Consider the following 487,587-nt stretch of genomic DNA (forward strand, 5'->3'; position numbering starts at 1 on the left):
TGCCTTTGGGGTCCCTGCTGGTGTTGTGGAAGCTGCTGTTGTTGCTCCTGTGCTCTGCTTCTGCGTGCATGCTGGATGAAAAGCACCTCCATGTCTTCCTTTTGGAGCTCTGCTGTTGCTTCTGTGTGTTTTCCTTAAGTAGTGGTGTGTTTGCCCCATTTTAACGCCTGCCCTGACCCAGGCGTTATTTTTTTATGCAAATCAGGTTATGCATCATTTTCCGGCCGTGCGTCATTTTTGCGAGGTAGCACAAATAAGGCACACTGCTGTTTAAGTCATTTTTTGGACGGGAACGCCTACCTTGCATGTCATTAACGCAAGGCGGTTTCCCGCATCCGGAAAATGACTCACACGGTGGATTTTGGCATTTGCGGGCTCGTGCGTCAAAGTTTAAATATGATGCATGGTTTGCGCCGATTGTGCGTCACTAGTTTTGACGCACATTCGGCGCAAACAGAGTATAAATATGCCCCCAAATTTGGCAGTATTTCACTGTCAGGACATATAAAACACATTAGTATATGTCCTACCTTAAACGTACACTGCACCCTGACCATGGGGCTACCTAGGGCCTACCTTAGGGGTGTCTTACATGTAAGAAAAGGGGAGGTTTGGGCCTGGTAAGTGGGTACACTTGCCAAGTCGAAATGGCAGTTTAAAACTGCACACAGACACTGCAGTGGCAGGTCTGGAACATGTTTACAGGGCTACTAATGTGGGTGGCATAACCAGTGCTGCAGGCCCACTAGTAGCATTTGACTTACAGGCACTGGGCACCTCTAGTGCACTGTACTAGGGACTTACCAGTAAATCAAATATGCCAATAATGGAAAGCCAATTACATGCACATTTTATACAGGAGCATTTGCACTTTAGCACTGGATAGCAGAGGTAAAGTGCCCAGAGTAACAAAAACAGTAATAACAGAGTCCAGCACATATCAACAACCTGGGAAACAGAGGCAGAAAGTTAGGGGCGACCAGGCCAAGGATGAAAAGTCTGACAACATTCCACCATGGGTTGGTGATTCCACTTCTGTAAAAACTAAGGGAAATGGAAGATGGGATGCACATTTAGATGGTTGGCTGGAGCTATGAGTTTTTTAGTGTGCCATAGTTCATCATTAGCGTGGGCATTAGTGTGTTGGCCACATTTTTCTATAAACTTTTATGCTGCTGAGCCAGTGCATCAGAAATAAATGACGATATGGAGGTGCAAGGCGTTTGTAATTGAGCATTAAATTTGTCCTGGTCAAAGATTTTAACTTCTGACTTTAATCCTTTAAGTCCCAATACACCACTGGGATACACATCTACCGACCCTGAAGGCTCACAGGGTGGCAAGCAGAGGTCATCATGAGAGTCCACTCCAGTTCCAGTTGCACAGCTCAGGTAGGCTGTTGTAGGAAAATCCCTCTTGCACCTTCTTGTGCCCCAATGCCTTTAACAGGAGGTCAGCATTATGACCCTTGGAGTCCACTCTTTGTCCTGTGTACAAGAGAGAGGAGGTTCAAGACCTCAGGTTGCAGGCAGCAGGTCAGTCCAGATCTGATCTTCCTCAGGTCCAGGAGGATTCTGAAGAGAGGTTGCCTGGAAAAGTCACATTTATGCCTTTCATGGGCTAGTGGGTGGAAATGACCAGGGGCACACCCTAAACAATAAGGTGAAGGTTCTTAGTGCTAACTCTACCTATTTTGTACATTTACAGGATGGCTGATGTCTTTGGCCACAGTACACCTGGGCTGGTTAGGATGTCTGGAAAGTGTAATATGGCAATCCTATTGTCCTCCCATATTTAACACAGTTTTGGGCAGGTCCTGTACCCACAGCAACCTTAGAGACAAAAATCTGTTGGAACGAAGTCTTAGCAACTAGACAGTGGATACATACAAATTGTTTTGGCATCCTGCTTCCCTCCTTTGAAGTACACATAAATGTTATATATAAACAACACAGATCTGTAAACAGGCTTTGATAGTGTAACATCAAAAAGCAGTCCAATGTAATTGAGACCTGACTGGCTGGGATGAAAAATGCAGGGCCTGGCCCAAGTGCCAACTAACATTTGCCGGTAACAGAAGAGGCCTCACTGAAGTGTGCTCCAAATGTCATATTAAAACCACAGAAGACCTGTCAAGCAAGATGTGATATTCAAGCAGGAGTGTACACTTTAGTATCAAAAAAGGATTCTCAAAGCCACATCTATTACATTCTGTGAGGTTCAGATTGGTCATTTCTGTCCTCTGGGGTCAGCCTATTTTTTGCTCTTAGAAGCAAGTTCACATCTCCTTCACAACTATTCAAATGCTGGCAGAAGTAGGACAGCAAAATGCAGATTTAGCTACCAGTGATTCCATGCAGGACACAGGAAACTTTCTAAAGGTCATATTTACAGAATATGTATTAGAAATAGGACTTCATCAGTTAACTGTGGTTGTAACAAATACTTAGAAAATCCAAACATGAAATGTTTAGCTGTTTCTTAGCCATATATAACATTTGTTAAACTTAATATGGCATCCCAGTGCTTGCCTGTGGAAGAGACATCCCTGCTTAAGTAAACAAAGCTTTCAGGGCCTTTTCACCATAAGGACATTTTTAACATTAAACCTTTACATGTCCTTCTTTTAAATACCTGGCACCCTGCCTTATGGGCAATAACCTCTACTAAGGGGTGATTTATTATTATTTAAAAGGAAGGTTTAGGCCTGTCAAAAGGGGTTATTTTGACAGATCAAATTTGTAGTTTTAACACTGCACACATGGATTACAATTGTAGGCATGAAGGCATGCTTTACAGTGCCACTGCAGAGTTTAATTTACAAGCCCTGGCTACACTTGATACCATAGAACATGGAAAAACAGGCAAATTAAATAAACCGATCATATACATATCAATTTTACCATATTGATTGGAGGAGCACAAGCACTTCACCACTGGCTAGCAGGGGTAAAATGCACAGAGTTCTTTAGTCAGCAAAAATAGGGTTCAGCAAAAGGCAAAACTAAATCCAGAATGACCCAGCAGAAAGGGCAAACTTTCAATAGTGAATGTTAAAAATCGCTTATCTCTTAGGAGGACAATAAGACAAAATTAGAAAACAGGCACCCCAGGTTTGCATGTATGTGTTTTATATAAAAGTTAGGTACTTTCGAATACCTGGGGTCATATTATACAAAGTATCCAGGGGGCGCAAGGGGCATGTGCGCCCACTTTGTGTGCCCCCAGGGCACTTTGGTATTACAGATAGGGACGCAGACGCTTCTGCCGCTCTATCTGTAATACAGATAGCACTGGCACTCATATAGCACCAGCACTGTTCCCTCATTTGCCTCTGCACCCGCGCTGAATTATAGAAACAGCGCAGAGGTAATGAAGCAGTCGCGAGGCGCACTGATAGTGAATCACCTAAAAGGTGGTGAACAACTTGTGCGCCCCCCGATGGCAGCCTTCTGGAGAGGGGAAAAGGAGTCCTATGGACCCCCAAGACATCCCCTTGCAGGCAGGTGCAATCACTCGCCACACCAACCTGCAAGAGGATCTCTTATCCCCCTTAAAAGTGTAGGTGGGTTGCCACCAGCACAGTGAAACATGTAACGGCTGCTTCAAAGCTGCTCCTTTTTAGGCCTCAGCTCTAGACGGCGTGCATGCACTGTCTCAAACTGAGACATGCTATATCTTCTTCTCATGGGTTTACAGCCTCCCCATAGGCTTCCCATTTGCTGGCACCACTGTAGCTCCATTTTGCATTCTCCCTAAACGTCATGCCTTTTCCGGTGTTTAGCCCGCCCCAAGAGTACAGGCCAACTACTGTGAGCGTATGCAGTGCCCATTTTTTCACCTTTGTTTCAGGACGACTTTTTAAATTTTGTTTTAAATGGGTGACCCGTCCTGCCATACATTAGGAGCACTATTGTTTTCATTAGCGCCAATCAACAATTTTTTTATTTTTGGGGAAATCCCATGCCACTACCTGGCTCCTGTTTCCGTGACATGAAGCCTCAAGCGCTGCCCCCTCCTATTGTTCTAGCACCGTGCCTCTGCAGGGCTGCTGCCAACCAGTCCACTGCTGTTGCTCGGTTTCTTTCATATGGCTGCTTTTTTTTCCATGTTGGCTTGGATGTTTAACATTACCGATTGTGTTTTATGAGCTGCATTTTTCAACCTGCCAGTAGTTCTTTGCAATGATATTAGAAACTCTTTTAAAAAATATATATATAGGCTGAGCAAAAGGCATCATTACAAATGAAAAAGGAACATTCAATTCATATAGAGCAACCATATTGATATATAGAAAAATCATTTTGAAGATACAAATCTTCAAAAAAGAAACCAATTGCTGCCAACAGCCATGAAAAGTGCAAAAATGAATGATACAAGACAGACTACCAAGGGACAATATTCATAAAAACTAAAAACACACGTGAGAAACTTTTGATTTTCAGTCTCAGTATTTCAAAGTTTACAGGGAGTGCAGAATTATTAGGCAAGTTGTATTTTTGAGGATTAATTTTATTATTGAACAACAACCATGTTCTCAATGAACCCAAAAAACTCATTAATATCAAAGCTGAATATATTTGGAAGTAGTTTTTAGTTTGTTTTTAGTTTTAGCTATGTTAGGGGGATATCTGTGTGTGCAGGTGACTATTACTGTGCATAATTATTAGGCAACTTAACAAAAAAAAAAATATATCCATTTCAATTATTTATTATTACCAGTGAAACCAATATAACATCTCAACATTCACAAATATACATTTCTGACATTCAAAAACAAAACAAAAACAAATCAGTGACCAATATAGCCACCTTTCTTTGCAAGGACACTCAAAAGCCTGCCATCCATGGATTCTGTCAGTGTTTTGATCTGTTCACCATCAACATTGCGTGCAGCAGCAACCACAGCCTCCCAGACACTGTTCAGAGAGGTGTACTGTTTTCCCTCTTTGTAAATCTCACATTTGATGATGGACCACAGGTTCTCAATGGGGTTCAGATCAGGTGAACAAGGAGGCCATGTCATTAGATTTCCTTCTTTTATACCCTTTCTTGCCAGCCACGCTGTGGAGTACTTGGACGCGTGTGATGGAGCATTGTCCTGCATGAAAATCATGTTTTTCTTGAAGGATGCAGACTTCTTCCTGTACCACTGCTTGAAGAAGGTGTCTTCCAGGAACTGGCAGTAGGACTGGGAGTTGAGCTTGACTCCATCCTCAACCCGAAAAGGCCCCACAAGCTCATCTTTGATGATACCAGCCCAAACCAGTACTCCACCTCCACCTTGCTGGCGTCTGAGTCGGACTGGAGCTCTCTGCCCTTTACCAATCCAGCCACGGGCCCATCCATCTGGCCCATCAAGACTCACTCTCATTTCATCAGTCCATAAAACCTTAGAAAAATCAGTCTTGAGATATTTCTTGGCCCAGTCTTGACGTTTCAGCTTGTGTGTCTTGTTCAGTGGTGGTCGTCTTTCAGCCTTTCTTACCTTGGCCATGTCTCTGAGTATTGCACACCTTGTGCTTTTGGGCACTCCAGTGATGTTGCAGCTCTGAAATATGGCCAAACTGGTGGCAAGTGGCATCGTGGCAGCTGCACGCTTGACTTTTCTCAGTTCATGGGCAGTTATTTTGCGCCTTGGTTTTTCCACACGCTTCTTGCGACCCTGTTGACTATTTTGAATGAAACGCTTGATTGTTCGATGATCACGCTTCAGAAGCTTTGCAATTTTAAGAGTGCTGCATCCCTCTGCAAGATATCTCACTATTTTTGACTATTCTGAGCCTGTCAAGTCCTTCTTTTGACCCATTTTGCCAAAGGAAAGGAAGTTGCCTAATAATTATGCACACCTGATATAGGGTGTTGATGTCATTAGACCACACCCCTTCTCATTACAGAGATGCACATCACCTAATATGCTTAATTGGTAGTAGGCGTTCGAGCCTATACAGCTTGGAGTAAGACAACATGCATAAAGAGGATGATGTGGTCAAAATACTCATTTGCCTAATAATTCTGCACTCCCTGTATTGGTCTTGAATCAAATTAGGCTCACCTCAATGTACACTTACTGTGCTTTTCTGCTTATTTCTTGCCCTCTGTTTATGCCCCTCTGCATGTTTTCTGCTTGTTTCTTGCCCTCTATTTGTGTATTGCAGCTTGTTTCTTGCCCTCTGCCTTTGCCTTTTTGTTTGTTTCTTGCCCTCTGTTTGTACCTCTGTGCCCTCTGTTTGTGCCTCCCTGCCCATTTGCGGCTCATTTCTTGCCCTCTGTTTGTGCCTCTCTGCTCGTTTCTTGCTCTCTGTTTGTGCCTCTCTGCCAGTTTTCTGCTTGTTTCTTGCCCTCTATTTGTACCTCTCTGACCATTTTCTGCTTATTTCTTGCCCTCTGTTTGTGCCCTTCTGCTCGTTTCTTGCCCTCTATTTCTGCCTCACTGATCATTTCTTGCCCTGTCTGTGCCTTTCAACTCATTCCTTTCCCTCTGTTTGTGCCTCTCTGCCCATCTCCTGGTCATTTCTAGCTCTCTATATCTTTCTGCTAGTTTCTTGCCTTCTGTTTGGGCCTTTCTGCTCATTTTTTGCCCTCGGGTTGTGCTTTTCTGCTCATTTCTTGCCCTCTGCTTGAGGCTTTCTGCCTGTTTTCTGCTCATTTTCTTTCCCTGTTTTTGCCTTGCTGCTTGTTTTCTGCCCTCTGTTTGTGCCTTTCTGCCCATTTTCTGCTTGTTGTTAAGTAAGATTTCTGAAACCGTATGTCACTTCCAGCTCAAACAACCATTGACAAAGCCAGTAGGTCTCGGCAATCCAAGAGCTACAGGTGTTGGTAATGTAAAGGCATTTGTGTATGGCTCTGAGGCTGTTTTTATTGATATACACAAACGCATTAATATTGCCAAAGCTTATGGCATTCAGATTGCCGAGACCTATTGGCTTTGCCAATGCTTGTTTCACTTGAATACGATACCCTCAGGGCCCAGGGTAGCACAAGTTCACGGCAGCACATTCACTGTAATAGGGCGCGCTTTCTCTGTTTGTGCCTTGCGCACCTCCTTTAAGGTGCACCATGGCACAAACACAGAAAGTGCGCCCTATATGTAATAGGGCTCCTGGAGTATGTACACAATAGATCTATTATATGAATAGTTATTTGAGATAATATATGACAAAATTGTCTTTTGATAGAAGACATAGATAAGACTTTCTGAAAAGTATTTATTGAAACATCTATGTGAGATAATTAATATCATAAATAGCTGATTAAGCTGTTTTACATCCTGTCGAAGACACAAAATTGCACAGTCGAAACTATGGGTTCGTAGTTGATAACAGAATAAGATTAATAGGGCTATTGAGGGAGGAGTTGAAAGAGGGAGAAGATATTCAACTAAAGGAGTGCTACATACAGGTTTAGTGTACGAATGAGTGGTTTGCTTAAGTTAGGTATCTTTTCTTAGTTTTTAATACATTAAATGTGTCACCAAAATATATTTTAAGTATTTTTGAATTAATTTGACTCTTTGATAAAATATGATTTTTGTGATTAATGAGATGAATTTCTATAACACATAATACATTTGGAGCTTTAAATGTGATTGATTAGGTATCAAGATATTTATGACATTTGATGTAAGTGCCTAGATACCTACCGTGGTCTTGGCCAACCCTGTTGATTCAGATCTTTGTCTGTTTTAACCATGGGAATAGAATATTTATCAATGCACTGGAGAAGATTTGTGGGGCCTATGATGTATGACCTCCTCTCCAGTAGTTTCCTAAAGGAAAAAAAAACATACTCGGAGAGTGCTAAGTGGTGAGGGAGAGTATTTTATGGACTTTGAGTAGAATGTAAAACATGGGTATTCAATGGGTTATAGAAGCCTGCTTCCTTTAGCAAAATGTATTAATAAAAGGTTGTATGCTGTCTTCCGATAATAAGACTAATCATTCAGCAACTGTAATGCCTGTCTGTGATATGCATTACACCCTTTTTATTGCAAAATATCTCATGACATCTTCTTGAAGTCAAAGACATGTTTAAAAATGCCTGGGATATCCTTTATAGGCATAATAGAGGGCTATGGACTCATAACTTACTCATTAAATGGAGGGCGTTGAAAATTGATGAGGTACATAATCCAGTGGAGACAGTAGTTATGGAATGCCCTTTGCCTTGCAAACATTCTTCAGTAGCATGTTGAGCATATATTTGCTACATTCAGTTTAGAACGTGATTGCATGATGTGAATTTGACATATAAAACCTACCCCTCATGAAAGACTTGCTGTTCTAAATGGTACGACTAAAGGAGTACAGGTTACTGAAAGAGTAAAGATTCACTGCTTGTGAATGTTCTTGTTGTACTGGAAATCCCACAAGAGTAAAGGCAGTGCATGGTGGCAGGTGAAGTGCCACCACTTTGTGGCTGTCTTCTGTCCTCCATTCAATGCCCACAGTGGCCTTCGCTCTCTGTCTTCTGTTTCTTGTTTCTTTCTTGCAGGTCCTACTAGTCTACACATGGAGGGGTTGTTGCCAGCTAAATCAGAGTTTCTTGGTGGAGGATGACTCATCTACTGGACATCCTGCACTGGGAAATCTCATTGGTAGAAAATCACGATGGTTATTTTAACCTCAGGCAAAGTAGAGTCTGAAGGTTACACCACTTGTGTGGAGCTGAAGATTCCATCCAGACTTAGCCACCCTTTGCAGGAAAAGCATCAACTTCACATAGCCCTAATAAACATATCTACACCCAAATAAACATATACAAAGTAGAGGCAATTAAATAAACAATTTACTTTACATTGCCACACCCCTAGTGTTAAACACAATTTGAATTCAACAAGCAGTTGGATTTGTTCCATCACAAAAACACAAACTTAGAAAATCCAACTACAAGTCACAAATTTGATGTCCTTTTTCCCAGCATTTTTGTGTTCTGTTGTTGTTAGATTGTTCACTTGAACTTTGCCAACTAGAGAGACAAGTGAATAGCACCAATTATATGAACTCTATATCTGTGCACTTAATCTTGCAGTCAAATCTTCAGATCAGTTTGTTTTTGAAACTTTTTTGCACTTATTTATGCGTGCATGATTACATGGTAACATTTTTGGGAAGAAGAAGAATTGGATATTAATTCCAAAATGTGACGGTTATAACCAGGTGAAGGAGCGTTTAACTAAACTGGATTGTACAAGACTAAACCACAAATCTGGAATGGTCATAGAGTTAGTGTTTCAAATATTAGGCATTTACCATAATTGGTAAAAACTAACTTTGGAAATCACATTTTTCTATCGATTTAGGACTTTTTCAATATTTCACAGTGTGCAATTTTGGCATCTTTATCATGCTAAAAGAATACTATGTTTACATAATAGAATGATTTACTTTACCATGTGACTTTTAGACTATCTGACTGAGTACATATAACATAAACATATCACCAGAAAGTTAGTTATCAGTCAAAGCAGCATGGAACCCTTTACAGTGCATGCCTTTAGCTAAGACCAACAGCATTATGGTAGTTACAGTCCCTGTCAATTATTTTTACAATCTTCATCAAAACAGTAAAATGCTAATCAATTTTAACGAGGTAATGCCCTTTCATTTAAACACTGCAGTTATATTTTCACAGTGGTAACCTACTGATCATGACGTTTCACTTTCATCAATGATCTTCGGAGGAGCCAAGGCCTGTGAGGGGGCGCTAACTTTGAATGCTCCAGATTACTGCAATGTTAAAATACCCCATTATTTGTTACTGCCAAGGAAGCAACATCCTAGTAGAAGCCACTGGTCTTGGAAGGTACGAGCTTCAAGACATCATCACAGATTTTGGTAGCACTCACTCAAAGCAGCACCAAATTTATCAGAGATGTGTACGTTATTTATTTTATCAATCTTGAATTTAGCAGCAAAATACTGATCAGGTTTTAGTTAAGTAATCATTCATCTAAAGTGTTAGTGTGGGGCTACTCTCAAAATAGCAAAGAAATGAAAAATGCAATGCCTACATCGACCATAATATGACGAGGACTTCCTGAGGCACACTCAGAGTAAGTTCTATGTTGCTTAGTTTGAGTGCTACCACAAAATGGATTAATGTTTTTACAGCTTATACTTAATGGATCACCAGCATGAAAGGAACTACACTTCAACTGTTTACCATGCAACCTAAAACCTTCACTATTCTGTACTGTTTTCCTTCATTGCTTCTTTCCCACACGGAAACACAGCTATCAGTAACTTACTTAAGACCCCAGCTCATATTTGTAGAATAGTTGTTAATTGCTATTATACAAAACATTCCAGATAACGACTCAGTGAGCACACAGTAGAGCCCTAGCCACATGCACAGAACCCATTTTGAAAATGTTAATTTAAAAGACCAAACACTTCACACTCACTAGCTATGTAATGGCTAGCCATAGATGCACAGGCTGGGTCCTGGGCAACTTACCATCCAGCTCCATGAAAAATAGAAGTCAATCGGAATACTCATACATATTCTGCAAAAGAAATACGAGAAGTCATTGCACAGATCTGATGATGGGCTTATGTTTCCGGTGACATCTGTGGGTGTAATGAAGTCTTTGATGAGATGCTGTTGGAACTGGTGACTATGGCCGTCCTCTTGGTTTCTCAGATGAACTGGTGGTACCTCCTCTGGGTGGTTTGAAGATGTCTTTTGCCACTTCCCCTTTGCTGGTTATCCTTTTCCATTCCAGTTGTTCGCAGTGTTGCTTACTATGTTGCTTCATTTCATGGGGACCAGAGTGTCCGCGCATTTGGATAGCCACTCCTGAATGTTGTGTGCCAGGACACCTGCAGTTGTTGTTTGTTCTTGTGTGGAGTTGTTGTCTAGTCCACCTCTGTTAGGTTGATCTATTGTGAGCATGCTGAGCTCTCTATAGAGCTCTTCTGGGTTGATGAACGTCAATTGTAAAAATTACTATGGCGTGGTCTGTCCAGGTTATGGGTCTTAGCTTTGGGGTGTTGATTGTAATGTTGTCAAAGGTTGTGAATATGTGGTCTAGGATACGTCCAGCGGCATGGGTGGGCACCATAATGTGTTGGGTTAGTCCCAGGTTCCCAAGGTTGTCACGAATGTCAGCTGAATTGGGGTCGGTCTGGTCTTCAAGATGGAAACTGAAGACTCCTAGGAAGATGAAAGCACTGACATAGAAGACTAGGGGGGCGATGAAGTCTGTGATGTTGCTTGAAAGTTGCCATTCAGTAGGTCCTGGGAGGAGCCCAGGGTCGGTGGGCAGGACTGAGGAGGAGCTGATGGCAGTGAAGAAGAGATGCACAAAGGAGTGGGTGAGGAGTAGTGGAGGAGGGAAGGGATGAGGAGGGTGGGAAAAGGATGCAGAAAAGCTGGACAAATGTCAAATGTCAGAAAAGGGCCGTGAGGAATGGCACAAAGAGGCAAGAAGAGTGAGAGAAACGACAAAGGAAAGTCACACAGAGAGTGAGGAAAGAGTGCGAGAAAAGGCACAAAGAAGGAAAAAGAGCAGGATAAATGACACGGTAAAGTCACACAGAGAGTGACAAAAGACTGAGATAAATGATACAAAGAGGCAAAAAGAGGAAGAGAAACGGTACAGAAAAATCACAGAAATGGCACAAATACACAAAATGAGCTAGAGAAATGACAAAGAAAAGTTACAGAAGGGGTGAGTAAAGAGTGGGAGAAATGGCAGAAAGAGGCAAAAAGGTCAAAAGAGATGGTACAGAAAAGTCACAGAAATGGCACAAAGAGCCAAAAAGACTGAACGAAATGGCACACAAATGTCCCAGAGAGTGGTAAAAGAGTGAGAGAAAGGACACAGAAAGTAATAGTGAGAGAAAAGGAAAGAGTGTGAAAAATGCACAAAATTCACAGAGAGAAAGAGAGAGAGACTGGGGTGAAAGAGAGAACAAGATGGAGGCAGGCAGAGTGAGCCTCGAGGCACTGCAGACAGGTCAACAAAGGTCTTGACCAGTCAAAGGACTGGTCGCATGTAAGACCAGGGGCGCGGGCCTATGTACCTGCTTAATAAACAACAATCCTTTTTTGAAATCGACATTTCCCTTATCCACACAAACATTATATTTTCAGAAAAAAGTGATGTCCTCATTTTGAATTTTCTCTCAAATGAAGTTTCGACAGACTGTTATCATTAAGGTTACTTTCTTCGAGTTTGTCAAAGTACGGATTATCATGTAACACATAAAAAGATCTTTATCTCAATCAGACTTATTTTTCTTGCACATTAAATAAACTAAGCAATTAGTAAGCTAGACATTTGATGATAAATGCCTATTCCAGAAATCCAGAAGGGAGTACAGATTAAGAAATTGATATGGTACAATACTAACTGTAGGAGATGCTCTGCATAGATCCAGTAAGTGTTGTGGTACAATACCGACTGTAGCAGGCACTACACAAATGCTGATAATCTAACAAAACTATTAGTATTCCAAAGAAGCACTCCTGCAAGAGTAAGGATGACACTTTACATTTATTAATATCCTGTTTATTCAAATTAACCCAAGCCATAACAATAATGCAATATTCAACTATGCAACTACATTAATTGTCCAAATAATGCAATTCTATAAAACATAATACTTCAGAAAAGGTGCAACACATATTGATATTTCAATTTGAGTATTTGACACATCGTTTTTCAGGAGTGCAACAATATTGTGCTAGAAAAATAGCTAAGAGAGTATCCAAAACAAACTGAACTGCAGACATGGAGTGATTGCGAAAAGCAACAACTTACAAACGATTTGTAAGAACAATATTGACCAATTATTTGCCATCAGGTGCTTTCAAATGGTTAAAACCCTAAGCGAAAGTACATTAGACAAGTTCTATGCAGGCAGCAGACATCACTTCAGCTATTACATTGAGATGGCCACTCATATAAATAGTGCTGACATGATGTGTAACCCGTTGGCTCAAAGTAAGTTCTCTCCATGACCTATTCAGATAAAGGTCGGTGCTGTTACCTTAACACAGGGATATTGAGGCCTGTCTCCCTGCAATAGAGGTTATCCACTGAATTAAGCCAGTATGAGAAAACACTGCAGCTGGCAAGGCACCTTGCATGTTGTAAAGAGTTAACAAACTGGATAGTAGAGAGTGGACCAGAATGCATCTCACCTTTTTACTAGCGATACTGAAATCTGCATCCCAATGTTGGTGGCCCAGAAGTGATGTGAAGCAGATCGCCTCAACATTGTGTTTGATGATTACCGGTCATCTATGAATGTTTACGGCTTGTTATACTAGCAGTGACAACTCGGTATTGATACATATGAAGAAAGCTTTGCACGAGGGCAATGCCTGTCATTTGGGTATGGCTTTAATGGTGCCAGAGCAGTCTACACACATCAAAGCTTTAAATTTGAGGCAAAATGTTCCATTAAAGAAATGGTGCTGAATGTATTCTTATCAGGTTCCTAATTTACCAGTGAAGTCGTGCTGGCATTTTCCATCGATTGGATTCGACTCTCAGGCATTCCTGTCACACCTGACTGGTATTTACATTGTCTAATGTTTTTCTCCCCACTTGAGGGGGCTGAGAGAGGGAATTAGATCCACAGCAATTGGCATAATTTCCCATTAATTGACTAATGAGAAGTTTGTGAAGGCTGATACTCGATTTCGAAGTTACTAACATCAATAAGTACACTTAGTATGACATTAATCTATTGTGCATGCAGGAACTCAGAATCGGTGCTTACTAAATAGGGGCCCCAAAGTTATTCTCAGAAGCCTTGGGGTGCTATCATTGGTTGGGGTGCAGAATAACAAGGCAGCGCAGTCTTGATTCCACTGCATACATTTTTGGTACACCACCAAACACTCCCTGCCCCTTTAGTTCACTCTTTCGGGTTCTTTTGTTACCCCTGCTTTCTTTGCTGTGTTCTTTTCATCTTTCTCTTCCTCCTTATTTCCCCCTTTTGCGTTTCTCGCTCTCTTGGTCTGAGTAAAAGCCTGATCAGGAAAAATAAATGCCGGTCCCTAAAAATGTGTGCCAGTGGGCCCCATTTATAACACTTGCTCAAGTTAAGCACCGCTCAGAAGTGGTCTGAGATGTCCTTAGCACACATACCAGGTCGACACTCAAGCAGCCATGTACAACAGGAACATGGGGTGTGTGAAGTGCCTGTGAGCTGACAGTATTGTTTACATGACAAAACGAGAAGGAGATGTTGCAGCACAGACGTTCCGACAGACAGCTTCAGAAGCAGGTTTATTTATAGTGACATCAAGAAGGGGAAATATAATAACATGCAGTGGAACAGCCCTGGATAGCGGAGGACCGGCCATAAAGCTCTTAACACAGTCAGTTGGCCTTTTTAGGTTAATGGGCATTTCGCCAGAAAAGGGACCAGAAAATTCTAAGCATCAGAGCTGTGTACCTTCATTCGTTCACTCACACAGGGTCAACACAGACTACCATGCATCACCTGCACTACTTGTTCTGATGAATATCGGAAACAATAAGCAAGAGATCACCTTTACAATACCCATAAGTACGGGATTTAGAAAACATACAAAGCATTGAATTGAATTGTGTACTGGTCCTTTAAAAAAAGCATTCAAGAAAATAGTTAGAATCCATATGATTATTCACTTACATTAAGAGTAATAAAGTATACCTTAGATAGCACGCTTGTAAATGCATACAATAAACTTTTATCAACAAATGTGTACTACACCCAGGTATTTAAATTAATGTCTTGTAGCCAATATTTATTGAAAAAAAACGACACTTGGTTTGTTTTTAATAACGGGTCTGATAAATTAGGACAATCTCAAACATTTATGGATTGTACCATGTATGTACAATATCCCGTGGGTACAAACACATTAATTCTGTCTGGAAGGTGTGATTTCTACGACGTTTAATTATATTTATTTATTTACTTACGTATTTATCTGTTTCTTTATTTAGGTGAATATTTATGTCTTTATGTCTTTCTGAGGGAATGGTGAACATTTACGTCACCTGCAAAGCTTTGTGAAGATTGTGAACTACACAAACTTTTAGCTAGGAATGAAAATTCACTCAGAACAGTATTATGGAAGGCTTTTCCTGGAAAATATTTCTACAAGAGAGTTATTCTGCTTCTACTTTTTGCAGCAAACCATTTTTTGCAGGATTTTTCCTCACGCATATTGTTTTAAACTTCACATCCTCCACTAACTTTGGGAAGGAAGCAAAGCTTTGAAAACATTTCAAAAAATGTGTCGAGAAAAAAGTTTGAAACTTCTGATTCAACAAACTATGAACAAATTGTCTATAGGCGCAGATTTCCTCTGAAAAGAAAGAAGTCTAGGAGCAGATAGCATAGTCTTAGGAAAGAGGGGCATTTCAGAGCTTTTTTATGTTCAATCTCAACATGCATCGATTTTTAATTCAAAGAATAGTTATTGGGTGCATTCTCTCGGCAGACATTGGAGGATGTCTAGTCCCATTATCCTATGTAAACATGTTTAGAACATGTGTTTTATTTATAATGGAATACCACTTTAAGTATGGATGATATAATTTCAAAAGTTGACGAATTGCATTCATTTGGTATTTAAAGGTCGAACATAGAGAGCTGAGAATTTTACAAAGGTCCACAACATTTTTTTTAAATGTGGACTTTCATCAAACGTTGAATGATCTTAAGAAGTGTGGTCTTTAACAATAGTTTGTTGTAAAAGGCACAGGAAAGAGCAGTGGAGCAAATGCCAGACTGAAGCTCATGTGGTTCTTCAAATTCGCGGCTGACCTATTTAATGAAGAAAAAAATATTATGAGTAATATAAAAATGTATACATTGTTAACAGACAGTTTGGCATTTCTTGCAGCATATTGCATTTAAAGATAGTGTTAATCCAAGTGAAAAGGCTAGCTAGATATAATCACTGAAATCAAGCACTACTAACATTTGGTTTTTGATGCACAAGCAGAAGGCCAGGTGGTAGATCACCTGCCTGATTTACAGAATGGACCGTCAAAGGAGGCACTGAGGCTTGAATCCACTAGATCCTTTGCGAGGAAGCAGGTAGGATACCGTTTTGGGTATAGTACCAGCAGCCCACTGCCACTTAGCTCACTAAGGCTAGAAATCTTTGACACTTTCAAATATGCATTGAGAAGGTGGTTTCGCACATATCTGTGCCCTAATACATATAAGTTTACTTTAAAAAATGATGATGCTCATGTATGGCTTCACATATGCTGTTGTGCTTTATTAATCACTTGTTATGAAGTTTATATTTTAGTTTCAAGACCATCAAATCTTAACATTTCTGCACACCTACACACATCTCATGCTATCTTGTAAGTTTACATTATACAATTGCACATTTACTGGACTGTGTAAGTAAAGTGTAGCTTCATTCTGAGGGCTGCACAACAAAGAAAGGAGTTTAGAAAGTCGTTGAGTCAGCCCCTTTTAGTGCTTCTTGTATCAATGTGTCAAAGCCCTCTCACATTCTTTCCCATGAAAAGATGTTGGTTCCAGCTCATTAGTTGTTATCCTTGAGTTTCTACTTTATCATGTGATTTTGCTCCTATTCACTTGCATTGACAGAAAATGTATAAAACTGTGTAGAAAGTGTGTGGATTTAACCATCACATGCACCGGCTTTGAAACAGCAATTGCCTTGCCTTGTTTTGATTGCAAATCACTTTATATCCCCATTCCTAAAAATGAAATGAATGTGACCTTGTGTAATGTAACTGGTGCTTACGTAGAGCGATCCAATACCTTTGGGTCGAGTTTGCACCATATAAAACTGCAAAAATAAATCTTCAATCTGGAAAGCTCTTCCCTGTCTAGAATTGGTGTCTGCTTCATCATGACAATACCAATCTGTGTTGAAATGGGTGCTGCCCATGTAATCTGATCTTCTTGCATCACTCGGTTTTTGGATTTATTGTTGTGGGGGGCCTCACAACTGGTGTCTCATCACAGTAATCACAACGGTAAAGAGACTGGGCAGGTTTACCACCAGTGTCTGCTTTTTAAGAAAAGGCCTCTGTGACACAGCAAGGGTAAGGCCACTTGTCTGGTTACATATGAACACGTGCAGGCTACTCGTGTGGGGCTACTACTGTGAAAAGTCCAGTAACTGCGCACAGGTAGCCTGGTGCAGAGTGGACTCTGCAGGGTTAAATACTGGGCTGAGGTACTTACAATATTAGTTGGCACTCACAGGTAAAATGAGTATGGTTTACTATTTTGTCTGCAGTCTCAGTGTATTATACACATGGGGGGGAATCTGCCTCGAATGCAATTTTCTTCACTTTGGCCTACAAAGATGAGCAAGATAGCAAACTGGGGTGAAACATGTGTGCCACGTTGGACTATGCAAGTCCCAAGCAGATATATGTACACTTAAGGGGTTCTCCAGAAATGTCATCTTTCCCTGACTCAGCTCATCATCAGGACCAGCCCTTTTCTCACACTGCTGCGCCAAGTATATTACACTGCTACCCAGCAAAGGGAACAAAGGCCTCTCCACACAAAAGGAGCAATTAAAAATGCTTCACTTAACTCCTGAGAAGGAAGGGATGGTGAAGAAAATTTGCATCCGTTAATCAGCTGTCACTGTACCAGTGCTGGGACAGCCAACACCCACTGAACAAAGGAGAAAGCCTAGACCTCTGGAGCCAACCCAGTAGGAACTCCCCTTTGAAGTTTTGGTGGGAAAGTCTGTGATAGTGATGCCAGGTAGGTTCGATGCTGAGGCTTTCAGAGCAGATGAGAACAGTAACTTCTTGATTGCACTGTCTTAAATTGTCCCAGCATGCTGAGCAGGAAGGGTGGGACAGGGGTGGAGGGGTGATAGGACACCCTAGGATAGGCCAAGGGTGCCTGGTTTCCATAGTGTTCAATCCTCATTCAGTAACTCCTGACCAAGAGAGAGAGGGTGTTGTACGAGTTGGACACTGAGACTGGATGGCAGCAACACGATGGACAACTGGAAAGACAAGCCTCCTGATGCCCTAATAGGGTAAGCACTCTGCTCAGAGTTAATATCAGGACCAGTGGGTCTCTCCAGGACTAGGGAAGCTGGTCACCTTATACCTGCTAAGGACCAGTTGGGGGAGGAAGTGGACTTCTGCACCACAGAGGAGAGGAGCACCATAGGACAAGAAAAAAGAGCAAGGCTGGCGCGGGGAGCAGTTGAACCAGCTCCCTGCAAAGTGTGCCACTTTAGAAGCTAGGAGGCCTATGGAAAAGTTGGGCTCACCAGGAACAAAATGAACCCAAGATTGCTAAATCCACCCAATGGGGCCTAAGATAAGGACAGGAAAAGGAGTTGACCTTGAAACCCACAAGCTGAGAATATGCAGTGTGTAGAGCTCTGCTGCAACCTCCAGGGTGGGCTACTGTCAAGGGGTGGATGTGAGCTAAATTAATAATTAGTGAGTCCGGGATGAGCCATGCATGGGGCACTCCCCCAGAGCTCTTGAGGCCCAGGCGGGCATGGACATATGGAATGGGCAGGAGAAAAGCAAGCTGCTGGTTCCCGTGCTAGCAGTTAAGGTGGCTAGCAGGGCACTGAGCTGCCATGGGCAGCCATGTGTGAGTACCATGACCTACCCCCAATGTAAAGGGAAGTCAAGGTGCACGGGCAGGACCAAGCACCCCCAACTAAATTAAAGAAATATGCAAAAGCAACGTAGTTGTGGGTCACAAAGCCCCATGCAATAAAAACAAAGGTGAGGCCTCAGTTGCTCAATAATGCCCTTCTGGACTGAAATAGCCTAAAGGTTTTTACTGGAAGTGGTGAAAAGAGAGTTGGCAGAGCTACAGTATTGCTGAAGCTCCCCCCTGAAGAAACTTAGTATTGACCCTAAGCCAGGAGGGTCATGAGAAGTATATGACAAAACAGCTTTCTGCATAATATTGAAGCATTCCCAAGGCTAGAACTTTTGTTCTACATCCTATAAGTTTTGTTGATAGTATTTTTTCATGAACAATGCAATGCTTTATTACTGAAAATGCACTAATGATTGCAGCTAAAACATGGCTATTGATGTCACTGAGGGCGGGAAGTTTTATTTAACATGTGAATCTGGTTTTTAAGAGTAGTAACATTGATAAAGCTAATAGGTCTGTTTAATTTAATGTGACACCCTTATATATAGTTAAGTGCTATATTGTTTGGGAGGGGGGTGCTGTGATTTTTAGGGTCATGACCCTTTAGGTGTCAAATGTAATGTCATCAAAGGTACTTCCACCAGCTTTATGGATATTTGTAAATTAGTGCATATTATTGAGTAGTGTGTGTAATTAATGTACCTTTCAATTTCTAAACAAAAAGCAGACTGAACAATCATTTATTTGTATTATATTATTCACCAGTGAATGGTGATTGCTCAGTAGGCCTTGGACTGCTCTGTTTCACTATCCTAAGAGACACAAGTGCTACAATGGGGTCTTTGGTTCTCAGTGAGGGGGTAATTTTGGACCTATTACTTGTGCATGCCTTACATCCTGAACAACTAATAGCTTGGTTTCCTTACACCATCACTTGAATGTTTGCTGATATTCACTGACATTCACAAGTAACTTTCAACCCTAGACACGCTCTGAGAGTTACTCCTATTAAGGGCAATAGCAGATGCCTATTCTTAGAAAGATGTGAGAGGGAATCTCCTATGCAATCTTGTGGATGTAGGGAACGTGTTTCTGCATGGGACAAAATATTTCCCTGTGAAGAAACAAAAAAGGTTTAACATGTGCAGGCAGAGTTTCAAATCGGCATAGAGAACTGTGTACTATCAATGAATAAGCATGTGGATACTTCTGGAAGTGTCTGCAACTGTCACATATTCTTAGGAGTATGCCTGGAACTCTTTCTGTATTCCAAAAAGTAAGAACGAGACTCTGAATGTTAGTATAAATTTACAGAAAAAAGGGGCCGGAAGTACTAAGGGCAGTTTACAATCTAGGATATTTAAATTGCAGACTTGTTTGCAGACTACCCTTCATTATGCGGTACAACTGATATACTAATCAGCCAAATTCAAAAATGAAAAGCAGCAGGAGTTGTCAACATTGCCTGTTATTAATGTGGCATGAGGAGGTTTGCAACCCCTGGGGATGGCTATGAACACAAGGATACAAGCTTTCAAGGGAATACAGACCCCCGCCCATATGTTCTTATTTCCTGTCCCTATTTTTGTAACAGCCAATGTCCCTTAACGAGGCATGTAGTTCTTTAAAGAAAATGTTCCCAGGTAGGAAAGACGTCAGGTGCAGTGGTGCTGGAGCAATTTTCAGAGCGGAGGTGCTGCCATCAGTGTAATTTCATGGAAGCCACAGGGGTTAGGAAAAGTCGAAGGATTACACAATTTGGAGCACATGACGCATCCATCTGGCCGAAGAATGGTGGTTGAGCAGTGTGTGTCCAGCACTGAATTTTGGAGCACACTGCTCTAAATAAAGGGGTTCTGCCTCTGACATAGAGCTCATTTTCCACTGAAATGTCCTCTTGAAATGGCCACTAAATTTGCATCAGTCATGTTAAACCTATGTGCAGCACAAACAGCTACATACAGAAATTGAGTGTTAGTGCATATTTATCATTTGGGCATTACACTAGTAAAGTGTCTTGGTTTGTTTTGATCTTATTAAAATATTTGTTTCCATCACACCTCATAATTTCAAAACTGATCATGTGCCTCAATTGAAGGTTTCCAAGTACTTAGATTTTGTTATGTCAGAAAACCTTTGACATCTTGCAGCCTTTCCTTTCATACTTCTTGTACCCCGGCAAGATTGTAACTTGTTTCGCATAAAAAAATATTCCCTCCCTTTACTTTACGCTGACTGCAAACACCAATCTTCATTTTAAATGGGCAGCAGTTTGTCAAAAGACATTGTATGACACTTCTCTCTCTTAGAATGCATATCAAAGACAAGAAGATGAAAACTAAACTTAAAGGCCTCTTTATTGATCATTCTCATTCTGAACATCTGCCTGGTTTTCTTGAGGGTGCTGCAGCGCTTCTAACACCCATGCTTCCAGCAGCCGTGCATCAGGCGTAACATGCAGTTGGTCCCAAGACCACTACATTCTCCCTCCCTGTAGGCCACCACCACAATTCCCAAAAGGGCTTCTCTTTGCAAAGCAGATACCACCCCAAATCCAGTGGCTGCATCTGATAAATGTGATCACAACTGCAGTCACAACACCATTTTCAATTAAGAAGGAGTTGTAAAAGTTAGGCCCATATTTATACTTTATTAGCGCCGCATTTGCGTCAATTTTTGACGCAAAAGCAGCGCAAACTTACACAATACAATTGTATTTTTTAAGTTTCCCCCGATTTTGAATAAAAAAACTATGCAAATGCGGTGCTAAAAAAGTATAAATATGGGCCTTAGTTTGCTAGTAAGACTTTTGCAATCCGCACAGTAACATTTACATCTAGAAAATCAGTCTTTTGTGGTCGCAGCACTTTGCAACTCACAGTCACAAAAGAGTTTGGTGTATCTATATGTACATTTTAGCGTTTTACTGTAAAAAGCTAAAGAGATTTGGATCTAACCCATGATGGGTGACCACCTGGCATTGAGGCAAATTCTGGACAGGACTGCAAAAAATTCAGGACAAAGGGTCAAAATTCAGGACAAAAATTCCGGACAAAGGGTCAAAATTCAGGACAAAAATTCAAGAACAAACGTCAGTTTTACAGACAAACGCAAGAGAGGCCATGCCTCACTATGTTGTCAGTGCATTTATTTACTCTTTTTTAACATAGCACTATTTATTCACTGTGGACCTTTTGTGATTGCCTTCTGGTATGCTACATTCAGGTGTCACATTAAGTCCTTGTTCAGTAGTAAATTAATGCCCTTCACGGCAAGGCCATCACCCCTACCCAAATCTACCCGATCTTTCCTGAAGAGAAAGTAACAGCAAAATTTTGATTATGTTTCTGAACATTTCAAAATCCCTGGCAAACAGTTTGGGAAACATTAAGGTAATTAACCTTATGCTAGTTTAAACAAATTGAACAAAAACATCTGGCTTACCCCAACCACCCATGGACTTTCAACCTAATTTTTTTTAAAGAGGCAGATGGTGTGGGCGACAGTCTCACACCTAATGTCAGGATGTGATGTACCCATAACTTGTCTGTAGTCTCACTGCACTAGAGTGTATGTTTGGGACTCTACATTTATCTCAGAAATGGGAGCCCTGACTACCAATCAAAGATAATAAAAGAGTAGGATGAAATCGAGATCAAATGGGAGATCCACGGCAAGTAATTCAAAGGGTTGTTGCTAACAACTGGATAAATAAAGAAGAGAAGAACAAGGTGGGTCAATTCCTAAAATCGGACAAGATGGGTCCACCAAGGCTATTTGAAGGTATTGGGTACCTGGGGAGTTGTCTGCACACAGGAGCAAAACAGAAGGGGCACTGTCAAGTGGTTGAACAATCAACACCCATCCACCTTGGCAAACTCTTCTGGTGCAATGGTTCGCTGTTAGTGCTTGTGGAGGGTGAGCAGGGGCCAGACCCCTTGCAAGGTTGTGCAAGGCAATTGCCCGCTTAGTCAATGTCTTTATATGGTTTTGAAATTGAGCAAAAGCCAAACTAGAGATCTGGGTTATCCCTAAGTGTCAAGTACACATAGAATCTTCAAAATATTTGGGATGTAAATTGCCCAAACAAAATTTACAAATTTTAAAATGTTATTAGTGTTTCTTTAACATATGGCACTGTTTTCGCCTTCATACACAATTAGATCTCAGATTGAACTGGGAACCAGTTACCTTTTGATACCTAGTGATTAATATCTACCATTCTTACACTGATTTCCAGGATGAAAATCTCGGCAGAGCGAACGGTCCCTCCAAGCCCAGTTTGCTTTTTGGTCTTCTCTTCTGCTTTCTGTAGAGGCCATGTGGCACTAGCGAAGATGGTGTGCTACCCCAATGATAGTATTATTTTGCAAACCTTCCCCTGCTCGTCCTTCATTCCTTCTTCAGACATGCCACACATCTGATTTGGTTGCTGCGGCGCCATCGGGTAGCTCTTTCCACTCTAAAGCTACCCGTGACTGCGGGTGGATTAGGTCTTCTGGACTTAGAATGCTTTTATTCAGCTGCACGGGTCCAATGGGTGGCTCACTGGCTTTCTGCTCACCTCCCTGCATGAGATGGGGTTTACCAGTAAAGACTTTTAAGGAAGGCTTAATGCACTGCTCATTGTTTCCTACTGACCATTCTATGGATCACCATCCGGGGTTATCATGCATGGGTTTCTCTTGCCTTGCTAGAACCTGTAAACTCACTGACACAAAGAAACCCTGTGCTCCTGCACTACCTTTGCTAAGCCTTCCCACTCGCACAGGATGGCTGTGCTCAGAGCAACTCCATCAGTGGCATGCTTCAGGTATCTTAAAATTGGGGACTTTGTTTCTGAACAGTGAGCTATTAAATTTCCAAACCCTTGTGGCAGACTACCATCTTCACCCCGGTCAACTCCTTACTTAAAACCACCTTAAATAATCATGAAATGCCCTATTTCATGTCTGCCACCTAGCACTAACCCTACAAGAGGTGTGCCAGAAGCTCTGTACCATAGGAAATGGTGGCAAACTGATAGAATGGGTGTACAGACCTATCCTGCAACATGGAAACCACCCCAGGTCTTCTCGTCATACCACCTGGGTGATTGATGTAGCCAAACCTCTGCAAGATATGGACTAAAATACTGGACTTTCCCCACAAAGTATCCCACAGCTGTCACTTTAAGCAAATTCATAGTGCTTCCTTGTGAATGCATTCTGCCCGTTGCTTGCCATTGGCCTTGTGGTTTGTAACTCACAATTTGTTGCTTTCAATTTGCTGGCTTTATTTGTTTTAGGCTATGCAGCTTGAATTCGTCCCTTCCCTTCCCAAAACCTTATTTACTTATTTACAGTATCCTGCCGAGTGCTCTCTTTCTGTAAACAGGCCTGTAAATCTTGTTCTTATCTTATCATATTTGCTGTGCATTCAAAGAACAGAGTCAAATGTCAGGCTCTGTCTTCGGTGGGAACTTAGTATTTACTTCCCTTTTTCTGACTTCAAAGTGAGAGGATTTATGCAACAATCTTGCTGGATACTGGGGTTAGGAAAGAGTTTTTTCTATCACATGACAACATTTAAATAGACTTCAGAATATATCAGAATTGCACCCTACTCTGTATCACTCCACTTTACGCCACTCCATGCCACTGTTCTCTTCTCCATTCGGAACCACTCCACATTATGCCACTGCTCTCTATGCTACTTCACACTATGCCTCTCTACTCTACTCTGTAATACTCTACTCTAAGCCACCGCACTTTGCAACTCTCTACACCACTGCGCTCTGCTCATCTGCACGCCATACCACTCCAGTCTGGGCAACACCAATCTAATCCGCACAACTCCACTCTCTGCCACTCTGCAACGCTGCACTGTACGCCACTGCACTCTAAGCTAATACACTCTAAGCTAATGCACTTTACTCTGTAACACTCAACTCTATGCCCCTGCACTCTACATCAATACACTGTACATCATTCTAATCTACTCTGCACCTCTGCACTCTATGCCACGGCACTCTACACTACTTTACTCTATGCCATCACACTCTATGCCACTTCATGCAACTCCACTCTAACCTGCACTTCTCCACCCTAAGCCACCTCACTCTACTGTGAAATAATCTACTTTATGCCACTGCACTCTGTACCACTGCATTCTATGCCACTGCACTCTACCCTGCACCTCTCCACTCTATGCAACTGCACTCTACTCTGAAACAATCTATTCTACGCCACTGTACACTGTATACCACTCTGACCACTGCACTCTAGTTCAATGCACTCTACACCACTGCAAGCTGACACTCTGCAACACTGCTCTGGCTGCCACTATACTCTACACCACTCTGCCCTGTACTACTGCATTTTGCACCAATATACTCTATTCCACTGCATTCTATGCCACTCTACTCTGCCCAATGCCACTCTATGCAACTGCACTCTACACCAGTGCACTCTAAACAACTCCACTGCCCTTTACTCTGCACCACTGTACTCTATGCCACTGTTCTCTGTACCACTCTACACCACTGCACTGACACTCTACTCTGCAACTCTGCACTCTACACCACTCTACTCTATGCCACTGCACTCTAGGCACTATACTCTACTCTACACCACTCTACAATACTCCACTCTGCACCACTCTACACCACTACACTCTATGCCACATGAGTCTACTCTGCACTCTGACACTGCACCACTCTGCATTACTGCACTCTCTGCTACTCTATTGCATGCCACTCTACTCCACTCTATGTACCTCTACCCCATGCCACTCTATGCCACTGCACTCTGCGCCAATGCACTCTAAACAACTGCACTGTACGCCACTGCCCTCTACTCTGTACCACTGTACTCTACGCCACTGCTCTGTGCCACTCTACTCCACACTACATCACTGCACTGACACTCTACTCTGCAGTGTTGCACTCTCCACCACCGTACTATACACCAATGTACTATGTACTACTGCATTCTGTGCCACTGCACTCTATGCCACTCTACTCTGCATCACTCCACTGTACAGTACTTTGCCCTACTCTGCACCACTCTACACTACACCACTGCACTCCCTGCAATGTGAGTCTACTCTGCAATCTATGCCACTGCACCACTCTACACTACTGCTCCATCTGCTACTCTATTGTATGCCACTCTACTCCACTGCACTCTATGCCACTCTACTCTGTCCCATGCCACTCCATGCCACTGCACTCTACGCTAACGCACTCTAAACAACTGCACTGTACCCCACTGCACTGCACTGTACTTTGCACCACTAGGCTCTATGCCACTGCTCCTATGCTACTCTACTCCACTCCACACCACTATGCCACTAGCTTTAAGCCATGCTAAACAGCAGCTACTCTGGTGTATAACATGGCTAATGACTAAAACACATTAGCAAAGCCAATAACTCTTTCGTAGATGAGACCTATTGGCTTTGCCAATGTTTGTTAGTACTATGAGGTACCGAGGTACCTGAAAGAACTGTGAAAAATACAATTACATCATAATAAAGGCTGCTACAAAATTGAGCAAATACATTACGGTTAAATAAAAAAAAAGTGCTTCTCAAATACAGATTTGAATAACATACAGTTTATACCTAGGATAAAAAAATGTATAACACTCCATTAAAACCACACACTCCACAGCTCACCTTGGAACACCATTATAATACCTCTCTGAGAGAAATATCTTTGCCACCAGAAAACTTCAAGTGACTCCTTTTAGTAAAGTCAATGAATGTTTTCAAGCCCCTTTGTATTTGCAGATTTACCAGTTGCCCATATTTGCATGTCTTTAGGGAAGTAGACCCCCTGGCAAGAAGGCTTTTTCTCATCTGTCTGCCCCCCCCCCCCCCCTCCCTCAGAGCACAGGAGACCCCCTGCCTTCGAGCCCAGCTGGGGAAACTCCTCTGTCCTTAATTTCGCCCTGCCTCCGTTGCCCTTTAGGTGAAAGGCTAAAATTACGGACAAATGCCGTCCGTTAAAGCTTTCATCACGGACAACGGACAGCAGGGCGAAATTACGGACAGTCCGTGAAATTTACGGACCGGTGGTCACCCTATTTTGGGCCACATGGCAGTGAGCAAAAAGTAGATAGCGACCTCCTTCTAGTCTGTGAAATACAAAATAGAGGAGAGAAAATGAACGGAGTCGATGACTGACCCCGTGTGAATAAGGGCCGGGAGCAGGAAAATAAATCTGTGTGTTAAGGATATTAAACTCTGACGTTAACCCCGAACAACGTAGAAATACCTTTCAATGCTGGCTCCAGGGATTGGTAATAACTTCAGAACGTTTCTAGCTGGTGATCACCACCAGGAAATCACAAAAGTAATGGAGCATTAAACTAATCTGCAGTAAAGAAGAACTGGTAGCCTGGAGCAGCCCGTCCATGGCCTGGTGTGCAGGCCCAGGCCTGTGCGAGTGACGGAAACAATGAAGAACAAGCTCACTCGAGCAAAGAGTGGTTCCAGGCACCAGGGAATACGGTGAAAAGAACTAGGGTGGTAGAAAAGGTTTATTTATCAGAGCTTCGGGGACCGTTTTTTATTAGGCGTTCCATGAAAAATGTATGGTACTAGTGTGTTATGTATGTATACTAGACAGATGGAAAAGTAGTGCCTTGAGATACGTAATGGAGCTATTCAGCCATAAACTATTTTATAAAAAAGAACCCATGGCTCAACAATCATTAAACTTCTGTAGCACAACACAAGATAAAATGACATTACCTAACCTAACAACCTAAGTTATATTTTACAGTAACATAACATAACGTTAACATAGCATAACATTACTTTAACATAGCTTAATAAGTCAAGAAAAAACTGCCCCCAGAATATGGAATTTCCTCCACCTACCCCTTGTCTTCTTCCCAAATTACTATGTTTATGGCAGTACAAAAAAGCCTCTCCTCTGTTTCCTAAAATTCCCGAACATACCTGATTATTACACTGTCTGCACCCACAATCAAGCCCTTTATTCTTACTGTCTGTCAGAACCCTTTCAGAGTGCTAGGGGGCAAGCAGGAGCTACTGGGACCAACCGTGGGGGTTGAGGCCTTTTATTCCTTTTGTCCTGGGGCATGGTATACTATGGGCCCTGAGCAACTGGGCCAAGTGTCCCTTCAACACTTGACTCTCAGTGGTAGTGCGGATTGAGCAGTCCAAGGCTTCTCAGGGGGAGGTAGACACAGGGGGTCGAACACAGGCTCACAACTTAAAATATGTTCAAAAGCAGCAATATATGATTGCTCAGTCAAATACTTTCTTATATGACAAAAATAATATTTATATATGATCAGAAAGTGAAATATGGTATACACAAACAATAGACAAAGCCACCTGAGGTAAGGGCTGTGGTGTTTAGTAGGCAGTGCCATGAGTCCACTTCCATCTCACTGACATTGTGGGCCACCAACTTACATGCTGTAAGCAGGCAATTGCCCAATTGGCACCGCAAACTTCACAATGGCCCATTCTGGCACACAGGCTCGCCAACTTAAACTCGCACACAGGCAACAGCCCAATCGGCATGGCAGTAATAATGATCATGGTTAACTTTACAGCGGCCCCTAATGGCATGCATGTTCATGACATGAACCTTCACACGGACAATGACCCAACTGGTGCAGCAGTTGTTTCCTCGTTGCAGGGATTCACTTGTCAGGATCCCCCACTGGACCTCGCTTGCTCCAGCAATCTCCTTTTCCTCACAGGGCACACTGGTCTAGGCAAGAAGGCATGTATTGGTGCTCAAGCCTCCTGGACAGGTGTTCTTGAATGTCCCTGGGTGATGTCCCATCACCCAGACAGGGACTGGCAGGCCTTGGCCTCCAGCCCAGCCCTGGTCATAGGCAGAAGACTTGCAAAGCTTCCCATACTCGTACAGTCCTTCCGGCTGCTTGACAGTTGGCACATTTGGGGGCCTCAACCTCCCCTTTTTATAGCCCATTTCCGGACACCAAATGTGATGTAGGGTCTGAGTTTTGATGCTTGTGTTTGGAGTCTGCTTCCTTTTAAAGTGCCCCTTTTTCTGCTGTACCCCTCCTCCAGAAAGCAAGCTGTCACACCAGAAGTGACTCTAAATCTGATAGCCCAACAACGTAGGCCATGGGAGTGACCAGAGGTTCACACCTGGATGTCAGTCACAGTGATATCTGCATCAAAAGGTTATCTTAAGGCCTTGACTCTACTCTTTCTGATTCTTTATGATTCTCACATCAGCCCCATTTCCTTCCTGAGATGTGACCAGGCCCCCTTCCACTGACCTCTCTCTGAATCAAAGAGCACCCTTTGAAGTGTGCAGGAGAGTCTGAATCTCCTTCCTCTAGAGTGTGTCCCACCCAGCTCCCAGGAATGCAACAATGCACAAATCTGTTAGGGGTGCCTCTACATCCTAATGCTTCTCCAGTCAGCCCTCTGTCTCCCAAAATGGAGCCCAAAATCTTCTTTGTATTGTACCACTCACAGGCACACATGCATCCAGCACATGCAGGTGAGGTAAGCACACAGCAGTGGTCCTTTACATGAGTGGGCCTGTAGGCCTCACTCCAGTGACACAGGTAAAAAGGCCTGTTCACTTCTCTGATCACGACACAATATGCTGCTGTTGTGAGTCCATTTTTAGTTCCTTGCCTGAGCACAGTATTTAGCTTGGCTTAGGCTTGTGGCCTGTGCCCTTTTACCCAGATAATATGGTCTTTTTTCAGTTATTCATTTTAGCACAGCTTGTTTTAGTGGTAATGTTTTTATTTTCATAATAATTTGCAATGCTGCAAGAGAGTCATTATCATGTTCTTCTGCCCCGGGTTGGCAAGAACAGAATGTGAAGAAGACAGGATAATGTTTTTGTATTGCTGCCACAAGACTGCGCAAACAGTTTAACACTTAGGTACATACTAGTATCAAGCTTATTTTGCAAGAAAAAAAACATGTTCCTTATAGAAACATTTTGTAGGTCGAAGGGCTTTAGAGGAGGTTCCATCCAGGATTTTCCATCTACACTGCATGTCAGTTTGCAGCAAACCCCAGCCTTTGTGTCTCTACAAAGCCTGATCTGGGGACTGGAGGCTCGATCTTCTACTAAGGTAACGGCAGTGGGTGTGCTTTTCATTGACACTGCATGGACAGATTGGGCTTACACTGCCATGCTCTCGCTAGAGGCTAAAGAATAGGCTTTAGGTAGGAATTATATATTCATGTTTATTGAAATATGTTGGGGTTGTTCATCTATACATCTCTGATCTTCACAATCCTGATTTTGTTATTCCTCATCATCCTAATCATTGCAGCTCATGCATTTTATTGTAGAGTGCGGTCTTTTCAATAAATATATTGAAAACTATCCTGCATCTCCTTTCTTGCCTGGGTATGTGTAAGAGACTTGTATTTAGAGAGAAAAGGGTAAGGCTTGTTCGCCACGACTTCCCTGAGGGGTCTTCAAAGTTCCATGAGCTAAGCTGCCACAAATCACCTTTACCGTTTGTGTTTGGGTAAGGTGCTGCTAGAGAGCCAGGACGGTTTGGTCGACAGCTGCCAACAGGTGTGAGAGCAATTCAGTACCCTACAGGCAAAGGTGCTGTCACCCCAAATCATGTAGTCTTGTTGAGATACGAGAGCCCTTACGACACTGCCACCACCAGACTCATGCTGCTTAACTTCTGACTAGTGGTAGGCAGAACTCCCTGAGTTTTACTTTGTGAAATTCCACAGAGTTACCTAAAATCTCTGCGAAACGCCTCAGAGTTCCACAAGAGGTGCAATTCCGGTGCGCAGTACACGCTCCTGTGTAAACCAGTGTTATTAATAGTATATTTACAGTTATTATCATTGCAGGCTAACATGGCAATGAACAACCTTCTCATCTCCCTAACTTCAAGAGAAACAGCTCTTGCATTGTGAGGATCTCTTAGATCTTTCATTATTAGTAAACCTAGACAGAGAGGCCCCCTCCTTGTGAAATCCTCATTCAGAGCGTGGCGTCGGGAAGTACAGCATGGCTTTGTATATACTGGAGCATACAAAGCATAGTACATCCAAATGGCTCACCTCGTGGCAGGGGCTGACTTCTTCCTCCTCTGGGTGCGTGCTGCTGCTGTGCCTCTGGCTGCAGGACAAGGAGGGTGGCAGATCTTGAGGGAGCATGGGGCTCGGACAGCTGGCACACCCGTGGCTCGTGGGGACATGTGATGGTGTGGATGCTGATGGTGGGGATAGTGCTGGTGGTGCCCATGAAAGGTGTATGCCACCCCCACCTCAAGGCTCTGCAGGAGGCGATGGAAGCCATTGGCACTCAATGTCTTGTTATCCCCATATCATAGACAAAGTGCGTGTAGCTGCTGACCCTGAGCTCGTGCAGCCTCAGGAAACTCCAGGACTCGCGCAGCTGTAGAGGTGTATTAGAGAGTTTGTGTTTCTTCTGGTGCTCGGTTCCAAGGAGAGCTGGGCAGCTGGTGTCACTATGCAGAGCAAACAGAGCAGGAGCCACACTGAGAGCATGGTTGCTGCGAGCTCCGTCACAGAAGGCGGCTGTGCTCAGCACCCCATTCATGCGGGGCAGTCTGGCGGTGTACCCTCATCTAGGTCTTTGTCAGCATTAAAACTAGCTACGTCATGACCGAGGAATAAGTGCGTGAGGGCGTGTCGGGTTGAGACAGTGGGCCGCAACTTAAAGTTATTTCATTTGCTGTCTTCCAGCCTGAGCTGTTTTAAAACTCTGGTTGCAAAAACACTTTCATAATGGTTTTTACTAATCGCTTGAAAGTATTTTGAACACCTTTCACTCAGACTGTAAATGTCTATGAAATATTTTTATATAAAAAATAATAACTGTGTCTGCACATGTTAACTTAGACAATCAACTGTTAATTGAGCAATTCTAGGGGTGGGTACTGGAAAACTCCGCCATACGGCGGTTGGCAGAGTTTTTGCCAAACTCCGTGCAGAGTGGGCAAAACTCTGCAAACTCTGCTGGTGGAGTGTACTTTATAGCCCACCCCTACTTCTGACAAAGGCAGTAGCCTTTCACCACTATGAGGGTAGTGCTTTGGTCACCTCTTCTAGTACAACAAGACTGCAAAGTGTGAGACACAAGCCTATGTCATGGTGCACACACATGATCCATGTTCACCATGACAACAAAAATCAACACCAGGGATCCAGACATCGTTGCAGGTAAGAGACTTTTCCTTCCCACCACTCACTTTAGCATCTATTATACTTGGCCTTTCTGAGAAGCCCTTATCACAGATGAAGGCTTAGGTATTCACTACAAAAAGACTAGATAAAACTTGTTTTAATATTAATAACAAAGCATAAGTGGACCAAATGTGCATTTGCTGATTAAAAGAAGACGCTAAAACTGAAGCTATACACATTTTAAATTTAAATTAGGCACACTCTTTAGAAAATATTTCTTTATTCATGGTGCTAATGAAACACGTTAATGCATTTATATTAAGAATGTCTGCAAGGGCTAAAGATCCAGTGGCCTTGCTAATTTAAATAAAACTAGCACGTTACTGTCACAAAGCATGCAATTCTACTTTAAATCATCATTATGATCCGAGGACAGGTAAAGTATTTTGCACCAGTAAATTCTGCATCGATCTTTACACTGACCAACAGGTTAAAAATATAATTGTCTCGGTGTTTAATTTGCACACTTGGATGAGGTACCTACATTCTAAATGTATACATATGGTCTTTTAGGCACGCGTCTTTCTAGTCTACTGTCACGTGGGTATTTTGTAATTTCACCTAAAAACAATGACAGTCATCTAGTGGTCGACATGTTATTATTGTCCCATGCCCCATATCATGGAAGTGTGCGTGTTGCGGGAAGCCTGGAGAGTACAGATATCTATAGGCTGTCAAAATGATCGACAGGTTGAGTCGCGTCAGTGGAAATATTTGCCTTCATAACCAAAACAATGGAAAGGCCTTGTGGCGTACACGAACTTGAACAGAAGCGCTCGTCATCAAGGCTTCCATTGCCCTTACTGGGTTTCAGTCACGAAAGAGAAACACGCACAGTCAATGAGACACTCCTTTTCTCTGGCGAGCTTTCACAGATCAGATAAGCAGTCACTTACGCAGTCCAGACTCTCGGTTTCGAACGCTAAATGCAAAATATTTATGGAATAGAGAAAATAATACACCTCTTTCTGTCACAACACGTAACACTAAAACTGCTGCTGGCCACGCGCAGCACCTGTTGGCGTGCGATTTGTATTTACCTCATGCACAGAGAAATGGAACATTCTTTCAGAGCTTTTTATATTACAGAACCCTGAACGGGAATTAAGTAGGTGTGGGTACCTCCTCAAGCGAGTTATACACTACGGGCCTGGTGTATGAAAGAGTTAGGTTATCCCACTCAGTGCTAATTGAGACATGCGTTAGCACCGTAGGGCATATGTTCGTAGAGTACCATTGAGTTGGGTGACAAAAAAAATCTGTTATTTAGCGCCAAGATGCCCACTGGTAAACGTGCGCTTTACAAATACACGTTATGTTGTGTTATAATATAAGCACAGCATGGCGTTAGATGCGGCTAGTGCTGAACTCTTAAAATACATCTAAAAATAAGCATTGTACTTTCAGTTAATGGCAGACCACCCCTCTAAAGAGCATTGCTAAATCTGCCTGCAAGTTATATTTGCAGTGCACTAGACTCTAGTTGCTATAGCAGTTTGTAATTGCATTAACAGTCGGTGGTTGATGTAACAAAGTTTCGATGGTGTTAACAGTAAGTAGTTGTTTCGACAGGCATATGGGTTGATGTAACAGTATCTACTTATTGTAGCAATATTTATTTTGCTGTAAGTAAATGTAGGCAGGGGCTATGACAACAGCTGGTTAATGTAACAGGGGGTAGGTGGTGTGACAGTGCCGAGTTGTCTAAGCATTCCTATAACAGTGTTGCGGTGCTGCTACAAATAATTGCTGTAATGCTGTAATCGTGTTAATGCAGCAGTGTCTATTTACTGTAGCAGTGGAAGATGCTGGAAGAAGGGGTAGTTATTAATATGAGAGTGGGTGGATAACATGAAAGTTTCCAGTTGCTCCACAGTAGGGAACTGGTGTCACAGTGGGTAGCTGTTGTGACAATGTGGGGTCAAAAGTCCCTGGTGCAACCACCCTGCTTCCCATTTTGCCTGTAGGATCTACCACCTATGTTTTCCTGTGGAATGGACTTGCTTTGGATATTGCTCTCTATTGTGCTGGACTCTGTCGAGTGACAGAGCTACACTCATATTGGTACTCCTTTTATCATAGGTGAACATCGCTGCCTCATCAGCAGTGATACAAATAATGTTTGGTGGCAACTCTTCAATAGCGGTGCTGTACAAGCATTTTTTTCCTGCACCCAATTTGAGAGACTATCTATTGGCTCCTCCTGTGTAAGTTCATTTAGTCTGCCATGACCAGAGTCTGTGACGTCACCAAATTGTACATGGTGTGTAGAAAAGTGCATGGATATGGGAGGGTTTAGGTTATCATTTAGTTGCGGGTACCGACACATATATAAGTAGCACTCAAAGCTGTAGACCAATTGATACAGTTTACTGGAAGTTAGAGCTGCAGACTCCCCTATGCACTGGTCTTTCTTTCCTTCTCAGAACCAACTGTAACACCAGTGGATGTGTCTGGGTTGAAATTACACAAACTTGAAAGGAGCAGGAAGGATCCACTGTATTTCTCTACACCAAGCAAATTCCAGCAGGTGAGACTGTGGCCTGAGCTGTATAGCATCTGAACAACAGACTGAGGTGTAGGGCAATGTCAAAGACGCACATCTATGCAAAGAAACAGGCTGTCTGGTCATGCCCCACATCCTTTGCCCCGCTCTGCTGAAGAGCCGGGCCTGGACTGTGCAACAGCTCCTGATTGGCCAGAAGTCACCTGGCTCCAATGTATACAGCAGCTCCCCTCTGTAGCTGTTTGTCCTGAAGGAAATGTGTTTTGGAGTGACTTTTTTCCTCTAGAACTTTGAGGCCACAGTAAATATGAGTGGTGAGGTAGCTTGGGTTCCTTATTAGGAGGTGAAGTCACACACTAGTCAAAAGCCTGACCAAGTCCTCCAAACTGCATTCTTGTGAATGCAGTTGAAGATAGTCTATAGCTCACAGTTTTTGTTGTGGATGCTTAAGTGCTGAATGACAGACAGAGCTATCTCTATGTAACCTTGATCCCAGTATTTTATTCTTTTGAACTCTTCAAAAGGGCTGATTCTGTTGGGTGGAGCCGACCCACTGCTTAGCATCTACGAATGAGCAGAAGACAGTTCACAAGTGCAGACCTCCAACTCCAGCAACAAATCACCAGCTCCCCAAATGGGCAAAAGCTTGAAAATACACTATTAGGTTGTGACGTCACACATTTGCATAAGCCTGTCCCGATACTTCCAAGTTCCTTCTGGTAAATACAGTTCAATGCTGTCTACAACTCACACTTTCCATTGTGGTTGCTTGAGTGCTAAAGATCAAACATTGCTGCCCAGCTTTTAAAACCTGTTACCTGGCGTTCAACTACCATTATTTCTGAATATAAAATGATCCCATTAGCTTTTTCAGAGATCATCTTTTTAATTAGAAATACTTTGTGTCAATTTCCATTGAAACGGTAGGGAGCCTACTCCAGGGCTGAGTGAAATACATTGCTGCTGCATCCCGAGGTAAAGAAGGTGATACATGTCCAGCTATATAGAATACTGACTCATCCCAAATTCTGAGCTCAGCAACCAGTGCACTGCTGCATGTTTCAGACTATCAGAGGACTGTGATCACTACCCACCCCAAGCAAGCTTCCAGTGCAAAAAGAAAGCGAAGATGCCATGAGCCACTGGGCAGATCATGAGCGAAAGAGAGACTGCCTAATTCCTCCATTTCCCTCAGTGTCTTGTTTGATCAAGAACTAAACCTGCAAGCACCACCAATCTGTGTCTGAAGGTACATCAGCCTACATACCTGCAGCAATATCATCGTTTTGCTCTGCAGTTGGTGCTGGCCTCTGTTAAAGAAACCTCTATAATACCCATTACCACATTGTACCAATCCATAAAGGAGGGCCCAGGAGCCTTCATATTTGCTTCGATGTTTCTCCTACAGTACCTGTGGGCCTACTCATGAGAAGCCGTGAGGCTATATGCCTGCACCAGGGATAGAGAAGAAACAAGGAGCTAGCCGGTATTCCTAGAAACCTGGATTTCATTAGCTAAAGAAATACAGTGATTCCTTCTGACTCATTCAAAAGCACTGCAAAGCCTTTTAAATAGAGGGATCAATTAATGAATAAACCACGATCATGAATACCATGAAGAAAAGCAGTATAAACGATAAAGGAACACAAGAATAGCTAAGAGCAAGGTAACAGACATATAGTCATACCTAAACTTAAGAAATTTAGTCATGTGATTTTACAAGAACAGTGATTGACGGTGTGGTGCTCATATGTTGTGAAACGGTGAAAGAAAATAAGGAAAAACAACATAAATAAGAGAATACCAAGTTTTGGCTTTCAACATCAAATTTACAAAAGAAAATTAAACTATACAATCTTTGTGGTTTTTGATTTTGACAGGTCAAGAAACAATTCTTAACATAAAGTAAGTCAAAGTTTGAGCCCCAGAAACCAAGTAGAGAGTGAAAAGGTCAAAAGAGATTTATGAGTAGCACCCTATGAGAACCTGGTCAAAAAAGAAATTCAATAAAAGTCATTGAATACTAGACAATGAAGGTATGCACTCTCACTGCCAGAATAGTGCAGTATTAAAATCCACTAAACACTTGGGACTGGAGTAGTTCAACCACTGTTTTGAGAAGTGCTCTAAAGACAAAGCTGCCCAGAGCTACAGGGAGTGCAGAATTATTAGGCAAATGAGTATTTTGACCACATCATCCTCTTTATGCATGTTGTCTTACTCCAAGCTGTATAGGCTCGAAAGCCTACTACCAATTAAGCATATTAGGTGATGTGCATCTCTGTAATGAGAAGGGGTGTGGTCTAATGACATCAACACCCTATATCAGGTGTGCATAATTATTAGGCAACTTCCTTTCCTTTGGCAAAATGGGTCAAAAGAAGGACTTGACAGGCTCAGAAAAGTCAAAAATAGTGAGATATCTTGCAGAGGGATGCAGCACTCTTAAAATTGCAAAGCTTCTGAAGCGTGATCATCGAACAATCAAGCGTTTCATTCAAAATAGTCAACAGGGTCGCAAGAAGCGTGTGGAAAAACCAAGGCGCAAAATAACTGCCCATGAACTGAGAAAAGTCAAGCGTGCAGCTGCCACGATGCCACTTGCCACCAGTTTGGCCATATTTCAGAGCTGCAACATCACTGGAGTGCCCAAAAGCACAAGGTGTGCAATACTCAGAGACATGGCCAAGGTAAGAAAGGCTGAAAGACGACCACCACTGAACAAGACACACAAGCTGAAACGTCAAGACTGGGCCAAGAAATATCTCAAGACTGATTTTTCTAAGGTTTTATGGACTGATGAAATGAGAGTGAGTCTTGATGGGCCAGATGGATGGGCCCGTGGCTGGATTGGTAAAGGGCAGAGAGCTCCAGTCCGACTCAGACGCCAGCAAGGTGGAGGTGGAGTACTGGTTTGGGCTGGTATCATCAAAGATGAGCTTGTGGGGCCTTTTCGGGTTGAGGATGGAGTCAAGCTCAACTCCCAGTCCTACTGCCAGTTCCTGGAAGACACCTTCTTCAAGCAGTGGTACAGGAAGAAGCCTGCATCCTTCAAGAAAAACATGATTTTCATGCAGGGCAATGCTCCATCACACGCGTCCAAGTACTCCACAGCGTGGCTGGCAAGAAAGGGTATAAAAGAAGGAAATCTAATGACATGGCCTCCTTGTTCACCTGATCTGAACCCCATTGAGAACCTGTGGTCCATCATCAAATGTGAGATTTACAAGGAGGGAAAACAGTACACCTCTCTGAACAGTGTCTGGGAGGCTGTGGTTGCTGCTGCACGCAATGTTGATGGTGAACAGATCAAAACACTGACAGAATCCATGGATGGCAGGCTTTTGAGTGTCCTTGCAAAGAAAGGTGGCTATATTGGTCACTGATTTGTTTTTGTTTTGTTTTTGAATGTCAGAAATGTATATTTGTGAATGTTGAGATGTTATATTGGTTTCACTGGTAATAATAAATAATTGAAATGGGTATATATTTGTTTTTTGTTAAGTTGCCTAATAATTATGCACAGTAATAGTCACCTGCACACACAGATATCCCCCTAACATAGCTAAAACTAAAAACAAACTAAAAACTACTTCCAAAAATATTCAGCTTTGATATTAATGAGTTTTTTGGGTTCATTGAGAACATGGTTGTTGTTCAATAATAAAATTAATCCTCAAAAATACAACTTGCCTAATAATTCTGCACTCCCTGTATTCTTCAATGTTCTTCTCTTTAAAATAAATTATTTTATAGAATTTAGTCCTGTGAGGAAGGGATTTGAAATGTTTGTTTTTGATTCCTGCAGTTTTGGGCTGGGTTCCAACAAAGCAGACTGCATTTTCAGTGGATAAGTTGTGAGCATGAGCCGGCCTCCTGCACTAGGTGTCACTTATGCCTGTTCAGGTCACCTGCTTCCTTGATGATGGGACCTGCCTTATGAAGGCTCTGGTTTCCATTCAACAACTATGAAAACAGCATTGACTGAACAAAAACTCAATGGTCTAGTCCCCAACAAACAAATATCAGATACATCCACTAGGCTTGCGCAATGGATTGCTTATCTTAACAATATTGGGTTACCACATGCGGGGCTCAAGTGAACAAAGACTACACCACAAGAAGTAGCAAAGATTGAGTTGGAATATGATATACCTGCATTTGGAAACATTCATTGAAATAAATGCAATGGGATCCTCCTCTTTACTAATTTTAGTTCAGTGTAAGCTAGATGTCACTTATAAAGACAGTGAACCCCTATCTTTCTATGTTTTCATCTTGGTGCTTTCAGTCTCTCAACAAAGTGACAGGCTAAATCTACCCGAACTCTTTGAGAAATTCACTGGTATTGGGTTGCAAGTTAAAACAACGAAAACACATAGGCCCTCATTACAACCCTGGCGGTAAAAGGCGCTTACCGCTGTGCAGATGACCGCCTATACACCGCCGTGCCCGCAGAATTCCGCCACAGCTATTATGACCCACAGCTCGGAATCTGCCGAAAATCGGACACCCACACAAGACCGCCACACCAAAGGTCAGTGATAAACTGGCAAAATCAAAACCTCCACCGTCACGCCAACAGAAACACGCCCATGCTATCACGACACACGAATCCACGCGGCGGTCTTTCAACCGCGGTATTCCATTGGCGGTACACACCGCCGCGCTCAAAATACACACACATCTCCAAAACACCGCCACATTGGACAATTCTAAATACACACACCTGATACACATACACACACCACTCCCACACACCCAACACAATATAAAACACACACCCACATCACCCACAAACCCCTACGACCAAAAATTAGAGACGAAGGCGACAGAGAGAGCACAGCAATAGACAACCCCACCACACAGAGGCACACCACACCATCACCCACACAACATTACACGCACAATACACCACACACCACTACACATCACCACACACATCAACACTTACACCACCCCACACATCACCCACACCACCTCATGTCACGCCAAAGACACCCCAGGTTTTCCGAGGAGGAGCTTAGGGTCATGGTGGAGGAAATCCTACGGGTAGAGCCACAGCTATTTGGCTCACAGGTGCAGCACACATCCATAGCCAGGAAGCTATGGCAAAGAATCGTAGACAGGGTCAACGCAGTCGGACAGCATCCAAGAAATCGGGAGGACATCAGGAAGAGGTGGAACGACCTACGGGGGAAGGTGCGTTCAGTGGTATCCAGGCACAACATCGCAGTACAGCGGACTGGCGGCGGACCCCCACCTCCTCCCCCACAACTAACAACATGGGAGGAGCAGGTCTTGACCATCATGCATCCAGAGGGCCTCGGAGGAGTCGGTGGAGGAATGGACACTGGTAAGTTAAATCTCAACTATTATATCCCCCACCCTACCTGCATGCCATCACACACCCCCACCCTCAGCCCCTCCCCTATCACTCCAACTCCTCACAAATGTACTCATAACACAAACCACACATCCCAACACCAAGCCCCGCATGGAAAAACAAAGCATGGTCAGCCCTCACCAAAGCATGCTCACTGCACATACCCATAACAACCCCCTAACCATCATCACAAACCCACACACAGGAATGCTTGCACTGGGGTACACAAACACCCACCCATTGCACACCATTACTCACACACTTGCACTAATCATGCTCTTATATCCCTGCAGGACCACTATGGAACGTCACCACACCTGAGGGTCCAGACAGCTCCACTCCACCCACAGAAGAGGCCCACAGTGATGACAGCAGCTCTGCCCTACTGGATCCTGATGACCAGCCCAGACCATCGGGGGCCTCGGGACAGTCGGTTCCCCTCGCACAGGCACTGACCTTCCACCCTCTGGTAACACCAGCACAGCACCCACCCAGCGGGCCCATACCTCCGTACCCAGGACACGTCAATCAGCGGTGTGTCCACCATTACAGGGAACCCAGGATAACCCACCACCCCAACAACAACAGGGACCTGGGGGCAGTGGTAGTGGGCACACGGTCCAGGGGACGGAGGCACAGGAACACAGGGGAACTGGGAGGGCTGCCGTGCGACAGGGGGCGGACAGGCCAAGGGAACCCACCCTCCACGAGGCCCTCTCCTCCATCATGGGAGCATACCACCACTCCCAGGAGACGATGGCGACGGTACTGGCCAAGTTTCAGGTGACCCAGTGCCTGCAGGACGAACTGTATTTGGGGTTCAGGGAGGAGCTCAGAACCATCAGCTCCGCACTGGGCACCATCGTAGGGGTGCTGAAGGACATACAAAAGACCATGAGGGACACTGTGGCACTCCAAGGGGCCCCTGACACTAGCATGGACGATGAACTGCCCACCACCTCCGCCGGCGATAGTGGACAGGACGCCCTGCCACAGGACCACCAAACCAGCACCCCACCCCCTGCAGACGGACAACCACCCCGCAAGCGGTCCCTGAGAACCAGGAACAGGACAGAGCAAGATGGCAAGACCCCGCCAGGAAATGAGACCACCCTGATTGTCCTCCCACTGTCTCACTTTGTTACCCTGTCCCGATTGGAACTGCCCCATCTCCACTTCCTATGCCCATATGGTCAGTGCACCTGTGTGACTAATGGACTGGACTCTGCCATGGACATTCCTCCACCGTCCCCCATCACCATATCACTACCCCCCTCCATTTTTGAGCACTGAAATAAACACCCTTGAACCACAAAACAATCTGGAGTCAGTCTGTGATCTGGTAAATATGTATAATCAATGACAGTGTCAACATGCTTTCCATTTTTATAGCCAACATACCTATGTCACACATCACAAGTCCTTGAAGGATGCAAGCAGATGACACATGTTGCTAACCACACCTGTGAAACCGTAATGGAAAGGTACAACTCAGTGAACAAATACTGCTATGAAATGACAGACAGGTTAGAGGTAGAAGTGTGAAACTGAATGTAATGGTAAAAAGAAAACTGTTCTCACCTGTGTGTCACTGGAAATATTGCCGTATGACTGACTCCCTGTTGTCTATGTCTTCTTCCTCAGCGTCCGCCTCATCACTGTCCACAGGCTCCACAGCTGTCACAACACCGCCATCTGGACCATCCTCCTGCAGAAAAGGCACCTGGCTTCGCAAAGCAAGATTGTGAAGCATCGAGCAGGCGATGATGATCTGGCACACCTTCCTTGGTGAGTAGAATAGGGAACCACCTGTCATATGCAGGCACCTGAACCTGGCCTTCAGGAGGCCGAAGGTGCGTTCGATCACCCTCCTAGTCTGCCCATGGGCCTCATTGTAGCGTTCCTCTGCCCTGGCCCTGGGATTCCTCACTGGGGTCAATAGCCAGGACAGGTTGGGGTAACCAGAGTCCCCCAATAGCCACACCCGGTGCCTCTGGAGTTGACCCATCATATAAGGGATGCTGCTATTGCGCAGGATGTAGGCGTCATGCACTGATCAAGGGAACATAGCATTCCCCTGCGAGATGTACTGGTCTGCCAAACATACCATCTGTACATTCATGGAATGATAACTCTTCCGGTTCCTGTACACCTGTTCACTCCTGTGGGGGGGGACCAGAGCTACATGGGTCCCATCAATAGCACCTATGATGTTGGGGATATGTCCAAGGGCATAGAAATCACCTTTCACTGTTGGCAAATCCTCCACCTGAGGGAAAACAATGTAGCTCCTTACGTGTTTCAGCAGGGCAGACAACACTCTGGACAACACGTTGGAAAACATAGGCTGGGACATCCCTGATGCCATGGCCACTGTTGTCTGAAACGATCCACTTGCAAGGAAATGGAGCACTGACAGCACCTGCACTTGAGGGGGGATTCCTGTGGGATGGCGGATTGGTGACATCAGGTCTGGCTCCAACTGGGTACACAGTTCCAGGATTGTGGCACGGTCAAATCTGTAGGTGATGAGTAAATGTCGCTCCTCCATTGTCAACAGGTCCACCAGCGGTCGGTACACCGGAGGATTCCGTCATCTTCTCAAATGTCCAAGCTGACGGTGCTTAGGAAGGACAACAGCGACCATAGAGTCACCACACTCCCAGGTATGTACCCACAGATACACAGAACACGACACCAAAGACAAAATTCTTCCTGTATGTGTGTCGAGTGTGGGCCCAGGTATGTGTGACGCAGTTGCAAATTAAGCCAATGTGGGCCCCTGAAATGGCGGCTGCCTGACCTCTAAACTGGGACAGTGGGATGTGAGGTAACTGCGCTGGCGTTGTACACCGTCGCGGTAGGCGGTCGAAGACAGTGGCACAAAGCTGCATTGGTTAACATTGGACCCTATGGGTCCCAGGAGCCAATTATGAAGTGCGCCGGCGGTGATGAGACGCACCGCCGCGGACGTCACCGCCGCGGACGTGACCGCCATTTTCTATCTGTTCTATCACTCAATACCTGATCTTCGACAGGAGAGGACCTACACTGCAAGTGCTGCTGTGACCTCGGTCTGGAAGAGACAATGGCTGCTGCGTCTGGGGAAAGGGCCCCTGCCTTCACTGCTCAGGAGTTGGAGAAGCTCGTGGACGGTGTCCTCCCCCAGTACACGCTACTCTACGGTCCTCCAGACCAACAAGTAAGTACACAGGGAGCACGTTGTATGGGCTATGCCTGGGTGGAGAGGGCTGGTTGTAAGAGGGAAGGGGGCAGAGTGCAGTGAACATGAAGGACAGTGAATGCATGTGCCACATGGCAATGGCAGGGATGGGGGCCACTCACATCGACGGTGCTCTTGCTAATGACTTCTCTTCTTCCCCTGTGCATGTCATGTAGGTCAGCGCCCACCAGAAGAAGGACATTTGGCGTGCCATCGCCAAGGACGTCCGGACCCTGGGGGTCCACCAGAGACGGGGCACCCACTGCTGTAAAAGATGGGAGGACATTCGCCGCTGGAGCAAGAAGACGGCGGAGGCTCAGCTGGGGATGGCCTCCCAACGTGGGAAGGGTGCCCGTCGCCCCATGACCCCACTGATGTTCCGGATCCTGGTGGTGGCCCTGAGTTGGATGGGCGCTTGAGGGCATCAAAGCAGACACAAGGGGGTGAGTACACAATCATTCTGGTGACTTTGCGCGCAGTTGAGGGGTCTAGGTGTGGGAGGAGGGCTGTGGGTTTCCCTAGGCCAGGGCGAGTTCCATAGGCTAGGCCCCTCCGTAATGCAGGCCATGTAGCACTCCACCCCACCGCAGTGGAGTGCCAAGTACAGGTATACATGCCCCTGTGGCATCCATGTGTGCAGATGTCCACCATAGCGATGTAGGCCATATCTCAGAAATTGCATCTGTAGAGGCCAGGAGCACGGCGTAGTGCAGGGGGCTGCTGTGTCTGTATTGTCCGCCAACAGTAGCGGTATGCCATGCACTCAACCTGTCTTTCTTCTGTCGCCCCCCCCCCCCTTTTTCTGCTCTCCATGTTATTTTGTGCATCAGCATCATCATGCGGAGGTACAGTGGCACCGGAGCACGAGGGAGCTGCATCCCACATGGCCATGGAGGGCCACACCACGGACTCAGAATGCACCTGTGGGATGGAGGGGAGCTTCACGTCGGCCACCGGATCACCAACCAGTGACACGGACTCGTCCGCCGATGGGAGCTCCCTTGTGGTGGCGGCACCATCTGTGCCCCACACTTCTACAGGTACAGCCGCCACCTCCCCTACCAGCACCGCCCTCCCAGCAGCCCCTCAGCGTTCGCCCCGGGCCCGCTCACCCAGGAGGGTGGGCATCACCTTCGCCCCAGGCACCTCAGCCCCTGCCCCAGTCACCCCTGCTGCCCTCAGTGAGGAGGCCATTGACCTCCTCAGGTCACTCACTGTTGGGCAGTCTACCATTGTGAATGCCATCCAGGGTGTAGAAAGGGAGTTGCAATACAGTAATGCATTCCTGGAGGGCATTCATTCTGGTCAGGCTGCCCTTCATCAAACCCTGCAATCTTTGGCCTCAGCACTGATGGCAGCCATTGTCCCTGTGTCTAGCCTCCCCCCTCCAACTTCCTCCACCCAGACACAATCCCCTGTACCCCAGCCTATCCAAAGCACACCAACAGACAAGCATGCACACACCTCAACACACAAAAGTAGCTCAGGCAAACATAGGCACCACACATCCCACAGGCACTCACACAAGCATCAGACACATACAGACACAGCAACATCCACTGCCTCCACTGTGTCCCCCTCCTCATCATCTCCCTCCTCCCTCCCAGTGTCGTCTACACTCTCACCTGCATGCTCTACATCTACAGGCACTAGGACTCACACCAGAACACCCAGCACCACACCCCGCTCACCCATTTACACGTCCCCTGTGTCCTCTCCCAGTGTGTCTGTGACGCCCCTCTCCCAAAGTACACAAACGCGGGCACCCACACACCCAACATCCATCCACCTCACGACAGCCTCCAGTACCTGCACCTGCACCCAAAACACCTAAAGGGACACCTCCTACAACCACCTCCTCTTCCTCCACTCCCAGACCCCCTCCAGCTACCCATCCCAGTGTTTGTCAGAAGCTCTCCCTCAGCAACGTTGACCTCTTTGCCCCCATCCCCACCCCTCCAATTCATAAGTCCCATAGTAGCACCTCAGCCAAAAAGACTCCAGTACCAGTGGTGCGTGTTACAGGTGTGTGGAGTGCACCGGCCACCAAAGCACTGCCAGTCCACCCCCTGTAAAGCATCTCAAGTTGGAAAGTGGCCGACGGGACAGGGTGAAGACTCCAGGCGGCAAAACTGCTCACAAAGGTCCCAGGGGGATTGCAGAGTCAGCTGTGACTCCTCCAAAGGTGGTGAAGGGCCAGAGGAAGTCTGCACAGTCTGGTGAGAGCAGCACGGCGGAGAAGGGTGCCATCCTCCCCGGCGGCCGGGACCCCACCGCCAGCACCGTCGTCACTGGTCATGAGACCACCGCCAGAGTCACTGCCCAGGAGGGCACGAGTATCGTCACTGGTCAGGAGACCACCGCCAGAGTCATTGCCCAGGAGGGCACGAGTATCGTCACTGGTCAGGAGACCACAGCCGGAGTCAGTGCCCAGGAGGGCCCCGGCTGCCACAGCCCCGCTGGAAAATGAGGGACCGTCATGCCACACACCAATGCACAGGTCAGAGACCGCCATGTCAAAGCACCACTGAACAAGGGAATCACCGCCATGGTGAAGACCGCTGAACAGGGCACAGCACCGCTGAACAGGGCAGAGAACCGCTGAAGAGATCAGAGACCGCCATGGCAAAGCCCCGCTGAACAAGGGAATCACCGCCATGGTGAAGACCGCTGAACAAGGAAACACCGCCACATCAAGCATCGTTATCCCATGTACAGCTGGGACTGTGACGGTACAGGAACCGTGACGGGGAGCTAAATGCAGTGTGGGCACCATTCCCCCTCCAGGACCGTTGGAGACTGTTATCCACTTGAGAGACTGTGGCTTTGCACTCCCCAAGATTGTTCAGTGGGCAAGCCACCCACTGTAGAGATTTGAGAGACTGTGGCTTTGCACTCCCCAGAATTGTTCAGTGGGCAAGCCACCCACTGTAGAGACTTGAGAGACTGTGGCTTTGCACTCCCCAGAATTGTTCAGTGGGCCAGCCACCCACTGTAGAGACTTGACAGACTGTGGCTTTGCACTCCCCAGGATACATCAATGGGCATGGAACCCTGTCGTAGATCTGGCGTGGTGCTGTAATCTGGCTGAGGTGCCCCCCCTTCCCTTCCCCCTGAGGTGCCTGTTGTATTTGTATCTGATGCCCCAGCAGTGTTCTCTCCGTTTGTGGACAGGTATCTATTGTGGGCCTCGCTCATGCATTTTTGGACCAGTGGTGCACGGACATTGATATGTGCATACCTGCACTGCTTCTCGTAATGTATATACTTTTGAAGGTGTATAGATGTATCTGTATATATTTGGTAACTGTATTTTGATACATTACAATTTTTCGACTGATTTCCTTTGGTCTTTGCATTCTTCCGGGGGGGTTGTGGGTTGTTACTGTGATGTTTTGACATGCATAGCTGTGTGTGTTATAATGTGCGAGGGTGGGGGTGGTGGTTTTGCGTGTGTGCCCCCATGACCCCTATGTCGTAGGTGCAGTACTCACCGTTGTCTTCGCCGCCGCCGTTGCTGGTGTTCATAAATGAGCAGGAAGACAAGGGCAGATACGATTTGTAATTCCGGCTCCATGGTGTCCTCGTTCCTCGTGGAGTGTGTTAAGGTGAGCGTTTTCCCATTGCAAAAGCTGTTTCCGCCGTGTTTTTATCCACGATGAATCCGCCCCGGAAAAGGTGGCGGATTGGCGGGTTGTGATACTGTGGGCAGTACATTGTGTTCCACCTGTCTGTTGGCGATGACCGCCGCGCTGCTTGTCAGTACCGCTGTGGTGGTCGGAGTGTTAAAGTGGCTGTCTATGTTGGCGGTTTCTGCCACGGTCATGATTCCCTTTTTTTGTCCGCCGGCCTGTTTGCGGTATTACCGCACCTTTAACACCATCCGCCAGGGTTGTAATGACCCCCACAATCTTAGGATTGGAGAAAGTTTTATAATGCCTTCAGTATGTCTAGTTCTAGTAAACTGTGTTGATTACATGTGTCCTTACAAGGTAGTTTAGTCGATATACCATCTGTTTCACTTTGAAATTCTCTTTCCTCTCTGAATTTATGGATAAAAGTACAAGTTCCCTTATGAATCCCTGCTCTTAGTTCTTTGCGCTCATCATACATAATTCACTTATTCAACACTAACAGTCCTTTGCTACTACTTCAGCCACAACAAAGAATATCTCTAATGCTAAACTCTACTGCTACATCAGTGCAATCCTGACAGCTCCCCTAGAATATTTCTCTCAGGACCCACCTCTCATCCACAGCACTCCTACTGAGTACAGGAGATTGGGTCATTAAAACACATTAAAAGGGTTCAGGAATCTGTGACCTCTCTGTGGATAAGCCTGATGATTAAACAAAATAAGTTTGATTTTATGGCTTTATTGTAAATTAAAGATTTTTGCATTACTGAAGGAGTACATTAGCTTGCTGTACCTCTTTGGTGACAGTGACTGTGTACATTGTTGTTGCATGCAATTTGAGGGCTGTTAATACCCTGAAACTTGAATGAGTACCTAGTAGCACGCCCCAAGAAGAATATATTTTAAGTTTCAAGTGTTGTGCACCACTTGAGCACAATTTGAGTAACAAAGGAGAAATAACAGGCATATAGCTGGTGTTATGCACACTGAGGAGTCCATAGGGGTGAACAGAATCTCATGTGCTTGGCTCAGTGCAGTGGAAGAGCCCATTCAAGCCACTGAAGAAGGTGACCCACATAAGTCCACCTCATGCAGCACAACATGGACATGAAAAGACTGTTCTGCTATGGTGACTACCTCAACTGTAGATGTATGGGGCAGTCAGACAACTGCTTGAGGGCAGTGAGACACCTGCTCCTCCTGCAGTCATGAATACATGTGATAGCCATTAGCCTTGATGATCCATCGCGTATACGTATCAATGGTTTTATTTCCATCCAACAGATTTGTCAGCAGTGTCTCTACCTTTTTCCATGGTCGAACATGAACAAGGCCCAAGTAAATTGCAACACCCAATTGAAACCCATTTCATCTGATACACGACATTCTGTCACTCACTGTTCCAGAGACATAGCCCTTTCTTAGCTCTTTGGGTAATGTTCTAGAAGTAATAAAAGTTCTCGGTTATGGTAGTCTGCGACCCACCTTCACCTGATATGCTGTTTGAGGCTATACTTATGTTTGTGTCTGTGTGTATGTATTTCTGTGTGTGTATGTGTTTAGCTGTTTTTGGCATCTCTGACTTGATGGGGGCGGAGTTGTCACCTACCACACTTGCACTTCAAAGGCACTGGCTCAGCTCACACACATAGGACTTTGCACTAGACTAATGTGCCCCCAGACAGATTGGGACCAGGGCAGGGAAGCAGGACATCCCAATCAACTCTGTAAGGGGAAACTCAAGAAGCTTCCCCCATGTCAAAGTGGACATCAGGTATACAAAGGGGACTCTCAGACCCACTCTTCAGATCACTTAAAGACCTGTAGACTCTGCCATGAATAATTACTGCCCAGGTGTAAAATGTGCCTTGCTGACAAAGCCGTCCGCTGCTGAAAAAAGGACTGCTTTGCCGCCCAAGCCCTGCTGTTGCTGCACCAGGACTCATCTGCTGCTGTGGGCTGACCTGCTAATTGCAGCCTTCCTGTGTGGAACCAGGACTCCAGGAAATCTCTAAGGGTCAGCTGTCTTTCCCCCATGCAAGCCACAGAGACATAGCGGATTCTTCGACTTAAATGCAACTCTACGCATCTCTCTGCAGTGCAAATTAACTCACCACCAACACCGGCCCAGCGTAATTCATTTCACCCTCTGCGCTGGTGGATCACAGCACAAGCCTTGCAAGCCCCGATATCTCCTTCAAAGCCGACACAGCTTGACATTAACCCAGCACGATGCATCTTGTCCTCCGAGCAGATGCATCGCAGCACAAGTCTTCACAGGCCCTGCAGCTTACTCCACAATGAAGCAGGACCCCGCATCAGAAGCTCCCATCAATATCTTTGTCGACTCTGCCACTGCGCAACACACCTCTTATCACAGCTCCTTGTCAATGACTCCTCGATGCGGGCCCGTGCAGCTAGACACAAGGACCTCGCATCTAGACACCCAGGCCACAGGGTACTTTTTCAGTGGACTGAACTCAGTCCTGTATCCGGGCCACTCTCCATCGTGGTCATTCTGAACTTGTGACCTGGTCTACTGTACCCAGATAACCATGCTTGGCAATTTTTGCTTATTAGTGCTTAATGTCCAACAAGCCTTTAATATTATGTATCTCTCGTTTTACTAATTGGATTTTGGTTGTTTTGGAGCCAAATATTTTTTTAAATAATAATATTTAAGTATTCTTTTATTAAAATTAACTTGTTTTTATAAATTGGTTTGGGATTTTTATTCTGTTGTGTTTTCACTTTATTACTGTTTGTATGCTGCATACGCACTTCAAACATACTCTCTAAATTAAGCCTGACTGCTTTTGTGACAAACTACAAGAGGTTAATATAGTGACTTTTGTGTGTTCAGCCCCCTCTCTACCAACAACCCAATTTCTCACACATATCCTTCAGTGCTAACCCACACTGAGTCTGAGAACATCGTCTCAAGAAGTCTAGTGATGACAAGAGAAGGTTGCAATATTCCACGATTGTAACACTACTACATATTATTTTAATTTATTTATTTGTGACAAATTACAATATGGATATGGAGTAGATAAATCTAGTGCCTTGAACTGTAGATTTTAAACTATATGTGTTATGAACTAAATGTATGACTTTATTATTCTTTGTGGGCATACATTATGCGACACAAGAACAGGTTATTTTGTGGGTCCTCAAAAAGTAAATTACCTAGATTGAGTAAATTACATTAACTTTAATTGATTTGGATTAATGCTCTTCATATGCTCTTTTGCTAAACATTCCTAAATACCTCAGCTGTCATTAAATTTCGGCAGGTTAAACCTGCTGAAATGTAACAGTGGAAATTGTACAGTATTAACTGTAACATTCAGATTTTGGTGTATTAAACACCAAAATCTGTATGTTGTTCCCCACAAACTCGTGATAGATGTTATTTATTGCACATGATAAGTAACATATCCTGTGGTATGTGTGATAAATAACACCTAAACTCGTAATCAGGGCCTTAGACTAGGTGATATCCACAACCACATTTAAATTCGGGACAGTTAGTTAAGTAGGAGCGGCCAAGTTCCAAGGCAAAGGCTTTTAAGTGGAGAAGCGGAGGAGGAACACATCATGGATTGCAAATAGGTACAGCAATGTTGTGTTAGTGAGCAGAAGTGGCTTGAAGTATAGCAGGGAACTGACAGCCTGATTGTGACCAGCGCTGGGGAGAGAGCGGACAGTGCCATATCTCTGTAGATATAGCACTTTTCTGCTCTCTGCATCTCATGTTACACTGCAGAGCAATTGCGGTTGCTGGGATATATTTTAGTAAATATACTCCAGTGTGTTTGTCTTACTATGACAGCATGTGGAAAAGTTTATTTTTATGATTTTGTTATGGTCTCTGACAGTTGTAACCCAGCTGTGCTCAATCTATCAAGTACCTCTCCATCACAAGATTAAGATCTGAATTTTACAGCACAGTCCTGGTCTAATGCTAGTCTCCTCAAGGCAACAATGCCTGATATATCTGATGATCAAAGCTCTGTGGGTTCCATGCATCAAAAATATAGTGATTCTACAAGAACGCTTGCTGATCATAGTAGATGTCCCCAAGGAACAAAAGATGTCAATCTAGATCTCCCATTACCATGGGAACAGCAAAGGTGGATTGCCCTGGGCTGTTCTAAGAGCCCTGGGAAGGCTCAGTTTCAAGAAGGTATCTTTCAACATCAGAGTGTCCATTTAGTGGCAACATATGGAAGCAGAGATGTTACTGAAAAAGAATGCTAAAATCTTTTAGAATTGTCGACTAATGTTTAATTATATAAACATTATACAAGAAGGATGCATTCTTTATCAAATGAGTAAAACACAAACATTTCTGAGTAATACTGACTCAAAGATTTGTTTCCTACTGAGTCAGTCGTTTTTAGATACTGGATACCTATAGGCCTAAAACAATGGAGAACAAGTTGGGTCCTAGTGGATGGAATAATCTTCACTAAATTGTCGCAGATAAAATGATATTTCAAAAGAATTATTAGCTATCTGAGTTTTGGGCAAATATAAGCGAGGTTAACCTTTAAATTCTGTTAGAGTCCTAACTGCTTCTACACATTTTGTTCTTGATTTTGTTACAAATCTATCATTACAAATCTATAACATTAATTGGTTTAAATTTTACTTACACGGACAGACATGCGAAGCTACTTCGAATTCACAAGGTTAAATCTCTGTAAAAGTTGGTAGTTACAGAAATTCATATTTTACTGTACTATATACCGAAAGATACAGCGCTTCACAATTTTTATTTGGAAACACACCAAAGTTTTTGTGATTAGCAAGTGAAAGTGGCCAGCAAGTCATAGGCCAGAGCTGGTGCAAAAGTGTGTACTGTGATCACAAAGCATAAATTGTTAAACTTTTTTAACTCTCTGCAAACGTTGGTTCAGTATGAAAACAATCACGGCCTGATTACGAGTGGGCTTGTAAATTATAACCTGTGCATCGGAATGACAAGTTTGGCTGTTTTTAATGGATCCCACAATTATCAGATGCATTACATACCTCAGCTGTCATAAAATTTCGGCAGGTTATGCCTGCTGAAATTTACCATTGGAACTTGTAGGTATTTACCGTAACATGCGAATTTTGGTGTGTTAAGCACCAAGGGCCAGATGTACCAAGAAAGCACTTTGCAATTTCCTAATAGCGAATCTTAGTGATTGGCTATTAGGAAATTGCAAACCACGATGGATGATAGTGTGTTGGACACTGTTAGCGATTCGCAGTGGGTCGTAAATGAAGCTGCCTCATTAATATTCATGAGGCAGGTCACAATTTGCAACCCATTGTGAATGGCTACAATCACAGGGATGGTGGCCTGCTGCAGACAGCAGATCACCATGTCTGTGATTGCTTTTAAATAAAGCAATCTTTTTTTTAGTAATACAGTCCATTTTCCTTAAAGGAAAACTGGATACATTACAAAAAGAAAACTGAAAGGTTTTCTTTTCATTTTTAAGCGTAGGCAGTGGTCTATGGGACCACTGCCTGTTCTTAACATTTTTTGCACCCCCCTTCACAAAGGGGAAGGGGTTTGCATATGGCTTGGCGTCAACTTGAAGCTGGTGGTAACTGCGATTGTTTGCGACTATATTTCCCGTCGCGAAATGATCAGACATGGCCCTGCAGGTCGCTATTAGCAAGGGTCATCCTTGGCATGCCCCTTCCTAACACTGAGTCCAATCCCTATTGTGTGAGTCTGTATCAGGTTACTGGCTCACAAAATAGGCATGGTACATAGCAAAAAGACTTTTACCGGTCGCCGACCGGTAAAAGAGCTTGAAACATCTGTCCCCTAAAATCCACATTATTCCCCACAAACTTGTGATAGGTGTTATATATCGCATATGAGAAGTAACATACCTCATGGCATTGTTATTAATCCCTAGAGTGCCATTGGCCGACACCCACACTACATCCCTGGTGCGGTTCACAACCAGTGTCCGACACCAGGGAATGGGTTAAAAAATACCTTGGGAGACATGGAAGATCTTCCGTGACACCGACCACCCACCGACCCCGTTGTGACATCAGCGCACCACAGGGCATGCTGACATCACTATCTGTTTTCTCCACCGGAGCAGGAAGCGGCCGGCCTTGTATGAAAGGGGAGACTCTCCCCTTACAAACAAAGCATTCCGAAATGGGTTTCCTGGCCCTCATTTGAGGACCAGGAAACCCCCACTAGACACCAGGGTTTTCACTTGTGGGGTCGGCCCCCTCGGCAAACGGGTCACCCCTCCCAACACCCCCACCCCCCTGGGTATTTTGTTTTAAAAAAGGTAGGTTTACCCCTAGGGGTCTCATTTAAAAAAAAAAAGAGAGAGAATGAAAAAAAAAAAAAGACATTGACAGGGGGTCCCCGTGAGCAGGGCGATCCTCTGTGGGGACAATATTTTTTTAAAATAGTTGCATGGTTTCCCTGGTGGCCACTATGGCCCCCTAAGAAAACCATACAGCTATTAATAAAATACTTAGATCTATATATATATATATATATATACATATCTATGTAGATATATCTATATATAAAGATGTCTATATATATATATATATATATATATATATATATATATATATATATATATATATATACATATATATATTCGCCACCAGTTATCTTGCAGTTGCAGCTTGCGTCTTCAAAGCAATGCACATACTTCAACTGATGCGTTTCAACTGTAGCTTTTAGGCAGCAATAAAAAAGTCAAGTAAGTCTTCTGATTATGTTTCTGCTACAAAAGGATCTGACTTTTCGTTGGATGACTGCTGCTCAAGCCCTCACTCGGGTTATAGAGGACAGCTCTGATGTAGGATCAGAGACTGAGACAGCAGATACTGAGACAGCATCTGAAGGATGGGACAGTGGCTCAGACTCTGGGAGTGATTTTTCAGTCGGAGGAGTCCCAGTCGATAACTCGTCTTCCATTGCTCATGAGGGAGGTGATGAGGACAGTCCTGCTGTCCCTTTGCAAGCACAGTCTGTGCAGCGGGACAATAGCGGGTTAGCCCTACCCAGAGAGCAGGTGCATGTGGTGGCAAGCACAGAGAGAGTGCTCTCTTGGGAGCTCCCCAATTTAGTTCAGCCCCAAATTCCACCGCCCAAATGGTATTGTGCAGACATCAAAATTATCTATCACAAAACAACCTGATTTTGTAAGGCAGGCACCTGAGTTTTTGGTCCTGGGCTCGGCGGCCATACAGGGAAACCTACCAAACCCAGAAATTCCTGGAAAGTAGACATCCGGGGGAGTCCACAGAGGTGTGACTCATGTGGATTCCCCAAAGTTTTCTTACCCAGAATACCCTGCAAATGTGAAATGTTGAATAAAAACTCAAATTTTTCTTGCATTTCTGTCACACAAACTACAGGAATATGCTGGGATCCACAAAATTCCTACCACCCAGTGTTTCCTTCACTATTCTAATAAATACGCTACCCCACTTGAGTGCCTGTACCTAGTGCCTGCTTCCGGAATGGATCATCCCAAGGTCAACAGTTGCTCTCATTTAAGGACCAACATTGACAGTTGTGTGATCTATTCCTGTTGCGGGCACCATACCTACCCACACAAGTGAGGTACCATTTTTTTGGGAAATGCTGTGTGGAAGGAAATTTGTGGCTCCTCTCAGATTCCAGAACTTTCTATCACCGAAATGTGAGGAAAAAGGTTTTTTTTTTCCAAATATTGAGGTTTGCAAAGGATGCTGGGCAACGGAACCTGGTGAGAGCCCCACAAGTCACCCCATCCTGGATTCCCCCAGGGGTCTAGTTTTCAAACATGCACAGGTTTGGTGGGTTTCCCTAGGTGCTGGCTGAGCTAGAGGCCAAAATCCACAGCTAGGCACTTTCCAAAAAACATGTCAGATTTCAATGTAAATATGTGATGTGTCCTTGTTGCGTTTCCTGTTGCTGGCATTGGGCCCACCTCACAAGTGAGGTACCATTTTTATCGGAAGACTTGGGGAAACACAGAATAGCAGAACTGTTAGTACCCCTTGTCTTTCTCTACATTTTTTCCTTCCAAATGTAAGACAGTGTGTAAAAAAGACGTCTATTTGAGAAATGCACTGTAATTCACATGCTAATATGGGCACCCCAGAATTCAGAGATGTACAACCACTGCTTCTCAACACCTTATCTTGTGCCCATTTTGGAAATACAATGATTGCCTTGATACCTATTTTTCATTCTTTATATTTCACCAAATACATTTTGTACACCCTATATACAATGAAAACCCATTGCAAGGTGCAGCTACTTTGTTAGCTCTGCGTACCTAGGATTCTTGATGAACCTCCTTGTGGGATCTACACAAATGACCCCTTGCTGCATTCAGAATTTTGTTTACTTTTCAGAAATGCTTAGCTGTCCTAGATCCAGCTCTGGTTTCACACCCATTTCTGTCACTAACTGGAAGGAGGTTAAAAGCACAAAAAATAATAAAAATGGGGTGTGTCCTAGTAAAATGCCAAAATTGTGTTGAAACATTTGGGTTTCTGATACATATCTGCCTGTTCCTGAAAGCTGGGAAGATGGTGATTTTAGCACCCTTGGTGAGGCCATTTTTCAGGGGGGAAAAACACATGCTTTCTTCAGCAGCCCTTTTTTCCCATTTTTCAGAAAAAAAACAAAATGTTAGCTGTATTTTGACTAATTTCTTGGCCTCCTCCAGGGGAGCCCACAAACTCCGGCTCCCTTTGGAATCCCTAGGATGTTAGAAAAAAAATACGCAAATTTGGCGTGCATAGCTCATGTGGACAAAAAGTTATGAAAGTTTAAGCACAAACTAGCCCAAATAGCCCAGAAAATAGCTCAGCACTTGGAGGGGGGAGGCCCAGCAGCTAAGGGGTTAATCATGTGTGATAAATAACACCTAAACTCGTAATCAGGGCCTTAGACTAGGTGATTTCCACAGACACATTTAAGTTTGGGACAGAGTTACTTGGCAGGAGAGGTCAAGTCCTAAGGCAAAGCCTTTTAATTGGAGAAGTGGAGGAGGAAGACATCATGGACTGCAAACAGGGGCAGTGCCCTGAAGTCTATTAGGGCCTGGCAGCCTCAGGTGGTGGATGAATTGGGAATTCAAACTGACAATAATTCTGAGGAGCTCAAGTCTACCTTGGGAAATAAAGGTTCCACCTTCAGTGCCCGGCCTCTGTGATTGGGCAAACAGAAAAGTCACTTTACAAGTGGAAATCTCGTGAAAAGCCTTACTTTTTGCAGTAAGCCATGCCCCGGAAGTACAGCTGACAAGAGTACGCAAGCTAGCAGCTTTGCAGTGCTGAACACAATATGCACTTTACAAGAATAGCCCACAGGAAAGCTGTCCATATCTATGTGTTTCTGCACCTTCCTCCTAGTTCAAAGAGAGCGAGGAGAATGGAGGACAGTCGCAGTGTGAAGGAAGGGATTTTACTGCAAAGAGTGTATGCCTTAACAGTCACGGCCCCTACATGTTATGTTACGTTGCAAATGGTTGTTCTTCAGTGGTTCTAGAACAGTGGGGTTAATTGTCTTGTAGGACTCTAAAGGATGTGAAATTAACAACCATTGCCACTACAGCGTGAATTCTAAACATGAATCCAATATCCTTTGTGTTTCTGTAACTGCGCATCATTCTCAGTCCAGTCTTGGATTTTTGATGTAATGACTCTTCAGCAACACTAGAGGGAATCTATTGCCTTAGTGTTACAAGAAAATGAGCCATACGGAAAGAAGTTAGAAAAAGCTTTACATATTATTGCTTTGGTCTGCTATAGATTGTTTTCCTTGTTGTGCATGTATATTGAACGTGCAAGTGGAGTAAGCATGGTGGAGGGGTTTTTACACTTGCTACGGAACACAAAAGGAGCTATTCCTTCTTTTAAATGAAGAACCTTTGATGACTGCAGCCAAAAATGATGCAACGTTTTATTCTGATTTCCAGTGACCCAAAACACTGTGGACCCCCAAACTAAAGACCTGCTTGGGACTCAAGTACCCCTTTTTGCACTTGTCTTTCAGGGGAGGGAGGAAGAGCAGTGAGAGGTTGACTAAGGAAGGTGTAAGCTAGAAACTCAGAACTCAGCACCGCATCAAATAATATTCAATAAGCCATTGTCCAATGAATGCTTCATTATTTAAAGTAAAACAACTAAATAAAAAAGAGTAGAAATATTAGCAAGACAGTAAGTGGAAAGAAACAATTGAACCGCTTCTAGAATGATCTCACAAACTGCTTGGGGTGCAAAACGTGCAGGTGAAAAAAGAGATCAAGTGGCAACTAATCGCCTATACCCACTTTAGACACCTTAGTTCTGAGGCACCTTTAAGTCATCTTGCACCAGTAGATCCAGAGGTGTGGAATGTCTTCTTGCCCAAGGGATGCAATGCTTCAGAAATCTACTTGTCCCTTTTGGTGCCATACAGTGAGGTGATATCTTAAGGCAATGTTCTCATTACATGAGGGCTGTGGTATAAATCGCTCTGTTTATACACATTGTTGGACATGGCCGTTTCTGCAGGGTCATCCCAAATGTTTTACTTTAGCCCTCCTGTTTTCTGAACCTATTTTTGTTAGCTTTTAGGACTTTGCCCACTTTACCAATGCTAACCAGTGCTAAAGTGCTTGCGCTCTATCTTTTAAAAATGATAATATTGGCTTACACCCAATTGGCACATTTAATTTACTTGTAGGGCCATAGTAATGTGGTAGTACATGTACCCAAGACCTGTAAATTAAATGCTACTAGTGGACCTGCGGCACTTATTGTGTTTCCACTTAAGTAGCCATTTAAACATGTCTCACTCTCAGGCCTGCCACTGCAGGATGTATGTGCAGTTTTAAATTGCCATTTCTGCCTGGCAAAATAATTTGCCAGGCCTAAACCTTCCTTTTTAATAAACAGAGGTCCCTCCGGGATAAGGCCTAACCAGCTCATACAGCAGATTGTAGTGTATTTAAAAAGGCGGGCATGTAGCTTGGACTTTTACATGTCCTGGTAGTGAAAAACAAATAACTTTGTTTTTCACTACTTCAGGGACTGATTTAGGGAGGACTTGGCCTGGCACCTCGGGCTGGACTGTCCCAACTGGAGGAGGGTCAAGGCTGATTTGCATATGTTTGGGTCCAAACTGAGGTGGCATGGTGGGCAAAAAACAATGGATTGGGATGCAGCCCAGAACGATCAATAGTGACTGAGATTAATTTGTGCATTCCATCCATCACTTTGTTGTTTGATACTCTTTGAAAGTTAGTATTTTCTTGTCCCAACCATTTGGTCCCTTCAGCTTGTATCCTAGGCCATATGACTAAGTGTAGCTGGCAGTTGGTCTTTGTGTCTTGCTCCCAGACAGCGGGACAAAGGGAGAGAAGGTGTTGGCAGGATGTGTAATCTCTGACTTGATTGGGGGTTGAGTTGTCACCTACCACACTTGCACATCACATAGGCTCTGCCTTAGCGCACACACAAAAGGTTTGACACTAGTGTTTTGTGTCCCCAGACAAACTGGGGCCTAGGAAGGGAGGCAGTGTTGGACCTGGCCCTCTCTGCATGGTCACCCTCAAACCTTTTTTCCTTTTTCAACTTCACTTTTTGCTGAATTCATTTTTGTTCGATCTAGGACTCTGTGCACTTTACCCCTGCTAACCAGTGTTAAAGAGCTTGTGCTCTCGCCCCTAACTTTAAAGTTGCCACTTGTAGGAAATTAGCATTTTTCTGCCCTTAGCCCTTTTGTGCCTGCAGCCTGACCTGTGTCACATGGTTCGGTGTAACTGACAGCTACTTTGTGAATTCCTCCCAGACAGTCACACAATAAAGAGATTAGGTGTGCCTAAATGGGGCATATGCTGGCAGGATGAGGGGAGGAGTTGAGCAAAGCCAAACTTGCCAAAGCCACTGTCAAGAAGATTCTCCCACTTTCCAGAACGAGGGCACTGCAGTATAATAGGACCTCAGACACCAACCTTTCAGTACACTTCTGGGCCTGTGGATACTCTGCCAGGAAGAAGATCTGCTGTGCTGTTGGAAGTACTGCCACTCTGCTGGACTGCTGCTCTGCTGGATGGCTGCCCTTTTGTCCTGCTGCTCTGCTACCTTCTGCTTTGGTACAAAGACTGGATGTACATCTGTCCCAGGACCTCTAGAGTGACTAACAAGGGCTAGTTTGCTGGCCTCCTGTTCAGAGCCACAGGGATACCAAAGGCTTTCTCCATCTTGAACCTGCACCTGGACACGGTCTGAGTGAGTCCTGACCCTGTAGTGGTGCCCCTCAAGTCCTGGGCCTTCGAGAGTGGTGCTAAAGGTGCCCAGATAACCAAAATACCTTTGGGAAATTTGTGGCTGAAAACTGGGCGGACAACCAGGAGGAGACTAGATGCAACCTGCTTGCCTATCCGCCCGAGGTGCATCCCCGGTCAGATTGACCTTGCAGCTTCTCCTGCTACATTTGTCTCTGCAACAGCAAATCCTTTTCAATGGTCATTCGCCAAAGGGGTATCCAGCCTCGTGGAGATGTCTTTCGCTACAGTCCTCTGCCTTGTATCACTGGAGATTTGTGACTTCTATTTCAGAGACTAAGGGCCAGATGTAGCAAAGGGTTTTACCCATTCTGTGTCTATGGGAAAATATGTTCGTACATATGGCCCTAAGTCCAAAGGTAGACATCTTCACCGCAACTTTGACCGACCCAAGGCTATCTGGCGATGACATGCCCTGTTCAGACACCTCCAGCAGCCTTGCCTTGCTAAAATGTACATTCTCAGAACGTTTTCCTCCAGATTTTTTCCAAGTCCGAAGCTAAGCTCTGACCGCGCCCGATCTACTTCTTGTATCTGAACCACGCACCATGGCAGTCCACCAAATTTTTCAACTTAAGCCCGGTCTTCTGCGACTAGAGGTCCATGGTTGGCGCTTTGATCTTTTAGGCACTAGTTTTTATTAAAGCATTTAAAAATTCATAACTCCGGTTCTATTGATTGGATTTTTGTAATTTTGGTGTCAAATAAATTATTAAAATGCAATCAATTTTTCTAAATTGGTTTGGGATTTTTCTTGTGTTGTGTTCTCACTTTTTTGCTGCTTGTGTGCTGCATCAATACTTTACACATTGCCTCTAAGTTAAGCCTGACTGCTTCTTGTGCCAAGCTACCCAGGGTTAAGTGCAGGTTAATTTGCTGATTTTTTGTGGTTCACCCTGCAAGGGACTGTAACTCGTGGCTGCTCAACCAACAACCCAATTTGTAACTGGCAGTTAATTCCAACCACCTCTGGTGGTTGAAACACCTAGAACCTTCTCCTACTTCAAAGCTGGCACCAAGTACAAACAGTGAATTCAAATCCAACCCTTCAGTACACATATGGACTTCTGGAAGACTCAGAAGGACTGATGTGTTGCTCTGCAAGAAAGACTACTACTCTGTCACCTGCTGCCCTGTTGCATTTCTGCCTGGGTGAAAGAACTAGACCTGGATCTTGAACCCAGCACCACCAGGCTGACTCTAAAGGCTAGTTGGCTGGTCTCCTGATTAGAGTCTCAGTGACAGAAAAGCCTCCAACCACCATGAACCCAGCATCTAGACTCTGTCTGCTGAGAGTCATACTCCCCAAGTGATGCCACTCCAGTGCTGGACCCTTTGAAGTGGGCCTGAAAATGCTCTGCCAGCCCAGCTGTGGTCCTGTGGGCAGAACCGACGCTGCACGATGCATCTCCTTGCAGCGCTGCTTCAGAAATGCTGCAGTGTAATGCAACCCTACACCGAACCTCATATCACAGCCCGTAGCTTTCTCAGAACCACTGATGCATGACCCATCCTCAATGCAAACCTTCGCATTGCCACCCCCTCATAAATGGCAACCACTATGATGGCTCAGCACTCTGCATCACAGCAGTCAAGCCCCATTGGAATCAGTGCTGCATGATGCATCCTCCACGCTGGACTTCGCATTGTAAGCCCCTCGTCGATGGCATTGTCAACGATGACGCAGGACATCATATTTCAGCCCTGCAGCTTCCTGAGAAACCACTGGTGTGTGACGCATCCTCAATGCAAGATCTCATAATGCTTCGCTAACCAGGATTTAAGGTACTTTGTTAAGTGGGCCAAACTGAGTCCCTGTATCCAGAAGTGCTCCATCGCGGTCGGCCTGAACTTGTGATTTTGTCTTGGTCCAGCGTGGGCACACAACCATGGTTGTCGCTTTGTGCTTTTTGGCATTATTTTTACTAAAAACGTGCAAATCACTGGTTCTATTGATTGACTTTTTTGTCGTTTTGGTCTACTAATAATTAATTCAATCTTTCTCTGTTTTTTCGAAACTGGTGAGGGATTTTTCATGCACTGTGTTTTCAATTTATTTCTGTTTAAAGTGCTGCATAACTGCTTTACACATTGCTTCTAAGTTAAGCCTGACTGCTTTTGTGCCAAGCTACCAGAGGGTTAAGCAAAGGTTAATTTAGGGTTTGAATGTGTTTCATCCTGACAGAGATTGTAGTTGCTGCTTGAGTAGGTCTCACCTCCCTAAAACAGTAACCCAATTTCCAACACTCATATTTTATCAGGGTTTGGATTCTAGCAAGGCTTTGATTTTCCCATATTTCTGCAAATACACAGAAACTGAAGTAGTTGAAAAGTGGTATTTCCCAGGTTCTGATGCCCTGGAAGTCTGGAAATATATATTAATTTGAATGTTGAAGAGTATTCCCTAACTCCTCTCCAATCTTTTCTAATGTTAGAAAAAGTTGGAAGTTTACTCCTGACAAGGACAGCAGTATAACCTTTACCGCGGAAGAGGAAAAAGTGGCGTAAAAAAGTAAATTTACAATAGCTTAGTATCTTTTCCCATAAGCAAATATGACACACCATAACATTTCCATTAGTAAAGTGCATGTTCACGCTAGGGTCTCTTGGCACTGGAAGAGATATTTGTTACCCAACTTAATGGTATGAATTTTATCAACCTTGAAAAGTTGAGTGGAACTGGAGGGATAGAAACCTGAAAACCTATGACAATGTATAATTTTTCTTTCAAAAATTAAATCATTGAAAGTGTGCCAGAGTTTGCACTGAAAGGAGCTGGGCCTACTAGTCCTTTGGATAAATTAAACATGAAAACCTGTTACCTTGACCTCAAACAATAAGTCCTGGGCGTTGGACGATAGGAATTCCACTCCCCTGAGCGCCTAACGCCTAATACCACAATCTCCCCATATGCGCTTATAGCAAACCAGGAAAATGTATGCAAGTAGGAAAATTCACATCTACTAAGTTTGGCTGGGTGTTCATGCCGTAGTAAGCTGGCATAAAGCCTTTAACAATCATGCAACATGCTATACTATATGCTTTACCAAAGAGAAAGTGACACCTGTCTTTCATTATGAAAAATCTGAGCCTATTGGCTTTAACACCATTTAAACAACAAGGGAAAATGAACATTCCACAACAATGAACATTTAAACAAAAATCCATATATCTGATTGTATACCAGGCAGCCTCATAACCTCTCATGACCAGAACACAATCAGACCAACACACAAGCCCAGGCCTAGGAGCATCTTTAAAATGAAAGCTATGTTCTCCTGGTCAAAATACCTTATGAGGGAATTGAAGAGTCAAACCTAAGGGTGCTATCCACCTGTTTCACTACATAACATGTGGCACCTAAGCCATCAAGGAACAATTTGTGAAATGTCTCTACTCCCAGGCTCAAACTTATACCTACATCTGACCTTTCAATTAAAAGGACACAGTCCTCTCGCCCACACTTGGTGGCATGCTTCATCATAGGCACCCAGAAGCAGGACTAGTTAACAAAGCCCAGAGGTACCCCATTCCTTTAGGGCCCTCAGAAAGTTCACCATCTAACGTCCCTAAGAGGGAGTCAGGATACTGGTGGCACTAGCCCCCTACCCACAGTCCTCAAGAAACTATAAATATAAGTTGAGGGGTCCTCTCACTAAACACAGAGGTTTGTCAGCCACACTGGCACATCTTCCTGCTCCTGCTGCTCCTCTTCTCTCAGCTGTTCTTCCCTGTTCAGGGGTTTAAAATCAGAGCTAGAGAGTTCTAGAACACTGGAACTCCCTATCCAATCCCATGATACCACATCACCTCTTCATTCCTAACTAGCACTTTCAGTGATCAGCGCACTGGCAGTTCAACCCGTTGCACAATATTCCGGACAGGATTAAAGATGCCAGCTTTGAGCAAAGTCATTGCACATCTCTCTGCTGAGTTACGGTCTACCTACCTAAACCTAGCTTATATCCTCAAAAGCTTCAAACAAACATGCTGTGGTGACTACCTGGCTTCCCTTTGCCCATGAAAGAATATCATGTAAACTACTTGACAACTAGGTGCTCCTAACAGCTATTGAGATTTCTGGATCACTGACAGAATATCAGAAACAAAAATATTGTGAGTACAAAATATGTGTCAAAAATATCAAGGACTAAAATATTGAGAAGGTAAATGCAAACAGGTACGTATAGATTTACGAAAGGCACTAGTGGGCCTGATCGGTGTGCTCTGCTGGCCCAACTATATAATCTGCAGACCTCAGCCTCTGTAAGACCTCTAATTGAGCTGGAAGGGGTAGCAAGAGGAGACTGGACAGTTGGTGACCTAACTCAAACGATTCTCTCTTCTCTGGACCATACAGCTGTAGATGCATGAAGTGGTATAGATGTGTGGCAGCCGCAGGAGGTGGCCCTATAAGGGATAGAAGGTTGGAAAAAGAGCCATGGGCTGCAGTATTGTGTCCCTAGCCTGTGAGTCCGGACGCATGGCTGCAGTTCCAGAGGGATTACTAGCGGCTGCAGATGTACTAAAGTGTGGGCTACTGCCTCGGCTTGACTTTCTCCATAGCATGACATGCCCGTGATCAGAGCGACCCAGGGATGGAGCAGCGGCGGTTTTTAGGGCCCGCTGTGTGGCAGAGACACACACACAACTGAAGGTATGTGTCACTCCCCCTGGAGGGCAGTGATGCAGTGACAGGAATCGTTGGGAGCCTCACATCTGGAAGCTGCGGGGACCTAGTGGACTGGTGCCTTAGTGCTTGGGCTGGGTCCCTGTTTTGAGAGGGACGCATATTGAGATGCGGTGAGAGGAATTGCTGGAGGCATCGTATCTGGAGGCTGTTGGTGGAATGGCGCTTTGGAGTCTGGGTCCCGCCCCTGCTTCGAGTGGGATACATAGTGAGATGTGATGAGAGGAATCGCAGGGAGCATTGTTTCTAGAGCTCGTGAAGCTCTGATGGACTGGACCCTGAGTGTTTTGTCTGTGCCCTAGCTTGACAGTAACACAGCTACCCCGGGGGCAGCATGGGCATTGGTGTTCATACAAATGTGTATGCAGTGAACAACTTCCTTCACCCAGGGTTTGACTAATATGCACAACTATACAACTTCTCCTATCAGTGGCAGCCTGTATGATCTGCTGTGACCTGGTAACTGGGTGATGCTTCACTTGGGGATGTGTGTTGGGGCCCTGGCTGCAGCATTTGCCAGTCATGGGGAAACTAGACCAGAAACAATCAAAGCTCCATTTTGACAGGCGGCAGGGAGCGACTCAAACTGACGAGCAGCAGCAAGCTCCTGCGCCACCTGAGGACAGAGAGGTTACTTGGCTCCTCAAGGAAGTAAAATAAAGTCTGAAAACCATTGATTCTAAGATTGACTATCTCACAATTTGTACGGATCACTTTAGGATCCATTTGGATAAGCAGGATACCAGTTTAGCGGAAGCTAAGACTAGGGTATTGGGAGCAGAGGATGCCACTCAGGACCACGCTCACAAACTAGCTACAGTATCTAAGGAGCTTGCAATCTTGAAATTATAAAATGATGAACTGGAAGGTCACTCAAGAAGGAATATAATATGGATTTTACGTTTGGCAATCTCAGAACACGCACCAGTGTGGAAACTTTTGTGAAGCAATTGCTTATATCCTTCTTTGATAGAGAAGCGTTCTCCCTTGTATTTATTGATGAACATGCTCATAGCCCTCTAGTGCCAAACTGAAGCAGGGTTGGTTAGTCTACATGACCAATTATTGCCCGGTTATTGAACTACAGGGATAGGCACACAGTACTGCGACTTAATAGATACCAACAAGACCTACAGCATGGTAATTCCCAAGTGGCATTCTATCCGGACTTTACCCCTGTGGTTCAGAATGCTAGACTGTCCTTTCCTGAGGTAAAGAAGCAATTACGTAAACGTTCACTCAAGTATCAGTGTTATACCCAGCTAAATTGAGAGTAGAATTAGCTGGCAAGGTTCACTTTTTCACACGACTGGAGGCTGCCTTGGAAGTATTGGAGCATAACCCTCCGCCGGCTGGGCCCTCGAAGGCAGGTGCTGCGGCTGCCATGACTATTCGCCCTGCATGGACGAGGACTGACCGAAGACAGTATAATGGACAGCATTTTGTGGATTCACTACTAGGGGCAGTGACAATAGGTATCCATAAGTCTCGATTCAGTTCAAAGCTGGTGACGGTCTATGTTGATCCATATTTGAACTGTATTTGTATTTGGACTATCTCGCCTAGTTTCTGCTCCCTAGTTGAGTGCAGCCCTGGGGAACAAAAGATACAGAAATGAGGGTGGATATAGTGGGGAGGGGAACAAGTGACCATTTCACCACCCTGACTATGTTCTCTATACAGGGTAATGGGACACTTGCTGATACAGTTATGGACACTTCATTGGTCCCCGGGCCAGCTGCGTACTCCCTGGCACCCCCAAGAGTTTAGTGCAGAGTGGCAGCTAAGAACACTGTTGCATGGAACTTCACAGGGTTTTGTTTGGGGAGGATATTTCCACTGACAGGTCAAGTGGGTGTGGGAGGGGGAGGACAACATATCTGTGGGGTTATTGTTATTGTTGTTACTGTTGGTCATCTCACACGTAGGCAAAGGTTACATCACTGGGGAATTACAACTGCACAGATACAATACAGGCACTTGGAATTGTTTAGACTATGCAACACAGCAGTTGAAATGTCTACGGGCTAAATAACTCTTGAATGATATAGAAGGTTTTGACTTATGTAGTGAGACATGGGTCAGGAATTGTTTTCCTGCAAGACACACACGGTGCTGGGAACACAGATGCCAGCTGGGGCCTGCATAGGTTTTTCACGTCATATTCGTCTTATTCTTGGGGAGTAGTAATACTTATACCTAAATCAGTTCACACTGCAGGAATGGCAGACAGATGACCTGGGACACTGAGTATTAGTGGTCGGACACACAAATTACACACTTTTAGGGTTTCTTTCTATCTATGGCCCGCACACAGATAGCCTAGATGACATAAAATTGCTAAGTGGCCAATGCTCTGGGATGAGGACTTCAGTGTGACAGTGTCAATGCATCGTGACAGATCTGCAGTCACACACCGCCCTCACCCTAAGGGTGCAATAGCTCTTGGTAAGATTATGGAATTATACACGGTGTCAGATGCATGGAGAATGTTACACCCACAAAATACCTATAACGTAGTACTACACTACTCACTATACTAGTTTCCTCTGTTGATTATTGGTTAGTGACACCCTCTCCAATGGGAATGGTATGAACAGCTGAGATTTTACCAAGAACATTATCAGACCAATCCTTGATTGAAATATTGTTAGACATCATTTGCTCGTTATGAGTTCATAGACAATGGCGACAAAGGGGAAGTGAATTGAGAGAGACAGAATTTAAAACTGAGGCCAGAGAATGTAGTTAGACTATTTCAAAATAACAAGAGATCAGTGTTCAAGATGGGCGTGCTGTGGGATGCATTTAAGGCATACATACGAGGAATGTTCAATCTTCAATGGGATGGGCATCCTGAGAGCGCTGCGAGTGTGACTGGACAGGCTTGAGTGACAGATCAAACTACTACAATTTTACTAAGACAAAGGTGACCCCTTCTTGCTGACATGTTTACAAAAATACATGGAAGAATTCTGTGATGTTGTTGACCAAGAGATTCTTTATTTGGGCAAACATGTGAGGGACCAGGCGTTTGGAAATGGGGGCAGGACATTCGCCTGAGTAATGTGTACGCAAGGACCACACGCACAAATAGCTGGAATACAAGGCCAAGATGGAAATATGAAAACATTCACTGGGGACATCTCAGCGGCATTTTGCAATTACTACAGGGGCTTATATACATCCAGAGCATGTAATACACAAGAGCTAATCACTCAATACCTTGACAAAGGAGCATTGGAGTGGGAGGATGGAGACATTTGCAAATTGCTTAATTCTCCCGTTACATTAGAAGACATAAAATTGGCTATAGCAAAATACAATTTCTTTCTTATATCAGGAAGCGATAACTGCGAGGGCGCCACAGATGTAGGCTGTCAGGAGGGAGCAGGAACACAATTTTGGGAGGGTCGATCGCAGACAAGGATTGGCAGCATTGCTGTGCTGTGGTCAAGGACACCCCCTTTACGTACTGACACAAACTTATATGTTTTAAATATTTGCACTGTCGATATTATACACCTGCAGGCATTGCCCATTTGGTGCCTGGGAAGATCATAGATCAGTAAATGTAGATCAAGATCATAGATGTAAGAAGATAAATGTGCTATTCTTGCATATGGCTGGACCTGCCGGCTCTCTCACCATATTGGGGAACAGTGTTCAACACACCGACAGAGATGCTGGAGATCCCTTTGGACCCCACACCAGAATTGGCCTTATTGGGGTGTATTAGGGGTTACTAGACACTTGCCTAAATCAATCTGTCGATTCATGTCAGTGACTCTACTGCTAGACGAACAACAGGTGACGATGCAATGGATGTCACCAAAGGCACCCACTGACACTGCATGGTTAAAAAACAAGACCTATTGTCACATTAGTATTAAGGAATTCAGTGACCTGGTACACCCTAACGCACGACCACGAGATTTTTGGGAACCCTATAGAATTTACTTGCAATTGCACTACACAACTACGCCATCCCTATGTGGCTTAGATATAGCGGGTGCTTGTTTCTGAACCATTCCCACAGTCACCATACACTGCTACTAAGTAAGGAGCATATTTACAAGTCCCTAGCGCCACTGGAGCATCACTTTTTGTGACGCTCTGGTGGCGGTGTGCACTGTGCCACATTTACAATGTAGCGTTAAGCCACTTTTTGTGGCTTAATGCCACATTGTTAATATGGCCCCTTCACATACAGCACTTTGCGTGGAAGAGGCATGCAATGGGTGGTGCTGTGGGCATTCCACTGCAACAACCATTGCATTTTGATGCTGACCCAGATTTACAAGAAATCGTAAATCTGTGGTAGCGCCAAAATCTAATGCTACCCCAGGGGTGGAGTTAGCATGGCACAAAGAGAAATGCTTTCATTTCTCCTCGTTTTTTGCTCTTTCTATGTGTGCTGCAGAAAGAGCGAATCACAACTGAAGATTGATTTTGTGCAGGAAGTTGTCCCTTCCTGCACAAAAACAATCTCCCCCACAGCGCAAAGGTGGCTGCATTGGCACTAGGCAGCTAATTTAGCACCAGTGCAGGGAGGAAATGCAGGGATGTGCCATATTTTTGTAAATACGGCGCATCGCTGCGTTTCAGAACTGACGCAGCACTGTCAATTTTGGTGCAGCGCCACACTGCACCAGTTCTTTGTAAATATGCCCCCAAGTGTGGGAATATATATTGATATTTAATTACTGAATCTTGATGTGCCTATACACATGCCAATGGGAATGTGACTTGGATATTTGCTTGCATACTTGTTATTAGGATGTCAGTTGTGAATGAGATGCATAAATGTTTTCTTACAAATTTTTGTTACAAATTTTAGAAAAGTATAGATTTACTAATTGTAACTCCACATCTACATACCTTGAAGATATATATATCATCAAGGTACAAATATGTGGAGTTAAATATAGTACTTCAACCCTTACTCTTCCAGTAGCAACCTAATTTCCCTAGGATAGGGCATTTGTGTTAAAGTATTGGGCTTTGATCTGCCAGCAGTGGCATCAGCCTAATCATCTTTCCCAGAGGATTATCTTAAAACACAGATTTCATAAAAGGCTGGCTGAGTGAAATATGTCAATTATGAAACATATGAATAAATTCACGTATGACGGATCTGACTTCATATTTGCATTCTTGGCCCAATAATTTATACACAGGGCATCAACCCTCACCTTTGCATCTCATTCCAATCCAGAATTAGTGTAGTGCAGTAGAACTCATGATACATTACACTATATCCCAAATGGAAAAATGCTTTACCTTTTGATCTCTTTACTCTAACCTCATTTTCCACAGGGTTACTTTTGCACAGATGAAAGGTTGAGTTAGCCAACGAGTCCCTCTCTCAGCCCTTACATATAGGAACACAAGTGCACAAGTTATTTGCAAAATGTTCAGAGCCATTTACATCCACTGTACACAGATGTTGGCCTGCTGAAGACGGCTGCATCTCAAAACTATAGTAGGTGAGACTCTAGTAGAGAGACTTTCTCGCAACAAAAGACCAAAAACAAGCCATCGAAAAAGCAAAAAGTACAAAGGGTTTTCGTGAGTTAGAACCCAATTTCTACGATAAACAGATGAGGCAGAATACTTTATCATGGATTTACAGAACATCTTCTGAAAGGTAATTTAGAAAGCATTATGTGAGAAGATACTTGCAATTCATTTTTGGATTTGAGAATTACTTCTGTTTTTCACAATTATAGTGGGGCACACTCGCTGATGTTACAAAGTGAAGTTTCTAATCATTCACTTGTTAAATTTATTTCACTTTTTATGTCCCTCAATAGCCCAAGTGCCTCAGTGCTGATTCTTGTTGAGAAACAGTAAAAAGCATGTGCTTCTGTCTGCTGGCACTTGCTTTGAAAGGGCGAGGTGTGCGCTTTACCCCTGTAGCTATCATTCTATAGGTTCTAGAAGTCATTCAACTGTTACATTGAATGTTAAAGGCTGTAACTGAAGCCAGCGCCCTTCAAAGAACTGCTCTAGACTGGAATCAAGTGAGGTTCCTTGAGCACCATACACATACCTGCATTCAGGTCATCTGGTCAAGCCTCTTGCTACCTCATTATCATCTTGCAAACTAGTCGTGTTCGGGTAGGGAAGCCATGCAAAATAATGGGGACTACTCAAATTATGTTGACAGCCTCATCACTGTTCAAGAATAAGCGTATCGCCTGATATGACAATCTTTATTTTTGCCTGCCAGTGGAGTGCTGTCATGCTGGAGCCCCTAGCTTTATTTACAGTGACATTGTGATATGCTGCTACTGTCTTGGCTCTTGTTTTTAATGACATTATAGTTTGAACTTGCTCGTAAAGTGTAGGGAGCCCGAATTTTAATGGAAGTGGTGTATGGTCTGATATTGTTATGGCTATGGCCTGCCTTCTGTTGTTAGATGCTCACTTTTACTGAAAGTGGGCTTCTGTCTTGAGTTTTTTGGGCCACGTGTACAAAGCATTTTTCTGGACGCTAACGGTCCAGTTCTGGACTAGAAAAATACTTTTTCTAATGTACAAAATCCAAAATGCGATTCAGCAACTTGTTAACGAATCGCATTTTGCCTTTGCGATTCGGTACTTGGAAGGGGTGTGTTTAGGGCGAAACTTCCAAATACCGAATCGGTATCGTAGGTGTTACTGTTTTGCGACCGAATTCCACGCACAAAACAGTAATACTTTACTGCCAGTTTAAAACTGGTGGCAACCCATTTGCATAGTGAAATGGGTCCCTAAGCGGCCCCTTCTCCTTTGCGAATGTAAGTAATAATATTTTTTAAGAGGCGGCAGTGGTCCCACAGACCACTGCCTACTCTTAAAAAATGAAACCGCAAAGTTTAATTTTTGCTTTTTAAATACATCCCATTTTCCTTTAAGGGCTACACTGAAAAAAAATTATTGCTTTGCTAAAAATCAACCATAGGTATTGTGAACTACTGACCCCAGCAGGCCACCACCCTGTGGTGGCTGCAATTCTTAATGGGTTGCAAATTGGGACCCACCTCATCAATATGCATGAGATCAGTCTATTTGAGACCCGCTAGGAATTGCTAATGAAACTCAAAAGAGTTTCATCCATTAGGAATACTGATTTCCTAATAAAGATTTAGAGAGAATTGCAATTAGGAAATCTGTATTCCTAATGTAAGTACATCAGGCCCTTTGTTTTGACATTTGTTTTAATAACAGCAAAGTCTGTCCAACCTCCACTTTCTGGAGTATTCAAGTTAAATGTAACATGAGTTGTGGTCTGCAGCTAGTGTCTGGATGCACTAGCGAAAATGACAGCGGAATCTTGGCCTGTTGACAGTCACTCATCTGAGCAACTTCCAAAATCTGGACATCTAGCAAGCAACTAAAGAGTTGGGCCCATGAAGAAGTGTCACTGTCTGCACAACAAGGGCTGCAGAAATGCATTAAAGTAAGTAGAAGAACAAGGTACCAGGAGGTCCTAACCTGGTTTACCAGGTTGCCTGAGACAACAAAATCAATGCATACACAGGCGATTATTTTAAGTCAGCAAATTACCAAATTATTACAATTGGAGTGGTGCCAGTACCCACCAAATCTTGGAAGTATCTTAGAGCGTTTATAATGCAGAGGAGAGGTGAAAATATGTAAATTCATACATCACCCTCCCAGCTCTCATTAACACTATTACTGTAACAGTGGTCGTGCAGGCGATTATAGTTCAAATATGCTGTATAATTATTCCCTTTTACTGTTTCGCCCTCTTACAGCTGGATAATACAAAATCGCCACAGGTCTTGCCTGACCTCCAGTATTAAACTAGTCCACAGCTACAAATAAACATCATTCGAACAGGCAGAGAATACCTGAAGAGAATGCATGGCCACCAAAGAACTCTGATTAAGTGCACCACTGCAGAGCTCAACTAAGAGCACTTTTTGAAATCTCAGAAAGATACTAATATAAGGGATGATCCAAGCAGATCTCCCGACCTTCTCTTCCTCCAACCTATGCCTGCTCAGGACGATAAACATAAACAAAAAATCACAGAATGGCTATCACTGTTCACTGACCGGCTAGGTGGACTGTGATCATAAGAAATAACATAAAGAGACTTAGAGAGTTGTTCAAAGCATCCAGCTCACTAAAACCATAAACTGTAAATCCTTCTCTAACACTTCTTTACCCATCACACTGCTAAGCACTGCATCCCATAACATGGTAACCACACCTCACTAGTCATCATGCATGACTGGAAACACTTCTCACATAGGATCAAAACAGGAGAACATACTTAAAACCACACACACTAGATGCTGTAGTGTGCTATCCACATAGGCAAGCACTGCAGTGCTCAACATAGAGGTAGTTAGCGCTATATAAATGTTGCAATGCAATACTAACAAAAATAAAAATAAAGCTTCTTAGATGACCAACCGGCAATTTCAGTTTACATACAGTGCTTAATAGAGACAAGTGTACGTTATGGGAGGGGAAATGTAAAATTGAAGCCAGAGGGCAGGAAAGTAAGGTGAAAAAAAAGAACGGGGTGGCAGCAAGATGACAGGGGAGCCCCACTACATTCCTCACCTTTACAAAAAAAACTATGCCAGCCCAGGGTGTCATGCTACAGAAGTCAAAATGACGAACGCAAAAATAAATAAATTAAAAAGTTATCAAAACGCTGCCCGGAATTACGCATCTTTCGCCAGTGACCGGGAGTCGAGATTCGAACCAGTGCTCTTCGGTTCACGGGAATTATTCTCTGATCTTTGGAAACGTCACTGAGCCGTGAGGCCCTCATGTCTCGCCTCCTGCCTCCCATGCCATGCAGGACTCATCTCAACACGTCCGAGGTATTTTACCTTCGCTGAACTGGCACTGTACGTCAGTTATCTTTTATCTGTTGATATACCAACATATCCTCTGCGTAAATCGAAGCCGACAAATGCTTTCTTCTTGTGAGATAAGGAAAGGACATCCGGGAAAGACAAGAGGCATTGCTACCTGTATCCCAGGGACCATGGTTGGGCAGCGGAGCTCGCACGCGGAATTTCCTATCTAGGTGTTTTTGAAACACACACGACGAAATGCCTGGCATACCTGTGGCAACAGAAGACCAAAAAATGTTCGCTTCTTTCAACGCACTCGGGAAATATGCCCTAATTTCCATCAAAAATGACAAACACTCAACTTTGCAAAAGAAAAAGACTGCAAGATCAGATTCTGGACTGGAACACGCAAGCACGCTCAATAAAAGAAGCTTGCTTGAGGGCTACAGTAAAGAATGTCCGAGCTGTGCTCACTTTCACTCTGAAGTGAATTAGTATGATGTTCATGGAAGTAAGATTTCAAAAACAATGTTTTGTAAATAAAATCCATGTACCAGAGGCCATTACCCAGTTATCAAATAATAACAGCACATCATATTCTCGTGTTTTCGTGCCTCTGACAGATTACACGTTGGTCTCATAAATGAAAACAGGGGGCCTGACTTAGAGTTGGCTCATAAAGGAAAGTCGTAAGTGTTAAATCTGGAGGGTAGTGTACTGGTGGTCATCCAACATACTACCGCTATGATGGAGGAAATAACAATGGCGGATTCTACTTTAGACTTAGGGGGTCATTCTAACTCTGGCGGGCGGCGGAGTCCGCCCGCCAGAGTTCCCCCTCCAGAACACCGCTCCGCGGTCCGAAGACCGCCGCAGTGATTCTGTGTTTCCCGCTGGGCTGGCGGGCGACCGCCAGAAGACCGCCCGCCAGCCCAGCGGGAAACCCCTTCCCACGAGGAAGCCGGCTCCGAATGGAGCCGGCGGAGTGGGAAAGGTGCGACGGGTGCAGTTGCACCCGTCGCGAATTTCAGTGTCTGCTAAGCAGACACTGAAATTCTTTGTGGGGCCCTCTTACGGGGGCCCCTGCAGTGCCCATGCCATTGGCATGGGCACTGCAGGGGCCCCCAGGGGCCCCACGACACCCCATACCGCCATCCTGTTCCTGGCGGGCGAACCGCCAGGAACAGGATGGCGGTATGGGGTGTCGGAATCCCGAGGATTCAGCAGGGCAGCGGAAAACCGGCGGGACACCGCCGGTTTTCCTGTTCTGACCGCGGCCATACCGCCGCGGTCAGAATGCCCTGCGGAGCACCGCCAGCCTGTTGGCGGTGCTCCCGCCGACCCTGGCCTCGGCGGTCCTTGACCGCTGGGGTCAGAATGACCCCCTTAGTACTTCCTCCAGAATGCAGAGGAGTTTCCATTAGAAGTCATCCCTAAATCAAGCTGAATATATTTCAGGGAAAATTACGTGGATTTCCAATCTGACCCCGAGGAGTGCATTTCATATGTTGTGTAGAGGAAGGTGTGCAAAGTTGCATAGTCTGCCAACTCGCATTTTTTTTAAAGTTTGAAACTTGTAAAGTATGCAAGCATTGGCAAAGGCAATAGGTCTCGCCTATACAAGAGTTATTGGCTTTGGCAATAGTTTTGCCATGTTGTACACTAGTGAGGCTGCTGTTTAGCATGGCTAAAAGTTAGTGGCATGGAGTGTCAGAGGACAGTGGGGGAGCAGAGTGTCGTACGGAGGATTTGTTGGAATGTCACAGCGTGGAGTAGGTGGAGTGGAATGTTGTACAGTTCAGTGGAAGGGAGTAGAGTTCAGTGGCAGAGACTGTTGTGGAGTGGAGTGGGGTGGAATAGGGTGAAGTGGCTTGAAGTGGACTGGGTAGAGTGGGGTGGATTGTGTGGGGGGATTGGATTGGAGTGGGTGGATTGAAATGGGATAAAGTGCATAGGATTAGGGTAGATTAGAATGGGATGGATTGGGTGAGTGGTTTGGATTGCAGCGGGGTGGAATGCAGTGGATTAGACTGGAAAGGAGAGGGGGTTGGATTGGAGTGGATTTGACTCAATGGATTATAGTGGGTGGATTGAACTGGAGTGGGGTGGATAGGATTAGGAGTGGGGGTGGATTGGAGAGGCGGTTGATCAGACTTGAGTGGGGTGGATCAGACTGAAGTGGGTTGGATCAGACTGGAGTGGGGTGGATTGGACAGGAGTAAGGTAGACCAGAGTGGATTGGGTAGAGTGGAATGGGGTGAGATGTATTGGATGAGAGTGGGGTAGATTGGATTGGGCTAGATTGGGGTGGATTGGATTGGTCTGGGGTAGATTGGATTGGTGTGAGGTGGACTGAATTGTAGTGGGGTGGATTGTGGTGATTTGGAGTGGGGTGAATTGGGATGGAGTGGGGTAGAATGGATTGGGGTAAAGTGAATTGGATTGGAGTGGAGTAATTGTTTTGGATTGGAGTGGATTGTTTGGGATTGGAGTGTGGCAGTTTGGAGTGGGGCAGGTAGTTTTGGATTAAAGTGCGGCAGATTGGAGTGGATTGGAGTGGAGCAGATTGTTTTGGATTGGTGTGGGTCAGATTGCTTTGGATTGGAGTGGGTTGTTTGGGATTGGAGTGGGGAAGCTTTGAGTGGGGCAGGTTGTTTTGGATTAAAGTGGGGCAGATTGGAGTGGGGCAGATTCCTTTGGATTGGAGTGGGGCAGATTGGAGTGGGGCAGATTGGAGTGGGGCAGATTCTTTTGGATTTTAGTGGGACAGATTCTTTTGGATTGGAGTGGGGCGGATTGGAGTGGGGCAGATTGTTTTAGATTGCAGTGGAGCAGTTTGGAGTGGGGCATATTATTTTGGATTGGAGTGGGGCATTTTGGAGTGAGGCAGACCTGAGAGGAGCAGATTGCATTATGGTGGATTGGCTTGGAGTGGGGGGGATTGGATTGGAGTGGGGTGGATTGGATGGGAGTGGGATGGATTGGATGGGATTCGTTTGGATTGGAGTGGGGTGTATTGTTTTGGATTGGAGTGAGGCAGGTTGGAGTGGGGCGGATTGGAGTGGGAAAGATTGTTTTGGCTTGAAGTGAGGCAGTCTGGAGTGGAACAGACTGTTTTGGATTGGAGTGGGGCAGATGAAGTGGAGCAGATTGGAGTGGGGAAAATTGTTTTAGATTAAAGTGGGGCAGGTTGGAGTGAGGTGGGCTGGAGTGGGGAAAATTGTTTTAGACTGGAGTGGGGCAGATTGTTTTGAATTGCAGTGGGGCAGATTGCTTTTGATTGGGGCAGACTGGAGTGGGCAGATTATTTTAGATTGAAGTGAGGCAGATTGTTCTGGATTGGAGTGGGTAAAATGGGAGTGGGGAAATTTTTTTGGACTGGAGTGGGGCAGATTGTTTTGGTTTGGAGAGGGGCTGATTGCTTTGGAGTGGTGCAGATTGTTTTGGATTAGAGTGGGGTGAATTGGTGTGGGAAGGATTAGATTGGGGTGAGTTGGGAGAAGTGGGGGTGCTTGGGCTGAATAGGATTGGGGTGATTGGTTTGGATTGAAGTGGGGTGGATTGGTGTGGGGTAAGGTGGGGTGGATTGGAGTGGGGTGGATTGGGGTGAACTGCACAATTATGTGTTAAAGCATAATTACAGAAATTACACATAATAAAGAAACAATGTCACTTTGCAATATTTCGAACAAGATAATCATCATCTTTTGAAAAGAGCGCCCACAAGCAAAAACTAAAGAAAACTTGAGTGAAAACTGGGAAAAGATAACTTGGCTAAATAAAAGAAAGTTAGCTCTAAAATAGAAAACTTTGAAATGTTGTTTGTCCTGCTGGGCACGTTTTTGCCAGTCACAAGCCTTCTCTGTGCAGGACACTAGAATTTAAAATAACAAAACAGTAGCTCAATTACGTCAGGAGCAGTGGACGGGCACTGAAGTTTAATCAATCAGTGCTTGGTCCCTGCTCCCCAAAGAGGAACGGAAATGATTCTTGCCCTGCAGTGATGAATTACGAGGTTGTAAAGAAGAGTGCCACGCCAGCTAACTAGAGCTTTGACTTTGTCAATGTTTAACCTTGTTGTACAGCAGCGCAGGCACCATGCAGCATAGCTTAATAAAAGCACTGGCAAAGCCAATAGGTCCTGCCTTTGTAAATGCTTTTAGCCATGTTGTACAACAGCTATGCAGCACGGCAGAAAGTAAAGAAGGGTGCTAAGCTGTGGCCAGTGCTGGCCATTTCATAGCACTTATTTTTAACTTGCAGTCAGGCTGCACAGCAACCATGCTGCTGTACAACATGGCTAAAAACATCAGCAGAGTATGAAAGAAAAGGGCTATGACACATCCACATTTTTTGTGTTGCACGGGGTGGTGGGAGGTTATGCAGGCAGCAAGCATGTGAAGAGGATGTATGGGGCAACATTGACAGAGGATATGGTAAAAAGCACTATGACGTTATGATGTGCCTGGCTGTGACATAGCACTTTTATGGAAGGTGGAAGTTAACAAGGAGGGAGGGGCAGGGGGAGAGGGAGAGCAGCAATACAGACACAGGGGGTAGGATGAACAGCAACAACATGGACACCGAATGGGTGCAAGCAACAATACAGTAGGTGGGGTTGAGTGTGGGAGGGAGAGCAAAACATGAAAAGCAGGAGGGGGCAAGCAACAACAAGGTCATCGGGGGTAAGTAACACTGTGGGTGAAGCTACATAGAGGATTGTAGGCTGGAGATGTGGCAAGTAAACTGGCCCTGCTCTGGGACAATATTGTATCCCTGAGGCATGGCTGTGGCTGTCCATCTCACAATTCCCTACAACTCCCTACAACTCCATGCCACACTTTCCCTGGTTGCAGGAAATTGTCTCATGGGGGTCAAGTAGCCTAAATTTTACCTCGGGTAAAATCATCAGAAACTTCAAAAGCATTTGCGCAAGGTCGACCTTTGACAATGTCACCAAGCTTCGCAGGTAAGAGATGTGGCCCTCTTACCCTCGTTCCTCAACCTGTTGGCATAATGGTGTAAAGATACCCTGATATATAAACTCTAACAGTGCACATCATGGTTATGTTTTCTCCTTTGTAGAGTGATCTCCTGCCTGAAGGGGGCTTTGTGCATTACATACTAGAGTGCGCACATAGTAGATTATGATTCATAGAACCCGGACCAGCTTTCTTCTATGCCTCAAAGATGAAACTTACCAGTGTGGAAAACCCATTAGTATTTACAAACCTCTCTAGTGGTTTTTCACACTCAAAATACACACACAATATTAGTGCTTAAGTGTGGTGAATTAAGTGCATTCATTGGGTGTGAGAAAAACGTAAACATCCCATATGCATTTGTACTTAGGGAAAATAATTTTACCACATAGAAAAACATTTTTAGCAATAAGAAAAATAACCAGAAAGAAGTAAGACCCTTTAACCCAAACTGAGAACCAGTGGAAATGTTTCAGTTTTAACATTAGGAATCTTTGATTGTAATACATTTTGATGCATAAGCCTAAGCTATAATGTGAATCCATAAAAAGTAACAGCTTTACAAAAATCTGAGACATAAACCTATGATTGATGAATAGCTTCTACTTTCTTTAGGAAACACCTCAGACTGGACAGCCCAGGGAAATGAAAACAGAGAGGTGAAGGGGAAGAGTAGATTAACATGAACCCTTATAAAGTAAAGGAAATACAGTTAATAGAGCAGGCATTGTCATCCTAAAAATATTACTCACAGATGTTTCTCACAGAAACTATTTACATGTGTCCAAATTTAATCTAAGAGTATCTGTGGTTTCTGGAAATCAAATCAAACCACAGCAAATCAAACAGGATTTGTAAAGCACAACTAACCACTTGTGAGAGTATCCTGGTGCTGAGGATTGTGCTTTGGAGGCTCAGTCAAACAGCTAGGTCTTGAGTCCTTTCATGAATTCCGGCAGCGAAGGTGTGGTTTGCAGGTGAAGGGGGAAGTTGTTCCAGGCCCTGGCTGTGAGGAGTTAAAGGAGCAACCTTTGCTGTAGCTTTGACGTATGCGAGGAGTGTGGGAGAGGTGAAAGGAGCCAGAGCGCAGTTGTCTGCAGGGTTGATAGAAGTTCAGGCGGTGGTTGATATATGTCTGTCATTGGTTGTGCGGGCTTTTTATGTGTAAATCAGCATGTTGAATTGACATCTCTTCTGAATGGGGAACCGGAGGAACTTTCTGAGGTGGGGGGTGATGTGGGTTGTTGTCAGTGTGTTTTGACTGTGTCACTGGGATCCTGCTAGTCAGGACCCCAGTGCTTATGGTTTTTGCCCTACATGTGCTTATGCTCTCTCTGGTTCCTAATTTGTACTTACATACTGGTAATATTCCACTCCAAATTGATATAATGCCCCCCCCTTATAAGTCCCTAGTATATGGTACCTAAGTACCCAGGGCATTAGGGTTCAAGGAGATCTTTATAGGCTGCAGCATTTCTTTTTCCACCCATAAGAAGCTCATAAAAACACTTCTTCAGGCCTGCCATTGCGGCCTGAGTGAAATAGTGTAAGCACTATTTCACAGCCATTTTTACTGCACAAGGTCACTTATAAGTCACCTATATGTCTAACCTTCAGACCCTGAAGGTTAGGTGCATAGGGCCAGTGTGTGAGGGCACCCTTACACTAGCAGAGGTGCCCCCACGTCTTCCAGGCCCATTTTCCCGGACTTTGCGAGTGCTGGGACATATATGTGGATGGATTGGGCAAGTTAAATTTGGTTTAAAGTTTGAATGTAAAACAGTAAAAGCTGCATAATAAGACTATTATTGTGACAATATCTCCCTCACCAGTATATTGGTTGTGACATCACACACTCCATTACAAGAAATCACCGATTACATCACTGATGACCCAGAAACGTGCTTGCAGTTTTTCAGGGAACTATCAATGTTGTTGCCCATGAACCTGAAACCTGAGATGTAACTAATAGAGGCAGATAAGTTAGACAAATGATTTTTAGAATGTAAAGAACCTAGAAATGGGAGCTTTATTACATGCACTCAGATCAAACTGTCCTTTTGTGACTGGAAACCAGCTCAAAGTATATTTCCTAGTTGTCTTGCAACATTAGATCATGCACCAGACAACAAGCAATCTCTGCCCATTTCCCTGATGACGGTCAAGGTGGGAATATAGTGAAAATGGTGACACAAGGTAACTATAGACCTTCATAGTGCTGTAAAGATGTTTTTTATTTGATTGGCCAAGACAGAATAGTACATGATATCAAGAACACATATCAACCATGTTCTACCCAAAGGGCCTCATTGATAGACCAATGGCAGATGCTGAGCTGTACAAAATTCAACAACATAACAGATGCAATTACTGATGCAGCAGAGTAGTCATAGGTTACCCTCGTGTCTTCCTCAATGCAGCTAAAATACTGAAAAAACCTGACAGGTGATGGACGTTCAAGACCTCAGAGGTCCTGGTGCTCCTAAAATTGAATAATCTTACCTTTCTTACTTGCTTTTCATAAGTCTTGGAATACCCGTGAACAATACATATGAAGGTTAAGCTTCCCACTGTCAAGTATTAGGTTCCTTGTTGGAGGGTCTGTTTGGCATAGTAGCACCTCTTATCTTGATGAGGATGCAGAACCTTGTTCTCACTTCACCAATTCTTGGTGAAGGTGCTTTCTCGTTTTGGGGTAGTTCACCCACATTCAAGAATTTTAGCAATAACTAGGTCATGGCTTAGGCGCCTGGTTTCCTCTCTAGATGTGTAGAGTCGGTATGCATTTGCTTTTTTTTCCCGAAAAATAATTAGGCCTGCGTTTAATTTAAGGCAAGGAACTGGTAAACGGGAGTCGGCTTCACAGACCTTTCTTATAAAGAACTGATTTTCCTTAGCTGGTTGCAGTAGAAACTACATCAAGAGGGAGACATATCATCAGTCATTTTTAGCTATATTTGGGAACCCCTCTCACTCAAGAACATCACACTACATGTCTAGATGTCTAGGGCCCCTCCCCACTGACAATTGGGCACTCTCTTCTCTCATGCCTAGGGGTGTGTGACACAAACGTAGAAACGACCTTTGGTAAAAGATAGTAGCTGAACTAAAAATTGAGGCTCCATTTTTTTCTAAAAAGAGACCTGCATATTTGCGCAATTATGATGAGATCAAAAGAGATTACTTCTCAGGAAGTTGTGCTGTCGATTAAGAGAGTTTCAAAAATAAATGATGTGCTAGACAATTTGAATTTGGTCAGGTAAGAGCCCCAAAAGCCTGACAGTGCTGGAAAACCCATTTTCTTTAGTTCCTGATATTTTTATTCTCCCAATTAGGAGACACTGGCATCCATCCTCTGGTAGAGTGCAGAGTTTGATGAAGAACTGCACCAAGAGTTATGTGTGAGCACCGATTATGCAGCTGATGCCCACTGCTACACCCACTCTAGTTATACCACGGATTCCATGGAACACAGCGGTGTGTGACAGACTGTCATGAAGCTGCACACAAGTCGAAATTTGGCTTTGGTGTTGTGGAGAGGCCAGGGGAAGACCTGTTTACAACCACAAGAATGGCATACAACAGTGGGTACTGTTGCAGGGAAGACTTCAGCTTCACTTGCAGGAAATTGTTAGCCTAGTAAGGGAGTGTTAGACTTTTCATCCTTGGCGTGGTCTCCCTTAACTTTTTGCCTCTGTTCCCCAGGTTGTTGATGTGTGCTGGACTCTGATTTTCCTGTTTTTGTTACTCTGGGCACTTTACCACTGCTAACCAGTGCTAAAGTGCAGGTGCTCCTGTTTAAAATGTGTATGTAATTGGTTCTCCATGATTGGCATATTTGTTTCACTGTTAAGTCCCTAGTAAAGTGCACTAGAGGTGCCCAGGGCCTGTAAATCAAATGTTACTAGTGGGCCTGCAGCACCGGTTGTGCCACCCACATAAGTAACCCTGTAATCATGTCTCAGACCTGCCACTGCAGTGTCTGTGTGTGTATTTTTACACTGTAAATTCGACTTGGCAAGTGTACCCACTTGCCAGGCCTAAACCTTCCCTTTTCTTACATGTAAGGCACCCCTAAGGTAGGCCCTAGGTAGCCCCAAGGGCAGGGTGCAGTGTATGGATAAGGTAGGACATATTGTAATGTGGTTTATATGTCCTGACAGTGAAATACTGCCAACTTCGTTTTTCACTGTTGCAAGGTCTGTCTCTCTCATAGGATAATATGGGGCCTACCTTTAAATATGATTAAAGTGTAGATTCCCCTAGAGAGTAGATGGACATGTGGAGTTTTGGGTCCCTGAACTCACAATTTAAAAATACATATTTTAGTAAAGTTGATTTTAAGATTGCGCGTTTGAAAATGCCACTTTTAGAAAGTGAGCATTTTCTTGCTTAAACCATTCTGTGACTCTGCCATGTTTGTGGATTCCCTGTCTGGGTCAGTTTGACAGTTGGGTTGTTTTTCACCTCACACTAGACAGTGACACAAAGGGAGCTGGGGTGTAACCTGCATTTCCTAATTAGCCATCTCTGCTAGAAGGGAGGGGTGGAGTGGTCATTCTCATCTGAAAGGACTGTGCCTGCCTCTGACAATGCAGACTCCAAACCCCTGGTGTGTGTCTGAGGCCTTGCCTGGGCAAGGCAGGATTTCACAAGTAGGTGTGAGTCCCCTTTGAAGAAAGGTGACTTCAAAGACTAAAATGGGTATAAGAAGGGCCCCCAAATCTACAGACTTGGGAAACACTTCTGGAACCAAGAGGAACCTCTGCCTGGAGAAGAGCTGATAGCTGAGGAAGAAGTGCTTCCCTGCCTGTGACTGTGCTTTGTGGAGCTTTCCTGCAGTGCTGCTTCTGCCAGAGTAAGAGGGCAAAGACTAGACTTTGTGTGCCTTCCACCTTGTGAAGAAATCTCCAAGGGCTTGATTTAGAACTTGCCTCCTGTTGTTTGAAGTCTCAGGGACAGCAAAGACTTCTCTCTGCCAGCACCTGGAGTCTCTGGAGAGACTCCTGCTCTGACAAGTGGTGCCCTATCCAGTCCCTGGACCCTTGAAAGGAAAGCTGGTGGAAATCCAAGGAAATCGACTTCGGACAACTCCGGACCGACGCCGCTGATGAATCCGGTGATGCCGCCTGCACCCGACGCCGTGACCCTCGCTGGAATGCGACGCTCTTTGCAGGCCCAACGCCGCTGCAGCCCCGCTGAAGTCCGCGACTCCGTAGAAGTCGCCGCACCACGTCGTGTCCGACGCCTCTCGAAGTGCGTGGATTCAACGTTTCGCACAGACGCCGCGATCCCCGACTTCGCGCATCGACTTGTTTTCACTCTTCACCAAAGGTACTGTACTTGGGGGTCTACACGACTCCGTGTCTGGCGCCGCTGGTGTCGGCTTGTTGGGAACGACTCCGTCACGACGCCGTGTTAACATCTCATTGAAGCATTTTTGTTTCTAAGCGCTATTTTTGAGTTTAATCTTTAAAAATTCATAAGTTGACTTGTGTATGTCGGATGTTTTTCGTTTTGGTCTTGTTTTGTTTAGATAAATATTTCCTGTTCTTCTAAACTGGTGTTGTGTCATTTTGTAGTGTTTTCATTAAGTTACTGTGTGTGTTGGTACAAATACTTTACACCTAGCACTCTGAAGTTAAGTCTACTGCTCTGCCAAGCTACCAAGGGGGTAAGCAGGGGTTAGCTGAGGGTGATTCTCTTTTACCCTGACTAGAGTGAGGGTCCTTGCTTGAACAGGGGGTAACCTGACTGTCAACCAAAGACCCCATTTCTAACATTGGTGATCAGCGGTTGGGATTTGGACTTGTATTTGTACTTGACATACAGTAATTAAGTGTACACTACTGTTTGAGTTCAGACCAATACGTGACCACATACTACTAGTCTTGTGATTTTTTTTTTTTTCTATTTGGACTGTTTTTGCTCTGCATTCATTTTTTTCTCGCTGATTCCTTGATTGACTTTCTTTGGAACTTCATTTGGGAACTTGTTTTTCTGCCTTTGGAACTTTACACTTGTTTTTGAATCTTCATCATGTCCCATGCTGGAGATGCATCAGTTGGAGCTGACTTTGACCTTGAGAAATTCAAGGGTTATACCAAAGCTCAGTTGAAGCAGTTCTGTAAAAGTTTTGACTGACCCTTAAGAGCTCATCCAGGAAGGAGGAGCTGCAAAAGGCGCTGAGGGCCTGGGTGACAGCCAAGAGCACTGAAGGGCACACATAGGATGAGGGAGATGAGGAGGATGAGGAAGAGTGTTTAGTACACAATGGTATTGTGGGTGGGCCTGTTATATCCAGGGAGAAGGTCTCCAGGGCAGGTAGCAGTGTCTCATCCAAGGGTCTGACACCCGAGGAGTTACAGGACAGACAGGCAGAAAGGGAGTACCAATTGGAGCAGAGGAGGCTAGCCCTTGAGGAGAGGAAGTTAGCAATGGCTCATGAGCTTAGCTTGAGAGAGATAGATCATAGAAGCCAGTCCAGTAGAGGTGGTGGCAGCAATCCTACAGTGCAGCCTGAGAGAAGGGTACACATCCCAAAAGACCTTGTGAGGGATTATAAGAGGGAGGATGATATCTACTTGTGGTTCAAGGGTTATGAGTCAGCTCTCCACATGAACCTGGTCCCTGAAGCTCATTGGGGGGCAGCCCTGTGGAAGCATTTTGAGGCAGAGGGGAAGGACACACTGACAGCCTTAGGGGATGCTCAGGATCTCACCTACCCTGTCATAAAGGAGGCCTTACTCACCAGGTATGGTCTCACCCCTGAGCAGTACAAGGAGAAGTTTAGATCCTACAAGAGAAAGGAATCCCAAACATGGCTGGAATGTATTGATTCTTTTTGCAGGTCACTGGATGGTTGGGTGAAGGGCAGTAAGGTAAACACATATGAGGGGCTTTACAATTTAATTGCTTGGGAGCACTTGTACAGTTTATGTTTTCCAGAGCTGCGCCAGCACCTCATTGACAGCAAGCTGACTGACCCCAAGAAGCTTGCACAGGAAGCGGACCGCTGGGAGAGCACCAGGGTCCAAAAGAGGTATGGGGGAGACCACGCCAAGGGTGGGCAGGGTCGCTCTCAAAAGAAAGGGGGGGGTAAGGGCAAACAGGGGGAGTTCTCTAAAGGGCCCCAAACTGATTCCCAGGGTAAGGATTCCCAACCACCCAGTGAAAAGAAGCCATGGTTGTCCAAAGGGAAGCCAGGGACAGGTGGTCCCCCACGTAAGTACTATGCATGTGACCAAGTGGGTCATGTGAGGGGGGACCCCAAATGCCCCAAAAGTACACCGGCACCCACTGGTGCACCATCTCAGGGTTTGGCCAGTGTAGCGCTTGGGGAGGAGTTGGTTTCAGGTGGGTGGGAACCAGCTGAAATGACCCTTGTCTCACTAGGGGACAGTGAGATGGTCCAGAGAAACCTAGTGCCTGATAACACTAAGAAGTACAGGCAATGGGTGGCCATCAATGGACAGAGGGTGGAGGCTCTGAAAGACACAGGAGCCAGTGTGACTACAGTGAGGAGTCACCTAGTGTCTGAAGAGCAGATTGATCCCCGGGTACTTCACCAAGAAGTTGCGGTAGACAACTCTGAGCGCCTCTGCAGAGTGGCGCAGGTTCCCTTTGAATGTGGGGGGGGCTCAGGTTCCTGGAAAGTAGCTGTGAGTCCAACCATGCCTGTTGATTGTTTGCTAGGTAACGACCTGGAGGAGTCCCCTTGGAAGGAGGTGGAACACAGGTCTCACTTGGAGATGTTGGGTCTGCCTGGGTGGGTATGCGTATCCAACCGGTCTATGGCAGCCAATCAGGGTAGTCAAGAGCCCCTGGAGCCTGAAACAGTGGCCCAGGGGACCGCCAAGAAGAGGAAGGGCAGGGGGAGCGGGAAACCGGCCCCCGAGGTTCCCACGGTCCGTGAGGAGGCAGAGCCTGAGGGTGACGCCCCGGAACCTACAGGGGAGCAGGAGGCTGAACTGGGGGAGGTCCCTGAGCTGTCACAGTGGCAGCAGGAAGGGGGACCCACCAGGGAAGCATTCTGCACAGTGCAGAAGGAGTGCCCTACTCTTGAGGGGCTGCGGCAGCAGGCTGCAGCCCAGGCGGTGGGCGAGGCGCCAGGTATTTACCTGATTTATTGGGAGGATGGCCTCCTGTATAGTGAGCCTAAGGTTCCTGAGCCTGGGTCAGCTCGTATGCTGGTGGTACCCCAGTGCTTCAGGGCCTTCCTACTGGGTTTGGCTCATGACGTGCCTTTGGCAGGACATCTAGGGCAGGACAAGACCTATAAGAGGCTTGTCTCCCACTTTTACTGGCCCTTGATGCACAAGCAGTCAGCTGCTTATTGTAGGTCTTGTCAGACTTGTCAGGCAAGTGGCAAGAGTGGGGGGGAATGCAAAGCTCCCCTCCAACCTTTACCTGTAGTCAGTACTCCCTTTGAAAGGGTAGGAATTGACATTGTGGGGCCTCTGGATCCCAAGACAGCCATGGGCAACAGGTTCATCCTGGTCTTGGTGGACCATGCCACACAGTACCCAGAAGCCATTCCTCTAAGGCCGGTCATTGCCCCCGTGGTGGGACGTGCCTTGATGGGAGTTTTTACCTGCATGGGGTTCCCCAAGGAAGTGGTATCTGACAGAGGTACAAACTTCATATCTACTAATATGAAGTCTCTGTGGAAGGTGTGTGGGGTAACCTACAAGTTCACCACCCCTTACCACCCCCAAAGTAATGGTCTGGTTGAGAGATTCAACTGCACCTTGAAAGGCATGATTCAGGGTCTGTCAGAGCCCGTGAGGCGTAAGTGGGACGTCCTCTTGCCATGCCTTCTGATCGCTTACAGGGAGGTGCCTCAAAAGGGACTTGGCTTTAGCCCCTTTGAGCTCATCTATGGCCACCCTGTGAGGGGACCGCTCAGTCTGGTGACGGAGGCTTTGGAGAAAGCTCCTAGTAAACCACCCCAGGATGTATTTAGCTACATGCTGGCACTAAGAAACCAGACTGCCCGCTTCAGGAGTCTCGCTCAGGAGACCCTGGAAGCAAGCCAGGAGGATATGAAACGGTGGTACGACCAGAATGCCACTATGGTTGAATTTCAGCCTGGACAAAAAGTGTGGGTCATGGCACCAGTGGAGCCTAGGGCTCCCCAAGATAAGTGGACTGGGCCTTTTGAGGTGGTGGAAAGAAAGAGCGAGGTCACCTATCTGGTAGACTTGCAATCCCCCAGGAACCCTTTGAGGGTCCTACATGTCAACCGCCTCAAACCACACTTTGTGTGAACTGAGCTATCCATGCTCCTAGCGACAGATGACGGGGTGGAGGAAGAGAGTGAGCCTCTTCCTGACCTCCTGTCTGCAGGAGAGAAAGATGGGTCTGTGGAGGGAGTGATCCTCTCCCCCTCCCTGACTGAGGAACAGCAGAGGGACTGTCGCCACGTGTTGGGACAGTTCGCCTCGCTGTTTTCCCTGATCCCAGGAGTCACACACCTGTGCACACATGATGTGGACACTGGGGACAGTACACCTGTTAAACATAAGGTTTACAGGGTTTCTGACAGGGTCAGGGCTTGCATTAAGGAGGAAGTCTCCAAAATGTTAACCCTAGGGGTCATTGAGCACTCCAGCAGTCCTTGGGCCAGCACAGTGGTATTGGTCCCGAAAGCTGCTGCTCCTGGTGCCACTCCAGAACTTAGGTTCTGTGTGGACTACCGGGGTCTCAATGAAGTCAGCAAGACTGACGCACACCCCATCCCCCGAGCTGATGAGCTCATTGATCGGTTAGGAGCTGCCAAGTACCTCAGTACGTTTGATTTAACATCTGGGTACTGGCAGATTGCCTTAACTGAGGGGGCAAAGGAGAGGTCAGCATTTTCTACCCCAGATGGGCACTTCCACTTCAACGTGATGCCCTTTGGGATGAAGAATGCCCCTGCCACCTTTCAGAGGTTGGTCAACCAGGTGTTGGCAGGACTGGATGAGTTCAGTGCCGCCTACCTGGATGACATTGCTGTGTTTAGTTCCACATGGGAGGAACACCTACAACACCTCTGGAGAGTGTTAGAGGCCCTGCAGAAGGCAGGCCTCACTATTAAGGTGAGCAAGTGCCAAATAGGGCAGGCTTCTGTGGTGTACTTAGGACACCAGGAGGGGAGTGGCCAGGTGGCACCCCTACATCCCAAGATTGACACGATTCTGGCTTGGGAGCCTCCCAAAACCCAGACTGAAGTGAGAGCCTTTTTAGGTCTCACAGGATATTAGAGGAGGTTTGTTAAGGGATATGGTACCATTGTTACCCCCTTAACTGAGTTGACTTCTAAGAAGCAACCCAAGAAGGTGATCTGGACAGAGGCTTGCCAGAACGCTTTTGATGCCCTGAAGGCTGCCATGTGCACAGCACCTGTGCTGAAGGCACCTGACTACTTCAAGGAGTTTGTTGTGCAAACAGACACCTCAGAGCATGGTATTGGAGCAGTACTCTCACAGCTGAATGAATAGGGCCTAGATCAACCCGTAGCCTTTATTAGCAGGAGTTTACTACCCAGGTAACGTAGGTGGAGTGTCATAGAACACGAAGCGTTTGCTTTGGTCTGGGCACTGAAGAAGCTGAGACGCTACTTGTTTGGGACTCACTTCAGAGTTCAGACCGACCACAGGCCCCTCAGATGGTTAATGCAGATGAGGGGTGAGAATCCAAAACTGTTGAGGTGGTCCATTTCCCTACAGGGGATTGACTTTACGGTGGAACATCGTCCTGGTACAGAACACGCCAATGCTGATGGTCTGTCCAGATTCTTCTGCCTTAGTGATGAGAACTCCCATGAGTTTAGGTAGTTGCTCCCCACTTTTAGCTGGGGGGGACACGTGTTAGACTTTTCATCCTTGGCGTGGTCTCCCTTAACTTTTTGCCTCTGTTCCCCAGGTTGCTGATGTGTGCTGGACTCTGATTTTGCTGTTTTTGTTACTCTGGGCACCTTACCACTTCTAACCAGTGCTAAAGTGCAAGTGCTCCTGTTTAAAATGTGTACGTAATTGGTTCTCCATGATTGGCATATTTGTTTTACTGTTAAGTCCCTAGTAAAGTGCACTAGAGGTGCCCAGGGCCTGAAAATCAAATGTTACTAGTGGGCCTGCAGCACCGGTTGTGCCACCCACATAAGTAACCCTGTAACCATGTCTCAGACCTGCCACTGCAGTGTCTGTGTGTGTATTTGTACACTGTAAATTCGACTTGGCAAGTGTACCCACTTGCCAGGCCTAAACCTTCCCTTTTCTTACATGTAAGGCACCCCTAAGATAGGCCCTAGGTAGCCCCAAGGGCAGGGTGCAGTGTATGGATAAGGTAGGACATATAGTAATGTGGTTTATATGTACTGACAGTGAAATACTGCCAACTTCGTTTTTCACTGTTGCAAGGTCTGTCTCTCTCATAGGATAATATGGGGGCTACCTTTAAATATGATTAAAGTGGAGATTCCCCTAGAGAGTAGATGGACATGTGGAGTTTGGGGTCCCTGAACTCACAATTTAAAAATACATATTTTAGTAAAGTTGATTTTAAGATTGTGCGTTTGAAAATGCCACTTTTAGAAAGTGAGCATTTTCTTGCTTAAACCATTCTGTGACTCTGCCGTGTTTGTGGATTCTCTGTCTGGGTCAGTTTGACAGTTGGGTTGTTTTTCACCTCACACTAGACAGTGACACAAAGGGAGCTGGTGTGTAACCTGCATTTCCTGATTAGCCATCTCTGCTAGGACGGAGGGGTGGAGTGGTCACTCTCATCTGAAAGGACTGTGCCTGCCTCTGACAATGCAGACTCCAACCCCCTGGTGTGTGTCTGAGGCCTTGCCTGGGCAAGGCAGGATTTCACAAGTAGGTGTGAGTCCCCTTTGAAGAAAGGTGACTTCAAAGACTAAAATGGGTATAAGAAGGGCCCCCAAATCTACAGACTTGAGAAACACTTCTGGAACCAAGAGGAACCTCTGCCTGGAGAAGAGCTGAAAGCTGAGGAAGAAGTGCTTCCCTGCCTGTGACTGTGCTTTGTGGAGCTTTCCTGCAGTGCTGCTTCTGCCAGAGTAAGAGGGCAAAGACCGGACTTTATGTGCCTTCCTTCTTGTGAAGAAATCTCCAAGGCCTTGATTTAGAACTTGCCACCTGTTGTTTGAAGTCTCATGGACAGCAAAGACTTCTCTCTGCCAGCACCTGGAGTCTCTGGAGAGACTCCTGCTCTGACAAGTGGTGCCCTATCCAGTCCCTGGGCCCTTGAAAGGAAAGCTGGTGGAAATCCAAGGAAATCGACTTCAGACGACTCCGGACTGAAGCCGCTGCTGAATCCGGTGACGCCGCCTGCACCCGATGCCGTGACCCTCGCTGGAACGCGACGCTCTTCACAGGCCCGACGCCGCTGCAGCCCCCTGAAGTCCGCGACTCCGTAGAAGTCGCCGTACCACGTTGTGACCGACGCCGCTCGAAGTGCATTGATTCAACGTTTCGCACAGACGCCGCGATCCCCCGACTTCGCATATCGACTTGTTTTCACTCTTTACCAAAGGTACTGTACTTGGGGGTCTACACGACTCCGTGTCCGGCGGCGCTGGTGTCGGCTTGTTGGGAACGACTCCCTCACGACGCCGTGTTAACATCTCATCGAAGCATTTTTGTTTCTAAGTGCTATTTCTTTACAAATTCATAAGTTGACTTGTGTAAGTCGGATTTTTGTTGTTTTGGTCTTGTTTTGTTTAGATAAATATTTCCTATTTTTCTAAACTGGTGTTGTGTCATTTTGTAGTGTTTTCATTAAGTTACTGTGTGTGTTGGTACAAATACTTTGCACCTAGCACTCTGAAGTTAAGCCTACTGCTCTGCCAAGCTACCAGATAATCACCTATGCATCATATCAAGCAGGAAGAACATAATGAATACCAGGTTGCCAAGTTTGAGATGGCATGCAAATGAGTCTGTTGGTTTGCTTAAATGTGATTTCTCTTTCAGTTGCAATCAGGAACTAACTAGGAGGGGGGTTACCTACCTTTTGGAATGTTCCAGTGCACCGAATAGAGAGACGGCTCTTCCAGGTAGCAACCTTTGTCCTTTGATTCAGGTGAGGCCTGCCAAACATGGTCCTTTTGTTGCCAGTGTTCTGTCTCACTATGGTGTACAAACTCAGACTGGAGACCAGAGAGACAGGATAATAAACCTATCCCACAGGTCGCAAACTTATACAAGCAGAATGCAGAACACATAGAAGTAGCAAATTGCCATTTTGAATGATTGTTTATGCGCACCTTCCTGCACATAAACATTCATTCATGGCCTTTTGCCTTTTTTATGTGTGCTGCAGAATGCAGCACACATGAAAAAAGGAAAACTGAGGAGGAATAATAGTATTCCTCCTCGTGCCATGCTAAAGCAATGCCTGCTTGTAAATTTGGGGCAGCGTCTCAAGCAATGGGTGTTGCAGTGGAACGCCCACAGCAACACCCATTGCACTCCCCTCTGACGCAGAAACTGCATCTGAGGGGGCCATATTTACAAGGTAGTGTTAAGCCTCAAAAAGTGTCTTAGCGGCTTCTTATAAAGGCGGCACATTGCACAGCACCACCAGAGCGTCACAAAAAGTGGCCTTGTAAATCTGGCCCTTGGAATTTAAAAATACAAACGTTAAGAGTAGGGGGTCAGAGCTACACAAAACTCCATATTTTCCCAAAACATTGACATATTGGACAACGTGACATCCTTCATTATGTATGCCGAAGTGTTGCTAAGACACATATCTGAACTGTCTACATTTTAGTGCACACAGACCCAGGCTGGAACACATTTCACATAACAGTCCATTCCACTTCACCAGCGAGGCCTTTGGAGGCCATTTGGGTATGCTGGTAAATGGTTTAAGATTTAAGATGCCAATCTTTGGACCTGAAAGGACAAAAAAAACTGCTCTAGGTATGCATATGTTTGGCAAAGGAATGTCAATTAGTCAAATTAGCCAGAGGAAAGCAACAGTTCAGTGTGCTATGCAAAGAGGTCGCACTGTGAGGTACAATTACATAAACTTCCAGCAGAGGTTTGTGTGCGAGTTTTAAGTTCTGGCATGCTTACGCACACCCACTGCAATGTTTGTTTGTGGCCATATGCTAGTGTGCAAGTCTGCCACGTGTTAAATTTGTTTACATTTATTTAGATGAGGGACAGGATTGCATTATAGGTGATGTTAAGCTGCAAGTTGAGACCATCCAAAGTATACAATTGAATAATGTTAATTAATTTTCTGAGCTAAAGTCCTGGTTGGTATTTTTGTTAGAGCATTACAAGTCACTACAGATAAGGCAGCATGGTGTCTAACCACAACCACATTTCCTCAACTAATGCACAACCACCAGCCCCAGTACTGCAACCCCCACTTCAAACATTCGACTACTTCATGCTTGCGCCCATCTGCAATGAAATAAAAGGCAACAACATACACACCCCAGCCCCCATTTGATCCCCACAAGACACTCACCTCCAGGAAAAAGAAAGACATATGAAATCCCCAGTTCAGTGGCCCCGAAAATACAGAGTGGTCCCCAGTACGTGTTTGTGCACTCTGCTCCACCCCAGCTGCTGCAACAGGGAATTCTCCCTGTCCTCCCAGGCACTGTTCCTCACAGGCTGCACTCACTCAATGTTTCTTCTGCAGCCTGCCCTGCACCGGCTCAGCTGGTCCCACCACCGGACCCCCGAGCTGAGCAAGATGGGAGTTGGCCGAGGCATAGACTTGTACTTCCACATGGGTGCAGCTTTGCCATTCCTGCTTTCAATGCCTCCAGCACCTCAGAGAGCCTCCAGGATGACCACAGACATGTGCCTGCATAACTCACAACATGGCGTCAAAGACAGCATATAGACCAGGACAAAGGACTAAACCAGGGCTTCACAAATGGGAGCCGAGGGACCAAACACAATCATCCAAGTGCACAACGAAAAAGGATGACCAACAGCACGAAGGACACTGAGGAAGGACTATTGCAGCATGCACAGAAAGAATAAGTAAACAAAGAAGCTAACTCCAAAACAGAGAAAGGTGCATGTTGAAAGAGGATGAGCAACAGCATAAAGGAAACTGAGGAAGGACTAACGCAGCATGGACAGAAAGAATAAATAAACAAGCGTGATAAGTTATCACTGATAACTATGAAACAGAGAAAGGATGAATAAGCAAATCAGCTCGAAAAAGCAGAAATGATAATAGAAGAAAGGTGCACAAGATTTAGTAGGCTGTCAGACCTCCCAGCTCAAAACAATCAAAACAAGAATTGCTGCCCTGTTTCCAGAAACACAAGTCAGAGGTCTGAGGGACTAAAAAGATCGAGCACTCGTGTGGTTCTCTTGGACAAAGGGAAAAAGTAGTCCCTTTCACATTTGCTTAAATGGGACAAGTGGAAGGTTACAAGTACTGGGACACTGCTCCATGGGAGTGAACAACTGATGAAAAGGTGGGACAAATAGGAAAGTTTAGCCACTAGGAAGCATGGATTTTTAAAGGCCACTGAAAGAAAAGCAATGAGCGGCCTGTAATCTCACAAAGTATACACAACATCTCTTGAAGTGACAGCGCAAGCGTTGTCTAAGCTCGACCTAAAAATCATCTTATTCTAGCCGGGTTCCCTACTTAGTGAACTGATTTTTTACTAGAAGGACATCTTATTCCAACAGAAGATCTTCTCAAAGCAATATCCTTGACCGCTTGGATATGCTTGAAACATTTTAGAATAATTTTATTGTAATTGGTAACAGTAACAATAGGATCGTTCGTTAGTTTGTGTCTATACAATAATAATAATAGTATCAAATATTTAATCCATCACTAAAAAGGGTGGATTATAGGAAAAGGATAAGATACGAAAGGGGATGTGTGGCCAGCTTCACCTACTGTCTTTCTGCTCACTGCCATTGGAGTTGTGTTCCTGAAATAGATAACTTGTACCAAAAGGTCTATATAGCACTCTGGAAAAACATTCCAGATTTTAGCAAAAAGCGTTGAGCTTTCCTTTTGTCGAAAAAGTTGCTACAAGTGCATAAAACACTTTACCACTGTATATATATATATATATATATATATATATATATATATATATACACATAGATATACAGTAGAATGTACACAATTCCTAATACCAACTATTGCAAAATCTTCCTAAACAGAAAGCCTTAAAGCAACATTTATTATGCGTTTAAACAAATGAGCTGCCCTATACATAAACCTACATTTAGAACCAAATTAACCTTTTTTAACCGTCTCTCAGGAATTCACAAAGAGATTACTGTCAGGCATAAGCCCATTTACTTGTGGGAGGATTTCCGCCACGATTGTGCAGTTCTTCGCATCGGTAAATCCTACTCGAGGGTGGTGGATAGGTGTCTAAATGCTTGGTTAGCCTTAGAAGTCTTTGAACATTCACACACTAGTATGTCTGTAGACATTCACAAACTTCTCTTATTCCACATCTACCCTTCAGATGGTTGCATTTTTTCACTAGCCAAAGGCTGACGTAAATTTCTTTCCACAGTCAGATGGGGGTGTAGGGAAAGGGGTGTAATAGCAGATGGGATCCTGTCACCCATGCGTAGGGTTCTCAGTTACAGAGAATTCTATATAGGGAGAACATGACCATGCATGGAAGGTCACATTGCCTAAGCCTGGAAGCCTGTGCCTAGCACAGCTTTCCATGTGAGGTGTATTTGCTTTTGAATTTTTTTAATACCATAAAGGTAGAAAATTGCCATTGGATGAAGGCAGAAACCTGCCCCCATACTTTTCTGAATTTATTGGTGAATAGACCCTTTACATTATAATGTTCACTGATCCTTCATTTTAATTAGTAGACACTTCCATTTTTATACTGTGCATATATGCTATATTAATGTCCTTAAAAATTATAATGCGTTTGAATGCATAATGAATGACTTACCATTGAGGAGGAGCCAAGATGGCGGCCGGGACGGGAGCGTAGTCTAGGAGTTCCGGCCCGTGCCCTGTAAAAACATCCTGTGGGCCCCCCCTCGGGTCTCCGAGCAGGGCGCGATCGAGGAGGACGACGCCTCAGGCATCCGGCGCCCCCCCCCGGGGCTCTGGGGCGGCCACCTCTCCTCGCCGGGACCGAGTGCTGACCCAGGCCGGGACGGGCGGGTGGCCGCGCGGCGCTCCCGGCGGAGGACTGGAGCGCCGGTAGGCTGCTAGCACTGGGGTGGAGGGCCCCCCCAGCCATAACATAGCTCAGTGTGGGGGGACTGAGGGGGTGCTGCCCCCCCCCACATGGGTGGATAGGAGCGCACGCCGACCTTCACGAGGGCCGCCCCTCCCCCACAATAGAAGGATCGGTTGTGGAGAGGGGGACGCCCAACTGGCTGCCTGGGACCAGTGGGTGCAGCGGTGAGGACGGCTGAGGAGGGGAGACCTTGGGAGAAGCTGCAGTTTGAACCACCGGCCTGTGGACCCCCCCCCGGTTGGGTGGAGTTGGGGGGCGCAGGTGAAGATAGCCTGCAGGAGGTGAGGTGCGTCCCGTGGGACGCGTCTGGCATTGAACTGGGGGGGGTTACCGTGGCCCCCCCCTCCCTCCCCCCAGCGTTGACTGAATTGGTCTATTGCATCTCCCCTAACCCCCCGCTTCCTGAGCACATTGGGGGCGGGGGCTCAGAGCGCGGCGACCAGGGGGGAGGAGGGGGTGAAATGGGCCCCCCCCCCCGAGTGGAACAGAGGGGTCACCCCGGCGAGCTATCAACAGACGACAAACCAGGACCCAATGGAGTACGGAACGCTCAGCCCCCTGGGAGCAAATAGCAGCGTTCAATCGGAGGAGTAGCAGGGCACCTAACAAAAGGCTCGAGCATCACGCTATACCGCAGTGCCCAACAGAAGGGGAGCAGGCGGGGCCTAATATCAGGGGGGGAAAGGACGGGCCCCCCCGTCTTGTGCGTGCAGCGAGCGTGGGGAGAAAGTGAATCATCTGGACGAGCGGCCACCTGTGACCCCGCGCTGGAAGAGCGAAGGAGACTCTGCGGGCGGAACCACAGAGGAAGCATCGCCCAGCTGGAATCAAGGGCCACGCCAGAGCCCTGCATTAAAACATCCGGCTCCGCTCGCGGTGAGCCGCCCGCCAGCCACAAACTATGGCTGCTAGAAACAAATCCACGAAAAACCAGGACCGGCACACACAAGGGCAATCAACGGGCGATCAACAGTTGGCCCCAACCTTGCAGGCTCTGGAATCTACTCTGCAATCCCACTCCACCCAGTTTGAGAAAGTACTGCAAGCAATTATGGACACTAAAGCTTCTCTGGACACCAGGATTGATTCAGTGTCACAAGATCTAAACCTGCTAAGAGTCGACCACCGTAACCTAGCGGAAAGGGTGGGGTCAGCGGAGGCGGAGATAAAGGAGATCAACCCTTCGGTCTTGGACAATCAAAAACAGATACAGCGACTGGATGCAGAGGTAAAAACTCTCTGGCGCCGAGCCGAAGAGGCGGAAGGCAGATCACGGAGAAACAACGTGCGCTTCATAGGCTTTCCTGAAAAATTAGCTGAACAGAGCACAGAAATAACCCTGGAGCAATGGTTGATTAAGGAAGTGCTGAATGGCTCTCCGACTAAATTATTTTCGGTAGAAAGAGCGCACAGGATACCGGGGAGACCTCTGGCCCCGGGCCAGCCGCCGAGACCCCTGATAGCAAGATTTTTAAACTACAGAGACCGCGACTTAATCTTGCAACAATTTCGCAGCAAAGGTCCATTCAGACACGAAGACTCTGAAATAAACGCTTACCCAGACTTCACACAGGAAGTACAAAAGCAGCGCAATTCATTCGTGAGGGTCAAACAACGCCTTCGAGAGCATAATATTAAATATGCACTACTATTCCCTGCTAAACTAAGAGTCGTAACGGATGAGCGTATCCATATATTTACATCCCCTGAGGATGCCTGGACGTGGCTGCATGCGAAGGGCCTGGCACGACCCCCAGTCCGGAACAGAGGAAAGAGAGGAATGGCTGACTGCCCCACAGCGAAAACGCTCCAAAAGGAGAAAGAGAGGCCAGCCCACAGAAGAGCAGGCGGCGGAAGAACGGGCAAAAGTCTTGAAGGCCACCCCACTGCACACACAGAACACTTTTGCGGCCTTAAGGGAGACCTCGGCAGATGGCCCGGACTCTGACTCGCTCAGCTCGACATCCGGCCTCAGGGAATCGCCAACGGGACCGAAGCTCACTCCCGAGCTGCGGACGAAGTGTAAACATAGCCAGCCTCCAGTTCTTCTTCTTCTTCTCTCCCTCTTCTTTCCCCCCCCTACTCTGCCCTTGCTCTTTTCTCTATGGCCCCCTCGCCCGCCCTGTCTCTCTCCCCCCCTCACCCCTCCTCCTCTCTCCCCCCCCGGCGGTGCGGGGCGACAACCCGGTCGAGGTGCCCGTACTGAATCCGCGCCTCTACACGTATTGATTAATGCTGCCGTGGGCCCTGAACGGCCCCAACTGTGTCATAGACGGTATTGTTTGGCCGCGGCGGCCGGGGCGGGTGCTGGGGTGGGGGGCCCTTGGGGGGGGGGACCCAGGAGGGCCCAGCAGTACAGGCAGCCGATGGCTGAGGAAGGGTGTGGGCCATCTGAGCTGGCCGCATCTGGTTGCTTATATGGCCGCCTCATGGGAGTTCGAATGGACACCAAGTTTGTTGTTTATTTGTGAGATTAGTAATTTGTTATTAGTTAAAAGTTTTAAAATGAGTGTGAGTGGAGGGTGTGCAGCGGGGTCAGTAGTTAAACTGCTTTCAAAAGGTCAATTCAGGACACAGGGAATATTGTTAGCGCAGACACGTAGCTGGGCAAAAGTGAACGCACAGGAGGGGACCTTGAGGGACACATATGGGTTGGTGGGATGGGAGGCAATCATACAAAATGTAAAATGCCACTAAGAGTAAACCCACCCACGCGCCAATATGATATAATCACGTGGAATGTAAGAGGGCTGGGGCCATAAGTAAAAGAAACAGGGTACACAATCGCCTCAGAAGACAGGGCGCACATAAAGCCATTCTGCAGGAGACACACTGCTTGGAAGCAGACCTCTGCGCATTGCGCGGAAGATGGGGCGGACAACTGGTGGGCACAACTTTCTCGGCATACGCTAGGGGAGTGCTGATCTGGATAGCAAGGGGAGTCCCCTTTGTCATAACACACCAGACGATTGACAAAGGTGGCAGATATGTGGCACTAGAGGGGGCCCTGGATGGCAGACAGTTAACAATAGTTGGAGTTTATGGCCCTAACAGTGCCACAGCCGAATTCCTAGACACGCTCACCCCAGCTTTATTGGAGAGCCCTGAACCCCCAGCCATATGGGGAGGCGATTTCAACTGCATCCCAAGCACAGAACTAGATAGGTCCATCAATGCCCCAAAAACAAACCCAAATAGAACAGCCAGAAGCCCCCTGCTTGGGTGGGCGGCGGAAATGAGAATATTTGATTTATGGCGCATGAAACACCCCCAACTGAGAAAATATTCATTTTATTCAATACCACATAAGGTACACACTAGAATAGACACTATATGGGGGACCCGGGATATCTGCGCCCTGACAGATAAGGCAGAAAATCTGGCTAAAACACTATCTGACCATTCCCCACTACGAATAACGCTGAACTGGGGCAGGAGACGCTCGCAGATCCCTACCTGGCGGATGCAGGGGGAGTCCCTACAGGACCAAGCGTTCAGAGAGGGATTAAATGCTGCAGTGAAACAATACTGGGAAATAAACAAGGAATCAACCACTTCCAGAGCACTAGAATGGGAGGCACACAAGGTCGTAGTAAGGGGGTACTGTATCTCAACTAGCTGGGTAATCAGGTGCACGCTGCATTCGGAAATAAATAAACTAGAAAAGGAAATAGGGGACTTGGAAAAAGCGGTGGCAAACAAAGCGATTCCTTACTCAACATGAAAGAGGCTCGCACAAAATACAACGAAGCAGACGACCGCCTCCAAAAACATGATCACAAGTATCGCTTAATGCGACTACATGCGGAGGGAGACAGGGCAGGCAGGATGCTAGCATGGCTTCTCCGTGAGAATCGGCAACATTCCCCGATCTGGTCTATAAAAGGGTACGCAGGTAAAATGCTCACTACGCAGGATGAAATTAATGGGGTCTTCAGGGAGTACTATACTAAGTTATATACCAAACGAACTACGTGCACTCCCCAGCAACTGAGGTCCTTTCTGGAGGACTCCCCAATGACACAAATATCGCTAGCAGACAGGCAGCAACTAGATGCCCCATTCACAATGGAGGAAATTGACAGGGCAGTGATGCAGATGCCCAGGAATAAAGCCCCAGGCACAGACGGACTCCCCATAGAATACTATTCCACATGCTCGCTGCACCTGAAAACACACTTGATGAAAGTGTTTGAAGAGGCATGGTTCAGCAAAATTCTACCACCCACAATGAGAGAGGCTATGGTGGTGGTCCTCCCTAAAGAAGGCTGAGACCCCACTGATGTTAAATCCTACAGACCATTATCACTCCTGAACCTAGACTGCAAAATCTTAGGCAAGATTCTCGCTAATAGGCTTGCCCGCTAATGCATACAGTGATACATGAAGACCAAAACGGCTTTATCCCAAAGCGCAACACTTCCTTAAATATCCGCAGACTCCTGGGAGTAATGGGGGATACCCCCCCAGAGGCTCATGATGAGGTGGTACTATCACTTGACATTGAGAAGGCATTTGACACTCTGGAGTGGGACTTCCTATTCGCCACAATGCAATGCATGGGAATAGGGCCGAATTTCATACAGTGGGTACAGACACTGTACACCAAACCACACGCCGGGGTGAAAACAGGCGGGGTTATATCAGATAGTTTCCCAATCACAAGGGGCACAAGACAGGGTTGCCCACTGTCCCCCCTGCTGTTCGCCATGGCAGTGGAGCTGCTGGCCATCCGCATTCAGGCTGCACAGAGGAGCTGGGGGGTAGACAGGAGCGGTCTGTATCATGGCATATCGCTGTACGCAGATGATGCGTTAATATATCTGCGAAAAGGGACTGAGATGATCCCTCGGGTGATGTCTCTGTTGACTGAGTACGGGGACCTCTCGGGTTGGTGGTAAATTGGGACAAATCATGCATATTTCCGCTAACCAAATGGTCCCCGACAAGACAAGAGAATGTCACGACCGGCCGTTTGAAATGGTGCTTCGACACATTAAAATACTTGGGGGTACATATATACCACAAAAAAGAAGACCTCAGATACGGGAACTTAGGGAGGGCACTGACGTCCATGAGGGGGTCACTAAGTTTCTGGACTAAACTCCCACTGTCACCCCTGGGCAGGGTGGCGGTGGCAAACATGCTGCTGCTGCCTAGGTTATTATACTACTTTGCGGCGCTGCCCATCTGGATCCCCAGGAGTTTTTTAAAGGTCTGAACACAGTGTTAGTGCAACTGATATGGGGAGGTGGCAGGGCAAGGGTTGCACTTGCCACCCTACAGTGCCCGCTAGTGGCGGGCGGACTGGGCACCCCTAACTTCGAACTGTATTATGCAGCTGCACAATTACAATGGATATTGAACTGGTTGCACAGGCCAGCACAAGCGGAGTCCAAGTGGCTTCTAGCGAGGCTGGAGGGGTCCCCGCTCACCACATGGTTAATGAGTAGGACTAAGAGGACCCCTGGCAATCCGCTTACAGAGGTGGCGCAATTATGCTGGCAAAATACATACAAAAAGACCATAAAGCACTCCCATACTCACCACTCCTAACATCAGAATTGCTCCCAGGCTGCGTGGAAACAGTGGGCTCACATGCACTTAAGACTTGGACAGAGGCCGGTATTACGACGGTTGGGGATTGCTTTGAAGACGGGAAACTGATGACATTTAGGGCTATCCAGGATTCAACGGCAGTGAACCCCGGACAATTCCTGTCTTACCACGCAATCACCCACCTGATCCAAAGGACGTGGGATATGGGTGAAGCGGAACCTGAGTGGTCTCCTACACTTCATCACATGCTGAATTTCGATAGTCAAACAAAAATAGTATTGAATATGTACAAAACTCTGAACAAGCCCTCCGAGCTCAATCAGGCGAGGCCAAGGGATAGGTGGAACGCAGTTCTCACCGACCAGATAACGCAAGAGGAGTGGCTGAAAGCCCTCAACCACGTAAGGGCGGTGTCCAGAAACTTCAGGTTTCGCTATACACAATTCAACTATGCACATCAAACTTACCTATCCCCAGCCAGGATCAGTCGCATGTTTCCTGGGTCGACATCGAACTGCCCGCGGTGTGGCGCCTCAGGAGCGCATTTCTATCACATGGTGTGGGAATGCGCCCACACACTCAGGGAATGGAGGGGCTTGACAGAAGAGGTAGCGGAAATACCAGGTCTGACATTAGCAGCAGACCCCAAATCCTGTTTACTAGGGCTGAGAGCCAGAGAAAAGAAACACTGACACCTACATAAGTTTGCAGACCTCGCATTTGTGTTATACAAAAGACTGATAGCTTTGAACTGGAAGGCCCCCAGGGCACCCGACCTGAAGGCCTGGCGCTCCTCACTGCTGTGCTGGTCCAGGACAGAGGTCCTGGTAATTAGTAAACTTGCACGTGCGGGACAGAATCACACAGGGGAGGGAACCTGGGAAACACTAATCACCCGGCTAGCTGCTAAAAATGATGAAAGACCGCCATGACATAGACAGAGAAGCCGGGTAGGCACAGAACTACCAGATAATGTTGAAAAGCCAGAACAAGTAACCAAACCCGGAACACAAGACAAGGCAAAGAGAACCCCCCCCCCCGCCCTCCCATATCAGTGAAACCAACACAAGCAACAACAGGGGTCCGCAGAGGAATGTATACATGTACCAGCCTCAGGCAAATAAAGTGCACCACTGAGCCACACACAAGTCCCAAAACAGACACGGGTCCCCCCCCCTCTCCCCGCATCATAATCAACAAGTATTATCAGAGATAGACCCACTAGCGCCAATAAATACGCTCACCCAAGTTACGTGGTAACTAATAGGACAAATCGCAGTAAGAATAGACCCAGAGCTGCTGTATGTAAGGTGGTGGGATTTCAGTGTGTTAATGTAGATGTACGAGTATTGTTTATGTTCATAAAGAGTATCCTGTCGTGAATGCCCCCAACCGGAAGTACAGGTGGGGCGGTGCAACATTGTAACTTTGTAATTCTAAGTGTGTAAACATTTAAAACTCAATAAACATATTTAAAAAAAATGAATGACTTACCATTCATTTAAAATGTCAGTCTATTCATTTCATCATCACGATTTTCCTCATATATATCAGCCAAATTAGGTAAATAATATTCTGTTTGCAGACTGTCAAGGACTGGTCAGTAAAATATAACCTGAATCATTCATTCTATCTCCTCTATGGAGAGTCTGAAACACCAGTATTACTTTGGTACGACACTCTAGGCTTTTGCCTTATCTAGTGAGCACCTGGTCGGAGACCCAGAATGTTAATCCTGCAATTAGGTTTCAGAGATACATTTACAGATAAGGGTCAGATGCCAGGAGGAGCAATACATCTCACAATAGATCTTATATATTAATTTCATAGTGAGATGAGCAAGCTCAGTATACTTTTACACTGTAGCAGTGTTCTCTTAATGATTTGGAAACCCATTTCTAGGCCTTAGTACCAGTGCAGAAAAGGAACCCTGTAGTCTACTTTGGTCCAGGTAACCTGCCCTGAGTTGCCTCCTGAACTAATGAGAGCAGGTTTCTATTCAGCACTTATAGCAAGTAATAAGAAAACATCAATGTCCCCAGTAGCTGTGGCCCCTGTTTAACTGCAATTTCACCTCAATTCCAAGAAAATGAATATGAATTGCCTTCAGAACTCAAAAATCTTCATATTCTTCGGGAGACACACAGCAGCCGCCTAGCTCAATATAAGCACCTGTTTTGTAAGGGGAACTTACACCAGAGCTGATGCTGAAACATCTTCATATCTGCCCTTAAAGTGCTTAAAAACATTCATACAAAATGTAGCCAAGATACTGATAACTTTCACAAATGGCAGCCAAGACTGTTGTTACCTCTGCTACATTCACACCAATATCTATTCTATAGTTTTTTCTTCACAAGTGTCATAATAGAGGTTTTTAAATAGTGTGTTTCTATTTGATTCTCGTTTATTCAAATAGTGCAAACCAGGGTCAATGAGAGTTGCTCTGTGAGACTCCCATTGATCTTGGATTGATGTGTGCATGTCGCGGGCACTATGCCCAGCCACACATTGGGGGTAGCATTTTCATCAGGACAAGTGGAGGAACACTGGTTGGTAGACCTATTTTTTATTCCTGCTGATTCCATATATTTACAGTGCGTAAAATGCAAGGAAAATACGTGATTTTAGGCAAAGTTTGAGGTTTACAAGGCTTTGTGGATATGAAAATCTTGTGTGATATATGCAAGGCACACCACTCTGGACTGCCCTGTGTGTTTTGTTTTCAGAAATGTCTGCGTTTGGTAAGTTTCACTGGGTGAGTATCGATCTCTGGCAAAGACAAATGCTGTTACCCTCATTGACAAATCAGATCAATTTTGTAACCGAAATGTTGATGTCTCCGCATTGCATTTTGGGACCTTTCTGTTTGTGGGCACATGGTCTACCCATACTAGTGAGGTACCATTTTTATTTGGAGACTTGGGGCAATGGTATGTGGTAGGACATTTGTTGCTCCATGCAGATTCCAGAACTTTCCATCACAGAAATGTGGTGAAAATGTGTTTTGTAAGTCAAATTCTGAGGTTTGTAAGGGCTCCTGGATGAGAAAACCTCATGAGAGTCATGGAAGTCACATCACCCTGGGTTTTCCCAAGTGTCTAGCTTTGAAGAATGTGCAGGTTTGCTAGTTTTCTCCAGGTGCTGGCTCGGCTAGGACCCAAAATCGACAGCTAGCCACAATAAAAAAAGGGTCAGTTTTCCGTGGCGTTTTGGGGCCTTTACTGTAGCGGGTATTAGCCCTACTGGGAGACTTGGGGGAATGCTGAGTGGTAGGAAATTTGTGTCTCCCCACAGATTCCAGAAGTTTCCCTCACAGATCTACACAGAAATATGAGGAAAGGTGTGTTTTAGTCAAGGTTAGAAGTTTACAAGGTATTCTGGGTAAACAAAGCTGGTGGGAGTCATGCAAGTGCCTCTACCCTGGATTCCTCTAGGTGTCTAGTTTTAAAATATGTACAGGTTTTCTAGATTTCCTTAGCTACCCCTTGAGCTAAGGCCCAAAATCCACAGCTACCCACATTGAAAAAAGGGTCTGCTTTCAGTGGAAACAAAATTGATGTGTCCATGTTGTGTTTTTGTCCCTTTCCTGCTGCAGACACTCAGCATACTCACAAAAGTGAAGTATCATTTATATCAGGAGGCATGCGGGAATACAGAATAGTAGAACATTTATTATTATCAATTCTATTTCTCTGCATTTGATCCATCTAAATGTAATCCGGAGTGTAAGAAAGAAGGCATTTTGAAAAAAGCCCTCTGAATCACATGCTCATATGGGTACACACAAATTCAGAGATGTACAAATAACCACTGCTCCTAAATTATGTATCTGATGTCTATTTCAGAAATACATAGGTTTCTTCGACACCCATCTCTCATTCTTTATCGTTTACCATATGAATTTCTCCATACCCGGTGCATAATAAAAAATAATTGTAAGGTGCAGTTCAGTTGTAGACTCTGGGTACCTCATGTTCTTGGGAAACCTACAAACCGTATTTATCCCCACAACCAGTAGGTGCTAGCAGACTTAATGGTATATGGCTTTTGTGAATTGGCCACTGTGACATGAAGTTACGAATGGCTGTCTCTTCATACTCATTTTCAATATTTTTTATTTCAACAGTTAGTTTGTTTGGGAAAACCTTGATGTGGCTTCACAAAGGACCCCTTAATGAACTCGGAATTATGTCTTCTTCTCAGAAAGCTATAGCTTTCCAGAATCATTCATTCTCTTCATCCTGGCTTCCACCACAAACTTGAAGTTGGTTGAACACATAAAAATTAGGAAAAATGGGTTACTTCTCTGAAAAAAATGCTTTTAGATTCAGCTGTGCATGCGCCTGAAAGCCAGGAAGGTGATGACTGGTGCACAGCAAACCTTTTGTTGATATCATTTTTAGGGAAAAACATTTTTGTGAATCATTTTCTTCTTATTTTGCCCCCAAACAACAGAATTTAGCTATATTTTGCCTATTTTCTCGGTCCCTTCTAGTGGAACCCACAAACCCTGGGAACGTTTAGAGTCCCCAGTATTTCGGACAGAAATCATGCAAATTTGACGTGGATGCCTTATGTAAAGAAAAAAAGTTAGCCAAAAAAAGGGCTTAGAATTCTAGGGGGAAAAGGCCTAGCAGTGAAATAGTTATTCTTTCTTACTGTTAGACCTAGCACTGTGTGTGTTTTTTGTGACAATGGGTGAGAGGTACACTTTTTTCATGAGTCATTTGTAATATGTTTAATTTGTTATATATAAGTAGCCACTTTATTACATTCTAGAAACACAAAACAAAAATGTGCATCTTTTTGTATGCAGCTTCAGAATGTTTCTCCTAACAATTTCTCCTTACAATTAGACTTTAGGTAGTTAGAATGATGTACGATTAAGGTGACTCAAAGCTTTTTAGTGTGACAGTCAAATTTGTAGGTATATGTATATTTTGTAAGTGTTCACAAAAACCTTACACCAGAGTTCTGCATGAATCTCCATTTGGTGTTCACATCCCAGTGTATGTGTCTTTTGTCAAGCATTTTATAGACGTGAATATGAATCTGCTTTTATGATGATGATACTTTGATCTCTTTTGCGTTGGTAGTTAGTAGAACATTCATTCATTTGTGGTGTTTGTTTGTGAAGTGCTGTTGCATCCTATATTAAGTGTTGTTTTTGAGTTTTGAAAATTGTAGATTTTTTTACACCCTCTCGGCCGCTCTCAGGAGGGTTTCACTTTGAAATAATTCATAACTGCCCATTAAAAAATAGACTAGGCTTGCCCCAAAATTGACAAGAGGCATGTTTTGCATTTATTCTAGTAAATGTTTTTTTTGTTACTAACTTCTGACATTCACTCAAACTAACTGGTCTCAAAACGCACCTAGCATTAGGCACCCAGAAGAGAGATTTTGATACAAAATTGTGGAAAATGGTGGATTCACCCTTGAATGGAGGCACATTCCAACAAGTGTATTCAAACTAGTTAGTAATATTTAAATATTCAAAGACTTACCGAATTTTTCAAGAATTTTAGTGACTCATTGCTAGGGCTGCAGCAGAAGCAAAAATGTCCTAATACAACTTTCGATTCATGAGGATCCCAAAAGGCACACCCTTGTCCCTCTGTCATCCTCCATTTAAATAATTGCTCTTTTGCTACTGTAAGAATCGTGGTATGGCCATGTTTTTAACAACTAACATGACTGCAAGACATTATCCTCAAAATGTGAGATTGTGCTCAAAATGTGTCTGGCTGTGCCCACATTTCTCAATTTATCTTTCAGAAAAATGTAGAAACATAACTAGTCACAACCTTATTATTAGGTAGATCACTAATATGAAATGCTGTCCCTCAATTCCAATGTGTATCATGCAAATGTGCCATTGATTCGGCAGTCTACATAATAGCCTACCACTTCTGCATGCCTTGATATCTGCAGGTTATCTAAAAAAGCCTTTAAAGAAGCAGTACACCTCAGAAGTACACACCCCTGCTATAAAGGTTCATTTCTTCCTAACAACTCGTAGATCTCAAGAAACTCGTGGGGGCAAAATGCCCCAGACTGACATTCAGTTCAAATCACCCCAACTTCCCTAGGAAGACAATATGCCACAGGCAAGCAAGGTATTCAGCTTAAGAAACCTGTTGAAACGTTTGCACTTCAGATACAACAATAAAGCTTAATTGTGTGTCCTTACAAAGCACTCCCACAAGTTGCAGGAGGCAGGTTGGGGACATTTCTGGTCCCACATGACGACTGCAGAGCAGTGTCCTTCTCAGTGCAGTCCGATGCATGGTATCTCTGTAAATAATTGAGATTTTGGAGGTCTGCTCAAAATTTCTCCAAGTCTAAGGCAGCTAGCCAATGGTGGTGTGAGAGAAGGGTCCAGGGAAGAGACGGGTTTGCACGACACAGACAAGCTTCAGCCGGCAAGAGGAAATGAGTATCAAATGGGGACAAAGGGAGAGTAAGGCACATTGATATGCATCAGACGGTGAAGTGTAAAAAACATAAAAGGATTGTGTTATTTATAGAAAACGAACCTAAACATAAAATAAGAATGGCTAAAACCACAGGATTGTGGACGAGGGTAGACACTCATAGCTCTTTTTTTTCTTCTCTCAGGAGAATTAGCAGAGACAGGGCAGGTGGGAAATAGGGAAGAACCAGGAACTGGAGGGCGGTTGTTAGGTTAGAAGAAACAAGGAATGGTGGAGAAGGTAAAACAAAAAGGCACTATGACAGGGCCTGCGCTGACCGCATCATAGTGCTTTTTTTCACAAGTAATAGTACCCGAGTCACAACACAAGCAGCTGATGGGCAAGGGAGGACCACTAATCAAGGATCTGTGTTTGGCCCCTGCGCCACAGAAAGAAAAGGAAGTGACACATTCCACGCACTGCCCCATTTCAAGGCAGCAAAGAAGACCACCAATTATGTCAACAAATTGTAAGCAATGGGCGGGTTCCAAGCCCATTACAAAACACAAGCTCACGCAGGCAAGAGCAAAAAATAAAAAAATAGTGGAGTACAGTGCTACAAAATGTGCTTTATTATGCTGCATCATTTGCCTTTCTTTGTCACATAATTTAATCAACCCTGCAGCATAAACTGGTTCTCCGCCCCAGTATACGTCCAGTCAGAGCCGGCTTTAGGGCAGTGAGAATGGTGGAACGGCACTGGACGCTGACCTGAGGAGGGGACGCTGACCTAAGAGGGAGCTCTGTGTTTAGCAATTACTTGCAATTTAAAAAACACCTGCTGCAGAGTTTCTTGTGCGTATAGATTTCAGGCAGCAATAAAAATGCCAGGATAACTATTGTGACTAATGTTCTTGCTAGAGAGGAAGATCAGAGTTTTGTCTAGTGGTAGTTCTGACTCGCATAAAGTAGCACAGAGGGTAAATATGCCTGCTGCAAAGAACACATACTGTGCGGATCACAGATTCAGTGGATTATTACTTTTGTCATACAAATCCTTTTCTTACTGCAGTCCATAAGATACAACCCTTACGAACTGTCATCAAAGAGATGCATGCAAACTGCATAAAATAGGTTAATATATTATGTTTTTGATCTCATTCTTTCATTGTCTATTCCTAATGTTGCTGAAAAAGGATTTGTTTGGGTACATATACATTCTTATTAGTAAAGCCAGCCTTTACCAGTGCTTTAAAACAAATGAAATGTGATAGAGGAGGTGTGCAGAGATCAGGGCACCTTGTCCTGGTGGCAGTGAGGGAGTTCAAGGAAGAGTTCATAAGGGAGGGGCGCCAAAAATTATCGTCACATCGGGCGACACAAACGCTAAACCGGGCGTTCTTTCCAGTGGCCTGTGTAGAGTAACTATTTCGAAGAAAGTAGCTTTGGACTATGTATCATGTATCTGACCACCAATCCTAGTGTATTCAGAGAGTATTCTATTATTGGAGGTACTAAATATAAGGACCACCTGCTGCTTGCAGGTTACTCATTTGCAAACTTCAGTTGCCCCAAAAAACGTTTTGCCAGACTTTATAAGCACAAATCTAGACAGTGAATTTGGGCATCGTGTCACTGGTCAATTAACACGGTTACCAGCAAATATTGCAAGAAGTAGTAAACAACGATCAGTGTACATATAATAAAACAAGTCATAATTTGTTTACAGTTGATAACATCTAAAAAATACCGTAGTCGGTATAAGAATATTAAGGCAGCAGGCGTGTTTTGTCAGAACACATGTTTCAAGAACGCTAGGGAACTATTAAAAAGGTGAGTAGACGTGTAATGCTCATGATAAACAATTTTTGCTATAAACCCACGTATACTTTACTAAAATCAAGACATGCAAATGTAACCAATGTGATGGTGTTAATTCAGGTGGATGCAGATTACATACAATGGTACTGAGAGGGACTTGTGTACAAGAGAGAGTTCCCACAAGCAGCCCAGAGGAGTGAAAAGTACCATAGTTCGTCACTCTACACTTACATGCAGTAGTTCTAACCAGGATATAAAACCACCCACAAAATGGCCACCATGATAGAGGAGGGTGACTATTGGGAAGAAAATAAACATCCTGTACATCCATGGTGGACATTTATGATGCTTAAGAGATAGTTCTATTGAGACATAACGAGATCTAGTATTGATAAAGGCTGAGATTGTATCCAGAAGTGAGAAGAAAGTTCTGGGAAAGTCATGTCACTTGCATTGCTGTAGCATTTCTACAATGCGAATTTGTATGTACAATTCTACTTGGGGAAAGGAAGTGCCACTGTGCAATAGCATTTTTTCTTTGTTTTTCTTCACAGAGAAAAAACTAATTTCAAGCGGTGAGACCTCTTCACATATATCTCAATAAAGATCATGAGAGTGCCTTTTCAGTTTACATCTCGGAAAGGGATTTACTCCAGCCCTTGACTGGTTTAAATCTATGATCACCTCAATGCAGGATAGGTTCAGACAAGAGTTTATGAATGCTCACTAACAGAAGAGGTAAAGCACACACTGGTCTGCCCATTGATAACCCACCCATGAGATTAACTCCTACACATTGGTATGCAAGTGTCAATGGATCCTAGGTGCCAAATGAACTGGCTAGTAGACTTGGGGTTTGTAATTGATAACGCTTATTTGTGCACAAATAGTATGACATCCACATTTTAAACAAGCCAGGCAAATCAATATATAAACAGTTAATTGAGACAGTGCAGATGTCCCAACTTCTGCTTTCACAATACCGCAAAAAGAATTTGCAACATCTCGATCGGATGTGCAGATGAGTGTTTATTTATCTGATTTGACACTTAGTGCCAGAAAGGATATGATGGGTTTTCAAAAACAGACTTTTTTAAGGGGTGGGGGGTTGGTAAAAGAGATTTCTCCACCTGAAAAAAACCCGGTAGAGATGAGAAAAATAAAATGTATAGTTTATGCCGAACTATAAATCAGAAAATAAACCAACTTAGGCTTCGATATAAGCAGGAAAGAATTTGTAGATTTACTTGTAAAGATTTTGGGATGATGTACTAAAAACCTGGGTGTGTGGCTGTAAATTATAAAGTCATGCATTTTCTGTGGGCCAGTCCCGAAGCCAGTCACACCTACTGTTTTGAAATATCTAAGTACCTACCACCACAGGCTCGGCGTGTTCTAGAGGTGACCTGTATCCGAAAGAGGTTCTTCTTTGCAATACGTGGTGTTTATGTTAGCAATACAAATGCCTGTTCTAAAGTTGCCACAGGAGTTCAGCGTGACAGAAAAGTTAACGGCTCGGAGCTCTGCCTTTCTTGATTTACACTATACATGTTATTACCGGTAATCAAAAAGGTGCATGATAGATTTATAAATATTGGGAGTCTAACTTTTAATAAGTGTTAGAATTGTAAACTGCTGAGGCGCTATGTGATTGTGTATTAGTGTTGCATTTGTTTAGCTTAACACAACACACCATGAAGCGCATCACCAGATGCTTATATAGTCATGACTAACATAGAGGTCAATTGCAATTTTGGGGAATATTTGACCTTGAGAGATTTCTTTAAGAAACATCAGATCAAAGTGGAATGAATACCCTCTTCATATTTTAACTACCTCCCAAAACAGCCAAAGCTCCACTTCAACTGTCCATATTCTCTAAAGTCTTCGACTCCGCCACCTCAACTTTGGTTCATGTTCTGAATGACACTTTAATGATGCCTTTCAATACTGCCAAAGATCATATTCACCCTAATTGTAAAGCATTTCTATGTCAAATGGGCAAATTGTTCTTGCTGAATAACAACAAATAACAGATCAAGGGATAAATGCATTTAGAGATCTTTCTCCTTTTTAACAGGAGAATCTGGAAAGAAAATGCATGGATACTAGATCTAACACTTGTCAAGTCTGCACTTGTGGGACCTATCCAGGGATGCTATAGCTAGTGTGACTAGGAGGTTCAAGGAATCCATTTTTTCAGAAAGGAAAGAAAAAGTAATTCGTTATGTGTGCCCTGGATCTAGACAAGAGGCCATGCCTCTAGGTGCATGTTTGGGTGAGAGCCATCGGGAGATAGTCTGAATGTGAGAGAGGTAAGTGTGTTTTGGAACATTATAATTTGTCTGAAGTCATGAAATTGAGAGCCCCATCACATCTCAAATGTGTGGCATGGGAAGGAAATTGAGCAGTCAAATCATTTGTGAATCTCTCTTGTAGGATAAATTGATCCAAGGGCTGGGTGGACTGGCGCTAGGCCATAACTGAGTCACCAAGAGGCAGATTCCCTTGGGTCATCATGGTTTCAAAAGCATCTTCACAGGGCATTTAGGAGCAGAAAATGAAGTACAATCGGAGTGGAGCCCAGACCCAGTAACATTTGTGTGGCAGTAAAGGGCCGATACTTTGCAGATTGCTCCTCATTAGGGCTACCAACTCTGTCCAGTAAAATAGGCACTGGGTAACATCTCACTTCTTTGTCAAGTTGATGACTCTGCTTATCACTTGGCTATCACCAAAAGTAATATCCAGTGGTCTGCCAGGAAGGGACTCCAGGCATGCCTGACTTAATGAGGATATTTAAGGACGCAGGAGAAAAAGCCTTCAGACCACGTCATATGTTCCATTTCATCTTGATTGCTTATTGTTTTCCATCTATAGAGAAGGCATAGGACACTCATAGGTTTCCCCTATGTAGAGTAAAGGTGGCCCCTGTCACAAAACAAGGCAAAGAAACATTAACATGATACCTCCGTTTTCAACAGGGGCGAGGGTAAGAGAGCTGCTATATCTTTCCCTGCTGGACTAATATCTGTCTTATTTGTGGACCTGGCTTTCAACGGAACTTTGATGTTTAATTCGGCTGATATAATAGTCAGTTGACTAATAAAATAGATATTTATAGGAGGTCGCAAAACCTCCTGCCTCATGAACACAAATTAGGCAATAGCCATTGTGCAACCTCCTGCAATTTCCTGCAATTAAAATGGAAGGAGGCCTGCAGAAGATAGCAAACCTCCCTCTGTTTGTTCTATTCCATACCTCGATGTTTTTTTACAGTATGTGTCCTTTAAAGGAAAAGTATCTTTTTTTTTTTTTTAAACAATGTTTCCCAGTATGGAAGACATCAGTGGAGCAGGTAGTGGTCTCTTTAACTATTCTCAGCTTCCCCTTCGTGAATAAGATACCTTTTCAAGTCAGGTGTTGGTATCTGGTCAAGGGTTTGTGACCTTAATTGTAGTCACAAATCATTAATACATTGTATGTGAATTTCAAATAGGAGGGAGATGTCCATTTCATGCCACCAACTGTTTTGATTTGGAAGGGGATACAATAGTTACTTTGCAAGCCGGAAAGACTCGTGAAACTCACAGAGTAACCTAGTACATAGCTAATAGCACTTTTGCAGTAATAAAAGATGCCATTTTGTGAACTGTAGGCTTTGAAGCTGCAAATAATCCATGGCAGGAAGGGTGGAGAAGTAAAAGCGTGCTTGGAAATCTCTGACTTGTGTTGATTCCCAATACATACTAAATTGAGCTTTGTGGATAGTAAGGCCAACAACTGGTGGATATATTTCATTCGCATTTTTGAATCAGCCTCTTGGTTTTGACAGCACTGATTGCATAGTAAAGAAAATCCAAAAAAGGAAACAATCCTCACTGCTGATACCTGCATTAATGTTTCAGTAAAATGATTAAAGTCACAGGATAAAGAGGTGTGTCTTGCTCAAATGATTGCAATGTGGCTTCACATAATTCGAACCAGCCAGTTTATAAATATTTACATAACAAACAAAGTACATGGTAAAATCTATCATAAACTAGGTCATAACAACATTATGCTTTCTGAGTAGAGTTACTATAAAATACGTATTACTTTACATCACCTCTCATAAAGGGATCTCTCTCATCAGTCGTTAGCTGATAAATGGCCCACTTGTTGCTATTGCTGTTATTCTCATTTGGTTGTCCGCTGGGGCTTTCCACAGATGATCCTGAGGATGGAACACCACTGCCATCCTCAGACTGGTCTGTCTCTTGTGTCTTTAGGTTTCCAGTCCCAGGTGGAAGCAAAGATGCCTGAGAGGAGTCCTGGCTCAATCTATCAGGCTCATCATCCTTGGGGACCGTGCTGGCTGTACTGTTCACGTCACCTTCAGGTGCATCTAAAGGAATAAAATAAAGTCTGGGTCACATGTCTAGACATACACTATCTTTTTTTAAATGGCAAACTATATACTGTGCAAAGTCCATGGAAAATCATTTGAAACCAAGAGGCAGACAAAACGTGTTCTAGAAGGTGCTCTACACCTTCCTGCGGTCAGTTATCATGGAGGTCCTCCACATAACGAAGACAAAAAAAAATGTGGTAAACATTCACTGATGAATGCTGGCATTTCTGCTTTGTTGGCCCCTCATAGCATGATCAAAAGGCAGGGTGAGATCCAGGAATTATTCAGAAACATTAGAGTTAAGTGTAGCTCCCCATTGACATATTCATTTGTGTTAGATTGGTGTTCACAAAACAGAAGTTGAATGGTGTACATAGATGATCCCCCCATCCTTCGCTTCTGCTTCCTTTGCTGTTCTTTAATTTCTAACTAAGCCTGAAGCATACACACACATTTCCATGCCAGAGTAACCCCTTGGATGGTGTACCAATAGCTTCTACATTAAAGTACAACTCCTTGCCTCTGAAAGGGTAAATTGTGCCCCAGCCTGGTTGGCAGAACCTTTGAACTGTGAGAAGCACTAGAATTTAATTGACTATCTTCCCGGCCATTTACCTTAGAGACTATAAACTGCAGCTCATTGATCTTCTTTTGGAGTGTGTCCTGTGTGGACTTTATTGACATTGAAAACCTTGTTCCTCCTCACTAGGACTAAGGGTCTGATTTAGAGTTCAGCGAATGGATACTACTGTTACAAACGTTACAGATATTCTGTTCACTGTATTACAAGTACTATTGGATATAATGCGTTTGTAATGTGGATGGGACATCTGTCATGTCTGTGACAGAGAAACCCATCTGCAGAAAGCTAAATCAGGCCCTATGTCTGCAAGTGCTGGTGGCTTGCAATGTTGTTTCTACTGACCTTATAAGATTTCTACCCCTTAGTTAGTTACAGGTAATGTGGGCTCCGGCATCATACTTACCTCATCAGACTAAGCCAAAGTTCAGGTGAGTATCACCCATAGGTCATTTTAACTTTTTCCCTGAGATACCCGCTTAGTGTATCCTGCTGTCACTATAGACCAAGTAAGAATCTGTTTGCTCCCTCCAAAGGTGGGGTTGAGCCTACCTAGTGTTAAGAGCTTCACCAGGTGTTGATGATTGTGAAGATGAAGCATGCCATACAATTAGCGTGTGGGAAAGATGAAGATGAAGCATGCCATACAATTAGCATGTGGGAAAGAGAGCCGAAAAACAAAAAGAAGAGTTTTTCTGACTTTTAATGTTGGAGGTAAGTATACAGCATATTTTCTCTCTAGGTGCAGACCTCTCCACTTTTTTTTATTTAGTTTAGGGAAGCTGATGTTTGGTAACCCAGAATCACTCTCAGCCTCCCATTCCTCACTCACAATACACCACATCTGAAGGAGTTCTTCTAGTTACCCATACCCAAACAAACACAATTTACACTTCTCACCCACACTTTCAAGGCACTACAAAAAACTGGCCAGCATACCTCAGCAGTCTCATCTGCTTTCACAAACCTTCCACGCACCTCCACTCACCTGTAGTCCTACTTGCACAAATCCCATGCATACAGGAAAAGCAGATCCAAGCCTTATCCTACATTGCTCCTAAAGCATGGAATGATCTGCTCCTATACACAAGAGCCTCCCCTTGACTTCTTACATTTCGCAAGAATCTGAAGACCTGGCTTTTTGAGTAGTCCCACTATCCTCCAGGTGTGTCTACAGTCACACCTGCTCAGCACCAGTATACCCTCATAGGTGATTTTGCTTTCCACAAATCTACATAACATATCAATCAATCAATCAATAATATTTAGAAAGCGCGCTACTCACCCGTGAGGGTCTCAAGGCGCTAGGGGAGGGGGTTACTGCTGCTCGAAGAGCCAGGTCTTAAGCTGCCTCCGGAATGCGAGGTGGTCCTGGGTGGTACTGAGGTTGGCGGGGAGGGATTTCCAAGTCTTGGCTGCCAGGTAGGAGAAGGATTTCCCACCTGCCGTTGTGCGGCGGATGCGAGGGACGGCGGCGAGTGCGAGGCTGGCGGAGCGAAGTTGACGGGTGGGCGTGTAGAAACTGAGGCGACGGTTGAGGTATTTGGGTCCTTTGTTGTGGAGGGCTTTGTGTGCGTGGGTGAGGAGCCTGAAGGTGATCCTTTTGTTGATGGGTACGCAGTGCAGGTGTCTCAGGTGGGCGGAGATGTGGCTGTTGCGGGGTATGTCGAGGATGAGGTGAGCAAAGGCGTTTTGTATTCGCTGAAGACGTTTCTGGAGTTTTGTGGTGGTTCCTGCGTAAAGGGTGTTTCCGTAGTCCAGGCGGCTTGTGACGAGGGTGTGGGTCACAGAACATATAATATTCTCCCTGCCTTATTTTGGGCCCACTTTTCTTACATCATTAATTGAAGGTGTTGGCATAAGCTAGAGCAGCCAGCTAATACATTGTGGTTCCAGTTAACTAAAACTTCCCAAAGGCATGGAAAATAATTGTGGTAACTTATCAACTTCACAAGTTCAAATAGAAATAACTCCTAATTCTTTCGTTCTCAATAAGTACAGTTCTATAGCGTCCAATCTATTTTGGGAGCTGTATAAAGATGTTACTTTCATCATGCACAACTAGATTTCATCTACATTTTTGATCGCAATGTAATTTAGTTTGTTCAGGAAGTGTGTCCTATCTTGCATGTGTCTGTGTCGCTTTCACAATGTTCTGAACATCTGTTTTTCTGTGTACTGTCCAAGTGGTTCTTGCAGGGAACCTATTGCTAAGATTATTGGCCCTCCAGTTGGGTCAATACGATCATTATGTTTTTGAAGTAGAATATATCACTAGTATTCTGGACAGTGTTCGTAGGAGAAACGGTTTTGCATTCTCTGTAATCCAACCATAGGAAAGTGCTTTCTCCAGACTCTTTTTAGGAATCTGTGTATATTCCAATTTAGGATCTATAACTTCTCTTGGAATGACCACGGTGACTACAGAAGTTGACAACCATCTGTTGCAACACTTCAACCGCTTCACCATAGATGTTGGCGGGCTGTGGAGGGATTGGCTATTAGATAATGCTAGTGAGAGGAGTAGCACTTGTGTTTGGTGTGAAAACTCCTTCTGTACTTATTTTTCTTGGTTTTGCTGTACTTTGAACCTGCTATATGGAATGGTTCAGCATCCAGTTGGCTAACCTCATGGTCTGTTGTGAGCTATGAGTGTCTCTGGGTTTGCACTGATTGCTCGAAACCAGAGTGTTTCATCTTTCAATGAATGCCCACGTGCGTTGTCACCTCACTTTATTGTTTCATTCTAATTCTATTGTTGCTCTTGCTTGTTTTTGTGCTCAGATAGATGTCTGCAAACCTCTAGGGTTGAAGACCTTACATTTCACTAAATGCTACCCAGTAACTATTTCGATGGGAAGTTTGTGTTCTCCCCTTTGTGACAGAATCCGGTGTGTTTCAAACATTGTTTGCAAACATTAACATGTGTGAACACGTCTGCAACATTTAGTATTTTCAGTACTGCTTTCCTTCAATCGTTTGTCTTTCTGTTGTTTCGACCCAAATATTACAACGTCATAAACATTAGAGCTTTGATAAATTGTTCACACCATACATAGAATGCAGAGCCAGGTTCTCCGATTTTTTTCATGGTATTCACTAAGTATTGCATTCTGTGTTGTGTTTTGAAACCTGTCTACTATAAACATATTCAAATCTTTATTGAAACAGTTGAAAACCCCTGTACTGTACACAGATCAACCTTTCATCACCTCACTTGAGCTAGGCCTTGACTGCTCTCCCAAGTCTCGTGGGTGAGTCAAGAAGGCCTAATGAGGCCACCTTCCAGTCGTAGATGTAGTACCAGGTCGCTTTGAAGCCCTTAGCGTTCTCACTTTTCCCCCCTTGCAACCATGTACTCCATTTACATCCTCTTTTTGCTATATAAACTGGGCCTAAACATAGTTTGATCACGAAAAATGGTTGCCTGGTTTCAATTTAAGAAATTGTACTATCTGTATATATGTCTCTCCTCATTCCCTATCATCACTGTTAGCTCTGTTTCAGTGTTGCATGTTGTCAATTTTCAACTTCTTGAAGAATTCCAGATATGGCAGTGAGCTGGGGCCTTTCCAAGTGAGCTTCGAGCCGACAGGCATGTGATTAGTAAGTGACATAAAAGTATATACTGGTGCTTTTGTGCTCATTAATTTCTGCTCTGTCAGTTTTATTTTCCACTCCCACACTTCATGTGCGAAACAGACAATTGAAAAGCACAAGCATCCTGTTGACACACAACCTAATACCCAGAAAGAGAAGGCAGGCCACCACAATTCTTTAAACTATAGCTACAACCCACTCTCGTGGTACTGAAAAGCACAAACCCACCTGTTTCATCTCCCTATTGTATAACAACCTTTACACCAGCAACTGGTTCCATTAAATACATTTGTCAGAACGGTATTTAGGATTAGGAAGAGCCCTAAAATATGGCTCCTAACTAGCCAAACTTTGACCAAGCCTTCTCTAACAGCTCTATTATGTAGGCCAGTGTCCAATTCACTCTTGCTTGGAAAAGCAATTGAGCTATGTTTTTAATGAACTTATTTAATGTATCAATTGAGAACATTTGCTAGTCGAGATCAGTGCAGCTCTGCTCTGCCTGTAGCTTTGAAAAAGGCATTTTACATTTGCCATCTCATGATCACTGTACATTGGGCGAGGGAGGTGGCTATCTAGGTGCTGGTGGGAGAAATCCAATGGTGTTAAGGGAAGGACCCAAAGTAACTCTAGGCATATTATAAGAATTTGTTTTTTTTTACTGCTTCACACTCAAAATCCAAAACTAAAACGCCTCCTCAGCAACAGAAAAGCCAGGCACTAACCAGGTTTTCTAGGTGATGCACGAGAGAGGCACGTGAAGAGCAGGTGGGTTTAAAGGCTTTCCTGGCCGGCACTTTCAATTTACATCTCTATGGTTTTATTAAGCGCAAGCTAGGCCTAGGGCATCACAGCAGTTGACACAAAAAGCATCAGAACAATAAAATAAAGGCAACTTATACACAGATATACGGAAGCCTGCAAGAAATTACAGGACTAGATAACGTGAAGCTTTGCAAGTAGTACACTTGATACGCAAGAACATCAACAGGGGAATCGATCAATGGGTATAAAGTGTTTGCTTTCACAGGCTAACACACCCCGAATAGGAGCGTTTTTCCTTTTATTTATTGGCAGGGAGAACATGAGGCTATTCTGAATGGAATTATGGAGCTTTGAAGTTAAGTACATTTACTGTGCCTCTCCAATGCAGCTGTGCCAGAAGAGATTAGATTTAGGGTAACCCAGCAGCAGATGTTTAACTGGAACAGGTATGTGTCAATCGGCTGTGTAGATTTCGTTAGTATAAAAATGAAGAGCTGTCGAAACAGCTCCCTGCACAGCAGGCCAAGCAAGTCACAACAGCCCAATAAATGTCCGGCACCGATGGCCATTCGTCCTTCATAAAGCCGGATGAGCTGCAGAAGTGTAACAGCGGGGATGAAGCGTGGGAGCCCGCGCAGGATGTCTCTGCAGCCAGCACTAGTGGGTCACGCCTTCCAAGCCTGCGAGGCGAGGCCCAGAGCTAATGAGAAGCATTAGGGCCAGACCGGACTAGGGCTGGCCTGGTGCCGAGAGCGCTGCGAAACTGTACATTACCTAAGTACTAAGAGCCAGTCTAGTTTGGGGCTTGCTTACAGGTAAACAGAAATGAGGTAGAGGAGGCGTGTAAATTACTCATTATGCTCTTGGTGAATCATCATCGTAAATGGTCTGATGACTGAGACTAAATGTTGACCAACAGATATCTAATGACCAGTGGTGGCGCATATGGTCACAATGCAGCTCTCGTGACAACCACTGACAGTGCCTGAATTTTGCTCTCAGTCTTTGAATGCTCAGCAAATGTGACACAATAATAAAAGATTTACAGGCCTGTTAATTACAGTAAACAAGTTTGTGGAAGGATTGTTTAACACGCTTGCTTGAAATGCTAAAGCAACATAGCAGCACACCAGAGGGTCCTTTGGGCTTGTTTCTTATTCCATGGATCTGGACCTCAGTGAGCTCCATATTCTAGAAGCACTATGTAGTGTACACATAGGTCTGTCTTGAAGAAAGTGTTCCTTGAGTTGGAGTGTAACTCCAGTATGTATGTCCAATCCTGTAAGCAGGATAGCAGCCCACTGCCAATGAAAGTTACTGCATTCTCAGTTTAAAAATCCATCCAATCAGAAGGGGAGAGTTTTTCCCTGCTCAAAGGAGCTTCTGGCAAAGGTATAACGTTCTTTCTTCCCAGAATACATTTTGACGGCCACTGTCTACATGCTGATGGCTAGGAACAACTTCTAGGAATCTGCTCTGGTGGAAAACCAAGGGTATTCCCTCTAGTCGTGCCCTGGAGACCATATAACAGGAGAGAAATAAGAGGTGAGGAAAGGGGTTGCCCTTGCTGTTCTCTCCTGACAGCAACCAACCTCCATTTGTATTACTGGTAGTTTTTTTATATAGCATAGATGTAACTCATGTGGGTTTCAGAGAACTGACAATGACTGAGGGTGACTAAGGTTTACGAACTTGTGCAAATAATGTTCATACACATTTCTATTCATTATGCAAGAAGGTTTCCATTTGCTCCAGGGCACTGGATTTAATTTAGAAGGGCAAACAAACAGGCATAATTCACGTGTTAAACTACTGCACCCTCACAATATCGACTCACAACATATCATCTAGATAACGAGATATGGAGTTAAGAAAAAAAGTTCCATGCGTGCCAAGTGCTAAGGTTGATATAGTGGTTTAGTTGAACAGATCCGAAGAAAGAGTCTATTAAAAGGAGTTACACCCATAAACTATCGCTTGATTTAGTTATTTCTTTAGATTTGATGAATGTGTTATCTCTTAGAATGGGGAACATGTTCTTCCTTGTTTGCGGGCATCCTGGTGAGTAGAGTTGCATCTGCTGCTTTGTTCCCTCAACCTACTGATACCCACACGTGAAGCTCTATTGCCACTACAGTGCCTGGTATACAAACCAAAGCAAACTTGCTTTTGATCTGTTTTTTCACAACAATGCACATTCTAGAGGATACTCTCCCTCCTATGCATGGGGGCATTTCCAGTGGATTTTACTCATGAAGGACAGACAATCCGCAGGAGTACTTCTACTGGAACTCTGCCAAAAATATTTTTCTCTTGGAACAAGCCTTCCCCTTACTTATCCTGGAAAGGCACTTTACTCTACTTCTTTAGTGGCCTAACTTTCTGTCAAATTCATTAAAATTTCAATTCGTATCCCCCTCCAACCTTAGAATCGCCACACCTCAAAATAACCACAAATTACAAACTACCCTCCAGGATTTTTTGTCAGGAGATTAGCTTAGTGCACACGTATAGTCCTTTTATATCAGCAACCTCTTTTTCGAATTAAGTCCTAAAATGTTTATGTCAAATTTTACATTTTTAAATCGATGTAATTTCCTGATGCGGGCCTGAAGGTATATCTCACGTGTTGTTGCTTTGGACTTCAAACGGGCATATTCAAAGACTGGCGCGCGTACAGCTGTCAAGATTCCGTATCCCAGTCCTCGGACTGCCACTTCGGTGAAGCAGATGTTGCTCGCCTCGGAGCACGTTCGTGGTCAGGACACGTCTATACCTGAGGAAAAGAATACACCCTGCACCCCTGAAGGACCGCACGGTCTGGGAACTGGAGAATTACTAGTTCCTTTTTTTCACGAGAGTGCCTTTCGACCACTTAATGATTATGACTTTTGCTTGCCGGAGACACCTCTTTTAGACCTGCAGTGTAATCGGTACCTGCAAAACAGGTGTTACCTTTGGGAACCGAGAGCGCCCACCTATTAAACCGAAGAGTGTGGCCACTGGAGACTGCAAGGCTACTGGCCAGCTTTCTCTCCGCAGAGAATCACACTTAACATGAGTCACGGGAACCGGCACCCACCCGGAGGCAGCAATTTACCTGTCTGCACCTCCAGAGTCGGCGGCTCAACCCTCCAATTTCCCAGTACTCAGCTCCTCGTTTGAACCGTTTCCCGTTCAGCACACTATCATTAGGAATAATGAAGAAATGAGAGTCACCCGTCCCCGGGAGGGGAAGCACGTGCGCCCCTCACGAGGCACAACTTGCTCTACGATCCGATTGGTTTGCTAAGGACGGATTTATGAGCGAATACTAAACATTTGATTGGATTATAAGGATGCTCTAGGGTTATACGGTAGGGACATTGCTCCACGCCGGTCACATTTCCCAGTACCTTTTCCTTGAAATGTTTAATATTCAACATTATAAATGTACGAGAATGTAAACTTCATTGAGATTGGTCATCTACAAGGCTGCATCGGCGAGGTAATACATAAATAGCAGCAAAGTACAATAACTGATGAGCGTTAAATCCCTGGTCTATAGACTGATGTTCTTTTCTGGTTCTTCTGGAAAGAAAACTTTACATTTCACACCTTGAAAGATGTGAAGATGGTAGGGTTTCACTGCAACAATATTCGGCAGACATATGAGACACTTGTGCTGCTGAAACAGCATTGCTGCCTTCTGCTGGACAGCTAGATTTAAAAAGACACTGCCCAAAGATTTAGGATTTAGGAATTGGCAAGCAGGATACTCCAACGCATATGCGACTGAGTAACATGACTGCCAAAACCTCAGTCTTCCCCTGTCTTATTTAGAGACTGGCAGACCTTCATCTGTTCTGTCATGGAGACAATGTTGGCTCAGTCAACTGAATACTTTCTCCAATGTGCCAGTGGAGTAGGGGCCGCTGAAGGATATAACATCCAGCCTATCTAGGGTAGGCAGTGTGATGTCTGTTTTTCATGTCTGTAAGCCCCAGGAAAAACCTAGAGGTGATGGACAGAAGAAAAACTATAATGACTCTCCAGACACTGGGAAAAATAACAGGGGGGAGAGGGATCATCAGTTTTCCAGAAAAAAATTCCAGCCTTAGGGTCTGTTTTTTAAAAAACAAAAAAAGGTGACATTTTGGTGGATGGCCATCAAAATCGATGGTGGCTCTTCACCAAACCTTGAGTACGTTGAAAGGAACCACCATGATGGTAGTGCCCTTCAATGTACAGAGATGACAGCTGGGCTGGCGGTCATCTCTAATTTTGGCAAACTGAATATTGTTGAGATGGCAGAGGTTATGTGCTCTGCCATGCCAACAGACACTGCTTTGTCTACCAAATGATAAATCAGGGCCTTAGCCAAAAGATGTGTGCATCTGCCATACTGCAGGAGGACATTTTGTTATGTGTATCAAGTTAAAGAAAATGTGAATTCAATCTTCCTTTTTATTTTTTCTGATGTTTGATCTATTGCATATAAAACACACACATACAACGGCCACCAAGTGTCTTGCAGCCAACAGCCTTGCACCTAGTAAATAACATTACTGTGTGGTGCTGTACTTACCAGGTGCAGCAGTACCTGCTATAGTACCTGCCTACACTGCTGCTCGCTTAAGCCTTGTAGGAAACTGGCTCTGTATGTACTATCTCAAAGTGAGAGATACAGTGCACAGAGTCCAAGGGTCCCCCTTAGAGCTTGATAGTGGCAATAATAGATAATACTAATGCTCTATTTGTGGTAGTGTGGTCGAGAAGTTAGGCTTATCAGATGGTAGTATAACAAAGAAACAGGGTGTTGAAAGTGGGACATGGGTGCTCAAAGATCCAGTTTGGCATATGTACAACACCATTGCATCAAAAAAGAGGTGCACTCATAGGGAAACACCCAAAACCCTGAACTGAATTACCAAGTAAAACAGAAAAAATATTAACATATGAAGCACTCGTTAAAGTAATACATAAGTTAAATGATTAGTAACAAAACGTAGTATAGCCAATCCTTTTCGAACCGGTAAGGGAGAATAACAAGCACAACCACCTAGCAAGATATCATAATCTTCAAATAAAATCCATTCAAGAATAAAGAGGAAAAGAAGCAAGTTGAATCCTCCATGTGGTTCTTCAGTCTTTGTGATTTATTCCATATAATTGCACATTTTGTTCTCCGAATAGGACAGTGTTCTTTTATCTCAGCCAAGTAGCATATTCTCAATATCCTTCTGATACAGCCAAACAGCCAACACATGTTTTGTCTTGGGGGAGACCCCTATGACTTCCTCAGGGCTGGAAACTCAGAAAATCAGAAAAAAATTATTTAATAGTAATATCCAATCCGTCGGTCAACATGTAATGTGTAATTGCTGGCCAATTATCTCAATGGCAGCTAACCAAAATCTCAATCCAAGACGTATATGTATAAGTATCTAATAGCGTCAGGTGAGGAAAATCCATGCCAGGTAAGTATCGGTCACAAGTACGCTGTTATTCTCCCTTACAGGTTCCAAAAGGATTGGTTGTACTAAGTTTTGTTACTAATCATTAAAATTTATGTATGGAGACATGAGGTGCTCTGGTTCCAGTCTGCTAGCAGGTAAGTACCTGCGTCCTCGGAGAGCAGACCACAGGGGTTTTGTAGAGCACTGGGGGGATCAAAAACAGGCACACAAAATACACCCTCAGCAGCACAGGGGCGGCCAGGTGCAGTGTGCAAAGTAGGTGTCGGGAGGAATCAATGGAGAGACCCGGGAGTCACTCTGGCGATGCAGGCACGGCACAGGGGAACTTCTTGGGCCACCAACTGGCCGCCTGCTGGTCACTCCTGCACTAGTAGTTGGTTCCTCTCATGCCTGGGGGCTGCGGGTGCAGTGCTTCTTCCAGGCGTCAGGTTTTTTGTTACCGGGCAGTCGCAGTCAGGCGGAGCCTCTGGATTCTCTCTGCAGGCGTCGCTATGGGGGTGCAGGGACGTCATCTCAGGGTGTCCACGTCGTTGGAGTCGCCTGGGGGACCTCTCTGTTAGTGTTGATTCTTCCGGACATGAGCCGGGGGCGTCGGGTGCAGAGTGTTTGGGACTCACGCTTCCGGAGTGAGGCTGGAGTCCCTTTAAAGTTGGTTTCTTCTTGGATGTTCAGACAGAGCCGCTGTCCTCTGGAGTTTCTTGGTCCTTTGGGTTGCAGGGCATTCCTCTGAGTTGGCAGAGGTCACTGGTCCCGCTGGATGCGTCGCTGTTGCAGGTTCTTTGAGTCTGGAGACAGGCCGGTATGACTGGGGCCAAGTCAGTTGTTGTCTTTATCGTCTCTGAGGGGCTTTCAGGTCAGCAGTCCTTCTTCTTGTTCAGGTCGTCAGGAAATCTGTTTTTCTGGGTTCAGGGTCGCCCCTAAATACTAAATTTAGGGGTGTGTTTAGGGCTGGAGGGCAGTAGCCAATGGCTACTGTCCTTGAGGGTGGCTACACCCTCCTTGTGCCACCTCCCTTTGGGGAGGGAGGCACATCCATAATCTTAATGGGCTAAATCCTCCAAAACAAGATGGAGGATTTTCCAAGGAAGGGGTCACTTCAGCTCTGGTCACTTTAGGGATGGACCTGGCTGAGGGGGTGACTGCTCCTTGTTTTTCTCATTTTCTCCCCAGACTTGCCACCAAAAGTGGGGGCTGTGTCCGGGGGGTGGCTTCTCCACTAAGTGAAGTGCTCTGGGGCATTGTAACATGAAGCCTGACCCTTTGAGGCTCACTGCTAGGTGTTACAGTCCCTGCAGGAGGGAGGTGTGAAGCACCTCCACTTAGTGCAGGCTTTGTTTCTGGCCTCAGAGAGCACAAAGGCTCTCATCCCAGGGGACCAGAAACTCATCTCTCAGTGGCAGGCTGGCATAGACCAGTCAGTCCTGCAACGAAGGACTGGGTAAAATACAGGGGTCATTTCTAAGATGCCCTGTGTGTGCTTTTTTAATAAATCCAACACTGGCATCAGTGTGGGTTTATTATTCTGAGAAGTTTGATACCAAACTTCCCAGTATTCAGTGTAGCCATTATGGAGCTGTGGAGTTTGTTTTGACAAACTCCCAAACCATATACTTAATATGGCCACAACTGAACTTACAATGTCTAAGAATTGACTTAGGCACTGTAGGGGCATATTGCTCATGCAGCTATGCCCTAACCTGTGGTATAGTGCACCCTGCCTTAGGGTTTTAAGGCCTGCTAGAGGGGTGACTTACCTATGCCACAGGCAGTATTTTGTGTGCATGGCATCCTGAGAGGGATGCCATGTCGACTTTGCCTTTTTCTCCCCATCAACACACACAATCTGCAATGGCAGTGTGCATGTGTTATGTGAGGGGTCCCTTAGGGTGGCACAACACAAGCTGCAGCCCTTAGGGACCTTCCCTGGTCACAGGGCCCTTGGTACCACTGGTACCTTTTAGAAGGGGCTTATCTGTGTGCCAGGGGTGTGCCAGCTGTGGATACAATGGTACATTTTCTAGGTGAAAGAACACTGGTGCTGGGGCCTGGTTAGCAGGATCCCAGCACACTTCTCAGTTAAGTCAGCATCAATATCAGGCAAAAAGTGTGTGGGGGGGTAACTGCAACAAGGAGCCATTTTCCTACAACTCTTCTTTGACAAATTAGAGTAAAAGTTATAATGTGTGCCATGCTCACTTATTGAGTGGTTGGAGTGTCTGAATGACAAAACAAAATGACAGTGCATCAATTACCAAGCAGCTTCAGTGCACATAAAGTACCGTAGGATGAGCCTAATCTCTGCCCAAGCATGTCTGCTGTGGTGCATGCCACTGTCTTCTACAGCACTCCACTGACAACACTGCCATGGGTGTCAGTGTAGGGACGGATATAGGAGCACTTCTGAATCCCCCCCTCCAGTGGAAAGGAAGGAGAGATACAGTGAATTTAGACTTGCTCATTTAGTGGGCCAGCCTAAAGAAGCAACACAGGCACAGCCAGTGGATTGGGTCTTTCCCCACTCCATGCCCTGAGGTCTCTGGCATCCCTGCTTCAACCATAGCCAAGCAACTGCCCTCCAAATCATCATCCCTGACGCAGCCACAAAAAGTAGCTTTTTAATGTACTCACAAAACACCTCTGCTTTCTCTCCAGATGATAATCGTCTCTATATAGCCCTACATAGAATGCTCAGTCACAGCATGTCAAAAATCACTTACATTTACATATAGCTAAATGGTAAATCCAACAGGATATTCATAAAGATTGACACTATTCAATCTCCTAATTTCTTATAAACTATGTGATACTCTACTCACATTCTTCATTAACTAAACTCAATTAATTCTTATAACTACTGGAGTCTCAACCCTTCTTACAATCAAGAGAAACTTACCACACTACGTCCTAGATGTCTAACAGTATAAGGTGACAAAAGTCATTAAGAGTCTTTTTCTTGTGGTTTTATATAGTGTGAACTTGGCCTAAGGGCAGGGGAGCACTTTACAAGATAGCCAGATATTGTTTTGCATTTGTAGGCACAAGGAGAATAGGTGATTTGCCCAGAATCACATGATGTTGAGCTGAGATAAGGATTGAAACCTAGTTTCCCAATTTCAAAATTCCAGTGCTAGCCGCTAGCCACTAGCCCCATTGCTATCAAGCAGTGACAGCATTCTATAGATCTTATTCATTCCGTAAGATCTCCCTGGGGTCCTCATCTAACTTGTGCGTAAGTCCCGTCATGAAGGTGAATTAAAATGTTAAGTAAATCTAAGAGTACACCATTAAGCTCCAAGACTTCTCAGAGTTTGCAGCATGGGACCAGATGATACGCGGACTTAAGGTCCACGAACACAGCAGAAAGATGTTGCTTCTGTAGAACTATGTACTTCCAGTAGATTGTTAGAAACCTCAGCACCTGATCGACTCTGCTGAGTTCTTTCCTGAAATCAGCCTGTAAAAAGGACAGGCCGGTTGCTCCTCAATCCATTGATCTAATCTATTTATTATCTGTCTACAGAAGACCTTCTGTAAAGCATTGATTAGGCTCATAGACCTGTAATTTACTGTGAGATCTCTGTAGCCTTTCTTATAAAGTGGAATCATTTCTGTGCCCTTCCAGCTACATAGAATTTCTGCACCTAGTAGGATAACATTAGTCAATTTATTGATGTACTTGGCCCAGTCCTTGGCGTCAGCAAGAAAGATTGCCTGGGATTCCATCCAGGCCAGCTGCTTTATTGGGAACAAAACTTTGAATAGCCCTCACTGTTTTTTTTGTGGTCAACTAACTGGGGATTGCAGATGGGGGTACTCCTTGTCGCTGATGGGCAACCACCCAAAGTGTGTTTAGGCCTCGGGACCTAATGTGTTTAAATTGGAGAAATGATTATGCCACATATGAGGTTGAATGGAGCTCGCCAGCAGATTTTTCCTACACTGGTTCTGGTGGGCCTCTAATTGCCAACATTTATTGGAATTATTATTCTTAGTGGCTTCGTAAAGGTCTGACCAAAGTTGTGTATCCCAGCCCCTTCAAGCCTTAGTCTGCGTTAGTTTATAGTGCTTCATTTTCGATTTAATGGCATAGGTGTCAGCACTATTCAAGGCCTGATAAAGTTCATTTTTGGCTTGCCTACAATCTTTATCAAACAATGACCTCTCCGATTTTGTAACCAATGGGCCGCCTCGATGGTTCGAATGAAAACACTCACCCAGAACAGGGGAAAATTTCTCTTGTACAGTCAAAACAGTGTGAATGTAAGGACCAGAGAGCTATAGTTTGTCTACTTTCATTTCAGCAACAAGCAAAGACTTGGCTATAAATGCTGTAGAATCTGGGCAAGAAGACATGCATGACCATTTCAACGTTCCTGACCTAGGATCCTGAATAACGACTGGAGGACTTGATCTGGATGTCTAAATATATCTTGAATGGTGCAATGGATGGCATGGTGATTGCTGTCACTCCTGGGTACAACCTTCATAGCAAGTACATGTTTCCATAGGAGCAAAGCCACCCAGACACAATCTATTCTACTGACATGCCCTGATCAGTAATAGGTATGGAAAGGGTTTAAATCTGATCAAGTCCACCAATTGCAGCTCTCAAACCATAAGTTAGTGTCAGGGCTAGCAGTTGGTGTGCTGCATCAGCCCAGCATTTTACTGCATTAATCGCCAGGATGCCCCATTGTTCGTCCTCTGTAAGGGAGTTACCATTAACGTAAAAAGGTTTAAAGGTTGTATTAAAATCACCTGCTAAAATCATACAAATATGTGGGTCAAATTCCTCTCTGTGGGCCTTAAAATGTTCTAAAGTTTAGTTTTTGCCACCTCCCTATTATAGATGATATATACATGAAAAAGATGACCATCTTTTGAGGAGATAACTAGCCCCTGAAAGTCGGGTGAGGCCACATCCAGGGGACCTAATTTATAATTGAAAGAGGTGCAGATTCAGATGGTTAGGCCACCAGAGGGATGCCCCTTTCCCTTTTATTGGACAGGGATATAGAAATTCACATAAGAACTCCTAGTTCAGATTCTAGACACCAAGTTTCTTTGAACATCATGTAAGAAATGGTGTCTCTAATGGCAGTGGTCCAAGTAGGGACCTTCATTCTAGTCAGGGTCAGGGAGTCACACAGCTAAAATAATCCCTGCTCACCCTCTTGGTAGCCTGGCATGAGCAGTCAGGCTTGTCTCAGAGGCAATGTGTAAAGTATTTGTACACACTCACACAGTAACACAGTTAAAGCACTACACAGCAGTTAAAAAGTAGCCAATATTTATCTGAATAGTTATCTAAATAAAACAAGACCAAAACAACAAAAATCCAATATATACAGCCAATATTTATCTGAATAGTTATCTAAATAAAACAAGACCAAAACAACAAAAATCCAATATATACAGGTTAAGAAATAACTTTTTACAGGTTGAAATGAGTCTTAATCCATAGTAATCAATGATTGTATCTTTTTAACACCAAGTACCTGGGATGCGTCAAAAACAAAGATGATGTGGGCTGCAGGGGAGGTGAGGTGCCAAAAAGCAAAGCCCCGGGGACAATGCATGGAAAATCCAGATGCACTGTGTTGATAAAGCCTCAGTGAAACAGGTACTGCGTCGATTCTTCAGCCACAAGACAGGCGCTGCGTCAATTCTCCAGTCGCGGGACAGGCGCTGTGTTGATTTTTCTGCTGCAGAGAAGCAGTGCGTGGGTTTTCTCCTTCAGGTCAGCAGCTTACACTTCCATGGGCCCAGTGTGTGGAGTTGGTACTGCTTGTCAAGTCAGGACTCTCGGCAGAAGAGCTCAGGCACTGGCAATTGAAGTCTTTGATGTACCTGAGACTTCTTAACAGGAGGCAAGCTTAGTTCAAGCCCTTGGAGAAGCTTGGAAAGCAGGATGTAGAAAGCAAAGTCCAGTCCTTCCACTCCCAGGACAGCACAACAAAGCAACAGGTAGAGTGGCAGTCCCTCCTGCGGCATCTAGCTCTTCTTCCTGGCAGAATGTCTTCCGTCCAGAAGTGTTCTAAAGTTGTGGTCTAAGAGGTCCAGTACTTATACTCATTTCTGTCTTTGAAGTGCGCAATCTTCAAAGCAAAGTCTTTGTAGTGCCCAAGACCCTGCCATTCCTGCCCTGGCCTCAGGCACACTCCAGGTGTTTGGAGACTGCTTTGTTTAAGGACAGACATAGCCCTGTTCAGGTGCAAGCGTCAGCTCCTCCCACCACTCCAGCCCAGGAAGACCCATCATGGTATGTAGGGCACACCTCAGATCCATTTGTGTGACTGTCTAGAATGAATTCACAAACAGCCCAACTGTCATCCTGACCCAGATGTGTATTCCACAGCCAGGCTGAGGCACGGAATGTTCAAACAAGAAGATGCCCACTTTCTAAAAGAGGCATTTTCAACTTACAAATTAAAATCCAACTTCACCAAAAGATGTATTTTTGAAATTGTGAGTTCAGAGACCCCAAACTCCATACCTCTATCTGCTCCCAATGGGAAATTACACTTAAAAGATATTGCAAGGGAACCCTGATGTCACCCTATGGGAGAGATAGGCCTTGCAATAGTGAAAAACAAAATTTAGTAGTATTCCACTATCAGGACATTTAAAACACACCAGTACATGTCCTACCTTTTAAATACACTGCACCCTGCCCCTGGGACTGCTTTGGGCCTACCTTAGAAGTGACTTAAATGTAGTAAAAGGAAAGGTTTGGGCCTGGCAAGTGGGCACACTTACCAGGTCAAAATGGCAATTTAAAACTGCACACACAGACACCCCAGTGGCAGGTCTGAGACATGTTTACAGGGCTACTGATGTAGGTGGCACATTTAGTGCTGCAGACCCAATAGTAGTATTTGATTTACAGGCCCTGGACACCCATGGTGCACTATACCAGGGGTTCACTAGTAAATGAAGTATGCCAATCATGGATAAACAAATCACCAATACCATTTAGACAGGGAGCACATGCGCTTTAGCACAGGTCAGCAGTGGTAAAGAGCCCAGAGTCCTAAAGTCAGCAAAAACTGAATTCAGCACAGAAAGAGAAACACAAGGTCAGAAGTCAAAAAGACAGGAGAAACCCTGCAGAAAGGGTCTTTTCCAACAATGCATATCTCAAATTGGTCTATGAATGTACCACAATCAGGGTTGGTTAATTTAGACTTCAAACCAGCTATGTTCCAAGATAAAATATTAGCACCGGTTGGATTCCCGAAGGTAGCTTCTGCCACAGAACTAGCTGGAACTCCCTGCAGGGACCCATATGGAAGGTCAGTCTCTTTTGGGGTGGCTCTGCAATACTTGGTCTCCAATAAACAAGGCCTCTTGGCTATGTCTCCGTCAAGTCAATCAACCATGGGTAGCTCTGATGCTGCCCTTGGTCCTCTAGAGGATGGGTGAGTAGAGCAGGGCTGTGTGGGCAGACTTGAGGGTGTATTCTTAAAATGGGTGTGGCAGCCTAATGGGGGATTCTTGCGCAAGTCAAGGCCTACAAGGTCATCTACTAAGCTAGCATGCTTAACCTTTAAGTCAATATAATCAGAAACCTCCCTCGGGAAACATTTTTGCATGAACAACATCTGAATGGATCATAGAATAGCAGTTGTGAGTTGACCTTATCAAATAAAAACATTTATTCACTAAGGAATCCTTGTCTTCTCTTGTTTAATTAGCCAATTTAGTGACGTTGGTCAAATATACACTTCCATGGGGGTGGATGTGGGAGGGGGGCAGGGCTCTTTGCATACTAACTTTATATCAATTCCAAGCATACACTGCATACATGAAATCATGAAAAAAGTGTTTTCATAACTTCAAACATATATTGAGTTGAAGAAGCATTTGACAAAAGATAAAGCAGATTCAGACCAAATGGGACTGACCTAACAAAAATGAATGATACTAGAGAAGAGCTCCTCAGTTTGTTAAAGGTCAAATGGCATGTTTCACCATACTGGGCTGTTGATGGTCCTTGATTTGGCGGGACACAGACTTCCCTAATAAGATTGAGAGAATTCATGGACATTTCAGATAAAGCACGAGACAAAATAATCTCACTCTTGTCTGGCCACTTTCAATAGGTGCACCTTGTATAGTACGTGAGACACAGTGTATGGACTGAGGTTCTACAGGACATGGAAATGCCCTGCTGCTATGTTATTACAGTTCAGGCTAGTCTGTTCCTAATGGAGCATGGTTGAGACTGATTTGCATGTGGCTAGGTCTAACATAAGGGGATATTCTGGCAAAAGAATTAAGGGTTTGAATGCATCCATGAACAGTGGCCAGTGGCTATGCAAATTGCAAGCATTCCTCTTATCACCTTTTGTATCTTCGTTATTTTTTCTCACCTGCCTAATGTATTGCCTTAATGGACCGGCAGCTACCATCCCTCACTGTTCTCTGTTATTCTGTGGGATGACCTGTGTTTAATGCCAGCAATTCAGGATTATTTATCTTTTTACCCACACTCTTGGTTGGGTGGCATTCTTCAGAGCCTTTCCATCCAAAGTTCAGAGATTCCTCCATACTTGATATCTTGCTCCCACTAAGATGTGAGGGAAAGTGATGCATGCTTGGTGTGATGTATTAAATGGATGTAACATCCCTTGGTGAACCTGGATAGTATAGATTTAAGGATGCATGGAAAATTACACAAAATGATGGCCTTCTTGCCAGTTATGTTTGTCCCCAAGTAAGCATTGGTCATGGATTGGGTAAATTCCTCCTTTCCTTTGATCAGGCCCAGTTTTAGAGTTCAGAGATAACCACGTATTCACACTGCACAGGCTGTGTTGGCAATTTGCCCTGGTAATTGGGGGTTACCCAGCCAAGGCTATCTGTGTCTGATTAACATACTGTGGTACATTTGATGTTTACCCTTGTTCTTCCAGAGATGAAGCCACGGACAGCAAGCCTGTGAAACTTACCTCATCCGTTTGATTGGCATTTTCAATTTAGAAAGAACAAACACCAATTTGCTTGAGTCTGGCTTCCATCGGGGTGCTCCAGCTTGGGATAAATTGTGATCTGCTTGTACCATTATTTGTATTAATCTAATCTTTGAGAGATAGAATATCTGCATCAGAACTGAGACGGTCTTTCTAGACATATGCTTTAGCTTGATTGTATTATTGTGAGCCCTGGGATCAGATCCTAGCCCATGTAGAAGCCCAGTTGCTACACCCTCACTTTAAAACAAAGAAGATCATCTTTCTGGGGAGAGGAGCAGACCCCAGGTCAGGAGCACAGACAGTAGGGCCCAAATAACTGAAAGATGTACTATTGTTTCTCAAGGAGCACGGACGTTCAAGAACCACTAGAACTTTGCAGCTCATTTGGCCAAGAATGGATTATTTCACTTACCTTTTAAAATGCATATGTACTTTTTATAAATTAATATTTAAATCAAAATTATTTTTTGGGGATCTGAGTATTCTTCAAATGTAATTATTTTTAGAGACCGGCTCGCTAACAAATTAATTGCACCTTAAAAATCTTGTTAAACATTTTGAGAAATCTGAGTGTTTAGGTAAGAAAATATGTTGCTTATCTGTCCTTTACATAGCTTACATAATCAATCTGATATTATGGTCAATCACTCAGTCTGTAAAGATAAGGGGGTGTGGTACCTATTTTGTCTCTCTGTATCTTTCTTTGTTCATCCCCATGTTAGTGGTCTTAAAATATCACCCTTTGACACTTCTCTATTTTTGGAAGTACCATCTTTCATTCATGATTGAATGGACTTTGTCCTTGTACTACCCTTTAGAGCTCACATTCAGTTCTTTGAATTAATGTGTGTTGCAGTACATTGCTGTCTACCCTGAGGACATTTTCTCTCCTATTATTTGAGTCCAATTCTATCATTATTGGTTATCCTTATAGACTTATAGAGTTAGACTCATTTGGAGTCATCCTATATATTTTGTTTGGAACAACTACATTTTGTTGGGAATACATTTTGTTCAGATTACTCCCTCTTGGACCTAAATTTATATATAGAATGAGAAGCATTATGAAATTATTGAATTTATAATGGATTGACTTTCACATTATGGGATCTGTTTTAGTATTATAATGCATTGATCTTTTTATGTATTAAAGCATATTATTGATTGTCTAATGTTTCTTTTTGATTCGTTCTCTTATTTCCATGTCAATTTGCATCCTTTGTCTTCATGTACTTTTACAAATATTGTAAAACAAGCCCTGAGTATGCAAAAAACATGTGTTGGTTTGGCTTCAGTATTTGTTACGTTTTGAATTAATAAATAGTGAAATATATGAATGGTGAGTATCATTCTCTTCGGAATTCTGTCTATCACTATATCATGCATCGCATAGCTGCCAAAATCCAGCTTCTTTGGAGCAAGAGGGTTATTCAGCATCACTACAGGTTTTGGCCAGTGGCATCTGGTCATGCTGATTCCAGAACTATTAGAATAAGTTTCCTAGCCCTAACCCATCTTGAAATATCAACACCTGTGATATTCCACTGACTTTAAAATCCAGTTTCCAGTGCATTCTGTGGGTGATCCCAGCCTATTGAGTGCCCTGCCACTCCTGACAGAACAATTCTTCGATGTGTGATACAACTAATATGTAGTCCTATTGAAAGAACTTGAACCAGTTGGAGTCTTAACTGGTCCCACTTTCAGTAATTGGCCTCAAAATATTTAGCAATCAAGACTTCTGAGAATGTGCCTTTGGGACCCAGAAGTTTTCTGTTACTTGAATGAGAGAGGGTTGAATTTAGGCTGTTGACGTCCATGATTTCATATTTTGTACAGAGTTTATGGAACCATCTGCCACCCAAGCTAGAATCTCCTAAGTTTTCCCATTTTACACAGCTCTGCAAAGAAACTAGGGCAGTTTAAATAAGTCAAACTTGAGATATTGTTTCTTTACATAAGACATCCCTGGCTCTTTGACTTACTTAAAAATAACAAGTTCAAAGATTTCTAAAGGAAACCAAAAAATACCCAAAATATTAACCAGGAATAACATCGGCCACATGGATCCATGTTATAAAAATCTAGCTCCTAGCGCATAAATGTTGTGCAAGTGTTTGGATTCCTAACTCAGGCACAGAACATACTATCATCTTCTATTATGTGTATATCTTAAAAGTAACTGCTCTCTTTAACCAAACTACAAATAAATAACTACTTTGCCTTAGACGTCATAGCTTGGATTGGACATTGATGTTAGGGCGAGCAATTTTCTGTATTATGCTGTATTTTAATTTCAAACATACTACCACCACCTAGACTAAGCCTTGACAGTTTGACTTCACTACCTGTAAAAGTCAAGTGTGCAACATGAGTGATGTGATTATCCAATTTCAGTGAACCAGTACTTGAGGCCCTAAAATACCAAAGAGAAATGACAACACCAACCACCCATACTGTCCAGGTACAAGTGATTGCTCCTTGACTGAAAGCACAGGCCTCACACATTCACTCTTGCATTACCCTGTGGGGTATTTCAGGGGCGTATCTCACATCTCCTCTTTTACCTGCATACTCTAGCAGATATTATTGAGTATCCACATAATATGAGTTAAATATTCACAGACGACAATCAATTTCCTTTGAACTGTTAAATGAAATAAATATATCTATAATTAACTTTCAAAGCTGGATGAAAGAGAAGTGGCTCATATTCAATGTTCATAATCAGCGAAACATCCGATAGTATCAGTAACCAACAACCAACTACAGTGCTCTTTCATAATATTCATGTCCTTAGCTGACTCCCCACTTCTGAGAATCGTCAGAAAACTAGGAGTCCTGAGAGTACTGAGCCTACGTTCCTTTACAATGCCCATTTAATTTGTACGGGGAACAGAGTATCAAATTCATCCAACCGTGGCCATGTCCCCTTTCTCCACCTTCAATAGAAGAGGAACCCAAACAGACGATTTATACAAAGCAGACAAGACTTCTGCAATGCCCCCTATTCTGGCCTCCACAAAGACACCTCAAGAAACTGCAGCTCACTCTAAATTGAACAACTCAGCAGATTTGCACCCTGAAATAACGTTAACACATGCATTATGCCTTATTGGAGCAGCCAAATACACCAAGTTAAAGTAGAAAAACAAAATGTCACCAAAAAGCTATGTTTGCTGGTCAAGACTAACAATGGAGGGCATGTTGCAAAAATGCTAAATAATGCAACAAGGAGAACTTCTGTTGTGACACCTTAACTCCAGCTTAGCAAATAGAACATACATTTACTTGAAGTACTACAAATGCTGGAAAATATTACTTTTAAGACAAGACTAAAAAAATAATCTGACTTCTTTCTCAACTCAATCCATTTCACCACAACATCCCCCTCTGTGTCCTTATGTTGAGCATATTGGCACCAAACCAGCTGACCTGATGATGATGATGATTATTATTATTATTATCATGAATATTATTACTAATGTTATTAATATTGTTATTATGATTGTTATTATTATTGTCCACACTACATTGGCCATAGTAACAACAAAGAGCAACAAGATAAAAGTCAAATATCAAGAACAACAACAATGATGACAATACAGACAAGCAATAGGTCTTGGCCCTAAAAGGCCGAGCTACTGGCTTCGCCAATGTTTTTTTTAATTGTCATTTGCATGCAAACACGTGTCATGACTGGTGCACATGCACACGTGCTTGTATGACAGCCCTGCAAGGGTTTTCAGTTAGAGAAAGCGTACTCTAAGGTGTCCGACTGTGCATAAATAAGGGGCATGATGTACATTTGTGCATGTGTCATGACAGATGTGCATTATGATATATGTCCACATTTATGTAGTGACACTCTGGGCCTCATTCCGAGTCTTGCAGTCTATGGAGCGCCTAACCGGTGATGGCGCTTCGACTGCCGCTGAAAGGGGTGGTCCGACCACCCTATTATGACTGTGCGGAGCCACCACGGTTCGACCGCCGTAACCTCCAGGTTGCCACCAGCCGACAGCCTGGCAGTGCCGGCGGTCTCATTCCACCAGGGCAGCGCTGCAAACAGCGTTGCCCTCTGGTTTATGAACCCCCTTTCTGCCAGCCTTTGTATGGCGGTCCCACTGCCATGCAAAGGCTGCTAGTAAGGGGGAATGAGGGGCCCATGGGGTCCCTGCACTGCCCATGCACTTTGCATATGCTGGGCAGTGAAAAGCGCGATGGGTGCTGTCACACCTGACGCACCTCAACATTGCCGCCAGCTCGATTACAAGCTAGCATCAATGTTGAGGTGTGTTCCCCTCTGGGCCGACCAGCAGAAATGCTGTTTGCGCCCGCTGACCTAGAAGGAAACTTGTAATAGGCATTGTGGAGGGACGCCGCATCTGCCATCATCCCGGCGCTGAACTTTGGGGGGCGGCCTCTGCCGCCCGCTAAAGTCAAAATGAGGGCCTCTGTATTGGTTTTGTATTTTAACAACATTAACACACACACGCAAATGGTATAAACTGTGTTTTATTCATGTTTAGATTGGCCACAACTGATATAGGCTTGCATTTTTAAATGGCTAGCGCTGGTTACTACCTTGCTTTGTGACACATGAACCTTTTATTTCTCTTTTCTTTGTGCTAATCTTGGAATGTTTAAATGAGTAGCACATTCACAAAGACACCTGCAGAGTACAGGCCGGTCCCTGCATCTCACCTTCCTATAGATAAAGTTTGAAGGACACAGAGAGAAACAGTATTGTGGAAAGGCCTGACAACATAACAAGCATATACTTGTATCATCTTAGTTTAACCTGGTTGGACTATCTCATGAGAACTGTGTGAATGTGTATCAAATGCTTGAACTGTGTGATTTAAGCTAGTGTAATGTAGATTATAGTCAGAGTGAGTAAGAATGCATTCCAATGCAGATTTAGCAGAGTAGGAGTTTTGGAGTACACTCTTAATGAGAGAAGTGGCTTTCATTTGTCTCTTTTATTTAAGGTGCCCACAATGTTTCATCCTTTTACCTATATTACTTTGACTTAATATGAACTTCACATTAGTTGATGCATTGCTATTTTGATTATTTATCAATATTAATATTCTGTAATCCATTAACATTTAATAAACTTTCGTGGTTTGAAACATAATCATTCTCTGCCTTCCCAGTGGAGCCTAGTGTGCTTCACAATCCTTCAATGCAATGAGCTGTTGACCAGCCTCAGTTATAAACTTCGATCAATCCAATGGTGCTTTATGGCCCCCAAAATGTGCACAAAGAAAAGCTAATATGTCATGTTGCACGCATGTATGTGCATGCAGCGTGGTCATCATGTTGTTATTTTTGATTTACTGCCCTAACATGACATCAAATCAAGAACAGTCACCTGATAGACAGCAAAGTTCATCCAGCTATGAAGTGGGGGCTGATCAAATGCCCACTCTAGGTGGATGTAATATATTAGAAACAACAGGTATGCCTACGGGCAGCTAAGCCTATCTGAAACAGACCCTAAAAATAATAACTAATAAAAAAATCACATTTAGAACAATTTTACTAATTGTATGTGTGAAAATTGCGTTTTACCCTTCACCAAGATTTGTAAGATTTCACATTCAGTTGTTGAAAGGTGCCGACTCATGTCTGTCCTTGGTGGCAGTTACTTCAGAGGGTGATCAGTTCTATTGTATATGTGCCAGGGGCCTTATTTATGAATTTGTCAAGAAGTGCAGCACAGCAAGTCACCTTACTGCCTGGCACTTTGTGACAGGGAAAGGGGAGGAATGTGCAGTGATTGAAAGAAGATGGCACGTTCCTGCCTTTTCCCCTGCTCTGATGCCATTTTGGCTGCCTAGCACCGACGCAGGCACGCTTGCACCATGGTGCAAGGGTACCTCTGATGCAAGCAGGATCGTTTTTGTGCTGGAATAGCACTTCCCGCACATAAACAATCCCCGAGACTTTTTCCTCTTTCTATGTGTGCTTCAGAATGCACACATGGAAAGGGGAAAAACGAGGAAAAATAAAAATATTTCTCCTTGTTACATCTCTCCTGGGGAGGCATATCTTTTTGGTGCTTTCTCAGGTTTACCAGTTCTGGTAACTCTGAGAATGTGTCAAAAACCATAGGAGATGTGTGGGAACACCCATGAAATGCCCATGAAACGCCTTCCTAGTGCAGAGTAGGGCATGCAGCGATTTGTGCTGCGTTGCTTTACTCCAGATGTATGGCACCACCCATGGCCATGCAAAGTGGCCTTGCATGCCTTCATAAATCTCACTTTGGGTATATTTAAGAGCTCCTAGCGCCTCCTTGTGCCACATTAGCATAATTGTTTTTTACGCTAATGTGGCTCAACGAAGCCGTAATCACTGCCCCAAATTCATACAGTGGCACAATGCATGTATTGTGCCACTTTGTAACCCCTTGTGCCACATTATGCCTGCGCCAGGCATCATGTATGCAAGGGGACATTCTCCCATAAGGGGGGCTGAAACAATGGCACAAAGAAATCTAAGAAATATTTTTGCGTCATTTTTTTCTGTACTTTTAACACCTGCTCAGAGCAGGCGTTAAAAGGAGGCACACCATTGTTTACAATGGGCCTCAATGGGCTTTGCAGGATTAGCATCATTTGACACTGATCCTGCAAAGCTCTGAACTAGCACCGAAAATGTTGACGCTAGTTCCCTAACTACCGCAATAGTGCTCCGTACCTTAGATACGGCGCACATATAGTGGCGTTAGGGGGCCGTTAAGGGGTGCAAGAAAAGTGGCGCTGCACTTTTCTTAAATCTGGCCCTCAGGATTTGCGTCGAGCATGTACCACATTGCATGGTGCAAACGCGACGAAAATCGGGCCATAATACAGCCCCAGGTTTCTTTAAAATACCCATGCCCCTGCCATTGTGGATGCTCACCTAAGCACTTACTAGCTCAGCGTTTGAATGGGTAGAAGCCAGAGTTAACAGCTACCAGTTTAATCTTTTCCCTTTTGTACCTTTCTTTAAATATGCTGTATCGGCTGTTCCAGTTTTACAACACCCTGTTTAATTAGATGAATCCGTTTCTTAGAATTGTGTGAAATGAAAAGCCAGTTGGTTTGAAACATATTTTCCGAAATATGTCTGTATTTCTTTAAAAACATTTGGTTAGGCGCTTTTGTCAGCTGGAAATGGAGGCACGATGATGAATGACTTAAGTGGGTTTTCCACTTCAGGTCTGCCCTCCGGCACATAAAGATATGTGTTCAACAGCTGTTTGCTCCACTTCTAGGGGATATTTGAGCACCACAAGCCACCAGACCTGAGGGTTGTTGTGTTTAGCGTTGGAAAATAACTGATTCCACTTTGTCGTTTGAGAATCATTCGAAGTAGATCTTCGGTAGATTAACTAACCCGCCGGGAAAGAGAGACAACCTCACCTGAGGACGGTCGGGAAATGGTCGTAATTTCATAGTCTGAGAAGGAATGCACGCTCACTCAATGTATATGTCTCCCACATATCCTGCCATTAGAAAGACCCTCAAGCTCATAATCAAACTGGACACCTGCATGTGGCATAACAGTGGTAAATCATTTGGCTTAGTCCCTCTTCCAGGAACTACTGGAAATAAGAAGAATAGTAATTCTATTATTTGAAAAGGTGGGTGTCTTTGAGGTGAGAAGTATCTGTCCACTTATGGACAACTGTTGTCAGAAGTACAAAAATTCATTTCACAATTTTTTTTAAATGCAGGTAATTTTCCTTAAATGAAATGAGACTACATTTAAAAAACGTTTTCTGTTTTGAAAAATGTGTTCATATTACCACTGGTCCTCTGGACCACTGCCTACTGCCCAATAAGAAAAGGGAAATGTTTTGGGGCCCCCGTCCCTTTTGCAAATGGGTTACCACCACTTCTTGGGTGTCAGTACCTTTTTGATGATTTGCAACTGGATGGCGGTCACAAAACATTGATACATTGAAATAGTGAACAGCAATTTGGAAAGGACCCACTAAACACACCCTTTCGGACTAGAAATTATTATGTATTTCTAAAACAGTTTTCACCTTGGCAACCATTTACAGAATGGCAACTTGGGTTTTGCACATACAAAACATTTCACAGTCACAATTCCTGTGATTTTGTGACTCACAGGCTTAGCAACTACAAAATGACTTTCTACATCAGTTCCCGAGACCATTCGGGGAAGGGAATCAGTTCTACTCTCTATGGGCCCGATTCACAAAGGTAAACTTAGACTTTTGGACTAGGTTTAGACCAAAAGTCTAAGTTTACGACTTTTCGGTATTTAAAAAGGTAAGTTACGAGTAGTAACTTTACGTCTGCACTGGGGACAGAATCTCCGCACCCGGGGTAGAATCTTCCTCCACTCCGCACCCAGAGTGTAATCTCTGCATCCAGAGTGTATTCTCCCCACCCGGAGTGGAATCTCAGCACTGGGGGCAGATCTCCATCCTGAGTGCAGAGATTCAGCCCCGAGTGCGGACATGAAGATACTACTTGTAGCTTACCTTTGTGAATACTGAAAAGCCATAAACTTAGACTTTTGGTCTAAGCTTAGACCAAAAGTCTAAGTTTATCGACATGAATCAGGCCCCATATGTTTGGAAGCAATAATCCCTTGTGAATCCAGTCAGTAACTCGGGCAAAATTTAACCTTCAATGACAGCACATAATACAAGCACCTTATGAAATCTGCCTTCTTTAGATACTTAAATTGAAATGGCAGCCTGCATGTACCACAATTTCTTTTCTGATTGAAGCGTTCTCTCTTGTGCCAGTAATTCCCCAAAATATAGGCTTGTAAATATAAAAGAGATGGAGCCTACTACATAACACCTACCTCAGGAATTTCCTATTTAACTGGTGTTCTACAGACAGTTTATCGCAGAGAGATTCCCCATTTGGCCCCACATTGTGAACAGGACTTCTGAGTATCATTTGCAAATGATTAGCTTTATCTATAAGAGATGCGGCGGCTTCAGCCTCGCATGCTTTCTCCTGACTTCACCAGCAAACTTTGGCATCTTTTGAGAGCTTCATTGTAAACTGCTGCGACTTTAGCCCAAAGAACGGGTTTGAGATTTCAAGTGTGGAAATCAAGGCCTAAAAGCCACCATTACTTATTAAAACTCGGGGGGCATCTCAGATGAAGTGCTCAACTACACCTTCTGATTCCACTCTGACTACTCTCAACAGACCAGAAAAGTAGAATACATCCCACCCAGGCAGGGAACGCCCTGCGGTGCATGCAGTTTTCCTCATGCTGCTTATTAATATGTACATGCATCCTTTACATCTACCAGACACCAATCAACACCAGGATCGTCCATAACCACTATACATCAATGAGAATTAGAAGAATGCTTGTCAACAATCTGTCATCCATGATGGTGGTGCCAGGAAATTAATGGTAGTATTTAAATTCTACAGGACATATCATTTGGTCAGCATTATTGGGTCTGATCCGTCATGCAAACAAGTTGAATTTCCTTATTAGGCTCCTTTTTATAGGACCTTAGGTTGGAAACCCCGATATGATGGACCAGACCACATCAATTCCGCTATTGCTGGCTGGCACCGCCACAGACTGACACGGACTCTGAAAGAGGTGGTATTTTACAGGAAGACACACATACATGGCTAGAGGACACAGCACGGACACCGGGGCAGGAAGACACTAACACTCAGAAAGGGACACTGACACGGAAGAGGGAGAAACAATCACTGGCATTGGATACAGAGTCTCTGAGAGTGGAATGGCGGTACTGACATGGACACTGCAATAGGGAGACACAAACATTAATAATGGCACAGAGGGCCACAAACTTAGACATTGTGACTGGGAGCCACATTCACTTACTCTGCGAAATTGAGACACATATATTGACAAAGGCTAACCGTGACAGACATCAGCCTCTAAACCACATTTTAAGGAGACAAAACACTAACAATGAGACAGGGAGAAACAAACACTGAAAATCCATTAGGGAGGCACAATCAATGGCACTGAGGGGAGGCACAAGGACAGGCATTGGTTAAGTATGACAGACTTCAGTGTTAAAACTTCATACAAATGGCAGACATTGTACTATACAAAATAACATATTATAGCATACCATGCATACACGCTACATATATATCTCAGTGTACCTGACCCAAATTCTGCATTTATTCGGGTGTTAAGGTACGGTGCAAAAGTAAACCTTTTGCAGGGCTCCACTTTAGAGAAACCTATAACTGCATAAACTTCACTTAATGGTGGTACATATAATCCGGACGGGGAGGGCACAGGTTGCAACACAACCATGGGGTACATCATAGGGAAATCCAGAACTACTAAGTACATCATCCCTCATGAGCCACGCATGGACACTGACGAAAGTTGTACAAATATATTACTGACTCCTCCCCTTTGCACAGCACCCATAACTACAAAAAAAAACTCTGGTGACTGAGACAGCCACAAGAGGAAGAAGCTTCAATCACTTCAGGCACATCACCCCGAATTCTGGTTAAACCAGCGCTGTTGCCAGCCTAATCCAGTGGCTGAGTGTTGCACTAGGTGGATGCAAATAATGGTCAGATTCACCAAAATTAATAAATACATTTTCAAGTTTTCGAAAACAATCTAACAGGGCTAGTGGATGTCTAAAGAATTCACAAGAGAATCTTTATGTAAGGAAGAAGAGGGAAAATCCAATGTTAACATTAAATGATGAGTGCAATGAAAACGCTACGGTAACTCTTTAAAAAAAAAGATGTTCTGGAAAGGAAAAAAATCGCAAGTATATACTTGAGCCTACAACTCTCCAATGTGGTTTCTGGGTTGTAGAAGGAAAGCCTTTCCCACATCCGACAGAAAGGCTGTCCCAAAAAAATTACAGCTCCTGGGATTGAGTGAAGTGAGGATTTTCCAGACTGAGAAGGAATATGTGGCCAAGAAAGACTCTGCATGTCCTTTCTGCTTCTTTGGAAGTCTTGGAAAAGGAAGAGTTGGAAATCAGCGAATCATCTCAAGATGTGACTATTAGAATGTTGCAGTATACCCACTGATGGTGCTGGAATCTTTGTAAACATCTTGCAGCAGATGTCAACCCAAAAACAAAAACAAAAAACTGAAAAATACTGGTCACAGGCTCAAAAACTGATACACTTCTGAGAGCCCCTGTGAATAGGATCATACAGCTATGCATCTAGAAGATGTAGACACTCCAGAAAGCCCTCTCAGGTCAGGAACAGGCGAGTGAATTGGTAGTCACATTCTTGGAATTAATTGGTAGACACCATCTTAACATTTTGTCTTAGAAAAAAATAATTTACAGGTGAATGTTTTTTGACACTTTGTGCTTGAGAAAGATTTTGGGCTAGCTTCCTTCTTTGATTTCTGTAGGTGGTACTGGCACAATTGATGCTTGGCTTAATAAGTCTTACTTTCCTTTCACCAGAGCCTCCTGATATACAGGACACTGAAGCATTGGAAAGGCTCAAGGCAACAATGACTTCATTTAGCTGCACATCGCTACAGTTTACTTAAATCATTGATGTTGCTGACAGACTGACACATCTGTTGCCAAGGTGTGTAAACTGGAATCGGAAACCCATTAATTTCAAAACCCAAAAATATAGTGGAGCACACACAGACTCAGTTTATTAAGCATCTACTTGTCAATCTGATATTTAGTGTAACCATATAGGTAATCTGATTAAAACATTTCCCCAAAAGACAAATAACCAATATCACATATCAATACATAGACATCAGGGTGTGTATCATTTTATTCCTTTTTTTTTACTGATTTGTTTAGCAAAAAATACTCATTACAAAATTCACATTCCTAATTTCCCAAAAGAAAACTCGTCTACAGAGATTTACATTTGTGATTTATATGGCCTCATAGGTTTACATAATTTCAAACAAATGAAAACAAGCTGACGGGTTGTACAGAGCTATGTTATTCTATGACTGAAAATTTGCCCCTGTTCAGCATTCGCATGTACTCCAACAACTGATGGTAAGATTCCGTCTGCAAGTACTTCCACAAATGATGGTAAAATTCAGTCAGATTGGGAACGGACAGAAAAATAGTGCCAAAGTCTGCTAAAAGGGGACCCTGGGCCAATAATCAAATTAATGCATGCCTTACTTCTGAAAGTTCCTTTTCTGACCCACCAACCGAGTCTGAAACACTTACAGATCTTGTGCATGATCATGCCTGGGTGGTGTAGGGCCTGGCACGGACTGAGACCTTTTCAGACAAACAGAGAGATGTGGAATTATTGTTTAGGGATCGTATGCAAAGAGTGAATATTTTTTTAGTTTGATTAGGCTGGTAAATCATTCCTGTGTAAAAGAAGTAAGGACAGTGATGAGGCGGATGGGTGAGGAAGTAATGGGCTATGTCCCTCAATAACTGAAATTGTCGGTCCATTTCTTACCAACCCGCCACTAGGATTCTGCAAAATTATCTCATCTGTACACTGTTTGCATGTAAACAACTAGTGCTGAAAGGTATGTTCCACCACACCTCCCCTGTAAAAAAAAACCTCCCACTAAATTCAGGAACCAGGTAGAAACCAAATTATGTGACTAATTCGATTCCTTGAAATGGGTCTCATTTCGCACATTATCATCACATTCTTTTTCTTAAGTCTCGCATCATGCTTCAGTTCTTAAACGATATAACGTCATCAGGGTGCCCCACCGCAGTCTTTATTGGTGGCATGTCGTGCTCACTAAAATGAAATATCAACACACCTCAGGATGCTGATAAAGAAAGAGATTTGAAACAAACTAAACGACCCTCCACCTTGAGTAATTTGCCGCCTTGGGCATTTTTTAATTCTATATGTATACAGCACATTGCAGCGTTTTCTGGCTGTCTGCTATATAAATAAGATTTTCTTGTGTTTGTTGCAAGAGGCAGTTTTTATCTTTGACGAGTTTGTCTATTCAGCATGAAAGACATGGAATTTGTGCAATGCTTATATTTCTGAATGGGACTGATTTTAGCACGACATATCAACACATTTTAGTTTCTGCTCCAGGTTGGAGATATTACATCACTGAGGTGTTTTCCTTGCACTGGCAGATTGTAATTGGGCCCTGACAGACCACATTTTGTTTACCTAGAAAGAAAGCCTAGGGTCATCCTCAAATCTACCCATTGTAGGCCACACTCGCTGTCATCTTGTGCGTCCACCTCGCCCTTCCACCACCCTTCGATATCATTGGCTATAATGCGCTCCAACACATATTCGCTTCCAGAATGGATATTGACGGGCTGATATCATCCGGGTAAGGCGCCATGTTTTACCCTGGGGTCAGCGCATAGGAATGGTAGTTTATTTTTAGTGTAGTCGTCACACAGGGTGCATACATTCTTGCATCATCTTCAACCTGGCCCTGCAGCCCATCTGTGCCTTCCTGCAGATAGCATTATGCTAGACAATAAGACTTTCAGCAAAAACTCAGTGCATTTTCACAGGCATCAAAGGTGACCATTTGACCTCTGATAATTCAGACATTTAAATCTGCGAAATTAACTTCGGGGGTCTGGCATGCGAGCTACATTGCCTTTTGCACACTGAGCTACAGTTCATCTCACGCAGTGAAAACAGCAAATAATAAACTCTGCCGTCCTCCCAATATGAACCGAACACTCTGCCTCCAAACAGTACCACAATTATCCTAATCCTAGCCCTGCTAAAATGATCCCTAACCATAATCTATACACAAGAACGTTGAAACAAATATGTTACAAATTCCAGGGAATAACTGCACCCCTAACTACCTAGGGAGGCTCCTTAGAATTTATTAACTTTTCTCCTTATCTCCCAAAACGTCCTTCGCCAAACCAGTTCAAACGACCCAGGCACGAAATTGAAGAGCTACTGGGAAGTGCATAGAGTTTAAATCTACAACACCATAGCACTGCATATTTTATCCCTCATACAGACTAGAAATAAGTGACAACCATTCTCCTGTCCAAAGCACAGGAATATGAGCAACCTATCTAGAAAAAAACACCTAGAAAAATAATTGTTCATCTGTAGCACATGGTTGACACTGATTATGTATTAATTATTTGTAGCAAACAGTCCTACAACAGGAATGAATCATATTGTCCGCACAATCAAATGCTTCCAAACTATTGTCATGCAGCCAACTTCCCAGTAAAATAATTTACAAAATTCTTCTTCTGCTCAGCTGGCCAAATTCATTAAATATATGAAAGCCTTCTGCTTAACTACCAATTAAGATTAAGCATGGTTTGCAAAATCAAAACTGCTGAGATTAAGGGATTATGCATATTCTCCACATATTTAGCAAGAGGAACACCTATCTTCTCATCTTTGTTGGTCGCACAATTGCCCACATAAGAGCTGTATAGACCCTGGAATTAGGCGTGGGCATAGTCCTGAAATGATTCGATTTTTTTTCTTGACAATTGACAAAAAAATGTGTTGGTTACTAAAGCCATTAACGACATGCTAATGTAACAAATACATTCCCCCAGGGTTCCATCCTTCACTTTCATTGTTCAGTCTGTAAATGGATATGATGCTAGTGATGGAGAACTGAGTCTTCACCAGTCACTAGATTTGCAGATGACATTAAGGGCCTAATTACAAGTTTGTCAGACGGAAACACATGTCCTCCAAACTCCCAACAGGGTCCCCGCCACTGTAGTGGTGACTTTCCCAGCTGGCCCCATTATGACTTTCCTGCAGGGCTGATGGGCAGAAAACATTGTTTCCACCCATCAGCCCAGCTGTAAGGTGGAGGCAACATTGTTGTCCGCTTGTAATTGAACCGGTGGCAATGCTGCCGCCCGCAGGGGGCACCTGCACTCTCGTAGTGCGCATTATGAGGGTGCTGGGCAGGGGGACCCCTGCACTTTCCTTGTGGAGGTTAAGTAAATTGAAGATTTAGCAAAGTATTTTGCTAATGAGTTTCCCTAACTGTAGGAGGCTGCCCCTCTATGTAGTGCACAAAACTAGGTACACTGTGCAGGGGGTCCAGGCAACCACACGTTGGTTTCCAGAGTAAAAAACTAGATCACTCAATGCTCTAATTTTTGAGGTAGCTTGATCAAGCAGTTGGGCCAATCTAGGAGGAGTGCTAAGCATTTGTTGTACTCACGGCATCAATCATGTACCACACACACTCAAGGAATAACTCAAGACCAATTTCATAAAAATACTGCAGATGTTTATATAATTTATAAGACCAAGATGGTCAAGATACGTTAAGTACTTTTGAGTTATGATTTTTCAAAGTTTTAATAAAGTTAGTCTTTCTGTGCATAATTACGGACCATAACAATCAATAGGCAGTCACTTTTAAAAATGCATAAAAAATTGTGCAATTGGGTTACCACTTTCTTCTTCTGTATGGTGGTTGAAGAAGTTGATGGGCACCTTTTGCCAGCTGGAGAGCCTCAGGCAGCTCCCGGTTCCGGCCACAGGACAGTGGAAAAGTCTCTTGGCACAGACACAGTGCCACTTGGAGGAACCACCTGGAAAAGGAGTTGGTTTGTAGATTTAAAGGTGGTACCTTCGGGTCCCCTTGGGCTGTCAAGGTCAAAAGAGGTAGGGACCCACGGGGCACAGCTGGTTCCTTGTTGCAAGGTGCAGGGAGGCCGGATGCAGGGCGAGTTGGTGATCCAGGAGCTGTGCACAACGGAGCCCTTTGGAGCTGGAGGTAAGGTTCTTTGAGGGTGGCTCACAAGACAACGGTGGCACTCTGGTGGGAGGTCCAGGGTGTTCCTGAAGTCCCTTGACTGGGTCTTTCTCCTGGCCCAGTTGCAGCTCTGGGGGAGGTGGTTTTCTTGGAGTCCGGTGTGCACTGGCCAGTACCTGGGGTATTGGCACGACTCAGCCACTGGAGGGCACAGTGCCACCAAAGTTGGCACACTTGTAGGTCTCATCTGGGCTGTTGTCAGTGTGTTGTTGGGTCTGGCTGCAACTTCCGGTTGTGGAGATATCAGCTGCTGAGTGAAAGGACCCTCACTGACTTGTTGGTTCTTGTTGCATTCTTGAGTGGTGCCTCCACTCAGGAGGGAGATCTTGAGCTATTTGCAAAGCCTGGAGGTCCTTGGGGTCTTCTGAGTTCAGTCTAGTGGTCAGCTCCTCTTCAGCTGTGATTGTCACGACACAGATGCAGCAGGCAGGGTCTTGGCTCCTCTTCTGATGCAGCAGGTCCTTGGTTATCTTGCTGTGGTCTTCTTTGGGGTTGTCTTCTTCTTTGTCCTTTTGAATCTGATTTCTTGGTCTAGGGGTGCCCACTAAATACTGAATTTAGTGGATGTTTTAGCGGGAACCTGGTAGTGTCCAATGGGACACTAACCTTTGGGTGGCTACATCCATTATAGTGACCACTTCCTGGGGGAAGGGTCACTTCCCTAAACCGCATTGGCTATTTTCCTCCATTTCAAGATGGAGGAAACTAAATTTGAGGGTCCACCTCTCAGGCAACACCTTAGGCTGGTGCATGCCAGGAGAGGCCACTCCTCCTACCCTTTGTTAGGTTTCCCACCTGTGCTCTCAACAAAAGTGGGGGTTTACAAAAGGGGATGCCAGCTGCTGCTAGCAGCAGGCTTGGGGGTTGAGTTTCAAGGGCGGTAAGCCCTTTGAAGTTCACCGCCAGGGCACTGCACATTCCTGAGAGAGGGGGTGTTAGCTCCTCCACCCAGGAAGGGCATTGTCTTACAAACCGGAGAGGCAAACCTCTCCCCCAAGGTTTGTATATTGGCTTTCTGAAGGTGGCAGCTGGATAAGACCAGTCAGCAACCATGCCAGGATAGTTAGCTTTTGCAGGGGGCACCACTAAGGTGGCCCTGGGTAGATTTAGAGATAAATCCAATATGGGCACCAGTTTGGATTTATCATTCTGAGTTGTATGATACCAAGCAACCCAGGGTTTAGATTGGTCATCATGTAGCTGGGAAACTCGTGTTGACCAGTGTCCAGCACATGCATTACAATAGCTTCACTGTTCATTCACTATGTCATAGGTTTGGCAAGGACACAGTGGGGGCATATTGCTCATGCAGCTATGCCCTCACATATACTATGGAGAACCCTGCCTTAGGGCTGTACGGCATGCCCGAGGGGTGACTTACCCATAGTAGATGCAGTGTCTGGTGGACAAGACACACAGGCAGTGTGCCATGTCAAGTTTGTGTTTTAGGTTTGCACTAGGACACACAGCCTGCATCGGCAGTGCTGGGTGCATCTAGATGCATGACCCTAGAGGGTGGCAAAATTAGTGCTTCTACCCTCAGGAGCATACCCATAGTACTTCATGCCCCTGGACACCTAGGTGCCACTTTACTAGGGGCTTATAGTGGTAGCTAAGGGTATATCCAATTGAGCCACTGCGTCACAACTGATTTAGGGAAAGAGCTCTGGACCAGGGAATCTGGCTAGCAGGAGCCCTGGGCTCTACAATTTCTAGAACACATCAACATCAGGCAAAAGATGGGGGGATAAACATGTTAAATAGTGGCCCTCTCTCACAAAAACTACTCCTATTTAAATGTGGTGTAGCACATTTATGTATGCTATTCTTCGCAGCTTCTGACAATTTGCACTTTATCATTCACTCTTTGTTATCCTATTTGAGATTCTGCATGTTCTTGGTAGTCTCGCTATCTCTCCTGCTGTTTCATAGTAGTGGGAAGTGGTGTAGAGTGGAATGGTGCAAAGGTAGAGTGGAGCAGGGTAGAGAGCAATGGCGTAGAGTGCAGTGGCATGGAGTGCAGTGGCATGGAGTGCAGAGATAGATGCAGAGTAGGGTGGCTTGCCATAGAGTGCTGTAGAGTGGTACAGAGTAGAGTGCATTAGTGTAGAGTACAGTGAAGCAGAATAGAGTGGCATAGAGTTCAGTGGTGGAGAGAGCAGTGTTGCAGAGTAGAGTGGCATAGAGTGGAGTGAAGAAGAGTGGTGTGGTGCAGAGTAGAGTGGAGTTGTGTGCACCAGAGTGGTGTAGATTACACTGGCATAGAGTAGAGAGAGACACAGTAGAGCAGAGAGGTGTAGAGGGATGTGGCATGAAGTGGAATATTGCAGAGTAGAGTGCATGCCACAGTGTGTAGTGGTGTAGAGTGGAGTTGTGGAGTTTGAAGTGGTGCAGAGTAGAGTGCAGTGGCGTGGAGTGGTGCAGAGTAGGAGAAATTTTGTTCGTGAGTTTGAACGAGTGTTTGATCGAAGAACAGTGACATTGTCGGCAGATCGTGAACCATTAGACTTGCAACAAGGTAACCAAGATCTAGTTTCTTACTTAGCTCATTTTAATCGGCTGGTAGCTGAGACATCCTGGCCTGAAGAAAAGCAAGCGGCCCTGAGGATCTGGTCTCCCTGACAGCTTCCGAAATTGGGTGTATTCAGCACCAAGGTGGTAGGTCATATGACACTCCGCAGTATGTGGAACTCCACGGAATACCAAATCAACTCCAGAGAATTCGGCGGAGTAGAACTCCATGAGCTCCACCCACAACTAGCTACTGGTAGGCCTGCTGTGCTGCTTGTGCCACCCACTTACATAGCACTTTAAAACCTCTCCCAGGCCTGCCATTGCTGCCTGAATGCAGTGTTACACTGCCATGTCCACTTGGCATTTAACACCTCTTGCCAAGCCTTAAACTCCCCTTTTATTCCAATATGTCACCCCTAAGGTAGGCCCTAGGTAGCCCATAGCGCAGGGTGCTGTGTAGTTAAAAGGAAGGGCATGTACTTTTGGTAGTGTAAAACTCTCAAATTCATTTTTCACTACTGTGAGGCCTATCCTTCTCATAGGATAACATAGCGTATTCCTTATCACATTAAATAAGCTGTAATTCCTGACCGAGAGGAGGTGGATCTGCACGTTTAATATCTATTGAATTCTAATGATAAATCCTCAATAATGACAAAGTAGAAGTTATTACTACAGTTTTGAAAATGCCACTTTTAGAAATTGACATTTTCCCACTCTTAGCCCTGTGTGCCTGCAGCCTCTCTCGAATACATGTCTGTGGTGGGTGACAGCTAGACTTTGTGCATTCCCTCTAGACAGTCACACACAAAGGGAGCTTAGGCAAGACTAAAAGGCCATCCTGAGGTGGATGGGAGGGAGAAGCTGGCCACAGCCTCACACTTTCACCTGAATAGGCTGTGTCCTGTCTCCACTCACAAAGGACTACTTGTAGGAGGCTGGACTGGCTTGTAGTGAGTACCAAGGGGTACTTGCACCTTGCACCAGGCCCAGTTATCCCTTATTAGTGTATAGGGTGTCTAGCAGCTTAGGCTGATAGATAATGGTAGCTTAGCAGAGCAGCTTAGGCTGAACTAGGAGACGTGTGAAGCTACTATAGTACCACCTAGTGTCATATGCACAATATCATAAGAAAACACAATACACAGTTATACTAAAAATAAAGGTACTTTATTTTTATGACAATATGCCAAAGTATCTTAGAGTGTACCCTCAGTGAGAGGATAGGAAATATACACAAGATATATATACACAATAGCAAAAATATGCAGTATAGTCTTAGAAAACAGTGCAAACAATGTATAGTTACAATAGGATGCAATGGGGAAACATAGGGATAGGGGCAACACAAACCATATACTCCAAAAGTGGAATGCGAACCACGAATGGACCCCAAACCTATGTGACCTTGTAGAGGGTCGCTGGGACTATTAGAAAATAGTGAGAGTTAGAAAAATAACCCTCCCCAAGACCCTGAAAAGTGAGTGCAAAGTGCACTAAAGTTCCCCTAAGGACAAAATAGTCGTGTTAGAGGAATAATGCAGGAAAGACACAAACCAGCAATGCAACAACTGTGGATTTCCAATCTAGGGTACCTGTGGAACAAGGGGACCAAGTCCAAAAGTCACAAGCAAGTCGGAGATGGGCAGATGCCCAGGAAATGCCAGCTGCGGGTGCAAAGAAGCTTCGACTGGACAGAAGAAGCTGAGGTTTCTGCAGGAACGAAAAGGGCTAGAGACTTCCCCTTTGGTGTTCGGATCCCGCTCGCCGTGGAGAGTTGTGCAGAAGTGTTTTCCCGCTGAAAGAACGCCAACAAGCCTTGCTAGCTGCAAATCGTGCGTTTGGCGTTTTTGGACGCTGCTGGGGCCCAGGAGGGACCAGGAGGTCGCAAATTGGAACTGAAGAGAGAGGGAAAGTCGAGCAAGATAAAGAGCCCTCACTGAAGCAGGTAGAACCCGGAGAAGTGCCAGAAACAGGCACTACAAGGATGTGTGAAACGGTGCTCACCGAAGTTGCACAAAGGAGTCCCACGTCGCCGGAGACCCACTTAGAAAGTCGTGCAATGCAGGTTAGAGTGCCGTGGACCCAGGCTTGGCTGTGCACAAAGGATTTCCACCGGAAGAGCACAGGGGCCGGAGTAGCTGCAAAGTCGCGGTTCCCAGCAATGCAGCCCAACGAGGTGAGGCAAGGACTTACCTCCACCAAACTTGGACTGAAGAGTCACTGGACTGTGGGGGTCACTGGGACAGAGTCGCTGGATTCGAGGGACCTCGCTCGTCGTGCTGAGAGGAGACCCAAGGGACCGGTAATACAGCTTTTTGGTGCCTGCGGTTGCAGGGGGAAGATTCCATCGACCCACGGGAGATTTCTTCGGAGCTTCTGGTGCAGAGAGGGGGCAGACTACCCCCACAGCATGCACAAGCAGGAAAACAGTCGAGAAGGCGGCAGGATCAGCGTTACAGAGTTGCAGTAGTCGTCTTTGCTACTATGTTGCAGGTTTGCAGGCTTCCAGCGCGGTCAGCAGTCGATTCCTTATCAGAAGGTGAAGAGAGAGATGCAGAGGAACTCGGATGAGCTCTTGCATTCGTTATCTGAAGTTTCCCCAGAGACAGAGACCCTAAATAGCCAGAAAAGAGGGTTTGGCTACCTAGGAGAGAGGATAGGCTACTAACACCTGAAGGAGCCTATCACAAGGAGTCTCTGACGTCACCTGGTGGCACTGGCCACTCAGAGCAGTCCAGTGTGCCAGCAGCACCTCTGTTTCCAAGATGGCAGAGGTCTGGAGCACACTGGAGGAGCTCTGGACACCTCCCAGGGGAGGTGCAGGTCAGGGGAGTGGTCACTCCCCTTTCCTTTGTCCAGTTTCGCGCCAGAGCAGGGGCTAAGGGGTCCCTGAACCGGTGTAGACTGGCTTATGCAGAATTGGGCACCTCTGTGCCCAACAAAGCATTTCCAGAGGCTGGGGGAGGCTACTCCTCCCCTGCCTTCACACCATTTTCCAAAGGGAGAGGGTGTCACACCCTCTCTCAGAGGAAGTTCTTTGTTCTGCCATCCTGGGCCAGGCCTGGCTGGACCCCAGGAGGGCAGATGCCTGTCTGAGGGGTTGGCAGCAGCAGCAGCTGCAGTGAAACCCCAGGAAAGGCAGTTTGGCAGTACCAGGGTCTGTGCTACAGACCACTGGGATCATGGGATTGTGCCAACTATGCCAGGATGGCATAGAGGGGGCAATTCCATGATCATAGACATGTTACATGGCCATTTTCGGAGTTACCATTGTGAAGCTACATATAGGTAGTGACCTATATGTAGTGCACGCGTGTAATGGTGTCCCCGCACTCACAAAGTTCAGTGAATTGGCTCTGAATAATGTGGGGGCACCTTGGCTAGTGCCAGGGTGCCCACACACTAAGTAACTTTGCACCTAACCTTTACCAGGTAAAGGTTAGACATATAGGTGACTTATAAGTTACTTAAGTGCAGTGTAAAATGGCTGTGAAATAACGTGGACGTTATTTCACTCAGGCTGCAGTGGCAGGCCTGTGTAAGAATTGTCAGAGCTCCCTATGGGTGGCAAAAGAAATGCTGCAGCCCATAGGGATCTCCTGGAACCCCAATACCCTGGGTACCTCAGTACCATATACTAGGGAATTATAAGGGTGTTCCAGTAAGCCAATGTAAATTGGTAAAAATGGTCACTAGCCTGTTAGTGACAATTTTAAATAAATGAGAGAGCATAACCACTGAGGTTCTGGTTAGCAGAGCCTCAGTGAGACAGTTAGGCACCACACAGGGAACACATACATGCACACCTATGAGCACTGGGGCCCTGTGTGACAGGGTCCCAGTGACACATACATATAGGCCACAACCTTATGAGCACTGGGGTCCTGACTAGCAGGGTCCCAGTGACACATAACAAACATACTGAAAACATAGTGTTTTCACTATGAGCACTGGGGCCTAGCCATCAGGATCCCAGTGAGACAGTGAAAACAGTGACAAACATCCTGACATACACTCACAAACAGGCCAAAAGTGGGGGTAACAAGGCTAGAAAGAGGCTACCTTCTCACACAACCCCCCCCAAACGAAGGACAATAAGGCTAACCTTGGCCAGTTGAGACTTTATTGTCTAAGTGGTGATAAGTAGAGAGTAGCTCTGCCATAGACTGGTTACTCCCTTTATCATCCACTATATGGTTACTTCCCTGTGGGGATGTAAACCACCCTGTTTGAAGTTTTTTAGCTAAGCAACAATGTGAAGATGTATTTTCAGAGTTTCTATCAGTAAGTTTTAGTTTAGAACAGTGGGAATTGTCCACTGAACCTATTTGTAGTGATGGAAATGCCAGACAGGGATGCTGTCTCAGAAAAGCCATAGCTGGGCAAAAACTTTGTCCATATGGCTGGAAGAGAGAACAGGGATGCTGTTTCTCTTGGGTTGGAGCAGGGCAGGGATGCTGTCCTATCAGCTCCACACTAGGGCAGGGATGCTGTCCTAAGTGTTGTGAGGCAGTGCAGAGTTTCTGCACTAAAGTTTCTCTGGGAGGGTTGGAGGGATGCTCCATGTTAACTAAATGGTGCTCTTTTTCTCACCAATGTTAGTTATCCCACAGAGAGGTACTTCCACCTCAGGGAGTACAGTTTTGCCAACTGATGATTCCCTTGGAACAGGTGCCACCCCAGGAGAGGTTTCTCCCACCACAGGAATGGTATCCTGAATGGTAGGGTGGTTAGGGGATACTGTGATACCCTTTTTACCTGTTGATGGAGAGGGTTCCTGAGTTTTCAGGCCTTCTCTCCTTTGCTTTTTCATTTCAGAAGAAATGAGAGGGAACAATTCCTCAGGGATGCCCAGCATGGCTGCATGGGCATAAAACTCTACATCAGCCCAACCTGAGGCCTCTAGGTCATTACCTAAGAGACAGTCTACAGGTAAGCTAGGTGATACCACCACCTGCTTAGGGCCAGTAACCCCACCCCAACTAAACTGAATTATAGCTAAGGGAAGAAACTTAGTGGAGTTATGGACATCAATAATCTTATACTGTTGTCCAATGATGTGTTGATCAGGGTGCACTAGGTTTTCAGTCACCAAAGTGAAACTGGCACCTGTGTCCCTGTAGGCCAAGGCCTCAACACCATTTATTGAAGCTGTCTGCCTGTACTTATCCATTGTAAGGGGACAAGCAGCCAGTGTGGCAAGGCCAATGCCACTAGGTGTGACAGAAACTGTCTTGGGAGTGACTACCCCAGTTTCTACTATGGACCCAAAAGTGAACCCAACTACACCCTTAACTTGACTGTTGCCAGCAGTCCCACCACTAGTACCACTACTGCTAGGGGCACTAGAGCTTGATGTATTAGTGGTGGTAGGCTCAGGGGGTTTACCTGGACAGGACTTATCCCCTGGCCTATGGCCTCTGTTTTTACACACAAAGCACCAAGGCTTTTTAATGTGTGCAGGTTGGGAAGAAGAGGAAGAATTTGTTTTATCCCCACCCTCTGAAGAGTGTTTAAGATTTGAAGTGGGATCTTTGGTTTTACCCTTGTCCCCATGCTTATCTTGAGATTTTTCACCATCTTTCTTCTTAGTGTTCTCTTTGTCACCCCCTGTATGAACTTTTCTGTTCACCCTTGTTCTGACCCATTTGTCTGCCTTCTTTCCCAATTCTTGGGGAGAGGTCAGATCAGAGTCTACCAGGTACTGGTGCAACAAATCAGACACACAATTATTAAGTATATGCTCTCTCAGGATTGTGTTATACAGGCTTTCATAATCAGTAACTTTACTGCCATGTAACCACCCCTCCAAGGCCTTCACTGAATGGTCAATGAAATCAACCCAGTCTTGTGAAGACTCCTTTTTGGTCTCTCTGAACTTTATCCTGTACTGTTCAGTGGTTAAGCCATAACCATCCAGGAGTGCATTCTTAAGAACTTGGAAATTATTAGCATCATTTTCTTTCACAGTAAGGAGCCTATCCCTACCTTTTCCACTAAATGATAGCCATAGGATAGCAGCCCACTGCCTTTGAGGGACATCCTGTACAACACAGGCCCTCTCAAGTGCAGCAAACCACTTGTTAATGTCATCCCCCTCCTTATAAGGGGGAACTATCTTGTGCAGATTCCTGGAATCATGCTCTTTTGCAGGATGACTATGGAGAATACTGCTGCTGCCACCATGGGTATCTAAACCCAACTTCTGTCTTTCCTTCTCTAATTCAAAAGACTGTCTATCCAAATCCAGCTGTTGCTTTTTAAGCTTCAGTCTGGTTTGTTCCACCCTCAACTTATTGAGTTCCCTCTCTAACATTCTGTCATCAGGGTTGGTGGGAGGGACATTTCTAGAAACAGAGCTATGATGGGAATGAACAGAAGGAGACCTGTCCCTTACAGAAGCCACCCTAACAGCTTGGTTTACAGAAACATTACTACCAGTATGGTGAGAATAAATGCTTTTGCTATGATGTGAGACAACACTATTTATTTGGTGTGGCTCATCATCATTACCATCTATGCTAGATTGTCTAGTAATGGGCAGGCTAGGAAGTTTCTTTCCTGAATCTTTTCCTGGGGGAGTCCCTGAATCAGATTGGGAACTATTAGGTACTTTTTCAACAGATGGGGCACCTATGGCCTTATCCTGTTCTCTAAGCATGTTAAGTAACAGTTCCAAGGAAGGATTTTTCCCTACACTCAAACCTCTCTCTATACAGAGACTCCTTGCTCTTTTCCAGCTAAGGTTGTCATATGCAAGTTTGGACAGATCAACAGTTTGGCCTGTGCCAGACATTTTTAGAGAGAGTTAAAGTGATAGAAAAAGAGAAAAAAGTTTTCAGAACTTTTTGGAAAGACAGAAAAAAACTTTTTAAACTTTTAAGAACTTTTTGAAAGTTTAGAAGTACTTTTCAGCACTTAGAAAAGAGTGAAAAGAGGAAATGCAAAACTTTTTGGCTATGTGTATATACACTGACCCTGTTTTGTATATTTTTCTCTTATGAAAAGTACAATGACAAGAGTGGTAAGTAGTCTCAAGCACTTATCCCACCACTGCACAACCAATGTAGGAGGCTGGACTGGCTTGTAGTGAGTACCAAGGGGTACTTGCACCTTGCACCAGGCCCAGTTATCCCTTATTAGTGTATAGGGTGTCTAGAAGCTTAGGCTGATAGATAATGGTAGCTTAGCAGAGCAGCTTAGGCTGAACTAGGAGACGTGTGAAGCTACTACAGTACCACTTAGTGTCATATGCACAATATCATAAGACAACACAATACAGTTATACTAAAAATAAAGGTACTTTATTTTTATGACAATATGCCAAAGTATCTTAGAGTGTACCCTCAGTGAGAGGATAGGAAATATACACAAGATATATATACACAATAGCAAAAATATGCAGTATAGTCTTAGAAAACAGTGCAAACAATGTATAGTTACAATAGGATGCAATGGGGAAACATAGGGATAGGGGCAACACAAACCATATACTCCAAAAGTGGAATGCGAACCACGAATGGACCCCAAACCTATGTGACCTTGTAGAGGGTCGCTGGGACTATTAGAAAATAGTGAGAGTTAGAAAAATAACCCTCCCCAAGACCCTGAAAACTGAGTGCAAAGTGCACTAAAGTTCCCCTAAGGACAAAATAGTCGTGTTAGAGGAATAATGCAGGAAAGACACAAACCAGCAATGCAACAACTGTGGATTTCCAATCTAGGGTACCTGTGGAACAAGGGGACCAAGTCCAAAAGTCACAAGCAAGTCGGAGATGGGCAGATGCCCAGGAAATGCCAGCTGCGGGTGCAAAGAAGCTTCAACTGGACAGAAGAAGCTGAGGTTTCTGCAGGAACGAAAAGGGCTAGAGACTTCCCCTTTGGTGGACGGATTTCGCTCGCCGTGGAGAGTTGTGCAGAAGTGTTTTCCTGCTGAAAGAACACCAACAAGCCTTGCTAGCTTCAAATCGTGCATTTGGCGTTTTTGGACGCTGCTGGGGCCCAGGAGGGACCAGGAGGTCGCAAATTGGACCTGAAGAGAGAGGGGACGTCGAGCAAGACAAAGAGCCCTCATTGAAGCAGGTAGCCCCCGGAGAAGTGCCAGAAACAGGCACTACAAGGATGCGTGAAACGGTGCTCGCCGAAGTTGCACAAAGGAGTCCCACGTCGCCGGAGACCCACTAAGAAAGTCGTGCAATGCAGGTTAGAGTGCCGTGGACCCAGGCTTGGCTGTGCACAAAGGATTTCCACCGGAAGTGCACAGGGGCCGGAGTAGCTGCAAAGTCGCGGTTCCCAGCAATGCAGCCCAGCGAGGTGAGGCAAGGACTTACCTCCACCAAACTTGGACTGAAGAGTCACTGGACTGTGGGGGTCACTTGGACAGAGTCGCTGGATTCGAGGGACCTCGCTCGTCGTGCTGAGAGGAGACCCAAGGGACCAGTAATGCAGCTTTTTGGTGCCTGCGGTTGCAGGGGGAAGATTCCGTCGACCCACGGGAGATTTCTTCGGAGCTTCTGGTGCAGAGAGGGGGCAGACTACCCCCACAGCATGCACAAGCAGGAAAACAGTCGAGAAGGCGGCAGGATCAGCGTTACAGAGTTGCAGTAGTCGTCTTTGCTACTATGTTGCAGGTTTGCAGGCTTCCAGCACGGTCAGCAGTCGATTCCTTATCAGAAGGTGAAGAGAGAGATGCAGAGGAACTCGGATGAGCTCTTGCATTCGTTATCTGAAGTTTCCCCAGAGACAGAGACCCTAAATAGCCAGAAAAGAGGGTTTGGCTACCTAGGAGAGAGGATAGGCTACTAACACCTGAAGGAGCCTATCACAAGGAGTCTCTGACGTCACCTGGTGGCACTGGCCACTCAGAGCAGTCCAGTGTGCCAGCAGCACCTCTGTTTCCAAGATGGCAGAGGTCTGGAGCACACTGGAGGAGCTCTGGACACCTCCCAGGGGAGGTGCAGGTCAGGGGAGTGGTCACTCCCCTTTCCTTTGTCCAGTTTCGCGCCAGAGCAGGGGCTAAGGGGTCCCTGAACCGGTGTAGACTGGCTTATGCAGAATTGGGCACCTCTGTGCCCAACAAAGCATTTCCAGAGGCTGGGGGAGGCTACTCCTCCCCTGCCTTCACACCATTTTCCAAAGGGAGAGGGTGTCACATCCTCTCTCAGAGGAAGTTCTTTGTTCTGCCATCCTGGGCCAGGCCTGGCTGGACCCCAGGAGGGCAGATGCCTGTCTGAGGGGTTGGCAGCAGCAGCAGCTGCAGTGAAACCCCAGGAAGGGCAGTTTGGCAGTACCAGGGTCTGTGCTACAGACCACTGGGATCATGGGATTGTGCCAACTATGCCAGGATGGCATAGAGGGGTCAATTCCATGATCATAGACATGTTACATGGCCATTTTCGGAGTTACCATTGTGAAGCTACATATAGGTAGTGACCTATATGTAGTGCACGCGTGTAATGGTGTCCCCGCACTCACAAAGTTCAGTGAATTGGCTCTGAATAATGTGGGGGCACCTTGGCTAGTGCCAGGGTGCCCACACACTAAGTAACTTTGCACCTAACCTTTACCAGGTAAAGGTTAGACATATAGGTGACTTATAAGTTACTTAAGTGCAGTGTAAAATGGCTGTGAAATAACGTGGACGTTATTTCACTCAGGCTGCAGTGGCAGGCCTGTGTAAGAATTGTCAGAGCTCCCTATGGGTGGCAAAAGAAATGCTGCAGCCCATAGGGATCTCCTGGAACCCCAATACCCTGGGTACCTCAGTACCATATACTAGGGAATTATAAGGGTGTTCCAGTAAGCCAATGTAAATTGGTAAAAATGGTCACTAGCCTGTTAGTGACAATTTTAAATAAATGAGAGAGCATAACCACTGAGGTTCTGGTTAGCAGAGCCTCAGTGAGACAGTTAGGCACCACACAGGGAACACATACATGCACACCTATGAGCACTGGGGCCCTGTGTGACAGGGTCCCAGTGACACATACATATAGGCCACAACCTTATGAGCACTGGGGTCCTGACTAGCAGGGTCCCAGTGACACATAACAAACATACTGAAAACATAGTGTTTTCACTATGAGCACTGGGGCCTAGCCATCAGGATCCCAGTGAGACAGTGAAAACAGTGACAAACATCCTGACATACACTCACAAACAGGCCAAAAGTGGGGGTAACAAGGCTAGAAAGAGGCTACCTTCTCACACTACTTAACCCCCTTTAGTAAGCCTGGAGCCAGGATGGGAAGGGAGGACATGCACTTGCAATTCCTTCTTTGAAGTCTCCCCCACTTCAAAGGCACCACTGGGTATAAGTACTGGACTTCTGACATTTCTGGACCTGTGGATACTCTGCCAGGAAGAATGAATCTGTGCTGCTGAAAGGACTGCCACTCTGTTGGACTGCTGCTCCGGAAAAACAGTTTTCTGGCTGACCTGATGAGCCTGCTTCCTTTCCTGGGTGAGAAAGAATGGACCGACATCACTTGAACCCATTACCCAGAGTGCCTCCAAGAGCCAACTGACTGGTCTCCTGTTTTTTGAAGTCTCAGGGACTTCCAACTCACCTGCTGCAGTACCTGGACTCTGCCAACTGTGAGTTTTGCCCTGCTGAGTGGTACCAATCCAGTCCTGGGCCTTTGGAATGTGGTGAGGTTATTTTAGCATTTACCTGGGCACATTATTTTAGCTCTGAGACCTATGGAGATGTTTTATTATTTTTATCAGTGCACTTCCAGGCACAATTTGTTACTCATTACTTTGCACAACATTTATATCCTATGCTCAAACCAAGGCTGTACACAATGGTGTACCGGGTACTGCTGGTCCAAAGAGTACAGTGTCTACCATACACAGAATGATACATGTTTACACACCAGGGCAGTTCTTAGAACAACAGATGTTTGATTGTAAAACACCCCACTGCATCAGAGGGGATATTCCAGCCAGCCAGTCATCTTATGCTGCACATTATCATCACAGTTTCTGCTGAAACTTTGAGTCTTCTCTTCATCCATGTGGGAGGACTCCCAGCAGACCAACAGGCCTCTTCTCTACCTATAGCACAGGTTTGGGGTTTGGGTTTCCTTCCAGGACTACACGGGCAGATTAGGGCTAACACTGCTATTGCTCTTACGTAGAATCTTAGTAGTGCAGGCAGGGATTTTATATGCACTATTGTGATAGTATGGTAGGACTTTTTTCATCTGTTTCACTTTTCTAGTCTCCACAATAATAGTGTTGCATTTCATTATCCTGATAATCACAATTCATGCTTTTTTACATAGAATGCAGTTGCTTCAATTAAACCCATTGAACCAAATCCTGCTTCTGTTTGTCTTTGCGCATGAGACGTGTCTAAGTGAGAAAAAGGGGTATGATCTGTTCCACCATGACTTCCCTGAGAAGTCTTAGAATGTCATGTGATAGGCTGCCACAAATCGCCCTTACTCTTGGGTACTGGTAAGGTGCTGCTAGCTAGTCAAAAGGGTGAGGCTGACAGCTGTCATACGGTGTGGGATCAGACTCAGTCCCCCACGCCCTGTCGTGCCTCTGCCCAAAGTCCAGCAGTCCCATTTCTACAATGAGAGTCCTACGGCAGGAAGTGGGCATAAAGTGCTGCTCTGGTCAAAACCAATGCATCATTGCCGCTACACAGATCAGAACCGGTGCATCGCTCTTGTTGTGTGCATCGGAACAGACGCATCAGCCCCATTGCGAGGATTGGAGCTGGCGCATCATCTCTCCAGTGCAGACTGACCTGAATGCATCGCCTTCTGAACCACCACATCTCAGACCCAACGCATCACAGCTGTTGTATGGAGAATATTAATGCATCTTTGACACTGAGTAGGAAATGCATCGCCTGCACTGCTGGGATCAGCACCGATGATCCACGCTGTCATTCAGACCTGACCCGGTCTAGCACGAGCAGAAAGCCCCAGTTGACGCATTATGCTTTTAAGCACTACATTTTAGTTTATTCTTTAAAAATTCATATCTCAAGTTCTACTTATTGGCTTTTATTGTTTGGTCTTGTTTTGTTCATTAAATTAAGTTCTATTTTTCTAACCAGGTGTGGTATCTTTTTGTGGGATGTTTTCACTTTTTTACTGTTTGAAGTGTTGCACAAATGCTTAACACATTGCCTCTTAAGCTAAGTCTGACTGCTCTGTGCCAAGCTACCAGGGAGTGAGCACAGGTTTATTTAGGGTGTGTTTGTGACTTAAATGTTAATTTAGGGTGTGTTTTTGTTTGGACACGGTGTATACATCTGCCACCAGACACCTTATTTCTAACAGTATTTATTTGTCCTCTTTGTCCTCTAACATTTCCCTCCATGGGAATGTTCAAAGATTTACTTTTGTGAAGAGTAAGATTTAGGGGGTTATTCCAACTTTTGAGGAGGTGTTAATCCGTCCCAAAAGTGACGGAAAAGTGACGGATTTACCACCAGCCGTATTACGAGTCCATTATATCCTATGGAACTCGTAATACGGCTGGTGGTATTTCTGCCACTTTACCGTCACTTTTGGGACGGATTAACACCTCCTCCAAAGTTGGAATAACCCCCTTAGTCTCATTTCAGGGTGAGAAGGACAAGGGAGCATCCCCAAAGTAGGTGTTGATATGCGCAGTGTTGGACTGGCCTGCTGGGCACTCTATTTCTGCCAGATGAGCTGGCTCAAAATGGCCAGTGTGTTTGCTGTGTTTTTTTTCAATCCTACCACGGCCCACTGGAATAAAGAAAAGAAATGGCACATTCCTTCCCTTTTAAGCCAGTTCATCTGGCAGTGACAGAGTAGCTGACATGCCCATTCACCAATGGATACATGGTTTCTCTACCACTGAAGGTATGGTTTCTCTATCAGATCCCTCCTAGACTGAGGACAGAAGGCGGCACTGATACTACTTGCCCTCTTCACGACCTTCAACACCAACTCTCACTACACACTCACCTCCAGACTACACCACGTCAGGATCAGAAGCAACGCCCTCAAATGGATTCACACCTTCATCACAGGACGCACCCCGAGAGTCAGCTTTCCTTCTTTTACTTTGGAACCCAAGGACATCTTATTGGGTTCCGAATACGGAGTCCCCAGGGCTCCTCCCTTAGCCCCACCTTGTTCTACACCTACATAACTCCACTGGCAGAGATCATGCGCTCCTAGAAACTGAACATTATCAGATACACCGATGAGACACAGCTCATCCTCTCCCTCAGTGAAGGGCACACCTCTCCCAAATAAAATTTCAGGAAAGTCGTAAGCCACGCAGCTGACTGAATGAGAGACAACTGCCTCAAACTGAACACAAAAAACCCAGAAATGATCATCTTTGGGAACAACTCTTCCCCCCGGGATTACTCATGATGGCCTTCCGCTCTTGAACAACCTCCACCACCGACAGAACACACTCAAAATCTTGGCTTCATCATAGATAACAAGCTTGCCTTCAGAAAACAAGTAAACAGTGTTGAATCACCCTACTTACACCAACTCTGCATTCTCCACTACATCTTCAAGTGGATCCCCACCAAGATGAGAATGGCAGTATCCAAGGCCACCTTCACCAGCAGACTGGACTACAGAAACGCCCTATACCTTGTATCCCCCACACAACTGCACAGCAGACTTCAGACAACCCATAACGCAGTGTCAAGATTCATCCTGGATCTACCCAGAAGAACCCACATCACCCCCACCTCAAAGACCCGCACTGGCTGCCCGTACACAAGAGATGCAAGTTCAAGGCCCTCACTATTGCCTTCAAAGCCCTCCACAACATTGGACCCAACATTATCAACCACAAACTCTCCTTCCACAAACCTGCCATAGAGCTCTGATCAACTAACCTTGCAATTGCCCAAATTCCGAGATTCAGTCACACCCAAAGCGGAGGCCACGCCTTCTTCTACATCGCCGCTGTTAGACCTGGCATCCTTGGCATGGTCTCCCCTAACTTTTTGCCTTTACTTCCTAGGTTGTTTTCTGTGTGCTGGACTCTATTTTTGCTGTTTTTGTTACTCTGGGCACTTTACGACTGCTGACCATTGCTAAAGTGCAAGTGCTCCCTATGCAAAATGTATGTGTAATTGACTTTTCCATGATTGGCATATTTGATTTACTAGTAAGTCCCTATTAAAGTTACATGTCCTAACAGTGAAATACTGCCAAATTTGGTTTTTACTGTTGCAAGGCCTATCTCTCTCATAAGTTAAAAGGGGGGCCGCTTTAAATATTCTTAAAGTGCAGATTCCCTTTGAGAGCAGATAGAAATATGGAGTTTGATGTCGCTGAACTCACAATTTAAAAATACATCTTTTAGTGAAGTAGTTTTCTAGATTGTTAGTTTAAAAATGCCACTTTTAGAAAGTAGACATTTTCTTGCTTAAACCATACTGTGACTGTGCCTGTTTGTGGATTCCCAGTCTGGGTCAGTTTGGCAGTTGGGCTGTTTGTGCATCTCCTCTAGACAGTGACACAAAGGGTGCTGGGGTATAGCCAGCATATCCTAATGAGCCATCTGCTAGAGTGGGGGGAGGAGTGGTCACTCACACCTGAAAGGGCTGTGCCTGCCGTCACACAATGCAGTCTCCAACCCCCTGGTGTGTGTCTAGGGCCAGGCCTAGCCTGGGCAAGGCAAAATCTTGTGAACAACAGAGACTTTTCTTTGAAGTTTGCCAATTTCAAAGGCAGAAAGGGGTATAAGTAGTGGACCAAAAACCCCATACTTTAGATCACTTCTAGAATCAAGAGGAACCTCTGCCAAGGAGAAGAGCTGAAGAGCTGAGAAGTGTTGCCCCTGCCTGTGACTTTGCTCTGTTGGGCTGTCCTGCAGTTGCTGCTTCTGCCTATGAAAGGGGACAAAGAATGGACTTTGTTGTGCATTCCTGCTTGAAGCAGAATCTCCAAGGGTTTGAAGCCTAAGGGACAGCAAAGATTTCACCATCCAGTTTTGAGTCTGCATGCTGTGGATTCTAGCTTGCCAGAGGGTGCCATTCCAGTTCCTGGGCCCCTGGAAGTGAATTTCTAGAGGAAACCTGTTTATTGCTGGATGCTGCCATGCAACTTCATTAAGGATGCCGCTGCACAGAAACCGCGACGCCACCTGTCCCGGAGCCCTGAACCTTGCAGAAGCGTGACGACCCCAATGACGCCGCAGGCCTCGTGTCGCCGCAGTCACTAATCCCGCACGACCTCAATGAGATCGGAGTATCATAAGCCAGAGGTCCGTGACATCCATTGCCATTGCAGCGCCTCCAGCCCTGTGACGTCATCGTGACCCCATGAGGTCGTCCTGCAGCATCATGACTTTGTCGGACTTCGTCTCTGCCGGAACCAAGGGACCGACACCTCACAACCGTCGCCACCTCACCTCCACCGCTCTGCAGTAAGACCCAACGCCGCTTTGCGACGTCTCTGCTCCTCCGCCCTGTAGCACCGGAACCGATGCCACATCCGATCCAGTGACTCCTCGCGCCCTGATTCCGTGCACCGGGCTGTTTTCTACTTGTTTTACAGAGGTACTGTACCTGGGGGTCCATACGACTCTGTAAACAGTGCTAGTGGTGTTGCATTGTAGGAAACGACTCCGTCACCACACTGCTTAACATCAAATTGCAGCATTTGTGCCTCCAGGCACTATTTTTGTGTTTTTAACCCCTTCCCCGCACAGACGTAATGGGTACGTCCATGGCAGTGCCCGTGTGGCTCCATGGACGTAACCATTACGTCCTGAATGCTGCCCTCGGGAGAAGCGCTAGCGCTCCCCCCGAGGGCCGCACCCCCACCACCTCAGGTCAGGGCTGACAGGGGAATCCCTTCCCCTTCAACCCCCGACCCCCCCCCACCCCCTTTGTTACGTCAGCGCACGAACGCGCGCTGACAATCACACACCCTCCCCCATCGCACTGGAAGCAGAGCTGTCAGCGCGATCAAAAGAGATAGTTCAGCATTTCTCTTTCGCTCACGTGGGGGAGGCCCAGAGGGGCTTCAAAGGGAAGGAAATGTATTTCCTTCCCTTTGAAGTCTCTCCCAGGGTTTCAAAAGCCGGAATGCTTGCAATCCGGCTTTTGAAACCCCACTAGACACCAGGGATGTTTTTTTTGGGGGGGAAAGTGACAAAAAGGGAGCGACCACTTGGGCAAGGGTCACTCCCAGGGGGGCATTTTTTTTTAAGGCCTTTTCTGCCCCCCTTGAGAAACCTCTAGACACCAGGGATACTGTTTTTTTTTGTTTTTTTTTTGTTTTCTTATGTGTTTTAGGTGTGGGGAGCGACCCCTTAGGCAAGGGTCGCTCCCATAGGGGGGAAATTATATTTAGGAGATTTCTGCCCCCCTTGGGGGCAGATTGGCCTATTTTTATGAGGCCAATCTGCAACCAAGGGGGGTAGAAACCACTAGACACCAGGGAGTTTTTTTTGTTTGTTTGTTTTTCACGTAAGGGGAGCGACCCCTTAGGCAAGGGTCGTTCCCCTGGGGGGCAAATTGTATTTAGACCATTTCTGCCCCCCTTGGGGGCAGATTGGCCGATTGTAGGTCAATCTGCCCCCAAGGCGGGAAGAAACCACTAGGCACCAGGGATCTTTTTTTTGCGCCGTCACGCAAGGGGAGCGACCTTGTAGGCAAGGGTCGCTCCTCAAGGGGGGGGGCAAATTTATTTTAGGCCATTTCTGCCCCCCCTGGGGGCAGATCGGCCTATTGGTATTAGGCCGATCTGCCCCCGGGGGGGGCAGAAACCTCTAGGCGCCAGGGCAAATTGTTTTTTTGTGTTTTTTTTTTGTTTGTTTGTTTTTTTAGAGATTGGGAGCGACCCATTAGGCAAGGGTCGCTCCCCTGAGGGGCAAATTGTATTTAGACCATTGGGGCAGATTGGCCGATTGTAGGTCAATCTGCCCCCAAGGGGGGCAGAAACCACTATGCACCAGGGATCTTTTTTTTTGCGCCATCACGCAAGGGGAGCGACCTTGTAGGCAAGGGTCGCTCCCCGGGGGGGGAGGAGGGGCAAATTTATTTTAGGCCATTTCTGCCCCCCCTGGGGGCAGATCGGCCTATTGGTATTAGGCCGATCTGCCCCCAAGGGGGGGACAGAAACCTCTAGGCGCCAGGGCAAATTGTTTTTTTGTGTTTTTTTTTTTTGTTTGTTTGTTTTTTTAGAGATTGGGAGCGACCCATTAGGCAAGGGTCGCTCCCCAGGGGGTGTGGGGGGGGGGGTTGGGGGGGAATTTATTTTAGGCCATTTCTGTCCCCCCTGGGGGCAGATCGGCCTATTGGTATTAGGCCGATCTGCCCCCAAGGGGGGGACAGAAACCTCTAGGCGCCAGGGCAAATTGTTTTTTTGTGTTTTTTTTTTTTTTTTTTTTGTTTCTTTAGAGATTGGGAGCGACCTATTAGGCAAGGGTCGCTCCCCTGAGGGGCAAATTGTACTTAGCCCATTTCTGCCCCCTTGGGGGCAGATTGGCCGATTGTAGGTCAATCTGCCCCCAAGGGGGGGCAGAAACCACTAGGCACCAGGGATCTTTTTTTTGCGCCATCACGCAAGGGGAGCGACCTTGTAGGCAAGGGTCGCTCCCCGGTGGGGGTGGAGGGGCAAATTTATTTTAGGCCATTTCTGCCCCCTCTGGGGGCAGATCGGCCTATTGGTATTAGGCCGATCTGCCCCCAAGGGGGGGGCAGAAACCTCTAGGCGCCAGGGCAAATTGTTTTTTGGTTTTTTTTTTTTGTTTGTTTGTTTTTTTAGAGATTGTGAGCGACCCATTAGGCAAGGGTCGCTCCCCTGAGGGGCAAATTGTATTTAGCCCATTTCTGCCCCCCTTGGGGGCAGATTGGCCGATTGTAGGTCAATCTGCCCCCAAGGGGGCAGAAACCACTAGGCACCAGGGATCTTTTTTTTTTGCGCCATCACGCAAGGGGAGCGACCTTGTAGGCAAGGGTCGCTCCCCGGGGGTGTGGGGGGGTGTTAGAAATGGGGTTTTTGGTTGGCAGTTAGGTTGCCCTCTGTCCAAGCAAGAACCCTCACTCTAGTCAGGGTAAGTCACACACAATCCCAAATCAGCCTGTGCTCACCCTCCGGTAGCTTGGCACGAGCAGTCAGGCTTAACTTAGAAGGCAATGTGTAAAGCATTTGTGCAATAAATCATACAACACCATAGCATAACACCACAAAAATACACCACACAGTATTTAGAAAAATATATAATATTTATCTGGGTAATTGTAGGTCAAAACGATCAAAGTTGCAATACGAATTTGTGAAGATATCACTGAAAAGTGATATTAAGTGTCTTTGAGTCTTTAAAAAGCAATAAAGTGTCTTTCAAGCACAGAGTACCTGGTTTCTGGTGGGAAATCTCCTCAGAGGGCCACAGGAGAAGAGATGCGTAGAAAAAGGGGTGTGTGCGTCGATTTCTTCTCAGCACACACAGACTTGCGTCGGTCTTTTCCACGCGGGGAAGTCGGGCGTCGTTTTCCGGCGCGCAGACAGTCTCTTTTTGTGGATCGCGGGGATTACCAGATGTCCCGGGTCTGTGCGTGGATTCTCCTGCTTGTTTTCCGGCTGCGCGTCGTTCTGCGGGGCTGCGCGTCGAAGTTTCGATCTCACGGTAGGCGTCGCGTCGATTTCTCCTTGGAAGTCGGGCGGCGTTGTCCTTGCGAGGCCGTGCGTCGAAAGTTTGGTCTCACGGCAGGCGTCGCGTCGATTTCTCCTTGGAAGTCGGGCGGCGTTGTCCTTGCGAGGCCGTGCGTCAAAGTTTCGCACTCACGGTGGGCGTCGCGTCGATTTCTCCTGGAAAGTCGAGCGGCTTTGTCCTTGCGAGGTTGTGCGTCGAAGTCTCGATCGTCCCGAGGGCGTCGCGTCGATCAGCGTCGGTGTGCGGCGTTTTTCTCGCCGCGAAACAAGCTGTGCGTCGAAATTTTCGGCGCACGGAGCGTCCAAGTGAAAGGAAGAAGTCTTTTTGGTCCTGAGACTTCAAGGAACAGGAGGCAAGCTCTATCCAAGCCCTTGGAGAGCACTTTCACAGCCAGACAAGAGTTCAGCAAGGCAGCAGGGCAACAGCAAGACAGCAGTCCTTTGGAGAAAGCAGACAGGTGAGTCCTTTGAGCAGCCAGGCAGTTCTTCTTGGCAGGATGTAGTTTCTGGTTCAGGTTTCTTCTCCAGCAAGTGTCTGATGAGGTAGGGCAGAGGCCCTGTTTTATACTAAGTTGTGCCTTTGAAGTGGGGGTGATTTCAAAGAGTCTCTAAGAAATGCACCAAGTTCCCTTTCAGCTCAATCCTGTCTGCCAGAGTCCCAGTAGGGGGTGTGGCAGTCCTTTGTGTGAGGGCAGGCCCTCCACCCTCCCAGCCCAGGAAGACCCATTCAAAATGCAGATGTATGCAAGTGAGGCTGAGTACCCTGTGTTTGGGGTGTGTCTGAGTGAATGCACAAGGAGCTGTCAACTAAACCTAGCCAGACGTGGATTGAAGGGCACAACAAGTTTTTAGTGCAAAGAAATGCTCACTTTCTAAAAGTGGCATTTCTAGAATAGTAATATTAAATCCGACTTCACCAGTCAGCAGGATTTTAGATTACCATTCTGGCCATACTAAATATGACCTTCCTGCTCCTTTCAGATCAGCAGCTGCCACTTCAACAGTGTATGAGGGCAGCCCCAATGTTAGCCTATGAAGGGAGCAGGCCTCACAGTAGTGTAAAAACGAATTTAGGAGTTTTACACTACCAGGACATATAACTACACAGGTACATGTCCTGCCTTTTACCTACACAGCACCCTGCTCTAGGGGTTACCTAGGGCACACATTAGGGATGACTTATATGTAGAAAAAGGGGAGTTCTAGGCTTGGCAAGTACTTTTAAATGCCAAGTCGAAGTGGCAGTGAAACTGCACACACAGGCCTTGCAATGGCAGGCCTGAGACAAGGTTAAGGGGCTACTGAGGTGGGTGGCACAACCAGTGCTGCAGGCCCACTAGTAGCATTTAATCTACATGCCCTAGGCACATGTAGTGCACTCTAATAGGGACTTACAGGTAAATTAAATAGTCAATCATGGATAAACCAATCAATAGTACAATTTACACAGAGAGCATATGCACTTTAGCACTGGTTAGCAGTGGTAAAGTGCTCAGAGGTCAAAAGCCAACAACAACAGGTCAGAAAAAATAGGAGGAAGGAGGCAAAAAGTTTGGGGATGTCCCTGTCAAAAAGCCAGGTCCAACATGACCCCCCACCAGCCTAAAGCCAGGGGAGAACAATCACTATCCTGATGTACTTCCCTGTTTGAGGCGACAGAACAAGGACCCAGGCCCACAACAGCAGGGGCATGCTCCAGTTCTTCGCCTTCCTGACTCCAATTGGATCCCTCTGTCCATACTCTCAGGGCCCACTAAGCCCATCCATGGGGAACCTTTCTCCTTTCCTGCGGATCCCATCTGTGCAGCACCTAACCTTACATTGCTCACAGATGTATCCCAGGAGCAGGATAGTACCACCAGGACCAACACAGTGGTGTTGCCCATTCTATCCCCGGGGTGGGACACTTGTCCCCTCCCCAGGGATAACTCTGTCCACCCGGACAGCAAGCCACAGTGATTACTGACAGCTGCCAGGGATGAGAGCCAGGCCCCAGGCCTCTCAAAGCTCTCCAACCACTGTGGCTGTGGAGAGTGGGGGGCGGTAGCCCCAGGTGCTGGGCACCCTTTAACCACTCTCCCTTCCACCAGGTCAGGGATGACAGCCTGAACCTGGTCCTCCCCTCTGGGGCTTTGTACCCTCCCTCCTGGAGCGGTACCCCCAGAGTCCAACATGGCCAGGGGGCTTACAGAAGTCGCCCTGTACCATTCCTCCACCAGTGCAGGGCTGTTAACCTGCCACTGGCCCTCCAACCTGGGGTCTGTACCTTCAGGTTGGACTAGGGCCCGGGGTGAGGCTTCCCTCCCCCTGCCCTCCCTTCTGGGGTCCAGCACCCTCCAACTAGGAGTGGCCTCCTCAGAAGACAACATGGTAGGGGCACTGTTATCAGTAGCCCCTCCCTCCAGGTCCGGGGGGACACCCTGAACCTGGTCTTCCAGCCCAGGGTCTGTACCCTCAGACTGGATCACCGCCTGGCAAACCAGGACTTCCTGGGAGGCACACCTACCCCCCACCAGGTCAGAGTTTAACCTCTGCACCTGCCCATTCAACTCAGAGTCACCACCCTGAAGTTGAACAATTGCCTGGCACGCCAGGACTTCCTGGAGGGCACACTGACCCTCCACCAGGTCAGAGTTTAACCTCTGCACCTGACCATTCAACTCAGAGTCACCACCCTGAAGTTGAACAATTGCCTGGCACACCAGGACTTCCTGGAGGGCACACTGACCCTCCACCAGGTCAGAGTTTAACCTCTGCACCTGACCACTCAACTCAGAGTCACCACCCTGAAGTTGAACAATTGCCTGGCGCACCAGGACTTTCTGGGAGGCACACCTACCTCCCACCAGGTCAGAGTTTAACCTCTGAGCCTGGTTCCCCAACCCAGGGTCACCACCCTGAGGTTGGGCAATTGCCTGGCACGCCAGGACTTTCTGGGGGGCACACCTACCCCCCACCAGGTCAGAGTTTAACCTCTGAACCTGGTCATCCAACCCAGAGTCAACACCCTGAGGTTGGACAATTGCCTGGCACAGCAGGGCTTCTTGGGAGGCACACCTGCCTCCCACCAGGTCAGAGTTTAACCTCTGAACCTGGGTATCCAACCCAGAGTCAGCACTCTGAGGTTGAACAATTGCCTGGCACGCCAGGCCTTTCTGGAGGGCACACTGACCCTCCACCAGGTCAGAGTTTAACCTCTGAACTGGGCCATTCAACTCAGAGTTACCACCCTGAAGTTGAACAATTGCCTGGCGCACCAGGACTTTCTGGGAGGCATACCTACCTCCCACCAGGTCAGAGTTTAACCTCTGAGCCTGGTACCCCAACCCAGGGTCACCACCCTGAGGTTGGGCAATTGCCTGGCACGCCAGGACTTTCTGGGGGGCACACCTACCCCCCACCAGGTCAGAGGTTAACCTCTGAACCTGGATATCCAACCCAGAGTCACCACCCTGAGGTTGGACCACTGCCTGGTACACCAGGGCTTTCTGGGGGGCACACCTACCCCCCACCAGGTCAGAGGTTAACCTCTGAACCTGGATATCCAACCCAGAGTCACCACCCTGAGGTTGAACCATTGCCTGGCAGGCCAGGACTTTCAGGGAGGCACACCTACCTCCCACCAGGTCAGAGTTTAACCTCTGAGCCTGGTTCTCCAACCCAGGGTCACCACCCTGAGGTTGAACCATTGCCTGGTATACCAGGACTTTCTGGGGGGCACACCTACCCCCCACCAGGTCAGAGTTTGACCTCTGAACCGGGTTAGCCAACCCAGAGTCACCACCCTGAGGTTGGGCAATTGCCTGGCACCCCAGGACTTTCTGGGAGGCACACCTACCTCCCACCAGGTCAGAGTTTAACCTCTGAACCTGGCCATCCAACCCAGAGTCGACACCCTGAGGTTGGACAACTGCCTGGCACGCCAGGACTTTCTGGGGGGCACACCTACCCCCCACCAGGTCAGAGTTTGACCTCTTCACCTGGTAAGCCAACCCAGAGTCACCACCCTGAGGTTGAGCCATTGCCTGGCATTCCAGGACTTTCTGGGGGGCACATCTACCCCCCACCAGGTCAAAGTTTAACCTCTGAACCCGGTTATCCAACCCAGAGTCACCACCCTGAGGTTGAATCTTTGCCTGGCATGCCAGGACTTCCTGGGGGGCACTCTCACCCCCCACAAGGGACACGCCGTCCCCAAGGGCCACACAAGAGTCTGGTTGGCGCAGGTCTCCCGACCTCTGCCCATCCGGCAGAGTCTGGGTTTCCCCCAAACCAGAAACGGTCTCACCTGGGTCATTCCTGGGGGGCTCTGCTCTCAGAGCTGACCCCTGACTTTCAAGATCCTCCACTGGGGTCTGCCACCCCCTCTCAACCCTTTGTCTGGACTTCTGCACCCCCTCACTAGGAGTGGTACTGCCAGACACCAGAACTGTTGGGATGCTGTCTACAGTCATCCCCCCAAGTTCTTCTGACACTGCGGGGCTTCCCTCAAAAGGTGGCCCTACGGTACAGGTTAGGCTCTGAGACCTACCTGGGACACTACAATCCTCTCCCACCTCACTTGGTCGGAAACCACCTAGACCACTCCCTTCAGGAGCACCCCCAAATGCCTCTTCAGACTCTCTGGTACTCACCCAAAAGTCTGCCTCCACTGTAAGTTCCCTGGGGTCAGAGAACTCACACTCCACCTGGTGTTGGCGTAGCTCTGGAAAATAAGGACCAGACATATGCTCTCCAGCAATTACATCACTCTGCCCTTCACATGTATTAACCACAGTACCCTTCACCCAACCACCTAGTAACTCAGCCTTGGAAAAGCACTCTACATCACCCTCTTGAGACTGGTGAGACAGTTTCTGTCTGTCCCTGACACTCAACCCAAACTCTTCTGGGATGTCTCTACACTCTATATCCAGGACGTCCACCAAGGGGGAACCCTTTTCTCTGTCACTCTCTGCTAGAGTCAGTAAAGTGTCCCTCCCCCCAGTAGGAATATGACTCCCTGTGCCAGTTCCCCAATCCTTCTCAGGGACCCTGTGCATAACGGGAACTACCTCATACCCTTGAACTGCCTGGGGTGTGTCAACTCCCTTCTTCAAGTTGGGCACCACATCTCTGGGCTTGTGCCCTTCTTCAGCAGTACTAGATGCAAGATTTTTGCTGCCACCATCTGAACTGGACTCAGCCCTTCCGGCCTCCAGTTTCAGCTCTTTACAGCTCAGCTCTTGAGCTGCAATCTTTTCTTCTTCCAGGGCTAAAAGTCTTTTTGCCTCAACCTCTGCAAGATACTCCTCTAATTGTTGCTCCTGTCGCCTTTGACTTCGGAGCCATTCATCTATTTCTGGGTCACTGTCCAACTCTGAGTAGCCTTCCTCCTCATCTGAGTAGTCTTCCTCCTCATCTGAGGGGTACTTAGTCATTTGGTTTCTTGCTGCCTCTCTCTCTGCCCATCTTTCCTCCCCCCAGACTATGTAGTGATGGAGCATCTCCGCTTTAGTAGATCTCCTTGCTACAGGAAGGCCCCATTGTCTGCAAAGCTTCCTTAGGTCAGCCTTAGTGAGGTGGTCAGTACGAACAAAGAATGAGTAGGTAAGCAATCCCATTTTGATAAGATCTTATCAGCAAAAACCAAAATCCAAAGTCCAAAATATCAATAGTATATCCAGGAGGACATCAGAGAACCAAGAGCCAAAAAAAGATGAAAAATCAAGTTGACCTTCCACTGTGGGTAGGTAGTGAAATACTTAGCTACTGTATGTCACTGCACAAACACAAGTCCTATCCCACCGCTGCCACCAATGTTAGAAATGGGGTTTTTGGTTGGCAGTTAGGTTGCCCTCTGTCCAAGCAAGAACCCTCACTCTAGTCAGGGTAAGTCACACACAATCCCAAATCAGCCTGTGCTCACCCTCCGGTAGCTTGGCACGAGCAGTCAGGCTTAACTTAGAAGGCAATGTGTAAAGCATTTGTGCAATAAATCATACAACACCATAGCATAACACCACAAAAATACACCACACAGTATTTAGAAAAATATATAATATTTATCTGGGTAATTGTAGGTCAAAACGATCAAAGTTGCAATACGAATTTGTGAAGATATCACTGAAAAGTGATATTAAGTGTCTTTGAGTCTTTAAAAAGCAATAAAGTGTCTTTCAAGCACAGAGTACCTGGTTTCTGGTGGGAAATCTCCTCAGAGGGCCACAGGAGAAGAGATGCGTAGAAAAAGGGGTGTGTGCGTCGATTTCTTCTCAGCACACACAGACTTGCGTCGGTCTTTTCCACGCGGGGAAGTCGGGCGTCGTTTTCCGGCGCGCAGACAGTCTCTTTTTGTGGATCGCGGGGATTACCAGATGTCCCGGGTCTGTGCGTGGATTCTCCTGCTTGTTTTCCGGCTGCGCGTCGTTCTGCGGGGCTGCGCGTCGAAGTTTCGATCTCACGGTAGGCGTCGCGTCGATTTCTCCTTGGAAGTCGGGCGGCGTTGTCCTTGCGAGGCCGTGCGTCGAAAGTTTGGTCTCACGGCAGGCGTCGCGTCGATTTCTCCTTGGAAGTCGGGCGGCGTTGTCCTTGCGAGGCCATGCGTCAAAGTTTCGCACTCACGGTGGGCGTCGCGTCGATTTCTCCTGGAAAGTCGAGCGGCTTTGTCCTTGCGAGGTTGTGCGTCGAAGTCTCGATCGTCCCGAGGGCGTCGCGTCGATCAGCGTCGGTGTGCGGCGTTTTTCTCGCCGCGAAACAAGCTGTGCGTCGAAATTTTCGGCGCACGGAGCGTCCAAGTGAAAGGAAGAAGTCTTTTTGGTCCTGAGACTTCAAGGAACAGGAGGCAAGCTCTATCCAAGCCCTTGGAGAGCACTTTCACAGCCAGACAAGAGTTCAGCAAGGCAGCAGGGCAACAGCAAGACAGCAGTCCTTTGGAGAAAGCAGACAGGTGAGTCCTTTGAGCAGCCAGGCAGTTCTTCTTGGCAGGATGTAGTTTCTGGTTCAGGTTTCTTCTCCAGCAAGTGTCTGATGAGGTAGGGCAGAGGCCCTGTTTTATACTAAGTTGTGCCTTTGAAGTGGGGGTGATTTCAAAGAGTCTCTAAGAAATGCACCAAGTTCCCTTTCAGCTCAATCCTGTCTGCCAGAGTCCCAGTAGGGGGTGTGGCAGTCCTTTGTGTGAGGGCAGGCCCTCCACCCTCCCAGCCCAGGAAGACCCATTCAAAATGCAGATGTATGCAAGTGAGGCTGAGTACCCTGTGTTTGGGGTGTGTCTGAGTGAATGCACAAGGAGCTGTCAACTAAACCTAGCCAGACGTGGATTGAAGGGCACAACAAGTTTTTAGTGCAAAGAAATGCTCACTTTCTAAAAGTGGCATTTCTAGAATAGTAATATTAAATCCGACTTCACCAGTCAGCAGGATTTTAGATTACCATTCTGGCCATACTAAATATGACCTTCCTGCTCCTTTCAGATCAGCAGCTGCCACTTCAACAGTGTATGAGGGCAGCCCCAATGTTAGCCTATGAAGGGAGCAGGCCTCACAGTAGTGTAAAAACGAATTTAGGAGTTTTACACTACCAGGACATATAACTACACAGGTACATGTCCTGCCTTTTACCTACACAGCACCCTGCTCTAGGGGTTACCTAGGGCACACATTAGGGATGACTTATATGTAGAAAAAGGGGAGTTCTAGGCTTGGCAAGTACTTTTAAATGCCAAGTCGAAGTGGCAGTGAAACTGCACACACAGGCCTTGCAATGGCAGGCCTGAGACAAGGTTAAGGGGCTACTGAGGTGGGTGGCACAACCAGTGCTGCAGGCCCACTAGTAGCATTTAATCTACATGCCCTAGGCACATGTAGTGCACTCTAATAGGGACTTACAGGTAAATTAAATAGTCAATCATGGATAAACCAATCAATAGTACAATTTACACAGAGAGCATATGCACTTTAGCACTGGTTAGCAGTGGTAAAGTGCTCAGAGGTCAAAAGCCAACAACAACAGGTCAGAAAAAATAGGAGGAAGGAGGCAAAAAGTTTGGGGATGTCCCTGTCAAAAAGCCAGGTCCAACAGGGGGCAAATTTATTTTAGGCCATTTCTGCCCCCCCGGGGGCAGATCGGCCTATTGGTATTAGATCGGCCTATTGGTATTAGGCCGATCTGCCCCCGGGGGGGAGGCAGAAACCTCTAGACGCCAGGGCAAATTGTTTTTTTGTGGGGTTTTTTTTGTTTGTTTGTTTTTTTAGAGATTGGGAGCGACCCATTAGGCAAGGGTCGCTCCCCTGAGGGGAAAACTGTATTTAGCCCATTTCTGCCCCCCTTGGGGGCAGATTGGCCGATTGTAGGTCAATCTGCCCCCAAGGGGCCAGAAACCACTAGGCACCAGGGATCTTTTTTTTTGCGCCATCACGCAAGCGGAGCGACCTTGTAGGCAAGGGTCGCTACCCGGGGGGGCTGGTGGGGCAAATTTATTTTATGCCATATCTGCCCCCTCTGAGGGCAGATCGGCCTATTGGTATTAGGCCGATCTGCCCCCGGGGGGGGCAGAAACCTCTAGGCGCAGGGCAAATAGTTTTTTCTGTTTTTTTTTTTGTTTGTTTGTTTTTTTAGAGATTGGGAGCGACCCATTAGGCAAGGGTCGCTCCCCTGGGGGGCAAATTGTATTTAGCCCATTTCTGCCCCCCTTGGGGGCAGATTGGTCGATTGTAGGCCAATCTGCCCCCAAGGGGGCAGAAACCACTAGGCACCAGGGATCTTTTTTTTTGCGCCGTCACGCAAGGGGAGCGACCTTGTAGGCAAGGGTCGCTCCCGGGGGGGGGGGGTGGGGGGGTTAAATTTATATTAGGCCATTTCTGCCCCCCCTTGGGCAGATCGGCCTATTGGTATTAGGCCGATCTGCCCCCAAGGGGGGGCAGAAACCTCTAGGCGCCAGGGCAAATTGTTTTTTGTGTTTTTTTTGTTTGTTTGTTTGTTTTTTTAGAGATTGTGAGCGACCCTTTAGGCAAGGGTCGCTCCCCTGGGGGGCAAATTGTATTTAGCCCATTTCTGCCCCCCTTGGGGGAAGATTGGCCGATTGTAGGTCAATCTGCCCCAAAGGGGCCAGAAACCACTAGGCACCAGGGATCTTTTTTTTTGCGCCATCACGCAAGCGGAGCGACCTTGTAGGCAAGGGTCGCTCCCCGGAGGGGCTGGGGGGGCAAATTTATTTTATGCCATATCTGCCCCCTCTGGGGGCAGATCGGCCTATTGGTATTAGGCCGATCTGCCCCCGGGGGGGGCAGAAACCTTTAGGCGCAGGGCAAATTGTTTTTTGTGTTTTTTTTTTTGTTTGTTTGTTTTTTTAGAGATTGGGAGCGACCCATTAGGCAAGGGTCGCTCCCCTGACGGGCAAATTGTATTTAGCCCATTTCTGCCCCCCTTGGGGGCAGATTGGCCGATTGTAGGTCAATCTGCCCCCAAGGGGACAGAAACCACTAGGCACCAGGGATCTTTTTTTTTTGCGCCGTCACGCAAGGGGAGCGACCCCATAGGCAAGGGTCGCTCCCGGGGGGTGGGGGACAAATTTATTTTAGGCCATTTCTGCCCCCCCTGGGGCCGGCTGAGCTAGAGGCCAAAATCCACAGGTAGGCACTGTTTTCTATGAAAAAATGTGATTTGTCCACGTTGTGTTTTGGGCCATTTCCTGTCGCGAGCGCTAGGCCTACCCACACAAGTGAGGTATTATTTTTATTGGAAGACTTGGGGGAATGCTAGGTGGAAGGAAATTTGTGGCTCCTCTCAGATTCCAGAACTTTCTGTCACCGAAATGTGAGGAAAATGTGTTTTTTTAGCCAAATTTTGAGGTTTGCAAAGGATTCTGGGTAACAGAACCTGGTCAGATCCCCACAAGTCACCCCATCCTGGATTCCCCTAGGTCTCTAGTTTTCAAAAATGCACAGGTTTGGTAGGTTTCCCTAGGTGCCGGCTGAGCTAGAGGCCAAAATCTACAAATAGGCACTTTGCAAAAAACAGCTCTGTTTTCTGTGATGTGTCCACGTTGTGTTTTGGGGCATATCCTGTCGCGGGCGCTAGGCCTACCCACACAAGTGAGGTACCATTTTTATCGAGAGACTTGGGGGAACGCTGGGTGGAAGGAAATTTGTGGCTCCTCTTAGATTCCAGAACTTTCTGTCACCGAAATGTGAGGAAAATATGTTTTTTTTAGCCAAATTTTGAGGTTTGCAAAGGATTCTGGGTAACAGAACCTGGTCAGAGCCCCACAAGTCACCCAATCTTGGATTCCCCTAGGTCTCTAGTTTTCAAAAATGCACAGGTTTGGTAGGTTTCCCTAGGTGCCGGCTGAGCTAGAGGTCAAAATCTACAAGTAGGCACTTTGCAAAAAACAGCTCTGTTTTCTGTGATGTGTCCACGTTGTGTTTTGGGGCATATCCTGTCGCGGGCGCTAGGCCTACCCACACAAGTGAGGTACCATTGTTATCGGGAGACTTGGGGGAACGCTGGGTGGAAGGAAATTTGTGGCTCCTCTTAGATTCCAGAACTTTCTGTCACCGAAATGTGAGGAAAATATGTTTTTTTAGCCAAATTTTGAGGTTTGCAAATGATTCTGGGTAACAGAACCTGGTCAGAGCCCCACAAGTCACCCCATCCTGGATTCCCCTAGGTCTCTAGTTTTAAAAAATGCACAGGTTTGGTAGGTTTCCCTAGGTGCCGGCTGAGCTAGAGGCCAAAATCTACAAGTAGGCACTTTGGAAAAAACAGCTCTGTTTTCTTTTAAAAAAAGGGATGTGTCCACGTTGCGTTTTGGGGCATTTCCTGTTGCGGGCGCTAGGCCTACCCATACAAGTGAGGTATCATTTTTATCGGGAGAATTGGGGGAACGCTGGGTGGAAGAAAATTTGTGGCTCCTCTCAGATTCCAGAACTTTCTGCCACAGAAATGTGAGGAACATGTGTTTTTTTTAGCCAAATTTTGAGGTTTGCAAAGGATTCTGGGTAACAGAACCTGGTCCGAGCCCCACAAGTCACCCCATCTTGGATTCACCTAGGTCTCTAGTTTTCAGAAATGCACAGGTTTGGTAGGTTTCCCTAGGTGCCGGCTGAGCTAGAGGCCAAAATCTACAAGTAGGCACTTTGCAAAAAACAGCTCTGTTTTCTGTGATGTGTCCACGTTGTGTTTTGGGGCATATCCCGTCGCGGGCGCTAGGCCTACCCACACAAGTGAGGTACCATTTTTATCGGGAGACTTGGGGGAACGCTGGGTGGAAGGAAATTTGTGGCTCCTCTCAGATTCCAGACCTTTCTGCCACAGAAATGTGAGGAACATGTGTTTTTTTAGCCAAATTTTGAGGTTTGCAAAGGATTCTGGGTAACAGAACCTGGTCCGAGCCCCACAAGTCACCCCATCCTGGATTCCCCTAGGTCTCTAGTTTTCAGAAATGCACAGGTTTTGTAGGTTTCCCTAGGTGCCCGCTGAGTTAGAGGCCAAAATCTACAGGTAGGCACTTCGCAAAAAACACCTCTGTTTTCTTTAAAAAAATTGGATGTGTCCACGTTGCGCTTTGGGGCGTTTCCTGTTGTGGGCGCTAGGCCTACCCACACAAGTGAGGTATCATTTTTATCGGGAGACTTGGGGGAACGCTGGGTGGAAGGAAATTTGTGGCTCCTCTCAGATTCCAGAACTTTCTGCCACAGAAATGTGAGGAACATGTGTTTTTTTAGCCAAATTTTGAGGTTTGCAAAGGATTCTGGGTAACAGAACCTGGTCCGAGCCCCACAAGTCACCCCATCCTGGATTCCCCTAGGTCTCTAGTTTTCAAAAATGCACAGGTTTGGTAGGTTTCCCTAGGTGCCGGCTGAGCTAGAGGCCAAAATCTACAGGTAGGCACTTTGGAAAAAACAGCTCTGTTTTCTTTTTAAAAAAGGGATGTGTCCACGTTGCGTTTTGGGGCATTTCCTGTCGCGGGCGCTAGGCCTACCCATACAAGTGAGGTATCAATTTTATCGGGAGACTTGGGGGAACGCTGGGTGGAAGGCAATTTGTGGCTCCTCTCAGATTCCAGACCTTTCTGCCACAGAAATGTGAGGAACATGTGTTTTTTTAGCCAAATTTTGAGGTTTGCAAAGGATTCTGGGTAACAGAACCTGGTCAGAGCCCCACAAGTCACCCCATCCTGGATTCCCCTAGGCCTCTAGTTTTCAAAAATGCACAGGTTTGGTAGGTTTCCCTAGGTGCCGGCTGAGCTAGAGGCCAAAATCTACAAGTAGGCACTTTGCAAAAAACAGCTCTGTTTTCTGTGATGTGTCCACGTTGTGTTTTGGGGCATATCCTGTCGCGGGCCCTAGGCCTACCCACACAAGTGAGGCACCATTTTTATCGGGAGACTTGGGGGAACGCTGGGTGGAAGGAAATTTGTGGCTCCTCTTAGATTCCAGAACTTTCTGTCACAGAAATGTGAGGAAAATATGTTTTTTTTAGCCAAATTTTGAGGTTTGCAATGGATTCTGGGTAACAGAACCTGGTCAGAGCCCCACAAGTCACCCCATCCTGGATTCCCCTAGGTCTCTAGTTTTCGAAAATGCACAGGTTTGGTAGGTTTCCCTAGATGCCGGCTGAGCTAGAGGCCAAAATCTACAGGTAGGCACTTTGCAAAAAACAGCTCTGTTTTCTTTCAAAAAAAGGGATGTGTCCACGTTGCGTTTTGGGGCATTTCCTGTCGCGGGCGCTAGGCCTACCCATACAAGTGAGGTATCAATTTTATCGGGAGACTTGGGGGAACGCTGGGTGGAAGGAAATTTGTGGCTCCTCTCAGATTCCAGACCTTTCTGCCACAGAAATGTGAGGAACATGTGTTTTTTTAGCCAAATTTTGAGGTTTGCAAAGGATTCTGGGTAACGGAACCTGGTCCGAACCCCACAAGTCACCCCATCTTGGATTCCCCTAGGTCTCTAGTTTTCAGAAATGCACAGGTTTGGTAGGTTTCCCTAGGTGCCGGCTGAGTTAGAGGCCAAAATCTACAGGTAGGCACTTCGCAAAAAACACCTCTGTTTTCTTTCAAAAAATTGGATGTGTCCACGTTGCGCTTTGGGGCGTTTCCTGTTGCGGGCGCTAGGCCTACCCACACAAGTGAGGTATCATTTTTATCGGGAGACTTGGGGGAACGCTGGGTGGAAGGAAATTTGTGGCTCCTCTCAGATTCCAGAACTTTCTGCCACAGAAATGTGAGGAACATGTGTTTTTTTAGCCAAATTTTGAGGTTTGCAAAGGATTCTGGGTAACAGAACCTGGTCCGAGCCCCACAAGTCACCCCATCTTGGATTCCCCTAGGTCTCTAGTTTTCAGAAATGCACAGTTTGGTAGGTTTCCCTAGGTACCGGCTGAGCTAGAGGCCAAAAGCTACAGGTAGGCACTTCGCAAAAAACACCTCTGTTTTCTTTAAAAAAATTGGATGTGTCCACGTTGCACTTTGGGGCGTTTCCTGTCGCGGGCGCTAGGCCTACCCACACAAGTGAGGTATCATTTTTATCGGGAGAATTGGGGGAACGCTGGGTGGAAGAAAATTTGTGGCTCCTCTCAGATTCCAGAACTTTCTGCCACAGAAATGCGAGGAACATGTGTTTTTTTTAGCCAAATTTTGAGGTTTGCAAAGGATTCTGGGTAACAGAACCTGGTCCGAGCCCCACAAGTCACCCCATCTTGGATTCACCTAGGTCTCTAGTTTTCAGAAATGCACAGGTTTGGTAGGTTTCCCTAGGTGCCGGCTGAGGTAGAGGCCAAAATCTACAGGTAGGCACTTTGCAAAAAACACCTCTGTTTTCTGTGATGTGTCCACGTTGTGTGTTCGGGCATATCCTGTCACGGGCGCTGGTCAACCCACACAAGTGAGGTATCATTTTTATCGGGAGACTTGGGGGAACATAGAATAGCAAAACAAGTGTTATTGCCCCTTGTCTTTCTCTACATTTTTCCCTTCTAAATGTAAGACAGTGTGTAAAAAAGACATCTATTTGAGAAATGCCCTGTAATTAACATGCTAGTATGGGCGCCCCTGAATTCAGAGATGTGCAAATAACCACTGCTTCTCAACACCTTATCTTGTGCCCATTTTGGAAATACAAAGGTTTTCTTGATAGCTATTTTTTACTCTTTATATTTCAGCAAATGAATTGCTGTATACCCGGTATAGAATGAAAACCCACTGCAGGGTGCAGGTCATTTATTGGCTCCTGGTAACTAGAGTTCTTGATGAACCTACAAGCCCTATATATCCCCGCAACCAGAAGAGTCCAGCAGACGTAACGGTATATTGCTTTCGAAAATACAGAGTAAAACGTAGAGAAAAATTGATGTTTTTTTCACCTCAATTTCAATATTTTTCTTTTTCAGTTGTTGTTTTCTGTAGGAAACCCTTGTAGGATCTACACAAATTACCCCTTGCTGAATTCAGAATTTTGTCTACTTTTCAGAAATGTTGTGGTTTCTGGGATCCAGCGTTGGTTTCATGCCCATTTCTGTCACTGACTGGAAGGAGGCTGAAAGCACAAAAAATCGTGTTGAAAAATTGGGTTTTCTGATTCAAGTCTGCCTGTTCCTGAAAGCTGGGAAGCTGGTGATTTTAGCACCGCAAACCCTTTGTTGATGACCTTTTCAGGGGAAAAAACACAAGCCTTCTTCTGCAGCCCCTTTTTCCCATTTTTTTTTTAAAAAACGACATTTTCACTGTATTTTGGCTAATTTCTTGGCCTCCTTCTGGGGAACCCACAAAGTCTGGGTACCTCTAGAATCCCTAGGATGTTGGAAAAAAAGGACGCAAATTTGGCGTGAGTAGCTTATGTGGACAAAAAGTTATGAGGGCCTAAGCGCGAACTGCCCCAAATAGCCAAAAAAAGGCTTGGCACCTGAGGGGGAAAAGGCCTGGCAGCGAAGGGGTTAAGTGCTAAGATCATATTTCTAATTGTGTAACATGGATTTTATTGTATTTAATCTTGTTTATTTTGATACAATATTTACTATTTTTCTAAACCAGTGTTGCGTCATTTTGTAGTAGTTCACTGTATTACTGTGTGTGTTGGTACAAGTACTTAAAACATTGCCTCTGAGTTAAGCCTGCCTGCTCGTGCCAAGCTACCAGTGGTGTGAGCTGAGGATAACTGAGCGTCATTCTCCTTTAACCTGACTAGAGTGAGGGTCCTTGATTGGACAGGGGGCAACCTGACTGCCAACTAAAGACCCCATTTCTAACAGCTGCCAAGAACTGGAATGACCTACCCAACCACCTATGAACCACACCCACTCTCGACGACTTCAGGAGAAAACCCAAGACATGGCTCTTCGAGGAATAGCCATACTAGCCCACAGCTTCAACTCCCAGTGCCTGGATACCCCTTACAGTGATAAATTGTGCTCTACAAATTGATGTGGATTTGGATTTAGATAAAATATTATCTCCACAAGAAAAAATATGTTTCAAAGAGTATTTGCATAAATGCATACATTTGCACTATGAATAGTTCAGAAAATAGAAATGCTTTTCAAAATAGAAAATAGGAATTCACAAAAAAACAGACCTAGTCCTGGAATACTTTTTCAAAAACAAAAAATGTTAGAAATTTACTACAACTCCACAAGGAAAACCCTTGATTAAATGTCTTTGAATCTGGTCCAGATTGTAGAAACGTACCTGGTCACAAGTTTGTCATATGTCTGGGAAAACAGACAGAATTGGGCCTTTCATAATTATAAACAAAATTTAACAAATAGCTATCAGCCTGATGCACAAAGCTCTTACAAACCGTGCAGTTACAAACTGTGTGAGTCACAAAATCTAGGTTTTGTTACAGCAAATTATTTTTTACTGGTTCTAAACCTCATTTCAAAGTCAGAAATGTCTTTCTGGAAGGGCCACCTCCTAATTGCTATTTACAATGACATGTATCAATAGCTTGGGTACACAACTGCAATAGCAAACCAGTGACTAGATACCCACATTCAAGTAGTTTGGTGGTATCTGACTTGTAAAGAGGAAGTTGTTATAAATTATGTCAAGCAGCCTCAGAGACAGACGACAGTGATCCATGCTCCCTTTTATGTTTTACCAAATGGGAATCATTTTTTTGTTTAAAGAAGAGCAACCTGTACCCTTAAGGGACATAGTTTGATTTAAAAATAAGCAGTGGCAAAGTGAATAGGACTCTTCCATAAACATACTGATTTAGCCACTGCTGTAGCCATGATTAAATGGGATTTTGAAAAATAAAATTGATTCAATGATGGCTGCTGCAGAGGCTCACACATCCTCAGGGTTGATCTTTGAAGCATTTCATTTTATTTTCACAAATCCTGTTTATAGATGGCCACACACTTGGGTAGCTATCTTAAAACTATCAAAAGAAAATGTAGGAGGGCCACCGACAGAGAGTACAAAGAGCGACCAAACCTTAGCAAGGGTGCTTAGTGGGGGTGGCAAGAGGACACTGGCTGCCAGTGGGAAAAGGGAGAAGGTTAAATAAGAGAGGGATAGAGTGAAAAAGAGAGGGTAAAGGGGAGAAAGGAAAGAGAAAAGCAGAGGACAAAATAGTCCTCCATGTGCACTGTAACACAAGGTCTGACGTCAACAGTAGAAGTATACCTCAACCAGTCAACACTGTGAGCCTGTAATGGTCCTAGGTGGCTTAGACTCAAGGTTAGGGAGAAAAGCTTTGTATCAGGTACTGGGAAGTGAGGTAGAGAACAAAGCAATCCATTCATGAGTGGGGCCTGACCTGAAGCCATGTATATGTAATGCATTGGAAGCAGTAGGTCTTGGTACCTAAAGCTATCTGTGGACAAGAATAAAACATTTTCCATTCTGGAAATGCAAAAGCAGGGATGAAGGCTGCAGTTCCTTGGAGGCCTTCACCTACTCTTCGTAGCCAATCACAGGTAATTACGAATAACAACCTACCTACTAAACATCCATTAGGGAGGTTGTTTGGGCAGACCTCTCTGAAAAGATATTTTGTTATATAAGCTATCAGTATGTAGAGTGCATCACGAAGCGACAGGCAGATCACAAAAAGTCAAGGCTCAATTTGCACCCACTATTTGCAACCTGTCTGTACATAAATCAAGCCCTAACTTCTTCTATGAAAGTATATTAACAGAGTATTGGAAAACAAGCATGTCTATCACGTTGGCCTCCAGTGTGAGGCATCTGGTAATTATGGGAAGGTAATGCCAGAGTCAGTATTAATGCTGCCAGAGATATTGATAATTCTAGGTTGCGGTATTATTGGGGTTACCAAATCCACCTAGAGGACCCTATGAAATGGGACATAACAAATCAGTCACTGCAGCTACACCAATTTCAACATATTGACCTCTGGGAAACATCCTGCAGGTTTGATCTGGGAGATGTGTTCCTGGAAACCAGAAATGTAGTACTGAATGCAGTAATACCCCAAGCATCGTAACATGATTTTGGTACTCATGTTTCTGATAGAGTAAAATTCCTCATTTTGCTAATTAACCACATTTATTAACACAATGCAATTTATAATGGTTAATAACATGCTCACATGTATTGCATAATTTGTAGTAGGTAATCACATTCAGCCATTGTAAGCAAACATTTGAGTTAACTTGTTGTGATGACTTAAGTTACTCTGGATGTTAATGCCGTTTTGAATGTCGACTTTACATGTTTAAGGCTAAGAGGCCAGGTCACACATTCAGGCAGTTGCTTTGCACAAGATGTTTTTCTTTTCTTCCCACTGTAGATGCTCTAATGTTCCAGAAGCCTACTAATAGCTAGTGAATAGGCATTTGATATGCATTATCAACTGATGGTGAGGTTCTCACTGGGAGGGGAGGAAGATACCAGGAAGAGTGACTCCTGGGAAGAGCTGTCTAAACCACAAGATACTGTTCAGAGTAAAACATCAAGGGCATAATTGTGTAGGAACCATTGTAAAGAAGTGAGCTTAGCTGCTCCCAGCCTTTGGAAGAGAATGTTTGGTTTCTGAAAGTGGAGACGAGATGCAATGTTGCAACTAGAGTTTAGCTGAATTATAATAGTGTGTCTTACATAAACTAGAAGAAGCAGATTTTAGAGATGTTTGTTGATTTCAAACTGAGAAGACCCTTCTAGCCTCTGCTAATCGCTACTGTGTGAGTGCATTCCATTTCTCTCATCAGAAACCTTCATTTGGTTTTCTAAAGCTGACATTTTACCTTATTTTGTTTGATGTAAATGCCATTCCTGCCCTAAACCTTCTTTAATTTAGATTAGGGATTTTTCCTTTATGGAACACACTTGCTGCATACTCTACATTCTATTTGTAATTCTTACCAATGAGTTATTTTGCTTTATTTTTACATATCAAATTTAGATTATTTGAATATGTAATAATTGTAACTACGTTTTGAAAATGTAATAAATGAATGATTTGGTTTGAACTCATTTTTAATAAATCCCTTTTAAAATAATTTCAACTATTCTTGTGGTTTCCTGTGAAGTCCCAATTGGTATTTATAGTTTGGGGCTAAAATGTAAATGTTAGCGCCTTATCCACTCTCCTTTTTGACTAGCAAAGGCCCATACGAACAGTGTTGGGGGTTATATGATTTTTCTACCCGACGTTTGAGATTCACAAATCCACACTCCAGAACATCAATCCAAAACGGTATTAGGACGCCACTTGTAATGGGGGATCTAGCTTTCGATTAGGAGAGGCAGTTTAATTCATGGGTAATTGGATTCGCAAGCCTATGTTTACTTTCTGTAGCATACTTAAGCATCCTTGAGGGTAGCTCGGTGATTTAAAACTGCCACAGTAAAATATGCGGTGAGCTATAAATCACAAGTTTAATCTCGGCATGGACTACTCAGACTTTCATCCTTTCGATATGAGTAAATACAGTACAAATAAAGTGATACAATTACTGAGCTTAGAAACGGCAGAACTGCAACATGAAGCGCTATGTAAAAAAGCAAACATATATCAAAGCAGTTGTAATTCTAGAACACTAAAGGCGTGTTAGGTGCCACAAGGCGTTAAATGTGCATGAACTAGATTACACATGTATAACATGTCCGCCCCCTCGAGTTATGGCCCCTGATTTTGCACGACAGTCTAAACGAGGTTCGTAGTTTGCTGATTCCCGCTGCATTATTAGTAGCTGCAGCGCAGCGGGGGCGAGCTCACGTTTCACACGTGACTCGCGCTGCTGATTTCGCCACAGCATAGACTTCTCACGATTAAGTAAACGCCATTTGCGTGACACCAGCATGTTGTTGGGCAGCGCTTTGGACTGACTGTCGTTCGCCTCGCAGCACAGTTGGACACCGCCTAAATGGCTGCTTAGAGGGAGAGCTCTCGATAAACGATGGAAAGACAGTTGTCATTTGTTAAAGCAGGTGTTTTCCTAAAAAGAGTTTATTTGAAGAGCAACAGCAAAGTTGTCCAGTTTACACAGAAGGCTTCTGCTTGGAGCAGCTCGAGCTATGCGTTGGCAGGTTACACGATGCCTTCAAAGGCGACATGTGTGTCCGACATCTTGAGTGTCCCTGCTTACGCAAATCTAGACGGCTAAATCGAGAGGAAGTTATTCATGTAGTTTGGTTGTATTTATATCAGTGCAGCTCGCGTTACGGCACTGGGCTTCAACTGTACTTGCTCGCTTTGTGTTTGCCGGCTTGGGTGAAGGTCTTTTCCAGCAATGAATGACTGAATAAATGTTTTACTTTCACGACGTGGCGATTATCAGGCATTTTCAGGTTTCAGTTAATTTTACCTACGCAAAGTGCCTGATTTATGAGTGCAAGGTAGTCACAAAAGCTGACCTTACAAACTTAAATCTAGTTAATCATACTGATTTTATCTCAGGTATGTTTCATACTACCAAAGTGACTGAAAAAGAGTGTTCCTGGGAGGGAATGTCTTGGAAAGTAGGGGAAAAGCCGCAAACCCAAACGTTTATTAGCCTTAGAAAATGCTAAAAGGGAGAAGTAAATGCTTACCTAGGGCGGGAATGGGCTTGCTGGGTTGACGAGTTTCTTCAAGAAGAAAAAAAAAGGTTTGCCCTGAGCAGATAAAAGGACAAAAATAACTAAAGGTGCCACTGCACACATTCGATGGCATTTGACCATGCACAATGTTGCACCGTGTACAATGGTACTTTCAGAATTCTGCTTAGTCGCAAAAAATGAATAAAAAAAAAGATTTTCGAGGAGAATGGCAGGAAACTTGCAACCTGTCACAAGTTTTCAGGCAAAAACATGAAAACGTTTGTGAATTCCAACTATTTGGAAATCTACCTGAATGTGAAGTTAGAAAACTATGAGTGTACATTTTCAACTTTTTGTGAATGGGGCCGGAAATGTGTAAGTTACACAATAGCAAACAAATAATATATGTTGGTAAAGACACATATGCTTTAGGCGTTAAGTACACATAATGGGATTATGAGTGCATCTGCATGTGTTTTATGTTACATGCATCATTTCTGCAGGGGATTAGGAAAATCGTACATTGGGCACATTTGTTTATCCTTTACAACCCCTTATCTTGAAATTTCATATCTGGTTGATTGGCTGGTACTTCTAACACATCCTTCAAGCTTAGACCACAAGCACTGGAGCGTAAGTCAGGCACTCCTACTCTTACTTGCTTTGTGGATGCCCCTTCAAGTTAGTTCTTTGTGGGCATTAATAAATTGTGCTTTCCAAGGCCTTGGCCAATCCGTTAATACTACCACAATTTTCTAATCCCTGTGTGAATGTACACATACATAATTCACGCATCTGTTGTGTACCTGGTATACAGTATCAGTCACCCGTCCATATAGCATTTCTATTAATCGTGCACATTTTACGCATGCATATAGTACAATTTAGGCACGATTTACAAGGCTATTGCGCCCCTTAGCGACACATTTGCCGCAAATGTGACGCTAATGGGCCACTACCATAGTGAAATATTTACAAGGTGGCGCAAACTAGGTTTGCACCACCTTGCGCACCATTTCCGTGATATATGCATGATGTATGCAAAGGGGGCGCTCCCTCGTTAGAGGGTGTTTACAAATGGCGCAATGGAATCTACAAGATTCTATTGTACCATTTCTAGCGTCACCTTTAACACCTGCTTGAAGCTCCCATTAATTTCAATGGGCCTCTCAACACTATAATGGTTTAGCGCCATTTTTTTTAATGCTAATCCAGTATAGCATTACAATAGCATAAAAAAAATGATGCTATTGCCCCTTACATGCACCATGGTGCGCCATATTGTAAATACGGCACAACCATGGTGGCTTTCGGGACGCAAGGGGGCCACAAGAAAAGTGGCACATCACTTGTGATGCACCACTTTCTTGTAAATATGACCCTTTATTTCTTGTGCCCGCAGGATGAACTGTCAATCACCATTCTAATGTAGGCTCCAGCTTTCTAGGCACTGGCACAAGCTTTATGCCAAGCAAAACATCAACAGAATCTGGAACCAAATGAGAATTGAGGCTCACTCATAATAAAGCTACAGAAATAAGTTTAACGAAAAAGTGTCAGCAAAGTAACACATACTATAGCAGGAATTAATATATCAGAACGCTTCATTAGCAGCCAAAGAAGCACACTGCCTCACCATTCATTCATCCATCCATCCATCTGAACTTGGTAAAAGAGTACCAATTACAAATTAATTGTTCCCATAAACAAAATATGAAATGGGATGGAAATTAAAGCAATAATCGTATTTTTACTGCCGAGAGGTTTATTATACATCCTTGAAAAAGAAATCATTGTAAAAATACAAAGTAGAGATTTCCCATCCCCAAAGATGTAAAGGAAGGTTCCTTGAACTGTTTATTCCCCCTCAACCCTAGCACACACGCTGGACTGTACCTTTCTAGAAAGTGTTTGGGATGGTGTCCGTCACTGACGGGAAGGGGAGCAAGAAAGCAGTAGGGCAATGATGAAGTGATCAGTGGCGGCCCGTCCTTTAGGGCGGAGGGGCCACGCCCCCCCACCTTTTGCCCCTCATGAAGACTGTCTGTCAGGCTGAACAAAGGTCAGGGAACGAGGTCGTTGTTGTAGCGCTGCCTGGTTGTTCTTTTTTTTCCTTAACTTGACAGGAGAAACATCAACTTATTTCAAGATCATGTGCTTTTGAAAGTCTAATAGAAAGTTTGTTCTTGAAATAAGTTGATGTTTCTCCTGTCAAGTTAAGGAAAAAAAAGAACAACCAGGCAGCGCTACAACAACGACCTCGTTCCCTGGCATAGCTCAACAACGGAAAGGCTCACAATTAAATCCAAGAGCATAGGGACAATACAAGTGAAAGCTGTAACCAGAACCCTCCACTCATTAATAAATCACTATTGTCACCATATCACAAGCACACTTAGAAAAAGCATTGGTACATGCAGAAAAATAGTGCTACAGCCAAAAGAAATGGAGGAAAAGTAAGTGGCATGCACAAGAATCAATAAAAGCAAGGAAAGCAAGGGGGAGGAATGTAAGTCCCTTTTACGATTTATATTGAGTACAATAAATTTCACAAGCACAGTGCAAGCGCTGTGCAGGTTAAACCTAAAAAGGCTTAGGTCAGTCTAAAAATGTTCCACCTGCATTCAGTTCCATTCTTTTAGCACTTCTGTACAGTTACAAAAAGGCACTAACAACATTATGAACAAGTGCAGCACCGAGGCTGGGATTGCACATGGCCTGATGCACACACATTTAAAACCTGGCTGACATCTGTGTGCCTATCTACAGCATAGTTACTTAGACTGTGGCAAGGCTGTTGCCAAAAGCATTTACCATCTAGGTTACTACAATTTCTCAATCCATGGAAAAACAAAAACTCACTTAAAACAGGTGTCAGAATGACAGCAGAGGATTGCCAGGGTGCTGATATAAAATCTCACTCAAGTGAGAATGGTGTCAGAAATTGCATATTCACTCACTCATCCACTGATACATTCCTCTCAATGAGGTAAACATCTGCTCCAGACATCTGGCGGTAACCTGCATGTTACTCATGCCTTAACCGCTCCGTATTCTGTCAGCAATTTAAACATGTACAACTCTGTGATGCTGGATCTTTTCTGAAGAAATAAAAGATTGCACTTATTGCCATCTGTGAAAAAAGGGAAGTTTGATTTTCTACTGCTTTGCTGCCCCTGCTCATTGAGGAACTAAAGCTTGTACTGCTGTTACTCGATTTCTATCTGCTTACGCTGCTGCTACCCTAGCTGTACCTGTCCTCTGTAGGAAGATTGCTTGCAATGTTTCTACCCAAGGTGTAGCTGTTCTATGAAGAGTTGTATTTCCACTGCTGTTTTCCTAGCTCATAAAAAACAAAGGCAGTGTAAAACTTAGTGCCTAAGCTATAGACAACGCCACTGGCATTTGCAGAAGAGCGAGTGATTCAGGCTAAGCCAAGAGCTGTTCCCTTAAGTCTCGATGGCTTTTAGTTTTCAGACAGGATGCAACACAGATGAGGCTGCTGAGCATTATAGCACCGCCTCATTACCACTGCCCTATATTGGGCTAGCAGCAGTGCAGGAGATTCTTTGGTGTTGAGTATATAGTTTCCAGTCTCACGATCTATGGACTGCTGCTGCCATTACCAAGTCAATTGTGAGTGTGGCTAGGCAGCATGGGCTTGGTCTGTTTCACAGAGCAGGCTGTGATTACATTGACTTGTCCTGAGAAACATGCTGCATACTGACAACCTTGCCAATAGCCTGTTACAAAGCCCGCCCCATCGCCCTTGCCCACTCCTGAGGCTTGTGAACATGCCCTATGAAGCAAGGGTTTTTCTACAATACTTGATGTGAGATACCTATATTCCTGGCAATTACACCTGACCCACTGGGGCAATATTAAAACACCAAAATAAGCCAATGAAAAAGAGAAGTGCCTGTTGGTTGGCCTCATGTTAATCTTGTGTTAGGAAGGTACCAATAACAAAAATTCTGCTGTCACCCTTCTATAATGTTAACATAGGTCTAATAGTTTGGGAAAGGAGGGAAATACATTTCTACATAAGTGATATGTATCACCTAATTTAGGGAGCCCAACTGGTCGTATGCTGTACAATTGGAGAACATTAGTAATCTTGAATATGATGCAGTTCAAAATGTGGAACTAACTGATTAAGCTTACTACACAGGGTAGCTGAGAGTTCGCCATATATGAGTACATAAATGTATGGTAAATCCTTAAGGAGTTTTGGCTAATTCTTGCAGGAGTTTATGTCAGTGTATGAAATTATACAAAGTTCTTTAACTTCTCACTCAATAGTGTGTTAGCTACATGTGTAGGACCTACCCTGTATGTGTAAGAGAATCGTTCTGCTGCTGCCACATGCCAACTTAATGTTTGTGTTTGGGAAGGCCTTGCTGTGTCTGTTCATGTTGTACCTTTATTGTGAAGGTATGTATAAAACATTCCACTCCACATAAGACAAAATGATTTACATCGACAATGCCTGTTTTATTCCTCACAAAATATTGAAGCAGAGTTTACTTTTGGTTTTATGTGTGAAACAAGCATGTGTTTTTAAATGGGAGAGGCGATTTTGTAAACTTTTAAAAAATAGCTGACAAGTGTCTCCTTGCAGTGTAGAAAACCACCAGCCAATTTTGGCATTTTAGCCAAAAGCACTTTGCATGCTGGGGTTTTAATCTCATAATGAACATGTTGAAAGCAAAACTACAAACCCCACAATGTAACATGCTGTTGCCTGAAAAAAAAATAACATTATCCTATGTTGTAGCGCCAAAGCGCAGTGTTGTAAAATGCACTATCTCTTATTCCCCGTATGACAACATCCCCGGTTTATGCGCCCTACTTGTAACTTTCTTGTACCCAAAGTGACAAATGCATGAAGATAAGATGTTAGTGTTTGAATCCTTGAAGATATAGTTCTTGAAGTTCTTAGACTTCATCCATGTCTTTAGTGCTATCCTCTTTTCCTAATGCACCCACGTTTTGTGGGAATTTTACTTGGGTGTGTCATAATGACAGGAAAAGCTAAACCCAGCTAACACCCCAAATACTGCACAACACTACAACAAAAAACAGCTTATTATTCATAACATAGGCAAAACCTAATGCTGGTTACTTTTGCCATCCTATTTAAATGAGGATAGTTCTAGTGAGTGAATCTACGCTACATTGTAATCTCCTCCCTCTCTGATACACCTCCGGTTACATAAACCCGCATTCGAATTGTGGTTTATCACTCTCACAAACCTGCTCTTACGAGTATGACCAATTTACTTATTTTTCTCGATGATCTAATATGAGGTAACATGCATATCAATAGTGGTAAACCAAGGCACACCATCAAAGTCAGTTCCTTATTGTTGTAGTAATCAAGTTCCAACTCAGCGTGAGTATATAGTGGATATTTGTTATTTCTCAATGTGCTTCAAGGGGGTAACAGCCATCATGAGTCCAAAGAAACATCAGCCAGCACGTGCTTTGTCAACAATGACTTTTTCAAGGCCTAAGAGTAGATATAGTCTGAGATCCCCAAACAAATATACATATATTGCGGGGTTCAGAGATTGTCTGGCCTAATCAAAAATCTGGAAATATAAGTATCAAATCCTCATCGAGTACGAACTGTATCCAAAAGAGTACGGCCATGATAAGCCATTAGGTAAACGCGACCCAAGTACACAATGTTTTGTCGTTAGGATCATGCCGCCATTTTGGCCTCTATACCTACTCGTTGGCACTTGATTACTACAACAATAAGGAACTGACTTTGATGGTGTGCCTTGGTTTACCACTATTGAATCTTCATGTGTTGATTGATCTTCAACTAACACAACTGCACCCGAGGTGGCTGGGTGCTCACCAGTTTAGCACCCTCTACAATACCTCATATAACCTATGGACATTGCTTTCTTTCTTTATATTACATTTATATATAGGAGGTGCAAACCTTATGCATAGCCACAGTTTTTTGTTAACTTGCATATCAAGTAAGCAGAAAAAACTATATTAAAATTGGAAGAGCACTACTATATAATTGTACTTGAAAAGGAATGTACAGTTATTGTTCATCATCTTTGCTCGAAAATGTTAAAGATGCGCTTATGCAAATAATAAAAATGTTTACTTTAAAAGAGAATTCATGGAACTTCTGTGCAAACCGCAGTTTATCGTTATCACGTATTGTTAGTCTCCAACTGTTTTTGAGCATGTTGTTTGTACGCAGTAACTAAGCACACATCGCCCTCTCGTGGATTATATGCGAGGTTCAGTTCAGATCGGAACATCCAAGTTCAATTTTCAAATCTAACTGACATGAATAACAGGGCAAAAATAATGCCGACACACTAAGCAAGAGACTGGTTAGAAGTCCGTTCAAACAACGTATTTTTATTGTTGCTTTTTTAAACAACAGTTCGCATGACAATGTAGTTTAGATTTTGAAACCACTTCAAAACACATTCTTTCTATGTAGATGTACATCTGAGGAAAGCCTCACTGAAATACTGCTTCACTGTAACTCCACGACATGGTACAAAACCACAATAAACAAAATGTAAACATCAAAATCACCAATACTGAACACTTAAGGTTGAAATACTTTAAAAGTGAAATGTTTTGTTTAAAACACAAGGGCCTGGTTTATAGTTTGGATGGCGGATTTTCTCTCTGCCTTGGCGGAAGAGGAAACTATGCTAGAAGGGCAGAAAGCGCATCCGCTATTCAAACTAAACATCAAGTTTATTTCTGATATTTTTAAAGGTCAGAGATGTTTTCTGATATATTTGAAGTTTATATCTATTCAGTCCGAGAGCAGGGGGTCCCCAGAAATGATGGCAGTAGCAGCCACCAGACCAGTGAAGGAAGTTTCCGGCTAATGATGCCGCGGTGCCGGTGTTGTATGGTATGGCTGAGGTCACTGGAAATACAACCCCCAAAGTGAAACTCTACAGTGTAGAGACTTGGGGGGGCTCAAAGGGTCTGAATGTACTGCCACCTGGAGTAAATAACATTATCCAGGCATACTTAGGCTCAGGGCACAAGACCCAAAAAATGAAGTGGGGGGAGTAACCAAGTTAGGCAATATACAAGTGAAATCATGGTGTGTGAAATTACACTTGGCATCACAACCCATGACCTCACAGGAAGTTTCAACAGATCTTAGCACCTTAATTGGCTGCAAAGTCTGCATTTTGAAATATCTTATGGGGTTAAGGCACCAGCTGCAGAGATGTTTGTGTGCCGTTTTATAACTTGCAGTTCACAGCTTGTAATCCTTCTATACAGCACAGTGATCTATGAAGGACACCTGACTCCCACACCTTGTAACCCTGACTGTGTTATACAACACATCCTGTACAGTGATTTACACACACATCATTTATTGTCAGTGTAGAATTTTTACAAATAATGTAAAAGGTTTTGACACCCTGAATTGGGATGAGTACCGCAAAAAAAGAAATAAAGAAAAATAGTGGTATTTAAATTGTTTGTGTAAATACTGGGACAGATCAACACATCAGACATTCTTTACAGTCCATGCATATCTTATAGAGAGGGACTGAACAAAGTGAAAAACATGCCTCTCTTGAGTATCTGTGAGGTGATAACAAGCTGTGTGCCTTTGTTTACTCATTGCAGCTAGGTGTGAAGCCCAAGGCAGCTTCTGCCAAGAAAATCAAACAAAGGAGGCCCCTTAATTTCGCCCTTTGTCCTGAGCCAGCAGGAATTTAAAATAAGAAAGCCCTCTCTCATCCTGCACCAACAAAGTATACAACTTACAGGCGCTGCTGAAAGTGTCCCACTACACCGGAATGAATCAAGCATATTTTACTGGGCAGCGTCCACCCTCTGAAAATAGTGGATGGACTCCACCCACCTGCGTGCACCCCCGACTAGTGCCCTGCTTAGATTTAAAAGTGAAGTTAATTCCTATCATTGTATTGATTCTGAAACAAACGTAGCTAGAGGCATAATCCCTGGTACAAGCTTGTTGGAAAGTGGAAGAGCCTTTCATTAAGTCTAGATCCTGTTTGCTTGTAAAACTCATCACATTACATGCTATAGATATAAATGGGTCCAGTTTTACAAGTAAGTGTAACAGGATGTAATAAACGCATCATGTTTCTCGTGGGCGGTTCGTAACTACATGTCAGAGAAACTTTATCCTGTGTCTGACTTCCACCCTGTTCCTTCATTCATCATTTGGTCGTTTCCTCAACGGATGAAGTTTCTGAAACAGGGTTTTTTATAAGATATTAGGTTGTAGTTATGACCAGCCACCTTGGTAAGCACAAACGTGATCTGATTGCTGCCTGTCTAGAAACACTAAATGCCCATTCACAGGCACCTCTCCCTCAGACCAGACTAATATTTATGCATGGAGATCAAGCAGCAAATTTATCAAGATTTTGCACCAGTGCAAATTCACACAAAGTGACGCAAATTGATGGCAAGTCTTGCTAAAGTATTTACATAACAGCACACATTTTTGAACTGGAAAGTGGCACTGGAAGTGCTACAAATAGTGTTTTGTGCTGCTTTGTGTTACTTTCTATTACTTTGAGTCAAGGGTGCATCCAATCGGTGATGTTCTACCACCCAGGTTTTTTGACACCACACCCTCTCTACTAAAATTAGTAGGCAGGGCTTAGCAACAAAATATAACCTATCCTTGACGTAGGCATGTACAAAGAGAAATGTTTTCATTTCTCCTAACTTTTCACAGATTGCATGTGTGATGCACAGTACAGCGCACAACCAATGCATGAAAAGTTTTAAAAAGTTAGTCTAAGCATAATATTTTGCACCAGAAGAATACCCTTCCAGTACAAAACCTATGTTAGACATCATGGACACACCTTTGGGCACGTAGGCAGTCTGTTTGTACATCAGCACTGGCAAAGACAATAGCACTACCATAAGCAGAAAATTGATATAGTTCTGCTATGCTGTCTACCCCTAGTGCAATGCAGCAACTTTGGTTCCTAAGCAGCATTGTGCTACTATTTAGTAAATGTGCCCTTGAGACTTTAGAGATGGCACAGCACAATGGGATGCCCCTCCCCACACACTAAGGCCCATATTTAAGAAAAAGTGGTGCATCAGAGCTGATGCACCAGCTTTTCTGCACCCTCTCTACTGGCACCTAACGACACCAATGTTGCGCCATATTTCTAATACGGTGGAACATGGCAGTCATTAGCACAATAGCATCAACATTGTTGATGGTGTTGTGATGCTTTGCTACACTAGCATCAAAAATGTTGACACTAGTGTAGCAAAGTACAAGGAGGCCCATAGGATTCTATGGGAGCATCATTTTAACAACTGCTCTGAGCAGGCGTTAAAAATGACACAAAAAAGGTGCAGTGAAATCTGTTAAATTTCACTCCGCCATTTTTGCAGACCTCCTAGCCCCAGAATGTCCCCCCCTTGCATAGAATATGTCTGACGCAGGCATAATGTGGCACAAGGGTTTACAAAGTGGCGCAATGCATGCATATTGTAAATATGGTGCATGGAAAAAGCCACTTTAGTGCTGCCTTTGCGTAAGAAATAAATTACACTATGGCGGCACTAAGGTGGCACTAGGGGCTGTTAACTATGCCTCTATATATGTTTAGGAGCTCCTGCCAACCATGGCATAGAACAAAGAGTGATCTGAGAATGAAACATTAGTTGATGAGCAGCTAACAACAGTGCATTTCCTTCTGGCCTGGTACCAGTGTGAGGTACCCTAGAGAGAGAGTCTGGGATCCTATGAAGGAGTGGGTCTGCCTGCACTGCAAGGATTGGAGGAGCATACATTAAGGTCGAGTGCTGGTGGGATGTCTAATGGCTGCAAGTTTATAATTAGGAATAACACTTTGGATTGTTTAAACCCAATCTAGTATGTCTCTTAAATCTTACATCCTCCGGGTAGCTAGAATAACAGAAATGTAGAGGGGAGATACAATTCACTCTTATAAAATCCCAACACTGGTCACTCACCTGAAAAGGTTGCATATAGCATTGTGCAATGACCAGACTTGATCATATACCTTTATGTATTTCTGTGGATCTATAATGTTCATTTATGTGTTCATTTTTTAGACTAGCACATTTTGAGGTACAGGCCCCTAAAGATTAGGTACCCCAAGAGATTTCTTACAGTTCTGCACCAGATCCTACTAAGCTGGATGCTGGATTCCAGTGAAATGAAAGCTGTGTTCTGAAAGGACACTGGTGACAAGACTCCTTGTCACCACTATAATTTTGGACACCGCAACAGGTCAAGACCTAAACTTTGGGACTAACTAAATCAGTGTGGGGTTCCTGGCGGTGTTTGGGCAGTGGGTTTTTGGGAATAGAGGTTTCTGAGTACTTTATTGTTTTTGGTGGAAATTGAGCAACTGAGTCTTCAGTCCACTGAATTGCCAAGTCTGGTACTCAAGGATGAACCAGTAAAGGTCTGGGTCCAGAGGTACCGCTTTTCTAATCTTAGCTCCAGTTGTGTGGGGAATAGTTCTTGAAAGAAAACAGACCCTGCAATGGCCAAATCTCTTCCAGTCTATCCAAGCATATCCCCATAAGATTAGATGGGCTTAGAGCCAGTGTTGGAGAGAATCTAGTGCCTAGCACATAGGCGCTATAAAACATTCAGGTTCATATCTCGGCCCCAAAGGTTCCTGTCATCTTCTGATTTTTTGGAATATACGACTTTGTTTTTTTTACTTATCCATAAGTAAAATATTTCTTCTCTGACGTTTTAACACTAATTGACATTAAAAATAATGTATGTCATTTAATGTGTCATACTTTGTCAGAGTTTTTAATACCTGCTACCTTTTAGAGTAAGCCTTTCATGCTCAACGTCACTACCCAGAGAGAGTCTAGCACCCAAATGGAGTATCTTTTATATCCAAATATTGTGCATTACAATTTGCGGACCTGGAGTACCAGTGATGAAACAAGAATATCCACACAGGGTATTGCTCACTAACCGCTGGGTGTCCCAGGCTCACAGGAAAAGGCTTCATAGTTATCCTAACAATGTACCGTGAAATTCAACTATTGATTCTTTAAGTCCTGCTAGCATTTCTCTTTGTATAATACCCACCATTTACATTTTGCTAATGAATTCAGATGGCTGCTTCTTTGAAGTTGCCTAAACTCATACCTTTCATAGAGTTACTTTAATCCAGCTGCCTCCTACTCATTTTATACCTAAGTACATTTTGAAAACATTCTTCTTAATTTTCAAGCTTGCATCCCAGCTCGGTATCATAGCTGGATCACCGTTTTGGCTTTTTAGTATCTTTAAAAGCATAATTATTTATTTTCTGCCCCCCTTAGTGTTAAGAGCTTTGCACGACGTGCTATTAACAAAGCTAACCGTGCAGCAACTATTTACAAGCTTCTCCCTGTTATAGGTCACTCCAATGACCTTTTCTCTCTGTCTGCGGACAGGTAACTAATTCTTGATCCGATCTGCAATGGCCAGGCCCAGACCACATTCGACCAATGAGCTTCTTATTATTTGTCCGACAGGACAGAGTGTAGTGCTGTACTAATGACCAGGGAGGCAAAGCCCCATTGCTTGTCCCTATAGTCACTTTTCTTTTTGTTCACTAAATCGCTCTACATCTGCTCTTCTTTTGACCTCTGGCACTTGGTCCAACTGGAGTGATTTTTGAAAGGTGATTTTAGCAGCTTTGCCATTACCTAGCTTCATTCCCTAAAGACTATAGGATGCTACCTGATACATCTGTGTTATTTGTGTTCAGATGTTTCCTCATATGTCACCAAATCCATGATATTTTGTGCATTAATCACATGTGCATTATTCACGTAATGTTCACGTCTTGTGAAGGTAAACCATGCAGCAAACAGTTATTGCTGTTTGATGGACTAGTTGGACCTGTTGGAGTAGGTTACTGATGCAGAACTGACAACTATAACATCTTGAAATAAGGCCTCATTAGATCCAGTGAACGCTGCGACGAGTTCCTAGACCAGGGCATGATCTCAGAGTGTTACAGGCATGGCCTTAGTTCTCATAGAACACAATTCATTAACCTAAGCTAATTGAATCTCCAGAACTACAGTAAAACAAGAGCAATGTGCAACATAATTTAGAGGACGTATTGCCCGTGGGCTCTGACGAAATTCTTTGGTGCATTTAATGTCCAGGATAAAAGCCTTGCTGACGTAGGATATTGCTTCAGGACTTGGAAAAAACACTATATAGACAACATTCTAGGTGGTGTGAAAGCCAAAGGTAATCTGTATAGACCAGAGGGAATAAGATCTCATGACTATGTTGCCTTAGTAGACGGTAGTTCAAGGAATAGTGTTAGCCAAGGCCTGGAGTTCGCACACTTTTTTTTTTTTTACAAAAGGTGACCTCCTGCTAAGGGGTCCATTGCAAACGTTAGATGAGTTAGATTAAATGAGGTCACATTTCAAGTTGAGGTTTAGCAGGGAAGAGATTCCGTGAGCGAAAGAAACTAGTGAAAAGGATCTTTAAAAACATTCCTAAAAGAATGACTTGCTGCAAATAAACCTTAATGAGTACAAAAGAAAAGTGAAGTGTTTTCCATTATAAATTATAAACCCTAGCCACAAGTGCATCGGGGCACATTAAATATAGCAGGTAAAAATACATTTGAATATCTGGTGTCAGTCATATAACGAAAACTGTATATAGAACCATCTCTGCTTAGGTCATTGGGGCAAAAATGTTTAATGTTGCTTGAGGACAGAAGCGCCCCCAGCAACCCTCCAGAACATTAAAACAGTGCTTGGTGGTACCCCTGAGGATGGCAGTATCTGGAGGGATGGGGTCTCCAGGACATTGCATCAGAACCGGGCCCTAGGGAACGGGGTCCCCACAGCTGATCTACACATAGGTGAGGGGGTCTTACGTCCCTCCCCATATACATATTCGATCCCCATGGGATAAAATTAAGTGAAATGCTAATGGAGTGAGAGAAAAAGAAAGAGAAAAGGAAATAAGACTGAAAATAAAGAAAGGAAGCATGGCTGAAAGAAGGCACAAACAAAGAATACAAGGAAATGAAGGAGGAAAGAGACAAAGACAAGGAGAAAAAAGAGGACAAACTAAAGAGGGAAAGAAAGTAAGAAACAGAAAGGAGGATGTCAGAAAGAAAAGGAAGTGACTATGATAATATAAAAGAAAAAAAGATGAGAAAGAAGAAAAGCAAGAAAACAAAATATAGTATTTAAAAAGAAGTATGCAAAGAGGAATGAGAGACATGGAGAAAAAAGGAAGGAAGGTCAACGTTTGTAAAGAAAAAGAGAAATAACTAAATAAGGAAGGCATAAGGAAAAGAAAGGGATAAGGTACGGCAGGAAGGTGATAAGTAAGGAATAAGAAGACTGAACGGGGAAAGAGATGAAGAAAGCAAAGATGAGAGAAGGAAAGAAAATGAAATAAAGAAGAGTAGATATGTAGCAAGAAGGTGAGATGGAAGGAAAGAATAGTGGACTGAAGGAAAGCATGATAGAAGGAATTAAAAGACTGTGGGAAGAAGGAAAGAAATAATACTATAAAGTAGAAAAGAAAGGATGATACAAAGAAGGAAAGAAAGATAAAAAGATACAAGGTATGAATGAACAATAGAGAGAAATAGAAAAAAATAAATGAGGAATAAAAGGAAAGAAGGACCATAGAAGAAAAATTAGTGTAACAGTACGAAGACATGGAACAAAGAAGGAAGAAAGAAGGAAAGGCTGGTAAACATCCAGATGTTTGTTCAGATTCTTTCAAAATAGCTCTGAAAAAGATTCATATTGCAGTATTTTTTCCAAGGGGAAAAGGGGAACAAGTCTCACAGTCCAGCATGGAAATGGTTGGGATCTCTCTCTCTGCTCGCATGTTTAGTGTCAAGTGTTTCAAAGTGGGGGCATTTTATTTTTTGGAACACTTACCACTCACTCTGTATCTTATTCTTAAACTAATGTTCAATGGCAGTAAATGGTTGTGCTATGTGGCATAGTGTTTTTTTTACAAGTAGATACGTTAATCATTATTAATTGTATTCACAAAATATTCACAAACATTCATATATTGAAAACTTGTCAGTGGAAGTGTTCCCACTCCGACCTCATTGACTCAATATTAAGTGATGCTGTGAAGGAAGATCTTGCCTTTCAGCTTTTTTTTGAGATTCCAACCCCTTCTGTTCCAGCAGAGCTCAGCCCCGATCTTTTTTCTTGGACGACCTATTTCAGGGTGCAGTTGCGTTCTCATATTCACTGCTGATTCCAAGCAGAAGCTTGTGAAAGCAAGAAAGTGATTTGCAGTGCAGTGACTATTGCGAAAATGATGAGTGACAGGACCTTCTGCAGCGAAAAACAGCGGTAGGCAGCACCCCTGCCCTTTAAAAGGTGCCTGGCATCCCAATTCTAGGTGCAGAGCCCCAAGGCAAGATAAGATTACCTCTCTGGCCATTACCACACAACAAAAGCTTTCTACAACAAATAGAATGCTCTACCAACTAAGCCACCTCCCAATGGTTTAACATGCTTCCTGTCAGAAAATCAGCCTTACCAGACAACAACTCTGTAAGTGGTGCCATATAAGTGCTACAATTCAAACAAGCATTGGCAAAGCAAAAGGGTCTCGGCCTTGGGACTTGTTAGTTTTGCCAATGCCTTCACGTGATGTTGTAAAGCACAGTGAAGATGCTGTGCAGCATAGCCTAAAAAGTATTTAAAAAGGCCCAGAGATGCAGCTGTATCATTTTGTAGCTGCATGCATGCGTTATGACGCATGTGTATGCATCATTACACATGCGCACCTATAAAATGGTGTTGGTACTATTTTGTTCAATTAGCAATGTGAGATAGAGTAGCAAATTAAAAAATAAAACGAAGTAGTGCAAAATAGTTTTTTTAAAGAGGAGCGGCTGACAGCAATTCACAACCGAGCCCCCCCCCTCCTAAAAAAAAAATAAAGCATTTAAATAAAATACTCTGGACGTGGGTGACTGGTGGGAAACAACATGGATAGCCCATCCAAACAATGGCAAAGCATGAACACCACAGAACATCCAGTGGTTGAAGGGACAGTCAGAAAGCGTACTCTCTCTTTGAACCTCTTACTATATTTTTCTTTTTTACAAAAACAATGAGCTTCGGTCTTCAGCCAGAGAAAAGAAGGCTTATTTGTCATAAAAAGAATTCCAGCATCTCCTAAGGAATAGGAAAGCCACACCCTTGACCATTCCGTTGACACTATGGCATTCAGTGGGCCTGACAAATGTGAAAGGAATTCCCAAGTAGAATAGGCTAGTGTGAGGTTAGACAAGTAGTACACACTCAATAACAACACTAACAAAGCATTTTGCTTTTGTGGTATTCATTTGTAATATGTCTGGTAGATAGTACTGACAGGGAATGGCGAATGGCATGCGATCATGCCCAGGTGGTCAGACAGAATGGAAAGCACACACCTTCATGGCATAAGTGAATCCAAAAAATATTCACTGATGCAACAGTACCATTCCTTCACCATGAGCAATACAACTATATACTACCAGTGGTTAGAACCCCAGTAAATGCATCATAACAACTGCAACCAGACAAATGCCCCTCAATCACATACTACACTGGAAAAACATTGCTACCTCGTATCTGCTTTATGCTTCTTTGTGGAACGCCAAAGTCAACATATTATGCACCATTCCTCTGTCCAAAGCACTATTGTGCTTTGGAGGATGGCACAATAACCTCACTTGGCAATGCTTCACAAAAAGCAGGCAGGATACCTAAATGAGTTATACGCTCGCCGCTGATGAATGCACAATATGTAGATCATGAGTGTGAATCCCAGTAGGGCCGACTCAGCCTTCCATCGATCTGCAGGTGTTATTTAAAGAGTTTAGAAATAGCAGATGTGCGATATGAAGTGCCATACAAAAAGTAAGTCATATTAGAGCTCAAAGGTACATCCCTGCTATGTTTGACAAGGCAATATAACCTCCAAACACCACTGACACCAATTCTCAGCCATAGCGGCAAGCATACAAAGGAAGCACATTATGGCAACATAGCATCCTGTGGTGGGCACTTCCCAGCTGTCAAGCAAGATATCTCGTGGGACATCACACAGATGATTCATCAAATTTCCACTTGTTTCTTCACAACTTCTTTATTTCATGCATCGTATGTGCAAGCATTTCTTGTTCCTAAAGTTCTCTCTTTTTCATTGCGTCTTTTTTCACTCTGCATAGCTTGACCTCGTTTGAAACATCAATGCATTTGGAAACTCTGAAGCAGCGAAAACATAAGAAATGTGGTGCTTAGAATAAGAAAATAAGCACAAAGAAGGTTTATGAAAACATGGGAGGAAACAGTACATAAAACACATTACAAATTTGGGGACTCAAGATAGTACTCTAAAGTGTAAAACTGTTAAATAAAGGTTGCAACTCTTCAGAAAGATTAAGCACAGTGCCCATATACCTTTGTCAATTGTAAGTGTCCAATGGATAATTGCTTTTTTCCAATCATAATAGTTGAAAGGACTTTATTTTTAATAGTGCAATTAGTTATGCAAACTCAAGTTGCATTAAGATTTCTTTGAAATTTAAAACGAGGTTAATTCAACTGGTGAGAAAAGTACAACAAGGAAAACAAAGGAGGTGACATGCACTGAAACAAAGGTGCATCGAGAGTACTGTGAAAGTTGAAATGAGGATAACATACAGGGAGAGAAAAATATGAGTAAATCCAATAAGTGTATATGTTCTGAAACAAAAAACACCCAAAATCGAAAGGAATGAGCAACTGTAAACAACACAAACGTGTGGAGAGCAAACAAATGACATGAGAAAAAAAATATTACCTCAATCACAGCAAAAGCAGGGATGGACAGCAGATGGACAGTAATTAAAATAATTAAGCTGTACTTTGCCCCTACAGCACAGAGAGAATAGTAAGTGATGTACGGCCATGAAAAGGTGGCAAACAACAATGACAATAATGCCAGCGAATGGTAAGCTATGGGCGGGCTCCAAGCCCATTAATAGATACAAGAGTTTTGCAAGCAAGAGTGCGTGTGCTGGCGCATGCCCTTGCAGGCTCGACCTAAAAATGCTACTGACAACTACCCTCTGCTCATAGCTTAATTTCTCTTCAGGCACTAATTTACTGCTCTGTTGCATTGTATTTAAGGCTTGTAAAAAACACAAAAAACCTAAACTCCAAAATACCTCTAATCACATGACCTATTCATTTAGGGCTAGATATACAAATCCCTGTTGCATTTCTTAATGGTCCGAATCGGTATTTTGGGCCGTTACGAAATGCAAACGGGGCTTTTCTAATATACAAAGCCCTTTAAGGAATTGCAAATTGCAATTCCTACCAGGTAGAAATCGCAATTTGCGATTCCCAAAATAGGAAATGCAAATAGGCATTTGCTATTTGCATTTCCCATTCTGATGTACCATGCATTTCCAAAATGCGATTTGGGCATTTTGAAAAAGCAATTACCACCAACATGAAGTCAGTGGTAACCAGGTGCAATTTCACAAAAGCACCCAAGTGTGCTTTTTTTAATTGCAAAAGAGCACACACATGCATCTTAGGCACATGGGTGCTCTACAGGTGCACCCCTAGTTTTTGGGCTGCACCAAAGGGGGCCTTTTTCCCATTGCCATCCTTAGTTTTGTATTTCCTAAATAGCGATTTTTTAATAAGAAATCGCCATTTAGGAAATGCCAAACCTGTCTATTGACTCAAATGCAATGGAGTTTCTTAATACCGATTTCTTACAGCAATTCCAACTTTGTAGGAATCGTTATTAGGAAATCGGTATCTTTGTACAAAGCATTTAGCATTTCTTAAATAGCAATTTCTATGAAGTCGCTATTTAAGAAATGCAAAATTGCATTTTTGTACAGCTGGCCCTCAGTTCAGCAGTGACAAGATAAAAATATGTTTAATTGACTTGTACAATAAAATTGATCGATATTGTACACTACCATAATATTGAGTTTTATATCCTCTGTTACCAAAATATCTTAACCAGACTAATGACTACCAAAATAGCTTAGATAAGTATTGCTGTATTATACTTAACTCCATATCTATGTGCCTAGACAATATATATCCTCAGTGTACGTAGATGTAGCGCTAAGAATAATACACCTGTACCCACCTATGTATACTTAGCTTCACAATATTTTGGTAGTCGATATTATGAGTATGATATTCTTATGCACAAATTTACATGTTAAATATTCTGACAAACAGCTGTCAGTACTGTTGTCTGTGTTGTTTTCTTGTTGACAAAAACATTTTTGGATACATTTAGGTCCCCCTATTACCTCATCTTATTCTTGGTGTTCTCTCAGAATATTTTATTTTTGCTGTGACCAATATTAAAAAAAATATTGTGCTAAACTTGCATCCTCTATGACAATATACTTAAGCATATGCAGGCTCCAAACCTACATGCAGCTATGTATTGATTGAGGTGCCGTCTCTATCTTAGCCCTACTTTCGAATTTAAGTCCTGGGACTTGTAGAGTACATATCTCAATTGCTAGTAAATTAATCTTATTCAGGATAACATCCAGACACCTATTGTTTTAGTTTGTTGCTTTTAGAATTCGATGTTTCAAGTCAAAAGTGTCGATGAAGTCCATGCTTCGTTCGTCTGTTGCTTAGGCTACCTGAACGTGCCTTCAGTGTGTTACCAATGCCACCATTTTGCCCTCTGTCAAGGACAGAACACTTACATCAAATTATAAATTCAAAGCAATGCAGCACTGGTTGAAGATTTCTCAGAAATGTGTTCTCTAACACATCGCTCAACATGTATTTGCCACGATGACCACAGTCCACAGTTCCGCAAAAAAATTCTCACAAGATGCTAATGCATATTTTTCTGAGGTTGTAGGCACCGTGCACCACTGGGCCTCATGAGTGGTTGTAGTGCTTCAGTAACCCGCTTTTGAAAATGTGGTTTTCATGTCGTGCTCTGATACTTTCCCTTGTCTCTATATGATAACTCCCAGTCGGAGCCTTGAAGCAGAGACACAGATGGTGGAGAAATGTGGGCCACCAGATCTATAAATATAAAACTTTACATATTGACAAGGGGGAACTCCACGACGTTGTGGATCCGACCCTAATTTAGCACTTCCTTTTAGTGACAAGATATGAGATTTCTGATTTTATGAATAAACACTGCACGAAAAGCAAGTTAGCGAATATTTGCATATTGTGGTCTGATCTTCACAGAGCTGAATGCTTAGCTGTCAGGCTATGTGGGAGAACCATAATCCCTTACTGATTACAAGCAATGGCCACAACTGCTGATTTGGTCATAAATGTTAATGCTTAAATTATAAGGGAAGTCGCACACTTTTCAGATCAAGTTTGATAGAACTGTGAATCGGTAAAGATATCAGCAGACAATTAGCAAAAATGGTTCAGAAGTATTCTTCTTTCACATAGATATTTTCAAATTTTAAACATTTAAAAAGTAGTTTTCAATACATTGAACCGATTATTTGGGCCTTGACTTATCACCATGATACCAAGTGTCCCCATTTCCCCATAGACGGACAATTTTAAGTGATTGGTGCTCTTCCATCCCCATTTGCTGACAATCTTATTGACTAGTGACTCTTGAACCCATATGCATCCACCTTTTGAGCAAATGGTATCTTACCACCTTCATGAACTATCTATTTTGAGCAAGTCGTGTCACACTCAATGTACTGAGTACAGTCATTTTGAGTGACCTGTCCCTGTGCTCACGTCATGAACATGTGAATGATTAGCACCCACTTCACTTATTTATATAGCAGCTTAGCAGGTTTGCCTCCCTCCCCAATATTTGAATAATTTGTACCCTTTACCAGTCACCAGAATGACTGTGCAAGATGTATTTACCCCTTCACTGTGCAATTGGAACCATTGTACATACTACTGTAGAGCCTCTCATTTTCGGATTAATACCGCTATATTCTCATTTGTCCTCCATCACCCTAAAAACGCACCACATACCAAGAAAATCGACACTCAGACCTCACACTCTGTAAGCCATATCACTCATTCTCATTCTTGTCTTTCTCATTTCCAGGACCACTGGCCTCTGTGCCCGTTCTACAAACTCCAATTCTCACTTTACGACACACTTACCTGCTTGACTGACACCAAAATTGCCCATCCTTTATTTCCAAAGCACAGATACGTCCCACTCATATAAGCACATCTCTCCACATATCTGAATACTCAACATACACTTAACTGCATAAACCCTCAACCCAATGCCCCTGTTTCATTTTTGTCTTTGAGATGCCCAAATAATACAGGAAAGATCCTTTTTTGCCGGCCACGTTGACATTCACCATCCTCTCCACTTCACAACCACCACTCATGCTGCACTACAAACCAAACATATCACCCAACCTCAATATGACGCCATCAACCTCCTGATCACTCCCAAGCCCTCATTCACCAATTGAATCCCGTCCACTTTTAAGCATAGCTTCCTCAAAATTCCTGAACTTAACACAGTGAATATTGTATTAAGATAATATTCTCATTGAAAGATTGTATTTTTAAGGATTTCAACACCATCTTGGACTCTCTCCCCACCCACCCATAATACCCTACACAGAGATCTCAATCTCTACCTGACAAAGTGCACTGTTTATATAACTCTTTTCTTATCACCCTCATAAGCACCCATTCCCCTCAGTACACAGTAACCCACTCAAATACACAGCTATCTTCAACAAATTAACTTAGTCACTATAACCTCACAACAGTCCACCACCCGTCATAAACACCAATTACCTACTGGACTTCTCTGTCGGCCTTTGGAACCTTTAACCAACGCATTCTGCAGGGAACCAGGAGTCACAGTAGGCACCTCTAGCACAGCGTCAACTGACTACACTCAATGTAGTGTAGTTCACAATGCTCTTCAAAGATCCTCCTACATCACCATGATCCAAGGTTCCACCATGGGGGCACGTCCCTTCTTATAAAACACTATTGTCCTGGGCAACATTATTTTCTCTTTAGTTGCTCCGATAGAAAACACAAATCTTCTCTTTCCCATTCTTCTCTCCCCCATCTTCAGTCTTGGATCTCTGACAGCCAAAATGTAGTCAATCAGTGGTAGTTCTTATCTCCCACAGGTTGAACTCCTCAAAAATGAGAATACTTCAATTTCCAGTAACAACTCCTCCATCCACATTATCTGCCCCTTTTGTGCTCACACTGTCTCAATCTGCCAGAAACTTTGACATATCCTTCATTTCCAAAATGTATACTGAAGTGATAATTTCTTTCACTAATCCCATCTTTTAAGTGCTAAAAGTCTATAAGAGATGCCCACTCCTCTAGTTCTACATTCATGTTCATCCTCATGACAAGGAATCGAACTATGGCACCCATTCCCGGTTCAACTGCTCCCCACTTACCTCCAACCATCAAAAACAGGTTTAACTCTCTGCTAAATACAGACCATATCTCACTACACCTCAGAGACAACCCTATTATCTGCAAACATAATTCTACCCACTACACACACGGTGATGTAGGAGTCATCACCTCCATTTCAAAGTTCACTGCAGCTTTAAGCACTTCAAAGTGATGACTCCAACAACTAATTACTGCACCCAACTGGTCTCACATGATGGCGTGTTATTTATCAAGAGCACTGATCTCGCACCATCTAGAATTATGCAACTCAGATAAAGGGATCACTAAGTAAAACAGCGTGTATCCCCCAACTGAGGTACACAAACCAGAAAAAGGGATTTAGGGGGCAGCCGACCATTGGGAGGTCTTCCCCCTGGCCAATTTGAGAGACTAGTGCAGCCCATGAGCTGGCATTTTGTAGTTGGGCTATGTTTGTACCCCAAGATAGCCGAACATATATAGTGCAGTGCTTTGGGCTCCCCCCTACCATTTTCTTCGCAGGTGACCTGGTGGCTGTTGGGATTTTGGTAGCTAGTGTTTTTCAAGTGGTCTGTCATAAACTGAGTGGTTAATAATAGTATAAATTTAACAATACTTACTTTAATGTTGGTGAGGAAGATGTCCACAGCGGATAGGAAGGTGGCTGAGGAGATGAGACTGCTGCGTGAGGCTGGGCGCCTAAAACTCGTGAGCAGTGGTGCAGCGACTGAGAGAGCATCCCACCCAGCCTGCCAGGTATCCGGGCAGGTTGGTGAGGAGGGAGTTCCAGGTCTTGGCGGCGAAGTGGGAGAAGGATCTGCCGCCGGAGGTGGTGCGTTGGATGCGGGGGGCTGTGGCGAGGTCGGCGGAACGGAGCTGCCGAGTTGGTTTGTGGAAGTTTACTCGTTCGTTGAGGTAGGCCGGTCCAGTGTCGTGGAGGGTTTTGTGAGCGTGGACGAGGACTTTGAAAATGATCCTTTTGTTGATAGGCAACCAGTGTAGGGATCTGAAGTGGGTGGATATGTGTTTGTGGCGAGGGAGGCTGAGGATGAGACGTGCGGGTGCGTTCTGGATTCTCTGGAGTTTTTTTTAAGCTTGGCTGTGGTCCCTGCCACATCATCCCTCCTCTGCCACCCCTGTACTTCCTGTCTCTACCCTGCCCTTGCAGGGTCTTTTCTCCCTGTTCTTGTACTGCTATTGTTTCCTACACATCTTTTCATCCGTGTTTCCTCTTTTCTATCTTTCTGTCCTCTGAAGATGGAAAATACCCCTCAGTCCCCAGATATAAGTGCTGGTGCCCACTGGTGCAAATTAAGGTGTCCAGCTGATTACAAAACTCCCCACCGGACGACTTTCAGATCTTCTGCTTCTGCTCTAGGGATGCATTTATTTCCAGACCCCTCCCCAGCTGGTGCCCAGCCAGTCCTTACTAGCCCAGAAGGGAGTATTTAGGGGTGCATAAAATACCAATTAAAATGGACTGGGTTGGGGTTAGGGAGTAAGGGAGGAGGAGGGAGGGAGACTCGGTGAAAGATACAGAAAGAGAGAGAGAGGAAAGGGAAGACAAAAAGGAGAAAGACTGAGAGAGAGAGGCGAAGGGGAACACGGGAAGAGGGAAAGAGTGACAAACGTGCTAAGGGAGAGGCAGGGAGAGAGAAAGTGTGAGTGTCAGACAGTCAGAATGGCGGTCTGAATGAGAGATGTCTATATTGAGCGAGAGAGTCAGAGAAAAAGAGATTGAGTGAGAGAGGGGCAGGTTGAGAGAGAGTATGTGGGGCAGGTTGAGAGGGAGTCAGAGGCAGAGAAAGTCCGACAGAGTGGCAGATTGAGAGAGAGTCTGCAGGGCAGGTTAGGAGGGAGTCCAAGGAAGAGAGTGTCTGACAGAGGGGTAGATTGAGAGAGAGTCCACAGGGCAGGTTAGGAGGGAGTCAAAGGAAGAGAGTGTCTGACAGAGGGGCAGGCTGAGAGAGAGTCTGCTGGGCAGGTTAGGAGGGAGTCCAAGGAAGAATATGTCACCGATGTGGTAGTGCATACAGAAGGAACACAAGAAAGCAGCCGGGGAGACCAAAGCAAGACAATGAAGAAAGGTTTAAGTAGCGGAGAAAGGACAAGTGGTGGGAGGGGTCACAGGAGAAGGGGGAAAATAAAGAAACTTTGGAGAGCAAGGAGCTCAAATTAAAGAGATTACCATACATGGGACCAACAAAGCTGTTGGGGGCACATTTAATGCTAGCCACAAAAGAGCAGATATGGAATGCTCAAGCTTTTACATAGAGAGTTACGCTCCAAAGAGGGTTCAAATGAGAAGGTTTACAAGCTGACGAAGTGGCAAAAAGAACCCCCTAAAAATAGAAAACTGGACCGCGACATTCCTAATTTACGCCAACGTTTATTGCAAAAAATACCCAAAGCGCTGTGTAGCCATGTTTTGGATGTTATCCGAAAAGCCCAATTTACAGGGGGAGGTTACGCATGGGCACAGTATGACAAAGAATTTTGAGCATGGCTGGCATGGGACCCCAAAGAAAAGTGGGGAGAGTTGGATTCAGATCACCATGGGGGTGGCAAAGATGGGCAAAACAATTTTCAAGCAAGTGGTTTACCAATTCAGACCTGCCAACTTCACCAAAAACCTCACAGTGTGATGAGAGGTGGGGCCTTAGAGGGGGCATGGCCTTGTGCTGAGAAGCACCTAAGAGGCACTTTTGCCCCGACCCCAAATCTCCTCCTCAAAAAAAAGAAAAAAAACAAGCTTGTTGAGGCTGTTGCCGATTTCCTTGGCTGTTTTTACATCCTTTAATGGACATCAGCAGTTAAAACTCTCCAAAAACGAGCTGAAAACCACTGTTTTCCCTGCCACTATGGGATATTGGCTCCTCACCAGGAGATCGTGTGAGAGGAGCCAACATTGTGTGTCACACGGTGGCACTGTGTGAGTTGGCAGGTCTGCCAATTGTATAGCGCCCTTTTCAAGGGCGATCCACCTGGGGTGGGGTGGTTTCTACAGCAAAAAAACAGTCTAGGACAGGGGGCACATGCTGGGACTTTAATAAAGGGATGTGCACTCGGGACTATTGTACATTATGCCACAAGTGCTCAAAATGCACAGGTAGGAATCCCCTCATTAACTGTTTTGGTGCTAGCAGGGGACGCTTGGGACAGGGGACAAGTCAATGGCAGCAGTATGGGGGTGAACAGGGACCACACCAGCAACAGCAGTACTCAAGCAACTGGGGGAGGGGACCCAGGGATCTAGAGCAAAAGGCTTGTACTCCAGTTAAGCTTGACATGTTGGAATACTCGAAGGGTTTTATGGGTGACGGGAAGAAGCAAAGATTCTCAATGCGGGGTTCAAATGGGGCTTTCGTTTGGGTTATGAGGGCCCACGAGTGCGGAGATGGGAGGATAACTTGAGGTCTGCTAAAGAACATAAGAAGGTTGTTCAGGACAAATTGGAGAAAGAAATTGCACAGGGCAGGATGGTGGGCCCCTTTCACAATGGCCGATGGAAGAATTGATTGTGTCTTCAATTGGGGTGGTGCCTAAGAAGGAGCAGGATCAATTTTGCTTGATTCAGCATTTATCATGTCAAGAGGGGGGGGGGTGTGAATGATTATGCCAAAGTGTAATGTGAAGTCAGCTTTTTGGCTGCTTCCAGTACATCCCGAAGACTTTCTGCTCTTGGGTATACAATTCGGAAGATGCTGGTATGCGTATAAGGCCTTACCTATGGGTTGCTCGATATCATGTGTCCTGTTTGAATACTTCAGTTCCTTTTTGCAGTGGCTGTTTAAATGGCAGATGGGGTATCAGTTAGTTATGCACTGCTTGGATGATTTATTTTATCGTGGGGCACCTGGCTCAGCAGACTCCCAAGCTTTGCTGGCAAGGTTACAAGAGCTCATGGGCAACCTGGGGGTGCATTTGGTGCCTGAAAAGACAGTGAGTACACAAGCAATTCTATCTTTTTTAGGTATAGAAATTGATTCTAGTCACATGGAGGTGAGGTTGCCACAGGATAAAAAAGATAAAAATGTTAAGACTGCTGAAATGATTATGGTCAGTAGGTCCTTCTGCAGAACACTGGCGATGGCCCTATGGGGCCTTTCTTTACCTCATTATCATGCACAGCTCTCAGCAGGGGTCAAGGAGGACCTTCGGATGTGGTGTTTTTCTCGCATTCTTTTAACGGGATCCCACTAGTGTGGCGGGACGATTTGCAAAGGGATGTACAGATATTTTCTGATGCAGCAGGGGGAGTAGGATTTGGCCTTTTTTGGCAAGGCAGGTGGTGTGCGGAGCCATGGTCAGAGCAGTGTGCCAACGGGGGCAGGAGCATTGCCTTTTTAGAGTTGTTCTCCCTGGTCATTTCAGTGAACCAGTGGGGTGCAAAATTGCCGCACAGGAGGGTGCTCTTTGGAATTGATAGCATGTCCATAGTGGAGGTGGTTTACAGGCAGTCAGCCAGGGATGCGCAGGTTCTAAAGCTACTGCGAGTATTTGTGCTAGGCTGCTTGCGTCATGTTAGAGCGCAACATGTGTCGGGTGTGGACAATGACACTGTGGATGCTTTGTCTCATTCACAGTGGGGAAGATTTTGTGGGTTAGGCAAGGATACTGCCAAATTCCCAACGCCCATGCCAGAGATGTTATGGTTGGTAGGCAACACAGGACGGTACAACTGGTGGTAGGGTCCCTTTCAGAGTTCACACGGAGGGCATACAGTCAGTCATGGTTGGAGTTTTTGGCTTCCGGTGCGCAATGTAGAGGGGAAGGTGGTTGCAGTTGGAGGATGTGATTCAGTTTATACTGGTTTTAATAGAAAGAGGCCTACCTCAGGTCACTATCACAGGCAAATTGACAGGTGTGGCATTCATGAGAAAATTGTTGTGGGGATACGCTCCTTCAGCGGGCAAAGTGGGACAGAGGATGCTAGAAGGTTGGGCAAGAGAACCGGGGAGCAGAGGGCAGTCCACAAAACTCACATGGCAGTTGTTGTGCAGCATTTTGGGGCAACTGCCGAGTGTCTGTCGTAAAAAGTCAGAATGCTGCTTATTCTTGGCTCTAATGTCATTGATGTTCTTTGGTGCGCTTCGAGTATCAGAGTTGTTATAAGTCAGGAGTCAAGGGGGGTGTTGTGGGAGGATGTCTCTCAACAGAGATGGATGGGAAGTCTGGCTTCAGAGCTCAAAAACTGAACAAAGAGTGCAGGGTAGGCACATCATTTTTCACAAAATAGGCTTCCCGGAAAATATGCCTGTTGGCTTGGGGTGCGTTTGGCATCATGTAGTGAATCTAGCACTGGTTTGTTCTTCAAATAGAGTTCTGGGAATAGGGTCTCTGCTTTTCAGCTGCTAGCAATATTGCAAAAGGTCCTTGTCCATATGGGTTGCCCCTGGCAGATTATGGAAGGCACTCATTCCGCATTGGAGCAGAGTTGGAAGCAGGGGGATTAGGCTGGTCACGCAAGGACATTATGCGCCTCATTACGGGGCTGGCGGTTCAACCGCACCATAATGACTGTGGCGGAGCAGCCACAGTCCAACCACCGACTCTGCCAGGCTGCAGCCAGCCTGCAGCCTGGCAGTCCTGGTGGTTGTAATGCACCAGGGCAGCTCTGCAAGCAGCGCTGCCCTGGGGATTATGAGTCCCCACCCACCAGCCTTTCCACTGTGGTTAACACCGCCATGGAAAGGCTGGTGGAATGGGGTGACGAGGGGGCCCCTTTGGGCCCCTACACTGCCCATGCACTTCCCATGGGCAGTGCAGGGGCCCCCATGCACAGCCCCAACCTTGCATTTCACTGCCCAACACACCTCAACATTGCCACTGCCTCAAATACGAACCGGTGTCAATGTTGTGGTGAGTTTTCTGCTGGTCCAGGGAGGTTTTATCTAGAATTTTGAATCTCAGCAAATAAGGCAGGGTACGAAAGGTCTAAAGAGGGGGGCAGAAAAAGCTAGCAGGCTCTCTTTTTGTGGATGGTGGGGTTCTCAAAAGTTTTGCAGGACTTGTCTGACGTTTGGTTGGCATTGTCAGTTGGGGAACAGGTCCAAAGGCAGTTAGTTCAAGGTTCATTTTAGGACATTGGCGTGCTTAGGGGTTCATAGGCTATAGGGGAAATATGAAATATAAAGTATGAAATGTTGAAATGCACTGCAGTTAAATGAGATAGCTTTGGAGTGGGCTGGGTTTGTGGGGGGCACCGCGGGGGGGCATCAGTTAGTTACATTAGATGTTTAGCGAGGTTTAGTTTTATAAGTCAGTTTTCCTGGAAAAAAACTGTGATGTGCTCCTGTTTCAATAAAGCGACCTTTTTCACACAAGATGGTCTGTGATATGTGCTGCGCCCCTCTTTCCGAAAGGGGATTTAGGGGGCAGACAACCATCGAGAGGTATGTCCCCCCCAGCAGGCTGGGAGAGCGGTGCAGCACATGAACTGCCATTTTGTAGTTGGGCTATGTTTGTAGCCCGAGATAGCCCAACATATATAGTGCGGTTCTTTGGGCTCTCCCCCCACCATTTTGTTCACAGGTGACCTCGTGGCTGTTGGGCTTTAGGTATGTAGCCTTTTTCCTCCACCCACTTTATTTTGATTTCCCTGGGTGCCAAGTTTTGCAGCACTGTTTCATTTGTAGGCTCTTTTGCTGATACCAGTGCACAGAGTTTTGAGTTGTAAAGCTGTTGCTTGGAACAGCAACAGGTGCTTGCGGGGTTCTCAAAACTTTTGCAAGACTTGTCAGAAGTTTGGCTGGCATTGCCTGTTGGTGAACAGGTCCAAAGGGAGGGTAGGCAGATAGTTCAGGGTTCATTTTAGGATGTTTGCTTGCTTAGGGGTTCATACATGCAATCATAAGTTTTAGGGGAAATATAAAGTTTAAAATATTGAAATGCACTTTAGTTAAATGAGATAGCTGTGGGGTGGGGTGGGTTGGGTTTGTGGTGGGCAACCATAGGGGTTGAGGTGGCAGACATCGGTTAGTTACATTTGATTTTTAGCTAGGTTTAGATTTGTAAGGCGGTTTGTCAGGAAAACATCTGTTATGTGCACCTGTTTCAATAAGGCAGCCTTTTTCACACAACAAGATGGTCTGTAATATGTGCTGCACCCCTCTTTCCCAATGTGCAGTATTTGCCTCTACAATTTCCGCCAGGTTCTTCTTGGCAAAAGACACATGGACAAAAGCCCACTGGACGCAGAATTCATGCATTGGTACTCATCAGTATTCAGGCTGACCCTCCTGTTGGTGCCCCAAGCACGATTTGCAGGACAATAATAAATATGCCTTAAATCTGGATCTCCAATTAACAAATACAGGCCCTAACAATTTATTTTCTATGTAGTTAGCCAATGTGCTTATTTTATTATCACGTTTCTTTTTAGCTCTGTGCGGCATTTATCTTACATATGCTAATTAAGAACATACAAACCAATCTACAGAAACCAGCATTGATCCTTATTTTGTGTATCTACAAAATGTGGCTTGATAAACAGGATTCTTTATCCTTAATACGTATATACACAGGAACAAAGCAAGTCCATTTCAAAACCATACTTTTCTTACCAATACATAGAGCAATGGGGTGTGAGGGTTACACAAGGGCTTTCTCGGAGACAATGAGGAAGTCATTGCAAACAGGATGTTGGCTTATGTTATTTCTTTTGCTTTTTGTCTTCTTAAGGGTCGAAGAGAAAGTAATTCTCAAGGTGTGTCTCTCGTTTCAACTTTCCCTCCCCAACATACGCCAATGCACACAGACATACAGACACAAACGTAAACATGTACATTTTTGGCGCACGTTGTCTGCTTAATTTAAAAAGCAGACCAATAAAACTGCAGACGGGAAGATGTGGCATGCTTAACTACTACTCTTAAGGTTAGGTAGTGATGGTGGGAATATTTGCGGGATCTCATTTGAATTTGGAAAGATATCCTCTCGGTTGTGAAATGCCACGATGATCAAATGTTTTACTGCATTTCACAATTCACAATTTCACAATTACACCATAATTAAGAATGAACAGGGTAATGCAGAAACTTACTTTCGGGCTGTTCATAGGAGCATGCAAAAACCGCATACAAATAACATTTGTTCTTCGCTACCAATTATATTTGCACTCTCCGGCGCCTATTCACAAACTGCATGTTGTGGTACCTGAAGTAATACTACAGTATTGCTACTCTGGCACTACAAAATGCAATTTACAAACCTACAAGAGAGACATCCATCTCTCCTACCTATTCTAAGTGGAGATCCTCAAAATGGCAGAGGTCTTTCTACATGTTGGTATTTTGTAGTAAATGTGGGAGGGACCAGTGGACGTGTCCAAGCAACTAAATTTTCCCTGCCCACGCGTTGGCAGGAAGGGAACATCAGTGTCCTGGGGTCCCTGCGGCCGAGATAGCCTTGGTGCAGGGGGTTCTACACCCTTCTCCACATCTATAAATGCTCTGTGCCCCAGGTGGAATCGGTCCCTGGGTCTAAATCGGCTTGAGGAGGACCACATGCCGTTCTCCCCATCTAAAAATGCACCGGGCCCAGAAAATGTCACAGGGAGGTGCCGCCCCATGCACACCCTCCCCTTCTTTTATAATCAGCCCCCCCGGAACCTTGCCAACCTGGGTGCTTGAAAATCAAATGGGAAGGAGCCCACTTTTTTTTTTGCTGCTGATCCGCTGTTATGTTAAAAAAAATGCTGTTTTTGGTCCCCAGGCGACCCCCCCGCCACCAGGCCAATGGAGAATATCCCAACCCTGGTCCCATTATATGTTTTTTAACTATGTTTTGAGGACAAGAAACTGAGGCCCATATTTATACTCTGTTTGCGCCGGATTTGCGTCATTTGTTTACGCAAATTCAGCACAAACTTAACTCCATATTTATACTTTGGCGCCAGACCGTCTAGCACCAAAGATATGGAGTTTGAGTCATTTTTTGTACGTGAAAACCTACCTTGCGCCAATGACATGCAAGGTAGGTGTTCTCGTGCAAAAAATGACTGTAAGGCATGTGCGCCTTATTTATCCTCTGGCGTTAAAATGATGCACAGGAGGAGACGGGCCTTAAAACGTGGAGCCAAGACGGATTTGCGCTGTTTTTTAACGCCTGTGTCAGAGCAAGCGTTAAGGGACCTATGGGCTCATTTCCATGGTGGGAGACCATGGAAGCATTCCACAGGTGCCCTTCCCTGCACCCAGGCCACCCCCTGCTACCCTCGCCCACCCTTGGAGGACACCCCTGGATGGGTGACCCATCCATGGTGAGTGCAGGTAAGTTCAGAGTCGTATCATTTTTTATTTAAGTGGCACAGGGGGGCCTAACTTGGGCCCCCTTACATGCCACTGTGCCCAATGGCCAAGCCCAGGGGACAGAAGTCCCCTGGGCTTGGCCATTGGGCAGGGGGGCATGACTCCTCTCTTTGCTAAGACAGGAGTCACTTCCATGGGGGTTGTGCGTCAAAAAATGGCGCAAGTCAGGTTAGAGCCAATATTTTTTACTCAAACCTGACTTGCACCATTCTTTGGCGCACAACCCCCAGCCTTCCCTTCGCCTCCGCTGCCCAGTTTCCGTAATTTATTTTGACGCTAACCAGGCCGCAGCGCCAGCTAATGTCATTCCATAAATAAGGCGCCCGACTGGCGCATTGGAATGGCGTTAGCCAGCAGTAAACTTTTTGACGCAAATCTGACATATCGCTGGTTTGCGTCAAAAAGTATAAATATGGGCCTGAGTTCCCAAGTCCTAAGATGGCTGCCTTAATATCTTGATTGATGTCATGGTAGCCAATCACATTTTATTGTTTGATATGTTGGATCCGCAGATCCTTTGTATCCCCATATATACATACATTTTTAAACATTGATCTCTCAAAAACTACTGAACAGATTTACACCAAATCACAATAAGCATGCTTTCTGATTAAAGACTAGCTTCCTGACACAATTCGGTGTAATCGTGGTCAGCCATTTTGGCTGTAGCTGTGTCTAATTTTTCATATGTGGAATTGCATGTGGAAAACACGTTTTGAGACCCATCCCCCTTTTTCACAGCTCCCGCTTGATGGAGCACCCTGAATATTTTCAAGAGAGAGCTGAGGTGGACATTTTTTAGAACATTTAATGAAAAATTATCAAACGTGACAAAGTTAATCAGTTCCTTTGGGGAAAGTGGTCCTAGCTATAAGTAGTCCACTTGGGGCTGGACTGTTCCCATTGACGCAGGATCAACAATGATTTACGTATGTACATATGGGTCCAAAGTGAGGTGGCATGTTGTGTATTATAACAATTGACTGGGATGCAGCCTGAGTAATTACCACTGGCTGAGATTAATTCAAGCACTCCACCCATCACTTTTTTATAATTCACTGTGTTGGCCTAAGTGAGACGGGTATGCCCAGATGTGGATACTGTGCAAACTGTGTTACTTGAAACAAGTTATAGCTAGCTCAGGAGCCCTAATCAAGTTGAAACTTGTCCTAGGTTGCTTCTGGTTCAAGGAGGACCTTGCCAGGCAGTTCGGTCTGGACTGTTCCCATTGGAGCAGGATCAAGACTAATATGCATATGGCTGAGTGTAAAATAACAATGAACTGGGATGCGGCCCCAATTAATCATCAGTGGTTGAGATTAGTTGAAGCATTCCATCCATCACTTTTTGTATACTTCATTAGGAGATAGAGCAGGAGAGGGGAGAAGGATTGATAACAAGGTACAAATTGTTTTTGCACATCTGCTGTTATCTCAAGAGAAGGGAAAGCGTCAGTGCAGTTTCCGAGGGAAGAGGATGCAGTCAGGCCGTAGTGGGAGTCTGAGAGCACAAGTTCCAGAGCTGGAGGTATACTTGTGTGACCTACTTATCAACTGCTGGCAAAGTGGGACCTGTGAGGCATGCAGGCTCCACTAGGCTGCTGGAAGGTGTCAGTGGCTGGGGGGATAGCAGCTCTGGCCTGTTGGGGCACCTGGTGGAGGAGAGCACCAGCAAACTGAAGTGGGTGCTATGTTCTGTGCAGGACCTGTGAGGAAGAGTGAGCTTGCAAGACTGTCCTAAATGTTTTGTCATGGCAGGTGATTGTAGGCAGTGAGTGGAGAGAGGAGGTACTCTAGTTTAGTCGCAAAGACACCACGTAGAAGGTTTCTAGCAAAGTTTACTAGGTCAGGTTGTGCCAAATTTTGATAGTGGTAGTGATAGTGGTTGTAATAGTGATAATAGCACTGATAGAGGTAGTTATCATGGTGTTGATAGAAGTATTGATGATGAGAGTAATGGTATTTAAAGTGGCGGTGGTGGCAGTTGTGATAGCAGTGGAGGTGATGGGGTGATGGTGGTTGTTGTTATTGTGGTAATGTCATAGTTCCCCAGATGTACTGCAGGACCAGGCAGTAATCCAAACCCAGGTTACCACCTTGAACATCTTTACAACCATCAGAGCACAACACCAATGGCAGAGAAATTAAAGAGCTATTCAAAGTCAGCTTCCAGGAGGCACAGCAGGGTTTTAGAGACATGATGTCACATCAGTGTATTAACTGGAGGGTGGATTCATCAGGAGAATAAAAGCTAGGAGAAACACATAGCGGGTCGCATCACTTCCCACCCAGTTGCGCCACTAACAACTCCTGTGCATACTCCATTTGCAATAGAAGTGATGGTAGAGTTGATAGTGAGAATAGTGGTGATGGTGGTAGTGGTTAAGTTTAACTTGGCCCTCTCTGCAGGGTCACCCCCAAAACGTTTTGCCTTCACCCTCCTGTTTCCTGCACTCATTTCTGTTGCCATTTAGAACTCTGTGCACTTTACCACTGCTACTCAGTGCTAAAGTGCTTGTGCTCTCTCCTTTAACCATAGAGAAATTGGCTTACATCCAATTGTCACATTTAATTTAACCCTAGTACAGTGGTACTACATGTACCCAGGACCTGAAAATTAAATGCTACGAGTGGGCCTGCAGCACTTATTGTGCCATCCTCCTAAGTAGCTTTTTAAAACACGTCTCAGGCTTGCCATTGCAGTCTGTGTGTCCAGTTTTAAACTGCCATTTCAAACTTTTTGCCAGGCACACACCTTCCTTTTTAATACATATAAGTAACCATTGGAGAGGCCCTAGACATACCCTAAGGCAGAGTGCAGTGTAGTTAAAAATGTGTGCATGTACTTTTAGCTTCTACTTGTCATGGCAGAGAAAAAACACTTCAATTTATTTTTCACTACTGCAAGGTCTACCTCTACCATAGAATAACCTTCAGTTATCTTAGTATATTTAATAAATGACAACTTTCATTTGGGAGCAGGTGAGATTGTCAAGTTTGGTGTCTAAGGAATTAGAATTAAAAACCATCTTTAGTGATAACGTCGGATTTTATGTCGCAAATCTGAAAATGCTGTTTTTAGAAAGTTGGCATTTTTGTGCCCTAACCATTTGGTGCCTGTAGCATGTATCCTGCGTCACATAATTATGTGGCCTGATTATGAGCTACAGCTTTATTTCTTGCCACTAATACATAATAATACCATGAGATATGTTATTTTATAAGGTGCGATAAATAACACCTATTAAGAGTTCATGGGGAATAACATGTTGAAATCAGCATGATACAGTAAATACCGTATACATTTTTTCTGGTTTGACCAGCTGAATTTTGCTGATGGTTGAGTTATTTAACATATCCGATAATAATCAGATGCATTATATACCTTCAGGAGTTTACACATTAAGAGGAACTCAAGAGACAGCGAGAAAAGGGTAGTAGGTATTGGCACGAGGAGCTATCTTTGACTTGATGAGGGAGAGGAGCTGTCACTTAACACATTTGCACATCACAAAGGCTCTGCCTGGGCACACTCACAAAGGGTTTGACACTAGTCTTTTGTGACCCCAGACAAGCTGAGGCCAGAGCAGGGAGGCAGGAAATTCCAAGGACCTCTGGGTGTGGAAACCCTCAGAGCCCTTGCCTACTTCCGGGTGGCACCAAGAATTAACAATGGACACTCAGAACTGACTCTTCAGAACACCTATGGACCTGTGGAAGACTCAGAAAGATTGCTGTGCTGGTCTGCAAGAAGGACTGCTACTATGGTGTCCTGCTGCCCTGCTGCCTGAGTGAAAAGTACTGCACCTGCATCTTGAACCCAGTACTACCAGAGTGACTCCAAGGGCTACTTGGAAGGCCTCCTAATCTGAGCCTCAGAAACAGAAAATGTCCAACCACCTTGAACCCAGCACCTGGACTCTGTCTGCTGTGAGTCTTGTCCAATCAAGTGGTGCCACCCCATCCTGGACCCATGGAAGGGGGCCTGAAGGTGTTCTGCCAGCCCAGCCGTGGGCCTGTGGGCAGAACTACCTAGATGTCGGATAGCAGTTGCCAGAGACTATTCCACACGTAAGACGCATTTCTTCGTATGCGCCACTTTAAATGTACGGTACCCAGAGGATGCACCATACCTCCAGGGTAGTCACAGAACTGACTTTAAGCCGCAGAACATAATCAGGAAGGTGATCGGACGAGGACTTTGTCCTATCAGCGCTATATTTCGCACAAGCGTGTATAAGGAGGCATTTGGTTTGGATTATACACCAGGAACCCCACTCCATGTAAAAAGAAGCAAGGGCTTTATAGCCTTGGTGGAAAGCAGGAAGTGCTTGTCGGTATAAGCTTGAAGGCGGATTATTATTTTCCTGGGAAAAATCTTATTAAAGTGAAATATATGTGCCCTGAGGAAGGTGTGTGACCCTTGGGTGGGTCACATTTCACCGAAACGCGCGTCAGCATGTGTTGACCCGGACCAAGCCACAGTTATATTTGGACAAGTTGGAAATTAAGACATCATGGCTCTACCAGACAGTCACCCTGTTACAATGAGGTTCAGACTGTTATAATCAATTGATGGAAAAAGTAAAAAAAATGCTTTCACTAGACACCATTAAATAAATTAGGTGTGTAGTGACATTAAACAAGATATTATATGGACATCATTTGGCGTATCCTCACTGTTATTTTGTACTGTTACAGTATGTTGATAGAGGGAGTGGCTTGTTGTTTAGGCTATTCAGCCCCTACTTTGTCCTGTGTCTCTGTTGTATTTTAAATTGTCTGGGTTATATCATTGTTGTTTTAGGTGTGATTGTTGAGTGTGAGTGGTTCATACTACTTTTTATGTTTTGTTTCCCAGGATTTATATTTACAATTTTCACATCATTTCTATAGATTATATTGTATTTTTGTATGTAATTGCATTTTTTGGAATACAAATATGTAAATGCACATATCATTGGGTGGTGCCTTTGGGATTGGTGTCTGTTGGCTGATTGTTTTTTGTTTTTTTCTGTTTCTTTCTCTGTTGTTGTTTTCTTGTTTTATAACGTTATTTTCTTTGTTGATTGGTTTCTTTTTTCTTTTTTGTTCTTCTTTTTCTTGTATCCATCTTATTATGTATCAACAGGATTCCTCATGGTAGGAACCTTTTTTCTGGAGTAGGATTTCTCTCAGTATTATCTGGCAGAACGACCTAGTGCAATACATTTCCTCGCACCTCCGCTTCTAAACCAACAGTGCACGACACATCCCCGGCACAGGTCCTCGCATCTCAGCCCACAGCCTCCATGGAACCACTGCTGCACAATGCATCCTTGATGCAGGCTTTTTTCTCATAAGCCCCTAGTAAATGACGATGCAGGACTTCACATTGCAGCCACGCAGCTTCTTTAAAACCACTGCTGCATGGCGTACCCTGGATGCTGGACTTACCATCACAAACCTCTTATTTACAGAGTCTTCCATGATAACACAAGACTCTACATCACAGCCGCACAGCTCCTCTGAACTACCACTGTGCAGCGCATCATAAATGTGGGATCTTGCAATGCTCTCAATCAAGATTTAAGGTACTTTGTTCAACTTGGTCCCTGTAACTAGCCCGTGCTACATTGTGTTTGGCCTGAACTTGTAACTTTGCCCTGGTCTGGCATGACCAGAAAACCCTAGTTAGTGCTTTGTACTTTTAGGCACTATTGTCACTAAAATATTTAAAATTCCATATCTCCATTTCTACTAACTGGATTTGTGACATTTGTGTCTCAAATAATTTACTACATTTTGCTTTATTTTTCTAATTTGGTGTGGGACTTTTCTTGTGTTGTGTTTTCACTTTAATACTGTTTGAAGTGCTGCATACATACTTTACATATTACATTCAAGATTAAGCCTGACTGCTTTTGTGCCAAGCTACCAAAGGGTCAAGCACAAGTTAATTTAGGGTTAGATTCTATTTCACCCCAAAAGAGATTGTGGTTGCAACCTGAGTAAGGTTTTGCCCCCACCCCCACCCCCACCCCCAACCACTAACCCAGTTTCTGCTAGGTAGTAATGGTGATAGTAGCAGTGGTGGTGTAGGTTGTGACAATGATTATGGTAGTAGATATGATAGTGATAAAAGTGGCAGTCTTAGCAGTAGTGGTGAGGGTGCAAGCCTTGGTAAGAATAATGTTGTTGGTGGCAGTGGTGGTGATAACATTGGAGGTAGTGGTAATGATGCTGGTGATAGTTGTCCCAATATGATGGTGGTGGTGATAATTATGGTGATACTTGTGGTAATGTTAATGGTGATAGTGGTGCTGGTGATGTATTTAGCATTCACAACCATAACAACATATTTGTCCCATCAAAATCATAAAAAGACAAAGCCAAGTAAGAGTACTTCACTCCCCATCGTCCATCTGCACAGGAATTGACACCACTGGATTTCCCATTATCCATCTGCACAGAAAGTGACATCACTGGTTTTCTGCCAAACCCATCTTTAAAAAAAGGAGCCAAGCAAGAGGATTTCATTTTGTATAAAGCATCTGCACAGGAAGTGGCATCACTTCAAGCATTCGCCATACTTCAATTGACTCTTCAGGGTGTCCCACAGGCCATTGTCTGTTTGGACCTATGAGCGCCATGAAGGGTTCTGGGTAGAAACCTGTGTTCCGCTGAAACTTACAATGTAAGAAAACATAATGTGCATCGCACAGCACCCATACGCCAATCCACACAATAAAATCCAGATGTAAATGACTCAAGCACTAACATAGCATTCAAACAACAATAGACCCAACCTCGTACACATCCCACTAACAACCACACACACTCAAACTCCAGAACACACATTCCAACTCATGCTCATTAACACTCATTCTGTAGTACTCCACGCACCAGCCATCGCAAACCTCATCACCTTTCACAAGCTTGATGCCCCTTTCATCTCAGAAACATGGTTCACATCCACATCTTCGCACATCCTATGCATCCTTCTTCCCACAGGCTACAGCATTGTGTGTACCGTGCACATAAAAAGGGAGTAGGCCTCTCAGACATCCATAAAACCTCCTTATCCTGAACCCTAGGGAAGTAAGCAACACTCAACTCCATGGAGCTACAGACAAGCTATTTCCCACTTTCTGGAACTCAGACCGCCACCTTTCATCTCATGTACAGACCTCACAGGCCGAACAATGACTTAATTGATAAATATTTACATCTCCTCACCTCAGCATCCATCCTACACACAAGTGCAAGGCAAAGCCTTCAGCACCCTAGTACTATAAAGATCTTTCTGAAAATAAATGATCCATCTGCTACAGGGAAAGAAAATTAGAGAAAAACAGAACTCACAAGGAACTCTTGATTCTGAAGTCCTTCCGTGCAACACCAACATAGCTCATCACATCAGACAAAGAAAAGTACTAAACCAACATCATCAATTAAGCCACCAACTGAAGCAGAACTCTATTCAAGCATTGCATCGCCCCTTGCCTGATGCATCTTTTCCTTGATCCACAGAATAGTGTAATACAATCAAACTCTTCTTCAATGAAAAAACACAAAAGATCTGACAGTAAATTGACAACACCAAGCCTGCTTCATCTGTTACACCCACTCCTTCCCATAGAATCCCACAATGATCAGCGTTCAAAGATTTATCTCTCTCAGATCACACTGACATACTCAACTCCCTCAATGCCAGTTATTATGAAGATGATATTTGCCATCATCCCTGAACAAAGCTCTCTCTTGGGATGCTCTCTCACCCTACTTATTGTCAATGGCTCTGTCACTCAAGACACCCCCTCCAGAAGCTATCAAGACAGGCCACATCCTCCAAGCCCTAAAGATATCTACACTAGGCCCTGGTGACTTTGACAACTACTGGCCCATTATTCACCTACCATTCTTCGCCAAGATCATTGAAAACACAGTCTATGTTCAACCTTAAGAGAACTTCAGTACTTACCATCTCTGGCATGACTACCAGTCTTGCCTGAAATCATGCTGCAGCTTAGAGACCACTACCTAACACATTGTAGATAATGCCCTCTTGACCACAAATGACCATAAACCCTGCCTCCCAATACTGTTGGACCTCTCAGCTCCCTTCAAAACAGTCAATCATCCTACTATCATACATACCCTGGAGTCTTGAGAACAATTCACAGGCAATGTGTTTCACTTGTTCTCCTGCTTTTTCAACCAACACCAGTTTGTTCACAAAGGCACCTCCAGGTCATAAAAATCACTATCATCTGTGGAGTCCCCAATGGTTCTGTACTGTCTCCTGTCATCTTCAACCTTTATATGGCCCCAGCTTGTGATCTACTCACAGAAAAAAACATGAAGACCACCAATATACAGATAATATTCAACTCTACTTGAAAGTATACTCTGCTTCAAACATCCAGTGCCTCAAACATTTCTTGCACATTATCTAGACTTGGATGTCCAACCCTATCAAAAGAGAAACCCAACTTAGACAGAACTTTTCTTTTTTGCCAAGAACAAGAAACAAGATACAGCACAAACCTGGCTCAATGACAAGAGCATTTATGGCTTCAAGCCCCAACTTTCTCTAAGTGCCAAGTCATTTGGATTCACCCTAGACACCAACCTCATCCTCAAGGAACATACTGCCAAAAAAAACCAAAGGAGGCCTGGTACTGCTCTCTCTGTTAAAGAAAGTCAAACTGATTCTTTAAGGAAGCGACTTTACAACTGCTGATCAAGCCCTCATGCTCTTGCATCTGGATAGCAGTATTGTACTGTGCCAAAACCTCTCAGACTCCACTGGCACCCCTGAGGGGCATCCTATATGCCATAGCATGTCTCATCCAAGGCTTGATGAAATATGATTGCATCACCCGAACCCAATAGGACTCCATTGGTTCTCCTTCCCAGCCTGCACCAGCATCAAAACCGGCTGCATCATAGGTGAAGCCATCACAGCCAGCACCCTGCATATGTTTCAAACCAACTCACCATCTCTGTTGATTCACAGAACACCATCAGACTGCAGACTAAAGTGCAAAACAAATAAAAAGACAGCAGGCCTTTTCTATCCATTCACTTAGGATCTGGAGCAACAGCCCTATATTCATGGGGACCCTAGCACAGCTCCAATTTAGGAAAGAGTTAAAGACTCACCTCTTTAAAAAACAGTACATCTCAATTAATTAACCAACCAGAACCCAGCTTCCTTTCCTGTTACTCAGTGAGGTGATGTTTGTCTTTGACCTTGTGCAGCACTTTGCTGCCTTATGGCTGGATTTGTGCTATAAAAATATCATACCGATACCTACATACATGTATACATAATCTGAGAATTGTTTACCAATTTGTCACAAATGCACTGTACAATTTTTCAGCATAGACGTTCAAACAATATTTCAACAACAAAGTACTTTGGTTTCAATTATGCAATGGAGATGGATTTGCTTTGCTTGTAGCAAGTTGTCTCAAAAATCCTTTTTTCTGATTATTTGAGTATCAATTTGTAAAGAAGGGACAATGAACAAAAGAGAATTAGTTTCAACTATTTCCAAGCCAGACGAACTTTATCACGTTGGTGGCAGTTTTACACCATATTAGCACATTTTTGTTTATTTGACACTACATAACAGGAGTTCTATTTTTACAGTGGGTGTAGCAGTATGTTATTACCACACAATGATTTATCATAGCCTATTCCTTTACAGACTCCAGTCTATGTAAGACTTACATCAAAACCCGTATTTATAGGTATTAGGGAGGATGAAGCCTAACACTAAATTTGGCATTAAAATAATTTCACGTCTAGGAATCTGAGGAACACAAAAAATGAGAAGCAAACAGTAACCATCGGAGCAGTGTAGATGTGACATATTGTGGTGTGATTTCATAAATGTGACATATTGTGTTGTGCTTTTTTGGACTGTACACATACTACTGTTATTGTTTTAGAAAATACAATAATGTAGAGAGACTTATTTGCCATTAATACACTTATATATTTAATTATATATTTCCAGTGAATGTTCTCATATATGAAAATATTAACAAAAGCATGCAAGTATGCACATCGCTGTGCCAAATTATTTTATTAGAATTTATGTAGGTCGTGTTTGCCACTGATGTGGCTTTTGACCCTGGTTAGCTATTTGGAATGTGCATTCCTGCACTGACATGCGTAGTCTCATGAGTGTATTGCCCAGTGCTTAGTTTCTGAAAGAGAGAGTGCCAGTGGCCAAAGCTCTGCTCAGAGGCCAGCAGTAGTCTTTACTCCACCACCGGACACTCCCTGACACTTTTTCTTATTCTTGCAAGCTCCTGCTTTGTCCCTTTGTGAAGGGTTTGCCACCTTTCTCTTCCTCCGTCTTTTCGATGTGTGCTCTTGCACTGGGTAAATACCTGATGCCGAGAAATAAGAGCCATTCCTCAAAAATGATTGCCCGTGTCCCCACGGCTCAAGTTAAGGACTGGCATTGCAACACATTCTGGACCATCTGGAATGTGCATCCTCTGCATGGCAGTCAGAAGAGGGATGAATGCAGAATGCGGTGCAGGTGGTGGTGCGGAATTGCAAATGTTTCTATATGTAGTACAATAGCGAGCGTTGTCTGGGTGCATGCTTGTAGAATGTAGTCGCTTGCCTAGCGTAGTGCAAAAAAAGAAGTTAGAGTTGAGTGTTGTGTGTTTTTGCTTGTTGCGCTGTCCTTAACTCATGGCGTGTCTCTGTGTGCGTGGAAGCACATATCAGGGTCGGAATGGACCCTACGGGCAATCTTATAGGGCCAATATGATAGGTCAGTGTGTGGGCTGGTTTTTTGGCTGTTTGTGGGCTGGTTATCTGGTCTGGTGGGCCGAGTTGTACTAATATTAACATAAATATTGCATTTATGAAGCACCAATAATGCAGTCTCCCATACCTTGGTAAATTGCTTGTCTTTAGAAGTTCAAAACTGCTGGGATTGCAAATATGGGCTACTTTTTAGTTATCTGATTGTCTAATATGGGCCACTTTTATTTTGGGGCCTGAGCTATTTTCTATTGTAGTCAGACTCTGGAATAGATACACAGGATGGCACCCTAGAGTCTATTGATGAAAAAGACGTGTTTGATTCAGAGATGTTTGTGGGTGAAGTGAGGACTCTACGAGGGTGGTGGTGGAGCACAGAGTGCATGCATGTGAAATGCAACGAGAGTGAAACATTATTAGTGGGGTGGCCTTTGGTGTGTGGCAGTTGTGAGTGAAATGGTGAGAGCATGGAGGAGAGGAACGTCTTTGTGATTGGTTGTGCAAGGATCAATAACTTATTTCAGGCCACTTTTATTTTCTGCAAAAAAGAGGGATTGGTAAAGCATGAAAGGACAATTATTTAAAAGGGAGCTCCCAAAGAAAACTTCTCTCTCTTGTATTTCTCTATCCGTCATACTCTTAGATTATGCAGACAAGGCAAAACTATGTGTGAAGTTCTGGTGCTGTGTGCATTGTAAAGTTAGGAAACATGAACCATTATCAAAAATCAACATATTTAGTGCCACTATCTTGTTCTGTGGGTCCAGAAAGCTCTCCATGTGAGTCTCACACTGGTTAAATGACATCACAAAAACAGAACGTTGGATGCCACACTTCGGAAGATTATTTACACGCACATCTGTTGCAGTATGGCATAAGTTAACTATTCAAACACTTCAACTCAGCGGTGCCAGGATTGGATAGAGCGGGCTGGCCAGACGCTCTTTCAGGCCTTTTAGGCCTGTGCTTGGTTTCCACCTAGCTGTCCAAGGCAGTCGGGTGGAAAGCTTCAAAATGCGCATGTCATTTTGGCCTGCGCAAATCTGCCTGCCAAACTGACATGCGTGCTTTGCAGTGTGTGCCAGCACTGCTCAAAGGAGGACACGCCCCTTATTTCTGTACTGTACTGTGGTGTACTGCTCCTGCACGCCTTGTGAAAAATAAAATAGCAATGAAATCATTTAATTGCCATTTTATTGTTCACGTTGAGCGTGGCTTGCAGCGGGCAGGGTCCTCGCCCTAAAGGAGAAACCGCCGCTGCCTACAACTACACCTTATCTGTGGTTATAAGACAATTTGGGGCATATTTACAAGAAAGTGGGGCATCGGTCTCAATGCGCCACTTTTCCTGCATCGCCCCTGCCCCACCTAACAACACCATGGGAGCGCCATATTTACAATATGGCGCAAAATGGCGGTCATTAGGAAAATAGCATCAATATTTTTGACGCTATTGTGGCGCTTTGCTGCACTAGCGGCAAAAATATTGACGCTAGTGCAGCACCGCACAGGGAGGTCCATTGATTAAAATGATCTGAGCAGGCGTTAAAAATGATGGAAAAAATGGTGCAGTGAAATGTTGTAAATTTCCCTGCATCGGAACGCCCCCCTTCCATACATTATGACTGACGCAGGCATAATGTGGCACAAAAGGGCGCAATACAAGCATTGCACCACTTTGTAAATACGGAGCAGGAGGAAAGACACCTTAGTGTAAAAAAAACACTATGGCGATGCAAGGTGGCAATGGGGGCTTGTAAATATGCCCCTAAAAGTGCAAAAGTGTCATGTGGAGAGAATTGCAACATCATTATAGTTTGCCAAACTGCAACAATGTGGTAGTGCCTATGCAAATAAATGTTGTAGCCATGACCATGTGTAATTCTCAACTACAGGTAAAGTGTATCACTGTCTGGGGACAAGATGTGATGACAATACACTGCAGCTGACAGTGCTAAGTATCCCGAAATACTAGTTTGTGTTACTCTTTTGTAGAACATGCTGATTTTTGTAGCACCTCTTTGGTTAGGGTTGGCTGTTTTGCAGTCGTATACCACAATACATTAAGACCCTATTTAGGACTGTATTAGATACAACAAGGTACAATTAATTCCTACACTCTCCGGTGCTGAGACAATTATGCTGAGCATTGTGTCTCCTTTCATCTACATTATCACAAAACCAATCAATACTACTGTTGGACATTCATGAGACCTGGAGTGCCGATAACTGCCCATCTTCGCAGTACATATAGCTAGAGCAGATGTAGGGAGTTATGTTGATCCTAAACCCTCTAGGGAAGCAACGCGGTTCACATCTATGACTCTTACGTGGCTTAGGGAGTTCTGACCTCTTTTTCTTGTCAGCATACATCTGACCACAGATGGAGGAAGTAGATCTGGCTCATCTCTAAAATACAGATCTTGAAAAATGTTGATTTGACATAAATATTTTCCCCACAAATGTAGATGAACATTTAAATATTGAATCCAGCCAGACGTGCAAGTCGACATTTGTGTAGGGAGATATTAATGTAAGGAAGTTTTGGTAGTTTATTTTTGGGGACTGTGGTTTTGCAAATATGTTTTTTTATGCAGTCTGTTTTTTATAGAGCTGTGAAAATGATAATTAGGGACTTGTGAAATTACGCCTGTGACATTTCCCACGCCTACATAGTTGGTGCAAAATGTGCCATGCCAATGTTACTTGTGACATTTTGTACTTAAAATAAATAAACATAAATTTGGGGCAGATTTAAGATCCGCTTGCGCCATCGAACTACACATTAGCGTCATTTTTTTACGCTAATGTGGCATTAGATGGACAAAAACGGCACACCGGATTTACAAAGTGGCACTATACATGCATTGCATCACTTTGTAACCCTTTGTGTTACATCATGTATGTGCCATACATAATGTATGCAAAGGGGCGTTCCCCCGTTAGGGGGGGCAAAAAAATCCATGTGCTGCCCTGCCATCTTGGAAAGTGCCCAGCTCATGGTCCTGCAGGCACTGGGAGTGCTCTCCTCCTTGGCTGGGTGGAAAAGCTGTGACTGGGCCGCAGGGTCAGTTGATCCTAGGGTGAAAGTCCCTGGCCCTAGGCTCCACTGCTTGACTGGAATAAGAAACTCTGACCAGGCCCCAAGTCAAAGCTGCACCGGGCCTGGGGGTGGAAGACTCTGTCCTTGCGATCCATTGTACGACCTGCTGTGTCTGACAGTGCCCTAGAAATAGCTCCTGCAGGCCCCGAGAAGGCTCCCCTCCTTGACCGGATGAAAAAGCTCTGATTGTGTCCTGGGCCAAAGCACTGGCTGGTCCTGGGCTGGAAACCTACAGTCCCAGGCTTCCTTCAGTAACCCGCTGTGCCACTTTGAGGCCAGGATGGGGTCCCTCAGGCCTGGTAGGGCTACCCTGTTTGGCTGGGTGAGAAAGCTATCACCAGACCACCAGTCAGAAATCTAACTGTCCTGGGTAAAATCACCCTGGCCCTGGACTGCCTTCCCCAGCCTGCTGTCTCACAAGGTGCCCTGGATAGGGTCCTGCAGGCACCAGGCAGGGCTCCCCAGCTTGACCGGGTGAAAAAGCTCTGACCAGACCCTGGGTCCTCCCATGCAGGCTCCAAGTCAGAGCTCTGGGGGGCCAGCTTAGGCTCCAAGAATCCAGCCTCAGGGCTTTTGCCCCTCCAAGAGTGAGAAGAATCTAATTCATAAGACATGGCACAATCAGATGGCCAACATTCAAGCTCAGCCATCAGGTGAAACATGGCATAGGAATATATAGTGTACCCAGATGGCCAGGGTATCCTAGAATTCTCGATGATGACTAAATTGACTCTTTGAGCCTAGTTAGGTATCCAGGAGGTCGGATACATTTGCTCAAATGACCCACTTCTGTCACTTAGTGTGCATAGATTAGAAGAAAGGGAGATGGACTCCCTCCAAGTTAACAGGGAACAGCAACCAGGGGTGCTTTAGTCACAGCTCCAGCAGGCCCGAGGTGGAAACTCCCAACCCTAGGTCACCTTCCCTTGCCCATCATCTTTGTAAGGGCCCGGGATGAGGTCCCACTGGCCCAAACAGGGCTCCCCTGCTTGACTGTGTTAAAAAGCTAAAACTGGGCTCCAGGTCAGAGTTCTGTAAGGCCTCTCCTACAACCCAGTGCCGGAGGCCCAGCTTGGGCTCTGATAACCCAGCCCAGGGAGACCTTGGGCTCTAAGAACCCAGCCCAGGGAACCCCTGACCCCATCATGAGCGAGTAAAATCTGATTCATTAGACATAGTGCGACTATCGGGAATTCATGAAGCTTGGCCATCTGGTTGTACATGCCATAGGAATGAATAGCGCAACCAGATGGTGGGGCTGCCCTAGAAGTCCTGATGAGGGCTCATTTGATTCTTCAAGGCCAGCCGTGGCTCCAGGAGTTCTGATACATTTGCTCTAATGTCCCCCTCAGTCATTCAGTGAGCTGATGCCTCAGTCGGGACTCTTGATGCCCAGCCCTGGCTCATGCTGGGTGGCTGAGGGCTAATGTGCATGGGGTGACTGTCTCTCATTACCAGGAACCTAGTTTCCGTGTGGGTGGACTGGAGTTTGAGGACTTGTGAACCTCCACCCCGAGTCTGGGAAGGCTGCCCGCAGAGCTGCTCGCTCACTCATCTGCTGTGGTGGAAGGCTGAGGTTCCGTCTGAATGGCTGAAAACACCTTTTGATTCATGGATGCTGACTTCTAGAAGAAAACCGTGAAGGTGTGCTTGTCCATCTTGCTGAGCTGGCAGTGGATGGGCAACACTGCCTTCCTCCCACCACTCCTGCCCGATAGATGGGCTAATATTTAGAACACTGCCTGTGAATCTTGGTGGTGAATCACTCAGCTGGTACATCTACTAAGAGGGCAGCTTACTATGAGAATTATTGTGAATTGTAGGGGGACATTGATCATCAGCACTTCAAACGTACCCCAGAATCGTCCACAGTCTATGTCTATCTGAGGGTTGCTTGAATGCTAATCACCCAGTGGTTCTCCTAGGGTGTGGTGGTCTACTTCCTATGTCCCCCTAAGGTCAGACACCTAACACCCATCATAGGAACATCTGGTTTTAACGGGGAGGTAAGCTGCTGGTGCGCCCAGCCTTCCCCCAACTTGGTGGGACAGGATGGTGACTAGTCCACCCCAGGTATGAAAAAAACCCAGAAGGCCTGCCCATTTGCCGCACGTGGCTGTATGTGGTGCCCCACATCTGTTTGTGGCAACAGGATGAGCACTTATTTCTGTGCTCAGTGCTGGGAAGGCCCTCTGCCTCCCTGCGAGCGCCTGTTCTGCCACAGGCCCACATGGGTTTCATTCTCAAATCCAGGAAAGTGTGTTCTACTGTGATCCTCTTACCCCCTCGGCAGCCCAGAGAATGGTCCAGCTCCCCCATGCTTTGGCACCCAACTACATCCTCAGATTAGACATGATGATCTACTGAATTGAAGTATATTACTAAGCAGAAGAAAATAAACTATTCTGGATTCCCTCAGTAACAACGAGTCAGCGGGCACAGGAAATGTAGTGTTTACAAAACGACTCCCCGGTGTTGCACAGGGGCTCAAATTTCTCTGACCCCACCTCTCTGCTAGGCAGAACGCCCCACTTCGAGTACCAGGGGACTGTGGCGATATCTGTTGACAATCTGACCAATCCTGAAAGACAGTACATGGAGTCTAATGTGCATGAGTCAGAGGACCAATCAAAACCTTGCGGTGCAATGTACAAGAGGGCTGGTACGTGCCAACTCAGGTTGGATCCTGCCCGACCTTGTGGCAGGTGCACCCAGGCCCATCTTGCCCACTCCGTCGGGCATGAGCATGTGCAATAGAACCTTGGGCATCATGTAGCCAGAGAAAACTCTGGTAGGGGTCTGTAGCAGTCCTGATGTGCAAATCGGTCACCTGACCTGGGTATAGGGGCAAAATGGTGTTTTCTAATTTTCTACAAATTCTAAGAGCTCGTATTCCATGGAGTGTCATTATACAGTTTTATAAAAAACATTTAAAATGAAAAATAAAAGATTTAGGAAATAAAAACAGATGAAGCTCAGTAGGCCAGACTATATTATAACCTACTTTTTGCTCATACTTCCTTCAGTTAGCACTCTTCTGAATCCAGTAGCTTGAAATTCAGTTGGTGGTTTGTTCTCTTTGGTGGTTAGCTGCTTTCCTGTAAAGTGTCTGGTGGCAGATGCTGCTGTTTTTGATCCTTTCACAATACTACGTATGTAACCCTCTTGTAGATAGCATGTTTTAAATTTATTTTGCGAAGAGAGTCTGAACTCTAACAAAAAACAAAATTTTCATCATAAATTAAAAGATCTAAAATGTTTTTTTCAGATCGGGGTCCATTCAAGTGTGTAATTTGCTTTCAAAATTTGAATAAGACTCATGGCTGTTTATTATTACACACATTTTTGGTTCATGGTTACATATTCTGGCTTCTCCAATGTGCCACCAAATGAAGACTTTTATCCTTGTTGGTTTCTGTCATGTGTTTCCAGCCAATCAAGCTTTGGTCTCTCAACGTTCAGTTTCTCCCACATATGTACATCCACGCATATCACTATCAGGCACTAGTTCTGACGTAGACCTTGTCATCTTCCTTCAATGCCTTTCAACTTATGATACACTTGCTATCCCCGCCATATTGCTTGCATCTTCTGTTGTTTTCCCAATTAGCCTCCAGTCTATCATTTTTCTGTCACTCCACTAATGGCTACTACCACATATGTCACTATCTGGCACTAGTGTTTCACACAGAACTTGTTGGCCTTCTTTAATGTCTTTTAATTGATGAGGCACTTGATGGCCCCACCATTTTGAATGCCTCTGATCCTATTTCCAGTCACCTTCTCTTCCACCCCTTATAGCCATACAATGGCTGGTTCATGCCCTTTACCCCTGAGGACAGTGGTTCCCAACCTTTTGAATTCTGTGAACCCCACTTTATCATTATTGGAATCCAGGGACCCTCCACTGAGTAATTACTGGTCCCCGGCCTAAACATTGTCAATGATTTGAAACACAAAACAATACACAAAAAATACAGAAACACGCATTCATCAAACACATACACAAATGATGATACATGTTATTTAATTTGCAAACAAATATAAATACAAAAATACAAAATATAATTTTAATAGGCAGGTTGAAGCTTTTCTAAATTCAATTGAAGCCACACATCATCCATACTGCTCTCTTTGATGCACCTGCACTACTCCCACAAATCAATCTAAGGATACCAATTTAATTTTTAGTCTCCAATTTGAAATTCCTTGACATTTAAAGTACGATTTAAAATTTTCCAATTGTACATCTTAACCACTTTATGTACATTTTATTATATGTTAATATTATTTAATTTTCTAAGCAATCGTGGCCCCTCTGAGGAGGCTTTGCGGACACCCAGGGGTCCAGGTTTGCAACCACTGCCTTAGGCTATTTCACAACCAAACAAACCTTTATAGAAAAAATCATCAACAGCTGTCTGAAAATGACATAGTAGTAAATATATTACTCCGGTCAAAACTGTTCCTGACTTTTGAAAGCTGTAAGTTTGAGATGGCCATGCAATTGTAGCACAACCTCTGAAAAAGGGGTTCACTACTCTCAGATGTTGTGTTATTGCATGTCACTTGGGAGCTGGGTCGATGTGCCTGGTGTTTCCTCTCACAGTGTTGAGAAAGTGGCACAATAATCCCGCCATCCTCGTGTTTTTTGTTTGAAATCTGGTATCCACCTCTGTCATATTTGTCAGACCTTCATTTTAATCTAGAGTTGTCTTGGCTTAGACTTCAATACTGATATTTTCTTTTAAGTTACAGCCACTCTTTTTGTTATCGAGTTTTCTATGTCTGAGAACCTGTGTATTGGTGTCACACTGAGATCGGAATAGAATTTGATGTTCAGGGTCTGGAAGGATCACATAGATCTCTTATTACAATCCAACTATTTGTGTGCATGACAACAGTTGCAATGTATTCAATTTCACATATTTGTAGTTTCCTTGAAATATCCTAATGACGGGTTACAAAACTGCGAAAATCACACAAATGTGCAAATTCAACAATTTTCGTAGTAGGCGTGAAATAATTGTGGGTCACCCTCAAAAGATTTTCTCCATGCCTGAATGCATGAGCCTGGACTGGAACACCTGAGACTGAGTACCAAAGCTGGCAGTTCACACAGCCTTGGCTTCCTCTGAAGAGACAGCATTCTTTCAGCAACTTTATTCCTAAAGCTAGTTGGCAGTTTCCATTGATTTGCATTGCACTGTAATAGCATTTATTTAGTGTATTATTCCCCTGAAAAGGTACTGAAGTACTTTGCGACAGGTAGCACATTACTCTGTGAATGTGTAGGGAGGGACAAATTGTCCTGCTGTTTCACGCTGTTTTGGCATGCAATCTGTTATATAAAGTTTATTACAAACTGTCATGCAATATATCCACAAGTAGTGATACTGGTTGTCACAGTGTGATAGTGTAGAAATGCGGTCAGTCAAACCTGTAGTAAAGCCAGCGCTTATGTTTGTATCCTGGAAGTGGTCATGCAAAGGGCATGCTTGTAAAGATGTGCATTTATGTAAACATATGCATATATGTGCCAAATTGTATGACTCTCTACTAGGTTCCTGCAATTCTTGGCCGCAGACTCCCTTCAGTATTACAGTATATCATACGAGCACACATATGTAATGATCATGTCTTTGGATATACAGCTGCAATTAACGAGTGGAAAATGAGGAAGAATTAAATGAAATGGAACACCAATGAGGGAGCTGATTTTCATCTATTAAAATGTATGTACTTAATATTATGACCATTTTTTCACTAAAAAGAAAACACTGCAGTTTGCAAAACTGTATTTTCTTGTGCTTGACTCAACTAGGCCTGAAGTAGGTCTCAACAACATCATGAATCCTAATATACCCATGATGTGTGTTTTTACTTTTCACTCATCACACGTAACGAAATGATACCACTATGATGATCTGTGTTGAGATGCTGTTCTCAAAGAACTTGGGAGGCAGCGTTTTGCTACAACCAATTTCTTCCTGCCTGTGGCACTGTAGGCCTCATCATTTATCACACTGTAATTCTTTTGAGTGTAACTAGATTTGTATTGACACATTGGTCGAATTTAGCCCAAAGGGGTGTTTTTAATATTCATATTGCAGGATGGAATTGGTATAATGCTAGATGATGCTGTATTACATTTTGTGCTTCTATTTGTCAACATATGTAGTGATGTATGATCACCTTATGCTGGCAATGTGATTTTCACTGAATTGTTTTCTATGAAAAAGTCTCCTTTTTGGAGGTAGAATATTTTGCTCTGAGTCTTGACCTTATGTCAGACTCTTTGCTGCATCTGATTGATACTAATTCCCTATAATGTTTCATCATGCATTTTGACTATTACCTTTTTGCCTTCTATCCAGCACTTTAATTATTTAATAAACCTCTTGATTTGAACTTTTACAAGGTTCATGTCCCTTCTTGATTTGAAACTGATTTATTTGACTATGCTGATGTGTTTGCTGTTAAACTAGTATCTTTTGAGACACATTGCCTTACATGTTTTAATGTTAAGACTGTCCCTGATTCTGGTAGACACTTTATTTTAGAACACCTGGTAAGATAGCATCAACATTAGCAAACACAAAGGGTTACATTTTCATACATGCCTCCTGAGTAGTTTGACGTTGGTGTCTTGTCTGTTGCAGGATATTGTAACATAATATTCAGTTGTTTTGAAAAAATAAAGTTATGAATTAAAGGGAAAGTGACATGATAATCCACATATACCACAAGACATCTCACTAGAGGATCTAATTTTTTTAACTTGTCTTTATTGAATGCTCTTACAGCAAATCAAAATTGGCAAACATAGTGGAAGCATTTAAGGTACACAGTGTTAAGGTTCATGGCTACCACCTAGTTATAGCAAGTGTGCAGCATAATAATCTGTTAATGTGAGTGTATGGGCCCCGTAGGACCTCCCATGATAGCCTCGAACGTAGGTGCCATTCTCATAACACAGCAGGTGCGATCATATGATGTTGACAGCATTAGGATCAACATTAGTATCTTGAAATACCAGAATTTTTCAAGTATTGACTTAAACAGGTAACGATTAACAAATGTGGCAGCGGCTGGTCAGCGAGTGTCCATCTACCTTCATCATCTGTGTGGAAGGAAGAAGTGTGTGAGATCAGGGAAGAGGGTGTCTGTCAGTATCCATAACTGCATTCCCGCCATGGGGAGATCTCAGTGGCAATCAGTATGTACCCCTGGGGAGAAAAAGTCCAACCAATCTCATTCATTTATACATGTTCAGGCCCTTGGTGGCAGGGGGTTTTGCGCCACTTGTCTCTTGCAGGGTGTACCCGACATGTCTCCACGTGGTTCCTCTCCCAATTCACTTCCACACATATCCAATTCTGTAAGTCATATCACAGCCTGTCTCCTACCATTCATCCACGTAATTCTCAGGGGTTGGGGTGGCCTCCTCATTAGCACTCAGGGTCACCAGTGTAGTTGTTGCCTGCGAATTGCCCAGCTAGCAGCTTCCTCACCTCAAGGTCATTTAACATATCGCTCCATATTGCTAGATCATGCTCCACATTCTCGTCACAGCTGACCAGTTTAAATCTCCTCTCCTCTGCTATCCCCCCCTCGCGTAAGTCTGCACTCCACTTTTCCAAAGTGGGAGGATGAGGCTGGGTCCAATGTATCCCAATCCGGCTTTTAGGCAGTGCCAGGCTAAGCAGGGCAAACTTACACTGCATTTTGGTCCTTCTGGGAGTCAGAAGTACACCTAGTAGGCAGTGTTTGATTGAGATCTTGATCTGAACCCTAGTAAACTCACTCAGCATCTCAGCCCAGTAGCTCTATAGTTTGTTTATTCCTAAGTCATATGGAGGAACATCACTGGTTCAAAACTGCAGCGTAGGCACTCAGATGAGCATGTTGCGTTAATTTTCTGTAGTCTCTGGGGGGTGAGATAGGTGCGGTGTAAGTAGTGGAACTGTGTAAGCTTAAACTGAGCATTGCTTGCAACTTCTCATACCTGCGCAAATGCCCGTCACCACTCAGTGTCTGTGAGGAGGAATGGTAGGTCTGACCATCTATCCCCAATCGCCACCACGTCCATTCTGCGATCCGATTTCAGAGTTTTGTATATGCAAGATATCATTCTTCCGGTGATGCCAGGGTCCAACAGAAGCCGCAGCGTATGGGATTCCTCCAGGTCTGCGGGGAAGGTAGGCCATATATCCCAAACAGTGCAGGAGATCTTCGCGTATTGCAGGAATTGGCCAGGAAGTAGCTAGTAGCACTTATGGGCCTAGTGAGCAAGACCTTGTTTAGGTCTCCAGCCAAAGAGCAACCACCAGCATACCACCAGGAAAAGTCTATCACTATCTGTATCTGCCTAAAGCCCAGCAGCCACTCCATTTGCAGTAGCTTTGTGTATGGACCCCGATGGAGTATTAGTGTGACCGCACGCTCCCACTCTTCAGCAACCTGGTGTACTACAAATGGGATCTCGACCTTGACACAACTCCTACTCATCAGGTATCCCAGAAGATCAACCATGCCATCCCATCCTGTCAGGAGGGCTCTTTCTCTCATTGGGCCCTCTACACACCATTGTGCAGCGCACTGCAAGATTTCTGCAAAATAGTACATCTGCAGGCCTGGGACACCCAGCCCCCTATTTCCAAGTCCAGTTTCAGCACTTATAACTTCACTCTGCTCTGACTACCTATCCACATTCGGGGATGTTAGGGGGCTATTTATCTTGCTAAATTTGGCCTGCTGAAGACATAGAGGCAACAGGGGAGCAGGACCATTTTACTCAGTTCCGCCTTACCCATAATGGAGAGCGCAAGATGGTTCCAGAATTGGATGGAGGCCTCAAGGGGAATGATCATTCCTCCTATGTTTAAGTCATAATTATTTGCTTCTGCGTGATCCACCTGTATTCCCAAATAGTGAAAATGGCCACACTTCCAGTTAAGCCCTGTCCGGGGCGAGGCCTTGGCATCTGACCTCACGAGGCCCGCCAATGGAAAGAGAACCAATTTATGATGGTTGACGCATAAGCCAGAGACTTTCTTGAAGGCAGTCATAATTTCCAACAATGCAGACACCAAGTCCTTCGGATGACTGATGTAAATTAGCGAGTCATCCGCATACAGCGAGATGACATGGTTACGGCCCCCCTGACTATATCCCATGGGGCCATGTCCCATTTCAGTCGCTGCGCGAGAGGCTTCACAGCTAGAGCAAAAAGAAGTGGGCAGCCCTGTCCTGTTCCCCTCTCTATAGATATACTTTCAGAAACCACAGCACAATTGCGGACATGCACTGTTGGGTGGGCATAAAGTAGTGACCAACAAAATAATTACGGGGCTCAATCCCATCCTTTCTAACGCAACCCATAATTATTACCACCCTAGAGTATTGCAGTATTTTTCTATATCAAGCGCGACCACCAGCTCTGTGCTCCTGTGCCCACTGTCGAGTGGAGTACGTGGGAGAGTCTCCTCAGGTTCATGTGTGTCCCTCTACTGGGCATGAAGCCACATTGGTCCTTGTGTACAAGATGGGTCATAACGCATCCCAGACGCATCACAACGGCCTTAGCTGGTATTTTGGTGTCCACTCCAATGATAGATAGAGGTCTGTATGAGCTGAGATCTTCCAGGTCTCTGCCAGGTTTTGGAAGCATAACAATCTGGGCCTCTTGCTTGGCAGGAGACCTATGCGTCTGGATTCCTGAGAGGTCTCCAGTAGGCGAGGCAGCAAGAGGTCTGCAAGCGCCTGATAGTATTCTACTGGCAGTCCGTCTGGGCCCAGAGTCATATAGCGTGCAATAGCTCCAACTGCATCCTTGATTTCCTCCAGCCGGAGGACGAAGTCGAGGCCCTTGCTCTGTTCCTCTGTGAGGCTTGGGTGTTCTAAGTCCATCAGTAAGTCTTGAAGCTCTGTCAGCGTTATCCGTGGGCCTCCACCGCAAACACCCGGCAAATGATCTTGCTGCAGTGTGTTCATTCTGGCCTGGGTGGTCATGGTCAAACCACAACAATAGGACAATGGGAGTGGATGCTCCTGCCGCAACAGCCATACCCAAAGCCTCACCAATTTATCCCCCCCAGCTGGTACTCATGTCTGGTCAGGCAATCCAGTTTATCCTAAGCATCTCCAACTTGGCAATGTGCCTGTAACAGAGATTTGCGGTGCTCCTCTGGCTCTGGGTGTGAGCCTGAAAGATTCACCAGGACCCCCTCTGCTTGCAGTTGGTCCTTGTCTAACCATCGTCGTGTGGCACCAATTCTAGAGAGGCATTCCCCGCGGGTCACCACCTTCAATGTTTCCAATTCCAGCTCCCTCCCACCAGTGGATAACCAGTTCATGTCTAAGAACCCAGCTGTCACATCGTGGAGTTTCTCCCAGAATAGCACATCTTTTAACGTCTTGGGCCATAGCCATCATAGGGGAACCCATGGGCGCACCCCACGAACCACCCATTCCAGCAGCACTGGAGCATGGTCCGAGAGGAAACAGCCCATGGTCTGGACATTAGACACCACTGGTGTTGTCTCTTCCGATACTAGGAATCTGTCAAGTCTGCTATAATCCCCGCAAGCAGTGGTGTAACAGGTATACTCTTGCAGTCCGGGGTGTGTCGCTTGCCATTCGTCAATGCAATGCAGACAGTCCATCACCGCATGGAGGATACCTGCCATATGTGGTTTTGTGCATGCTCGCAGAGTGTGTCTGTTGAGACTGCCATACAACACAGAATTAAAATCTCCGTCCCACAGTAGGGATCAATTCTTTCTCGTGCTCAAGGAAAAAGTCAGCATCATCTATTTTTGGGGCATAGACTTTCAGCAAGCACACCTCAGCGCTGACTAGGAGTCCATGCATCAGTAGCTGTAGGTACTTTCTGCTTTTATCAGCCTGAAATCTCCAAACCTGGAGTGGGACCTGTGGGGCTACCCACATAATGACCCCCTCAGGCGTATGTAGAGTATGTGGCAGAATATAGTTGGCCTTTCCATTTCCTTTGTTATTTGTACACCTCGTCTTCTAACAAATGCATCTCCAGGAGCAGAGCCACATGAACTCCATGTCTGTGGAGGTAATTCTGTACCCTGTAGCTTTTCACATAGGAATTTAGCCCAGAACATTCCATGTTATAAATTTAAATGTAGTCCTTGTCCCAAGTCATACCTCCCCCTTTCCCTGTACCCACCTGTCCAGAAGTGTCCCCGCCACTGCCACATGTAAAGTGTAACTACAAATGTAGCGCGCCCACTCCCCCCCCTGTAGACACAAAAGAACCAACATGTGCATCCCAATTGTTATATGATCCCCCACCTCCCACCCCGCAATTAATAATAAACAAACAATTTGAAACCTCGACTGAATATTAAGGAGCAGATCAAGTGTAGCACTAACAGTCTTCAAAAAACTAACACCACCTCTCACACACAGCAGTCACTCAGCTTGCATTCGCATACACACAGCACAAGGTATATCTAGCGCTAAGAGGGGGTCACGTGCCGGCCCTCAGTGGAGGATCTTTGAGGGATTTCTCAAAGCATTTAAAGCGCAAAGTAAGAAAATCCATGGCATCCACAAAACACCTCTGTAGAGGTCATCCCTGAAGTGGTGAAAGTGACAGCCAAGTAAATATGGGGTCCAACATGAAGCTCTGAAAGTATCACTAAAGGATAGTCACACACATTTCATTAGAAGGCCTGTGGGGTCCACCCTGAAATAATGAAAGTGCCATCCAAGGTAGTCTAGACACAGCTCAAGGGACCTCAGTAGAGAGCGTATGAGGGCTGCTCCAAAACAGAGAAAATTCCGTTCAGGGAGATACACACTTTCCACAAGCAATAGCTAAACGGAGGAGTTGGGAGAATGATCTGCATTTGCCAGGTACGTAAAGTTGTGTCACTACTATATCACTGTTGACTTGTGTGCCAATTAAAAACCTATATCTATTTGTGAGTGACAGTATTTATATAGATCCCAGCACCCCACTGGGATCCCTCACGTTAGAAGCCACTACCCCATTAGAGAAACACGGTATACATGACTAACTGAGAGATAACGCTAAAAATAATCTACTAGAGAACATAGCAGAGACAGGGACAGAGGGAGTACTGTAAGTTTCCCACGGAGAGTATTCCATTTGAAATACTTGGATCCACCAGCCACGCCTTATCTTTGTGCACTGAATCAATACAATAACATAATTTTTGAGATTGAACATGGGACATTCATTTACCATTTCAGGCACTGTTTTTGGGTTTGTAAAATACTATCTACACCAAAAGGAAATAAGCAAAATCCCTCCCTACACATGGGTCACTCTCACACAGCTTTTGCATTTTCAGCACACAAAAAACTGCTCAGAACTGAGAACTCAAAGTTAAAGCAGTACTTTTTATTCAGATAAAAGTATCAATGTTAAAATATCCAAGGGCGTGTTTACTGTAGCATAACATATTTATTTTGCTTATTCAAAATGGTCCTGAATGTAAGCATTGATAATTTTATCCAACTGAAAATCACTAGTTTACGTGATTTAAAACGTTGTTTACCATAGCCTCAGCTAGGAACAACATTATAAAATGATGTGAAATATATATATGTATATATATATATATATATATATATATATACACACACAAACAGGTGCACGACCCAATTTTGAGCAGGCACACATTGTTCATGATACAGTCATTGGTATTTTCACGAAGGACACACGTTAGCATATCTGTTCAACAGCCACAGCATAATTATAGTATTTATCCATGATGATAACTGCACTCCCTTTCTTTTCCATAAGCATATTTCAAAGGTAAATAAAGTGCTACATCTGTGTTAGGGGGACGAGGAGAGATGCTGCACGAGAGTGGCTGTGACCAATGATAGCTCAGTTGAGACCAACTTGATGCCACAATGGCGCCGCCAACTTTTTCGAAGCTCAAAGAATTAAGTGGTGATAAAAGCTGACAACTCCTCAAGATGTGTTTCTGCATTCCAGTGCCTTACCAGGCTCGCACAGGTGTACTCAGCATGCCAGTGTAATGCTATATTTGACCAATCAGGTGGTCTGAGTCCATTGGCACAGGTTTATGCTTGGGAAGCCTTACATCCTCCAATTTCTTATTTCTCCTTATTGCATCCGTGCAATTGTGTGATATGTTATGCTACATTATGTAACCTTATATTAGATTATGTTGTTGAGATTTCATAGATAAACTGTGCTGCCTTTAGAAATTGATCGTCGATGTAGCATTCCGCTCTGGCATGACCATTTAAATAGAAAACAAATAAATGTAGAAATATGAAGTATTGAATATTTTAATGCACCAATCTGCCAATTGGCTGGTGGTTCCTAGAAGTGTGTTTTTGTTGGAGTACAGGGTAAGGGAGCCCTGTCCCTCCCTACAATCTTTATGCATCTCCTTCCAACTACAGGGTGCCACAAAGGAGGGCAACTGTTCTGCATTTTGGATGTTTGACCTTCAGTCGCGGTTCTTGTCCTGTGCCCTGCACAGTCACTGCGGGACATCAATGCTTATTCTTTCAGCCCTTTAAAATGTGTAAAGAGGTGTCTGTCTGTGGCTGGGAGGGAGGAGCTGCAGCAGAGAGGGGCTCTGCACACTGCAAGCCTAAGGAGCACCTTTTGCTATAAAGATGAAAATACAGGCACCCACCGGAAAACAGCCCTGAATGTGTGAATGAAAACCATCCTGCACTGTAAATTTGCCTTTGTGTTTCTTTTTTCAATTAAACCTGTTCCAAAGTGTTCACATATTGTCAGACTAGAGGACAGAGGCACTGTGAGAGTAGTAGGAGTGTGATTTGCTCAGGATCAGACAGCTGGTAGGAGACATAGGAGACACAAGAATTCATCACACTGCTACTTGCTCCCAGGCTATACATTTACTATCATATTGCATTTTGGTGAATAGGCCTTTAGATTGAACACTGTCCCTCTTCTCAGGTAATATCCAGTGCAGTTTTTAATGTCTGCACTAGCAGCTTTGACATTGATTGTAAAAATCCCCAAGCTTGGCAAAATTAGAGCAGAGAAATAAGTTCAAAAAATGATTGCCCAGGAGCACACCCTTTGGCTGTATAGCAATGCAGGTATTGAAAAACCAGGGATCTTATTTCTTTATGTCCTGGCAAGCTGTAGCCTGTTCTGCCAGAATGGCTGAGAAATTTGCTCCTCTACTCTGGCAGAAGACCACCTACCATATTTTAAGATGGTTGTATGACTGAACCATGCATGGTAGAATTATGTGTAGCTGAACAATGCAGTCGGAACCACGACTACGTCTTTAACACACGCTTGCCTTTACAACAAATTTCGATATAAAAGCATGGCTAGTAAGGGTATGTGGGGTAAACTCATGTGTGGTTCAACCGTACAACTCCCTCCTTTAACTTAAAAAAGTACCCTAACCCCCCCATCCACCCTGAGGCCTAAAACTACCCCTCCCCTAAACACCTCCACCCCCAAACCAAAGCTTAAGTCCCTCATGACCCTAAGCCCTAAAACTCTGCTCCTGCAAAACAAAAGTACCTTGAACCCCCCAAAGCCCTGGGGCTTGTTCAAAATATAACTACCCTGAACCCCCACCCGCACTGAGGCCTAACACCTTCTCCCACACTAAAAACAAAATAACCCCACCACCCTCCACCCACCCTTAGCCCTAAAACATTCCCCCACCCCGAAAAACTTAACCCCCCTAAAACCTGGCCCCAGACCCTCCCCGCCCTGAGAACTAAAATCCTCCCCCACCCCTAAAAACTAAAGTACCCCAATCCCTCACCCACCCTGAGGCCCCAAACTGTCCCCCAAAACTGCCTCTACCCCCCACTCTCAGACCTCCAAACCCACGCTGCCATACAAACTACCCCGCCTCCACCCACCCTGAGCCCTAACAAGGACACCCTCAGACCCCCACCCTGTAATTAAACACTCCCCTCACACCAGCCCCAGCCCCACTTATCTGGCCTCTCCCACTGTGTGCCTGAACCACGCATATGCATGATGCCTTCACCGACATTTGCGTGGATCGGGCACATGCGTGGTTCAGGGCAAGTGGGGTAATGCTTGCGTGGTTATGGTCTGCGTGGCTTCAGCCACATAGTAAAGGCCATTTCCCTTTCAGGATCGCTATCTGTCCGGCAGAAATCTCTGTACCTTCGGAGGAACCCCTGACAATTTTTGATGCACGGGCATCATTTTTAATGTGCCCACACAGCTAAGTTTTTATTTTACAAACTCGCACAGCAGAAGTTTCCTCCCAGCATGTTGGGGTATTTCTGTCCTTTCCAGTTTGGGACGCCAGGATTTCCTGGACAGCCCACAACAGAAACAAATATGTCAGTACATGTGCTTAATTGATGGCAACAGTCTGAAGTACTTAGAGTGATAGTTCGATGTCCATAGGGCTGTCGATCTAAGGTTTCAGCCAGTGGAAACATAATGATGTGCCCAACTCTGAAAAGAGCTGGCCAACCTGGAGTTTGGAGTATGGGACACTTCACCAGGTTTGTGGAGTACCTTGTCTGCCAACCTCTAGATAAGGTCCCTTGTCTCTTGGTTCCATATTTTTCTTCCTGTGCCTCTCTCCACTAACGTGACATATGTGAGCTATACACAGATGTGAGAGCGAAGCAATGCAGGTTATGAAGAAAGATAGGGCAATGAAGACATTCTAAAACTGTGGCAATAAGAGGCAGTGAATACATGATGGAGCTGTGGCTAGATAGGAGAGAGCAGAGCTTGGGGAGAAATAGTGATAAGATGCAGGTCTGTGGAGAAATTATGGGGATTTGGAGCAATGTTGGGTATGCAGATAAGTAAAAGTAAAGGGATGCATATGCTTCTGAGAGATGGCGATGTGAAGAGCTGCAGAGGAAGTAGCAAGTTGTGATAGTTAGGAGACTTAGGATTGAGAAGAGATGGGTCAGTGAAGAGTTATTGACACCGTGGAGAGGTTCGACTGGAGGTAGAAAAGAGATGCTGTGTTTGTAGAGTGATGGTGAAGTGAAGAGAGGCAGAGGCTAAGGCTGGTGCTGGAGAAAAGAAAATAAGAAAAACACTGTACTTCAAAGATGTTGTGGGGTTTTGTATGAGTCGTTGGCAATTTGTAAACTTTTCATGTTTGTGTTCAAACATTTAGGTTCTCTATGTAATGTCCATTTCCCCCTAACCAAGAATTGTGTGCTACGTGTACTACACACTGGTCTCAAAAATACCAGTCACAGTTTGAGAGCTACGTGGTATTTTACAACCCAACCTATGTATTAATAAGTCGGTATGCGAAATACAACTTTCCTCGTGAATATCAATAAGGTAGGTTGCAAACTGCAACCCACTAAGATATGCTGCCTTCACAGGGATGGTGGACTGCTGGGGTCAGTAGACCACCATGTCTGTGATTGCTTTTAAATAAAGAAATTGTGTTTTAAATGCTGCTTGTTTTTTTCAAAGGAAAATGGGAGACATGTTTAAAAAATGAAGTTTTACAAACATTTTTAAAACTAGGCAGTGGTCTCTGGGATGATGGTCTACTCAAAAAAAAAATTGTCAAAATTTACAAAGGGAAATATTCCAGTTTGAAAATGGTTACTACTAGTTTTGAGTAGTAACAAAAATATTAGGGGCATATTTATGACCGGGGTTGCGTTACGGTTGCACCACGCAGTGTGGTGCATGTGTGAAGCAAGCCCAAAATGCAATTTATCAAGCAAATGCAAGGCCACCTTGACTGGCCCTGAGTGGCTTGTTAAATCTGGAGTGATGCAACGCAGTGCAAATTGTTGAGTTGCATTACTCTGCCCCAGGGAGGCATTCCATGGGTGATGCTGGGTGTTCCCACGCAACATCCATAGATTTTGATGCAGTCCCAGATTTACCGGAAATGGTAGACCTGGGAATGTGCCAAAATGGTATGCCTTCGCAGGTGAGGCATAACTAGGAGAAATATCTTTATGCAGCACACATAGAAAGAGGAAAATGCCTCAGGGGATTGTTTTTGTGCAGGAAGGTGCCCCATCCTGAACAAAAACAATCCTCCTGACAATACAGGCACCCTTGCACAGTCGTGCAAGGGTGGCTGCGTTGCTGCTAGGCAGCCAAAACCTAGCTAGCGTGGAGTGCAGATCCTGTTTATAGTCACAGCACAGTGTTTCTGAGTTCCTCTGTTAGAAAAGCATAGATTAACTTAGAGAGAGTTTGAGCTAACCTAAAGTATTTGGTCATGATGCCAAAAAAAAGTGCAGAGAACCCTTCTGTGCGGGCACAAAATAGAAGACTACATCATGGTAGGGTCCTTGGAGTTAATAGTACCTGTTCCACATGTCCTCTGAAGTAAGTGTCATCAGTATATGACAGGCACAGAAGCACTGATTGTGACTGTTTGTGAGTTTCCCATGCCTGGACCACGTGTGATCAGTTTTTCTATAAGGTGCCGCTGCACAATTCAGTGTGTGCCTCAAACGTGTGCCAAGTTCGTTGGTGGGCACCCTTCGTTGCTGGGACTCCCTTGTCAATACATTAGCATTCTAAGCAGCCACAATAAATGTCCTTTCGTGACCCCAGTAAGATTTTTCGGAGAAAATTCTGAGAAAGAATCGAATGAATTTAGATAAAGGGAAATCCAGGAGCATAATTTATGATTTTTTCGGACCCACTGGTGTATACATTCAATATTTTACCCCATAGTTCTCTAGAACTTTATATCTTTTCTTATTTTTGCATTTTTATAATTTGATCTAGTTTTCCATGACCTTTTTTTTACCACTCTCGAAGGGACCCTGTGCCAAATTTAAGAAAAGTGGCACTGCACCCAGTGCAGCACCACTTTTCTTGCACCACCTAGCACCCCCTAATGCTACCATGTGTGTGTCATATCTAAGATACGATGCACTATGGCGGTAGTTACGGAACTAGTGTCAAAATGTTTGACGCTAGTTCAGAGCTTTGCAGGGTTAGCATAAAAAATGTTTACACAGCCCATTGAGGCCCATTGTAAACACTGGTGTACCTCCTTTTAACGCCTGCTCTGAGCAGATTTCTTTGCGCCATTTTTTCAGACCCCCCCCTTTAATGGGGGTATGTGCTCTTTGCGTACATTATGACTGGCGCAGGCATAATGTAGCGCAAAGGGTTGCAAAGTGGCGCAATGCAGACATTGCACCACTTTGAAAATATGGCACAAGGAAAAGGCCACCTTAGCGTAAAAAAAATAATGACGCTAAGGCAGCGCCAAAGTGGCACTAGACCCTCTTAAATCAGGGCCCCTGTTTTTAAAGAGTCCAGAGGAACCATCTTTGGTCTGGGAAGAGTGGAGAGAAGGTTTTAAAGCATGTGCAGCGGCTATGAGGGGAACATTTATTCCCACAGAAATTATAAAGATGTTACTCTTACTAAGGTGGGTCAAACATAGCACATAGTAAGATGAACAACTCTAATTTCATACAACAGATACACGTCCTACTTAATTCCATGATGACTAGTGTAAACTACAGCTTAAGGAACTCCAATGTATAGTGTATGACGCTAACAGTCACTCCTTAGGACAATGTCTGCTTACCCAGAGGCAGGCATAAACAATTCATAGTATGGAAGGTTGCCTGCTTCATATTAGAGTCAGGCTCCTAATCAAGCAATGACAAATACATTTTTCGAAGCAAAGTATGTATGCAAGGACGGTCTGTGAGTTCCAGTGTGCATTTATTCAACAAACACAGCTGCATGGAGTTTAGATAGCAGAGGACACAGGTTCCTGCTCGTTACAGATACAAGGAAGTATATTCTATTTGCTCAGGTAACAAAACTGCAGAATGTGATGCAAGAAAGCACAAAGTGATAAAAATGATGTATGCATATTAAAACTCTGGCGACAATGGTACACAAACAGCTATCAGGTAAAGCTGGCAGAAGACACATCTAAAAAAGGCTTTCCTGGGATCCGCGGTTTCTGATCCTTTGTAACCAGATTTCAAGGCCATTGCTCCAAATCCTAGATGCCACTGCAAACTGCAGCTTTTTTGGATGCCATGGAAGTCAAGGGAAGCTTGTTGCATAAGTGCAGGGCCTTTTCCCTGGTTTCATAGACATTCCTGATGTCTACTTAAAATAGGCTAAGTTCAGTATTACTCCGAGTGCCTCTGTTTTCCATAGACATTAGATATTCACAAATGGCCCGAAGAAACATATGAAATTAGGGTTTCTAGGCGCAAGGAGTCTCGGGGAGGCACTACCATATGATTAAGAAGAGCACAGGCTCGACAGAACTTCAGAAGTCATACCTTTTGAATGACATTTTGAGGGGTCAAATAGAGCAAACGTGACCTACTTTGAATTAGGTCATATTAATAAAACACAAAATTGTCTTTCGACCATAAATACAAATTGGAGCATTCCTCATTACCTTTCGTATATCACAAACATGTGGATAACCTTAAGGATAGAAAGCAATACTCCACAATAATCGTTTAATATTCTGCACAATATATATCCCTTCCAAGCTGGGGTTTAACAAAGGTAGGGCTTAATGGACCTTTTATAGGCATACTACGAGCTCCTGAACGGAAGTGCTTGGCTCCTTCCCTCAACTTGCAAGATGGAATCCCTGAGAGGTTTTGTATATTTGACCGGTTGACATAGACACAAAAGCTGACCAAGGTAAGGATGGGTCAGTAAACTGCGGCACTGGGTTTTAGAACCATAATAAAAACTGGTGTGTGCGTTTCACCCATATATAAAGGGCGGTTGCAAAAGCTGAAGAAAAAGAACCTGAGAACCATGAAGAATCACAATGTAATATTAGTAGTGAACCCACCACCTTATTCCCGTGAAGTTGAAAAACATGTTAAGTAAGTTACCATGGTACATTCTTATGTTTCCTTAGCTAAAGAGGGTAAGTATATCTTTTGCTGGTTTTTGGGAGGGATGCTCTTCTCATGCTTCCAGGTACATAAGTGCAGCCTCTTTAAGAAAAGCTGCTGCTCAGAGATGGGGTCACCCGCGCACTGCACTATATTGATGGGCCTATAAAAGGAGGATCCAAGGATCGTATGGGCTCGCCAACTAATCAGGGCCAGACTGGAAACCCAAAGCAGTCCTGGCCGTTTTGTCAGACCAGCCTCCCAGTTGGGAGGAGTGCAACTGCTGCTTTTGTTATTGGGGGCGGAGTTTGCAGCACTGCTGCAAAAGTTCCCCCCAGTAACAAAACGGGCACCCACTGCTGCAAAACCGGTCCCCAACCTTCCAGCCTCCTGTGGAAACAGTGGCGTAATGAAGGCCCCTGAAACCACCGCGGTGTGGGTAGGAGAGTTCTAAGATGCCCCCTCAGCACAGTACTCTGGTCTGAGGGCCTGTGAGTGAGTCAGGAGGGGCTCCTTTCATGTACTGTGCAGGGAGCCCCTTCAAGTTTCGTTACGCCCTGCAACCCTGTTGATTATGTCACTTCTTGCCCTGATCCACCGTAAAACAAAACTGTTGTCTTTCATAGCGAAAGGACGCTCTCTGCTGGGTCAATGCAAATAATGACCTGCATCACAGGCAATACCACGCCCTGGAAAACACCTCATTCCAGAGGGGACCTGGAGGCTCTGCAGACCCAATCATCTGAAGAAATGAGCAATCTGAGAAAATGGTAATTAATTAATCTGCCATTCCTGGTATCCAGGGATGAGCACTTTACATAATGCACAGTTATCTGGTAACGTTGCTCTTGCTGAGATTATCTATCCAAACCTGGGGTGTCTACCAATCCATCTGCAAAGGAAGGATGTGCGAAAATATATTTTTTCTAAATCAATAATTTGGCACTCGATGAATTGGCAAACCATGATTTTTTTTTTTTAAACAATTATCTCCTTTCAGAAGATTTGAAAAACCGGAGTTGCGGTAATAATCTTCAGAGGGAGGCAGCAGAGGGACAGGACATTATGGCTTTCATCGCAACACTTCACTCCATTAAGGGAGACCCTGAGGGTCCATTGCTCGCTCTGGTTCGGGCCCACAGAGTGTCTTTAGCCACTGGTAGACCAAGCCCTTCTCCTGATATCCACACGCGGGTCCACTATTTTACTGAGAAACAGGCAATTCTTAGCGTGTCACATAAGACTCCTAACTTAACATTTTAGGGACATGCCCTTCAACTGTACCAGGACCTCTCACCTTTTAATCTTTGCTGCAGGCGAGATTTTAAACCAGTCACGGACAGCCTAAGCAGCTGGGGTGTCTGGTATCAATGGGGCCACCCATTTGTGCTTATTTTTGAATGGGAAGGAAAGAAGTGCTACCTCCGTTCCCTCATGGAAGCACAAAAACTTCTAAACCTCACTGACCCGGGAAAGGACTCCCCTCTGTTGGGGGCTATGACTCTCCTAGGAAGACTCTGAAACCTATCTGGACTTAAGCTCGCCACCACCCCTGGAGGTCCTGTGAAGCAGCCGCTTCGATGCAGGAGGCGAAGGAAGACATAATCCAACATCTCTGTAAAATGGACCGCACACCCTCCCCGACTCCCTCTGCTGCTGGTTCCACCTGAATTGCCCACTCTTGAACTGTCGGGCTGACTTGGTGACTCACTGGATGGCTATCTGCACCCTGGTCTGGTATTTTCTGCACTGGCACAATGTGAGGATCAGGGGAGCCCCATGATAGCTACTGTTCGATACAATGTGGACTTTTCTCCATGGATCACCCCCCCCACTCTGTCACCCTTGAAGGTGACTCCTCTGGAGAGACACAGGTGATCTGACACCAGTCTCCAGGGGCGATGAGCCACTTTGTTGTGCCATGTTGGCCATTGTTTGTTGGGTTGTTTTTCCACCACTGATTTCCTTTGCAGGTCTACTGTCACAGCTATATTACTCTGGGGTTTGTGGGGCATTTGAGACATTTCTTGATGCTGTCATTGTACTGGGTGATACACAACTAGCCTCTGCATGGACTAGCCCCACAGGTTCTGACATTCATGTTCCCTACACCAACATAGGCCTACTACCCCCTGACCCACACCGTGATGGCCCTCCTTTAGGGAGTTAAACTGCTCTCTATCAACATATGAGGCCTCAACTTGCCTAACAAGCACAAGCAGGTTTGAGGGTATATTCTATGTCATGACCCCGACATAATCGTCTTGCAAGAAACCCACCTGCGGGGAATAGATAAATCCCTAATGGCACACTCACAGTACCCTGTCCATCACTGGGCCCACACAGACTCCAAAACAGCTGGGGTGGGCATACTTTGCAATGCACCCTTTGGACCTTATGTAACCAAGGTGGTACGTGGTGCAGACCGCCGCTACCTCACCCTACACCTCTCTCAGAAACAATATCAACTCACACTACTCAACTTATCTCCTCCAAACACTGGCCAGGATGCTTCCATACGCACTGTCCTCCAGGAACAATTAAAGGGGGCTACAGGTGATATTATCGTGGGAGGTGATTTTAATTTAGTCTGGGACCCCACTCTAGATCGGCAAGTAACTACCTATCAAGGGTCTGGTGCGATGTCAGCTCAACTGAAAAGGGAGATCCAGGACCTTGGCTTAATTGATGCCTGGTGCTACCTACACTCGGATGCCCAGGATTAGTCTTTTTTTCCCATGTACATGCCACATACTCCTTTATTGATTGTGTTTTCCTCACATCTGCTCTTCTTTGACACGTAGATAACACTGAAATATCTGACATTTCGATATCGGACCATGCTCACACTGCATTGACCTGGTCCCCTTCTTCCAGATCTGCGGGGCACTCAGCGGACTGGCACCTCCCCCCACGCCTTTTACGCAACCCCGTTGAGGCAAATGACATTCATAAAGACATACGTGATTATTTTACCCATAACACATAGAGCACCACTTCTCTTCACATTTTGTGGGTTGGCTTTCAAGCTACCATCCGGTGGCAGGGGAGGCGGGGGTGATCACGACAATTGCCATAGCAAGGGGAAAAGAGGCTTGGCTATGGAGGACACACTCACTACATTCAGTCTCTAGAACGGCAGGATAAGGCACTCCCCACACATCGCAATAAGAGACAACTAGCTATATTAAGGGGGCAACTACGAGCCCATAGGTCAAATAAGGCAGGAGAAAGCCCTTTTAACACTTAAACAGTCCTTTTATGAGGGAAGCAATAAAACAGGCTCCCTGTTGGCAGGCCGACTGTGACAGGTGCAAATTAAAGCCAATATTGCCAAACTACATTCACCCTAAGGGGGCTGGATAACCAAAGAATGGGACAAATGCCATCCCTTCCACTTTGTACCAACACGTATACACTGGCGAGGAAGTTCCACAAGCATTGATAGATGACTATCTAGCTGCCTGTGATTGGGAGTCACTTCACCCTAGTCATGTAGCCGAACTTGACTACCCTACCTCACTTGTGGAGATCACTAAAGTTTTGCGGGCTTTGCCACTCGGAAAGGCTCCAAGACCGGATAGCTTACCAGTTAGCTTTTGCAGATTATTTTTCCCCAAACTTGGGGGATTCCTTCTACGTCTCTTTAACTCTTTACTCATAGCACCGGCCTCACCGCTACTATATCAGCTGAGGAGATTTCTTTAATCCCTAAAGCGGGCAAAGACTCCACTCTTTGCCAGTCATACAGCCCAATAGCCTTACTCAACACAGATGCAAAACTTTATACCAAAATCTTGGCTATAAGGCTGGAATGCTATCCCCCTAGTCTCATAGACCCCAATCAATTAGGGTTCATCCAAAATAGACAGGGAGCAGACAAGTCAGAAGTGTTGCACACCTTGTGGAAAAGGCCCACCATCACCAGCTGCCAGCTTGCCTCCTGTCACTGGATGCAGAGAAGGCCTTTGACAGAGTCAATTGGTCAATCCTTAGATCAGCCCTACTTAAGGTTGGGCTGGGCCCAAACTTGTTCTCTAAAATATGGCACCCTATACCACACAGACAGTCACAGTGCGGGTTATGGCCATCCTACAACCTCTGTTCTCATCGGTAGGGGCACCAAACAGGGTTGCCATCTGTCATCCCTTCTATTAGACCTGGCAGGGGAAACACTTGCCATCAGATGACCTGCTCCTCACCTTCACCCAGCCAGCTCTCTCGCAGTTGTACAAGGTCTGACTATGTTTGCCACTGTCACCGGTTTATAAGTAAACAAGTCTAAATCATCCATACCTAACCTTACAATTCCAAAGCAACAAATATCCTATTTGCAGATCCTGGCACCCTTTCGATGGGCACCTGATACAATCCGATACCTGGGCCTTAATCTTACATCTACTCTTTCCACATGGTCTGCTGCAAACTGGCCCTTAGAAAGGCATCTTTGAAGACCTTTGCCAACGTCCCTGTATATCTTGTGGCTGGGTTGGATTAATGCGATTGAGATGAATGTCTTACCAAGGGTTCTATATATATTCCAAACCCTGCCTACACCCATCCTGCAGGATATTTGCCTGCTACAGTGTGACCCCTGCACTTTCATCTGGAATGGGAAACGTTCCGGAGTCTCAACATCGCTTCTGATGCAGCCCTGCGACTGAGGGGGTCTGGCATGTCCCAACCTATTAGAATATTATTGGGCGGTCCACCTTCGATACATATCTGCCTGGGTGGCATGCAACAGCAAATGCCACTGGTTCCACATGGATCGAGCCGTGGCATGAAGACCCTTGTGGGACTTAGAGTGGCTCCCACGACATGCCCGACCACAGTGTGCTTATCTGGCCACGTCAACTAGGATGGTCCTGGTTATATGGGATTGAGTGGCGGTGAGGTGTGGCCTAACCTCCTTCCCCTTCCCGAACACCTCGATAGCTTGCAACCCGGAATTGACCTCAACCCTATCTCCCCATGCATTTCGAGACTGGACTTCTTTACGGGCCCTGTAATGAAATCTTTTGTTCAATGCAAGGAAGAGTATGGCCTCCATGAACAGACCTACCTCCAATTGCGACTTTGGGTGCTTCACCCTACTGTCCATCCTGCAGCCATTTGCCCTTTCACCCCGTTTGAGATTCTCGGCTGTGCCTATGATAGCTCCAACACTTACCGGGCACGCCAACGCTCTACACCCCTTAACCCGCAACCGTATCAAACTGTGTGGAACTCAGCTGCTTACAGAGAGATCTCCCTTAAACAGTGGGAGACACTGTGGCGGGATATTCCCGAAACATACCGCAGCCTTTCCCCCAGGGGAGCAGCCTATACATTGATGTAACAGAGGTATTATACCCCCTTCCGGCCAGTGAGGATTGATCCAGGGAATTCCACTCTTTGTTGAATATACACCATGACACAGGGTGATTTGTGCAATATTCTGTGGTCGTGCTCCACAATGTTTTGGAAGGAAGTTCTTAGCCACATCAAGGAGGTAGTAGGCTACCCTCTCCTTGCCACATATCACATCGTGATTTTGGGCCTTCATCTGCCTTTGTTCTCCACTATGACGAATGCAGAATGCACACTCTTAGCTACATGCTCCACGCAGCCAGGCTGTTGATCGCCCTGGCCTGGAAACAGATGACCACTCCGTCCATACCACAATGGATCACACACCTGTGGCATGTGATGGCCGTAGAACAGCTTTCCCACACATTGTCCCACACAGAAGCTAGATTTCAACTAATATGGCTTCCCCTGATACACTATCTGTCACGTTTGGAATTTTTATGCCTTAACCCACCCAAACTGAGTTCGTTACAGCTGTTTATTTAAACGACCTGGCTTTGCCATTATCAACATGACTCGCTGCTTCCCTTTGGCCTTCAGCTCCCTCAATGGCCTACCCATTCCCCCCCACTGGTCTTTTCTGCTATCTTTGCCCCCTCTATCCTATTTGTCTCCGCTCCTGCGCTAGACCTGCACCATCCCACTGTCCATACCCTAATTTCATTTTCATTGGACGATTAGTTACTGTTATATAAAGGTGATTATACTTCTCTTTTCCCTTGTTTCACAGCACTCTATTTGCCACCTATGCCCATGGTGCAAACGTCCACTAGATGGGTATGGTTGTTCGCTCTACATTGCTATTTGTGCCATGCCTAGCATATGATATGGCCTGTGTCTTCCTGCATTGAATGCTACTCTGTGATATTACTATATGATGCTGTTCTGCGGACAGACGATGTTGTCATTTGTTTACTGTGATAAAGAGAATTAAAAAAAAAATACTATTGGTTTCTCACTAACTTTGATGCCAAAAAATAAGCAGAAGTTCAACTGGCTTGTTTTTTTCTCCCTTAAGGACTTCTACTCCTGCAATTGTTTTTATTGGTTATATCAAGAAATGTGTAACGCCATTTTCAAAAAATGTCAACACATTTTAAATTTTGCACTGCCACCGCGCTTTCAGAACCATCATGTGAGGCACTGCCTATGCTCTGTCCATGGTTGCTTCACGCTGCTGTTGCTTTTGAAGATGTTCTTTCTCTTCCTTGAGATCCTGCAGGCCACAGACGCATTAATCTTTATAGTGCAACCTTTCTTCCTCAAATGAAAAATGACAGAATGCTTAGTGCTTGGGGGGCGAAAGCCAAAAATGTGCGCATCCCTGTAGCTCTGTAAATGAAGACATTGTTAAAACATATATGTCTGTCAGCAGAGAGATCTGAGGGCGATGACATTCAATAGCCTAACACACTATGGAAATGGAAATTCTGATGTCTTTGCTATCACCACGTCTTAAAATATCTGATTAAAATGTATCCACCTTGGCTACTTGGATGACTTCCTTTTATCACTCATGACATAATCCCATTTTAAATATATGGATGTATTTTGGATTAAATGTTTCCCTCTGTGTGCATGACCAGACTTCAAACAAATCAGTCAAACCAGGGCTGACAATGTGGGTCTAACAAATGCATACGTTGGATTACAATAACAAATAGGAGATGTCGCACCACTGCAAGAAACTTTATAAAAATTAACAATGTAATTCAGTTCATAAGTCTATTAGAAATGCACAATAACTCTGGAATTAGAATACGGTTTAATATTCTATCCCTAACATTCACCATTTAAAAAAATATTTTTCAGGGTAAAATGCGCCAAACACAAAGACAGATTCTCATGATCCGCTGAAAGAGCATGTGAGGCTAGCTCAAAAATATTCACAATTGCGTGAAGCGTGCTCTCACCTAGAAATTAATGCAATTCACAGAAAAAATGCATATTTTTCTACACGCACAGCAGCAGGAAACTTACTTTAAGAAAATGTGCTTTAAGAAAAGAATCGCATTCATCCCCTGCATTTACAAATGCACACAACAGGTGTGTGGGAGGTTTTCTTCTATTACCAGCCATTTAAAAAAAAAAAAAAAAAAGTAGCTTCTTCCTATTTTCCTCAATAGGTTCTTGACTATGTCAGGTTGGAACAGGGCAAGTTTCAAGCAGGGTAAACGGGAATAAAACAGTTGCCCCTGTCAAGAATAAAAGGCTGTGGGTAGTGTTTGCTTCTTTGTTGTTGTAAACCTTATATACATTTGCTTGGTCTTGGATCTTTCAATTGAGCATGTGGAATTTATCAATCCCTACTCTGCCTTCTCTTTCCACCCAAAAGCAATTTGCGTATGTGTAAGATCCTTATATGCAGCACAATTTATGCCCACACCTGTGGTGAAATAAATATTTACAGGCACAAATCAACATATTTGTTCCCTAGGCTCTCTTACTATTTGGCTTACTATTTGTGTTTTATGAAGTTACACATTGGGGATGCACCACTCGACAATTAAAAACCTGTTGATGAGACTGCTGCTCTGAAGAGGACAACATGTCAGCTTGTCTAACACCAAACTTACAAAGTAAGTATAGTGAGCATGCCTGCACTCCTTAATTTTATGTGTCTACAGGTTTTGTGTTTAAAATGCTGCTTTTCACATCAAAGACCTCTACACCCAGTAAACATTACTCCAGTGTGCCCTGTAAGTCTTTCTAAAATATTCTGACTGCGCCAGAGGTAGAGCTGATGATAGGAATGTCTAAAATGGTAAAAACAGTGATACAACTATCCCATTTTACAGCCTTACTATAAAATTAGGCCTGGGTGGAACTCACGAAATGTCACTCCACGGAATTCTGCAGAATTACATAAAAACTCCCCAAAATTCCACAGAGTTCCACGAGCGGGCAGAATGCGGGCATGTCTTGCTGCTGGAGTTGAGCTTTAACAGTGGGAGCTTGTTCCACGCTGTAAAATCAGTATGCACAGCACCACATGGTGCGCCAGAAGGCACTGTTACTTTATGCTACTCAAGTAGATTTTCTACTCAAGAGGCAGGCTTCTGAATGCAAATGGTTGAGACCTGCTGCGACCGCCCGCACTGAAAACTGTCCCCGTAGGGGGTGCAAATTCTCGCTCATGCTTGCCAACTTAACGTTGGTGAGCGACATATAACAAAAACACTGCCATGTGGCGGTTGGCGGAGTTTTGCTGGAACTCTGAACTCCACGCTGAGTGGGCAAAACTATGCGAACGTCCGTGGTGAGCAGAAGTACTATATAAAGTGAGGATTCAGAATGGATAGTGAGTACCATTTTTTGGAAAACATTCTCTCTGTGCCCAATAAGTGTATTAAATGTTGGGTTGCCTCCCATTTTCAATTTATAAACATGAGCAAATCCATAGTTTATCCTGCATTTTTTGGTCTGAACATCTGGTATTTTGACAACTGATGTGGCTGCAGATTGTTGATTCGATCAAGACACCAGCCTCTATTTCAAACTGTGCACTATTCTCTAAATGACCAAAACTGCTGCCCGATTGTGTATGAAAAAAACTTAAATCAACCAGCTCTGCAAAAAAAGTAGATTAATAAACTTGAGGCAAAAGAATTGTGTGTTTACTCATTTTCCATGGCATTATTAACAATGTTATAGAAAACATAAAAAATTAAAGTTATGGGGGGCGTGGCAAAGTCGGCAATGGAGTCGGACGCGTAGTCTGAAGCTCCTGCTGCTGACTCCTGATCTGAGGGGCAAATATCCTGCTTGGAGCACCAACCGGACCCCACGGGTGAGCTCCTGGGCCCCCAGGGACCGGGGGAGACCAGCGGCGCAGGCGAAGGCGGATGCAAGTTGGTGAAAGGGGTGCCGGCGGGCATCGTGGAGGGCTGCGCTGAGAAGGGCCTTGGGCCGCGCCTCCCACAGCACACGCCCTGCCCGCTTGTGCGGAGGAGAGGAAGCAATATGGCGGAGGCTTAACGGAGGCCCCCCCTTGCCTCTGGATCCAGATCGGGGGGCCCAGGAAGACCCTAGGGCACTCCAGCAATCCGTCAGAAGGACGGTGAGTCCAGGAGCAGGAGGAAAAACTGCAGCCATTTTTAATTTTTTGGGGCCACGAGGGACAGGCCCAAGAGGATCCCTGGGGAGGAGAAGACAACAAAAATAGATGAATGGGCCCCCCTCCCACCCTGAGGCAGCTCGAGAGGGGCACATGAAAACCTTTCGAGGCCCGGCCAATAAAGACCCTGAAGACACTAGCACTGCCCCGGGACGGCGGTGGATCTGGAAGCTGGAGGAGGCAGAAACCATTGCTGCGCTCAAGAGAACAGAGGGGGGTGAGGGAGCACTCCAGGGCCCGGGGACACCAAAGATAAACAGGTCAGTCCTGACACGTAGGGCCGCAAAATATCCAAGACCAATAATAGTAGGATTTATGAATTTCAGACAGAGATGTGATCCTCCAAGAGACACGAAAAAGGGGCCCCTGGAAAATTGAAGGAAAAGAGATAAACATCTACCCAGACTACATGAATATGGTACAGAAACAACGGGCAGCATTTGCCGCAGTCAAAAAAGACCTCTGTCACAACAAGATAAAATACGCACTGCTGTACCTGGCGAAACTTCAGATCGAACATGAGAGAAAAACACACTTCCTGGGAACACCTCCTGAAGCCTGGGAATGGGTAGTGATGCGGGTTCTTCGCCATGGCAATGGACTTGGAATAGGAGGCGCCAAGGCCTGGACTGCGGGTAAAAAGAAACGCAAAGGGGCAGGAGCCCAGACGGGACCTGCCGCTGTGCCGTCACAGGAACAAATCAAGGCTGCGCAAATGAAGGCTGTCAGAGACCTTAGGGGGACAACCGAGATTCAGCTGAGTGACAGATGGAGGGAACTAGCGGTGGACACCAAAAGAACTGAAACAGAGCAATCAGGATCGGGAACAGGATCAGAGATGGATCAGCCACCTCAGGTTACCCCAATGACAGCAGACCTGCTGGGCTAACAGATACTTTTTCAAAACACTAATCAGCAAATACTACGACCAGCGGGAACAGGCAGAGAGGGGGTGGGGGACGGCATCAGGGAGACCTTCGGGCCTCCTGTGTCTTGTCCTGTCTCTCCCCTCATACACCCCTCCGAGATGGGATGGCAGAAAATGAACAATGGACAGCGACAGACAAACTACTATAGTGGCAATGATCCACAAATCTGAAAGACACACAATGGGGAACAAGGGTCTCCAATCATGGGTTTGGGTAAACACATACCGTGAATTGAGGGGGTGGTTAGGTTTACAATCACAGCACAGTAAGGTAGAGTGGGGGGTAGTTGGGGGAAAGGTTTACAGGTAAATTCACACTAAGGGGGGACACAAATTCAAAGTCGGTACAAAGGACATGGGGAATAACAGGAGGGCAATCCCATAAATAAAAAATGACTACCCTCAATAACACCATTACCATGGGTAATGAGAAACTATCCAACCTCACATGGAATGTAAATGGACTAGGAAATAAACATATACAGAGCCTAGTACATAAAGCCATATCTAGATACAAATCAGACATAATATTTATGCAAGAAACTCATCTTGTAGATACACAACATAAAGCTATGGAGAGGGGTAGATACAAAATAATGGGACACACGCAATTTACATACGGCTCCAGGGGGGCCATGATACTTAATAAAAAAGGCCTTCCATTTCACACCACATGCACGTGGGCAGACCCACACGGTTGTTACATAGTAATACTAGGGACACATAAAAATATGCCTATACTATTAGGTAATATATACCTACCCCCGGGTCTGCAAGGAGGGGTACTCCAAAAAATTGGTAAAATACTCACGACCTCTCCACCAGCATAAATACTAATGGGAGGTGATTTAAATATGGTGATGAGTGTGGAACTGGACAGAGCTAGTAAACTGAGTACAGGATGTCTCACCGGGGGAAACTGGAGGGCTTTACACATGCAATGGGCCTATGTGATGCATGGAAACCTCTCCATGGACAGGAAAAGGGATACTCACATTATTAAGCCGTCCACGACACTCACTCTCAATTGGACTATTTTTTAATCACGGCAGACCTGCTGCCAAGAATTAAAATGGTGGAATATCAGGATAGGGGGATTAGTGATCATGCCCCACTACAGATGACAGTGTCTCTGGTACCTCGACCACCGGGAAAAGGATGGCAGATGCAAACATGGCGATTACAAAATGCGAAGGTGGTCGAGGACCTAGAGCAAGTCACTCTGCACTATTTTACTGAGAATGAGGGATCGGTACAAAGCCTGGTAGTCCTATGGGAGGCCTACAATGCCACTATTAGAGGGGAGATAATAGCGGGAGAAGTAGGACAAAGACAGCAAAGAGAGAAAAGACTTGTAAAACTAGAAACCAAACTTAAAGCACTGGAATGGCGATACGCAACACAACGGACACAAAACATTAAAAAACAGATGAAACAAAAAAGAGAGGAATATAATATAGTAGCCCGAGACGAAGTACGACAACCCATTACAAAGCAAACAGCTATATGAGGCTGGGAACAAAGCAGGTAAACTGTTAGCATGGTTGGGAAAGAAGGAACAAAGTGATTCCCTTATCAGGGAAATTTGGACAGCAAAATAGGAGCTAATAAGGGATCCCAAAGAAATAATGGAGGAAATGGCAGCCCAAATGGAGGACTTTTATAAATCCTGCATAACTATTCCATAGGCAGAAATAGATAGCTTTATAACTGATTGCCCCATGCCTTGTCTATCCCTGCAGCAAACTGCGGATCTAGAAGAGGAGATCACCGAGGAAGAAATGTTGGCAGCGCTAGGACAACTACAGAAAGGGAAATCACCGGGGCCCAATTGAGTTTTTTCAGAAGCTCGGAAAGGGGCAGATACCACACCTGCATGCGACATTACATCAAGCTGTTGAAATCAGGGAACTTCCACCCAATATGAGAACAGCAACGATTTTCCTCCTACCTAAACCAAATAAACCCAGAGACCGGGGGATTCCTATCGCCCAATCCCAATTTTGATGCCAAAATACTGGCAAATACACTGGCAATCAGACTGAGTAAGGTGATGACGACCCTGATCCATCTGTATCAAACTGGGTTTATACCTGGCTGCTCTACAGCCCTGAATCTCCAAAGGCTTCATAACAATTTGCCCTTGATAACACATTGAACTAGAGGAAGAGTAATCCTCTCCCTAGATGCCAATAAGGCATTTGATTTGGTAGAATGGAGATATATGTCCGGCGTACTGGCCAATATGCGGTTCGGTTCCAAATTCCAGACATGGGTTGCACTATTATATAAAAGACCAACCGCAAAAATGAGGGTAAATGGAAAGACATCGCAGGAGTTCGACCTTCACAGGGGGACCAGGCAGGGATACCCTCTGTCGCCGATGCTCTGTGTGTTGGCGATCGAGGGACTAGCCAATTAGATAAGAATAGACCCACTGATTAGAGGATGGCCAACAGTGATGAAGAGGATTGGATTTCGCTATACGCGGACGACATACTAATATATCTGACTCGGACACCATCTTCGATGGGCAGTCTGGGAGACATCTTTCGGGCTTTCGGGGAGATATCAGGATTCGGAATAAATTGGGGTAGGTTTCTACTGTTTCCAGTTGGGGCATGGGAGATAGATCAAACAACAACGTTACCAGTTAGAGTGGAACTGGAGAAGTACTATTACCTAGGTATCTGGATATCAGGCAAACCCTACCTACACTACAACACCAACCTACAACCCCTATTGCAGAGATTCAAAATGGAGGTTAAGCATTGGCAAACCCTCCCGATTTAATTGATGGGTAGGGCAGCGCTCTTTAAGATGATAGCACTACCTCATTTCCTATATGTCTTATACAACTCCCCATACCCAATTCCAGAAACATTCTTTCACCAAACAGACTCTCTAATCCGCACATTACTGTGGTCAGAGGGGCAACCTAGAATTAAACTGCGCACCCTACAAAGATGAAAATATGAGGGGGGCATTGCACTGCCAAATATCCGGAAGTACTACGAGGCGGCACAGCTCAGTATAATAAATAATTGGGCCTTTGCTCCACGAGATGACCCAGCGTTTAGAGGGGACAGGGAAATGATGCATAGGAACAGTTACCTGCACTTGCTATACCGGGGTAGATTGAACCCTGCATTCAGACCCTGCAACAAAAACAGTCATACAAATTTGGAAACAACTTAGCAGGGAGATGGGATGGGCCACATGCTTGACCCCCAAAACACCTCTGTGGGAAGGAACCAGACTACCCAAGATAAATACCTTAACGGGTTATAAAGGTTGGGACAATATTGGGATAACGTATTTAGCTGACATGTGGGATGCAAATGGGGTGGCACCCTTTTCGCACCTCAAAAAAGAATACCAAATGTCAGACACACAGTGGTTACAATACACCCGCCTACAGGTGGCCCTGAAACGTAGCATCCCCGTAGAAGAAGAAACACAGGAAAATGCCCCACTATAATCGAGACTTCTAGAGGGGGAGCTACAAAAGAAGCTAATATCAGACTTACGGTACAATTATGAGACATACACAACCCTCACTATCTAATTTATGGGAGCGATGGAAAAGAGACTGTAAGGAACTGGAGGACAAGGACTGGACGGAGGCATTGATTTTCCCGGCCGAAGTGAATATTCCAGCATCCCTCAACCTAATACAAACTAAAATACTACATAGGGTTTATTATACGAGGTCTCTGCTCTTTAAGATCGGGAGGGCAGCAAATGATAAATGCTTACTGGGATGTGGGAGTGAGGGAACATTTTACCACATGCTGTGGACCTGCCCCCCCCCGGGTCACCAGATTCTGGGAGGAAGTGGGGAGGACCCTGGGACGTGTAACAGGGACTAACATCAAAATGACGCCGGAGTCAATGATACTGGGGGTATGGGATCACACCGACCACACAAGATATTAAAAACTACTGATCAATTTAGGCAGCATGATTGCAAAAAAGGGACATAGCCAGGAGATGGGGGTCTGGGATAGCACTAGGCCACGATGAATGTTGGGAGGGTATGGATAGAAGCTGAATACTGGAAAGAGAAATATACAGAGATAGAGGCAATGAAAAAAATACGAGAAGATATGGGGGAACTGGGAGATGGGATAGGCCAAAGCGTACCTCATATGTTGCATTGTGTGTCCAGGTCATTTGGGCTATGTTGGTGAGACAGGTAGACAATTTAGGACACAGTTTAGTGAGCACAAGTCAGCGATTAAGAATAGTCACTTTCAAGCCCCTTTAGTAGATCATTGTTTCAAAATGGGTCACCAGTATGAACATCTCAGGTGGACTATATTAGAAAAAATCGGAGAATCACAGGGGGATATTGATCGGTACAGGAAAAAAAGACAAGTATTTTGGATATATGTCTTGAATACAGTCCATCAAGGGCTGAATGAAAGGATTTCTTGGGAAAATGCTCTGCTCTAATCACTCCTTGGTCAATTTATTCAATAGACCAGATGTAATATTTCTGGAGATCTATAAAGTATTGTTATGAGAGTATAGAAATATACAGTTTTATACTATAGAATTTCCATCTAGAAAGGCATAGCTTTTTACCAGCACTGTCTTCTCTGTTCACTATCTATGGTAATGAAGGAGTGGTTCTATATTTGAGACTTATAGATAGTATAACAGGAAGTGGTAGTAGAGTTTATGAATAGAAAAAGGAGCAGAGAAGTATTTCTGTCTCACCTCATGTTAGTAGCTGTTAGGTGTATCTATCAACCTCAAATAGAGTGCATGAGGGACTATTTTCAGTGAATCGCTCCTCATTTCTTCTGCCCCATTCCCTTCCCTTCATCCCTCCTGAAATACCTCTTTCCCCCACGTGAATCTTTTTGGTTACTATAAAATACCAGTTATTTCTATTGCTCCTATTGTCTCTATTTTGTCTCCTCCTGAAGGTTATTCATGAAGGGTTCCTTGCCAACGAGTCTTAAAATTGAAAAGAAGATTCTCTTGACAGCATTACAGTCCCATTATTGTTTCAATGTGAAATGTGAAATGAGGGTGAGAAGGCAATGTGTGCTCCATTGCAGTATTTTATTTATTTCTGTCGTCAAAATGAATGAAGGACTATAATAAAGTCTTATTTATTATGAAAAATTCATTTCACAAAGGAACAAAAACAGAACTAAATTGAAGGCAAGGGAGCTTTCAATATAGCCCAGTTTTCCTTACATTTGTCTGGCAAAATAAGCATGTTTGCCAGCCTAACCCTTCTTTTTTAATAAATACAAGTCATCACTAGGGTAGGATCTAAACAGCCCATAGGAGAGGATGCACTGTAGTTAAAAAGCTGGACATCTGCTTTTAAGTTGTAGATGTTCGGGTAGTGGAAAAAAAAACATAAATTTGTTTTCACTACTGCAAGCCCTTCCTCTCCCATGGGATAACAATGGGCTAACTTATTGCATTTAATAAGTGACAACATTTGATTGGGAGCAGGTAGAAAAGTCAAGTTTGGTCTCTCAGTAGTTGTAATTAAAACTATTTTATGGTAAAGTTGGATTTTAAGTCACAATTCTGAAAATGGCACTTTTAGAAAGTTGACAGTTTCTTATCCTAACCACTTGGTGCCTGCAGCCTTCTCCAGGAACACATGACTAGGTGTAGTTGTCCTTTGTGTATTCCTCCTAGGGATCATCACAAATTAGGACTTGGCTTCATGTGGGGGTGGACCTGTGACCTACCACGATTGCACTTCAAAGGCACTTGCCCAGCTCATGCACAAATGACTTCACACTAGACCATTGTCCTCGCAGACAGAATGGGACCAGGGCAGGGAGGCAGGAAATTCCAGCCACATCAGTAGGGGGAACTTCAGAAGCTTCTCCCACTTCCAAGTGGTCATAAAGTCCAAAAAGGGGACCTCAGACACACTCCTCAGTACACTTCTGGACCTGTGGATACTGCAGAAGAATGACTCCCTGCTGCCCTGCTGCTTGAGGCCGGCCCTGCTTGCTAAGAGGGAAGACTGGACCTGCACCCTTCATCCCTGGCTGAAGTGACTCCAAAGGTCAGCAGACTGACCTACTATTCTGAGCTACAGGGACACAACAAACTCCAGAGGCCTCTATGAAACTGCCCAGCTGACCTGTTGCAACTCGACCTACCTGGACCTGCAACTGGACCTGTCTGAGCCCTGCTGGCCTCTGCTGGACTGAGTTACTGAGCCCCAAGAGGTTCCGCCCATTTCCTGACCCCTAATATGCCATCAGTTTAACTCCTCTGTAACATTTAATTGTAAAATGCAGTGAGGATTTCAGTCTGAAAATGCCACAAATTAAATTAAATTCCTGTCAGTCTGTACTCCACCAGAAGCTATGAAACACATATTTTGCTTGTACAGTGCTCTCCTGCAACTCAATGATATATGCATTTCTGTCTAAAATCACCCTCACTTAACACTTGAGACCTACTCTCCTCTACAGCAGCCACTTTAAAAGGATCTGAATAGAGTCTGGAAACATAACTCTTCTAGCAGAACGCAGGGCACGTGTATTCACCACTGCTCTTTCCCTAAGGAGGCCTAGGCCAAGGGTTCTGTGGAGGGGTGGAGTACTTTTAAAGTTAGTTAAATTGATTACCTGACAAGTACATGGGTGGTGTTCAAAGACAGATGATATCTGTACCAAGCTGATAAAAGATTTCACCATCGTTAATTTTAGGTGCATGGAACTCTGGGATAGAGGTGCCAAGAGGTATGTTCCTAGAAGAGAACGTTCCTTGTGTGTGTTTATGTTTGAGGGCTGAAAAAGGTGCCTGTCATGCACGTCATTTCTGGGGAAGCATGGAAGGAAGAAAACAAAGAATCTTAGGGTGTAATATCTGTGGCTGAACATAGCATGCGTCAACCCCAGCTCTTCCTCTACGAGTCAAAATAGTGGATAGCTCTGCAGAATACAATATTAGAAATTAATATATGAAACATTTGTAAATGACACCACAAAACAGCAGTGCATTTCCAGAGTACACACACAGGAAATATGTACTTTGGAATATTGGAAATGTAAAATTGTGAACATGTCAGTGCTTTGGAAAGCGAGGCATGGCAGGGTATTTAAAAGTATTCCTATGTCGTCATATCTAAAAGTGAAAATACTACAGTAATCTTGAGAAATAACAAAGGAACAGCAAGGCAACATGGTAGAAAAAGTCAAAGATTTAGACAAAAAACAATGACCATTGTTCGTTCGCTGCTGCAGCATAGATCCATCTGAAATCCGTTTTTCAAGCTAACCACAGTTTTATTTAGTTGAGGTTTAGCTATGTGTTCATTTATTCTTAATTAAAAAAAATCTTGGAAATTTGTTAGAAATTTCAGAACTAGCTTGAACCCCATTAGTCACACATTTATTGTTCGTAGCTCTTGCCATTTCCTGTAGCAGTACACCTCAATATAACGTTTAGGAAAGCTTGCAAGATGCATGGAACAGTTCTTTAAATTGCAGCATTTTGTTATCAGCGTCCCGGAACCGATTTTCTAAAAGGTTTTTTCCAGACTTAAGACTGTGTTAAAACTGCTTTAAGTAAGGAAAGGTAAGTTTGATTTCCAAAAAGGTTGTCCTGTCTTTAGCTTAAGACATTTTTAAGCCTACTGCACGTGATTTATAAAGGTGTTCATTTGCACACAACCAGTGTAAAACAAACTATTGATGCTACGACACCTTTACGCCAAACAAAAAACCTTGCCAACCAAGCCCATCTTTCCATACGTGCTCTACGCAGTGGGAAAGAAGGATTAAACAGAAAAGCAGAAATATTTAAAACTATCGAATTGTCACCATGGGCGGCTCCTTAGCTATGGCGAAGGAGCGTTGCCCCACTGGCTGAGCCAGAAGCAGAAAAATAAAACGATAGTACACTGTCATTTTATTTTTCTGCTTCTGGCTCAGCCAGCAGCATATGAAGGTAGGGGCGGAGTTGTGTCACAGGAGGTGGGAGAGGGGTGGGGGGAGAGTGCACCTAAGTGCACATGTGTGTTTGACCAGCCATCTGAGGCCGGCCAAACACACATGCACACTTGCACACTTAGGTTTCTCCAGCCTGGTTGTGTTTAACAGCCAGGCTGGAGAAACTGCACAGACCCCAGGGCTGTGTCTGAGCGTCAGTTACTGCCAGTCAGACCAATCCTGGCACTGCTTTCATGCTAGGTTTTGCATGAAAGCAGCGCCAGGATTGCTGGGGAGCATCTGCTGGTATCCCAACAGTGAATGCTGGGACACCAGAAGAAGAGGAGCGCACGGTGGCAGGAGGCGGCAGGGAAGGTGGCATGGTAAGTGCTTTTTCTTTTTTTTACCTCGTCTCCATCCCCCAACCTCTTTGCTTGCATTATGCGGCGGATGTCGCTGACTGTAACTCTATTTATGCATTTGGTTGAGGCTGCGTTGTACAAGCAAAACAGTACCTTCTGTAACCAGATGCACCTGTGAGATTTCTTGATGTAGTTCCATGCATAGAACTTAGGCAGGATTTGGAATGTAGCTTAGGGAGGCTTGGAATGTGATGATACATGGGAGAGAGAATGGTTGAAAAGGACAGAAGGAGCTGGATGAGGTGTATCCCTTCTACTTGAAATACATCCTTCTTCTGTGACATTACCCTGCCTGCAGTGTCACTTATTACAACCAGTCTGCACAGAAGCTGACAGGAGGACCTTTAGTTAAAATTTCAGCCAATGTGTTTTACTTGTTGGCATACTCTCATTTATTGGCATAACCCTGTTACATAAAACTCTTGAGAGATATAACTCTATAACTTAATTTAACCTAATTTAGGTTATTCTTGTATTTAAGTCTGTAAATTTGTAGTATTTTTCTGTATAACTGAATCGTCTTAACTTCTCTAAATATGTGACTTCTAATTAACAGGTAAGTTGTAAATACGTAACTCTCATCATGAGTAACTGTAGTAGCTTTACGTTTTGTCTCCTACTAACCTGTGACTTTTAATCTCTCTTGTGACGGTCTTTGCTATATTGTAAGGTCTCTAAATATGTAATCTGTAATTAATAGGTACACTGTGAAATAGTAACTCTCGTCATGAGTAACCATAGTAGCTATACGGTTCGACTCCTACTATCCTGTTACTCTTTATTGTTCTTGTAACGTTCTTTGTTCTATTGTAAAGTGCTCTGACACCTCTGGGTAATGTCCATGATATATAAACTCGCATAAATACTCTTATCCACCACATTTCGGGCTCAAATAATTTCTCACCCAGAGTCTTCTTATGAAAAACATCCTGCGAGCCCAGACATGATATACAGCCAAGGGAAAGCTGTGAACATTGGTACATTATTAGTGCAAATAAAATATTTAAAATTCAACCCTGACAAACTTATTGTGATTATGCGCCAGATGAATAAGAGCTTGACTCATTCATTTGTCCTCTTTTATGACTGCATTTCACCAGTTACAAGGTTCAACACTTTTCACTTGCCTGCGGGGTCGCTGGATTGCCCCTGTTTTGGAGAATCCCCTGGTTCGGATGGTGGCTCAATATGATGGATGTCGACCTTATCTTCCTCTGAAGGAAAAAGAACATGCATAGATCATCAACCACAAAATGAGAGATGTTTATCAAATTCTGTGGCCTGAACCATAAGTGGGCAAAATAAATGCACCGAGACAAATGAGAAATAGTATACACAGCAAGGTCGTAGGTGAAACTGCCCAATACATTAAACACTTTCACGCTCATGCTTGTCATTGTAGGACATTTTAAATATCTAGAAGGCATGGCTTGCAATTGCATCACTTTAAGTAAAGAATATATTCATGACAACTGCTGAAGCAGATATGTTAATTAGAAATATTAATGAGGGTTTATGTGTTTTGGTTAACAAGAAAATGGTAGAAATAATTAAATATAGAAAAATTAATGTGCACGTTTGAAAATTTGCCCACGAAGAGTGGCCACCAAGATTCACAAATTATACGTCAAATGTTGAAAATGCATTATAATAATGTAGTACTATGTCATAATGAGAAGTATAACATATGTTTTACATTATATTGTAGAGCTAACTTAGCCGAAGTTGTGGCCTAGTTTTGCCAAGCCTCGTGCAGAAGCAGAATAATCATGCAATGTAGAGAAGCTAATGTGTTGAACTGACCCTGAACTGCTCGTGTTAATAAGGTCTGCTTAGCTAGAATTTTCTGCAATGTACTGACAAACAGAAACTTTCCCAGGACTCAAACAATAGAGACACTGACTGGAGAAGAAGATGCAACATTTTCGATACCTGATGAGCCGGATGAAGAGGACATCGTACAGTGAACCAATTGACAACCTGAGAATGGCGTAATATTAAAATTCATAGATTTGTAAATTTAAAGTTATCGGTTAGGGAAATGACTGGTGATCAACTGACCAATTAGGAATTAGGGGTTGGACTGGGCAATTCTGATAGAATGTCGTGACAAAGGGAAAAACTTCAGAAGAGAACTGAGGCTACACTGCCCCATCCCAAAAAACCTAGAAAAAGACTATATGAAAGACAAAAGTGCCAGCATTTCGGAGATTGTGCAATGTGTTCCAATTCAAACATTTTGACTATCAAAGGAAAGTCTTACACCACACATGACCAGTTCAGAACGTGCAGTTTTCTTGCTTGCAGTCAGAGGTCTGGATTCATAATGATAAAGCAGGACTGCAAGTTTTAGAAAGCAAATGAAAAAAGAGGGCAGGGTAAGTTGCAATGTGTGTTTACTCAAACGGGAGTGGAAGGTGGTGGCGAGATGCCCATGGACGTTTGGTGGAAATTATTTGCATTCTGCCCTGGGAATCATAAAGAAAAAAATAATGGTTCCTTGTCCGAGTAGGTAAATAGATGTTTTAGATATGATATATAGAATCATACAAACTTTTGTTAGAAGAAACCCATTGGATAAAAGCAACCAAGGACAGGGTTTGAGCTACTTAGGCTTCATCAATGAAGTGTAATTTGAGTTCTCAGTGAGCATGGGACCCATGTCTGGCCATGCCCATCACACCTGTATGTTTACTACAGTAAACACCAACGTGATGAACAGAATGGTTGAACTAATCGCAATGACTGATGATCATTCAAGGCTGTTTTCCAGGCCATCATTTTTTACCCTCTCAGACCTAGATAAAGATGACCTGACGTGGCAGTTTAGGCCAAAAGGTTCCTAATGGAACAGGATCATCATTGATTTTGCATTTGCCTTATTTCTATTTAGAGAAGCATAGCGGTTGAAAACATTGGACTAGAATGCGACCCGAGAGATTACTAATGGCTTAGAATAATTCAAACATTCCTTCCATGACTTTGTTGCTTGGTAATCTTGGCACTGCCCAATCTAACCCTAATCTCAGGGGTCATAAAGGGATCTTCAGCAACACAGAGTATTTTTCGCTCATTGTCATTCCTCCAGCAGCAAACAGGATTCTGCGATGACTGTGGGAAGCAATTGGTATGCGATGATACCCCAGGCATGTTGGTGAATCAAAGTAAAAGTCGCCCATTTCTCTTTCTAATTGTAAAATGTAGAAGTTGATTAGAACACAACTGACTGTAAGTGTGCAAGACCCTAAAGAAGTATGAAAGCGTATTAAAAGACAAATACATCTCAGATTTGTATTGAGGAATGTAACTCGTGGTACTATACTAGTCACACTAAATTAGATAACAAGATAAGATGTGCATTTGTAAAGCACATCTTCACCCGAGGGACATCTCAGTGCTGAAAAACAGATGTTTATTGTTCTCCAGCTCTGTAGTATTCATATATCACCTTCAGAAGGATGAAATAGTTTGTGGACCTTCCAGGATTTGAACTGGGGACCATCAGATCAAGTGCAGATTCCTTAGTAGATGTATTAATTCCCTGTGGTACCATGCCCAGCTTTTTACTGTCACATATCATGGCTATAGACAACCTACAGAAGTGGATGATATTTATTTTAATAGTTCATGTATAAGCATAGTAGTCACTGAGTATCTGTATTATAGTTCTCATCTTCAAGCATAGCACGCATATTGTGGTTCTCCAATGTATAATGGTTTGCTCTGCAAACAATCATGGTATCTGGGACCATATTTACAAAGACAATTACCAGAAATTATCTAAATACCCTTTATCGCTTGATGAAGCTATATTAAATTCTTCTCATGTAGCCCAGGTCTTAATAATAGTGCAATAGTTGTAGTGCCCCCAGGTTGTGAGGGGCATACTGCAGTATAACTATGGCTGTGTTTTGCTACTCACCTGGGGCAGGATGGGGTCCTTTTCTTGCTTGCAAGAAAGTAGTGGAATTATGTACTTGGACAAAGGAAATGATACAGTCAAAAGGTGATGGGAGTGAAAGCTAGGTTCTGAGAGTAGGGGTGGACTGTTACTTTGCTGTGCTGTAGTGTTCTTTAAAAAGGTGTGGCTTCCGTTCTTTCCTAAATTGGAGCAGTGTTCAAGAGGTCCCAGTGTTCCAAGGCTTGGGTGTATGGATCAAGGTGGTTTGTTGCCTTGATTTTTCTTACTTGCAATTATTTGCCTCCAGTCTGATGGTGCCCTGATTGTGAATGTGCCACAAGCCACTAGGGGAGTACATCTTATCAACCACATCGGCAAGGATGCTAGTTATGATAGCTTTGCAGATGATGAATATAATCTTAAATATGGTGCATTGTCTGCAGAACCTTAATGTATCTCAATCATTGTTCCTAATAACAACGTTTAGATAGTGGATTCCCAAATTGACGGTTGAGCTTCATAGACAGTGTCTGAGTGTAATACTTAAGAGATTGCAACTTCCACCCTTGTGACAGAAATTTTTTGTGCTTAAGCCTCATTTGTGGAACTACCTGCCTTTAGTAAGGACAGAAAAACATAACCACTATTGTCCACAATAGTAGTGGCCTGTTAATCGGAACAGTAATTTGCAGTACCTTGGCGGAAGGAGGTGGTGAAGATTCATCATTAGGTCTTGGAAGCTGAGGGTCAACCAAGAAATGCAATATAGGGAGGAGAATCTGATTACTGTACCCTATTCCCTTGGCTATTCCTCATTCCGTGACAGGCTGGATATATATTATGAATGACTATGGAAGACATGCTATCGTAGTGTGCTAGTCAGTTGTAGGTTCGTGGCATTGGGTTGTACTAAGGAACTCATTCTCATTGCCCCTGGTATGCCAGTATTATCAGACTCATGAAGGATTACAGAATGTAGTGCTATATCTGGGAATATCAGCTACTGAAAAACCAACAGTGGAACAAAAGGGGAAAATATGTGGGAATTCATGCAGAAACACTGATTCCCCCGTATAGTGTCTGTAACTTCGGAAGGAGCAAATGTTGGGCTGCATCCTGACCAACTCAGAATCCCTTAGTCAAACCTTGATTGGCAAAATGCAGATTGGTGCGTCTTTCTAATCATATTTCCGAAATATTGTAGGACATTTGAATCTTGCACTTTTTACGATTCTTAATGCAAGAGTACCATTGAAATAAACTCTGAGCTTTAAACAGGCTCGGCCCCTATTATATATGAGCTACTCAGATAGCTGTGCAATATGCAACGGAATGGCAGCATTAAGTGTCTCCCTTAGTTCTAAAATACTCAATATCACCTGCTATATTGTTATGCCTCATGTATAGTCTACAAACACTGGGCATGGATAAACATTGAACAGTGGTAAAACAAATGGGGAACTTACTCAGATTATCTGCTGCTTTCTTTTCCACTGCATCAGAACTTAAAGGAATATCTGCATTGTCGGGCGATGCTTGATACAGGTTAAAGGAATTTCTCTGTTGCAAAAATATACATTAACATGAGTAATACATTACAGTACTCATCTAATCTCAAGATCAGAAAACATAATAGTTAAAATAACATTACTGTAATGACATAACATCTTGTTTTTAAAATAACAGTGTTAATCAGTTCTTTAACTGTACTTTGATTCTCTTCCTCTCTGTTGAAACTCTGGCTATGCCAAAAGGCAATATTTGCAGTACATTAGCAGACCTGTGTCCTTTTCATTTAACCAGTTTTTTGCCAGTGGAACTGGCTGTATGACATGAAAAGATTGCATCTGCAACATTTCAGTTTGTCAATGTTAAAAACTGAGGACAGGTTTTTAAAAAGAAAATATTGTGAAAAAGGTTAAAAAGTTTATTGAAGCGAGTGCTGGTGCATTTTTGACGTTTTGGAAAAAACTGAGCCTCGCTTTGATGGCTCAGTGGAGGGTCTCTGGATTTCAGTAATGATTTAGATCCCCAGATTCCTGTATGAATATGAAGTGGTATAAGAAATCTAGTTCTTGTTACTGGTTCCAAGCTCTCTTTATCTGTTTGCCACCATGCTGCAGGAGCGTGATGCAAAATGATGCCACCCCCCACTGCAGAATGTGGCGATTGGCCCCTGAGTCTTTCATATCTCACAGGTATTCACTGGCCTTGGGCTGAGTAAGGCCCCTCTTTAAGGTTTGGGCCCCCCTGAAAGGTTGTTTCTCCCCTAGTCATGTGTCGTAGTAGCAGGGGCCTGTGTTATACTCCAGCCATACTGGGCTATGCACAAAAGTGCATTTTCGCAGACATAGGTCCTCAAGATTTTTTAATCCTAAAGCAGAAGTTCTTCACCTTTTGACTTCTTATACCTCTTCTTATTCATACAGGTATCCGGGGACTTAAATCATTACTGAAATCCAGAGACCCTCCACTGAGTCATTACTGCTAGCAGAGAACCCCAGACTAAGAATTTTTGATAAGTTAACCTCGAAACAATACACAAAAATATTAAAACAAGCATTCATCAAACCAATACACCAATGATTAAATGTTTCAATTAATTCACAAATGTAGGAGGCTGGCCTGGTTTACAGTGGGTACCTTGGGTACTTACACCTTACAGCAGGTCCAATTATCCCTTATCAGTGAAATGTAGTAGTCTTCTAGCAGCTTAGACTCTTAGAGGTAGCTCAGCAGAGCAGCTTAGGCTGAACTAGAAGATTTGCAAAGCTCCTGCAATACCACTTATAGTTACACAGTACTGAAACACAAGTAAAGACAATACTCAGTGTTACCAAAAATAAAGGTAGTTTATTTGGGTGACACAAGGCCAAAAATATCTTAGAGGCAATACTCCTTCTGGTGGTAAGTTTTATACACAATATATACACACTAGGCACCAAAATAAGGTAAGTAATTAGACATAGAATAGTGCACACAATAGGAAATGCTATAGAATGCAGTGGGAGAAAATAGGTCTAGGGGCAACACAAACCATATACTAAGAAAGTGGAATGTGAATCACAAATTCCCCGCTAGACAAGTGTAGTGTGTAGAGAATCGCTGGGAGAGTCAGAATACAGTAAAGGTAAGTAAATTACCCCACCCCAGAGCCCAGAAAAGCAGGAGTAAAGTACTGCAAGTTTCCTTAGGACACGCTACAAGTTGTAATTAGAGTTACTGCAAGAACCAAGCAAGACTGCAAACAACAAATGGTGGATTCCTGGACCTGAAAATCTGCAAAGGAAGGGGACCAAGTCCAGAAGTCGGAAGAAGTTCCAGGAAAGACAGGAGCCCCTGCCAGCCCAGAAGAGGGTGCAAAAGAAGAGTCCCTGGTTGGACGAAGACTGTAGAAATGCACCCAAGGAAGATGTCAGTGGGATTCTGCATGATGAACTGGATGTCCCACGAAGAGAAGTTAGATGCAGGCGAGTTTTGGCACAAGATTCCTCCAAAAAGCCTTGGTTCCGGCAAAGTGGCGTTTTGCATCAAAGTGGTGCTATCTGGACCCAGGAGGGACCTGGGGGCCTCACCTCTGTGTGAGGAGGAAGAGGGAGCTCTCAGCACTTTAGAGAGCCCACAGAACACCAGATAGCACCCACAGGAGTCCCAGGACATGGGGACAAAGGAGGTACAAAATGAGGTTGGTGCAGCACAACAAAGGAAGGTCACACGCCACCGGACAACAACTCAGCGAGTTGAGCATTGCTGGATAGAGTGCTGGGGACCTGGGCCAGGCTGTGCATGAAGGAATTTTACAAATAGTGCACAGAGGCAGTGAAGTATAATTTGAGTTCTCTGGCACAGTGACAGGTCCTTCTGGTGCAGGGTGAAGACAAGGAGTCCTCAGAGCGTGCCCACTGTGGAAACTGTTGCAGTTGCTCGCTGGAGCTGAAGTTGCAGAGGAAAAGTAGTTCTTCTGGATACTTTGTTGCTATTACAGCGGTTCCTGGAGCAGTCTGCAGTTGATCCGAGGTCAGAGGATGAAGTAGTAGTTGCAGGGGATTCCTGCTGGAAACTCGCAAGTAGAATCTGAAGAGAACCCACAGGATAGAAGCTAAATAGCCCTGAGAGGGGGATTGGCTACCTTATCAGGTATGGACCTATCAGGAAGGGTCTCTGACGTCACCTGCTGGCACTGGCCACTCAGAGGCCTCCAGAGTGCCCCCACACCTTGCAAAGCAAGATGGCTGAAGTCTGGGACACACTGGAGGAGCTCTGGGCACCACCCCTAGGGTGGTGATGGACATGGGAGTGTTCACTCCCCTTCCTTTGTCCAGTTTCGCACCAGAGCAGGCACAAGGGGTCCCTGAACTGGTGTAGACTGGCTTATGCAAGGAGGGCACCATCTGTGCCCTTCAAAGCATTTCCAGAGGCTGGGGGAGGCTACCCCTCCCCAGCCTGTCACACCTATTTCCAAAGGGAGAGGGTGTTACACCCTGCTCCCAAAGGAAATGCTTTGTTCTGCCTTCCTGGGGCTGAGCTGCTCAGACCCAGGAGGGCAGAACCCTGTCTGTGAGGTGGCTGCAGTTGTAGCTGCATTGCAAGCCTCAGAGAGATGGTTTGGCAGTACTGGGGGTCCATGGTGGAGCCCCCAGGATGCATGGAATTGGCACCCCAATACCAGATTTGGAATGGGGGGACAATTCCATGATCTTAGACACCTTACATGGCCATATTCGGGGTTACAATTGTGAAGCTACATATAGGTATTGACCTATATGTTGTGCACACATGTAATGGTGTCCCAGCACTCACAAAGTTCCGGGAATTGGCCGTGAACTATGTGGGTTGCCCTCACACTTAGTAACTTTGCACATAGCATTCATTAAATGAAGGTGACTTATGAGCTACTTAAGTGCAGTGAAAATGGTGGGAAATAATGTGTGCACTATTTCAGGCAGGCTGCAGTGGCAGTCCTGTGAAAGGGTTTGTCTGAGCTCCTCGTGGGTGGCAAAAGAAATGCTGCGGCCCATAAGGATCTCCTGGAACCCCAATGCCCTGGGTATCTAGGTACCATATACTAGGGACGTATAAGGGGGGTCCAGTGTGCCAATTGAAATTGGTAAATGAAGTCACTAGCCTATAGTGACAAATTTAAAAGCAGAGAGACAGCATAAGCACTGAGGTTCTGATTAGCAGACCCTCAGTGACACAGTTAAGGACTATACACACACACACATTAGGTCATAAACTATGGGCACTGGGGTCCTGACCAGCAGGATCCCAGTGAGAGAGGCAAAAACATACTGACATACAGGTAAAAATGGGGGTAACATGCCAAGAAAGATGATACTTTCCTACAACAAGCAAATATAAAAAAGTGATATATTGATCTTAATAGGAAGGTTTGAGCTTTTATAAATTCAATTGATGGCTCCCATCATTGATATCATATTCCTTTTGACGCAGTTACACTGCTGCCACGAACCAATCTGAGGATTCATTTTTAGCCCCAGCTTCGAATTCCTTCACAATTGCACAAAGTTTTAAAATGTTTACTTTTACATTTTGCTTCTTTATTTAAATAAATTGTATTAATCTGGCAATATTATTTTTTTTTTAAGCAGTTGTGGACCCCTTGAATAGTGAACCACATAAAGGATATGATTGCCACGTGAAATGGTAGGAACCTGTATAGTGAACGATGGCTGATGCCGGAGCCCGAAAGCTTTCAAAAGTAAGAGATGGCAGAAGTGTCTATGGATAATATTTATGGAATGAGTGTAACTTTTAATTTTTCTATTTTGCCCACCGCAAGCATATTTTTAATCAAAGCACATGTCTGAGAATCTACTTGGAATCAATAGGATGTTAAAAAGAAAGGAAAGGTCATTAAGAAGTGAGGTAAGATGACATGCCCACTTTTAAAGATGCGTTTCCAGATTATTTGAACTGCATGTAACATCTATCAATTGTTCGGCATTTCATTGTAGAAACTGGCCTACAGATGCGTAACTGTGCCCATTTTTTCGCAAATTTCTAGGTCTCTGTGTCCCACAAAGAAACCTTGGGTGGCCATTGTTTTCTTGGGAGACCATGACAGCTCTGGAATATTTCATGAGAACCACTTCAGAACTGCCTCTACAGCGTATGAATTTTGCCCGATTTGTCTCAAAAATGTACTTTAAAAGCACTTGTTGGTACCATTATCCCAAATATGTTCTGGAGGAATATTTGCGGCCCATAGCCCGTTCCTGAAGTTCTCTAGAGGCTTGCCACTTCCCCTGTCATCTCAGGGCTATTCTAGCCAACTAGATACACTCTGCTACTTTGGAAGTTGATCAGCAGCCTCTGCTGGAACGGTTGATGTGCACAAGTTGTGTTTTATTGCATTAAGTTCAGCAAACTGTGAGGCATACTTTAACGTTTTGCTAGCTGTACGTTTTAAAACTATGCAAAATGCTTTGCTACGTTGACCCCGCATGTAGCATGGTGATGAAAATCCCGTGATTAAGTTACATACAATTGTGCAGACTCTCCGTTGCAGTTCATATGTTGATTGCAACGGAGACATACAGGTATGTACTTGGGCAGACTTGCATCTTGCAAAAGTGGACTGAACAGCACTGGTCTCCATCTCTCACCCAAAGAGCAGCGAATGTTCGCATTGGGCAGCTGAAATGAACAAAGATGTAAAGATTTTAAATAACAGAGGGCCTGATGTACAAACCCAGTTTGCGATCGAAAACCATGCAATTTGCGAAATTGCATGGTTTGCGACCACACAATGGCTTTGTTTTAGCTGCAAAAGCCCTTTTGAGTCAATAAATTCTTCCTGGCTCATAAAAGGACTTTTGTAATTCTGTCCTAATTGCAAATAGTAGGGAACATGAAAGAGGTGCCACCCCCCCGGTTGTGAATTGGAAAAGAATATATGAAAAGTTCACAACCAGAATTGCAATTGCAAACCATTGATGAGTTACTTACCCCTGAGTTGGTGTGGTAACTGATTTACAAAAAGGCAGAGGGGGACCCCCTTTGGGAAGCATGTTGGTCTTGGGGTGAACTTTTCCAAAATGGAAAATTATGGGGCTTATTATGACTTTGGCGGATGGAAAAGCCCATCCGCCGAAGTCCCGATGGGTAGGTTGCCCCAAGTGTGGCATCCTTCCCGCCGGGCCCATTACAAGCTTCCTGCTGGGGCAGCGGGCAGAAACACATTTTACGCCCCCTAGCCCAGCGGGAAACTGTCTACAGCATTGTCTCGGGCTCATAATAAAGCTGGCGGCAATGCTGTAGTGCATAGGGTGCACCAGCACCTGTCGCATGTTCGCTGTCTGCTTTGCGACGGGGCCAGCCAGGGGGGCCCCTGCACTGCCCATGCTAAGTGCATGGGCAGTGCAGGAGATCCCCTGGGGCATGCTGCACCCTGTCTCTGCTATCCTTTTCATGGCAGGGTTACTGCCATGAAATCGCTGGTGGAGAAGGGGGTCGTAATTCCCAGGGCAGCACTGCTTGCAGCACTGCCCTGGCAGATTAGGACCACCAGCACTGCCAGACTGTTGTGTAGTCGAAATCTGGTGGTGCTGGAGGTCTGACCGCGGCACTACCACCATGGTCGTAATATGGCGCTCAGACCGCCGCATTAGCGGAGGTCCGACCACCACCCTGGCGGGTCGTAATGAGGCCCAATATGTTTTAAAGCAGCACAGGTTCCTTTAAGGAACACAGCCTGCTTTTTAACAACAAAAAATTTTTCTTTTGGAATGCAATCAAGGGGATGGTGGTCTGCTGCCCCTTGCAGGCCACCATCCCCGTTATTTTGGACAATCACAGGGGGTCGTAAATTGTGACCTGCTTAATAAATATTAATTAGGCAGGTGAATCTACAACCCCCTGTGAGTCAAGGTTTTGGAAACCAACATATTAGTACAAAGGTCGATTTACAAAATACTGTTCCATTTACAAAAAGCTATTGCGCATACTGTGAATGGAATAATAGTGCCATAGAGGGACACTATTAAGCTTTAGAGACCAGAACAATATGTCAGGTTACATACATCTTAATCAGTCTCATACTTCACACACACAAGCTATCAATAGGACAGCACACATTTTGTGAGTCAAAGCAGAACCTTTTCAGGATTCAGAGATTTTGTGTTGAGACCTTATAGCTGTCCCTTCAGAAACAGAAAGTGTTCAAACTCAGAGTCCTCCCTGCAGAGCTGACTGATTTTACATGCATAGGCAAAAAGAACAGATGGTGGGTGGAATGCTCAACAATGCAAACATTCACCCCGTCACAAAGATCTGGGTTCAATCCATCAATTTTTTGCCCACAACGCCACCCCAGTTTGGACCCAGCCATGTGAAAATCAGTCTTGACCCTGGTCCCCATGGGAACAGTCCACCACAAACTGCCAAACAATGGATTAAACCACAAACCGGTCCCAGGATGCTAGTTTAATGACTGCCATCAAATCAAGCTTTATTCGGTTTCAGAGCAAACCATAAAAGCAACATAATTTAATACATCACAACAATAAAAAGATATAAAAAACTGATAGACCACATTTAATACATGCAAAACCGTGAATAAAAACATTGAATACAATCCGTAAAGCCCTAACAGCAATAAATCATGCATTAACTCCTTAATATATTTGAGCCAGGCAACATGAAGAGAATGATCTAGGGAAAGCCAATCCTTCAGGATCTACTTGCTCAACTTAGTTTCACTTCTTGTCCAAATGTCAACCCAAAGCAAAAGTGGGCAAAGTGCCATTATATCAGTTTTCCTGTAAACAATTCACCCCATAACTTTTAATAAAGTATATCCAAATTGAATCCTTGATTTTAGCAGCAAGCCTTGCAATATTCCAGCTTATCAGGTTAAGTACCTTAGATTCAGTTTCAATCGGACCTTCAGAAGAAGGTTTAGGTGATACCTGGGTGACATTACTAGATAACTCATATGCTTCAATTCAGTCACAAACATCAAAAGAGCTCAATGGGGCATATCTGTTGGAGATATTCAAATTGAAGGGGGCAAGAGTTTCCCCGCACCAATCTGGGGCTTTATTCTTTGTAGAATGCCAGGATGCAGGCCCCCATGCCTCAGGCCTATAGAAGAATCCCAGGGGGAGAGCTACTAAGGAAGAGGTAGTGCTATTGTTGGACCGGCCTACGGATGCAAGAACTTGACCTGAAATTATGGGTCTGTTAAAGTTTATTATCACACAGTCCCCTGCAAAGTTTTTCATATATTTGCCAGTCCAATTTACCCTTCTTACCAAATTAAGCCACTCATCAATATGTGCCTCCAGTGAAAAATGTAGCCCAAGCCAGTGAATAACCTCATTCTTTTAATTGAGTATGACTTTCGGAAGTGAAGGATTTAAGCAGAGGTGTGTTGCCTAACACCACCATGTATGGGATAGTTCCTGAAGGTAGGTTAAAAACATTATCATTCTTTAAAGTGTGCAGGTGCTCTCAATTTAAGATAATGGAATCCCCTAATAGCAAGCCCTGTAGATTAAGCTGAGGGGGCTTTCCGCAAGGCTCATTCTCACTAAGTCAGAGGGTGACAGGAACATCTTTTCTTGCATCAATATAATGGAGATTCGGCTGGTCAACCTGGACAGAAGCTAGCTATGGTAAGGTTTGCTGCACAATAGCCTCATATATAGAACAGGCTCACATGAAACCAACAACCCTATCCTTAACTTTAGAAGGTGCAAGGGAGGCAGTAACCACAGGATAAGGGGCAACCACAGGTGCCACAGAGGGCAATGTAGACGTTTTTAAGTTGATTAATTCAGTTTCAATCACAGTCAAACGTTCAGAAATCAGCTTCAATTTTACATCCAAGGCACCAATAAGTCTTTCATAAACAAATATCCAATAAGCCCTTCATCATATCTTATCACAAGCCACAGAATCCCTCATCAGATTTTTAGAAATTATACACAGGTAAGGATTTATTACACACTTCCACTCTCTTTCTTTTACCTTTTGGGACATTACACACTGAAGATACAACCTGTATTTCATGTTCCAAGGGCACAGAAGACACACCAGACAATGACACAGAAGAGTCAACAGTGTGATTGGGTGAGCTTGGATCTGCAGAAGCACAGGAAGTTACAGGCCCCATGCCATGAGCCATTGGCAAATGCTCAGCAAGAGTCACAGGAGGGGAGAAGGAAAGAGAAAGGGCAGCGCTCTGCTAACTCAATTTCTTTGTTGAGAACACCCACAGCATGCTTGTAGGGTCATGCTCACAAGTAGGAAAGAATGTTAAGAAGGAAAGAATGTTATGGGGATGAAGGTTCCAGGTGGGGAGCTTTAGAATGGAGAGTGTGGGAGCAGAGGAAGCTGTGGCTGGGAAGTAGCTGGGAGTTATGTTGGAGGTTCATGTTGTTTCTACTGTAATAAAGAATATACATCAACAACCACTTCCGTGTGGCTGCTACATAAGTTGGCGACGAGGAACACTCTGCGCAGGGGGCAGAGTAATACATCATAACTCCCAACCCCTGGTTATTAACTGAAGATACCGAATGGCGGTTCAAGTAAGTGCAGAATCTACATGTAAAGTGGATATGCAGGTGTACATCTGGATTGAAATCACCGAAATTACATCAAGGAACAACATCGGAAAGCGGCAAGTAACCTTAAATTTAATTACTAATTGAGGACAGCAATGGTCGTTGCGCACGTGGAGGGGGACAGCAACGGTCGATGCGCGCATGGAGGGTTTTAAATTAAACCAAGCCCCACGTGCTGTTGCTTAGCAAGCACGTTTCGTTCTGCGCGCGCGATTATTCTTCTGCGAGCCAGAAGAGAACCAAGACCCACGCGCTGTTGCTTAGCAAGCGCGCTTCGTTCTGCACGCCCGATTATTCTGCCGCGAGCCAGAAGAGATCGGAGGTTTTGATCTCTTCGAGCGTGGAGCGAGAGAAAGCCGTGGAGCGAGAGCAGAGCGGAAAGAGATCAGACATCTGGAAGCTTACCTGTATTAAAAGGCTGTACAAATGGATCTTCCGTCCTCCTTAGCGAAGGAGAGGAAGTTGAACTGACGACTTGGTGGCGTGGCAGGGTGATCTTTACCTCCTGTTGCCTGACCCATAGAAAGAGAAAAAGGACTACGAAAAGAAGAAAGAAGATAGAAAAAGAAGAAGGACTAGGAAGATTAGAGGGGCTGTATAGTGAATAGGATTTCAGAAGAAAAGGAGATTCTAATTACAATAACTGATAAAACACTTTATTAGAGCTATTATTTTAACTTGTTATTTTAAATTATTATTTTAGTTTCTTAATTTAGATTGTTATTTTAGTAATTTTTGGTAGTTTGTTATATTACATTTTTCTTGCAGGATGGCTGAACAGAACATGTCTTCACCATCATGTTTTCTACCTGTACCAGGTGAACCAACCATAGCGTGGAAGAGATGGAAGAATATATTTTCTACTTATTTATTAGCCATAGCAGGCGATAGGTATAGTCCCATAAGAAAAAAAGCGATATTACTACATCATCTAGGGGCGGAAGGGAGAAGAGTTTATGATGACTCACCTGAAATACCTTTGAGTACTGGTGAAGGACAGCCTTTGAATGTTTATGAAATGTCACTACAAATGTTGGAGAAACATTTTACTCCCAAATTGAATATAGTATTTGAACGTCATAAATTATTTTCCCGTGTTCAAGGTCAGGATGAGGATATAGGGGGTCATTACAACATTGGCGGTAAAATGCGCTTACTGCCGTGCAGAAGACCGCCAATACACCGCCACGGCGGCGGCATTCCGCCACAGCTATTATGACACACACAACCATACAATCCCCACATTTCACTCCACCACACATATTACCTCTTCCGGTCATCTCAACTAATACTTACTTCCCTGACACACACCCATCACCTCTTACACACCTCATACATTCATATCCAAAACACAGCAACACCCCATCTAACACTCAAATTCCACTTAGCAGCACTAACTCACATACAAATCCCTCACCAAAAACAACAACACCAATATCCCCTCTCACTATTCCACAAAAACAAGACCGACCACAAACATCAACACATCAAAGCAACACAAACTTACATTACACTCATCGTCATCCCCACTCCCACCCCCAGAACTACACAAAGGATACAAATTCCATCCTATCTCCACCCCTACCCCCCACTCTTCACAAACACCTACCACAAGCACCCCATCCCAGCAACATTAATTCACTCGCCTCTCCTCCATTGCACAATTTAGAGCCTTACATCATGATCCACATGCTCCTCCACCACCCCTAACCCATACTCCATCCACACTAAACAAACGCAAACAAAATAAAAAACATGCCACTCATAGCAACCTTGCATCCCCTTGTCTGTTTCATAATAAAACTACCCTACAAAAAACACTACACTCCTCATGGCTCTCTCAGCCACCAAGTCCACCTCCCACACACACAGACCCAACAAAATGCCTCCTTAACCTGTTGGAAGAGGAACACTATATTGAAAAGCAAGACTATTGTGAGCCTCAAACAGTTATCACAACTAGCAACACTCCTGCTTCAAGCTCACATTACACTACTTACCCTTCTACTAAACAAAACAACACTACCACTAACACACCTTATCTAAACTGCCAGCTCATAACTGCTCGATCACTCTAAAAAAACAAGCACCACGTCTACGACCTGCTCACAGACACACAACCTGACTTACTATTCATTACGGAATCCTGGTTGGGAGATGACATGGCACCAGTGTTGCACGAAGCCTTTCCTCCGGGCTATCAAACCATCACACAAAACCGTATAGGCAAGAGAGGAGGTGGACTAGCTATTATATTCAAACAGGCAATAAACCTCAGTAAAACAGACAACATCTCAATACAAGGTTGTGAAGCCCTCCTTACCAGATGCCACCCTACTCCAACTTCCTCCTGTAACTTTCTCCTCCTTTACAGACCTCCACCTAACAACTTCACTTTCCCAGATGCTTTTCTTGACACAGTCTCAAACCTTATTACACTATACTCCAATCTATGCATTCTTGAGGATCTAAACATTTGGTTTGACAAACCCAATATGCCCCATCCAAAAGCTATCACCACTGGCCTACTCACATTGAACCTACATCAGATTGTACACAATCCCACACACATCGCTGGTCACATCCTAAATGTCATTTTTGCTAAGCCTGAACTCGTTACTATTCATAGCATCACAGCAACCTCCTGGTCAGACCACCATCTGATAACTTTCCGACAGACAACTCCACAAATCAACACACCCCACAACCACTTACATACATACACCTATCGACCATGGAGCAAACTCAATTTGGATCACTTAGAAACACAACTAACAGCAAACACAGATCTAGATACAATTAATTCTGTACCAAAACTTTATGAGTGGCTACAGGAAGCTTTTCATGTCCTAATACCACTCAGAAAAATTAAACACGACAAAATAAAACCAACACCTTGGAGAAACACAGAACTTAAAAAGATAAAGCAACAAATCAGAAAGTTGCAGCGGACCTGGCTCAAAACAAACAACAATCAAGACAAACTGCAGCTACACAAACTTAACAGGATATACAAATCATCAATCAAAAAAGCTAAAAAAGATACTACTCAGACAGAATTCGAAAACCTACATGCATGGAAGGAAGTCATCCCACCACTCAAGATTTCACAAACAAATTGGCAACTCACTACACAACCAAGGCAGACACATTGGACTCCTATTTAAAACAGAAGAAAACCATCAGCACCAACCCCTTTACTAAAATACCCTTTAAGAATAAACCATCCCAACCTCTACAGTCCTTCAAACAAATATCCCAGGAGGAATTTATGGATTTGGTCAAAGCAAGCAGACCTTCTGACCCTTGCCCACCACAAATCTTCAAGAACATCCTGCTATCTACTTCTGCTGCCACACCTGTAAGAAGAATCATCAACAACTCTTTAACTTCAGGAACTTTTCCTGCAGACCTGAAAAAGGCATACATACGACCATTATTAAAGAAAACAAACCTAGACCCGCAAGACCCCAACAACTACAGACCTATCACAAATGGACCTTTCCTGGGAAAATTGATAGAAAGAGCAGCATTCGCCCAGATGTCACAATTCATTGAAGACAATTCTATACTTTCAGACTTCCAAACTGGATTCCGCCCAGGAAGAAGCACTGAATTGGCACTCATGGCAATCTGGGACGATCTTAAAAACACAGTCGACCGAAATGGAGTTGCTGCACTACTTCTCTTGGACCTCTCAGCTGCCTTTGATACGGTTGACCATGACACCCTAACTCAAAGACTGCACGAAGCCGGCATACAAGGGATTGCTCTCAACCTCGATTACTTCCTATCTCCAAAAAAGAGTGAATATCATCCACTCGCCCCCATTCTCGTCCGAACCCTACCTCACAAAAGCAGGGGTTCCCCAAGGGTCAATCATCTGACCTTTGCTTTTCAACATCTACATGATATCTTTACCAGAACTGATCAATGATTTCCATCTCACATGCTACAACTATGCAGATGACACACAAATACTACTTAAATTAGAAGACCCCAAAAACATTGAAAACTCACAAATCTTCAGTTGCCTCAGAGCCGTTGATCAGTGGATGACCTGGAGCCATCTCAAACTAAATACCTCCAAAACAGAAATACTCATATGTGGTGACTGGAAAAATTATGACCCTCTGTGCGTCTGGCCTGACAATCTCGGACCACCTCCTCAATTATCCAAGGAAGTTAAAAACCTAGGAATCACCATGGATTCCAAGCTAACTATGAATGCCCAAGTAGACAAATTAGCACGCACAAGCTTCATCACCTTAAAGACTTTACGACGCATCTTCCCCCACCTCGGATTTCCAAACAAGGTGCAAGCTACTATCTCACTTGTACTATCCAAACTGGATTATGCCAATAGCCTCTACCATGGATCATCTCTATCTGTTATGAAAAAACTACAACGTATCCAGAATTCCACAGCCAGGCTACTACTACATATAAAGCCGCAAGCCCACATCTCCCCTGCCTTGAGAGCACTACACTGGTTACCCGTTGCCAGAAGATGCACTTTCAAGCTGCTTTATATCACCCACAAAGCTATACATGGAACAGGACCGCTTTTTATCAGAAAGAAAATTACCAAATACATCCAACAAAGAACCCTCCGCTCAAGACTGGCACCCTGCCTTAGAACACCACCATACAAGAAAAAGAGTGTAGGTGGTACATCCTTCTCCGTCCAAGCAGCCAAACTATGGAATTCATTACCCCCAACTATAAGAGCCACAGATAACTTTCTTGTATTCAGAAAACTACTCAAGAGTTGGCTCTTTCCTTCATAACCACCTTTTTCAAACAACTATGAACTGCATATGCCTATGTGGATAAATATTTTTTTCAGATTATATGTATATTTCTATTTATTTATAGTTTCTTTGGAAAATATGTATTGCTACTGTCATAACAATAAAATACACACACACTCTTTAAACCTGTCTGACTATTTTTACCCATGATTCTAATTATGTGTTGTATGTGCACATGTGTGTGTATTCATGTGTGTGTGTGTATATATATATATATATATATATATATATATATGTGTATGTATGTGTATATGTTGTTTCTGTGCTTGGCATGTTCGTGGATCATTGCATGGCTCCTGGTTTTGGGTTGTTATACTAGATATCTATGAATTCCTGCTCTCATCTTATCACACTTATCTACTCATCACTCTTATGTCATGTCTCTATCAAACTATCCTCCATTCTCACTCTGACTCATCCCAAATCCCTTCTACCACTTTCATCTCCTAAATATCTCTGCCTAAGCTCTTCCCTCCACCTCCACATCTAACTCACCAAACCTCACTCTACCTCTGTGACCTCCCACACAACCCTACTAAATTCTCCTGCATTCATCTCACCCTGCTACTATGCTCTCCCTAACCCTTCCACATACTCTTCCCCCCCACCCCGCTTTATTCATCCCAAGCATTTGGGTTGAGTAAATGAAGGATATACTCCCAATTACCACTTCTGGATTTCTTTCCTCCTCCACTCCTCCATTACTCCAGTCAATCTAACTAACAAACTCTCATATCCCCGGCTCAAATTAACTCAGAATAATATTAAAACTGTACTCATTATTAAACGATACTAATCCATTACTAATTCTTGTTGGGTTCCGGAGTAGCGTGCTACTCATCGAAAAGCGCTTCGACGCCTCGTCAGGGGTAGTAAGCGCTATATAAATACGATTACAATACGATTACAATACATCTTGGAATCCGCCGAAAATCAGACACCCACACAACACCGCCACACCAAAGGTCAGTGATAAACTGGCGGAAACAAATCCTCCACCTCCACGCCAACAGAAACACGCCCATTCTATTACGACCCACGAATCCACACGGCGGTCTTTCAACCGCGGTATTCCATTGGTGGTACACACCCCCGTGCTCCAAATACACACACATCTCCAAAACACCGCCACATTGGACAATTCCAAATACACACACCTGATACACATACACACACCACTCCCACACACCCAATACAATATAAAACACACACTCACATCACCCACAAACCCCTACTACCAAAAATCAGAGACGAAGGCGACAGAGAGAGAGCACAGAATAGACAACCCCACCACACAGAGGCACACAACACCATCACCCACACAACATCCACGCACAAAACACCACACACCACTACACTCACCACAACCATCACCACCCCACACATCACCCACACCACCCCATGGCACGCCAAAGACACCCCCGCTTCTCCGAGGAGGAGCTCAGCGTCATGGTGGAGGAAATCGTACGGGTAGAGCCACAGCTATTTGGCTCACAGGTATAGCACACATCCATAGCCAGGAAGATGGAGTTATGGCGCAGAATAGTGGACAGGGTGAACGCCGTGGGACAGCACCCAAGAAATAGGGAGGGCATCAGGGAGAGGTGGAACGACCTACGGGGGAAGGTGCATTCAACGGTCTCCAGGCACAACATCGCGGTACAGCGGACTGGCGGCGGACCCCCACCTTCTCCCCCACAACTAACAACATGGGAGGAGCAAGTCTTGACCATCTTGCATCCTGAGGGCCTCGCAGGAGTCGGTGGAAGATGGGACACTGGTAAGTCAAATCTTAACTATCATATCCCCCACCCTACCTGCATGCTATCACACACCCCCTCCCTCACCCCCTCCCCTATCACTACAACTCCTCACTAATGTACCCATGACATCAACCACCCATCCCAACTCCAATCCCTGCATGACACAACTAAGCATGGACACCCAGCACTAAAACATGCCCACTGCACATACCCAGTACACCCCCACAACCATCACCACACAAACCCACACACAGGAATGCTTGCACTGGGGTACACAAACACCCACCCATTGCACCCCATTATACACACACATGCAATAATCATGCTCTTATGCCCATGCAGGAACATGAAGGACTGTCACCACACCAGAGGGTCCAGACAACACCACTCTACCCCCAGAAGAGGCCCACAGTGACAAGAGCAGCTCTGCCCTATTGGATCCTGATGACCAGCCCGGACCATCGTGGGCCTCGGGACAGTCGGTTCCCCTTGCACAGGCACAGCCCAACACCGACCTTCCACCCTCTGGTAACACCAGCACAGCACCCACCCAACGGGCCCAAACCTCCCTACCCAGGACAGGTCAATCAGCAGTGTGTCCACCACTACAGGGAACCCAGGATAACCCACCACCCCAACAACAACAGGGACCTGGGGGCAGTGGTAGTGGGCACACGGTCCAGGGGACGGAGGCACAGGAACACAGGGGAACTGGGAGGGCTGCTGTGCGACAGGGGGCGGACAGGCCAAGGGAACCCACTCTCCACGAGGCCCTCTCCTCCATCATGGGAGCATACCACCACTCCCAGGAGACGATGGCGACAGTCCTGGACAAGTTGCAGGAGACCCTGCGCCTGCAGGACGAACTGTATTTGGGGTTCAGGGAGGAGCTCAGGACCATCAGCTCCGCCCTGGGCACCATCGTAGGGGTGCTGAAGGACATACAGCAGACCTTGAGGGACACCGTGGCACTCCAAGGGGCCCCTGACACTAGCATGGACGATGAACTGCCCACCACCTCCGCCGGCGCTAGTGGACAGGACGCCCCACCACAGGACCAACACACCAGCACCCCACCCCCTGCAGATGGACAACCACCACGCAAGTGGTCCCTGAGATCCAGGAACAGGACAGAGCAAGATGGCAAGACCCCCGCCAGGAAATGAGACCACCCTGATTGTCACCCACTGTCCCACTTTGTTACCCTGTACATACTTAAACTGCCCCAGATCCACTTCCAATGCCCAGATGGGCAGTGCACCTGTGAGACTAATAGACTGGACTCTGCCATGGACATTCCTCCGCCATCACCCATCCTCATTTTACAACCCCCTCCCATTTCTGAGCACTTCAATAAACACCCTAGAAACACAAAACAATCTGGAGTCAGTCTGTGATTTAGTAAAAATGGTTAACTCATTACTTGCAATAGTAAAACAGCTAACCCACGCAAATAACACGACCACCACTAACCATGCCAAAAACCCAACCCTATCAGGCATCACAACAAACCCGCCCAACTCCTCTGCTTCTTGCCACGCTGGCCCTCACCCTATCGAAGAAAAGACCATGAACTCTCACCAGACACCCTTTTTCCACAATCCAGGCATAGGAAACTCACTAGACATCTATCATAATACCCTCAAACCCATGAGCAACACCGCCTCAAAATACTCTGCGCAACCTGCCACTGATCAGTCCCATTTAGGTAATATAGTTCTAATGGTTAACGTTCCCAAGTTAACCACATTGACACGCAAGGAAGGGGTAGACTCTATCAAAAACAAGGCAATCCATTGAATTTGCCACGTTAGAGGCTGCCGATCCATAATACGTGAGGACCTAATTAACGTAGTACGACGGCCAGACCCGGGAACTCACTTTGATATCCTAAAACTGACACTCAAGAACAGGACCATGGTGAACAATCTGGTGGCCCTAGACGCAAGAACAAGCCCACCTGCACACTCACGCATCCAGTTTAAACACCCCAGGTCACCCACGCTCCACGAGGAGTGCCCGAGTTACCACCCAGCAGAAAACCTATCCTCTCTTGGTAAATATGATTGACTCACAGCCCCACCTAAAATCTATGCAGGCAAACCTTGCAACCTTCTAACATCTATCACCCCCAGATCCCCCTTTTACCCCACCACTGTTTGTCCATGTATTCACTCCCCTACCCATGACACCGAGACCACTTCCGGTTCACTGAGTAATCATGACAGCGATACTCCTTCCATCTTGCAGGCACATTGCCCACCAAACCTAGCGCTGCTGCCTAGGCCCGCAAGCACTTTCTGGATCAGGACCAGGCCAGTTCCAACAGAGGAACATCACCAACCACCGCAAGCCTCATGGGCAAACATTGGTATCAACCCATCTCTGCTCCCTCAGCCACATCTGCCAGACCAACCCCCGACAGCCAACTTTACAAACCCCGGGCATTTAGACAGGACAACTCAGCCACAATCTGGGGTACGACTTGTCTCATGGAACGTGGCAGGTCTGAAATCTGTTCTTCCCCTTCCATCCTTCTCCTCATTTATTGACGAACATGACATATGTCTCCTCCAGGAAACATGGTCACTCGACCCACTCTTCCGAACAGGCTACACAAATTTCCACATCCCCGCTGTGGCCAGCACGAGAGGCAGGCCCTCAGGGGGTCTGACCATCTGGATCAAAACATCACTTAGCTGCCATATATCACAGCTACCTACCGTCTCTCCCGACCTGTTAGGCCTTCGTCTATCCTTTGGGCCTGACTCTGTGGTGAACATCTTTAATATCTACACTCGAGGGGTCAGGGGGGGTCAAGTCTCCAAAACCCTCTGCGCCCTCGTAGCCCTCTTACAAAATTATCCCCGCCATCACAAAACCATTGTGGCTGGGGCCTTCAACGTCACATTCGAACCCCTTGACTGGGACGATCTCAGGTCCACCCGCGAGGAAGATCAAGCCTGGTCTATCCCCGCCCTGTCAATCCCACCCATCAAGAGGTGGACGTCGGTTGCTATTCAGGTCAAATCACTGACCATGGAGTTTGGACTCAGGGCGCTAAATGGCAGAACCAATTCAGACACCAACGGTAGTCACACGTACAACAAAACGAACCACACCAGCAGAATCGATTATTGCCTATTCGATATAAGATTATGGCCTCTAGTCATCGATATGACAATCATCGAAAGGACTGAAAGTGATCACAACCCTCTCTCTGTCCACACATTAGCCCTAGGTAACCTCCCAGCCACGTCTAACCCCGCAGCAGTAGCACCTGAGGGTATTAGCCTGGCCAACAACAAAAGACACCTAAAATGGGACAACATCGTGGCTCGGCCCGCACTCATCAACGCTGCCAATAACACCCTAAAATCCACACTAATGGACCTAGAGGCAGGTTCTGCAACTCCCCACCAGGAAATAAGCACAATCCACACCTCCTGCTTTAGGGATATCGCAGCCCACTTCTCAGCACCCCCAGCCCACGACGACAAACGACCCAAAGGCAGGCACAGCTGGTTCAACAAAACGTGTCGGTCCCTAAACAAGCGCCTAGTTCAAGCCATTAAATCCAAGGACCCCACCGCCATCCGCATAGCTAGGAAGTCCTATAAATCTGCAATATGCATAGCCAAGCGTGATCAAGATAACAAATGGTGGACAGCACTCAGTGACGCTGTGCGCGAGAGGAATTATAGTCTGTTCTGGTCCCTGGCAGCGCGAGGCCCAGAAACCAGTGGTTTGGACATTACAACCAACATTGCCCCAAGAGACTGGATAGTCCACTTTAGTAGTCTGTACTCCCCTGATCATGACAGCCCCACCTCTGTTTGTACGGGCCCCCTCCTATTTCACTCATTAGCACCCACCACCGCAGCACCCCTGTTGTTCTCTCAAAGTGATATAACCTATTCTCTAAGCACTATAAAACACGTCAGGGCCACTGGATCAGACTGCGTCCCAGCAGACCTATTCTCAACAGACCTAGCATCCAGGTCAAGATACCTCACCATTCTAGCTAACGCAATAGCATCTGGGGCGCCAATTCCCGACTCTTGGAAAGCGGCCATTGTTATTCCAATCTTTAAAAAGGGCGACAGATCTCTTCCCTGTAACTATAGACCTATTAGCCTAATTGACTGTGTCCAAAAAGTCTTCTGCCACTGCCTCCTAGGGAAGATCGAAGAATGGATAACTGACCACGATATCCTTAGCCCCCTCCAAGCCGGTTTCCGAAAGAAGATTTCCACCACTGATCAAGCCCTCAGATTCCTATTATTATATCGGAAAACAGTGTTCATTGGTAAAGGCAGCCTTTATGTAGCTTTTGTGGACCTCAAATTTGCTTTTGACCTAGTACCTCGCAACAAACTTTGGGTCACTCTCTCTCGGATGGGAATCCCGGAACACATCCTTGCCATTTTGATACGACTCCACGAGGACAACTACGCACAAGTCAGGTGGGGCAACAAGGGCCAACTAACCGATAGAATTCACGTTTCCCGGGGTGTGCGGCAAGGTTGCGTACTTGCCCCGACCCTCTTTTCCCTGTATATCAATGAAATTGTCCCCTCCCTCCTCAGACTGCAGGCTGACGCACCTTCACTTGGCACACAAAAAATCCCAGTCTTACTTTTTGCCGATGACACTCTTTTGATATCCAAAACCCCCAGTGGTCTAAGGAAACTCATTGCGTGCTTCGAGCATTTCTGCTCATCCCAGGGACTCGAAATCAACGCCTCGAAAACAAAACTAATGACCCTTAATCCCCACAGATCTTTCAAAGGGAAATTTACTTTAGAGGGCTCCTCACTTGAGAAGGTGGGCATTTTCAGCTACCTGGGCATAACACTCACTGACAACATGTCCTGGAAGCCACACATAGGAAAACAAGCCCTTAAATTAAGACAAACAACTGGGGCTCTACTAAAAAATGTCCACCTCTCACACACAAAACCAATTCGCCCAGCATTACAGTTATACGAAGCCCAGGCAGTTTCCTCAGCGCTTTACGGGGCTGAACTTTGGGGTTATACCAAAATCCAAGACCTAACCACCGCTGAAAACAACTTCCTAAGAAACCTTGTGTCCCTTCCGCTAAGCACCCCACTGTTCCCTCTTTTCAAGGATCTCGGCCTCAAAAGCATTGGTCACAAAGCCCGCCTGCGACCTCTGCTGTACTGGCGGCGTCTCTGGACCACTACGGAGCTTGACATCTTCACCGAAGCACTACAGGTCATCCTAAAAGCCGACCACCTTCACAGAATCCCCTGGCTACGATCCATCAAGGATTTACTATACTCTCTCGGCCTCGATGATCTCTGGAACTCACCAGCCACGTCAGTCTTTCCCTCGAAAAGCGAACTAAAGAAACTATACAGGCATATGGCCAACCACGAAGACACACGGGCTGCACTCCACACTACATTATCTTGTGACTTTGCCAACCTAAAAGAGTCATGCAAGTACGAAACTTTTTGGGACCTAATCACGGCCCCAAGGGAAAGGAAACTGTACTTCCAGCTCCGCATTGGAACACTCCCATTAAGACTTTTCACCAGCAGCTGGTCACACAATGAATCCACCGCATGCCCTGCTTGCAAAGCCCCCGTCGAGAATCTCCCTCACCTCCTTTTTGCATGCCCCGCGTATACCACCCCCCGTAGGAAATGGCTGGCCCCGGCATGCAGACTACTGGGAGTACGCTGCTCTGCGCTAGCCCTGCGAATCCTTAGATCAGACACCAGGCCAACGCTAGTGATCGCTATCGCCAAATTCCTCGGAGCTAGTTGGCTTGTCAGAGGGAAAACTCTTCTGGACAAAGACTCCAAATAAGACTGTCCCAACATCCTGCGCAGCGCATCTCATTTCATTTCATTTTATCTCATTTTATTCCATTTTTATTCAATTTTTTTTTTTTCTCTTATCTTTTACTCCCTTTTATCACTATATTTACCTGCAATTTTATTGTGTATTTATTTGTATTTATTACTGCTAGCGTTTTTTTGGCTCTTGTAGCCGCAATAAAGCTTCTTTGAATTGAATTGAATTGAATAGTAAAAATGTATTATCAATGACAGTGTCATAATGGGTGTACCATTGTAAAGCTAACATACCTATGTCACACATCACAAGCCCTTGAAGGATGCAAGCAGTTGACACGTAGGTAACCACACCTGTGAAACCGTATTGGGAGGGTACAACTCAGTTACCAAATAGTGATTGAAATCGAAAAACAGGATAGAGGTAGACGTGTGAAAGTTAATGTAATGCTAAAAATGAAAATGTTCTCACCTGTGTCTCACTGGAAATATTGCTGTATGACTGACTCCCTGTTGTCGTTGTCTTCTTCATCAGCTTCATCCTCATCACTGTCCACAGGCTCCACAGCTGCTACAACACCGTCATCAGGATCATCCTCCTGCAGAAAAGGCACCTGGCATCGCAAAGCCAAATTATGGAGCATGGAGCAGGCGATGATGATGTCGCACACCTTCGGCGGTGAGTAGAATAGGGATCCACCTGTCATATGGAGGCACCTGAACCTGGCCTTCAGGAGGCCGAAGGTGCGTTCGATCACCCTCCTAGTCCGCCCATGGGCCTCATTGTAGCGTTCCTCTGCCCTGGCCCTGAGATTCCTCAATGGGGTCAACAGCCAGGACAGGTTGGGGTAACCAGAGTCCCCCAATAGCCATACACGGTGCCTCTGGAGTTGACCCATCATATCAGGGATGCTGCTATTCCGCAGGATGTAGGCGTCATGCACTGAGCCAGGGAACATAGCATTAACCTTGGAGATGTACTGGTCTGCCAAACAGACCATCTGTACATTCATGGAATGATAACTCTTCCTGTTCCTGTACACCTGTTCACTCTTGTGGGGGGGACCAGAGCTACATGGGTCCCATCAATAGCACCTATAACGTTGGGGATATGTCCAAGGGCATAGAAGTCACCTTTAACTTTAGGCAAGTCCTCCACCTCAGGGAAAATGATGTATCTCCTTACGTGTTTCAGCAGGGCAGACAACACTCTTGACAACACGTTGGAAAACATAGGCTGGGACATCCCTGATGCCATGGCCACAGTTGTCTGAAAAGTCCCACTTGCAAGAAAATGGAGCACTGACAGCACCTGCACGTCGGGGGGATTCCAGTCGGATGGCGGATTGGTGACATCAGGTCTGGCTCCAACTGGGTACATACTTCCTGGATTGTGGCACGGTCAAACCGGTAGGTTACAATGACATGTCGCTCTTCCATTGTCAACAGGTCCACCAGCGGTCTGTACACCGGAGGATTCCACCATCTTCTCATATGTCCCAGCAGACGGTGCCTACGAAGGACAACAGCGAAGAACCAGTCATTATTCCTCCAGGTATGTACCCACAGTCACACACAAGACTACACCACTCACAAAAACCTTCCTGGATGTGTGTTGAGTGTAGGCCTAGCTATGTGTGACTCAGTAGTAAATGAAGCCATGTGGGCCCCTGAAATGGCGGCTGCCTGACCTCTAAAGTGGGACAATGGGATTGTGGGTTAACTGCGCTGACGTTGCACACCGTCGCAGTAGGTGGTCGTAGACCGCGGTGCAATGCTGCATTGGTTAACATTGGACCCTAGGGGTCCCAGGAGCCAATGAACAAGTGCGCTGGAGGTGATGATGCGCACCGCCGCGGACGTCACCGCCACGGACGTCACTGCCATTTTCTATCTCTTCAATCACTAGATACCTGACCTTCAACAGGAGAGGACCTACACTGCAAGTGCTGCTGTGACCTCGGTCTGGAAGCGACGATGGCTGCTGCGTCTGGGGAAAGGGCCCCTGTCTTCACTGGACAGGAGTTGGAGAAACTGGTAGACGGGGTCCTCCCCCAGTACACGCTACTCTACGATCCTCCAGACCAACAGGTTAGTACACAGGGAGCACGTTGTATGGGCTAGGCCTAGGTGGAGAGGGCTGGTTGGAAGAGGGAAGGGGGCAGAGTTCATAGAACATTAATGCATGGGAATGAATGGGCCACATGGCCAGAGTAGGGAGGGGGCCACTCACAACAACGGTGCAGTTGGTAATGACTGTTCCTCTTTCTTTGTGCATGTCATGTAGGTTAGCGCCCACCAGAAGAGGGACATTTGGCGTGCCATCGCCAAGGAGGTCCGTACCCTGGGGGCCCACCAGAGACGGGGCACCCACTGCCGTAAGAGATGGGAGGACATTCGCCGCTGCAGCAAGAAGACGGCGGAGGCTCAGCTGGGGATGGCCTCCCAACGTGGGAGGGGTGCCCGTCGCACCATGACCTGCCTGATGTTCCGGATCCTGGTGGTGGCCTCCCCGGAGTTGGATGGGCGCTTGAGGGCATCACAGCAGACACAAGGGGGTGAGTACAACCTCATTCTGTGGACTTTGCGTGCAGTGGAGGTGTCTGGGTGGGAGAGGTGGGCTGTGGGTGTCCCTAGGCCAGGGCGAGTTCCGTAGGCAAGGCCCCTCCGTAATGTAGGCCATGTGGCACTCTACCCCACCTCAGCAGAGTGCCAAGTCAAGGTATAGTTGCCCCTGTGGCATCCATGTGCGCAGATGTCCACCATTGCCATATAGGCCAGATCCCAGAAATTGCATGTGCAGAGGGCAGGACCACAGCGTAATGCAGGGGGCAGCTGAGTTTGTCTTGTCCGCCAACGGTAGCGGTATGCCATGCACTAAAACCCTCTTTCTTCTTTCTCCCCCCCTTTTTCTGCTCTCCCTGTCCTTTTGTACATCAGCATCAACAGGCGGAGGTACAGTGGCACCGGAGCACGAGGGAGCTGCATCCCACATGGCCATGGAGGGCCACACCACGCACTTTGAATGCACCAGTGGGACGGAGGGCGAGGGGAGCTTCACGTCGGCCACCGGATCACCAAGCAACGACACGGACTCGTTCGACGATGTGGGCTCCCTTGTGGTGGCGGCACCATCTGTGCCCCCCACCTCTACAGGTACAGCCGCCACCTCCCCTACCAGCACCGCCCTCCCAGCAGCCCCTCAGCGTTCGCCCCGTGCCCGCTCACCCAGGAGGGTGGGCATCACCTTCGCCCCAGGCACCTCAGGCCCTGCCCCAGTCACCCCTGCTGCCCTCAGTGAGGAGGCCATTGACCTCCTCAGGTCACTCACTGTTGGGCAGTCTACCATTGTGAATGCCATCCAGGGTGTAGAACGAGAGTTGCAACACGGTAATGTATTCCTGGAGGGAATTCATTCTGGTCAGGCTGTCCTTCAGCGAACCCTGCAACCTTTGGCCTCAGCACTGATGGCAGCCATTGTCCCTGTGTCTAGCCTCCCCCCTCCAACTTCCTCCACCCAGACCCAATCTCCTGTACCCCAGCCCATCCCAAGCACACCTACAGACCAGCATGCACACAAGTCAACACACCCAAGTAGCTCAAGCAAACATAGGCACCACACACACCACAGGCACTCACGCAAGCCTCAGACACATACAGACACAACAACATTCACTGCCTCCACTGTGTCCCCCTCCTCCTCTTCTCCCTCCTCCCTCCCAGTCTCGTCTACACACACACCTGCATGCACCACATCTACAGGCACCATGAATCGCACGAGGACACCCAGCACCACAAGCCGCTCACCTGCACTCACCACCTCCACTGCCATTTACACGTCCCCTGTGTCCTCTCCCAGTGTGTCTGTGACACCCCCTCCCAAAGTACCCAAACGCCGGCAATCACTCACCCAACATCCATCCACCTCACAACAGCCTCCAGTACCTGCACCTGCACCCAAAACAGCTAAAGTGACACCTCCTACAACCACCTCCTCTTCCTCCACTCCCAGACCCCCTCCAGCTACCCATCCCAGTGTTCGTCAGAAACTGTCCCTCTGTAAAGTTGACCTTTTTGCCCCCCCTCCCCCCTCCAATTCATCAGTCCCGTCGTAGCGCCTCACCCAAAAACCCTCCAATATCAGTGGTGCCTGTTCAAGGTTTTTGGAGTGCACCGTCCACCAGGGCAGGCAGTAGGACCCGGAGCCAAGGCACTGGCAGCCCACCCCCTGTAAAGGCTCTAAAATTGGAGAGTGGACGACGGGACCGTGTTAAGACTCCTGGTGGGAAAACAACTGACATGGGTTCCAAGGGGATTGGAGAGTCAGCTGTGACTCCACCAAATGTGGGGAAGGGCCAGAGTAAGTCTCCCCAGCCTGTTGTGAGTGTCACGGCGGAGAAGTGCGCCATCATTTCCGGCGGTCGAGACACAACCGCCAGCACCGTCGTTACTGGTCCAGAGACCACCGCCAGAGTCACAGCCCAGGAAGGCCCAAGTATCGTCACTGGTCAAGAGACCACCGCCAGAGTCACAGCCCAGGAGGGCCCAAGTATCGTCACTGGTCAGGAGACCACCGCCAGAGTCACAGCCCAGGAGGGCCCAAGTATCGTCACTGGTCAGGAGACCACCGCCACCGCTGGAGTCAGTGCCCAGGAGGGCCCAAGTACCGTCACTGGTCAGTAGACCACCGCCACCGCCAGAGTCACAGCCCAGGAGGGCCCAAGTATCGTCACTGGTCCAGAGACCACCGCCAGAGTCACAGCCCAGGAGGGCCCAAGTATCATCACTGGTCCAGAGACCACCGCCAGAGTCACAGCCCAGGAGGTCCCAAGTATTGTCACTGGTCAGGAGACCCCCGCCACCGCCGGAGTCAGTGCCCAGGAGGGCCCAAGTATCGTCACTGGTCCATAGACCACCGCCAGAGTCACAGCCCAGGAGGGCCCAAGTATCGTCACTGGTCAGGAGACCACCGCCAGAGTCACAGCCCAGGAGGGCCCAAGTATCATCACTGGTCAGAAGACCACCGCCACCGCCGGAGTCAGTGCCCAGGAGGGCCCAAGTATCATCACTGGTCAGGAGACCACCACCGGAGTCAGTGCCCTGGAGGGCCCCGGCTGCCACAGCCCCGTTGGGCAATGATGAAACGTCATGCCACACACCAATGTCCAGTGTAGAGAACGTCATGCCAAACACCAATGTCCTTATCAGAACCGCCATGTCAAAGCACCGCTGAACAGTCCTGAACCGCCATGTCAAAGCACCGCTGAACAGGGCAAAGACCGCCATGGCAAAGCACCGCTGAACAGGGCAAAGACCGCCAGGGCAAAGCACCGCTGAACAGGGCAAAGACCGCCATGGCAAAGCACCGCTGAACAGGGCAATGCACCGGGTAGGAATGAATGGACCGCCACATCAGGCATCCTTATCCCATGTGCAGCTGGGACAGTGACAGGACACGACCTTTCACTGGGAGACTCATCCAGTCTGGGCACCAGTCCCCCCCAAGACCAGTAGAGACCTGCATCAACTTGAGATACTGTGGCTTTGCACTCCCCAGGATGGCACAGTGGGCAACCCGCCCACTGTAGAGACTTGAGAGACTGTGGATTTGCACTCCCCAGGATGGCACAGTGGGCAAACCACCCACTGTAGAGACTTGAGAGACTGTGGCTTTGCACTCCCCAGGATGGCATAAAGGGGCATGGAGCCCCGTCGTGGATCTGGCTTTGCAGTCATCCGGCTGAGGTGCCCCCCCTTTCCTTCCCCCTGAGGTGCCTGTAGTATTTCTATCTGATGCCCCGCAGTGTTCTCTCCGATTGTGGTCAGGTATCGTTTGTGGGCCTCGCCCATGCATTTTTGGACTGTTGGTGCACGGACATTGTTATGTACATATCTGCACTACTTCTCGTATTGTATATAATTATGACTGATTTTCAAATATATATCTGTATATTTTTGTATGACATGTATATTGGCACATTACATTGTTTGACCGATTTTCGCTTTGTGTATTCATTCTTCCGGGGGGATTGTGGGTTGTTCCTGTGATTTTTTGTGAATGCATTGGTGTGTATGTTGTAATATGCGAGGGTGGGGGTGTTTGGTGTGTGTCCCCCTAACTTTTGCCTCTCCCATGTCGTAGGTGCAGTACTCACCGTTGTCTGCGGCGCCTACGTAGCTGTTGGTCGTAGAGGAGCAGAAAGACAAGGGCAGGGAGTATTTGGAGTTCCGGCTCCATGGATTCCTCGTTCCTCGTGGGTTATGTTCAGGTGAGCGTTTTCCCATAGCAAAAGCTGTTTCCGCCGTGTTTTTATCCACGGGTAATCCGCCCCGGAAAGGTGGCGGATTGCCGGGTTGTAATACTGTGGGCGGTACATTGTCTTCCGCCTGTCTGTTGGCGGTGACCGCCGCGCTGCTTGTCTGTACCGCCGTGGCAGGCGAAGTGTTAAAGTGGCTGTCTTTGTTGGCGGTTTCCGCCAGGGTCATAATTCCCTTTTATTGTCCGCCGGCCTGTTTGCGGTATTTCCGCTGCTTTAACACCGTCCGCCAGGGTTGTAATGACCCCCATAATGTCATATGTGGCAGCTTTGAGAGGTTTGGTTGTCACATGTGATTTTCGTGATCTATGTGATTTCTTAGTACTTGATCAAATAGTACGCTGCACAAACAATAAAAAAGTGAAGGAAAAATTATCATCCATGGATCCAATGTTGGAAGAGTGAATATAAATAGCCAGGAGCATGGAACATTCAGCTACCTGGATGAAGGAGATTGAAAAAGCTAACACTTACATAAAGGATACTGGTACGGAAACCACTGTAGAAGAGAAGGAAGTGAAAGCTAAAAGGCAGGAGTGGGTGCCAGAGAATACGGGGAAAAGAGTTGGAGAGAGAAGGAGTATGAGCATTTTGTGCTTCAGATGTGGGTGTCCAGGACACATAGCTTCTAGTCCTATGTGTGCAGCACGAACATTGGTATGTAGGGTGTGTGGCAAAAGAGGTCACATGGCTAAAGTATGCAGATCTAAAGGAAAAGTAATAAGTAGTAGTATAAAATCTGTGGATGACATGAAAGATGAACATCACGAAATTGTATTGTCCATTGATGAAGTTGTGGAGTCCGATCAATTGATTGCGGAATCTGTGAGTACGAGAAATTGGAAAAGTGAAACGAGTAAGTTGGAGAAACCACACTGCTATGTGTCTATAGATTCCGTGGTTGTAAAAGTATTGGTGGACTCTGGAAGCCCATTTACACTGATATCGAGGGAGACTTTTGAAGGAACATTAAGAAAGAAGGTTGAAGACTTGTTGAAGACAGATGTGAGGGCAGTCGGATATGGGGGTAGGAGAATAGAAATATTGGGAATGCAGTGGATGGACATTTCATTGCAAGGTAATGGAGTTTATGGTAAAGTGTATGTTACAGATGAAGGATCGAACCTCCTAGGATGGAGGCATCAAAAGGACTTGAACACCACAATTGACCCGAATGCTGCGGATCCAGTAATGGTTATGGAACAGACGGTTAATGTGGAAAATTTGAGATCTAATGAGCAATGGTGCCAAGAGCTAATGACTAAGTTCTCAAAAGTCTTCACGGACAAACTAGGAAAATTAAAAGGATTCACGCACCGTATAATTTTGAAAAGCAAAGCGGTGCCAGTGGTACACAAGGTGAGACCAGTGCCGTTTTTAATGAGAGAACCATTACAACGAGAACTAGACAAGTTGCTTGAACAAAAAATAATCGAGCCCATTGAATCGTCTGAATGGTTGGCACAGATAGTTCTAGCACCTAAGGATGGGAACAAGATCCGTTTGTGCTTTGACCTGAGAGATCTTAATAGAAGTATTTGGGTGGATAGACAACCTCTACCGAACATTACGGAAATGTTGAGTGTGATGCGGGGTGAGAAAGTATTTAGTGTGTTGGACATGTCTGCAGCTTACCACCAGGCCCATTTGCATCCGGAATCTCAACCTTTAACTTCCTTTGTAACGCCTCTCGGAGCATATCGATACTGCAGGATGCCTTTCGGATTGGCGTCAGCATCAGCCGTATTCGAGGAATAATGCAGAATATTTTTAAAGATTTGGGCAATGTTCTGTGTTTTCAGGATGACATAATTGTTGTAGGTAATTCATTTGAGGAGCATGATGATTTATTACAGAAAGTGTTGAGGAAAATTTAAAATCATGAGTTAACTGTAAAGAAAGAAAAATGTCAGTTGAGGAAAAATTGTGTGAGTTATCTAGGGCATGAGATATCGGCAGAGGGTATTAAACCAAAGAAAAGTAGTATAAAAGCGATTACTGAGGCTCCGAGTCCGACCAACAAAGATCAATTGAGATCATTCTTAGGACTAGCAGAATATTGCTCGAAATTTGTATATAATATTTGCTGAGCTTGTGGAGCCTATGAGGGTATTATTAAAAAAAAGGAGCAGTATTTGAGTGGAAAACGGAGTGTGAGTGGGCACTTGAACAAATTAAGAAATCAATTGCTAGTGCCCCAACGCTAGGACATGTTGAGGTTACTAAAAAGACGATTGTACTGACTGATGCTAGCAGTGTAGGTTTGGGTGCGGTATTTATCCAGGTGGTGGACGGGGATGAAAAAATTATTGGTTTTGCTTCACGTCGGTTGCAGAGAGCAGAACAATCTTATTCTGCTATAGAAAAGGAGGCATTAGCTTGTTGTTGGGGCATAAATCACTTTAGGTACTACTTGTGGGGCTTACCTTTTGTTCTTCGTACAGACCATAAGCCTTTATTACAAATTTTCAATTATGGACGAGGACTGGAAGGGAGTCTGACTCCCCGCATCTCTAGGTGGTTAATATCTGTCATCAATTTCAATTTTGTGGTAGAATATTTGAGGGGAAGGAAGAATATAATTGCTGATTGTCTAGCGCGTATGCCTATTGAGGAAAGTGTTGATGAAATGTGTAATATGAAATTAGAGACATTTTATATTGATGGAGAATTGGCCCTTGGAAAGGATGAATGGGAAGAAGCTATAAGAGATGTCGTAGAGTATGATGAATTGAAAAGGTTCATAATGGGACAAAGTTTTGATATGGAAGAGAGTAGTTTAAAACAATTTTTTGTGGCGAGAGACGAGTTGAGTGTGCAAGGTGAGAAAATTCTGAGAAGGGACAGAATTGTTTCTCCCACGGAATTGAGAGGAAGACTGGTAAGGATTGTTCATGAAGGACATTTGGGGAAGAGCTTAACAAAGAGAAGGTTGCGACAACCTTATTGGTGGCCTGGGATGGACAGGGATGTAGAAAAGATTGTAGAGGAGTGCCAAGCTTGTAAGTATAGTGACAAGACAAAAATGGTTAGGGAACTACCTTTAAGGCATATGCAGTTTCCTAAGGCACCATGGGAAAATTTAGCCTTCGATCTGGTGGTGCCAGTGGATAAATTGGGAACGAGCAATCGTTTTATCATGGTCTTAGTAGACTATTATAGCAAGTGGTTCGTAATTAAGAGCGAGGAACAGATTATTACCAACAAAGTCATGGAATTTCTGAGAGAGACATTTTTGGAGGAAGGGATTCCTAAGATTTTAGTTACAGATAATAGTGTGCAATTGGTTTCCGCAGCTATGACAGAGTTTCTCAATGGATTGAAGGTGAAACATGACACGGTGGTGTTGTCTCGGCCTCAGGCTAATGGGCTGGTGGAGAGGGTGAACAGAATTGTGATGGAGAACATACAGTTGTCATTAGCGAATGGTTTGAATTGGAAACAGGAATTGAGCAAAATTATGTGGGCGCACAGAATAGCACCTCATTTGGTAACAGGTGTGTCACCTTTCATTGCCCTTAAAGGGAGAGAACCGGGTACAAAAGAATCTCCTTGGTGATTGAACGAGAAGAAACAGGTCGGGGTTGATCAGGAAAATTTGCAGGCGAGGGCTATGTATTTTCAGAGGAAGAATAAAACGAGTTATGACAGGAGGAAGAGTGTTAAGTATGCCGATGTGAAGTGGGGAGATTTGGTTGCGGTAAAGAAAGATGGAATTATAAGGAAAGGCGAGAGCAAATTTTACACAACACAGAAGGTAGTATCAGTGAAAAATTTGGTAGTCAAGTTGGAAGATGGTAGGGAATGGAGTGTAGGAAACCTATGTGTAGTTAAACGAGGGTAGACATTTTACGTGAATGGAAGAGTTAAGGGACCTTATATGTACATAGTGCCTGTTGTGTAAACGTGTTCGAAATATAACTTGTACATAGTTTGCTGTAGTCGTTATATTATTAGGAATATTACTGACCTCATTGTAAAGTTTGGGTGAAGAAACTGTTGTGATTTTATAAAGGGGGGAGACGTGTAGGGTCATGCTCACAAGTAGGAAAGAATGTTGAGAAGGAAAGAATGTTATGGGGATGAAGGTTCCAGGTGGGGAGCTTTAGAATGGAGAGTGTGGGAGCAGAGGAAGCTGTGGCTGGGAAGTAGCTTGGAGTTATGTTGGAGATTCATGTAGTTTCTACTGAAATAAAGAATATATATCAACAACCACTTCCGTGTGGCTGCTACAATGCTGCAGGAATCCATCCAGGAAAGTGATAGTATAGGCTTAGTCATGCTAGCAGGCAGATTGCACATTCCCATTGTGGAGTAAGATAAACCATAAAGTTCCTAGGGAAAGGTAAGAAAATAAATTGTTCCAGTACCTGCTTGGGAAGATTTAAGATGAATGGCCCAGCCTCCTCCTGTCGATGATGGATGAAAGCAGACCCACTCTTGACCAGAACTTCACCTGGGCGCGTACCGCCCCACGGCCTCCAAAGCTGTTTAAATTTGCCTGCACAGCGCTGCCTGCAGCATCATGCCTCCCCCTCCTCCCTCTACACCCAGAGGAGTCTGGACCCTAATGTCCTGACCCCCAGCTGCTCACCAAACGCCACTCACGCTGTTGCCTCGAAAGCTGGTTAAATGTGTCCTCACGCCGCTGCCTGCAGTGTCACACCTCCTTCTCCCTCAACGTACAGAGAAGCCTGGGCCTTGACGCCCTGGCCCCCAGCTGCTCACCAAGTGCGTCCTGATTACTCAGAATTGTGAAAAGTCTAGGATCTCCCAGTTGAGTTTTAAAGCTGTAACCTGCTGATCACACCAGGGACTGGATTACACTAATCTGGTGCACGGTCCCTGTCTGATCCCAATACAAACTGCGACCAAGAGTCAGATTAAAAAAAGCAGGCATGAACACCAGAATTTGTGCCTGTCCTGGGGAGAGCAGTGACAGATCGAACTGCGAATGCAAACTGCTGACCCATTATTCTGTGGAAGCAGACTGGCACACCATTTTTATAGAAGTGAAAAACCAATCACCCCACAGATAGATGCAGTATGTTGCAATGGGATCCCTTTGCCCCTCTCTAAAAGGGGCACACTAATTTTGCATCACTTCCTAGGTGGTGCATGTTTAGTATGCTTTCTGGAAGCTTATTTACACCAGCCCCTGTCTTGGTAACTGTTAGAAATGGGGTCTTTGGTTGACAGTCAGGTTACCCCCTGTCCAAGCAAGGACCCTCACTCTAGTCAGGGTAAAAGAGAAGCACCCTCAGCTAACCCATGCTTACCCCCTTGGTAGCTTGGCACGAGCAGTAGGTTTAACTTCAGAGTGCTAGGTGTAAAGTATGTGTACCAACACACACAGTAACTTAATGACAACACTACAAAATGACACAACACAGGTTTAGAAAAATAGAAAATATTTATCTAAACAAAACAAGACCAAAACGACAAAAATCCACAATACACAAGTCAAGTTATCAATTAAAAAGCAAAAAGAGTCTTCGTGTAGTTTTAAACACACACTAACACTGTTAGTGTGGAAATGTACCTTGGGTGTGACAAAAATAACCCCGCACGGTCGAGTGTGCGTCAAAAAGGCCTTGCGATGCGTCAATTTCACTCACGAGCAAGACCTTGCGTTGTTTCTCTTTTTGTCGGGTCAGGCGTGTCTTTTCTTCTCTACCCAGGAGAGCTATGCATCAATCCGGTCAGCACCTCAGGTCCGGGCAGGCCTTGCGTTGTTTTTTCACACCCAGTGGTACTTGCATTGGAATTCCAGCCGCAAGATGATACAAAAACTAAGCAGCGTAGGTTGCGATCTCCCCAGGCTCCGTCAGTGATGCTGCGTGTCGTTTCTCCAGCTCCATGTGTCGATTCTTCGGTTACGTTACAGGCGAGTGTCAATTTTCAGCCGCGAAGCCGGCAGCGCGTCGATTTCCCAGCCGCAGATCGGAGTCACGTCGATCTTTTCCCCGTTCGGTGCGTGGATTTCTTCCTCTTAGGCTGCCAGCTTCTCCTTTCAGGGTCCCCGGAACTGGATGGGCACCACAGGGCAGAGTAGGAGTCTCTCCAGAGACTCCAGGTGCTGGCAGAGAGAAGTCTTTTCTGTCCCTGAGACTTCAAACAACAGGAGGCAAGCTCTAAATCAAGCCCTTGGAAATCTTCACAAGATGGAAGGCACACAAAGTCCAGTCTTTGCCCTCTTACTCTGGCAGAAGCAGCAACTGCAGGATAGCTCCTCAAAGCACAGTCACAGGCAGGGCAGCTCTTCTTCCTCAGCTCTTCAGCACTTCTCCAGGCAGAGGTTCCTCTTGGTTTCCAGAAGTGTTCTAAAGTCTGTGATTTTGGAAGCCCTTCTTATAATCATTTTCTCCTTTGAAGTAGGCCTACTTCAAAGCAAAGTCTCTTTTGAATATGAAATCCTGCCTTGCCCAGGCCTGGCCCCAGACCCTCACCAGGAGGTTGGAACCTGCATTGTGTGAGGACAGGCACAGCCCTTTCAGGTGTGAGTGACTACCCCTCCCCACCCTCCTAGCATAGATGGCTCATCAGGAAATGCAGACTACACCCCAGCTCCCTTTGTGTCACTGTCTAGTGTGAGGTGCAACCAGCCCAACTGTCAAACTGACCCAGACAGGGAATCCACAAACAGGCAGAGTCACAGAAATGGTATAAGCAAGAAAATGCTCACTTTCTAAAAGTGGTATTTTCAAACACACAATCTTAAAATCAACTTTACTAAAAGATGTATTTTTAAATTGTGAGCTCAGAGACCCCAAACTCCACATGTCCATCCGCTTCCAAAGGGAATCTACACTTTAATCAGATTTAAAGGTAGCCCCCATATTAACCTATGAGAGAAACAGGACGCGCAACAGTGAAAAAACAAATATGGCAATATTTCACTGTCAGGACAGATAAAACACATTACTATATGTCCTACCTTAACCATACACTGCACCCTGCCCATGGGGCTACCTAGGGCCTACCTTAGGGGGGCCTTACATGTAAGAAAAGGGAAGGTTTAGTCCTGGCAAGTGTGTACACTTGCCAAGTCAAATTTACAGTTAAAACTGCACACACAGACACTGCAGTGGCAGGTCTGAGACATGATTACAGAGCTACTTATGTGGGTGGCACAACCAGTGCTGCAGGCTCACTAGTAGCATTTGATTTACAGGCCTTGGGCACCTCTAGTGCACTGTACTAGGGACCTACTAATAAATCAAATATGCCAATCATCGATAAGCCAAGCACATACACATTTTGTAAAGAAGCACTTGCACTTTAGCACTGGTTAGCAGTGGTAAAGTGCTTAGAGCAACAAAAATAGCAAAATCAGAGTCCAGCACACATCAACAACCTGGGAAACAGAGGCAAAAAGTTAAGGGAGACCACGCCAAGGATGAAAAGTCTAACGGTAACATAATGCAAGAACAGTGACAAAGGTGTTGTCACAATTGTATGAGTCTGCGTCCAGGGGTGTAGTTCCAGGGGGGTGTTGTGAGGTGTTAAACCCTCCTAAAAATGTATTCTGTAGTGAATAGTTGAGAACAAGTGCTTTCAAACGGGTAATTTAACGTGTCTGTCAGAGTTCACCTGGGATTTTTACATGCCCACATTGACAAAAGCACATATTCTCTTGTCTATGTATTGAATGCCCTAAAAATGTTGATCAGTTTAAAAAAATGCTTTTTAAGTAGCCCTAAAAATAGCATTCCTCTCTTTCCACTGCCCCGCAAGCCCCTCAGTTTCTTATACAATGTGTTTTAACACAATGTCCCAGCGTAATTCTTGGGAAATCTGAAGCTCACACCCCCTCAATCATACTGACCAAGCTATGCCCCTTTCTGCGGCCAATGCAAGTGGAAGACATCCTATTGATATTATGTGAGGGCAAAATGTGAACCTGCAAACTTATATGCACAGGCACCTGCTGCACTACCTCACTGAGCTATCTTGCCAGCTATCAGTTTACAGGTTCAGGTGACAAAGTTTCATTTTACAAAGATTTATTAGTCTCAGACTTTTAGAGCTGCTACTGAGATTACAGAGATTTAGGTGAGCAGGACAGACTGCAGAGCTAACATAAATGCTACACCCATCTATCATGCTTCATAAGGACAGCATATTCCCCACGTTGTAGTGACTATTCAACCTATGATCTTATGAAGAATATCCATCAGTCCGGTTACATGGATCAAAGGCTTGATTCAGCAACACTGTCTGAGAAGTGTCACATATCTTAAAGACATGGCAAGAAACCCTCAGTTTACAATGATCTTTTAGAATTAGGCCTCAGAGCTGTCTCCTGATTCCCAGAGAATGTACATTCTGAAGCACAGTGGATAAGACATTTAGGATGGGGAGGAGGAGTTCAGTGACAGCCATTGCTGCCCCGCACTCATGTCCTGCTTCTGCTGTGAGTGTATTTTGTTGTACTGTAACATTTATATAGTGAGTACTACCCATATGCTGAGGGCTGGAGCACTTGCCTACATGAATAGCATGGCATGTACACTGTGTATTGAGTGTGGTCCAAAGAGTGTTGGTTTTGTTTTGATTCCATGTGGGAAGTTATTTAGTGTTGTGAGTGATGAACTGTGGGGTGCAGTTATTGTGTTATTTTACGCAGCGCTTAGTAGTGTGATGGATGAAGAACTGTGAGGAAGAGGAATGCAGTTTTAGAGTTTTCAGTAAGGTGGCAGCTTTGAACAGCTTTATGGTATTCCTTATGATCAAAGGGCACTTAGACAGTTACTTTACTGCGCTAAGGTGTCCATTCTGTGATGTTTAGTTTAAAGTTTATGGTCCTGAGCAGGCATAGGTTGAAGGGGGAGATGATGGGGAGATCTTCAGAGACTGGCTTTGTATTATCATCCAGTATGAAACTGCCATTGTGAGAAGTGACGAAAATGGTTATAGTTTTAAGCCCTTCATTGGCTAGCAGTATGTGGTATAGTGATATATATAAGTCTGCACTGAGAATGAGTAACAGATGCACTCAAGTTTTCTGTATGATTGTCCACATATCAACATGGATGGAGTATTACTGAGCAATTGTGAAAGTTTGATATTGACTGAGGATTAGTGTGTGATGTTGCAACCCTGAAGGTACAGTAATTGTTACTGAGTTGTGTGGCAAATATGAACATGCACTAAGGATTATAAAACGATGGTGCAAATCTGGCCTTGAATTTAGGATTAGTGCGTGATGCTAAAAATCAGGGAATGCAGCGAACATTTCTAATTAGTGCTTTAAATATGGCAGGTAGTTAAAGTATCTGTAATGATTCAAATCTGATCAATCATTTAGAATTATTAAATGATGTTGTAAATCTGAACATATGCCCAGGAATAAAGAGTGATAGAGTAATCTAAACATGGTCTAAGCATTACTGAATGATGGGGCAAGTCAGTTAATGCACTCAGGATAACTCAACATACATTTATGATCAATGAGTGAAGGTGTAAATCACAACATACACTAAGGCTTCAGAGTGTACATGCACACCTGAGCACACAATAAGTATCACTGAGCAATTTAGCAAATCAGAAAATGCTCTATGGATTCGGAAGTGAAAATGTATTTAGAATTACTGATCACTGGTGAAAATCTAAACATGAATAAAGGGTTAGTGAGGGTTTATCTTTCTTTTAGCATGCACTAAGGTTTTCTCAATGAGACCACAAATGTGAGCAAATCTTAGTGATTGTGAAAACCAGAACATGCACTAAGAATTAGTGAGTAATGAAACTAATCTGTACACGTGTTAAAGATAATTGAGTGATGATGCAAATATCATGCAACAATATGTTATAGGTATTTTTTAGCCCACATATTCCTAAGCTCCTTGGCCCTATAGAAACCATGCACTCTAAATGTCTACACTCAAAGCACTACACAACAAAGTTACCAAGTAAAAAGCAATGTGAAACACTAAATACAAAAGCTTCCAGTTCCAGTGCTTAGACACAGCAATGAAAAAGGCTGAATAAGAAGCCAATCTAGATTTAGGGACTGATAGAAGAGACTGGTCAGCAGAATGCAGGCCTCTCATGGGGCGATACCAAGAGAATGTAGAGGTAAAAAAGATAGATGTTTTCTGATAGACTCTTGGTGCACTATGGTTATGTATTTAAAACTTATTGTGTTGCATATTGGTAACCAATGTTGTGGCCTAAGGATTGGCCTAATATGACCATGTGTTGGACAGCCTGAGGAGAAATGGGCTGCTAAATATTGCACTAACTTTAGATGGTGGGTCAATTTAGCAGAAGAGGCTAGATAAACTGAATTTGATAATCCAGTCTTAACGGGGTTAATGCACTGGAAAATAAAAAATGAAGTTGATATTTGTAATTCTTTTTAAGATCTTGAGATGAAAATGTAGTATTGGCTACCTTAATGGTGAGAAAACCCAAAGAATGGTAGGAATGAAAGAAGATGCCTAAATCTCTTACATTTAAAGGGTAAGACTTGGGGCCGTAATTACTGGCCATCAGAGACTGTTTCATCGCTACCAACAGTGCAAGTAAGACCTCTAATTTAGAGGGTGAAGAAGCAGTTTTATAAAATTAAGAAAATAATCCATCTAACAATAATAATGTGCAAAATTAACATGTGGGATTTAATCAAATGAAATGTATTTTCAAAAGCAAAGTAGTAGGCAGTCATATGTACTCGTGCTAGGCCTAAATAGTTAAAGCCATGCATTTTCAGACAAGTCGACAAAATTCGAAAACTGTGATTGCACTTAACATGTTGCTTGCTGACCTTCCTATGGACATATTTATACTTATTATTATAAAGTTGCGCACAATGTTTTTTAATTCTACAAAACGCTGTTGATAGATGAACATAGTAGTTTTTTAGAGGGTTAGAAATTGGTGTTCCAACAGGGAAAACGTGTTCTCTGAATAAAGGACTGAACCATACAACGTGAAAAAACAGGACATTTAGTGATTTAGTGAAAAGAAGTGGCTGCAGTCACTTGATCTTGTCAGCTGTGTTTGTATCCCTGCAAGAAGACGAAGGGTGTTCCTATTCCCGTGAAGACATTGGGCGCTGATTAGTTGTGGGAAGAAGAAGACGAGACACGATGATACTTTTAGAAAATGTGATGTTTACAATAATGCTTGTTCCAAGAGTAGACCCACCACTTACCACTTGCTGAGACTCTACCGAGTTTCTTGAATGTCTATGTATGAGAAGTTCCTTTTTATTATTGGTTATTTAGCATACTTTGATGCAGACTTTTATGCTTCTGATTTCACTCTCTCGAACCGGAATTCTTTATGGGTTCTACTGATACCTTTTTGCCCCATCCTTCAAATAGGGATTCTTTCATTTATGGAATGCACTTAAATCAATTGTTCATTTATTGATTATTGATTATAGACAAACTTATACATTGATTTTTGATGAATTTATATGAATTCATACTCTAATTAATAAAGATGAACTACTAAAGGTTTGAATAATAGAGCTTTTGATCTAATACCAAACTCTCATTATTGTCTGAAGTAAATTAGAAAATAACAATGTCATTTTTATATGATGTAAAACTCCTGATTAATTCTCACTGAACGTCAAAGATCCAGAGACCTGATGACAGATATTCACAGTGGGGATTTCGCCCTGATGAGTTGGTAAGAATGTCTCGTAAACCAATATTTAAACTGAGATTCCTGCTCCAGCAAAGGTTTGTATTTCAATAATTTATTTTCAAACATTTTTTGGTAAACCAATATGTAAAAGGACAGACATACACAAAAACCATGTGGGTATGAAGTTGACCTGCTATTGATAAAGATAAAAGGATTTAGAAGAATTTGGCATCTGTGAGCTAAAAAAAAAAAAAAAAAAAAACACATTATATAATCAGACTAAGGGCCTAATTTACATGTTGGTGGTAACAGTCCACCTGTCGACTTTTTGACTGAAAACCTGTCTGCTGCAGTGACGGTTCACCCACCATATTTGGATGTAGGGGGTCCCAAAGACGAAAGCCCATCTGAGTCCTGCTGACTCCGCCAAGAAACTTTAACTGCGTTGACGGCACCATTGGATATACTGGCTGACGGCGGGATCCCAGCTACACTTTGGATCTGCCTTACTGCCAAGGAAAAAGTGGCAGTCTGACCTACACTTCCTAGTGGTCAGATTGGGGGAGGGAAGGGGTGAAAACTCACTTTTTTCCACTCCCTCCCACCCCTGTTTTCAACTGGACACGAATGGAGAACACCTGCCATCACTGCTGCCACTGACCCAAGGAGAAAACACAACCCCTCCCTCAACAGACTCGAAGGTAGGTACCCCGCATTGCCAGGGTATGATGGGTGGTCACTGCAGGGGAGGTGAGGACACCTGCAGGCATGTACCTGTCACAGAAATGTTTTCAATGACTGTGACATGCATATGTGGGGCACACAATGGTGTCACACATGGCTGGGGACACACTGGCACAACACATATATCGCACACATACACAACTGTCATTGTGCTGTCAGTATTCATTGCAAAATAAATGCTGGCACCACAATGACAGTACACTCACACTGGACAATGGTGTCCATGTGTGCACATTGCAATGCGACCACTACGGGTAGGTTTGTGATATCTGTTGTGTATGTGAGTGTGTATGTGTGTGTGTGTGTGTGGATTGACTGGTTGAGGTTGTGTGTTGCTTGCATGTGGGACTGATGTTGTTGTGTGTGTTGTGTTGCCATGTGACACAGCCAGGTGATTATGGTTGTTGCGTGGAAGGGTGATGTGTGTAGTTGTGCATATGTGTGAGTGTGTTTCTGTAGCTGAGTGTGTAGTTGTGTTGTTTGTTGTGGTTGTGTAGTGTGTGAGTGCAGTCTCAATGGTGTGTGTGTGTTGTGGCATGGATGCATGTCAATGTGTGTTTTCGGCATGTAGGGGTTGTGTTGTGTCGGAATGGCAATGGGTTCTTGTGTGAATGTGGTGTATTGTGTGGTGTATAGTGTGGGGGTACAAATATGATAAAGGGACAGTGTGTGTGTCACTTATCTCTATTCTATAGCCCCTGCCATTGTACGAAGTCCATAAGGTCCCACTGCCGTCATTTGTGATGGAGTATCTTATCCGCCAAAATCGTAATCAGGCCCTAAATCATAATGTAATGAGCCAATAGTTAGTCCATCGTTACCCAGTTGTCATTTGCCAGTCATTGGCTTTCACACAAGTCTGAAATCAGGCCCTTATTAAAGTGCGGGAAATGGGCTTGTGAGAGGTGCTTTAGGTAACTCATCAGTCTCGGATAGCCTATGTTTTCACAGTATGGACTACCTGGTCATTGTAAATTGCGACATCCCATAGCGATCTCAGTGTTTGGGAATGGCGCCTTTTAACCACACCCTGACCACCAGGCATTGGGAAAGCCAAAGCAGTTTGGCCACCAGTCATCTTTTGGAACGAGGGATGTCCAGAACATAGTCATGATCATGGGGAGTGGCACACATGGTAGTCAAACATTCACAATTTCACCAATTGTGCTTGCAACTTCAGCCCAAAACGCCCGAAATGGGGGCAATTCGAGGCCAGATGCATTCATCAGCAGGGTCAGTGGAATATTGGACACATTCAGAGTAGGGTTAAGGGGGGGAATTTCGCTCCGCCAGTGGAGTTTGCAGAGTTTTGCCTACTCTACTCGAGTGGCAGAAAGAACAAGCACCCTCTGGGACGCTGAGTGGTGCAGTTTGTGTTGATTTTGCAACACAAAACAAACTCCCGGCACTAAAAATCAGCAAGAGAAGTGTGAAATGCCCTGAATTTTGCCCACTTGCAGAACTCCACAGAATCTCATTGAGTTTTTATGTAACTCAGCGGAATTCCGCAAAGTGAAACTTTACGAGTTCTACCCAGGCCTAATTCAGAGCCTCATTACAGGTCTATCTGGTGGAGTCGATGTGGGGTGTAGTATGCACAGTTCATAAAATTAAAAATTAATGTGACTAAGCCTATGGTTGATTAGGAGGCATTTAGGGGGTCATTACGACCCTGGCGGTCGGTGGTAAAGCTGCGCAAACAGGCCAGCGAAAAAAAAATTGAATTATGACCGCGGCGGTCATCCGCCACTTCACCATTCCGACCGCCATGGCGGTGAAGACCGCTGGGCTGGAGATTGCGGTCTCCAGCCCGGCGGTCGTCACTAGACCGTCAACGGTATCAGGACCCTGCATACCACCATGGATCTCGGGTGGTTGGGAACCGCCATGAGATCCATGGCGGTAGGCACTATCAGTGCCAGGGAATTCCTTCCCTGGCACTGATAGGGGTCTCCCCCACCCCCGCTACCCCCCACGAAACCTCCCCCCACACCTCCCACCCCCCTGCCACCCCCCCAAAGGTGGCACAACCCCCCTCCCCACCCGACCCCGAACATACACATATACACACCCCTACACGCACACACCCCGAACATGCACATATACACACCCCTACACGCACACATACACCCCAACAACACATACCCGCACACATACAAACAGACATGCACACCGTCTGACCTGCACACATTTCCCATACACACAGCACCCCCCGCACGCATACACTCACTCACCCCCTCTACACTCTCACACGCACACCCCCATGCATGCACACAACACACAACACCCCCTCACCCCCTTCCCTAAGGGACGATCAACTTACCTTGTCCGTTGATCCTCCGGGAGGGGACGGGATCCATGGGGGCAGCTCCGCCACCAGAACACCGTCACCAGAACACCGCCACACCGAATCATGGGACGTGATTCAGTGGGCGGTGTTCTGTTGACGTGGCGGTGGAGGTTGAGCAACCTCCACTTTCCCGCCGTCCGCCAGTATGGCTGCTGGCGGCTTTCTGTACGAAAAAGGACGGCGGCCTGCCAGCGGTCATAATACGCGGCGCGGAAGACCGCCACCACTGGCGCTCTTCAGCACGGCGGTACCTCGGCGGTCTTGCGAAAAGACCGCTGAGGTCGTAATGACCCCCTTAATCTGTTCACAGCAGTGACTTCAAATCTTATTGAAAGGGTAGTCACCAAGTCCATTTACTAATACTCTTTAAGGTCGTTTGAAGTGAAGGGCAGTAGAATCTCTGTAATCTTATACAAGAATGAGACCCAGCCCTTTGTCACTTGTATTAGTAGAAAGATACATCTGTGTGAAAGGGTAAATTCTTGTGGTTCTCACAGAAAGTCAGGACATTGTATTGAGGCAGCATGGCACAATCTGAAAAAAGTTAAGAGGTCAAGCATGAAAATACCACCTAATGCCCAGAACTGATCAAGAATGACAAAGATAACTTCTTCCATATCGTCAGCATAAAGAGAAAGTAGGCATTTCCCCATAAAGAATCTCAACTCAATCGCCAAGGAAAATAGCAATGGTGACAGGGGGCAACCCTGTTGCGTACCACTACCTACATGTAGTTTCAGGGTTAAGTAACAATGAACCCTAACCTTAGCCATAAGGTCGGTATACAGCCATTTCACCGTACTGAGAAAGTAATGCACGAAGCCCATCTGGCATAGGACCACAAGGAGAAAAGCCATTTCAGCAGCATCCAAAAATACCAAGACCACCTGGGTTGCGGGTTTTAAATAGTGGATCATTGAGAGTAACATCCAGTGATTGTTTGAAGTGACCCTGCCAGGAATGAAGTCTGAGTGTTCCAGTAGGACCAGTGTGGTCGTTAACAGGTTCAGTTCTTGTAAAATTCTATGGTTAGGATGCCAGCACCAGGTGCTTTACAACCTGTAAAACCATCTATGGCCTGCTGTAATTGGTGTTAAAACAAATTTTTGCATACCCCCTCCACCCAAGTCAGAGGAATATCATCAAAAAAGGCATTAATTTGAGGGGAGAAATAATAGGAAGTATAAAGGTCTTTGTAGTATACATGGAATGTATGCAGGATTGATTCAGATCCTACAATAGGGGCTCCTCTGTGTGAGCTTAGTGACAACACTATTGTTCTGGCACATGAGCCCCTGAGAAGCAGACCGGAGTCCTGCTAGGATGTTACACCTCCCCATACATTGGTGCTTGTGCATGCTTACCCACATATGCTATTTCCATTCTTCCCTAAACTGGTCCAAAAGTCCAACAAGTGCAGCCAGCAAGGCCGTCTCCCTGGAAGATTTGTAATGTTGCTGCCCTTCATCTAGCTGGGCCTCCAGCATCAGGAGCTCAGATCTAAGAGATTTAAGGACTACAGACTTTGTAAATAACAATCCCCTGTCAGTGTTTAACTTGAGCCAGTGGTTGTCGGTGGGGGCCCTGAGCACTCATTTTTGGGGACCGGCACTTATTTTTTCAGATCTAACACTTAACTGAGAACAAGAGATGGAAACACACAAAGTGAAAAGACAAAGGAAGAGAAAGACGGAACGCCCTTCGCAAAAGGGAAAAGCAGGAGCCTGCAATAGTGAGATATAGGGGCAGGGAGTGTCTGGTAGTAGATTAAAGAAGCACCAGGTGGGTTTAAGTAACTTTACTGTGCCTCCCTGAGCAAAAGTACTTCTACTTCTTCACATGTCCTGCTCCCACTGCGCAACACTAAGGCCCTTTTGTTGTACTAATGCCAAAATTACTGGATTTGCCAAAGCTTGTCCCTTTTCATATTTCTAATGCACATTGCAAAGCACAGTCAGCCTCACTGCTGGGCACAGATGGGCATGAATATTTTTTGAGAGAAGAATTTTATTTCCCACACTGCATTTCTATTTACGCAGTCGGTGCACCTGTGCTACATACTCCCCGTTACTACTTATTCTTCATAAAGAGAGCCAGTGTCACTGGTAATATGAAGCCATAACCATTCTGAGCATAAACAATGGATGATGGACCTACAGGGAAGTAATATGTCAGCAGTGAGGGATTCCCAAGCAATCTAATGTCCAGCGGGAACACAGTTAGATGTAGGATGTCACCCAGGCGAAGCCCACAACTGAGCTGTATAGCAGGTAGAGCTCCAAATGCCAGTGAAAAATGACTAAAAGCAGAAGAATGGGTTATCGGAGACATAACCAGTGACCACCAATTCTTTAAATGAGACTTACTCCAACTCTTCAGGAGACCAATCCCTCAGAGACCCACTAATCTACCTTTCAGCTACTCCTTAAGTGCACACCAACAAAAAGGTCATTCTCATCATCCATGAGCCAATAAGTCCAAGAACAATGTGCAGCAGTACCAGCAAAACTCATTTGGAGAACTTCCAGGGTTTGAGCACTAATCAATAAGTTTCCACCTCCAGTCAAACAGATTATGCCATTTTTTATATCTTCCCCAGTGGACTCTGTTTCCTTATGTCTTCTTCTTTTGATAAGTACTGTGCTCCTGTGCCATGCCTCGGCAAGGTAACATGAACATCAGAACAGTAGATTGAGGATTGATACATAGAGGTTGTTGAAGACCAGTTAGTGGTAATTAGGGATGAGATACAGGGGTTGAATCTTTCAGGTCAGTCAGAGCCAATGCACCTATCACAACTACAAAAGGACTGCATCCAGAACAATTTAAGCAGCCAGATAGTGGGAACAAGCTGCCTCACATGTTTCCTTCTTGGTCTCATATTTGCTAAAGGTTCCTACTTCCAGCTTGGACATTTGAGAGCTCATTTACATCTGACGACACACTCTTACCAATAGCATCTCCTGGTGTTTCTGAGCTCAGGAAGGTCTTTGGGTACTTCAGGGGTTGGTTAACAGCTACGTCCTTCAGGCCATCAGGTGAGTTATATGAGAATGAAAGTTGTGTTATGCTATTCATACACACTTTCTCTGTTTAATCATGTGTGATTTGCATTATAACCAGACTAGCTGGTCCTTCAAAGTGTTCCCTTGCTCTACTAACCAGGAGAAAGAGAGAGGGTTAACAACATGAACCGCAAAACAATTCACCAACCATCCAGCGTGTTTCTCTTCTCTTTCCCAATTTCATCCTTTCAAGAACTGGAGGCTAGAGCTCTATTATAGCTCAGTCCACAGCTCTTATTTGGTGAAGAGTGGTCAGTTTGCCTCTGGGTTAATTCCTCTAACCTCTCACATAACCCCCCCACCCTGTCAAGGCAGATTGTGACTCCCATGCTAATCCTCTCCACATCATGTCTCATGGATAAGGTGTCAAATCACTTCTAAAAGATCTGGAGATGGCTAATCATGAGCAGACTGTCTTATTAACAAACACATTGAAATTAAGCAATGGAGACATGAGTTCGAACACTGGCTTGGTGGCCACCGAAGACTTCCTTATATACGGAGAGAACTAAATGACGATGTACGAAGATTCCGTTCACAAAAAGACGCCACAAATTAAAAATGGAATCTAATTTTACAAACTAACTATGTACTAATAGGTCGTTATGTAAAATTACAAATTGCAGGGGGTCGCATATCACCTTTCTAATTCATATCCATTAGGCAGGTCGCAGAATGCAACCCCCTGCAATTGGCAACGATCACAGTGATCGTGGCCTGCAAGAGACAGAGACCACGATCCCTGTGACGGCCTTTCAAAACAGAAAGCATGTTTTTAAAGCAGGTCGTGTTCCTTAAAGGAACAAGTGCTGCAAAATAATATGTTTTCTGTTTTGGAAAACTTCAGTGGGAGCTTGCAATCGTCACTTGAATACATAGTTTAGCAAAACGCAATACACCCCTTTCGTACCCCTTCCACATTGGCATGGGTCTCAGAATCTATTTCACAAGTCGAAAATGTTTTCCAACTCGCAAAATAGCTTTTGTGCATTACAGAAAGGCATTAAAAATGGTGGAAAAAATGGTGCCATGAAATCTTGTAAATTTCACCTGGCCATTATTTGGGCCTCCTTGCATAGGAACATCCCTCTTGCATACATAATACTTGCCTCAGGTCTAATGTGGCACAATGGGTGATAAAGTGGCACAATGCATGCATTGCGAAAAAATATCGCACATGGTGGGGGCATCCTAAACGCCTCCTTACCATAAAAAAAATGATGCTAGGGCGGCGCAGGGAGTTACAAGGGTCTTGTAAATATGCCCCTAAGTGTCTTGCTCCTCCATGTAAAAGACATGAAAAATAACAGCAGAATCTGCAGTGCGTTATTACACACACCACAAAGCCATTAGTTCTTTGTTGCAAAAACACATTAGGGTCAGGTTAATCTGTCAGCTTTAAATAAAAAGGCTGCAGCTCAGAATGAGTAGTACTCTATGGAGAGATCCTTCACTCTTGTATTGAGCAATAGCATGCAGAAAATAAACATTTTGCCAGAAATCTAATTTCTGCGGATTACTGTTCAGTTTAAAAAGTAGATCATAAGAAGAAAAAGTCACTTCTCTTTTTTGGGGGGTTAAACTGCAGCTTTAAGGATCATCTATGACTTCCTCCCACCTTGCTGTTGGCTCTGGCAGCAGGTATTTTAATATCACAACCCAACTGTAATAAGTTGTTACAATAGTGCAGTAATGTAGTTTGTGACAAACAATGTCACACCTCGAGCAGATTTTAATACGGGTTGTATGCATGAAGATTAAGTAAAGCAATGTGAGAAGGATAAGCTTATGGTTGAATTTTCAGATCTTGTTGCCATCTAGAGAAAGTCCAAATTGAGATGACAACTATTGGTCTGGGCATCCATACAGTCATATAGAGCAAGTGAATACTTATGGAAGGAACAGGTTTTGTTAAGGCTTTTCCAGCTCAAGATACATGGTGGGCCTCATCACCGGGAAATCAGCTGTAACCAGTGGCAATATGTGGCAATATGTCGAAAAAATCAAAAATTAGGTCCTGAAGAAGTTTCTAAAATTACAAATATTTTATTATGTGAGGTGAGAAGGTTAAGTCCATCACAATGTAGCAAAGCAGACACCTACAAGCAGGTGCTGTTCTAGCTAGAATGATGCTTTTTTTGTTGAAGGAGAGTCCTAACATTTTGTAGTGGCTACAGGACTATGGTAAATAGGCCAGAAAGCCACACGACAGGATGAGAGGGAATGACGGATTGAGTACTATAACAGAATGTTTGGGAAATGCTAAAGACAAAAGCTGACACTGAGTGGTGGAAAGGCACATATCGTATGACCCTAAAGGTAGGACATTGTTTTTCATTTGGTAGAAGAGGGCTACTCATAACAAAAGATAGGTAAGGTGCAGAAGAACAGTATGCTTTGAGTTCGACTCTGTGGTTTGGGGGGCAGCTTGCAAACTCTATCACCAATGGTCCAAATACAGAAGAACCACTCGATGTGGAGATACCTGAAGAGTAGTCAGGAAGGTATTAGTGACCAGAGAATGAGGTGCTAAAAAAGGAGTCTATGGGAAGATCCATGTGATCAGATGCAAGCGAAAAAGTTGAGAGATAAATATGCGCCTGGGTGAGTGAAGTGTTCAACTCAAGAGTCCTACCAAAAGCCAGTGTTGTATTGGATTAGAAGATTGCATTTAAATGCTAGGGAAGAAAAAAAGGGAATGAAGATCACTTGGTACTTGTTTTCTTTTCAGGCTTCTCTTTCCCCTATAATGACCTAGTAGAAGGTTTTAAGGTTAGGAATCTGAAATCTGCAAAAAAGAAAAGTCAAAACGTAGGCAAGCTAGATATATTAAAGGGGGGCATTCAGGCTTCATCGCTGTTACCCTTCAAACTGTGGCCACTAGAGCTAGACCCAAAAATGATCCAATGCCTTTTACTCCTATCTGTATATTTCTCAAGGAAACTAAGTGGATCACTATCTGAAGCTGAAGGAATGCTCTGTCTTTTATACACCTTTTAAGATCACAGAAAGGCTGACAAGAAATAGTGGTTTAAAGGTCTTGGTAGAGATATTAAACCATCATTCTTTTAGGACAAGTGAGTGCCAAAGGAATGTTCAGTCTTGCACAGCATTCAAGTATCTAATTAATTGCTTGGAATAGCAGTGTAAGAAAAGGAGCATATTGGCTGACAACACACATTACCAAGTTTATTTCCTTTTTGCAGGTGAGACTGACTTTTATCAGTGAATAAAATAGACACAAACATCACATAGACTTTCAAGTAGATTATGAGTGCAAATAGCTTAAGAAAAACATGATGGATGTATGGCACTGTTGCATTTCTGGGGACAGAGCTTGGCACACGAGTTGAGCTTGTTAACTGCCAAAGTTCATACATTTAGAACTACTGTTATGTGCTACCTACCGGAAAATGAATTTGACCATGCACATTTAATTCACTACACTAGGGCCCCTAAGGCCACCAATGAAGATTTCAGATATGAGATGATTATTTTCAGTCACTTTAACATCATATGTTTGTAGAGGACAGACAGACCTTGAATTTTAAGCATACCGATTTTCACTGTTACTAAGTTGAGGGAGATATTGTTTCACAACACCATAATCTTCAGGTCAGACAGTTGATCAGTCATTCAGATGTCATTAAAATCCAGACAACTGCATTCTTACTTCATGCCTGCTCAGATAATAAGTTATGAAGAGGTCAGGATTAAAATTCTGTTGTAACCATGCTTTGTATGAGGAGCAAAACCAAATTAGTCTGATGGGCTAAAGCTATACAGCTTCTTAGAAGTGGGCTTTGCTTCTTTTTACTTACCAGGTCAATTGAATGGGTTACTGGGAAGGTTGAGCAGTCAATACCTTTAGAAAGAGTTTGTTTCTGGCACCCCCAAGTTACCTGGCTTCATGGGCTGATATTTCAGAACATACAACTCTCATGTGAATCATTTAAGTATAATGGGAGTATGGAGATCCCAGAAAGATAGTTGGTGATTGTAAAACTGATGTTGGAACTGCAAAGCTCAGTGTCTCAGGATAGGTCGTGGGTCCCTACAAAATTGTGGCTATTTTTTCTAACAGGTCTCTGGCCTTCATGGCCAAGTGAACTTGAAGCAAACAAAAGAACCCCAGAACTCCCAAAGATTTAGGATCAAGGGAGACATCTTCCTATTCTGCAAGGGAGACGATAGAACCCTCAACACTGTTCAACAACTACTACATCTATCACACGTCAATTGCAACTCTACAGTTTTGTTTTTCTTACTCATCATTAGATTTCTAATTTAAGTGTGACAGAACAATGTTAAAACCAATATTCCATCCTCTTTTTTTTCTATCAAAAAAATAAACGTTCAACAGTGTGCTATGCAGACATTTCAGCGGGTACAGGCAGTAGCTAGGGGGCTGTGATTGATGATTGAAAGTTTTACATTGAGCATAAGGTTATGCTTTAGTACATGTAAGAGCAAGTGAAACAAGCAAGATTATTTTTTCAGTGGTGGCTGTCCTATAGTTTCTTGGACACTGTTAAAGCTTTCTTGGACTTCCAGGCTTGTTACTCCACTATCGTTTATCCATTACACATGAAGTATCCAAGGTCTCTGACACATGGCAGGAAGGTCAACATGAAATCTTTCTCTCCACATGAGTTTTCTACAGGTTGGCAGGCAGTCCTTCTATCAGTTCTCTGCTCAAATCGTTCTTACTTGAGAATGGGATCAGCCACAGAGATACTGTCCATTGATGAGATGCACCAATATTCAAACTCTGCAGATCAAATTGACAAAATCATCATCCTCATTTACTTGGGCTCTCCAGTCAGTAGATAGGATAGGAGGAGGATGCTATTAAATAGGAAATTGATGCTATAAGAGGAATATGGAGCTGTGGTTGATCATAATACTAAGGCCCACTTTCTCTGGATCATCCTCATCCATATGAGAAAAAGAATACATCAGGCAAGCTAACAGCTGCAGCAGTCTGGCACACCCTTATACAATATTAGGTTAAAAAAAGTGGGTGCAGGTGCCACCTCAGCTTCTGTTGCATAATCTATGGAATTGCCCCAGAATAATCCTTTTGCGACGGTATCAATGAAACACCCAGACGGGAACAACTATGCATTTCAGATGAAAGAAGCACTGTTAGGGAGTGTGAGAGGGAAAGCTTTATCTAGATAGCACATGTTCATGGTTAAAGGGAGGTTGGAATTGGCTTCAAATGAGATTGCACAGATGTGAAATGGAAACGTTTCTATGTGGAAAAATAGATTGAAGCCAAGAGCGTGGTTTATGATAGCATAGACTGCCCCTAAAATGTTGGGGAAATTTGGAGATCATTGCTTTGCTGCTTCCAGCTTTAGAGACCGTTGAATATTGTTTGTGAGAACCCTGTTGGCCAGAGGAGGTAGAGGACGAAGAAGGGACAGGACAGTGTAGAATTGTGATGGAATCATAGCTTCTGTACCTTGCCTCGTTCTCACACTTGCCATGAATTCTATCCTATTTTTAGGGTCGAGCGCAAGAGCTCTGGCTCCTTTTGTAATCTCTCTGTGGGATTTTAACCACACCCATGCCATGGCCATCAGTTTGGTTGGTTTGTGGGCTTGCCTTGTTAAAATTCGCTTGATTGAATTAGTGAAAGGCATGCATATGTCATGCCTTTTCCGATGTTTAGCCCTCCTCGAGAGCACCAGTAAACTACTGAAAACATACGAGGCTCTGTTTTTTCCACATGGCTTCTGGACTACTTTTTCTTTCCTACGCAGCGCGATCTCGCTGGGCAGTAGTATAGCGCTTTGCATGACATCGACCCTGTTACATGGATAATTGCACGTTTGCCAGTTACATGGATAATTGCACTTTTGCCAATACGTTTGACTGCAAGCCAACTTCTCTTTCCTTCTGTGTGTCTCTTTCACGCTCATGTCGGCCGTCGGCTTGCTTATGTGAAACTGTTTTACTTTTCATTTTCAGTTTATGTGGCAAGAAAAGTCCGGTTAGGAGTTTACAACACTAATGGCTCTAACTCAAGCAAATGCGAGACCCATTACATTACAAATGCTTGTTGATCCTGTTGTTGTTTGGTTCATGCAGTATGGTGCTGGGGAGGTAAAAACCAAAAAATTATAAAAATTAATAAAAGAGGAACACTCATTTCCCAGAATAACATTGATGTGTTGATATTGGGTGCACCTTTGCTGGAGGCAAGATTTGCAGTACACAGCACAGGTACACCCCATCTCAGCAGTATGCTTTTTCCTGTTTTAACCTATCAATGGCAGCCTGATGTCAGTATGTAAGATAAAATTCCTCTATCAACCTCCCAGAGTGAAACCTCCTGCTAGTTCAGTAGTATAAATATTCAACAAGTACCTTTGGACTTTTAGGTCAAAATGTACAGGCACTGATTGCTGTGGTAGTTTAAGTCAAGGACCAACATATTTATGAGGACATGTTTACTGTTATATGTTTTGTGTAAGAGGCACAAATCTATTGTAGAAATAAATGACTTGTCCCTTTTGGTTCATATTCCTGCTGAGGCATTTCAAGGATGTTAGACTAACTGATGGTATAAACAGGCCTTTTCTTCCATGCCTAAATCTATGACAGAGGGGAAAGTCCTGATAACAGTCAATTAACTCCTGCTGCAGACATTTTAAGAGAGACACAACAAAACTCTTGCTGAGAGTTGCAAATGTAACAGATTTGTAAATGCCGACACCGGGTGTGGCAGACGTTTTTGAAGGGGAAACACAATGTTAGGAGAACAAAAAGGAATGACTGTGGGCCATGTACAACTATACGCTCAGAATGCTTTTCTTCTTTTAATCCTGATGGCAAATTTTGTTAGCCATACTTTTTTGGACAAATTATACAACTGTCAGTGAACATTTTATATTTTAGGCGCTTTCTCAAACGAAACCTTATGGAAACATGGTTTGAAGCATTGTGGTGGTCAGGTGCACTTAGCGTCATGGGTAGGTTGGACAATTATTTTTCTGTGCATTCTTCTGAAGGCTATATACACAAAACAGATCTAGATTGAGATTAAAATGAGTGTTCATTTAGATTAAGATAAAACGAAAGTATGGCCTCATTCTTACACCTCCTTACAATCCAAAAGTCCTATTCCAATGTGATATTTAGTTAGAAATATGAAGTGGTAGAAGGCGGTGCCAAGCAATAGCAAAGGGCACCTGTTTATTTTTTAAAAAGGGCGATGTTGGTACTTACATTTAAGCTGAGATTTATGGCCACAATGTTGCTTCCACTAAAAGATAGCTGTATATAAAAATATATTTAAGGCTACCACAGGATTTATGTTTCCTCGCTACAAGGGTATCCCAATGTGCACTTGTACACTTCTCTTGAGTGACCAGCTGGACCACCACAACTGGTGGACTTCCTTAACACGTGGACCACAAGTGGGTACATCTACGAAAATTACAAAAGAATGTCACATCTGTACAACTACGTACCTGAGTACTGGGGACTCAGCATTGATGTGGGATCCTAACTCAAATGGCCCAGTTGTTGACCTTTTCTCCAACTTTAATCTACTAGCTTAACTCCTCAGCAGGACCTTCTCTTTGTGCAAATCCCCCACGTACTGGTCTCAATGGAGAACAAGGAGCACTTATGGATATTTACAAGCAATACTATTCATGCTTTGCACCCTCAGACAGATAAAGCCCAACCCCCAAGATAGACGAGGGCACTAGATGATCCTTTCCTATTATCCTCTGACTCAATAAAGCGCTTTGAGCAGTTCTTCCACATTATCAAATCAAATACACTTACAAACATTAACAAACAGATGCAAGTAGATTCACCCTGACTGCCTCCGGCTTTTCATTCACTTTACTAACTTTTTTTCCTCAACCCCAAACAGGATTGCACTTGACATATGAAGCAAGCAGGGCCAGCAGAGGACAATACTTTTTTCTAGACATATCTGTGGCGAATATATGATTTATTCTTTGCAAAAACAAGATCAAGTAAATATGCATGTTTCTTCCTTTATGTACCAAATAAAATGTATACTCAGTTGGATTTTAACTATGAAGCTAATGACCAAGCCATGAAGGGAATATGAAGCAAATCAACTAACTAATCCTTCATCTTTCTCTTGTTGTTGCTCTTTTACATAAATGCGCATTGAGGTGACAGGCATGTGACAGGGAGAAAGGGTCGTGTAATAGGCCTTTCTCTCTGTCATTTCAAAATTACCAGGACATAGTGCTCTGCAATCAAATAAAAACACTGAAAATCTGTATGTGAAATAGCATTAAACCTTCCGCTGGTTTGTGCTGGTTAACTGTTAGGGGCTGTTCAGAGTCTGCCATGTAAACTAGAGTGGTCTCAGACAAAAAAAACAGTGAATTGTCCCCAGCATACATGGACTATAGGTATGCTATTTCAGAAGATGGACCCTCACTTTGGGGTCTATTTGGAGCAACGGTGTAAATGATGACAGGTCTATCATGGCATAACAATGAGCATCAGCCACCCCTAAACAAGTTTCCCTAAAAGTGACTCCTTCCATGTTCTTGCAAGCCACTTCAAATGAAATATCTGCTTACATTGTGGAGAAGTTTATACTTGGCAACCCGGTGGTGTGGCAGCATGGCCACCAAATTCTAACTCTCCTCTCTTATGGCTTCATCCCAATTTGTGTGCAATTCCTGATTTAGCCGAAAAACTGTTTCTGACCAAATTTAAAATTACAAAGAATGCTGTAACACTACATTCCCAATATTCCCCTGCCACCTCCAACCCTCCTCCCCAGACATTTCACAAGCTAAAATCTTGTGACATCTCCATATGGAAAACCAGACCAAAAATTGTATATTACAACGGGAATCTGGTGTGGTTTTCCCAGTTCCCATGATAATTACCCATTTGTCATGGAACAATCAAGGACCTACCTACAATGTGAAGGTAAATCTGCACCCCAAAATGATGTTCCTGGTATTTGTAATTTGCAGTGCAAGCTACCACTGCATGTTTACCATAAAAATCGATTGCAGCTCTTCACGTATGTTTCAGAGTTTTGAGGTGGGATAGCGTTTTAAAGAACTAATAATATTACAGCTGAAACAAGTGTAACATGACGTACAGGAGTGTGTCTGTTAATGTCATTTAATTTGGCCACATATTTACAACATGCTCTATTAGTTAACATGGATATTGCTCATTCACTCTGCTCTACCAACTCCCATCCTGTTCTCAGGCTCTGCAGCACAAAGACATGATGATGTAATGGAATTTGTCCTCGTGTGCATGCATTGTGAATTAACTTTCGAGTGTTCTTAAACGGCAACATGTTTCAAAATCCTTTGGCTGTTGTTAAATTGATAGATTTAATTTACATGATGGTGTAAAGACTGTTTTTGTTGGATGTTTCATATTATATGGACACCTCCGGATAGCAATAGAATAGAAGATTCTCTAATGTTTTGTTTTAATAGTGGCATAGTGTTATAAATCTAATTAAGTGACAAAGTAACCAGTGAGTTGTCTAAAACTTTATATTTTTATATTATTCCATGCTGAGATTACATTTTACTGCAGTTATCTAGTTTGTTGTTCAGTAACTGTGTAGAAGAACCCCTGGGTTTTAGGCATCAGCCAGAAAACTGTCCAATTCCACTAAAAATGATGTCCGATTTCTTTGTATTTCTGCCCAAGATTACTGTCCTTATCTACTGCGGATGCTGTCTAATTTCTTATCATTCTGCTGTTCGTTTGAGACTTAGAAGTTATTTCTGATTCTTGATTATTCTGTATTATTTTGCGTTCGAACTTTCATGACGTTTATTCTCTGACACTTGATTTTGAGATTTTATAATAAAACTCTTTAGCTTTTCCATTATCTGAAACTCTGCTAAATTATCCAAAGGAAAATACATTGACAAAATTTACTTCACCATAGACAAAGTGGGCATTAGATTTTTTCTGTAGATACTCTGACAGAATTAGTGCTTTCCAACACATCTAATTCTGTATCCGTCCCTTTAGTCTGTTCAGCCTGATTTCCGATAAAAAGTAAACAAATTAAATACACTGAAATGTATTTACAGTAAATGACATTTACAGTTTTCATTTAAGCATACCCTTTAATAAAATGATAACAAAGGAATGGAAAGGTGTCTGCGTGACTTACTTCTCTCTTTCTATACTGAAGCCAACAATAGAGCGCCATGACCAAGATAAGGGCAATGAATATGAAGAGAATGATGAGTCCAGTCTTAAGAGAAGCTAAACGAGAAAAATAAGCATTTGTTTATCAATCTGGAATGTAAAACGGAAGCTTAAAAACAATATTTGTCACTGACTGTTTAAACAATACCTATTGTACTATCTTATGTATATAAAAACTCAGCCAAGGGCCCATTGTCTTGATAAATAAACCATTTGCGATCGACAGTTATAAAACCAACCAATGTTGTTTGGGCATTTTATCATTGAAAACTTCATCTTTTTGAACACCAGGTGCTGAGTACAATCAGTGTCAAGAGTGAGGACAAGTGGAAGAGGTGGTTATGTAGAAAGGAGCTTGGAGGTGAAATACAAAAGATACCGTTCTTGTGTATTGTACAGAACAAAGTAACTACAGAATATGTCGAAGCATTGATACAATAACTTATAAAGGGAATTCCCTGCTCTTGAAGCACTGCTAATATGGATATACAACTGCATTTAATGGCATTCCTGGTTCAAATCTGAAAGACATATTATATAGACTTATCCCTGTCTAACAAAGTGGCAGCAAACAGGATCATGCTCTAGCCCCACTCCTATCTTTGTACAGACAATTTCAATCAACTAACAAGACACTGAAATGGTGAAGCGTCATCCTTTTCCTGTCCCACTCTGTATTAGGAATTACACTGGACCATGATTTCTTGCAGCATCAACACCTTAGCTATAATCTTCAAACCCAGATCATTGACAGACTACGAGTTGATTACACTACTCACATAACCAGAATGCAACCATGCAAGAATAATAGCCACACAGGTTAGGAATGCCAACATCACTAACCTTGCTGAATGCATGTCAGACAGATGAGGACAAAGTATTGTGTAGGTAGAATATTGAGATCTAAATATCAAGGACCAAACCACCATGAATGTAAGTGTGTAGATTTAATATTAACACAACAACTGCAAACCTTGAGGTTCAAGAATATGCCAATTGTGCAGTGCATTCCTGAAGGCCACATCAAGGAATGAACCGAGAATCGCCAGAAAACACACAGGCCACTAATGCACACAGCCCCAGACACCAATTGATTGACACTTGCCACCTGCTAAAAATGCGGGTAACCTGCACACACAACACGATCCTGCATTATGTACATTACCTCCCGCAGCTACCATTTTCAGCTTTTTCTTCTCAGTGCAATTTCAAGAATCAGCTTCAGTTCCAATGTGAGCACCATCAATAAAACGAAACTTGAACCTCAAGCTGGGACCAAAATTCCTAGTTGACCAATGCTTAGTGGACAACCCCTATACCGGCACGTATGCCATAATCCAACATTCCTTTGATTAATAAAGTAATATTTTACCATTTTTTGGCTTTCATTCCAATGCATTTCAGGAATTTACAAACATCTCCTTGGCAAGGAAAATGTCATATGACATCAATCCTAATGATGCTGGAAAATCATAGAAAAGAATATGTGTTCCAGTTTCCGCTTCGCCTACAGTGTGCATGCTCTGTAAGCTAAACTATTGTTCCTTAGTCTTCTTTGGGCTTCTGTCCATGCCATGGAGCATGGACCCAGTACAGATTCCTGTTTGCGACCAGTGTTTTTCCACTGGCTGTGCTCTCTAGAAGGTATTTTTTTTTAGTTTTGGCCAAGCACTCTATAAGGGTCTATGGCACCCCGTTGTCTGTTTGTCGCTGTCTGTTTTCCTCCCACCCCCTTGCCGTCCGTTTTCATCCTCACCATCCATTTTCACCCCTGTACACTTTTACCCCATCTGTTTTGTTTACTCCCACCTCTGCACTCGTGATACTTAACTACACCCTCCCACACTCTGTATTTACACATATTGCACAGCAGCACGAGCTGCAGACAACATGCTTTTTTTAAAAACTTTGAGTCATGTTGCACAGCAGCTCTTGCTGCTATCCAACATGTCTAAAAAAATTGGCAAAATCAATAGATTTCACAGAAGTGAATCCTGTTGGTTGTGACAATCCTTGTTATTATTGACATAAATCATATACAAAACAACACTGATTTTTTGATGATATTGTAGAAACGTGTACCTGTGTATTTTAAAAAACGACTAAGTGCTTGTATTATTCATGACTGTAATTATAACAGAACCACTACAGTCAAATAATTACGTACAAAATCAACATACAATTCAAGTAATCCAAGTGCTCCTTAATCAAAGTAGCTTACAATTTAATCATATGTCCCTCCATCTATTACAATTAATGTTCCTCGCCTTGCCTAAGTGAAATGCCTTTAACACATATTCGTTTCAGCAAGTTCTGTTTTACCTAGAAATGCCTTTAGGCGCTACTCAAATTCATCGTAGTCATGTCTTTTCACATTTATGCCAAACAATTCTGATTGTGCCTGCCAGCATCTTGATATTATCCTATATTTGTCACAGGCTTTTTTATGTTCACTGTGCATAATTACTAAACATACTGTTTCAAATGGCTTAGTCTCATTAATACTTTGGAACACTCTTTTTATTGTTGTTCGAACTGACACTAAGACAAAATTCCCTAGTCTTTATTTTGATGAATTCTTACTTTGGCCTTTTATCATAATCCTGTAGTTTAGTGTGTATTGCAGTACACAGATATTGGTATTCCATGAAAGCCACACTGGATGCAGCGTTCAGGTATTGCTTATAGAAAAAGTATGAGATCTTTGTGAATGTTTGAATAAAGATTTCTCAATTTTTCCATTGTTCATGTTGACATTTATACTGTTGACATCTATACTTTTTCCCATATTGTCTTTACCTCCTCTAACTCCAAAACAATCTATTCATGAGAGAGAGATTTGTGTGGTTCTTTACAGTCTAAAAAGTGTACCATACATAGTTAATACTTCCAATCATGGTGTAAATGACGTTGATAACATTTTCTAGAACTGAATCGAAAGATCCAAATTGGTCTGGGCTGTATAAAATCCCTTATTTCAGATCCAGTGTATATTCGAGTCTAATATTTACATGTCACACATGTTTTGAGTCTGATCATTCATAATTCGCTGATATAAGGACGTCTAGATTACCAATCAAATAAGCCCTTTTCTGAGAAAACATTTTCTGTCAGTCTCCACCTCTTTGTCGCTTGGGAATAGGTGCCATAATATGGAATCTCATTTATGAAATCAGGTACTTTTCAGTGAAATAGCTGAGTGCTGAAGCAGCTTGATTCTTAGTACGAAGGTCTGAACGATTTTCAAACAATACTGAACCTTGATTTGCCAACTCTAGTAGTCTCATCCACATATCATCTTCCACATGGGCATCTGAATGTGTATATAACGTAATATTAATTGCTTATTAAGTGTTAAATCTTTTACATATTTACTGTATAGGAAGCCAGAAATTGCCACTGAAGGAATATTAATCATAAACATAGTATTTGTGGTTGTCAATACCACTAACCTTACATTTCAAATCTCTGCAGAACTGCTCGACATACTTGCATCATGTGTTTTCCTACTTGGCTGAACTCTCCCAGAACCTCTCCAAATGTCTGAATAAATGTCTTCTTTTTGGGGCTGGTCAAGGCTATCACAATTCATCCCTGCTCCTTTTGTCTGAAATGGTCTTGATTTAGTTTCAGGAGCTGCACATTTTCTCCAGCAACTGCACCTTCCATATGTTCCACATACATTATTTTTTTAACCTTTGGACAGGCAAGTTACAATGCACTGGTATGGTCCCATCCTTCTTAAAGCAGTGCAGTCCCAATTTTATTGCCGTTCTTTTTTTACATCTTTCTTTTTTTCTATTTCTGTTAATTGTCTCTTTCTTTTTTCAAATTGTTGCAGTGGATACGGTGGTGCAGCCTGTTACTTGAATTAACAGACTCCTCTTAGGTACAGACTAAAGAAACATTAAGAACACATTGGCAAAATAGATCCACCTGGATCAAAGATTTTTTTGAACAAGCACACAGCCTTTGCCCAATCAAAACATTTACTCCTCAACACCAGCATGAGGGGGTGCCAAAGCCCCTCTATAGTACTCCGGAAAGCTCTTTTTTAGGTTGCTCACAATAGGTCTGATGACAACCAGACCTAAAAATTAAGTTCTCAAATTAAAAGTACAAGAAAAGAAACGTGTGTACTGGTGAAAAAATTGCACACTCATTAAACTATGTAACTTACTAGTTTTATAATTATTTAACAAAACTATACACGTATGAGCTTACAAGCAATCAGATATAGAAATATTTTCACTTATTTGGAATTGTTCAAATTATTAGCAAACTCTTAGTTTCTAGATGATGAGATCACTAAAGAAGAAACTGAGGGTGTTATTAGGTATATCACTGAGAATGTAAAGGAAGGGAGACTCCAGAGCTGATATGATTTCCGGAGGATCAACAAGCTTGTAATAACTCTTGAAATTAATTCATCCCTTCCGCCAAACCTGACCCAGTTCAGAATTGTTTCATAAATCCATGTATGTAATATATATTGACTTTTTAAATTCACTCTTATTAATTGATTAATCAATCACAGAGTTCAATAGCACATTCACAATAAGAGCATTGAGGCCCTGATTATCAGTCTTATCACAATAAGAGCATTGAGGGCCAGAATCCCAAGTTCTGCCTAGTATTCCACCCCAAGACAAATACACTAATTACAATTTTTCTCTCCAGAGCCGGGAATAACCACATCGACCAGGAGATATTGGGTCCTTTTCCATGTGTTTTTTTCTGATTCCATGGAGAAATCAACAGGCATTTTCCACTTGTTCTGAGCAGATGGAGAAAGCCTGTTTGGTGAAGCGTTGTGTGGTCCTTACATACTGCTGCTTGGGCCAGTATGGGCTGGGAAGTGATTCTGCCCTTGCAGTTTCCAAATGGGTTTGATGGCTCGGACCTAAAATCATGTAATTCTGAGTTTGCAGACCTTACAAGTTCTGACCCAGGACACTTGAAATGACTGGTAGAGGAAATTCCTCTAGAATTATTGCTCGGTGCAAAACTCCACCACTCGCAATCAAGGCCTAATTGTCTTACTCAGACATCTGTAAGATCACATTAGCTGAGACATTGTTCTAGTATCTGGCAGCGGTGGATTGAAACTGCCAACCCTCATCAATGGTATCCCTTGCAGTTCAACTCTACTTCAAGTTAATTTAACAATTTATATTAAATTCGGAATATTGATTGAGTGTTATTATTCACTATAAATGATCCATTTTCATTGTACATTTATACAATGTAAGCAAGCAATCCAGATTGATTCTTAGTTTCTAGCTTCCAGATGACGTTCACCCAGGAGCTCTTAGAAAAAGGCAATCTCTTGTGAGTGCACACCCTTATGATTTTTTCTTAATGACGGTTTACACTGAACATTAAGGAAAGCTTTATAAAGGAACACCAACAACCCTCCTCTACTCTCACTCTTATTGCTCTAATATTTTCTCTGACACCTATCAACTCATTAGAAGTTTCTTCAGTAGGATTATCTGATTTACTACAATGATGCACACTTGCATACTTTACATTGAACTTCATGGACCCTGTTTCAGATATATTACCGTGTAGTACAGTTGTTTCCTGTAGAGGTGCAACCAGACCTGACAACTCAGTAGTTCTGGAGCCCTATGATGGCGTTTCCTGCATTTAACAGAAAATAAATTAGACAAACTGTGTTGTTAAAATATCTAGTAAACAAGTAAAGATTTTAATTTCCTACACACTATGGCCCTCATTCTGACCCTGGCGGTCTTTGACCGCCAGGGCGGAGGACCGCGGGAGCACCGCCGACAAGCCGGCGGTGCTCCAATGGGGATTCCGACCGCGGCGGTAAAGCCGCGGTCGGACCGGCACCACTGGCGGGGTCCCGCCAGTGTACCGCGGCCCCATTGAATCCTCCGCGGCGGCGCAGCTTGCTGCACCGCCGCGGGGATTCTGACCCCCCCTACCGCCATCCAGATCCCGGCGGTCGGACCGCCGAGATCCGGATGGCGGTAGGGGGGGTCGCGGGGCCCCTGGGGGCCCCTGCAGTGCCCATGCCACTGGCATGGGCATTGCAGGGGCCCCCGTAAGAGGGCCCCTACATGTATTTCACTGTCTGCTGCGCAGACAGTGAAATACGCGACGGGTGCAACTGCACCCGTCGCACAGCTTCCACTCCGCCGGCTCGATTCCGAGCCGGCTTCATCGTGGAAGCCTCTTTCCCGCTGGGCTGGCTGGCGGTCTGAAGGAGACCGCCCGCCAGCCCAGCGGGAAAGTCAGAATTACCGCCGCGGTCTTTCGACCGCGGAACGGTAACCTGACGGCGGGACTTTGGCGGGCGGCCTCCGCCGCCCGCCAAGGTCAGAATGAGGGCCTATGCATCTAAACATCTCAACCATTTTCTTTGGACCTGAGAATTCCTCTGTCATTTTTGCTTTGATAACAATTTCTCAGACTTCTGACCCTGAGTGAACAGCCCAACTACAAATGGCTCTCCTCAGGGCCACCATTTTGGTATGCCCCGAAATGGAGATCCAACATTGGTTCCCTTTCCGATTTTCCTTGAGAGGTAGCCACCTTGAATGCCTAAATTGGCAGCTTATTCTTGGTCCCTTGGGCAGCTCCCTGGGAGTGGCCTATCTGCTTACTTGTGTAAATAAAGTTCCGAGGTTTGGGACAGGCAGCGCCCCATTTGTGTTTAAAAATGTTTGAGTAATGTTTTTTGAGAAACATTTCTGTTAAGTCTTCTGATGTAATCCCTATGCCCTTATGGGAAAGCGCCCCCTTGTTTATCCCAATCGTAAATCCAGAGGTCAGCATACATCAATGGTTTCTGTAAATGCCCTCATCACGAAATCAAAAAAACTGCCCACTTCCTTTACAGGTATTAAGACCATTGTAGTTGATTTACTATTGTGGTGTCTTTGTTCTGTGCGGGAAAGTCGGAATGACCGCCGCGGTCAAGGTACGGTCTTCTGGCGGTTCCCGCCAGGCCGGCGGCTTCCTCCGCCGGCGGGGGTCAGAATGACCCCCAAAATGTCCTAGTAGATTATGTGGAATTACTTTCTACAAAGATACCATTATGAATGGTTGATGCAAAATCCAATGGTTTAAGGATTTAAGGTCAATTAATAATCTAAACCTTCCTTTGCTCTTTGGCACCAGAAAGAAAATTGAAAAATCCAACTCATTTATCTTCCCGTGGAATGGGTATAATTGCTTTTTAGACAAGAGCTCCTGAATTCCTTATGATTGTTCACTCTTTTGACTAGAATGTAACTTTGACTCTGGAATCTGGAGGAGGTTGAAATTAAATACAAATGAAACCCCTCTCAAACAACCTTTTGCACTGATCAATATGTGACCACCTGTTGCCATACTGCATAGCAAAGAAGAATACATCCACCACTTTTCTCGACCAGAAGAGACTTCGAGACAGGATGACTGAGGTATCTTACCACTTGAAGGTTAAAGTTATATTTAATTAGGCTAGCACAAGGGTTTGCTCATGATTTAAATGACTGTGGTTGCTTACATTCCAAGACTAAAGATGAACCAGAATTTTCATCCTGATCTGTGCTCTTTTTCTTGTTTGGATTTTGACTGAAAAGGAAATGTATATCTGTAGTTTTCAAATGCCATCTTTACCACTTCGTCCAGTTCTAAAGAAGAAGCCTTGAAGCAGGAATACCTTTCCCATCACCCATCAGCACAGGAAATGACATCACTGCATGCCTCATCCCTTCCAGGGCCTACTTATTGGTTCCTGCAACACGGACACACAGCAGGCATGCAAAAGGAGTGCGAAAAGAAAGCCTGTCCGTGCCTATCTGCACCTGGACTGCAATGAGCACCAGAACCCCTGGTCCAATCACCACCCACTGATACTCTGCAGAACTCCTTAGCTTGTTAGACCCCAAAAGCCATTCTCCTAACTGCTGCTAAGCCGCCCCACATACCACAGTAGGAAGTTTCCCATGCCCCCACTGCTGGTTCTCCAACAGCCAACTACCCACATTCCTCATGCAAATACTTACATCGCCTCCTCAACACTCCCTCCCAACAGATGCCATACAAGCACCAACCCCCTCCACCATATGCCACAGCAACCCAGCACGTCAACACCCACTCACAATCATGCTTCTCAATGCAGAATCTCTCAGCAAACACACAACCGAAATATCAGACATGCTGAGTAGTGATGCACCCGACATCTTCTTCATGACAGAGATTTGGCTCAACCCCTCATCAACTTCTGACATTGCCACAGCAATTCCAATGGGCTACAAGATTGTTCAACAGGACCATCTTCACAAGCCAGGAGGAGGACTCGCTATCATCTGCAAGGAATCCACCAAACCATTGCACTTCATGTTGAAAATCTCTGAAAACTTCATCCTGATTAGAACCCTCACCTACTGACTGCCTGGACCATGAGCCACCTTTACTAACCTTATCACCAACTTCGCCACTCTGCTCACCATAAACCCCAGAGCCTGCATTCTCCTCAGTGACCTCAACTTTCACCTGGAAGACCAAAACCACCCATATTACACACTACTCCTCGAAAGCTTGAGCAACATCAGACTCAACCAGCTCATCTCAGAACTAACACACACCACAGAACATACACTGAACCATATCTTCACCACTAGTGACAGCATCAAATACATCTCTACCACACTGTTCACATGGACTGACCACTCTATCATCTACTTCCAAATCAACACACGTCAAGTTAACCCCCCTACCAGGTTCAGCATTCCAAGCCTCAGGTGGGGCAAAATCATAAAACGCAGACTGTCTCAATGCCCTCAGCACAGGTCAACTTAGCCCCTCAGACAACCTTGACAAGGACATCAACAGCTTCAACAACTGGATCAAGAACAGTGCTGACTCCCTCACACTCATCAGATCTATCAAGCATAATAGGCACAGAAGCTTTCCAAGACACCAAACAACACTGTAAACAGTTGGAAAGGAAATAGAGAGCTAGCCCTAACACCACCCGCAGAACTGAACTACTCAGAAGGCTGCAACAGACACTATCACCAGCAAATACGAGACACCAAGAAAAAATCACTAGTGGATCACATCGAAGGATGTTCTGACTGCTGCAAGGAGATCTTCTCAATGGTTAAGGATTTCACTGTGTCCTTACCCACTGTCAAGAGCATTGCTGCCTCCCAATTACTCTGCAACAACCTACCCAAATTCTTCCACAGCAACTTTGCACACTAACACAACCCCAGAGAATGCATTGCTAACCTACCCACACCACCCAAGACAGCCACCTGACCGAATGAACAACTCTCACCAGAAGCAACAGAGCAGCAATCATGTTTACCATCTGTCAGGGGCCCCAGGGGACCCATTCTCCCAGTACATCTACAATCTGGGAAGATCACCAATCAGCACTCCCCTGACCCACACCATCAACATCTCCATCACATCCTCCACTTTTCCAGATGAATGGAAACTTTCAGAAATCAATGCCCTCCTCAAGAAGCTCACAGTGGACCCAAATCAACTGAGCAATTTCCAACCTATCTCCCTGCTCCCCTACCCAGCCAAAGTGATTGAGAAGGCTATCAACAAGCAACTCACAACCCATCACAACCTTCACTACCTTCTAGACAACACTCAATAAGGATTCAGAAAGATCCACAGCACTGAAACAGCACTCATCGTGGCTACTGAGGGCATTTGAATCATCCTGGCCCAAGGAGAAACAGCTGCACTCATCCTGCTCCACCCCTCTGCGGCCCCCTCCCGTAACACCCTCATCAGAAGACTGTACAAGATTGGCATACAAGGATCCACTTCCATATGGATCTGTTCCTTTCTCACGGGAAGAACAAAAAGGGCCCATCTGCCACTCTTCACATCAGAGACCAACAAATTGATATGCAGAGTCCTAAAGGGATCATCCCTCAACCCCACCCTATGCAACATTGACATGACACCGCTCACCAAAATCATCCATTCAGAAGATATCACCATCATCTCCTATGACAATGACACCCAACTCATCCTCTCCCTCATGGACAACAGAACCCCCCACCAGAACCAACTTCACCAACTGCATGACCATGGTAGCAGAGTGGATGCAAACCAAATGCCTACAGATCAACGCTGAGAAGACAGAAGTACTGGTCTTTGGCAACAAGACCTCCCCAGGACATGTAACTTGGTGGCCATCGGAGCTAGAACCAAAACCCACACCCACAAATCATGCAAGAAATCTAGGGATCATCCTAGATGACAAGCTCAACATGAAAGCTTAAGTCAATGCAGTGTACACCTTGTGCTTCCATATCCTACTCATGCTGTGAAAGATTTTCAGATGGCTGCCTCAGAACACCAGACTGACCGTCATGCAAGCACTCATCACCAATAGGCTTGACTATCGCAACACTCTCTATGCCGCAATCTCCCACTAACTCCTAGACAGACTCCAGACTATCCAGAACATTGCTGCAAGACTCCCACACCACATCACACTGCATCTCAGGAGGTTTCACTGCTTCCCCATTCATAAGTACAGCCAATTTAATCTTCTCACGCACAGATACAAAGCTCTACACAACACAAAGCCAGAATACCTGAACTGCCACCTAAACTTTCACAACCCCCACCAGACACCTACGTTCTGCCTCATTCTCACTTGCACACATTCCCTGCATCCACAAAAGCAAAACTGGAGCTTAAAATGAAATACGGTATTTATAAAGCATGCTGCCCTCAGAATAGAGCACCCAGGCACTAATTCAGATATCAGACCAGTTACTAAACCTACCAGAAGGGGGATTGTTAGATGAAAGGCAAGAAACAAAACCAGTAACAAAGTCATTTGGGATGTTATTTAAACATGTCATCAGGTAAGGAAAAGTGCCAGGTTTTCAAATAGTTCTTAAATGCAGATTAATTCTCAAGGAATCCTCGTGATCTAGGAAGGTTGTTCCAGGCTTTAAACCCCAATAAAATGAAGGATTTTGCACCCAAGACATGGAATGACCTCCCTCAACACATCACAGCCTACTCCTCACTTCTTGAGTTCCACAAGAATCTGAAGACCTGGCTCTTCATATAAGCACCTTGGGGACCACACATCTGTCCAAGCACCTGGATACCCTCTAGGGAGATTTGTGCTATGTGGAAATCAATATAACATTAAATACCATAACAATTGTGAACCAAACAACTTTTTGCTTACCTATGGCATATGGAGCAAGCACTTCTAGCATCAGTCTTCCAATCATGAACCAAGGCAGTGTGGTTAACAACCACAGAGGTTACATTTGAAAATGCTGCTGCCCTAATACAACCAAATTACTCTTCTTGTAGGGCACAGTGTCTTGCCATCTGGTCTGCATATCCGTTTCTTAATGTGACCATATTTCTGACAGCCTTATGGGCTGTGCACTTAACAACAGTTATTTTGATTTCTAAATTGCTCCTAATAAATCCAATATATACATACTGTTTTTGATTGGTGCTCCTGATGATATCATAACCCCCTTTGTGGCCATAGTTGACCATAGAACAATTACAATGGGGCATACCTTCCCACTATCAAATTCCAGGTGATATATTAAGGACCTAGAACATGGTGGGTCACTAGGACCGTCTGGACTTGGAAATAAATCCCGTCACCCACCTGAAGGTGGAATGCTTCACCATCGGGCCTGCTTCTCATTGGGCTAGTGCTGGAATACTCCTTAAGGGGGCACTTTGCCAGAGATTGTTTTGATTCGCCTGAGGTAAGCTGGGAATTCTGGTGTATCCAAGTCTACAGATGGGAATGTACTAGGTCCCTAATTTATCACCTGGAATTTGTTATCAGAACGGTGTACCCCATTGTAATTGTTCTACTGTATAGAGGACTGTATATTGGACCACCCAAATTTCCTTGTCCTCCCTTGTTTAAGAGACCTAGCTGATCACAATCTTGACCAACACCAAAACCAAAACCAAAATCTGCGTGGATTGTCACATTCAGATTTTCAGATAAGCAGCAAGCTCTCGTTAAGGCAATCAATTCCATCACTTGCGCTGGTGTCACGTTTGGTTAGGAGAACGATTCTAATGTCTCTGAGACAGAGCATACAGAATAGGTAGATTTCAGTTCTCCACACTAGTCTCTGAAACAAGAAGCATCAACAAATGTCAGATCAGCCATTTTCAAAGGAACTTTTTTTTGCCTGGTCTTGGACAATTTAGTTACTTCTAGATAATCATGTTCCAGCTCATCATCATTTTTGTCCTCACTGTCTTCACAAGTCTTGTCTAAAATTGGAAGCATTGTTGTTGGATTTAGGGCACTGCATCTTTGAATAGAAAAATTATTTGCTACAAGTATTGTTTGCTCTTAATGAGTCAATCTACAGTTCGTTATCTGCTGAGTCAATGTTAAAGGAATCTCAGCTCAGTGAGAGTATGGCCCATCACATTCCCTTCACCTTTTTCAACTGCCAAACAAACTGCTGCAGTCTGGAAGACTTATAGCTGCTGGATCCAATACAGCAGAATTATATGCCACTGGACACATTAGTCTTCCATGCTTCAGAGTGAGAATTGAAAGAGCACACCCATCTTCATCATGGTAGGATAGAAAAAACATAATATTGTTTTCAGGCATCCCCAGTGCTGTCGTATGACACAAGCTGTCCTTCAATTTCTTAAATGCAGCAAGACACTCATCATCAAATTTTACCAGGTCCTGTACATCATTACATGTTAACCTTACCAAAGGTTAGGCAATGAAAGAAAAGTTTGGAATCTACTAATGACAGTGCCCAGCAATTCCATTAAACATCCAAACCTCCCTCTGGGTAGTTGGCAGACTCAATTTCTGAATTACAGAATTTTGTTATTTAAAGACTTCCCTCACACCCTTTTCAATATGGCATCAGAGATGAATGACTTCTTTTTTACAATACTGCCTTTTAGTCGGGGAGACTTTATGCCCACACTCAGCTAAATGGTTCAACAAAACAATGGTATCCAGTTCACAGCCCTCTTTCATCTAAAATGTGATTAGTAAAATAGGAATATATTGCACCAGGACTGAATTACACTGCAACTTTAATCTCACTAAATCTTTCTTCAGTATTTGTGAGAAAAGTGAGGGACTTTCACTATAACCCTGTGGAATTCTACACCACACATTAACTTTATTCAAAAATTAAAACTCAAAAGGCATTTCGATTCCTCCTGAAAAGGTATTGAAAAGGACACATGGCATAAATCGATGACTATAGACCATTCTGCTTTTTATGGAATTTGAAATAACATTAATGCTGGTTTCGATACCACTGGACAACAAGGGACCACAATTGTATTTATTTTTAAGGGATCTTGCATGATTCCCCGTTTGCCATTTGGCTTTTTTAACACCTGTCACCAAGAAATTGCAAGGACTACTGAATGCTTCTCAGAGAATTTCCTGCTTAACCATTTTCTCAATTACCAGTGTTGCACCTTCCTATGCCTTTTTTGTAAGCCTGTACTGCCTCGTTTTAGGAAATATTGCATGTGGCTTAATCCTTATTTTCACTTGTTCTGCTTTTTTAGTCAACCTAATCTCCTTACTAGTGTAATCCCATATCTCTTCTTTGACAGTATGTCTTAAACCCAGAGGTTAATCTTCGTTTGTCAAAACTGGGTACAACTCAACTCTTGAATCTTCCGATCTATGTTTAAAAACTGAGTTCTTATCTTGCATTTCAATTGCAATACCATCCGATGTACAGTATATTATGCAATTCATTTTCAAGGGGAGATCCCTTCTAAGTAAATTCAGAGGACTCAAATCACATAATATGAAATGATACCTATTCTTCATTTGACCAATTTGAACTGCAACATCTGCTATAACCCGATTAACAATTTGTTTATTGCTGATTGCTACAACTTGGACCTCTCTTCCCTAGAGGGGTATGTTTGAAACTTTCACAGAACATACTGTAGAATTACTAGTCCTCAGATCTATCAGAAATGAAATGGGATTGCCATTGACTTCTCCAACAATATGTGGGCCACTTTGGTATACCTCTAGGACTGCTCCAAGCAATCAATCCTTCTCACCCCTCAAGCACCGCCAATGTGATCAACCCTCTGCAATCTCACCATTCCAAATCATAGTATTTTGTTGGTACCCTGCATTGTATGACATTTTAATTCTCGTGTTCCGTTGCATTAACTGGGGCTGTTGGCATGGGCATCCAAAATCATTTCTGATTCTGCATGTTACACTCTGAATTTTGTATGTTTAACATTATGTTACCTTTCTGTGTTTGTGGAATTTGTTCTGAAATTATGTGAATTCTATTGGGATTTTGACTATACTTCATCTTCCAGTGTCTGACCTCCCACAGAATTGGCATGCTATATTATTTTTCAACATCTCACTATTCTCCTTTGTCCCATCTCCTTTACCACCCTACATTACAGGATTCATTCCATTAACTCCATTCTGCACACAATTCCTATTTGAGCACATTTGATTCTGCAAACATTTCTCAAACTGTTTTGTCTGAGCAATCATCATCTTATCCTTTAGTTTATTTTGCTTATCCTCAAAATAACCACTATTTTTCTTCACCAACATCAAGATCTCATCTATGCCCTTTGCCTGCCAACACAGTTCACTCTCTTGATTATGAATTCTGATCTCTGACATCAATCCATCCACAAAAGCAGAAACAAAACAGCTAACTCAGTCTTTTTTGGGATTTTTGACTCCTTTACGTTTCTTGTAAATATGCATCTACCTCTCAAAGAAGGAATTCACTGACTCCTTTGGATCTTGTATGGTCCTCAAAGTGATATTCAATCACACCCCTATATTTAACTGTTATTTTGGCAGCTGAGGCATTGTTAGGATCAATTTTAGCTGGTTCTTGTGTGTGCAAATCCAACAACAACCTTACATTCTAACCACAAATCTGCAGGGACAAAAGCTTTAAACAACTCATTTAAATCAATCTGTTAGATCAGTCAGCCTTGAAATGGTCTTCCTCCAACTATTTTGCCTTACTATCCTTATTTTTTGCTGATCTCATTTTTGCTGGTCTTAGGACTCTGGGCACTTTACCACTGCTATCCAGTGCTAAAGTGCATGTACTCACTCCTTAAAGCATGGTAATATTGGCTTATACCCAATTGGCATATTTAATTTATTTATAAGTCCCTAGTAAAGAGGCACTAGCTGTGCCTGAGGCTTGTGGATTAAATGCTACTAATGGGCTTGCAGCAGTGATTGTGGCTCCCACTTAACTAGCACTTTAAACATGGCTCAGGCCAGCCATTGCAGCATGTGTGCGCAGTTTTAAACTGCCATTTTGACCTGGCAAAATAAACTTTTGTCTATCAAATTTTCCTTTTCAATACATATAAGTCACCCCTAGGGTAGGCCCTGGACAGGTCAGAGGGAAGAGTCAATGTATTTAAAAAGGATGACATGTACTTTTAAATTTTACATGTCCTAGTAGTGAAAAACGCTACTGCAATTCTTACCTTTCCCATAGAATAACATTGGAGTTACCTTATTACGTGTAATAGGCTGTAATTTCCAAATGGGAGCAAGCAACCAGTTCATATTTGGTAACTTTGGAACTGCAATGAAAAATCTTAACTTGTGGTGAAACTGGATTTTAAATTACAATTTTGATTCCTGCCTTAGCGATTTGGTTTGTGCAGTCTGTCTCTGGTTGTAGTTGGGTGTAGTTGACAGTTGGTCTTTGCTTATTCCTCCTAGACAGACACACACAATAGAGAGCGTAAAGGTGCCAGGATGGGCCATCGGTGGTAGGATGTGAGGGAGGAGCTGGGCACTGTCTCACTTGCATGTGAATAGGCTGCATCCTGCCTCCACACAAAGGGCTGCATACTGCCTGTAGTAAGTCTAGAGCCAGGACAGGGAAGACAGAATGCATGAGGACTTTAAAGGGACTTTTTAGAAGCTCCCCCACCTTCCAGAGGAAGGGAACCTACTAAAAATATTGAGCCTCAGACACCACCTCTTTAGTACACTTCTGGACTTGTGGATGCTCTGCCAGAAAGAAGGACTGCTGTGCTGCTGAAATGACTGCCACTCTGCTGGACTTCTACTCTGAAGGCCTTCTGACCTACTTGCTGACCTGCTGCCTGCTGCCCTCTTGCCTTGGTGAGAAGGACTGGGCCTGCATTGTTGGATCCAGTACGAGAGCAACTCCGGCTGGCCTCCTAACTTGAGATGAGCCTCAGGGACAGAAGGCTCCAACAACTGTGAACCCAGCACATTGACTCTGCCATTTGTGAGCCTACCCTGCCAAGTAGTGCCACCCCAGTCCTGGATACTTGGAAGTGGGCCTAAGGTGTTCTGCCAGTCTCTATGGACCCAGCAGAACTGATGAATCTTCTCTGCTGCACAGCGCACCCCCAAACAGAACCAAGACATTGCCATTGCTGCATGGATTGGACCGGCAGCAAAGACCCGCATCACTTGGCAGCCCAGGGGCTCATCGGAACCGCTGCCACATGATGCATCCTCTGCGCAGACCATCGCATCCTCAGCAACTATGCTGTACTTCACATCGCAGTTCATCTGAACTAACATATTGTCTTAAATGTGCAACGCTTCCTCAACGTCAGACTTCAAATTGCAAGCCCTTGATGATGGGATCCTCGATGATAACACAGGACCTCGCATTGCAGGCTTGCTGCATCACCTCGGCTGCACAACATATCTTCAAAGCAGATCCTCCCAGAGCTCCAAAAACCAGGATTTAAGGTACATTTATTCAGCAGGCCAAGCTGGGTCTCTGTAGCCGGCCCACACTCTATTGTGGATGGCCTGAACTTGTGCTTTGTGCCTCAATCAATTTTCCTTAGGTGGTACGTTGTGCCTTTTGGCGCTATTTTCAATGAAATCATAACACCTGCACACCTCCGGTTCTACTGATTGGATTTTTGTCATTTTGGTCTTGTTTTATTTATGAAAAATGTATTTTTCTACATCTGGTATGGGATCCGTTTATGGTGTATTTTAACTGTCTTACTGTTTTAAGAGTTGCACAAATATTTTATACATTGCCTCTGAGTTAGGAGGTTATCCTACTCAAACCACCCTCTGCTACCAAATTATGTGGGAGCTGAACTACAATAATTTACCAAACCCCAATATTTTTATGAACTACAATTTTTACCTCCAGTAATCCAGCTCTGTAGTCCTTGTAGTTGATCAAGTGGCAAGCAACACCACTCCTCCCCATTAATTAGAAGGGTAAAATTCAAATAGAAACTGGAACCACTCCAAAACTGAATTCTAAATCAAGAATAAGTTGTAAAGTTTAATTACAGAGTTGATAAAATAAACACTACAGAGAAATGCGTAGTTTGCCCTGAAGGCTCCGGCACAGAACACAGAATCTTAAAATCATACAAAAAATCCCTATTTAAGCAGATACATTTCTCAAGAAGTGTCAAACTTATAAAGAGAACTGACATAATTCTAAGGGAGAAGGAGAAAGTCTCAAAATATTCCGGCAGAGACACAAAAGGGAAATAAGAAGTTGCCCCCTGTAGGAAAATGCAACTGTTGGCATGGTTACCCCCTAACTTTTTGCCTTTTGTTGATGCTAGTTATGATTGAAAGTGTGCTGGGACCCTGCTAACCAGGCCCCAGCACCAGTGTTCTTTCCCTAAACTGTACCTTTGTCTCCACAATTGGCACAGCCCTGGCACACAGATAAGTCCCTTGCACACGGTACCCTTGGTACCAAGGACCCTGTGGCCAGGGAAGGTCTCTAAGGGATGCAGCATGTATTATGCCACCCTGGGGACCCCTCACTCAGCACATGCGCACTGCCTCATAGCTTGTGTGTGCTGGTGGGGAGAAAAAGACTAAGTCGACATGGCACTCCCCTCAGAGTGCCATGCCCACAACCCACTGCCTGTGGCATAGGTAAGGCACCCCTCTAGCAGGCCTTACCCTAAGGCAGGGTTCACTATACCACAGATGAGGGCATAGCTGCTTGAGAACTCTGCCCCTACAGTGTCTAAGCCAAATTCTTAGACATTGTAAGTGCAGGGTAGCCATAAAGAGAATATGGTCTGGGAGTTTGTCAAACATAAACATCATAGTTCCATAATGGCTACTCTGAATACTGGGAAGTTTGGTATCAAACTTCTCAGCACAATAAATCCACACTGAGGCCAGTGCGGTATGTATTGAGAAGTACACACAGAGGGCATCTTAGAGATGCCTCCTGTATACCATCCCAAATACTAGTGGTAGGCTGACTAGTTTCTGCCAGCCTGCCACATCCAGACGGGTTTCTGGCCACATGGGGTGAGTGCCTTTGTGCACTCTGTGACCAGGAATAAAGCCTGTACTGAGTGGAGGTGCTTCAACCCTCCCCCTGCAGGAACTGTAACACCTGGTGGTGAGCCTCAAAGGCTCAAGCCTGGTGTTACAGCGCCCTAGGGCAATGCGGCTGGTGGAGATGCCCGCCCCTCGGACACACCCCCCACTTTTGGTGGCAAGTCTGTAGGAGATAATGAGAAAAACAAGGAGGAGTCACCCTCCAGCCAGAACAGCCCCTAAGGTGTCCTGAGCTGAGGTGGCCCCCTGCCTATGGAAATCCTCCATCTTGCTTTGGAGGATTCCCCCCAATAGGGATAGGGATGTGCCCCCCTCCCCAGAGGGAGGAGGCACAAGGAGGGTGTAGCCACCCTCAGGGAAGGTAGCCATTAGCTACTGCCCTCCAGCCCTAAACACACTCCTAAATCTAGTATTTAGGGGTGACCCTGAACCCAGGAAAACAGATTCCTGACAATCTGAAACAAGAAGGACTGCTGACCTGAATGTCCCGCAGAGACGACGGAGACGACAACTGACTTGGCCCCAGCCCTACCAGCCTGTCTCCTGACTCAAAGAACCTGCAACAGCGAAGAATCCAGTGGGACCATTGACCTCTGCCGACTCAGAGGACTGCCCTGCAATCCAAAGGACCGAGAAACTCCTGTGGACAGCGGCTCTGTCTAATCTACAAACAAGAAATCATCTTTAAAGGGACTCCAGCCTCATTCCAGAGCGTGAGTCCCCAACACTCTGCACCCGATGTCCCCAGCTCGTGTCCAGAAAAACCAACACTGCAGAGAGGACCCCCAGGTGACTTCAACGACATGGACACCCTGAGATTACCTCCCTGCACCCCCACAGTGACACCTGCAGAGAGAATCCAGAGGCTCCTTCTGACTGTGACCGACTGGTAACAAAGAACCCGACGCCTGGAAGAAGCACTGCACCCGCATCCCCCAGGCCCGAGAGAAACCAACTACCGTTGAAGGAGTGACCAGCAGGTGGCCCTCATCGTTGCCCAGTCAGTGGCTGGCCCGAGAAGCCCCCCTGTGCCCTGCTTGCATCGCCAGAGTGACCCCCGGGTCTCTCCATTGATTTCTCTCTAAAACTCGACACCTACTTTGCACACTGTACCCGGCCGCCCCTGTGCCGCTGAGGGTGTATTTTGTGTGCCTGTTTGTGACCCCCCAGTGCTCTACAAAACCCCCCTAATCTGCTCCCCAAGGACCCAGGAACTTACCTGCTAGTAGACTGGTAGGGGAGCACCCCTAGTCTCTAAAGGCGCCTATGTTATTTGGGCCCTACTTTGACCTCTGCACTTGACCGGCCCTGTGTTGCTGGTGCTGGGTGCTTGGTGTTGACTTGAACCCCCAAAGGTGGGCTGCCTATGCCCTGGGGACTGAACTTGTAAGTGCTTTACATAACTGCTAAACTAACTTGTACTTACCTTCCAAAGGAACTGTTGCTTTTTGCACTGTGTCCACCTTTGAAATAGCTAGTTGCCATTTTTGCCAAAACTGGGTACATTACTTTTTTAATTCAAAGTTCCATATTTACCTATGCCAAGTACCTTACGATGTATGTACTTACTTGAATTCTGAATCTTGTGGTTCTAAAATAAATTAAGAAAATAATATTTTTCTATATAAAAACCTATTGGCCTGGAGTTAAGTCTTTAAGTGTCTGTTCTCATTTATTGCCTGTGTGTGTACAACAAATGCTTAACACTACCCTCTGATAAGCCTACTGCTAGACCACACTACCACAAAATGGAGCATTAGTATTATCTAATTATGCCACTATCAACCTCTAAGGGGAACCCTTGGACTCTGTGCACACTATCTCTCACTTTGAGATAGTATATACAGAGCCAACTTCCTACACCCCCCAAATTTAAAACTAGGGTTTTTTATACATATTTTATGTATACACAATTAGAAAAACTGCAAAGCATGACATGATCATGGTTAGGTCATATTGGCAAATCAAAAGCATCTTTGTAATATAGAACTCTTAGCACTAACCCATTTCTTAAGCTAAAAGAAAATCTTCCTCTTGTCTTTTCCTTACAGATGTGCAATAAAATATGAAACATTTTTCAAACAAAAAGATCACAAAATGATGTTCTTCAGCACACCTACATCAGAACTCCCAGTGGAAATCCTTCAGAATGATAAAACGGGTAAAGTTTCATACACATTACATACTTTCTAAGGACAATCAGCATTTATGTCATAGCACCATGTGCTTGTGCAAACTATGAGGAGAGAAGGCTCGCAGCAGGACTCTGATCGGTGAGGGGTGAGCAGGAGCAAGCTGAGCTGAGGAGAACATCTGAAGCTTCATCCATGCTAATAAAATGGAGTCTAACATAAAAACGTAGCATAACTATATTGCATTATTATTCACACTTCTAAACCACATTATAAAGCCATTTCCTGAGCATCTTCATTAGTTACAGCCAGATGGGTCATTAAAATCACCTATTCGCACAAGTAATTTGTCACCCAAATTTACACATAAAAAAAAACGTTCACAACTGAATCCACAAATTTCCTGAACATGAATCATTGAATTTTGGTTCTGGCAACTCCTTTCCATCCTCTGCACCTTAAGGATGTGTTCTGACATTTGAGGCCTTGAAGAAGGTGTCCGTCCAAGACTCAAACTTGGCGTAGTGCCAAACTGTCCAACTCTTGGATCCTCAATGGTCGAGTTCTTTCTTTAGGAAGACCCCCACTACATCTAGGGTTTTTCCCAAAGGAGATTGTCTCTCCCCTGTGACTCCCATGCCAGGCATGGTAGAGCCACAGCCCAACTGCACTTATTCCTGCACAGTGCCCCATAAGCATTTTGCCAATGTGTTCTTTGGAATACTCGTTGCTCTAACACCTTTGAAAATTGCACCCCTACATACAATCAGCCTCCTGCACGGAACACCAATCAGGCCTTAGCCATTCCTATGAATCATCTTGGGCTCAGGCATTACTGCTTGACTTATCCTTCTTTCCTGAGTAGAGATGTACTGATGATCTTCTTAAAAGAGCTCACATACCTGTGGCATGTTCAAAGTTTTGCAGAATATAACACCTGCTTCAATTACCCTCAGCATAATGCAGTCATACTTACATTCATGATAGGGATGACAGTTCTACAAACCTTAGCTTTTTATCAAGCTAACACCTTTCTTAGTGTTTCTACCCAAATTACTGCATGCAACTCAAAGCTGGAGGGATTTGGCTCCAGCAAGAGACACAAATTATGTAATTATGATTGAAATCTGGTTTGTAACAATGATTACTGCATTTTAATCTCAATTCCATAGCAACCTATGGGTATTATTTATAATCCTGTGTCAATACTGCATGACAGAATTACTGATACCCCAGGTTTTAATAACATCATGCAAGGTTTGACTGTCCCGCTAACTGTATGAACTCTGGGACCTACTGAACTTCACCTGCCCGACACAAATCCTCCCTCGACTGACAACCAACGCAGAAGAACACTACCCCCTCATGGAACACCTACTCTTCCAGAGACACGCCACACCCAAGTCAGCCTTCCACCGCACCCTCATCTACAGGTCAACTGGCCCCCGTCCAGCTTTCAGCGACTCCATAGTCTATCATCCCTCCTCATGCTCCCGCCTCCTCGCACTACTTCCTCCAGGGCGACTTCAATTACCACAATGACAAAGGCAACGACACCAAGACCACCTCCCTGCTCGACAACCTCACCACAATTGGACTAAAGCACCAACCAGCACACATCGCTGGACACAGGCTCAACCCCATTTTCTCCACCAGCAACAACATCACCGTCGCAACACCTCCACACTTCACTGGACTGACTACCACTGCATCCATTTCATCATCACCTCACCGACCATCCACCTCCACACACTCCAAGCCCCAAGCATAAAATGGAACCAGATCAGTGAGCAACAGCTCTCCAACACCCTCAGCAAGTCCCCCCATCTCTCACTGCAGACACCAATATCTCAGCGTGTAACTTCCACCAATGGATTTCCGAATGCGCGAACACCCTAGCACCTCTCTGCAAGACCTCAGCGAAACACCACCATAAGAAGGCCAGCTGGTTCTCCCCCTCAATCCAGGACTACAGCGCATCTGCAGATGGCTAGAGAAAAGATGGAGGAACAGCAAGTCCCCAGAAGACTTTGAGACCTTCGAAGTGACCACTAAATCCCACCACCACCTCATCAGAGTCACCAGGAAAGCTGCCCTGCAGGACCGTATCAGCGCCACGCTCACAACACCAAAGATCTTTTTGCTGTGGTCAAAGAGTTTGCCAATCCCAATCAGAAACGGTAAACATCCCACCATCTTAAGACCTCTGCAATAGACTAGCCAACTTCTTCCACCGGAAGATCAAAGACATATCTGACAACTTCGGATCCCAAGACCTTTCAAGCCCTCCAACAACCGTCCAGATCCAAACCATCGAACCACCACAGACCCTGCATCGCTGGACCACCCTCACCATAGAAGAGACCCGCCCGCATCATCATAAGCAGCATCCACTCCGGAGCCCCTACCAACCCCTGTTCTCACCACATTTTCAACAAAGCCAACACATCCATCCCACCCGAGCTCCGACACACCCTCAACTGCTCCATAGAGACAGCCACCTTCCCAGAGGACTGAAAGCACGCCAAGGTCTGCCCGCTCTTGAAGAAACCCACACCCGTCCCCCAGGACCTCAAGAATTACCGCCCCATCACTCTGCTGCCATTCCCAGAAAAAGCCATCGAAAAGGTCATCAACGATCAGCTCTGAAAGTACATCAAGGACAACAACATCCTGGATACCTCCTAATCAGGCTTCAGGGGCAATCACAGAACGAAAACCGCCCTCCTCACCATCACAGATGACATTTGTGTGCCCTTCGACTGCGGCCATACAGCAGCCCTCATCCTACTGGACCTATTGGCCGCCTTTGACACCTCACCCTCTGCTCCAGTCTCCATGCAGCCAGCATTCATCGAAAGGGCCTACAATGGATAGGCCCTTTCTGTCGAGAAGAATACAGGCAGTCAGACTCCTGCCTTACCTGTCAAAGCCTATGGAGATCAGCGGCGGAGTTCCAGAGGGCTTCTTCTTGAGCCCCACACTCTTCAACATCTACATGGCCCGCTCATTAGAACATCGACTCCTACGTCAATGATACCCAGCTGATCATCTAACTGACTGAAAACCCCACTACTGCCAACACGAATTTCCACAATGGGATGGAAGCCATCGCCGCCTGGATGAAGGACAGCTGGCTCAAGCTCAACTCCGACAAGACCAGGGTCCTCATCCTGGGAGCATCCACATCAGCCTGGGACGACTCCTGGTGGCCATTGACCCTCGGCACCTTCCCCACCCCAACAAACCACACACCCAATGTCGGCTTCATCCTGGACTCTTTGTTCACCATGCCCACCAAGACCTCCTGCTTTCACACACTCTGACTTCTCTGGAAGATCTACAAATGGATCCAAAAGGACTGCTGCAAAACCGTGACCCATGCACTGGTTACCAGCAGACCCGACTATGGCAATGCCATCTATGCGTGAACCACCCAGAAGAACCTGAATAAATTACAGCACATCCAAAACACCTCCGCCAGACTCATTCTGGACATTTCCCGCAGCAAACATATCCCCAACCACATAAGAGACCTTCACTGGCTTCCTATCGAGAAAATAATTAACTTCAAGCTCCTCGTCCATGCTTACAAGGCCCTTCACAACCTAGGACCCGCCTACCTCAACCATCCCATCACCTCCTATGCCCCCTCCAGACCACTCCACTCAACAAGCACTAGCCACCGTACCCTGCTACGGAAAGGCCTCGGCGGGTGGAAGATCCTTTGCCTACCTCGTGGGCAAGAGCTGGAACACCCTGCCCCTGCATCTCAGGCAGTCACCATCACTGACTCAGTTCAGGAAGGACCTTATAACCTGGCTCTTCAACTGAAGCTCAGAGGACTAAACCCCCTAGCGCCTTGAGACCCTTGCAGGTGAGTGGTTACACTTGATAAACCCCGATTTGATTTGATTTGATTTGATATGAGCTGTTAAGCTCATAGACATCCTTTGTAGGGACTGCGTATCTCAACAAAGCTTCCAGAACCCTGAAACTGGAAGCACATTTGTCATGGAACAGATACTCAAACCAAGATACCTGGACTTGAAGAAGTAAGCTATTGAAGAAAATCTAAGCTCTCTGTGGGCATAGCATAGAAGGATATCATTTATGAAATTCAACTGTAGGTTCATATCTGGACACAGTAGAAGAAACGGGAAGGTGTTCCACTGCAATGGTCTGCAACCTGCCACTGATATCAATATGTAAGAAGTAAAAAGTGACAGACAATAAAATCTGCATTTGTGCCAGCAACCATGGCCGGTCTGCCCATTTATCCCATCAGGCATGTCCTGGGGACTGGAGCCATGGGAGGACAGTTTCGAAGGTCGGCAGCACCTGCCTCCTATGTCTTTCTCTCCTGATCGCTAGGGTTCATCGCAGAAGGCTCAGTGGCGGCATAGGTATACAGAGAGAGGAGAAGAGAGAATGCATAGCTACAGCGAATAAGACAGCCAGGCTGGCTGGAGTTTTTCCAGGGCTGTTTTTGGGTGCAAGTCTGGTGCTGCAGCAACAATTAGGAATCATGGGTCAGTTTCTATTTTGCGTCCATTATGGCGTAAGTGAAAAGGGAGATACTTTTAGCAGATAGAACAGCCTGACAAGGGAATCTATAACACTTCTTCTATGTGACAGACTTCTTTTGCATGATTCTAGAAAAACAGAAAAATAAAGCTTCAGTCACCAGCAGAAAGCCTGAACTGCCATGGCAAGGACTAAACCCACAGAACTTTATTTATTATGACCCAAAGTCCTAATACATTTCAATTTGAAAAGGAAATGAAAATCCGCTTTACCATATTTTTCCTCATTTCGTCTAAACCCACATCTTGAAATATGCTCTTTTTCGGTTTAGCTAGAAATATACATTATTTTTCTTAATTTGTTTCTGGGAAAAAAGGCTATCAGCCGAGAAATCTGGCAGAAAATTTTGTTTGACGTTTCATTAGATTCAGTAGCTCACAGTGCGCCCTTCATACACCAGAAAGAGGAAATACAGCCATTAAAAAAAAGTTAACGGAAGTGTGGTTTTAGAACATCAAGTCCCACGCACGGCTGAATCAGACTCCCACCTGTGGCATTCGTTTAGCAACCCAAATACATTAGCAGGTTACTACATTTTCACGGGATGTGGTTGCAACGCTGCTATGCATCCACTTTAAGTCGTGCTTTCTTGATCGTCGACCTCGCTTTTGCTTCACACTGTACGTTCATATTAAACTGAAGGCAGGGGCGTACTACAGACCCCAGCAGACCCTTCAGTACAGGGGTCCCCGCCCTTCAGGGGGTCTCATTCAATCTAAAGCTCATGAATATCTATTAGATAGGTAAGTATCGGGCCCCCTCATTTGATTCTGTAGGGGGGCCACCATTTTGCTACTTTTGGAGTTAGCCTACTCCAGTGAGAAGCTAGAGTTAGCAACCAGATAAACTTGTTATATCTTAGCTATTTGTGGATTTTATTGTAGAATACACATGTTTATCAAAATAGCAGCTAAAGGAGCAGCTCTGTGGAGTAACTTTTCACATCTGATCTGACAAACAATCGTCTGAACAGAAACACTTTTTTGTTAGTTTCATTTCTGAACCAGGCCTCTCCAGCAACAGCTGCATTTACAATTAATTATTCCTAGCAAAGTTCACAGGCCCCATTATCTGTCTGCTCATACATAAAAAGTGAACAGCAGTGCCATTCTTTGCTTTAACTCCCCAAATCCGTGAACAGCGACAGAACAGCGACTCCATACTTAGAACTTAATTGGAACTTTTAAAATTGCTTCGTAAATAACACTACACCTCAGATGCTAAACTGTCGAAATGGCGATAATTAACACTACTATATATTGGACAAACCGGTCATGTATATAGTTTAAACGTCTGGGGCATATTGTTCTCAATGTTAATTAGGCTGATGTACATATTTATTAGCCAAGGGTAACTTGTGTAGATCCGTTACTGTGCTCCTCTTCATTTGTGTAATTTCCTGTTTACTTATACTTTCTCAGACCACGCACCTTTTTTGTAGGAGAGTTGGTTCCAGCAGAAATGTCTTGAAGGAACTGTGAAACCGGATGTGAGCTAGCAATATTCACCACACGACTTACAGAAGAAACGGTGCTGCGAGGTAAAGGTAGGCAAGCTGTTTTATGAAAGCAGATGGTGAAAATAGGCCTCTTCAAAATGACAAACATTGTGAAAGTCCTGATATCCACACAGACACCAGCCATTGTGTGGCACGCTTCAAACCCAAGTTCTTGCTCAAATTATGCGTGCTAGGCGATGTCAATGTGATTCACCGATTGAAAAATAAAGTTAGCCTGAGAGGTAGTTATTTTCAAATATGGTGCTGCTAGTGCAGGAGTTTTAATTAAAATTATTATTAATGAGTATTTATGTATTTTGAGTAATGGATTTGTGATGATAATGTAATAACGTAGCAAAATAATGCACGCATTTGAATATGTGAGCACGATGAGTGGCCGCCAATGTTCACTAGGTATACTTATTGATGGCTTATTAATATGAAATGTTGAGCATACGTTTGATTAATGCAGTAATATGTCATATTAATGGTTATGCATTATGTATTAGCTTTATGAACTGTACGCCTTAACTTAGCGGAGGTCTTGGCCTAGTTGCACGGCCTCATGTCAAGCTGTATTTCTTAACGTTTAATAAAATGGCTGTCTTAGAGAATTAAACTGTGATTTTCCACTGTACTGTCTAAATGTACTGGTAGCTAAAAGTCTTTCTCATGAGAACCGCTTGCTAGAAGATGCTGTTCTTTCTAGATGTAACATTATGAGTGTAATGTGTGTAAGACTGACTTTCTCAGGAGAAGAACAATAGAGACACTGACTGGAGTGTAAGCTGCAACAATATTGTTACCTGACAAGCCGGATGATGAGGACATTACAGGAAAAGCCTATCAGTGACATGTGAACGGAGTAGTGGTAGAATTCATAGATTTGAAGTTTTAGTTTCATTGGACAAAGTATGAACATGTGATCACTTGACCAATAGGGACTTGGAATTAGTTTTTTGAAATTTAACTTGACAGGACTGCACTGAGGGAAGAGAGCCCATTGCCTATTTACTTTCTGGCTGAATATTTTCTTGTGCATCTTGACTAGAGACATACTTAACTTTATTGCTTAAATACTTTGCATTTTCTGAACTTTGATGTTGAATCCTGATGCCTTGCTGATCAGACTGATGTCCTGATGATGAAGACTATCTTAGCTTGCCGATCCAATTGAGGAGATGTATTCTTGTACCTATGTGTTTGTTATGCCTATTTGCCAACTGCACTGTTTGATAGAGCCATAGTTAGATGTTTTTCAAATGTGTGTTTGCTAAATTGTTTTGCATGAAGCCCAACATGCTGATGCTAATCTGATGTTAGATAAGGATCCTCACTAATGAGAATTTGCTTTAGGGAATAACGTTGATGTATTTCTTTACTGAATCTAAATGTATGTGATATCGTTTGCTCAATTATTCTTATTATTGATTTGCACAGTAGCCTTAGAATGGGTAGTAGTTCAAGTTTTGATTAGATTGCATTTCATCAGCAGATTTGGACAGCCAGTGTTGTTTCTGTATGTGTATCATTTGATTTTGAGCTTATCTTACGCGGCATTAGCATTGTTAATATAGGGAAATAAACATTATAACTTTACTAAGGGTGCGGTTATTCATGACTGAAAGGTCATGGTGTGTGACAGTTACTGACTCCATTGATTATTAATGCTATTGATTATCATTGATTGTTGATGATATTGATTAATTATTGATTATTGATCTGCATGTACTGGTGTTATGGTAGGAACATCTTAGTTGCGGGTCAAAAGGTTTATCGACCTATTTGCGTCCCCTTGTAAGTTTACTTATTAAGGTCAGACGCGCTAACAGTGCCATATCCATAGTCTCAAATCTCAGGAAAACAGTCTATGACAATGTGAAATAAATGGCTTAGTAGTGCCTCTCAACTATTTGGCTTAGATCAATTTTTACAGGTGGCAGAGAGAAGAGTAACTGGCCCATAACCCCACAGGTATGGAGGGGGCTAAAAAAAACAGGCCAGTCTATATTTCTGTCTGACCCCCCAAAATAACTGGCCTCAGTTTTGTATATTGTAAAATCACCAAATACTTCTGCAACTCTTTGAACTGGATAACATGTAAAATAAGGTGCTGGAGTTTTAAAAAATGAATTACACACAGTATAGCATAGGCTGTACATAGTACTGGATAGCCTGGCACAGAATGTGCCAAAGGACATAGGGCCAAATTTACTATGATACTATGATTTGAATCAACCAAACTGGCACTGCTTTGCATCGAAGGGAGATAAGATGTACTGTTGTCTCTCGCTCTCTCTCTGACTCTCTCTCTCTCTTTTTCTCTCTCAATGGGCATACTTTACTTTTGGCTACCAAGCACACACCCTTGCACCGAAAGAAAAGTGTGTGCATATGATGCCCTACATAGGTTTTATATAGAAAGTGTGCTATGCTTAAACATAAATAAAACATTTTCCAACCTTGCATGCATGTTGTACATTACAGCACACATGCAAAAAGAGTTGAGAAAAGTAAAGTTTTCATACATGTTACATCAGACTTGACACAAATCCCTGTCTTTCTTTTGTGTAGGTAAGGATTTGCATTAAAAAGCGTGGGTGGTTGCTTGGGAACACCCATGTGCCACCCTACTATGCCCCATTAATGCAACATAGTGCAGGTTTGTGCTAGAAAGTAAGTACCAAAGAAACAATGTGTGCAACACAAAGTGTTAGTAAATATGAGCCCCAATGTTTAAATGCCTACAGTGCTTACAAAAGGTATTTATTAATAGCAATCAGATTCCACCTAGTAGAAACCGTTTTATAGGTTTCCATTAAATAGACACATTCCAGAGCTAGCATAACCCTTTCAGGACTTCTGAAAGACAATACCTTTTCATCAAGAAGCTTCAAATGACACAATCAATAAACACCTATGCTAGATCATCCTTTAGGTTTGCTGGTTAACCAGTTGTACACATCTATATCTTGTCAGGTAGCAGAGCACCGTGGAGAGAAGGCTTGTTTCTTCTTTACCTGTCTATCCATTTTCTTGCTTACATACAAGGCTTTCCCTTTCAGCCTAATGCAACTTATGGTCAGCATTAAGCATTCAGTTACAGTTGTTTTGTTTAATACAAAAGTGGGGAACAGTTTTGTTAAAATTTAAAAAAGATGGAATGCAGTTACGAATAGATTCTGCACACTTTGACCTCTCTTTCATGACTATCTCTGTTGGGCATTTAACACACTGATGATGAATAAACTGACACTGCGAGGTTCACGTTTCCTGGCCTGGTGCAACACACATGTGCTGCCTGGCATGTGCCACCACCTGCTATTTGTCTGCTCTATCTGCCATTATGATTCCTAGTCCCTGGTACAACAGGCTGACAGGTTCCCAGCAGGGGTGGCATATAAGAAAAGCAAAGTGACCAGAAGCATACACACTGTATAAATCTGCACCTGTCCCTTGACCACTACTGGGCAGAGGCTGCAGCTGCCAAGTGTGCCACAACTCTCAGTACCTGCCACTCCTGCTTCTACTTTGGGTGGCTTTCTTTTGCAGTCATGGAACAGACAGGTCACTTGCTGACAGTGAGTCTGCACTGATCTGGTCTGATCTGTTAAGGTTCTACAATGGCTTTTGAATGAACTCGGGCAAGTCTCCTCCAAAACTGCAAGTGCTGCAAATATTTGAAAAGAAATCAAAAATTCAAAATAAACGGAATAATTTGTCTTCTTTCCGGAGGCCTCTCTGGACATGCATTTAAATTTAGAACAATCTTTAGTAAACTACACTTTGCTAACTTTCAGAAATAATTTAGAGTTTGATGGAAAGTACCAATCCGCCAAACCCTCGCTCTTCTCACCCTCATTTAGAGACTGGAGGACCTTATTGTAGGAAGTTGGCTCTGCATATACTATCTCAAAGTGAGAGATAGTGTGCACAGAGTCCAAGGGTTCCCCTTAGAAGTTGATGGTGGCAAAATTAGATAGTACTAATGCTCTATTTTGTGGTAGTGTGGTCGAGCAGTAGGCTTATCAGAGGGTAGTGTTAAGCATTTGTTGTACACACACAGGCAATAAATAAGGAACACACACGCAAAGACTTAACTCCAGGCCAATACGTTTTATATAGAAAAATATATTTTCTTAATTTACTTTAGAACTACAAGATTCAAGATTTGAGGTAAGTACATAAAATGCAAGGTACATCACACATCACACAGGTACGTATAGAACTATGATTTAAAACAGTAGTACACACAGGTTTGGTTAAAATGGCAATAAACTATTTTAAAGTGGACATTGCAAAAATCAACAGTTCCTGGAGGAGGTAAGTTTGGTTAGGTTTCTCAGGAAAGTAAAGCACTTACACAGTCAGTCTCCTGGGAACTGGCAGCCCAGCGTTTGGGTTTCAAGGCAACCCCAAAGCCAAAGCACCAGCAACACAGGGCCAGTCAGGTGCAGAGGTCAAAGGAGGGCCCAAAACACATAGGCGCCTATGAAGAACAGGGGTGCACTGGTCCCAGTTTGCTTGCAGGTAAGTACCTGCGTCCTCGGGGAGCAGACCAGGTTTTTTTTGTAGAGCACTGGGGGGGGGACACAAGCCCACAAAACACACCCTCAGCTGCACAGGGGTAGCCTAGTGCAGTAGGCAAAGTAGGCGTCGGGTTTGCTATTGAAAGCAATGGAGGGACCGGGGAGTCACTTAGGCGATGCAGGCAGGGCACAGGGGGGCTTCTCGGGCCAGCCACTGACTGGGCTAGGATGAGGGCTGCCAGCTGGTCACTCCTGCACTGGTAGGTGGTTCCTCTCCGTCCTGGGGGCTGCGGGTGCAGTGCTTGGCCCAGGCGTCAGTTTCTTTTGTTACCAAGCAGTCGCGGTCAGGGGGAGCCTCTGGATCCTCTCTGCAGGCGTCACTGTGGGGGTTCAGGAGGGTCGACTCAGGGTGTCCACGTTGTTGTAGTCGCCTGGGAGTCCTATCTGCGGTGTTGGTTGTCCTGAACTTGAGCCAGGGGCATCGGGTGCAGAGTGTGAAGACTCACGCTTCTGGCGGGTAGTGAGAGTCTCTTTAAAGTTGGTTCAAAGTTGCAAAGTTGTTGCAGTTTCTGAACAGTGCTGCAGTTCTCATGAGTTTCCTGGTCCTTTAAGTGCAGGGCAGTCCACTGAGTTCTCAGAGGTCACTGGTCCCATTGGATGCATCGCTGTGCAGGTTCTTTGAGTCTGGAGACAGGCTGGTAGGGCTGGGGCCAAGTCAGTTGGTGTCTCCGTCATCTCTGCGGGGCTTTCAGGTCAGCAGTCCTTCTTCTTTCTTCAGGTTGCAGGAATCTGATTTCCTGGGTACAGGGTCACCCCTAAATACTGAATTTAGGGGTGTGTTTAGGTCTGGGGGCAGTAGCCAATGGCTACTGTCCTTGAGGGTGGCTACACCCTCTTTGTGCATCCTCCCTAAGGGGAGGGGGGCACATCCCTATTCCTATTGGGGGAATCCTCCAAACTCAAGATGGAGGATTTCTGAAGGCAGGGGTCACCTCAGCTCAGGGCACCTTAAGGGCTGTCCTGATTGGTAGGTGACTCCTCCTTGTTTTTCTCATTATCTCCTCTGGACTTCCCTCCAAAGTGGGGGCTGTGTCAGGAGGGGTGGCCATCTCCACTAGCTGGGATGTCCTGGGGTGCTGTAACAACAGACAGGAGCCTTTGAGGATCACCGCCAGGTGTTACAGGTCCTGCAGTTGGAGGTGAGAAGCACCTTCACCCAGTGCAGGCTTTGTTCCTGGCCACAGAGTGACAAAGGCACTCACCCCATGTGACCAGAAACTCATCTGGTTGTGGCAAGCTGGCAGAAACTGGTCAGCCTAGCACTAGGAGTCAGACTGGTATTCAGGGGGCATCTCTAAGATGCCCTCTGGGTGTATTTTACAAAAATATCCACACTGCCATCAGTGTGCATTTATTGTGCTGAGAAGTTTGATACCAAACTTCCCAGATTTCAGTGTATCCATTATGGAACTGTGGAGTTCGTATTTGACAGACTCCCACACCGTATACTCTTTATGGCTACCCTGCACTTACATTGTCTAAGGTTTTGCTTAGACACTATAGGGGCATAGTGTTCATGCAACTATGCCCTCACCTGTGGTATAGTGCACCCTGCCTTTGTGCAGTAAGGCCTGCTAGAGGGGTGACTTACCTATGCCACAGGCAGTGGGTTGTGGGCATGGCACTCTGAGGGGAGTGCCATGTCGACTTAGTCTTTTTCTCCCCACCAGTACACACAAGCTGTGAGGCAGTGTGCATGTGCTGAGTGAGGGGTCCCCAAGGTGGCATAATACATGCTGCAGCCCTTAGAGACCTCCCAGGGGTACCATTTACAAGTGACTTATCTGTGTGCCAGGGGAGCGCCAATTGTGGGAACAAAGGTACAGTTTAGGGAAAGAACACTGGTGCTGGGTCCTAATTAGCAGGGTCCCAACACACTTGCAATCATAACTGGCATCAACAAAAGGCAAAAAGTAAGGGGTAACCATGCCAAGGGAGGCATTTCCCTACACTTATGTATTCCACTTATGTATTCCATCGACAGAGCCACCATTACCTTTGTTAATGGAACACTTACTCTGAAGGAGTAGGAAGCCATTGGTGGAAGGGCATTACACTGCCTGCCCTATTTAGGGTTGATGGTGTAATGTATGTTCTTTCCTGTCCGTCACCGCAAGGAAAACCCTGGCACTGAGGGACAGGAAAAAAATAACAATAACCCCTACACCCAGGGTATGGTGGGGTCATTATTTATTTTCACTAATAAATTCCCAATTTGGGGCACTGATTTTGAAAAACAAAAAAGTGTAAAAACTGTGGTGGATGATCAACAAAAAACTGACGGTGGCAGCTCGCCAAACCTTTAGTACATTGAAAGGAACCACTTTGACACTTTCTCCTTTCAATGTACAGAGAGGATCACTGGGCTAGCGGCCATCTCTAAATTTGGCAGATCGAGTGTCTTTAGAATGGTGGTGGTAATGTCCTCCGCCCCTCCTAGTGGACACTTATCCATCCGTCAAACCCTAAATCAGGCCCCTAATCCATCTTTGGAGTCAGGGTCTCAAAATGAATCACACATGAAAAATATCATGTTGGCACTAGGGAATATCATTACAGACAGCTGTACAACAGAAAAATCCTGTATCTCAATACTTGATAATTAATCCTTCTATACATAAAAAAAATCTACTTTCTGGTTCTTCTTGGTTTGACAGCGGACAGTTTCACTCTCTCCTTTGCTGTGAGTGCAGTACTCATATGTGTTGCTCATACAGAACAATAAAAGATTCAGCGGTATCACTGAACACAAGTGGATGAGGATTCAGTTCTCAGTAAAACCAATGTGCCTGACTCTTAAAGGGAGGTGGATGGAAAATTGCATGTATTTCTCCCCCTGCAGGTGGCAGGAGCAACTGTTTTTTTATGATGTGTGCAAACACAATAAATATTAACGTATGGTTAACTGTCTTGTTTGTATGATGACAGAAACTCAAAAAGAACATCAGAAAATGTGAGAATTGTTTTCCCTATAAATGGTGTGATAGCTCTATTCATGTATCCTGGACCAGACACAGATTTGCCGACCATTGAAGAGTGCAACCTGTCACATCATGAAGTACAAACAGTATGTAGCATCTGTGTTCAGTTCTTCTATTAATACAGCAATTAATGAAGCACCCGACCTACTATAAAAGTCACCATGAAATCTGATTTGTAGCACCACTGTAGGTGTAAAATAAGATAGGCAAATGTCATACACATTTTGTATCTATCTCCTAGATATGTCAATTAGTCAAGTAGAATCAAAGCTCTATCCAGTTCTGTACTTACCAATGATTCCTTAAATTAGAAGTGAAAACTCTTCCAGCCTTGTTGAGAGTGTGGTACTAAAGTGGGATTAAATATCAAATGATGGGTTGCCTCATTCAGGTAATCCAAAGCAATCGAAACATTCCATTTATGCTATCCTTACTGGGGGTTATGTCATTAAAGTTCACGTCTGATGACCATATGAGCAATTAACTGCACTGGCCACTATTTGTAGCCTTAAGCTGTAGACGATTAATGATAATGACAGAGGGGGTGCTTACTGAATGATGTTACCATAGGTAGAAGGGCTGTAGTGCGATTAAAGCATTCCACCCACTGCGTGCAGAAAGTGCAGACAGTGGAATGCTGGCCCTGAGGTTCCTTACTAACTATTGTTCCCCCTCTACTACTAAATTATGAAAAAAGAGCATTTTGATGTAAAAATGTTTAACTAAAGTATAGCTACAAACAGCATTTGATTTCTGGAGATCTCATGTCATCAATTTTTCAGTACAGAGAGGGGGAGATTGAGATGTAAAGGCAGTGCGAGAGAGAAAGTGAGAAAACGTGTGTGTGCGAGAGAGAAAGGACAATGGTATCAGCCCATTGGCTTTTACCTGTTTTTCATAGTTTGCTATTTCTTGGTTGGAATGCCCATAAAGGCAGCCAAGGCCTTTTGTGAATTGTAATATTTTCCCACTTGGTCTCCAATTACGTTTAGTAAGGGGACCGCAAGTGGCTTTTTTTAGATTCCAGATGTGCATGATATGTAGCTTGTACTTGAGAACAAGTATGTGTTTTTGATGTATTTGCATTGCTGACAACACATTTTAATTGCAGGTCCATTTTTTGATGTGTAGGAAATGTTTGCTGTTTGGATATTTTTGCCTGTCATAAAGACATCGTGCTATTCTCTAATCACCCCTGTGAATTTGTTTTTTTTAATTCTGCTTTCATGATAACATGGTGTATATACAGCGTTTTTGTCCAGAATGGTCTTCGTCCACACAGGGTTTCTTAAAAATGCAACAGAAATATTTTCTTTCCGTCAAAGGAATCAAGCATGCAGCGTTTTGCTGTGTATGCGTTTTAAAATCCCCACACACACTTAGATCAGCTGAAATCAGGACAGATAGGCGTCCAGGTATTACCAAACACTTCCACTAACAGCAAGCCAAACGTATTGGCTTTGCCAATTCTTGCTTTTGCTTTCTGAAAATTCAGGACTTGAGTAGTGTATAACTTCAGACAATAACACTGACTCCAAATTCATGTAGTTAAAGGCTCATGATGGATACCAATCTTTCATTAAAACCATCAATCCAGCTGGTTGTCAACTAAACACAAGACACTTTTTAATTGATTCCCACCAGTATTCAAGGCAGTACATTACACCTCATACCTCGCTCTTTCAAACATCTCCAGATATGTGTTTTTTTACTTTGATCGCAGTCTGGACGGCAGCACGTCCAGCCATGTACTCACTCTCATACCGGCTTACACTTCGGTTTACTCCTTGGGCATTGGCTGTCTGTTGACACTTATGTTTGCAAAGAATTACCAATAATGTGGGGAGAAAATGAATATCATGTATATTATAAGCCCTGAAGAAGTCCTCTGACTAGGACGAAACGTGTTGGCTGTTTTGTTTTAATATTTAAGGACACTTTAATAAAGAGAAGATATTCCTGTAATAATATGGACTAAGTGGACTCAATTGTTTTGCTCTTTGTGGTGCATGTTCAAAATTTCTTTGTGTTGTGACAATCCCTATAAACAATTAACCTCAGTGACCTAATTGTTCCAAAACCAAACTGCACCCCGTTCAGGTTTCAGTCTTTTGAACTACTGGGACCCTCCTTCTAGTATATTGTGGTCACCAAACTGTGAACCCAAACTGCCCCTCCTGTTTCAAGTGTTTGATTGAGACCACTTCATTATTCTCAAAGACCTGGATAGGTGACTCTTCCTAGGATGACTTTCCCTGCTTCGGACCCCAATAAGTACATCAAATATATAATCAGTATCACTTTCTATGTGGCTGGTTTTAGTTTCATTGCCCACAACTCACCTCAACCACTTTTCTATGTTTCCACTCCACTGCCTATATAAATATGGAGCGATATGGTGTTTGTGTAGCATTCTTTTCTTAAATTCTTCATCTTAGGCAAATACAAAATATGAACCCTTCTCATGCTGACTGCCTACAATACAAGTGGAACCAGAATGTGAACGTAGACTCCAGCATGAAGCAAGATTCCTAGTATTCTGGAACAAGGATTCGTGGAACCATTTAAAACAAACACACCTAGTCTCAGTTTGTAATATTTGTAGATCTATGACATTTATAAAACATTGTTTTCTTTCTCGACTATTGTACTAATGGGCTCCCCTTTTGTAACACCTCATAATGGGGCCATCTCAATCTACAGATCAAAGACTCGTCATCACCTTTCAACAAGCATTAGACATATCCACTGCTCAGTCTCCTGTGAGTTTCTCTACCTTGTTCTTAATGGTTTGATGTTCCTTTAAAATGAGGGTGTCTGGAGGAGTCCTACCCAATTGAAAAAGTAATAGGTGGAGCTGAGTTAGCAGCAGGCTCCTGTTCTTTATGCAGCCTCCTGTGCTTTATCACCAACAATTACCCCACCCATTTGTGTGTCCGATGGTCTGGGTGTCTGGTGCTCACCTGTACATTAAAGGACTCACATGAGCCTGGGTTTGATGTGCATTAGTGGCATGTAAGGAGTGCTTACAAACAGTGTAAAACCTTTAATACAAACCACATTTAAAATACGTCTGTGCTCCACCTGTTTGTTTATTGTATTAACTTGGGAGTTTTTGTAAAGTGTTGCGTGGAGCCATTAAGTTAGTTTCTATCTTTAGAGATAGTTATACAGATACACATAGGCCCTCATTCTGACCCTGGCGGTCGGCGGAGAGACGGCGGTCGGACCGCGAACAGACCGGCGGTATTAAAAATGGCATTCTGACCGCGGCGGTCCCCGCCGCGACCGACCGCCACTTCTCCACTCCGACCGCCACGGCGGTCATGACCGCCGGGCTGGAGTTTGCGCACTCCGGCCCGGCGGTCGTCCCAAGACCGCCAAGGGTATTATGACCCTGCCTACCGCCGCGGTTTCTTGCGGGCGGGAACCGCCGTGCGAACCATGGCGGTAAGCACTATCGGGGCCAGGGAATTCCTTCCCTGGCACTGATAGGGGTCTCCCCCACCCCCCACTACCCACCCGAGTCCTCCCCCCACACCCTCCACCCCCCTGCCACCCCCCAGAGGTGGTACGAACCCCCTCCCCACCCCCACCCCGACATGCACATACATGCACCCCGACATGCACACACCCCCAACATGCACATATACACACCCCCTACACACACATACACAACGGGGACACATACCCGCACACATACATGCAGACATGCGCACCTGCCGAACAGCACACATTACCCATAGACACAGCAGCACCCCCCGCCCGCATACACGCACTCACACACCCCCTCTACACACTCACACGCACACCCCCATGCACGCCCACATCACACAACACCCCCCCACCCCCTCCCCTCACGGACGGTCAACTTACCTTGTGCGTTGGTCCTCCGGGAGGCGACGGGAGCCATGGGGAGGTGACCGCCAACAGAAGACCGCCAACAGAAGACCGCCACACAGAAATGTGGGTCGTAATTCTGTGGGCGGTGTTCTGCTGGCGTGGCGGTGGAGGTTGACCAGTCTCCACTTTCCCGCCGACCGCCAGTGTGGCTGCTGGCGGTTTTCCGGCGGAACGCTCCCAGCGGTCAGAATGCGCACAGCGGCATACCGCCGCGGTCGGCGGTCTTCACCGCGGCGGTAACTCGGCGGTCTTGCGAAAAGACCGCCAAGGTCAGAATGAGGGCCATAATAATGGAAATTAGGGTATGATGGAGTGTCGTGCTATGGGTGGTAGTCAACTCCAATATTCTTCTGTCATGACCCTCGTGACTCATGGGCCTGGTCAGTTGTGAGTAACCTAAATAGTTTGATTTTCGAAAGTGTTTGCTAGCAGAGTGCGGGCCCTTGATTTTGATAGCAATTGTAATTTTAAATTATACTAGCCTGCCCACTGCTGTAGAAACAAGATCCCTCCATCATGGATCCGTCCCCAACCCCTTTTACCTCCCTTCGACCCTCCAGAAGACAGGGATACTCTGTTTTTGAAAGGGACGAAATGCCCTCATGCTGGCACCGAGGCTAGGACACTTAGCTGTGGGAAGAATGACTGGACGCAATGAGTTTTATGAGAAACTGACTAATGCGTCATGGTCTTATATCCATACAAAGCCCTGCTCACTATTCATTCATCTTGGCTTCTTCAAGTGGGAGTGACTATATTTGCTGCACCCAGTTGTGTTACAAGTGTTGTCAAATGGATTTGTGTAATATCCGGCAGTTTCTCTTCCTGGGGTGATGTTGGGGGAAGATTAAACCTGCTTATCCTGGACGGTACACCTCTCCAGTACATCCTACGGAAACATTCTTGTTACATTTCTTCATCTTGCCCCCAGCTCCTCCGTCCCAACCCTATCTGTTCCTTCCTCTCCAAGCAGGCTCTTCCCTTCTCCTCATCTGTCCTGTTTCCTCATGAGACATGTTACTATATAGGTTCTTGTTTGGAGCATTATACCATTATAGTATCGATGTTGACTGATACTTATCCTTCTTAATTGTATATCTTACTAACAATATAATGTTAAAGATACTATGAGTATAGGTCACTGTTTTGCTCTGCAAGAAGAGCACAGCGTTTTGAACTGCTTGTAGATCAGAGTAAGAAATTGTGAGGAAAGTTACAAACTTAGGAAAGAGGAAGCTTGGTAATTGTTACAGAATGCCCAAGAATGGAGGTGCAAATACCACAAACAGAAAAGGAATCCATTCCAGCAATTAGAATAAAGTTGTCTGCAGTGGCACAAAAGATAAACAGCATCATATTGATGATGGTGAGTTGCTCAAACTGCAAGGGTTTGTTAGAATAAGGATCAAAATGACTTAATTCTGATTCAGAAGAGGAAGTCCAGGAGGATTCGACAGAACAAGTGAAAGTAGTAATTCCAAACGTATTCTGAAGAATCTACAGGGCAAAGACATGTGTTGTCCTAATGCCATTAGACATCACAGGAGTGCAGATTGGGGGCCCGGGGGCCATGCAGGGGAGGACAGGAAAGAGTGGATCTATTCATATGGATATTCAGAATATCACAAGAGCACAGTGTTCGAGGACCATTAGTGATGAGAAAGTTTGCCGAGCTCCTAATTTAGAACTTGAGTGTAGGAAATTGGGCTACTGGTTGAAGGGAGGGATAAAACCTTATTCAAGCAACACCCACAATTCTTATCAGGGTGAACATGAGCAAACCCCAAATTAATCTGCAGGTAGTTTGACACAAAAGCAATCATGCTTAATTTAGAGGCACCGTGTAAAAAGTCAAAAAGTAATAATGGGAAAACACAACCCAAGAAAAATCCCACACCAATTTAGGAAAATAGGGTAAGACTTATTAAATTATTTGAGACTAAAATGACAAAAATCCAATTAATAGGACGGGAGATATGCACATTTAAAGATTTTGTGAGAATTAAGGGCCTGATTTATGAAAAGTTAGCACCACCTTTGTGTCATTTTTTGATGCAAAAGCAGCAAAAACATACAAAATATAATTATATTTTGTACATTTGTGCTGCTTTTGCATCAAAAAATGATGCAAAGGCGGTGCTAACTTTTCACAAATCAGGCCCTAAGCGCCAAGAGGCAGAAATCACCAACCGCAATTATCTGGTCACTGTAGACCGCGTCCAAGTCACAAATTCAGGTGGACTGCGATAGAGCGTGGGCTGGATACAGGACAAAGGGCCTGATTTAGGTCTTGCCGGTAACGGTTCCCCCATTGTTTCTTCAATGGAAACCCATCCACTGGTTTGGCATTCTATCCTGCCCATTAAGATGTTGGTGGTCCCATAATCAATTGACCACCCATGTCCCCCTGTCTCTGCCAGGAATCTTCATCTGCCTCAATGGCACCATTGGAAATAGTGGCTGGCGGCAGGATTCCAGCCACTCTGGCCACCAAACAGATTTGGATGTGCCTACCACCAAGACAACTTTGGCAGTCCAACCTCCACATCTGCATTGGCAGATTGGAGGGAAAATTAGACTAAAATGGACCTATTTTCCTGATTCCACTTCCGTTTTCGACTAGACATGACTGAACAAGACCTACCATCGATGCTGCCACCAGAACATGGAAAAAACACAACCCTCTGTCACTGGACTCGGAGGTAGGAAACCCGCATTGCCTGTGTACATTGTGAGTTCACTACACATGGGCTCGGGACCAATGCAGCCATGTACATGTCATGGTAACTTTTTTAAATTACTGTGACATGCATATGTCAGTGTTAGATATGGGGTCTCTAGTTGGCAGTGCTTTGCACCTTGTCCAAGTACGGACCCTCACTCTAGTCAGTGTAATGGAGACACACAGTTTAGATAACCTCTGCTCACCTCCTTAGTAGCTTGGCTCAAGCAATCAGGCTTATCTCAGTGGCAATGTGTAAAGTATTTGTACACACACATAGTAACAAAGTGAAAACACCACAAAAGGACTCCATACGAATTTAGAAAAATAGCCAATATTTATCTGAGTAAAACAAGACCAGAACAAAAAACATCTAATGCACACAAGTCAAAATATCACTTTTATGAGATTAAGCAAGTTTACATCCATAGGAATCAATGGATGTATCTTTTTAGCACAAAGTACCTAGGATGCATCAAAAACAAAGACGATGCGGGCCAAAGAAACGTGAGGTGCCAGAAAATCAAAGCAATGCATCAGTTCATTACTGCGCAGAGGAGGTGATACATCGATTCTTTCCTCGCAAGTGAGACGATGCATCGGTTCCTCACGGGCAGGGGTGGTGATGTGTATATTCTTTCTTTGCAGGAAAGGCGAAGGGTCAATTCCTGGACATGCAGCCTTGGTTCCTTACTGCCATGTGGGGTCGATGAAAACTTGCCACCCAGGGGTGATGCATGGAAAATCCAGGCACGCTGTGTTGATGAGACCATGGTGAAACAGATGCTGCACCAATATTTCAGCCACGAGGCAAGTGCTGCATTGATTCTTCAGCTGCAAAACAGGTGCTGCGTTGATTCTTCAGCGCGGCACACTGATGCATGGATTTTCTTCTGCAGATCACCAGCTTTCACTTTCAAGGGCACAGGGACTGGAGTTGGCCCGCTTGGCAAGTTAGGACTCTCAGCAGAAGAGCCCGGGCACTGGCAGATGAAGTCTTTGATGTCTCTGAGACTTCTTAACAGGAGGTAAGCTCAGCCCATGGAGAACCTTTGGAAGCAGGATGTAGAAAGCCAGGTCCAGTCCTTTCACTTCCAGGATAGAAGCAGAAAGCAGAAGGCCAGCACAACAAAGCAATAGGCAGAGTGGCACTCCCTCCTACAGCATCCAGCTCTTTTCTCACTCCAGAAGGATTTTAATTATGTGGCGTCTGAGGGCCAGTACTTATACCCATTTCTGTCTTTGAAGTGGACAAACTTCAAAGAGAAGTATTTTAGTGCATAAGACACTGCCTTTCCCTGCCTTGACGCCAGACACACTCAAAGGGGTTGGAGACTGCTTTGAGTGAGGACAGGCACAACCCTATTCAGGTGCAATTGTCAGCTGCTCCCACCACTCTAGCTCAGGAAGACCCATCAGTCTGATGATGGTTCACCAGGTCATGCAGGGCACACTTCAGCTTCCTTTGTGTGACTGTCTAGAGTGAATGCAAAAACAGCCCAACTGTCATTGTGACCCAGACGTGTATAACACAAACAGGCAGAGGCACAGAATGGTTAAGCAAGAAAATGCCCACTTTCTAAAAGTGGCATTTTCAAACTTACAATTCAAAAACCAACTTCACTAAAAGATGTATTTTTAAATTGTGAGTTCAGAGACACCAAACTCCAAATCTGCGTCTGCAAACAATGGGATACTACACTTAAAAGATATTTGAAGGTAATTCCCATGTTGCCCTATGGTAGAAATAGTCCTTGCAACAGTGAAAAATGAATTTAGCAGTATTTCATTATTAGGGCATTTAAAACACACCACTGCATGTCCTACCTTTTAAATACACTGCACCCTGGCCATGGGTTTGCCTGTAGCCTACTTTAGGGGTGACTTACATGTAGTAAAAGGGAAGGTTTGGGCCTGGCAAGTGAGGTCACGTTAATAGTTTAATAGCGCGCACACAGACACTGCAGTGGCAGTTCTGAGACATGTTTACAGGGCTACTCATGTGGGTGGCACTATCAGTGCTGCAGGCCCACTAGTAGTATTTGACTTACATGCCCTGGGCACACATAGTGCACTTTACTAGGGACTTACTAGTAAATCAAATACGCCAATCATGGATAAACCAATCACTGATACAATTTAGACAGAGAGCATATGCACTTTAGCACTGGTTAGCAGTGGTTAAATGCCCAGAGTCCTAAAGTCAACGAAACAGGTCAGAAAAATAGGAGGAGGAAGGCAACAGGTTTGGGGATAACCCTGCAAAAAGGGCCATTTCCAACAGTTGGGAACATAGTTGTGTCAGACATGGATGGGTAGACATTGGTACTAAATGTAAAGAAAAAATGTTCCCCTGCTAATGCTCCAAGTTCCAACGCAGAAAAAACATGAAAATGTAAAGGCTTGTGGACACTCTAAACTTAATTACACATAAATGGTAAAGGGCAAGAACAGCTATGCAAAAGGAATATTGTTGTCTGTCATATTTTAATTGTCCTAATTATTGTCATGCAAACACATAAAAACTTTTAAATAAAATTAAACACCTAATATATACATATAAATTGCATACACATTCCTTTTGCATCCACATTCACACATCCACACAGAAACCAAAACTAACCAATAGTGCATACACAGGAACAAAGATTACAAAAGATTGATTAAAAAAAATAACATAATATGCATTACAATCACATATTCCATGATGTTGCATAGATTCTTCTTAATGCTTATCCCCATAATAAAATGTATCATTTGTGCGAAAGGGGTATGTATGTATATGCATATATTAGGTGTGTAATTTTCTTTAAAAGTTTTTAAATGCAAGGTCCTGTGTAGAGTTGTGCTGTACAGTGCTATAAGCCATCATTGAGGAGACGCATCTCACAACAATAGGTCAATGAGCTGTTGATGAATAGATGCAATGTGCTGTGCTGGTATCGAGGGAGCCACCAGGCCTTGTAAGGACTTGTGCAGACATGTATCAGAGTATAGGAAGAGTTGTGTCACTCTGGACTAGAGTCAATGGCGAGCAGCGCCGTACTGCATGAGATGCGGAGAGATAATTTCAAATTGAAGAAGCCTGTTATGTCCCTGTGGCTTGGAACTGGGAGCCAGCCAACTGACCTTTGGTGATTTACTGGAGTTCTGGGTCCACACAAGTGGGCTGGATTCTGCAGGGTGGTTCACAGCAGTAGAAGAGTCTTGGTGCACCAGCAGCAGGTCTTGGGTACCAAAGGAGTCCTTGGTCAGTGGGCAGGTCAGCAGAGCAGACTTCACAGGTGGGCAGTCCATCTTTCTGGCAGAGTCCACACGTCCAGAAATGAACTGAAGACCTGGTCCTGAGGGTCCACTATTTATACCTGGTGCCCACTAGTAGAAGTTTCTAGAGGCTTCCACTCCAGGAGGTGCTTGGAATTTCCTGCCTCCCTGACTTGGCCCCACCTTTGTTTGGAGCACAAAAGGCTAGTGTCAAACCCTTTGTGAATATTCTGGAGCAGAGGCTTTGTGAAGTGCATGTGTGGTAGGTAACAGGTCCGCCCCCTATCAAGAGATGGTGCATCCTGCCAATACCTATTCCCACTTTGTCTCACCATTTGGCACAAAGACTAAGGGCCAGATGTAGCATTCTGTCCTTATGGGAAAATGTGTTTGTACATATGGCCCTAAGTGCCAGCTGCACCTTGTCATGAGACCTAGGATACAGGCTGCAGACACCAAATGGTTAGGACAAGAAAATGCCAACTTTCCAAAAGTGGCATTTTCAGAATTGTGACTTAAAATCCAATTTTATCATTAAAGAGGGTTTTAAATGGCAATTCTTTAGATACCAACCTCAACATTCCTAACTGCTCCCAATTGAACGTTGAACTTATTAAATGTAGTAAGGGAACCCAATGTTATCATATGGGAGAGGTAGACCTCCTAGTACTGAAAAACACATTTATGAGTTTTTCAGTGCCAGGAAACTTAAAACTACATGTTCATCTTTTTAAATACACTGCACCTGCACTGCAAACTTCCACAGGAGCAGATGCCTTTTACCCAACTCCCTCCAACAGATGTGTGCTCAGACTTTAACTGATTATCTGAACCCTGTATCCACTAGGGGGTAAGGGGAATGGGAACAGAAAAAGAGAGACCACCTCCAGATCCAGTTCCAGCCTGCGTTTACCACTTGAAGATAGAATATTCAGTGTGTGTCTCTAAAAACCTGCACCTTTCTTCTTATTGTGATTTCTTTAACGGAAGGGCCTGGATCTTTTGAGAGACTAGCCTCTATCTAAGAGAACAATGTTAACTTAATATCTTCTTTTCTTCAGGAGTTAGGGGTTTCCAAAGTTCCCTGGAGAACAGTTAAAAAGTTCACAAATATACAAACTACTAATATATTTTACAGGAAACGAAAACTCCTTCTCAATGTTCAATTTTCTCAATCACACTCTCTAGGAATTAGTCTGAACACAGAGGTTTGTCTCTAAGACTGACAAGTCTCCAAAGCAAAGAGTTCTTGAATATATATGTACATATATATATTGGCAAGTCTGGAAATCATACAAAAGGATTCCTTACTGCAGTTGCTTGAAGTTCTGTTAAGCCAAAACAAATTCTCCTCAGAAAGCCGATAGGCAGTTGTTGGAAGAAGGAAAAAATTCAGCTTCTTCAAAAGGGAAAAAGTAGCTGGTGTGCACACCATAACAAGAAAAATAATTAATTACTCAAAACTGGAAGAATTCTCTATGAAACGAAGTGCCTCAGGAACACTGCTTATTCTCCTCAGGCTGACAGTTGAAGTGCAGGGCTCCCAGAGAGAAACAGTTGGAGGGAAGCTTCAGCACAAGACTAAGGTAGAAACACTAGAGCACTGACCTCACAAGGATTTGAGGCCACCATCTTGAGTGGCAGTTAAACTTGAAGAAGCTAGTTCTAAGAACAGCCTCCGCGAGAGCCACCGAGAGTGAGGAAGCCGCTGCAGCCAACGTGGGTACAAGGAAAAGGGGAATCGTTTTTGCTGAGGGAAAAACTTAACAACGCTGGCAATAGTTTTCCTGACAACACCCTGGTCTCAGAGCTGTGTAAGGCCTACCTTAGGGGTTACTTGGATGTATTAAAAAGGGAGGTTTCGGACTGACAAGAGGTCTATATTACCAGGGTGAAATGGCAGTTATAAAATGCACACACAGGCTGCAATGGCAGGTCTGGGGCAGGTTTAAAATGCCACTAAATTGGGTGGCACAATGGGCGCTGCAGGCCCACTAGAAGCATTTTATTTACAGGCCCTCATATATTAAATGTGCCAGTTGGGTGCAAGCCAATTTTACCATGTTTAAGGGAGGGAGCACATACACTTTAGCACTGGCTAGCAGTGGTTAAGTGCACAGAGTCCTGAAGCCAGTAAAAAATAAGTTATCTAAAACAGGAGGATTGAAGGCCAAAGGTTCGGGGACCCAGCAGAGAGGGCCACATCCAACACTAATTTAATCAGTTTCTTGTTTGAGCTAGAAAGGGATCCACAAACAGATCGGGAAAGAACACTAACAGTTTTAGGACCATCTGCTAGACATTCTGGTACTTTGGCTCACATTTTCAATATGGCAGCAGAGGCACAGAAGAAAGGATTGCTTGGAGGCTTCTGAGTTGATGGTTGTGAGCTTCTTGTGAGAATTGTTTAGTAAATGTTTAATCTACAGGACTGTTATTTGTTATAGGTCGGCCATTATGGCAGATAATTCTCTAAATGAGAGTAAACCCATTCATAAAAATGCTTTGCTTGCAGGGTGATGAAAAGTATGCACTTGATGAGACTACTGAGTTGAAAGAGTGGTTTCACATGGGAGATATCTATGGTGCTCAGAATGTTTCAAGAGTGGCTATATAATCAGTATCTTTTGCTGAGATAATTAAGTTTGAAGTGGGCGCCCGGTATATGTTTAATTTAATTTAAAAGAGAGTCTGATGTTTGAGCACTTGAGGTAGAAAGGAAGCTTTTGTGGTCTCGATGGGGTTTCTTTTGAAATTTGTAGTAGAAATAAGACAATGAATGAAAGTGGGTTTTACCACATTAGACACAGAGTGCGTAAGTGTTGTGTATTGGTTGTTTAAATGATGGAGATAGTAGAATTCTAGAGTTTAGACCAGCTGTCTAAAGGCAGTTTTAGATTTCTTATACAAAACCTTTGAAAGGGGTTGGTCTGGGGCTAAAATCAAGATAAATTAATGGAGCTAAGCACCGTGTGAGTAGGTTCAAAGCTAATTCCGTGCGTGCAGCAAAATGTAGTAATTTTTTTCTCACAGGTGGTAAGTTGGAAGACATTTTGAAAGTGGCTGATTGGTCAAGTGTAGTAGTTTTTTAAATGTGTCATATAATAATGGTGGCAAATGTATAAAGGCAGTTTAGAAGAACAATGAACATCCCAAATCTAGCCATAACATGTAGATTCTCAAGGGGTTACTGATAGGAGAATCTGAAGTTTCTGAATGACACTAGACTATTATTATCCCCAGATTTAGGATTGTGAAACCTGAGCTGTAGGTATCAAGTGGAAGAGGATTTAATGATGTTCTTTTTTTTTATCTTTATATAGATAATCAGTAAAGTTGAAAGAATATGGACAAGGCATGAGGGACTTCAGTCTGCATGAGAATGAAGTGGACTGGAAGGTGATGAAAAAATGTGTACTTTAGGATTTCGGGGACAAGAGAAAGGATATTGACATGCTTTGTGTAATTGTCATCTGATGTAGTGTACTATGTTCTAGGGTCACTAAGATACTGTTTTGGTTCCTTTAAACACCAAGGAATGGAGGTATTAAAGAAAAAAACATAATGATAACCTCAGTGACTTTAAAAAAATCTGGATTCTCCTATGAGTAAACCTTGAAGATCCTGCATTCTCCTTTCATGACACAGTCATTGTCCCACCCATTACCCTCAGTGATTCAGACAGTGTTCAATAGCATGGGAGCAATGAGTGTTTAAATTCACCCACACTTCTTCTCCAAATGTGCTGTAATTAGGGCTTTAAGTTGTCAAGTCATGTCAGATCCCAGGCTCAGAAGTAATTAAAACCCACATTCACTAGTGGCTATCTTTTCATGTCCTTAAGTTTACTGTCAAAAACTCTGAAGCCTCTACAACCTCCATACTTTAGGAGTGTTTAATTCACATATTTTTGGAATTGAAACATTTTCACTTCTAATTGCTATTAACAAAATCAGTGTAGTTAGTCATTTTTCTGATACAGCAATAGAGCACTGGGACATTGGGAAAGCCGACATGCCTGGATTGTTTTAGGTATATGTTTTTTTAGTTGTGTGACATGTCTGGACATGTCTCAGTGCAAAACCAGAAAACATAAAGAGAGACACCAAAATATTGGTAGGGTTGTGTGCTGTGTCAAATTCAGACTTTTAGTTTAAATGTTTTAAGTCAGACCTTTAAATACACAGCACATGTTGTTTGGAAAGGATTCCTAGTTGTGCTAGTTCAACCACACTACTTGTAGGGAACCCTCCCCCACCACACACACTGTTTCACATGTGGTTTTATCAGGGGCGTAGCACCAGGGGGATGTTTGGGGTGTTTCATCCCCCTTACAAAATGTATTCTGTATTAAATAGTTGGGTACAAGTGGGTTCAGTCAGGTAATGTGTTTTAACAAGCTTTCCAGTGTGATTGTTGGAAAATCAGATTTTCACCCCCGAGATTCCCCTAATCATACTGACCAAGCTATGCCCCTGGGTTTTACATTGTTTGCAAGGAGAAAAGCCCTAACATTTCTATTAGCAGTTTTAACATGGGTGTTTTTCACGTACAACCTGAGAACAGGCAGAGGGTAGACCCTGTCAAAGCTATGGATTCGAAAAATCTTACTGAGGTCATTAGGATCTTTGGACCCAGTGAGGAGTGTGGTTAACCATACATGATCATTCCAATCTCAAAAACATCAACAACAAATTTAAACCCCATGACCAATTTAGGCAGGGAAACAATCTGAGAAACATTTCAAAGCTTTATTTTATAACCACAAAGCCAAAGTCATGTAAATTGTTTGCAGAATCAAATTGTAAAGAAAAAGAAAGAACATAGCCTGGTCAAATCTAAGAAACAGATTTAATCTACTCAGTATCATCACCATAACACTTTCAAGAAGAATAATACATACGAGCAAAGAGATTATCTGAGATACAGACACATATTTCAAATCAGGCTGCAGAGACATTAGTCAAATCAAATTGCACAGATTTAGTATATTAGAATTTTGGACAGAGGTAGTCTCTAGTACTAACACAAATCAAGACAAGAAAGTGTGGGAACGGGCTAACAAATGTGGGCAAAAGATAAAAAGAAAGGACAAAAATAATTTGGCAAAATCATCTATGTCGGGCTAAATCAAGCTAACTAGAAAATTAAATAGGCAGGTGTCAGCATACTAACTCTATTTGGGGAAACAGGTTAGTTAAGGGAACTTTCAGCATTGCAATTGAATATACCTCTTCTGGGCTCAGCATTCAGTTAAGGTTTGTCAGTAAAGCAAGTAGATCATCAGCAAAGTCCATCAGGCACCATCAGGGGAAGGTGTAGAACACGGGCCACACACGAAAGAGCAAAATGCAACTGCTCTGGGTAAAAGCTAACGGAGACTCTCTGGAACAAATGAACAACTGAAAAACTTGGGAATAACTGAACAACTGAACTGAAACTTATGAAGTCCAGTCCCTAAAGCAAAACCCTAAAACATCTTGATTGGTCAATCCGATTAGTCCATAGTACTCAAAAGAGGAAATGTCCAATTAAAATCCGATTCGAGATCAACCTGCAACAAAAGTTTGGATTCCCATGTTCAAGGTGAAGTCACTGCTGTCTCCGTGTGACTCCTATAATTTTACAAATTTATAGCTCACTTGTTCCAATCCACATTCTTTCCCATGGTACGAGACAATTTCAAAAGTTCACACATATGATAACTGTCTTAGCTTTCAGTCATCTGGTCTCGCTGTACCACACTCAAGGTTGTTGAAAAACAAAATATACGCATAGAACAATAGGACTCTTTACTATTCATGAGGGAAAACCTAATGGAAAAATTCATGTTAGAGGGGAAGAATGATTCATCACAATTCATGTGTGCCTGCAAATATGACATCTTCAGGCCTAGTTGTGCTAACACAAGAACGAGAAATGCATTAATATTGAAGTTAGTTAAACATGCATACAAATCAAACTTATAACTTCAGCATTAGTAATATGGCATCAAAATATGCAAAAAACTCATTAATAATTACACTCTTTCTTCAAACATCATATTAGATATGACAGAGAAGTGCATTTTTTTCTATGCGTTCATGTGTCTGTCTCATATTAATCAACATGAATCAAATTCATTTCACCACTAATCATTACTTCTAAAATATATAATAAGTTTTCAATATTGATTTAATCCTGTTAGGCCATTGTCACTTCTGGTAGGCACAGTGTCCACCATATTAATAAAACATGAACACTCTTAAAATGCATGTTAATGCAGATTTATCTCTAGGTTAGGCTTTTACACATGAATATAAAAATCACCAAATGCTGACTTCTGGGTTACTAAAGCATTAGCAAAATTTTACGTTCCAACAGCACCACCCTGCTCCCTTCAGTTCTAACCAGTGGAGTCTTTTCCACCTAGCTTGTTTCCCTTTTGCCCAGGTATAGCACTTTGATGACAAAATTAACTCCCTTACTGACGGGAAGTATTTTCTATGTCACATTACCCAAATGCCTTCATTTTTAGGGTTATGACTATGATTTTCATTAGGAGACTAACTCTGTCTAGCTGACAAGTATAATTAGGCTCTAAAATACCTACATACACATATATTTCTGCTATGTGGGTACTATATGATTGCATTGTATTTTCTCTGAATTATTGTTTTTTCTGTAATGTTCTCATTATGAAGCCCTCTGACTCCTGTGGGCGATGTTCGCGCTATATTAAACAGGATAAATAAACAAATAAATAATACAACACCTTAGGGCAAGCTGCTGACAGTCTGTTTACAGTGCACACATACTTTTATGACAAACTTTCTTTTACTGTTTGACTTTACTTTTGCTATTCTTTTTTTCACTGTACTCAGACAGAGAAGGAAAGGACAAGATTTTGTAATGGAGATTTAGTAATAAAACTGCTTGAAGAGATACTTGTTTTCGAACCGCAGTATGCTTGGAGACAGACTTGGTTGCCACACTTGTAGACAACACCATGACTCATACTCCTGTCGCAAAAGTGGTTGGAGGAGGGCAAGATGCATGTAGCTTCTTTCAGCTTTCTACTTTCTCTCTACATGTAGCATCTGTGAAATACTTTACTGCCTTTTACTCATCTCTGAGACTAAACCACCTGTCGCCAGGGTACTGATATGGTACAGGACCTCATTTTATGCCATAGCCATACCTATCAGAGCAGCATTGGAGGAAATGCTCTTGCGTGCCAGTCTTTTCTAATGCCCTGGCAATGGGCAGTGCCCTTTCTCAGTCATTTTTTGCATTTGAGTCTCTGACTTGTGGAGTCCCCCGAGTGTCAGCCCTCTGACCTTTGCATTTCAATATCCACAGATTGAAATTTAGATTTATAGGCTACCCTTCTTAAAATCACATGGATGATATCCACCTTATGCTGATACTCCAGCAAAGACACTTTTATCTCACTATCCCAACTGCCTTAAGACATTGGCAGTTGGAGGCCTCACTACCATCTAAAACATAGGGCCTGATTGAGAGTTTAGCAGATGGAACAAAGTGCCCAGACATGAAGGATACCTCGTTGTCTGTACTACAAGTGCGTTATATTCTATGGCACTTGCCATATGGTGTATATCGTGTTTGTGACAGAGTCCCATCCACCAAAACTCTAAATAAGGGCAAAATCCAAATGAAACTGAAGAAATTGTGCTTGACCCTTAGACCAGGGTATGGTCCAGTCATATCTGCCATTTTTTAGGTCAAGCCTAGGCAGCACGCATGTGCTGTCTGCAAGACATGCTGTATTCAGCCTATGGGCCTTACCACACCCACTATTGCCATTTGTTCTTTGTTGTGCTTGTCGTAAATGCTTCCTTTTTATTGGTGCATTTTTCTAAATGTCCCTCTTTTGTGTGCTTAGTTCCCTCTTCGGGCCATTTTACTAAGAGAACATTTTTGTTGGCCTTCACACTACGTTCAGGCTTCCTCCTGTTACAGCGTATGATGGCCATCCTCCCATCTGGGCATTGCAGCTGCTTCTCTGTTCCCAGTGGTAAATCCTCACTCTTAGTCCTACAGACAAATGATGCAGCTGCTTCTCTGATACCATTGGTAATTCCTCATTCTAAGTCCTTTAGCGGTGCTGTAGCTGCTTCTTTGGTCCCAGTGGTAATTCCTAACTCTAAATCCTCTAGGCCATGTGTAGGAAGATAGCCTTTTTCTAGCCTTGTTACCTCCACTTGTGGCCTGTTTGTTAGTATATGTCAGGGTGTTTTTACTGTCTCACTGGGATCCTGCTAGCCAGGTCCCCAGTGCTCATAGTGGAAACCCTATGTTGTCAGTGTGTTTGATATTTGTCACTGGGATCCTGCTAGCCAGGACACCAATGCTCATACGTTTGTGGCCTATATATGTTTCCTGTGTGGTGCCTAACTGTATCACTGTGGCTCTGCTACCTAGAACCTCAGTGTTTATACTCTCTCTGCTTTTAAAATTGTCACTGCAGGCTAGTGACTAATTTTACCAATTCTGATTGGCACACTGGAACATCCTTATAATCTCCTAGTATATGGTACCTAGGTACCCAGGGTATTGGGGTTCCAGGAGATCCCTATGGGCTGCAGCATTCCTTTTGCCACCCATAGGGAGCTCAGACAATTCTTACACAGGACTGCCACTGTAGCCTGAGTGAAATAACGTCCACGTTACTTCACAGCCATTTTACACTGCACTTAAGTAACTTATAAGTCACCTATATGTCTAACCCTCACTTAGTGAAGGTTAGGTGCAAAGGTACTTAGTGTGAGGGCACCCTGGCACTAGCCAAGGTGCCCCCACGTGGTTCAGAGCAATTTCCCCCGGCCTTTGAGAGTGCGGGGACACCATTACACATGTGCACTACATATAGGTCAATACCTATATGTAGCGTCACCATGGTAACTCCGAACATGGCCATGTAACATGTCTAGGATCATGGAATTGTCACCCCAGTACCATTCTGGTATTGGGGGGACAATTCCATGCATCCCCGGGTCTCCAGCATAGAGCCCGGGTACTGCCAAACTAACTTTCCGGGGTTTTCTCTGCAGCTACCGCTGCTGCCAACCCTCAGACAGGTTTCTGCCCCCCTGGGGCCTGGGCAGCCCAGTCCCAGAAAGGCAGAACAAAGAATTTCCTCTGAGAGAGGGTGTTACACCCTCTCCCTTTGAAAATAGGTGTGAATGGCCTGAGAGGAGTAGCCTCTCCTGGCCTCTGGAAATGCTTTGAAGGGCACAGATGGTGCCCTCCTTGCATAAGCCAGTCTACACCAGTTCAAGGATCCCCCAGCCCTGCTCTGGCACGAAACTGGACAAAGGAAAGGGGAGTGACCACTCCCCTGACCAGCACCTCCCATGGGAGGTGCCCCGAGCTCCTCCAGTGTGTCCCAGACCTCTGCCATCTTGGATGCAGAGGTGTGAGGGCACAATGGACACCTCTGAGTGGCCAGTGCCAGCAGGTGATGTCAGAGACCCTTCCTGATAGGTGCTTACCTTTCTCTGTAGCCAATCCTCCTCTGAGGGCTATTAGTGTCTCTCTGGTGGGTATCTCATCAGATAACGAATGCAAGAGCTCACCAGAGTTCCTCTGCACTTCCCTCTTCGACTTTTGCCAAGGATCGACCACTGACTGCTCCAGGACGCCTGCAAAACCGCAACAAAGTAGCAAGAAGACTACCAGCAACATTGTAACGCCTCATCCTGCCGGCTTTCTCGACTGTTTCCTGGTGGTGCATGCTCTGAGGGCTGTCTGCTTTCACCCTGCACTAGAAGCCAATAAGAAATCTCCTGTGGGTAGACGGAATCTTCCCCCTGCCAACGCAGGCACCAAACTTCTGCATCACCGGTTCTCTGGGTCCCCTCTCATCTTGACAAGTGTGGTCCCTGGAACACAGGAGCTGGATCCAAGTGTCCCCGACAGTCCAGTGGACCTTCTGTCCAAATTTGGTGGAGGTAAGTACTTGCTGAGTTGGACTCCAACTTTGTGGGACTCTCATTTGTTGTGCTCAGTTGACCGTCGTGCTCAGATCTTCTGAACGCCTGTTCAGGTGCTTCTGCGGGTGCTGCCTGCTTCTACGTGGGCTCTCCATATTGCTGAGCGCCCCCACTGTCTCCTCCTCCAAGAGGCAACCTCCTGGTCCTTCCTGGGCCCTGGCAGCAACCAAAATCTTCAACTGCGACTCTTGCAGCTAGCAAGGCTTGTTTGCGGTCTTTCTGCGTGGAAACAACTCTGCGTCCTCCATCACGCCGTGGGACATCTTCTGACCAAAGGAGAAGTTCCTGGCACCTTCCGTTGTTGCCGGATCTTCAGCTTCTTCCACCCGGAGGCATCCCTTTTGCACCTTCATCTGGGGTTTAGTGGGCTCCTGCCCCCCCCCGGACACTTGCGTGACTTTTGGACTTGGTCCCTTTCCTTTACAGGTCCTCAGGTCCAGGAATCCATCTTCAGTGCTTTGCAGTCAGTTGTTGTCCCTGCAGAATCCCCTATCTCGACTTTACTGTCTTTCTGGGGTAGTAGGGTAACTTTACTCCCACTTTTCAGGGTCTTGGGGTGGGGTTACTTGGACACCCTTAGTGTTTTCTTACACTCCCAGCGACCCTCTACACACTACACGAGGCCTGGGATCCATGCGTGGTTCGCATTCCACTTTTGAAGTATATGGTTTGTGTTGCCCCTAGGCCTATTGTCTCTTATTTCATTCTATTGTGTTCTGCAGTATTTGCACCACTTTTCTAACTGTTTACTTACCTGATTTTGGTTTGTGTGTATATTTTGTGTATATTACCTACCTCCTAAGGGAGTATATCCTCTGAGATACTTTTGGCATATTGTCACTAAAATAAAGTACCTTTATTTTTAGTAACTCTGAGTATTGTGTTTTCTTATGATATAGTGCTAAGTGATATAAGTGGTATAGTAGGAGCTTTGCATGTCTCCTAGTTCAGCCTAAGCTGCTCTGCTATAGCTATCTCTATCAGCCTAAGCTGCTAGAACACTACTAATCTACTAATAAGGGATAACTGGCCATGGTACAAAGTGTAAGTACCACTTGGTACCCACTATAAGCCAGGCCAGCCTCCTACACCATGCTGCTAGCTGCTTCTCCGGTCCCAGTGTTAATTCCTCATTCTACGTCCTCTAGACAGTGCTACTAGCTGCTTCTCTGGTCCCAGTGGTAATTCCTCATTCTTTGTCCTGTAGACAATGCTACAGCTGCTTCTCTGGTCCCAGTGGTAATTCCTCATTCTAACTCCTCTAGATAGTTCTGCAGCTACTTCTCTGGTCCCAGTCGTCATTCCACATACTTAATCCTCTAGACCATGCTTCAGCTGCTTCTCGGATCCCAGTGGTAATTCCTCATTCTAAGTTCTCTACATGGTGCTGCAGCTGCTTCTATGGTCCCATTGTTAATTCTTATTCTTAGTCCTCTAGGAAGTGCTGATAGCTGCTTCTCTGGTCCCAGAGGTAATTCCTCATTCTAAGTCCTCTAGACAATGCTGCATTCTGTTTCTCTGGACCTGTCAGTAATTACTCATTCTAAGTCCTCTAGGCAGTGCTGCTAGCTGCTTCTCTAGTCCCTGTGGTAATTCCTCATTCTAAGTCCTCTAGACAGTGCTGCAGCTGCTTCTCTGGTCCCAGTGGTAATTGTTCATTCTTGTTCCTCTAGGAAGTGCTGCTAGCTGCTTCTTTGGTCTTGTCTATAATTCCTCATTATAAATCCTCTAGAAAAAAAACTGCAGGCTGCTTCTCTGGTCCTGTCGGAAATTCCTCATTCTAAGTGCTCTAGGCAGTGCCGCTAGCTGTTCCTTTGGTTCCAGCGTTCTAGACATTGCTGCTAGCTCCTTCTCAGGCCTCAGTGGTAATTCCTCATTCTTAGTCCTGTAGACAATGCTGCAGCTCCTTCTCTAATCCCAGTGGTAATTACTCATTTGAAGTGCTACAGAGAGTGCTGCAGCTGCTTCTCTGGTCCCAGTGGTAATTCCTCATTCCAAGTCCCCTAGACAGTACTGCTTCTCTGGTCCCAGTGGTAATTCCTCATTCTTAGTCCCCTAGGCAATGCTGCAGCTTCTTCTCTAGTCCCAGTGGTAATCACTCAATTCTTAATCCTCCAGACAGTGCTGTGCTGTGTCTCTGTTCCCAGTGGTAATTGCTCATTCTTAGTGCTCTAGACAGAGCTGCAGCTGCATCTCTGTTCATACGTCCACTACTCTCCAAACCAAAACACATAGGTAAAAGACATTGGGGGTCATTGTGACCCCAGCGGTCGGTGATAATGTGGTGGTAGTACCGCCAACAGGCTGGCGGTACATACCACCATATTATGACGTTGGCAGGTTGGCTGAAGCCAACCCACCTATATACCACTCCGACCGCCAGGGGCATTTTCACCCTGCCTACCGCCATGGTTTTTGTGGCGTTCGTAACACCACGAAAACCATGGTGGTAGGCCCTAACAGTGACAGGGAATTCCTTCCCTGTCACTGGTAGGAGGCCCACCCACCACCCCAACACTCCCCAGACGCCCCTCATCCCCCCATTCATCCACGCTCCCCCTTTCCAATTCCCCACCCTCATACACGCAAAGTCTCAGACACGCACCACGCATACACACACTCACTCACACAGGCATACATGCATTCATACATGCATGCATCCATTCATTCTCGCACACATCCGTACCACATTCACACTGACACGCAGACACGCATTCACATTTACAGTCATTCACGCATTCTCACACATGCACACACACACAAACAACACTACACACACACGCGCATATATGCACACACATTCATGCACACACACCCCCACACACACACACAACACCCCTCACCCCTCTCCCCTGTCAGAAACCCAACTTACCTGCATCCAGGGAGTCTTCCGGCAGGGGATGGGACAGGGTGCTGCTACCTCAAGCAGCGCCTGCCAGCAGAACACCGCCAGGCCATATTATTTGTCATAATACGGCTGGCGGTGGTCTACTGGTGTGGCGCTGCTGGTGGTAGCAGCACCACCTTAACACCATCCGCCAGTATGGCCAAAGCCAGATTTCCCCCCTTCTTGTGGCGGAAATCCGGCTGTGGTCATAATTTGGCGGACGGAGGTTAGCCGCGGCGACGGTCTTTTGGTGTCCATCGCCAAGGCGATAGGCGGCATTTACCGCCAATCTCAAAATGAGGGCCATTGTCATTTACAACACCAATAGTACTAACTCTTACAAATGCCAGACCTTTTTCATTACAATTACTTCTTTGTTCTTCCTGCCATATAAGCCAGTTAACTCAGTGAAACATATAGGACCACAAATAACTTTCTTTTAATCCACATGTTTATTCAATATGTCAGTCCTTCTGGTTTTATTTACTAAAAGCTCAGGACTATCTTTAGAACACGAGTGATGTGCTGACCACAGTGTTTTTGACAGTGGGTTTTGACGATGGGCTTCTGCCCGGTCTCCCAAAACACACACTCAGTCCCTCATTACGACTTCAGCAGATGGAGTAGCCCGTCAACCGAAGCCATGCGGTCAGAAAACCACCAGTGTTGTGTTCTGACCACGAGGGTCATTAAGAGTTTCCTGCAGGGCTGGCAGGCAGAAACAGAGTTTCCGCCCACCGGCCCAGCGGGAAACAAGCCTCAACATTGACGCTGGCTCGTAATCAAGCCGGCAGCAATGTTGTGGGGCATCGGGTGCAGTAGCACCTGTCGTGCTTTTCACTGTAGACAGTGAAAAGAACGTCGGGATGCCCATGGGGGTCCCTGCACTGTCCATGCCGAGTGCATGGGCAGTGTAGGGGCCCTCATGGTGCCTCATGTGCCCCCACTTTGCCAATTTATACATGGCAGTGCAACCACCATGTAAAAGCCGGTGGTGAGAGGACTCATGATCCCCAGAGCAACACTGCTTGCAGCACTGCCCTGGAGGATTACGACCGCCGGCTCTGCTAGGCCATTGGCCTGGCGAAGAAGTGGCGGTGCTGGCGATCCGACCATGGTGCTTTCGTCACGTTGTAGTATGGAGGCCCGACCGCGATCCTGGCGGTCTCTAGACCACCAGCGTCATAATGACTGCCTCAGTCACCTGCAGGGAGCCCAGTCCGCAGCAAAGTGCATTCTTCTAAACATAGCTAGGCAGGCCTTACCGTCAGCGGTAATTCGAGACTCTGAATTGGCTGGATTGGCTGATTCTCTCTCTGCCATTCACTTTTTCTATTAATTCAATGTGGTAAAATTATTTAGGAACTAATGTAATCTTGACCCCGAAATCAAAAAGTATACATACACCCACACTATTCATCATTACACTATAAACTGGCCAATCTTTAATTAGATGTTTGAGTTATAAAACTATTTCCCTGCAATCTAAATAACCATTGCATGACTCTTTTCCTACAAAACGTCTCTAATTCTTTTCTGGTTACTTATGCACCTGCAGTTTTTGCGTAGTGACCCCTGCAATCACAGGATTTGCATGTAAACACACAAAAATATAGAGCGAATGTAGAGCTTCTCGATTCCTTACAACAATATTAACACATTTGAATAATAGGAAAAGGAATGCTCTTAGAGTGCATGAAGATACACAGAGTTGAACCACTAAACCTACGGACTAATTACTGTAGTGTTGACAACTTATGCATCCCTATTGGTTCTTAATCAAGAAGACATTATACACATCTTGACGTATGAGTCCTCCTTTAGTTCCACTAACAAAATCTGATGCTGCATGTGCCAGATGTCCACTGAAATATGCATGACCTTTCCAACACACCAACCTCACTTTTTTCAGTTAGTGCTTTAGCACCCCTCAAGTGTTTCATGTTGTCTATCGTTCCTGATGAAGATCACACACTGGTCTCCAGAGAGCTGAAACTCACAGCCTTGACATGATGGAGGAGAATAATGAGATTAGAAACTGTTAACTAAAGAGGTCTCATTGAAAACATTTAAACCAGTGAACAGTTCTTTATATTACCCCACTGCAAGGAGAATTTAAAGACATAACCTTGGTCACCCCCAATTTTAAGAGTTTTTCCTAAACTTGGGAGCTATATATGGGTCCCTACAGATATTATGAAAGCTAAAATAAATATATTTGGCATCTCTGTGGTGGTGCACTATGATTTTTTTACGTAAATGTTATTCAATTTTATATGTCATATATATGTCAATGACACCATATGCCTATGAATGTATATACATTTCCTAGTGGCGGTCGCTATTAGGTAGTTATAGTTAGGACCTAGTTTCTACAGAAAAGCAGTTTTTTGCTTGCTATATCTTTTGCACTGCTTGACGAATCTTCACAAATATCTCCAAAACAATCTGAGCTGCTGTCTGGAAAGTTTTGGAGTGATCCGTGAAGTGGGGGCCGAGATAAAGGGGGGGGGGGGGAATTTAGAGCACTTCCAATGTTAATTCGAATAGGAAAAATTTAACTGTGATAATGCCAAAACCACTGGATGGAATTACACCAAATTTTGCAGAAAGGTAGCTCTTGGTCCAGAAAGAGCCCTTTTTGTTATTTGGTGTAAATCTGTTTAGTAGTTTTAGAGAAATTAAGGAAAATCCAAATTTGTATATGTAGGGACACAAAGGATTCAAAAAGGAAGTGTTGTCAGCCATGTTTGGACTCGGCTTCAGCTGAGTCCCACACAAATAGCTAAAAATAAAGAAAAGGGGCCCAGGTACAGACACCTTGACCCCTTAGCTCTGGTGGTGGGGTCCCAGAGGGACATATCTTGTTTTTTTCGCCAAGATTCGCAGAGGATCATTTCATTTAATTTTAGATTTGTTCATTTCTAATGGGGGAGGGCACCAGGACCACCACCTCCTTGGGCGTTTATTTAAATTATGTGGGGGAGGCCCATCCCTGCAGCCCCGGGGTTCACCACCTCCCCGGCTCCATTAATTAAATATGTTTGGGGGGCTGTGCTGCCCCCGCACCCTGGGGGCCACCACCTCCCCGGGTGATTAATTAAATGTGTGCAGGGGCGTCCCGTTCCCTGGGGACCACCACCCTCTGGGGCATTGTAGAAATTAGGTGAAGGCCCACCGCAGCCCCAGGGATCACACCTCCCTGGGCTATGTTGGAGGAGGGCCACACGACTCCCCTCGAGGAGCCGCTGATGGCCCGGGTACCACCACCCCCAGGGCAAAATGCTTTTAATATGTGGGGGACCACCACCTCCCCGGGGCGATTAATTAAATATGTGCAGAGTCATGTGGACCCTCTGTGCCCTAGGGACCACCACCCCTGAGGCATTATAGAAATTAGTTGTGGGGGCTGCTAGGGCACCCCCGCAGCCCCAGGGACCAGCGCCTCCCCGGGGAAAATAATGAAGAAGGTGCAGGGAGGCCCACGTCCCCCCTGCACCCCAGGGATCACCACCGCCCCGTGGCAAATACTAAATAATGTAAAGGGGGTCCATTTTGGAACACCAAGCAACGAGAACCACCACTTCCCTGGGGCTATCACATTGGGGGGGGGCACACAGACCCCCTTAAGGAGTCACAAATAGCCCTGGGGACCGCCAACCGCACAGGGCCAGCTCCTGCTATTTCCCATGGTGCCCACCTCTTGGACATAGCCGTTTGGTGTGGCTTGGCCGCAGCTTTGAACGTGCAGCCAAGCCACAGCAAACACTTCTGACAGTGGGACCTGTCAAGCAGGCCCCACTGTCAGAAATAGGAGCTTTCATCTCTGTTAACTGCACACAGGATTGGGTACAGGGAACAGAGTTGAAAGGTTTGTTTCAGCAACCACTGAGCTGCTTCTTAAAGCTGCTCCCTGGATGCTGAAGCAATGGGACCGTGGGGGATGCCTTGAAGCTTCCCACGCAGTCCCAGATAGTCCATAAAGGTTTTTTTCTAAAATAAAAAAATAAACTAAAATAAATGTGTAGGGACCATGGGGAAGCCCTCTAGGGCTCCCCCGTGTTCCCAGATATCCCATGAAGGTCTAAAATAAACAAAGGAACAAAAAAAATGAATAACTCAGTGTGAAGGTCACAGTCCTTCACACTGAGCGTGAGGGTTTGATTCCAGCCAGATTCATTTCCCTCCTTTTTTCTTAACTACAAATATTTATGACTCATACTGAAAGGTGTTCTTACACTTTTTAAATGAAAGATACATTTTTTTTTCAATTTGTCCAGAAATACCTCATTCTAAGTATACCACATATATAAACGCCTAAAAAACTCTCTATCTCTCTGCCTCTCACTCTCTCTCTCTTTTTATCTCTTTCAATCTTTCTCCCACTCACACACCCACTTAGATACTTACGCACCCACTCACAGATCCACTCAAGGACTCATGCACCCACTCACAGACCCACTCAGATCCTCGTGCACCCACTCACAGCCCCAGTCAGACCCTCACGCACCCACTCACAGACTCACTCAGATACAGATAGTTACGCACCCACTCAGAGACCCACGCAGACTCTCACACATCCAGTGACACACCCACTGATACCCTCATGTACCCACTCACAGACCAGCGCACACACTGATGCACCCACTAAAATACTGATGTACGCACTCTCACACCCAGACAGACACTCTCACAGCCACCCTTCCCCAGATACACCCTCTCACATCTATTCTCACAACCATAGAGGCCGCGGCCAACTCCCGCCGTGCACGGCCAAAGGGCTGTGCACAGCATGGGGTTGGGTAGTTGGGGGGTTGGCTGCAGGGTCTGGCTGCAGGCCAGGTCTTGCGGGCAAACTCTGGTGCGCATGGGTGAAGGCCATGCATGTTGAAAGGTTGGGTGCTTTTAGGGGGTTGACCCCTGTGGCCAACCACTGCTGCACATGGCTGAAGGCCCTAAGGTAACTATAACTCGCGCTCTCGCCATGCGCTGCTAATTACCCCACAAATTATGGCACTCATGACATCTTTGGTAACATCATTGATAATATCAATGTAGTACTTGCAGTAAAATCTTTGACGGATAAACTGTGCATGGCGGGGGCACGATTTATAGTTACCTTAGAGCACGAGTTATAGTACTTGAGGTAACTCTAACTATAACTCAATGGTTTTGTACGTTTAAAATGTGAGCTTAACTATAACGTCCTTGTAATTGTATATGTATATCTATATATCTATATAGATATAAATAGATAAGAAGTGAGTGTTGCATTTGTCACAGCATGCTACTGAAACTATATTTCTGAAAAAATCAGATTGTGATAATAATCATCTATGTATTCCTTGATATTTAAATATCACTACATTAGTGGCACAAAAGTTTGAGTCTCATACTCATATCACAGATTCAGGCAGCACCAGCAGGAATGTTATTTTATAATGAATAGGAAAGACCACTACCCCAGAACCACTCTTGCTTGCAGCGATTTGTATATTTCTTTTACACAGACAACTACTGTGTACAAGCATACTTCTAGGTAAAGAGGTGAACTTTATTTAGCCAGATTTAAAATAGGATAGCCAAGTGATGTGCTTTGAAGTGTAAAGACAAAGCAAGATGTGGGGCACTGAAGCAAAACGCACTGGAAAGGTTTGCCTTTAAAAAAACGTACACCTGTGCGAGGGGCACAAAGCTCCCAAAGGTGAGAAAGAAATGTCATGAATTAATTTTCTTTAAAAAAACTATTTGTCTATTGAAATCGTTATGTTTTTGCCATTGCCATGGACCTTCATTCTGGACAATCAAAAGAAATCATACTCCAGTGCAAGCCAAACCTGCAATGGTTCAGATTCGTTTGAACCAATCTCATGTATTTTTCTAAAAGTTTGGGCAGCCTGATTTTGGTATTCTTTAATTGAACTTTAATTACATCAACCTACAAAGAGTAACTTGGAGGTCAGCCAGCCTCACCCCAAAACAATCAAATTAACACGCCACCATCACAGGGATGCAAGCTTTAATACCCTCCTTTTCAGCCGGTTACTATAGTTGGTGCAATGGTGTTTAAGTGTGGCGTAGGGAACCAGCTGCTGGTGCCACAGACATCCCAAGATGGGGAATTAAGGCCCTGCTTCGGGGTGGCAGTCATGTTCAAGCAACATTCCCAGAGGGAAACAAACCTGATTCCTAGTGATGCCAAGTAAAGAGGTTTATGTGCCACTAGAAGATCTGAAACTGAAAAAATGGAGAAGTCAGTTGTATCGTTGTGTTCGGCCTTCCCTCTATGAAGCCTGGGAGTCACGAGGACACAGAGGGAGAATCCTCCCTGAAACAATCAACAAGGAGTATGCAAGCAGAATTCTGGAGGGAGAGAATGGCTAGGTCTAATTTTTAGGGGTCATGGCCAGGAACAACCCTGCCAACTCATTTGTCCAATACAAACCAACTAAGAAGAAAGGGGCAGGACCTGTGGAACTATACACCAATGAGGGGAAAGGCCTCTCTGCCGAAGGGAGGGCCCCTCGTCACAGAGCTAAAAAATAGTTTTTTCCTCAGTCAGAGAGAAAGGTGTGGTTTCTAAAGGATGCTGAAACTGCTGTCTTCTCCTTCCTCAGATAATGTAAAAGAGGGCAGAGAGAGGAGGGAAAAGAGTACTCTAGGAAGGAGGAGCAGAGAAAGAGGCTCTGGTTACCAGTGGATGCTCTAATTGCTGCCCTTCTCCTTTCCAGCGGCAGCTCCTCTGCTATGGCGGAGGAGCGTAGCGCCACCCCCCGCCAGCAGCAGCTTTAAAAATAAAATGATAATAAATAATGTTTATTATCGTTTTATTTTTAAAGGGGCGGGACCATGGGGGGATGATAGCCATAGAGGGGAGTGGTGTGCACTCCCCACAGTGCACATGTGTGCTTGGCTGGCCATCTCAGAAAGCCTGTGCCTGCCTGCAGTGCAGCGGAGAGCAGAAGAGCAGCGGTGTGGCGGGATCAGGTTAAGTTTTTTTTTAATTATTTTTTATTGTTTTTTTTGTTCCCCAAGCCCCACCACTTCGTCCCGTTGCCAGCTGCGATTGCCTTGATCAGAAATGCTGTGAAAACTAGCCCGGAGAAGAGCAGCAGAGATCAAAAGGAAAGAAGGCTGTACTCCTGTGGGAAACAGAACACAAGACTTTGATCCTGAATAAACACTAAGGAGAGGTGGGATAAGGCATGAGGTAATTACCATGAATAATGCTGAAAATGAAATAAAGACCTATGGGAGGTTCAACTGCTGTTGCCCCATCATCATTCCTAGTTCAAGTGACACAAAGCATGTTCAGCAGGTGAACAGTCAAGGAGAGGGCAATATCAGTCAACCAATAAATTAAGAAAAGTCAACAGCATAAGCCACACTAACCAATACCATCTCTGGAGCTAGATATCTGTACTAATCAAGGTGACCCCTCAGATTCAGATGTGCCCTCTTCTAATACACTGTATATCTTTGCGGGCCCTCCTGTTACCATATATAACCTTTTCTGATGCCATGCACCAGTCAGTGGTCCTAAACTGGTGCATCTTCTTTGGATGCGTTGAATTTCCCCATTGTCAGGCAAGAGCGCTTTTCGTTCAATCTAGAATGTGCTATGCAATAATCACTCATCTGTCCACACTGAGAACATACATAATAAAAAAGTCACTGGTAATCAATGTCAGTTTCCAAATGGGATTGGTATAGTTCAGCTCAATGCTTCTTCCATTCAATGTTTTCCCAAAACAAAAGCTCCTTATTGACCCTTTTTTACCCAGGACACTATGGGGGTCATTCCGACTCCCGCCGGCGGCGGTAACCGCACGCCCGGCGGGAGCCGCCGAATGACCGCACCGCGGTCAAATGACCGCGGTGGCCATTCTGGCTTTCCCGCTGGGCTGGCGGGCGACCGCCAGAAGGCCGCCCGCCGGCCCAGCGGGAAAGCGCCTTCAACGAGGAAGCCTGCTCCGAATGGAGCCGGCGGAGTTGAAGGCGTGCGACGGGTGCAGTGGCACCCGTCGCGATTTTCAGTGTCTGCTTGGCAGACACTGAAAATCAATGTGGGGCCCTGTTAGGGGGCCCCTGCAGTGCCCATGCCATTGGCACCCAGGTGCCCCACGACACCCGTTACCGCCATCCTGTTCCTGGCGGCAAAAGCCGCCAGGAACAGGATGGCGGTAAGGGGGTCGGAATCCCCATGGCGGCGCTGCTTGCAGCGTCGCCGTGGAGGATTCCCTGGGGCAGCGGGAAACCGGCGGGACACCGCCGGTTTCCCGTTTCTGACCGCGGCTGTACCGCCGCGGTCAGAATGCCCATGGAAGCACCGCCAGCCTGTTGGCGGTGCTTCCGCGGTCGTTGGCCCTGGCGGTCGGTGACCGCCAGGGTCAGAATGACCCCCTATTTCTTTTATCAAACATCATAATCATCTCCATTGTTCCTGTTGAGGTTGTATGTATCTGAGCAATATTGCTTGCAAGCGCCCATCATAATTGTAAATGCAGGAACTACAAACATCGAAAGAGTGCAATTACAGCATAGTTATTGGATGTTAAAATATAAAAATTATGTTCACAGATTCCCAAAAATCATTTTAAAGAATTGGCTTACCCGCGCTCGATTTCTGCTTGGCCGTAGTATCTGTTAATGCAAAACATTGAAACATAGTTAGGCAAAGGAATAGGACACGGATTTGCCACAGAACTGATACATGATGAGGGCCGAATGATACATTAAAATAATCAAGATGAACTGTTCTGATCATTCAATGCAAGTGTAGCGCTGTCTTCTCTATTGATTAAGTGTGATGTGTATGAAGTTCACATTGTGATTGCAGGAGAAGTACACCTTTGCAGACTTCTGTGAAAGCCACTGTTAGCACATCGTTGAATGTCCTGACAGTAAGGAAGAATGCGGTAATCTGATATTTCTGGGGTTGAGTCCAGAATGTGTGACTGTGCCTTCGGGGAAATTGATTGCTGCAGGGGAGTGGCTATTGAGAGAGTGTATGTGTAGTCATTGATGTTCCCAGAAAGCTAAATGCTTTTTATGAACTGAGAACAATGAGCTCTTAGACACACAACTCAGCTGTCTCCTGTGGGGTCCTGGCCAACTGAAAGACAGAGTGGACTTTGGGGAACCTAAGGACTGGAGTTACACAGTGGGACTCTGACCCTACACAGTCCAGAATGAGGTTAGGGTGCACCAAAGACCTTCCTCTAGGAGAATTGTTCCTCATGAATGGACTGGACCCTCGAGAACCCTGGATTGTTCTCTTGGGGATCCAAGTACTCGTCCAGTCCACAGATGGCCAGATTCTCCAGGGCCACATGTCACAGACCACCCTCAAGAAGTTCAAGGTGTAAATAATGCATATGGGCTTCATAACCTGGGACATTAGACTCCTGTTTAACCCTTAAGTGGGCGACAAATTGCAGAATACAACTGACAGGGTTGCCATCACCCGTAGTGCTAGCTGGGATCTCCAAGTAGAGGCCTTGTTTCAGACTGGCTCATAAGGATACATCTGAAATCATTTCACATGTTCCCATGTTGCTGCACTGCTGATTGCTATACTGTCTGAGGACTGGGTGTAGGACCCTTCTGCGTAGTTTCCACCAGGGAGACGAGAGATGTCCTTGGTGAAGGAAGGACATCCCTAGAAATACTTTCCAAATGGGAGTGTACATCCTTAGGGTTAGAGTGTTTGATATGTACCAATATGCATATGTTTCCCTGAAGGCCTGAGGTTTACAAAGTCATCCAGCTGAGGGGAAAACAGCTTATTCTCAGGAACAAGTGTAGGTAGGACTAGACCCCTCTGCTATTGTTCGAGCTTCCACATCTTCAACTACAGAAGGCTATTGAAGCTGTAGTTGAAGACTACATTGAACTGAAGGAGATGTCTGAGAGAAGCTAGGAAAGAATCTCCAATTTTCCAGATTTTCTGTTGGGTCTTTCTGTCCCGACAGGCAATCACACAGTAGATGAAAATCTTTCAAGAGAGTCTGAGTAGCCTAAGGTGCATAGGTTACAGCTCACATAGAAAAATGGGTGCAGCATATGCCCATTTGAAGGATCCCTCTAATTTCATATTTGTAGAATGTGATAAAGAGGCTTCCTCCAATGACAAGAAAGAAGAAGAAGGCCCTGCACGTTTGTGGTATGTTTTATAGCACTAACATAGTACTACAAAATGCTATTCACAAACTTTATTTTGTAGGCCCTTTTTCAAATTTGAACAATATGTCAAAAGCAGACCACGATCCAGTAAAACACACTGAAAAAGATGAACTAGGTAGAGGAGCTAGCACACCATTGAAGACCACCAAAGTCATGCCTAAAGAGAAAAACTCTCTCAAAATGGAGGTTCAATTTAGTTTTCCTGCTTTTCAACCTAGTCGTCCATTCCCCCTCAATATAATATGATTCCCCCACCCATAACATAGTCTTTGATTCCTATATCGGATTAGTCACAAGAATATAAATAAAGTCCTATCAATACAATGTTTTATTTTTGAAGCAGCTATTTGAGTCTTAAAATGTCAGTCAGACAACATTAAAGCACAAGTTGATCTGCTTCAGACATTAGTCACCTCCGTTACGTCAATCAATACACGGCTTACTAATCTAAATTCCATTTTTACTTCCATCAGAAATGAAACAAGAATGGATCAGTCATCCTGTAAATGTTGAGAAGTTGACAAATCTTCCTGTATAATCGCCTCACTTGTAGTTTCTCTTAAAGATTTAAGATCCCTCAAACCCCTATCTCAGTCAATCATTGCTGATGGACTACAAATTAAGAATTCAGTTACCAGTGGCCACACACCCTCAGGAGAGTCAGACCCAGCTCTGGTCCCATGAAATCATGCAGGCCCTTCCTCTATAAACAATGGAAAGTCCCTGGGTCTGACAGAACACCTCCAAACATTGGTAGCTTTATTAGGCTCACATGAATCTATTTCAGAAATAAATAAACCACTGGCCAGACAACAAAAGAAGAAGCTCTGCAAATCTACTAAAGCCTCTAGAATAAACACCTTAGTTAATAGCACCAGTTGCAGTATATAAAACCACTATCCCTACCATTGGCAAGACCCATCTCTGTGATGAAGACCCAACCCTCACCACAGCCCTCAATCCACCAAGGCCTACTGCAGGACCCTTTAGTTCTATGATAGTACCACCCCTTTTGAATCTCAAAACTGATCCCCAATCTGAGTTAGTGATACTGAGCCAACAACGACCTTAAAAAAGTAGAACCCACCAAAGCAAGGTTGACTGATGCTGACTGGAATTCCAGCCTTATTAGGAACTGGGAGAGGACTTGGGGTGGTCCTTCTCATATTGGTCCCACCTCTGGTGTTATATTCAGGCTTCCTATTTGCAGTGTGGAGAGCTGGGATCCTGCCTTTATGTCTGCCATGGAGAAGGAGTGTAGGCCTTTGTGGCTGACGTACTAAGTGAAAACATTTTTCATATTTTGGGGTGTGCGTGCATCTCTGCGTTAGCGTGTGAACATTTCTGTGTGTCAGTGTGTCTCCTGTGACATGTAGTGAGAATTGTAGTGATGTACAGGTACCAGCTAGGCCCAACACAACAGACATGAGCAGTGACTTCCTTAACTTCCCACAAGACTTGCCAGAATTGTTATTGGAGTCCATGTGCAAAGAAGGTTACACATTTATTCTTGGTGTTTTTTTAAAGGTGCGAGTATGTTAACTAATTTCAAGATTTCATGTGCCAAGGTTAACCCATCAGGCAATGGCTTTGGAATTATATCAACTATGTGAAGATTGTTATGTAGTGGATCCTATTAGTTTTATTGGGACTCAAGGGGTTAGCTTAGCCTTTTGGCTTGCAGGCCTGTGTCCCCGTCACCTAGTGACTTGTAACTTACTTAGCTTGCTCTGTCTTAGCCCATTTAGTTTATTATTTCTTTTAAGATGGCTGCTATTGTTTATATTGAGAGAAAATGTTTTTGATTTACATTATCAGTGCCACTCTGTGAAGTCAACACTATCAGTGTCATAATCAAGTGATGTACACAGGTATTCACATCATGCCCCCTTCTCACTTATGTGTGACAGGGACATGATGTGCACTTGTTGGGGATTATTTACATAACTGCCGCCACAAGTATGCCTCCTTATCTATTGTTTGGGAACACACCTGTGTCAGAGGTCCTACATGATCTGTATAGATACATCTCAGTCAGACAAGGTTATCAGAGGGATTCCTATTAGATGCCATTGACGCCATCTATGCTGCACGTCACCTCACTGTAGAATTCAGCCTTCATGTCACCACGGAGTCTAACCTAGAGACCTCATTCCAAGCTAACGAGGTTTAGGGGACACTTCTCATAAACATAGTACTGGCAGATTATGGTTATCACACCTAGCGCTCATTAGGTTAGGGATTAGGGGCCACATATATGAAAGCTTTTGCACATCGCAAACAACGAATTGGGCTGTTTGCGATGTGCAAAATGCACTTCTCCATGTTCAAACCCATTTTTGCGATTCAGTAAACTATTTACCGAATCTCAAAAAGGGATTGCGACTCGCAATTAGGAAGGGGTGTTCCCTTCCTAATTGCGACTTGCAGTCCCATGTATGATTGTTTTGTGACTGCGAAAGCGGTCGTAAAACAATCGCAGTTAGCACCAGTGTCACACTGGTGCTAACCCATTTGCAAACTGGAAGGGTTCCCCATGGGACCCCTTCCCCTTTCTGAATGTCACTGAAAACATTTTTTCAGAGCAGGCAGCGGTCATTTTTTTTATTTTGAAATACATCTCGTTCTCCTTTATGGAAAACGGGCTGCATTTAAAAAACAAAAACTGCTTTATTTAAAAGCAGTCACAGACATGGTGGTCTGCTGTCTCCAGCAGGCCACCATCTCTGTGAGGGTCGCCATTCCGAAGGGGGTCGCAAATTGCGGCCTACCTCATGAATAATCATGAGGTGGGCATTTGTGACCCCTTTGCGAATCGCTAATAGTGTCATTGACACTATACAACATTCGGTTTTACGACTCTCAAATTGGAAGTCGCTCTGACTCACAATTTGCGAGTCGCAAAACCAAACGTTGGTACATGTGGCTCTAGGTTCTCTATGCTAGGGATTTTACATCTCATGTTACTCTAAGATGATGGGGGTCTTTGTATTTACGACTCTCATCTTCACAATTATGCTTTTTTTATTGTTCGCTATCATAATCATTGCAGCTCATGCATTTTGCCATAGATTGCAGTCATTCCAATAAACCTATTGAAAACTTTCGTACATCTCCTTCATTGCCTGAGACTTATTACTAATGAGAGAAGAGGGTAAACCACAACATCCCTGAGATGTCGCACTCTAGAGTCCATGCTTAAGACTGCCAGAAATCACCTTTTACTGTTTGGGTTTTTGGTGAGGTACTGCTTGTGAGCGGGGAGGGTTGGGACGACAGTTTAGACTTCTTGTAGGATTGGCTTAGTCGCCTACAAACAAAAGTGGTGTCATCCCTAAAACCAGGACTGTCGCCTAGGAACGAGAGCCCAACTACAACAGTTATTTGTTGCTCTGTGACCAATTGTGTGGGGTGCACATCATTAAATAACCATTGAAAAAGCCAGCCGGAAGGTGAGAACAGAACAGATGTAAATTATAAAGGCAACAGAGATAGCATCAAACACAATGATGATCTGAGTATCTTAAAAGCTCTTTCTGGTGCTTAAGCAATAAGCAGTTTAGATTTTGGCAGGGTCAAGTCAGCCTTCCATCCCTCTGAGAAAGATACGTTGACTATCAATATGAAACTAGACATAGTTTAAATGTCAAGATTAGCAGACAGAACTTGGTACATGTTATACTTTATTGAGATGTGATTACACATGGCAGCTGAAAATATTCCTTAAAGTATGTCAGGGCCTTGGTACTCCAATAGAACTTGCTTTTATTCTTATAGTTTTCGAAACAATTTCTTTATTAAAGGTGGTCTAGATGGCGAATGTCCTTGTTTTCAAAGATTTATTGGGGGAGAATCCTGGAGAATCGTTGTCTCTTTGGAAGATTTGGGTTTGCTTGCTTACTACTGGCAATCATGACCCACCACTTTAAAATCTCACCAGCCACCACTGATAATGAATTTTAACAAGATATCGAAGCGTGATTGTCGGGAAATCTGAAGTTCACCCCCCCAATAATACTGACCAAGGTACATCCCTGACTGCCATCTAGATTTGCTCTCTGGCGGTAAGGCTGTACAGAGCTATGCTTTCTGTTCCCTAAGTTCACACTATATAAATTCCACATACATAAACACAGACAAATCATAATATCTTTAATTAAGGTTATGAGGACCTATGAGGGTGCTTAGTGGGTTGCTTATAGCCTTCAAAATGGTAAGGACTTTAGATTAGAGCTAAGAAATGTGCTAATGCCAACCACACAGCTGGGAGAAGACCCAAATTGAGAATTTCACATGTATGCTATATTATACAGTGATAGGCACGTTTTCTTTTTTTTTTAATAGGCGTTGAGCCAACAATCTCAGATTATATGTTTCATTAGGATTCGAAGATTATGTTTAATGTGCATTAACGTTTCCCTTAGTGTTGAGTTCTCCCACAAGAACTCTGCATTCACTGGGTACTGGTCTCCGTCTTTGCCCTCATATTATTATTGGTCAGTGGAAAACTGCACGCATCAATTGACCCACAACTGGTAAGGGTTAGCTCAATTCAGTAATTGGCTATGGAACCCTTGTTAGAGAACAGCTAACTCATTTTCATTACACATGTGCTCTTGAGTATGGGGCACTTAAAAATGCTATCCTTCATAGAGGGTGGCTCCCTGCATACCTAGATGGGTGCTTATTCTACTATGAACAAGCCCAGAACTTGGTATACACAGTTCCATTTGAGCTACTTCACTTAAAGGAACAGGAGAGAGCAGTGGCCTGTCACCATGGGAGGAGAACTAACTCCTCTGTTATGTAGAAGGAGGGTTGGAGCACACTGCACAGGCTGCACCAACAAGGATTAAATATTGAAGACTACTACTGAAGTAAGTGTTGTCATGCACTGCATTTACCATGATGCACGGGGCAAACTGAGTTCTGGGGTGTGAAGCAGAGTGCTCCCACCCCCTTCTGTTTGAAAAGTCTCCCTTGAGCTACTGAGCAGACAAGCTTGTGTTGATGCATCTGTGCCCAGTGGGGCAGTGTGCTCCCACCCCCTTCATTTGTTATGTATCCTTTGCTCATAGATGCTTTTTCCTCTTAAATGAATAGATGTTATTTAAATTAAGGAGGTATATTTGAGAATTCCCCACTGTTTTTGTCTGTTATTTTAATTTGGGATTTGCTTTTTAATTTTGTTGACACTTGGAGTCTGTGAGGCAAGAGACCCTTGTGCCCTACAAAATGAAATTATATTTTTCCTCTCAGTGCATCCAGTATTACTATCGGCCAAGGCAATCAACAAGGCCTGATAACACAATAAGCCACTCATTCTAAGTTAGTAGTATTTTGCTTCTGAGTGGTCAGTTATGAAAACCTAAAAGGCAGAGCATATCACCCACTACCCCAAAACCCCACGTCCAGTCAGTGAGCTAATGCTGCACTGGTAACTAATAGCTGTTGCTGCAGATTTATGTTTCTTTCACAACATAAAAAGTTACTTCATTAATACTTTGGCTCTGCTGCTCGAAAAATGCATTCAGCATATACCAGCTCGCTTACATAACAACTAACCAGAAAGGCCTGCTGAGACCAAATTGACAAATTGCGGGTCAATGGAGAACTCTAACATAGAGCCTGATTTAGATATTGGCGGATGGAATACTCCATCACAATGGTGGTGGATATCCTGTCCGCCAGAATCTAAATTCTATTATTTCCTACGGGATTCAGTTTTCAGCAGACAGGATAATCCTCAGCGTTGCCACGGAGTAACCCATCCGCAATTATGTAAATCAGGCCCATAGTTCTCTCTCTAGTTGTAAAAATTCACTTATTCAGGGCATTGACATGGTACAGTGACAGATGACAATACAATAGTCCATGTTGGTAAATTTCTACAATTGTCATTTCATAATGGCACTCATTTAAAGGAGAACTGTAACACAAAGACAGACTGTGCAGTTCTCCCTCACTCTTTATCAGAGCGTATTACGTCTTGCCAATCCATATGTTCACAGATTGGACGGCCTCCTGCCACAGTCAGCATCCAAAATCAAATCGAGAACATAAAAGATAATCTAACAATAAAGGTGCCTGTAAAGCTAGCCAGAGATCCCAGCATCACATATATTTTAAAGATCTGTGTCTATACCTCACACTTCCTCATCGCAAAACACAATAACCACACTTAGTGGCCATCTTGTCCGACATAGAAACACTTCCTTTAAAGGATAAGAGCAAGACAACACTCTTTCAGCCTCACACCCACATGGTGTAGAGTGCTACTCGTATGGATAGCTGCTTCAGCGCTCAACATCAGTATAGTAAGCACTATACAAATATTATATGCAATACAAGGCATCAAAATTATATCTCAAACATAATTTGGTCTGGCTAACTCAAGTCTCTAATGTGATTTTTTTATACGTTTACTTTTGAGACAGTGGAGGTTGTGTGCTTACTTCTGCTACAGTGTCTTAATGAGATCAATGTATTAAGTGCTGACTTTTTCACATCGAAATTGCAGTTCTGACAAAAGTGCTAGTTTCATATCACACCTTTTGACATTCTTCCTAAAATACCTTTTTTCTGTCCAGCTCTAAAGGTAAGTCGCATCATGCCAATGAAAGAAGAGGGGAGCTGACCTAAGAGTAATGGAGAAACAGGAAAATAGTTCAGCCCTCTCACTTGAACCTATGTCCTAGACTTTGTTTCAGAACTGTGGACACCATTTTGCCGACTGGACCAGAAGAGGCATAATTGAATATGATGCTAGTGGAAGAAGGGACCAGCTTGAGGAAATCTGTTTGATGGCACTCCATGCTTGGAAACTGCAAACATCTTGAGACCAGGGGAAGGTGCAAATGGATTGTCAGTTGAAAGTTTTGTCCTGCAGACCCGTAAGCCTGCATATGAATGGTTTTAAGAAGGTAAGAGAAATTATGGTGGCTTAGAAGAATCCCATAATCACATGTAAGGCGTGGTAAAGTGCAGCCCAACCTGTGTAGTTGCAAGTTGCCGCTAAATCATTTTGCCAAGAAAACTAAAACATGCACTGCCTCCAAACCTTCCATAAGAATAGTCAGAACTGAGTGTGTGGCCACGGAAGCTAAGATGGCGGTTGCAATGTGAAACTGCTCCTGACCTCCTCCATCCTCTAAAACCACCACCGCCATCTAGACTGTCACCACAGGGCCCCGCTCCCCTCCCCAACTTCCCCGTGATGTCTGCAGCTGCCCCGTCAGCACTGTGGCCCGAGAAAGGACCATAACACTCGATCTCCGGGGATCCCGTGGATGTAGCCTAGACACTCCTTGCAATCAATGCAGCCTGCCAGGAAAACAGCCTTCCTGGGGGTGGTGATGCAGCCTCATCGGCCCGGGAGGACACAGCCTGACACTAGAGCCAGATTATGGTTTTCTGGCAGCTGGGGGGTGGGAGGACAAGAGGGTGAGGTGGTCTCGCTTGGCACACCTGGCCTCTCTCTCCCTCAAGAGACTTTTTTGTGGCGTATCTGCTACGGGCCTGCCAGGCACTGAATTTGAGATGGATGCTAGACATGGATAATGATTCAATTGCATCTAAATTAATAGGATCATGTGCTATGATGAACCTTGGTGAACACGCTAAACAGAAACATTTTGTGCATATCAAAAATTGATTTTGCTGTTATTACCAACGGTACTGCTTTGGTTTATTAATCCCTCTGGAGATGAGGAAGAAATGAAGGATACCAGTTTTTTAGATACTGAGATAATGATTTTGCTTTGTTGAACCCAGTGAATTAATGGGCAGAGGAATATGTTTATGTGGAGTTGGATGTTTTGTTGAAATAGTGAGTGGGTATGAGAGATGTATTGCTGTGAGTGATTGGGGTGTGCAAGAATTACAATAATAGGGATACATATATGTATGTGGTGGAAAATATCTTATGCAAGTCTGTGTATTTTGGTGAGGAAGTTTGATTAATACAATCTTGTACTGAATTTAATATACATTTATATGAAGAGAGAACTTATTGGTATCACATTTTGTAACCTTGTTTAAAAAATAGGTGTTATAACAAACAGCATGTTTCGACTCAATATATTGATTCTATATTTATTTGTGGATGGTACATGGTAAGATGAAATTGAGGGGTGGCTCTTTTTTGTTGTTTGATTGCTGGGTTTGCCTGGCGGACCCCGTTCTACCACAGGACAGTGAGCGGATAGTCAGCCTTCAACCTCTTTGCCAGTGGTAGCGCCCACCTGGCCTGGCTGAAGGCCTAGGGGCATGTGGACGGCCAGAATCAACTGCCCATGCTGATACTCCCTGGTAACTGGACCCAGAGCCAGGGTGCCTCATCAGTTGCTAGAGGCCTGCCACAACCTCACATGCTTGTTGGGGACCTGCACCAGTGAGGAGTGAGAGTCCCGGCTGCCTCCCCCCTGATGCCACTGCATGAAGGCGGGTGAAAGGGCCCCCCACCCTGGAGTGAGTGGATGCTCTGGTGTATCAGAGCCACAGTGGCGACTGCCATCCCTATGTCATGGCTAGCTGCCTTCCCTTTATCAAGAGCCTGGCCACACAGATGACTCTCCTCGCCTCTTGGCATATCTTGGGATATCATGGCTGTCACAGTGGAAGGGGACCTGCACTACCTGGACCACAAACATCTACTCTGATAAGGAGAGACCCTTAGATAGGGCTGTGGCAGTGCTGAGGGACAGCTCTGTCTGTCAGCCCCTGTTCTGTTTCTCTAGGGTGAGGGGTTCCCCCTCCCTTTCTCTCCTGGTGACTCATCCCAATCAGGCATTCGGGCTTCCCTTGGGGCGCTGCCGAATCCCTGTGGAGGAAACCCATGCTTGTGGGCTGACTGCATGTCTGGGTGTTGGACCTGCCCCGCAAACCTGCCTGCTTGTGCTGCCTGTGGGCAAGCAGGCCAGTGTGTGGCTTCACCCCGTGCTTCGACCCCAGACTCAACCATGTGGCAACCACAATGGACAAAGACAGGGCCCTAAAACCTGCAGAATCCCAGACCAAGATAGATTGATTTACCACAGCACCGGCGGGGGTGGGAGTTCATCAGGTTCCCCCTCCCTTTCTCTCCTGGTGACTCATCCCAATCAGGCATTCGGGCTTCCCTTGGGGCGCTGCCGAATCCCTGTGGAGGAAACCCATGCTTGTGGGCTGACTGCATGTCTGGGTGTTGGACCTGCCCCGCAAACCTGCCTGCTTGTGCTGCCTGTGGGCAAGCAGGCCAGTGTGTGGCTTCACCCCGTGCTTCGACCCCAGACTCAACCATGTGGCAACCACAATGGACAAAGACAGGGCCCTAAAACCTGCAGAATCCCAGACCAAGATAGATTGATTTACCACAGCACCGGCGGGGGTGGGAGTTCATCAGGTTCCCCCTGCAGCAGCGTCCACCTAGGTGCATGCAAAACCTGGACATAATTATCAAGGCCATACAGGATTCGAAGTGAGCACTGGAGAACAGAGTGGGCGAGATTCAGGTGAATGTTGTGCTCTTTTGCCAAGACCTTAGAAATGTTGCCACTGGGGCATGGGAGCAGAATGCCAGGTGTCTTCAATGGAGGATGATGTGCCTGTCCTGAAGCGGCATGTCGCTGGCCTGTTATCCTCCACTGTGGCCTTAGAGAAGAGGTTTGAAGACACTGAAAACCAATCTCGCCAAAATAATCTGTGATTTGTTGGTTTCCCAGAGAGGTCTGAGATGTCAGATGTTGCAAAGTTCTTATAGGACTGGCTTTGTTCCTGGGTCCGAAGGACCACACTTTCATTACGGTTCCTGGTAGAGCGAGCCCACAGAGCCTTAGCCCCACATCCTCCTCCTAGGGCAGCAGCATACCTATTGATCGCTAAAATACTAAATTTCTGGGATAGAGACGCCATCCTCAGAGAAGCCTGCAGGCAGCCTGACCTTTGGTATCAAAACTAGCACATAATGCTCTTCCCTGATTATCCTAAGGCGCTCCAGTAACTTCGTTGCTTCTTTACTGATGTAAACAAAAGCTCTGAGTGCTCAATCTCCAGTACTTGCTGCTCTTCCCTGCAAAACTGAAGGTACTTTTCAACTCCAAGTCCTATTTCTTCGAAACCCCTGAGCAGATTTGGGAGTGGATTGAGGAGAGGAGAATCCTGTGAGCGCTTCTCACGAAGGTGCATCCTGGGATTAGGCTGCAGAGGAAGAGGCAAACCTGTACTTACAGGCCCCTTGCCAGTTTTTACAGCTGGCCTGGATCCTTGGGTTCAGACTCGGATCACATGGCTGGTGGGGTAACTGTTGGAGATTATCGGCTGTCCAGTGCCCTGAACAGTCATGACCTGGTAAGTGAGACTCCTCGTATAGGGCCTAGTTGATTGCTTACCTGCTGCTTACAGGGGTGGGAGCGGATATGGATGTGCCCGTGGGAATAATTTACTACATACTGTTCTTAAATTACGCTGTTGTCTTTCCTTTTGTCTCCTGCATAATATCCTTCATGGAGGAGGCCCACACGGATTGCCCCAACTTTTTTTTGTTCTTCTCCCTTTCCTTCTCTTTTGTTGGGGTCATGTTTGGGTGACAGATTCTTTGAGGGTGGAAGTATTGAGTGATGGTAGTTGGGGGTTAAAGGGAATCGTTTGTTGTAGTGTGTTTTTTTGTATCATATCATGCCCACAAATGTTTATTTTACCTCTTGTACTGCACTACACTCATAGCCCATTCCAGTCACCGCCACTTGCACCGCCTCTGTTTCCCCAGCTGGAACAGAGATCACTGACTACCTTTTGTCATTTCCAGAGCCACGATGCCTGCCTTTAAACTTGTGTCCTGGAACGTAAATGGCCTGTTGGACCACATCGAATGCACCTCCGTCCTGTGTTATATCAAATGTTTCCAGATATCTATTGGGTGCCCAATGTCCTTTCCTCCAGCGCTGCAGATATAATAGAGTATATCACTCAGGTTTTGCTTGGGGATCCTGAGGTGTGGCCATTCTTTTGCATAGGGAATTCCCTCAGGTTGTCACCAATACCGACACAGACTGTAGTGGCAGATACATTGGGCTGGAGAGACTACTCCAAGATAAACAACATCATTTTATCTCAATATATGTACCCAGTCAGGCTCCTTGTGCCACACTGACTTCAATAACCAACCTGCTTTCTAAACTTTCTAAACTGCCAAAGGGCATAACTATCTCTGAGGGGGATTTCAACGCTGTGCTTAACCTGCACCAGATGTGACTGGCCCCTTCACTTGGGGATGTGTCTCTCATGTGTGCCAACCTGCGATGTGGACAGATGTTGTAGGGCTCTAGGACGTGTGGAGGGTTTTCCACCCTCACGACAACGCATGCATGCATGCCTCTGCAGAGCATAAAACAGAGACCCCGATAGATCTGTCCTCCTGCCAGCCACTGATGTCTGCCACTTGAAATGTGTAAACATCCTCCGACGGGGGATCTCAGATTATGCTCCACTTACCCTGAAAGTTGGAAACACACCCAGCCCACAGGCCCATGTGGCACCTCACTGACCACCATATTGAAATCTATCTGGAGTCCGAAATCCACTCCTACTTTGCGATTAATCAAGGGTCAGTCGACTCGTTGGGTATGCTCTGGGCAGCTGGCAAAATTAGCAATCAGGGGACTGGCAAAAGGGTCCAACCGGTGAAGAGAGAAGGAAAAGCTAGTGCAGGTTATGGTCTTGAAGACTCAGATCTATACTCTGGAGCATCAGGCCCTAAAACCATCCCTCCCCTGACCATACTCAATGGGTGGCAGCAGCCTGAGGCAAATTGTGACAGCTTTCGCTGGACGAGGCCAGACAGTGCTGGACAGAAAGAATGAGGAACATATACAAACACAGAGACAAGTTAGGGAAACTCTCTACTGGCTCACAACCTGGTATATTGCTTCTAGAATAGTGCCCCATGTGGTAGATGCAGAGGGCCAGGGCTTGATGCGCACTCCTGACATTCTGCAGGCATTTGCAACCTCCTATGCCTGCAGGCCTTGATTCTCCCAAGGAGTTGGAACACCGACTGCTGGTAGACATTCCGCTGCCCTCAATCCCCCTCTCCCTGGCCCGGACTTGAACTAACTCATAACAGCTGATTAAATTAATACCGCCTTGTCTGATTTGTTGCAGGCAAACACCCGTCCTTGATGGATTCCCAGTGGAATGCTACTAGGTATTCTGCACAGAATTGAAACAGTTTCTGCTCAAGCTATGCACCAAAGTTGCAGGGAAAGGGGCTTTCCCACTCTGGGCTTGCTTTGGCCTCCATGGTGGTCATCCCTAAACTGGGCCTCTTTCCTGACCTTTGCTCCTCATATAGGCCTATTTACTTGATTACCACTGATGTCAAACTCTTTTCCAAAGTCCTGGACATCAGTTTGACCTTCCATACCTTATCCACCATGACCAATGTGGATTCATGCCAGGCCGAAGCCAAGGCACCGCAGCAGAAGCGTCAAAGTGGTGCAGTCTCACATAACTAATTTCTGCCTTCCTGCAGCATTGCTCCTAATAGATTTTGAAAAAGCCTTTAACACTGTGGGCTGGTCCATCCTCCAGACAGTCCTAGAGTGTGCTGGGCTGGGCACTTATCTTTGTAAACTCACTGGGGTCCTTTAATGCCAACCCTTCGCACAGGTCCAGGTCAATGGGTTGCTTTCTGCTCCATTCCCTATCCGCAGAGGCACTCGCCAGGGCTGCCCTCTCTCCCCTCTATTGTCCACCCTTGTGATTGTACCCATTGCATGGCTTGTGTGCTGTAATGCCCAGGGCCAGGGTGAACTTGGGACTATGGCCCAGAGAAGAGAATTGCCCTAAATGCTGATGACATCCTGCTTTTCCTGTCAGATCCACAGACCTCAGGGCCCCAGTTTCTCCACATTTTTGACCTGTTTAAGGAAGCATCTGGTCTCCGTATGAATAGGTCCAAGACTATGTTGGTCGCAATCCAGGGAAACACGTTTCTCCATTCCTGCAATCTGACATCCCAGTGCAACATCTCTCCTTTAAGTACCTAGGGTTCCACATCTCCTTGCTACCAGAACTTATGAGACACCTTAACTTGACGCCTCTGTTGGCAACTATGATATCAAAAATGGATGCAGGTCCCTCTCCGCGTGATGAGTTGCATAGCCCTTTTTAAGATGATGAGCCTACCTTGCTTCCTGTATGACTTCCAGCATTTCATGCTCCTGCTCCCCAGTCGGTGGTTCCATGCTCTCAAACCCATCCTCTGATCATTCCTATGCTCAGGTGGTCGTTTGCTAATAGCCTCTATTAAAGGCCAACTATCCCTGCATGAAGGAGGATTGGGGTTGGTTGACCACCAGTGTTACTACCGGGTCACAGAACTGATTGTTATCAACGACTGGTTTAGTGGTGGGGTGGCCCCTTGAACTGACTCCTAAAGTGGCCCTGTTGGGCATTATGGACGGCCTTCGTGGCCTTCTGGCAGACCTCACAATTATAGGGGTCACCTCTCTGATTACATAGCAAGACATTGCTTAGAATTGGAATTCATACGCCCCTCCCTGGTGGAGTGGAGGACAGGCATGGACTGGTGTACCCAGCTGGGGAAAGCCATTTATATTGCACGGGCTACTCACATACAAATTTTGGGAGCTATGGGAGCCTATTATAGTTTTTGTTTTTAATTTTTTAAGTTTGACATCTATACAACAGTGCTAATGTTTAAATGTGGATATATTATTGCTGGCGGACTTGTACATGTTAAAAAAGTGTGTTTTAAAAAAACTAAAGAATAGTCAAAACTATGAAAAGCCTTGGGGCTATTCTACTATGTATGCAACAAAGGCATGGTGGACATGAGATACGGATATATGGCATAACACCAGTCCTTCTGTGACTGCTGTCTATTTAACAATAATGTGAATGTATTTTCATTTCCAAAAAGTTCCTTTATTTTGTATCAAATTTGTTTTATAAAAACATTGGCTCCCTTGAAACTTTTCCAGTGTTTAAGTATTTTGTTTAGGAAAGTCTAGTATTTTACCTAAAACTTGTTTGCTCTATTTTGTTCCTATTTCCTAGTTGCGTTGTAGTTTGGTTGGGCTTTTACCCTAAAACAACCCATCTATTTGCCCAACATGTCAGCTTATAACATTACTGCATGGAGTATTGGATTTGAACTTCTGTGTGTCTAACAGAAAATTCCATATAAAAAATGAAGTATTGTATTTTTTATCTAAATATATAAATAGAGTTTTATCTGGTTACCCTGACTGGGCAGTCAGATACATTAATGCAGGAAATGCACATGTGAGAGGACGTCTGTAAACACAGTGCACATACAGTAATTGGAAGGTTTCTGGAAATCCATTGAGCTTGAAATGTCCGTTAGAACCAAAGAGGAGTCCAGATAATTAGTTGAACCATGAAACTATTGAGGAGCTGGGGTGTTGGTCAGGTTACCCATTGAGGGCGTTGTTGCCATTCCGACCTTACCACGTCAACAACAAAAACCCCAAACAGTCTCACCAGATTTGGAAAGCTTGGATAGATGTTTCGTTAATGTCACATAATGACTGGAGTAAAGGTAACCCTGCTCAAATATTGAAATTTTGCATAACTTAACTGCAAAGAAGAACATCTTAAGTAAACATTTCACATATGAATATCAACATTTTGTTGTCACCAAACTCCCTGACCCAGAGAGGAAGCATAAGCAGCTCACTACTTGGCAAGCTACCCACTACAAAGGAGAATGGGCCAGGTCATCATTAGTAAGGCAAGGGTGAATGGTAGACCAGGGAAAAAGAATTGGAGTTTTCTGGGACCCCCAAAATGCTGTTAAGGAGGGAGAACCCCAGACTTGTGAGATAGGAAGTAGAGCTGTTCCAGAGGAGAAAAACCTGATTTGAGGCCTCTAAATTCCATGGCTTGTGGTGGGATTGGTGTAGCCGAACCACAGAAGAGGGCACTGTGTCTGTAGGCTATGGTAGTCCAGTGTATGAAATGGAAAGTAGCTTATTCCTCTAACCTGAGGAATTTATATGTGATAATTATTACACTTTTTAAAATCAGATACCATAGGTTTTGGAATGTATTTGGTATGCCACTTAACACCTATTACAAGTGTTGCTCTTTAAAGGGGGCATAACGTGCGGTTTTGGTGCATTGTGTACCAAAATCCCCATGTACCTGGATTTACTGGGCTTTTCTCCCTAGTAACATGCAGTAGGTCTTACCTGCCAAAAGTTGCCAGGTTAAAATTGTTGGTGATGTGGTAATTTTACCACAATGCTTGTAATTCCAATCCTCGTGCACACAGGAGATTGAACAGAGACTGTAAAAGAATGAGCCACTTGTAATGAGGGCCTTGACCTGGACAGCCTCCCAGTCAGCACCGGCTCCTCTGCTATGGCGGAGGAGCATTGTCCCCCTGCGAGCAGCAGAAGCTGCAAACCTTTTACAACGAAAGAATAATAAGCTATGTTTATTATCCTTTCTTTGTGAAAGTGGCGGGCCATGTGGGGTGATGGGGATGAGAGGAGTGCACTATGCACTTCCCTCAGTGTGCATGTGTGTTTAGCCGGCTGTCTCAGGCCGCCAAACACACATGGACACTGTGCTCTCTCCAGCCTGGCACTGTGTTGCCAGGCTGGAGAGAGCAGGCACAGGCTCCCAGTCTGTCTGGGAGCACCCCGGCTGGGAGATCCCAGACAATCCTAATGCTGCTCTGAGCAGTGTCAGGATTGGCTGCAGGCTGGGAGCCTGTGCCTGCTGAGGAGACGGAGGAGCGGCAGCGCGAAGGTAAGTTTCAATTTTTTTATTTTATTTCCGAATTTAATATTTTTGTTCCCTCTCCCTATCCCCCATCTCCTGCCCCGCCCCTTCAAAGCACAGTGAGCCACAACTGCTGCCAGTAAAGAAGACAAGGGCTACTTTTTGTCATAATACCAAATGCTCTGCTTTACAATACTTTATCATTTATCATTTATTCATTATGATATCAAATATGGCAAGTAACGTGTTAATTTTAGTTGTCGATGTCAAAGATTTTAGGACAATAGGGAAGGGACTTACTATTGTTTCACATAACACAACACAACATCCAAATCTGATTCACCTCATTGCGTAAAGGGGAAAACACAGAGCAGTGCTTTTTGTATCAGGATTGGCTTGCTGTTGGCGTCATTACCTACGCTGGCGCTCCAGTAAGGGTGCCCTTCACAATGCAAAGCCTTGCACCATAGTGAAGAGGTGAATGAGTGTTGTATAGCATCGGATTTGTACTGGAGGCACACTCTTCCAGTTTAAATCCCTGTGCGTAGACAAACTCAGAAATTCCCACAATTTGGATTTTGCTGTGCACTATAGTGCACATGCAATGTGTGTGTTTTTTTTTAAAAGAAATGAACAAATTTCCCTTTGTTTATACATGCTTCAAGTAGGCATGTGGTGTAACACAATCTGGCAATCTTAATAGAGAAGGCTTTGTTCGGTGCCAGTAAAAAGGCACAAAACTGTTTTTGCCGAGCAAAATAACTTTTGTAAATAGCATGCAGTGTTTTGCATCTCTTTGTTTCTTGCTGGTGCAAAGGCTTCAAAAATCTGGGCCTGAGTATTTATAGGGCAACAATGGTATCTAATTTATGCAGCGCCAATGTTAAGCGCGTGATTACTCGTGAAATGTTCCATAGAATGTGTCACACTTCAATCAGAGAGTATTCACCACAAACATAGCAGGTCATGAAAAGTCAGCAAATCTGAGTCAAGGCATGTCATGGGAATTTATGATCCACTTAGTGGGAACTGAAAAGCAGGCTACTGCCTGCTCTTTGACAGCTGCAAATGTTCCCACAGGTTGTTTTAGCGTTGGTAATGATTTTATGTATGCTGTGTGGTAATGTATAAACTCTGTCACCGTTTAGGTGGTGCTAGAAAATCAACTGACTACATATCAGCCGCAAAGCACATACATATGGCTGGATGGTTAACCAAAAAAATGGTGAGACAAGCAGATAAGGCAAGCAGAAAGTCAATGAGAGAACCCATTACTTGGTTGCGGTGTTACAGATGTCGTCGTCACTGGAGTGGTTGAATCGAAAATGGATCCTGCAGGTGTGGTCATGATATCAGTCATGTTTTTGGTGTCAAACGTAGATTGCGCTGTAGAAAGAGATTGCAGATTCTGTGTAGTAAGCGTTGTATTCTGTAGTTCTGTTGAATTGTCGTTGCCTTCACTATTGCTTGACTTCGTCATGTTTGCAACTGTTGTCATTGGTGTGTTGGTTGTGTTAGCATCATTATTCATGGCTGCGATTTCAGGCGACGCAGGTGTAAAACACGTCACTGTGCAAATCATACCTAAGCAAAAACAAAAAGGCATATTATTTACCTGGTCGTAAAGCACAGAAATCTTTCTCTTAACATTTAAAAGCTATGATTTCAGCAAACAATTATGACGTTTACAGGTTTTTTATTTCAAGATTTTGCAATTAAAACATTTCACAAATAGGGCTCCGGAAATATCTGCTCCTTTCTGTCATTTGCCTAGTCATATAGCAGCTTTTTCTTTTTTTAAACATATTTGCTGTGCCTAGGGAGACATTTTTTAAATTAGTGTTCAATCCAACATAGCAATGTAGACATAGCTTTACTCAATTTTCTAATGCCGAATAAATGCTGTTCCTGCATTTTCTTGGCTGTCACTAGGAGCACGTGTGATGTAGATCGCAGGATTTCTCTTTTGATTGTATTCAAATTCATGCTTTCTTGGACCTCCGGCCAATGCAAGTCCTTCCCTCACCTGATTTTTAAACTTTGAGAAGCTGACCACAACTCACACAAGCATAGTCAAAGTGTTCTGCTTGAGTGGATTTGCTTCACTGTGCCGGACTTTCTTGGTGTAGGACAGAGAGGAGAACGGAAGATTCAAACAATTGGGCTGACCTTACTGACTTATTTGCATTTTTCTCATGGTTTAAGATATTTTGGCGACACCTTCTTTTGGACGGCTGCACAAGCATGTCTCAAATAACTGTCTTGACTCTAACCATCTAATCCTGCACAGTTTGTGTCTCTTAATTTTGGATATAAGTGTGAGGATATCTTTCTTTGAATAATAACTCTGTACTCTTGTTTTTTCTAGCAGTATTTTCTGCAGTGAAGATGGCTCCTTGAAGCATGTTGTTCTCTGGACTGATGGGTTCTGATTTTGTGGGGGTCATGAAGTTTCCTCCATTAGATCTCCAAAGGCCAGTGTTACCTAAACTGTGAGTCACAACCCGATATTTGATGGGTTTCAAAAGTCCAAGCAATAAATAAAAAAAGGCCTTTAAATTCTGTGCTTATCTTGTCGCATTTGGTCGGGCTTCACAGTGAGATGTCAAATGTCAGGCTATGTCTTCTGACAAATTGCTGCTTATTCTTTAAACACTGTGATTGGTGTCTAATTTTCATTCTATGAATGCAAAGAGAGAGGGTTTTTTAAATGAATTATGGGACAGTCTTGCTGGATTACAGGATGTGTGAAAGGAAAGGCTGTAGGATTCAGTTTTCTTGCAACACATTGCAAAATGTAACTACCTGTAAATGAAGTGTATGGTTTCTGCAGTTAGGAAATCAAAAATGAAGCACATCATTTCAATTCTGAAGTGCACTGGAAACAGAGATTTTGATAGGATCAAAACAAATCAAGACACTTTACTTGGTGATGGACTAATGACAGATATTCACAGAAACCCAATTTCCTCCCTTAATCAATTGTGGCTATATAAACTGTATGTCTGTGCAAATTTAGCGGCCATTCCAATAGAAAACGTGCTGTCCGTAAATGAGAATGCTTTATTGCACAATGCTTTAGTTACATTAAAAAATCATGCTATTTTGTGTCCATCAAGTGTAGATGAAGCACAAAAGTTTGTCATTCTATAAATTGTTTTGTGGTTCAAAACAGTTTGGGAAGTACTGGCCTATGCTGCCTTATGCACTTCTGCTTCTAATTTACTTCAGTCAGCTAACTGCTTTAAGGTACGAGGGTTTTATCGATTGAGAGTGATAATAACTACAGAGAAAGCCTCACTGTCTTTCTCACCACTGTTCCTTTTCTGTCTGTATGTATTCCTCTCTGTATGGATTGTTGTACAAACAACCATGTACCCATGTAAAATGAACTTCCTCATCACCTGGGTAAGGACTAATGGAGTTCAAGACGAGCATGATCATCAGTCCACGAATCACATGATGTATCATGCTTGATTCAGTGTCTTGTGTGGCCATGTGGGTTATCTTATGGTTATTCCACTATACTACAGACATTACTAAGCATGGATGGTTCTAGGTGTGATTTCTCTTTGAAACTACAATATAACATGATCACAGCCTTTGTACCATGCTTCAAGTTTGTTTTATTAAGTTTGGCTTTACTTAACTGTTTCCTCTCTTTTTGTTCTGTACAGAGCAATAGTCTATTAAGGACATAATTGTAAGATGAGTAGACACCCTAGATATAAGGGCCCAGATTTATAAAAAGTGGGCAGTGCAACGCTGTGACAACATTTGCAGTGCAGCGCTGCGCCACTTTTGAAACGCAGGGATGCGCTGTATTTACAAAAATACAGTGCACCCCTGTGTTTCACCCTGCGCCATAGTGCAAGGGTGTCTGTGTTGGGGTGTGTGATTGTTAATGTGCAGGAAGGTGTCCCTTCCTGCAAATAAACAAGCTAGAATGGTGATTTGGCACTTCTATGTGTGCTGCAGCATCCTGCATCACACATAGAAGTACCAAATCGTCATTTTTGAATGATTGTTTAAGGGCCTATATTTGCAAGAAGGCATTAAGCCACCAAAAGTGGCTTAACGCCTCCTTATAAATATGGTGCACTAAAAGTGTTGCTGCAGTGGTGCTAGGGCCTTGTAAATCTGGCCCATTTTCTCTTACAGGGTATAGTTGAGGATGGGGGGAGAATGTGATATATTTCTATTGAATTATTGGTCACATGCCACCTACCACATCACAGCACTGTTAAGTGACAATTTTGCTGACTACATATATATATATATATATATATATATATATATATATATATATATATATATATACACACACACATATATATATATGTATGTATATACATATGATGTATATTCGTAGTTAGAAGTCAGATACTTTGACGTCCTGATGAAGACTGCTAACACTTAGGGTACTTTAGATGCTAGCAGAAACATGTTGGCATGAATAAAGGATGACAGGGTGATTCATAACCCTTTATGTCATCCACGTTTAGTTTTTAACCACTTAAAGTTATTTTTGGATAGCCCTAAAAAGTTCGAACAGTGTTATCACTCTGTCCATTTATTTATAGAATAGAATTTATGTTTAAAGAAAGCCTTACTCCCAAGCAGAGTGGTAGAGCCCACTTTGGCCTCCCACGGGTCCAGGGTGTGGAAAGCCCAGTGATGCAGCATCCCACATTTGGATGTGTGTGAGGGCCTTACAGTTCCTAGGGTTCCCTCTGTCTGAATGAACTGATTAGACAGAAAAAGTGTAGCCTTTTGAGGCGGGAGGTTGTGTGTGTATGTGTGTGTGTAGATGTAGTTGGCAGTTCAAAGGTCTAGGTATCTCTCCTTCCTCTCTTTAATCATGAAAGTGGAGAAACAAATTGTTGTGCTAGGATCTCCTAAAAAGTAAAATTGATATTGTAATTTTAGAAAATGGAAAGCGGGAGGGGAGCAACAGTGGAGCAGGGTGTGGGGAGAGGAAGTGAGCATCACTGTCAATGGTGGTGGGCAGCAAGGGGCAGAGGAGTAACAGAGGAAAGGAGGAGTGTAATAAAAAAATAGCTAAGCAGGACAACTAGGGGTGGAAGAAGCAAGATTCAACCTGGGAGGTTTGGAGAGCAACATGGAGAGACACAGTAAAAAGGGGACAAAAGCAAGATAATGCATGCACTCCCATGTCGTGCTGAAAGTAAATTTAAGAGGTAGTCCCCTGCATATAAGCAGTTCCAGGATACAAGTCATCCTATCAAAAGGATAGTAGGAGGGATGAACACAAGAAGGGGTAGGACCAGTAAACAAGAAGCAAGCAAATGATATTGACAAGAAATCCAACCAATGGTAAGCTACGGTCTGACCCAAAGTCAATTGTAAGTATTGGTATTGTACGCAAAGGTCTTCCACAACAGACAACTAAGGGCTGTTTAAGGCAAGGCGTAAAAGTATGTCCTGGCTGTACTTTGTTAAAAAAACTAAATTAAGATGTTCCCCTGTTTTATTTCGTTAAAGTGATTGCATTATTTGACCAGTATCTATTTTTGTGATTACTTTTTATATAATACCATTTTATTCTTGTGAATTGGTTTTGGAACAACACTAACCATTGTGCATCTATATATTTTTAGACTTATTTGGAAAGTTTTACAAACAGTTGCAATAGTTCATGTGAAATTTTAACTCCACAAATGTTTAGTTTGTTGGTTTCTTAAAAAATGGCTGAGTAGACACTTGTTGTCATGCATCCTGTACTACTAATGATATATTCCCGTTTTTGTTTTCTTAAACTCAATATATAAATGTATACTTTGTTTCAGAATTCATATGTAGCAAATTATTTTTAAAAAAGGTGAGGTGAGGCCTTGTTGATTCTAGACTCACTTTTGCGTTATATTCAGCCAGCCAACCAAACGAACAGAATGTTTTTGCAATATTGCTTTCCAGTTCAAGAAGCCCCAAAATGCTTGTGGTACTGGAGTAGCATAATTGTGGCTTTACCCCCACACATTACAGAAGTAATGCATAAATGTAACCGACAACATACCTTCTGTGTGACTTAACATTATTAATGCAAAGTGAAGCATCAAACCGTATTATTAAAGGTGCATTCACTGTAGAAATTAGAGTTTCATATATACATGTGAGTTCTAATGTTTAACTGTAACATGAAGATTTGTAGTTCTCATTCACATTTACACTTATATTTTGAAATATCACATTTACTAAAAGTACATTGCATTTGTAAATATGCATTCATGTATTAATATTTTGCATTTATTTTGACACTGTGCTTGCAGTTATAACAGGGTATTAAAAGTGCACACTGAAATTGATTTGCTAAGTTAGCATGAGTAGGCTTTCATTTTAATGTGAAATATATTATTCCGTGCTCTATATGCCCTTCTTCTGCAAGTGTGCATTTGTGATTTCTTAGTTTGAGAAAGGAGTATTGTGTATTAGAGATGGAGAGGTCTGAAAAGAGAAATTTTGGCACGGACTGGATGATTTAATGAGCAGAAGAAGCCTCCTATTCATTCCATATCTGAAAGGGAGAGACTCAAGTTTAACCTGGTCGTTGGAGTTCTGTGGGATGGGAGATTCATCCAATGTTGCAAGTGTGCAAGATAAATAATTAGGTTTTTGGTGACATGATAGGAGATACAAATGCACCTGAAACTTTCCCTCTTAAGTTAGTGTCCACACCGTTAGAGTTACAGCAGATTCTTTTAGACTTAGAGTGGTGTAGACCGCTCATACTTGGAGAGGTGTAGACCTCTCAGACACCTTTGCCCTTTCAGTGTATAGCTTTATGCTAACACTGGTTTCTTTAAGTCTGAAGATTCCTACTGGAGTTTTTATGATGCTGACACCTACCTTCCTCTATCCCCGAAATCCGTGAGACCTTATCCTACTTAGCTTAGAACCTAATGAGATGTCTTACTTCTTTTTATTTTTAGGAGGAGCAATCCAAATTTCTTTAAGGAATGTCAATTCTTATTTCTTAGCATCTGTATTGCTGTGACTGTAATCCTTGCATGCTATTGAGACTGAATTTATTCCAGCATTTCAGCTTGCTGGTTCTGCTTTTGTACCTTTACAATTTGATTGTGATATGCTTCTATCTTGGATTGATTACTAATTTGTAATAAACCTATTAAACATCAATATTGATTTCTGGTCATCTTTGTGTGGCCAAATGGGCTTTACAAACTTACATTTGTGAATTTATTGCTAACTCCCTTGCCTCAAAGTATACTGCAAGATCCATCAGATAGAGACCACCCTCTGCTTTCATATGTGCCCTGTCAGTACTTACAGAACTGGATCTGCAACCAGCTGTTTCAGCAAGAGAACAGCAGCCTGGAGGCCTCTGGGAGTCAGGTATACATGTACATATATTCATAGTACACAGAGGTGGTGTTAAAAGTAAGATTAGAGTTACCAATATAACTTTACTTTCATGATATTTTTGTACTTGAGATTCTGACATACCGCCAATCACAAGTCTGACAAATCTGGGAAGGTAGGGCATTCCCCATAGTACAGCCAAGGACCCTTAATGATCTCCTCCACAAAGGCCTTTCCTGCAGCAATACATTTTAACAGAAATAAAGTGTCCGATTTGAGAAGTCTTGTAGGAAGACAGCGACAATGCATATCCGAGAGGAACTTTGGTGCGGCACAGTAGAAAGTCCATTGGACAAAGCATATAACTTTAAAATGAATGCTCTGTTTCATCGGAAGCCAGCACAGTAAGCAGAATTTCAGTCAAGGCTACACAATGAACAATCTCAAATATGAAAGTGCAGCATCTTAAAACTACCCACAGAGCAGCAACAGGCTGCATACAACCTGCAGTTCATGAATGGAATGAGCAGCACTCACATTTAGAAGAAAACAATTTACTTAAAAAGCATGTTGTTTTGCCTTTAGGTTGATGCAAAGTTGATCCTGAGTGAGAAACTAAGGGTCGTATAATGTAATTGGTGTGAATATAGTCCAGCTTACTTACATCCTGCTGGTCTGACGATGGAAAACCTGTCCAATTTCAAGTTCTCCACAAGGTTCAGACTAGCTTTTTAATCGATCAGGCATTTCCCCAATGGGATGGAGCCAAGGGAGGCTGGTTTTGAAAGCCCTAGGCCACTGCTGGTGCATCTGTAACTTTCCCTGAGGTTAACTGCAGCAGGAACAGGGGGTTTTCAAGAGAGAGAGGGAAGAAGAGAGGTGGAGAGATAAAAATCAGAGAGGGAGAAGAGGGACAGGAGAGAGAAGAAAGAGAATGAATAGATGAAAAGAGAGGTAGAGCAAGGAGAGGAAGGGGGATGGGCTGATTTGAGCATTTTTGCCAATGCTGGTTTGGTTATCCACTCCACCCCTGGTTTTCCACCACTAGAGCATAATAGAATTGTATTCACAAGTGCACATTCAGAAAAAATTGATAATATTTGCCCATATGTGCAATCATAAGAAATATCCATCTAATAGGGAGGGACATAATCTTTACCTACAATTCCAGTCCTAATGATATGCTGTGGGGGTTCCCGAAAGAGTTCTCATATTTATGTTTTTCTACCATTTATGGTCTCTTTTCATGGCACAGATCCTCAGGGTTTTATCATGATGGATATCCTTCCAAATAGTGCACTTTCATAGTCTCCATTTTTGCACCTTTGCCACTGTTTATTGGTGTAAATTGTGTCAAGCATGACGAGTAAGTACTGATTAACACTCCTCTAAGTTGACAATGGTTCTAATACCAACAGAGTTACCATACTTGCCCATTGTTTGATGTATTTCCCAATTCCATCATCATGTAACTCATTCCCTAAGTTAGAGTGTTCTTGAGTTTAATATTTCACAACTTTAAGGCAAGGTATATAGCATATTATATATGACTCAGCTTTCAGGTTCATTACAAATGTGAAGGTTGTGCTGCTTGCAAATATTGTATTGCAACTGAGGGGCATATTTAAGAGCCCCCAGCGCCGCCTTAGCACTGCCACAGTGTCATTTTTTTACATTAAGGCAACACTAAAGTGGCTTTTTTCCTGCGCCACATATACAAAGTGGCGCAAAGCATGCATTGTAAACCCTTGAGCCACATTAAGGCTGTGCCAGTCGTAATGTATGCAATGGGGCGTTCTGGCACTAGGAGGCCCTCAAAAATGGCGTAGGGAAATTTAAAAGATTTCACTGCTCCATTTTTGGTGTCATTTTTAACACGTGCAGAAAGCAGACGTTAAAATGTCACACTCATAGAAACCTATGGGCCTCCTTGCACTTTGTTGCACTAGCATCAACATTTTTGAGGTTGTTTCGCAACTATTTGCCTAAAAATTCCTTCTATTGGGTACAGTTTAATGGCCTCTCATTTGTTCGAGTAATTGTCATTAAATCCAAACATTTTGTGACCACATTGGTCTATTGGTATAATTCTGAGCAGGCGGTTTAACCTAATTCTTTATCTCATTGATACAATTCACGACTATAAAACCACAGCAAAGGGTCTTTAGATTTCTAATTTCATTATGCTTTTAGTCAATACGTGATTCCTTCCAGGGTTTTACATTGGCTATGGTTGACACATTACACCCAGTCATTCAGGTTAAATAGTAATAGAGAAAGAGGCATTGTCAATATTTAACTGATGTTGAAATATCACTTCGTATCAAACATCTAGGAGAGCTTTTCAAGACACTTTGCCTGTGTAATGCAGTATTTTTGGACACACTGACTTACAAGGCACAGAATCATTTCCGTTAATCATAGTATGCTATCTGTATCTTGCCCTGACGAAGAGCCCATCTAAGCAGTTCAGAGGGTCAAAACGTTGATGGGTCACTACTGGGTTGCCAATTAGTTGTGGACATTGCATCCCTGCACCATTGGTAGCCATAGTTTTGGAATATTCAGTGTTTTTGAACAATGGTACATTGTAAATAAACTGTCTTTTTTCACATGTTCACCTTTTGCACCATTGCAGTTGCACTGAGCTATCAGCAAGTATATCTTTTGTAAATTGACTTTATTAATTGAGTGCACAATGTGTTCATAATATATGACATGTCTGATTGACCATTGTATCACTCGTGTTATTTCTTGAAACTTGGGACATTGTATTAGCACTTAATGAGACTCCATCGACGTTTGCTTTGTTGTAAATGAATCTGAAGGAACACTGTTTTCTTTTATGCTCCTTTGGTTCAAACAGTTAGGAATTATTTGTATTACTGTTCAGATTTCCTCCTGAAATACCTTAGTGGCAGACGATACACCAAAGCTCAGTTGCTTGCACCTGAAAAGACCTATGTGAGTAGTAAAAGTGGTGCTATTCCTTGATGACTCGTCCAGCCCCATTTAATGCTATCCGTTGTTCTAGTCGAGCTTAGAGAAGACATCTGCACCAATAAGAAGGTGAATCATATCCTGAATCCTGAAAGCTGAGTCCCTCACATTTGAATCACAAGGTTTGGATGATGCACGTCTACATAGATGTGCAGCAGAACCCCCAGAGTGTCTTTTAGGAAACTGAACAAATGAGGATACCTGTCACAGATTCAATAGTGTTGCATAGGAGGTTGTTAATTTCAGTTTTAGCTTGCTCCTGGGTGTTAAATCGTAAACCTCGGAAGTGTTGACATACATATCTGATGTTTTCATACATGTACTGAATTCCTTTGCATGTGCCCAGACCAAGAACAGGATCAGGGACAAGTCAGTAAACATCTGGAGATCAAAACATTTCAATAGTGCAGTCAGTCAACACAGTATGTGCAGTATGCAGAGTTTCAGACACATGCAGGAGCTCAGAATATAACTTGTCAGTGTCACACGCTGACATAGATATTTCTAATTCACCTTCTGCCATCATCAGACAATGAGATCCAAAGCACCCCTTGCAGGGCAGCAACATGCAAAGCCATATGCAAAAACTAGACAATGTTGGGACGAAGAGCACGGTGCTTGGCAACTTTCCAAACTCTTAGGGTAATTTGGAGGTAGGTGGGTGTAAGGCATCTACCAAAAATGGTGACTGCTCCCGTCTGCCAATCTTGGGATTCCCTGGCACATACAAAGGTTCCTGTAGGTGGAACCACACCTCTCTGCTTACAAGCACCCTTTAATTTGGCAGTCCATCTGCCACAGATTTGCGAGGTGTAGGAAAGTACCATCTTGCCTGGCATGTTACGCCCATTTTTACTTGTGTTTCAGTTTGTTTTTGACTGCCTCACTGGGATCCTGCTAGCCAGGACTCCAGTGCTCGTAGTTTGTGGCATGAATGTGTTCCTTGTGTGGTGCCTAACTGTGTCACTGAGGCTCTGCTAATCAGAACCTCAGTGCTTATGCTCTCTCTGTCTTTAAAATTGTCACTGCAGGCTAGTGACCATTTTTACCAATTCTGATTGGCATACTGGAACACCCCTATAATTTCCTGGTATATGGTACCTGGGTACCCAGGGTATTGGGGTTCCAGGAGATCCCTACGGGCTGCAGCATTTCTTTTGTCACCCATTAGGACTGCCACTGCAGTCTGAGTGAAATAACATCCACGTTATTTCACAGCCATTTTACACTGCACTTAAGTAACTTATAAGTCACCTATATGTCTAACCCTCACTTAGTGAAGGTTCGGTGCAAAGTTACTAAGTGTGAGGTCACCCTGGCACTAGCCAAGGTGCTCCCACATAGTTCAGGGCAATTTCCCTGGACTTTGTGAGTGCGGGGACACCATTACACGCATTAACTACACATAGGTCAATATCTATATGTAGCTGGGGAGGAGCCAAAAGGACGCCTAGATAGCGAGCTCCGTCCCGGACTCGCCATAAACATCCTGCAGGGCGCCCCCCCCTGGAAACTTATCGTCGCCGAGGACGTCGAGTACTGCCCCTCCTAAGGCTGTGGGCTGTCGGGCGAGGAGGACACCCGGGTAAACGGGAGCGAGTGGCCGTGACCGCCCCGGGGAGCGAGGCGAGGAGCCGGGAGCCTTCAAAATGGCGCCGTCCGGCGCGAGTAGAGGATTTGCTGAGCGCGGTGGGCCCTGGACCGTCTTGGCAGGTGAGAGGCGGCGGCTGGGGGCGGTGCGAGCCCCTTTTCTTTTCTTCGCCCCCCCAGCCATCCCCCTCGTTGGAGGCATTTGCTGTGGAGCCACTGCCTGGCGGGGGCAGGTCCGCGCCCTGCTGAGCGTGGTCCCGCGTTCTGGGAGGCTCCGCCTGGGTGGCTCAATGAGTGTAGGAGCGTACCCGGCCCGCGGGGAGTGGTGGGATCTCACGCCAGTTAGACTGGCGCCACGCCGAGACGGAGAACACTGGTGAATGCCCAACCTTGGACTCTGGCCATCGGGGGCGGAGAGGAACGCGGATCCGGCTGGGGACCGCCCCCCCCCTGGCCTGGGCATCTGGCTGTATCCCTCGCCCCCACCTGTGTGGCCGCGACCTGTCTCCGCCGTTGCCCCCTCTGGGTGACTGATCAATCAGAGTAGCAGGAGCGAAATCCCGACCCCAAGGCAGACGCACCATCGGAGTCCGGCGGAGACTGCGCCGAGGGAACATAGTGCGGGGGCAAACAACTGCGAGATCAAAACAAAACTGCGCGGAGCACCGCGGCGCCCTTATTCAGGCAGCCACAATGGCAGGCAGGCTTAAGTCGTCCAAGAACCAAGACCGGATCTCCCAGGGCGCGGCGCCCTGCGACCAGCAGCCAAACCCGTCTCTACAAACTTTAGAAAGCACACTCCTGTCACACTCCGCACAATTTGAGAAAGTACTCCAAGCGATCATGGACACTAAATCCTCCCTGGAAAACAGAATAGACGCAGTCTCCCAAGACCTAAGTATACTACGTGTGGACCACCGCAACCTGTCGGAAAGAGTGAAATCGGCAGAAGAGGCGATATCCGAACTGGCCCCCATGGCACAAGATAACCAACAACAGATACAGCGCCTAGATGCTGAAGTGAAGGCACTCCGACGGAGATCGGAGGAAGCGGAGAGTAGATTGCGCCGCAACAATATTCGCTTTCTGGGGTTCCCTGAAACTATGAGGCAACCGAACTTGGAGCTACTCCTGGAGCAATGGCTAATCAAGGAAGTACTAAACGGGTCTCCATCCAAGCTCTTTTCCATAGAAAGGGTGCACAGAATCCCAGGCAGACCTCCGGCCCCAAGCCAGCCACCCAGACCACTGATTACCAGATTTTTAAATCACAGGGATCGGGACGCAATTTTACAACAGTTCTGCAATAAAGGCCCATATAAATACGAGGACTCAACTATTAATGCATACCCAGACTTCACACAGGAGGTGCAAAATCAACGCAACACCTACGTTAAAATCAAACAGCGCCTGCGGGAACACGACATCAAATATGCCCTGCTGTTCCCTGCCAAATTACGTGTGGAGTCGGAGGACCGCACCCATATCTTCACCTCCCCCGAGGACGCCTGGACATGGCTGCACGCCAAGGGCCTGGCGCGCCCCCGGGAGGACACAGGAGACGCCGAGGAATGGATAACCCCTGCACAGAGGAAACGAACTAAGAGACGCACCAAGAGTCAACCCAATGATCGCCAGGCAGCCGAAGAAAGGGCGAAAGTGCTGAAGGAAACACCTCTGCTGATGCAAAGCAAATTTGGAGGACCCAGGTCGACTCCCAAGATCAGCATGGACTCCGACACTGCCAGCTCCGACTCTACAATAACAGGAGTGGGGAAAGGTCCGATAGTTACCCCCAGAACTGCAGACGAACTTTAACCACACTCCACCGATCCACCCTCCACCAACATAAATAGCGGCCGTGGTCGGATGTCGCCGGGGGGACCTCTGAGAGGGGACGGCCCCGGAGAATTGGACATTATCAGCAGCGTGTATCTTCTGCACAATTCATCCCCTCCCCGCCTCCAGGGACGTGCGCAGGGGGGGGTGGGGTGGACTGGCGAATAGGGGGGGCAGTGGGAGAGACTCCCTTCACCTCTCTCTGTCCTACACAACGGGGGGCGCCCAATGTTATTAGCAGATTAAGTCTGCGGAAAGATGTGAGCCCCGTAAAAGAGCCACATCTGGTTGCCAATACCACACCGCCACGGATATCCAGTTGGATACAAGTTTTTTCACACTGTTATGGGTTAAGTAGTTTCACACAAATTTTTAGTAGGGTTAGGTTGTAGTTGGGGTGGGAGGGAGTTGTAATTTAGTAATAAAGCACACGTCGGATCCACTCAAAAGGAAGGGCTCACTGCCGCAAATGGAATCTTCATTCACAGACACAGCATTGGGGGGGGCGAGCAGGGGACGGAGGCAACCGATAGACATGCACGAATAGGCGCATCTTATAAACACACATGGCACCACACACGAAATGTAAAATAAATCAATATGATATTGTAACATGGAATGTGAGGGGAATGGGAGCGCTGAGTAAACGGTCCCGGGTGTACACACGCCTTAAACGCCTGAGAGTACACATCGCTATCATACAAGAGACACACATGCTGGAGCCCGACCTGCAGGCGCTGCGTGCGAAGTGGGGTGGGCAGGTAATAGGCACTACATACTCTGCCTTCGCGAGAGGTGTGTTGATCTGGATAGCAAGCGGGGTCCCATTCCTCCAAACAACACACAGAATAGACCAAGGTGGAAGATTTGTGGTGGTTGAGGGCCATTTAGATGGCAGACAGCTGACAATAGTTGGCATATATGCCCCAAACTGTGGGACCGCAGGCTTCCTAAGCACACTCACGCCATCCCTACTGGTCAACCCCTCGGCTCCAGCCATTTGGGGGGGAGACTTCAATAGCACACCAAACACAATACTTGATAGGTCCTGCGCCCCAACGAGCCCGACAGCAAAAAGAAACATCACAAGTTTACTACAGACATGGGCGGGGGATATGAGATTATATGACTTATGGCGCATGGGCCACCCGCAGAAGAGGCAGTACTCATTCTACTCAGCACCACACAAAACCCATTCTAGAATAGATATAATATGGGGCACACGGGACATAGGAGCATCGGTGAGCGGGTCGGAATACCTAGCAAGGAAACTGTCGAATCACTCTCCACTGAAAGTGTCACTGGACTGGGGTAGGAGACGACAGGCGATCCCCACGTGGCGCCTGCAGGCAAACGCCTTACAAGACCAGGCATTCGTGGAAATTCTAAAAACCACATTGAATCAGTACAGGGAAACAAATGACTCAACAGCAAACTCACGGGCAGCCGAATGGGACGCTCATAAAGTGGTGATACGAGGACAATGCATGTCCACCACGTGGGGAGTGAGACGCACCCTACAGGCGGAAGTAGGTAAATTAGAGCAGGAGCTCAGGGTAGCAGAGATAGCGGTAGCACGCAACGAAATCCCCCACACAGAGCTAAATGAAGCACGCTCGAACTACAACGAGGCAGACAGCAGACTCCGATGTCATGATTATAATTACCACCTATTGCGCTTGCACGCAGAAGGCGATAGATCGGGCAGACTGCTGGCGTGGCTGCTTCGGGAGGACAGACAGCACTCCCCCATCGGGATCATTCAGATAGACACACACACCATGGTAAACACGCAACTCGAAATAAATGAGACATTCCGGGAATATTATACAAAGCTGTACACTAAACGCACCTCGTGCACGTCATTGCAACTCGAGTCCTTCCTGGGAGATTCACTATTACCACAACTAACCCCAGCGGATAGGGACTCTCTTGAAACCACCCTGACTGCGGGTGAAATAGATTTAGCCCTATCGCAAATGCCCAGGAACAAAGCACCTGGCACAGATGGCCTTCCGATAGAGTACTACACCACCTACTCCTCTCGCCTAAAGCCTCATCTACTGAGGGTGTTCGAGGAGGACTGGGCCAACGAACAGCTTCCCCCATCTCAGAGGGAGGCTATGATAGTGGTTCTACCCAAACAGGGTCGTGAATCCACTGATGTTAAATCTTATAGACCACTCTCGCTCCTAAACTTAGACTGCAAAATATTAGGTAAAATATTGGCCAACCGACTGGCCCCCATTATACATACCCTAATACATGATGATCAAAACGGCTTCATCCCGAAACGCAACACCTTTTCAAACATCCGCAGACTGCTGGGTATAATGGGTGATACCCCCCCGGAGGCACTGGAAGAGATGGTGCTGTCACTAGACATTGAAAAAGCGCTTGACACGCTAGAATGGGACTTCCTACTGGCCACAATGCGGCGAATGGGAATAGGCCCCAATTATATTCAATGGGTCCGGACACTCTACTCTAACCCCCAAGCTAGAGTGAAAATGGGGGGAGTCATATCGGATAGCTTTCCAATCTCCAGGGGAACGAGGCAGGGCTGCCCCTTGTCTCCGCTATTGTTCGCTATAGCAATGGAACCACTAGCAGCAAGAATATGCTCGATGAAGGACAGCTGGGGAATAGTCGGGAACGGGCTTCACCACGCAGTCTCGCTTTACGCTGACGATGCCCTTGTCTGTATTTGTAAAAGTAGTGAGCTGCTACCAGCAGTAATGTCACTGCTGACCGAATTTGGAAACATATCTGGCCTAGTGGTGAACTGGGATAAGTCGTGTGCATTCCCGTTGGCCAGGTGGCCATCGGCGAGGCAGGAAACTGCCCCGCCGAGTCGACTGAAATGGTGTTTCGAAACGTTCAAATACCTCGGGGTAAACATATACCACAGCACCGAAGACTTGAGAGACGGTAACCTGGGGAGAGCACTAGCCTCCATAAAGGGCTCCCTACGTTTCTGGAACAGACTACCGCTCTCGCCCCCACGTAGGGTAGCGGTCGCGAACATGCTAATATTACCGAGGCTATTATATTATTTTGCGGCCTTACCAATCAACATTCCAAGGAGCTTTTTTGGCAATCTGAACACAGCGCTTCTACAACTTATATGGGGCGGGGGCAGAGCACGGGTGGCACTAGCCTCATTGCAATACCCAGTGGACGTGGGCGGTCTGGGAGCTCCCAATTTTGAACTGTACTGGGCGGCCGCCCAACTGCAGTGGCTACAGAACTGGATCCACAGACCAACGCCGGCAGAATCTGAATGGTTGGAGTCCTGGTTAAAAGGGACCCCACTGATAACGTGGTTGTCAACTAAGCACCCTAAAAGCGATTTGGTCAACCCACTGCTAGCAGTGGCCCACGCGTGCTGGGGCAAATGCGTACAAAAAGACTACAGGGCGCTCCCTTACTCCCCGTATATCCCACTGGACCTCCTTCCTGGCTGGCATAAAGCTGCAACACACCAGATGTCTGTGTGGACAGAGGCGGGCATACAGTTAGTGGGTGATTGCTTTGAGGACGGGAAACTAATGTCATTCGAAGCCATGCAGGCTCTCACAGAAGTAAATCCTGGCCAATTTCTGTCATACCACGCCATATGCCTGGCAATCAAAAAAGCGTGGGGCGCAGGAATCCTAGAACCGAAGATCTCCCCTATTATACACCATATCCTACAATACGATGCCCAAACAAAAGTAGTATCGAGCCTATACAAGCTTCTCAACAACCCCCCTGAGCCGCACATGGAGAGGGCCAGGGAGAGGTGGAACTCGGTCCTGCCGGACCCAATATCACAAGAGGACTGGCCGAAAGTCCTGCAACATACTCGAGGAGTGTCAAGGAACCCTAGATTCTGCTACACCCAATTCAACTTTACACACCAAACATACTTATCCCCAGCCAGGCTGGGGCGTATGTTTCCCGGCTCAGAGCCGACATGCCCCAGATGCAAAGCCCCACGGGCGCACTTCTACCACATGGTCTGGGAATGCCCTCAGGTACAAAAGGTATGGAGCGAGGTGGTGCTAGTGATTTCTGAATTGACAGGACTGGGACTAACAGCGGATCCCAAGTCATGCCTCCTGGGGCTGAGAGCAAGAACGAAAAGGCACAGACACTTACACAAATTTGCTGACCTAGCATGTGTGATGTATAAAAGATTGATAGCAATGCACTGGAAGGCGGCAAGAGCACCTGATAAGAAATCATGGCACACAACTACATTGCGCTGGGCCCGCACAGAACATCAAGTACTGAGGAAACTAGCGCGGGAGGGGAAACAACATACAGGCTGTGACACCTGGGAAGCATTGGTGTCCAAACTCGCAGCTAAAAATGATGACAAACCCCCATGAAGTGGGCGCTACCTCCCCGCACATCACACCGAGCAGTACCACGCCTGCGCACCCCGACCCAGAGCCGCTTCCATCTCCCCGGATGCGCAACTACTCACAGACACACTAGCGTAATGATCCATGCCCCAGACCCCCAACAGCCCACTGGTGCTAGCACCCCAGCTCACACATGCGGTAAGCACACTCTCACACATTCCGCATATCTCTACCGTACACACACAAAGGCACCTTCACTCTTTACAAGAGGAGGACCCAGGGGAACACAGCTCATGCCATCAGACACATGCGTGAGTTTCCAATACTACAACACAGGCGCAGGAGCTTATACGACGCGTCAGGCGCTAACACTGCTCTCTGAAGGTGGATCTGAGGTGTGCACAAGTAGGGGGGGTTAGTTGTTTGATTGTTACTAACTCAGATAAACATGATCCTGATGTAAATAAAGGACAAGTATATAATTTGTATCTGGAATGCAAAACCAATAAAAATTATTAAAAATAAAATACCTATATGTAGCTTTACAATGGTAACTCCGAATATGGCCATGTAACATGTCTAAGATCACGGAATTGTCTCCCCATGCCAAATCTGGTATTGGAGTGCCAATCCCTTGCATCACCGGGGCTCCAGCATGGACCCTGTGTATTGCCAAACTAGCTCTCTGGGGTTTTACCTGCAGCTACCACTGCTGCCAACCCACAGACAGGCTTCTGCCCTCCTGGGGTCTGGGCAGCCCAGTCCCGGGAAGGCAGAACAATGGATTTCCTCTGAGAGAGGGTGTTACACCCTCTCCCTTTGGAAATAGGTGTTAAGGGCCTGAGAGGAGTAGCCTCGCCTGGACTCTGGGAATGCTTTGAAGGGCACAGATGGTGCCCTCCTTGCATAAACCAGTCTACACCAGTTCAGGGTTCCCCCAGCCCCTGCTCTAGCGCCAAACTGGACAAAGGAAAGGGGAGTGACTACTCCCCTCTCCATCACCACCCCAGGGGTGGTGCCCAGAGCTCCTCCAGTGTGTTCCAGACCTCTGCCATCTGGAATGCAGAGGTGTGAGGGCACAATGGACACCTCTGAGTGGTCAGTGACAGCAGGTGACGTCAGAGACCCCTCCTGATAGGTGCTTACCTGACTAGGTGGCCAATCCTCCTCTGAGGGCTATATAGGGTCCCTCATGTGGTTTTCTCTTCAGATAACGAATGCAAGAGCTCACCAGAGTTCTTTTGCCTCTCCCTCTTCGACTTCTGCCAAGGGTCGACCGCTGACTGCTCCACGACGCCTGCAAAACCACAACAAAGTAGCAAGAAGACTACCAGCAACATTGTAGCGCCTAATCCTGCCGGCTTTCTCAACTGTTTCCTGGTGGTGCATGCTCTCAGGGCTGTCTGCCTTCACCCTGCACTGGAAGCCAAGAAGAAATCTCCCATGGGTCAACGGAATCTTCCCCCTGCTAACGCAGGCGCCAAACTACTGTAACACCGGTCCTCTGGGTCTCCTCTCATCGTGATGAGCGGGGTCCCTGGAACACAGGAGCTGGATCCAAGTGACACCGACAGTCCAGTGGTCTATCTGTCTAAATTTGGTGGAGGTAACTCCTTGTCTCCCCACGCCAGACAGTAATCCTGTGTACTGCATGAACTGCAGCTGCTAGGGCTTCTGTGCACTCTTGCAAGGAATCTTTCATGCACAGCACAGCCCAGGTCCCCAGCATTTCATCCTGCATTGCTCATCTCACTGAGTTGACCACCGGCTTCGTGGGACTCTCCTTTGTAGTGTTGAGATGACCACTGTGCTCAGTTCTCTTGAACCCATGTTCAAGTGCTTCTGAGCGTGCTGCCTGCTTCTGCATGGGCCTTCTGTGTGGCTGAGTGCCCCCTCTATCTCCTCATCCAAGTGGCGACCTCCTGGTCCTTCCTGGGCCAGGGCAGCACCCTCTTTCTTCAACTGTGACCTTTGCAGCTAGCAAGGCTTGTTTGCAGTCTTTCTGCGTGGAAACAACACTGCATCCTCCAGCACACCGTGGCACATCTTCTGTGCAAAGGAGAAGTTCCTGACATCTTCCATTGTTGCAGAATCTTGAGCTTCTTACACCCAGAGACAGCCATTTTGCACCTTCATCCGGGGTTTAGTGGGCTCCTGCCCACCCTGGAAACTTTTGTGACTCTTGGACTTGGTCCCCTTCCTTTATAGGTCCTCAGGTCCAGGAATCCGTCTTCAGTGCTTTGCGGTCTCTTGTGGTCTTTGCAGAATCTCCTATCACGACTTTAGTGTGTTTCTGGGGAAGTAGAGTCACTTTACTCCTACTTTTCAGGGACCTGGGGTGGGGTATCTTGGACACCCTTAGTGTTTTCTTACACTCCCAGCGACCCTCTACACACTACACTAAGCCAGGGGCCCCTAAGTGGTTCGCATTCCACTTTCTTAGTATATGGTATGTGTTGCCCCTAGGCCTAATGCATCCTATTGTATTCTACAGTGTTTGCACTACTTTTCTAACTTGATTTTGGTTTGTGTATATATCTTGTGTATTTTACTTACCTCCTAAGGGAGTATATCCTCTGAGATATTTTTTGGCACATTGTCACTAAAATAAAGTACCTTTATTTTCAGCAACACTGAGTATTGTGATTCTTATGATAAAGTGCTATATGATATAAGTGGTATAGTAGGAGCTTTGCATGTCTCCTAGTTCAGCCTAAGCTGCTCTGCTATAGCTACCTCTATCAGCCTAAGCTGCTAGAACACTACTAATCAACTAATAAGGGATAACTGGACCTGGCACAAGGTGTAAGTACCATCAGGTACCCACTATAAGCCGGGCCAGCCTCCTACACTAGGTCACAGTGGTGGTTGCTCTGCCCTGACATAATTATGCCAAAGCAACTATCACTGAATTTTCATACCCAGAACTGACATGTTAGGCATTCCAGTCCATGCAAGAAAACCAATCAATGGTCCTAACGTGCAAGAGAATACTCTGCCCGTCAGTCATGACCATTGATTAATTTGCATTTACCCAATCCACAGGAAGAAAGCTCCCTGTGTATCAGGGTCATTGAGTTATTTGACTTTGCCAGATGTGAGGGGAGAAGGCTTCCTGTCTATCAGGGCTATTTGTTGTATTACATTTCACAAACAAACTTAAGGTTTGGGATTTTGGTAGTCACATGAAAAAAGTAAATGCTGAACAGGCAAGGAAAAAAGTGTTGGCAGCTTGGCATTCAGCTTTGCCTTAAATGCACCCTCAGCAACAGTGGATGCACTTACGGTTTATAGCTCCTCAACAGGGAGATGGTGGCCTCTCAATATGATGGAGAATCCTCTGGTCGAAAAGTGGAAGCCAGTGCCTCCGCTGATGGTGGTCTGGAAGGTTGCCCACCATGATCTAAATTACCCATTCAATCTATCAATGTATTGAAGGTCAGTCTCTTATCAAATGAGAAAGGAAATTTAACACAGCAATGTCAATGTCCAGCAGATGTTCTGTGATGTCATCATCTTTAGTTATGAGATTTTTCAAATTGAGAATACTCATGCAGCTCAGGGTGGCATGTGTTCTGATCATGAGGGAAAGTTGCTGACAGACCTTCTTCTGGCCAATATTTCTCTCACAAAGAGTTGTAACTTTTGTGCTGTGTCATCTCTTTTTGATGTCTCATGAACAGGATATGTGGATCAGTCTGTATTTCTGAACATGGCCTTCATTCTTGAAATATTGTGCAGTGGAGTACTGTCACTAAACCTACTGTCACTACCCCCTCTTGTGCCTTCTGTGCTGTGGGTTTTACACACCGGGCTCATGTAATCCTTCCTTTGTGACAGCTTTCCATCTTGTACAATTCATGACCACCTTCTCAGAGTTCCTGAACCATTGAACCGCCCATATTGTTGCTAGTTTATTCTATCTTGCACCTGCATATAAACTGCGTGTTTGCTGGGCAATTAGTGGTGTCCGCCTTGACCTGCTGACTTTTACAATAATGCTCTTAGGTTCCATTAATCATTGATAATTGTTTCCCGCTGCCAATTGCACCTGCAAGGGTCATACCCGTTGTGTGTAGCATGTGCGCTTCCTCCGATTCTATGGAAACATCCACTCTTCCACATGAGACACACTTGCCTTTCTGGAACAGTCTCTCCGTCCAGCATAAAAACCCCATCTGAACCTGAAACGGGGCTGGGCCTTGTTCCAGTCCTAAGCAAGCATCTTCCCTGCACTCACCTCCTGAGTCACCCAGAACTTCCAGTGCTCTAGTCTTCCAAGCCTTCATGATGATCCCATGATCCTGACTCCTGCAGTGCTTCTTGTGTCTTCATTCATGGCTATGATTCCGCCTTCTCTTGGGCTTCTTGCACCAGAGCCTCCTGTCTTCCTTCAGATTCCAGTTAAAAAACTAAGACAAGTCTAAGCACTTGATTCTGAGGTTAGTGCGCACTAATCCAGTGTTTACTTTATTAATCCAAGACTGAGTTTCTTGAAGGCATGAGTACGACCTTGGCTATCAGACTTTGTACAAGTCCCTCAGACCCAAAGAGGCCCAGCGCCTCCCTGTATTTTCTTGGGAGGGATCTGAACTTTATTGTACTTGATCTGAAGGTTATTTCTACAGTATTTCTTGACTAGTTTGTATCGAATATTGGAGAAGCTTCTAGCGCACTAATTTGCACTTGAGTTTTGATCTGAACATTATATGTTACGACTTTCTTGGGAGTGCTAGAAAACTCCAGTTAATTTTTGGAATTGTTCCTGTTCTCTTATGCAATATTTATAACAAAGCCTGTGAGTGTACTTTATTTGTAAACAATTGCTAAAACATTACAAGCTGAGAAGTCTTAGTAAACCTTGCTTCTTGTTGTATCTAGTGTTCTGCACCTACATCAAGATTAACGAGGTCCAGGGAGTTCAGACCCCACAAGGCAGTGTTGCAATGCAGCTAATGAGGCCTAGTGACGCCAGCCCATCTTTTCTTGTTTTATTCCATCCCCCCTTCCCCTCTTAGGCAGTGAGTAAAATTAAGTTGCTGTTATTTTTTTTCGCTTTTGCTGCCCCCACCTGGGATTGGAGGTCTTGCATTGTCTCCACTGCTGGAACCTAGTGAGTGTGTGACAGAAGGCCAAGCCTCGCACTTTCCACTGCTCAGACAATATGGATGACCAATTACATGTTCAAGAATTAGCTCAGGCCCTGTCTGAAGATACTTCCTGCACAGTAGAATTAGCTAGTGTGTGACAAGTGGAGGGTACTTTGTATCTGATTTAACTGAAGTGTGCAAGAGCCCATTACAGGCAGTGAAACAAATTCTCAGTTTGACTGTGGTGATCCATTGCTTCCCTCAGGAAATATGCTGATTCTCCCAGAAATAAAATAGTCAAAATGTTCTCCAGCAATCAAAGATTTTGGTGCTGTCTTTCTCCGAATCTAGGCAAATCTTGGTCATGTATGAGCAGAGATTTTAGTGCTTCCCCAGCACTTTATCTACTGAATTCACAGTATGTGACACCAACCTTAATAACAGCAGCGAAATCCAGGCGTGGAACCCCCACTATGGCGGAGGAACGTTGCCCCTCCCACAAGCAGCAGGAGCTGGAAAATGAAAAATGAAAACGATAATGAACAGTGTTGATTATCGTTTTTATTTTTTGGGGGGGGCGGGGCACGGACGATGAGAGGGTTGGAGGGGCAGTGTACAGCACTTCCCTCAGTGCGCCTGTATGTTTGGCCAGCTGTCTCAGGCCGGTCAAACACACATGTGCACTGGGCTCTGTCCAACCCTGCACCGGGTTGGAGAGAGCAGGCCGAGGCTCCCACTGAGCGCCAAGCAGGTGCGCGGCCGCCAGTGCTAACGCTGCTCTCGCATGAGCTGGGAGCCCGTGCCTGCAGCGACTGGGGTGGGAACCAGGAGAGCAGCAAGGCGACTGTGAAGGTAAGTTTCTTTTTTTTAAATATTTCTTTGTGTTTTTGTGCCTACCCCGCCGCTTTGCCCTGACAGGAGCCGCTCCTCGCGAAATCGTAGATGAATCTGGAAGATGTATGCCTCAATATAGTGAGACAAGTCCCCCCCCCGTAGTCGAAATACTTCCTGGCTGGGGCAGAAAACACTGCATTGCTGCACTTCAGCCCCTTTTGAGTTTAGTTGTAACTGAAAATTCAAGAGCAATGTTCTCGGTGCCTGTGCCAGAACAGTGAAGCACAAGTCCATTCTTGCATACCTTATCAGTGACAGTGATGATATTAACTTACATTTCAAAACGTCGACCGGAGCGCATCCAATTCTACCAAGACTATGAGATTCATTCATTCATATCGAAGGTGGCATGCCGGGTGCCACGGCACTAGTGGGAGATTGGCAGATGGAAATGGGGTTTCTCGCAGTAGGCTTCATCCTCGTTCCCCTCCGATGAAGTGGGTTGGAACCTGACGGCACTGTGACACCGTCAGAGAAGACATCCCAGCTGAAGACCCCCGGGCACAGCCCACTGAGACGGCTGAATGGAGCAGTGACACTCACATGGTCACGCGCGGACCGAAGATTCCCTCGTCGCCAATGATCTCTGATTCAGCCACACACAAATGTTGAAACGGAAGCAACTTTGTTTGAACACTGTACAGGGATGAACTACATGCTGCTTCTGCATCTAGAGAACAAGGCCTGTAGGTGTTCGCCATGCTCCATGTTCCTGCAGCTTGTGTCTGGCTCTAGTGTTCTAACGATGCAGTCGTCTCTGCTAAGACATACTGTAAATGCCAGATGTTGTGCTGCATATACGCTACAAAATGTAATGTAAAAGCTTCGTGCTTTACCTGCCATTATATGTGTTATAGTTGTCGTCCCAACATACTGGAATAGTGCACCAGGCAGTCTAAATCACCTCCTGGCATTTGGAAGGATGAAAAAAAGTCGAATTAAATGAATGTGTTAGAATGCCTAAAACTCCGCTGACAAATGTGAAAAGAGCAATAGAAGGAGCAAATTCTAAAAAAGCAGCGTTCTCTGTCCTGTTTCCAATAACACTTAAGTTGAAAGAGGCCTTTAGTCTCAGGACGAGGGTTGAGTACCCTCTGTGGCTCCGACGATATGATGGAGTCGCAGATGAGGGCTGTGGATTAGTGATAAGGACGACACACCAAACATATGGTTTGGTGTTCAGCAGGCCTTTCCACCGACAGCCAATGACGGCAGAGCAGGATAACACAGACTGTCCCGTGCCTTTGCTTGGGAGGGTGAAGTACACTTAGGGCCTGATGACTACCTTGGCGGATGGGGGTACTCCGTCACAAACATGACGGATATCCTGCCCGCCGATGTACAAGTTCCAGTATATCACATGGAACTTGTAAAACGGCGGGCGAGATATCCGCCACGCTTGTCCCATCCACCAAGGTCAAAATCAGGCCCTAAGTATTGTTTCTCACAGATTGACGAGTTTTCTCAAAGAGTGACCTCATTGGCTTCGTCTACAGCTGCCTGTGAAAATGCAAAATTGGGAAATTCCTTAGAATGTCTCTATTTTGAGGGTTGGGAGGTATTTTACTCATGAAGGAGGCTCTAGCATATCAGAGGGAGCTCTCGAGCTAGGCGCTAAAATGTATTGTGATTTCTTTTTATGTTTACAACATTTAATATTTGTTTAAGTGAAGTGTGATGAGTGTTATGAAAAGGAGCTGAGGGGAGGACGTCTTTATCATCACTTCTCCTACAGATGTAAAAAGTTGGGTGAATCAACAAATTAACAGGGAGGCCGACCAAAAGCCCAGCCAATGGTCTTGCTTGGTTCTTAGAGCCCGTGTACAAGCCCAGCCTAAAAAATATTGGCTATGTAAGTAATACAAACAAACCACATAAAATATGATAATGTCTCTTTAAAATGCAAAAAAGTGTATTTTTTAAACACGTGGAAGCTTTTACATTAATGTGTCGGATTATAGCACTGCACTGAGAAGTACTTAATAAAAAAGAGAGTTTTTAAACATGAACCACTAGTGAACTAAATGCAATGCAGTTGTCATGTTATTGTCTATCAAATCACACACAATAGGTTTTTCTACAACTGGTATTCTGAATTCACATATTTGAAGCGCTTTCATATGCCATAGTGAAGAAAAGGGAGTTTTGAAGAAATAGTATATATATTTACCTAAGATCACACACTTAAAGCAGAGAAGCCGAAATTTATCCAGGTTTTCTGTTTTCACTTTGTACAAGTCAGCCACTAAAGGGCATATTTACTAAGGGCTTGCATTGCCCTTGCATAACGCAAATCATTGCTAGGCAATGCAAATGCTTAAATGGTATTTACTAAGCCATTCAAAGCCACCATGCGTGACTCTGCGTGGTTAAGTACATCCAAAGTAACGCAAGGCAGTGCATATGGCTACCTTGTATTTCCTTGCGGCAGTGAGACTACCATGGATGCAGTGTGGGTGTTCCCACGCTTCCACCCATGGTTCTTGGCACCATCCCAGATTTACTAGAGTCAGTAAACCTGGGATTGCATCAAAATGCTGGGCCTCCCTGACCGAGGCGCAACAAGGTGAAATATCTTTATTTCTCCTTGTTACTTACTCTTTCTATGAGCGTCGCATTTTGCAGCACATATAGAATGAGGAAATTGCCTTGAAGGATTGTGCTTGTGCAGGAAGGTGTCCCTTCCGGCGCAAAAACAATCCTGCTCGTAACACAAGCACCCTTACAGCTTGGTGCAAGGGTGCCTCCTTTGGTGCTAGGCTACTACAAGTGCAGCAGTTCTAGGAAACAGACGAATGTGTCATATCTTAGGAGATATGGCATATTTCTGCTGTCTCCCTTTCACACAATACAACACGTTGTCTTACTGCTTTGCGTTGCATGAGTATCTATTTGGCTGCCCTTTTTTATGATAATGGTGTGTTTTGACCTCTCTGTGCATTTTTCTGCAGTTCTTAGATACCTCAAACTCGGCCCGGAAGAATTGAAGGCCTTTATGTAAGCAGCAGTTACATTACACAAGGTCGTGTTCACTTTTCATAGGCACAGGAGACTAAGGGGGTCATCCCGACCCTGGCGGTAAAACTCGCCAGGGCCGTGAACGACGGAAACCACCGGCAACAGGCTGGCGGTGCTTTCCTGCCCATTCTGACCGCGGCGGTAAAGCTGCGGTCAGAAAAGGGGATCCGGCGGTTTCCCGACGGATTTCCCCTGTCTGGGCTGAATCTCCATGGCGGTGCTGCATGGAGATTCCGACCCCCTTCCCGCCACCCTGTTTCTGGCGGTTTTTACCGCCAGGAACAGGATGGCGGGAACGGGTGTCGTGGGGCCCCTGGGGGCCCCTGCACTGCCCATGCCACTGGCATGGGCAGTGCAGGGGCCTCCTCACAGGGCCCCAGCATGATTTTCACTGTCTGCATAGCAGACAGTGAAAATCGCGACGGGTGCAACTGCACCCGTCGCACCCCTGCAACGCCGCCGGCTCCATTCGGAGCCGGCTTCTGTGTTGCAGGGCCTTTCCCGCTGGGCCAGCGGGCGCTCCCTTGGCGGGCGCCCGCCGGACCAGCGGGAAAGTCTGAATGGCCCCCGCGGTCCTATGACCGCGGAGCGGTCATTCGGCGGAGTAAGTTTGGCGGGCGGCGACCGCCGCCCGCCAAACTCAGAATGACCCCCTAAGTGATATGCCCAGAATTACAGAATGTTAAGCCAACACTCCGACTCAAACCTTGTTCCCCTGTTCCAAAGTCAGCAGCTCTGGCCATAACATCACATCCTAGGTAGAGAGAGGGTGGCAGGCAGAAGCCATATGAAAACTCGGCTTGTTATAGGCACAAGGTTCAAACAGTAACTTGAGTAGAGTCAGGCTCAAGGCTTGTGTCTGGCTCAAGATTTCAGTGGCTCGCCCACCTCTACAGGTTTACTTGCATATCAATTACAAGGGCATACAGTAAATACCTAATATCAAAATATTTGATAATGAGGAAGTTATGAACTAAAACTTTAGAGGCAAGTATGTTTTTTATACCAAATATATTCTACTTATTGTAGTTACAATGAATGTGCAGAGTGCCTATTTTCAACTTCACAGGTCAAGATCAGCAGTATGTGCTATCAATTGATCTGTGTTATGCAACCCGCAAACTTATGAACATTTTTCAGCATGTGAGGAGAGGGGCGTGGCCTTGTAGGGGCAGAGCTTAGTGCACAGCACAGCTCGAGGTACTTCAAAATCATTGCTACCTCCCCCATACACCAAAAACAAAGCTTCTGAGAACTCCACCTGGGGAGGATTCACACCCATAATGGACATTGGCCGAGTACAACCCTCATACAATTAGCCGGAATCATGCTCTCTGCAAGGGTAAATTGTTTGCACACTGTGCTATCGGCTCCTCACTGGGTAACTGTGTGATGGGAGCCAATATCATGTGATACACTGTGGCACCCTGTCAGTTGACAGGTCTGCAGTCTTCATCCAGTGATCCTCTACAACGTGACAATGGTGGAATACAGTGCTTAATGTTATAATTTTCTTCCCAGAAAATCATGTTTTTTAAACAAAATCTAGCACATCAAATCCTCCAGTATCGATTGTCAATGTGCTTCTTACTAGTTAAAGCCACAGGCTTGGGTCTCATGATTGTGCCTGTCCAATCACACAGGACATAGGTCGATAACAGATCACTTCCTACCAAAATCGCATTCGAAAGAATGCACAACCTCCTTTGTTGCACTCTTCACTGGAAGGGGATTGATTTTTTTTTTAATTAGGGAAGGTACTGTGTTGGAGAGACAGGCATGGTAAGCAAGTCATCCCAAAATTGCTTTCGAGGCTTGGGTGACTTTACCATGTGTGATCTATGAACCAGAAGTTCCTCCCTTCACTTAACAGGGGCTAAAAGGAGCTGTATTGTAAGGTCCCTCCTAAAATTATTAAATATAAACAGCATCGAAGTCTAGGAGACAAATAATCTATTTGACCAACTGAGGCCCGATATAGTGTTTTATTTCTACGTGGATTTCTTCAAATAAACTATTGCCTAATAATAGACTGGGGATGCATGTCGCACATACTTCCTGAATACATTTCACATCCTTAAAGCAATATTGATATGAAAGGTTCATACTGTATTTGAGTGAGTCTCCTGACCACATGACAACTGACAAGAAGGAATAATCCAATATTCATTTGCCTTGGATAGATTATCCATAAATTATAGTAGTTTTGCATTTGTTCCTATGTGGGACAACGTCGTCAACAGAACATTTCTATTTTCTTTTCAAATACTAGTAAAACATGTCCTAGGTGGGGAAACACACAGCTTGTCCAGAAGGTAACAGGGCAGCACTTGTACCTTTATGCTATCCCAAGAACCATTGCAGACTACTAGGGAACCTCTATTGTGGCCGTGGATTGGCACTCACTTGTGTAAGCCTATATCACTTGTACTGATAACCACAGTTCTGCACGCTGTTCTGATAAGAAGGCAAGTCTGTGGAATGTCAGTGAAAACTGAGTTTCTGCCATTTAGCATAAGTGGCAGAAGCACTGTCAGAGGAACACTCATATTAAAAAACCAACGTTACACTATGGGCCAGATTTACAAGGCTCTAGCGCCACCAGAGCATCACTTTTTGTGACGCTCCTGTGGCACTAACCACTTCTCCATATTTACAAGGAGGTGTAATGCAACTTTTTGTGGCATTACGCCTCCTTGTAAATATGGGCCCCTCTGATGCAGTTTTCTGCGTCACAGAGGTGTGCAATGGGTGTTGCTGTGGGTGTTCCACTGCAACACCCATTGCTTTTGACGCTGCCCCAGATTTACAAGAATTCGTAAATGTGAGGCAGCGCCAAATCGAACGCCACACCAGGGGTGGCGTTAGCATGGCGCAACGAGGAGGAATACTTTTATTTCTCCTTGTTTTTTGCTTTTTCCATATGTGCTGCATTCTACAGCACATGTAGAAGAAGCAAAATGCCATAGATGATTGTTTATGTGCAGCTAGGGACACCTTCCTGCACATAAACAATCACACCCATCAACGCAGACACCCTTGCCCTATGGTGCAAGGATGTCTGCATTGGTGCAGGCTGCTTAATTTAACGCCGGTGCAGGGGGAAAGGCAGGGGTGCACCGTATTCTTGTAAATATGGCGCATTCCTGAGTTTTGAAACTGGTGCGGCGCTGCTAATTTTGGCATAGCACTGCGCTATAGGTTTACGTTTTTTTTCTGAGTTGGGATTCTGTGCCATGCTGAGCAGAAATTTCTCCTGTCTGTTCCGCTCATGTTCCATGATAGAATGGCAGTTTAAGTGTCCAGGACCGCCTCATTGAAAGACACATATGCTGAGGTGGGAGGAAAATTGAGGGAGATATTAGCCGAATTTGACATAGCTTAAGAAGGTCCTTTGCAGTGAAGAGTGACTCCAGAGAGTGGCTCCCCATCTGGCACCAATGTTGGGCATCAAGCAGTGCATCATAAGGCAACCTCTCTCTGAGAGGTCAGACAGGCATGATGTTCTTCTATAAACTGCAACTGTGTGCCCCCCCTTGGATGATGAGGGGACCTCGACCAAATCGGGGGGATGAGACATTGACTTGTGAATGGGGGTCCTGAGGCTTCTTTGGTTATCATGCCTAGCAATGGCAAATCACACAAACTCTAGGAACAAAAGGGCACAGTGCACTCAATGTTTTGTGCAACAAACCTTAGACCCATGTAGTGCTGTGGAGGAAACATCTGGCCACCCTGGGCTTAAGAATGCTTGGAGACATTTTAGTGCTACTATCTGGGGGAAATAGAAATGAGCTTTCCAAACTTGTACATGCTGCAGCAATGGGAGTGCATTGTTGGTGCTTGAACACCCCAAAGAGAACTGCAACATAAGCACAAAGACAAACACAAGCAACATCACTTCCATTTATCAGAAGTTGGCCATTCCTTCAATAAATGACCAATTAATCAATTATCAATCCCTGAGTGCGTGCACCTCAAACATCTACTATATTAAGGATTAACGGAGACCTTAACAGAGGTCTGAAAGAACCAAATGCAGACCTCAGTACCAAACTGGAAGGCCTTTAAAAAGATGTCAACGACACAGACAGTTGACTGGTAGAACTGGAGAATAGACCTGAACAGCCTTAGTCCACCAGAAATTATATGATTCAAAGGCTTAGATTGTCGCAGACAAAAGTAGACCTTGCACAGTCTAAGTGTGATGAACTGGAAAATCGCTCTTAGGTGGGGGCTGGATGAGGAAACAAAGGGCCCAGATCTGGGATCACCAAGATTTATGACTGGACAGGGTCCAAAGGGTGGAACCAAAACATCAACAATAGGTGCAGAAACAGAGAAACATTCTAGAAAAGCCCCATTACCTTTCTAAAAAGAAAGAGTCTTTAAATGTGGCACAAATATTAGGATACCTTTTTTCCAAGGATTCTCCTTCTTCCAAGACATGCCCACCAAACAGTGTAGACAGTATGTTTCAGATCTATAATGGAAACATTGAGGGCATATTTATACTTTGTTTGCGACGAATGTGCGTCAAAAATGTTGACGCACATTCAGCGCAAACCGTGCACCATATTTAAACTTTGACGCCCGAGCCAGCGGATGTCAAAATTCCTCCGTGTGAGTCAATTTTTAGATGCAGGAAACTACCTTGCGTTAAATACATGCAAGGTAGGCGTTCCCGCCCCAAAAATGACTTAAAGGCCTGTGCGCCTTATTTATACTCTTGTGTCATTTTGACGCACAGGAGAGGGCGGGCCTTAAAAAACGGCGCACAGCCTGATGTGCGCCGTTTTTTACCGCCTGGGTCAGGGCAGGCGTTAAGGGACCTGTGGGCTCACTTCCATGGTCTCTAACCATGGAAGGAGTCCTGAGGTGTCCTTCCCTGCCCCAGGGACACCCCCTGCCACCCTCGCCCACCCCTGGAGGACACCCATGGATGGGGGGACCCATCCTAGGTAAGTTCAGTTAAGTTGAGGTAGGTATTTATTTTTTTATTTTTAAAGTGGCATAGGGGGGCCTAATTTGGGCCCCCCTACATGCCACTGTGCCCAATGACTATGCCCAGGGGACAGAAGTTCCCTGGGCATGGCCATTGGGCAAGGGGGCATGACTCCTGTCTTTGCTAAGACAGGAGTCATTTCAATGGGGGATGTGCATAAAAAATGGCGCAAGTCCGGTTTGATGCATGATTTTTGCCTCAAACCTGACTTGCACCATTTTTGGACGCACAACCCCCATTTTCCCCTACGCCGGCGCTGCCTGGTTTGAGTCATTTTTTTTTACTCTGACCAGTCCGCAGCGCCGGCTAACGTCATTCCTTAAATAAGGCACCCGCATGGTGCGTAGGAATGGCGTTAGCTGGCTGTAAAATGTTTGAAGCAAGCCAGCGCTGGTTTGCGTTAAAAAGTATAAATATGGGCCTATGTAAGGAAGTGTTGGAAATGGCCCTTTCAGCAGGGTTATCCCCACACATTTGTTCCTTCCTCCTTCCATTTTTTTTACCTGCTTTTTGTTGGTTTCGGGACTCTGGGTACTTTAACATTGCTAATCAGTGCTAAAGTGCATGTGCTCTCTCCCCTAAACTTGGTATGATTGGATTACACCTGTTTGGCATATTTCATTTACTTGCAGGTCCCTTGTAAAGTGCCAAACCTTTTACCTAGGGCCTGTAAATGAAATGCTACTAGTGGGCCTGCAGCACTGATTGTGCCACCCACAGAAGTAGCCTTTCGAACCTGTCTCAGGTTGGCATTTCCAACTACTTGCTAAGGCCTAAATTTCCCTTTTACTACACCTAAGTCATCCCTAAGGTAGGTACTAGTAGTCCTATGGGCAGGGTGCTGTGTATGCGAAAGGTAGGACATGTACTTTTACATTTTACATGTCCTAGTAGTGACAAACAGACGATTTCATTTTCACTAGTGTGAGGGGTGCTCCTCTCATAGATTACCATTGGGAATTCCATTATATATTTTTAAGTGCTAATTTCTGATATGAAAGCCGTAACAATGACATGTTTGGTATGTTTGGAATGGTAGTGAGAAATCCTGCTTACTGGTGTAGTTGGATTTTACATTACTATTTTAGAAATGCCACTTTTAGAACATTTAGACATTTCTCTGTGTTTATCACTCTAGTGTTTTGCAGCCTGTTTCCAATCCATATTTAGGGCAGAGCGACAGCTACACTCTGTGCATAATTTCCAGACAGCCACAACACAGGAGAAGCTGGGTGTGACAAGAGAGGCATCTTCATCCACCTGCATATTGATAGTCTTCCTGGGCTAGGGGAGAGGGAGGCGGGGCACACTTACATTTGCTTAGGCTAGCTCCCTGCCTCACACAATGAGCTGAATTACCTCCTACTGATGTCTGGTGCCAGGGCTGAGTTGAAGAGGTTGTGTTACACTTGAAAGGGTTCCCTTGAAGTTACCTCTTGAACAAAGACATTTTTGAATATAAATACAGGGGCTCTGACCCCATGTTTTCAGAGCACTTTTGAACTGGGACTGAACCTCTGTCAGAAGAACTGCTGCGCTGCTCAAAGGACTCATCTGGACTGCTCTTCTGTTGTTGCTCTGTCACCTACTACTTGTTGGGTGGACTAAAGAACTCAAAGGATTCCTTTTCTGTTTGTTGCCCAGCTGCCAGCTGGCCCCCTGACCCTGTTCTACCCGGGCACTCTACGTGCTACCTGGCGGAAGCTCCACCTACTTGGCTGTGCTAACCTGCCTGCCCTTTGTGCCCTTCAAGTGCCTCCCAAAGAGCCCATCACAGGGGTAGTGTTGTTTTCCTAATCCTTGGCTCTTGCAACTTAGTGCATGGTGAGCACTCTGTATCCTCCCTTTACAAGCGCATGCCAAGCGCTTTGGTTTTATTTTGGTGTGTGAGGAGCGCTGTTCTTTTATTTTCTTAGTTTGTGTGGAGTGTTCTATTTTGCCTGCCTTTCAGTAAGTAGAGAGCACCCCTCATTGTGGCCAGCACCCTGTCATGTTCCCTCAGTTGGACCTAACCAGTGTGGTGCCACTTATCTGCAGGATAGGGCCCCTTCACCCTTAGATTCACGAGCTCAGATGCCTGATGGGGTCATGCTGGGCCCATGTCAATTTTAGCTGAGGAGTGGAAATATAGGACAGGCCATGACAAGGCTAACTGCCCAACCCCTCTCATGCTGGGAAAAAGTTCACATGCAGGAGAATAGAGGCAAGTCTTTCCAGGTGAAAACACGTTGCCTGGACAACCTAGTAGGAACCTCTGATATCAGAGCGGTCCCACCCCAGGGAATGTCCAGAAGAGGACGACGCGGGCTCCTTGTTCTCCTGTAGTACCTAATACTCGGGACTGCCACTCAGAGTTGTGACTCATGGTTGCCAGGCACGGAGCAGTGTGACCTACAGGCAAGGCCTAGGGAGGTCTTCTGCGGCAGCATTCACCCTTTCTGTGTCAGTTGCAGCCGCCCAGCTGGCTTGGAGATAGCTGCCCGGAGTAATTTAGCATGCGGTGTGATCCCTGCTAGGGTTTACAATGTTTGTGTATGTGCCCTCCAGGTGTCTTGAGAACGTACCTGGAGGCACAATAGCTTGTTCGACGGTGGCCTTGCAGGGTGAGTCCTCAATGGAGGCTCCTACTCTGGAACAGATCTCTGGGGGATAATTACTGTAACACGTGTAGGAGGCGCACACGTGTTCCTGCAGCCTATGATTTAAGCCTGACAATATCACGTTCAATAGGAGCTCAGGTGTGCTGTGCCCTATAATGTCATGGTGATTCGTGTACTTCTTGTTAGAAATGGGGTCTCTAGTTGACAGAGGTATGCACCCTGGCCAAGTAGGGACCACAATCCTAGTCAGGTTAAGTCACAATACACTCCAAATTATCCTGTGCTCACCCTCTGGTAGCTTGGCACTGAGCAGTCATGCTTAACATAAAAGGCAATGTGTAAAGTATTTATGCAATAAGTCATACAGTAACACAGTGAAAACACCACACAGGTTTAGAAAAAACAGATAATATTTATCTGAATAAAATAGGGTCAAAACGACAAAAATCCAATAAGCACAAGTTGAAATATCACTTTTAAAAGGTTTAAAAGAGTCTCACTCCTTAGAAATCAATAGTTGTTTCTTTGTAACACAGTACCTGGGATGCGTAAAAAATAACGACGCACAGGGACCGCAAAGTAGGAGATGTGTAGAAAAATAAGGTGTTGCGTCAGATTTTCCGGCGCAGCACAGACACATTGTTTCTTTCCACGCTGCAAGGGTTTGCAACACTTTTCAGGCATGCAGTCTTGGTTCCTCACTGCGATGCAGGGATACTTTTATGCCCAGGGACAGTGCGTTGAAGATCCTTAATGCATTGGTAGAAGGAGCAGGCACTGCATCGATCTGGTAGGCGATGCGTTGAATTTCCCATTGCAAGGCAGGTGGTGTGTCGAAATTTCCGATGGAAAGTCAGTGCTGCGTTTTTCCGGTCGGCCATGCAGCAATTTTCCAGCTACGATGCAGGCTTTGCGTCGATTTCTGCAGCCGTTGCATCGATTTTTGACGCACAAAGATTTTCTTGAAGAGGTGAAGTCTTTGTTGGCTCTGATACTTCAGAAACAGAAGGCAAGCTCAATCCAAGCCCTTGGAGTGCACTTCAGGAGGAAGGCAGAGTCCTTCCAGCAGAGTCAAAAGGCCAGCAGGGCAACAAGCAGGGCAGCAGTTCTTCTCAGGAAAGCAGTGCAGAATGGTCCTTTGGGCAGCCAGGCAGTTCCTCTGACAGAGTGCAGGTGTAGGTCTAGAAGTGTCTGTTTTGTTGGGGTCAGAGACCCAGTTTATATACCCAAAAATGCCTTTGAAGTGGGGGGGATTTAAAAGAGTGGTTTTGAAGTGCACAAGTTCCCCTTTCAGCCCAGTCCTGTCTGCCAGGATCTATGTGGGGGGTTATCCTTTGTGTGAGGGCAGGCCACTGGCCCTTGAAATATAATTGTGAGCCCCTCCCCCCTTCCTGCCCAGGAAGACCCATTCTGTATGCAGATAAATGGAGATGTGACTGAGTGTCTGTAGGAAGTTGGCTCTGTATGTGCTATTTCAAAGTAAGGAATAGCATGCACAGAGTCCAAGGGTTCCCCTTAGAGGTAAAATAGTGGTAAAAATAGATAATACTAATGCTCTATTTTGTGGTAGTGTGGTCGAGCAGTAGGCTTATCCAAGGAGTAGTGTTAAGCATTTGTTGTACATACACATAGACAATAAATGAGGTACACACACTCAGAGACAAATCCAGCCAATAGGATTTAATATAGAAAAATATCTTTTCTTAGTTTATTTTAAGAACCACAGGTTCAAATTCTACATGTAATATCTCATTCGAAAGGTATTGCAGGTAAGTACTTTAGGAACTTCAAATCATCAAAATTGCATGTATACTTTTCAAGTTATTCACAAATAGCTGTTTTAAAAGTGGACACAGTGCAATTTTCACAGTTCCTAAGGGAGGTAAGTATTTGTTAGGTTAACCAGGTAAGTAAGACACTTACAGGGCTTAGTTCTTGGTCCAAGGTAGCCCACCGTTGGGGGTTCAGAGCAACCCCAAAGTCACCACACCAGCAGCTCAGGGCCGGTCAGGTGCAGAGTTCAAAGTGGTGCCCAAAACACATAGGCTAGAATGGAGAGAAGGGGGTGCCCCGGTTCCGGTCTGCTTGCAGGTAAGTACCCGCGTCTTCGGAGGGCAGACCAGGGGGGTTTTGTAGGGCACCGGGGGGGACACAAGCCCACACAGAAATTTCACCCTCAGCGGCGCGGGGGCGGCCGGGTGCAGTGTAGAAACAAGCGTCGGGTTCGCAGTGTTAGTCTATGAGAGATCTCGGGATCTCTTCAGCGCTGCAGGCAGGCAAGGGGGGGGTTCCTCGGGGAAACCTCCACTTGATCAAGGGAGCGGGACTCCTGGGGGTCACTCCTCCAGTGAAAGTCCGGTCCTTCAGGTCCTGGGGGCTGCGGGTGCAGGGTCTCTCCCAGGTGTCGGGACTTTGGATTCAAAGAGTCGCGGTCAGGGGAAGCCTCGGGATTCCCTCTGCAGGCGGCGCTGTGGGAGCTCAGGGGGGACAGGTTTTTGTACTCACAGTCTTAGAGTAGTCCTGGGGTCCCTCCTGAGGTGTTGGATCGCCACCAGCCGAGTCGGGGTCGCCGGGTGCAGTGTTGCAAGTCTCACGCTTCTTGCGGGGAGCTTGCAGGGATCTTTAAAGCTGCTGGAAACAAAGTTGCAGCTTTTCTTGGAGCAGGTCCGCTGTCCTCGGGAGTTTCTTGTCTTTTCGAAGCAGGGGCAGTCCTCAGAGGATGTCGAGGTCGCTGGTCCCTTTGGAAGGCGTCGCTGGAGCAGGATCTTTGGAAGGCAGGAGACAGGCCGGTGAGTTTCTGGAGCCAAGGCAGTTGTCGTCTTCTGGTCTTCCGCTGCAGGGGTTTTCAGCTAGGCAGTCCTTCTTCTTGTAGTTGCAGGAATCTAATTTTCTAGGGTTCAGGGTAGCCCTTAAATACTAAATTTAAGGGCGTGTTTAGGTCTGGGGGGTTAGTAGCCAATGGCTACTAGCCCTGAGGGTGGGTACACCCTCTTTGTGCCTCCTCCCAAGGGGAGGGGGTCACAATCCTAACCCTATTGGGGGAATCCTCCATCTGCAAGATGGAGGATTTCTAAAAGTTAGAGTCACTTCAGCTCAGGACACCTTAGGGGCTGTCCTGACTGGTCAGTGACTCCTCCTTGTTTTTCTCATTATCTTCTCCGGCCTTGCCGCCAAAAGTGGGGCCTGGCCGGAGGGGGCGGGCAACTCCACTAGCTGGAGTGTCCTGCTGGGTTGGCACAAAGGAGGTGAGCCTTTGAGGCTCACCGCCAGGTGTGACAATTCCTGCCTGGGGGAGGTGTTAGCATCTCCACCCAGTGCAGGCTTTGTTACTGGCCTCAGAGTGACAAAGGCACTCTCCCCATGGGGCCAGCAACATGTCTCGGTTTGTGGCAGGCTGCTAAAACTAGTCAGCCTACACAGATAGTCGGTTAAGTTTCAGGGGGCACCTCTAAGGTGCCCTCTGTGGTGTATTTTACAATAAAATGTACACTGGCATCAGTGTGCATTTATTGTGCTGAGAAGTTTGATACCAAACTTCCCAGTTTTCAGTGTAGCCATTATGGTGCTGTGGAGTTCGTGTTTGACAAACTCCCAGACCATATACTCTTATGGCTACCCTGCACTTACAATGTCTAAGGTTTTGTTTAGACACTGTAGGGGTACCATGCTCATGCACTGGTACCCTCACCTATGGTATAGTGCACCCTGCCTTAGGGCTGTAAGGCCTGCTAGAGGGGTGTCTTACCTATACTGCATAGGCAGTGAGAGGCTGGCATGGCACCCTGAGGGGAGTGCCATGTCGACTTACTCGTTTTGTCCTCACTAGCACACACAAGCTGGCAAGCAGTGTGTCTGTGCTGAGTGAGAGGTCTCCAGGGTGGCATAAGACATGCTGCAGCCCTTAGAGACCTTCCTTGGCATCAGGGCCCTTGGTACTAGAAGTACCAGTTACAAGGGACTTATCTGGATGCCAGGGTCTGCCAATTGTGGATACAAACGTACAGGTTAGGGAAAGAACACTGGTGCTGGGGCCTGGTTAGCAGGCCTCAGCACACTTTCAATTGTAAACATAGCATCAGCAAAGGCAAAAAGTCAGGGGGCAACCATGCCAAGGAGGCATTTCCTTACACAACCCCCCCCCAAACGAAAGAGGATGAGACTAACCTTTCCCAAGAGAGTCTTCATTTTCTAAGTGGAAGAACCTGGAAAGGCCATCTGCATTGGCATGGGCAGTCCCAGGTCTGTGTTCCACTATAAAGTCCATTCCCTGTAGGGAGATGGACCACCTCAACAGTTTAGGATTTTCACCTTTCATTTGCATCAGCCATTTGAGAGGTCTGTGGTCAGTTTGAACTAGGAAGTGAGTCCCAAAGAGGTATGGTCTCAGCTTCTTCAGGGACCAAACCACAGCAAAGGCCTCCCTCTCAATGGCACTCCAACGCTGCTCCCTGGGGAGTAACCTCCTGCTAATGAAAGCAACAGGCTGGTCAAGGCCATCATCATTTGTTTGGGACAAAACTGCCCCTATCCCATGTTCAGAGGCATCAGTCTGCACAATGAACTGCTTAGAATAATCTGGAGCTTTGAGAACTGGTGCTGAGCACATTGCTTGTTTCAGGGTGTCAAAGGCCTGTTGGCATTCCACAGTCCAGTTCACTTTCTTGGGCATTTTCTTGGAGGTGAGTTCAGTGAGGGCTGTCACAATGGATCCATATCCCTTCACAAACCTCCTGTAATACCCAGTCAAGCCAAGGAATGCCCTGACTTGAGTCTGGGTTTTTGGAGCTACCCAGTCCAGAATAGTCTGGATCTTGGGTTGGAGTGGCTGAACTTGGCCTCCACCTACAAGGTGTCCCAAGTAAACCACAGTTCCCTGCCCTATCTGGCATTTGGATGCCTTGATAGAGAGGCCTGCAGATTGCAGAGCCTTCAAAACCTTCTTCAGGTGGACCAGGTGATCCTGCCAGGTGGAGCTAAAGACAGCAATATCATCAAGATAAGCTGTGCTAAAGGACTCCAAGCCAGCAAGGACTTGATTCACCAACCTTTGGAAGGTGGCAGGGGCATTCTTTAAACCAAAGGGCATAACAGTAAACTGATAATGCCCATCAGGTGTGGAGAATGCTGTTTTCTCTTTTGCTCCAGGTGCCATTTTTATTTGCCAGTACCCTGCTGTCAAGTCAAAGGTACTGAGGAATTTGGCAGCACCTAATTTATCTATGAGCTCATCAGCTCTTGGAATTGGATGAGCATCTGTCTTGGTGACAGAATTGAGCCCTCTGTAGTCCACACAAAACCTCATCTCTTTCTTTCCATCTTTGGTGTGAGGTTTGGGGACTAAGACCACTGGGCTAGCCCAGGGGCTGTCAGAGCGCTCAATTACTCCCAATTCCAGCATCTTGTGGACTTCCACCTTGATGCTTTCTTTAACATGGTCAGATTGTCTAAAGATTTTGTTCTTGACAGGCATGCTGTCTCCTGTGTCCACATCATGGGTACACAGGTGTGTCTGACCAGGGGTTAAGGAGAAGAGTTCAGGAAACTGTTGTAGGACTCTCCTACAATCAGCTTGCTGTTGGCCAGAGAGGGTGTCTGAGTAGATCACTCCATCTACTGTGCCATCTTTTGGGTCTGATGACAGAAGATCAGGGAGAGGTTCACTCTCTGCCTCCTGATCCTCATCTGTTACCATCAACAGATTCACATCAGCCCTGTCGTGGAAGAGCTTAAGGCGGTTCACATGGATCACCCTCTTGGGGCTCCTGCTTGTGCCCAGGTCCACCAGGTAGGTGACCTGACTCTTCCTTTCTAGTACTGGGTAAGGGCCACTCCATTTGTCCTGGAGTGCCCTGGGAGCCACAGGCTCCAGAACCCAGACTTTCTGCCCTGGTTGGAACTCAACCAGTGCAGCCTTTTGGTCATACCAAAACTTCTGGAGCTGTTGGCTGGCCTCAAGGTTTTTGGTTGCCTTTTCCATGTACTCTGCCATTCTAGAGCGAAGGCCAAGTACATAGTCCACTATGTCCTGTTTAGGCTCATGGAGAGGTCTCTCCCAGCCTTCTTTAACAAGGGCAAGTGGTCCCCTTACAGGATGACCAAACAGAAGTTCAAAGGGTGAGAATCCTACTCCCTTCTGTGGCACCTCTCTGTAAGCGAAAAGCAGACATGGCAAGAGGACATCCCATCTCCTTTTGAGCTTTTCTGGGAGCCCCATGATCATGCCTTTTAATGTCTTGTTGAATCTCTCAACCAAGCCATTAGTTTGTGGATGGTATGGTGTAGTGAATTTATAAGTCACTCCACACTCATTCCACATGTGCTTTAGGTATGCTGACATGAAGTTGGTACCTCTGTCAGACACCACCTCCTTAGGGAAACCCACTCTGGTAAAGATACCAATGAGGGCCTTGGCTACTGCAGGGGCAGTAGTCGACCTAAGGGGAATAGCTTCAGGATACCTGGTAGCATGATCCACTACTACCAGGATATACATATTTCCTGAGGCTGTGGGAGGTTCTAGTGGACCAACTATGTCCACACCCACTCTTTCAAAGGGAACCCCCACCACTGGAAGTGGAATGAGGGGGGCCTTTGGATGCCCACCTGTCTTACCACTGGCTTGACAGGTGGGGCAGGAGAGGCAAAACTCCTTAACCATGTTGGACATATTGGGCCAGTAGAAGTGGTTGACTAACCTCTCCCACGTCTTGGTTTGTCCCAAATGTCCAGCAAGGGGAAGGTCATGGGCCAATGTTAGGATGAACTCTCTGAACAGCTGAGGCACTACCACTCTCCTAGTGGCACCAGGTTTGGGGTCTCTGGCCTCAGTGTACAGGAGTCCATCTTCCCAATAGACCCTATGGGTTCCAGTTTTCTTGCCCTTGGACTCTTCAGCAGCTTGCTGCCTAAGGCCTTCAAGAGAGGGACAGGTTTCTTGTCCCTTACACAGCTCCTCCCTTGAGGGTCCCCCTGGGCCTAAGAGCTCAACCTGATAAGGTTCAAGCTCCAAAGGCTCAGTTCCCTCAGAGGGCAGAACTTCTTCCTGAGAAGAGAGGTTCCCTTTCTTTTGCTGTGTTGCAGTTGGTTTCCCAACTGACTTTCCTGTTCTCTTGGTAGGCTGGGCCATTTTTCCAGACTCCAGCTCTACTTTTTCACCCTGTGCCTTGCACTGTGCCCTTGTTTTCACACACACCAGTTCAGGGATACCCAGCATTGCTGCATGGGTTTTTAGTTCTACCTCAGCCCATGCTGAGGACTCCAGGTCATTTCCAAGCAGACAGTCCACTGGGATATTTGAGGAGACCACCACCTGTTTCAGGCCATTGACCCCTCCCCATTCTAAAGTAACCATTGCCATGGGATGTACTTTTCTCTGATTGTCAGCGTTGGTGACTGTGTAAGTTTTTCCAGTCAGGTATTGGCCAGGGGAAACCAGTTTCTCTGTCACCATGGTGACACTGGCACCTGTATCCCTCAGGCCCTCTATTCTAGTCCCATTAATTAAGAGTTGCTGTCTGTATTTTTGCATGTTAGGCGACCAGACAGCTAGTGTGGCTAAATCCACCCCACCCTCAGAAACTAGAGTAGCTTCAGTGTGGACCCTGATTTGCTCTGGGCACACTGTTGATCCCACTTGGAGACTAGCCATACCAGTGTTACCTGGATGGGAGTTTGGAGTGGAACCTTTCTTGGGACAGGCCTTGTCTCCAGTTTGGTGTCCATGCTGTTTACAGCTATGACACCAGGCCTTTTTGGGATCAAAGTTTTTACCCTTGTACCCATTGTTTTGTGAAGAGGCTCTGGGCCCACCCTCCTGTGCAGGTTTTTGGGGGCCTGTAGAAGACTCTTTACTATTTTTAGTTTTGGTTGTCTCATCACCCTTCCCCTGGGGAGTCTTTGTGACCCCTTTCTTTTGGTCACCCCCTGTTGAAGTCTTGGACACCCTTGTCTTGACCCAATGGTCCGCCTTCTTTCCCAATTCTTGGGGAGAAATTGGTCCTAGGTCTACCAGATGCTGATGCAGTTTATCATTGAAACAATTACTTAACAGGTGTTCTTTCACAAATAAATTGTACAGCCCATCATAATTACTTACACCACTGCCTTGAATCCAACCATCTAGTGTTTTCACTGAGTAGTCAACAAAGTCAACCCAGGTCTGGCTCGAGGATTTTTGAGCCCCCCTGAACCTAATCCTGTACTCCTCAGTGGAGAATCCAAAGCCCTCAATCAGGGTACCCTTCATGAGGTCATAAGATTCTGCATCTTTTCCAGAGAGTGTGAGGAGTCTATCCCTACACTTTCCAGTGAACATTTCCCAAAGGAGAGCACCCCAGTGAGATCTGTTCACTTTTCTGGTTACACAAGCCCTCTCAAAAGCTGTGAACCACTTGGTGATGTCATCACCATCTTCAAATTTTGTCACAATCCCTTTGGGGATTTTTAACATGTCAGGAGAATCTCTGACCCTATTTATATTGCTGCCACCATTGATGGGTCCTAGGCCCATCTCTTGTCTTTCCCTTTCTATGGCTAGGAGCTGTCTCTCTAAAGCCAATCTTCTGGCCATCCTGGCTAACAGGAGGTCATCTTCACTGAGAGCATCCTCAGTGATTTCAGAAATGTGGGACCCTCCTGTGAGGGACTCACTATTTCTGACTAACACAGTTGGAGACAGGACTTGAGGGGTCCTGTTCTCCCTATTTAGGACTGGAGGAGGGACATTGGCCTCCAAGTCACTAATTTCTTCCTCTGTGATGTCATCATCAGAGGGGTTGGCTTTTTCAAACTCTGCCAACAGCTCCTGGAGCTGAATTTTGGTAGGTCTGGAGCCAATGGTTATTTTCTTTATATTACAGAGAGACCTTAGCTCCCTCATCTTAAGATGGAGGTAAGGTGTGGTGTCGAGTTCCACCACCTGCATCTCTGTATCAGACATTATTTTGCTAAGAGTTGGAATACTTTTTTAAGAATCTAAAACTGTTTCTAGAATCTAATTCAAACTTTTAACAAACTTTTAAACTCTAAAAAGACAATGCTAAACAGGGACTTAACACACAAGGCCCTAGCAGGACTTTTAAGAATTTAGAAAACTTTCAAATTGCAAAAATGAATTTCTAATGACAATTTTGGAATTTGTCGTGTGATCAGGTATTGGCTGAGTAGTCCATCAAATGCAAAGTCTTGTACCCCACCGCTGATCCACCAATGTAGGAAGTTGGCTCTGTATGTGCTATTTCAAAGTAAGGAATAGCATGCACAGAGTCCAAGGGTTGCCCTTAGAGGTAAAATAGTGGTAAAAATAGATAATACTAATGCTCTATTTTGTGGTAGTGTGGTCGAGCAGTAGGCTTATCCAAGGAGTAGTGTTAAGCATTTGTTGTACATACACATAGACAATAAATGAGGTACACACACTCAGAGACAAATCCAGCCAATAGGTTTTTATATAGAAAAATATATTTTCTTAGTTTATTTTAAGAACCACAGGTTCAAATTCTACATGTAATATCTCATTCGAAAGGTATTGCAGGTAAGTACTTTAGGAACTTCAAATCATCAAAATTGCATGTATACTTTTCAAGTTATTCACAAATAGCTGTTTTAAAAGTGGACACAGTGCAATTTTCACAGTTCCTAAGGGAGGTAAGTATTTGTTAGGTTAACCAGGTAAGTAAGACACTTACAGGGCTTAGTTCTTGGTCCAAGGTAGCCCACCGTTGGGGGTTCAGAGCAACCCCAAAGTCACCACACCAGCAGCTCAGGGCCGGTCAGGTGCAGAGTTCAAAGTGGTGCCCAAAACACATAGGCTAGAATGGAGAGAAGGGGGTGCCCCGGTTCCGGTCTGCTTGCAGGTAAGTACCCACGTCTTCGGAGGGCAGACCAGGGGGGTTTTGTAGGGCACCGGGGGGGACACAAGCCCACACAGAAATTTCACCCTCAGCGGCGCGGGGGCGGCCGGGTGCAGTGTAGAAACAAGCGTCGGGTTCGCAGTGTTAGTCTATGAGAGATCTCGGGATCTCTTCAGCGCTGCAGGCAGGCAAGGGGGGGATCCTCGGGGAAACCTCCACTTGATCAAGGGAGCGGGACTCCTGGGGGTCACTCCTCCAGTGAAAGTCCGGTCCTTCAGGTCCTGGGGGCTGCGGGTGCAGGGTCTCTCCCAGGTGTCGGGACTTTGGATTCAAAGAGTCGCGGTCAGGGGAAGCCTCGGGATTCCCTCTGCAGGCGGCGCTGTGGGGGCTCAGGGGGGACAGGTTTTTGTACTCACAGTCTTAGAGTAGTCCTGGGGTCCCTCCTGAGGTGTTGGATCGCCACCAGCCGAGTCGGGGTCGCCGGGTGCAGTGTTGCAAGTCTCACGCTTCTTGCGGGGAGCTTTCAGGGATCTTTAAAGCTGCTGGAAACAAAGTTGCAGCTTTTCTTGGAGCAGGTCCGCTGTCCTCGGGAGTTTCTTGTCTTTTCGAAGCAGGGGCAGTCCTCAGAGGATGTCGAGGTCGCTGGTCCCTTTGGAAGGCGTCGCTGGAGCAGGATCTTTGGAAGGCAGGAGACAGGCCGGTGAGTTTCTGGAGCCAAGGCAGTTGTCGTCTTCTGGTCTTCCGCTGCAGGGGTTTTCAGCTAGGCAGTCCTTCTTCTTGTAGTTGCAGGAATCTAATTTTCTAGGGTTCAGGGTAGCCCTTAAATACTAAATTTAAGGGCGTGTTTAGGTCTGGGGGGTTAGTAGCCAATGGCTACTAGCCCTGAGGGTGGGTACACCCTCTTTGTGCCTCCTCCCAAGGGGAGGGGGTCACAATCCTAACCCTATTGGGGGAATCCTCCATCTGCAAGATGGAGGATTTCTAAAAGTTAGAGTCACTTCAGCTCAGGACACCTTAGGGGCTGTCCTGACTGGTCAGTGACTCCTCCTTGTTTTTCTCATTATCTTCTCCGGCCTTGCCGCCAAAAGTGGGGCCTGGCCGGAGGGGGCGGGCAACTCCACTAGCTGGAGTGTCCTGCTGGGTTGGCACAAAGGAGGTGAGCCTTTGAGGCTCACCGCCAGGTGTGACAATTCCTGCCTGGGGGAGGTGTTAGCATCTCCACCCAGTGCAGGCTTTGTTACTGGCCTCAGAGTGACAAAGGCACTCTCCCCATGGGGCCAGCAACATGTCTCGGTTTGTGGCAGGCTGCTAAAACTAGTCAGCCTACACAGATAGTCGGTTAAGTTTCAGGGGGCACCTCTAAGGTGCCCTCTGTGGTGTATTTTACAATAAAATGTACACTGGCATCAGTGTGCATTTATTGTGCTGAGAAGTTTGATACCAAACTTCCCAGTTTTCAGTGTAGCCATTATGGTGCTGTGGAGTTCGTGTTTGACAAACTCCCAGACCATATACTCTTATGGCTACCCTGCACTTACAATGTCTAAGGTTTTGTTTAGACACTGTAGGGGTACCATGCTCATGCACTGGTACCCTCACCTATGGTATAGTGCACCCTGCCTTAGGGCTGTAAGGCCTGCTAGAGGGGTGTCTTACCTATACTGCATAGGCAGTGAGAGGCTGGCATGGCACCCTGAGGGGAGTGCCATGTCGACTTACTCGTTTTGTCCTCACTAGCACACACAAGCTGGCAAGCAGTGTGTCTGTGCTGAGTGAGAGGTCTCCAGGGTGGCATAAGACATGCTGCAGCCCTTAGAGACCTTCCTTGGCATCAGGGCCCTTGGTACTAGAAGTACCAGTTACAAGGGACTTATCTGGATGCCAGGGTCTGCCAATTGTGGATACAAACGTACAGGTTAGGGAAAGAACACTGGTGCTGGGGCCTGGTTAGCAGGCCTCAGCACACTTTCAATTGTAAACATAGCATCAGCAAAGGCAAAAAGTCAGGGGGCAACCATGCCAAGGAGGCATTTCCTTACAGTGTCTGTATTTGTGGTTGTCTTGGTGAAATGCATAATGGTGCTGTCAACCAGCACAGACCAGACGTTTATTGGAGACAGGCTAAAATTGGGCATTGTGTCACCTTATACTCACAACTTGTCTCTTAATTCAACTTACCTGACTACGCTCACCTGATACCTAGAAACAAACAACCTAAAATCATGTTCACTGTAATCTTACTGAATGTGAAGAACCTGAACTCGCCCACAAAAATAATAGCAATATGGAAGTTGGTCCTGGGAGAGCAACCAGAAGTAATGTGCATGCAGGAGACGCATCGGACTACACAACAGATCAGCATAGAATGATACACAAACGTTAGCTTACTGTGTTATATTCTGCAACAAATACCAAGCATATTGTGGTGGCTATTTGTATTCACACAGACTCTCTCCTCCAATTCTCAATAGTAATAGGGACAAAGATGAAGTTTCTGGTGCTTTCTTGACAGGTTCTATAATACACTATTAACAGTGTGCTCCTCGATTACAGGAGCGTTCACTACAGCCTGTGATAGGGGATTGAAAGATCTGGAGGAGGGAGGGAGACAAAAGTATTTTCTAATAAGCATAAGAACACCAAAGTCTCTATTGGGTGAGGGACTTATAGCAGGAACACAACACAGAGGAGAGGGAATACACATTTTTCTCAAATGTCCATAGAACGTATTCAAGAATATACTATATATTGGTAAATAATGCTTGCTTTGGCCTCCCTAAACATGAAAGCAAGAACAGGGTAGTAATTGTCTCAGATCATGCCGAGTCTCGATGAACGCTTTCATGTCTACGATATGCATTTAAGATAGTAATATGTAGCAAATTAATCTGCACGATGGCTAACCTGAAAAGATTGGGAAGGCTGAAAATGCAAAATCTAGAAGTAGACTTGAAAGCAACGACTCAGTTACATACGTATACAGACTATCTGCCTGTATTATGAAAGATTACAACAGTTAGATGTCAAATTACATCCATTTTGGTCAATAACGCTAAAATACACAAAAATGTATACTGAACGTCAATTGCAAAAAGCTGATAACCTGGCTGGCTTGCATCTAGGATGCCAGGTCTATAAGAAAGGGGAGAAGTCATATGTAAAATAGATTCTTTCTAATTGAGGATAGAATAACACTAGGGAACATGAAAAACTGGATACATTTATTAAATGTTATACTTCCCTATACACGGCTGGCATTTAGCCAAAGGATGAGCAACCATATAGCCTATATTCAAAATTCAAATATGTCTAGAGTTCCCAGAATATTTGGCACCCATTTCATTTCCGTTAGCCTTCTGAGAACTCAGAGTGAATACATCACCTTGTCTGGAAGAGGTTATAGATGAATTCTCTAAGACCTTTGGCCTGAAATTGATCTCGAAAAGGATAAAACTATAGAGTCACCTGGCAGACATGGGCAAAGTCACACCATCCATGAGGGAAGCTGATCTCACAGTGATTTTGAAACCGGGGCAAGTCTCTCACTCTGTTCTTCCCACAGACCCATGGCAATGCTTAATATTGCTGCTTAACTATACACAAAAACACAAGCAACTAAACAACTCTCTTCTTTAGGGACTAATTCACCCTGATCAGTTGGAGTTTGTTACCAAGCAGCAGATGCATAATAAAGCAAGCAAGACAGTCCACCTGGTTGTGAATGTTCTGAATTAGAAAGTTGCAGTAATATTGGTCATGCTCAATGATGAGAAAGCATTTGACCGGGTGAACTGGTACCTTCTGTTTTTTTTTTGGTTGTGTTTATTTTTATTGCTAGAACTGCAGAAGTAATAACAATGGCAATGTCATGTATTTCCACCATGGGTACATAGGGGATGGTTGACCTACAACAGTAATACATGCATAGACAACAATGGGGGGCTCAAGAAATCCAACCGTATGGGAATGACATGGAGAGGGATGGGAGGGAAAAAGAGTGGAGCCCAAAAGGGTGAGAGAGATGAAGTAGGGAGGTAGGAGAGAAAAGAAAGTGGTCTGAGATCAGTGGAGAGAGGAATAAGTCAGGGGACGAGTGACCTGTGTGAGCAAGCAGTATCTGTAGTTGACCAGGTGGCAAGGAGAGGACCAGGAAGTGGGTGGAGCCAGAGTGGGGGGAACCCAAAGTAGCCGAGGGTAGAGCCAGGGCATCGTAAGTCCTCCTGCAGGAATGGGGACCATAAACAGAGAAACAGGTCAGCTTTATCCATTAAGTTGTAGATTGTTCTCTTGCAAAAGGTGGTTTTATACATGCCCACAAGCCATTCCTTGGGTGTTGGCAGCTGAGGTACTTTCTACTCACATTTTGAGTGGCATGGGCCTAGACCCTAAACTTCTTGCTATAATTAGGGTTAAATATAAGACTCAAACCGCAACAATTATACTCAAAGGCTGGTCCTCTGGCCAAATCCAACTGTATAGGGGGTGCGCATCAGGTGTATTTACTATCTCTTCTTTTTTTTTACACTTAGTATAAAACTACTGGCTTCTAGTATAAGCCTGGCAAGAGATGTCAGCAGCACACCATGTGGTTCAGACACTCATAAAAGATACCCCTTTAAGGATAATATTATATAACTCTCAGCGACTCTTAGGCATCCTTGGAAGTCTTGGTGTAAGAACTGCAAAACTTTGAAAGGGTAGTTGGATATAACATTATTATGAGTAAATTGAAAATCTAAACTTTCGTATCCCAAGTGATATTATGATATGTATCCAAAACAAATATTCATTTTAGGTAAGGTTTTACCCATGATAAATATGTGGGAGTTTGGATCACTCCAGAGGTAACACATCTATTTAAAACAAACTACCTGTTACTTGACTAAATACATAGAAATTTGAGGTGATCGTCCTTCCTCTTCATTTTGTGGATAAGGGGATAAGATGCCACTACAATGAACAATCTTCTGAGTGTATCAAGCTCTCACAGTTAAGGAGGAAGCTGTTTTTATGAGGCTCTCTAGCATGCAGTTAATCATTTTATTTAGAAAGGCTCCTGGCCAGGATACCCTCCTGCCTCTCGCAATGCCTTCAGAAACAGGATGGCTTGCCCCTACAAGATTTTAGGGTATATTACTATGCCTCTCAATTGCATGTTCATCTGGCACGGTCTAGGGCAGAAATATACAAGAAATCTACCCATAGGGAGAGAGCAGTCTTGATTACAAAATTTTGGGATATTATCTGGCCTCCAAAGGAAAGGAAACTGCGAAATCCTTTGAAAAGCACCCCAGTAAATATGGTTCTATTGATCTGGAACTCAGTGGCAACTGGCCTAGGTCTGACCGCCTTGCCATCATCATACACCCCACTGTACTTCAATGCAGACTTTTCCCTAGCACAGCTGGCAGGTCCTTTTGACAAATGACATAAGAAGGATTCTACACTTATCTCAGATATGTATAGTAAGGGCAAAATTAAGTCATTTCTCCAATGCACACAGTTCTTCCAGATTGAGGAAACCAAACTGGGGGTTGTGTCACATTGGAAAAAGAGAGACCCACCCACTATAACATAGTCACTTGGGATGCAAGGAACATATTAGCAAAGGAATCAATAATATGCAATGGTTAATGTTAAAATATGAAGTTTAAGTTAGTGTAGGCATTATTGCTTGAATATATGTTTTGCAAGTCTGCCTTTTTTCTATGGTCTTCCCAGATTTTTCACTTGTTTCTGGACCCTATTTTTGCTGGATTGAGGACTCTGTGCACCTTACCACTGTTAACCAGAAGTAAAGTGCTGTGCTTCCCCCTAAATCACAGGCTCTATAGTGGAACTCCCTGATACATATGGAATCCATGGCATGGAAAGTTAAAAAGTCATATGTGGTCTGCAGTGTATATTTACCCCACCGGCAGACCTGACAAAAAGTAGGTCTTCCAGGAGACCCACTTTGCTCTGACTGGGTTGCAGCTTAAATGCATTGCAGTGAATACATGGTGGAGAAAAGTGGATTTACTAAATAGGAAAAACCTACTTTTTCCTACTTAGCAGGTAGGAAAACTCACTGTTCTGGTTGCTCCCCATTGATCTCCAAGGACTGGCTCTAGTCTTCAGCACCCCTGCTGTGAGCACTACCACCAAGCCCCTTCCACCGCCCTAGTCTCTACCCTTCTATCTTTTACCCTGGTCACTGCCCTTCTGTCCTCTGCCCTGGGGACTGCCTTTTTCTTCTTTTTGCTTTTTTGTTCTTTTTGTTCTCTTCTGCCGTTTCGTCTATGTGCTCTGGTCACTGCCTTCTGTCTCTATACTATTGTTGCCATCTTTCCTTTAGTCTGCCTTCTGTCTTGACCGCCTTCCACCGTCTGTCTTTTACTATTGTTCGACTGTCGTTGCTGTTTTTCTTTTATTATTGCTCTTTTTGTTGCCATTGCCACCTTTTTTGACGTGTTTCCCTGTTTGTGGTCTTTTTTGTGGTTGTGTGCGGCCTCTCTCCCCCTGGGTCGCTCCTGCTACCTTCCCACTTGTAGGAAAGTGCCTCTTTTGACATGGTCATCCCCTCACTTTTTGCCTGGTCTTTGGAGCAATTTTGACTGAAAGTGCACTGAGTCCTTGCTAAACCGGTCTCCAGTGCCAGATCTGTCCCTAAAACTGCACAGCCAGTTTTCCCAATTGGCAAACCTTTATCTGCTACTATAAGTCCCTAGTAAATGGTACCCCTGGTACCTAGTGCATGAGATACTAAAGGAAGGCCCCCTGAGGGCTGCAGCACAGATTGTGCCACCCTGAGGGCCCTTTCACTAAGTGCACCCAGTGCTGCTTTCCCAGGCTGCATATCTTGGTGCAGACCTAAAGTGAGAGAACAACATGGCACACAGCATGTGTGCCCTGTCCCCTGCACATTGCATGCAATATATGTAAGTCACCCCCCTGGCAGGCGTTCCAGCCCTAAAGGCAGAGTGCATTATATTGCATGTGAGGGCATTGCTGCATGAGCAGATATGCCCCTGCTATGTTTTTGTCAATTCTCAGACATAGTAAGTGAACAGTGAAGCCATTTTAAGTACATGTGCTGGGCACTGGTTATTACAAGTGCCCCAGCTACATGATGCCTTCACTGACAATAGGAATGTTTGGTATCAAACATCTCATATTAATAAACCCTCACTGAATCCAATGATGGATTTATTAATACATGCACTCAGAGAGCAATTTAGAGGTGCCTCCTGCAAACCTAGCAACTGTTAGTGTGGGCACTGACTGGTCAAAACCAGTACAGCCACCTTAAGACAGAGTTCTGCCCCCCCCCCCGAGGTAACAATCAATGCTCTTGAGAGCTCAGAACAAAAGCCTGCTCTGGGCAGAGATGTGACCTCCTCTCCCAGGCAGGATGGACAGTCAAGTGTGGATAGCTTCAAAGGCCTTGTTGCTTTGAAATGTAACCCAGGTCTCTCAAACGGTGGAGGAGGCTGCCCGACAGTTCCTGACCCCACTTTTGGTTGCAGGACTGGCAGGAAAATTAAGTAAATGAGGAGGTGTGCCCACTTCATGCCAGACAAGCTGAAATGGACACTACCTTTTAAATTCCTCCATCTTGCTTGGAAGGAATTAGGACAATAGGGTTAGTTCTATGCCCACTTCCCAAAGGAAGTGGTCATAGGAAGGGTGTAGTCACCCTAAAGGTGAGTAGCCCATTGGCTACCAACTGGCACCCCTTGTAATACACCTAAATTCAGTATTTAGGTGGCACCCTTGAAACCTAGAATTAGATTCCTGTCAACCTAAGAAGAGATGGATAAAACAGAAGTCACCCAGCAGATAAGACTTAAGACACCAACTGACCTGGCCCCAGCCCTACCTGCCTGTCTGCAACCTTCAGAGAAACCTGCATCTAGAAGACAACTGTCCTGCAGGCCAACGACCTCCAAAGCCTTGGGAGGACTGCCTGCCTTCAATAAAGAACAAGAACTCCTGTGGACAGTGGACCTGTCCAAAAGAAACATCTCCAAAGAAGAAAGAAGCCTGCCTGAGAAACCGCGAAAGCACTGCCTGGAACCACTTATGCACCCAACGACCACAGCCCGAGTCCAAGTAGCCCACCAGTCCAGTGAAGGTTCCCTAGTGCTTCTGACCCAGAATCCATTGTGGATTGACCCCTCCCGGACTCCACAGCAACACCTGCAGCCTAAATCCGAATGCGCTCCCTGAACACGACCTGCCAAGTAAGCTGTTTCGGATGCCAAAAGACACCCCTGCACCTGGAGCCCCTGTGCCATTTGGAGCTAGACTGTTGGTGTCCCTGTGACCCTTGACATCTTAGCTTACTTGGGCAGTTGTGGGTTGACCTCTCCCGGCCCCATGGCCAGAGCATGCAGCCTGTTTCTGAAAGTGATCTCCTGCATTGGTTAACATTGGAAACCCAATCCAGTGTTGGCACTCTGCACCCGGCACCCCCGTGCTGCAGAGGGTGTAAGTTTGGTGCTACCTTGTGGCCCACCCTTGTACTTAGCTCAGCTCCAGGAGATCGACCCTTGATATCACTCTACTCACCTGGGAGCAGCGCATCTTCCGTTACCCTCTGTCTCCATAGGATAACATTGGACACCCAACACTGTATTGGCACTCTGCACCCAGCTGTCCCTGTGCCGCTGAAGGTGTAAGTTTGGTGCTGCCTTGTGGCCCTCCTGGTGCTCACCTTAAACCTGGAGACCAACCTCTGATGCAGCTTTTACTCTCCTGTGAGCAGTGGATCTTCGGTCCCCACAGTCTCCATTGGTTAGCATTGGGCACAGACTCTGAATCTGACCTCAGCACCCGGCTGCCTCTTGCCCATGTGGGTGCACTCTTGGTGCTGATCTGAACCTCGCCTGGTGTTCAACTAAAACGCCGAAGACTGGAACTGTAAGTTATGTATTTACCTGCAAAACTGCATCTTTGTTTCCCTCCATAGGTTAACATTGTAGACTCTGAAAATTGCACTGTGTCGATTTTTGAAACTGAAAAGTATTTTTATTTTAAAAACTGCTTGCTTTACAACAAAGTTATTTGGTTCAAAGTATATATAAAAGCACATGTTATTCAATGCTTAACATGACTCCTTGACAAGCCTAGCTGCTCGCCCACACTACCACAAATAGAGCTCTAAACCTATCTATCTCTGCCTCTGCACAGCTTTCGGGATCCACTGGACTCTCTGCACAGTGTACTTCATTTTAGTGCACTATATACAGAGCCAGCATCCTACACCGCTCTTTCTTCCCCACCCTCCACTAGCCCGCCCACCTCCACCCAGCACCCCTCCCACCCCAGGTCCTACTTAATTGAGGTCGCAGCACGTCCCCTTTGAGAGGGTCTTTGGGCCAGCTCTTCCTCACCATTCTGGTTGATCCCCGTCAGCCTCCAAAGACTGGCTCTACTCTTCAGCACCCCTGCTGTGAGTGGTCCACCAAGCACCTTCCACTGCACTGGTCTCTGCCCTTCTATCTTTTGCCCTGGTCACTGCCTTTTTGTTCTTTTAGCCTTTTTGTTCTTTTTGTTCTCTTCTGCCTTTCCATCTCTGTGCCCTGTTCACTACCTTCTGTCTTCTGTCTCTTCACTATTGTTGCCGTCTTTCCTTTTGTCTGCCTTCTTTCTTCTGTCTTGACCGTCTTCCACCTTCTTTCTTTTACTACTCTTACACTGTTGTTGCCGTTTTTCCTTTTGTATTGTTGTTTTTGTTGTCATTGCCACCTTCTTTGCTGTGTATCCCCGTTTGTGGTCTTTTTTGTGGTTGCGCGTAGCTCCTCTCCCTGCGTCACTCCTACTACCTTCCTATTCCTTCTTTCCTGTACTCAGCTATCCTGCCCACCACCACCCAACACCGCTCCCTCCCCAGGACTTTCTTAATGGATGCTGCAGCATGACCATGCAGCAGACGCACGCAGCGGGCATGCCACCAATGCGCCAAAGGCAAGCCCATCGGCATCCATCGACACCCAAATCGTGCACAGAGACAGGAACTCTGGTTCTCCTGCCATTCACAGATACTCAGCCTCCAAACTATGGGATCTGAATCCCAGGAATTGAGACAACAACTGCTGCAGTACGACTCCCCGGACCAAGGTAGGATCTTTCACCTGCCACCATTTCTGCTTTGCCTGCAACACCGGAACCACACCACCAACCATCCATCGCAAAAAACAACTTTACTGCCTTCGTCACAAGGTAAGATCCCTCTTCAAACACACTACGGAAGTCTGGGACAGCATAACCATGCTCCAACCCAGTCTGATGTTCATCACAGAGACCTGGCTCACCCTGCATCAGCTCCAGAAATCACCTGCGCAATCCCTCAGGGCTACAAACGTATACACAGAGACTGCCACAACAAACATGACGGAAGCATCACCATCATCCACAAGGACAGCCTCCTATGCACTAACCACTGAGGATGACACATCCCCCATCATGGAACACCTTAACTTTCAGAACAGAAACAATGCCAAAACCACCATCAGAGGAACCCTTGCATATAGACCCCAGGGCCCCCACCCAGCCTTGTGCAAAATGATCACCAATTTAATCTCTCCCTACCATCAACTCCAGACACTAGGTCTTCCTAGGGGACCTCAATTTCCATCTAGATGACCCAAATGACTGCAACTCCACCAACGTCAACAACCTCAACAACATCGGACTCAAACAACTTTTCACCTACCACACACACAACGCAGACCACACCTTGGACCCCATTTTTTCCACCAGTGATGGGATTAAATTCTCCCACATGACGGACCTAACATGGACCGACCACCACATTGTGTACTTTACCGTAACAAGCACACCTGAAACCCTCTCCACTCAACCCACCCTCCCACACCACAGCTGGGGAAAAATCACTGAGACACAATGGATTGCCACCCTCAACACCAACAGACCCCACCCCCCTGCAGCAGTGAGCAATGTGCCCGCCACTTCGCCAACTGAATCCACAACTGTGCTGACGAAATCGCCCTCCAAAGAAACACCAACACCAGAAGATCCATCAAGCCCACTGGCTGGATCACAAACAAACTCCACCCAGTGAAAAGAGAATGCAAAAGGCTAGAAAGATAATGGTGCACTAGCAAGAACCCATCAGACCATGCCACCCAAAAGCAGCCCTCAACAATTATCATCACCACCTCAGGGAAGCAAAAAAAGACGCCTTGACCAACAGCATTGAGAAGAGCATCAACTGCGCCAAGGAGCTATTCAGCATAGTGAGAGAAGTTTAATGCCCTGCAGTCACAGAGAACACAATCCAAACCTCCCAGGCCCTCTATGATTCATTGACAGACTACTTCCTTGACAAGATAGCCACCATCTACAGCAACTTTGCCCCCCAAACCACCAGCTTCGACCACCTTCTAACCCAGACAGACGAAACCCACAGCCACTTGATCACCGACTGGAAAACACAAACAACTTAGGAAACAGCAGCTATTATGAGTGCAACCCACTCCGGATCACCCAATGACTCATGCCCCCCACTACATCTTCAAAGTGTGATCAATAGCACCCTCACCCCCATACTCAACACCTCCACCATGACGGCCTCCATTTCCAATGGTTGGAAGCATGCAGAGGTAGAACCACTCCTAAAAAACATCCGCCACCCCCAGAGAGCTAAAAAAATACTGCCCGATTTTGCTGCTACCCTTCCCGCTAAAATACTAGAAAGAGCCACCAACCAACAGCTCTCTGAACACCTAGAAGAACATAATCTACTGGACGCCTCCCAAGCAGGTTTCTGCGCCACCCACAGCACCAAGACCACCCAAATGTCTGACAACATCAGAGTCCTACTCAACCGCAGAGAGAAAGCAGCCCTAAACCTCCTCGACCTCTAAGCAGCTTTCAACAGGTCTCCCACCACACCCTCATCACTAGACTCTACTACCTTGGGATCTGGAGTAATGTCCTCAAAAGGATCATTGCCTTCCTCACAGACTGCACCCAATGAGTTTGCCTGCCTCCCTATAACTCAGAACCAAAGAACATCATCTGCGGCGTTCCCCAGGGTTCATCTCTCAGCCCTACTCTCTTCAACACCTACATGACACCACTGGCCGACAGACATAGTATGCAGCCTCAGATTTACATCACCTCATATGCTGATGACACACAACTCATCCTTTCACTAGCCAAAGACCACACCACCCCTAAAGCCAATTTGAACAACACCATGATCAAACGTTGCAGAGTGGATAAGATCCAACTGCCTGAAACTGAACACAGACAATACAGACGTAATCATTTTCAGAAACAACACATCCCCCTGGGATGACACCTGGTGGCTAGTCACTGTCCGGCAAGCCCCAACAGACCATGCCCGCAACCTCGGCATCATCATCAACAAATGACTCACCTTCAAACGTCAGATAAACACAGTAGCAGTCACCTGCTTCCTTATCCTCTGCCTGCAGCATAAGATTTTCAGATGAATCACCATAGACATCAGAAGAACGGTGATCCAGGCCCTCATTTCCAGCAGTCTAGACTGCAGAAATGCAATCTACATGGGAGTCAACATCCAACTCCTCAACTACCTCCAAACGACAAAACTATACAGAACTTCGCAGTTAGACTCTTCCTGGATCCCTCCAGGCACACCTCAGAAGCCTGCAGTGGCTGCCTATCCAAATGAAATGCAAATTCAAGGTCGCTCCTTCTCATACCTTGCCACCAAGTCATGGAACGACCTCCACCTGCAAATTACCTACTCCCTCCTCTATTTCAGGAAGAAGCTCAAGACATGGTTTTTCGACAATAAGAGACTGCTAGCACCAAACAACACATACCCCCCACTCCCTCCCAGTGTCTGGATACCCATCAGGGTGATAAGCCGCACACTACAAATACCGATTGATTGATTGTATGTTCTTGTCAACCCTGAAGTGTGCCTTGTAAGCTCACAGTGTGGGGTGCTAATATATAACAATAGGACATACTGCACATTAAACTTAATGCGCCCTCACAGAGAAATAAAACCAACAGCTTATTTAATTGTGGTGGCCTGGCTAAGCTTTTTCTCAAATAAGCCTAGTTGGTATTAAAATCTTTACTTCCACCTCAGCTTAGGAAAGGGCTAGAAAAGGCTTCAGAGTTACTTCTGCTTAGTTTCCAGGGCATAGCTTCTGTAGGTGAAGCACGTACAGTGACACTGGAGCCCAGAAGCCTGAGAGGCCACTGAATCCAGATTTTTGCTGTATTTTCACAGTTCTAACAATGGCTTGGGAGCCCATTTCCTTTCTTGCACTAGGGCCCATGACACACTGGCCAAGCCACTGTTTACTTTTTAAATCTGACCCAATGATGAAGTCATAATTTGATCACCGAAGCAGAAAAATAACTTTGTAAAAACATACTTTAGGTTGCCTGAGACAGAACTGACTTAAAAATAGTTTTGCCACTCACCACACAGCTCCGGAGCTGGAATACATATCCTTGGGTGGAACAATCCTGGTTCAGTGAACAATGGCCCCTGAGCCCAGGAAAGGGTGTTAACTGCTGACCAGTTAGAGGGAATTACCTATCTGGGAGTGGGCAGTAACAGTGGGCAGAAGACTGAGAAGCTGCCTTTTGTGAATTGTAGGTACCAGGGAGGGTTTTTCCAATTGATTCCAGGCCCCTCATAGACAGTAAGGCTTCAGCCACCATAGAAGAGAAAACCAGTTTTGACTCTGTCAGATAGAAGAGCAGCCAAGAAACCACACACATAACTACACACATAAGTGGGTCTTGCCATGTTGAAACAGGTAATCTTGAGTAAATGGGTCAGTTTACAGTAAAGCACACTGAAGGAGAGGCAGAGATGGCAGATTAGAGTGGGCGGCCGCGCTATGGACAAACAGGACTTACAGTCCCATAAACCCCTTGAAGCTCACCATGCTCACCGCAATAGGAGATGCATTGCTACTCAGCCCAGCAAAAAACAGACCAAAAGTGGGCCTGTCTACACCCGTCAGAGCTCGGAGGAGGCTGGGCTGGGCCACCCCTCCAACATAAGCATTAAGCAAAAGGTATTATTTCCCCTTTGGTCGGGGTTAGTAATTGTTTGATCCTGACTTATATGAACGGGGCCCTTCCTTTTATTATGTTTATTGTTGTGAGTCTTGGAGATGGGTAAGAGGAATATGCCAGACACAAACGACTCTTCTGCTGGTCCCCTAAGTGGTACATCTAATGGTTCCACCTTAGACTCCTTTCTGGGACAAGCGGTGTGAGTGAAAACTAGAGAAATAGACCTAGCTAAGCAGAGACTTTCCCTGGAATTGGAAGAGGGGCCAAGATCTTTGTTAAATTCCAGTCATGCCTACTCAACTTCAAATCCCAAATTGCAGAGAGGCAATTCCCACTGCTGGCAGAGCCTCAACTGTGAATCAGGAGTGTGTGGAGGGAGACCAGTCACCTGAGACCTTTGATACCAGTACAGGTCCTCCAGGGGCTAAAAGGAAGCATCAAAACTGAGGCCGGTTGCTCCTAAGCGTAAAATCTGTTCCCCGAAGAGCCAGGTTTTACCAGACTCTATTGAGACAAGGGCTGAGGGAAATACAGATTGGGACTATCGGGGTCATTACGACCCTGGCGGCCGGCGGTAAGGTGGTGGTAACACCGCCAACAGGCTGGCGGTGTTCCGCCAGCAATTATGACCGTGGCGCAAAAGCAACGGCCATACCGCCGGCCACTCCACTTTACCGCCAGGTTTCCGCCTGGCGGTCATAATCCCCAGGGCAGCGGTGATTATGAGTCCCCGACCGCCAGCCTGTCCGTGGCGGTGAACACCGCCATGGAACGGCTGGCGGTAAGGGGACTTGGGGTGCCCCTGGGGGCCCCTGCACTGCCCTTGCACTTGGCATGGGCAGTGCAGGGGCCCCCAGGCATAGCCCCGTTGCGCATTTCACTGCCCGAATTTCGGGCAGTGAAATGCGCGACGGGTGCTACTGCACCCGCTGCACATCAGCATTGCCTCCTGCTCTATTACGAGCCGGCAGCAATGTTGATGTGACATTTCCGCTGGGCCAGCGGAAATGTCATAATAGGGAGCCAGGAATACCGCCAGCAATGGCGGCATTCTGTCTCCCGCGGCCTTGGCGGTCTTCTTGCAAGACCGCCGAGGTCGCAATGACCCCCTATGTGTTTAACAGACTCAAAGATACCATCATGCAATGTGTGACACTGATATTGGAGAGAATTTCTTCACTGGAATCAGTTATATCTGATTTGAAGAAGGTTATAGGGCCCAATAATGCACACAATACTTTTCATTGTAATTCGAGTATAGGTGAGGGCCCTAGAAATAGAAATCCTCAAGATGGGAATAACGGCAATTCCTTGCCCCTACTTTCTGTCCCTGACTGTTCTAATGAAAGATTGCCCTTAAGGTCCATTGTTCCACTGAGGAGTGTGTCCCAACGGCCACATTGGAAACCAGGAGGCCGATATAAAGCACAAATGTTTCTAAGGGATCTGACGGTGTGGCAAAGAGGTGGGATCAAGCACAGACATTGGAGCAGTAAAATTTTAGTTTGAATCTTCCCCCTGCGTGTTGCCCTTATGTTGCCATTTTTGGAGGGGTACCCCAGTTAAAGGAAGGTGAGAAGGAATCAACCTTACAATTGAAGAATAAAGTCTGCCATTGATTATGTAACAATACTAATTTCAACCTGGCGGATTATAATTGCATCTTGTTTGTAAGAAGGGTGGGCTGGGTTGGCCCTATGACCAAGAATCTCCTTGGGGATTGTGTAGTGGTGAACTGCAGGTCAACTAATCTGGCAAAGCAAATGATATATGACTTTAAAACAAAATCTGTAGGCAGTGGGGGAATTAGTATCCTCCCGCTTGGATATTTTTATAGCTATTTGCAGCCTTACGCCATGGCTCCAGAGACAGGGAAATCTAAACTTCTAAGTAAATTTGTGGTAACTACTACTAATAGGCTTTCTCCACTGGAGGGTTTCAACCAGAATGATTGACTTCAATTTTCTGCTCTATCTGGGAGGCATAGCAACGCTGAACCCTATGCTCCACTTCTACTGAGGGATAATCAACAGGAGCTTCCCTCTAAAATTGGTACTGGGTAAATACTCAGTGTGCTCAGTAGGAATGTGGCCTGTATCAGGAATAAGATCCAGGACCCTGAATGGCTTAAGTTTGACTTTTTCATTTTGCAGGAAACGTGGGCGCAGGACCCTTTAGTTTGGGATGTTCACTAGAGTTACAGTGTTGCTGCTACTCGTTTGTTTGGCGACAGAGCCGGAGCAGGGCTCACCACTTTGACCTGTGTTACAAAAAAGCTGAAGGTTGTACACATTCCTATTGATCCTACAGGGATTCAACAGCTTTGGGTAGTTGCGCCCTTTATACTCATTTATTTTTGGTAAATTTCTATAATGCAGTTTGGGAATTGGGTTGCCAGATTACGGTTTTGTTTCAACCTATCTCAATCCGGGAAACTAAGTTGCTTGCCCATCTTAAAACCTTTAATGTATTATTGTCTGGCGACCTCAATGCCAAGTTGGTATCATCTGACATTGGATGTAACCCCTTTATTGGAGAAGATTCTCCTACAAGTCTGTTAGCAGTTGATCAAAGGGGGCGTGAGCTGGCCAAAGCCCTGGGAGGTGCCGATTTTTATAACATGATGAATGAGGGGGCGTGCCCATCTAGGAACTTGCCTACATTTGTTGAGAGAGGTAAGAGGGTGACAAATGACTATGGGGGTTATTACAACTTTGGAGGAGGTGTTAATCCGTCCCAAAAGTGACGGTAAAGTGACGGATATACCACCAGCCGTAGTACGAGTTCCATAGGATATAATGGACTCGTAATACGGCTGGTGGTATATCCGTCACTTTACCGTCACTTTTGGGATGGATTAACACCTCCTCCAAAGTTGTAATAACCGCCTATGTGTTTATCTTTAGAACTCTCTTGAATTTTGTAAACCCTTAGGGGTGCACATGATGTTGTTATTAGTGTTTTCAACCCTAGAGAAATAAGTTACTTTTCCACCTATAGTTAATAAGAATGGGGTAACGGACCCAAAAGGTTTAAGGGTTAAAGATAAGGGGTTGAGAGTGCAGTGGCGGAAACTTCTAACTGCCATTTTATTTGAGACTATTAGTAAAACGAATTTCCATCTTTTAGAGGATACTCTGTCAGTAGCCAATTAGCTAAACTGATTAATTGTATTATGAGAAAACTGTCGAGGCGTTAACCTACTGTTCCTCATGGTTGGTTTGATAAAGCCTGTAGGTTGGCTAATAGGCATTTAACGGAGGTGCTTAATACTAGGCCAAGCAATCAAGTGCTTGTTACTGAGACAAAGAAAACCTATAAATTAGCGGTCAAGAAGCGGAAAACCAAAATTAAGAAGGCTTCCAGGGAACGATTGTTGTCTTATTGTGCCTCCCTGGATTCTAGCAGCTTCTAGGCAATTGTGAATGGTAAACAGCGTCCTTTGGCTGCTCCAGACGATATAGGCTCCTCTATTAGTCCTGAGTGTTTGGTGTCTCATTATAAAAGGGTTTATGAGTCAAGGTCTGATGTTATGCCAGTAGAGAACGAGGCAGGTCAATTGTATCCCCTAGAGTTTAGGTTTGATCCAGAAGAGGTCATTAGTGCCATTCGGTCTAGTTCATCCCATAAAGCCCTGGGCCTGGACGGGATCCTGATTGATCTCTATAAGGTAGAAATCAACATTTGGGCACCTGTTTTAATGAATGTACTTAATGCTGCGGTGCAGATAGGACTCCCCCTGTCATGGAAAGAAGCGGTAATAGTCCCTGTGTTTAACAAAGGGAATAGCCAGGCCACTGTATGTTATAGACCTATTTCCCTGCTTAATTCAGTCATGAGGGTAGCAAGGCGTATTATTCCGGAGAATGTGGAATCCTGGGCTCAATCGCATAACATCTTGTGGCACGTCCAATATGGATTCAGGGAAGGCATAGGCACAATGGAGCAGCGCCTAACTTAAACTTCCTGATTGGGAAGTATGTGAGCGCTAAGTAGGGGTATTTGTGTTTTGGGTTTCATGGACTTGAGCAGTGCCTTTGATCAGGTATACAAGTCGAAATTATGAAATAGTTTGCGAGAGCTTGGTTTACCCAACCCACTGGTTAATTTTTAAGGGCCTTGCACACGGATGTGAATGTGTCAATCAGGTATGGCTCAGGAGGTGAATGTACAGATTTGTTTGCTCTCCCATGAGGAGTCAGGTAGGTATGGGTGTTCTGGTTTCACTCCTTTTTTTATTGTACATTAATAGGCTCAATAGTCATTTGGTCACTTATGGGAAAGATATGCCTAGGATAAACTCAACCCCTGTGCCTTCTTTACTTTATGCGGACGATGCCATTTTGTTGGCTCATAAAGCAAATGGGCTTAAACTACTTGTTGACCTTTTTGTCAATTTTATGGATGATTTGGATTTTGAGGTGAACAGTAGAAAAACGTACTATATGGTGTGCGGTAGGAAATCATACAAAAATAGAGTAATTAGTATTAAAGGAAATAGGATCACTCAGGTGCTGGTTTTTCCTTATTTGGGGGTTACGTTCAATTACCAGAATAATTGGCTGGCTTGTATATCGAAGAGATGCTCCTGTTTTTCTTTGACCTGTAATGCTCTGTTTAGATTTTCTAAGACAATAGGAAATATACCCATTGTCCCCTATTGCAAGTTTATAAAATGAAATGTCTCCTGGTGCTCCTGTATGGTTCTGCCATATGGGGGTTCCGGAAATGTAAGTCGATCCAACAGAGGGAGGATCGATTCTGTAGTAGGTTGCTGGGTCTTTCCCCTAAAACTTCATCGTTATTTATTCATGAGGAGTTGGGACTCAATTATGTGGGTGATCTTGCAAGGGTTGCTCCAGTGCTATTGTGGATCTCAGTATGGTTGGGTAAACATAGACGGTGTTGATAGAGGTGTGATTGAAGACTGTTTAAAGTGTATGTACCGCCATAAAATACCATGGCTGAACTACATTAAGACAGTGGCAAATTCCCTGGGTTGTCCTGACTTATTTTTTAAACCACATCTCCTTAGTTAAGGTGATAGAAGATCAGTTAAGGAGTGATTTTGTAAGTATCTTAATGAACTAAGGGAATCAGAGTTAATCTTAAGTCCATCCACAAGATCAGTTTTAACTATGCAAACAACAGTTGGCCTTGAGCCTTATCTTTTCTCTGTAAGAAATTAATAGGAAAGATTTTTGTTAACAAATTTAGGCTGGCATCTATATGGTCACTTATTTGTTTCCCGCCGGGCCAGTTTGATCCCCACAAGTCGGAGTCTGCCCCTGTTATGATCTTTTACGATACAACTATGTAATACCACTTTTAAGGTCTAGGGGTTTTCACTAGTTTCTCTGGCTTTTTTGTATTTGAAGTTATTACCGGACCAAGCAACAACATTGGCTGTTTCTTCTTACTTGGAAGGGGCTTTGCACTCTAACAAGATCCTGAATGCCTAGCAGCTAACTGTGATTTAGATAGGATTATAATGGGGTGAGGAATTGTTTTATTCTGAATATCGGTACTGGGAGTATGAGGTTGCTATGCATTGAGATATTTTTTATGTGTGGCACTTGGAAAGAAGGTTGATGGAGTGTTTTTTTCTGTCTTTCACTTATATTGTGATAATGTATTTGTAATTTTTAATGTATTTTTATGTTTTTATCGTTTATGAATATAATGTATAATCGAATAAAGATTTATTTATTCTTTCATTCAGTGAGGCAAAGAAGAAGTGCTGCAAACAGAGATGGGAGGCTGCAAGAAAGTTTGGTTTGGGTGGTTGATGTTCTCCAATCACTAGCTAGTGAACAGGGTAAAAATGCCACCTGAACCATTACCTCCTCAGAACATTCCTGGACCTGGGAAGATTCCATCTGAAGAGAAAGGCCATGTTGGCAGAATAATCTTGACTTCTGATTCCTGCTGAAATAAAGGGACTCGTATAAGGACTTGGTGACTCATGAATCCTGCTGGGACCCAGGGATTGAAACTGTTTTCTGAGGATCAAGTGGCTGACCTCCTCTTTACCTGCTTCAGGTAGACAAAAAGCAGGAGTCCTGACTGCAAGCGGGCCCAGCTGCCTAAAGAGGACTAGTCCTACCAGGAGACCTGGCATTAGGGAGACCTAGGAGATTTCCCATAAAACGTTTTCCCAACTGTTGGAAAGACTAAGGACCTGATTTAGAGTTTGGCAGACAAATTTCTCCATCACACATTGATGGACATCCTGGACACCTTACTATAATCACAGTATCTAATGGAACTTGTAATAAGGTTTACAGGATATCTGTTGCATTTGTGATGGACTACCTGCCCACTAGACTGTAATTCAGACCTGAATTCCAAAGATAAAGGTAAAGACGTATACTAAGACAACCAGTTTGAGGTATCCAACATCCCCTCCATCACTGTTAGTGAGCAAACTGTTGTTTTTCCATAGTGCCTGACTTTTACTAGCCACCCTTTGGATTACTACTTAAAAACAAATCATATCTCCAGTTCCCCGTATCCTAATTTAATGATCTTTGTGTCATAATGCTCATTAATGTTTACTCTAGTACTCTAAATTACTCTAAGTTAGTTTGAGAATTTTATGTTGTGTTGTGTATGTTCAAAACCATTGATAACACTTGCACATAGCACAAACCTCTCTGGTGATTGCCTCCTGCTTGTGCCATAGCTATAAAGGCTTGGGCAGAGATTCTCTCAGAACTGCATTTTGTCCTAACTAGAGTGGGTTTATTGAGTTGGTAGGGGCACCTTTCCTCTGAAATTAATAACCCCATATATGACTATTGGCAGACCAAACTGGACATGCCCTCCTTGGTTTAGAGCCCTGGAGCTTGTTTATTTAAAGGATAGAAAAGTGCTGAGAATGCCTGCGGATGGGCTATAGTTGGGGTGGGCAATGATTATAAAATTGGTCTGATGCCCAATACTGACGTGATTCCCTTGTCCGTCAGTGATGTAGGAAGTAAGGGAATTGTAACTGTGTGGAAGGATGGGTGAGTTTATTATTCGGAAAATGGAAGTAGTGAAACATTTAATGTTGTATGACAATGTGACTTTGAGAAAATGTGTATGACAACTGTGCTATCAAACTGTATCACACGACTGTTGGTAGCATTCAAGAGCAAATGAAAATTAAATAAAAATATTTTCAGGGGAAAAAAGTATTCTGGTTCATGTGAACTATTTCAACCTAGTTCTGATATGAAAGCATGTAGAGCAGAAACAAAGTCCAAGAGGTGAGCAAAATACAAGGTTGGAAATTACATTGTGAAGACTATTACCTAAAATAAAATAACATGGGAGCAGAGCTTTAAAGTACCCAGGACTTTTGAAAAGAGAAGTGTCATTGATGCTCCATTATGAAGCAATAGATCTTCTATTTGTCAGCTATATTTGAGTTGCAAACTAATATGTGGTGCTTAATCACATTACTTATGGGCAGGGGTTAGCAACGCTGCAATGCCTGATGATTTGCGAGAATGCATATTTATTATTCGGCCACAATGTAAACTACCCATGTGCAACAGCTTGGAACTGTTCCGACTGCTTTGAAGTGCACTCAGAGCAATGGGGAACTAATGCCACTTGGTTAACGTCCATCCAGTACTCTAACCTGCGTGAGGAAGGGTGGTGTCTTGGGCAGGGCAGGGCCGACTAAACCCCCCTTCCAAAGAATAATGAAAAAAGCTTGCTGAGGCAAGTGCAGATGTTCTCTTAATGGACATCAGCTGTTTAAAGCGTCAAAAGATGAGTTGGAAATCTACATTTTGCAGTGGTTTCCAACTAGTTTACCCTACCACTGTGTGATATCGGCTCCCCCCAGGGTGGCCATGTGAAGGGAGGAGATATTGTGTGACAGACGATGGCACGGTGTGAGTTTGCAGGTCTAGAATCCCGTAGCCTGAGCCCCCTCGACCCACACAAAAAGATCTCCAGTCGGACTAGTGTTTGTTCCCATTCCCGCGCTGGACAAAGACCTATTTTTGCCCCTGACAGGATATTTCCGACCATATCCAAGGTGGAAATGTATCTTACAAAAATAAGTGAACAACTACTAACTCTCGAGTTCGTGATTGGCCCATTTTCTAATTAATCCTTTCTCTAAAACAGCCATTCCGCGCTCCCTTGAAAGGAACTGCTCACGTTTAAATTTGCACCATCATCATGTAATTTTACATGTGAAAAATCTATTTGTAATTTGGCTTTTCGTTTTTTAATACAAAACGTGAATATGCACCACTAAAACAAGCCATAAGCAAACCTAACCCCAATTTAGTTGCACAAATAGCTTTGTAAATCTATCCCCTGGAGCTTTCACACAGATTTATTCAACAGATGCATTAACACTCTCAGCAACTTTACCAATACAGAAGCTAACTAGGTATAATATAGATATGAACAATGATACAAGAGAACTCTAGAAAGTATCCAAAATTATAATCTTGCAATCGCATTGACTTTAAATATCTGACAGACATCAACAAGAACCCACACATGTAATATTTCTAGATTAAATTACTTTATTTCTGGGATGGTTGTTGAACCACAATCATTTACACTCACAGGTGCATGTTTGTAATTTGCGTTTTTCTCTGACTGTACTGTAAATCGTAAAGAATTACTGGAGTACTCCTAAGTGCCATGCGACGTTCACATATATCAACATTTCCACATACGTAATTGTAGCAGACAACATATCACTATGCACAAAGGAAACATCGAAGTGATTTTGCACTTTCGAACTTTTTTGTTTCTTCACAGGGGAAACATTTTCCCTAAATCCGCACCCCCTCCAAAACACATATCGACAGTAGGTAGCAAAGATGCCATTGGTCCTGGTGCAAGGAAAATGGGTCATTTAACTGTTGGAGGGGTAGCAAAATACAGCAATTATCAGGGTTCAATTGGCCCCTCAGGTCTCTGTGCCCCGGTGTCACTGCACCTGCTTCACCAACGGTAGCTTCGCCTTTGCACCTTCACCAATTTTAGAGGCGCGCTGCGTTTGAGAATCGAGGCCTATATATTTTTTAAGGTTGTGGCCCTCTACATTCCAATCACAAATACGCTCAGGAGAACTTTCCATGTTATAAAATCTATGACATAATACACATTTTGTAAGCCCTAAAAATGACACTGTTAAATTATTGGACTCAACATTCCACCTGACCATTAAATCCCGTAGAGGTCTTACTTACCAGAAAAGAACAATAAAGCGTACACCGTTTTTTTATCCATCGTTAGATCTTGCCCAAGTTTTCACTTTTCACACAATATGTAAAAGAGCAACTTGTTTCATCCGGCTTGCAGTAGGGGTTGAAGAGCATCTCAGCTCTGCAGCAAAATGTAACCACTATCTCGAGTGCCTCACTTCCTGAGTGTCTTTTTCACCCAATCACATAGAAACCACAAGCATAAGAAGTAACGTTTCAAAATCCTTGGCAACACTATAGCAACTACAGGATATTGCCAACCACCAACGTCTTGTTAACAACACATTTAATAATAGCTATTCACGGTGTGCTCTCTATAAAGTGCATTGAAATTTGAAAACCTTTTTGTAGGGAGCTGGCTCGGTATATACTGTAACAGAATGAGGTGTAGTGTGTACAGAGTCCAGGGGTTCCACAGAGGCTTAATGGAGGCTAAAGTAGATAATACTAATGCCCTCTTTTGTGGTAGTGTGGTTGAGCAGTTAGGCTTATCAGAGGGTAGTGCAAAGCATTTGTTGTACACACACCGTCAAGGAATGAGGTAAACACTCAAAGACTAACTCCAGGCCAATTGTTTTTATATAGCAAACATATATTTTGTTACACTTTATTTCTAGAACCAGAAGGTCTTTGTTGCAGGTAAGTACAGTTGTTAATAGGTATCAAGCATATGTATCAAATGTACTTTGGTTTTTGAAGGCAAAACAGTTTACAAGTAAGTAACACTTTACTGTTTCAAAAGTTGACAGTGCAATTTTTCATAGGAGTCAGTCAGTGGGGGAGGGGAGTGTTATAACAGAGAACAGGGAAGTACACATCTTACGATTCCAGTCTTTGGGGGTTAGGATGTCCACAGGTCATAGTTTAGGCTGACCAAAAGTGCACCACCAGCAACATGGGGCTAGCTGGGTGCAGAGGTCAAAGTTGGCGTCGGTTTACAATGGAATTCTATGAGGACTGGGGGTGCTCAGTAGAAAGCAGATTGCAGGTAAATACCTGCGGTTTCAGGACACAGGCCTGGGGGGCTTAGGTCAGCATCAGGGGGGCCACAGGTTCACACCAAACACACACCCTCAGCGGCTCAGGGGCGGCCGGGTGCAAGGTGCAAACACAGAGCTGGGTGCCCAATGCTTTTCAATAGGGGGATCCTCGGGTCACAAACGTTGTTGCACGCTGGATGTTGCTGGACTGTTGGTCAGATTCCCCAAGGCCAAGGGGCTGTGGCTGCAGGGGTCTCCCTGGACAACAGGTATCTTAGTCGGATCCAGTTGTGGTCAGTGGGGTCCCCCAGATTCAGGCTGCAGGCATCATTGTGTTGGCCAGGAGGGGTCTACCCAGGGTGGACTCAAGGTCAGAATCGTCTGGGGACCTTCTCTGGACCAGTGGGCCTCCTAGACTCGGGCCGTTGGTGCCGGGTGAAAAGTGGGCAGGGCTTGCGGATCCAGGGCGGTTCTGGAGTCCTTTTAGAGGGTTTCTTCTGGACAGGGCCACTGCCCTCAGAAGTTCTTGGTCCTCTGTTGGACAGGCAGTCCTCTGGGAGTTTGTAGAGGTCACTAGTCCTGCAGGATACATCACCTTCGTGGAGCAGGGGGTCTTTAAAGCTGCAGACAGGCCAGTAGGGCTGGGCCAAGTCAGTTGTAGACTGGAGTCTTCTCTGCTGGGGTTGGCTTGGCAGTCCTTCTTCTTTCTTCTTACTTGAGGTCACTAGAAGTCTGGTGAATAATGTTCATGGGAGGCCCTAAATACTAGATTTAGGGGTGTTACAGGGGTCAGAGGGCAGTATCCAATGGCTACTGCCCCTGAGGGTGACTACACCCTTCCTGTGCTGACTCCCTTTGGGGAAGGGGGCACATTCCTAACCCTATTGGTCCCTATTCTCCAAAACAAGATGGAGGATTCTGCAAGGAGGGGGTCACTTCAGTTCTGGACACCTTAAGGGTGGTCCTAGCTGCAGTGGTCACTCCTCCCTGTTTTACCTAATTTCCCCACCGGACCTGCCTCCAAAAGTGGGGCTTGGTCCAGGGAGCAGGCATCTCCACTAGCTGGAGTGCCCTGGGGCACTGTAACAGGAGGCCGGAGCCTTTGAGGCTTACCGCCAAGTGTTACAGTTTCTGCAGGTGGGAGGTGTGAGGCCCCTCCACCCAAAGCTGGGTTTGTTCCTGACCCAAGAGAGCACAAAGGCGCTCACCCCATGGGGTCAGTAACATGTCTGTTAGTGGCAGGCTGGCCCAGACTGGTCAGCCTTACACTAAAGGGTTGGGCAAAATACAGGGGGGCCCTCTCAGATGCCCTCTGTGTGCATTGTACAATAAATCCAACACTGGCATCAGTGTGGGTTTATTGTGCTGAGACGCTTTGATAGCAAACTTCCCAGCCTTCAGTGAAGCCATCATGAAGCTGTGGAGTTCATAATGACAAACTCCCAGCCCATGTACCTAATATGGCCACACTGCACTTACAATGTCTAAGAATGGACTTAGACACTGTAGGGGCATATTGGTCATGCAGCTATGCCCTCACCTGTGGTATAGTGCTCCCTGCCTTAGGGCTGTACGGCCTGCCCGAAGGGTAACTTACCTATGCCACAGGCAGTGGTTTGTGGGCATGGCACCCAGGGTGCCATGTCGACTTTGCCTTTTTATCCCCACCAGTACACACAATCTGCAATGGCAGTGTGCCACTGCTTAATGAGGGGTCCCTTGGGGTGGCACAGTACATGCTGCAGCCCTTAGGGACCCTACCTGGTCACAGAGCCCTTGGTACCACTGATACCTTTTATAAGGGACTTAGCTGTGTGCCAGGGGTGTGCCAATTGTGGAAACAATGGTACAGTTTAGGGAAAGAACACTGGTGCTGGGGTCTGGTTAGCAGGATCCCAGCACACACTCAGTCAAGTTAGCATCAATATCAGGAAAAAAGTATGTGTGGGGGGGTAACCATGCCAAAAGGGGCATTTTCCTACACCTTTCTGATCGGATGCTGGGAGATCAAGGCCTACTTGAGTACTACCATGAAAACACACTCTTAGTATCAGCCTTTTACTGGTATTCTCTCTCTAGGTTAGTCGAACAAAAAGTGATAAAATCACCAACCCTTGTTCTGTGAGGCAGAACGATTTCAAAACAAAGTAGCTTTACAAATGTAATGAACAGTCTAGTTATACTATGAACTATTACATTTTATGTTACAAAGAATAATACAAAAAAAAACATTACCTTTGACCTCTTTAAAGTCATTTCTTTAGATGATAGTGCTGTAAAATGTCAAACAGTTTTTGGAGATTTTACATAACTTGATGGTAGTTATCAATCAATCGGCTCCTGCACAATTCATGGGTATGCTGAGGCACCTACGGAAGTCTTAATGAAC

General features: G+C 44.8%; 1 protein-coding gene across 1 annotated transcript; it reads right to left on the minus strand.

The window, feature by feature from the left end:
• Nucleotides 1-12,501: 12,501 nt before the first annotated feature.
• Nucleotides 12,502-484,350, minus strand: LOC138302725 (dentin sialophosphoprotein-like). Its single transcript, XM_069242597.1, has 8 exons — nt 484,204-484,350; nt 417,641-417,949; nt 399,041-399,070; nt 333,474-333,568; nt 277,689-277,782; nt 273,449-273,535; nt 112,528-112,806; nt 12,502-15,779 (listed from the first exon to the last, which is right to left on the minus strand). The coding sequence occupies exons 1-8, from the start codon at nt 484,241-484,243 to the stop codon at nt 15,763-15,765; spliced, it is 951 nt and encodes a 316-aa protein (XP_069098698.1). The 5' UTR covers nt 484,244-484,350; the 3' UTR covers nt 12,502-15,762.
• Nucleotides 484,351-487,587: the final 3,237 nt, after the last annotated feature.

Source organism: Pleurodeles waltl, chromosome 1_2 (assembly GCF_031143425.1).
Source record: "Pleurodeles waltl isolate 20211129_DDA chromosome 1_2, aPleWal1.hap1.20221129, whole genome shotgun sequence".
Taxonomy (NCBI): domain Eukaryota; kingdom Metazoa; phylum Chordata; class Amphibia; order Caudata; family Salamandridae; genus Pleurodeles; species Pleurodeles waltl.

Bases quoted from the DNA above. Each gene is read 5' to 3' on its own strand.
- LOC138302725 (XM_069242597.1), bottom strand. From the start codon at position 484,243: ATGGATAAAAAAACGGTGTACGCTTTATTGTTCTTTTCTG. The intron at 333,569-399,040 runs GTAAGCCAATTC...TTTCTCGTTTAG, and splicing joins CAAGCAGAAATCGAGCGCGG to CTTCTCTTAAGACTGGACTC. The intron at 112,807-273,448 runs GCAAGTGAAAAG...TTATTCCTTTAG, and splicing joins GCAATCCAGCGACCCCGCAG to ATGCACCTGAAGGTGACGTG.